The sequence below is a fragment of the Delphinus delphis genome, chromosome 12 (assembly GCF_949987515.2).
Source record: "Delphinus delphis chromosome 12, mDelDel1.2, whole genome shotgun sequence".
In the NCBI taxonomy this organism is placed as follows: Eukaryota; Metazoa; Chordata; class Mammalia; order Artiodactyla; family Delphinidae; genus Delphinus; species Delphinus delphis.
The window spans coordinates 70,262,369-70,839,084 of record NC_082694.2 but is presented as its reverse complement, the minus strand read 5'-3'; the positions used below and the strand labels follow the sequence as shown (position 1 = coordinate 70,839,084).

General features: G+C 43.3%; 3 protein-coding genes and 2 non-coding genes across 16 annotated transcripts; 2 read left to right on the top strand and 3 right to left on the bottom strand.

Annotated features, from left to right (window-relative positions):
- Positions 1 to 16,300: 16,300 nt before the first annotated feature.
- DNMT3A (DNA methyltransferase 3 alpha) lies at positions 16,301 to 114,447 on the bottom strand. 2 transcript variants are annotated; one of them, XM_060026990.1, is made up of 23 exons: positions 114,342 to 114,447; positions 87,103 to 87,350; positions 74,207 to 74,311; positions 59,857 to 60,127; positions 53,890 to 53,933; positions 53,303 to 53,449; positions 28,350 to 28,565; positions 27,967 to 28,125; positions 27,430 to 27,537; positions 27,068 to 27,224; positions 26,590 to 26,739; positions 26,438 to 26,482; positions 25,617 to 25,696; positions 24,948 to 25,060; positions 24,646 to 24,829; positions 24,314 to 24,398; positions 22,277 to 22,422; positions 21,366 to 21,456; positions 21,028 to 21,176; positions 19,917 to 20,002; positions 18,054 to 18,123; positions 17,213 to 17,331; positions 16,301 to 16,442 (listed from the first exon to the last, which is right to left on the bottom strand). In XM_060026990.1, exons 2-23 carry the CDS (start codon positions 87,166 to 87,168, stop codon positions 16,301 to 16,303), a joined length of 2,733 nt encoding a protein of 910 aa, XP_059882973.1. In that variant the 5' UTR covers positions 87,169 to 87,350; positions 114,342 to 114,447. The 2 variants fall into 2 exon arrangements, with proteins under 2 accessions (XP_059882973.1, XP_059882975.1); XM_060026992.1 differs by lacking the exons at positions 53,303 to 53,449; positions 53,890 to 53,933; positions 59,857 to 60,127; ... (1 more) ...; positions 87,103 to 87,350; positions 114,342 to 114,447 and adding an exon at positions 29,372 to 29,443.
- On the top strand, positions 92,965 to 93,038 carry TRNAG-UCC (transfer RNA glycine (anticodon UCC)). Its single transcript has one exon. It is a non-coding gene; the product is annotated as a tRNA-Gly (tRNA).
- A 28,003-nt stretch (positions 114,448 to 142,450) lies between the features above and the next one.
- Positions 142,451 to 386,446, bottom strand: DTNB (dystrobrevin beta). 11 transcript variants are annotated; one of them, XM_060026983.1, is made up of 20 exons: positions 386,259 to 386,446; positions 363,711 to 363,778; positions 349,946 to 350,026; positions 344,991 to 345,204; positions 320,759 to 320,844; positions 309,776 to 309,930; positions 300,976 to 301,081; positions 297,807 to 297,973; positions 265,081 to 265,205; positions 216,697 to 216,774; positions 200,009 to 200,098; positions 195,875 to 195,962; positions 185,278 to 185,363; positions 184,292 to 184,405; positions 179,222 to 179,318; positions 174,319 to 174,339; positions 152,278 to 152,437; positions 151,401 to 151,490; positions 144,404 to 144,438; positions 142,451 to 142,590 (listed from the first exon to the last, which is right to left on the bottom strand). In XM_060026983.1, exons 2-19 carry the CDS (start codon positions 363,775 to 363,777, stop codon positions 144,434 to 144,436), a joined length of 1,830 nt encoding a protein of 609 aa, XP_059882966.1. In that variant the 5' UTR covers position 363,778; positions 386,259 to 386,446; the 3' UTR covers positions 142,451 to 142,590; positions 144,404 to 144,433. The 11 variants fall into 11 exon arrangements, with proteins under 11 accessions (XP_059882966.1, XP_059882964.1, XP_059882965.1 ...); XM_060026981.1 differs by having other exon boundaries at positions 142,520 to 142,658; XM_060026982.2 differs by having other exon boundaries at positions 142,563 to 143,619.
- Positions 176,250 to 176,356, top strand: LOC132435660 (U6 spliceosomal RNA). The gene has a single exon (XR_009521603.1). It is a non-coding gene; the product is annotated as a U6 spliceosomal RNA (small nuclear RNA).
- A 40,262-nt stretch (positions 386,447 to 426,708) lies between the features above and the next one.
- ASXL2 (ASXL transcriptional regulator 2) lies at positions 426,709 to 559,813 on the bottom strand. Its single transcript, XM_060026977.1, has 12 exons — positions 559,416 to 559,813; positions 513,762 to 513,844; positions 479,379 to 479,487; positions 475,633 to 475,783; positions 464,188 to 464,303; positions 460,077 to 460,206; positions 459,133 to 459,276; positions 450,894 to 451,057; positions 446,875 to 446,971; positions 444,456 to 444,561; positions 441,412 to 442,129; positions 426,709 to 437,866 (listed from the first exon to the last, which is right to left on the bottom strand). The coding sequence occupies exons 1-12, from the start codon at positions 559,470 to 559,472 to the stop codon at positions 435,383 to 435,385; spliced, it is 4,359 nt and encodes a 1,452-aa protein (XP_059882960.1). The 5' UTR covers positions 559,473 to 559,813; the 3' UTR covers positions 426,709 to 435,382.
- Between the last annotated feature and the right edge of the window lie 16,903 nt (positions 559,814 to 576,716).

Genomic DNA, 576,716 nt, shown 5'->3' with positions numbered 1-576,716 from the left:
CGGCGGTCTGAGGGCAACCAGCCATGGGTACCTTCTACTGACCTCTCTGGCCTTCCCGTCTGCCTGAGTAGACTGTGTGTTCCGTGATGTAGACCCTCTGCCCTCTCCATCCTGGAAACCATGTGTGATGGCATCTGGTGGCTCTTGTTTTGGGTTGATCGGCCCCTTTCAACTCCATGTCCTTCTGGTACCAGGGGGTCTACCTCCCCCACCCCACTACCCTTCAGCCATATCACTCTGACTTGGCCAATCAAGGTACCCAGCTTCCTTGGACACAGTGACTGTACCCAGTAATGAGATGGTACAGCATTAAGCAGGACCAATCAGAATTCTTCCCTGAGCTAGATGGCTGTCAGCTGAGAGCATGTAAATTTAGGGCTGTCAGTGGCCATCTTTCCCCCATCTGGAATCAGTCTGTTTACAGAGGGAAGCCAGACACAGCCAAACAAAAACAACTGATAGAAGTGGAGAGAGCTCGAGAGAGCTGGGAGAAAGAAAGCCAAAGAGAGAGACAGAGAGAGAGCAGAGGCACCAAGCCTTGACGCCGGGTCTCGAGGTCTGTTCAACGCTGTGAATAATCAACCCGCATCCTTCCTAACTGAAAGGGTCTGTTTCCTTTTTGTTAAGCACATGGTTCTGTAATATGTCACCATGACGAAGGCAGTATGATTCACCCCATGAGGTTCAAGGGGTGGAGAATGAGCTGATCAGAAAGTTTCTCTCGTGGTGACAGCCGGCCACATCTTCCTGTTGGAAATAAAGACAGCCCCTGGAGCTCTGCCCCACTGTTTGATCTGTCCACTCTCTCTGCCCTTTGAACTAGATGGTGTGTTCTACACAGCCAGACCTGGAGATCCAGAACACCTATCAGACCTTCCCAGTGTGGGCTCCAGCCATACAGAAACCTGGATAGCAGTTCTTGGGGCCCTGCCTCTCTCCTAAACCCCATGTCAGTCCATGCATTTCGCCTCCCAACCCTCCACCCTTCACACCTAGTCCAAGCTCTGCCAAGCCCCCTTCTGTCAGTCAGACAGGATTCTGTTTCTTTTTGTGACCTAGCCTACCCCATTGCCATCCCTTGCCCCCTCAGGTGGGCCTCCCTCCCTGCCTGGGCCATCCCCAAGTTCCTGGACGTTCTCACTTCAAAGTCCTCTGGTCAGTGTTGCCTCCTTCCCTAGGCTCATACACAGGCCTGGCACCTCGTCTGCCCGGGGTTCACAGGGCCTGAGAGGCCCTTCCAGAAATGCGGATGAGAGAGGCCTGGCTGAGTCCAGGGAGAGCTGCTCTCGGGCTGCCCACCCCGAGTGACTGCTTCAGGCGGCACCGTGGCCTGGACGGGGGCCCAGCGTGCACAGCCCAGTTCCACAGAGTGGGCAAGACCTCCTGAAGGTGGAGAACGCCAGCTGCCAGCCACCTGCACGGAAAGCCTTTCTTCACGAAGGGCACACACGTCACGGTCCATTTTTATTTAAAAGATAAATATATATACATATATATATATATATACACACACACACATACATTTAGAATTTGAGGGTTGTTTAGAGTTTATGTACATAGGTTTATACATATACACACATTTACATATGTATATACAATAGAATATATACTATATATAAATAAAAATCTAGAAGTAAATATACTAAAATGTCAATAATGGTGGGAGTCTTAAAAATAAAAACTTTATTGAGGTATAATTTACATACAATAAACTGCACTGTATTTAAGAGTACAGCTAAATGAGTTTTGACAAAAATATACACCCATGTAACTACCACATGATATTTTTATTTTCTCCTTTGTGCCTTTCTTTAATTTCTAATGTTTTTAATTCAGTGGACAAGTATGACTTGAGTAATTGGATAAAAACATGTACTGTGAGAGAGGGAGAGAGAGAGATGGAGAGAGCTAGGTCCCAGGTCTCTGGCCTTGCGCTCTAGGGGAAGCCAGCCCTTGGGTGGGGCAGGTTGACTGGGGGTCTCAATAACCATCGCTCCCGAGGGCTCTCCACAGCCACTGTCTGAGGACCTGGTTAAAGCAGAACATTAACCCATTTTTTGGATGAATAAACCACAGCTCGGGTCAGCGACTCTGTCCCCCACTATGTGGAGAGTCAGAGCCAATAAGGGATGGTCTTGGACCCCGAGTCCCACCCTCTTTCCATAGGCCTTACTCAGCTAGGTGTGTGGAGCCTGACTGACTGGACTTTCTCCAGGTGCGTTCAGGGGTCCCTGGCTCCCCAGAGCTGCAGGGAATGAGGCCATCGGCCTGTCTAGAGACAGCAGCCTCAGAGCCCGGCCCTGAAGGACAACGACCCCCTCTCTTTAGTCACCAATTTGATTCAGGTGGGGGATGGTGAAAGCTGGCCCACATCAGGAGACCTGCTCCTCTGGGAACCCACTGACACCTCATCCACACTCAGAACAGGTGAGCACCTGCCAGGAGGACCCACCTCCTGCCCCAGTCCCCAGCACGGTCAGAACTCTGCTCCACGGCAGCTAGGACAGGGAGAGCAGCACCCCCTAACCCCCGCACCCCAACACACACGTCCTCTCCGCTTCCGGGGAGCGATCCCACCACAGCTGATTCCCCTCAGGCTGCACACCCAGGAGTCATCAAGGCCCCCTCCTCTGACTCAGTTAACCTAGAAACCCAAGCGCTGAGGACTAACATGGGGGAAAGTGCACCGCAACCTGAGGCTTCCCTGGGAGGAGGCTGCGGACCAGGGCAACCTGTGCACATCCCAAACTGTCCATTCCGGGACACTACCCCTTCCCCCAACACACACACACACACACACACACACGCACACACACACGATTGGTATAGACAGCATTTACTGTGCTCCTGTATAGGCCAGCCCAGCCCTGTGCTGAGCATTTACACAACAGTTATCACCTGTAATTTTCACAATAACCCCGTGATTGCCCCTATTTTCCTAAGTGGCCGAGGCTCAGAGCATGAAATAACCTTCCTAGGGCCAGGGTTGCAACCCAGATCCTCTAGGGGCCCTAACCACTATGCTCCTGTCACCGGCCACCACCGGAGACCCCGTCCCCATCACCACACGCGGCGGCATCCAAGAGTGCTTCCTCGGACAACTGCGTGGAGACAGCCCCAAGCCCCCCCAGGAAAGGTGAGCCCCTAACGCCTCTGCCCTTTCTCCAGCTGCTGCTCCACCTGTCACACAAGCTCAGAGGGCCGGCCCTCGCGCACCCTCACTCACTGCAGATGGGAGCGCGCGGTCTTTCTGGGGCCAGTTTACTAACATAGGACGTGAGCCCTTTCAGCTGAAATTACACTTCAAACTGTTTAATGCTAGAGGGACTTCCCTGGCGGTCCAGTGGTTAAGATTCCACGCTCCCAATGCAGGGGGCGCAGGTTCCATCCCTGGTCAGGGAACTCAGATTCCACATGCGGGGGACTGGGGGTGGGCCAAAAAAACACAAAAACGTTTATGCTAGAAAATGGCCAGCTATGGGCACAAGGCTGAACATGATCCCACTAGACTGCGTGCCCCTTGCAGACAGGAATTTGTCTCGGTCATAGGGGGACCTGGGGCATCCCAGCAGGTGAAGACGCCCACCTCCGCTACCTCCCCCACCTTCCCGCACCCCCGGGCGCAAGCCCCACCCAGGTAGGGAGGGCCCTCCCTGCTCTCAAGGAAGCCAGAGCTAGGAAAGTAGGGGGGCCGGCAGGCATGGAAGGCGGTGCGCGCATGCGTGCGAGGCAGAGGCCCACCCCCCTCCCGGAAGTACCCAGGCTGTGCGGAGCGGCGTCCGGGGCCTGCTGGAGGAAAAGCTGCCGGGTTTGTCCGGATCGTCAGGCAACACCGGGGACCCCCCCCCCCGCACCCCGACCGAGCCAAGCTGCAGATACGCGAGCGCACCGCACCCCTCCCATCACGCTCTGCTGCTTTTCTGGTAACTATGCTGTGTTTTTTGTTTTACAAAAATATATGTAAAAGTTTGCTGATTAGTGAGGGAACACGATAGAATGCTCACTCCAACACAGTTTGATAAAATTAGCACCCTCCAAATAAAAGACAAGAAAACAATCTAAATGCCCAAACAGAGGATGGATTAAATAAATTATGGTATATCTAGCAGGTAGAATAGTATGCAGCCTTTAAAAATGATATTTTCAAATAATATTTAGTGATGTGGGGAAATGTTCACAATAAAATGTTGACAGGAAAATAATATCTGGCACACAGTAAGCTCTCAAAAAATGTTAGTAATTATTACAAAATGGTATGTTAGTGAATAATACAATTTTAAATTAGTAAACTGTATGTATCTAGTGCAAAAGAAAAATAGTGAAACAAATTCCAACAGCAATTATCTCTGGGATATAAGATGATGAATAATTTTTTTGCTTTTTCCCTTTTTTGGTTATTTAAAAATTTGGTGCAATTAGTATAATTTTAGGCTGCAGGAGAAAAAGGGTCACGTTAGATTAATTAAAAAAAAAAAACCCATGGTCCACTCTCTAGGGCAGGAGTCCCCCAACCCCCTGGGATCTAATGGCTGATGATCTGAGGTGGAGCTGATGTAATAATAATAGAAATAAAGTGCACAATAAATGTAATGCGCTTGAGTCATACTGAAACCATCCCCCCTCCCCGGTCCTTGGAAAAATTGTCTTCCACGAAAACAGTCCCTGGTGCCAAAAATGCTGGGGACCGCTGCAGTAGAGGACAAAACAGAGTCTGTTTCTGCCCTCCTGGATTTCCATTTTAGTGAGGGAGTCACAATAAATGAGTAAATAAAACGATTACCAATTGTGGTAAGAACCACAATGGAAATAAGGGGCTGAAACAGAAAATTAGGGAGGAGGGCATCCAAATCTGAGCCTGGGCAGCCTCTCTTGGGGAGGAGGTACCAGTGGGAGTGTCTGCACACAGCTGGAACTATAAAATAGGAGATCTCTCCCTGAGGTACCCCTATGCCCTGGCTTCCAGCTCCTGCATGCCCCTGACTCCAAAGAGGCAGTCCCCTGGGGCGGTGGGTGGAGAAGGAGCCAGGACTAAGCAGGGAAGGGTGAGGGGCTGCACACCCAGACCCTTGAGGAGGGAGTGGGGAGCTGCCACAGAGACCCTAGGGGACCAGCCCAAGACATGTGAGAGGCAAAGCGGGGGCAGGTAACTCAGGCTGCAACCTGCAGCCTTGAGTGTGCAGACAGTTTTTGAAATTCGGACGTTGCCACTATGCGCCCTGTGACCATGACAGAGTATGTATCCCGTCTGTAAAATGGGATAATAGTACCTGGCACAGAGGGTTGTGGAGATGTTAGTACAGAATGATTTCCGGTACATACTGAGCACTCAACACATGTTAGTGATAACAGCGATTATAATAACTACAGAACGTTTACGTACCAGACCTGGTCTGGGCCGCGGGGATCCTGCTGAAACAGGGAAAAGTCCCTGCTCTTGCGGAACTTTCCTTTTAGCAGGGAAGATAAACAATAAACAGGTAAGCCAAAATAATGAGTCAGAATTTCAGAGGGTGATAGCTACAAAGATAAGGAATAAAATAGGAAGGAGTAGAAACAAGATATCCTGAGACAGAGAGTAGTCAGGGAGTGTTTCTCTGCCCTGAGACCCGAATGAGGGGAAACAGAGGAGGGAGACGAACAAGCTTTCCAGGCAGAGGGTGCAGCTTGCGCAAAGGCCCTGTGACAGGAAAGAGCTTGGCGCGCTCACGGGAAAGCAAGCCAGTGTGACTGGGGTGCTGTCTGAGGCTGGTGGGGCTTTGGAGACCAGGGTGAGAAGGTTTATTCTAGCTGCAATGGCACACAGCTGATGGGAGTTTTTGAGGATTTGATTTTTTCATGAGATTATTCTGTGTATTAAATGGACCGGAAGGGACAGGAAGAGAAGCAAAGAGACCTGTTGTGGTTTGATGGGGCCAGAGACCAGTGAGGAGACAGGTGATGGGGACCTGGGCTAAAGCGGCAGAAGCAGGGTAGTGAAAGATGGCTGCACGGAGGATATATTTAGAGGTGAGGACTGTCAGAGCAAGCCGGCGAACCAGATACGGGAAGTGACAGAAAGGGGGGAATCGAGGATGAGCCCCAGGGTTTTGATGCCAATTAAGCGCCGGTTACTAAGATGTAGAAGCCTAGGAGCCAGTTGGGAGGAGACCAAGAATTCAGGTTTTCAGGTCACAATTCAGATTTTCAGGTCACATTTAAGGTGCCTATTTAACCTCCAAGAGGGGGGGCGCCTATCACAGCTGGATATATGAACCCGGGTCTCTGAGGGAAGTCAGGGTTGGGGCGGGTGTGGGAGTCCTAGACCCTCCCACATGCAGAGAACAGGAGGAGGAAGGGACCCGGGGGCATAAGAAGATGCGGGGTGTGATGTCAGGAGCCCAGGTAGAAGGTTTCAGGGAGGAGGGGAGTCGTCGGTCCAGCTCCTGAGAGGTCGTGGGGATGGGGGTGAAGGCCCTGCCGGGGCGGTTGGAGGGGAACCAGAAGTGAGTAAGCAGAGCCGGCAAGGGCTGGGAGTGCTTTCAAGTTTTGCTGTAAAGTGGAGCAGAGAAACAGGGCATCTGGATGGGGGTCAAGGGACGGTATGCGTGTGTGAGATGATGGGCGGCATTAAGGAGATGCCTGGGGAGAAACGGAGAAGACAGAGGGAGCTGTGGCCCGAGCAGGAGGGCAGAGTGGGACTCAGAGCCGGGTGGAGGGAGGCGGCGCAGCACAGCAGGTCAGCTCCCTCTCGAGACAGGCAAGAGGGGTGGGCTGGGGGAGCGAGGACGGGAGATAACAGAAGTCCTCACACTGGGCCAGGCAGGACCTCAGTGATGGATTAAGGCTCACGTAGCTGTTACATGAGCCAAGTCAGGGCCAGGCAAGGGATGGACGCCTTGTGAGAGATCGGGGTATATTTCTCTATGCTGGTACCTTTCCTTCCTCCGACGGAGTGGAGGCCTTGCGATTCCATCAGAGGCGAAGCTTCTCAAAGGCCCCGGGTTCCCTCCCTCCAGCCAAGTGCACTGACCTTGGCTAAAGCCCTGGGCTCAGGGGGGCTGCGTGGTGGCGCGTCCCACGGGCAGGGCCCCTCCCCACCCAGCGCCCGTGCTGTACCCACGCTGGGGTTGGGGGTAGGGCACCCGAGGCCACATGCTTGACCACAAGACAAAACCCAGGTTTCCAAAGAGAAGACCCAGGCTCAGGATGGGTAGCTGACCTGCCCGAGGCCACACAGGATCCAGATCCGTGGGTTCTGAATGGTGGTCTTTCTTCTGAGACAGTTCAGGGCACTGGGGGCTTCGGGGTCGAGAAGGGGTGAGGGGTTGGCAGTGTCGCTCTCTGAGGTTTGAATCCATCTCTGGAAACTGCTGTGAGCTGTCCACCTCTCAGAGGCCTTCGCCCCCAAGCCCCCAGGCACTTCCAACCCAGCCGCACCCCCTCCTAGGATCCTAGCTGAGGGGAGGAAAAGGTACACTGAGGTGAGTGGGCCATGGCCTTTTAAGAAGGTGTGTTGAAACTTAAGAGAAAGGGAGCTTTGGGCTGATGCCAGGAGACTGTCCAAGGGGAGCCCCCGTGCCCCTTGCACGTGACTTCCCCGCGTCCCCATCTCCAACATACAGTTTCTTCCCCTCACTGCAGCCCCTCCTCCAACACCCACATCCCCCAGGAATTACACCCAGTGCCCATGCCTGCGCCTCTGGCCCTCTACTTATGGCTTTGGCTCCCCCAACCAGCCAGCGCCCCCAGGCAGCCTCTTCTCTCCCTCCTTCCTCTATTCCACCCCAGATCCACTGAGTCAAACATGGTGAGCCCAGGGAAGGTTCTCTTGAACCAGCCAGCCCGGGCCTGGTGGTGTGTGGCATCTCCTCCCCGCCTGGGGCCGACCCACCTGGGCAGTCAACCCTGTCACTCCCCATCTATCTTGACTCCTGCCCAGCCCTGACCCTTCCCTGTCTTTCCCAACCCCTCTACCATCAAGTGACACCTCATTTAAACCCAGGAACTTCACAGGATGGTTTTTATTAATGAAATGGCCCTAGCAGCTCCCTCCCATAAGCTCTAGCCAGACCTCCCACCCTCAGCTCTGACGACGCTGGGGTGCTCAGCCTTGGCTCTCAGAGCCAAAGGACACCAAAGATACCCTCCCATTTCTCCTTAGACTTGGAGCTAGAGTCTCAGGGATTCAGTCCGAATTCCACCCCCCACCATGCTTCCTCCAGGCCGGCACTCCAGGTGAGCTAATTTTCAAAACTTAAGTGACCAAATAGTGTTGCTTCCACCTCTGGCTTCTCGCTACAGATTTTTAGCTTCTCACACACACAAAGTGTCTTGAGTCTCTACTTTCCCACTGAGATTAACACATTTCTGAATTGGTCAAACTAAAGACTACATTTGTTTCTTTCTGAACTGAGAGTCTCAGAGCTGAAGATACACTGTTGGCTGACCTTTGGGAGGAGATCAGGCGAACATGTCAGGAGCCAACCAAAATGTTCATCTACTTTGCCCCAGTAAGTCTCATTTCTGGTAATGTTATCTTAAAGAAAAAAATACAAAATATAGGGGGGAAAAGCCAACACATAAAGATATTTATTGCAGCTCTATTTATAGCTAAAATAAAATGCATATATATATATATAGAAACAAACATCCAACAAGAAAATGCCATGCAGCCATTTTTTAAAAAAGAATTCTACATCAACATTGAAAAATATTGAGAAAAAAGTAGGATAACAGTTAAATATACATTTACAATTTTGTAAAGAAAATAAAAAGTGCCCATGAAAAAAAAGCCTGTTATTTTCCCCTTTTTCTCAAATTTCCCCCTTATAATTTCTTTCAAAGCTGCCAGCAAAGTGGTGCAGTCCTAAACCTCCCCCGAAATCTGCTGTAGGAAAGAAACCTTGAATAATCCTCCCTGAAGACAAGAAATCATTGGCGGGATCTGCTTGGCACTTAGGAAATGGAAATGCAGCATGGAATGCCAGGGGTCTTAGAGAGGAGATGTGATGGGAAAAGCCCAGTTCTTCTGTGTGTTCAGATCAGTCTCTTAGATGGGACAACAGGGAACTAGTAACTGCCAGGCAAAGAGTCACGAGGACAAAGGGGACATCATGTGTGAACGGGCTCTTCCAACCGCAAGGCACCGTCCACTTGCAAGATAGTGCTGAGGAGGGGTGGGTCAGCCAGGATAACCCAGACTTGGGGTCTCAAGGAAGGTCAGCAGGAGCCCCAGTGGCTGTCCAGCGCCTCTTAATTGACCAGGGCTTCACTGTACTCAGGGCAGCCCTCGGACTGCTGGCCAGTAGTGAAAAAGGATCTTCTTATGCTGAGCTGAAATAGACCGACTTCGGCCGACTGGCCCCACTTCCGCCTGCCACGTGGAACTGCCCCGAATCATCCCAGCCCCTTGGGCTCTCCCTGTCATTGTCTGCACCATTCTCTAAATTCTCCCATTTTGGGGGCCAAACACCTGTGTCTCGCAGGGTCCCTTGCACAGTCTAGACTGTCCACCACCCGGCTGCTCTCCTCTGGATGCCCTTGTGTTTTGGAGAAACCCCACACAGAGAGGAACGGTGCCCGTAACCAAAGCCCTCTAGCTTGTCTGACACAGGCACAAGGCCCACTCCTCTCCCGGCTCTAGTCTGAAAATTTCTATAGCTCAGCCTTGGACAGAATCTGCTCTTCCTGCAACCTTGCCTCACTCTAACTTATCTTCGAGCTTCCTGTCAACCAAACCACCCTTTTTTGCACCCAGTTTACAGTCCCTATTGAATGTTCATGCAGGTGATGTTTTTAAAGGGAGGAACTGCACTGTCTAGACCCAGTGCTAGGACCTCCTGGTTTGGGCACTTAACCCCTCTGAAGAAGGTTGCCAACAGTCATGTCAGGGGAAAGGAGACGCAAGACAAAAGGACATTATTACGGTGCTTTTTCCGTTTTTCTTTTTTGCACAAAAACAGTCCATTTATTCAAGTGTTCTCCAGCACAAGTACATTAGAAAGGAGCTTTATTATATGCTTCTGGGCACAAAAAAAAAAAAAAAAAAAAAAAACCAAAAAAAAAAACCAAAAAAAAAAAAAACGTGATGAAGGCGGAACTGACAGACTTTCTACATCTGCTGTACGCACTGACCTCTTTATAATTATTTCATAACAGCTATGTCACGAGCATCACTTACACAGAGATACAACAGAACACCAGGGCATGGGGGTGGGGACCCGTGCAGGGCCCTTTCACACTTGCCCCTCCCCGATGTCCCAGAACCAGACTGTGAAATGTACATTATTATTGTCAATAAATAGAGAAGCGACCCTAAAAAAATACAGTGGTGAAAGGATGCTGGAACCAGGGAGAAAAAAACAACAACAACGAAGAGTCAGAGAGGAACTGAAGAGAAAGGAAAGAGGGTTGGGAAGGGAAGGGTCTGGGGAGTTAAGTCCTGCATTTAGCTGCGTGGAATGTGCAGTAAAAGTGCTCTCCCGCCGGGGTCAAAGCGAAATCGTCTGTAACAGTAAAAGTTATTACCAAATCAGCTACGGAGTTTATTCTTCAGTATGAATACATGATTTCCCACAAATAAGTAAGCACCCGCTACTTCAATGCCTCAGCTAAAACACATGAAATCGCTCATTTAGTTTTCAAGTACAAAGTTAAAATGCCTTTTTAATAATAATATATCAGAGTAAAATAATAGTCTCTTTTAAACTCCACTACAAGAAAACAAAACAAACAGTCATTGTCCAGACAGCAGACTTAATTTAACAATATATATTTTTAATAAAATGTTTTAGCACCTTGTTGAGTCACCTCCTCCCTCTGCGTATTCTAAGGAATTTCGGCATTTTTGTGGTTGGTTGGGTTCTAGGGCTGTGCAACCAGATCAGTCTGTGAAGTGAAATGGGACTCAGGTGATGCTTTCGGATCCCTGCTCATGTCCTCAGGCCCAGGGCTGGAGGCCGTGAGACTGGAGGCTGAGAAAGCCGCCCTCCCATGCCCCTGCGGGGCGTTTTCCAGTTACTGGAGTTACAGGAATCTGCGGGCCTCCGTTCGGGCGATTCGGCCGGCCACGACTAGCTAAGGACCTTCCATCCTTGCCCTCACTGCTTCTGACCTGCTTGTTTCTCCCCCTCCCCAGGCTCCACTGCTGAGGATCAGCTGGATAAACAACCCAAGGCCCACTCAGCCGGGTCTCTGGAACACGCCGGTGCAAGAGGGGCTGCTCTCGCTTCCTGAAGACCCCAGCCTTCCTTTACCAAAACGTAAAGACTCGAGAGCTTCTGCTAGAACAGTGGAGTCCACCCTGGATAGAAATCTATTCTCTTTCCTCTTAGATCCTCCAAACACTCATGGTTAATCCCTGCCTCAGCAAGGAATGGCCGGGAGAGCCATTCCAGCTCCACGCCAGCCCTCCAGAGGTGGAGGAAAGAGGGCAGGACAACTCCAGTGTCATCGCTAATCACAAGCGCTGGGAGGGGCCAGACTAGACCACGCCCGATGACAAATTCAGATTCCTCATCTCCTGCGATCAAAACGGGGCCTGGCTAGAAACCCAGTTCTCACCAGCATCTTGGCTCTGCTGCTACCCTGACCACAGGCAACGACCAGCCCTCATCAGATCACAGTGCGAGGCAGGACCCACGGCCCTAACCCTGCAAGTTTCTTGAAAACGACACCTCTGAAAAATACCAGTGCCACAGCCTCTCTGCCCCAAACAGAACAGCGACAGGAATTCAAAAGCGCCTCCAAGATCCACTTTATGTATAATGATGTCATCAGCGAGATGAAGGCTAAGAACATTCCCCAGGTGGCTCTGCTGAAATAGTTCCTTCCCTTGCTCCTGTTACAGGCCTTCCTGTGCTGGAGACCGTGGGCTATTCCCACCTAATTCCCATCCCATCAATTCAGGCTTCCCCAGAATTGCCAGCTATGCAGGAAGTAAGGGGAGCCGGCCCTCATTAGACCAGTCCGATGTCCACCACCAGCCTTTCTTCCTGCTGGGTCTGCCTGTCCCAGTCTGCACTCTAGCGACTCACCAAAAACCCACAGGCATCTTCGCCAGCCGCCACTCCCAGGCCCGTCTCAAAAGCAAAGCAGTCCTGCGTGCTCTTTGGGGAAGTTTGCTTTCTAGAATGTTCAATAGCAGGAAGGTTCTGGGGTCTAGAAAGAAAAACAGACAGTGGCACACCTGGGTTGCCATCACTGACTGCAAGACCCCACGGGTCCTGTGCTCCTCGGTCGGCTCCCGGGAAAGGCAGGCAGCACCAGCCAGCTTGAGGCCCACGGGGCTCAGCGGCGCCGGCTGGAGACGAGCTTCCTCCTCGGGCAAGCGACCCAGGGCCCTGCGCCCTGCCGAGCCCCAGCTACCTACCCCCGGCAAGAGGCACAGGTCCCTCTGGCACCTGCAGCAAGTAGGGGGCATCATCCTCAGTCCCTAGAAACCCTCGTTTCCAGGAATTTGTAAATTGGCCTGCTCTTCAGAAAGAAAACCCCACCGGGAACATACTCCAGAATTTTCCCTAGGCCTTCGTGGTTTCTCCCGCTGCACTGCCTCTACCCTGAGCCTCACGCACAACGAGTGCCGCGACCCCCCACCTGCATCCCCGCGCGACCTCACCTCAGTCCCCTTTAGAAGGGGACCTGATCACTGCCCCCAGGAGCACCCCCAGAGTTGGACAGCACCCCGGTGTGGCCAAGTTGGCACATCCCCAAGGTCCCCTGCACCCTACCAAGCTCTACTATGGGACCAAGCCCACGGGTGTGGCTGGAAGGAAAGCTGGTGATCGTTAACGCTCGTCCCTGCGAGGGTGCACCTGGCCCCTTCTGGGGCCTAGTCAGGTGGCCAGACTGCGCGCAACAGGTCCTCAGCCACAGCAAGCAAGCTGGCCGGCCCACGCCGAGCCCTCAGGCTCACCACATCCTTGGCTACCGAGCTGCTTCCCCACACCAAGCCCCTGGGTGGGGCTTGGGCCACTGGGAAAAGCAAACTCCTGCACACAAGCAGTGGACAAAAGGCCTCGGAGAGCCGGGAAGTCTGTCTGCAGAGGAAGAGACTCTGCCCTGACACTGGGGCTGGGAAGACCTTAGCGTTGGCCGCCAGGGGAGGGAGCACCTTGGACTGCCTGCGGCAGCCCTCCTCCCCCAGCCCTCCGGAGCAGTGCTGGTGGGCTCTGGGCCGGGAAGATGGAGCCTGGCTGGAGGGGGTGGGGTGAGCACCACAGTTCGGTACAGACTCCAACGAGGGAAGGGCCGAGGGCTTCCCCCACAGCTGCTCCAGCCCCGTGGGAGCCCACCATCACCACCTGGCATCACGGCACACAGCTGGCAGGAAGCAACTGGGTATCATCTTAAAAACCAATCTGACAAGGAAATGAGTAGCCCGGGGTGCGGGACTAAGCACCCCTAAAAGGAGCGGGAGACCGCGGCCACCAGCTGTGGGCTTACTCCTGAGCAATGAGCACGGGATTCAAAGCCTGGTTTCGTTTTGTCACCAAATACTAATTTGCTTTATTCAAAAGGCGAGGTTCACTGTCCCATTTTTTTTCCAATGGAAGCCCCCTGGCCAAGACAGCCCTGGACGTCAGTTTCGTTTTGGTCGGGGGAGAATAGGTAGGGGGAGTTGAGGGCTGACTGGACTGGTGCCTAGGGTTGCAGGTCAGTGTCACAGGTTGCTAACAGAAGAGTCTTTTGACATCACCAGGGGCAAAAGAGATAGAACGCTACCTGCTAGAGGAGAGCACCTGCTGAAAGAAAACCTCCTCCTTTTCCTGCCCTCAGCACCTAGCAACTTCTGGGATTGACAGTCTACCTGCAATTAGGGCAACAGAGGTAAAGAGCTGCAGGGCCGACTCTGCAAAGTCCTGAATCCTGGGGAGAAGAGCGCTGGGAGCTCCCTGGCTGTGTGTGTGTGTGTGTGTGTGTGTGCGCGCGCGTGTGTGCGTGTGCGTGTGTGTGTGTGTACGCGCATTCGTTACGCATCAGTATAGAAACATGTTCCTGTGTGTGCGTGTGGGACTGACTGATTGGTGTGGGGCCTGTCTGCAGTGGGGCCCGAGACTCAGCATTCTGAGCCTCCTTCCCCCGCTCCCCACTACAAAATATTTCTTATACGTGACCCTATCTATGTATTTATATAGCGCCTATCACCGTAGGCCCTATCTTTCTAGGGATGCGAACGTGGGACCATGTGCTTGGCAGCACCCCTGCCAGCCCTGCCAGTCCCAGGAGGTGCCACTCCCCCCTCCCATTATAAAATATATATCTCTATATGCCACATTATCTACACCCCATCTACCCAGGCAGGCATCTGCCCATTGGGCCCTCACCCTGAAGCCACACATGCCGTCCCTGCCTACAGCCAACACCAGGCTGCCTGCCTCGCCGGGAAGCGGAACCAAGTGTCGTGCACTTGGGGCTCCAGGTGCTGCTGACTCGAGGTAAGAGCACAGCTATCATCAGACCAAGTACTAGAAAAGAAATACACACCACTCCAATCACACACGCGAGGAGAGAGATGCCTGGTCCTCCCTCCAGCCCTGACACACGTGACTCGAGAGGAGGGAAGCAGAAGAGAAGAGGGACGCGCCCGGAAGGCCGGCCTCGGGGACCCCCTGGCCGACGCCCAGCTGTCGCAGCGCCCGGTGGCCCACCTGGCCCGAGGGGTGGGGAGCCAGGGCACCAGGGCCACCACTGACTTAGAAGCACCCTGCTCCCCGCACCTTGGTTTGAAACCTAAAGGGAGGGGGGGTTGGGTTTTTGTTTTCTTAAAGAAAATCTGAAAACAAACATAATTATAACCAGAACCATAAGAATAATTATAACAAAAGGTGTCATCAGCCTCCCAGTATAAAACTGCAGCCTTTGGAGATGACCAAAAACATCACATTCCAGGGGCCGGAAGCCGCCTTGTGCACAGAGGGTGGATGGTGGGGGCCTCATAAAAGAACACACAAAAAGCGACTTAGACAGGAAAGCACCAGTACGTTTTGTATGTTTTTTTATTTGCTCCAGGTGGGGTCTGAACTGTCACTTGCCCGCACTCTGGATTTTTTCTGACCCCACCGCAAGGAGCCCTCGAATCGGCTAATGTGAGAAATTGGGAATGAAGACCCCTCATCCTGCCATCTTGCCGAGGGAGTCTCCTTTTCTAAAAAAATCAAAAGGTTATCTCAGGAGCCTGGATGGATCCCACTCTCAGCTTTCCACGGTCCCGACCACTGAATTTCACCCCCTTTTTTGGCAGGGAGAAACGGGAGAATGCTGTTCCCAAATTCTCCTCCTTCACCTTGTTAAACACCAAGGGGAAATTGAAAAACCCCACCACGGTTAACGGTTCACCTCCAAGCTGTCTCCCTTTCTCCATCCTTGGTTAAAACCCTTTGCACATAAGGCAACGTGGAAGCTGATGTTTTTACTCATCTCGCTGTTGTAAAGCACCATTATGAAGTCGGGTTGTACAGTAGTTAACAGTACCTTTTATATATATATCTCATATCTATCATATATATATAAACTGTAAACAAGAGGTAACAGCGGCTTCTAGAAACTGATTTTCTTCAAGGTTTCCTGTGTGGTAGGCACCTGAATACTGTATAAAAGGGTCTTGTGTGGTGTTCTCGTCTCTCTGCTGCTAGTTGGGTTGTGTTTTGCATGACCAGGAATGGTGCTGGCAAGACAGCTCAGTGGCTGGGAGGGAACTCTGCCGCCTGAGTGTCTATTTTCTGTCCTCTGCTTGTGCTCCTATCTGATCAGGCTAGAGACAACAACAAAAAAAAAGATACATAGTAAAAAAAACAAAACAAAAACAAAAAAAAAACAAAAAAAAAACAAAAAAAACCCCAATATATAGATTTCTATAGAATTTCCTTCTTTCCTTCACTCCCATCTTTCCTCTGCAAGGTATGTTACTATTTTTTGTTACTGATTTTTTTTTTTTTTTTGCTGCAATAAACCCTCTTGTTTCAGTCACAGCAAGAAACAAAAACCCAAACAAACAGAAAACCCCTCTGAAAAGAGTAGAAAACAAAAGGTTTGACCGAAAAAAAGGGGGTGGGAGGGTGGGGAGGGAGCTTGGTTTTGTTTTTAAATAGGACTGAAGATTAACATTGAAAAATCAGGAGATGATGTCCAACCCTTTTTACAAGGCAAAGCCTTCCGGTATTTCTGCCTCTGTGGGGTTTTTTTTTTTGTTTTAAATTCCTTTTCCTCTTCTGGGTGCTGATACTTCTCTCCATCCTCATGTTCTTGGTATTTTGTTGTGTTTTGTGTTTTTTGTTTGTTTGTTTAAACCTTGTTTCACTACCTCGGTTTGCCCTCACGTCCCTTACACACAAGCAAAATATTCCTTCAGCGGAGCGAAGAGGTGGCGGATGACGGGCACGCTCCACGACCGGCCCAGCAGTCTCTGCCTCGCCAAGCGGCTCATGTTGGAGACGTCGGTATAGTGGACAGGGAAGCCAAACACCCTGGGGAGAAAAGGCAGACAGGGCAGGAGTCAGCGCCAGCCTGGGCAATTCTGTGTCCTTAATAACCTGTTCGAGACTCAGGCGCCCGGCTACTCTCTGTGGGTCTGAAGGTATGTTAAGATGATCACTGCCTAGAGATTTCCCACGCAGTAGAAACAGAGTTAGCGTTTGTGAGAAACACCTCCAGGACACGCTCCACCTGAAATTCAGACCCACAGTGGGTATCTCAACTCTGTATGTAATAAAAATACATCCCTGGTATCTTCCCCCGCAGAGAACGGAAGACTCTGCAAGGGGGCCAAACCCTTGCCTGATGTCAGGAGTTCCTGCTTGCTCCGGCTGCCTGTGAAAATGGTCTCTTTGTCTGGCTAAATGGCAGTTACCCCAAGAATGAGGAATCTAGCCCAAGTCCAATCTGTGCCAAAGCAGGGTGCTGAGGCTTTAAGGCCCACCTGGTCCCACACTGTCCTGGTCTGCAAAGCACATAACATCAGCAAGTGGGACGCAGGGAAGCTCCTGCAGCCACAGTGCTTCCTTGGAGCTCAGAAGGACCGCTGGGAGCCAAGGCATCGGGGGTTGATTCCTAGACGCCCCCCCTTACTTTAAACCAGCCTTACAACGCACAGGAGTCCTCCCCCAGGAATCTGCCATGTTGGGAAATGCTTGGGAAAACCCACTGCTCACGGGGTATCCGCAGGGGATCCGAGTCTGGTGCAGAGGCGGAGATCCCTCCCACCCGCTCCTGCCCGACACCAGCGTTGAGTGGGTACCTTTCCATTTCAGTGCACCATAAGATGTCCTCTTTCTCATTCATGAAGACGGGGAAATGCTGGTCTTTGCCCTGCTTTATGGAGTTCGACCTAGTAGTAATGGTCCTCACTTTGCTGAACTAGAAGACGAGGAGAGGAAAAGAGAAATGAGTACTCATCTCCTGCCAGGCACCTACCAAGGACTGGTGCGTCCAAAGGTGACAAGGCCTGGTCCATCCAGGGGCCGAGGTCAGGCTCCAGTCGTGAGCCTCCACAGACCCCACTGCCCTGCTTTTCTTCCTACACTGAGGTCACCCGGCCATCCTCAGTCCAGTCCCACTGGCCAAGGGCTTGACAGACAGCAGCTTGAGCCACTGTCCTTCGTCAGTCTCCTAAGAATTGTTTTTTCCCAGGGGTGGTGACTTACAGGCAAGAGGATGCCAAATTACTCAGGGGCGCAAAGGCACCCCTGGGGTGCCAGCAGCCCCAGGAGGTTTCTCCAGCGAGAAAGGGAGCTTCCACATCACAGGAGAAGCTCTGCTCTGAAGGCTCGTGCAATAGGTCCTGGCTCAATCATTCAAAAGCCGTAGCAGACGCAGGGACCTTGGCAAAGACGTCTTAGTGTCTGCCTCCCACAGGAGCAGCGGGCGAGCTCAGCACGGAAGGGCTGCAGGCAGCAAGGATTCCTGACCTCTCCCCCGGCCCTCCAGGCTTTCCCCCCTCGACCCTCCCGCTCTGGCCAACTGCATGCACGACCCCCTCAGTCGCATCCTCTGCAGGCGGGACACACAGCCCTGGTGCTGTTCCAGCCCGTCCTGCCCTTCTCCTTACCCCCAGCAGAGGGCTTGGATGCTGGGCTAACCTTGGCTATCCTGCCGTGCTCCAGACACTCCTGCAGCTCCAGCTTATCATTCACAGTGGATGCCAACGGCCTGGAAGGCAGAAGAGAGAGAGTAACAACAGAGACCAGGACAACGGCAGGGGCGCACCCAGGGCCCTGAGCCAGCAGCCATCTGACTCACACGGGGAAATCAAAGAGGACCCCGTCACCCACGTGCGTCGTAACCCCCCTCAGACTCCCCAACACATGCGACATACACTGCAGCCACTCACAGACACAAGTCCCCCAAGCATGAATCCTTAAAGGTGAATTCAAAAGTGGTCTCAAACTACAAATGAACAGACAACGCCTGCCCAGACGGGGAAAAGCCCAATTATTTTTAAACCTGTTACTTAAAAATAGACTGAGTCTTAAAAGCACCCATCACAAAGCAAGCTTTGGCATGACAGAATGGCCTGTATTTCGACTACGGTGATGGTTACATGGGTCTGTACACTGGATGAAATTCGTCAAACTGTACACCTGAAATGTACGGTTAGTTAACCAGACAAATTCTGCACAGTCCCCAGAAGACTAAAATTTTGTGACACGGAACGTGTCACTTCTCAGAAGGCAGACCAGATCACTAAATATCACCTGCGCTGCTGGCCTTTTCTGACATTTAGGATTACGTAATAAAGGTCTCACAGAGCGGTCCACCATCTCTGCATGGGAACCACCCCAGGACCCATGGTCAGATCGCGCCTCCAGGCTCCTCCCTGTTTAGGCGCATATACACTCTACTTGGTCCCTCGCGGTACCTCTGCTCCTCCTGGAAGCTCAGAGTTCTAGAATTTTAGAGTTGGAAGAAGCATGTGAGAACAATCCCCCCAAGGGCTGTCAGGGTACGCTGAGTTACTGGCTCCATAAAAATACTGGACTACATAAGCCAGTCCATTTTTCCAGTACGCACAGACATCCATCCCGGGAACATTAGGGAGACACCGAGACAGTTTTCAGGTCAGCTGCCCACTGACCCATCTCCTTCCCAGCCAACAAGCCCTCGCAAAAGACGGCAGCTTTGCCAAACAGGTATGAGACGGGGGAAGTTCCTAAAACTTCATGCTATTGCCAGAGAGGCAGATTAGATGACTGAGGCCAGGTTAAATGATGTTCCCAATTTGTAGGTGTACCAAGGAGGCTTAAAATCCACACTCAAAACATGGTGCAAAGTATTTCTTTCCGTAATAGGTATCTAGATTGGGTGGATCTCCCTCTGCTTTTGAACGACTAACTCTCAACCAGAATTCCTTTCTTCACATACGCCTTTTTATAGTACGATTATTACGCTGAAGAAATGAAATTTTCTTCATTCCTGGACATTAAAATCTCTGTGTAACCTAAACGAAGAGCATCCTTCCGAAAAAGGACTTGAAGCCAACGAAGTGTGTGGATAATAAGTGGAGCAGGGCCCTCTGAGCTGCGAGGTGCCTGCTGCTTCGACACTCTCTCTCCTAGAGCCCGATGTGGCCCAGCTGTGTGCACCACTCTCCTTCCCATCCCCAAACACATCCTCCACAGCTTTACCTCAGGGGACTAGGGACCAGCTGACTCTAGACACATCACCAACGTAGGAGAACCAACCATATAACTCAGCAGCACGATGAGTCCTCTTCTGTGTCAAGAGTGTGCTTTTTAAAGGTCCCATTTGGGACCACTAGTCCTTGGTTTCTCAGGCAAGTATTTTCTACACCTGACTCCCCTTCTTCCTCAAGGAAAAGGAAACAAAGAAGAACACGGCAGAGCAGCAAGCTGGTCAGCAGGGGAGGCTGGCCCCCTCCTCGGGGCGTCATCCTGCCTGCAGACACCCACCCGCAGCCACCTGGGCACGGAGCTCTCACCAACCTGTTCATACCGGGAAGGTTCCCCCAGAAGTAGCGGGCCCTGTGTGCAGCCGACACTTCTTTGGCATCAATCATCACAGGGTTGGACTATAAAACAGGACAGAGGTTAAAGATGAGTGAGAGAGAAATGTAAGAGTGCCAGGAAATTTGCTAGTTTAGAGCCTCAAAGGCTCTTACTTCTCTCTCGAGAGGCCACACTGGGAGAGCCTGAAGGCCCCAGGAAAAGCTGGAATTAAACCCAGCTACGTTCCACACGCTCCCACTGGAACAGTCTAGACCCGCACAGTCCACACCGCGATGATGGAAATGTTCTATCTGCACTGTTCCATGTAGTGGCCACTAGCCCACCAGCTGCAGATGGCGGAGTACTTGAGAGGAGGCTGGTGTGACTGAGGAATTTTAATGTCAATTTAAATGCCACACATGGCAGATGCCCACCACACTGGACCACACAGCTCCAGCTCGCCCGGAGGCTTTGAGAAAGAAAGTTCCAACGAGTGTGGATGTGTTCGCTGTAGTACGTCCACATTGTGAGCCAAACACACCAGCTTGAGGCATTTGCCCCCAAGACCCGGGAGCACAGGCTCGGGCTTCCAGACTGCCCGCCCCAAGAAGGACTCTGGCTGCAGAAACCCTCTGTGCACAGCCCAAACCAGGCTCAGCAAGCTGGGACCCACAAAATGGGAAATAGAAACTGAGATAAGCTGTGCTTTCTTCCCAGGTGCCATGAAGCATCCGTCACGGTGCCAGGGAGCGAGGACAAGCCACTCTGGTTGGGAAAATTGCTTCTGGTATCTCAGAGGTTCCCCCAGGGAAACGCCACACAGACCCCCAAGCCCAGGAGTCTGACACTCCACCCTGTTTACAACAGTCAGGCCCTCCAAGTGCTGAGGCCCACACCCACACACCACCTCTTACAGTGAGACCACGGGTTCTGTCCAAGGCGTGCTTCCTCCCTGTCTACTTGGGAAGCCCAGAGCTTCCCAAACGGGCCCCTTGCAAAGCGGAAGTCACCAGTCCCCAGCTCCACAATGCAGATGAGACAGGGGTAAAGCAGCAGTCCAAGGTAGAAGCCATTAGTGAGCTGACCAAACCAAGGGTGCTGGCTATACCTCGAGAAATCGCGAGATGTCCCTCTTGTCACTAACGCCCATGGCCACCACATTCTCAAAGAGCCAGAAGAAGGGGCGATCATCTCCCTCCTTGGGCCGCGCATCATGCAGGAGGCGGTAGAACTCAAAGAAGAGCCGGCCAGTGCCCTCTGAGAGGTCGGAAGAGAAAGCCATCAGCTGGGGCTGTCTGCAGGAGACAGTGGTGTGGCCCGGGCACAGGGAGGGCAGGGGAGGGCAGGGTCGTTGGGAGTAGCCGTCCCAGGGCAGAAATATCCAAGTAGGAAACTGACGTGCGAAAGCACCAGCTCAGAAGGTGGAGGGGTGAGCGCAGCACCTACCGTAGAGTCCCTTGCGGGCGGGGTTGACGATGGAGAGATCATTGCAGGGACTGCCCCCAATCACCAGATCGAACGGGCCCCACTCCTGGATCTGGGAGGATAAAGGTAATGTGATGGGCCTGATGTCCGGGGACAGAGGCAGAAAGGGAGAGAGAAAGGATCTGTGAATTTAGCAAAAAAGTACTTTGGCATGGGAGAGAAGAGACCCGGCTGCTTTGAATGCTCTCTACATACACACGTACATTCATATACACACACGCGCGCGCGCACACAGTGCAGCCACAGGCAAGTCACTGAGGCTCTCTGGGCTGTTTCCTAAATAATAAAGGGAAAGGACTGAACTGGACCATCTCTGAGGCCAGTGGGGAAACCAGTGTGCCCCCAGCAGGAAAAGCAGCCACTCAGGGGGGACAGCGGTCCAGGCTGGGCAGCTGAATGAAAGGTACTCTGTGCTCTGCGCACCTTGGGCAGGTGTCTGGACCATCTGAACCCCTCCATATGCCCTTCAGGATGCCTGAGGGCCTGTAGTTCGAGGTCGACATGGATAACTGGAAAAGCAAGGGGCCACTCAGGCAGGATCCCGCCAGATCCCCCCCTCCCCAAAATGGAGGCTGGCGAACCTTTCGCCAGCCGTACTGGGAGGATGGGAACCTCACTGCAACCCACAGCGCTCCACTCAAGAGGGCCCGGAAACCAGCCAGGCCCAAGAAGCCTGGCCCCCAATTCCCACTGGAATCTGCCCCGATCCTCTAGAGACAAGGAGGGAAATGGAAGAGAAGGAGGGAGAGAGTTCAACGGGGGAGGGGGGGAGAAAGGAAAAGAGCAAATGGACAAAATGAGAGGAGCTGGCGCTGTCCCCGGAGCTAAGTGACGTAGAGAAGGTGGGCGGGGCCATGGCGGCACTGACATACATGCTTCTGCGTGACGCTGCGGACGTCCCCGACGTACATGATCTTCCCCTGGTGCCGCACCATGCCCACCGTGATGGAGTCCTCGCACACCTCGGAAGCGATGTAGCGATCCACCTGAATGCCCAAGTCCTTCAGCACCAGAAGCCCTGTGCCAGCCAGCAAAACGCACCGTCACTGGGTCGCCTCCCTGGCACCCCAGTCTTTGCAGGGGGTCCCTCGGGCCAGCCGGACACATGGGTCAAAGGCAGGCCCAAGCCCTACCCTGCCCTGAAAGCCGCAGGAGACTTCTGGATCAAACTGGAGTATCAGTAACAAGGACATCAGACAGGCTGTTACGTCGAGGCTCTTTCACGCCTAATTTGATCTACTCAGAAAATAGTCAAGACAGGACAGCAGGGGGTTTCGGGAAGCAGGGACAACAACAGGTGACTTTTGGGTGGGCTTTGCTGTTTCTGTATCTTGCATACACTGGTCCTTCCTCAGCCCTTCTATCACCTCCCGCTGCAAAATTCAACCATCCGTCAAGACTCAAGGTAAATGCCACCTGCTCTAGAAAGGTTTCACTGAGGCCCACCCCAGCCTACAGCCCCCGGGATGGCCTCCCCCCTTCTGCAAGGCCCAGCACCTTCTGAGGCGGCACATCCTCCACCTCAGAGCAGCTCGCACGCCTGAGCCAGCCCTTCTCTTGGGTTGCAAATGTCTTCAAGACAGAGTGGGCGGTCTCCGTCAGCGTGTTTCCTCCTGAACTGACTACTCACACTTCCTGACCACGGCCCTTCCACAAAGCCTTGCTGAATTGAGGCAAGGAAACAGAACAGGCCCTGTGTCAGGAGACACAGCACCATTCCCACTGCTCCCCAAAGACCTCCCCACAAGGAGCCTGCACGGCCTCTTGGGGTGTGACGTGGCTTAAGAAGGCTTCAAGGTCCTAGCCCGGGAAACCAAAGCTGTACATTAACTCCTTTAGGTTCACATGACATCAGCACTGAGCTGGGAACAGAAGACAGACATCTGGCCCAGGTGCCTTCCCCACCCTCTGGCCAAGGTCTCCGGGCCCAGCCTGCCCATCTATCTCCCTTTGGTCCCATGAAGACAAGTTCTAAGGAGGACTATTTGTTTCCTAAGGACTGAAGAGCCTCAGCCTTGGGGCAGGGCTGAGGGGTGTATATGAGTCTTCACGTCAAGAACCACATGAAATTAAAAACAGCGGCTACACGGTGACCCGGGATTCCCTAAAAGTTAACGGTTTAAGTATATAAAGACGCATGTTCAAGGATGCTTGTCACAGAACTGCTCATAGCGGCGGGGAAAAAAGTAAACAACCCGATAGGGGGTTCATTAAATAAATTATGGTAGTGTCCCTCCATAGAATCCTAGGTAGCATTTATAAATAATGTAATTCTATATTGGCTGACATGAAAAACCAGTCATGATATCATAAATGAAAAGGCACGTTACGACACATTTTACTATTTACTATGCATTTTACTATCCTTTTGTCTTATTTATCTATCTACATATGATTATATAAACACACACATGCACAGAAAAAAAATTCTGAAATCTAAAAATGTAAAAGGACATATACCAAAATACCAGTCATAGGATTACGGGCGATTTAAATATTCTTTAGACTCTCTCGTTTAGAGTTTGTTTCTTCACTGCGACTTATAATCAAAGCACAACAGGACTGCCTATGATTTTGCTTTGGTCGCCAAGTCTGTCCTTTGAGGTTCTGTGAAAATCTTCCATAGTCTCTGACCAGCGATCGCTCTAACCTCTGCTGGAGCGCCTCCCTCCCACTGCCCCCGTTCCCGCCCCCCGACCCCGACCTCACGTCCCCAGTAAGGCAATGCCCACCAAACATGCTGGTTTACCACTTAGTTTTACTTTTCATTGAACACAGAAGCTTCCTCCTTACGGTAATATTTTAACAGTTGTAACGTTAACTGTCACTCTGTTTTGCCAAAGTTACGCACACACGGTCCCCTGAGCCCAGCTCCCACGTCCCAGGACGAAGACGCCCAAGACTCTCACCTGTAGCGATTCCGTCAAACAGGGACAGCACCCGGATAGGCTTCCTCTTCTCGGCTGGGACAGGTGGGTAAACCTTCGGAGGGTCCTAGGCAGCCAGCACAACAGGCCCGGTGAGTGTCCAGGAGTGTCCTACAGACCCGCACGCGGGGCTGGCCTCCCGGCCAACTGTGAGCGCTTGGGATTTCCAGACCTGCACAGCCCGCTCGTGGCTCAGGCCCCGCTGCCCGGCGCCCAGGCCCCCGACCGACCGAAGCGCTCTCGCTCTGGTGGAGTCTGCCCTCTGGCTTTGGCAGGCGGGGGGTGAGGAGAGCCACCCTCGGCCCAGCACTCACGAATTCCTGGTCGTGGTTATTGGCGAAGAACATCTGGAGCCGAGAGGGCCAGTCTTCTCGCCGCCGCAGCAGCCCGTAGGTGCCCTTGTGCCCGCACATGTAGCAGTTCCAGGGGTCTTCCTTAATGGCTGCCTGCGCAGCTCCCGGCCCCACCAAGAGATCCACACATTCAACGCAAAAGCACCTGGAAGGAAGCCCAGTGGAGCGGAGGGGACTCTCACCCCAAGGCCAGTCCCGGATGGAGTGTGGCCGCAGTGCAGGGCAAAGAGGGAGGGCCACTACGCGCGGGGGCGGGGCCTCACCTGCAGCAATTGTTGTTCCCGCACATGAGCACCTCGCGCCCCCCGCAGCAGATGGTGCAGTAGGACTGATAGCCGTCATCATCATACTGGTACGCGCACTCCAGGAAGCAGTTCTAGGGAGCACGGCGGAGGCTCAGAGACCACCGGGCAGCACCCAGGCCAGCCAGGGTGAAGGCAGGCTATGAACCCAGCCTCTGGGCTTTGGCCTTGAAACCTCGACACAGAGCCCTGGAGACACGACCCCGCTACCCATCCAGCCAGGGTCCAGCCCAGACCACAGATCTGGGAAGGGGACACCATGCCTCCCCACTGCAGTGGACAAACCAAGGAGAGGCGCGTGGGAAGGGCTGGAAAAGAAGGCCTGCACCGCCTTGTGGTCCCCCGCCCCAGGGCACAGGGACCCACCCATCAGTCTGTCCACGCCCACTTCACACTAGCAACTGTGAGCCCACATCTGGGGACGTGAATGGGGCTTTAGAGGGGGCAAGGATCTCTCAGAGGAAAAGCAACAGCAAGTCAAACGCGTGAAACCCAAGGATCCATTTTATCAGGACTCTGCTTCAAGAGCAAACCTCGGAGTCACCCTCACAGCTATCCCAGGCGCCTACAGCCCGGAGGCCAGGAGGTGTGGCCAGCCGGGGGCCTCGCCTCTGCTGGGTGCGCCCCTACCTTGCAGTTTTGGCACATTCCTCCGATGAAAAGAGGGTGTTCCAGGGTGACGTTGAGGCTCCCACAAGAGATGCAAATGTCTGGAAAACAGAGGAAGCAGAGTGAGTGTCACAGAAGGGCCCCCTCCCCGCTTGGGCCGAAGCCCAGCTCCAGAAAAGCTATAACAAGGAGCGTGCTGGAGCAGCAGCCAGAAATGAAGGCAGGAAAGAGTCTGGGAGGGGCCCCATGGAACAGGGAGGCAGCGCGGCCCCGATCTCAGAAGCCCACTCATCTCCCTGAGCAGCAACGCCGCCTTCCAGGAAAGGCATGGTACGAGGGTCAAGAACCCGCTGTGAGAACGGGGCCTGACCCTGTGTCACTCTGGAGATGTCCTCGGGCAGTCAACCCTTAAGGCCTAGGCCCCTGCCCTCATCCTTCCTGGCCCTGAGGGCCCCGAGCTGGACACACCATCACTAGGCCAAGGGAGACAGATATGGGATGCACTAATGACCCCCAGATGAGAGAAGGTGAGGAAAGGTAAAAGGGCAAGTTCAGATCCAAGAGAGGCCACCCTTATCTGGCCCACTGGAGTGTCCCAAACCCTAGTGACCAGTTCCCACCACCGACAGGAAAGATCGTGGCACCGGAAGATAGATGTGTGTCAAGCAGCCTGGAGGTGGTGGGACATAAAGGACACATCCTGTCACCAAGTACTGATGTCCCACGGCATCGTACCTTCCTCGGTACCTATAGTACTCTGTGCCGGCCACCACCTTAGGGCCCAAGTGGAACAGACAATTGACTTCCCAGGGCCAAGGCCCAGCTGCCCCCTCAGGACTCACCCTCGATGTTCCGGCACTTCTGCCGCACCTCGTACACCAGCCGCTCTGCAGAGGGGAGGAGAGCCCGGCGTCAGAGGAGGCCTCGAGGGTCATGCCCATTCCTCTGAACGCCGGCCTCACCCTGCCGCTCTCTCCAGAGCCAGGCCAACTACCTCTTGTGCGTTCATCAATTATCTCCTTGACCTTGGGCTTTTCAGTTGTGCTCTTTCGGGGCTTTTTGGCTGGTGGGGGCGGTGCATAGGCAGCTGCCTCGGGTTCAACCCACATGTCTGTGTAAACTTCTTTGTAGGGGTTCTTCTCCTCTGGATCGGGAAAGCATGTGATGAGGTCATGGTTACTGGCTGACGAGGAATCCCAGCTCTCTTCCCCTGGACCATCTACCTACAACGGGGTGTAGCAGGGTGCGGCCCGGTGCCCAGCTTGTTCCTAGCTCCCAAGTCTCTGGTGCCAGCAAGCCAAGGGGGAGCAGGTTGTTCAAAGTCCCAGAGTGGCACTGGCCCTACCTGGCCCCAGGGAGGGGGAGACGGCGGCCATTCCCACTGCGAAGCTTCATGGAGGAGGCCTTGACGGCCCTACCTAAGCACGGCTTTCCGAGCCTGGGTGCGGAGCTGCTGGTGCACCTGCGTTTACCTTCTGGGGGCTCCAGGCCCTTGGGGCCAGAGGGCTGGAACCCTCCCAGGGCCCATTCGATCATCTGTTTGTTCTGCACCTCCACGGCCTTGGCAGTGTCGCTCTCGTCGCTGTCGTGGCACATCGGGAACAGCTTCCCCGCTCGGCTGCTGGCCACCTGGAGGGCAACACGTGTGGGGAGAGTAGCGAAGGTGGGCTCAGGCAACAGGTGCAGAAAGGAGACGAGTAAGGAGAGGAGGAGGCCCGAGGGCCTCCCAGGCAGACCCTCTGCCCAGGCCTAAGCCCTGTGCTCCAGCTTCCAGACCAAAAGTGGTCCCTGCCGTCTGAGCTCGCCCTGCTGAGTCCCTCGGAGGGGCACTGACCTGCAGTACTTCGTAGATGGCCTTGCGGTACATGGGCTGCTTGTTGTAGGTGGCCTGGTGGAAGGCGCTGCAGAAGGAGCTCAGCGGCATCAGCTTCTCCACACACACCTGAAGGCACAACCCGCCCTCGTTTGCTCCTCCTTCCACACTCACCGAGCACCCACCACCTGCCTGGCGTGGTCAGGGGTGGGGGCATTAGGGCCCGGTCTCTGCCCTCAAGAGGACCGGATGCACCAGTAAATAATTACATGACGTAAAGGAGGAGTCCAAGCCCCGGTGTCGGGGAGGACCTGAATGCAGGTGGAAGGGAATTCTGGGTACAGGGCTCCTGGAAGACATCCGACTCTCGTTTGGAGTGCAACCTAATCATCTCAAGGGCTTCCTCCAATCACACATATACAGAGCGGGGACGAGCGGAGCCCCCTCCTACCACCCCAATTCCGAACCACGCCCCCAGCCAAAACCAGAGGCCCCGGGACAAAGACCCCTTCCTCCCTGCCCGCCCCTGCCAGGCTACCGCCAAACCCCAGGACTCACCACTGAGAACTTGCCATCTCCGAACCACATGACCCAACGGGTGCCTTCTGCTGCTCGGCTCCGGCCCGTCATCCACCAAGACACAATGCGGCCTGGCCACCAGGAGAAGCCCCGCAGTTTCCCCCACACCAGCTCCCCAATGCCAAAGCCCCGGCCGTCCTGGAGCCCCAAGGAGCAGAAGTCATTACATGGTGGTCACGAGGCCCTGCCACCCTGATTCCCCCCAAAGCAACCCCAGCCCTGGGCATCTGAGGGTCAGGACAGCCAGGAGGGAGCGCCATCTGAATGGACAGAGCGAGACTGGAGAGACAAAGAGGCCTGGGGTCGGGTAGAGAGAGCAGGACGGGAGGAGCTGGACGAGGCAGGTGAAGCCAGCCGCTCACCTCGTACTCCGGTTCATCATCAGCTGCTTTGGCGGCGTTCTTGTCCCCAGCGTCAGCCCCCACGGGCTCAGGCGTGGTGGCCACAGTGGGGGATGCGGGGTCGGTGGGCTGCTGCACAGCAGGAGGACTGGCCTCCTCCACCTTCTGAGACTCGGTGGACCCCTGGTTTTCTTCGACAGCATTCATTACTGCAATCACCTTGGCTTTCTTCTCAGCCTGGGGAAACAAGGAACAGAAGTTACCTTGAGCTGACACTCAAGGGGCTCTTCTCAATCTCTCCAGGGTCTGGAGACAGTGACAGAAGGTAAGGGGCTGGAGAGAGGAGTTCTTCCCTCATCAACTCAAGCAGCTTGCCACGGAAAACAGAGAGACGTGAAGTTGAGAGGTGAGCTCAGATCACTTGGCTCAACGCCAGCCTTCTCTGCCTCCTAGGAGATCTTCCTCCCTCGTCTAACCTTCCTCAATTGTCAGCATCATCAGTTGCCCATCTTCTGATACGGAGAGATCAATTCTATGCAGATACCAACGATGCCCCTTAGATTAGGCACAGGCCTTGGCTCCAGCCTCTCCTATCTTACTCCCCGATCTAGAAATGGATCCTCTTGTCCTTTTCTCCATAGTTTTCCTGGGCAATCGACCCCTTCTCTTCCTGGTCTTGGCTTCCAGACCACAATTCTAGTTTTGTTGTGATACGTAACGAAGAAATCACTGTTTTGTGTTCAGAGCGCACGGTTCCTTCCCCCTCTGCTCAACCACCACGAAAAGCCCCAGAAGAGCTTGCCTGCTCCCGTGCTCACACGCCATCCTGGAGTTCTCAGGATCACAGCTAATGTATGTTGTCACCAGATTCTACGCCTTCTTTCTACGTGCACCTTTCAGATCCATAAATACACTTATTCTTTCAACAACTATTTAGGGAGTCCACAGTATAGCCAGGCATCCTCTCTGCCATCCCACTGACAAATTAATCCAAACCCAAGTATTCTCCCAATTTGAACAGCCTCCATCCTTTCACCGTTCACCATCTCATGCTCATCTTTCAGGCTATGACCTGCATGCCCATTCCTTCTCCAAACCTGCTCCAGGATTCCCATCACCCTGCAGAGGAGAATGAAATACCTGATACTTAGCTCTGAGGGCCATTCAACCTAATCTCACCCATCTCACCCCAACGGCTGAATCTAGGACACGTGGCCCTCAAGCTTCAAGGCTCTGCACCCGTTTTCACCACACCAGATTCAAAGGGGAAAAAATCCCACCTTCAACATGAAGCTTTCCCTGAGAGCTTAGAGCTGTGAATACAAACCCACCCTCAAGATTACCTGGAGTATAAGATCTCTAAGCTGGAAGTCACAGCATTTATATTCCTGTCTTAGCCTTGCAACTAATTAACAGCCGACTTGGGAGCAGTCCCTTGAGTTGCTCCACCTAAAAAGGAGTTTGAACTGAAGGATTTCTGTTAACCTTTTCTGACTGGTTGAAGAAGTTGACGTATGTATGTACCAAGAATTCCAAGGCCTCTTCAAAGCCTGTCAATGGACCCCCAGGTCCCAGGTTAAGAAGAGCTCAATGGTCTACTGTCTCTTAGATTCATTTTATTCTGATCTATCTTCAAGTCGTTGCCTCCTGGCCACAGACCAAATCTGCTTCTTGTGGCAATTCCTAAAACACGAGGATGGAAGTCTTAGTTCTTTCTCTGACTCAACAAATTCTAAAATGGGATAAAGCATCCTTTGCCCCCAGCCCACAAACAGCTGGGACAGAGAGCTCCGAGGTGGGGTGAGGGTGGAAGAACGCAGAGGACCTGCTCCTCCCTCCCAAGCCCCACCCTCACCTGGGGGATCCTGCCCCACCCCTTCCTAAAATCTACCTCCTCCCCTCCCACAAGGTGTGCCTAGGTGTGCACTCAAGCCTGTGGGGAGAGAGGCTCTCTCTCAGAATTGTCAGCTGCGGCTGCGCTATCCCAGGGCCAGATCTGCTCAGATAAGTGCCCTGCCTAGCAGTCTCTGCTCCCTTCCCTCCACCATGCCTCCGTGAACTTCAGGCACGGCCGCTGACCTAGACCAGGGTGCTGCCTTGGGTGGAAGGCAGCACCATTCTGCCAAAAGACCCAGTTTCCAGGGGCGACGGGCCCCCTCAGCCAGAACAAGGTGCGCAGGTGGCAGGAGGCGGCAGGGGGAAAGGATCCCAGCAAGCAGCGCTGGGGGGGCCCAGGGCACACGCGTCGGGCTCCCCCCGGCCTCCCCCAGTCTAGAAGGCAGTCGTGCCTGACACCACCCTCCTCACTCCCCCTCAGCCCCTTTGTCTCTCTTCTCAACCCCTCCACAGTGAGTTCCTGAACATTATTCTTCCCCCACAACTTCCCCCAGCTTGTCAGACGGTGCTGCTGACGGCTGTTAAGCGCCCCCAACCCAGTAGGTGCAGGAGAACACGCACCCAGCATGGTTTGGCAGGCAGGGGAGGAAGGGGCCTCCACCGGGACAAGGCCAGCAGGGGTGGGGGAAGGAAGAAGGGGGTGGGTCAGCAGCAGGAGGCAAGAGGAAAGGGGAAGAAGGGGCGAGAGGGTGGCTGGGTGGGGGAGGGGCTCATTAGAATAGACTTGCCTAGGGCAGTGCGGGAGGCCCCTTTTCCACGTTCATGCCAACCCCCCCGGACAATAGGAGAAATAAGGGTTAACTCTGGGCTGGGGCTTTTGGGCTAAAGGCTCCCCCCCCACCTCAGTTCAGAAGGTCCTACCCCAGAGTAGCCAAGAGACTGGGCAGGATCAGGAAGACACCACACCAGCCCCACTACGGCGGCTCGAGGAGGCCACTTGGCCTGGAGTTTGTTCTGCCTGGAGAGCCACTGGTAACTCCACTCTGGTGGAGGCATGGCCTCCCCATCCAGTCCCATCTCCTCAGGCAGCTGTCCCGCCTCCACCTCTCTCTGCGACTCGGGCTGCTTCCCATTCCAAAGGTCAGAGGTCCAGGGACCCACGCGGACCCCGGGCTGTCCCAGGTGCCTCTCCCATCACAGGCCGGCGTCAGGCCACCCCACAGCCCCCTGTCAGGGCCACAGTGCTCCCTCCCACCCTGACACCACTTTTTTCTGGTGGCCTGACGGTGGCTCCCAGGAACAGGCAGGAGAGGAAACTGTCCCTCTCAAGAGGCCACAAGCTTGGCACGGCCTGAGGACGGCGTGGTCCACCAGCCAGGAACGCAGGTCAGCAAGGAAATGCCAGCAACCCATCTGCCAGCCAGCTCAGCAAAACCGCCGCTGCTAGCCCGACTCCACGGGCCGGGGCCTGCCCCCAGCCTTCGCTGACCACTGCCCCAGGCTCACACCAGGCCTGCTCTTGCTGGCCCCTGAGCCGCCAGGTCCCACCTGAGCGCAGGAAGGAGTGGGGCTTGGGGCTCCTGAGGAGGAAGTGGGTGGGACAGCAGTAACTCAGCATCTCCAGAACTCAGGCCAGGCAGGGGAGCCAGCTCCTGCGGGCCGGGGAGGCAGACTTGACTCTTCTCAAGCCCAGAGGGCTGCAGGCCCAGAGATCCTCCCACCGGCCCCGGCCGCCTCCCCGCCCCCAGTTTCCCCAGGGCTCCATCCAGGAACCTACCCATAAGGCCAGGTGCAGCCCCTCTGTGGTCCGGCTCAGGTGTGAGCCCCAGCCCTGAAGCTCTGTAAGTAGCTGCCCGTCTGGGGGGAGGGGAAGGGGGCGATGGGGCTGGGGGGCGGAGGGGGCCAGAGAGAGGGGGAGGGGGAGGTGGGGGGGAGGGATTGAACATTTTCTTTGTCTAGAACTCCAGGTCACGTGGGCCCCGCTGGAGTGCCTGGTTGGCTGCGAGCGGGCCGGGGGAGGGGGCCGGCTCTCAGACGCTGGCAGTGGGCCAGCCCCTCTCCTTCGGTCCGAGGGGCGCGGGCCGGCGCTGGGGCCTGGGGGCGCGGCTGGGCCTCCGCCCGTTCCCAGGGCCCCGCCCAGGCCAGGCTGGAGGCGGTGCCCGCCCCCTCCAACCGGCCAGCCTTCCCCGCCCCCTCTCCTCCAACTCCTCCAGAGCCCGGCGCGGAGCCGGGGGGCGAGGCCGGGAGCCCGCGGGCCGCGCGGGGAGGGAAGGAGGAGAACCGGGAGGGAAGGGGCTGCCCTCCAGCTGCGGAGGTAAGGTACGAGCGCCCAGAGAGCCAGGAGCGCAGGCAAAAGGAGAGAGGAGCTTTCGGGCCGTCTGGGAGAGACAGAAGAAAGTTGTTAAAAGTGAGTCTCAGCAGCACAACCAAAAAAAAAAAAAAAAGAAGGAAAAGCTTACAGATGAGCGAAGAGGCCCAGGAAACTGTAGGAAAACTCAGAGCACACAGAGATGGGCAGAAAGCGCCCGTACAGAACTGGGTGCGCTCCAGAACGGGAACTGGGAGCGTTGCCGGGGGGTGGTCTCCTCTGCCTTAAACGGCGTGGCGTGAAGAGGAGTTCAGGCTTTGAAAATCACTTCCTGGCCAAGTCCCTGGGTCCCCTAGGTCACTCTGGGTCAGCCTTGGATGTCTCATTTTCCTGTTTGCAAGGTGCGGGGTTGGGGGGTGGGGAGGAGGAGTTCAAAAGTACAGCGATTCCTTCATTCCCAGGCACATACATCTGCTGCTCAAGACTGCACTCGTTCGGAGCCTCCAGGTGCAGCTTCAACCATTTCAAGTTCCCTCCTCCTGAGCAGAGGCCCCTCCCCCCAAGAAGAATATATATGTGTATATATATGTATATATATACACACATACATACATATACTCTCTCACTCTCTCTCTCTCTCTCTCTCCCTCCCCCTCTCTTTCCCTCTCCCCCTCTCTCCCTCCCTCCCTCTCCCTCCCGACATCAAAGAAGCAGACACTGTTGGCCCTGCCCTCAAGGAGCTGACAAATTCAACTAGACTTGGAGAGATTGGAAAAGATCGTTGAAAAGCATCTCTAAAGAGAACTACGCCACAAATACCAACCACCCTGATGGGCCAGGATGGCTTGGAAGCCAAACAAAAATAAGTAGTATCAATGATAAATGAGGTTAAGGAGGTCAGTGTAGAGCAGAGGCTGAACCTGGAGGATGAATCAGATTTGGAATGAGGCTGGATAGGGAGGAAATAAGAGATGTTAGGCTGGATGGGGAGGAAAACACTTGCCCACCTTCACCTCCCGCCCCACAATACAACTAAAGCTAAGGGGTGCGGAGAGAGATGTTGATGGATATATCCTATCGCAGTGAAGAATAACCGCGGGTTTTCTTACATGACAGGGTGAATGGGTGTTTTGGAAAGATTAGCCTGGGGACCTCTCTGGTGGTCCAGTGGGTAAGACTCCACGCTGCCAGTGCAGGGGGCCGGGTTCCGTCCTTAGCTGGGGAATTAGATCCCACACGCGTGCCACAACTAAGATGTAGCACAGCCAAAATAAATAAATATTCCTTTTAAAGAAAGAAAGATTAGCCTGTTTTGTTTGCAAGATGAATTAAAAGGAAGAGGGGCTTCCCTGGTGGCACAGTGCTTGAGTCCGCCTGCCGACGCAGGGGACGCGGGTTCGTGCCCCGGTCCGGGAAGATCCCACATGCTGCGGAGCGGCTGGGCCCGTGAGCCATGGCCGCTGAGCCTGCGCGTCCGGAGCCTGTGCTCCACAACGGGAGAGGCCACAACAGTGAGAGGCCCGCGTACCCACCCCCGCCCAAAAAAAAAAAAAGGAAGAGCAGGGGAGCTGAGGGTAAATGCTCCCAGCAGGGCAGGGCTGTTTGGCCAGCCACACTCTCAGAGGATCTGGACTGGGGTTCTGGTTCTATCACTGTGACCTTGGACAAGCCACTTAACTCCAAGAAGTCTTTTTTCACTTGCAAAACAGGAGTGATGACATCTGCCCTCCCAGGCCCCGGAATACCAGCATCACTTAAGGAGATAATGCCCCCAGGTGCCTGGCTTCCAACCACAAGCTGCGGGAACAAACCAGCTGGAACAGGTGCTGGTATAAGGAGGTCAAAAGATGGGCTGTGAAGGAGAGCCTACCTACCATCCCTCCTGGGGCTCAGCACCCTTCTGGGCGCCGTCAGAACAAGCAGGCCCTAAAAAAGGAAGAGGACTCCAAATCAGAGCGAGCCTTCTCCAAATAATACTCAGGGAGTACAGACTTCCTCTCCCCACCCTGACTGAGATCCAGAACCCATACAGCAAAGAGGAGCCGTTCCATAAAACACAGGCCCTATTCTGCTCCAGGCCATCTTTCAACCCAATCAAGGTACCTGCTTGGTATAATTTTTCAGAAGATCCCCAAGCAGAGATGAGAAGCCGTGAGTTTACACCTCCTGCCTGCTCCCACCCTTTAAGGAACATAGTAAGACTTGCTTGGCTTCTCTCACTGATGCCTCCCCGGCATCCTCCCAGGCCACTTTAGACCTCACCCCAGGCCTCCTCTCAAAATGAAGTTTCTGATCCGGCTTGGCCGGCTCTTTTTAAAAACACTATCTCATCTATGACATCTCCTTTTCCATTGTTATGTGGCTAAACACCTTAGACTCTACACTCCATGGTCTTGGGACTTCTTCAGTAAGTAATGCTGCCTGTGCATGCAGTCAGGACTCAAAGTGTCAGGGTGGACCAGGGCCATCAGTTTCACTTTTTCTTGGCCCACTTAATAAAGGAGCCTTTCCCTCCAGCTGCCAAACTTCCTTATTCTCATTCTTTAAAATTAAGCTCAAATTGGGGGGAGGGGCAACATAAGAGTAGGGGATTAAGTGGCACAAACTACTATGTATAACATAAACTACAGGGATATAGTATACAGCACAGGGAATATAGTCAATATTTTATAACAACTATAAATGGAGTATAAGCTTTAAAAATTGTGAATCACTGTGTCGTACACCTGAAACTTATATTGTAAATCAACTACACCTCAATAAAAAAAATTTGTTTTAGTAAAATGAAGCTCAAATCTTACCTCTTCCACACAGCTCCCAACTGAAGCAAAAAAAGCCCAATTCAAAGGTGTCCCCTCGCCACTTAGAGCACCGCCCCTCTCCTGTAGCTACACAGACAGGTAAGGTTACCCTTTTCTATACTGTAAGTCACTCAGACTGAGATTCGTGTCCTCTTTGTACCTGGTGGGCAGAGAGAGACCTCAACGCAGAAAAGACCCCGAGATCTAGGATAAGAGGTGACTTTAGCGAAAGGTCAGGAAAAAACTAGGGCAGCCTTCTAGGATCCTCAGGTCATATATGTCCTCGGCCTTCCAGAGTAACCCTCCCAGGGTGGTGACTGGGATAGGTCTTTTGATGAAGATAAAGATAGTCAACCTAAAATAGCAGGGTCATGTAAAGTGAGCCAGGTTCTTGGAAATGTTCTAGAAGTATGTTGAGAGGAGGAACCCCTGGACGAAAAGAAGATCTGGCGGATGTCAAGAGCCTAAAAGAAGCGCTGGAGAGGAAGCGTCCAGCATGGTCCAAAAGGGAGGGTGACCTGAAAGAGAGGGCACATTTCCTGTCTGGCAGGCCGAGAGCAGTGATCCAGTAGGCCTGATGAAAACACCTCTTAAGGACACCTGACTCTCAGCACTTATCCCGTGTTCATCAAGCAAACTTCTAACTTTAATTACATTTTCCAGTGACTCTGATACCAGTAAGCTGCCAGAAAACATCAGGACCACTAGGTCCTGTAGCACTAGGATCTGGTTGAAAGGACAAGTCCTGTTATAAATCTGTAAATTGAACATCCTGGTGTACGTCACACTCCTGTCTCTGAAGAGCACGATTGTAAGATGTGCCGTGAATCTGACTTTCCAGCTCACAGAGCTGATGTGAGATGCTAAGTCGTGATCCTCCACCCAAGAGCAGCAACTCCCACAGGTGCAGGTGGGAATGCCACGCCTGCCTGACTGGTTTTAACTCAAAGTTCAGCGTTCTGTGGCGTGCTTTGTCATAAAATCCAGTGCTGGTGGGAGGTGGGGAGGTTATGTTGCTTCCCTCAAACAGGACATTACCACCTGAGTCCCTGTACTCAGAATCAGAGAAGCCGGGATCCCTAAGAAGCCATCTGCAAAGCCACATATTGGGAGGACACTGCATATTTTCTGCCACATAAACATTCCCACTGACCCCAAGACCAGCGAGACCTTATCCCGGCAAAGGCTACAAGATCAAGATGGATGTCTCTTCTGATCCTGGCCTGCCCTTCCATCTGCAGCCCAAAAGCCTCAGTACTACACAGTAGACCTGTGACTACCTGCTGATTACAATCTACGCTCCTTGCATGGCATTCAAGGCCCCCACAACCTGCAGCACTTACATCACACAGCCCACACTCTGCCCACCCACTTGCTGTTTCCCAAATATGCCCTTTCCCTGCCTCTGTGCCTTTGCTCGTGCTGTTCCTTGCTCTTCCCCTTCACCTTCCACTGGCCAAAATCCCAGCTATCCTTCTAGGCCCAATTCACCAGTTACCTCCACCAAGAAGGTTTCTCTAGACCTGAACTGGCCAATAAGAGAGCCACTGGCTGCATGTGCCATTTAAATTCATTAAAATTAAATAAAAATTCAGTTCCTCAGGTGCACTAGCCACATCCCAAGTGTCCAAGAGCCCATGTGGGTTTTTGGTGCTACTGTACCAGGGACACAGATTTTAGAACATTTCCCTCATTGCAGAATGTTCTTTGGACAGTGCTGCTCTAGCCCCTCCCCCTGATCTTCCCCCACTGAAAAGTTACCCTGTCCCTCCTTCTCCTCCGTACTCCCAGAGCACTTTGTAATCCTCTCCTAGCACTTGCCAGTCTTTGCCTGTACTAAGCTGATTGTGTACTCATCTTTCTCCTCCACAAAATTAAAAATCCTAGAGGGCAGGGCCGGGATCTTACTCAGGTTCACATGCAAGCAGTGTGGACCAGAGCCTCTTGCACACTGTAGAGGATGAAAGCAGTGTTTGCTGAACTGAATCCAGCATTGTCTCAGGAGCCTCATATGGAGTCCACTGACCAAGTTCCCAGATGCGGACAGGTACTTTCCACAGCAAAGTTCCGATCGGTGCTAAGAGGTCCAGGTCCAGGGCTCCCGAAAGAGGCCAGGAATCTTTGTTTTCCTATTCCCCTGCAATCCATATGGAGGTTGCAAGCAAATGACCAGGACTGGGCTGCTGGCAATGAAGCTAAAAATAGCCACAGAGCCAACAACAAGGAGTTAGCAGGACTTGTTGCTAGGGAGACCGGTCGCAGAGAGCGCAACCAAGCAGGGAGAAAGCGTCAGACCTGCACCCAGAGAGCAGAGGCCACGGTGGGGGGAACTCAAAGTTGACAGGGGTCCAAGGATCCCACCTAGAGATGTTCCGCCTTCTGGTAGCTCCTGACTAATGCACTGAGTGGGGCAAGTGTACCCCCGTCCCTCAGTAACCCATCTCCATGGAAACCACCATTGCTGGGGTGAAGTACCAGCCCCTGGAAGGGAGGCCTCTGCCTGGAGCCGGTTGTTATGGCAACCCGCCCCCCGCGCGCCCCCCCCCCCAGCCCATCATCCTCTCTCTCCTGGCTTCTCCTGTGGGGAAAAGGTGGGGGCCTGGTCTTGGCTTAGCCAGCATGACCAGGAAACACCGGCTTCCTGACAAGACTGACCTACAACGGGCTCTTCGGAAGCTCCTGGGACCCCGGTACGGCCTGTCAATCCTCAGCACAGGGCAGAGCTTCCTTTCCTTCCTGTGAGGGCCTCACGGATCACCTTGCCAGGAGAATCCCATGCTCATTGGGTTTATTTGTATCAGGATCACCCGAGGAGATTTTTAAAAATACAGATTCTTGGGCCCGACCTATGGAGATCAGCTGGCTTGGGGTAGGGCCCAGGAATCTATTACAACCTCCCTAGGTAATTCTGATACCAGCCAGGTGTGGAGACCACCAATGGCCCTGGCTGTGACAAATGAGGAAACAGGCCTACAGGGGACTCAGCCCCCCACCCAAAGGGTCAGAGCCAAAAACTGAGGAGGAGGTAAACACACACCTGAGGGGAGCTGCCCACCTCCTGGGCCTGTCTCTCTTGCTCCCCCTTGAAACGAGAACACGCTGTCTCTGATATTGGACTGGGATTTAAAACTGAGCCTCTCAACAAACCGTCCCCTGTGGCAGAAAGTGGAAGGTAGTGGGGCTAGGCAGTCTGGTTCCCAGAGTGTACAGAATGGTGGCTGCCCAGGCAGATGATCTGGGCTGAAAGAGAAATCCATCCTCCTTCGGAAGGAAAGCGAAAGGGTCACCATGGCAACTGCAGGGTGTCGGCCCGGCTGGGCTTGGTGCCCTCCCCAAACCTGGGCCCAGGAGACGCACGGCTTTAGGCAAACGCCATGGGGCAGGGGCACCCCCCTCCCCCGCCAGTCTAGTCTAGTTTCAGAACTGTAAGGAGGCTGTGCTCTACCCTGGAGCCAACCTCTGAGCCTGCCCGAAACACACCTAAACACTAGGGTCCAGGAGCCCTAGGAGTCCCGAGCACATGCAGTAGCCAGGCCAGGAAGGACATGGAGGAGACGGTGCAGGAGATGGCCTCCACCCGCCTGTTACTCACAGCCTAATTGCGTGCCCAAGACCCACCGCACATGAAACCACAGCCCTCATTCAAGACAGCATGCAATTAGACGGTAAATTATGTGGTGGAGATGCTTCCTCCATGTGCTGAAGGAAATCCGAGGTGGCCCGGATCGGGAGAGGCAGGAAGCCTCAAGGGAGGATGAGAGAGGGTGAACCAGGGCTGGGCCCAGCCTCCCAGGTTTCCCAGACAGCACGGCCAGATCACCGGGGGCATCTGCAACCGCATTAGCTTCCCAGGGAGAAGCACGGGCATAGCTGTATGGACACCTGCTGGGGAGGAGAGCTGCCCGGGGCCTGTTGTACCATCCGCTCAGTCACAGAAATTCTGATCCAGAGCGTAAAATGCAGGGTCTGGGAGCCACCCCTTCGCTGACCCCTCACTTCTCCATCTCCCCGCCTCTGTCCCAGGCAGCCCTCATTCCTCCCTGGCTCCCCCATTCCTTCCCAGGTCATTACCACACTTCCCTAATGGGAGGGCTTGGAAGCCCCAACTCTCCAGACCTGCCATCAGGCTCCTGGAGCCTCAGCTGCTGCCTCTTCCCTCCCCGCGCCGATCCGCATCCTCTTTCCCTACAGCTCCGGGTCTGCTGCAGAGGGGGAGGCTTCTCCACAAACCCAAGTCTCCTGCCCCCAGCACTTCCATCCCCTAACCCGGAGCGAGTCGAGTGCAGGCTCTGGGCGGGGAGCAGGGGTGGCGGTGGCGTTGCTGCAGGTCCCCAGACCTCACCTGCCCCTCGCCAGGAGAAAGAACAGACGGAGCAGCATGTGAGCAGGGGATCCCAGCCGACGCCAGGACAGTCAGTGCGCCCCTAGCTTCTCTGTATCTTAGTTTCTTGATCGGTCTAATGGGACCACAGATATCTGCTGAATATTACAGATAAGATCAAAGGAAGTCAGGAGGGCATATCATTTAAAAGGTGGAAAGAATCTTACGACAGGTTTGCTTGAGCACAAGCTCATACTGTCACTTTGCTTTAAAAACTAGACTCTGGAGAGAAATGTTAATTTTATACCTGGGGTGGGGGGGGTGTATCAACAGGAACCAGGTAAACCTGAACAGCCTGGGCTGCTTTCTCCTCCCCTCCCCCAACCCCATCTCCAGCCTCCAGGGGTCAAAGGGAGGGACCTCAGGGACCACCATTCAGATTCAGGCATGCAGACCCTATCAAGTTTCAGGGTCCAAAGAGAAGACCCAGGAGGAGCCCAGCAGACAAGCACTGCGGTAAACCTTTGCTGAAAACTGCAGGAACGCCTACCATCTCCATCCCAAAGGAAAAGTCCTTTCCGGTCTTCTCCCCCACCTACATTTGGAAACGGTTCTCTAGCTGTGCTGGCCTTAGAGCCCGTACTTCTTCCTTGGCTCCGTGTGTTCAAGGTCTGAGAGTCTCAACCCCACTGTACATTAGAATCACCTGGAGAGTTTTAGGAATGCTCTGGGCCAGGGCCCATCGTTAAATTCCAGATGCACTGGACCCAGAGGGAGGGGCCCAGGCAGCGGTGGTTAAAGCAAACTCCCAGGTGATCCGAATGTGCGGGGAGACCCCCGATGCGGGTGACAGGGTGGTAGGTGATACAATAAATGCATTTTTGGAGGAATCTCTGCTGTCAGATTTGGTTTACTTCGAATCATCCGAAGCTTTGTGGTTCTCAAACTTTCACAAGCCCCAGGACCATGGAGCCCTGACTAGAAAATCAGATTTCTCAGGAACAACACCAGAGTTTCTGCCTCCTAGTTTCAGAATGGGGCCTTGGAATGTGCCTTTTTAACGCACTGCCCAGGTAATACACAAACCTGCCCTTTAAGAAATACTGAATTCTAACAGCATCCTTGGTATATATAAAGCAAGTCCAACTCAATTTCTGGTTCTTTGTTTGCCCCATATAGTTGCCTTTTAAACAGTATCTAGATTCAAATATATAGGAGACTGCACTGTTTTATCCCTATTTTTGTTTAATCCATCTGAGTTAGAAGTGAAAAGTTAAAATATACTGCTCACTAATCATTGACTAGAGTCGTATGGCATCTGTGAAGAGTTGTTATTAAAGAGTGGCAAGTCAGAAAGATGGTAACATTCACACACACACACACACACACACACACACACACACACACCCCACATGCCAGCCAGCTGCTCCCAGAGGCCCCAAGTCCCTGCTGCTCCCTACCCGGGTCCTCTCAAGGCAGCGCTGCTCTCCACGCATTGGGCTCTTCCCTCCCTGCTCACCAGCCTGCACTTGCCTTCCAAGTGGATGACTCTTGAGGGCCTGCTAACCCTCTCCCCACCAACAGCCACCATGCTGGCTTCTCAAAAGCAGCTTGTCTAAAACCTAACTTAAAAGTCCACTCCCGGGCTTCCCTGGTGGGGCAGTGGTTGAGAGGCCGCCTGCCAATGCAGGAGACATGGGTTCGTGCCCCGGTCCGGGAAGATCCCACATGCCGCAGAGCGGCTGGGCCCGTGAGCCATGGCCGCTGAGCCTGCGTGTCCGGAGCCTGTGCTCCGCAACAGGAGAGGCCACAGCAGTGAGAGGCCCGCGTACCACACACACACACACACAAAGTCCACTCCTCCTAAGAGAATATCTTCATGACCCTGGGGTAGGCAGAGAACTCAGAGATCACACACACACACACACACACACACACGCACCCCAATACAAGAAAAATTTGGTTAAATTGGACTTTATTAAAATGAAAAACTTCTGCTCATCAAAATACATCCTTAAGAAAATGGAAAGTCCATACCACCTTCCTGCCCCAAACCTGCTCTTCCTCCCTAGCTGAGATAATGCCCCCTCACCCCCAGCCCCCAAACCCCAGGCAGGTTTCTCTCTTCCTGCCAACCAGAGGCAAGCTGTATCTACCAAGTCTGCCTCCCGCTGCCTGGACCCTCCGCCAACACCAGACGTAATGTCCTCCTAATTGGTCTAAGCTTCCCTGCTCTGGGCCCCCTTACAATGCGGCTACGGTTATCTTCCCAAAATACACATCCAGTTCTCTCACAATCCAGCTCCCTCTACACAGTGAAGCCTGCATTTCTCACTATGACAGGAAGACTGGTGACGATCTGACCATCTCCCTTTGTAGTTTTCTCTCTTCTTCCTCCCCAACTCCCACACCTAGTTACCAGATCTCTTGCTGTTCCCTAAACAACCCAGAAACTTCATGCCTCCTTCTCTTTGCCCTCAGTGGTTCTTTTCCCTGAAACACCTTCTCTATTTATCCCTACTGGAATTCTCAAAGGACACCTCCTCCATGAAACTTTCCAGGAGTTCCTGCAGAAGCTCTCTCGCCCTCCTCTGTGCTCACCAGACTCTTGGTGGCAGGAGCACAGAACTGCATCTGACACAGCAGCTCATGGTGAGCACTCCTGCCTCCTCCTCTAGACCATGTGTGCCTTGGGACTGGGTGCAGCAGTCCCCTGCAGCGCCAGCACGGTGCTCTGTGTGTCTCAGAAATACTAACACAGGTCCGTTCACTCCTTCATCTAGAGCGTAGGCTCCTTGACAGAGTCCAGCTGACCCCCGCCATGCTTGAGCCTCCCTGGACCTCCTTAACGAATGGTCTGATCTTTAAAACAAAGCAGAGAGAAGGGCACCGTTATGTCTTCTCCTGTTTGCCTCGTAGCAAGGGCTATGAGGATGTTTCCAAAAGCTGAACTAAATATGCAAGAAATCTTGAGGTGCTCTAGATCCCAAACTCCGAGAGGATTTCTTGGACCACCGACCTCATGATCCCACTCAATGCCCTGCCCCCACTGTCCCTGTTAGGCAAACTCCTGTCCCAGTGGCAGGCCTGCAGGATGTCTCTTCTTTGGCAAGCTTTCCCGGGCTCCTTGGGCAGGGCAAGTTAGCCGCTCCCATGGCCCCTTTCCTCACATTTCTATTGCAACCTATTGCAGTACTTACCTGCCTACCTCTCCCAGGGTGGGATTCTGACATTCCTTTAAATGTGTTTCTTTAGTGTCTAGAAAATGTGGGAACACAGTAGAGACCCAGATGCATGTGGAGTTTTCTGAAAGCCTGAGCACAAAGTATTTGCTCAGTCAAGGTTTGTAACTCTCTAAAATAACGAACAGGGACTTCCCGGGTGGTTCAGTGGTAAAGAATCTGCCTTACAATGCAGGGGACGCGGGTTCGATCCCTGGCCAGGGAACTAAGCCCGCGTACCACAACTACTGAGCCCGCGCACCTCAACTAGAGAGCCTGTGTGCCACAAACTACAGAGCCCACATGCCCTGGAGCCCAAGCGCCACAACTAGAGAGAAGCCTGCACGCCGCAATGAGAGATCCCGAACGCCTCAGCGAAGATCCCGCGTGCCACAACTAAGACCCGATGCAGCCAAAAATAAAATAAATAAAATAATGAACAGATGATTGTGTGACTAATGAAAACTAGTGGTCAGGGGCAGACCTAGGAACATGGCGACCAAAGTCAGAACAAGGAGGTGAGTTCCTGAGCTAAGGAAATGCCCCAGGAATGTGTGCCTGTCAGACAGGGGTGCATTTGCAACATCAGCTTTTTTAGTGATGGATTCAAGCCCCTCCCTCGCCCAGGCCTAGTTAACGATGAGCTTCATGTCCCACCTTTCTGATCCTGGCAGAAAACACAGAGGAAGGAAAGGGGACCATCATGAAGAGGAAAAGAAAGCTATATTCTAGGGCTTCCCTGGTGGCGCAGTGGTTGAGAGCCTGCCTGCCGATGCAGGGGACACGGGTTCGTGCCCCGGTCCGGGAAGACCCCACATGCCGCGGAGCGGCTGGGCCCGTGAGCCATGGCCGCTGAGCATTTGCGCTCGGAGCCTGTGCTCCGCAACGGGAGAGGCCACAGCAGCGAGAGGCCCGCGTACCGCAAAAAGAAAAGAAAGCTATATTCTAGCACAAAATGTGAACTTTATGGAAGTTTTTTTCTAAGCATCTTTATCAAGACGCTTTATGTATGTGCCTCTTGAAGAGGCATATATGTGAAGTCTGAGAATTCACTCAAATATTTAATTTAGGATGTACGTACAAGGTCATATAAGAGACAAAGGGAGCTACAGGTCATGACTCCAGTCCTCCTGCCCCTAAATTATGCAATTTCAGAATCTCGGGGGTCGGCTAGTCTATTTGTGTCACACTGCAAACGAGGAAACTGAAGCGCAGAGAAGAGAATGACCTTCTCAAATTGATCGGGGTAGAGGCTGAGCCCAGAAACCAGACCTCCTGAATCTCATTCCATTCATTTAAGCCAGTTTCACGACATCAAACATAAGATCATGAAAAAACAGTAATTCAAGGGCGAGGGCTCAGGACCAAATGAGGGGAGCAGGAAGTGCGGGAGGGGTCCCCAGGGTGAAAAGGACCCAAACCTGGCAAGACCCGGCAGCCAAGGTGGGGTGAGGGCGGAGGTGGGGTGAGGCAGCATGGGCAGGAGGGCTGGGCCACTGTGCTCCCTCCCACCCCATTCTGTTGTTTCAGGGGAAGCCAAGACTGAAAACCAGGAAGACCCGGTTCTAGTGGAGTCATCTGGGTACGAAACAGAAGCCGCATGCAATCTGGAGTCTGGTTTAGCCCATGGGCCTCTCCACAAGGACATCCACGTGGCTCTTAACCTCCTCACCTAGGGGAATCTTAGCTTCCTAATCGTAAAATGGGGATAAAAATTAGTTCTTGTAGTAATTGCAGATAATATACCTGTCAAATGAAAAAAAATACAATTTAGTAACAAGTTTGATGTCCTTTATTCAAGGCAGAACAGTGCTTGGACTGGGGGAGTACAGCACCTCAGAGCTGCGTGCGCTCTTGACCAGGGATGCTGGGCGAGAGCGAGGCTCACCTACTGTTAGAAGAGCCACCTCGGAACAGGGCGTGATTGGCTAGGAGAGATGGAATTTCCTTAAAAGGCAGCCGGTCCTGTTTCCTAGGGGAAGGTGAGCTCGCTAAACTGAGTTGGAGGATTGTGATTGGTGGATGTTAGGATTCCTGGGCAAGAGTTTCCTGTAACTGCACTAACCTAGGTTTATTTATTTTATTTTATCCTTTAAACGTTTTTGGCTGCGCCACGAGGCATGCTGGGATCTTAGTTCCCCAACCCCAGATGGAACCCGTGCCCCCTGCAGTGGAAGCACGGAGTCCTAACCGCTGGACCACCAGGGAATTCCCATGCACTGACCTAGGTTTAGATTCCTGAACTGGGCTGGGCCACAGGGGTGGCCTCCATTTTGTGATATACAAATTAACTTTATCATCTCTCAGGACTGTGGCGGAAGTTAATGCTTTCGGCACAGTCCCTGGCGTGAAGTACGTGCTCACAAAGCTACCCCTTTGGCCTAGCTCAGGCTTGGCCGTGGCCGCTGGTGGACCAGACTCAAATTACGACCATCCTCCCCACTACTGTTTTCTCACCACTAAAAAGTGAGGGTTGTTCTAAGAGCTCTTCTCTCTGTGCCCCCCATATGGAATGAACACGCCAGTGTGCAAACAGCCGGTCCATTTAAGAGACAATGGGGCGCCTCTATGATGACAGTTTCACAGCCCGTCCTAAAGGCCAGCCCTGGAGCTCACTACTGATTACGAGCTGTCACAGGAGTCCCTTTAAAATGTGTTCAGCCTTTTGGTAAAGTATACTTGTCATGCCTGCTCCAAATGGCATCATCTCCTTCAAGGGTGATGTTATTTTTGAGGCCATCTTGCAAGCGTTCAGGTTTTCATTAGTTTACATATAGTGAATAAGCAAGGACCGTCTGCCAGTCGGAATCCCCTAAAACTGCTACGCACATACTTTGCTAATAATTTGGTTTGAGTCCTTAATGGTCTACTTTGTGTTGCCATTTCTCACATCTCCTGTACTAAAGCCCAGCAGATCACACTTAATTCATCTCCTTATTCCCAAAGCCCCCAGCACAATGCCCCCCCCCCGCCCCGACGTAGTAGGTGCTTAGCGGTTGCTTATTAAATGGAATATAGCACAGCAGGAGATGACATTCACAGGCTGGACGTTCACAGGCTGTTCTTCCCAGGGCCGACAGGAAGCACAGTCTGTTGAGACTGCAGGGTTATAAAGCCAGAGGAAGCAACATTTGCTCAGCTCACAGAAGCAGCAGCACAAATGGCGATAAACATATGAAAAGGTGTCCAACCTCACTTATTATCTGGGAAATGCCAATTACAATCATAACAAGACACCGTTTTCCCACCCGTTAGATTAGCAAAATATTGATGTTGGCAAAGGTGGAGATCTTCTCATACCTTGTTTACGGGAGCATAAATTGGCACTGCCCTTTCTGGAGGACGATTTGGCAGAGACTGTATCAAATGCAAGATATATATTCCTTTCAACCCAGCATTTCTCTTTCTAGGTATCTATCTTAGAGCAACAGATGCGCAAAGAGGCGTGACCCAGGATGTTCACTGCTGCAGTGCTTATGCAGTGAAATACGGTAAACCACACAAGTGTCCGCCAGTGAGAGAATGGTTAAATAAAATCGTGGTAATCCATATGGCGGAGGAGAACAGTAATTACGTGGCTTGATTGCCCAGATTTATTCTAAGCGAAAAACCAAGCTGTAAAACGAAACTACGGTGTGGTTCTATATATATTAAAAAAAGGAAAAGAAAAAAAAAGCAACTGTGAAGCAAAATTATATATTTACACACACACATAGATAGATAGAGAAAATCATGTCATATATACACCAAACTGATAGCAATAGGTACCTCTCTGATGGGGGAATTAAAATCACTGGGAAGGGATGGGTTTATTTATTTTTTTAACAGGAATGTATTTGTGTAATACTTATGTAAAATCAGTTTTTAAAAATTATTCATTTCTGGGAATTCCCTGGCGGTCCAGTGGTTAGGACTCCGCGCTTTCACTGCCAAGGGTGCGGGTTCAATCCCTGGTCAGGGAACTAAGATCCCACAAGCTGCGCTGCATAGCCCAAAAAAACAAAAAACAAACAAACAAACAAAAAACATTATCCGTGTCCTATTATACGCTAGCCCTGTGCTATAAATGTTATGTAGTATACCTTATTAACCCACACAGCTCTGAGATTTGAATTATTCATTAATTCATTCAGCAAACCTTTACCTAGTACCTCCTGAATGGCGGCCCTGGGGGCAGAGGTGCCAAGAGGGCCTGCTTTGAACAAGCTCAGGTTGGGCAGAAGCAGAAAACAAACTGGTGAGTGCTACTCCCATGAAGATGAGACATGCCCAGGAGAGCAGAGTAGAGCCAAGTCTAGAAACAGCACAGGGACCTCAGCTGTGCTCAGTAAGTGATGCTGAAGGTCCCACATCCAGTAGCCGAGTCGGCATCTGGACTCACCTCCAGGAAAGAGGAGGCCGTGAGGGCAGCCTGTGAGGAGGGGAGGGGGGTCTGAGGGCAGGAGGGAGAGGGGAGGGGAGCAGATACTGTGATATTTGGACCACAGGTTATTCGTTATCAGTATTTAATATGTATTAAGCATCTAATAAGTCTAAGGATGCAGAAGTCCTTCCTTTCGGGTTGGGAGCCAGGAAAGAAACCAGATCCTAGATCAGCAGGACACGGTACCTTGGCTCTAAGTAATTTAGAATCAGTTGGGGTGAAGAGATTAATGAGAGTCATAACATCACCCGGCCGTAACTGTGTCCTAAAGCCCTAAGCAGTGATACACACTGGGAGTCTGCAGGCTCTCTGGCTCAATGACTGTTCCAGCTGCTTGGCCAGGCCTCTGCCTCTCGGTAATGAGGGTTAACAAAGTAACACCTGTAAAAAGCCCTTCCTAAGCCTAAAGCGCTCCCTCAGGGTCATTCTGTTCTGAAAAGAGTCAGAAGGAGGAGCCTGGAACTGCCCCCTTTTGGGTGGAGGGATGCCTCGCCGCTGCCCTCCCAGCTGCCCAGGCCTGGGCCAGCTCTGCCAGGCCAAGGAAGGTTCTCCTCGACTCGAGCACAGCAGAGGCCCAGTGGGAACAGCAGGAGCACAGGGTGGCGAAGACTCAGCCACCGCCTTACCCGTGGGAGCCCACCCACAGTCCCCCAGCCCCACGCTGTTCTCCGGGTACACTTGTCAGGACCCCTGCAAACCAACGGCTTGGGCCTGAGCTCCCTGAGAAGAGGTCTCGTATTCACCCACCTCCCAACTGCTTAGTCAACCAACAGGTATTCATTGAGCCTGTTCTCCCTGCCCCAAATCAGGTTGGGCATGATTGGTGAAGACATAACATGTAAGAAAGAGTTAGTGAAAAATACTCTATGAAGTATAATTGATTGCTAAACCCAACAATATTAACACTAAGGACTGCAGGGGTGCAGAGGAGGGAAGAGGTCAGTGTGGACTGGAGAAATCCTAGAGAGCTTCCTGGAGGAGGTAGCAACTCTGGGACTCAACCCTGAAGAATGGATAGGGGAAAGCACAGCAGGAACAACGGCAGGGAGGAAGGACGTATAAAGGGGAGACTGGTCCCTCACGGGGGACTACCTATTACAGAATGGTAGTGAAGTGGGATGGAGCCATTGTGGAGGTCACAGTGAGGGTTGAAGCCTTGAGAAACAACCAGAGGATTTCTGACCTGACGGGGAGACAGCGGAGAGCCATTGCTGGGTTTGTAGCAGGACCTGGTGATGACTAAAAGGACTGGCATAGAGATGCAGAGAATAGGAGATGGGACAGACACCAGCATCCCAGTTCCAGCAGGAAGCCCCACTTCAGCCTCAGGGAAGGAGGAAATGCCCCATTTTCCTCATCCAATTATTTAAAATTTCATTCATTTGTGATATTCTAAGTCTTCTTAATTTTTTTTTTAAAGGCCTGGGGAGGCAGATAATCTCAGATGGACAGCACAGTAAAGAGCAGACCTCACTCAGTAACTGTGGACTGACAAGGGTGGTCACGGGAAAAGGAAACTAAGCCGAGGGGGATGTTTTGAGGGAAGAAGGCCCTACAGGTGGGGTTATGTGGACCAGGTACAAACTGGGATCGGGTGAAGCACCACAGCAGGGAACACAGGCCCTCAGGCCCCGCCCAGCTTCCCAGCCACACTCCTGCTGCTCTGAGCCCAGCACCTGCACCCTGTGCTCCATCACCCACCACCATGAACCTCCATTCCTGAAAAGGCCACACTGTCTTGTGCCTCCGAACCTTTGCACATGCTGTATGTCTCTTTCTGCAGTGCCTTCCTCCCGCTTCCCTAAATTCAAGTTCATCCTTTAAAAGCCAAAAGCCAACTCTTGCTGATTTGAGGATGACCCCAGGCCGAATTAGTCTAAGAGTCCCTTGGTGATGCTCTCCCTGAGGTGCCCGATCCCTCGCCCTGTCATAGGATAACCAGGAATCCCCTAGGCTTCTGGTCGCTCCAGTATCTTACTGGGCACTCAGACAGGGAGGGTTCTGACTGTCGGCTCAATGATGGTGCCCTGCAGGAACTTCAAAGGGCAGGCGTCACATTCTGAGGTTTGGAAATGCTGGCGGGACCTCCCAGGGGCATAGTCTGGGAAACAGCTTGTATTCGGCAGTAGGGAATGTGTCTTTTTTGGGAGTAGGATCTATGAGAGCACACAAGTGGTAAGGGGAGCAAGACTGGTTGAGGGGACTTCCCTGGTGGGGCAGTAGTTAAGAATCCGCCTGCCAATGCAGGGGACACGGGTTCGATCCCTGGTCCAGGAAGATCCCACATGCCATGAAGCAACTAAGCCCCTGCACCACAACTACTAAGCCTGCGCTCTAGAGTCCAAGAGTCACAACTACTGAAGCCTGCATGCCTAAAGCCCGTGCTCCACAACAAGAGAAGCCACCACAATGAGAAGCCTGCGCACCACAAGGAAGAGTAGCCCCCGCTCAGCACAGCTAGAGAAAGCCCACGCGCAGCAATGAAGACCCAACACAACCAAAAAAAAAAAAAAAGGTCTTTAAAGACTGGCTGAGGGTGGGAGCAGACATCTGGGGGTGCCACTATCAAGGGAGGGAGCAGACATCTGGGAGTGCCACAGTCAAGGGACAGAGGAGGATGCTAAGAAGATGCAGTTGGAGGAGATGGGAAGAATCTTGGGGACGAGGTCAGAAAGGCCTAGTGAGGCAGTTTCAGAAGAAAGGGCCAAGTGCCAGATAACTAAGAGGAAACTGCAAAAGGAGGACGGATTTCTTTCCCCTTGGTAAGCCACTTAGAAAACAGGCCTGACGAAGACAGTTACTGCTCTTTAGCCTGAGGGGCACTTGGGAATCTCGGGAGCTACCTGTGTTTCCCCACGGTTCTCTCTGGCCGCAAGGCATGTGGGATCTTAGTTCCTTGGCCAGGGATCAAACCCAAGCCCCCTGCAGTGGAAGCACAGAGTCTTAATCACTGGACTGCCGGGGAAGTCCTCCCCAATGCTCTTGTTACCTGTAGCTAGCCCTTCCCTAGTGCCCTGGCAGAGCCCAAGAGGGGCGAGTGTGGTCTCTGGGGATGGCCCCCACGTGGCAGTAGCAGCCTGAACTCAATCCCATTCCAGCCCCTTCCCTGTGCCCTGAGTAAGCTTGTGGCCAGCTCGTAACTCTGCAGCCCCAGCCCCTAGTCTGAAATAACGGGCTCCAGGGTTCTAGCGCTTGTACCGGAAGTCGTGGAAATCTTGAGTTGTATCATATGAACAAGGAACAACGTTACTAGCAGAAAATATATCCTGGGCGCAAGTCTCTACATCTCAAGTCACGCATCCCTAAAATATTGTAAATTAAATCAACTTTAAAGTTTTTCTGTTCACGCTCATTGATGATCTTTATCAGTTGGGGGAAGCAGATGCCAAAGGTTTCTTTTTTCTAGAAAAGCTTTTAATGGTTGTTGCACTTTGGTGATAGGTACATGGGGGTTCATTATACTAGTCTCTCTATTTCTGTCTATGTCAGAACAGGTTCATAATAAAAAAAAAAGTCTTTTTAAATTTTAGTGGAAATTTTAAAATTGAGAAAATGTATCTATTATCTTACTTTTCCCTGTGAGTTGAGAAAACACCTGCCTTTTTTATTGCAACTGAGAGCAGGCCTCCATACTGCTTCTTCAAGGGAGCACAGTTTGAGGATCACCAAATTTCTAGAAGCTTTTCAAGCGTAAAAGTCTTTATAGCTAGGGACTTCCCTGGTGGTCCAGTGGTTAACACTCTGCGCTCCCAGTGCAGGGGGCCCGGGTTCCATGCCTGGTCAGGGAACTAGAGCCCACGTGCCGCAACTAAAAGATCCCGCACACGCACCAACGAGGTCCCGGTGCAGCCAAATAAACAAATAAATGTTAAAGAAAAAAAAAGAAGTCTTTATATCTAGCCTCTGGCCCTAGGGCTAAGGGAGAGCAGAAATACAGGCCACTCATAACAAGGGGTTAAAAAGCAAAGCCCCTCCCACAGGCCACAGGGGAATAGCCCCAGGTCCTGAATGAATTTCCATCCCAAAGACCACGCTTAATGCTCAGAGTCAAGCCTCTCTTCTCCCAGACCTTGGACAGGCTGTCCCTTTTCCAGGCTCCTCCAGGAGAGAAATTTCTGCCTTCCTGGATCCCAAAGGAACTGGAAACAATCAAGTAGCCACCCCACCCTGTACTGAACTTTCTCTAGAGCAAGTTCTCACACAATGCAAACGGGATAACACCATCCTTTGCAGGCCTGGGGTAAAGACAAGTGAGAGTGAAGTGAAAGGCCCCACATGGTGGCAGTTCGAGTTTCCCTTCCCTTCCTGGTGCCGGTAGGTCAACGGGCTTCTCTCTACTAACCAGACATACAGGAGAGCAGCCCCACAATGGTGCTTCGTAAACTGGTTTCGCCCCTTGGTCTCCACGGCATCACCTCCCCTCGCTACTGAAGCCCTCCCTGGGCTGGCTTTCTCCCTCCCAACCCGCACAGAAGCCTCTCTAAAAGTCACCAGCTACCTCCAGATCGGCAGGTGCCAACAGCCTGTCTCAACTCAGCCTCCGCAGGGCTGGGCGGCCACTGCCTCTGGAAAACCTTCTCCTTTCTGAGACACGGCTCTTCCTCCCTCTTCTTCCTCCCAGGCCCCTTCTCAGTCCCCCTCTCCACGTGGCTCTAAGTGTCGGGTTTCTGTGCACAGAATCCAGAGACACCGTCTCTGCTTTCTCCTCCTGTTTCCTACATGAGCTCATCAGTGTTCGTGGACTTAAACGCCAGGTTCTGCTCCTGACGCCGTCTCATCTTTGATTTGCAGCCTGGACCTCCCTAGGCTCCAGGCTCCAGGCACCTCAGCATCTCAGGCTAAACCCTTGATTCCCTCCCGTCCCAAACTCATTCCTCCCCTAGTCTTCCCCACCTAAGGAAGTAGCACACCCATCACCCAGGCGTTCAGGCCAAACCCCTGGGAGTCGTGCTTCCATTCCCTCCCCTCCCCCACCCCGGCCATCCATCAGCAAGCCCTGCTGTTTCTATCTCTAAATCTCCGGATCTGTCCCTATCCGTCTCCATTGCTGCTCCTTTAATCCACATCAAATCACTCCCCTGCATAGAAACCTTCAATGGCTTCCCAGGACACAGCGTTAAACCAGCTTTCGGGGCAGCTTCCCCGGTGGCGGCGCAGTGGTTAAGAATCCACCTGCCAATGCAGGGGACATGGGTTCGAGTCCTGGTCCGGGAAGATCCCACATGCCGCGGAGCAACTAAGCCCATGCACCATAACTACTGAGCCTGCGCTCTAGGGCCCGCGAGCCACAACTACTGAGCCTGCGTGCTCCACAACAAGAGAAGTCACCACAATGAGAAGGAGCCCGGGCACCACAGCAAAGAGCAGCCCCCGCTCGCCGCAACTACAGAAAGCCCGTGCAGCAACGCAGCCAAAAATAAATAAATAAATAAATTTATAAAACAAACAAAAAAACAGCTTTCGGCCGGGACCTCAAGGCCCTGTATGACTGGACCCTGCTTACCGCCCAGCTTCATCTGACCCCACTTTCTCCCCTGCTCGGTTCACTCTGGGAGTATCGGTCTTTCACGTAGCCAAACAAGTCAGGGCCTCGCTTGTGCTATTTCCTCTGCCTAGAATGTTCTCCCCCACCCCACAACTCACAGAGCCAGCTCTTCTGTTCCTTTAGGCCTGAACTTAAATGCCACCTCCTCCAAGAAGCCTCTCCTGACCACCCCACCTAAAGCAGGCCTCTGTTAACCTCTATTTCAACCCCTTGTTTACTTGTTTCCTGTCCATCTTCCCCATCAGAATGTCAGCTCCATGAGGGCAGGAATTCTATACGCGCAAAGCCCAGGACACTGCCTGGTTACACGGTAAATGTCCAATAACATTTGTCGAAAGAACAAAGGACCCAGCCACTGCCTAGGGATCCAGCAGTGCCCTGTAAGTGCGAGAGGTTAACCTGAAGGGGAAACTGAGGCTCAGCCAGGGCCTGACAACAGCTGCAGACAGTGGCTGAAGCTAACTTCCGGTTTCCCAGTTCCGTGGGACAGGCTGGGGCCCAGGCCAGAAGGCACCTCACCTCCCTTTTCCAGCGTGCCAGCCACTCGTCCCGCTTGCGCTTGCTGATGTAGTAGGGGTCCCCCGCCTGGAAGGTGAGCCGCGGCATGGGCCGCTGGCGGAGGCTGGACTCCCAGCCCAGGCCACCCCGCAGCCGGCCCCGGGAGCCCTAGGACAGAGATGACAGAGACAGACCGGCATTAAGGTGAGCACGGACAGCCCCGCTGCAGGGTTTTTTCCTCCTGGAGGGGAAACCAAGGAGGCACTCACCTCGAGCAGAACACAGAGCTCTGACTCCTGGCCAGAGATGCCAGCCCTGCGAGTGCGGGCCAAGCCCCTGTCTGGGCTGGAGAAGTGAGGGACGTGGGGCAGGACATAAACTGGGAGGGGAGGTGCTTGGTCTTGAAGGGGGACCAGCTGGCTGCCTCGCTGGGGGCCTTCCAACCTCCACACCCACTTCCTCTGCTCCTCACAGAGGGACATGTAAAGAAGGGGCCAGGGGCCACCTTGGGCCCCTCACACACACTCGCCACAGTCGGTCAGAGCGGTGGCTCTCTTCTCCTAGAATCAGGATCCACAGAGCCCCTGGGGGTTGAGGAAAACACTTGCCTCCATTTTCATGGATTCGATGTTGGTCTCCTTCTGTTCTTTGCCTGTGGAGAGGGAAGAACAAAGGGACTGTCGGCAGAGTTACAGGAGTGGCTCAGAGGCCTCACCTTGTGCCTGGGGTCCCTGCCACGGGGATAGGGCTTCTCCAACCGTTTAGTCATTCCTGTGTCAAACCTGATGGCCTGCTGTGTGCCAGGCGTCATGCTGGCCCCAGGACTCAGAGCACAGCCAGGGCAGAAAAAGGACTGGGGCAGGGCTGGAGGCCCAAATCCGCAGGAACAACAGAAAAGCCAGCACTGTGGCTTCTGGCCCATCGAGTGCCTCAGGCACACAGAAGGGATCCGGAAATAGCCCCCTTGCCTGCTCCCAGTTGCGACACAGCTCCCTTCCCAGAGGAGGGGCCAGACTGCACAGCTCTCCCTGGCCCTGGAAGGGAGCACTGGCTTGTATGTGTGGGGTGCAGCGAAGATGCTCTAGGGGGAGGGGGAGGGCACAGGGAGACAGCAGCAGGACTCTGCTGAAACAACTTCGTCTCTTTGAGACTCAGTTTCCTCATTTGGAAAATAAAGATGCCGGAAATGGTTTCTAAGGTGCTCCTGAAGTTCTCAATATTGCGCTTCTGTCCTGAATATCTGCTTCGGTACCCCATTCTCCGCCCATTCTTAGGTCCCTGAGTTCAGCCTTTATTCTAGAAGCCTTGGATTCCAACTGTCTCCATGTGACCTCTGTAAGCTTTCCAGGCCTTTTCTTCACTGAATCAAGGTACATAACCCTTCTAATGCTTCCGGAAGGCAGCGTTTCCCTGCTCCTCTTCCCTGCAGTTCCTCAATGGGCCCTGATTCCAGTTCCTGGAAGGGAAGGCTCCCCTGGAGGCTGAAGCCCCAGCAGTACCGTCTTTAAGGGTCCGGGGCGGGGGGCACAGAATGTCCCTGCGCTCCTACCCTGGTACCTACCCACTCTCCTACCCCACCCAGCTCAGGGCCGTCACCTTTCAAACGCCCTTCCCGGGCCATCACATCCCGGAGTCTGCAGTCCTGGCTTGGCTGTCGGCTGGGTTAATTATGCCTCTGAGCTTCCTGCTGGAGGATGGGGCTGGGCTGGGGGGTGAGGAGAGTGGGAGGTGAGCCTCCTCTCACCTGGGCCCCAGAACTCCTTTGTCTGAAGCCAAGAGTACTGAGCTCGGGCCCAAAGCAGGAAGGTCACTAAGGCTGGCTCATGGTCGCTTGGGGGGGCGGGGAGGGGGGTGTGAAGGGGAGACAAAGAGCCCAAAACGGAAAAAACAGCCCCTCCTGCATCTCCTGGCTCTGAGGCGGAAACCAGCTACGGCACTGAAGGTCTCTGAATCCTCGGTCCCCGAAGAGGATGTTTCTTTCCCCCTCTCTCACTGGGGAAGACCCGGGGCTCTGCTCTGGGCTTTGGCGACCTGGAGCCTGGGGACGGGGAGGGCAGGGCCAGCACCTGCGGGCGAGTGGGAGGTGTGGACCCCGCGGTGCCAGCTGCCCCCAGGGGTGGGAGGAAGTGGGGTCACGTGTACTCGCCAAGGCTGTGTACACAGCAGGCCTTTACGTCTCACCGGACTTTCTCTGTCTCCTCCTCGAGCTTCCTTTAGGCCCTCTTGTCTCACCACAGCCAGCTCCCCAACTTTTTCTCGGGCATCCTGGAGCCGGGCTTCCCCTCTTGCCCGCTCCGGGCCTCCCTCCTTCCCGGGGGTCGCCCCTCCTCTCAGATCCTCCGCGTTCTGCCCTAGTGAGGCTTTGGGCTGCCAGAAGGGGGCGCCCACCCTTGGATCAGGAGGCAGCCTGGTGCCCCCTGGGACCTTCCTTCGGGGGACCCTCCGTGGCATGTGGTTTACGGGGAATCATCTATTCATTAGAATGAAAGAAAGTCGGGGCTGAAGGAATTGTAGAGATGATGGGGTACTTGTCCAGCCCTTCGAAGGGGAAACTGAGGCCCCAGGAGCAGAGACGTACTGCCAGAGCTGAGATCAGATTTCAGAGCTCCTGACTCCCAAGCCGGCTAGCTTATTTCACACAGCACCACCCTGATGCCCCCCCCTTCCTCATTCCCCAGCCCCCATGCTCCCCGAAACAGAATTTTTCCTCATGCGGTTTCCAACTGGCTTCTTTCTGGAATTTTCTCCCTGACATACTCTGCGCATGCCCACTTGAGTGATATCTCTCTCTCTCTCTCTCTCTCTCTCACACACACACACACACACACACACACACACACACTTTCCAGCCCGTCCCAGCAAAACAACCAACTGGGCGGCCTTAGAATGCAGCACTTGTCCTGAGTCAAGGGGGGTCAGCAGCTCTCTCGACACTCCCTCTGCAGTCCATCTGCTCCTGGCCCAGATCCAGGGTCACAGGCTGGGCCAGGTGGCTGTGTGCCTTCCAGGGTGGCCCTGGCAGGCTTGGACATGACCCTGGGGCATCTCATGTCCTGGGGGCAGGAGAGGCCAGGGTGCTTCTAACACTTACCTGTTGGTCTGAGGCTACACTCTGCCAGGGGCCACCCCCAAATTCCCTTTAAAGTGAACCCAAATCTCAATGACAGGGCTGAGGCCAGGCTGGCCTCAGAGGGCAGCCACTAGCCCAATGCTGCATGTTCTGTCTAAGCAGAAAGGAGCTTTGTACTGACCCTACTCTGGTGCTGGTCCTTTACTGGTCGTATAATCTCGGGTAAGTTACTTAAGCTGTCTGAACCCTCAGTCTCCCCACCTGAAAAATGGGGGATAAAAAAGTCTTCCTCAGATGCTAGCAAGGATTAAATAAGAGAATCACATAAACAGCAAAGTTTAATATGCATTGAAATCATGAGGATCTCTTTCAAATGTAGATTCTGATTCAGCAGGTCTAGGGTGGGGCCTGAGATCCTACATTTCTAACATCCCAGGTCATGCCAGGAGACGCTGCTGTCCATGGACCACTTTGAGTAGTAAGGACATAGAACACTCAACACATAGTTAATATTCAGAAAAAATAAAATAAATAAGATAAAATAAAATAAAAAAGAAAGCCACATTACCATCGTTACTACTATCATCATGACGGCCTCAGTGCTAAGAGTGCAGGAGCAGTTCCAGGCCCACCACCTGCCTGTCCAGGTGGCTCTCGTCCTTTATTACTCATCATCTCCTCTGCTCTTCCTTTCTCCTGGTTGTACTATCAAGATCTGGGGCTCCTGGGAGGGTGCCCAGGCCAAGACTGCCTTAAAGCCCTCCATTTTTCCTGTGTAGGAACTAACGAGAGTGCTTCCAGGACAGACGGATGGGGCCCCTGAAAAGAGACCTGGAATGAGGGGAACCGAAAGGAGACCATGGCCAATTCACTTCCACCCTGGGGCCTCAGTCTCCTTCCTCCTTGGAACCAAGTAGCTGCCTATGTGTTCTGTGTGGCTGACTGCTGGACCAGCGGCCGAGCCTCCAGTAGGCCAATGCCCACCCCTCTAGGTAACAGCTCACCAGTCTCAGCAACCAGGCGATTCACAGTGACCTTTAGGGACCCCAGCTCTGATCCCTGCCAGCATCCCCACTACCTGAATAGCTGGGGCCACACAGGACTGCTCCAGGGCCAAATTTTGAAGATCAAGGACACGTGGGATGTTTTTGCCCAGTGCACTTTGCACCAAGATTCTGAGAAGGATCCGCTCAATATGTGAAAGTCCCAAACCCAGGAGTAACCCTTGAACCATCTCTCCCCTTCCCCCTTGTGTCCCTGGCACGCATCCACAGCTCCCCAGACCCACCCTCCTCCCCTGGGCGCCTGCAGCAGCCTCCTAATCGCTCGTCCTGCTTCCCAGCCCCTCTGTTCCATTCCAGGATCCAGATGGCAAAGGGATCTTTTCAAAATGCAAAGCGGATCACGTCAACCCCTGAGAGGGCAGCCTTGAAGCCGCGCTGGTCCTGTCTGCTGTCGCACACCCCTCTCCCTTCCTCCCCCCATTCCAGACTTGTAGGTTTCTGTCAGGTCCCTGGATACCATGCTCCCTCCCACTTGTTCTCACCCCCTCCCGGCCCTTCGCCTTCCCTGGTGAACCCCAGCTCATCCTTCAGCTTAGGTGTAACAGCCCAGGCTGGCTGGCGTTCCTCTGTTACAGCTCCTCAGAAAACCATGTTTATTTTCCCTTAGAGAACTTATCTCCGTGTATAATCACACACTGGTAAGTGTGCATTTCTCATTAACATCTATCTCTCCAGTGGACTGGGAGGTCCTCCAGGACAAGAACCAGGTTTTTGCTCGCGATGGTTTCCCCAGATCCCGGCACACACCAAATGGGTGTTTAATAAACCCCTGTTCACTGACCGAAGGAGTTGCTCCTGAGAACGAACAGAGCCGGGGAAATCCCAAACCGAAAGCAAACTCTCACGGGTTAAGAGCAGCCTTGGAGTGCTGGTTCCATCCCACCAGGCAGCAAGGGCTGCCCTGGCCCTGGGTGGCGGCTGGGTGCAAGCCATGGTGGGGTCCCAGGAGCTGCCTACTTGGTGGGCAGGGCCGATGGGTTCCCCGGTTCTGCTCTTGCACATCTGGCCGTTGTAAGGGGAGGATGGCGTTCTCTCCCTCTCCTCCAGTTTCACTCCACTCTGGCCCCTTGGCCACTCCCACCACGAGTCAGGACACACCCCCGGAGGTGCAGAGTTCAGGACCATCCCCCACTCCAAGCCCCACTCCAGAACAGCGGGGGATCTGGGAAGGGCACACCGACTCGGAAGCTAGAGACCAAGATGGAACGAATTCTGCATCTGCCACTGACAGGATTGGAGTCCCTGACCAAGTCACTTCATCTCGTTAAGGCTCAATTTTTTTCCACCTTAAGATGAGGATAGTAATCCCTCTTGAAGAAGATTGTTTGGAAGAGTAAATAAAACAACAAATGCAGAGTGAGTACCTCAGAAAGCGCTTTGCACATGGTGGGAGCGTCATAAATATTAGTTGAATAATAGACGAATGAAAGATATTTTAAAATAAATTTGGGAATCTCTTTTCCGGAGATGCTCTCTACCTTGCACGAATATTAGGTTTGAATGCATGCAAAATTAAGTTATGCCAATTAATCGATTGATTCATTCCATCATGTACACTTAGGAAGGAAGGCTTTTTGAAATTAAAATGCACATATGCAAAACAACCTGGCAGGGCCCTGGGAGGATCAAATGTGATAATGTATGAGAAAGTGCTTCGTAAACTGTGAAGCCCTGTACAAATGCTAGTTGTCCTCATTACTAACATGTTTACAGCTCTGTTGGCCCCGAAATCACTGGCTTAACCTTAAAGAGAAAAGTGGGCAACTTTCCAGGACTCCAGGGCTAGGCCACAAAGTCCTCAGAGGAAGAGGCCTGGGCTGGGCAGCGCACACCCAACTCCCCCCTGCTCGTCCCCTCCCCCAATCTGTCACCACCAAACTTCAGTCCAGTCCACTCAACTATGGTGGGCTCAGGACATCTGCACCGGGAAAAGCTAGCTGGGCTTTTAATATCCACAAGGACATCTGCTGCCCTCGAGCGCCCAGGCCAGGGGCTACCAACGTGTGGACCCCAAAGAGCCGCAGGTCTCGCGGAAGAGTAAGCAGGCCAGGCAAAGGCTGAGGGAAAGCGAGGCACACGACCAGCCTATGGGGAGACAGCCATCACCCCAGTCCGGCAACCAATGGCATTCTGTAAACTCACTCTTGCCAGATCTAGCTGTTTTTTTCCATGAGAAGCCAAAACTCCAGATTTTTATGTGAAATTTCTTGATTCTTAAATATTGGCAACTCATTTTTTTTTAATGTTTAAAATACTACATGGGCCAAATCAAAAATGTGTGCAGGCTGTATGCAGCCTGCAGGGCACAGCTTTGGCAAGCAGACCTTCCGCTACCGTGCCCAGCCCAGGCCTCCTGGGACCCACTAAGCCCCGAGGTTCTAACCCTCAGGGGGATCCCAGCCAGCCCAGCAGAGGCTGCCCTGCTTTTGCCCAGGACTTACCCTCTTCTGCAGGGGCTCCCCGGCCATCCTTGGGGGTGCAGCAGCCATTCTCCACGGCTCTGGAGGCTTCGGGCGGGGTCTCAGCTGCACCCTCTCCCTCTGCTGGGGCCCCGCCCTTCTGCCCCCCAGCGGGGCTCCCCTCCTCTGGCTGGGGCTCACTCCGCTTCTCCAAGTCCCCGTTGGGTAACAGCTCTGAGGGGCCTGAGTCTTGGGCCATGGACGGGGACTTGGAGGTCACGGCGGGGTCCTTCGGCGTGTCACTGCTTTCCACCTGGAAAGATAAACGTGAGGCGAGAATTAGACCAGTGGTTTTAGCCCCTTTTGCATCACTGACCCATCTGAGATTCCGGTGAAAATTATACACCCGCTGTCCAGAAAACTGTGTGCACATAAATGTTTATGGAGTCAAATACACTCACAGTTGTTCTCTCAGATTCAAGGGGTTCACAGGCCTGACCCCCTGAAGTCAAGAGGTCTGTGGACTCCAGTTAAGAAAACGGGAGAAGAAACCGAGCAGGTTTAACAGCCTGGTCCCACTGCCAGCTGCGCCCCAGCCAGGCCATCCCCACTCACTGAGGTGACAGAGGGTGCCCAAGTCTTCTCTGTGGCCTCTACCGAAAACAGATGCTCCTCACACTATCCCTACTTCAAACCAGGACCCCTCCTCAGAAGATTCTAGTAACCCCGGGCTGATCTGACTTCTGTGCCAGAGCCCCCCTGGCTGTCCTCTTGGTCTCTCGAGCTGCTGCCTGGCCAGGTGGAGTGTGAGGGTGAAAGAGGGCCTCCTCTGGGCCCCAAAGCCTAGCACAGGTCCCTCCCTCAGCGTTGGCCCACAGTCCTCCCTGGGCGCTCAGACCCCAAGAGAGCCAAGGCCCCAGCCAGCAACCGCAGTCTCTGCAGCAACCCTCCCTGGCACGCGGCGCCACGTCCCCCCCAAGAGGAAGTGTCTTGCTTTGTTCCCAAGAGTCTCAGAACTGAGCTTGCTACAAGAATCACACTGAGAGTTGTCGGAACCGTCCTTCAGAAGTGTCACTGCATGGTGGGCAAAAGCTCCTCACCCCGTTACCCCTCAGAGCCGCTCGGCCTCCCTGGGGAGGCTCTCAGAGAATTTTGTGATTAGCTTGAGGCCACACACTTTGTGAGGACAGAGCATGGCCAGCACTTGGTCCTTGGCCCTCTGGGGGCAGGTAGGCCAGGACATAGCAGAAGGAACGAAGGTGTCCTCTTGGAGCAGGAGAGACAAGAGTCCCCTATACTTGGCGCTCTGCCACATCCACGGGCACCAGGCCGCCCCCAGCAGCCCTGCCCATCGGCTCCCCTGCAGATCAGCCGCCTGGAGAAGGGTGGGAGCGGCACCAGCTCAGCAAACACCTCAGGAAGGCGCCGCTCAAGAGGGCGCCTCAGCTTCCCCACCTGTAAGGTGAGATGACTAGGCTAGACCAATGGAGGGTTTCCTTCTTTTCAAGTTTTTTTTCTGTTTATAAAAGTCAGACACACATATTATAAAAACACAAACCACACAAAAGTGAGTAGTATTAAAAGGTTAAAGCTCCTATTTCACTTCTGTGCCTCCAAAATCACTCCCCACAGGTGAGCCGTTATTAACAGTTTGGGACTTCCCTGGTGGCGCAGTGGTTAAGAATCCGCCTGCCAATGCAGGGGACACGGGTTCGAGCCCTGGTCCGGGAGGATCCCACATGCCGCGGAGCAACTAAGCCCGTGTGCCACAACTACCAAGCCTGCGCTCTGGAGCCTGCGTGCCACAACTACTGAGCCTGCGTGCCGCAACTACTGAGCCTGCGTGCCGCAACTACTGAAGCCCGCGCGCTCTAGAGCCTGTGCTCGGCGACAAGAGAAGCCACTGCACTGAGAAGCCCGCGCACCGCAACGAAGAGTAGCCCCCGCTCGCCGCAACTTGAGAAAGCCTGCGCGCAGCAACGAAGACCCAGTGCAGCCAAAAACTAAATAAATAAATTTAAGAAAAGATTTTTTTAAATTGCTTGTTAACAGTTTGGCAAGTAGCTTTTCTCGACTTTTCTCCTCTGCATCTACAATCATGTGTAAGTTACATGTTTATACACATGCATTTATACACACATCCAGATCCAGGTTTTTTTTCCCCTAAGAAGGGATCATACGACTTATCGTTCTGCAACTTGCTTTTTCACTTAGCAAGCACCGCGGGCATCTCTCCATACCAGTGCGTGTGGATCGGGCTCATTCTGTCTCAGCTGCTCAGCATTCTATCGAACGGATGCTCCTTAATTTATTCAAACCATCTCCTAATGGTGGGCCTTTGGGCTGGTTTGCTTTCTCCTGCAGTGAACCCCTTGCACTTAACCGCTCTGCGCACCTGTGGATTTCTGTAGGCCAGAGTCCCAGAAGTGGACTGGCCGGGGGGAGAGGGCCTGCCCATCCACGTGTGAGTAGATCCTGCCAAATTCCCTCCAGAGAGTTGTATCCCTGAAGCACCCCCCAAAGCCTGAGAGAGCACTGGTTTCCCCAGGCCCTCCCTGCAAGGCCCGGCCGCCTCCAAGGCTGCTTCTGCTCCGAGGATCTACGATCTCAACTCTGAGCCCACTGCTATATGGTGAGGAAACCCCCGAGGTGGCGAATAGGGACGTGGGCCTTGTTAAAAAATAACAAAAATAAAAACCAGCATCCTCCCTGGACGAGTCCCTACATGGAGCAGCTGAGGGCGAGCAGAGGGAACGCGCGGCCTTGCCGGGCTGCTCTCCTGGCCGTGTGGAGGGCTGTGTGGGACAGCTGGGGGCAGGCCTGCTTCCAGGAAGAAAACCTCCCGCAGAAAGCTACAAACGTGTGCGTGCCTCAGCAGCAGGGGTGGGGGGCCGCAGCAAGAGGAAGACGAGGCCTGTGGCCTCTGGCGGAAGGGAGAAGTCCTCCACTAGGGTTGGGCACTTGGGGCCGAAGCCGGCAGAGCCGGGAGGCCAAAGGCAGGATGGCCAGGGGAGCAGCCAGGCCCTGTCTCTCTCTTCAGCTGCCATCCCCAGGTGTCAGGACCCACACACCCTGTTCAGGACTCAGAAGGTCTTTCCCACCTCCCTGCTCAAGCTAGCAGGCTCCCTGGCCTAGAATTCCCCTCCCTGGATAAATCCTCTCATTGCTCGAGGCTCCTGTGTGTGTGAGAGTCGGGTGGCCCAGGCAACCCAGAGAGCCAGGCACGCCTGGGCCCCCACTGCTACCCTCAGGCCCGCTGTGCCAGCGCCACAGAGCCCCAGACGCGGCGCTCCCAGGGAGGTGGGTAGGGGGTTCCGCTGGCCAACGCAGGCTGAGAAGTTTGGGCCAGCGCCAATCTCTTACCATGGCCGTGGTCCTCCTTTCCTCTAGCCACTTGCTTCCCCAGACACCTCAAGTCGAGGCAGGCTCCCAGCCCCACAAACTGCTCAGACAACTCCGCTGTCACTCACTTCCTGCCCGGGGACCACACGGCCTCTTCTCACCCTGGGACTCACTTCCTGTTGACTGCCAGCTCCATAGCATAGAGACCCAGGAGTACCTGCTCCGAGACTCAACCCAGCCCCAGGGTCCCAACCCACCCGGATCGGGCACCCCTCCCAGGCCTGCCCTGGAGGACCCGTCTGCAGCATGAGACACGCCATCCTTCCCGAGGTGGGCGGATGAGGGGTAGGGGAGCACCCTGCACAGCTCCAGCCCCGGGGGTAGCTCAGCGGGCTGAAATCCACCCCAATCTCACGAGTCCTCTCCCTCCTTTCCTCCCGACCAGCCCATCCCCCATTGCCCGCCCTCTCTGGTCGTGGATGACCCTGAGTTGACCAAAGCTCTGGGCTTAGGGGAGCTGCCGACTCTTGCCACGGTCAACCCTTGATCCATCTTACCCATCAAGAACCCCACACACACACGGCCAGTAGTGGCCCCTCACTGGCCCTCTCTCTGGAGTTCAGGGTAACTGGGCAGGTCAAATCCACCCAGAAGAAACCACTGAGAGGAAGGAAGGAGGTCCACAGGCAAATGGACTGACGCAACTCTAAATCTCCAGGGAGGAGCCGGGTGCTCCCTAAAAGGGCATCTCAGGTGAGAAGAGCAGACCTGGAAGCCACTAGGAGTGGCCACCCCAGCCAGGCCTGTGCCCTCCTTTCCCCCCACCCCCCACTAGCTTGTCGCCTCCTAGAGGCAGGGACTCGCTTTATTACGTTAGACTGGGCGCGGAGCAGGGCACCTGGCAGGTGTTCAGTAGTCATGATTGATACCTTAATGCCAAAGACCAGGTTACGAGCGAGAGCATCCAGTTCACACGTCTAGAGGGAGTTTCAACTTTGTTCATGTCAAGCGTAACTGTTAAAAATCCTGTTTCTGTTTGCTTTTATTCTTTACAGTTGCCTTGAAAGGAGACACGGCACACCCTGAGACACTCATTGTTCCCATGGCGGGGAGGGGTAGCAGCAGAAGCCCCTGGTCCCTGTAGAAGGCACCGCCAGCAGCTAGAGGTGACAATTTGCACTCCCCTTCTTCTCACCTGTGGGGTACGGGAAGAGGGCGGGAGTGGAGGCAGAATGGGAATGGCAGCCACGGGCCCCCTCACTTCTCCTCCCTGGGGTGGTGGACACAACGGATCACGCAGAGTCTGTTCCCACCGTGCGCCTAACCCCGCCCAGGGCCCACCTCCCGGGGCCCCTCAGAGTTTGCCGATCTTTGCCTTCCTTCCAGGCAAGACCCCTCCACCCCAGGGAAATGCCTCCTGCTTCTCTGTTGCCCACCCGCTCCTCGGGCCCCTCCTGCGAGCAGCTCATCCCAAGCAGTGAAGGCAGTGGTTCCCCGCAGAGGACATCTGGCAATGTGTCTGAGATGCTTTGGGCCACCTCACTGTGGGTTGGGGGGACAGACAGTGGCTTCTGGTGGGGAGGGGACAGCCCTCACCACAAAAATTACGCAGCCCCAAACGTGGATGGTGCTGTTGTTGAAAAGCCCTGGGCTGAGGACGGGGGCGCGGACCAGGGACTTCTTCTAGGGACCATTTTTTTAAAACAAAAAAAAATTTTGGTAAAATATATGCAACATAAAACCCACCATTTTACCCATTCTCAAGTGTACAATTCAATGAAATTAAGTACATTCACACTGTTGTACAACCATTAACACTGCCCATCTTGAAAACTTTTTCATCATCCCAAACTGAAACTCTTGTACCCATTAAACAAAATTCCCCATCCCCCCACCCCCCAAGTCCCTGGCAACCACTATTCTACTTTCTGTCTTCTAAGGAACATTTTAAAATCTGTCTGTCTGTCTCTCACACACACCACCCCGGGTGGTATTTGTGCCAGGCCCTGGTCTTTGGAACCCTCAGCCTTGCCCCCAACACCCCCAAAGCCCCTGTGGAGCCTGGCCCTTAAGTTCACCCCAGCATTCACTCACATCCCCTAGCCCACCGCATACCACATTTGTTTACAAAGCACTTTCACACCCTATCTCATTAGAGCACTCCTCACATGTTACCTAATTATTTGTTTACTGTGTGTCTCCCTCCTAGACTGTGAGCTTTGCCTTATTTAACTTTTTATTTCTCTTCCTTCCAACCACTCCACTGACAGCTCCCCAGTGCTAAGCAGAGGACTCGGCATAACTATGCTTATACAATCGATCGACTTAATTATCCCAATTATCCTGATGGGTTGGTGTTACTCTCACTTTCCCAAGGAAAAGGTCTCCAAGGTCTGCCTCAGGTCACACGCCTTCTAAGTGGTAAAGCTTCCAAAATGACCCAGGTACAGGAGAGGCATTTGAAAGCTAGCCACCCCCTCTGGGTTGAGTCTCAGGAAAAGCCCAACCTCAAATCCCAAGGGATCCAAGGAGGGAAAAGGAGGCTTTGATGTGCCTGAGCAGGGCCAGGGAAAGGCTGCAGCTGTTTCCCAGGCAGCAGCCACCACAGGGAAAGGCCAGAGGCAAAGCCAGAAGTGAACCTGTCCAGGCCAAAGCCAGTCCCCCAGCTGCCCACCCTGCCCCCTTCCCCTCCCCCTTTGCTAGAAGTCTGGACCAGACCCCAGAACTCCAACCCTCCCTCAGGAAGGGAGGCCTTGTCTCCCAAGGTGGGGCAGAGTGCCGGGGCTCCAAATAGGAAAGGGATTTTGAGGCCTGTTTGACAGGTATGATACCTGCACACGAAAGCTAAGAGGCGAGGGAAATGATACAAGGGAGACAGGTCCCTGGGTCAGCTCTCCAGCACAGCCCCGGGCGCAGGCTTACCTGGGCCCAGGTGTGGAGGGGGGAGACCTGGGACCCTGTGTCTACCACTGGAAGGCCCTGGAGGTCGGAGCCACGTTCTGGCCTGGTTCTGGGCACCTGACTCACCCTCTCCTCCTGTGCCAGGAGCTGCTGCTGAAAGGGGCCTTTGCCCCCAGACCCCAGGGGAGCTCCGGCGGGGGGAGGCCCAGAGGCTGGCAGATGTGGGATGGCCTCACCTCGCCCTCCCCAGCCTTCCTGCCCTCCCTCCTACCCCCTCATCGCCATTGTGCCTTTAAGGCACTTGGAACACTCAGCTCTATGCCAGCCGGGGACCCTGGCGTCTGGCCAGCTATGGCCTCTTGATTAAAGACACACAGAGACGCAATCACATGCACAGACACACAAGGGGTTCACCATGGCCCAGAGAAACCCGCTCACCAGCCGCAGAGACGTGCTCAGATGCCCCAGAGTGATGTCAACAAAAACACGCCAACAATCCCCCTCCACTCGCACCCTCCATTCACTCCAGTCCCTCGCAGACCCTTCAGCTCGCCGCCAACGCCCTGGATTTTCCCAAGTTGACTCTCGTTTCAGGAAACAGCCAAACCGTCCACGTAAGTGGGGCAGCCCTGTCCCCTAAGCGTTGGCACTGGGCCCGGGCTCCCCAGTCTCCTCTGCCCCAGGCCTTCCTGCAGCCCCTTCCCCTGGCAGCCCTCTGCTCTGATCGGCCGGAAGTGGCCTTGAGGCAGGGAGAGCCAGAGAGTTCCCCCACGCCCACTCCCAAGAGAGGCCCACATGCCTCCCTGCTCAGCCTTCCTGGGGTGAATGGAGTTGGACCCCAAGACTTTGGAACCAGGACCTTGACCCTTCCAATTTCCTTTTCTCTAGTGGAGTGGCCAAAAGGGCCACCAGTGGGGTCAAGGGACAGAAGGACCAGAGGCCAAAGAGGGCCAACTCTGGCAAGTCTGACCCCAGCTTGGGTATGACTTCTAGGTGCCACCATTTCTCTCACCACTGAGGCTGGGAGCTTCCTTCCCACCCTCCTCCCCAGAGATCTCTCCAGCGTGTGTGTGTGTGTGTGTGTGTGTGTGTGTGTGTGTGTGTGTGTGTGTGTGTGTGTGTGTGTGTGTGTGTGTGTGTTAAGAAAGAGAGAGAGAGAGAGAGAAGAGGGACTCAGGACTGAGGAGAGAACTTCAGGGTGTGGCGAAGTCTTAGAGGTCACTCAGTCGGGGCCCCTGCTAGCTGTGACAAATGGATGCAAGAACTAGCATGCCTGGTGAGTGGCGGCCCATCCGGGGTTCTACTTCCAGCAGGGACACCTGTCCACCTGGAAGAGGGCCTGACTGTGCTCTTTGAAGTCAACCTCAAAGGATTTCAGGGTGAGCTGGAGCCTCCCTCGAAAAAGCCATTATGTAGAGAAGATCCAGGTCGTATTTAAGTAAACCTCTTTCGCAGTTTTCTTCTGTTCTCAACCTCTACGTCCAGGCCTAGGGTGACAGGCTGGGTGAGAAGGGAACTCAGCATGGAAAATGGTGCTTTCCTGTCTATGCTTCACGAACCTTTCTAAAGTTTCTGATGTGTGTCTCCCCACCCCCGCCCACCCCCGCTGGGGCAATGCTCATCCTGCCCCACCCTACGGCGTGACTTCATAGCTTTAATCACAGCCCCGCTCAGCTTCATCTCTCCAGATTGGAGAGCCGTAAGCTCTCTTGTCTGTCCTCACTTGGCTGCCCTGCCTTCCCCTTCATCGATGTAGCTGCCCTTTCCTGGAGCTTTTCCATCTCTGTATATCTTTCTTGAGGTGGCAGGACTGAAACGCACAAAATTCTCTAGGTGAGGATGATGAAAGAAGGCCGACGTCAATAACTGCCCAGATGTGTGTGCAGAAGGTCCCTGCAGCAGCGGGAGTGGGGCAGGTGCAGCTCGGGCTCCGGAGACGCCCACGGGGTCCTAGGAAGCCCACGGGGCTCGGGACCGGAGGGAATGAACCCCTCTTGCTGGAGAGGGCCTGGAACATGTGGCTCTGGGGAAGGGACCGGGGAGGGCTGAAAATAAACAGGGGTTTTTGGAAAAACAAAATGGAGAGTCTGGGATTTCACTCAGATGCTCCCCCGATAAGACCAGATAAGTAGATCAGCCTCTGGAAAGGGCCCCTGCCAAACCTGCTCCCTTCCAGAAGGCTCCATCTCTGACAATACCACTGCCACTGGCCCTGGGGGCTGGCAGCACCTTCCTCCCTCTCCCTGGTCCGCAGCCCAGCACTGCAGGCCCTGCCAGTTCTCTCCCATCACGGCCGCCCCCCAACAGGCTCTGGGGGCAATTTTTGGCCCCAATGTGCCCCATCCTATCTCCCTGCATTCTCTTGTGCTCAACCCATCATGCTCACGGATGCCAGAGTGAGTTTCCCAAAACATGACGCCCATCACTTCACACCTCCCACCGTCTCAAAAATCCTCCAGATAAACACAGCACATTTTTGAGAGGATAAAATATAAACCCTCGGGCTGCCTGCAAACTACCTCTCCACCCAAGATCAAAGGTGTTCGTAAACGAAACCCTCATCCACTCAGCCAAGCCAGTCCGCGCACGGTCCGGCCTCCCCCAAGCACGCCCGTCCCCGCGCACACTCGTCCCTGCATACGCTGCTCAGGAAGGTCCTAGGTGGGGAAACCTCCCACTTTCCCCGGCCACACGTCACCTCCCTTCGAAGGCCCAAGTCCAGCCCCTCCCGCCAATGTCTTCGGCACTTCAGGTCCAGACCACGGGCCAGGCTCTTGGGGTACTGGATGGCTCTGTGAGCGCTGGTTTGACATGATCAGCTGGGGGAATGAGCAGAGGAGTCTGCATGGCACAGTTACAAGGAAAGTCTCTAACCTCGCGAGATGTCTGACAGCCGTGTTTTCCCCACACCTTCAAAAGCATGACGACACAGGGCAACGGGCAGCAGCGGGCCCACGCAGGCTCACAGGCAGGGATGCCCCGTGAGGGGCCGGGGCCCAGGAATGGGAGATACCCTTTCAGGAAGTTTCGTGCATAAAAACAAGGGGCACCAAGTCACCGAGTCAAGGTTCCAGGGGTTAGTGAAGGAGCCCTTCTAACCCGGACACAAAGAGGGGATTTGATTTCTGTCTTAAGAATCAAACGGTCATATTAGGTGGGAAAATGAGCCGATACTGCAAAGGCCCAATAACTGAGGGAAACGATACTCGGCTGGCTTAAGCTGCAGTGGAACGGTCCCCCGGCTTCACACAGCTTACAGCACAAGTCTTTCGCTTTGAAGTGGAGCCGTTTGGCCCTCAGGAACTCACTCACGCAGGCGTTATGATGGAGGCCCAGCCTCCAGCGAGGAGCGAGGAGTGAGCTACGCGGCAGCGGGTCTGGCTGAGCTCGGTGCCTGCTCCCAGCCCCCTCTCCCCCTCCTCCCCTCCCCCTCCCCCCCTTTCTGGGTTATTCTTAGCAAGAGGTGACCTCAGAGTGCTCCCACTGAGCAAAAATAACCCTGGAGGAAGTTGATGAATATAAATTTTCAATGAATAAGTGCATATACCTAGTAAACAGGGCGGGGAGCCCTGAAGGGCCGGCCCCCACCCCAGGGTCTGGCGGGCAAGGGCAGATACTGTCCCTCCTGGAGCCCCAGCGGTAACCAGCACATAGGACAAAGGCGCTCGCAGGGCAGGCTGGGTCTGTGAGCAGGCAGGAACCAGCTTCGGACACCCTCACTTGTTACTCGGCAACGTCCTCGGAGCCGGTGAACAGGAAGATGCCTCTTCCTCCCAGCCGACGCTCACACCCACACACAGGCCCACACTCTCTGGCCAGCAGAGACCAGCCCTGCAGGCTGCTGTCCCGTCCTCTGGTCGCGGGTACTGGCCAGCCAGCAGGCCCTGCACCCAGGTGCCAGCTCCCTTTCTAGGCTCCGCCCAGCCCTGAGGCCGGCTTCCTGTTTCCTGTTGCTGCTCCGGCTGCGAGCATCCTGGCTCTGAGGCCAGTGCCACAGACCAACACTGCCGCCCGGTTGAAATGGGCCCACTGCTCACTCCTCAGACCACCGCAGCCTTCCCCACTTACCCGCAGACTCCCTGGTATTTGGGTCAATTGCCCTGCTCAGTTCTGTTTTCTCTGCATGCTTTTTGGACCAGGTCTACACGCTTTTTCAAACAGCCCTGCATTCATATGTTATCTTAAAGCGAATGTGGGATACCCAGTCTTCCAGATGGTGTGGCCGTAGTGGCAAGGGGGAATGAGCACCGTGGGCTCTGCAGTCGGGAGGTGTGGAGTCCAAGTCCAGATCGTCCTCTCTGAACCTCAGTCTCTTCATCTGAATGTGGGGATGGTAATGCCAGCGGCCTCCACCTACCCGACACAGGTTTGTCGCTGGCATCAGATGAGGTCACGGTGCAGAAAGCCCTCGCTGGCAACCGACTGCTGCACCACTCTGAGCCTTTCTTCGTGGTCGCTGACCTCAGTGAGTGGGTAGACAGTGCAATGGGGGTGCCTCTAAATGGCAGATCTGGTGGAAGAGACAAGGCCTCTCCACCAGCTTTTCTGTGTGAAAAGCCAGGCTTTGGTTTAGGTTTTTTAAGTTCCCAATCCACCAGGAAATGGTACTTTTGTAAAACACGAAATCATGACTGTGGATGTGGCGACAGTATCAAATTGATATAAAGGTTTCTAAATGCTGATTCTCAAGTTCTGTACAGACAGGTAGCAAAACAGTTCGCAGACTGGTGCTTCGCAGTCAGGTGTGTGGACCAAAGCCCGGGATTGGTGGGCTGATATCTTGTCTTACTTCTTAGTGTTCATTTTAATTTCACGGTCAGTTCAAAAGGGAGAGCCAGCGTGGGTCACGATGGCTGCACTGGGCTTCATTTGCAAGACAGGCCTTGGTGGGCTGTGATACCGGGCAGGTAGAGAGAAGGGAGGGCTGCGATACCGGGCAGGTAGAGAGAAGGGAGGGCTGCAGAACAGCTTACGAGGCAGCGGGACGAGCGTGCTTGGGGTGATCAGGGAGCAGCGAAGAGGCGGGGTTTCCTTGGCAAAAGAGGTGGCCGCTGAGCAGCAGTGCAGAGGCAGGAGGGGTCACATGGTGGAGGCAAATGGAGGGCTCCAGGTCTCGTCCCATGAGAAGAAAGCGCCTAGAGATTCTTGAAAGCGACGTGCCCCGGGCCGTGTTTAGTTAATTACGTGGGGCCTCCCCTCTGGCACACTAGGTTGAAATAAGTCTTATTTATTTGGCAGGTGCTCGGTACGTGTAATGTGCTTGTCACCGAAAAAGAGAGGGCCGGGGGTTCTAGAGAGATGCTGGGGGCAGGTGGGGCCTGATCTGGGTGAGGGCGCAGCCAGGAGGCTGACACAGGAGCAGGGGAAAGTGGAAGGCACTCAGGGACAGGCAGGCCTCGGGGGAAATTCTGGAGACGATTTCACAGCCTCAGGCCGGGGGATGGTGAGGACACCACTGGATGCACCTCGTCCCTCCCCGTCCAGCAGTGCATATGCAACATTTGCACAAATGTTTGCACTCCCAGCACTGCTCCCTCTGTTCCACCTGCCAGGATTTGAGCCAAGCCCACCCTCCCACCCCGTTTCCAGGCTTAGCTCGATGACACACACTCAGCTGCTTTAAAGCTCCCTGGTCAATCTGTTCCCAGGGCCACAGCTGCGCCAGGTCCCCAGAAGCCCTCCCTGCTGTGCTCCTCGGCTGGGGAGGGGCGGAGGCCTGGGCCAGCACCTGCTCCACAAGTGAACCAGGTGGCCCGAGGCCCAGGAGACCGTGGGCTGGCCCTGAGCTGCAGCACGAACTTCCCCCACGTGGGCTCCCTTGGGGTCCACGGGCCTGCTGCCGGGGAAGACCTGCTGGCTGTTCTCTGTTCCCCTCTACATGCAAGGCGTCCCTTTCACGACAGCTGCCTCAGCCCCATGCCTCCCCACGCACTCTCTCCCTTCCCAGGGCCTCACTTAGGACTGGACCACATCCACACTGACCTGCATGGGATGCGCACCGCTGCCCACTGGAGCTGCTGAGAGGCCGACGCCAGGCTCCCACCCGAAAGGCCTTGCAGACCCCTGGCCCACTGGCCCCTCCGGGGGTGGGGATGCCGGTTTATGACGCTGCTGGCCCTGTGCATTTGGAGCCCACTTTGCTGTTTGCACAGCACCCCTGGAGGTGGACAGGGCAGGTATTACCGGTAGCCGTATTTTACCAATGAGGAAGCAAAAGTTCAGAGAGGTTCAGTAACTTGCTAAGGTCACACAGCTGGGAAGCAGTAAATCCAGGGCTGCTGCTTCTGTCTCGGGTAAGGGCAGGACCGACCTTTGCTGACCACTGGCTCTTTGGTGTTTTAACCCATTTAATTCTCACAGGGGTCTAGGAGGAATGCATTTTTATCATCTCTATTTTTCAGAACGGGAACCCAAGCTTCAGGCAGTGACTTGTTCAATGTCACACAGGTGGTCTGTGGTGGAGCTGGGATTTAAACCCAGTTCTGCTGGATTTTAAAGACAGTGCTTTTCCCTCCATGCTGGGCACTGTTCCAGGCCAGGGGTGTATGACCCACTGGGCCGTGCCCCTCTTCCCTCTCATTGTCCACCTCTGGACGCACTTCCACACTTACCCCTGATTTCCCTGCACCCTCTGATCCTGGGGCCCCACCCCAGCTCTCAGTGACGTGCCCTCCCTTTGGTTCCAGGGACTCACAAGTGTGAGTCCAAGGGCTGCCAGGTCCCATTTGCTACAGGTGGTGGCTCCCATCCCCAGCACCCGAGCCAGGGAAAGGCGGGGTTTGCTCTGCAGATCTCGAGCGCACGTGCAGCTCAGATTCGGAATGACAGGTGGGCTCTGACTCAGCCTGCACCGTGCCCCTCCACCTTCTCCCGCCAGGTGCCCTGTGAGGGCGGGGAGGAGAGTGGAGGGACCCCCGGGGAATCTAGGAGTGCGGCCTGGAGTCCGCTGCAAGCTGAAAATTCCTTTGAAGTCCCGTTTTATCTTTCAACTGCATGTGAATTTTTCATTCCAGGCCATAAAATATCCATGTCTGCTTTAATATTAAAGTGTTTAAAATTACTTACCAGTTAAATGACTTAGCTTCTTCCCCCCTCCCCTCCAAATCTCCAAGCAGAAGTGGCAGTGGTGCACTTCAGTGCCCTGCAGATTCCCAGAGCTCCCGACTCCAAGAAGCCCCCTCACCTCCAGCTGGTGCCGCCCGCCCTCCCTCCCTCCGCCGCCCCTTTCACTGCAGCCGCGTTCACCCTGCTCTCTGCCCCAAGGAGGAAAATCCTGCCCCGCTGAGAACATTTCCTTGAAGGGCTGAGTTACAAATGCGGGGCTCCTAGCTTCTCTTTACCTTCTTGCTCCAAGTTCCCCGTTCTCAGCTGGAAGGGACGAAAAGAAAGGAACCAGCTGTGGCTGCAGCTGGCAGATAACTATTGTTCTGCCTCTGAGTTTAAGGCATAAGGAAGGCACGTTCCTGCCGCCCACGGGCCTTGCCCTCCGGAGCACGCCTCATCTTGGGCAACCCCAGAGTCCCCCCCACCCCGATTCAGAGGCAATGGCACCCGGAAGCCCGGGGTCTACACTTCCACTGGACTTACACAGCGCCCAGCCCTCCTCCTCTCTTAACAGCCTGCATCTCTTCCCTACTCGCTTTGATCGGACTTCCAGACCTCAGTTCCCTTCCTCCAAGTTCTCCAGGTGGGGCTGAGGCCCAAGGTGGGTGTCTGGATGGGGAGGGAGGGGCCCATGCAGGCAGGCTAGGGAAAAACAAGTCCCACTCTCTTGCTGCCCTTCCAGAAAGAAGCTGAGAGTCAGGGGCCTGATTCAAGTCCCACAAGACCCACAGCGCAAGTCCCCTGGCCTCTAGGGGCCTCCAGTTCGATGCAGAAAATAGGAAAGTTTGGGGGTGGTTTTGGGGATCCCGTGAATGGGGAATGGAATTGGGCTCTACAGCTGGAGGGGTACACTCCATGCCCCAGTCTTGGCGTGCCCAGATCCCTGCGGGACACATCACTGGCATTTACAGTGTGCATGTGCGCGTGCGTGCGTATGTGCGCGTGCATGTTAGCGTTGTGTGCATGTGCGCGCATGCGCGTGCGTGCTGTTAGCGTGTGTGCGCCTGCGCGCGCACCTGGGCTGGGGGTACGCCACCTCACTCACCGGAGGGTGCTTGCGCTTCCTCCCGGGCCGCCCCACCTTCCGGGCAGTTGTGCTGGGCTCCTGCCGCTCCTCCTTGCCACGAGCCTCCTCCTGCTCCTCTCCCTCCTGTGGGCACAGACACAGCCTGTAAAGCCAGGGCTGGACCCCAGAGCCCTCCCCAGTGTCCCACCCGCAGGGCAGCCACACTTCCAGGGTTGTGCCACGCTGGTCCCCCTGGCAGGGATGGTCTTCACCCGCTTTCTGACTGGCAGAGCTGGGCCACCCCTGAGGGCCGAGTCAACTTTACCCTCAGGGGACTTCAGAGCCGCCCCGCTGCCCCAGCAGAACGCAGCTCTCCCTTGGGTGGACACGTTCTCTGAACCACAGAATCATAACACATGCTCTGACAAAGAATTTGTTTCTGGATATGAGTTTATTTATATGAAAAAAATCTAAAACAAGTACAAAAATGATTAATGCCGTATTTAATGAATCACCTTTATTGAAGAGAATAAAATCACAGGAAGAGAAGCATGACATGTAGCGATGGCTACTGGAAGTACACGCAACCCTTGGAAGGAGGCGTACCACAGACCATGGAGGGCATTACAGCCCCTGTACATACACCTGCCCTGAAGCAGCTGCCACATCGCGTAGGCACTGCATGTGCCTGTTACCCCGCGGGAGCATCTCAGGGACCGTGTCTTGGTTCATCGTGATGCCCGTCCTTCGCTGAATTTTGGACCAGAGTTTGGTTTTGTTACCACCCTTCACCTGGCACATGCCAGGGCCGAGCCCTGCAATGCTTGTCTCGTGGGGCAGACACATAAACCTAGAAAGTCCTCCTGCCTCACTGCTCCAGCCTGGCCACAAACCACCCACAAGTTGCTTCTGACTCAGCCGGCTCCAGCATGACTAATCATGAGCAAAAACTGTGCTGGGGAAGGAGAGAGAAAGGGACCCTGACCCAGCAGAGGCCCCTCAGGCTGCCTGCCATTCGTGCCCTGCATGACGTCAGCAGCCACAGACATCTTCACAGTCCTCCCAGGGGAGGGCGCCAGCCCAGAGCCATGCTGGTGCCACAGAAAAGGGGAGGTACACGGATTCCCAGGGGATTGAATCGAGGTGGCCCTCAATGTCCCACTCAACTTTCATTTTTTGTGATTTCAAAATAGCTTGTGGTTTGCCACATTAATTTTCAGGTGATGGTGGGACATGCAGATGGAAACCTACTGCGACCCGTCACAGACATGAGACCGATGGGAAGAGTGGCACTGGCCCGCTCTGTCCATCCATCCATTCAAGGCACATCTGGGACAGACCTGCCCAGGAAGGAGATTTAGGAGGGAGATTTAGCATTGCAGCTGAGAGTCCGGGAGCCCTCCGAGGACATATGGGTGGAAGATGACAGAGGCCCCAGGCCTTAGCACTGAGGGGAGACTCCAGTCAAGTTGCAGGAGGTGGAGAGAGTGTTCAGAGGAGCAGAAAGGGGACGCCGGTGTATTGTGGGTACAAGAAAAAAGGGAGTTGCCAACCCAAGAGGCAAAGTCGACAGATGCAAAGAAGTCGAGCGCAGAGAGATTTGGTTAGAGGTGGAAATGGTCAGCCTCAGAGGGAAGCTGTGCAGAATGACACGGCAATGAGGACCAAGGGGCCGGAGAGGGGCTGGAGAGACAGTTTAAGGAACCCAGCCGAGAAAGGTCTGGAAAAGAAGACAAGGACAGGGAGCCTAGTGCCGGCTGTGGACAGGAGGTAAGGGTCCAGGGTGGTGAGAGAAAGGCTGCCCCAGGACCAGAGACCCTTGAGAGGCTCTTTTCAGGAAAACATGGCAGAGAAACTGTGAGGGCAGAAAGGCCGAGGTGGGGGACAGCCAAGTGGCAGGGAGGCCTCCATGACAGCTCTGTGGGCCTGGACTGGAGGGGGGCCCAGGGCCACATGCCCCATGGTAAGCCAGGCCTGCTGGTGCTGGGCTGTCTTCTGAGACCCTACACACACCCCCATTTAAGAAACAATCACTTGGATCACACAGAGAGAAAATATTACCAATGCAGCTTAACGTTGGTGAAAGTTCCAACTGAATCTACCCAAGTACAGTGAACTTCAGCTGAGGTGGTGCTTTTGGTCAGGTTACACCACGGCTAAAAGGGCGCCGTCTTGATCGTGCCGACCAGGTAACTCGGCATTTACAACACATCTGGAGGCCACGCAAGGTCGTGGAAAGGCATGGGGCTTAACGCAAAGCAAAATGGGTATGAGCCCGGCTTGGCCATGTGCTAGTTCCAGGACTGTTCTCTCTGAAACTCAGTTTCCTCATCCATAAAATGGGAGTAGGAAGCTGTCCATTCTGCCTGCTTCTCGGGTTTTTAAGAAGACAGATGACTAAGTGGTTCGTACCCTTGCCTGTTTTGTTCACTGCTGAATGCCCAGAGCCTAGAACAGACTCAGCACTTAGTGGGTCTTCCACATGCCCCTCGATGAGAGAGCTTACATATTCCCCGGCAGCAGGAGGCCCACCCAGCCCCTGTACTTGCCTGAAGAGCACTAGGCCACACCTAGCCAAGCCTCTGTCCACTGCTCGTGGCCGGGGCCATGGGCCTGGAATGCACAGGTAGCAGCCGAGAGGGGGTGCCGAGGTGGGTCAGGATCAGTCTGGGTGGCCATGGGGTCTGAAAAGACTCCTACCACCCAGAAATTCTGGGCTCTGAACTATTTCTTTAGCACACTGCATCTCTTACGGAAGAGATTCATCTGATTTTCTAACTTTTGCTCTGAACTTATCAGACACGGGAAAGCCAATCAGAGCCTCAGATCAGCACTAAGGAACCACAATTACCAGGCTGCCTGTGCTGACTAAAAACAAAGACACCTGCTGTTCAGGAGCGCCAAGCCCCAGCTTCCATTAGCATATGGAGAAAGCCTTTGGGGGCCCCTGATAGGCAACCCCTGTGCCATCTGGAGACTTGCTGTCATTCCTCACCTCCACACGCGTGCTCTGCCTGACACACAGGAGATGCTCAGCACATCCTTCCCTGTTGAACTTAATTCAATGCAACACCCCCAAGAGGAAGAGGTGGAAGACCTTGACGCCAGACCATCTGTCCAGGTCCTGGTGTATTGAGAACGGGGAGCCCCCAGGGCCATGTCCTGAGCCTATCCCTCGGGGCCCAAGCGGGGAACGGCACCTGATGCCCAGTCCAACACTCTGCCCTCCGGGACCCCTGGGGTGTGCTTCGGAAAACGAGTCTCCACGAGAGTCCAGGTGGGGAGTCGCACCGAGGTCTGAGCGACTCTGGCCCATACCCTTTCCATCTAGCCCCGAAGCACGGCTTTGTGAAAAGCGTGCCGTTTTCGGTCAACGCGTCATTCTTCCGGGATACAGCGACATCGCGGGGCAAAGGGAGGTGGCGATACCTTCAGCTCTGGGTCTGCCTGCATTCACACCCACAAGTGAGAGGGGTAATACACTGAGAAGGGTGAGCAGATGGCTCGGGGCGTGCCCCTCAAGGAGGCGTATCAAGCGGTTCATTCTCGCATCTGTCGTGGGGCCTGTTTCATTCAATATCTTTGCTGATGGGCTGAGCAAAGGAATGTAAAATATGCTTATCAAATCTGCCAGTAGCACTGAGTCGGGAGGCGTCACTAATACTCTGAAAGGCAAGAGTCTGATCCACAGTGACTTGGAGCAGCTGGAAAACAGTAACAAATTCAGCAGGAACAGCCTTGAGCCCAGGTTGGTTTCCTCATCTGTCAAGTGAAGGGGCTGAATTAGTCAGTCCTTCCAGTGGGAGGAGGCAGGAATGGGCAGAAATTCTAGTGAGGTGGGCTTTGGGGCGGGGAGGGGGCAGGCTGGACTTTTTGCTCTGCTATTTACTCCCTAGTCCCTTCGAGCTATTTAACCTCTCTAGTCTAGCGTTCCTCACCTACAAAATGGGGATAATAATATCTACTTCATAGCAATGGTATAACAATTAATTGAGGTAATATGTGGAAAGCTGACGCATGAGAGTCACTCAAGAATCGCTAACTTCCTCCGCTCCCAGGTCCCGACCAGAACTGTTCACAAACGTGCATCCCTGCCTCCTCCCCGTCCCTCCCCACCCCCATGCAAACCCCAGCTCACTGCCCAGCATATGCAGCCATCACTCAGTGTACAGACAAACCCCCACATCTGGCTGGTACCGCCGCAGTGAGATACTCAGGAACACTGGGGCTCCGCGATCCTTCCAAAATGCAAAGCTGATTACGTCACTCCACAGAGCTTAAGCCCTTGCTGAGGGGGCTCCCAGGGCCCTGCAGGATCAAGCCAAGCTCCTTGGCCCCGGTGAAGAAAGGCCCTAGGATCTGGCCGGCACTTCCCACCCATCGTAAACCGACCACGCCAGGTGCAAATGTGGGCTGCTCCCTCCCTGGGACATTGGCACAGACCCTTGCTTCTGCCTCACTTTTCCAACCTCACTTCCTAGATTCCCTTCCCCTGGGCCCCTCCTTCCCATACCCCACCTAGACTGAGTCTATGGGTCCTTCCTCTCCCACAGCACCCACTATCCAGCACTGCAACTGCCAGCTATCATCATGACCAAGCCAGAAGCCCCTCGAGGAAAGGAACTCTGTCTTATTCACCTTGGCTTCGTCCCCAGTGCCTAGAGCGATGCACCTGGCACAGGGCAGGCACTCAAAATACTTGATGAGTGACTGTCACATAGTAGATGTTCAATAAACAAGTCCATACACACAGAGAGAGGCACGTGTACGAATCCACAAACGTGCACGAATACAGCCAAGCAGGAGGATCCAGAGCCGTTCTCATCTTTATGACTCAAAGTCAGGAAACAGGATGACTAAAACGTATTTTCTAGTCTTAAACATAATCATGTCACTTCAATTTATGTAACGCTTTACAGTTTTCAAAGCCCCTCTGCATTTGGTGGCCTGTTAGATTAGGTGGTTACCATCAGCCTCTCTCAACTTCTGAGGCTATGCTTTGACCTACATTTTAACACAGCTCACTGGGTGGATTATTTTAGGCCACACACAACTTCGCATTCTGAGGAGCTGGGCCACGATGACAATAATCTCACATTGGTACAGTACATGGTAATTAACAAAGCATTTTCACGTACGTGATTTCATTTTACTCTTATGCTTTACAGAAAGTAGAGCTGGTTTTATTTTTTTCCATTACGCAGGCGGGAAATCTGAAGCTCAGAGTGGTTACCTAACTTTCAGAGATCAGAGAGCCAGCAAGGGAGGCCTTTAGAACCAAAATTTAAATCTTTTGATCCCCAGCCCTCGGGTCTTTCCACAGCAACATGCCACCATACCCTACGATGCCGTGTGCCCCTGACACGTGCACATATGCACGACGAGGAGCAGCCAGGCAAGCCAAGGTAAAGGTATGCTCTGGCATTCACACGCATACATCCACACGCAGTTGTCTCAGGGGCCTCATGCCTAGACGGGGACCCCTCCCGCTAAGAGAGACACATCCCACGAGGCCCTCACCCAGAGCCAGCCGGCCAGCCAGACATACGTGCTCCCTTCAGAGCGTACACCGGATGCTACTGACCCAGCATCCGCTGAGCAGATGTCTCAAGTTGGTGTTTGAGTCAAGGGGATGAACTTGCCGGATCTAGCCGGCCACTTGCCCGGGCCCCCTGGGACAAGAAGCACGTACAGCCTTTGCCAGCTGGCTGGCTGGCCTCCCAGGGCCTGTCTGTGGTCGTGGAATTCAGCGAGACGAATTGGCTTCTCTGGCAGGCAGAGCCCCGTTCTGGGTGCCTGGGTACCAGGCCCACGACTCCGCAGAGCACCCCGCACACACGCGCGCACACATGCACACGCACACGCATGGCAGGCCCAGGCCGGGCCGCAGGGTGAGCTGCAGGAGGACGGGCGGGGAGGGCAGGGGCACCGGGAATTGCTGTAGGTGCTCCCACTTCCACACAGCCCTCCCAAGCCCCCCGGCTTTTCTGTTCTCAGTCACCTCCCAAAGCTCATCAGTCCTTTGTTTCAACTACTCAACAATATTCAACAGATATTCACTGACTGCTCAGTGGGCTTCGTATTATAATTATCGAGGAAGGTCTTCCATGACTCCCAAAAGGCCATGCTCCCAGAAGGCAGCGTCCGTGTCCTGATGGCCCCTCCGACACCCGCACAGCTCCCAGGCACCTGCGCACTGTGGGCTTTCCCCAGGCCCTCCGCACCCCGTGCACCATGCTGGGGCCTCACCGCCTTCCGGAACGGAGACTCCCCCCAGCACATACCCAGCCCACTGCAGCCCAGCCGTGCCCACCCCTGTGGTCCTAGGGCCACCATAAGGCCAGGCCCATGGATGTGCTCAAAAACATTTACTGAGCACCAGCTATGTACCAGATATAAAGATAAGCAAACAGGGAACTCAGTTCAGAGGGAGAGACAACACATAAACACACAAGTGCCTGTGCTGTGCTGAGGGCTGGGATGGAGCGCGGCCGCTCTGCTAGCAGCCACCCCAAGCCCCCTTGCCCTCGCTCCTTCAGCAGCCCACCTGGGCTCTGCACAGCCCACCATCTCCTTCCCACCCCACCGGCCACCCTCCCTTGGTGGACGGAAAGAATCCAGAAAATCTACTTCGTAGCCACGTGACTGTTACCAAGTTTCTCAACCTCTCTAAGCCTCAACTCCCTATCTGTAAAGTGGGGATCCTCCAGCTACTGTGAGGATTGGGTGAGTTAATTGCCGGGCAAAGGAAACTCCTTTGGACGCCCTTCCACACCGTGCACATGCTAAGTGGGGTGATTGCAAGTAACAGCCCTAATAGCCCTGTGGCTCTCCGCAGAGGCAGCTGCAGGACATGACCAGGCCCTGTGCCCAGTCCAGGTGCCAGAAAGGAAGGATATCTTCCCATTTCTCAGTCATCCTGGGACACCCACTCTTGCTCAGCTCCCCGCCGGCCCTCTTCCCTTTGCAGAGCTGAGCTCAGCTTCCCCGCCCAGGCCCTGTGGGGCCTGCTTCTTGGCCAGGATGGGCTCCAACCCCAGCCCAGACCTGAGGGACCTTGGGCCCGGCCGTGGCCCCGCATGCGAGCCTCTGAAGGTAGCACAGCCCCTGCCATCAGCAGTTAGGTCATCCTGGGACTTCCCTGGTGGCACAGCAGTTAAGAATCCACCTGCCAATGCAGGGGACACGAGTTCGAGCCCTGGTCCAGGAAGATCCCACATGCTGCGGGGCAACAAAGCCCGTGCGCCACAACTACTGAGCCTGCGCTCTAGAGCCCGCGAGCTACAACTACCGAAGCCCACGTGCTTTAGGGTCTGCGTGCCGCAACTAATGAGCCCGCGTGCTGCAACTACTGAAGCCCAGGTGCCTAGAGCCCGTGCTCTGCAACAAGAGAAGCCACCGCAATGAGAAGCCTGCGCACCACAATGAAGGGTAGCCCCCCCCTCGCTGCAACTAGAGAAAGCCCGCACGTAGCAACGAAGACCCAACGCAGCCAAAAAAAAAAAAAAAAAAAAAGGAGTTAGGTCATCCTGCAACTTGCCTCAGTTTTGCTTCTGTTCAGTGGGTAAAGGGAGAGGGGGCCATAGGCCGTGGGCTCTCAGGGGACTTTAAACCCACACCATTCACACCCTCGTCTGCATTGTCCCCACTCTTCTCCCATGCCGCTCAGTCCTCGGGGCTGCAGTGGATCGTCACCACACATGTGCAGATAGGTTGGTAGACAGAGAGATAGGTAGATGGGGAGGAAGGTACGTAGGTAGGTAAATAGACAGCTGGTTAACTATCCAAAATAAATTACGAGACTAAATCCGTGCCCCTGTGTTGACCGCTCACACACACCACCTCACGGAAATCCCTCATTTCGCTGCTCAGCAGTCACCTAGCTGAGTCCACGTTCACACACAGGCCTATCTCCAGAGTCCAACTGACCCCCACTTAAGACTGTATTGACTGCAGACTTAAACTTGACATGTAATAGCGGTTAACTTAGAGAATTTTAGAGAACCCGAACCCTAAAATGGAGGTCCCAGTCAGCTCTGGGGTGGGCGCTGTTTACATCACTTGCCTGCTCTCCATGCGCAGGCATCTAACCGACTCCACTGAGCTAAAAACGGACGCGCCGTTATGATGATTAGCCGTGTTCCCGAAGGGGTGAGGGCAAAGCTGCCTTTACCGGAACTGTTTAAATGTGTAAGAGGGATGCTCCCTCAATGACCCCTATAGTGACGATTATAAAGCAAAGAGCAGGCCGAGTGACCGTGTGTGGGCATCTGAGTGCTCTAAAGGCAGGGCATGCCCGGGGCGGGCACCGGATCTGTGGGCCAGCAAGAACAGCTGAGCGTGGAGCCGGGGGAACCCCACCCAAGGATGCCCTTGAACTTCAGAACCGGAGTGCAGGAAGTGGTCGGCGCCCGAGGGAAATCAGTACGCCAGGCCTCTGGGTTGGACCTAGGTGAGAAGGAAGGAGCCCTGGCCACAGCACTGGCCATACGTGCATGCATATACACACAGGCACGCACACACACACACACGGGCACACTTGCTGTGCTCCCCCAGCACAAATACGTACCCCCCCAACAGGCGCTTCTCCTACCCAGCAGGAGAGGGTGAGCTCAGGGCGAGCCGTCCAGGAGCGGCCTCCTTCCTCCAGAGGGCAGGCATGGCTTACCCATCCTTGTATCTTCCTATCCCCTTCCCTTTACTAGGTCCTCCAGCAAAGTATATTCAGTTCACCCAACAAACTCGTGGAGCCCTACTATGTGCCAGGTACCTGGAAAGCTACCTAAGTCTGAAAAGGACGAAAGGAGGGAGGGAGGAAGGAGGAAGGGAAACAAGCAACATGTCCACAGCGGTGTCTTCCACACGTAAGAGTGTGTACCTGGTATGTGTGTGTATGTGCATGCGCACGTGCAGCCAGTCACACACACTAGCCTGTGTACGTGAGCTCCTGCTGGAGATGAAGCGCTCCCAACAGCGACCCCAGGGCAAGAGCACTGCTATGCAGAGAAAAGCATTCTCTGACCATCCCGACTTTCAGAAGAAACTTGGATAGGACTATGGAACATCACAGCTCGGAGGCACCATCCATTCCATCCCCCTTCACATAAGAGGCAGCCTGAAAGGCACAGGAGCCTGGGTTCGAATCCCAGCACCACTACTTACTAGCTGTGTGGCCTTAGACAAGTGACCTAACCTCTCTGAGCATCAGTTTAGTCTTTAATAAGATAGAGTGATGAAAATAACAGAGCCTACCTTATGGAGCAGTTGTAAGAATGAAATAAGATAATGCAAGTACAGAGCTTAAAAGAGCACCTGGCAGACAGTCAGCACTCAATGCATCTGTTATGTTTCTAAGGCCCGAGGAAAGAGGGGAACAGCAAGATCAGGGGCCCAGCCCGGGGCTTGGACTCCTGGCCAGGCACTGATTCACATTTGGGGATCTGAGGAGGCCCTTCCAGCCCCGGGCTTGGAATGTTCTTGGTCCCCCGTCCTGCTCCCTCTGCCCCCCTCTCTCCCTTCTACACAGGGCCTGGCACCATATCTCCATGATCCCCTCTGAGCCAGAACCAAGGCTCCTGGACTTCCTGATGCTCACCTCCCTTCCCATCTCTCATAAGGCCAGCTCCCCCTCCCTTTTCTGTGGCCAGAGTCCCAGGGCTCAGCATCCCTCCTCGCCCCCCCCCCCCCGCCACCGAGCCTGCCTCCTCCCAGGCTCCCCAAGCTGCACCGTCCCTGCCCAACACATGGACAGTAGGGCTGGGGAGGCTGCTGGGCAGGTGCCACGAGGACACCACATACACAGCCCTCTGCACTGCCGAGCACAGGCGCGGCCGCCTCCGCCTACCACGCACACTCCGCACCCTGCCTGTTTGATCAGGGCGCTGGGATGGTTCTCCTGTGAAGGGGTCTTATCCACTCTCATTTTCCCCTGCATCCTATCCACAGGATACTTCCTGAGCACCTACTGTGTGCGTCGGGCCCTGAAGATCCACCCAGACGACGGTGGCTGGGGTCCTGCCCTCCTGGGGCAGCTGCGGGGCTAGATATTATCCACACCAGTACTTCTCAAATCCCCTAGAGGGCTGGTAAAAACAAGGATTGCTAGGTCCCCTCCCCAGAGTTTCTGATTCAGCAGGTCTAGGGTGGGGCCCGAGCTTTTGCATGGCTAAGCCTTCCAGGTGCTGCTGGTACCGCTGATTTAGGGATCCCATTTTGAGAACCAAGGGTTCTCTCTGTAATTCAAGACAGACTGAAGCCAGGGCTTTGATCAGAGAGGAGAGATAATTAGGGAAAGGGCACATCAGTCAGAGGAAGCAGCATAAACAAAGGCCTGGCAGCTCCAGGAAGTACTGGAGTGAAAGGTACAGGGAGGCGTGGCCGGTGGGGGGGGAGGGGCAGGCGGGAAGGGCACATGGGGCCAGGTGGTGAAGGGGCCAGTGGGCAGCCACACCCCTGCCCTCTGGCTCACCAAACAGTTCCTTTGTGCCAGGTGCCCCTGGAAACCCTGCCAGACTCCTTGGGCTGTGGCCCAAACCCATCTTCCACTCTGCAGCCACACGGCACCCCTGCCCCAGGCCTGGCTTTCACGGGCTGCCGTGGGCGGCTGTCCGCGTCTCTGCCTGCCCTCCTGGGGGCTGCACGGGAACCAGCCCAGCGGTGCCAGGGAGGTGTACCAGGTGAGCCAGCACGCACACCGGGGAGAGCGCCCCCCACACCCCAGCCCCCATCTGTCAGCTCCCTCTATCAGCACCAGCTCTGGGCCTGGGTGTGTGTTTGTTGCCTCTTGAGCCAGAACAGTTACTATGGGTGGATAATAATAGCCATCGTAATCCCTCATAATTGGACCAGACTTTGCTGTTTGCAGGGCACTCGCTCCATGCCCGTGACCTCATCTGACTTCCACAACCACCCCATAAAACAGGCACAGCTAGAGTTACTATCCCCATTTTACAGCTGAGCAAACGCAAGCCCAGAGGGCCTGAAGCCACATCTCCAATAAGTGACATCTTCAGGCCTGGGGCCCGGGACTCGGGACTCTCTGTCCAGTGCTTTTTCCCTGTCCTGAACTGTCATGATGGAGAGCCTGTCTGCGGCTCTCCATGGGAGGGGCCGGGGGCTCTGCGGCCCAGGGAAGCCCTGTCCAGTAACAGGAGAAATGTGGCTCGGCTGCCCCTCCTCCTCCAACTGGGGGGCGGGGGGCAGCTGACCACCAACTGCAAGTGCATGGACACAGAGCTGTGTCAGCACCAGTCGGGACATCGGACCGGGGGAGGGGTCAGGGTCACCTAATCTAACGGAGGAGCAAAGCCAGGCCCAAGGAGGGAAGGGAATTATCCATGGCCACAGCTGCCACTCAAGAGCACAGGTGGGTGCGGGTGGCCCTGACTCTATGGCGGCAGAGTCTGGGTCTGCTGCCGCCTGCGTCCGCGGGATCGGAAAGAAAGGGACTGACCTGTAAGCCCTAGGAGCCCCACCCAGTGGGCTGCAGCACGCACTTTCCTCCCAGCTTGGGGGTATACACGGTCCCCAGTCCCGTGGCACCCTGCAGGATCCTGGGCTGGAAAGACAGGCGTCTGGGCTTCGTGCACGCATCCGCGCACGTGCGTGCGTGCGTGTGTGTGTGTGTGTCCGTAACCATGCAGGTGGGGCAGTGAAAAAGACTCCGATACAGGAGAGCAGGCTCTCATCTGGACCCCCCACTGATAAGCTGGGCTCAGCTTCCTCATCTCCAAACCAGGGCCATCTGTCCTTGCCCCACTTGTTTCAAGGGCTGTCCTCAAGGACCAAATGGATGGAAACCACCCAGAAGGCAGAAACTGGCTCTAAGAATGAGCAAGCCCAGAAGGAGCTGAGCACACGCGGCGGGAGGGTGGGCAGGGAGCAGGTCTCAGAACTGCCGCTGATGGCGGATCACCCGAGCTGACCCCCTCAGAGCGCTCAGTGGTCCCACACCTGGTGTCAGGTGTCCACCCTGGTTCCAGGAGGACAAACTGTGCCCCAGAAGCTCTCAGATACCACCAAGTATCACCACCCCTCACTGCCGCTCAGGGAGAGGAGAACAGGCAGAGGGAACTGCGGGGACCAGGGCATGGCAGACGGGACGCCCCGGGAAGGCCGTTGGCTGGTGCAGCTTCCCTGGAAGGGTGGCGGCAGGGTCTACCGTTCCACAGAAGGGAAAAAGAGTCCACGTGCTGGGGATTCGAATGGCTTTGCCTACAGGTGGACACGGCTTGGTGAGGTCCCGAGGTTGCCTGTCGAAAGCCGGCAGGGACACCTACCAGTCTGCTGGCATCTCCTCTAACTGATTTAGGCCCATTCTGGACTTGAGCAGAAGGGTGAAGAGGTCACCCCTCATGGGGCTCCAAAAACAAGGAGGTCACTAGCTCCATGGCCAGAAGTGACACTTGCTCAGCGCCAGGGATGGGGCAGGGGAGGGAAATCACCATCTCCACTGTGACTGGTGCCACCCTGAGCACACAGCATACAGCACACAGCGCGCCATGCACCGCGGTGAGCCTCGCTGTCTGTGCCGCCGGGGGAGCCCTCACGAGGCCTGCCATCTACAGAGCCCCCTGAACTTGTCTTTGGCCTCCCCAAAGCTACTAACCCCCCTGGGGAAACAGAGGCAGCTAACCCAGGTAAAGTGACTCACCTGAGGACACACAGCTAGTAAGAGGCCGATCCAGAAAGGAAGCCAGATGTGAGGACCCTGCAAGGCCAGCCCTAACAATCGCACACGCCTGGGGTCTGAAGCTCTGCTCACACACCACGGGGGTTGAAGACTGGGTCCCGGAGCCTGACCACCAGGATTTAACCTCTCCAAGCCTCAGTTTGCTCATCACCAAAACAGGGAGATAGATCTTCCCTACAGGCCCGTGTGAGGACGGAGCGGCGCGGTCCAGCGCCCAGCACCCCCAGCAGAGCCGGCTGCTCACCTTGCGCTCCTCCTCCCCCCGCTCCGGAGCGGGGCCGCTGGCGTCCCCGGGGCCGCTGGCGGGCATCGCGGGCAGCTGGGCGGTGGGAGGCAGGCTGGGGCTGCGCGGGGCTGGGGGGCTGCTGGCCTCTGGGGAAGGAATTATCGTGGTCTTGGTAAGCAAGAGTTAAAACTTAAACATAGATCCCGGCGCCGAGGGTGAAACGCGGCCTCAGGCTGTCTGTGGGGCTGGGCTTCCCGTGGCTCCACCTGTGGGGGGAAGAGAAGAGGGGTCAGCAGGGCAAGCCACCTCCACCCCAGGCCCCAGCTGACAGCCACCGGCTCCCAGGGCCAGACCCTCGGCCCCGGGGCCCCGCTGGCCTGAGTCCTTTTCCCAGGCGCAGGCCGACCCGGCACCCAGCCATGCGGGCACCCAGCCATGCGGGCACCCAGCGATGCGGGCACCGAGGCCGAATCGGCAGGAGGGCCGCACCCGCCTCCAACGCGCGACAGTTGCCGAGGCACAGTGGGCGCCACTTGCGGGACTTCCAGCCGCCTCCCGCCCCCTCCCGTCTCTTCATTCACGGCTGTTCTTTCCTTTGAAAGCTTCCCGCAGCCTCCCCCCCCCCGCCCCCCCGGGAAATCCCAGAGGTCCCCAGCCGGCTACATTTTCCTTCTGATCTGTCCTCCCCGCGCCCCTACCCCCACCCCGCCCCCACCACGTGGAGGAAGTGAGCCGCAGTCACAGGATGTAGTGAGATGAATGTCACCTCACTTTAGGGCCGGCGCCTGGGCCCGGAGAAGGCTGAGGGTGAACCCGGACTGCGGCCAGGCTGAAGGCCTGCGTTTGCAGGGCTGTCCAGGGGACGCCCCGGGGTGGGGCGGGGGGCGAGGCGGCAGCCGCACCGAGCGAGGGAGGATGCCAGGCCGCTCCCCCGGCACCCCGCGAACCAGCCCCACCTGCCTTGGGGAACTGTGGGCTCCAGGGGGCCCTGCGAACGCACATGGCTGAATTTTAGGGGCTTTTCGGCCTCCCTGCTTCAGGTGCGGGCCTCTCGCCAGTGAACTAACAAAGGCTGGGCCACAGGCCTCAGCTGGGGCGGGGGCGGGGGGGGGGGGGTCGCGGCTTCACCCCCTTGGTTCGGAGGAGCCGCAGAGAGATCTCCGGCTCTTCGCCCCCCAGGAGGAGCCTGGGCCCAGCCCCTGCCTCCGAGGGCCAGCCAGCACGGGGAGGGGCCTGGCAGGAGGAGGAAAGTGGGAGGCAGGCTGGATCCGGGCCCACCCACACCCTTCCACTTCCAGTTCCCGGTTCTGCTTCCCCCGCTCCCCACCCCCCCAACTCCAGGGCTGCTTCTCCCATCCCCCTCCAGCCAGAGCTCCCTGGAAAACCAGGAACCGGAGAAGGTGCAGGCTTGGGTCTCCCACGGGTGCAGCCCCTCCCCAGGGATGGGCGCTGGGCTGGGAGGTGGGGGGGTGTGGAGGGGGAAGCTGGCGCTGGGAGGAGCCTCCTTAGGGCCCGGACACGAGGGGCCCCATAAGTTAGAGCCTGGACAGGCTGAAGGTGCTCCCACCCCCCACCCCCCCACCAGGTGAGCCCTAAGGAAGCCGCAGGTGTAGCGCTGGTCCAGGCTGGGCGCAGTGCTGGGCCGAGGAACGTCTGCTATGTGGGTTCAGGAGGGAGAGCAAATCCGTGTGTCCCATGCGGTGCAAAGCCCGGGACGGGTCTTCCTCTTTGGGCAGCTACAAGTATTAGTACCATCTACTATTGAATCTAAGGCTGCAAAAGGCTAAGGCTTACCCGTGTTTCAGTATCAGGGCAGAGGCTTGAATCCAGATCTCTGACTCTAGGGCTCTGAGGGCGCCTCTATGAAGCTCCGTCCCCCAGCTTACACCACCCCACAGAAACAACCCCGAGAGCCCATCAGACAACCGGGCCAACCCAGAACTCCACAAGGCTTCTGACCGTCATCAGCCAGCCCGCGAGTCCCCCTCAAACCCACCCCTTGTCTGTTAGCACAGATCCCCGATCACCCACCACATCAAAATCTTCCAAAGGATGGGCAAGCTGAGAGAGGCAGGGTAGGCTGGGAAGAACACTGAACCCGGGAAGAACTTCTCTGGCCCTTAGCTTCCTCATCCATAAAATGGAAGAGGTCGACTAGATGATCTTCGAGAACGTCTCCTAGCCCTGCCCTGCCAGGCTGTTGAGGCCCCAAAGGCAAAGGGCAGGATCCTACGAGGCTGGGCCATCTCCAGGAGCCCCGAGAGCCCTAGAATGGAGTCCGAGCCAGGCACAGAGTACGTCAGGGGCAGACAGCCCTCTCCCGGGTATGTGTCTCAATGCTGCCCTGAGTCCTAGAAACATCCAGGGGCTTCTGTAAGAAAAAGCTTTCAGAGAACCTCTGGCGGCTAGTGACAAGAGGAAGGAAGCAGGAGGGAAACGCAGAACATCGCAGGGTGTTGACCCCGACGGCAAACACCCCGGAAAGGAAAGGAAAGGCTCTTTCCTCCGCCCCTTCCTCTGCTCACCCCTCCGACACGAGCTGCACGCTGTCTCACAGCAAACACAGCTGACCTGGGTCAGTCTTTTGGTTCCTTTGTGTAACTCAATGGAACAGCCTTGTCAGTAAGTGTCCCTCAAAGCCACCCAGCATCGTCTAAGACCATCCAGCACATGGCTGGGCAGGCCATGCACTGCACAGCTCCAGAGCCCACCGTGGTGGCCAAGTTCTAGGCCTGAACACAGCACTTCCCGCCCGTCCTTAGAAGCTTCCTTCTTCTCCCAAGCAGTCCTGCCGAGGGAAGAGACCCTCTCTTGGGCCCACGGTCCCAACACAGCAGCGTGTGTCTACCGTGACATGACGGCCCTGCTGCTCCTGGCACCAAAGCGTCCTCCTCACGCATGCCAAGGGCTGCACCACAAAACCACCACCAAATAAAAACCCTTGCCAAGAGCCCTACCCCCACAACAGGCAGCTTTTAGTTTCTCCTTCATACTGCTAACATCCACAGTGGCCATGAATAATTTTAGAACAACTTAAAAAAAGTTGTTTTGAGGAATCCTATCATGAAAATGTCTTGGTATCGCGACTGACATGGTCACCATCCTCACCGCTCCACTTACAAAACTGCTGTGGAAAAGGAATGGGATTTTGATTCTACACACCCAAGGGCGCTACCTTCTAAATCCAATGTAGTAGAAAGATTTTTTTAAAGAAGACATAAAGGGACTTCCTTGGTGGTCCAGTGGTTAAGACTCCATGCTCCCACTGCAGGGCGCACGGGTTCGAACCCTGGTTGGGGAACTAAGATCCCGCATGCCACATGGTGCAGCCAAAAAAAAATAAAATAAAGAAGACATAAAGTCACAAGATTGGGTTGAACAGAGAGGAGACACCACCAACAAGATGTGGGGGTCTGGAAAGCAGATTTGTGGCAGGCAAATTTCAGACAGCACATGACAAGTGATTCATAACAGAGTCCTTTAAAGACACGTGGCATGATAGCACCATGTATCTCCGGGACCAGGGGTGAAGAGGTTGCATGTGTGAAAATAAAAAGGATCGAATGAAAGAAGTAAGATCCCTAAATCCACCTCCCCCAGAAGTCTGAGATTTACTCTCCAGAGAGCACAAAACAGAGGGTCTTTGCGCAGAGAGTCGACAAGCACCCTTGACAGCAAGAGTAATAAACAAAAACCAAGGAGATGAAGGTTATTTTCAACGCTGAGGTTGAGTCCCCCAGGCTAGTCCCCCACTGGGCTCCTAGAATAGTGGCAGCCAGACCTTACCTTCTTCTCTGGGGAATCTTACCAGTGCAAGAAGAAAGGCCTAAGGATACAGATATTGACACCAGAACCCAAATGGTTTCCAAATGGCTTGTTTAGGTCAGCTAATGTGGATCTGCAAGTCAGCCAGCTTCCAATCAGCTTTTTAGTCCCCTGTTCTTAACCCTGAAAGGACAACCAAGGACCACTAGACATCCGAGGGAAGACTCCAACTTGCAGTGCTTCCACCATGGAAGGGCACCACCATGCCCTCTACCACTGAACTTTTTTTTTTTTTTTGATTGGAGTTGATTTACAACGTTGTGGCAATCTCTACTGCACAGCACAGTGGCTCAGTTATACATTCTTTTTTATACGCATTCTTTTTTATACTCTTTTCCATTATGGTTTATCCCAGGTTATTGAATATAGTTCCCTGTGCTATCCATTAGGACCTTATTGTTTATCCATTCTAAATGTAATAGTTTGCATCTACCAACCCCAAACTCCCAGTCCATCCCTCTCCCTCCCCCCTCCCTCTTGCCAACCACAAATCTGTTCTCTGTGTCTATGAGTCTGTTTCTGTTTTGTAGATAGGTGCATTTGTGCCTTATTTTAGGTTCCACATATAAGTGATATCATATGATAGTTGTCTTTCTCTTTCTGAGAAAGTATGATAATCTTAGTGGATAGCATGATAATACTGTCACTTAGTATGACAATCTCATGTTGCATCCATGTTGCTGCAAATGGCCTTTTTTGTTCTTTTTTATGACTGAGTAGTATTCCGTTGTCTATATGTACCACATCTTTATCCATTCATCTGTCGATGGACATTTAGGTTGTTTCCATGTTTTGGCTATTGTGAACAGTGCTGCTATCAACATAGGGGTACATGTATCTTTTGGGGGTTTTCTTTGTTTTTTTGTTTAACATCTTTATTGGAGTATAATTGCTTTACAATGGTGTATTAGTTTCTGCTGTATAACAAAGTGAATCAGCTATACATAAATATATATCCCCATATCTCCTCCCTCTTGCGTCTCCCTCCCACCCTCCCTATCCCACCCCTCTAGGTGGTCACAAAGCACCAAGCTGATCTCCCTTTGCTATGCAGCTGCTTCCCACTAGCTATTTTACATTTGGTAGTATATATAAGTCCATGCCACTCTCTCACTTCATCCCAGCTTACCCTTCCCCCTCCCCGTGTCCTCAAGTCCATTCTCTACGTCTGCATCTTTATTCCTGTCCTACCCCTAGGTTCTTCAGAACCTTTTTTTTTTTTTAGATTCCATATATGTGCGCTAGCATCTGGTATCTGTTTTTCTCTTTCTGACTTACTTCACTCTGTATGACCGGCTCTAGGTCCATCCACCTCACTACAAATAACTCAATTTCGTTCCTTTTTATGGCTGAGTAATATTCCATTGTATATATGTGCTGCATCTTCTTTATCCATTCATCTGTCGATGGACACTTAAGCTGCTTCCGCTGAACTGTTTTTTTTTTTTTGCGGTACGTGGGTCTCTCACCGTTGTGGCCTCTCCCGTTGTGGAGCACAGGCTCCGGACGCGCAGGCTCAGCGGCCATGGCTCACGGGCCCAGCCACTCCGTGGCATGTGGGATCTTCCCGGACCGGGGCACGAACCCACGTCCCCTGCATCGGCAGGCAGACTCTCAACCACTGCGCCACCGGGGAAGCCTGAACTGTCTTTTTAATCTGACAAAACTACAGGTGTCATTTGCTGTTTTTACTCTGTGGTCTGAACTCAGGAACTGAATGGATTTGGATAAAGATGAAGACCTGTCCTGGGCAATGGGCTCCAAACGGGGGAGTAAAACAAGCAAGAAGACATGGGCTCCAGAAAACAGGAATTCCAACCAGAAGGAAGGCAAAGGGAATGCCAAGGAGGACAACAAAAAGAAGTCACCGGACGGCAGCTAACTATGCCACACGCCCCGAGAGCAATAGAGCGGATAACTCAAAAAATGGAACTGAAACATAACACTTGATGTGACCGCCCTCATGGAAGCCATACAGACAGCTATTAGGAGGTGTAGCAGAAATGGGCAAAAGGTATAAAGAAAATAAGGCAGATAAAGAAACAAGGTAGGGGCTCCCCTGGTGGTCCAGTGGTTAAGACTCTGCGCTTCCAATGCAGGGGGCCCAGGTTCGATCCCTGGTCAGGGAACTGGATCCCACACGCAGCAGTGAAGCTCCTGCGCGCCACAGCCAAGACCCAGTGCAGCCAAATTAAGTAAATAAATAAATAAGTTTTTAAAACGACAAAAGTCAATTAAGAAAAAGAAACAAGGTAATTATTCATTTCAGGGGGAAAAAAGGAAACTATTGTAGTACAGTATAAAGCTCAGCTGTGAACAGTTGCATGAGTTGATTTAACAAGTATGTGTACATGACATACATAAGTATGCATGTTTGTATGTATGTATGTGGATGTAGACATATTGCCTGGTGTATTAATTTCCTATTGCTTCTGTTACAAATTACCACAAAGTTAATGGCTTAAAACAGCACAAATTTGTTTCTTGCAGCTCTGGAAGTCAGAAGTCCAAAATGGTTCTCGTCACTGGGCTGAAATCGAGGTGTTGGCGGGCTGCATGCTTTTCTGCAGGCCCTGGGGAGGTTCCATTTTCTTAACTTTTTCAGCTTCGAGAGGCTGCGCGCATTCCTTGGCTCCTGGCTCCCTTCCATCCTCAAAGCCAGCAATGGCCAGTCTTTCTCCCATCACATTACTCTGACCCTCCTGCCTCTGCCTTTCACTTTCAAGGATCCTGATGATGACACTGGGCCCACCCAGATGATCCAGGATAAATCTCCCCATCTCAAGATCCTTAACTTAACCACATCTGTGAAGTCTCTTTTGCCACATAAGGTGACACATTCACGGGTTCAGGGGATTAGGATGTGGCTGTCTTTGCAGGGCCATTATCCTGCCTGCTACACGCATACATATATGTATATTATTATAGGCATAAGACATTTTTGAAAGAACACTGGTAAGGTACTATTTATTTATTTATTTATTTATTTTATTTTTGGCTGCGTTGGGTCTTCGTTGCTGTGCGCGGGCTTTTCTCTGGTTGCGGCGAGCGGGGGCTACTCTTCGTTGCGGTGCGGGGGCTTCTCATTGCAGTGGCCTCCCTTGTTGCGGAGCACAGGCTCTAGGCACGTGGGCTTCAGTAGTTGTGGCACAAGGGCTCAGTAGTTGTGGCGCACGAGCTCTAGAGCGCAGGCTTAGTAGTTGTGGCACACGGGCTTAGTTGCTCTGCAGCATGTGGGATCTTCCCGGAGCAGGGCTCGAACCCGTGTCCCCTGCACTGGCAGGTGGATTCTTAACCACTGTGCCACCAGGGAAGACCCCTGGTAAGGTATTATTGATAGTATGTCTACCACGAGAAATATTGAGGGGGTTGGCTGGGTAGAATGCCATGGTTGGCCATATAAGAGAGCTAAATTCTTATTTACCAAATAGGAAATCAATGGAAAATGTCTACAATGGAAGAGTCAAAAATACGAACATTACTCAGACCCATGAGATGCAAAATCGCTAGAAGAAACAGCTAAAAGTGGGTGCCTCTGAGAAGAAGAAGGTGGAAGGAGACAAGGAACAACTGCATTTGGTGAAGAGATGTTAGTCCTGTTTACTTCTTAAATTATATGCATGTAATACTGTGAAGAGATAAAAAGTAATTTTTAAAAAGAGAGAATGGGTCTGGGAATGAGGGCTTACATCCAGCTGCAACCATTGGATGGGTTTGGCCTCCGTCCTCCTCCATAAGAGTGCAGCTAAGTCCTTCCACCTCTGTTACGCTACGAAACCGTCACGTCCCACAGAACACCCATCATCAGCTCCTCACCCCCACACAGAGTTCCATCATCCGCTCTAAAAGTGGTACCTCCCTCCCCGCCCCACCATCACATCCCTCACGAAATGTTTAATTCTCGCAACACATCATTTCCACCAAGTCCAGCCCATGTGCAGCATGGTGCACCTCCCTTATGTTCCCCCCTAACTGCATGTCGACATGCCATTGCTGCCCACATCCCTAACCACAGCCCAGCTCGCTCATCAGTCCATCTCAGACCCAAGACCCACAATTCAACCATCTCCCGAAGCCTCCAGACCGTCCTGCTGCATCACCTCCCACCTCTGCCACCACACCGTCCCCAGCACCATTCCCACCCTCCTCACCGATCCCAACCCCATCAGCACCCCCTGAGCCAATCAATCACCCCAAAGCCTCACCTCCAAGCCTGCTCCAACCAGCACCGACTAGATCGTCACCCCAGTCTCACCTCAACAAGGGCCGGCGAGGAATCATCCCCTTCCAGAAACAAAACCATAATTGCCCACAAACCCAGATCCTTCCTCCATCAAAAACAACCCTAATGTGACCACCATAAGAGCCCCTCCGGCTCCATCTCAAGTCCTCTCTTTGAATTGCTGAAAAATATCTGACCGTCTCTGCACCAGGTCCTTCTTCACCCCTCTAGCTGAAGTCTGCCCTTTTTGCAGTGGACTTTGCTGGTTTCGATCTAGTTACCTTCCCCTCCTTCCCAGTGGGGTTTTGTGGTGTTTGTGCCGACCCCACCCCTCACCCTAGTCACAGAGTGAGCGTGTGACCAGGCGGGGCCAATCAGAGGCCCCCCAGGAGAGTTTTGGTGCAAAGGAAAGATGCTAACGTGATGGGACGTGGGTCAGGAGCTGCTGGCTGCATTGGGGAAAGCTTGCCTGAGGGATGGAGATAGACGCTGGAACACTGAGGCCATTGTCTGGGCCCCCGGACCCAGCTGTACCTGGAGGCAGGGCATCTCTGAACCTCCCGGTAATGTGAGACTTTCCCTACTTTGGTGTGAGTGAGTCTGTGCCTTGCGGCTGACGGTCCTGACTCATATACTAATCTCAACCTCCTGAAGTCTTCCCTGGGAGGCCCGACTGCGTGGGTTCAAATTCTGTCTGTATTAGCGTCAGTTGTGTGACCTGAGGCATAACTGTGCATCAGTTTTCTCAGCTGTAAAATGGGGAAAATAACACTTGCCACTTCACAGGCCTGTTGTGAGAATTAAAGTGAGATGTATTAAAAATGCTAACAGGGAATTCCCTGGTGGTCCAGGGGTTAGGACTCCACACTTCCACTGCAGGGGGCCCAGGTTCGATTCCCTCACTGGTCAGGGAACTGAGATCCTGCAAGCCGCACGGCGGCGCCAAAAAAAAAAATAAAAATAGAATGGATGAAATAACATTAAAATTATTTGCTTTAAGAAACATGCCAACAAGAGTGCCTGACACAAAGAATATACTCAATAAATTTTAACAGTTATTAGTCCCTGACTAACCCAGCCCACAGTTTTCTCTCCTTTGTTGACATCCCTGGAGTGCCCGTGAGTGTACTTCACTCCAATGGAGCTTGTACTGATTACGATTCTTACAACCCGCCAGGCCCTGTGAAAAGAGCTTTACAATTTCAACATCTTGTACATCCTCACACCTCACTCCAACCCTCTGAAGTGGAGACTATTTTTATCCCCATTTTCTAGATGAGAAGAATGAGGTATGGAGAGGTTAGCAAAGCTGCCTAAGGTCCCACAGTTCATGGGTGGAGGAACCAGATACAAACCCAGGTCTTTCCCCCGCTGAAGCCCACAGTTTTCCACTTCATCATGATCTCTTACAATTAGCACGTGACCATTGTAAACATGTTAACTTTCCCAAGGAATTGATCAGAAAACAAAGTTTCCAGTTAGTCTCCCTTTCCTGGTGAGGCCTGTCGGCTGTGAGGGCAGGGGGAAGGGTGGTAACAGGCAGTCCAAGCTTCTAATCATCGTGTTCAGTGCCCTGCCGATGAGGCAGTCATTCATTCATTTATTCATCCTACTATTTACTGAGCGCCTACCGTGTGTCCAGCACTGTGCTAAGGGACATGCATTGTCCCGTCTCATCCTCATAACCAACCTATGAAGTCTATGAAGTTGGTTCTACTATTATTCCCATTTTATAGAAGGATAAGCTGAGGCTTGGAGAGGTTAATTACCTCTCCAGAGTAGTGCAGGTCGAAAGTCCCAGGGCAGGATTCTGAGTCCAGGTCCATCTAACTTAAGAGCCCTTACAAACATGGCGACACCCGGTCACAGATGAGCACGAGTAACACAGACCCCAGATCAGCTCTCCGTGCCCCTGATGTGACACCAGCCTGTAGATAACAGCCTCACGGCTGAATTTCCTATTTGACCTTAGGAGGAGGTGCCAATGAGTCCTGTGGGCGACAGAAGACGTGAGAGTATCTTGTGCCCCACACCACCCAAGCATCTGCCAGGGTGGTGATAAGCTTGGTAAGCTGGGGGCAGCAGAAAGCCGAGAGGAGACATCACAGCCTCCCAGACAGAGATGTTTATCTGCCACATCTTCCCCCACCCTTGGTCACAAGACCGGGGCTGGATGAGGGGGAGGGGGAGGTCCCAGTGCCACTTTCTGATTGCTCATTCTCTCTCAACACGAGGGAGATGCGTGTCATCATACCGTGACTCTGACTTCCAGAAACGTCCTTCCCACCCAAATCACCAGCTGCCCGTAGAATACCAAAAGCCACTGGCGACAGGCCAGCAATCCTGCCATCCTGTTCCCACTTCAAAGCCCATCTGTCTGGCTTTGAAGTCACAACAAGATGACTTGTGGCTCTCACACCACCCTCGAGGCCAGAGCACCACCAGCGTGAGCGTTTTTAATCACACCAAATGCTGCCATTATGGTGGCCACACTGGCAGAGCCGAGCTGAATCAGACTCCTCTGCTCACACTTATGGTTACCATGACACAGCCCCAAAAGCAGGGAGGAGAGGGAAAAAAAAAGGTTTGTACCCAAAATAGACACTGGTAAGGAGCTGAAGTTGTTCTTGGGAGCCAAAATGAGCCAATACAGAGTTCCGTACAGGAGCACGCATTTCCGAACGTGGTGTCAGGAGGAGCCCTGCCGGGGGTCGGGGTCGTGTGTGCGGGGGCAGTCGATGGGCTCCCCACGCCCCCGGAGGCAGGGCACAGGGTCCAGGCTGACAGTCCACACGAGAATCAGCCATGTGGACCCTGGCGGGGCCTGCTGTCTGGACGGCCATGAGCCTGGGTCTGATTCTGTGCTCCCCTCCCCCCAAGCCGAGGTGGCCCACGGTCCACACCTGTGTGATGCTTGGCCCTTCCAGCCTCCTCTAAACAACGGTCCGCACGTGCCAGCTCCAGAGCCTCTTCACTTACTCTCCCCTTGACCCCTGCATCTGGTCCCCACTCCACTCCCGCATCTCTGACAAGGTTTAGGGGCTCTGAATGCTGTCTGCCAAGAGGACACCCCAATGGTTCCCCTGGAAGACGAGTCATTGACCTGGCTTTTGGGGACCCCCTTAATGCCGCTGAACCAACAGACAGGAAGGAGTTACTCCACAAGCTGGAGTGATTGATCCTAGTTACCAAGGAGAAATTGGGCCAGGAAGATAATTTCTGGAATCAGAGGATTCTCTCAGGTACCTCTTAGAACTTCCATGCCCCAAAGTAAGGGTTAATGAAAAACTACAGGAACCGAGAAAAGAAAAGGCAGGACAACCGAGGATTCAGATCCTTCAGGAATCAGGGTTTGGGTCACTCCACCAGGTAAAAGAATCCTGCCCTGCTGAGGTGCCAGCTGAGTGCAGAGGAGATGCAGGATGGGAAATGGGAGAAGGAAGCCGGAGGGCAAACGTGGTCTTGTGAACAAATATAGAAATGAGAACTATAGTAGTTTTGCATGTTTTCTATTTACTTGATATAGATGCGTGTTTATTTGTACATGGTAACACTTTTCTTCTTTTTCCTTCATCTTCCCATTATTTATATTTCATATACAAGTTGTTAGAAGTTAACGTTACAATTTAGTCTTTAGGTAACAGAATATTCAGTGAGACTGTGACTGAATGTGAGGCGTTGCTCATGTAGACAGTGATTGATACAATGAGTGCTGGGACGCCTCATTTGGGAGACAGGGTAAGAACGGGAAGCAGGATAGCTGTGTCTTGGTAGGTAGAAATACAACTATTTGGTTGTGGTAGGGGAGCCCACATGTGTGTAAAAGGGGGCAGATGCAAGCTGTGCAGCCCAAGCAGCAGACTGTGCCAGTTAGTTTATTCACCCTTCATTGCCTGCTCTGTGAAAATGAAGCTAGGCCCCTTAAATATGTCCCCTTTGCCAGCTGGCATGACATCAAACTCCCTCAGCAGAGGGCACTGGAGAGACATTGAAGGAGGAGGAGTTTTCTTTCCTAGAACCAGTGTGCTCTTGAAGGATTTCTGCATCGTATACAACTTCTCCAGCAGTCAGATCCTGCTGCCCCTGGGGCTCCCCTAGTGGCCAGGCCTGTCGAGTCACAGCTTCTCCAGTGCCTGGCCTGCAGCAAGGGTGCTTCCCCAGCACCTGGCTCCAGCAGTGTTCGACAGTCGCGAGCAGCCAGCAGCTTCACCCAATATTCCTTTTGGGTGGTTTAGAAGCATTGTACCTCCAGCAAGATACTTCCTCATGAACAACTTTCCTTGGGACCCAGAAGGATGGACTTCCAGTGAGTCCCGGGGGCAGGTTTCCAGCAAGTCCTGCCAACGTGGCACCACAGTGACTTCCCCGTCACCCAGGGAGCCAGGGGCATCAAGGCCAGGTTCTCAGCCCTGGGGGCCTCTTCCTTGGGCGCTCCATGGCAGCCCTGGGTGTAGCTGCTGTTCTCATATATGCTATTTCTGTGTTCTTTGCAGATCTTTTTACTTCTTAGCCAATCTCTCAATATTCCAATCTCCTGTTATCATTAATAAGTCTTTATATTAAACTTTGCCTGTTCAAATCGCTATGTGGTTCCTGTCTCCCGAGTCGGCCCTGACAGATACAGTCACCCACGGCTTCAAAGGGCCTTTTCCATCCTTGGCGTCCTTGAGCTCAGTTCAGCCTCCTTGCCAGCTAATCATTCCCTGCTTCAAGCACTCACCCAGCGATCCCTCATTGAGTGTCATTGCCAAGCTGGGCACTGGGGTGGACAGGAGACCCCTGCAAGTTCACAAACAAGGGGATTCTCTGGCTCCCTCTGCCCCCTTGGCTCCAAGCTCCTGGCCCTCGGGCCCCTCTGCTCTTTCTCCTGGCTGGCTGGGGTCTTGCTCTCACTGCTGCCCAGTGGGCACCCCTCTCGGGTCCCGCTGTGATCCAGCTGTACCCTAGATTCTCCTCTGCTGAGATGCGTGGGCTTAAATGAGTGCAGACTTCCTACTGCAAGGCCTCCAACTTTATTCTCTGGACATCCCCACCTGGATGCCTTGCGGTTACCTAAAACCCTGCTCTTCTAGAACCAGATGCTTCATGTTTCCTGTGGCTCCTCTCTCTACGTGGAGGTGGCAGCCCCTTCCCCTCAGCTGCCAAAGCCCAAAACCCCGCAGAGAACTCAGGTCCCACCTGCCCCCTCAGTCCCCACGTTGCACCAGGCACCTGATCCTCGGGCCCCTATTCTCCACCCCTGCCCTCCAGGCCCTCGGGACCACAGGTCTAGACCTCGGCAGTTACCCTGTAACGCGTCTCACCGCCTCTGTGTCCCTCTCTCCCACCCCAGCCTCTTGGCAAAGGTTTTCCACACACGGCTTCCTCAATCAAACCTACGATGCCTGATGGAAATGTTCTGAGATTGTGGTGATGGCTGCACAGCTCCGTGAACGCACTACAAACCATCGAATCGCACAGTTTAAATGGGCGAATTGTATGGTATATGAATCATATCTCGATAAAGCTGTTATTTTTAAAAACCCGATGATGCCAGTGATTTTCACACACTGTAAGATCTGAACTCTGGTCTGGTCCTACACTGCTGGCTCTCCGAGTCTGGCCTCAGCCTACTGCTCTGACCTGGCCCCCACCTCGCCTAGCTGACTCCATCATTCCAGGCCCCCAGCTCACATCCCCTGTTCCCACACGCTTGTGTCTACGTTCACAGCATTCTCTCCTCCACGAGGGGGGGCTCCTTCCAGAGGGCCCCCAGCCCCCTTCCCCACCCCTCAGGACCCCCACCCCCTACCGCTCCTCCTCAGCCACCCTCCCAGGGGTCTTTAACCAGTTTGTTGCGTAGTCATTTGGCTTTTCTCGTGTAGACGGATGTGTGTGTTTTCTGAAACAGATGAGGTCAGAGTCATGTCCTGCACCCTGCTCTTCTGCCACCGGCCCTCCCTGGTCTCCCTGTTCCGCCTGACCCCTGAGGCAGAGAGGAGGGGGTGAAGTCACTCCCAGGCAGCCGCAACATCGCCAGCACGGCGCTGCGGTGCCTCGAGGGACCCCCCACAAGCTCATTCTAGGGGTCGCTTGCCAGAGCTCCCCAAGGCAGTGCGCCAACGGGAAGGGCCCTGCTCCACCTGCCCCAGGCCAGGACGTGCGCCTGCTACGGGGTCCGCAGGCTCAGCCAGCCCCCAGATGCCCAGGGTGCCGGGGGTCGTGAGGGACCTAGGTCAGGGTGTCTGTGAACCATGGGAAGCGGGGACAGCCGGCCTCCCACCCACCCAGGCCTTTGGAAGCTGGTCCCCCGCTTGCCTGGGGCCAGCCACTCTCTCCTCATACCATCCGTGCGATGCTCCCCCGCCCGCACCTTTTCACACTCCTCCCAGGCCACAGAGCTGACCCCCTCCCGGGCCCAAACCAGGAGGTCCCCCAAAGAGTCTTCAGGGTCTGGGAGCTGCTGCTGGAGCACAGTCCCTGCCCACCCAAGAGTGCATGAAAGAACCCACTGCTGTCAGAACCACCTGCTGCTCCCTGGGTTGCTTTCTCCTCACTCTCTGCCCCAACCGAAACCAAACCACTTGCAGGGGGGAAAGGGGGCCCGAGAGGAGGAAGAACCCAGGGTTCTGGGTAGCACAACTCAGAATCACTAGCCTCTGGCCCGGGGGCCCTGGTGCAGTTCATCCACCCCTTCAGCCCTAAGGGGGCTCAGCCGGAACCCACCTCAAACCTCTGCCGCTCAGACGCAGGCCACACTTTACCAAACCACACAATGAGAGTCCTTACCTCCTGAGTCTATTTTAAGATATGACAGAATTTGAGTCGAGTGTTTAGCGTGATACCTGGCACATGGTAGGCGCTCAATAAATATGAATTTTTTTTAAAAAGTACCTCATTCACAGATGTAGAGAACACACGTGTGGACACCAAGGGGGGAAAGCGGCAGGGGTGGGGGTGGGGGTGGGATGAACTGGGAGACTGGGATTGACATAGATACACTAATATGTATAAAATGGGTAACTAATAAGAACCTGCTGTATAAAAAAATAAATAAAATTAAATGCAAAAATTCAAAAAGAAAAAAGTATGTCATTAATTAGGGTGAAAGGCCAGTGAAGTGTCCTTAAGAAACCTAGACTCTCACTTCAGACAACGCCCAGGAATGGCTCTCGCTGGCTCCTGAACGGCTGCTGTGGCCTGACCCAGTGTCCTCTCTCCCAGCTAATGCCGCGAGGCCTCCCCTAATCCCCCAGCGCAAGGGCCTTCGCAACCAGAATAAATAACCTCTTTACCAGCACCCTTAACCTGCCACTGTGGCCTCAGGGGTCAGAGGCACACACAGAGACACAGACACAGACCCACACGGGCACACTCACATACACAGACACATGCAGAAAGACATGTTTGTGTGCGCAAACACACACACACACACACACACACACATGCAGGCAGGCTCCAGGAACCTGAAGCAGGAGGATCCCAGGCGAGGCCTCCCCGCATACGCGTCGCACATTTCACCTAAAGTGTGGGCCAAAGAGGCATTTGGAAACCAGCTTGGGAACCTCATAACCATTCATAACATTGTTCTGAGAGAAAATACAAAACATTGCCCTACAAACAAACATTTGCAGTAGAATTCCTCCAAGAGCTAGGAATTGCCTGTGCTAGAGAACTAACGCAGCAAGAAGAAACAAACCACATAAGCGCAGTTCGCCTCTGCAAAACTAATACCAATTACAGAAACGTTACGTGAACTGCTCACCATGTACACCTAATTAGCATGCAGCACAATTCTGCATGCCATTAAGGGTATGCCGGATTAATTATGCTGTACATTCCGTGTGACTACACCACCACACCCTCGGTCCACACACACCAGCTTCCAGAGGGTGCCCCTGTGACAGGGGTGCAACCAGGGAAACACTGGTTTCCGCACTCAAGTTGACAGTGGTCCCCACCCACCCTATCCCCCGCCAGGCACAGCCTGACTCCGGCCCAGGCCTTCTCGCCAACGCCACCTCCACAGGAGCCCCCGCTGAGGAGCTAGCTTCCCACCCAGCCTCCTCCGGAGAGCAGAGATGCCTCCAAGGTCTCCCCGTGGCCATGGCTGCATGTCACAGGGGCCACAAAACAGCCCAATGGCCACCACGTGTGCCCGATCACAGAGGAAGCTGGCCTCCCCATCCAGACCGAGGTCACCCTGAGATCATCTCCCAGACTCCACCAGGGCCCTGCACCCCTTTCCCTGGCACAGAAGCCAGCTACTGGGCAAGGTCCTAGCCGTGGTCCGCCCAGGCCCTGGATGGGTCACAGCTTCTCCCTCCCTCGTCCTCTGCTCTCCACACAGCCATGGGCAGCTCTACACAGACCCGACCCTCCCCTCCATTAAAAAGAGACAAGGAACTGACCTCCTCCCCTAGTTCCCATTTAGCTCAGCAGATGCTCTTCAAATACACTGGGGTGACCCAGGTTTGGGGAACAAGAGAGTCAATGGAACATGATAAGTGGAGCTTCCCAGGAACGTGGAACTCAAAACCCACTGGGGGGGGGTCAGGCCTCTCGGGAGGCAAAGAGCAAGAGGAAACTTGGCATGTGAGACAGCGGAAGAGGGGCGTGCGCGGTGGGGGGCTGTGCCTCTTCAGCGCCAGACAGGGACCAGGCACAGCTGAATTTTAATCCGCAAATACCAGGGAGGCCAACTGTAGAAGGATTCTTTTAAAAGACACATGACACAAAATATCCAAGTTTAGGGCAAGAAGCAGTGTTTGAAACAAACAAACAAACAAATGACACAAGTCTGGAAGGTTGTCTCCACTTTGCAGACGGCAAAATTGAGGCTAAGAGAGGTGAAGCGATCTTCCTGAGGAGGACTCAGTTAGGAGGTGGCAGGGCCAAGGTGAAACCACTGTCTGTTCAGCACCGAGCCTGGTGGCCCTGGCACAATGCCACGCCGCCTCTTGCCTCTGCCCGGGTTCAGTGATGCTGACCTGGTTCACGCCATTTTTCTAGAAATTCTTTGGAAACAGCTCTTCCTGTGACACACAAAAGACTCACATTCCTACTTTAGAGAAACAGTTTTTGTTTCTTTTCTGTTTGTTTACCAAAACTGCTGTGCCCATCTTATCCCCTCCTACACTGGCAGACCTGCCTCTAAACCCAGGGCGGATGGCAACTTTGCAATTCACATACCACTGTCAGAGGGTGATGACACTCAGACCAGGCTGTGCAGCAGGGAGTTGAGGAACAGGGTCTAGGCCTTGCAGCTCATCTTTCGGGGGAGCACCTGAGAAGCAGAAGCCCCTGCTCAAGCCCCCCCCAAACATCAGTATGCCCAATGTACGTGGTACAAATGCCTGGTTACGTTACTTCCGTCCTTAAAAATCTGCAGGGATTGCTACCAGTTACGGAATAAAATGCGCCTGCCTTTCTAATCCATCACCTGGACCCTGCGCCTTCCTGGGTCCCCACATCCAGGCCTGGTGACACAGGCCCTCCCTCTTCTGCAAGCCCGGCCCAGCCCAGGCTCCGCCTGCACAAATCCTAACCACCCTCAAGTCCCAACTCTAGCCCTGCCTCCCACGGGAAGATCTCTCCCAGACTCCCTCCAGCCGAGCCCTCTCAGCGGACGGACGGCACCTCCACCCACGCGGCGGGCTGAGCCAGCTCCCCTCACCCTCTCCATCACCCAGTCACTCCCACCTAAATGCCTCACAGAGCAGCCCTCCTCCACACCTGCACTGCGGCTCCCCTGGATTCCTGCACCAGCCTTCTGCCTGGGCTCCCCGACCCCAGCCTCAGCTGCCCAAGTGCTCCTCCTTGACGCCCCGGGATGATCTTCCTCAGACGCAAATATGGACACGTTACTCCAAGGCCAACGTCGACGAATGGGTAACATCCCGGCCTTCCGTGGTCCAGCTCGGCCCAGCCCTCCAGCCTCACATCCCATGATCCCCCATATCCCATCACTCCCACCACATCATGGGAGAAAATGCCCTGGACCACCTGGCTAACTGCCCCCTACGCTTTGAGACTCAGCTCCAGCCTCACCTCCTTTAGAAACCCTTTCCTGCTCTTCCCTCCCCCCTTGAATGAGATGTCCCTTCTCTGAGCCCCCGTAATGCTCCAGGTACACGCTGCAGAGCTCTCTCCACCCACCTACGATGTAATGGTCACCTTGCCAGACCCTCATCTCCCCTGCGGGGTCCTTGAGAACCAGCTCAGTCTCTCTTATCTTTGTAGCCAGTGCCCGACACATAGTAGGTCTTTAATAAATGAATAGATAAACATTATCTGTGAAGCTGAAGCAAGGGCCCTCTGGAGAGAAAACTCAAGAGCTGCCAGGCCTGCCAGCTTGGGGCCCCAGCATATCACCACGCTATCTCAGAGTCCAGGCTGCACAGAGGGTGTTGACAAAAGAAAATGCAGAGGCAATTGCCCTGCCCCACTGGGCTTTCCAGCTGGGCTTCCAGTACCAGGCAGGCCCTCAGGCCACCACTAGTTGGGCTGGGAACCACAGGCCTGTGAGAGGATGGCAACAAGCACCACATTGTTGCTGGTAATAAAACCATTAGGAACCAGTGCTGTGTGCCAGCTCCCAGGCCCGGCTGTGGTCAAGACCCTCCCATGCCTGTGGGCCAGGGGGCAGAGCCAGCCCTGCCAGCAGGCCCAGCAACCAGAGGAGAGGCCACTGCCTGCTCTGGACCCAAAGAGAGCAGAGGGCAGGAAGGGCGAGGGCCCAGGGCTTGGGGGACCTACTGAGTCCCCACTGGGCTTGGACTCTCAGGAAACTGACAGGAGTACATCAAGATTCAAGGCCCAGAGAGCAGATGGCCGGGGCTGGCCGGAGCACTCAGAGATCAACCAGCCAAATCGTGGCTTTACAAAGGAAGTGGAGGCCCTGCGACCCCTAAGGGGTGATGAGGATGACAGGCAACATTTGTGGGGTCTTGGAAGGCAAGGGGGCCTCCAACGGGGTCACCTCACCAGGTCCCCAGATTCACCCTCATGCAGCCCTGTCCTGACCCGACTCAGAGAAAAAGAACTCACACCTCCTGAGTACCTACTATGTGCTGGGTGCAGCGCTGACAGTTTTCACACCGTATTTCATTTGATTCAAGCAATACCAGCAAGATGTGAATGTGATTCTTATCCCTGATTCACAGATGAAAATCCTGCAGCTCAGAGACTTTTAGGTCCCTCTGTAGCTATGGTAGTAGCAGGGCTGAGATGCAAATCAAGGACTGCCTGCCTCGTGGTCACTTCTTTGCACTGCACGTCTGTCCCCTAGCAGCCTGGGGCAGGGGGCGGTCTGCAGAGGGACCAGCTCTTGTCCTTTTATTTATCTTCCTGCCTCACTGCAGGGGCGGAGTGGGGCGGGGCTGGGCCAGAGAAGTCCACACACCCTTTCTCCTGCTGTCTTTACCAGGGGCAGCCTCAGAGGGCAAAGCAAGCTCCAAGATGGCGCCCATGGGCAGTGGCTGGGGGACGGGACTGTGGAAGGGGGAGGTGGGCACTATTGCCAAGCAACAGGCAGAGGAATTTATATCTGCCCCTCCTCACCTCTCCACCCTGTCACCTGGGTCACTGCCACCTGCTCCTGGGCCTCCAGATCACAGAGGCGGGCACAGCTTGAGCCCACATGCCAGACGAGTTTCCCAGGCATCCCCTCCACCCCTGGAGGGGCCTCCTGAAGCCCCATTTTGTCCTCCCTGCACGTGGCTCCCCAGGCCATGCCAGGGCTGGGTCACCTGAGGTCCACACCGAGACCATTTGGGTCACAACAGCAACGAGATTGAAGCCTTCAGGGAAGATCCTCAATGATTTGTTTCCCATCCTGGGTCAGAACTGAGAGTTTCCAGTCACCGTCCTATAAAGCGAACTTGGTCTGCTGCCCTGGAGTGAACCGGGGTGCTGCCAGCTGCCTGTTTTCCACTCTCACCCAATCCCTACCAGGCCAGGCCTTCGCTTGGAGACCTCAGGGTCTGCAATAAATCTCCCTGCAACCTTTCCAGAAAAGACAAGTACCTGAGTAGCCCCACCCTTTGCTGTCAGTCTCCAAGCCAGTTTCGTATCCATTATAAAAAAGTCCACCCTTCCAGCCCAAGGGTGACTCAAATTTTTATAAGTTCTTATCCAGAAGCTTTAAAAGTGTGGTTTTATTTTTGTTGTGGTCATTAAGAAAGGAATGCATGCGCCTTTATATTTTTGCAAAGGTTACGAAAGTGTATAAAGTAAAGTGGCAAGGCCTCTGCTGACACGTTTGCTGGGTTATCCTTCCAGAACGACTTTTTCTAAGCATCTGCTAGCCTATAAGTGTGCACACTGGCGTGTATTTTAAAGGAATTTTACGAAAATGAGATCACACTCTGCACCATATCACGGACATCTAACATGTCAGAATAGACACGCTTCCCATCTCATTTCAAAGCCACTGGGAGAATCTGATTAGATTCCTCTTTATCCACAAATTTAGGTACCCTTTCAGAATCTACAAAATTAATCACAAAGGACCATTCCTCAAGAAGCCCCTTGCCAACAGGTTCTGCTTGCTGGAGTGCCAGAGGATCCCAGCCGCCTGGCATGGGCCCGAGCGCCCTCGCCTGCCCCTCCTGGTGTCCTCTGGGGAACCTCTGAGGGAAGGCAGGCTCCCAGGTCCCCCAGCCTCCCAGCCCAGGCGTTCCCGGACATTCACCATGATAGGGCCCACATTCGACCCATGGCTCAGTAAGCCACAGATCTGACCCCACCGTCCCATAATGTCCCCTCTGAGCATCTTTTAACCTTTTCAAGGAAGGACCGCTGGCACACCGGGCTCTAGCTGATCTATTAGGTCTGGAACATCTTCCCCACTGACCCCTGGATCCGTCCACACAGCCGCAAAGCAGGAAGAGCACTAGATTAGGAGTCAGGACACCCAAGTTGCAGCCCTCCAGTTACGAGCTGTGAGAGGTGGTCCTCCATCCCCTCTGTACATCCAAACGGGGGCAGCTAACAACTGCTCAGAATTAAAAATGACCTTGACATTTGAAACAGAAACAGAGAGGGAAGATCAATAAGGATGACAGTGAGCAGGGCCATGACCTCAGGAAAGAGAAAATAGGAATCTGATTGCAGATGTAAATAAGGCTGGGAAACCTTGGAGGTCAGAGGGGACCAGAGCAGGATGGGAGTGGGCATTGCTGAGCTACAGTTGAAAAAATTTTTTCATTCCCTGCTGGGATGCAGCTAGGAAAGCCCCAGGTATCCACACCTCCTCCCCCTGTCACTGTCCTCCAGACAGGCCTGCTATGTGATCAGCAAGGGAGATGTGGCCTGGCGGGCCCTGCCCACTTGCTGTCCTTGCCGGGGCCTGTCAGGCACCTGCAGCCACACCTAGGGGCATGGCCGCCAGCCCGGGCACCTCCCCTCCAAGCTGGGGGCTCCGTTCAGCTGCACATGGAGGAGGGAGGGAAGAGGGCAGTGTGGAGTCAGGGTCTGCTGACGTCCCCTTTCGCTGTGCTTGCAGCCCTTACAGGAATGTTCTGGACGCTGGGGTGCCTCGGCCCGGGGAAGGGGATGCACAAACGGGGCACGGAGACCTCTGGGAGGCCAGGCCAGGGACCCTCCTCCGCCCATTCACATCATGATTGCCATCACTGACAGAGACCTTGCCCCGCTGGCGTTCCCCTTAATGGTCACGACCCCCCAGGGTTGGTGTAATTTAAACTCTGTTTCCCTCCAAGTCTGAGCTCTTAAGCTCTAGTCTGCAGAATATAAAGGAATCAAGATCCTATACCAAATGAGCTCAGCCGGCCCCGTCCCCTCCCTCCCTTTCGTCCCTCAGTCTCCCCTGCCGTCCCTCACAGCCACAGGCAGGGAAGTTCTAGGCGATTCTCCACAGGCCACACGGGAGTTACAGAGCACAGGGGCCCACTCCCCTCAAATCGGCGTGGGGCCTCAGGCTGCCTCCGAGGCCCTGTTCACCGCCCTGGAGTCTCCGCCACACTCCAGCCACCCTGTCCCCGACAGCCTGGCTTCCTCTCCTTGGTCTGGAAGCCCCACCTCTGTGTTCTGAGGATCATCACAGGAGCCACCTCCTCCAGGAAGCCTCTCCTGATCCCTCCAGTTGGCTGTGACCTCACTGTCCTTTGAGCGTTTTATTTCTCCCTCTCCCTCGACCTTGGTCTGTGGTCATTAATTAGTTGGGCACACCCTAAACTCCCTCAAAGCTCAGCACAGGGTCTTGCCCAGCAAGACCCTGGTACAGGGCAACAAACAGACTGAACTCAGGACAGAATCCGAATAAAGAGCTGAAACTGTAGCACAAGGGGTTTAAGGTAGATACAAAGACAACCTGTTGACAGTGCGATCTGTCAAACTCTGGAACGGACTCCTAAACGGCACTGAGGAGCCTCCCACCTCCGAAGATTTTTCAGTCAGAATCAGCACTTTCCTCATCTGTCCAAGATTTTGCAAGAAAGGCAGGAAGGTGGACAAGACTTCACAGAGCACTTCCTGCAGTGCCAGGCCACACGAGCCGCCCAAATGATGACGCTACTCACGCTAACGCTGAGCGCCTGCACTCTGCTAAGAGCGGAAGCGGCATTATCTCAGCTAATCCTTACAACAACCTATGTGTAGCGCCTGGTCTTGTTTCCACGTTACAGGTGAGGAAACTTGGAGGCTCAGAGAAATTGCGCTACCCCAGATCCCACAACTGTGAAGCGTCCGAACGCCGCTCCTTCTGATTCCGGGGCCCTCTGTTCGGCTGCCTGGAGACAGGCTCATGTGCAAGCTCATGTCCAGGCTCTCTGTCCCCACGCGGCTGCAGGCCGCGTACACAGAAATATGCACAGACACACGTGCACCACACCCTGGCTTGCCCACACACTTAGCCAAGGGGAGGCAGGCTTGGAGACACACACGCGAATCTCCAACACTGCACGGATCTCGGATTTGGTACGTTTTTCTTGAGGGAAGAGAGTCAAAGAGAGAAATGACTGAAAACGAGCCCTCAAGATTTGAGTGGAAAGGAATCTGGCGCCTTTCGTTTACTATTAAGCCCTGCTCAGGAGCAGCAGAGTGCACAGGCCCACAGAGACGCCCAGCCTCCAAGGGCAGTCGGGCTCCTGACCGGCACTACCATCCATTAGACACCAGAACGGAAGTGGAAACAATTCCCACAGGCCATTCCGTGACCCTAACTGTTGCCTGTCCCCAAGCTACAGGCCAGAGACACACTCAACTATCCATGGGGCATGGGATGGGGGAAGAGGACACGGGCACCAAGTCAGGGACCCCAGGCTCAAGAGAGTGGAAGGTGGCAGGAAGTGCCGAGGGAGGGGAACATGTGACAGGCACACAGTTGGCCCTTCCGGCCTTGGGCTCTGGGTAGCACTCCCAGCCCTGGAAGAAACCGGGCCTGGCTCCACAACCAAACAGCCCCCAACCCAGCTCCAGGTGTTCTCAGAGCTTCAAGTTCTCTTTCAGCCCTAAACTCTAGGGCTTGGATTCTAACGGTAACGTTTCAGGTCAAGGATGGCCATTAGAGAGCTGGCAAGACTGTTCTCGGAGTCCCCTTTCTATCTGGTTCCCACAAAAAGGAGCCTTGATGGAATCCGGGGAAGAATTTAGGTTTTTCAGGAGGGCTTGAGCCTAAGGAACTGGCTTATAAGTAGGCGATGGCTATTCGGGGAAGGCAGAGCAGTAGCAAGCAGTAGAGAGCTGGGCACCAAGCCTGCCACTCGGGGGAGGACAGGGACGCAAACACAGATGTCCAGCAGACACTCGTGGAAACCCCACAGAATGTCTGATGGGGGACCAGAGGCGGCCAGGGCAAGGTCCCGTGGAGACCACAAACTGAGAGGAGAGACCAACACGCAGCGCAGGAGCCCGGGAGAGCTGGAGCAGGAGACAGTCTAAGCTCCCCAGAGGGCAGGCCTGGCCCCGCTTCTTCCCGGCCAGGTCACCCGGGGCAAGTATTTTATAGCTTGTCTGTCTCCCTTGCAGGCTTTTTCAGAGGCCCAATGGCGGTGATGTGTGACTGTGCTAGGGAAAGCACTGGGAGCATCTCTGGCTCTAGTGAGATAGATGACTCTGGGTGGGCTCCTGGATGCGGCCCGGTCACCAGAGAGACCAAGAAAGGATGAGGAGCTTGGAGTTTCAGCTTCAAGAAGGTCCACAGGAACGCAGGAGCTCACCGCAAACTGGACTCAGGGAGGAAACCTCAGAAATTACGCACACACACAAGTGTACACGTAAACCTACAGAAGGACACACACGTGCGAAGGCTTAACCAGAGGCTGCACTTTTACACTCCTGTGGAGTCAGACGTGACAAACCTGTCTCCTGAAGGGCCCTCACCCCTCACCCCACCCTCTCCTTTCAAAGGCCCAGCCCCCAGGAGGCCCTGCTCTCACTCAGGCCTCCTCTCCTTGGAAGCCATTCCTGATTATCTCTGTGAGGCGAGACCACCCCGCCCCCACTCCTGGGTCTGAAATTCCACCACTAGAATCAGAGCCATAGAATTTAAAAGCTGGAATGGACCTTCAAGCTGCAGTCCAACCCTCACCCCACAGAGGAATCCCGTCCGCAGACACCCTGACACATGGCATGGCTGTCCTCTTCTCTGCTTCTCCAGTGCCGGGGTTGGGGGGGGGGGCGGGGGGCAGCCCTTGCACTGTGGACCACACTCCTTGAGTCTAGAAGGAATTCACCTTCTCTAAGGTCGGCTTCCTGTTGCAGGCCCACAAGCCTGGGAAGGAGGACAAGGAGAGCCTTGGTCTACCCGAGCCAGGAAGTGTGCATTTGATGAGTAGCTGAAGACAAGCCCCAAGGAGCTGGACAAGAGGCTGGAGAGGGAGCCAGGGCCCAGACGAGTGGGGCCCGGGAAGGGAGGCGGGCAGGTGCCAGACCCGCCACACAAGTTTGCCTGGGCCACTGACTGCGTGCAGCACATGTGCACACATGCACACACACGCACACAGACTCACGCTTTCACAGAGCTCCCTGTCAAACAGCCCAACCAGGGCCTCAACGGGACCTGGAAGCAGAGGGGGACCACCTTGCCCCAGCAACCTAGCAGGAACTCCTAACAGCCCAAGCCTCCAAACCCAGGCAGCTCAGGAAACCACCAGGAAACGACCCCTGCCAGCAGAGGGGGCAGCCCAAAGAGGGTCCGCCTGACAGCTGGGCTCCCCAAATCCCAGAGGCCAGTCCTAGCTCTCCAGCATCGCCCAAAGAGAAAAGCTTCCCCGGCTGCAGCTGTCACATCTGCCTGGGAGGGAGGAGGCACAGCGGAGCAGCACCTGATCCCAGGATCCCTTCGCAGCCCGCCAGCCCAGGAGGCCGGTTCAGCGCTGGCAGCCCAGGGTGAAACATGAAGACTGAACAGTCCCCCAGGGATGGTGATGGCAGTCTCTGGGCACGGCAGCAAGGGGCAAGCTGGGTCACAGGGCGGCCGGCTCTTCTCCTGCAGCCTCCTGTCCCTTCTGGTTTGGAAGGGGGCGAGCTGTGTGGCTCTGGGGCCCGGGCCCTTCCTCCCTGCCTGACACAGGCCAGAGCTGCCCAGCTGGGTACAGGACGCCATCTTGGGTCAAGGTGCAACCACAGGGGGCTCCTCTCGCGAGCTGGGGAAGAGAGCCCCTGAGAACCAGTGAGCCCCTCACTCCCCACCCAAGGGGCCAACACCTACTCAACTGCCTTTGCACTGGAGAGTGGAGGAAGGACAGAAGGGATGCAGAGAAACGGGGGAACTAATGGGGGTGAGAGGGAAGGGAGTGGGTGCCCCCAAGAAGGGAGCCTCCAGGAAAGCGAAAAGCAGTTTGGCAGCTAGAGGGCCGCGGGCCTCAGCGATGGGGGGCTGGGGGAGGCCAGGGGCGGGCCCTGGACCCTTGCCAGCTCCGTCTGAGCCGAGGGGGAGGGAGGAGGGAGGGGGAGGGGAGCTGGGGTGAGGGCGGGACACGGACCGAGGCCGCCTGCGGCTCGGAAGCTTGGGGTCTCCCGGGGCGCTGGGACGTGGGGCCGAAGACCCCGATCCGCAGCCTCGGCGAGGCCTCGTCCTTCACCGTGCGGATGCGAAGCTTTCAAGGACACGTCTGCACCGGCCCAGCGGGGGTGCGTGTGCGTGAGTGTGTCCGCGTGCGTGTTGAGTGTGTGCAGGGGGGTGGGTGCTGCTGCAGGGGGCGACCCAGGGCGTCCCCACCAGCCACGCTCCGGGCCCAGGCCCTGAGGCTCCCACCCCTGCGTTTTCCGGCCCCCGCGGCCCCGGCCCGGGATCTTCGCCCGCCCCCGCCCCGCCCCCACACTGCGGCGCCGCCACCACCGCCGCCGCCGCCGCCGCCGCCGCCGCCGCCCCGGCTCCCACGGCCCGCGGCGGGGGCAGGGAGGAGCCAGGCACGACGTCCCCCCCGCGCGCCACCCGACTCTCCGCGGAGAGGTGTGCCCCCCAAGTGGCACTCTCCCCACCCCCGCAGCCCCTCCCAGATCCGCTGGCACCCCGCTCCCCCAGCCACAGGTGGCCGGAGGAAGATCGCTGCGCAGCGTTCCCCGGTCCGGCCCCCAGATCACCCCTCGGCCCGCCCCCGGGGGCCTCCCGGGTCCCCCGCCCCGCCGGGCCGAGGAGGGCCGGGAGCCGGGGGGAGGGGCGGGGGGCCGGGTCGTGCCAGGCTGCCATTTTCTGCCGCCACCGCGGAGCCTGCGCGGGGCCGGGCCCCCGCCCCCCTCCCCCGCTCCCTGCGGGCCGCGGCGGGAGCCGATTATTCCGGGTCGGGGTCCGCGCCCTCCGGCGTCCCGGCCGCAGGCCCCAGGTTGGGCCCCGGGGCGGGGGCAGGGCCCGGAAGGCGGGGGCGGCCAGGCCGGGGCCCCTGCGGCAGCGCCTAGCGGGGCACCGCGGCTGAGGCCGGCGGCGGAGGAGGCCCCCCGCGGCATTGTATAGACTTGAACTTGAGCCCGGAGCCGGGCGGGGGCGCGGAGGGGGCTACGCGCCGGGAGCTGGCGGGACGGGAGGGGGCGCCTGTGGAGCCCGCGGGGACATAAACAAACCCTCAAATCCCCCGCGCCGCCCCGGCCAGCCCGGCCCGCCGTCGCCGCCCGCAGCCCTGGCTCCGCGAGCGCCCGGCGCCGAGTTGCGGGGGTCCGGGAGCGTGCCCCGAGCCGGGCACTGCCCGCCGCCGTGGCCCCCGCCCGGCTCCCCTCCTCCCCGCCCGCCTCCGGGCCGGCCTCCCGGGCCGCCAGCAGCGGCGCTCATTACCGTGTGGCCGGTGGGGTCGGGCCGGCCCGGCTGCGCGCCCTAGTGCCGCGGCGCCGCGTCCCGGCTCGTCCTCTGCTCTCGCCGCCGCCGCCGCCGCCGCCGCCGCCCGCGCGCCCTCCCTCCCTCCCTCCCGGCCCGCCTGCCTGCCTCGCTCGCTCCCTCCCTCCGCTCGCTGTCGCGCTCCCTCTCTCCGCCTCCTCCGCCGGGTCCCCCCCTCCCACCCCTTCTCTCCGCCTTCCTCCTTCCCTCCCTCCGGCCGCCCGCGGGCCCAGGCCTCCGCCCGCTGCTCGCCCCCCGCGGCCGCGCTGGCCCCGGCCCTGGCGCTGCGGAGCCGGCCCGGGAGGCAGCGCCGACTTGGGGGCCCCGGGGCGCCGCGACGGGAGCGGCCTGGGCGCGCGGCCGGTCCTAGCGCCCTCGGCCCGACTTCCCGGCCTCTACGCCCCCGCTGGGGGGGGCTCCCCGCACGCTGCGGGTCGGAGGGCCGGACCTCGCTGCGCCCCGAGCCTGCGCTGGGCCCAGGAACCCCGCCTCGGCCGCTCTCCCGGCCACTCCGCCGGGGGCCTGCGGCAGCCCTCCCCCCGCGGGGCGCCCCGCTACCTGGAGCTGCCTCTGCGCTGGGTCCCCGCATCCAGCACTGGCCGCAGGGACAGCAGCCCCTCCTCTCCCGCGGCCGGTGTCAAGTGCCTCCCCCCGGCAGCCCGCGGAGCCCCCGGCGGTCTTCGCCCTGCAGTTCTCCCGACCTCCACCAGAGCCCACTGCACTCTGCCTGCCTCAGCACTGGGGCTGGGGACAGCAGCGCCGGCCCATCCGCGCCGCAAGCCCCACGCCACCCGCCACCCCCGCCAGGTGCCGCCGCCGAGTGGAGGCCGGCCCACTCAACAGGACCAAGGTCGGGGCGCCAGGCTATCGAGGCCGTCTGGGAGGCTCGAGCATTTCTATAGGATGAGCCCCCTTGAAGGGAGTGAGTTCCCCGTACCTTGAGGTGTCCAAGTAGAGTTGAGTGTCCTCAGTTGGTCAGTGGAAGACTGAAAGATTTCATGGCTCGGGGGTGGAACTAAATGACATTGAAGATCCCTTCCAGCTCTAAGATTCTGTGCACACACCTACACTCCGCCCTCATGCTTACTCACCCCTTTGCGGCGAGGGTTGTTCTCATTTCCCATAGAGTTCCCAGGGCTCCAGGTTTCTGACTCGGGGCATCTCTGTCTACTTTCATCAGCACAGCCACTCCTCTGCTCATCACTCTCCCAACTGCCACCGCTAGGGCTTGGTGCTGGGGCCCCTGACTCCCCAGCCTGGCTCCTTTCTTCTGCCTGTACCTCCACCAGTCATCTGCCACTGTGTACCCCCATTCCACCCAGTGCTTCAGCTACATGGCAGTGCCCTGAGCTCCCTGCCCCAGGCCATGGTGTGCTCCCTTCCCCAGGCACCAACCATCCCACTTATGGACACCCAGGCCCTCACTGCTGAAACCAGTCGTACTTTTCCCTCCACCACCACCAACTTCAACCCTCCAGGGGTCACAGGAACAGTTACCTAACTCTTTGGGACACAGAGCTGACCTTTCATCCAAGAGATTTCCTTCCAGAAGTCCTCTAATGCTTCCAGGTCCTTCAGTCTGCCCACTCCCTGTGCCCCAAGGTCAGAGGCCGCTCTCGACACAGTTGTCCCGGCCTTTTTCCCTGTCACCCTCGCTCAAGTGGTCACCCCATGCCGCTGGTGATAGGCCGTGCTATCCGTGGTCTCCACCTGGCCAGTTCCAGAGACTTGGGATGTTCCTTCCATGAGGACAGAGACCACCTCTGTCATCTCTGTAGCCCAGCACTTGGCACATAGTAGGTTCTCAATAAGCTTTGGATGAATGAATATGTACATTGCAGGTTCTGTGCCACTTTGCCTTCAGCATCAAGATGGGCAACCACAGACATGCTAAAGTTTGGCCAACGGGAGGACCATGTTTAGAAAGATCGTTGCGATACCGCTTCGTTCCTTAAGGGCTTGTATAATACTGCCCGCAAGTAGCAGCGATAGTTTACTGAGTGTCTCCTGTGCGCCGGGCACCAGGTTGGCCCTGTTCCTTAGCAGCCCTCTGAGGTAGTTTGTGTTATCTTCACTCTATAGATGAAGAGACTGAGGCTCGGTCAAAGCCACACTGTTGGGAAGTGGCAGAGCCAGGATTCAAAGCATGTTTCATCTGACTCTGAAATCATTATTGTTACCTTAAAACATTACAGTTACTCTTTTTTTTTTGACCATACCATACGGCTTGTGGGGTCTTAGTTTCTTGACCAGGGATTGAACCCGGGCCCTCGGCAGTGAGAGCACAGAGTCCTAACCACTGGACCACCAGGGAATTCCCTACAGTTACTCTTAACAAGCTGAAATTTTCAGGGTCAAGTGGGCAACTGCAAGTTTCTATTCAGGAGGGAATTCCTTGGCGGTCCAGTGGTTAGGACTCGGCGCTTTCACTGCCGTGGCCCGGGTTCGATACCTGGTCCAGGAACTAAGATCCCCCAAGCCATGTGGTGCAGTCAAAAACACAAAAACAACAAAAAAAAGCACGTTTCTATTCAGTAGAACTATTTATGATGAAATCATTGGGAGTCCATGATGTGTGACCTTGGATGTCTGTGTTGCTGGTGTCAAAAGGCCCAAGGTGACCATGTTGGGGGGTTTGCTCGTGTCCAGTAGGAAGCAACTGTGTGGCTACAGGCCTGGTTCCAGAGCCTGGCCTCGGCGTTTTTGGCATGAGGAGGACCCTCGAGGCTGTCCCAGGAAGAGACACGTTAATGCTGGCTAACCCAACTGGGCCCTTCTGACGACAAATCACACTGGGTCCAGCTCAGATTGATCTGCCTTTGGGCTCCTACAGCCCCATCACTTCTGTCTGGCCCACTGCGGCCCAGCCAGTATCCTGGTGGACTCTAGATCATCAAGGGTGAGGGGCAGCATCGGTCATCTGTAGTAACAAACAAGTGACAGGATCCTGCCTAAACCACCTTAAACAAACAAAAGGATTAAGTAGTATAGAGTTTAGACAACTGGGAAGACCAGGGCTGGGGATTCAGGCACAGGTAAATCCAGGGACTCGAGTGTCAGCTCCAGAGCCGGCTCTCTCTCCATCACTCTTGTCTGCTTCCCACTACGGTGGTGCTTCTCCCTACTTTAAACAAACTCCAAGATGGTGGGCAGCTGTCTCATGTTCACACTCTCCCAACTTAGAGCCCCAGTGGAAGAACATAATTTCCTTTCCTTCAGGAACCTCCTTAATGCTTCTAGGACATGAGGTTCCATGTCCTTTAACAACACCCCCCCAACCCCTGTGCCCCAAGATCTGAGACACAGTTGTCCTGTTTTGCGCTTCATTGTCACCCTCACTCACGGTGCCACCCCTAACCAGAAAGTCCCGAGGGTTACTTCAGTTGTTGTGACTAGTCACAAGCCCACTCTGAACCAGGTTCTACAGCCTGTGGGATAGCGTGGATCACATGCCCACCCCCTTAAGTGGGTGCAAGAGGTGGTTTGGGGATTGGCAGATCCAACCAGCACCCCATGGAAAAGGGGCAGTGTTGCTCTCCAAAGCAAGGGGCGCTGGGCAAACACACTGCACTCCACCCCATGGCCACCCAGCATCCACGTATACCCTCTTTTCCCCACACATGCGCTTTCAAAAATGGTCTTGCTACTTGATAGAGGTGGTGGTTGCACAACGCTGTGAACGTACTAAACGCCACTGAATTGTACATTTTCAAATGGTTAATGTTACGTGAATTTCACCTCAATAAAAAGATATATATATATACATTGGAGGGGGGCTGCATTGGGTCTCCGTTGCTGTGCACAGGCTTTCTCTAGTTGCGGTGAGTGGGGGCTACTCTTCGCTGAGGTGTGCCGGCTTCTCATGACAGTGGCTTCTCTTGTTGCGGAGCACGGGCTCTAGGGCGTGCGGGCCTCAGTAGTTGATGCACGTGGGCTCAGTAGTTGTGGCGCATGGGCATTGTTGCTCCGCGGCACGAGGGATCTTCCCAGACCAGGGCTCGAACCCGTGTCCCCTGCATTGACAGGCGGATTCTTAACCACTGCGCCACCAGGGAAGTCCCTAAAAAGATATTTTTAACATGTTCCTTCTAAAATAAAGAACCCTTACCATGTACAACCAAAACACTTACTCTCCTTCCTAAAGGAAGACAGGATCCGAGTAATGTGCGTTCCTATCGATGGTCTACACGTGGCTTCTTATTATCTGCAACAGTGGCTAAGTTATAAATGTAACCATCCCCAAAACACCAAGTCTATGATGGTGGAGGTAAAATAGATTATCCACAATGAAGACTGACTTTGGAAGAGAGGAGAAGGGAAGGAGCACACAGGGGTGGCCTGTCCACCCTGCTGGTGGGGCAGCCAGGACTCACTCACTTCTCCACAGTGGAGCTGGGTCCTGGCCTGGTACCCTGGGAGAACCTTCCTGGCTCCTTATTCTCCACAGCTGTACCTGAGGGCCTGCAGGGAAGAGGTCCTCTTTGGGGAAGGCCAGCTCCTTATTGACATGGCCATGGCTTCCTGGGGACTCCTTCAGAGGCTGGGCAAGCACTAGGTCTGAGGACTGCAGTATCCCTTCCTTAAAACCTCAGCCGGCCGCCAGTCAGCTCATTCCCTAGGAACTCCATGGACTAGTAACTAGCTCCCTAAAGACCCAAAGCTGCTGAGTGGACACCTCTTCATGCCCACCACAGAAGTTGTGAGCATTACGGCAAAGAGTGGAAATAAAAGTGCTCTGTAACCCATAAAATGTCATTATCCTCATTCACAGAGAAAATCATAGAGACATAAATTCATTCTGTATGGTTTTGTCTGTGCCGGGACACAGTCCTTTTATTCAATTCCTTTTACCCTCTTATTGGATTTCCCACAGCAACTGCCATAAACTTCCCTCCCCTATTTCTAGATGCTGATTCAGCCCCTTCCTCCCGGCGACAGCTGAGCCTCTGCCTCTCACTCTAGCCTGAGGCTCACCCTGTATATTGATTGGTCTGGAAATAAATATAGACGTAAAATATATTTGTGTATATTTTTTCCATTAAGAGAATTTTGTAAAGACCAAAAATAAATGGAAATCCAAGGGTGCGATGTGAATACAACGGATGAGTCAAAATTTCCCAGCCAAGCTGTAATAGTTTTTGCCTGGTCATCAAAGAAACAAGCGGTCTTGCGTTATCCTGATGAAGGTTATACGTTTTCTGTTGACTAATTCTGGAAACTTTTCATCGAGTGCTGCTTTCAGTTGGTCTAATTGGGAGCAGTACTTGTTAGAATTAATCGTTTCGTTTTCTGGAAGGAGCTCATAACAGAGGACTCCCTTCCAATCCCACCATATGTACAACATCACCTTCTTTGGATGAAGACCGGCCTTTGGTGTGGTTGGTGGTGGTTCATTTCGCTTGCCCCACTATCTCTTCCATTCCACATTATTGTACAGTATCCACTTTTCATTGCCCGTCACAATTTGTTTTAAGAAAGGAATGCTTTCCTTACGTTTAAGTAGAGAATCGCATGCGGAAATAAGATCAAGAAGGTTTTTCTCGCTTAACTTACGTGGAACCCAAACATCAAAGCGATTCACGTAACCGAGCTGGTGCAAATGATTTTCAATGCTTGATCTCGATATTTTGAGTGTGTCGGCTGTCTCCTGCGTGGTATAATGTTGATTGTTCTCAATTAATGCCTCGATTTGATCGCCATCAACTTCAGCTGGTCTACCCGACCGTGGAGCATCGTGCAGCTGGAAATCTCCAGCACGAAACTTCGCAAACCACTTTTGACACGTTCGATCGATCACAGCACCTTCTCCGTACACTTGCACAAATCTTTTTTTGCGTTTCAGTTGCGTTTTGACCTTTCTTGAAATAATAAAGCATAATATGCCAAAAATGTTGCTTTTCTCCTTCCATCTTCAATATTAAAATGGCTACACAAAAATTCACTAATTTTGATAAGTTTTTTTTAATGCACGCTGATATGACAGCTGTCACAATACAATCTAACAAAATTGTTTCAAATGAAGTTAAAGACAACTAAGTGCTACTAGAGCCATCTTATGGAGAAAACCGAAAGGACTTTTTGGCCAACCCAATATATGCATACATATATTCCTCTTTTTCTCTCCACTGAGAACACGTACAAGCAATTAAACCTCAATAGTGATGAGTATACCTCATGCCCAGATCTTGGTTTCTAAATACCATTGCCTACTAAAAGGAACTGGACCTTCTTGGAGAAATGGCAGATTCTAGAGTTGGGTCAAGCAAGGAACAAGATGAGCCCAGAACATGTCACACTTAAAAATCAAGGAAGTGCTCAAAGAATGATGGGGTACAAAAAAGTGCTCCCACTGGCAAAATATGGGAAAATCTGAGCACCAAAATAATGATACCAACAGATTATAAACCCACTGCGTAAAATGAGAATCCCTGAGTCCACAGTGCTAGAAATAAATAAAGGAATAAATTGCAAGTTCGATGAGGAATGGGATATTTGCATAGTCTTAAAGTACTTCCCAGCAAAATACTTTTTAATTGCAAAGAGAAAAAAGAATAACTTCACAATGGAAAAGCCCTTTAATCAAGTGATCAAAGCTAACCTCATCAGTAATGGAGCAAATTGAAATGATACACCACCTAACAGGATGCAGTGAGAACAACACGGCATCATTTCTGTGATACATATTCCAGCCAAAGATGCATCACCTGAATCTAATCTCAAGGAGACATCAGACAAACCCTGTCCTAGTCCCTTTGAGCTGCCGTTAAAAAGTACCATTGACTGGGCGATTTACAAACAACAAACACTTATCTCACAGTTCTGGGGAAAGTTCAAGATGAAGATGCCAGCAGATTAGATGATTGGTGATGCTTCCTGGTTCATAGACAGCCGGCTTTTCTCTGTGTCCTCACACAGTGGAAGGGACAAGCTAGCTCCCTGGGGTCTCTTTTATAAGGGCACGAATCCCAATCATGAGGGCTCTGCCCTAATGACCTAATCCTCTCCCAAAGGCTTCACCTCCTAATACCATCACCTTGGGGGATAGGTTTCAACATATGAATTTTGAGAGGACACAAACATCACACCATTGCAAACCCCAAATGAGGGATATTCTACAAAATAACGGACTTGTATTTTTCAGGAGCGTCCAGATCATGAAAGCCAGGGAAAGACTGAGGAAGTGTTCCAGATCGAAGGAAAGAAACTGAAGAGAGGGGGCTTCCCTGGTGGCACAGTAGTTAAGAATCCGCCTGTCAACACAGGGAACATGGGTTCGAGCCCTGGTCCCGGAAGATCCCACATGCCGCGGAGCAACTAAGCCCGTGCACCACAACTACTGAGCCTGCGCTCTAGAGTCCGCGAGCCACAACTACTGAAGCCCACGTGCCTAGAGCCTGTGCTCCACAAGAGAAGCCACCGCAATGAGAAGCCCACGCACAGCAACGAAGAGTAGCCCCCGCTCACCGCAACTAGAGAAAGCCCGCGCGCAGCAACAAAGACCCAACGCAGCCAAAAATAAAATAAATAAAATTAATTAATTAAAAAAAAAGAAACTAAAGAGACATCACAAGTAAGTGTGTGATTCTGGATTGGATATTTTTGGTATAAAGGACATTATTAGAACAATTGGAGAAATGTAAATTGGGTCTGAGTATTAGATGGTAGTAATGGATCAGTGCTACTTTCCTGATTTTGATGTTTGTACTCTAGTTATGAGAGTGTCCTTATTTATAAGGATATATTTCTAGTCTAGGATAAAAAGAAATATATCCTATACTAAAGTTTTGGGGGGAGACTGGGCACCATGTTGACACATTCACAAATGGTTTAGAAAAAAAAATAAATTCTTTTACCATATTTGCATCTTTTCTGTAAGTTTGAGATTGTTTTAAAATAAAAAGTTTTAGGGGGCTTCCCTGGTGGCGCAGTGGTGAGAGTCCGCCTGCCGTTGCAGGGGACACGGGTTTGTGTCCCGGTCCGGGAGGATCCCACATGCCGCGGAGCGGCTGGGCCCGTGAGGCCACAGCAGTGAGAGGCCCGCGTACTGCAAAAAAAAAAAAAACCAATAAAATAAAACGTTTTAAAAATTACCCCCAGGGGTTGTAGCATTTTGCCTTCTCACCAGGAATACATATGAAAGAGAATGTTGCCGAGTATGTAGTCAAACTCTTGGACTTTTGCCCACCTGTTGGGTGAGCAGTGATCTCTCCATACACGTTTTGTTTTGCATTTCTCTGACGGTGAGGAGGTTGAACGTCTTTTCATGTGTTCAAGGGCCATTTGCATTTATACACTGAGCACTCTCAGTTTATCTTTTGACCACTTTTCTATCAGGTTGTGGGTCTTTCTTCTTGATTTTGATGACCTCTTCATGAATTGAGGAGGTTATGCCTTTGACTGTGTTACGAGCCAACCGTTATTTTTGTACTGTGTATTCAGTGCCTAGCGTTGCACCGAGGATCCTGGTGGGCTGGTCTCTGCTTGTGAGGAGTTTACACGTGACACAATCCAGACTGACGTTAGCCACTTAATCACGAGCTAAATTGTGAAGCTCAAACAAGAAGGGGTGTGGGCTGAAGCAAAGGTGCCCCTGAGGAAATGGAAGCTGAGCTGGGGCTAGACGATGGTTGGGTTATGGTCAGTGAGGGCATCCTGGGCTTAGAGGGAAGGCACAGTGAGGGCGAGAACTTGATCTGCCTGTGGTGACGTCCCCTCATCTCTCTCCTTCTGCCCCAGCCCAAACCCTCAGACTCAGGTACTCTGCCTTGAGGAACTTCCCTAAGTTCTTCCCGATCTTCACTGCTCCTCCAGACGGAAGAGGAAAGGAGCGCCAGAAGGGGGAGGAAAGTAGGTGTAGTGAGCCGGGTCTTATGGTCTTAGGCGAGCACGGTGGGCAGTGCCACAGTCCACCTAGCTTTCTGTGAAAAGTGCCACTCAAGGTCAAGGTAAAAGATTAGAAGCCTGTGGTTCTGTTACTACTTTTCAAACACAAACATTTTAGGGGGTTAAAAGCAGTGATTTTTTTTTTTTAAGCTACAAGGATATATTATACAACACAGGGACCATAGCCAATATTTTATAGTAACTACGAATGGAGTATAACCTTTAAAAATTGTGAATCACTACATTGCATACCTGTAACTTTTATAATATTGTACATCAACTACATTTCAATTAAAAATGGAGAAAAAAGAATTTTAAAAAGAATTATAGCTGGTCAAATTATTCAAAAAAAGCAGTGATTTTTTTTTCATTCATACCTTCTAGGAATGAACGTACCTTCTAGGTAATGTAACTTCTAGGTTATAAGTTGAGTTCCATGCAAGTCAATAAAGGGGGTGTCTTTTCTTAATTAAACTTTTTCTTTCGAGATCAATTTGGATTCACATGCAATTGTAAGAACTACTACAGAGAAATCCCCTATACCTTATACCAGTTTTCCCCAATGATAGCATCTCTCAAAACCTAAGTGTAATATCACAACCAGGTTATTGACACTGACGTGGCCAAGTTTGAGAGCATTTCCATCAGCCCAGGATTCTGCACGTTGCCCTTTTACAGTCATACCCACTTCTCCCCTACCTCCCCCCACCGCCCCAACTGCTCATCTGGGCAGCTACTCATCTGTTCTCTGTTTCTGTAGTTTTCACATGTCAACAGTGTCATATACATGGAGTCATGCAGTATATAACCTTTGGAGATTGGCTTTTTTCATTCAACATAATTCTCTGGAGGTTCATCCCGGTTGTTGTGTGTGTCAATAGTGCTTTCATTTTTATTGCTGAGCAGTAGTCCATGGCACAGATGTACTACCTGTTGAAGAACATCTGGGGAATTTCTAGTTTTTAGCTACAGGATAGAAAACCGGGGCCAGGGAAGTGAACCAACTTGTACCAGGGTACACAGGCCAAATATGCGAGAGCTGGCATGTGGTGTGAGCCCTGGTCCATTTGCATGAGCCACATAAGGCTACTGGTGGGAAACACCAGGCAGGCTCAGCAGGAAGCATGGAGACTCAAGAGTGAGTGATAATCTGATGTCTTGAAAGTCGTGTGTAAAGAAGGTGAGTCTCAATTGGAGGGAGGCAGCTCAGAAGAGACATTTGTGCTCAGCTCTGGCGGGGGATCCGGGGAGGCTCTGAGCCGCCTTCTGAAGGGAACAAACATCTACTGCTGACTGAAAACAGAGATGACGAGGAGGGACATATTAGCTGATTTGGGTTGTTATAGTAACATCCAGATAAAATATATATTCACAGGCCAGAGGGGAAATGGAACTGAACGCAGATGGGTGGGTAGAATGGGGGAAACGACTGGAAGAATATCTCCATAGACACAGTGCTTACTCATTACTGAAGCCATGAGCAAGGGGCTCTCCAAGGAGTATGGAGACAGAGATGCTGGGGGAAACCCCAATTAGGTGGTGGGAGAGATGGCAAAGAGAGAGGAGCCTCCGAAAGGCAGGGGCAGGGAGTGGAGCGTGGGAACCAGAGGAGTGAATGAAGGCCAAGGCCAAAGAGACTTAGCACTGATGAGGCAACAGGGTTGAGGAGAAAGGAGGAAATACACATTTCCTGCCAAATGAGTATTTTTTATCTATGCTGCATAACAAATTAACCCAAATCTTAGTGGCTTAAATAACAACATCTATTATCACACAGTTTCTGTGTGTCAGGAATCTGTGGGTGGCTTGGTGGGGTCCTCAGGCTCGGGGTGTCTGACTGCAGTCATCCCAAGGTTTGACGGCGTTCGGTCCATTTCCAAGCTTACTCACATGGTCGCTGACTTGATTCAGTTTCTAACGTGTTGTTGGTCTGAGGGCTTCAATTCAATGCTGGCTGTTGGCTAGAGGCTGCCCCCAGTTCTTTGCCTTGTGGGCCTCCCACCGGGCAGCTAACATGATGGCAGCTGGCTTCGCTAGAGCGAACAGGAGAGAGCGAGAGTGTGCGGGTAAGATGGAGGACACAGACTTTTATTTTACTTAAAAATTTTTTATTATTATTATTTTTGGGCTACACCACGTGGCACGTGGGATCTTAGTTCCCCGACCAGGGATTCAACCCGTGCCCCCTGCAGTGGAAGCGTGGAGTCTTTTTTTTTTTTTTCAAAATTGTTCTTTTTTTTTTTTTTGCCTGGGGGTGGGGTGAGAGGAAAGGAGGGGGCTAGCAAATTTAGCACTCCTCTCTCGCCCGCCATTTGTGGCCTGAGAACTCTTTTTTTTTTTTAGACGTTGGAGGTAGGAGTTTATTAATTAATTAATTTATTTTTGCTGTGTTGGGTCTTCGTTTCTGTGCGAGGGCTTTCTCTAGTTGCGGCGAGCAGGGGCCGCTCTTCATCGCGGTGCGCGGGCCTCTCACTATCACAGCCTCTCTAGTTGCGGAGCACAGGCTCCAGACGCGCAGGCTTAGTAGTTGTGGCTCACGGGCCTAGTTGCTCCGCGACATGTGGGATCTTCCCAGACCAGGGCTCGAACCCGTGTCCCCTGCATTGGCAGGCAGATTCTCAACCACTGCGCCACCAGGGAAGCCGCCGACACAGACTTTTATAACCGAGTCTTAGACGCTTTCGCCCTATTCTGTTCATGAACAGCAAGTCACTAGGACCAGCCCACACTCAAGAGGAGAGGATTATATAAGGGTCTGCATACCAGGAAGCCAGTTGAGCTGCAGTGTACTACAGGGAGCAAAGACAACCGGAGCCTCCCCCAAGGTGCCCCTGACAAGACAGTATTAGGAGAGTGTGAGGGGCAGACGACAGAATGGAGCGAGGCAGGTGGTGATGCCCAAATCCCAGCTGCCCCCAGCACTTCAGGGAGACATGGACAGACTCAGGAGCCCCACCCCTCTTGCTGCAGATGGAGCGCCCACCAGCTCCCAGAAGGTCCGAGCTGGGTTGTTTGCATGGGTCTGCTTCCTCATCCCACCCCGCGCCCCGCCCAGAGCAGAGCCACACAAGCAGGCATCTGGCTCACCATCTCCATCCCACCAACTGTCACTCACCATCGAGGCACAGCAGCATCTGCGGGGCATGGGGGGACAGGACCCAACTCCATAGCTCTTTCCACTCCCCAGGACTGACTCCCTTTCCGACTTGAATTCCTTTTCTAGCCCAACACAGGATCAGGGCCAGGGATGTTCCCCCAAGGATCTGGTAGGTGGCTGGGAGAGCAGAACCCCTTGCACTCTAAAAAAGCAGCTAACAGTACTTTTATCAGTTGTCTCACCCCTTCTCTCTATTCCTTGTCACCTAAGGGGACAGAAGAATGAGGAAAATACCCTCAATAGGACATAATCTTTGAGATGGGCTTTCAGATCAAGCTCTCATTAGATCCTAATTACAATCCCAGAGGCACTCAGGCCAGTGACTGTTACGCCAGTTTTAAGGAGGAAGCCACTGAGGCCCAGAGAGGCATCTCAGTGGCCAAGCAGGACCAGACCTGAACGCCCAGCCCCACTCTGTACCCATATGGAGTTTCTCGGGGTGGGGCAGGGCTCCTCCGAGCACATGAGGATGGCCGCAACAGCGGACCCAAGCTCCGCACCCGCTGAGTATGGGCCTTCGGGCCCACAGCTCTGTCCCTGCCGCTCTAACCCTCCCCCTCCTCTTACAGTACCCTCCCCCCAGGTTCCCGGCATCCAAAGAGTATTTAGAAAACCCACCTGCCCCCGACGTCTTGAAATCTCTTTACTGGAGACCAAGCCTTTTATTCTACAATTAATGAATTCCCAGGAGCTGAACATGACTCATAGCCCTCGGGATATTGGGGTACATGAACAGGGCAGGAGAGCAGTGGAGGGGGAAAAAGAGGCTGGGGGTGGGGGAGAACCTGGGCCATGGGAGCCAATTTTTGTGACCAGCACTGGGGTTTGCATGTCTCTGGGGACAAGGGAACTAACAGGTAATCGGAACAATGAGGGGAAATAGAGGCCATTAGGTGTCAGGCTGCACGAGAGAGGGAAAGGATATTTCTCAGGGGCGCCAACAGTGTCTGCCCCAGTTTACCCTCAGCACAGGCTACTTGACTGTGACCTCAGACCTCCTTTCAAATTAGGAACAAGGAGCATGAAATGAATAACGGTGATTTTAGTTCTGTGCCCTGAGCAGGTGAGGGAGAGCAGGGCTGACGGCCACCCAGTCAGGCCCATTCAGGGCGGGGCCAGCTGAAGACACGTTGGCGGCCCGGCCTTGAGATCTAAGTGCAAGGCCGCAGCCTGGGCTCCTGCCGGGACGTCTAGGCCACCAGCTGGAGGGCAGCCCCTGCGTCCCCACCCTGCTGACTGGCGACCAGGGAGAGGGCGCCACCCGCTCTCCGGGTGCACGCAGATTGGGTCCAAAAGAGATACTATTGAAGCATTTGCAAGCACTATTGTTTCACTTTTCTGAGCCGCTTTCCCTCATCACACCCATTCTTCAGGTCAAGCAGGGATAATTTACAACAGGAAGTAGCGGAAAGTTGTGGGAAAAGTCACTTGACTGAACAGGTTAACAGCTGTCGACAGCGCCTCAGCGGCTCCGCCTACAGTGACCCCACAGTAGCCCCCTAAACGGCCTGAGTGGTGCCGGGCGGAGGCCGCAAGTCTGCGGACCACGAAGCCCCGGGCCAGCTCAGCGCGCTCGGGCTGCCAGAGAAGCCTCTCGCTAGGCGCCGCATTTGTCCGCCTAGACCTCCAGGTGGCGCTGGGCTGGGGCGGAGCCTGCTGTCTGTCACCCATGTGGAGGGGGCGGGGCCTTGGAGGTGCTGACTTCTGATTGGTTGGACTTGGTCTTGCTTTCTTTCCGTGTCCAGAGGCAGGTCTTAGGGGCAGCACCCAGAGCACCCAGTCAAAGCGCCTGAGCTACGCGGGAGGAAGTGTGTGCGTGCGTGCGTGTGTGTGTGTGTGTGTGTAATTTGTTTTTACAGTTAACTGAGGGTGTGTGAATGGGTGTCATGTTATTTTTTCTTTACAATTAACTGAGTTTCTATTTCTCATACCTTTATAAGACACCTCATAAATTTACACAGCGGGAAAAATTCTTGGTTGGACCTACTTATCATAAATATATCGTTATAAGGAAGCTAAGGTTTAGGGTCTGCCACTCAGCCAAAACCACTTCTTTTTTCATGTTTCCTTAGTCTTTGACGTTGTATGTGTATTACCAACATAATTGTACTTGTGGGTGTACTATATTCGCACATCTGACAACTGTTTGTTAAGCGTCCACTTTCTGCCAGGCGTTGAGCAGGGTTTTGCAGTCACTGATGAACAAAACAGACCTGGGCCCTGCCCTCAAGTAGCTCACAGACACAAATCAGCAATTACACACACATGTCAAATTTTAGAACTCCCTTGTGGCAATAAATGAGAAGTGGCTGGTGCTCGGGAGAGGAGCGGGAGTTTTGAGGAAGTATAGCACTGAGTGCAGTGGCTGCAGGGCCACTCTGCCAAAGAGCACAGACTGAAGTTAAATTGATCTCATTTCAGAAGACTCCCTTGTGAAGGTGGGGAAGTCAGAGAGGAGTAGAAGGAGTTTGGAGGTGGTTTGGGGGATACCTTGGGGCAGCCAAGATGGGCTCCCTGGCCTCCTGTATAGTCAGGGTGGAGGAAAGTTCTGGAAAGTGTGTAACTTCCAGAATATTCTTTTTTTTTTTTTTTTTTTGCTGCAGATAGAAAGTCATCCTCTGGGACTGGCTATGATGGGGGGACTGTAAACTTTGTCACAGGAGAAGGTGGTCAAAGAAGGACCGGCAAAACAAATACACAAACAAAAAACCACTGGGGTGTGCAACAAAGGCCTGGAGTCCAGGACCCAGGGGTGGAATGCAGAGAGAAGCAGGAGGGAAAACGAGGCAGGAAGGTAAGTCTGAGGCTGGACTAGTTGCTGGGAGAGTCTGGCCCAGGTGGCTGGCAATGGTGGGACATGATCCAGAGAGTCATAAACAGCGAGGACAAGAGAGTCTGTTCTCAACTGGAGACCTACCGGGGGAATTTCCTGCCAAATGTCAGTGTGTGTTTTCTCTTTGTTCACCTAAAAAGTAGGGGCAGGGACCTACACCCTGAAGAGCTCATGCATGACCTCTCCCCATGACTCACTCTCTCAACTTTCACCATGCTTCTCCCCCCTGAGCATTTACCACCCACCCTCACACAACTGTTGTCTGTCTCCTGCACTAAAATGTAAACTTCCTGAGCGTGGGCACCCTGTCTCCTTCTTTACTATATCACCAGGGCCTGGAATATGTGTGGGCCATAGTAGTTGCTCAACAAATATTTGGTAAGTGAATGAATGAAGCAGATTCTTCTTGGTCTGTAGAGAACCCTCCCTTAGTCTCAATGTAGCGGTGCAGAGCCCGGCATCGCCGGTGAAGGCTAAGTTCTTCAGAGAGGGCTCTCTTTCATCCAGGGCGAACCAGCCTTTTTGCCCCGGGAGAAAAGGCTGGGCTAAACCTTGGTGTTTCAGAGTCTTGAAAAAACTGCCTCACCTGCTGAGGGGCAGTTAGCTCCCGGGGAGGGGTGTACTTGATGGTGGGGGTGAGGTCTGTAAGGTGGCCCTCCCCAGCCTGTCTTGGTCCTTACCTGGCACTCCTGAGTCAGCTCCCACCCCCAGAAGTTTTTTTTCTGTGATGTAGGCTGCCACAGGGTTTAGAGGTTTGGCTTGGCGCTCCGGACCCATCCTCTGACCTCTGAAGGTGGCGTTTCACGTGTCTGTGCAGGGGAGATAAATCAGTGCCCCAGGCCTGAGCAGCTCTCGCCAGCCACTCCCTGGGGTGACTCTGAGCCACCTGGCATTGGGTGTGGGGCTTAGGTCCTGGCAGCACCAGGTTCCTACATCTCCATCACCGCAGCCTCTCACCTGTGAGTCCAGGAGGGCCTGGCCTAGGGGGTTCAGGAGCCCCTCCCAGAGGCCGAGGGGCCTGAAAGGGCAGCACCTGCGGTGTCAGAGGAAGGAAGGAGAGGAACAGCTGTTGACCGTTTGCTACATGCCGAGCACCGTTCCAGGTGTCTCACGTGTTTCAATATAATCTTTATAAACAACATGCAAGTTAGAATTATCTTCTCATTTTGTAGATGCAGAGAAAAAGGCGTGACCTGTCTGAGGTCACACTCTAGAAAGGAGCAGCAAAGTACAAATGATTTTAGGTTTTGCTTCAAAAATAGCTTTTAGTATGTGTTTTCTAACAACAAAGATGTGAACGGAGCAGACCAGGCATATTCAACACTTTACAAGCATAGGAAACAGTAAGAGAACTCACTGGAACTCCGTCTCAAAGCAGCCTTGGACATTCTGTATGAGAGCCAGTGAAGGAGGGAGTTTATGTAAGAAGAGACAGTATGTTGTTTCTGTTAATTTTGGGGTGTCATTTTATTTACCTCTGGTTGAACTCTTCTTCCTTCTCCGATTCCTGAGCCCTTTCCTGTGCTCTGTGTTTGGTAGTTCACGAGCATCACTTTGCATTGTTGCCTTTTTTCCCATACACACCCTCAGAGTCAGAGAGAGGCTCCCTGTGGGCTGCTGCTTGGGAATGGTGGGGGGCTGGGGTGGGAGTTCTCTGGCTGGGGCTTCGGAGGATGCAGGGACACCCCTTCGAGCAAGATAGAGCCCGACAGTTCCGTGCCCTCGGCGGCCCCCAGAGCAGCACCCCGGGACACACAGGCCTGGCGATGAGAGGAGGGTGTCTGAGAGCCTTCAGCGGGTCTTTAGCAGGCCTGTTGCCACGGGGGAATCGTGGGATCAGTACAGCCAGATAGTCTAGCTTTTCCAGAGAAGCTGTAAATCTGGATTTTCTACGAAATCTTCTGATATTTCACCATTTGCAACCCACTAAATTGTTTTAAAAATACCTTCTGGGCCAAAGAAAATGTCTTTAAGCCACCCTCTGTTATACCCTCCAATTTGGTCCCCAAACAGCAAGCAGAGCGTCTGCCTCTTCAGTCCAGATGATAAGGCCTCAGCCACTGGCGTTGTGCTCCTCAGAGCGCTCCTTCCCCAGAGGGCCAAGCGGGCAGGTGAGATCGGGGCAGGCGCAAGTGGCAGTGGCAGTGTGGGTCACCCGCTAACCCCCGCCCCAAGAGGTGTCAGCCCCTCAGCTGTGGGGCTGAGGAAGGAGCGTCCCCCTTCCCAGCCTCTGATGCCCATGTCCACGGGGGCCAGAGACCCCTCCTGGCCCAGCGTCTATAGTGGGCAAGGATGAGGGGGGCAGGCGACCGCAGGCCAAGTGGGTGCTTTCTCATCAGCCCGGCCCGATCCTGGGCCCAAGCAGGGGAAGAGGCAGGAACCCTCCAGGCCTGAGTCCAGTCCTGAGCACCCTAAGGCCAGGACACCGGTTTGTGCTGCCATTTCTTTGACTCCCCCACCACGGCGGGGGAAACTGAAAGAGATCCCCCTCCCCTCCCCGGAAGCCCTGTGTGCCCTCTGCATCTCCCTTTGCCCTAGTAATTTTTAGGGTAAATCGGCAAACAGATGTATTTATTTGCTTTGCGTGTGTTGTAGGTTGAGTTGGTTTTGTTTTGACACGTTGGTTCAAAAATAAGATTGACCCTTTGGAAAATCAACTTGCTAAAGCCATTTACTCCGCTTCAGCTTGAGGGGTTTAATTGAAAACAGGCGAAGCACACTGATACCCAACAGGCCTCCAGCCTGAAAGAGACCTCAGAGGAGGCGCGCTGGCTCGGAGCAGGGTATGCGCGACTTCAAAAGCAGGGGCCAGTGAAGGAAAGTTGTATCCCAGGAGGAAGGTTTTGCTTCAAAAATAGTGTTTAGTATGTGTTTTTTAAAAACAAAGACGCTAACGGGGCAGACCAGGCACACTGAAGATCTTACAAGCGTAGGAAACAGTAAAAGAACTCACTGGAACTCCATCGAAAAGCAGCCTTGGACAGGCTGTGTGTGAGCCAGTGAAGGAATGAGTTCGTGTAATAGGAGACAGGTATGTTGCTTCTGTTATTTCATATTTGGGCATCATTTTATTTACCTATGGTGAAACTCTTCCTCCTTCTCTGATTCCCTTAGCACTTTTCTGTACCCTGTGTTTGGTAATTAACAAGCATCACTTTGCCTTTTCTCCATATACACCCTCCTACTTTGGGCTGTAGCCTCTTGAGGGCAGAGACAACACTTTGCACACATGACTAAGTGTGGATGGCAAATTAGGAACTCTATTTTAATGCAACAAGTACCTATTTATCCCTCTAATCTTGCAAGATTCTTAAAAGCAGCAGAGAGGAGGGGATCCCCGCTGTAATCACCGGAGGCCATGGCTCCAGGCAGACCTTCCTCTCCGAAGGTCGATATCGTGTGTGGAGGGGGCCCTCTGTCTCACGGGTGGAAGAGCCTGGTGAGCAGACAGAAGCATCCTTGGCAGTTAATGAGCATATGCTCTGGGACACGGCTTAGGCAGGGAGGGCGGGGTGAGTGCTCAAGGGTTCACCTCCGACCAGGTTGTAAAGCGAGGTGTGGAGTGATTGGTCTGTTCTCATGGAGGAGCGTCCTTAAACACGCTGTCCTAACGTTCAGGATGATCCTAAACAGCGGGGCCAGTTCCCTGGGTGCATATGAACACAAGGGAGCCTGGAAGGACCAGCATATCCCCCAAGAGCTCCTCCATCACCTTCCTGTGTGGCCCCGGACCATTCGGTTTCCTTGGCGTCGTCAAGATGGCTTGTTCACACTCTAAAGCTCTCCAACTTGCCCTAACCTTTGAGTAGCAGTGGCAACGTCACAGTGTCTCTGTGGGGCTAACGATTACGTTCTTGTTGATGTCCCTCCCCATAGAGGGGATGGGGGGCCGGGCGGTTCTGCCACTGGGGCTCTTGCTCCCTTAGTGGGAGGCCTGGTCAGAGCTGAATGTGACAGGTGGATAGGGGGCCTTCCAATCCTGTCCTGCAAAGTCAGGGTGAAAATGGAGGTGCCCCGGACATTACTCGCCGACTGCAGGGTGGGCCTAGTGAAAGGCCACCCGGCTGAACCCAAGGCTGAGACTCCGCCTCTTCCTTCCCTGCGTGCATGAGATGACACGTGGAAGGCGCAGCGCCAGGCGCAGAACTCGCTCAGTCAATGTCTGCTGGCCCTGGAGGCAGAACATGGGGCTTAGGAGGTGCCTCTGGAGACGGCTTGCGTGGATTCCAGTCCCTGCCACTTGCCACCCCTGTGTCCCTGGCAAAATGCTTCTCTTGTTCCAGCTGTCTCATCTGTGGACAGGGGGTGATGGTGCCAGCCGTACCTTTTAGGGAAAGTCGTCAATGTGCCCAGAACGGCATGGGTGCGAGACACACAGGCGCTGGCTCATGCCATTGTCCCTTCCTTCTCTTCCTGCTGGATTTGGTCTCATAGAGCCTGTAGTTAGGGGAAAACTAACGAAACCGTCTGGGGCAGGTAGAGGTTCCGTTTGCATTGACTAGGGAGCACAGGAGAAGGGTATGCCCAGAGGTGGAGGTGGCACTAGGAATTAGAGCCACTCTCTTGGTTAAGAATCTTTGCCTTAAATATCAGCAAATCTGGGCAATGATTTCTCCACTGTGGTTTTCAAAGCAGGCACATCAGGCTCTAGTTAAGGCAACTGACTCAACACTCCCCTTCCCTTGTCTGAGCCATCTCCCTGCTCCTCCTTTCCCAAACTTGGGATATTCTTCCTCTTCCTTGAAACTTTGCTGAAATTCTGCCATTTCAGCAGTCTGACATGGTGGGAAGTGGAGTCGCATCACAGTCAAGCAGATGGATGGGCTCGTCACTTCCCGGCTGTGTGATCTGGGGCAAGTTACTTGACCTCTCAGAGTCTTCGTCCTCTGAATTGATGAACTTACATCACAGCTTGGTTGGGCGATGACACTAAAGATCACATATGCGAACACACCTGGCACACAGCAGGTACTTAATATATGCTCGTTCCCTTCCCTTTAGAGCGAAGCCCTCTTGAAGAAGCCCACCTGGTTCTCATCACCCAGCAGCATCAGTAAGCTAGACGTTCATTCATCTAACACAACGGCTACAGCTGATTATGTGTAATTATCTTGTTTTCTCTGTTCTAGTATTTTCCTTCACTAACTCCCTCCTAGATGTCTTTTTTTTTTTTTTTTTTTTGCGGTACGCAGGCCTCTCACTGTTGTGGCCTCTCCCGTTGCGGAGCATAGGCTCCGGACGCGCAGGCTCAGTGGCCATGGCTCACGGGCCCAGCCGCTCCGCGGCATGTGGGATCTTCCTGGACCGGGGCACGAACCCGTGTCCCCTGCATCGGCTGGCGGACTCTCAACCACTGCGCCACCAGGGAAGCCCCCTCCTAGATGTCTTTAAGTCACTCCGTTGGCTGGTTTCTCAAGGCAGAGTTGCATTTCCTTGGTTCCTCTTCACAGGGCCTGGACAATGCTCTCCAGACAGGGGCCCCTCCAGGTCTCTGCTGGAGTTCCTGTCTCAGGTGTTCCTGGGTGGACCAAGCCAAAAGACCTTTGTGAGGGTAGCTCTGTGTCTACAACACATCTAGATGGTGACCTTGTCCAGGGAGCTGCCTCCCAGGAAAGCATATGCAGGGGAAGAAAGACCCAATCTCCATCATAAAACGGGGGCAGGAAAAGACCAGTTAGGAGCTGGGGGAGGTGGGCCACAGGCAGGTCAGGGTCGGCCTCGGTAAACAGAAATGTTAAACATGGGCCTCTCCCAGCTCCACCCTGGCATTAAACCCCACGGTTTGCAAAGTTTGGCTCCAGAGGCCTCCCAGTGACCCCAGTCTAACTCCCCTCCACTCTCCAGTGATGGCTGAAGGCGGGAAGATAAGCGACTCCTTGAACCAGACAAGCCCCAGGGAAATTCCATCAGCCCCCTCGGAGGCTCCATAAATGGGCTGGGGTCAGGGTGGGATGTGGGGTGGAGGGAGGGGTGGGGAGATAAGGCCTCTGCCTTGGGGTGGGGGTGGGAGGCCAAGGCCTGCGCCCGGGGCAGGGGCGGTGCTAGGGGTAGAGGTCCCAGGGAGGCACAGGCAGCCCTGTCCCCAGCCTGAGTTCATCGGAATGGGGTGGAAAGCCAGTGGGGATAGTTAGGGTAAAATGTGGGGCTAGCGAGCCAGGGAAAAGGAACGAGATGCCCTTCGCCTAGGGCTCCGGGGCAGGCGAATCCACCCTACCCTGCCTCTTCCCAGCCTCTCTTTCACCGGCCTCTCCTCACTTCCTCCATCCTGGTTTTTCCTGTCTCAGCCTGCAGTCCAGTCCCCTGTATCTCACTGTGAAACGTTCCCCCTCACCTTGGGCTCTGCCGCTCTTCCATCCTTTTCTTCCTCTTGCGCTCTCCTCCCTTGGTCCTTCAGCCCTCACATCACCCTGCTGCTCCCGTATTTCCCATCCTCTGTTCCCCTCCTCTGATGGCCGGGCTCTGGTCCCCCAGGATAGGCTGGCCACAAGGGTGACCCCAGAATGGTGGCCAAGGCAATGAGGAAAATAGGACAAATACTGATCCGCAGTCAAGGGAACAGGGGGACCTACAGAGGATCCCAAACCTGGAGTCCTCCCATCCCAAGACGCTGGCCCAGAGGGGCACTCAGGCTGGCTGTCTGGCCCCCACCAAGTCTCCCTCCCAAGCAACATCTGTACCCAGCTGTTGCCCCTTCCCAGAGCTGCTCTTCCAGCAGCCCTGGGGCATGTTCTTTCTTCTAAAAGACCAACCCCATCAGGGGAGCCCCAAAGAGGGCAGAGTTCCTCAGGTAGTTGATGAGGTGAACCAGAGCCACATGGCCTGTCGCCCCCCAGTGGCCATCAGGCTTTGTAGAGGCAGGAGGAGCTGCAAGGCCTGCTTTCTGAGGGAGCCTGGAGGGGCCTGGCCACAAGGCCTGGGATTCTGAGGAGATGTGGGGAGAATTTCTAGAGGCTTTTAAATTCAGGACCCAGACTGAATTCTTCCTCAGTGAGGGGCTGAGTGCCTGGTGGGCAAGGATACCATCTCTGTGGGGAGGGAAGGAGACCAAGTGACTGAGGCCTTGGACCAGGCGTGGTGGTGAAGGCGTGACCTGTAAGCTGGGACCCGAATGAAAAGCCCAGCGTGTGCAGCTGATCCTGAGGCCTGCTGTGTAGACGCTCTCCCGGCCCCAAGTCAGGTGCCGAGTCTAAGGCTTTGCTCTCCTCAGGGAAACCGCAGTACCTGACACCTAAACCTCACAAGCCAGAGGGCCCCCCAGGTGCGAGTGTGTGTGCGCGTGTGTGTACACTCCCGTGCGCATGTGCTGAGGACTCACTGCGCCCCTCACCCAAGTTGGGTGAAGTGTGTCTGAGGACACTTGCTGGGGCTGCAGAGGATTCAGACTATAACTGATTATGAACGATAACTCCTTATTCAATGGTAGTGTGCCTGGGCCCCAGGAGCTATGAGGTTATTAGTCATGACCTTTAAATTCATGGGGACACCCTTTTCCCCGTCTCCACTCCATTCACAGGCCCAAAGATCAACATTTCTAAGTGACCATTTCCCTTCCTCCCTGCGGTGGCCTCAGCTGGACCCACTGTCCTGAGGCTGATGGGCTTCAGAGGGCAGTGCAGTCCCTCCAAGCCCACCCCCCACCCCCTAGTTATGCCCTCAGACAGGGCTTCAACCTTACACGTTAAGGTCCTGCATTCAGTGAGGCCTGGTGGCCGGCACACAGTGCATATCAAGTATCTTCTTGAATAATAGTCCCATGCTAGGCTACATGTCCCTTCCTAACCTCTACCTCTAGCAGTGCTAGGCTCCACTTACCTCAGAAAACCAAGCGTGGCTATCTGGTGTCTGCCTCTTCAAAGGACCCCCTCCCCAGCAAGTCCCAGCTCTCCTCGTGGCCTCCCTTAAGGATTCTACGTGTTCTAAATGAAAGCAGTCACACCCACCCAAACCTTCACAGAGCTGGGAAACTAATAGTGCTTTCTGGAATTGGTAAACCCATTTGATGTCATGCCTGGCCCTACCCCAGCTGTCCCCCCCGTGGGGTGGGAGGCAGGAGGCAGATGGCGTCAGCACACGCCACCTGTTTGCAGACACACCCGGTGGGAGAGTCACCAAGCCCAGCGCTTAGAGCCCTGGTTTTCCAGGCGGGGTTAAGTGTGCAGAGAAGGTGTCAGAATCGTTGGCATCTGTTTGTAACCGGGAGGGGCTGCAACATCTATCAGGTCCTCTTCTCATGACTTTCTCTCTTAGAACAATACCCCAGGCAGTGGGAGCTCCAGGTAGGCCGAAGGTAAGCCGCCCAGCTGGGGCCTGAATATCGTTTAGTGGAGCATATGGTATTTGCATTCTGGGGAAGGCATCTTGGTGTAAAAGTGCCAACTGCAGGGGCTGAGTGCCAGCAACACCCCTTCTCCCCTCTTCTCCCTCCCTCCCGAGCCAGACAGGTCATTGGTCTCCCTGACCGCTAAGATTCTAGACTGTGCAGGACCCACTCAGCCACTATGCCTGTGAGGTTGGTCTTCTGCAAGTTCAAGGCCTCGCCTGTGATGCTGCCCCCACCGTCATTCTAGGGGAAGATCTTTGTTTATTGATTGGTGGGGACCAAAAAGAAACAGTCTAGGATCACCAGTCCCCCGGGGATCCTGGCCGAGAGATGCGACTGCAGAGCCCTCCTGGAACGGGAAGCCGCTCCTCCCTCTGGAGCAGACAGCGGATGCTGGCCTTCTCCCACCTGACCGGCGGCGGCTTCTTGTACTGGCAAGGATGCTTTTCTCCTCCTGAATGTGCAGCACAGTGGGCCTCACAGTGTGCTCTTCAGACCTACAGCACCACCCCCCCCCAGGAGACTGTTCAAACTGCAAATTCTCCAGCTCCGCCCCAGAGCACCTGAATCAGGTACTCTGGGGGTGGGACCCAGCTCTCCATATTTTAAGAAGCCCCCCAGGGGATACTGATTCTCAGTTTGAAAACCACTGGCATTGCCTCTTCCACCTAAGAGGCCCTGGGAGGAGACCTCACTGGGTTTTCTGAACCACACACGGAGAATCTGTCCAGGTGCATGTGGCTTGCTGCGATGGAATATCTGCCCAAGGAAGGTGGGCTACCTACCTCCCCCACTCCACCTGTGGCAGTCACCTGACCCCCTGACCCCTTCCCAGAGGAGGCTAGGGAAGGCTAGGTTTGGAATCTACCGCATGGCTCCTCACATGCCCTTTTCTTCCAGAAGGTGCAGCAGGAATTTAGATGGCTCCAGGCATTGCCATAGCAACTGTACCTTTCCGAAGCTGTCACGGGCTACAGGAGCAGGGCGTAAGCAATGCAGAAGAGGGGGAGGCCGCTGGTAGAGAAAGCACACCCGGCAGAGGAGAGGGCTGTGACAATAAATGGAACCTCAGCATGCCCGGGATTTACGAACCTGAGCTTGGTGGGGCCTCGACTCCCTCAAGACCCAGGATGCATCTGGGACCTCTCCAGGGGTCTTCACAGCTACAAATCGGCACCAGCCCACGGGGCCCACGATGCTGACAGTGTATGTCAGTTCTCTCAAAAGATCCTCTGCTAGGTTAAAGTAGACTGGCTCCTGAATGGTCACACAGCAATTAAGAAGTGAGCGCCCACTACAGGATGACCACCTGTGTCCCATTCCGGGTCAGGGTTGAGGAAAGGGACCCAGCTTCAAGCTTTTGACATGGGTTTGCATTCTAAAGCAGATGCAAAGCAGTCAGGAGGCACCTCAGGGGCCTGAGATGCTGGTAAATATTCTAGCTCGAAAAGAAATCAACTGTAGAGAATTTATTTAAAAAATGGACCACCCGGCACCTGAGTCGTCCCTGTGGCTCTCTCCAGTCCCCTTACCACCCTTAGGTGCTGGTAAAAGTGGGAGGCTGGGAGTTTGGAGCCTCTCCTGTGTTTGAAGACGTTGATTGGCAAAGGCCAGCAGAGAGTCAGCCCCGCGGGGCCAGGCAGGGCCCAGGGGACATTCGCACATGCACCTCAGCTGGCCCGAGCACCTGGCTGCTTTGAAGCCACTGGTGCTTTTAATCTGACCGTTCGTTTGAATCTTTCTGCCCTTTAAGAAGAAAGCAGTTCATGGGAGGAACCAGGAGGCGGGGATTCTGCCCTGTCCTCAGGGGCACAGCCTACAAAGTGAGAAGTCAGGGCTGTGGGGGAAGCCGTCACCCAACAGCGTCATCTGTGAGGCCCCGGCCCAGCCCTTCCCCACCTGATCTCCCCATTGGTTGGCACTAAGTGTCCCCCCAAAACCTTCCGTTTGCTTACTTCCCCCTTGCCCCTGCTGGCCCTCCAGGCAAGTTGGGATCCCCGTTTCCTGAGCGCGGGGGAGCACTTTTACACCAGAGAAACGTGCGGTTTCTCTTTCACCAGAGCCGCTGCGGCCTCCCCGGGGCCTCAGCTCACTGCTGGGCAGTGTGGGCTCGGCAGGCAGTGTGGGAGCCGCTGCGGGCGGCAGGCTCTCCCCCAGGTGCGGGGGCTTCTCCTGAGGCCCAGAGGGAGACCGTTCTTTTTTACACCTTGGGGGAAACCAGCTCCCTGGCTCCCATTCTCCTTCCTACACCCGTACATCTGGCGTGTTCCAAGCTGCGCCTGACCCTCATGCCTCGTCTTAAGACAACGTGGGGCCAGGCACCGTCCCCCATGCAGGAGCCTTGACCGCCTTCAGAAACGGGAGTCACCGAGGGGGGCGGGTGCATGGAGAGAAGGATGGAGAGCGCCCCATCCCGCTTTTTCACCCTGACTGCTCCCTCACGAGGCTTCCGCGTGACTCTCCGAGCACGGCCATGGGGTGAGCCCACGGCCTCTGCACAGATAGCGGGCAGGGGTCTGCAGGGGCGTGTGTGTTGGGGGTGATGCGAGAGCCAGCTGTGGAGCCTCTTACTTCATTCCAGTCACTGCCCTTTATAAATATTTATAGCAGTCCTGCTACTAAAAATAACATCCTGGAGCCCAGGGAGGAGGAAAAAATAAATGAAAATCACTGGGAATTGGGATTGATTATCATGTGTGCGGGAGCAGGATGGAACCCGGAGAGGGGAGAGGCTGGGCCACCGAGGCACCGGTACCTGGACGGTGCTCCCTCTGGTGGTCACGGGTCAGGGCGCCTGGCCTGGCTACTCTCCTGCCCTGGCTGGAGGAGGAGGAGGGGAGGGAGGGGAAGAAGGAGGGGAGGGAGGGGAAGGAGGAGGGGAGGGAGGGGAAGGAGGAGGGGAGGGAGGGGAAGGAGGAGGGGAGGGAGGGGAAGGAGGAGGGGAGGGAGGGGAAGGAGGAGGAAAGGGAGGGGAAGGAGGAGGGGCGGGAGCGGAAGGAGGAGGGGAGGGAGGGGAAGGAGGAGGGGAGGGAAGGGAAGGAGGAGGAAAGGGAGGGGAAGGAGGAGGGGAGGGAGGGGAAGGAGGAGAGGGAGGGGAAGGAGGAGAGGGAGGGGAAGGAGGAGGGGAGGGAGGAGGAGAGGGAGGGGAAGGAGGAGGGGAGGGAGGAGGAGAGGGAGGGGAAGGAGGAGGCGAGGGAGGAGGAGAGGGAGGGGAAGGAGGAGGGGAGGGAGGAGGAGAGGGAGGGGAAGGAGGAGGGGAGGGAGGGGAAGGAGGAGGGGAGGGAGGAGGAGAGGGAGGGGAAGGAGGAGGGGAGGGAGGGGAAGGAGGAGGGGAGGGAGGGGAAGGAGTAGGGGAGGGAGGGGAAGGAGGAGGGGAGGGAGGGGAAGGTGGAGGAGGAGGAGGGGAAGGAGGAGGGGAGGGAGGGGAAGGAGGAGGAGAGGGAGGCGAAGGAGGAGGGGAGGGAGGAGAGGGAGGGGAAGGAGGAGGGGAAGGAGGAGGGGAAGGAGGAGGGGAGGGAGGGGAGGGAGGAGGGGAGGGAGGGGAGGGAGGGGAGGGAGGAGGGGAGGGAGGAGGGGAGGGAGGAGGAGAGGGAGGGGAGGGAGGAGGAGAGGGAGGGGAGGGAGGAGGAGAGGGAGGGGAGGGAGGAGGAGAGGGAGGGGAAGGAGGAGGGGAGGGAGGGGAAGGACGAGGGGAGGGAGGGGAAGGACGAGGGGAGGGAGGGGAAGGACGAGGGGAGGGAGGGGAAGGAGGATGGGAGGGAGTAGGGGAAGGAGGGGAAGGAGGGGAAGGAGGAGAAGGAGGAGGAGGAGGAGGGGAAGGAGGAGGGGAGGGAGGGGAAGGAGGAGGAGAGGGAGGCAAAGGAGGAGGGGAGGGAGGAGAGGGAGGGGAAGGAGGAGGGGAAGGAGGGGAAGGAGTAGGAGATGGAGGGGAAGGAGGAGGAGAGGGAGGGGAAGGAGGAGGAGAGGGAGGGGAAGGAGGAGGGGAGGGAGGAGGGGAGGGAGGGGAAGGAGGAGGGGAGGGAGGAGGGGAAGGAGGAGGGGAGGGAGGAGGGGAAGGAGGAGAAGGGGGGAAGGAGGGGAAGGAGGAGGTGAAGGAGGGGAAGGAGGAGAAGGAGGGGAAGGAGGGGAAGGAGAGGAGGGAGGAGGGGAAGGAGGGGAAGAAGGGGAAGGACAAGAAGGAGGGGAAGGAGGGGAAGGAGGAGGAGATGGAGGGGAAGGAGGGGAAGGAGGGGAGGAAGGAGGGGAAGGATGAGGAGGGGAAGGAGGGAAAGGAGGGGAAGGAGGGGAAGGAGGGGAAGGAAGGGAAGGAGGGGAAGGAAGGGAAGGAGGGGAAGGAGGAGGAGAAGGAGCAGGGGAAGGAGGAGGAGAAGGAGCAGGGGAAGGAGGGGAAGGAGGGGAATCGTTGGGGCTGCAGTGTAGAGCTCTCTCCCTGCTCCCGCTTCCCGCCTGGGCTGCAGTGCAGGCATCAAACAGGGCGGAAGCCTAAGCAGTGAGAAAGGAAGGAGGCTATTTTTAGCACCGTGGCCAGGGTGTGAATGTTGGTAGAACTGAGCAGGGCCTGAAGCTGTCTGCATGATAGAGGGAAGAAAACCTGTTGGTTTTTAAAGGTCAAAGGCCAGGTGGAAAGTTGTGTCCCCATCCTGGGGAACACCCCGAGTGCTGGCGAGACGCCAGCAAGAACTCCACCAGGTCACACACACAGGAGATTCGTGCTGTTTCTTTTCCCTTTTCAACCTCCAGTAAATTCCTGTTGCAGCGATGAGACCATGCCCAGAGGGGAGTGATGAAGATGCCAGTTCATGCAGGACTGGGCGAGGTGGGGGGGTGTGCCCGAGGCAGCACCAGCAGTCCCTCCCACTTCCCACCGTCTGGGCTCCCCTCGCCCCAGCGGGTGGTGACGTCTGGAAGCCTGCAAGCCTGGTCCAGGTGAGCAGCGGAGAGACGGACAGGAATGCACCTCTGGGGGAACACCTCGCCTTCCTCCTGCCGGTGCCAGCTCACTCCACGTCCCCTGCGCCTGTGCAGGACAGACGCACTGTGACTCCCGGGCACTGCCAAGAGTCTCCGAGCAAAGGCTGCTGACGTCTGCTGGGGACAAGACAATGTGCAAGGATAGCGCTGCTGGGACGCTTACCTTTCAACTCGGGATATGCCAAGAGTGACAATACTCACACCCCCTTTTAGGCAAGGGGGCATTCTCTTTTCTGGGGGTATCTCGAGTCTTTGGAGTCCTTGCTTAGGTCACAGGGTCAGGAAATGTTTCCAGGAAAGAAAGAACTGTGTTCACAGTGCAAGGTTTGGAATGTGGCGGTTTCATGGGAAGAAGAATCGTGACTGAGGAGAAGGGCAGAGATGTGCTGAGAAGCGCTGAGTGGAAGGGGAGAAAGCCTAGCCGCGTGGCCGAGGACAGCAGAACTTAAGGGTCCACCTGAGTGTGCAGGCTTTCCATTTGACTCTCCACTAGTGGTGAGTTTCTCAATATTCCTCCTGGGGTCAGAGGACAGCACTAGGAGCAGAGGACCCAGCTCCGATTCCAGTTCCGGCACCGAGCTCCTGGGTGGTGGGCCTTAGTTTCCTCATGTGCACGAAGAGTGGTGGGCCAGGTGGCAGACACGCCTCTCCTCGTCCCCCAGTTCCTGTGTGCCCCGAGGAGAGGGGCTCTGACAGGCTCCCCGAGGGCAAGTCAGCTCCTGACTGCCTCGTGGCTGCTGTCAGGAAGGGTCTCGTCTGCATGCGCGGTGAGTTCAGGGAGAAGCCTGCCCCAGCCTTGGAGGGTCCGTGGTTTCCAGGGCAGCGAGACAATTTCTGCAGCTCACACTGCCCATCTTTAGCTTGCACGATCCCTGAGTCAGTGGAGGCTCAGAGACAGCAGGTCCTGGAGTGCCAGCAGGACAGAACCAACAGGTTGGTGCAGACGGGGGAAGGCGGGGGTGTCAGGAAAAGCCCGGAGGTTGCTCCAGGATAATACTGCTGAGAAGGGCCTGGGAAAGTTCCTTTTCTGGATCGTGGGCTGCAGCCCTGGCTTTTCTGCCTGGAAGATCTGTAACTGAGGAAGATGGCCTAACTTTTAAACACAAGAGGTGGGGGAGCGGAGGGAAGAAAAGACTGAAAAATAAAGAGAAATGTCAAGGCTGCACCCAAGGCATCTATCCTTGAAAGAACCCTTCTCTTGAACTGATTAGTTGTCCAATCATTTTCGTCCCTTCCTTTCAGTGTGCAGGGCATGCCCCGAAACTGCAATACCTTGGAACTGGAACTAGATAAAAGTTAAGGTCCTGAGATGGAAAAGCGTGAAAGACTAATTCCTAAAGGCAATGGGCATTTGCCGGTGAGGAAATCTGTACTTCTATCAATTTTTTTAGGAAGTGAGAAGGTGCAGCTTGGCCAGGCATCATGGGAAACGACTTGGTCGGCTTGGCAGAGTCAGTGTGATCCCACGCGGGCTGTGCTTTGGACCCCCAGAGAGAAATGATAGTGGCTGGGGGAAATCAGGAGCAAGGAGGCAGCGGCAGCCCCGGGAGTGACCTCTGACGCCCGCTCCCAGAGCCGGTTTCAGCCAGCGGCGTCTGGTCTGCCACCTGCATCCCAACACAGGTGACACCAAGGCCTGCCCGAGGCCCAGGCCCACAGCAGTGCAGGACGGGTCCGGGCCTGGAAATGCGGCCCAGCCGGTATGCTGGCGGGGCTGAGCAGAGAAGAGGAGCAGCTGGGCTCATAAAGGAAACCCCGACTTGGATCTCACGTGTCGGGGTGGCTCTGGCTTGGGAAGTGTGACGAGGAAAGGGAGGAGGGAAAGGGGCCGTGGGGCGGGCAGAGAACACCGTACTCACCCGCGCATCCTCTCTGTCCCGGCTCCTCCGCTAACCTGTGCAGCACAGACACAAACGATACACTGAGGTCACAGTCGGGGTCTCTTTGCCACCCGGATGTTCACCTGGGGCCTCCCTGACCCATGGGCTCCTGGGCTTGCCTCTCCCCTTTTGCTCCCCGTAGGTCGACTTTGCCCGACCAGGTATGAAAACAGAGGTGAGTCACCCAACCTACAACCAGCAACTGCAGCTGACCTAATAGAGCCATGGAAACAAGTGCCTCTCAGGAGGAGGAGGACGATAATACTAAAACAGAAAGGAATCTGCCTTAAACCTAAGGAGCAGTTACATCAGGGGGCACCATCCGTGTGGTTCTGAAAGTGAACAAGGTGAAAATGGTCTAAACTATGATAGGAGCAGTAGTTCCTTCCCGCAGACATATCTGCTTGGGATGCTAAATCACACTCCTGTTCACCCTGAAATCTTGAACGATCGCCTGGACCCTCAAAAGCCTGTATCTGTTCTCACCAAGGACCACTGCTGGCAGTCTACCAGACACGCACTAGCGTTAGGTGTGCAAACCGGATTTATAGCTTCCAACACCGTGGGGGCAGGTTCTGGGAGAGGTGATTCTGAAGGACACAGGGACATAAAATGAGGCCGTGGAGCAGCTGAGACGAATTTAGGGCTCTGAGGTAATATGGGGGAAGTTCTGTTAGCCTGCGTTTCATCTATATAGTCTTGGTTGTAAGTACTGACTCCTCAAGGTGAGGGGATGCAAAGTGGGAATCCAGCGGAGCAGGAGCATTCCCCAGGGTGCAGCCAGACAGGGAGCCAGGGCAGGCAGGGAGAGGCCGAGGCAGAGGTGAATGTGGTTGGGAAGTGTGGCTGAGTCGTGAGTTCTTCAAAAGTGCCCATTTGGCTCTCACAGTTTTTGCACTGAGCAGACTATGCCTGACAGGGTGCTGACCCAGTTGTGTTTGTATTATGTCAGCATGATTTCAACCCCAAAGAAGCAAATTGCTCTCTCTTTCTGGTTGATACTTATTGCCCTCTAATGCCTAGGTGACAGTAGTTACGGCTACCTCAGTCTATAGTAAGATCTCACGCCTAGATCACAGTGGAGAATCAGAAGGTCCGTCCATGGTTTTAGAACTATACCCACGTAACAGCCACACGTTAACTACAGGGACATATCCTAGGACCTTATACAATGCTGAGAGTCAAACATCCTTTTTAAACCCTACCCATCTCTCACCCCAACTCTTAATACTCTTCCCCTTGGGGATGACACCTAAAAGCCACAGAAACAGAAATTCAGGCATTCTCACGAAAACATTTCACACAGATGTACAAAGCAAGAGGTGCAAAGGAAGAAGAGATGTTGACAGGGCAACACAGGTGCCAGGACAGAGGGACCCTGAGGGCACCGGGTACCGGACAAGGGAAGCCACACCCAGTCCCTGTGTGAGACAGAGCCTACATCCAGACTTGAACCAGGTCTAAGGCTACAGTCTGTGGTCAGGGCAAGGCCCAGGTGGTCAAGGCACAGTCCTCTGTGTGCTTCGGGGGAGCGGGGCAGACTGAGGAAAGGCCATGGGAAAAGCTATTGGGAAGGGAGTGGGGTATAAGGGAAGAGAGGCCAAAGCAGCAGCTGTTAGGTCTTCAGCCAAGAACATTCCACATGAACGCCGGGATCTGGTGGGACCGTGTGTGCGTGCATGCGTGTGTTTGCAGCATGTGTTTACATAAGCGTAAATCTATCTCTGTGTGTCTCCTCTTCTCTTCACCTCTTGCACTACAACCCTCCTGCCTTATTCCTAGTCCCCCATCGGTATGCGGAAGTCCGTCTTCTCTCCATTTCTTTGCCGCATTTCTAGATGTTTCAAACACCGCTGCCCTCTACTGCTGACCTTTTGACGGCCATGCCAAATACTTCATTCTCAGCAATTCATCATAGCTATCGTCCACTTTCTCCCAGGCCTTGCTCTGACTCACTCGATGATTTCAGCACCTGGAGTACATTTTTCTTCTCTCCGTTTCTTCCTTGGCAATTCCAGTGTCCTTGCTGACAAACTTCAAAGACCTCACTCTCTTATCCGCACCAGCCACTATGGGCAAAAGCTCCGGACACACCCCTCCCAAGATGCTCCCCCTTTCCCATCACAACTCCCTTTCCCGTATCCACTTCTTTCCACCCTTCCTTAAGACTTCTCTCCCTTCACGTGGTCTCGCAGTCAGCTCAGACTAAAGCATGGGCACTGGTGTTAGAGACACCTGGGCTGAGTCCAGGCTCTGCCACTTACGGCCTCACGTTGTTTAACCACCCTGAGCCCTGTCTAGAAGCCTTCCCTCACGGGGCCGTGGAATCAAACAGGAAGAGTGTGTTACGTGCAGAGCATTTAGCAGGGACCCGAGAGAGCTGGGCCGGCTCCACCTCAGGCTCCACAGCCTCCTCCGGGCAGCCACCCACTTCTCTCCCGGACAAAGTGCTCTGCTGCCCACCAGCCTGTTTATTTCCTTACGTTTATGAATCTACTGACATCCCACTACATGCCAGGCACTGTTCTAGGCACTGGGGATACAACCTGAACAAAACAGACCGAAGTCTCCACCTTGTGGAGCTTATATTTTGAAGGAATCCAGCAACTGGACATATTAATACATCACAGAAGTAACAGCTAACTCTCAAATGTCCAAAGAGAATTGTGTTATCTGTTCAGGGTAACATAGAAACATGAAGATTAAGAGCATGAAGTTTGGAGTGAGAAAGACCCAGCTCAAATCCAATCTTTACCACTTAATAGCTAGTTGATCTAACTTTCTCTGCGCCTGTTTCCTCATTGGTAAAGCGGGGATATCATTATATTACATATCTCACCAGGTCGTTGAGGACTGAATGAGATTATACATGGAAATCAGTTAGCACAGCTCTTTTGAACATACATTATTTTTAAGAAGGTTTTATATACAATAAAATGAGGAAGCATTACTGTCCCGTGCTGATACCTTTCTCTGTTGCTTTTAATTCCTCCGAGAAGCCACAAAGCCATCTGGCTCTTCTGTCCACAATCATCTCTGCCTTTTCAGAAACTCTTCTTGTATTTATAATCATACGCTCAAAGTTCGATGACTAACTTTTCCTGCCACTTCCTTTTATCTCCTATTTATTTTGCATACCTTAATTTTGCTCTCCTAACTGTATTACAAACTCCTTGAGGCAAGGGGTCACGTTTGGTGTTTTAATTGCATCTACTTCCTGTATCCCATCCGTCTATCATAGTGTCAGGAGATCAGGAAGCTTTTGTTGATCCACTGACACAACCACCTCTAGGGAAAAACTTGATGGTCAGTTGGGAAAAGTAGGGAGAAGGATCCGTGGGGGTCTGAAAGCTCTGGGGAAAGGTGGCAGCAGGAAGGAAGGCAGAAACAAAGGGGAGGGGGGATTCCGTTCAGGGGCTAGGGCTCTGGCTCCCATTCAGACTAGGGGTCCTGGAGCTGCCTTTAGCTCTGTCTTTCCCATTCTGCACCTTCTCTTCTTCTTCCTCTGCACCTTCCCCTGCTGTGAAAACAAGTCCAAGGAGGCCAGTGACCCTTCGGCACAGTAGAAGCATAGGAGGAGGGAGAAGTGAGTAGCTTAGGAGGCTTGGGAGGAAACCCTAGCTAAAAGCTCATGGCTTCAGGTCTCCAAGGGTGCTGAAATCACCTAGTCTGCACCCTGTGTGGTCCATGCCCCAGCATCATGTCCCCATAAGCCCTGAGCCCAGAGCAGTGCAGTCTGATGTCACCCACCCAGCTTCTGGCTCTATTGCTGGCTTCTCTAAGGTGATGATATCTACTAAGGTATATGGCTAATACCTTGCATTCAGGTTCAAGAAAACAATGATAAAAGTGTACAGCAGGGAATACCTAGATGAACACTGGCTTTCGTTAAAAACAAAACAAAACAAACATACAAAAACCTGGTTTTAGCTGATGACAAACTTAAAATGACTGAACAGTGCAAAGTGGCTGTGTGGAAAAAAGCTAATGCCATCTAAGGTTACTTTCCCTGGGGCCTGCTCAGGGCAGTGGCAGAGCTCACCGTGCTGGGGGTGGAGTGGGGGTCAGGGGGAAGACCCCTTGCAATGTGGAGACGTGCTCAGCCCTGGAAACGCACTTTGAACCAGGGCCTTGCAACACTTGGGCACACGGGATGGTCAAGTGAAACCCACGTCACATGAGGAATGGCTGAAGGAACTGTGAACGGCTGCCTAAAGAGGAGAGGCTGCGGGAGAGCCACGTGACCTGCCATCAAACACTGGAAAGGCTGACATGAGAGGAGGGGCTGGGCTCATCTGGGCAGCTTTAGAGGGTGGAATGAGGATCAGTTTGCTATAGAAAGGCAGATTTTGGCTCCCTGATAAGGAAGAACTTCCCAGTGAGGAGAGCTGGTCATGAATGAACTCGCTGGGAATATTCAAACAGAGGACTTTTATATCAGGCAGCAACTGGATGAAATGACTTCCAAGATCCTTTCCAACTCTAAGAGTCCATCATTTGTGAAAAGATTTCAGAAAAGATGAGGAGGGCAAGCTATGGATATAAACAGCAGGTCCACGCCGTACAGAATACATGGAAGATAATTTGAGCACCTACTCTCATCCTCATGAAAATCTCGACAGTGATGGTAAAAACAGGTTGGGGACTTCCCGGGGACGCAGTGGTTAAGAATCCGCCTGCCAATGCAGGGGACGTGGGTTCGAGCCCTGGTCCAGGAAGATCCTACATGCTGCGGAGCAACTAAGCCTGTGCGCCACAACTACTGAGCCTGTGCTCTAGAGCCCGCGAGCCACACTACTGAGCCTGCATGCTGCAACTACCGAAGCCCGCCCGCCCTAGAGCCCGTGCACCACAACTGCTGAAGTCTGTGCTCCTAGAATCTGTACTCCACAACAAGAGAAGCCACCACCATGAGAAGCCCGCGCACCGCAACAAAGAGTAGCCCCCGCTCGCCACAGCTAGAGAAAGCCCGTGTGCAGTAATGAAGACCCAATGCAGCCAAAAACATAAATTAAAAAAAACACATGTTGGTGTTGGGCTCTTCCACTCACTGAGAAACTGGCAGCCTGGCATGTAAAGGGAGTTTACCTCTGTGTTTGATAGAGATACTGGGCCATGTGTGGGGCTAGTCCACATCTACCATGGACCTAGAGTGGAGCATCAGTGAAAGGGGCCCTCGTGGGATTGCAGACATGATCCCTTGTCCTGTGCGGGGATAAGGGCAGTGTGGTGGTAAGAGCGTCGCTTAATGTTCAGACCTAAGCTCTAGGACCAGCTTTGCCCCTTCAAGCTGTGTAACTTTAGGCAAATCTCTTTTCTGATAATCACTCACCGCATTTCTAAAGTAAGGGGAGTGGACAGTGCGATCTCTAAGGTACCTTTCAAATACATTACATGGTTTTGTTAAAACTATCCTTTCTTACTAGGAGACATTGCTGAGTATCCCCATACCCTTACTTATTATGAAGCTGTTTGGTCTCTATGTGCTTTGTGTTTAATGATGTCTAGTCACCTCCCAAACTAGTGTGATGAGCTCATGAACCACTCATTTTGCACAAAACCTAATACGTGGCCATGAGGCATGAGTGTGGTTAATTTCCATGCCTGAAATCCCCTAAGAAATTCCCTCCAGAAGTGGGATTTCTGGCATCTGTGGGAGCTATGTTAGGGAAGGGACTTTCTAATCACCCATGAGGTCATCTCAAAGGTGGTCATCTCTTCTGTTTATGTGTGTGTGGAGGGGAGCAGTGCTTCTAAAAGGGATTGAGAAATGGTACCAGAACGGAGACAGTGTTACTGTAATGCTGCCTGAACAGGAGAACTGGCATCTGAACTGTACTGAAAAAACCAACACAGGCCACACACTTATTCTCTTCTAAATGAAAACAGCAGATCTGAGAGCGAAGCCGTGGGCCAGACCTTGGCCTGGTCCCATGACAACACTAAAGGCATACGCTTTCTCCTACAAAGGTCTGAAGGAGTACATGAGGCTCGCCTTCCCTAAGCGCACGCACAGATGATTTCAATGTATTGTGTTTCAATAAGTACATGTGTCTGAATAGCCCACAGAAAACCTGCTTTATATTTTTATTCAATAACCTTGTTAAGCTAGTTCAAGGTATCCAAAAGCATTACATTAGGTGGAAAGACACAAAAGAGGGCCATCTGTATGAGTGACCCACAGCACTTAGGAAGGGAATGTGTTTGTTTAATATATAACACGGGAATCTGACCACCATAAAAAAGATTAGCAAAATACCTGACGGCTACAAAACTGATGTAATCATGGGGATTCTTGAAGACATGCTGATAATGGGAATGGCATTCTATTTTTTCTCTCCTTCCCGGGTATTATGTAAGGGGAAATATGCCATGAGGTAAGGGTCTCTGGAAAATCACTGAAATAGCTAAGAGACAGACAGACTGAGAAAGAAGTCATAGATAAGACTGAACATGAGGAACGAAGGAAGCAACAGACTCAGGTCATGAACTTCCAGTGAAATCAGAGCCTCGTCATGGACAAAAGGAGAGAATAGGGTTTCAAAACCAAATCAAATAGGAGAGAGCAGAAAGGCAGCCGGGAGAAAGTCCAACAGCTTTTGCAGCTGATGCGGTTCCAGTCATCCAGGAACGCTCTGGAGCGAGACAGCTGAGCAGGCCTAAGGAAAGAGCAGCTGTGGAGGAAGCACAGATGGAAGACAAATTAAGGGAGGAAGGGGCCTAACTGAGCTGAATTTCTTTAAGGTCGGAATTGTGTTTGCTCCACAGGGCATACTCTTAAGAGGAACCTAAACGTGTGATTATCTCTATGTGATCACGTGTGGGAGAGAGGCTCCCAGGATGAAGGCATCCAGCGCATCCCTGGAAGGCAAGACGACCGCGTGGTGAAATTAGGGAGACGCTTTACCACGCAGTGAGGCGGCGAGGAGGGCGCGGAGGGGGAGGTGGGAGGCTGGGCGGGCGCTGTGGGCGTCACCTGAGTGGAGCTCCTTCACCAGGGATGACATGGTGCTGGTGATGGAGTCAGCGGCCACCAGCAGGTCATTGCGGAGGTCTCTCCTTGTACCTGAGGGCAGTCAGAGCAGATGGCGATGCCAGGTGGGTCGGGGGGAGAGAGCTGAGTGAACGCCTGGGTCGGCGGGGCCCTGGGACTCAGGGCAGAACTCCTAGGGGGAGATGGGCTGAGCAGCTCTGCCCGCTCCCAGGCCGTCAGGAGCACCGGTACCCAGGTCTGTCTGTGGTCCTCCTCCCTCTTCTCTACCTGAAGAGCAGGACCCTGTCAACTCCATACTTCTCAGCCACAATCAAAGGAGGTGGATTCTAGAACAAATGCTCAGGCAGGACTTACTCGCCAGCTCCACCTCCCTGCTCTTGTCTCCGCCCCAGGAAGACTTCCTGAGCTGCCTCGTCTTCTCCCAACCACATAACATCGCTGGCCATTAGCTCCACAGACAAGGAGGCTTCAGCAAGGTCCTGTTTAGAGTTCCACTCCTTCTCTTGTTTGCTCTAAGGACTTTCCAGGCCGAGTGCCCGACTTTGGGGATGCTTCCATCCAATTCCTCCGGAGGAGGCAAAGCCCAGAGGACAAGGCACTTCCCACAACCCAGAAAAAAGAGCACAGAAGCCCAGGAGGCCTGTACTTCGCACATGTACAAAGCCTGCAGACCTTCTGTTGCAGACCAGCCCATCTAATGAGAAGGGGTCAGCGCTTGACTTATTTTTACTGTATGTGAAAATCTGATCATTTAAAGCGAAGTGCACAAAAGAAAAGAAACTGGGAAAACCTCAGTAGGAATCTTGTCCACGTTTCCAAACCCCCTCAGCGCTCCATTATACTCTGCTCCCGGACTCACCCTGGGCGAAGGCCTCCTGCACGTCCCCGCCAACTCCGCTCAGCGGGTCCTGCGGGCAGTGGGTGGGTGTGGAGCCAGCGGAGGTGGAGTGCACGGGCATGGGCATCGAGCGGCTGCCTCCGTGAGTGGGCGACGTCTGCGGCGATCCTGTGGCCTGAGCCTGGGAGAATCAAAGAGATAAAACATGTCATCTCAGGTGCCTTACCTCTTTGAGGAAGGGGAAAGTCCTTTTTTTCAGTCAACCTGAGCCAGCCCAGGGCTTCAGTTCAGTGGTGCAATGCAGTGCACGATCACATTTGAAAGGAAGGAGTCAGGCTGCCTCCAGCACTGGTGAGAGGAAGAAAAGGGAAGGAAAGGGAGAGAACAAAGGGCGAGGAGGGAGAAGAGGCAGCAGGAACACTGAAGAACGAACTAAAAGTGGGAGGGAAAGGGGTAGAGGCGTGCACAGGGAGGGGGGGCCTTCCAGGTGGACAGATGGAGCAGAGTAGCTGGTTGGAGGATCTGGGAGGGGCTGGGGTCACACAGCTGGGAAATAATATACAAACACCTTTGAGTTTTGTTTGCAAACACATTCAGGTGCATTATTTCATTTGATCCTCATAACAACTTGTGAGTAGAAGGGGCACATGTTGTTTTGTATCTATTTTACAGAAGAAAAACAAGGATGAAGAGAGGAAGAGCTCTGTGTCAGGCTGCACGTCGCGTCAGCGGGAGATGCTGGAACAAGCCCTTCTACTTTAAGGGCAATGACACGTGTTCTGCGCCTCTGCAGCTGCCAGGCCACAGGGAGCGTGCCTGAGTTTGTGGGTCAGGAGTCTAGCTGCAGGCTGTTCCCAGGAGCCTGGTCATCTGGCCCGTCATGCTGCACTCGTCGTGCTGCACTCGTCAAGCACACACAGTGAGGTCTTCTGTGGGCCATCCCGTGGGGACTAGGTGAGAATGGACACACACATTTAGCGGAAACCAAACTTTCCTTGTGAGGCTCTGCCTCAGTTTTGGAGAAAGCGTGGAGCAATGGGATCAAATTTAAAAACTCCGGTTAAAGGGAGCTCGCTGAGATTTGGGCTCTGCTGCTCTTCAGAGGAAGGGCAACTGAGGGTGGCATATAGAGCGGGGTTTTCTTTGGAAGCAAAACTGGGAAAATATAACCCAAAGTGTGCAAATGAGTTCAAAGGAAGATAATTATCTTTTGGGATCTGGCTCACAAACCCCGCGTACAAACAGAACCTGCCACCTCGAACAGGCTGACAGGCTGGGTGCACAAAGCCCCAGCTCAACGCTTCACCCAGCGTGAGCACCGGACCAAACGGAAATGATCTGTTCTCCATTGTTCTTGCTTTGATTCGTGTCTGTGTGTTTTAATTTGAGAAACTTAAAAAAATACAGAAAGCTTAAAAGTGGAACATAACAGACCACTCAAATTGATAATTAATATTGTGTCAAATTTATTCCAACCTAAAAACACTGCAGATAAATCTGAAGACAGCTTTCACCACTAATTCTTTCCAGCCCCCTCCTCTCTTCCCTTCAGAGGCAGCCACCGTCAAAGGTTTTGGTGTGAAACTTTCTACCTATGTGTACATATGTAATTATGAATAATATATGATATTTCGTGCCTTTAAATTTTGCATGAACGGGTATCATACTGCACATATCATTTTGCAACTTGCTTTTATCATCTAGCATACTTTAAAAAATGTTATTGAAGTATAGTTGATTTACAATGTTGTGTTTAATTTCTGCTGTACAGCAAAGTTAGCATACTTTTTGAGATCTTTCCATGATAAAAATAAATATGAACTTAGACCCTTACCTCACATTATATACAAAAACTAACTTAAAATGGATCATTCCAAATATAAGAACTAAAATTATAAAACTCTTAGAGGGAAAGATTAGACAGCGACTTTTCAGATATGACACAAAAAGTATATACTACAAAAGAAAAACAGATAAATTCGACTTCATTAAAATTAAGAACTATTTTTAAAGGACACCTTTAAGAAAGTGAGAAAAACTCAGAGGATGGGAAAAATTTTTGCAAATCATATATCTCATAAGGGACTTATATTAGGAATATCTACACACCATGGTAAATCAACTATACTTCAATAAAAAAATTGATTAAAAAAAAGAATATATAAAGATCTCTTGGGACTTCCCTGGTGGTCCAGTGGGTAAGACTTTGTGCTCCCAATGCATGGGGCCCGGGTTCGACCCCTGGTCGGGGAACTAGATCCCACATGCATGCCACAACTAAGAGTCTGCGTGCTGCAACTAAGAAGTCCGCAAGCTGCAAGGAATATCCCGTGTACCGCAACTAAGACGTGGTGCAGCCTAAATAAATAAATATTTTTTAAAAAAGATCTCTTACACTCAATAATAAAAGGACAGGTAACCTAATTTAAACATAGGCAAAGGATCTGAATGGTCATTTCTCTAAAGAAGATATGCAAATATCCAATAAGCATATGAAAAGATGCTCAATATTATTGGTCATTAGGGAAATGCAAATCAAAACCATAATGAGCGGGACTTCCCTGGTGGTGCAGTGGTTAAGAATCCACCTGCCAATGTAGGGGACACAGGTTTGATCCCTGGTCCAGGAAGATCCCACATGCCGTGGAGCAACTAAGCCCATGCGCCACAACTACTGAGCCTGTGCTCTAGAGCCTGCGTGCCACAACTACTGAGACCACGCGCTGCAACTACTGAAGCCCACGCACTCTAGGGCCCGCGTGCCACGACTACTGAAGCCCACACACCTAGAGCCCGTGCTCTGCAACAAGAGAAGCCACCGCAATGACCGTGTACTGCAACGAAGAGTAGCTCCTGCTTGCCGCAGCTAGAGAAAGGCTGCACGCTGCAACGAAGACCCAATGCAGCCAAAAAACAAAACAAACAAACACAAAACCCAAAAAACCACAATGAGCTACAACTTCACACCCACTAAGATGGCTATAATAAAAAAGACAGATAATAACAAGTGTTGACAAGAATGTGGAGAAATCGAAATGCTCATAAACTGCTGGTAGGAATATAAAACTGGTGCAGCTGCTTTAGAAAACAGTTTGGCAGTTCCTCAAAAGTTTAAACACTGACTACCATATGACCCAACAATTCCACTCCTACATGTATATACTAGAGATAAATGAAAATCTATGTATATACAAAAATTTGTACACAAATGTTCATAGCAGCATTATATATAATAGCCAAAAAGTGAAAACAAACCCAAATGTCCAGGGACTTCCCTTGTGGTGCAGTGGTTAAGAATCCGCCTGCCAATGCAGGGGACACAGGTTTGATCCCTGGTCCGGGAAGGTCCCACATGCCACGGAGCAACTAAGCCCGTGAGCCATAACTACTGAGCCTGTGCTCTAGAGCCTGCGAGCCACAACTACCGAGGCCACGTGCCACAACTACTGAAGCCCGGGCACCTAGAGCCTGTGCTCCGCAACAAGAGAAGCCACCTGGGGACTTCCCTGGTGGTGCAGTGGTTAAGAATCTGCCTGCCAATGCAGGGGACACAGGTTCGATCCATGGTCCGGGAAGATCCCACATGCCGTGGAGCAACTAAGCCTGTGTGCCACAACCACTGAGCCTGCGTGCCACAAATACTGACGCCTGTGTGCCGCAACAAGAGAAGCCACTGCAATGAGAAGCCCGTGCACCACAACAAAGAGCAACCCCTGCTTGACGTAACTAGAGAAAGCCCGCACGCAGCAACGAAGACCCAATGCAACCAGAGGGGAAAAAAAAAAAGTGTCGGGGAGGGCATGGAGAAAAGGGTACCTTTGTGCACTACTGGTGAGAAGGTAAACTGGTGTGGCCACTAGGCAAAGTGGCATTTTTCCTCAAAAAATGAAAAACAGGACAACCATATGATCCAATAATCCCACTTCTGTGTATATATCCAAAGAAAATGAAAACAGGGACTTCCCTGGTGGTCCAGCAGTTAAGACTCCATGCTCCCAACGCGGGGGCCCTGGTTTGATCCCTGGTCAGGGAACTAGATCCCACAACTAAAGATCCCACATGCTGCAACTAAAAAATCCTGCATGCGGCAACTAAAAGATCCCACATGCTGCAATGAAGATCCCGCGTGCCACAACTAAGACCTGGCACAGCCAAATAAATTAAGAAAAAGAAAAGAAAATGAAAACAGAATCTTGAAGAGATATTTGAACTCCATACACACTTGTTCACTGCAGCATTATTCACAATAGCTAGGATATGCAAACAACCTAAGTGTCCATCAACAGATAAATGGATAAAGAAGATGTGGTATATATGTACAATGGAATATTATTCAGCCGTGAGAAAGAAGGAAATCCTGCTGTGTTATTTATGGTAAGTGAAATAAACCAGACAAAGAAAGACAAACACTTCATGGTATCATCAATATGTGGAATCTAAAAAAAAGTCACACTCAGAAACTGAGAGTAGAAAAGTAGTTGCCAGGGGCTGAGTGGTGGGGGAATGGGGAGAGGTTGGTAAAAGGGTATAAACTTCCGGCTAAAACATAAGGTCTGAGGATCTAATGTTACATGGTGACTACAGTTGGTTAATATACTATTGTATAGGTGAAATATGCTAAGAGAGAACAACTTAAATATTCTCACACACACACAAAAGATAAACGTGAGGTGATGGACATGTTAATTAACTAGATGGGGAAATCCTCTCACCATGTATAGGTTTATTAAGTCTCTACAATGTATACTTTAAATATCTTACAATCTTATATGTCAATTATACTTCAATAAAGCTGAAATAAATATAGAATAAATTATAAAAAAAGAACCTGTGTCTAGAACATATAAAAAAACTCTTGTAACTGAATAATAAGACAGGCAACCCAATTACAAAACAGGCAAAGACTTGAATAGACGTTTCATGAAATAAGATATACAAATGAGCTAAAAATTACATAAAAAATGCTCAACACGAGTACTCAGGGAAATGAAAACTGAAATCACAAAGAGATACCACTTACTGACTGAAATAGCTACGATCAAAAAGACTGACAAGGATGTGGGAAAAGGGAAAGCCTTGTACACTGCTGATGGGACTGTAAAATGGTACAACCACTTTGGAAGACAGTCTGGCAGCTTCTTAAAATGTTAAATGTAAACTTACCATATGACCCAGCAATTTCACTCCTGATATGTACCCAAGAGAAATAAAAACATATGCTCATCCAAAACCTGTACACAAACGTTTATTAGCAACGTTTAGTTTAATAGGCCCGAAGTGGAAATAACCCCAAAATCTACTGACTGGTGAATGACTTAAAATGTGGTTAATCCATATAATGGAATCCTACGAAATCTCTTTTTGATGTTTTTATCCCGGTTTAACTTTTTTTTTTTTTTTGCGGTACATGGGCCTCTCACTGTTGTGGCCTCTCCCGTTGCGGAGCACAGGCTCCGGACGCGCAGTCTCAGCGGCCATGGCTCACGGGCCCAGCCGCTCCACGGCACGTGGGATTTTCCCAGACCAGGGCACGAACCCGTGTCCCCTGCATCGGCAGGCGGACTCTCAACCACTGCGCCACCAGGGGAGCCCCCAGTTTAACTTTTATAATAATTTTCCGTTGACAATTCAACATGTTCTATCTTTTGAAATATTCTCTTCTATTTTGCCAGTGGTTACAAAACATTTATTATTATTTAGTCTTTCAGCGTATATATCTTTTCTTCCCGACTAGTTTATAAACCGTAGGAGTCCGGTTTTGTCCAGATAACATTATCACATATTAATCACTGTATTTTGGGAAAAAACCTCCACCTTTCACCCTATAATTATCACCCTCTGCTTTTTTGGCCATTTTTATGGGAGAGGGAACAAATCATAAAGCATAAAATTCATTCTAGTTGGGAAAGTGCTTATGAGCAATCAGACCTAGCAGTTCCAGCCCCAATACAAACCAGATAAGGAAGCTGGGAAGAAGGTGAGAGAATCTACGGAGAAGGCAAGAAAGTCTGATGCAGAGGCGTGGCTTTGCAGGAAAGTCCTGAGCCAGCACAGTATGGGATGTAGGAGATCACAGAAGTGGTGGATACTGGCAATGCCCAGGCCTTTCCTGGGCCTTCCCAGGGCTGAGGGGAACAGAATAAAGGTCGTTTCTTGGGTTGCCTGGGCAGCCTCAAGGAAGGACCCCACGCAGCCAATAGCTTCCCATAGGCTGATACTGTGAGAAGTGATGAGCCCAAAGCTGTCTGTCCATCACAGAGGAGTTAGAGCCTCGGTGAGGTCAGGTGTGGACCTTGGATGCTGGGGGAGTCTACGAACTCATCAGATGCCTTAGCCGCCGAATGGAGGGTGCTGCCCACGAGAACCAGGCCTGGCCAACAAGCAAAGGACATGATGGCTTCAGCACAGGTCAACTTGGAGCTATGGACACCCCTCCACTGAGGCCACAGCACCCAGCAAAAGGCCCCAAGGTGCAGCACTCATTTTGGGTGCAGGAAGGGGGATAAGAATCTCTGAAATGACTGGCTTCAGAGTTTTCCTAGAAATGCCCAGACTAAGTGCCCATCTCAGAAAGTGAGCGCTCAAGAGGGAAATTAAGGCCACTTAAATAATTTTTTTTCCTAAGTATGTGGCCTGTGAAATTCAAATTCACTTCACTGTATGACAGTTATCTGGACAGTTATCTGGACAGTTATGCGGTCCAACCCAGTATTAAACATGTGGCAAGTACTCAGTAAATCTCGGTGAGACTGGAGCCAGGCATCACCACCCAAGGACTGAGTGTCACAGTCATTAAGACCGGAGATGAACAAATAGGTTGCTTTTTAAGAACATGAAGCTGAACCTCTGCAAATATTTTAACAGGAAAATAATGACTGGGAATGAGGTAAGAGGGATTGACAGGGGTAGACAGCCACATGTGGCTAAATCTCTAGGATCAGGAAATGAAACCTACTGCCCACCATCAGCTTGAAAATAATCAGGCCCCCTTCCTGGGATCACTGCCCAGGACATGCCTTCTGAGGAAGATAGAAACCAGACTCCTGACATTGCCTTTGTTCAGAGCAGTAGAAAGAGAAAAGCTCAGACCGCTGGGAAGGCATAATTTTCCCCATGGATCTCAAACTTCAGCCCTTGGCTTTAGGATCATGTTGGATTAAAGCAATGCTAGGATGGAGCTGTCAGGAACCCTATGTGCATTCTGGGTCCAGCAGAGCAATGCCGGTTTGACATCCTTGTGGGGCAGTAAATCCCAAAGGCCCCGGGAGAGGCACAAGTCATAGGTAATCGATATGCAGGTACTTCAGCCAGGCTCGAAGCTGAAGGATCCGGAATGAGGTTGATCTGGAATGAGGCATATGTTGGTGCAACAGAGGTCAACTGACTCTGCTCCTGGGCGGTTTCGACAACAACCATCTACTGAAAGGCCTGCACTCTCTCACCTTTAGGCCTCTACTAGCTGTTCACTCTGCCGGGAGCGCTACCCCTCTATGGTGTCTGACCAGCTGGTCTTCCAGCTGTCTGCTTCACTGTCACCTCCCTCAGAACCCTGTACAGCAGTAATCTCACCCCTCAAATTTATCTTCCTTACCATTGTGCTTACCACATGCAAAGGCTTAATAAATATTTGTTAAATGACAATGAGGTGTATCAAGTTTCTGACCCTTTCTCTTCTGTAATGGAAAGCGGGAACGTAGCCAGAGCGGGCAATGATCTCCGGGGAGGACTAAATCTATCGTCATCAATAAAGCTTTATGTGAAATACTTTAACTAGGTAACTAACTGTTGCGGGCAGACCTCTGAGGAGGCCTCCAGTGGCACCCTCCCTCCCTGCAGTCACCTCTGGTGTTATCCCCTCCCCTTGAACGTGGGCTGGGTGTAGTGACTGCTTCTGATGAATCAGGCCAATGGGATGTCACTTCTGAGATCAGCTGATAAAAGACCATGACTTCTGTCTTGTCCACACATACCCTCTCCCACTCTTGCCCCTGCTCATGCTAAAGAAGCCAGCTGCCGTCTTATGAGCTGCCCTGTGGACAGGCCCACCTGGCAAGGAACTGAGGGTGCCTTCCAGCCATCAGCCAGCATTGAACTGTGGCCCTCAATTCAACTACCCACGAGGAATCCTGCCTACAACGACGTGATCTGTTGAGGCTTGAGGTGACTGTAACCTTGTGAGAAACCCTGACCCTCAGCTTGTGAGGACCCAGCTAAACAGCGCCTGGACTCCTGACCCACAGAAGCTGTGAGTTAAGCTTGTTCTCCTAAGCCATTAAGTTCCGGGGTAAGTTGTTATGCAGCCATAGGTAACTCACGTGCTGAGCTTGAGTGTTTTCTTCCTGCATTACTAGATCAGTCCCATCTGAAGAGCATTTGACCAAGAGGGAGCAGGAGGGAGAATTTTGGGATGAGACCAGGCCCAGAGGCCTGCATGAGATGCCGAAGACCTTGGAAAGAGGACCGTGGATGAGAAGCGATGCAAGCATAGAGAATCAAGAAAAATTTTTCCGGATCTGAGAATGTGCCTGAGTCCCTCAGTGCATTAGCCTGTCCTGAGGCTGAAAGTTTCAACCGCTTTACTTTGTAATGAGTAAATGGCAGGGCCTGGAGACAATTCTCTGCTGCAAATCCAATGACTCAGAAGAGGAGGGGCCGCCGCAGGCGCCAAGAGGGGATCTTGCTCTGGCCACAGGCCCGGGTGAACGCTAAGGAGGCGGTGAGGTTCCGTGGGAGGGGCGCACCCTTAAAGTCTGGAGACCTGGGGTTTTCTTTTGACTGTACAGGACATGCATTTGAATTCTTCTGGAGTTCAGTCTTCTCATTTACAAACTGAGCGGCATCGAACTAGATGACCTGTGAAGCATTTTTCAGATATAAAATGCTATGATTCTACGACCTTCACCAAGTTACCTCATCTCAGAAATGCCGAGTGATCAAGGCTTTGCTTTGGTCATAACCACTCTGTCAGTGAAGGATCCCCCTCTGAGGGCTCTCAGCGGCCACCTCAGGGTCACGTAAGGCATGTTCTACTCCTAACTCTCCCTTCTCACGAGCGGAGTCCACGCCGGAGATGCTGCCTGTTCAGGTCTCCTGCACTCGCAGCTGGTGGGGAGGTGCAGGGAGCAGACTGCTGTATGCAGGGGACGGGCTGTCTCAAGGAAGACAGTTTGAAATAAGGTCCTCCTCATTACATAAGCACAGACTGGAGCGTCTGGAGCACACACGGCTGAAGGCAGTGCTGCAGTGCGCACGGCAGCTCTCCTGGCTCGCCGACAAGTCACCTATAACCCGGTTAGAGACTGCTCATCCTCTGCCCACCTGACAGGTCTGTGCCGGATGGACACACTGAAGTCGGCGCAGAAGAAGCACTGCATTGAGCGACTGCACCTTGTCTCAAAGGCACAGATGGGTTGTACGTTCAGAGAGGCAGGCCCTCCCCACCGAGACTGCTGAGCACTCCACTCAGAGCAAACGCATCTAGAATAAGCAGCACAGTCAGAGGCTGGGGGGAGCATCGCTGCTGGAACCCAGAGATTATGGGGAACCTGAGGCTCACACAGAAATCAGCAAAGGTGGAGGGACTAGGGGGGTGGGGATAAGCTGTCCAACGAGGGTCCGAAAGAATCGCGTGCCTCTGGGTTTCAGCTGCCAGAAGAGGGGGGGGCGAGCCTAGAGAAGCTGGGGGAGCTTCACGACACGCTCCTTGGTGTTTTAAAGTTTCCTGAAGCAGGACAGTGGGACCTTGTTGAAATACAACTTATTACAAAGGCCTGAACATAGCAAAGGCCAGTCACGTGTCTAACCAACAACTAAACACAATAAATGCCCTGTAACTCAGGTTCTCTGAGGACAGAGGTCCCTTGTAGTTGGAAACAATTCTGCTGGAAAGACAGAGCTAGAGAAATGTTACAATCTGAGAGGCTCTCTCCTCTGCTGGCCCTTCACTGCTTCTAAATCAGCAAAGACTCTGAGAACCTGAGAAAGCTATGTATCGTGTTCCAAGAAAAGAGTTCAGAGGTTACGCTTGTAATGTCAGAGGGTTCGTGACCCCAGGAAAACAGCCTCTGTTTTAGTCCAACATTCATTACTGTATCTGAGGAGATGGAGGCCTAGAGAAGCCACAAGGTCACAAATAAATTAGTAGCAAGGCTAAGATGGGTACCTGGGTCTTCCAGGGGCCTTAAGCTGCTGGAATAACCCTAAGCACTTTGGGATCCCAAGTTTCTGCGGTCAGAAGGAACAAGGGTCAGGTGAGACTTCTCACTGCCGAGGCCAACCACGATTTTTGATAGCAACATAAATTAATTTCCAGCACGAGTGAGAAACGTGAGAAGGGAGAATACGGTGATTCCGACTCAGTCTTTTGTTTGAGCGCAAGTCTAACATTGGAGCCAAAACAGGTACAGAGAACGCCAGAGAAGGTGACTTGAGGACACTGTGAGTGGAGATGGGGACTCACACGCTGTGGCAGAGAGCGTGGCCGTGCAGGGGCAGAGGTGCTGTCTGCAGTAGGAAAATGACGATATACAGTCCTGGGCTGTGCTCAGCCAGCCCCAGCAGGGCGCCTGGTACACAGGAGGGGCTCCATAAATACTATTTCCTTCCCTTCTTTTTCCTGATGGAACAGGTATGAATTTTTTTTTACCTCCTTGATTATCGTCAGGTAATCAAACCCAGGGAGGCTTATGGCAAAAAGCCTGATTTTGAGAGTTAATGCCCTCGCCAGAGCACTATTAACGGCATCCCCTCCACACACACACCCAACGAAAACTCTGAGCTAAGCGGTTATCATGGTAACAGAAGGAGACACTTGAGTCTCCATTTTTCTCTCTCTGATTCATGGACACCTGCCAGGTAGCAGATGGCCTGTGTGGACAATTACCTTCATTTTCCTGCAATGTATTTAAATTAAACAAACTGGCCTCTTTGCTGCCGATTTTCAGAGGCCCGTTCGGAAAAAACAACAACAAAAAACCCAGAAAAACAATGTTGGGAGAAAGGAACTACAAGTCTGAAATTTAGATGAGGCAACCGTGAACATACAGAGAACTGGGATGTATACAGAATGGACTTTGTACATTTTTTTCGTCAACAAAAGGTAAAAAAAACAAAAAAAAAAACCCCACAGACTATTTTGAGCTGCTGCAGGTGGTGGCTCTGCTAGGAAAATGCAGCTGTCTCATCAAATGTGGAAGTAAAAGGAGAGAGAGGATTATCTGACGCTGTACTGTCTGTCCTGCTGCAAGATTTGAAAATAATTGCCTAACATGACAAGAGTTAAGACTGCTGGGAGTTAGGCCCAGGGGTGGAAGTGAGCACACAAGGAGAACAGGGGTGGAGGAGATGAGAAAGGCAGTCACGTGGCAGTGAGCAAAGCAGCAGCCGCGGTTCCCTCTGGGGCAAATTAGAAACAGGTAAAGAACACGCCTGGAGACCTTCCCCTCTCCCCAAAGTGTCCACCGCTGAGGTAAAGGGCGGTGCAGCTTTTAAGGATGAACTTGGCTTCTAAACACCCAAGAGAAGGGCCAAACAGTTCTATGATGCCTCTCTTCTCTCACCACCGTTAATACATATTTATCTATCATGTGTGTGTCTGCTGGAAGGAGAGGGGCCACCAAAAAGTCTGCCTGGAGGTCCCTCCTCAGAGGGCTGACACCTGTCTGTTCCCACATCACTTCAGGAAACTCAGGGCTTACCCATGACCTGTCACTGCCTGCGGTGGCTCTCAGGTGTCACTCCCTGTGGGGTTACTGTTGGACAGCAATGGCAGGACTGCTGGGTGTTTTGTGATCACACTGTTGGCAACGGGGAGGTGGTTATGGTTCTCATTCTCCATGATTCTGCCCCTATTCAAGCCAAACTGAATTATATAGAAGACAAAGCTTACCCGAGCCTGAAAGAGCTGGGGGGCAAGATGTCTAGGTATCTTTCTCAGTGGAAGGAGCAAAGCGTATTAAGTTCCTAAGACTGTCTCAGAAGAACAACCTCTTAAAATTCACCATAAACCCGAAGATCAAAAGAAAGCTGAAATTTAAACTTTTAGATAGGGAAGCTCATAAATTCCAAGACTAGAATTACCCTCTTTCTGTTTGTTTCTCCTAGTTTGCCCAGCTCTGTTTGAAAATGGTATCCCATTAGTTCTCACTGCAGGATTTTAAAGCTAGTTCTCAGCAAAATGATCAGGGGCCTCACTGAGGGAAAAATCCCTATAAAATGAATACCAAACACTCAGATTGCATGTTAGAAACCGAAAGAGGACAGGATTCCAGGAGAGCATGGTCCTTAATTCAGACATGAATTCAACGATGGGGCAGGCAGTCTGAACCTATCAATGATATTTTAGAGTTCAATGAGTCTGACTTAAATGCTGCTTATGGGTAAGTAAGTAAAACTTGTATGATGAGGTGTGGCACCTGATCCAGCACCACCCCTCTTTGTTGAGTCCCTGTTCTATATAATAAGGTGGTTAGAGTCCAGGCTTTGCAGTCAGATGGACCTAGTTTGGATTCCAGCTCTGCCATTTATTAGCTGTGTGACCTGAGGCAACTTACTTGACCTCTCTGAGGCTCAGATTCTTCACATGTAAAGTGGAGATAAGAATATCTTCATGGGTTGGTGAGGATGTACATAAAGTGCTTCACATGCTGGCTCAATGGGGTACTACCTGCCATGATTCCACTTTGAAAGGTGCAAAGTAGGGGTATGAAGGGGCAAGGTCTCCACTCTCAGCAGGCTCACAGCCTCCTAGGCAGTTTGGCATGTACGCAGCTAGCACACAAAGGAGGATGAAATCCGTACCGTAGCAGAGGTACAAAGGAAAAGGGGCACAGAGGCGAGAGAGTTTAACTGTGACCTTCTGGAACAGGGTAAGGTTTCACAGAAGAGGTGGCATCTGAGAGTGTCTTGAGGGGTATAATTTCAATAGGCAGAAGTGGCTCGGGAAGGGCAACCCAGGTGAGGAAAGGGCATGAACAGAGGCACCATGAGAGAGGAAGCTGTATGTGTGTGTTGCAGGGGAGGGGAGGAGCATGTGGGGACACTAGTATGCAGGGAGCACAGGAGATATATGGTGGGAAAGAGAAGTGTGGGCCACAATCATCCAGAGCCTTAAGTAAATGGTCATCAAGTTTATTTACTAGGCGATAGATGGGCAAACTATAGCCCGTGGCCAAATCCAGCTTGCCACCTGCTTTTTTACAGTCTGTGAGCTAAGAATGGTTTTTACATTTTTAAATGGTTTTATTTTAAATGGTTATATAAGTCCTTACATAATATCTCTGATTTGGTTCACAAAGCCTAAAATGCTTACTACCTAACCCTTTAAGGAAAAGCTTGCTGACCCCTGCTATAGGCAATGGCAGAGGGAGCCTGTGAAGACTTCTGAGGAGGGAGTGGTGTGGTCAGTCTGGTCTGATTTAGGAATCTGGCTCCAGGGCAAAGTGAAGGAGGGACTGAGAAACAGGAGGCAGGAGAGAGGGAGACCAGGTGACAGATGACAGAGGCTGGAATGGAGAATGGTGATAGGAATTGGGAGGAGAGAGACACAAGCAAGTTTTGGAGAAAAAGTTGACTAGACTGTGACAACTGAGTGGGGAGAGTAGGGGACTGGAAGAGAGCATGTATGTAGGGAGTGCTGGCAATGATGTTAACAGAAGCAGGACATATGGACAAAGGGGTGATCTGTGGGGGAAGGTGACTGGAAATCTTTTACCATCCATCCCATATCTAAACCTCAGGATAAGGGACGCTGAGAATGCCCCAAGGGCTCAGACTGGTATCACAGAGAAAGGTTCTCTGATCCTACTTCCCCCGACCAGGGATCCAACCGGTGCCCCCTGCAGTGGAAGTGCAAAGTCCTAACCACTGGACCACTAGGGAATTCCTGAGCAGTGGTTCTTCACTGGGGATAATTTTACCTGCTAGGAACCTGGTGTGGGTGTCAGTATGGGTGTGGTGCTCCCACTGGAATTTAGTAGGTAGAGATCAAGGATGCTGCTCGACATGCTGCAATGCATAGAACACCCCCCGCCCCAACCCACCCAAAAAAAAAAAAACGTAATCTGGCCCCAAATGTCCATAGTGCTGAGGATGAAAACCTGGCTGAGGGGGACAGAGTTACGAGGTCCTAAAGTCGGTGGCCTGTCCAGGGCTTCTTGTCCCAGGTGGTGAGCTCCTGCAGAAGGAAAGACAGGCCACCAGTAGCCTCAGCTCAGGTTAGAAACTTCAAGGGGCCAAGAATAAACTCTGATAATCTTCTGCACATTTGGGAGATGTCCTGGGGACAGCTACAGGCCTGAGAGTCTCCTAGATTCTCTCTTGGTTTCCTGAGGTCTGAGCTGGTTAAATACAGGAGCTGAAATTTGAAATGTGAAAGCAGTGAATAAACAGTGAATGTCATATATATTAATTAGAATACATAATAATAAAAGCACTGAAGGATTTACGGTTAGCCAGCTTTGTAGAGCAGTAGTGAGTTGGCATGGATTCTTATTAAAGGTAACTGTCTAGCTGCAGATAACTGTCTTTCTGCATTGCCTCTAATTTTATTTTTTTTTAATTAATTAATTTATTTTGGCTGCGTTGGGTCTTTTGTTGCTGCACACGGGCTTTCTCTAGTTGTGGTGAGTGGGGGCTACTCTTCATTGCAGTGCGTGGGCTTCTCACCGCGATGGCTCCTCTTGTTGTGGAGCACGGGCTCTAGGCACGCAGGCCTCAGCAGTTGTGGCATATGGGCTCAGTAGTTGTGGCACACAGGCTTAGTTGCTCCCCGGCATGTGGGATCTTCCCAGACCAGCACTTGAACTCGTGTCCCCTGCACTGGCAGGCAGATTTTTTTTTTTTTTTTTGTGGTACGTGGGCCTCTCACTGTTATGGCCTTTCCCGTTGCGGAGCACAGGCTCCGGACGCGCAGGCTCAGCGGCCATGGCTCATGGGCCTAGCCGCTCTATTGCATGTGGGATCTTCCCGGACCGGGGCACGAACCTGTGTCCCTGCATTGGCAGGCGGACTCTCAACCACTGCGCCACCAGGGAAGCCCGGTAGGCGGATTCTTAATCACTGTGCCACCAGGGAAGCCCCATTGCCTCTAATTTTCTAAAACATGCTTCTATATTTCTTTCTTCTCTCCTCTCTCTTTTTTTTAAAGCACCGGGCATCTATACTGCAGCTCCAAATGGGAGTAATTCTACTTGCCAAATTATGATTAGCAGCAAATGGAGAAGAGTGCAAAGGAGTCTATCATATCCTTTATAATATGCTTCTTTGGCTGAAATTAAGCAGATGTTCACTTCAGTTAAGGACTCTAGGCCAGGAAGCTCCCTACCTTGGCACTGCTGTTAATTTGGAACATCAGAACCAGCCTGAGGTCAGCTATAAAACCCTAGAGATTGGCATGGCATCAGGATTCGAGGAAATGCCTACAGGTGCTCTCCAAGTGGAGGGTCACAGATCCAATCTCATGCCAAGTGAGGATGCTGTGTGAGGTCTAAAAGAAAGAGAGTGGGAGGCATGGCCCAGAGTCCTAGAGATGAGCCAAAAGAGAGGGCATCATGCAAGCAGCTGATGTTTTCTTAGGATGCTTTCTTTTGTCTGGAAAAGTGGGAGGTAGATGGTTGGCATGAATAAACCCTGGGGAAGGAGTTGGTTAGAAAACCCAGACAAGGAGTCGAGGGCCAGAGGATTTCAAAGTCACAAAAGGAAACATCAGTCAAATGAGCCCAGTTGGATTTCTGCAGACCCTTCTTGGTTCACAGCCTTTCCCCAATATATCGATTGGTATCAGTGATGAAAGTATCAAAGAACTGTGGATTGGAAATTTATAGATGAGAAAACTGAGGTCTGTAAAGGTTATATACATGGTGAGATAGAAGAGAAATGAGGATTTGTCAACAAGGTGCCGTGAGTCAGAACAATCTATTCACACGTAACCCAATGAGGCAGACTGAAGATATAACTCCCTCCTTCGTTGAGGTGAAACCAGTGGGGGTGGGGGTGAGGAGGTTGGACAAGACAAAATCAATTTTTCAGAGCTGTCTACACTATGCCATACTGAAAATTTCCTTTCCAAGGTTGCTGATAACTTCCTTATTGTCAAATCCTTGTCTTATTGCCTTATTAACTTTCTCCTTGAAACTTTCTGGTTTTTCATGAGAACCCACAGTCCTACCCTCCTACCTCCTCTTTCTTCATTTTGTCCACTATGCGTTTTCCCTACGGCCCATGTTTATGGTTTCAACACTAATTTTATGTTGAAGACTTCCAAATCTCCATTGCTAGCCCTGTTTCCCCTCTAACTTTCCAGCTGCCTATCCCTAAATATCTAAAGACCAGACACAAACCTTGACTGCCTGCCTATTCTATGTAACTCGGTATGTTCAAAATCAGATTAAAGTCCCCTTTCTATAACCCACATCATCTCCCCAGTTTCGTTTTTTCAGTCAATTTCCCAGGTTCCTGGGCTCAAAACCTAGAAGTCATCTTCTTTTCTGCTGATGCTTTGCTGAGACCCAGACTGTAGTATTCTGGGGGGACATACTGTGTCCTAGGAATTCATATTCCCCTAGTGGAAGGTGACTATCTCCAGCTTGGTGTGTGGAGACTTTTTCCCAGAGACCCTGGTGTATATTTTTCATATGTTGTATGCATTCTGGTCAGAACAGGAAAAGACATAAATATAGTACAGGGGGAAATAAACAAGCAGGTAAGGCAATCTCTCAGCTCGTGATTGATGAGTGATGAAAAACACTGGGGGTGCTGCAAAGACCCAAAAGCTATTTCCTCTATATTGTCAGACTATACACTCCCTCTTGGTGTTCAAGGAGTTTTGGGGGAGTGAAATGCAAGTTCCTATTTTTCAATATTGCTATGACATTTCCTCTTTTGGAGAAAACAAACAAACCCCCCCAACAAGTCACCAGGTCTCTACAGGGAGTACACGGGCCAAGACTGATAAATGAGCATGCTTTGTAGACTTCCATGAGGCCATCTATGGGCAGCCGGAGTCCATGTATACAGACTAGGACTGGGCCAGGCGAGGCTAAAGGTTTGGGGGCATAGTCACAGAGTACAGCACATTGATCTTTGTTTACCAAAATCCACTGGTGCAGCTTGAAAACTTGGGAGGGCAGCAGTGGTGCCTAAGCCTCCAGATATCACTGCCCTGGCCTCTGTTTCTGTATACAGGGCATCAGGCCACCCATGAAATAAGGATCATACTATTGGAGGGTGGGATTTGTGCAGGATTTCTCTTTTGATCCTCCAAAAGGCCAAGCTCACCCACTGCTCACTTCAACATATGTAGTAAGACATTGCTGAAGACATAAATAGCAATCCTTTGCTTTTCAGGAAGCAGTAGACTCAGGCTTCTATTTCAGAGTATGGTGGGACCAAGGAATCCAGAAATTTTTAGGGCGGCATGTGAATCGCTTCCCAATGGGATTGTGTCCAAAGGTTAAGTGAACCAAAAGGGAACCTGACCCAGGAACACATCAAGGGGTTTACCAGTAATCTCTTTAATGGACAAAGAGGAGGTTTTTATTTGTTGTTGTGTAGGTTGTTTTTTTTGTTTGTTTGCTTTGTTTTTTAAGTACTTTCTCTCAAACTTACTAAGTTAACATTCATTAGGTTCGTCATGGAGGCCTCATGGGTCAACCTGGCTAACTAAATGTTGAGTGCCCTTCCTCTGAGGCATATTAGGTGAAGCCGCGGTCAGAGATGGGGGTTTCTGACAGCCAGCCCACACCATGCTTTCTTTGGTTGAGTTGTGCTGGGGTGTTTGTCCAGTTCTGGAAATCAGAAAGGGCGTGGGGCAAGATCCGCTTGATATCCCAACTGGCTGAAGTAGAAAGAGAGGTCCCAACTGTGGCCATGTTCTCTTAGTGGAATCCCAAGGTTCCTCCAATTACATAATTTTCAGAGTACCACCTATCTTACCCTCTGGACCACCACCCTACGAACCTGGATCAAGGCCACCCCTGCAGGAGCCCCCTATCCTTATTCATCACTGTCTACAGTTATAGTCTTTAACTCTGATGTTGATCTGTATATAAAAAGTAATGATCTTTTTTTTTTTTTTTTGACCGGCCGTGCGGCATGTGGGATATTAGTTCTCCGACCAGGGATCAAACCCGTGCCCTCTGCAGTGAGAGCCCAGAGTCTTAACCACTGGACCGCCAGGGAAGTTCCAAAAAGTGATGATCTTCTAATAGGAGGAACCGGAGGAATGTTTAAAGAAATACATCCCTCATGAATAAACTGAAACCTTGCCTTGGATAGCTCATTTTAGTTTGTGTCAGCAATCCAACAGTGAAATTTTATGGTATGTTGAGTCTGTGGGAAAAATGGAACCCTAAGGTGTCCCTAGAATAAATTTGTACATTGGAATCCCTCCAGACTAGGACTGGGATATTGTTTGACCTTAAGGGAGCAGCCCACAGCTCAACAGTAAACACCACTGCCAGCAGGGTCCTCACCAGTCTGTTGTGACTTTAGTGTACCCCTCTGTATACATTTCTGGTTGTGGGCATTGGGTTCTTACTGAGAAATGCTCAAAATATTTTCAAATGATACAAATAACTATAGATATCCTGCATTTTGTAGATTATCTGTGCTAAAAAAAAAAGAGGGTGATTTTACTCTACATAACATATCTTTTCTTTAGACAGGAATAATAATAGAGTTAATAATACTACTAATATATTAGCTTGGTCTTCCTATTCTCTTGGTAACACTGCAATTTGTTCTTCTGATTCTTTTCATAAGGGACATTTCTAACCATCGTTCAGTCTCTTAAATAGATCTACCTATTATACGGGAGTACCTTGAGCAAAATTATTGCCTTAGGTACTCGAACCAGTTATGTCCCTTACAATGAATAAACTTATGAATTCACACTGTTTTTAAGTTAAAATCTTATAAATCTGGTTAACAGCAGTTTTCATTCAGCCGCTATTTATTGAGTATCTGCCATGTGGCAGGCACTGGGCTAGCAGCAAGGGGATGCAGTAGTAAAAAAGGCAGACACGGTCTTTTAATTACAGTCTGACGATTATCATGGGCCTGATTAACCCTGACTCAACCGATACAATCTAATTCCTGAGCCTGTTAAACTGTAGGGTATGTCATGGGTCGAACAGTCACTCAGTGAAGTCTTATCTGAAACAGCCAGGCAGTTCTGCCCTTAATTATAAACCTTGGAGCTGAGAAAAGAGAAGGGAAAGGAGGGAGGGGGGGAGAAAGGGAAGACAGAAGAATTATCAGCTGAGGTACTAATGTCACTAAAGCACTGGAAAAGTGGCTGAGGTTGAAGGTAGAACCAGAGCCCCGCAAGTCACAGTTAAAGTCACAGTTATTACCCATTTCCCTCCAATTTCCCCTATGCCAAAATAATCCCTGAAAGGGAATGAGGAAGGCAAACTGCATAAAAAGTTCTCTATAATGGATTTACAGAGCCAGTCTGGGGAAGATGTCTAGTAAATTCTTCATTTAAAAAGTCTTACAATTATTTTATGACTCGTATAGGGTAATACATTTTGATAGGGAAGAAATTAAACTATACCAGCCAGAACCTGGGAGGAAGAAAGGGTTACGACGTAGCTCTGTGGTAAATACCTTTTGGTGCCTCACTCGGTAATGATATAGATTAAAGCAGACGCTTGAGTTCTGAAGCTCTATAGTCTTTCCAGCTGTACATGTTAAAAATGTTGAACTATGCAAAGCCATTCAGTTCACATTTGAGCCTCACTGCTGAGCCTTAGGTGGGTACAGTTTAAACCTGTGATGTAGACAGAGGAAATTTCTACCTATATCCACAGAGCAGAATGTCTTACCTCACCATAGTGGGGAAACATGAGGGAAAAACAATTTGTACAAATTCATGCTCTGGACGGTCCCCTGGGACAGTGAGAACTAGAACATGAGCTCAGGACCCTGGCCACCGAGAACTCCCAACACACACACACACAAGCCACCGAGAACTCCCAACACACACACACAAGCCACCGAGAACTCCCAACACATACACACAAGTGGCTCATTAGTGGCAGGCTTCAGTGATCTGGGTCTAGCTTCTCATTTTGCCAACCTCAAGGGGCAGATAATCTCACACACAATCAAAGGTCACTGGAATGAACATGTTGTTATTTATTTCCCTGTCTGCTCAAGATCAGCTTTAAATTGACCTGAAATAATATGACAGCAGTGATAATCTCTGGTTCTTGGAGTACACAGTAATCCATAAAAGTTTTAAAAAATGAAGTGTCTCTTGGAAGCCCTTACTGCTGCCATTAACATAAATATCCATAATGTTTGCCCTCCTCTGAAAGGTGTTCTCAGGTTGGGTGTGGGTGTGCCCGATTACATGCTTTGCTCTGAGCTGGCCCATTCAGCAAGGGATCATGAGATGCTAGTCTGGGTGGACTGCTGGAGGAAGTTCCCAGGAAGTGGTTTACCTGTAAAGCACATCTCTGGGGCGCAGAGGGATGAATAAAAGGAGGGGAATGCTGGTGCCAGAAACTACAGGTCAGTTGATACCCTGATCTGCAGGAAGGGTGTGGTCACAGCAAGGGGATGAGGCTGTCAGGGAAAGGAGGGGAGAAGGGAACAGGAAGAACAGATATTTTCTTTCCCTCCCTCCAACACAATCTCACTCATCCTCTTGTTTGTGGCAGGCATTACCAGCACTTGCTTCTCTACTTCTTCTAAGCAAACTGGAGGATTATACTTCCCTGCCTCCACTGAAGTTAAGTGTGGTCGTGTGCCTTGCTTTGGCCAATGAAATGGAGTGGAAGTGATGTGTGTCACTTCCTGGCAGAAGCATTTAATGGCTGGGCTTGACTTTCCATCCTGGTTTTCTCCTGCTTTGCCCATGTGAATGTACCTATTGACACAAAAGTGCCATAAGGTCAAAGTAATAAATTATGTGTGAACGAGGAAAAAACAAAACCAAATAAAGCGCAGACAAAAATAAAATTTTGTTACATTAAAGTCATTGAGATGTACAGGTTGTTGGCCTACCCTGACATCATGCTCTGTCTTCTTTCCCTCTTCCTGACAGTCTCCTTTCCTCTTCTCTTGCCTCCTCCCCTCCTTATCCATCTCTTCCTTCCTTTCCTCTCCCTTTTACCCTATGACTCCATTGCTTTCCTACCTGGAAATAATAGTAAATATAATGTTTTATATTCCTATTCTTAATCTGAAACATGGATACATTTGTTTTTTGAAATAAGAAGTGAGTACATTTTTTGAATTACACATTTCACATTTCTTTCTTTAAAGAGAAGCCCTGAGGTAAATTAAAAATCAGCTTCAGTTCGTGTGAAAAATGTATGCTTTGAAAACCTTACTATATGATATAAACATATAGTCTTATCATTGTGGATAAGCCCTCAACTGATTTTCCTGTGTGGGTTAGTGGCTGTCAGGGAAAATAAAAACAAACATAAACTTTCCCTAAACACCTTGCGGCTCAGAAAAACCAGAGCTCCCTCTGGAGTGGGCTTTGAACAGGAAGTCACTTACAGCATGATCAGTCACTTAGTTTTCATTGGTAACTGTGTTAAGAAGGCTACTGGAGCTGGAACGTCCAGAAGACTGTTCAAGACTAAAGGACATCTAAAGTTATCAAAAGAACTACTCATTTTCATGCACAGTCATTCATGACATTGTATTTAACCCTGAGGTCACTCCCACCACCCTGAAAATTGTTTCAAGCAATTAAAGTCAGCCTAATCATGAAGCAGCAGAGAATGTAAGTGCAGGAAAATGTAACTGTAGCCTGGCTAGTCATGCATATTTAAATAAACACAACAGATGTGTACTTTGAAAACAAATTCAACAAGCTCTGGTTTCAAATAAGAACATGCTCTACTAGGTAAACATGACGTGGCCTTTTAGGCCATTTTACAACACCACGGAGAGAACTGCTAAGGGTTTTACACATAACCAGTTCCGCAGAGATGATCTTGGTACAGGGAGGAGAGGAGAAAGTATGTAACAGTTATATGAGGCAAAGGAGAACATGCAAAAGAAGCAAGAGCCAGGTGGGGAATTCTGAAGTTCACTTACTGCCTGCTTTTGCTCTTCCTCCTAGAGGTGGTGAACACGAAAAAAGGCAGAGGGGAAAAAGGAGAGAAATTAATGCCCATCACCACAAAACAACCGGAAAAAAAAGACAGAAAAGGGCAAACCAGGCCAGGCCCATGGGTTCAGAGATCCAAGGGCCTGACCACCGTCAGAGCGTCATCAGTTGGACAGAGCAAATGGCAAGCCTCTGCCCCATCCAGTTCTTTAAATGCTAACTTCTAGAGTTAGAAGGAAAGAACCTTACAAACCCTCTAGTCCAACTTCCCCTTTTATACACGAAAAAGCCCTAGAGAGCCTGACTTGCCCGAGGTTATATCACTATTTAGGGTAAACTGAAAGAAGCAGCTCAACCATGACTCAAAAGCTCCGTGATCACTCTGCTTCACGATTCACCACATCCACATGTGCTAGGTACGTTTCTCTAAGTCAGTGGTTCTCAAAGTGCAGAACATAGAGAGACCAGGAGCAGCAGCATCTGGAAACTTGTCAGAGATGCATGCTTTGCCCCGTCTCCCCCTAGACCAATGGAATCAAAACTCTTGGGGTGGGGGCAGCACTGTTTCAGGAAACTTTCAGTGGATTCTGAATCCTGCTAGTTTGAGAACCACTGCTCTTAAGAGCTTCCTAGAAACTGGAAATTCCATCTGACTACAGATTCTCTTATTTAGTCCCCTGTCTTCCACTTTCGGAGCTTTTGGCTGCTGCGTGGTCCTTTTCAAGGATGCACATACATCCCCTTCCCCCTATAAACTGGAACTGTTTCAAGGCCCTAAGAGGCTTTTCAAAAAGAATTCTTGACCTTGGTGTCTCATTAGTTGAACAAAGGTTTGTTTAATGCTCCCTATGCGTGAAGCACTGGAAACATGAAGGTAAGATATGGTCTCTGTCTTTCAGAGCCTTACAGTGACGGTGCTCAGAGCAGGCCCTTGCTAACTCTCAGCTCTCAGAATGCACCTCTAGACACTGAAGAAGGAAGCACGATGAAGATGAGATAAACACTTCCGAGTTCCTCTCTCCTCAGTCTTGTGCTTCTCAGTTACTCTGTCTTTTAATGGGTCTCTTTGTTTCCTTTTTCTGTGCCTCATCATGGGCAACTGTGGTCAGGACGCCTCTGCTCTTTGCCCCAAATACACAGATCTAAAATCTGTTGCAATGGTTCTATTTAAATTGGATCCATCCGTGCAGACTGCCTTTACTAAACATGTGTGTAGGAAGTCTTGGGAATGGATGAGTGCTTCTCAGTCTGCAGATCTGGGTGCAATGGAGAGAATGATTTCAGTAAAGCCAAGGAATTACGAAAGGGAGAGGGAAAGTAAGAATTTGGAGAAAGTCATTTTATTCCCGCAAGGGAGAGACATGCACTAGAAATTAAATGGGCACCAAGAACTCTCTTGAGAAGACTCCCAACTCAGTGCCGGAAGATGTTCTTCATTACCAAAACCAGCTGCTAGATGCTTGGCCAAACCTAATAGCACAGGCACCCAGGCAAAGAGGGCCCTGAGCGTTCGCTGAGTTAGCCTGAAGGAGTGAGCGTCTTTTAGCTTTTGCGTCTGGTATGCATGGCTCCAGGTAGAAGGGGTTAGAGTTTTACAGTTGGGAAGCGATCTCCCTGCCTAGTCAGGCTTCCCTGTGAGGCAGAACACTTTTCTTCCATTCACTAGGCAAGGCAACCAGCCGTAGAAGAGTTATTAAACAATTAAAAATGTGTTTCTATGGCTGGCACTAAATGTTGAAATGGAAATTGGTAGGGGAGAGATGGGGCAATCCTGACAAGCTGAAATTGCATCTGAGGTCAAAAGACCAGTACGTAATTTCTTAGAACTGTTTCTAAAACACCTCCCTATGTTCACTGTTTTCTCCAGGTTTGGTATTGGACACAATATTACCTTGGTTCAATAGAATAGAAAAATTCAGTGCTCGCTTCGGCAGCACATATACTAAAATTGGAATGATACAGAGAAGATTAGCATGGCCCCTGCGCAAGGATGATACGCAAATTCGTGAAGCGTTCCATATTTTTTTTAAAGCAATTATACTCCAATAAAGATGTTTAAAAAAAAAAAAGAAAAATTCAGAAGGCAATGCTTCATGTTTGTACATTTGGTGACTTTGCTGTATATAGTTTATCCATTGATATAAAATCATTATAATTTGCAGTAGACACATGTCAGGTTAGGATGGAGAGAGTGGACAGGTCAGTGTTTTCAGGACTTACAGGCCCCCCATGTGCACTGGGATTGGGAGAGGGTGGACTTTGGCAAAGTGTTACTTAGGATGGTGTTGTATAATCCAAACTCACAAAAGTTAATCAGATATAGCTTTGAAGGCTTTGTCAACACAGTAAACAGGTCAGATATAAGGTCTTAGAACCTTTCTGTTATCAATTAGTCAGTTGGGGTCAGTAAACATTGACTGGTGACAAGGTATAGGAGCCAACTTGATTTAAAGGGGGTAATAATGCCTTAATTATAAAGTGCAAACCTAGGACTGCTCAAGTCACCTAAAAACATGGGAGACCCGTCACATTGGGGATACCTGGCTAGATGGCCAAAGTAATGCCATAGCCACTGTAGGCATCTATATAAAAAAATTTATATTCAAAACCTCATTTGCATATGAGGTTAAAATTTAAAACTACAGAATTCATCTGGTAAATGCGTTTCAAAAGCAATACTGGAAAAATGGAAAATGAGGCAGAAAAATACTGGGAACGTAATTTAGAAACTAAAACACCATCACACAACTATTTTTAGATTAAATAAGTCTGAGGTAGAGGTTATCCATATATACTCATTAATCAGGGGAAAAAATGTAAAGAAAAGATACATTCTGAAACACGGGTACTTGAGTGTCAGTCTACATTATGTCATTAGGAAAAAAACAACAACAATAAGAAGGTCTCTGATACTCCTTGGTGACAGGGATTGAGTCTTAGTCACCATTATACACCACATACCCTAAACATGGCTCTTAATCAATGGATAAAAAGACAACATTCCTGGTTTATGTTTGCAATTCTTCTTCCCTTTCTGAATGACCTCAGCCTGTGAGGTGGGTAAATAATAAGGCTTTTAAGAACTTGATAGGATATCCTACAAAGCAGAGCAGTGGGGTCCTGGTTATTTTACAGAAATTATAACTGTAAGACAACAGCTGGAAATACAAAGAAACTCAGGGCTTGGGAATACAGTTCGAGACATCAGCTCGTTCTGCTTAGGCCTTGAATGCAAGTGTCAGACGTACATGACAAGGTCTTAGGAAGGCACACGGGACCTGAGCCAGGAACTCTAAGGAACACTGAGGGCAATCAGCTGACGGGAAAGCTTACTGTGATACTTAGGGGAAATGCATTCTGACTTCCCTTCAGTTTGCATAAACCTTTTTGCCTTTTACAAAAAGGGTACCTTCCCATCTATGTTTGGGTAATATTTGAGAACATTCTTCTGAAAGGCAGGTGAATCCCCCATGACCTTCTGTCCTGTGGGTGGACCAACCCCACAACGGCAGGGCTTTCAAAGCCCCACACGGCTCCAGATGTTACACTGGCCAAATGTATTTAAGCACCTCTCTGCTCTCCTGGGTGGCTGATTGCGTTGCTCAGCTGGATACTTGACAACTATTGGAAGGATTTGGGCCAGGTTTTACGCATAAGGTTTTCTTTAAACAAGACCCATTTAGACAAAATATTTCTCAGGAGACATCCTGCTAACAGGGTTAATGAAGAAACATGTCCCAAAATACCCCAAATACCCAGAACCAAAGCTAGAAAAAAACTCAGCTCAAGACTAAAAGAAGTGATTGTCTTGAGCAAGCCAAAAGTCAGTTTAAAACACAAACACTCCGTTTACCCAAGTTGCTAAATACCCACTGGTTTTATTATTAAAGGACTGGTTTAGAATGGAGAAGTTGAAGCAAACTCTTCAAGCTGACATGCTCCTGGGCTACCCCTCCTAGCCTAGGCCCTTGTCACTTCGGGTCTGGAAGATTTCAGTAGCTTCCTATTATCCTTTAGTTTCTCCTCTTCCCAACCTGCTATGTACATTTTCCTAAACTATTGTTTTCAAAACCTTTAATGACTCCACTTCATCACAGGATTAAATCTACCCCCTCAGCCTGCCTTTTGAGGTACTCCACACTGTGATTTCCATTCTGTATTTCATACCATGAAATACAATGGTTTCACAGTATAGACAGACAGGCCTTAGGAATTTATAGCATAAACAAATATGTCCTTGTATTGCTGCTACAGAGCTGGGTAAGTATTTCTATTCAGTGCCAGTCAAATCATCCAGGTGAGGACATTTAAATGCCAAGTGCGCCTTTGTCTGCTCTAGGGTGTAGGGGCTGTAATATATTTTTCACTAAAAATAGATAGTGAGGCCTGAATTATGCAAGTCCCAATATACCAAACCTAGAGCTATTTTATTGCTCCTAATAGAGTAAAATTATTGATTAGAGTTGGTTGATTACTTTGGTTTGCCTCTGTAATACTTATTAAAATAGGACACGATACTTGTTACGCATTTAGGTAGAATATTTGAAAACCTGTCTTAAAAGAAACTTTATGTAGTTGAGAAATATTCATTTCACATAACTAATATCCGATTTATAAACATTCTTATTAATTCATAAAAGCAACTATTCAAGGACATTAGTTCCAGATACTAATTTTTTGTAATCAGGCTTTACACTAATTTAGGTAGCTTTTATACTGAATTAGGTTAACTTTAGAGAGGTCTACCTGAAAACTGAGTCTAGGCAGCAAGAGTTAACCTTTTAGCCTCATCCTGTCTGACATCACAGGGAGGCAGAAGCTGAAGTGCAGGTGAAGATGGACAAGAAGAGCTGGGAGGTGGGAGGAGACCTGAGCGGCTGCTGCTCTTACCTTCAGCAGCTTCATCAGCCCTTCCAGCTGGACCATCAGTTCCCGCCTGCTCTCCTGCAGCGCTGACATCCTCTGCTCCAGCTCATCTTTCCTCTGCCTGTCGGAGAGGAAAAGCTCATGAGAAATGAAGAGATGGAAGGGCAGTTAGATCACAAAAAGACACTGTAATTTAAAAATATTAAAAATTGTAATGTGCTACTGAACAAATATATAAAAAAAAAAAGAAAATGAAGATAAAATGATCCTCAAAGAAGAGTCGAAGGCCAGATGAAATGGGTTTTGGACCTGATTCTGCTACTTACCAGTGTATGAGATGCTGAGCAAATCATTTAAGTTCTGATACTGGATACATAAAATGGTGCTAATATCTGTTTTGCTCACTTTTCTTTACTGCTGTGAGAATAGTATGTAAAAATGCTTTGGAGGGCTTCCCTGGTGGTGCAGTGGTTAAGAATCCAATGCAGGGCACATGGGTTCGAGCCCTGGTCCGGGAAGGTTCCACATGCCGCGGAGCAACTAAGCCCGTGCGCCACAACTAATGAGCCTGCGCTCTAGAGCCTGCAAGCCACAACTACTGAGCCTGCGTGCTGCAACTACTGAAGCCTGCGCACCTAGAGCCTGTGCTCCGCAACAAGAGAAGTCACCGCAATGAGAAGCCCGCGCACCGCAACGAAGAGTAGCCCCTGCTCGTCGGAACTAGAGAAAGCCCACGTGCAGCCACGAAGACGTAATGCAGCCAAAAATAAATAAACAAATTTATTTTAAAAAAATGCTTTGGAAAGTACATATTGCCGTACAGTGAAAAAGTATTGTTAATATTATTAAAGTGATTTAAAAAATTCTTTAGGAAGCCAAATGCCTCACTTATACATAAAACTAGTCCAAATTAAAATTAATAGTGGAAAAAAATGTATGAAAACTGCTCAGGGAAGACAGGGTTCAGGAGTCAGTGCTTCCAGAACCACACATCAGGTTCCAAAAGTATGACAGACATCAGGACGACTCTGTGTCTAAGAGAATTCTGAGGACAGATTTCTGTTTCCCTGAGGACAGATTTCATGTCAACAAGTCTAGCTCAATCTGTCCAAAACCAAACTTGAGACTTTCATCCCTAAATGGTTCTCTTCTCAATTTCCCTTTCTCTCCTACTTTTTCTTCTAACTGTCATGGCTGAAAAACTCAGTCCTCTTTGATACTTTCCTGTTCATTTCCTATATTCAATCAGTCACCCAATTCAGATGATTCTTGGAAATCACATGTCTATCTTTATATTCCCACAGGTTAAATAAAAGATAGTATTAATTTTTTTTTTTGCGGTATGCGGGCCTTTCACTGCTGTGGCCTCTCCCGTTGCGGAGCACAGGCTCCGGACACGCAGGTTCAGCGGCCATGGCTCATGGGCCCAGTTGCTCCACGGCACATGGGATCTTCCCGGACCAAGGCACAAACCCATGTTCCCTGCATCGGCAGGCGGACTCTCAACCACTGTGCCACCAGGGAAGCACGATAGTATTAATTTTAGTGACACCTATTTCCTTTGTTTTTCAACATGGTTGTTAGAAAATTTTTGGTACACATACGGCTTACATTATATTTCTATCAGAGAGTGCTGCTCCAGACCCTACCTACATTCCTATCCTTAGTTCCTTACCTCCCTTTCCCTTCCATGTCTGGACCTCCAGCCATGGTTCACTTTTCCCTAAGCAGACTGCATCATTTTACAAGTGAGTATTCCCCTACTCTCTTCCAAATGTTATTCACTCCTTAGTGTCCCTCCCAAACGTCACTCTTTCCAGGAAGCTATTCCTGATTACTTCAGCAGGTATAGGATCCTGCTTATTTAATCACATAGCAGTTGGTGCTTCTCTGTGGCACTTAATATATTTTACCTTGTATTGCTGTCACTCCTACCATGATGCAGAATCCTTGAGGTCAGGGGATGACCTTACTCGTCTTTGCTTATATTTAATGATTAAGAGAATATCACGCATCCAGTGTGGACTCAATTAACATCTAGTGAACTTAATGAAATCATTATTTGAAGCCCTCCAAGGATTTCCAATGACCTATCACTTAAGGCTCTCAGAATCTGGTCTCAATTATCCAACTAATTTTATCTCCCATCATTGGCACTCTAAAGATTAATTCACTGGATGACTGAAAACAAATTCTTAGCTCCAAGGCTCCTTCTCCTGTCTGAAATGTGTCATACTTATTGGGGAATCTTGCTGAACCCCAACTCTGCTTCTAATCTTAAATGTTTTGTCCTACACGCCATTCAAACCACACCTACCTTTCATGGTCCAGCCCAAATTCCAGCACTATCAAGCGTCAAATTGCTTCTAGCCTCTGTGTGTGTGTGTGTGTGTGTGTGCCTTTCCCTACTCACATTTCTTCTAATATCCATACTATTTATTAACATTGTACAATATTATTTAACTGACTAGCAAATTATTTTAAGTTTTGTTTCCGAAACTAGATTATAAATTTTTAAGATAGAATCATTGTCTTCTCATCTTCATACTCCCTAAATTTCCAGTGCAGGTATAAACTCAAGAAGGAGGAGTTGACTCATTCAACCTTCTAGAAAGCCTTTCTTCCCTGAACCCCCAAGCCTGGATGCAGTACTCTTTCTTTGTGCTGTGTATGATCAAATAATTATAATATGTGGCAAAAATGAATGAACTACAGCTACATGCAACAACATGGAAGGCTCCTAAAGAGTAATATTAAGGGGGGAAAATGTCCCAGAAGACTGCATGGAATACCATTTCTATAAAGCTCAAAAAACAAAAAGCAAAATTAGACACTTTATCACGTGGGCATACACACATACTTGACAATACTCTTTTAAAAAGCAAGGGAACTGGGACTTCCCTGGTGGCACAGCGGTTGAGACTCCATGCTCCCAATGCAGGGGGCCTGGGTTCGATCCCTGGCAGGGGAACTAGATCCCACATGCGTGCTGCAGCTAAGACCCGGTGCAACCAAATAAATAAATAAGTAAATATTTAAAAAAAGAAAAAAAAAGGGAATGATAAACCAAATTCTGGATAGAGGTTAGCTCTGTGGGGAAGGCAGAAGCGAGGAAGTGGAATAAGGGGGCACTTTTACAGATGACATGGCTTTAGCAATATATGAATTCTCAAGTAGGATGTGAGTTCCTGGGTGTTCATTTTATCATTATGCCTCATATCTCACACACTTGTCATATATTATTATAATAACAAATATACCGTTAAAAATAATGAAGGGGGAAAAGACAATCTTGGTGGTCAGGATTCATAACCACTAACCCTATGGATGAAATTCTCTATCTTGCTTTATTATACTAGCTGGGTATTGGCAGTTCCTGGATTCATGTATATTCATCAAAACCAGAAGGATGTCAGAACCTACAAATGAATTTTGCCCTTTATGTGTCTTGTGATAAACAAAACTTCGTATATTAATATAGATGAATACACCAACTTCTTTCATGGCTAGTAATTCTGAGAAATTATATTTTCTATTCCAAAACCCTAAAGAAACTCTCCTACGTTTTCTTCTAGAAGTTTTAACATTTTTGTCTCCATGCTTAATGCATCCGGTGGTGTTTTTGTATATGGTGTGAGGAAGAGAGCCAATATGTTTGTCCTTATGCATGACCAATCAATCCGGCAAACTTATTAAATAGTCACTCTTTTTTCAGTGGTATACAAGCTGCTTTTGAGATTAAATACTTTCTGATTTCTCAGGATTTAGACCCTCCTTGTATTTAGATTAAATTCCTGTCTCTCACTGCCTTGTGTCACAGTGCTGGACTCAGCCCTTTGCCTACTAAATCTACAGGTTTTTCAGATCCCTCTAGCATAAAGAAGCCCTTTCAGCAATCCTAGTTCCAGCAATAGTTAAAATAAAGTATGACAGTTTTTTGCTTTTCTAGATACAAAATAGTCACTTGTGCCTGAGCTGAGGTGAGGAAAGAAAACAGCTGTATCTTACACTGATAGCTTAGTTATGCTCTACCTGAGTCAGCAGCTTTTGCTTTCCCATCCTCCCTAGTGTGACACCAACCATGCTGATATCTCAAATGTGTGACAGTGGACCCAGAGCAACCAAAATCTCAGCCCAGTTGCTAATCAATTTAGAAACTAAAATGAATTTTTAGGAGAATGGGAATCTCTGTGTCTCTAATGATTTTCATCTGCGTGGTTTAAATTCTTGATGAGTTGACCTAAGCCGAAGGAAGAACTAAGGAAGGACATTCGGCTATGCAGAATCCCAGGTGACAGCACGTTAAAAATCAACTGCAGAATGTCAAATGTTACAACCTAAACAGAAAGAACCCACTATTTGGAAATCTAGAGGTCTGGTGAGAATCAAGTCACTCACTCAGTTTCCATAATGTCTTCACTTACAAAGAGTATACACACATCTTTCTAAGACCGATAGGAAATAAGACCCTAATAACTTTGCTCGGATAACGCTCACGTTATACTCTCCTGGAAGATGCCCTCATTCCCTCCAAAACAGCACCGAGTGGGAGCTGAAGTTGCTCTCTACCCCCATCCTGATCCTACGTCCTTAGTCTCTCCATCCTTGAGACAGTTTATACTTATGCTGAGGTAGAAAGTACCACAGCCATGGTGCGAGGGATTCCCGCTTGGTTTCACATCTCAGGGGAGTTCCCGCAACGGAATCCTGCTCTGCCTATGAAGCGCGGGAGAACATACTCAAAGGACAGGGAGAGCATTACTCCTGCCAGGAGTCTCTAAAGTCAGACTAATTTGCAAGATAAGAAGATTGAGTGCAGCACAGTGGTCTTCCTAAAGCAATCACAAAAGTGTAAACACTGCGCCTGGTGTTTACCTAGTTCTGAAATGAAGGCAGGAGATCTCACAGTGATTAATAAAGGGACTCAAACACCTGAAGCAGTAACAGAATGAGTGGAACGCTTTGGCTGTTTGTTCTAACATGACGAGTTAAGCCGATAAACAGATTCTAACCCACTAGTTTGGTTCCCTGGGATATGAACTCCTACTGTAGCAGACTATGACTTGGGGACAGCGGTGCAGCTTCCCCACTTACCTCAGCAGCCGCAGCTCTGCCAGCAGTGTGGGGTTCTGCTGGGCCTTCTCCGGAGTGGGCTGGGAAGCCTGTTCATGCTCTAGACGGAGACGCTGAATCTCCTGCAGGATCTCTCTAGAGAGATGGATGAAAAAGAGATGGCCACGTGCGGCTTCACAGCTCACTCCCTCTCTTTTTTTCCGTTAGAAGTTTTTATTCTAGTCATGCTGCCTCTACCAATCTTGTTCTGATTGTTTCTGAATGACCAAGATGTGAAATGGACACCGTCTTAAAATTGCTGCACTCGGTATTTCCTCGATGAAACAATTCTTTGTGGTAGAAAAAGTCTTACAAACCCTCTTCTCAAGAACTTGAAAAATTTCCACAGAAGAAAAAGGACAACTATCAATAGAAGAGTCTGTTCCTGTCTGGGGGGAACTTGCAACCTTCTAATGCAAGTCTTGTGCTAACTCCCCTCAAGTCTTCCTCTGTCTCCCTTCTTCTCCTGAACCCCACTCCCACCCCGAGATCTGATGGTTGCCACTTCCTCCACTGTGCCTGTTACATTATGACCAATTTCCTTGTCCTGGTTTCTGCTTTTTCAGTGCATGATGGTGTGTTGTCTGGTCGCCAAGCCTGTAAATGGCTTTTTAGTGAGAGACCAGACAGTCGCGTGCTGCATCGTGGGCCAGGACAAGATGACAAGACACAGCAAAGGCTCCTGGGAGTAGAGTGGAGAAAGGAATGGGAGGGGAACACACTGGTGGGTGAGAAAAAGAATCTACCTGAGAGCACCTGAGCGGGGTTTTGGACTACCAGAATGAACAGCATGCAGAGATATACAAATTAGTGTCCAGGGCATGTACTGGACTTGGGCTGGCCTATCTTCACTGAGGTGGGATCTTCCTTTGTGGTCAAAACCCACCTAGACTGCAAGGAAAATGAGAATCAGATACTCACGTGATAATCCTGGGCTTCAGAAACTGGCTCGACCTCTGCATTCTTACCTGTTTTTGTTTTCCAGTTCTGCAATAAGCTGTCTTTGTTGTTTGTTGGCATCAAAGTTAAAGCTCAAGTCGGTGGGAGGACGGGTCTACAGTGAGGAAGAAGAAAGGTTTTTTTTTTTATTCAAATATATCCAGAGGCCCAGATGGACTGTTGATTTTTTTTAAAACAGATTTTTGAGGTATAATTTACATACCATAAAATCCACCCGTTTTAAGTGTACAATTCAATGAGTCTTCGTATATTTAAACAGTTATGCAAACCAATCACCACAGTCCAGTTTTAGAACATCTTTCATCACCACAGAAAGTTCCCTCATGCCAGTTTGTAGTCAACTTCCACTCCCATCCCCAACCACAGGCAACCAGTGATCTGCTTTCTGTCTACAGTTTTGCCTTTTCTAGAAACTTCATATAAATGGAATCATACAACATGCAGGCTTCCACTTAGCATGGTATTTCTGAGGTTCATCCATGTTGCTCCATGCATCAGGAGTTCCTTCCTTTTTATTGCTGAATAGTATTCCATTGTTTCCAGCTTTTGGTTAACACAAATGAAGCCGCTCTGAACTCTCATTTACAAATCTTTGTATTGATACATGTTTTCATCTGTCTTGGGTAAATCCCTAAGAGTGGAATTCCAGAGTTATATGGTTAACTCTGTATTTAACATTTTGAGAAAGTGTCAAACTGTTTTCCAAAGTGGCTGAACCATTTTACAGTCCCACCAACAATGAATGAGGGTTCTAATTTCTCCACATTCTCACCAATACTTGTCATTGTCTTTTTGGTTTTAACCATCCTAGTGGGCGTGAAGTACCTAATTGTGGGTTTTTTTAAAAATTGAGATATAATTTACATGCCTTAAAACCTACCCTTTTAAAGTATATAATTCAGTGGTTTTAAACTATATTTATGAGGTTGTGAGCCCATCATCAGTATCTACTTCCAGGACATTTTCATCACCCCGAAAAGAAACCCACAGTCACTCCCCATTTCCCCTCCACCATCTTGTGACAACTTATCTAATTTCTTTATCTATGGATTTGCCTACTCTGGGCAGTTCATACCAATGGAATCATGCAGTATGTGATCTTTTATGTATGGCTTCTTTGACTTGGCAAATGATTCCAAGGTTCATCCACGTTGTAGCATGTATCAGTACTTCATTTCTTTTTATAGATGAGTCATATTCCACCATATGGATACATCACATTTTGTTCATCCATTCAGCAGCTGGGGGACATTTGGGTTCCCATTTTGGCGGGCTATTTTGCATAATGCTGCTATGTGCATTTGCGGACAAGTTTCTGTGTAGAGACATGCTTTCATTTTTCTTGGGTATATATCTAAGAGTGGAACTGCTGGGTCATATAGTAACTGCCTTTTGGGCAACTGCTAAACTGTTTTCCTACATGGCTGTAGCAGTTTACATTCCCACTAGCAATATATGAGGGGTCCATTTTTTCCACTTTCTGGCCAACAGTTGTTATAGTCCATTTTTTTGATCACAGTAATCCTAGTGAGTATAAAATGGTATCTTGTGATTTTGATTTGTATTCCCCTAATATGTTAAGCATACTTTCATGTGCTTATTGGCCATCTATATATCCTCTTTGGAGGAGTCATTATGGTTTTGATTTGCATATTCACTACTGGGTCTGACCCTTATACCTCCTTTAAGAATATGGAAGCCGGGCTTCCCTGGTGGCGCAGTGGTTGAGAGTCCGCCTGCCGATTCAGGGGACACGGGTTCGTGCCCTGGTCTGGGAAGATCCCACATGCCGTGGAGCGAGCCACGGCCGCTGAGCCTGCGCGTCCGGAGCCTGTGCTCCGCAACAGGAGAGGCCACAACAGTGAGAGGCCCGCGTACCGAAAAAAAAAAAAAAAAAAAAGGAAGCCAATCAACAGAAAATAGGAAAATGGATGACTAGGTGACATTTCCCTTTTATTGATTAACCAGAGTGGAAGCTCTTAATGAAGGCTCTGGTATAGTTACACTTCACTCCAGGTATTCTTGGTTCTTCCCAAAACATGATCTACGATGAAGCAGAAACCTTGTTTCCTGTCTAGAGTTTAAAGATGCAATAAGTAATTCTTTTCATGTGAAATTTCCTAAATAAACAGGGGCAAAATAGCATAGCAAATCTGGGTGGGAGCCTTTTATCCAATTACCAAGTAACTTCCTTCTTTAAAAGGAAAAAACCTGATCTTTCTTCCTCCAGAGAAGAGTAGACCAGCAGTCGACTGAGCAAGTTCTCTATATATTCTATTCAGTCTTGTGAGAGCCTGAGTTGAACCTCAGAAAAATAGCTTGCCTCAGAGTAAAACTGCTATGAATAAAAGGTTTACAATTCCTGAAGACTAGAGTTAAAACTAATGGCTCCTTATGAGAGTGGGACCAGGCAAAATTATGGATGAGGAAATGAGCTCTGAAAGGAATTTGTTTCATATAATGACAAACGACAAAAAACCCTACAGTATTTCACTGGAAATTTCTAAAGAATCCTTTTAGTTTTGAGTGTCTGACTGCAATGCTGAAGCATCTTTCAAAGAGGAAGTTAACATAGGAATCAAGAATTATTATCAATAGTGATTCCTAACCAGGAAAGATTCTTTGGCACCAAGAAGCATTGTTACTCAAATACAAAGAAGTAGGGGCGGAAAAAGATTCAAGCCCTTAGACAGCAGTCCCACCTGGAGCAGCCTGCACCCTAGCTCCTCCACCTGGACGTAACAGCAGGGAGCCCCCAGTGGACAGCTGAATGATGGCTTGTTTCACCCAGACAAATGTCAAACACAGTTGAGTGTACACTAAATAACAGAGAAATGTAGGATTTTATTTATTGACTATCTTAGACACCACAGTACTCTTTAAAAAAAAAAAAAAAAAAAAGCCAGGTATCCCTTCCTAAAATGCCCCCAGGACACTGAAGGGAAAAAGAGGGAACAGTTTATAAAGACATAGATTACTTTAGCCAGAAGATCCCTAAAGATGATTTCTTTCAAAAATTAGATGTTCATTCATTCATTTATCCAACAAATATTTCCTGAGGACTTAATATGTGTTCGATACTACTCCAGAAACTAGGGATGCGTTAGTGAATAAAATACAGCCTCTACCCTCATGTAGCTCACATTATATTGGGAGAGAATAATAAATAAATAAATGTAGGTGATATATATATATATATATATATATATATATATATATATATATATGGCATCAGTAGTGATCAATTTGATGAAGAAATATAGGGTTATGACACAGAATAAACTGAGACAGAAGATTTCTTCAATGAGATAGTTATGAAAGACTCAATGAACTTAGGAAGCAAACCAGGTGAAGGTCTGGGGGTTGGGAGGGTCGGGCTTGCTGGGCAGAAAGAAGGGCAAAGGCCTACAAGTGCTCCAGGTTGGTGTGTTCTGGTCAGTACTGATGGAGTGGTGCGGCTATGAGGCAGGGAGAGGTGATAAACTGGGAGGGCCCAGATCATGAAGGACCTTTTCATCATGCAGTGGAGTTTCCATTCCATTCCAAATGTGGTGTGAAGCCACTGTAGGATTCTGAACAGGGAAACATGGAATCAATTCCAAATAACATATGTACATACTCTGCCCTCAAGGAGGTGGAGCCTGACTCCCTGTTCCTTAAGCGTGGCCTGTCCATAGTGACTTCCTTCTAAAGAGGACAGTGTGGAAAGGGGACAAAAGAGTAACTTTATGTCGGAGACACCTGACAAAAGCTTCCTCAGCCAAGTGATCAAGGTCAACATCAACAGTGATAAGTTACATTGATACTATATATGTATGATGTGATGTGAGGAAAATAGCACTTATCTCTTCCTCCCCAAAACCCATAATCCCAGTCTAATCATGAGAAAAACAGACAAATCCCCATTAAGGGACATTCCTCAAAACTGTCAAGGTCATCAAAAACAAGGAAAGTCAGTAATAAGCTATAATGGAAAATAATCCTATATATCATATAGGATTATCATATATATTAGCATATAGGATATAACTATATATATAGCTGAATCAATTTGCTGTACACCTGAAACTAACACAATATTGCAAATCAACTATGTTTCAATAAATAAAAAACAAACAAAAAAAAACAAGGAAAGTCAGAGAAGCTGTCACAGACCAGAGGAGCCTAAGGAGATATGACAATTAAATGTAATGTGGTATCTCGGATGGAACCCCAGAACAGAGAAAAGACATTAGGTAAAAACTAACAAAATCTGAGTAAAGCATGGACTCTAGTTAATAATAATGTATTGATATTGGCTCACTAATTGCAACAAACATGCTATACTAAGGTAAAATGTTAATAATAGGAGAAATGGAACATGGGTTATATGGAAACTCTCTGTACTAGCTTCATAGTTTTTCTGTAAATCTAAAATTGTTCTATAATGAAGCTTATTAAAAACAAACACTGCTTTGGCTACTAAGTGGAGGATTTACTGTAGTGGGATAAGAATGGAAGTAGGTGGACCACTTAAGAATCCAAGCGTTTGCTACCTAGTCGCATGTAAACCTTGAGTTACTTTATTTTACTATATACCTTTATTTTCTTGTCTGTAAAATGGGAATATTTATGGAAAGAGATGTGAAGAGGATCCCTTCCTCTGTTACACTAGTATTCTCTTAGGTTTAGGTAATCTCACAGAGCTCCATCATCTTTAATGAGATAGAGACACATCTGAAAAATACAGGATAAGGAACAAGACCCCACTGAGCAAAACTGGGCAAATATAAAACCAAGGAGAGCCAACATAGTCAGCAAACTGTAATCTGCTGGTATGCATTTCTGGAGCCTCCAAAAGAGAGACTGGAAGTTTCCCATCTGGATGAACTTGGCAGGATGAGTTCCACAGAGACGTGCCTGATGTCAACCAGACTTTCACCGCATCCCAAGGGCAGCCTTCCCGTCACCTCAACCTCGCTTAGACTAACTGGAGGGCTATGGATTATTAATACCTCTCTCTCTCTCTCAAAAACCCAGTAATGTTTTTTAGGAGAGTGGTTCCCAAGCTAGCTGTAAATCAAAAGACTGAAAGTTTTCTTTTTTTTTTTTTTAAACTAAAATCAATGGACCCTACTAAACCCAGAGATCCTGATTCAGTAGGTCTGAGGCAAGGCCAAGAATCTACATATATTTTAAGTGTTGCACAAAAGATTAGAATATGTAGCCAGGTTTGACAATGACTATTTTATAGGGGTTTTAAATCATTAAATGTGTGCAAAAGACCACATGAAAATACTCTTGATCTTTAATTCTAAGAGGCCGTAAGGACATTTCTGGAATGGTGCATGGGTGGAGCAGCTGACACGATGATGAGGCTGTGGAGTCCGGGACTGGGCTATGTGAAAAAAAAATCTCAAAAACGTGTAAATGTAGGTAGCATGACAATGGACAATGGTTTCCCTTTCCTTTCACCTTTCTTCCAAGTTTTCCATAATGAGTTTTTAATTTTTTCATAAAGAAAAAAAATTTTTTAATAAACAAAACCCACCTGACTACATCTAATGCTAGTGATGTTTGTGATGAAATTTAAGATTTGCTGCTATTACCATGATTTGCCACACACTGTATTTCTGTTGTTGTTGTTGTTGTTTTGCGGTACGCGGGCCTCTCACTGCTGTGGCCTCTCCCGCTGCGGAGCACAGGCTCTGGACGCGCAGGCTCAGCGGCCATGGCTCACGGGCCTAGCCTCTCCGTGGCATGTGGGATCTTCCCGGACCAGGGCACGAACCCATGTCCCCTGCATCGGCAGCTGGACTCTCAACCAGTGCGCCGCCAGGGAAGCCAGTTGTTGTTGTTGTTTTAAAATGGAATTTAGGCACTTCAGGAAAACAAATTAGCTCTCCTGGCTCATCTAAGCAACCTACAATTTTTCTATCTGAGGGTCAGCCTGAAGAGGTTTCAGTGGCCATGTCTGCCACCTGGGGAGATGTGAGGGTCTGACGCTGGAGCATTTCACAGGGTGTAATGCCGGCTGCTAAAATGATTTAATGGTCTTTCTTGTAGAAGGTTTTTGAAAAGAAAAAAAAAAAATCAATACAAAGCCTATCTGGCAGGCTATAAATAAATTCTTTTGAGCACTACACCCACTTTATGCAAAGCACTTGTATCAGTGAGAGATTAGCAGATTAGAAGTCTTCTGTTTAATAGAAATCTAGTTAAGAAGAATCCTTCCTGAGAGACCCAATATTTATAAGATAACTACACTAAGGAAAATAAGATGAAAGGGGCCATATCAGTATTTAGTCTCAAGACCATTCTAACAATTATTTTCACATGAATTAGAGAACTGGCATCAGAAACTATCAGGTGTAAACAGATTTATCTTGTTTGCAGTAAAGGAGTACTAGGATCTACTTTTCAGGGTCAAACGGCTTTGGAGCTTTTATTTACAAATTTTAAAAAGTACTAAGTAAAGTCAACAAGACTACATAATGGTATTACATGTACTTAATTTTAAAAATCCACCACAATGTTATTCCATTTCAAAAAATTTAATTAATGTTATTTATAAATTTTAATTTCTAAAATAACAAACATTTGTGACTGATTGAGGGCATGTATAGGGTTTAACTAATTAAATAAAACTAGTCTTTTTCCCAGACATTTTTTCCCCCTGTTCTGTTCCATTTCATTAACCTTTAGAGTTGGAATGTTAGAGTCAGATGTATGCCTTAGTATTAGATTCTCAAGGAAAAGATTTTGAAGACTAAACAAACCCAAAGGAATAAATGACGTTTTGAGAGAGAAACAAAGCAAAACTCTATTGGCAGCTTTCATAACTCTCTTTCCCTGTGAAGAAGTAAACATAAATTAGTACACATTTCTAAAACTAACACTGTAGAATATTGTCCTGCGAGATCTTGGCCTGCCTGTCCTGTCTAATTTCACTCCAGAACAATACTGGACCTAATGGTTTGTGATTCTTATAACCTCTCTAAGAAATCTTTGCCTGCCCCAAGGTCATAAAGATATTTTTCTGTTTTCTTTTAATAGCTTTATGGTTTTAGCTTTTACATTTAAAGTTTATGATATATATCAAATTGGTTTCTATGTATGGTGTGAGGTAGGGGTAGAGGTTCTTTATTTTCATACAAACAGTTGTCCTTTCTTTTCATACAGATAAATAGTTGCTCCAGCAGCATTTGTTAAAAAGCTTTTCCTTTCCCAATTGAATTGCTTTTGTGCCTTGTTGAAAGTCACTTGACCTTATATGTGTGCATATATTTTATGCACGATTTGCCTATCCTTTTGCCAATACCATACTTTCCTGATTACTGTGCCTTTACAGTAAGTCTTTTTTTAAAAAAATATTTATTTGGCTGCGCCGGGTCTTAGTTGTGGCACGTGGGATCTTTAGTTGTGGCGTGTGGGATCTTTAGTTGTGGCATGTGGGCTCTTCTAGCAGGCTCTTAGTTACAGTATGTGGGATCTAGTTCCCTGACCAGGGATCAAACCCGGGCCCCCTGCATTGGGAGTGTGGAGTCTTAACTACTGGACCACCAGGGAAGTCCCTAGAGTAAGACTTGATGTCAAGTAGGGTTGAATCCTCCAACTTTGCTCTTTTCCAAAACTGTTTTGGTTTTCTAAATATATTTGAAAATCAGTTGGCATTTTGATTGGTACTGAATTTATAGACCAATTAGGGAAAATGTACCATTTTACTAATACTGAATCTTTTGAATATGGCTATATCTCTCCATTTATTAGGTTTTCTTTAATTTCTCTTAGCAATATTTTATAGTTTTCAGTCTTGAACATCTTTCATTAAATTTATCCATAAGTATTTGATGGTTTTTAATGTTACAGTAAATGTTATTTTTCCTAAATTTAATTCTTAATTGTTCACCGCTAGTAGATAGAAATACAATCAATTTTTATATACTGACTTCGTATGCTGCAACACTGCTATAAAGTCATGTATCTGTTCTAGTAGTGTTCTTGTAGGACTTTCCTTAGGACTTCCTATATAGAATCAGGTCATCTGCAAATAATGACAGTTTCACATCTTCCTTTACAATATTTATGTCTCTTTTTTCTTGTCATGCTGCACTGACTGGGACCCCCAGGACAATTTTGAATAGAGGTGGTGGAAGTAGACATCTATGACTTGTTTGCAATACTAGGGGGAAATATTCCAAAATTTAACCTTTAAGTGTCATATAAGCTATAGGGTTTTTGTAGGTGTTCTTTACCAGGTTAAAGGAGTTTCTTCTACTCCTATGGTATTGAGAAGTTTTATCAAAAATGGGCATTGTATTTTGACAAACTTTTTCTGCATCTATTGAAATATTATAATTTTCTTCTTTAAATTGCTAATATGGTGAATTACATAGGCTGATTTTCATGTGTTAAATAAATTTGCATTCCTAGGATAAACCTCACTTGATCATGGAGTATTGTCCTTTTAACATATTGCTGGATTCAATTTGCTAATATTTTGTTAAGGATTTTTGCATCTGTGTTCATGATAGAACTTGGCCATCAACTTTCTTCTCTTGTAATGCCCTTGTATTATTTTGGTATCAGGTTATAGTGGCCTGATAAAATGACTTCTTTCTCTATTTTCTGAAAGTTTGTGCCAGATTGTTATGATTGTTATTTCTTCCTGAAACATATGATGGTATTCAACAATTAAGCCATCTGAGCTTAGAATTATTTATTTATTTATTTATTTATTTATTTATTCATTCATTTATGGCTGCGTTGGGTCTTCGTTGCTGCACACGATCTTTCTCTACTTGCGGAGAGTGGGGGCTACTCTTCATTGCAGTGCACAGGCTTCTCATCGCGGAGGCTTCTCTTGTTGCACAGAACGGGCTCTAGGCATGCAGGCTTCAGTAGTTGTGGCACACGGGCTCAGTATCTGTGGCTTGCAGGCTTTAGAGCGCAGGCTCAGCAGCTGTGGCACACGGGCTTAGTTGCTCCACGGCATGTGGGATCTTCCCGGACCAGGGCGCGAACCCGTGTCCCCTTCATTGGCAGGTAGATTCTTAACCACTGTGCCACCAGGGAAGTCCCTGAGCTTAGAATTTTTGAAGTTAATTATTAATTCAATTTCTTTAACAGATTTAGGACTATTTAGATTTTCTATTTATTCTTATGTCAGTTTTGTTAAATTGTATCTTTCAAGAAATTTGTCTACGTCAGCTAGGTTGTCAAACTTACTGGCAAAAAGTTGTTCATAATATTCTTATCATCCCTATAATGTTTATAGGATCTGTAGTATGTCCCTTATTTCATTCCTGATATTGGTAATTTGCATTTTTCCTTCCTTCTTTTCTCTTTAAACTGAAGTATAGTTGATTTATAATATTGTGTTAGTTTCACGTATACAGTACAGTGATTCAGGGTTTTTGCAGATTATATTCCATTACAGGTTATTACGAGATAATAGGTATAACTCCTTGCGCTATATAGTAAAGCTTTGTTGCTTATCTATTTTATGTATAGTAGTTTGTATCTGTTAACCCCATATCCCTAATATGTCCCTCCCTGCCTCCTTCTCCCCTTTGGTAACCACAAGTTTGTTTTCTATGTCTGTGAGACTGTTTCTGTTTTTGTATATACATTGATTTGTATCACTTTTTAGATTCCACATATAAGTGATATTGTATAGAATTTGTCTTTCTCTGTCTGACTTATTTCACTAAGCATAATATTCACCAGGTCCATGCATGTTGCTGCAAATGGCAATATATATTTATTTATTTATTTATTTACTTATTTATTTATGGCTGCATGGGGTCTTTGTTGTTGCGTGTGGGCTTTCCTTTCTCTAGTTGTGGCGAGCAAGGGCTACTCTTTGTTGTGGTGCGCAGGCTTCTCATTGCGGAGGCTTCTCTTGTTGCGGAGCACAGGCTCTAGGCGCACGGGCTTCAGTAGTTGTGGCACATGGGCTCAGTGGTCGTGATGCGTGGGCTTAGTTGCTCCATGGCATGTGGAATCTTCCTGGACCATGGATCAAACCTGTGTCCCCTGCATTGGCAGGCGGATTCTTAACCACTGCGCTACCAGGGAAGTCCCGCAAATGGCAATATTTCATTCTTTTGTATGGCTGAGTAATATTCCTGTGTGTGTGTGTGTGTGTGTGCGCATGCACGCACACGTGTGCGTGCACATCTCTCACATCTTCTTAATCCTATCATCTGTTGATGGGTACTCGGGTTGCTTCCATGGCTTGCTTATTGTAAATAGTGCTGCTATGAACACTGGGGTGCATGTATCTTTTCGAATTAGTGTTTTCATTTTTTCCAGATATACACCCAGGAGTGGAATTGCTGGATCGCGTGGTAGTTTTATTTTTAGTTTTTCAACTGAGCCCATGTGCCACAACTACTGAAGCCTGCACGTCTAGAGCCTGTGCTCCGCAACAAGAGAAGCCATTGCAATGAGAAGCCCATGCACTGCAATGAAGAGTAGCCCCTGCTCGCCACAACTTGAGAAAGCCTGCACGCAGCAATGAAGACCCAACGCAGCCAATAAATAAATAAATAAATCTATTAAAATAAATAAATAAAGTAATGCAAATTTCTGCTACTCTACTGGAATCCTCTATTTACTCACCATGTTTCCTGCCTCTGCAGCCAGCCGGGCAGCATAGCGAGCTATAAGCCGGTGTTCCTCATCCAGTCGGCTAGGACTGTCCAGGACACTGCCAAGGAGATAAAAATTCAACAGGTATCTATTAAACATCCCCTACTCTTGCTTCTCTCTCAGAAAGAACAGATGGGAGAAACACTTGTGAAAAAGAATGGTAACAAAAGAAATGGAGACCTGAATCATAGATACTAATGGTCTTCTGAGACAAAGAGGATTTAGAGAAATGACGAGGCCACGCATAACATTTCTCTTCAGCAGTATATCCCTGTTGCTCTCACACCTTCAGAGGGGACACTTCTTTTTGAATGCAAGGGCTGAGAAAAGACAGGGCATCTATAAAGCTTGAGGGAGTGATTTCCCATCAACTGTTTTAAGAAAACCTCATGACTTTTAGATATAGGTCTTGAATTCAAAAAGCCCGAAAGAAAACTAAAGCATCTTGAAAAACAGAGGGCTGAGGAAAAGTACCCTTAACACTGGCTGAGCAAAACTGAGGAACCTAAGCTAAGGCAGGCTTACAATATGGTAAAGTTGGGGAAGATGCCGTCAAACGTTCCCCTTCAGTGCCTCTTTCTCTTCTTTTACCATGCTTGTTCTACAACTGGAGCCCCATTTTAGAGTGAATTAATTTAGTTCATTACTCTTAACAAGAGTTCCAGCATTCTAAAAATTTAGAGATCCAGTATGGTGGGACGTCAGAAAGTGCCTCACCTGAATAAAAGAAGGTTCTTGAGCAGGAGGCTAGCTCTGTGCATATGTGCTGCTCACATGGAACTTCTTGCTGATGATGACTGACATCTTTAATTTAGCATGTGATGTCAACTGCTGTTTATTTATATCAGGGCACTCCTAGATTAATCAGGACTGTGGCTATGTAATTCTTCTTTGTTTAAGTCTGACAGATGTTGTAAGGCAACAGTAATAATGATGACTAAGTGATGAGAGATGGCTGTCGTGGCTTGCTTCTACTTTGGCTCTAGGTTCTTGGAGTTCCACAAACCCCTGACTGGAATTTAACAGTATGACAAAATATGAAATGTGAAAAAAATTAAAGACATGAGTTCAATAGTCATCAAATCTTGTTATAATTACTGAGGGGAATCTGGGAAGGATGGAGTTTAATCAATAGAAACCTGTCTGGACTTTTCATGCATGAAATCAACTGTGTTTTTCCTAGATTTTTTTTTTTTAAGCATCCTATATTTCTATCTCTGTGGCTAACTCTTAAGCTTAACTTGGTCTTTCCTCTAGGATGGATTTTTTTTTTTTTTTTTTTTTTTGCAGTACACGGGCCTCTCACTGCTGTGGCCTCTCCCGTTGCGGAGCACAGGCTCCGGACGCGCAGGCTCAGCAGCCATGGCTCACAGGCCCAGCCGCTCCGCGGCATGTGGGATCTTCCCGGACCGGGGCACGAACCCATGTCCCCCGCATTGGCAGGCGGAATCTCAACCACTGCGCCACCAGGGAAGCCCTAGGATGGATTTTTAAAAAATGTGCTGCCACTGTCACTGCTTTCTGGCAATGACACTTCTCAACACTATATAATTTTAGGTGTGCAAACGTCAGTCTCTAGCATATATAACCATTTTCTCAAAAGATGATCTTGTAATAAGAACATGCTACCATCAGTTGACTTTAATACTTTAGGGTCAAGACCCCAAGGTCAGGGCTGAACTATAATATTTGTGCCTTAAAGATGCTTGTCTGAAATAAAAGGACTATCTTTATCTTGTAAATAACAACAAAATGAACATTTAACAACACAAGTGGATAACTACTATGGAGGAAACGGCAGCTTAAGAAGTGGGACTTAAAGTGGCTGACCTCTGTTTTCTGGCAAGGGACACAATAGGTTTCTCTGTGCAGAAGAGCTCCTGCTTCTCCACCACATTCCATGTCCCTAGGAAGGTTAATTTTATCTGTCATTCATACCCGAGTGTGGATGACATGATTGCTTTAACTGGCTATGCTTTCAAGCCAGAAACTAGAACTTTATGTTGATGAGAGGTTTTATGGTCAATGAAAACTATGAGGGAAATTAGAAAGGTTCCTTATTCTTTTGCCTGAGCTGATTTTCATTCTCAGAATTAGTTAGCCAGGAAATTTCTGACTTCTTTGAGGGAGTACGAAGCTCAGCTCTTTAGACTATAAATCAAGAAGAGATGCAGTACTCACCCAATCCTCACGCTCTTCCAAGGCTCCTGGCCACCAATTCTTGCTCAGGGAGCCTAATCCCTAAGCCATAAGACTTGAGGATCTCAGTTAAACTTAGCATAAATCTTCCTGGGCTATCAGCTAGTAGTGTCTGTTTAACATTCTGCTGCTATATTCACCATGGAAATTTTTAATAACTTGGACAATTGCCCTTACTGATAATAAATAAGCTGTCCTGCCAGCGTTAAGAAAACTCTCTTCCTAGAGACCAAGGGGCTGGGATAGAGTGCTCAGAAATCATCTGCTGGATGAGGAGACACTCTGTGATACCATGCACAATTATCAGGCATCCCTCCTACAGAATAAGCCTATTAAACATAGTTGGGAGGTAGGAGAAGCCAACAGTCTAAGGCTTTAGAGATAGGTAAACGCCTAAAAGTAATAACGCCACTTGGTCATACTGGGAAAACTATGTGAAATGCTATGAAGTATAATACTTAAAACAGTCCTTTTCAAGGATATATATTTTATTTTATTATTATTTTTTTAAATTAATTAATTTAATTGATTTATTTTTGGCTGTATTGGGTCTTCGTTGCTGCACGCGGGGTTTCTCTAGTTGCGGCGAGCGGGGGCTACTCTTCGTTGCGGTGTGTGGGCTTCTCACTGCGGTGGCTTCTCTTCTTGAAGAGCACGGGCTCTAGGCGCACGGGCTTCAGTAGTTGTGGCTCGCGGGCTCTAGAGCACAGGCTCAGTAGTTGTGGCACACGGGCTTAGTTGCTCCACGGCATGTGGGATCTTCCCGGACCAGGGCTCAAACCCATGTCCCCTGCACTGGCAGGTGGATTCTTAACCACTGCACCATCAGGGAAGCCCCAAGGATATATATTTTAAAGTTGATTATTAATTTATTTTTCGGTTATCATGGCGAATAAGAGCTTCCCATGAAGCCATGGCATGTTAAGGGCAAAACTAAGATCAAAATTTAAGGTTCCAGCCTCTCTCATGTGTTTAAGTTTATAAAAATTATAGTTTTCTCTCTAAGAATAAGAATCTCAGGTTGTTTGGCACAGAGACTCTGCTGCTATGTAAAGGGGATTATTTAAACTTTACCTGCCATTCTCCTTGCAGAATGGTGGCAGGTGTGGGCATGGACTGGGCAGGTGGCTTTGGGCCTGAATGTAATGGCACTTTGTTTGGTATTAACTCTTTTAAAGGGTTAACTTTGCTATAGTTAGTGGTTATAGTGGTTATCAAATGTTTTTCCACCATAATCCACTGAGGGATCAGTCATATTCCCATATTAACAGTAGTTTCCAGGGAAAGAGGTATGTGAGTCTATTATAATACATATAATTATTATAATACACAGAGGTATACATAGTTTGGTAAAAGTCTCTCAGGTGACAATAACCCAATACCACTGTTGAAAATCACTGGTTTAAATAATCAACAATGATAGGTTTTGGGGAACAGATGAAGATGCAACATGTAAAGATGTAACAAGGTGATGGTGTCAAAGCCCCCAGATAAGACAAAGTGTGTTGACCAATCCTAAACTTTGAATGTCGACAGAAAGATTTCATTATTTAGGCAAGAATGAACAGTAAGAGTTTGCATCAAATACCTCTGTGAATACACATCTTTGGGACCGCACATTTCTCTGAGGTTTATACACTCTTTAAGTGTAACCTAAAGGAAGGGAACTCCACTTTAAAGAATTTCTGACTATATCTTTAGGTAAGTGCCTAGGTTTGGCAAGGCTCCTTCTCTTTTAGAAGCCAGTGCTTTAGCAATTATTTAAACTCCGCCAAACATAGCTGGTAGCTTCTCAAGAAAAACCCCACATGCAGAGCTTTTTCCAGCTGGCAACCCCAGGTTACAGAGCTCTCCCTCCCTTTGATCAGCCCTTGGCCACCCGCCTGCTGCTGCTCTACCACTGACCGTGCACAGTGCTGCAGACGGGCCACAAAGGAGGCTATCAGCGCATGCTCATCGGCCAGGTGACTGGGTATATCCTGGCTATACTGTAACCTAGGAACAACGGAGGCAAAGACAGCAAGCGTGACACAGACACAAGCAAGAAATGAACATGGATTAAAATGGGCAAACGTCAAAGAAAAACAGAAAAGAAAATCAAGATAAGGAAAACAATAAAAAACCACAATGCATAATGGAATGTGGTGCTAGACCACAGGGAATACATCACACAAATCCTTTAAACAAAACCAATCCCTTAGAAGAGAGCTTTGGCGGACTGACACTACAGCCCTTGAGAGGGAGAAACCAGGGAGGAGCCACCAAAGCCCCTTGCCCACCAGTTCTGGGCTCTGCAACGGATGCACTTTTTAGGAAATGCCTTCTGGCAGGAAAACTGAGGGAGAGTGGTTCCATTTAATCACTAAGTGGCCCCTTAATGCTTCCATAGTTTTTGTCGACATGTAAGAGTTTTCAGTGTTACCTCATAATACCAGTTAAGCCTTTTTATTTCTATAAGGACACTGCCTTTAGCATCATTCTATTTTCTCCCATAAAACTGGTACTTAAACCAAACTTGTTAGGATCGTATTTAATTGTAAGACAATGTTGCATATAATCTGAGTGAGGCTCTCTCTTATAGATATATGGAAGGTCCTTAAGCACATGATCTTTTTTTTTTTAACTTTCTACTCTAGAAGTATTAAAATATGTGCAAAAATAGAAAGAGTAATCTAACGACTACCCTTCATGTACCCATCAGCAAAGTTCAACAAAAATGAACGCTGTCAACTTGTTTAATTTATTCTTCCTTCTCCCAACTTTTTGTGCAGGAGGAGGTGGCTAGAGTAATCCCAGACAATTTATTATTTCACCTGGGAATACTTGAGCCTGTACATCTATCAGATACAGAAAGAATTTATACAACCTGAACACCATTATCACACCTAAAAAAAAAAAATCACAAAAATTCTTTAATATCTCAGTCCATCTGAAAATGTCCGCAAATCTTAAAAAAAATACCCTTTGAAAGTCAAGATCCAAACAAGGTCTGCACTTTGCGCTTGGTTGATATGTTTCTTTTATGTCTGTGTTTGATTATATGTTTCTGTTTTTAATCTATAACAGTTCTTCCTTTTCCCTGTTTCTTCCATGTCATCTACTTGTGAATAAAACAGGTTACCTTGTAGCATATCCTACATTTTGGAGGCGTCATTTGTGTCTCTAGTCCCTGTGGGGTCAGATCTAGATGTTGACTAAAGTTTTTGCTTTTGTTTTGTTATTGAGAAGGGGCTAGAATCCATCATATGTAATATGATGTACTTATAAATCAAACAGGAGGCACACAATGGAATGGAATGGAAATACTGATCAGTGGATTCAGATGTTCTCCATTTGTAATGGAGAGATTCACATCTCTCCATTACAAAATCCTCCATCAACTTTTCACCTAATAATTTTAGCATTTTCTAATAGTTCTTGCCTAAATACATTATTTCATGAGGGGTTGCAAAATGTTGACTTTCCGATTTTATCATCTGTTGCTCATTTATTAATTTCTTCTATTGTTTATTGTGAAATACTGCTCATTCAGGAAAGGTAAAACCAAATGGTTGATATTTCTTATTATTTAACAACAACAACAGAAAAACAAGTTAGTGCCTTAGGAGGTTTTTTTTTTTTTTTGTATAATTATGAACTCGTAGATTTTTATGTATCTGATGTGCTTCAATCCATTGCAATCATCTTTTTGGTGTTCAAACTGTCCTAACTGTGGCCAGTGGGAACCCCTGGAAGCAGGCTCTGGTGTTCTTCTGACATATCCATTAAAGCTTATTAGCTTCCTTGTTTGTACAATAAGATGCCCCAATCTCATCTTGTACATGCTGCTCCACACTTGGAATCAACCATTCTTCCCAGGGTCCCAGGTTCCCTTTACTGAGAAAGAGCGCTCAGAGGCCACAGGCAGGGTACTAGAGTGCTTATGGATCTTGGGGTGTCACTGCTTCTAGGTCTTTTCAGTGGATAAAGCTAGGAAATTTTTATATTTTAAAGAGAATAAAACTAAGTTCTCTCACCACTTTCAGATGCCATTCCATTTTCTAGCTTGCATTATTTTTATTGAGAACTCATTGGAAAACTTTATCCTTGTTCCCCTGTATGTAACATGTCTTTTTTTCTCTAGCGGCTTTTAGTATTTTCTCTTTATCATTGTGATTTTTTTTTGCGATTTGATTGTGATGTGTCTTGGTGTGTTTTTCTCTGTTTATCCTGCGTACTTATAGTTTGTTGAGCATCTTGTATCTGTGGGTTTATAGTTTTCATCAAAGATGTAAAAATTTATTTGGAAATTTGGAAAAAATTATTTCCTTGAATAATTCTTCTCTTCCCCCTCTGTTAGACTGTTTGACATTGTCCCAAAGGTCACTGAGGCTCTGTTCGTTTTTCAGCCATTTTTCTCTCTGTGCTTCATTTTGGATAGTTTGTATTGCTATGTCTTTAAGTTCAGTGAACTTTTATTCTGCAATTTCTAATCTACTGTTAAGTCTATCCATTGAATTTTTCATTTCAGGTATAATCCTTTTCAACTCTATAAGTTCTCTTTTTATTTTAAAAGTTTTGATGGAAGTAGACTATATGTGCAGAAAGTTCCAGTAACATTTAAACTTGGTTCTTTTTTATTTCTCACATTTTCTCCACATTATGTTGATATTTTCTTTTATATTTTTGATACTTACCATGGCTGCTTTAAAGTCCATGTCTGCCAGTTGTATCACGTCTGTTATTTCTGGCTCTGTTTATATTGACTAATTCTCTCCTGGTTACGGTCATACTTTCCTGCTTCTTCTTATGTCTTCTAATTTTTCACTGGATGGTGCAAATCCTGAGTATTATGTTGCTGAACGTCTGGATTTTGTTGTCTTCCTTGAAAGAATCCGGCAGTAATTTAATTTCCTTGTGAACAGCTTGATCCTTGTGAGGCCTGTGTTTAAGCTTCATTAGCGCAGAACTCGAGTAACCTTTATTTAGGGCCAATTTCACCCTGCTCCTAAGATGTGGTCTTTCTGGGGTCTTTACTGAATGCCTCAAGTGTTCAATGATATCTCTCTACTCTGGTTGGTTGGAACTCAAACAACTATGTGAGCTCAGGTAGTTGTTGCACTTTCAAAACTCCAGGAGTTGTTCTTTCCCAGGTAGTTGTTCTTTGCTGGTCTTGTGAGATCTCATTCTACGCAAATACAGCTTAGTTTTCAGCCAAAGACTCAAGAGATCTGTCTTCAGATTTATTGAGCTCTTTCTCTGCACAATTCCTCCTCTCTGGTGTTTTGCTCAGCAAATTCCGGCCTCCCTAAACTCCAATCTCTACCTTCTTACTCTCAGCAAGACTGCCTTGCTCTGCTTGTATTCCGCACTATAGTTTGGCAAATGTGTTCTAGCAGAAAACCTGGGCAATCATAGGGCTCTCTCATTTGTTTCCCTTCCCTCAGGAATCAGTCCCATGCTACTTACTAATTCCTGAAAACAGTTGTTTCTTATATTCAGACCACTTTTCTAGTAGTTTATAGCGGGAGAGCTACTCTGTTACCAGTTAGTTCACCATGATCAGGGTGGAAGTTCTCGCTGTAGTAACTTATTTTTATCATACTTTTGTAAAGTATCAATCCACTTCAAACTAGAAATTGAAACAAAACAAAACTGCATCTTTATGGCAGATAGATTGAGAAGTAGGCTCTATCACCCTGCACACCATTACAGAGGCTTTAGCTTTTACTGTGGTATTAGAAGTTACTGGAAGGTTTTGAGCAGAAGTGAGGTATGATATATTTTAATAGGATCGTCTGCTCTAGGAACAATGAAGTGCCAGAGGGCAAGGGAAGAAGCAGGCAATTTGAAGCCTACTGGACATTCCAGATGAAAGACAAGAGTTGCTAGGAAATAGGAGTAGCAGCAGAAGTGATAATAAATAGAAAGATCTTGGATAGGTTTTGACAGTGATTTTGGATAGATCTGATCTAATAATCTGACAGTTTAGATGGGGGAAGAATCAAGGGTTCTGACCAAGCAACTAGGAGAATGGGATTGCCATTCACTGAGATGGGGAAGATTATGGAAGAAGTACATTTGGTGGCAGAAGATACAGAACTCAGTTTAAAACATGCTAATTATGAAATATGTATTAAATATCCAAAGAAGATACTGATTAGGAGGAAGATATGCGAGGGAAAAAGGGAAAAGCTCAGGGAAAAGTCTGGGCCAGAAAAATAAGTTTGGGAGTTACCTGTATGCAGATGTTACTGAAAGCCACGAGTATGGATGAGATCACCTACAGTGAGTGAACACAGACAGAAAAGAGAAGTGGCCGTTCTGGTATGCTAACATTTACAGGTCAAAGAGGTATGGAAAAACCAGCAAAGGAGGCCAAGAAGGAATAGGAGGAAAACCAGAACACAGTATCTGGAGGCAAGTGCAGAAAGTGTTTCACATAGAAGGGAGTGATCATCTACATCAAATGCCACTGATAGGTCAAGCCAGATAAGTCCTGAGAATTCACCACTGGATTTAGCATGTGGAAGTCACTGGTCTCCTTGACAGGAGTGGTTTTGGTAGAGTAATGGGCAGTGAAAATCTGACCAGGGTGTGTTCCAAAGGAAATGGGAGAAGAGAAACTGGAAACATTTACTACGGAGGCAACAGTCCATTAAACTCCATTTTAGTGTTATATGAAGACTGCTATTCAGAACTACTGTTGTTTGCCAGATAATTAGGGATGGAAGCCAAAATGAGAAGCATTAACAATAGCTGCCTATGGTAAATAAGGAATTTACATGTCCATGAATTTTCTGACAATTTTGTTTGGGGCATGGATGTTATATCATTCTACTCACATTCAAAACTGTACCTGTTTTCCCAGATTTACTTTTTGAATTTAAACTCTTTCCTTTTTTGATTATGCATATATGCATAAAATGTGTTGCAATGTGTACATGCAACACATATACAACCCCCAACTTACAAACAGATTTTGCTTTAGAAATCTGTTTTTCTAAAGCAGAGTCAATAGTTTGGAATAGTTTGGAACCCCATAAAATAATAAAAATAATAATTGTTCTATTTCTAAGCTGTTAAACATTAATTCAATCCATAAAAGTAGGTGATTTTCATGTCTGAGTATACAACAGTTTGAATAGCACTTCTGATGGAAATTGGACATTTGAGTCAATGTTTGGAGTACCTACTAGGCATCAGTACTGTGCCAGGAGATGAGGACACCACAGCAAGCAAAACCCAGACATGGCTGCTGCTTTCTTGATGCTAACAGTCAAGCAGAAAAGAGATGATCACAAAAATAAGTAAAATTGCAAATGTAATGAGGGTTACAATGAGAAGGACACTGTTTTCCTATGAGAAGACATAATAGTAGGATTTTACCCAATTAGGGAGATCAGCAAAAGCAAGGATGAGTAGAATGAACCAGACTTAGAGAGAGGAGTGACAATGAAATGAACACGTTTCTCCCTGGGTACCCTAAAGAGCGTTCTTTCCCTCACAAGGCATCCCCCAACTCTAAACCAATGGTAAAAATGAGCACAGTTGCGGCCAGAGGGTCCTGATGGGACTGGTAGGGTCAAAGGCAGCATTTCTTTTTTTTTTTAAAATAAATTTATTTATTATTATTTTATTGTTGGCTGTGTTGGGTCTTCGTTGCTGTGTGCGGGCTTCTCACTGCGGTGGCTTCTCTTGTTGCAGAGCACGGGCTCTAGGTGCGCGGGCTTCAGTAGTTGTGGCTTGCGGGCTCAGGAGTTGTGGCTCACGGGCTCTAGAGCGCAGGCTCAGTAGTCGTGGTGCACGGGCTTAGTTGCTCCATGGTATGTGGGATCTTCCCGGACCAGGGCTCGAACCCGTGCCCCCTGAATTGGCAGGCGGATTCTCAACCACTGCGCCACCAGGGAAGTCCCAAAGGCAGCATTTCTAAAAGTGCGTTTCCCCAGATTTCTTCCTTCAGAACTCTCAAGCTTTTACTGAATCAAATTATCTGGGAACGAGGCCTGGGAATCTGCATTTGAAATGAGCTGCCAGTGCTCCAGGTGCACACTGCAGCGTGAGAACTGCTCTCCAAGATGATGGGGGCTTTGGAGCCTAGGTGATAATCTCCAGTGGTAGCAAGAGAGGGCGCATTTGGCCAAGGTTAAGAGCACACCTGTGGGGACAGGCAGCAAGGGGAAGGGATCTGAGGTGGGGGAGGTCGGAATGAAGGGTAAGCGGCGGTGGGACAAGTTCAGAGGCAGTACAAGCATGCGAGAGGCAGTGTGCAGCCCTGGTAGCAGAATTATTTACTAAGTAGGAGGCAGCAGAGCGTAGCAACTGAGAGCACAGGCTTCGGAGTCAGGCAGTCTTGGGTTTAATCCAAACTCTGATACTTATTAGCTGTGTGCGTTTGAACATTAACCTCTCTATGTCTTAGTCCTCTCATCTGTAAAATAATAATAATATAAAATCTGCCTCATGAAATTTACTTTAGAGAGTGCTGGGAGGATTAAATAAGATAACATAGTCATCATTACCAACAAAGTACCTGTGACCCATCAGGTAATTTTATAGGTCTTCTTTTGTTTGTTCTCAGAACAATCTTCCATAAAAGGTATTGCTGTAATCCTCACAACTTTATATTCCAGCCCTGACCTCTCCCTGGAGCTCTAGAATCATGTATTTGATGCCTGTTCAACATCTCCCCTTGAATGCCTAACAGGCATCTCAAACCCAACATGTTCAAAATAGAACTCTTGATTCTCCTCATCTGCCACTCCCCCAGACTGGCCAGTTTAAATAAAAAGCATCCCCATTTACCCAGTCATCAAGCCAAAAGCTGAGTCGTCGTCTTAATTTCTCTCTTTTCCTCATGCTCCACATCTAATCTCTTAACAAGTCCTGCTGGCCCTACTTTCAAAATAGCTCCCCAGGGACTTCCCTGGTGGCGCAGTGGTTGAGAATCCGCCTGCCAATGCAGGGGACACGGGTTCAAGCCCTGGTCCAGGAAGATCTCACATGCTGCGGAGCAACTAAGCCCGTGCGCCACAACTACTAAGTCTGTGCTCTAGAGCCTGCGTGCCACAAGCACTGAAGCCCGTGTGCCTAGAGCCTGTGCTCCGCAACAAGAGAAGCCACCGCAATGAGAAGCCCACGTACTGCAATGAATAGTAGCCCCTGCTCGCCGCAATTAGAGAAAGCCTGCCCGCAACAACGAAGACCCAACGCAGTCAAAAATAAATAAACAAACAAGTAAATAAACAAAACAGATCCCCAAACGGGCCACTCTCACCACCTCCACTGCTGCCATAATTTCTCATCTGGAATTTCTCACCCAGTGCCGCTTGGTCTACTCCAAGAGCCTCGTAACTGGTCTCTCTTCTTCCACTCTTGTCCTCTACAGCTGAGCCTCCACACTGTGGAGATTTTTTAGCAACAAATCAATTCGGAGGGGTGATGAAGATGTTCTAAAATCGGTTGTGGTAATGGCTGCACAACCCTGTGGATACACTAAAAACCACTAAATAGTACACTTTAAATGGATGAGCTGTATAATATATGACTAATACCCCAATAATCTGCGTAAAAAATAAATCAACGATTCTGAAACTGCCACACACGCTACTAGAACTGACCGAATAAGTAAACAGATGGTGACTGATGGAGTCAGCCTTCTCAGTGTTAAAGAGGGAAGTTACAGCTAACCAAGAGGGGACAGCTGGAGTGAGCCAGGTGCTACTGCATTAGAACCTGATACTCCAGGATAACTCATGTCCTTTATTTCTCAGCCCTCAATGAAACAAGCAGGCAATATTATAAGATGCTACGTGCTTGAAGTAACTGAAGAAGAAAATCCCTTTCCTAGCAGAAGAAGTGCTAATAAGAGGCAAGCAGCAAGATCTGGAGCAAAGGAATAGGTTCCTGGATAAAGGCTGGTGAGTCCTTGCCCTCAGGGAGCTAAGAGTCTAGAAAGGCATGAAACAAACAGGTAATTACAACAGTGGGATATGTACAAGATGTTACAGATCACAGAAGATGAACACTTAATCTAGTTTTAGGATTTAGGGAAGGCTTCCTGGAGGGGTTGAAGCTAAGTTAAGAAGGCAGAATTAGATGACAAGGAGAGGGGAGTAACAGGAAAAAGGATGGGAAGCACCAAGGCGGAAGCAGCATATGCAGAAACCCGCTTGGGGAACTGTGAGTGATTAAGTAATTCTGAGTGTAGATGCCAAGTAGAAAGAGTGGAATAGGTACGGTCAGCTCAGAAATGAAGAATGTGGGCTTTATCCTGCAGAACTGCACTGCCACTAGCCACATGTGGCTGTTTAAATTCAAATTAATTCAAATTAAAACTAAAAATTCACTGTGTTGCCCCAGTCACATTTCAAGTGTTCAATACCCACATATGGCTAATGGCTACCATACCAGTGAGCACAAAACATATCCATGCTCTTGGACAGCACTGCAGAAAGGAAGAGCCACTGGAGATTTTTATCCAGGAGAGATACTCAGACCTATCTGAGTATATACACATACTCAGACCTGCATTTCAGAAAAATCCCTTTGGTTGCAAAGACAAGACTGGATTGGTGGGGAGTACACTGGAGGTTTCCTAATAAGATCCAGGAAAAGGTAAGACCTTTTACTACAGCACTGATTGTTTTAAATGTCTGCTTATTAAAAGAAGTTGAAATATTTTAATAGTTTGATGTTAAAAGGAATAAAAAAAAAAATGTACGTCTAAGCCAGATCGGCACAGGAATCTGAGCATTGCTATAGGAATTTCCATCATGTGCGCAAGTTCATGGAGCATCCCATCATTAGAAAGCAGCGCACTGCAAGTCAGCTGAGAGAGAGAGAGAGAGAGAGAGGGAGGAAGGGAGGGAGGGAGGGGGAGAGGGAGAGGGAGAGGGAGAGGGGGAGGGGGAGGGGGAGGGGGAGGGGGGGAGGGGGAGGGGGGGAGAGAGATAGAGAGAGAGAGAGAGAGAGGCTGTGTTTGTGTGTGTAAGTTCTACTGGTCATTTGTTGGATCTCAGGACTGGTCTGCCCTTTGCTAGCATGAAACCAAGGTAGCTGGAAGGAAGTATCTGGATGACAAGAACTCATGCTGTGGTCTGGTTCCCTGGTGTCCCACAGGCACCTCTAACTCAACATAACTCTGCTATCTTCCTCCCAAAATCTTCCTCCTGTGTTTTAACCAAAGGTACCTAACTCAAGCCAGAAGGAGCACCCCAGCATCCGAAATCTACAGAGCCTGTCTTCACTCCCAGGATCCCTCAGGCATCTCAATCCAAGCATGACAACACTCAACTCACCATCTTCCTCTGCAAGCCTGTCCTTTCTTCCCCTCTGCTTTGCTGACAGTCCATAATAGACGTGATTCTCGCTCACAGTTAGGACCTCAAGCCTCAGTCCAAAGAGAGGAGGAAACTATTCAAATTAAGGTTTTGAAGTATGGAATTGGAAATAAGCTTTTAGTCCGTACTGACCTGAGTTAGAACTGCTGAAGGGTTTACCTTAAATGCTTGAATGGAAATGGAATTTAATCCCAGCCCAGAAGCAGTTGAAAATTGGCAGGCTGCCCAGGCCATCAGACAAACTTTGGAAATCTGCCAACACTGAGACCCTGCAGTTCCATAAGATTATGTGTTAATTTTCAATTACTCTGCTTTTCTGTCTTTCCAAAAAAAAAAAAAAAAAGATTGGAGGAAAAAAATAATTCCTGAGTTGCCTTGGAGAGGTTCTCACGAAGAATTCACACAAGGTAGTTGTTTCATGGCCACGCTGAAAACCTCATTAGTTCTTGCTTTTCAACCAAACTCTATTCTTCTCATTTCACAGAAAGAAAGACAATCAGTGGCCTGAGTCCACATATGAATAGTTTCTGCCTTGACCGATTTCATTTTGCCTCTTTTCTCAGTTTCCCCACACCTCTGCTGTTTTGTCTGAAAGAGCAGCGTGCTGTGGCTCCTGTCACTCCACTGTTTTCTGCAGATAACAAGATAAACCTTTTACCTTGGCACCCAGGCAAAAAGCCATTTTAACAACCCACCTCTTAACTTGGTCATGTTTCTACAGCTCAGAAACAGTACTTATATTGTAGCATCTTCTGGTCTTTAAAAACTGCTTTTCCTTCTTGTGAAGTATGTATTAAAGTAAAAAAGCTCTAATAAAATCTTGCCTTTACTTAAGATTCCTCACAATTGGTGGCTTACTCAGGGTCTGTGGCTCTCATATTTACCTGTTACCACCCAAAGATGGTGTTATGTCCCAACACAATCACCTTCATAAACTGAACAGAATAGAAAGAATTATTTAACCCTTGAGAAAAATAAAAATGAGGTGGTAGAGGAAAAAAGGTCTCCTGAAACAAATCTATGCAAATGGAAGTGTGATGTAATATACTTACACATGCAATTTTTTGTCAGAAACCACCTGAAAAAGAAGTTTATACCTACATGTCTCCTCAGCAACTCTACCTTCTCTGGGGGCAGCAGACCCCCCCGCTATTTTGTGAACTGACCCCCACCCATTCAACCATGTTATTCTAGGCAGGACCACTAAACAGAAAACCCCAGGGTGGGTAACATGATCCAAGACGGATCAAAAGGAACTTTCACTGAAAGTTTTCAAATTGGATCCACATAGGGTAATGAGGTTACAAAATGTGAACACATGGGTCTCTTGGCTTTGTTCCCTGCTGCGTGAAAAGGTAGTTACCTTAGGGAAGAAGGAGCAGATGTGTAGTAGAGAGGAGCAAGGAGCATGGGCAGGGGGTGGGTTGGGGGGAAACACCTACATGAGTTAGAGTTCCCCTTGCTCTGTCATCCAGGAGGCCCAGCCGCATATCCCCTGCTTTGCCCACAGTCTGGTTACAAAAACAAAAAATCTTCTCGTTTTCCCTAAGCCAATTCACACTGAGCTTCTGTTACTTAACAGCCAAGAGTTCTGACCAAAATAGAAACTAATACTAGGAGTGGGGTATAACACTGATTGGAACTAGCTAAGTCAAGTTGAGGTGTCGATGGTAGCAAAACTCTCCATCCCAGGGAGGGAATAACATCAATCTTTGCTATACGGCTACAGAGCAAAGCCACTGGTTAAATTGTAATCTCTGGGATCCTGGGACTTAGACCTTGTGCCCCTTCTGGCTGGAGTCCCAGGCACTTTGAGAGGAATAACAGGATGCAGTAGTGATAAGTCTTTAATATGATATTGCAAGGAAAAGAGATGCGTTGTCTGGAAGCCAGTTGCCTCAGCCCACCAAGGTGAGATAATTAAGACAACTAGGGTTTTTATGGGGGTTGTATTATTCCAGAAACCACAAACATAAATCTCAACTCTGGCAGGTTGGGTAGCGGTAGAGGCCCAGTTATGTATGCAATCTGAGACTGAGACTGTAAGTGCTTCTTAAACAGACTATCAGCTGTTGTTCTGTATCCCTCCCTCAGAGCCTTCTAATTCCCGGGTGGGCTTTCCTCTGGGTTTCTCTGTTGGCTTAGGTTTTAATTCTCTCCAGTCTGGAAAATCAGTTACCACTCATCCATCTGCTTTGCTGCTTCCAAAATGCTGCTATTGTCTCCTTGTCCATTTTTCTCTGTAGTTGGTTTCTACTAAAGAAAATGTCTCGACTGTCACTTTCATGGTGTTTTAGGAGGAAACAGGCAAATGTGGCTTAATATGCCATGTTTTCTGTTACTTCCTTTTCCTCCCTTCTCTAAAATGCAATTATCCTATTTTCAGATTTCTACTTTTGTAGAGCTGTGAGTTGTAGAGATGTGTGAGTTCTTAAAACTTATGATTTGGTCCATGGTAGAACGGGTTAATGAATCACAAAAGATGCACCTAGACCTGATCCCGACAAATGGACATGACCCAGATATCGGGGACCCAGTGCTGTCTGCAGGAGGTGGATAAGACTCCTGGGAAAGGCCAGTATACATCTGCAGTCGTACTGCTGCATTGTCCGAGGAGGAAAGCTCTGGCAGTGGAAACGTGCATGGGAAGGGGTATGTGTGTGCGCATGTACATACTTGTGCACACATCTGTGTGCTTGGTAGCAAAGCAGTGCTCTGCCAACAAATTCTGTTATTTTTCTTTCCCAGGATCTCTCCTGTTCTTGACGGTAGAACCTTCTTTTGGGGAGATGGTCCTCCCTCTATTCTGATGATACAGGTCTAATGAGTGTGGCTTATCACACATACACAAGGATGGGCAGTAATGCCATCCAGGCCAATAGAATTCTTTCTTGGAGTTTTCTAATCCTAGGGAGGAAAAGCACAACTTCTTGAGTGACAAGGCTGTAGATGTGAGTGAAGCCATTGGCATCTTGAGAGGTGGCTGTTCTGTAGGAGAAGGGAATGAAGACAGCACACTGAGAGAAGCCGAGAGATAGAGAAGCCACAGGTGGACATCCTGGTGGCAGTTCAGTTGCTTTGTGATCTATGGACACTTCTGCCCTTCCCTTCTGCTTTTGCCTTTGTCTTGTGGGTTTGTGCCTTTTCTTTTCTTTTTTTTTTTTTTTATTGTGGTAAGAACACACACAATCTACTCTCTTAACAAATTTTTAAGTGTATGTTAGAGTATTTTTAAGTATAAGCACAAGGTTGTACACCAGATCTTTGGAACTTTTTCATTGTGCTTAACTGGGTTTGTACTTTTAAAAGTTAGATTTTAATACCTGAAGTTAAAAGAGTTAAAACTACTATACCAATCAAATGTACCAAGCCAAAAGTTTCATACTGGAGGTTTTTGTTGCTGCCAACCTTATATGAAATACCCACAGAATTGTAAACATTTATATCTGTATAAATAATTAAAGCCAAAGCTTTAGAAGACATTAAAAACATTAGCATCATTTTTCATATTGGTCTGAATATAAGGTACGACTTAAATAGTACAATAGTACAGAGAATAATAACATAATCACACTCTGAACCCTGGGGAAGAAGAGGGACAGAAGCAAGCCTTGGAGGAAGTCGGATAGTGGAGGGGCATTTTAAGTCTCTGTTTTAAAGTGTTGAAAGTTTGTTTGTTTTTATGTGTACTGTTCTGATTCTTTAACAGAAAGCAAATTTCCAGAAACTACTCAGTCTAAGACAAAGATGAAATTTCTTTTCTACTGTAGAAATGTCAATAAAAATATTACAGGGGGCAAATCCCTAGAGTGGAACCTTTCAGGAACATAATTTACAGTTTCTCACATGATTGCCAGCATCTTTGCCATTTATAAGGTTTTCTTCTGTACAAAGTAACCATTACATTTGAGATTATCTTTTATTTGGACTAATCAAGTATTGTTTTTCACCAATGGGGTTATCACTATTTTTAAAAAAAATATTTATTTATTTATTTATTTGATTGCACCAGGTCTTAGTTGCGGCAGGTGGGCTCCTTAGTTGCAGCTTGCTGGCTCCTTAGCTGTGGCACGTGGGCTCCTTAGTTGCAGCAGGTGGGCTTCCTTAGTTGCGGCTCCAGGGTTCCTTAGTTGCAGCTTGCTGGCTCCTTAGCTGCAGCACATGGGCTCCTTAGTTGCGGCAGGTGGGCTCCCTTAGTTGCGGTTCCAGGGCTCCTTAGCTGCGGCTTGCCAGCTCTTAGTTGTGGCAGGTGGGCTCCTTTGTTGCAGCTCACTGGTTCCTTAGTTGTGGCACATGGGCTCCTTAGTTATAGCATGTGAACTCTTAGTTGTGGCATGCATGTGGGATCTAGTTCTCTGACCAGGGATTGAACCTGGGCCCCCTGCATTGGGAGCATGGAGTCTTATCCACTGTGCCACCAGGGAAGTCCTGGGTTATCACTAGTTTTAAATGCACAGCTTATCGAAAAGTTAGAACCTGGAGCTCTTTACTTTTTCCTGCATTTTTATTACTGTGCATGTTCTTGTCTGATTCAGTGATTTATGTCTTATGCTGAGTTCTAAAGAAAACCTCTTATTTCTGGAGAGTAGCTTTGTGCCCCTTGAGAATTCTCTGCCCCAGCAGAGGAAGGATCTATGACTGGGATGACGTGCTGGGTTCCTGGCTTTCATCAGACTCTGGAGACAAAGGTCTGACGACATTCAGAGGAGAAAATAAAAACTGATGAGTCCTCGAGGAAGTAAATAGGATACTACCTGAAATTTATACCATTTAGAAACTGGGGCTATGAAGAGCCAAGTCTATGAATTATGCAATTCACGTCCATATGTTCTATCATAATCTCATCCTGAAAGTAAATGAAATCTCCAAAAATTCTAAGGACAGTATTGTTAGGACAGGGGCATCACGTCACCATGTAGCCTCTCCTCCAGCAACTCCTCTTCTTGCTAAGTTACAGAGCTCCACCTCTGTTCCGGTCTCCTAAGGGCTTTGGCTACGCTTGGTCCGCTGGTCAGCCCGTGGAGAGTCTGTGACAACCACCTCTAGCATTGACTGAGCCTACCTAGAAAGAGATGCTAGCTGAAATGCTGACTTTAAAATTAAATCTTAACCCAGGCTATACTATATTATCTGAAACAACTTTCAGAAATGGTAGATATTTTGTGACTGACCATTACAGCTGGCCACTGGCTACTGAGCTGGGGCTTCATACAGCAACATCAAGCCTAAAGGTTAGCAGTCCTCCCAGAGAGGAGCTGTGATGACTACTGCTCCCAAGTCCCTTCTTTCAGTCTCCTCAAGCAGTAAAACATCATCCAGAAATATGCACTCCCTCCAACAGCCTCTAGGAGCTACATCCAGCTGTGGTCACTGAATGCATGGTGCCCTTGATCACCATGCACTTAGGGCCCTCAGGGACTCGGGTGACTCAGTGACAAAAGGAGTAAATGAAGAGAACTCAGGTGAAGTGAAACCCTAATACATGGCATTGCTAAAACTAACATAAAACCTACAAGCTGACTTCTTTCAATAATCTACCTTGTCTTCCTAGTTTTGAAACAGAAACATTCCTGAGTTGATATTTAGATTCTAGGTCTGGGTCTGAATGCTATGGGTGTTCAACATAAAAAGTTAAGGCCAGCAAGGGTGGTTGTAAAATCTAGGCAGGTGGGAGAGGTTTAATTGCTTTGTACTCTTTCATAAGCCTCTGTTCTTCCTTGAGAGGGCATTAGCCATAAATTATTCTCTCTTCCCCACCTGTTCTCTCATTACCGTTTACTTCCTAAATAATGACAACAGTATGTTACATTCTCACATAAACCCCACAACATAGATACTATTATTCTCCTCATTCTACAGATAAACCAACAAAGATAAGAATCTTGTTCAAGGTCAGGTGATAGCCAGGATTCAAATGCAGTCTGGCTCAGAAGTCTGTGCTCAGTACAGACGGTGCTCATACCACTCAATTCTGCCCAAAAGAAGAGGCACAGCTACTGTCCTGCTAGTAGTGTCCCAACAAGTACTCCCAACAAGGCTGCAGACAAGTACTCTCACCTGGTCAGGGTCTCGAGTCTCCACGTGGATAACACTGTATTATCAAGTCACTCTCATTTGTTAAGTCCCTAAATCCTCTATTCCAGGGTGGAGGATTCTTGTAGTTTACTCCTTCACTTCTAAGGCTATTGCCCAAATCTGCTTGATGATAAGAATCACCTGGAATACTTGTTAAACGTGTAGCTTCCCAGGATCTCAGGATCCACTGGGTCTGATGTGATCTCAGACATGTGTATGTTTAGCAAGTGACCCGGGTGATTCTTCTCATCACTCAAGTTCGGGAAATATTGCCCTAGGAGTTTTACCCAATGGAACAAACATAGTTGATCTTAAGTATTATAATTATATATATTAAGTCAAAGTATTATTAAGTAAATAACATTTCTATAGCTAACTTGATCCAAAGCAATGGGTATGTATGGTTTTCTTCAGGTTTGCAGTACAAAGTGCTTTTCTTCAGGAAGGACTTGGGGAGTGGGTTGGAATGCTTTCATTCTTTTTCGTTTTGTTTTTTTGTTTTTTTTGAGTGATGACTGTTAGAAAGAATTCTTTACTGGCTGTGCCTTGAGGGACTTTCTGTATTGCTCTGGTGACAGAACAGCTTAAATCAGACAGAAAGTAAACCATCTCATACAGATCTTTTAAGTCCTGCCTAAGAGAATTCTGGAGAAGAGTAAACTAAATGAAGAGAAGAAAGGAGGAGACGGTTCTAGCTCCTTGAAGGACCCTAAGGAAACTCCCTGTGTAACTGAGAGGGACTCAGGCTTTTCAGCTTAAATGCTTATGAATTCTATGTGGAATGATTTAGAATGTAAGGAATTAGCTCAATTTACAGAGTCCAATCAGGAAGCAGAAATGATCTTTGACGCTTCAAGAACTCTAACGCAAAACTGTTGAAATTCGTGCTCATCAAAATATTGTTTGATGTTAAAAAAAAGAGCTCAAACATGCCTAATCTGCTTTGACACTATGTTCACTGCTTGTCACAAATGGAGAGCTTCCACCTCAGGCACCACTCCAAAGCAGCCTCCTTCAGTTGCTATATTTATAAGTTAGTAGGGAAAAAAAGGAAGATAAAGAGTCGAAAATAATATAAAAAGACAGTCAAAGGAGGGGAGGAAAGCCAGTCCTTTCTGCCCTGTGGAATGCTCTGCTTCCCAGGCCAGAGGCCAGTACCCAACGGTGAGTGGTAACTGCCGCGCAAGCATCACGTACCTCTTGGTGGGAGTGGGCGCCCCAGAGGACATGTGGCTCACCATGGTGTCATTCACATTCGTCAGAGGGCGAGGAGGACTGAAAAGAAAAGACGTTGACATTATATGAATAATTACCAGTGAGACTAGGGGAAACAAATGAAAAAGTGATGAGGGCAAAGGACCAACTATCATTCCTGATAAGCACAGTGGGACCCATAGGGAGTGGGGGTAGAAATTGATACTTTCAGCCTAAGTAAACTCAACAAGAAGGTCCTCTCGCACAAAGCCAAAGGACCCCAGAGCCATGTGCTACCCGGACAGGAGCAACGAACTGTACCCGCACGGCTACAGGGATATAGCTCCAGTGGCTCTTGTTTTACAGTTTTAGCACACAAGAATCTGCATTGTGCATTTCAGTTGTGTACAGGATCGCTAGGTGTGTGGCATCTGTGGTGTGTCACAAAGGTCACAACAGCAACACGCATGTTTTTCCTGAGATTTGGTGAGAGCTCACTGTCTTCCCTAAGATTTAGTTTGTATACTTTTTACCGAAACAATTAAATTGTTAAATACTAAGTTCTTTTATTAATCCTCTACTAGAATCTTAACAATGAGTTCACACCTGTACTCTGATTAGAAGGTTTTCTTTCATAAACTAATCCAAATGTAAATTTGAAGTAAGCATTTTTGATAACTTGTCTTTAGCGGCTGGTTTTCTGGACTCAAGGTCTCTTTCGTCCTCTTGTGAGAGTCTTGAATGAACAACTCCAAAATTATCAAAAAGAATCTGTGATTCTGCCTTTCAGCCCTTCTTCAGCCCCTCTCCTTCCCCACCAGGTTCAGTTACAAAGGGCTTCTGTTTTGCACTTGGAACCACATGACTATTGCTAAATACTCCTCCTGGGAAATCTCTCACTTCCTCTCCTAAACTGAAAGAAGTACTTTTCAGAGAAATCTGTCCATCAAGAGCAGAAAAGTGAAACAGAAAAGTCCTTCTCTCATATTTAAGTGTTTGGGAACTACCGCCTGGTTCCTCCTTATCTCTAAGAGCTGAGTTAACTATGAAATTGTTTTTTAGAGGTTATACTCAGCAAGTCCTGGTGAACATTAAGGGGCCAGAACCTTTATTGTTTTTGCAGGTTTCATAGTCCATTCAAACACAGGCTCAAGGGAAAATTTTCAGGTAGATCCAATGTACTTAGAGAAAAGTTTAAGAGGGACGGACGGATGGATCGACCTCTACATCTATCTATCTCTACCCTCCTTTTTAAAAAAAACCAACTTCACTTCTGGGTAGGGAAATATTTTTAATGATTTCTCATTTAATGGAGAGGATCAAAGATGGGAAGTAATTTGCAGGGAATCGATTTAGGTCTCTTGATTTTTAAGCCACAGCAGTATGCTGTGCTTAAAGCAGACACATTCCTCCCTTTGTGTGACAAAGTAAGACATTCAGAATTGAAATATGCCTTTCTAGGCTAGAATTAAATTCCATGTTATTTATCTCATTACCTACTTTCCAGGCAGCTATCCAATTTTGCCTCAAAACTTTCAAGCCTAAAGGTAGTGCTGTGCTGAGATATAATCAATTAATCAACTGTTTTAGGTTGATTAATAACAGAAGTGAACACAGAAACTAGCTTCATTTTAGCCCCAAATTTATATTTTTGCCTCTGATTCCTTTAAATCCATTGTCCAAAGGGAACAAGGAGACAATGCCTATGAAAGAAACAAATGCAGCATCATAACTTTTCATACAGAAGGCACCAGAAACATTCTGGTCCTGCAAACACAATGGCCTTTGCTTCTTTAATATACTATTATTAGCAACCCATTTCCAAAACAAGATAAGGACATATTCATGTTGATTTCAGAACTTATGTAGTTACCCAGTATATTTCAATATTGAAGATACTACTGCATTCAATTTCCTTTCTGACTTTCTCCGAGGAAAAATGACAATCGGGAAAAAAAAGTTTTTTAATTCCCTAAGCGTGGATCCATGTGATAAAATCCCATGATTTGTAGCATTTTGTTTGGTCTGATGCCACAGAAGTCTTTAATAATTACCTCTATCTCTTGGTAGACATCATGATCAATTATCATCTTACAGCACACATATCAAAGCCTCTTCTCTAATACTCAAAACCAGACAGTAATGATTACATTGTAAGTTGTAAACTAATCATAACTGCACCCAAATTTCATACCATTTCTGAACTCCTAATGTTTTGTTAGGGAAACAGGTATGAGTTTATAGTCCAAGATGAAAGAGGCATCTGAAAACTTAAAGCGGGTCTTTCCTGCAGAATCTACCACTAGGCCCACAATTCACTGTGAAAGCCAACAGCTTAGATGTGGTCTTAGGAGATGTAATACACCAAAAATGACTTCTGGCTTAAGAAAAAAAAAGAATGCTTCTAGGTGTGAAGCAGACATTAATGGTACCAGTTACAGAAACTTACGAAGCAGTAGAATTGACACAACTCACCACATCAGTTTTGTTGATCTTTAACATTCAAAACCTGCTCAATACCTTGAACATGTTACCAGATGTTCTATATCTTCCATTGGTGAAGATCTCAGCAAGGTATTTTTAGACACTAATGAGTCCCATGATACCCAAGTGACCACCAACCATCACTTGATACAGAGATTTGAGAGGTTCCTTTTGTTAATAAGACAGGCCAATTTTTTGGATGAGGAGATAGAAACAGATGAATGATCTAGACAGAAGGTAATTTGCTAGTTAGAAAAGGTGGGTATAAAAAGAAGACTTAGAATTTGTTCTTTTTTTAAAATATTTTTTTTAGAATTTGCTAATTTTTTTTTCTTTCGTATTTTTGGCAGTGCCGTGAGGCTTGTGGGATCTTAGCTCCCTGACCAGGGATTGAACCTGAGCCATTGACAGTGAAAAGCGCTGGACCGCCAGGGAATTCCCAAGAGAATCTGTTAATTCTTAATCAAAAGGAAAGAGGCAAGCCTCCTGGGTGCCTACTCATACAAGATAAGTAGGACTATCTTTATCTTAATAACCTAACTATACGTATGTGAACAAATCATCACAATCCAAAGTAATGAGAGCAGCAACACAAGTATACACATAGTGTTGTGGAGTCACAGATGAAGAGCTGTTACTCCTGCCTGGAAGAAAAAGGGGTATAGTCAGGTGTAAGTGACATTGAGGAGAGAGTTTTCCAGATATAGAAAAAAGTTAAGGGCAACTTAGAAGAAATGGTATGGAAAAAGGCACAAAAATCCAAAAGTACATGGCATATTTGGGTGTAACTTGTTTGGCTAGACTCAAAGGCCTTGGGAGGGGAGTAGTTGAAAATGCATCCGGAAAGGGAGATGAGGGCCCGGATGTGAATGACACCTGTTCTATCACAAGCAAAGTTTGGACTTTATACTATAGGCAGTGGGGGAAGCATTAGAACTTTTTAAGCCAAAGGACGATGTGACTATAGCAGGCTTTTGAAATGATAACTCCAGAAGCTTGTAAAATATTGGTTTTAATCCAGGTGTGCATTGGAATCATCTGGGAAGTTTTTTATATAATGAGAGATCCAACCTCTACCCTCAATTTAGTGAATCTGAATCTCTAGGGGCAAGAGGATTCTTTTTAATGTACATCCCCATTTAAAAATCATTTATGTGGAGAGGTTTGGAAGGAGGAGGGAATGGAAGCTGGGACTTCAATGAAGAGGTTATGGCAATTGTCCATATCAGTGATTATGAGGGTGGACAGTGGTAGTTAAGATGGGGAACAGACAAAAGGGAAAACACTGTGCAGGTAATATGGATAAGATGTAGTGACAGATTAAGCACACACGGTTAGTGAATAAAGAATAACTGAGATTTTTACCTCGACTACTGGGTAGATAGTGATAACATATCCAAACTAGGGAACACAAGAGTAGGAAACAGGATTTGGTGTCGGACTGGTGGGAGTAGAGAGAATGAGTAGGAAGGTAAGGGTGAACTGATTTCAGTTGTGAAGTCGCTGAATCTGAAGTGGCATTGGTAAGCACAGGTAAATGATATCTTACCTGCTTCCAAGTAGTTGGAATTAAAAGAATGGAACCCAGGTGAGATGTCAAGTTTGAAAATAGTTGAGTGTCATCATTTAAATTGTAGCTGTTCATTTGAATACTCTGATCATTATAAAGATGGATTTTAATTTACTTTTTTTAGGTGGAGCAGGATAAGTTTGGGAAAATATCCAGTAATAGGGTGGCTTAGATAATAGGTATAGAGCTTCTGATTACTAGTTAAGACAAAACTCCTATTAGAAGGGCAGAGTCAAGATGGCAGTGTAGGAAGACACCGAGTTAGAGTCTCCCCACAACTAGGGCGCCTGCCGGCTGCTGGTGGAAAACCCTGACACCCAAGGAGACTGGAGGATCCCCCAAGTGAACCGGTAGGACTTTGGGGAACAGAGTAGGGAGGAGAAGTAGTGGTCAAACAGGATCAGCGCCCCTGAGGCCAGGGAGATCAGAAGAGGCAGGCGGGAAGGGCCCTCCGGGAGGAGCAGAGGGCAATCACCCGGCCCACTGGGCCTGGGGGGGCCTGCTGAGCTCCCAGTCCAGTCCCCTGCCCTCCAAGGCCCCACCCCCACCCCGGCCACATTGGTCCTGGGGACATAGGAGGGAGGCTGGGGAGATCAGAAGAGGCAGGCAGGAGTGGCCCTCCGAGAGGAGTAGGAGAGGAGCAGAGGGTGACTGCTCCGCCCACTCGGGCCCAGGGAGCCTGCTAAGCTCCCAGGCTGGTCCCCTGCTCTCCAAAGCTCCCTCCAGGCCCCGTGAGTCCTGAAGGCATAGGAGGGAGGCTGGGGAGATCAGGAGAGGCAGGAGAGAGGGGTCCTCTGGGAGGAGGGGGAGAGGAGTAGAGGGCGTTTGCCCCACCCACTAGGCCCGGGGAGCCTGCTGAGCTCCCAGGACGGTCCTCTGCTCTCCAAGGTCCTCCCACCCCCCCTGCATTGATCCTGGGGGCATAGGAAGAAGGTCAAGGGGAGAACAGGAGAAGCAGGTGGGAGGGGCCCTCCAGGACAGGAAGAGCTGGAGAGGAGGAGGGTGTTTGCCCCACCCACTCAAGCCCAGGAAGCCTGCTGGGCTCCCAGGTGAGGTCCCCTGCCCTCTGAGACCAGGGTTGGGGGGCACACCTGGGCCCCTTCTGTTCCTTGAGCCTAAGCCCCACCCCCCATAGCCCCTAGGGCCTTCTCCAGCCCTGCAGGTTCTAAGCATAGGCCCCGCCTACCACCCAAACCTCGCCCTTGCTCAGGCCTTGCCCTCCACAGCCAAGGCCTTTTCCCCGTTTTTTGTTTTCTCTTTTCCCTCGTTCTCTTCTTTGCTATTATGGTACCGTTGTGCCTTCAGGTTGTTGATTCATCTATATTTTTATTTTTAAAACTAACATATCTGTTAGTTTCCTAGTCTAATTTTGTTTTTCACTTTGTTATTGTTCTTTCCTTTTTTTGCCACCCCATGTGGCTTGCGGGATCTTGGTTCACGAGCCGGGGGTCAGGCCAAAGCTCCTGCAGTGGGAGCTCCGTGTCGGAACCAGTGGACTAACAGAGAACCTCAGACCGCAGGTAATATTCACCAGACTGAGGTCTCATGGATGTCCTCATTTCAGCACTAAGACCCAACTCTACCCAACAGCCTACAAACTCCACTGCTGGAAGCCTCAGGCCAAACAACCAGTAAGACAGGAACACAATCCCACTCATAAAGAAAAAAAAAAAAAAGAGAGAGATGGCAAAAAAATATGTCACATATGAAGGTGCAGGGTAAAAACCAACAAGACCAAATAAATGAAGAGGAAATAGGCAATCCGCCTGAAAAAGAATTCAGAGTAATGATAGTAAAGATGATCCAGAATCTTGGAAATACAATGGAGGCATGGATTGAGAAAATACAAGAAATGTTTAACAAAGATCTAGAAGAACTAAAGAACAAACAAACAGAGATGAACAACAAAATAACTGAAATGAAAAATACACCAGAAGGAATCAATAACAGAAAAACTGAGGCAGAAGAACGAATAAGTGAGCTGGAAGAAAAAATGGTGGAAATAACTGCCAAGGAGCAGAATAAAGAAAAAAGAATGAAAAGAATTGAAGACAATCTTTTTTTTTTTTTTTTTTGCGGTACGCGGGCCGCTCACCACTGTGGCCTCTCCGATTGCGGAGCACAGGCCCTGGACGCACAGGCCCAGCGGCCATGGCCCATGGGCCCAGCCGCCCCACAGCATGTGGGATCCTCCCGGACCGGGGCACGAACCCGTGTCCCCTGCATCGGCAGGTGGACTCCCAACCACTGCGCCACCAGGGAAGCCCCTGAAGACAATCTTAGAGACCTATGGGACAACACTAAATGCATGAACATTCGAATTACAGGGGTCCCAGAAGACGAAGAGAAAAGGAAAGGGTCTGAGAAAACATTTGAAGAGATTATGGTGGAAAACTTCCCTAACATGGGAAAGGAAATAGTCACCCAAGTCCAGGAAGCACAGAGAGTCCCATACAGGATAAACCCTAGGAAAAACATACCAAGACACATATTAATCAAACTAACAAAAATTAAATTCAAAGAAAAAATATTAAAATCAGCAAGAGAAAAACAAAAAATAACATATAAAGGAGTCCCCATAAGGTTATCAGCTGATTTTTCAGCAGAAACTCTGCAGGCCAGAAGGGAGTGGCAGGATATGCTTAAAGTGATGAAAGAGAAAAGCCTACAACCAAGACTTCTCTACCCAGCAAGGATCTCATTCAGATTCAACGGAGAAATCAAAAGCTTTTCAGATAAGCAAAAGCTAAGAGAATTCAACACCACCAAACCAGCTTTACAAAAAATGCTAAAGAAATTTCTCTAGGTGGGAAACACAAGAGAAGAAAAGACCCACAAAAACAAACCCAAAACAATTAAGAAAATGGTAATAGGAACATACATATCAATAATAACCTTGAATGTAAATGGATTAAATGCCCCAACCAAAGACACAGACTGGCTGAATGGATACAAAAACAAGACCCATATATATGCTGTCTACAAGAGACCCACTTCAGACCTTGTGACATATACAGACTGAAGGTGAAGGGATGGAAAAAGATATTCCATGCAAATGGAAATCAAAAGAAAGCTGGAGTACAATACTCATATCTGATAAAATAGACTTTAAAATAAAGACTATCACAAGAGATAAGGAGGGACACTACATAATGATCGAAGGATCAATCCAAGAAGATATAACAATTATAAATGTTTATGCACCCAACATAGGAGCACCTCAATACATAAGGCAAATGCTAACAACCATGAAAGGAGAAATTGACAGTAACACAATAATAGTAAGGGACTTGCCACTTACACCAATGGACAGATCATCCAAACAGAAAATAAATAAGGAAACACAAGCTTTAAATGACACAATAGACCAGATAGATTTAATTGATATTTATAGAACATTCCACCCAAAAGTGGCAGAATACACTTTCTTCTTAAGTGCACATGGAACATTTTCCAAGACAGATCACATCTTGGGTCACAAACCAAGCCTCGGAAAATTTAAGAAAATTGAAATCGCATCAAGCGTCTTTTCTGACCACAATGCTATGAGATTGGAAATCGATTACAGGAAAAAAAAATGTAAAAAACACAAATACACAGAGGCTAAACAGTGTGCTACTAAATAAACAAGAGATCACTGAAGAAATCAAAGAAAAAATTTTAAAAATACATAGAAACAAATGACAACGGAAACACGACAACCCAAAACCTATGAGATGCAGCAAAAGCAGTTCTAAGAGGAAAGTTCATAGCAAGTAAATCTCACCTCAAGAAACTAGAAAAATCTCAAATAAACAATCTACCCCATACACTTACAACAACTGGAGAAAGAAGAACAAAGAAAACCCAAAGTCAGTAAAAGGAAAGAAATCATAAAAATCAGAGCAGAAATAAATAAAATAGAAATGAAGAAAACAATAGCAAAGATCAGTAAAACTAAAAGCTGGTTCTTTGAGAAAATAAACAAAACAAAACTGATAAACCCTTAGACTCATCAAGAAAAAAAGGGAGAGGATGCAAATCAATAAAATTAGAAATGAAAAAGGAGGAATCACAACTGACACTGCAGAAGTACAAAGGATTATAAGGGACTACTAAAAACAAGTATATGCCAATAAAATGGACAACCATGAAGAAATGGACAAGTTCTTGGAAAGGTACAATTTTCCAAGACTGAACCAGGAAGAATTAGAAAACATAAACAGACCTAACACAGGTAATGAAATTGAAACAGTAATTAAAAATCTTCCAACAAACAAAAGCCCAGGACCAGATGGATTGACAGGCGAATTCTATCAAACATTTAGAGAAGAGCTAACACTGACACTTCTCAAACTCTTCCAAAAAATTGCAGAGGGAGGAACATGCCCATATTCATTCTACAAAGACACCATCACCCTGATACCAAAACCAGAAAAAGATATCACAAAAAAAGAAAATTATAGACCAATATCACTGATGAACATAGATGCAAAAATCCTGAACAAAATACTAGCAAACAGGATCCAACAACAAGTTAAAAGTATCATACACCATGATCAAGTGGGATTTATCTCAGGGATGCAAGGATTCTTCAATATACGCAAATCAATTAATGTGATGCACCATATTAACAAATTAAGGAATAAAAACTATATGATCCTCTCAATAGATGCAGAAAAAGCTTTTGACAAAATTCAACACCCATTTATGATAAAAATTCTACAGAAAATGGGCATAGAAGGAACCCACCTCAACATAATAAAGGCCATATATGACAAACCCACCGTGAGCATCATACTCAATGGTGAAAAACTGAAAGCATTTCCACTAAGATCAGGAACAAGACAAGGATGTCCACTCTCACCACTCTTATGCAACATAGGTTTGGAAGTCCTAGCCACGGCAATCAGAGAACAAAAAAAAATAAAAGGAATACAAATTGGAAAAGAAGTACAACTGTCACTGTTTGCGGATGACATGATAACTATACATAGAAAATCCTAAATATGTAACCAGAAAACTACTAGAACTAATCAATGAATTTGGTAAGGTTGCAGGATACAAAATTAATGCACAGAAATCTCTGGCATTCCTATACACCAATAACGAAAAATCAGAAAGAGAAATTAAGGAAACAATCCCATTTACCATCGCAACAACAACAACAAAAATACCTAGGAATAAACCAGCCTAAGGAGGTGAAAGACTTGTACTCAGAGAAGTATAAAACACTGATGAAAGAAATCAAAGATGACATAAACAGATGGAGAAATATACCATGTTCTTGGATTGGAAGAATCAACATTGTGAAAATGACTATATTACCCAAAGCAATCTACAGATTCTATGCAATCCCTATCAAACTACCGATGGCATCCTTCCCAGAATTAGAACAAAAAATTTCACAATTCGTATGGAAACACAAAAGACCCCGAATAGCCAAAGCAATCTTGAGAAAGAAAAATGGAGGAATCAGGCTCCCTGACTTCAACTTATACCACAAAGCTATAGTAATAAAGATAGTATGGTACTGGCACAAAAACAGAAATACATATCAATGGTACAGGATAGAATGCCCAGAGATAAACCCATGAATATATGGTCACCTAATTTACAACAAGGGAGGCAAGAACATTCAATGGAGAGAGGACAGCCTCTTCAGTAAGTGGTGCTGGGGAAACTGGACAGCTACATGTAAAAGAATGAAATTAGAACACCACCTAACACCATACACAAAAATAAACTCCGAAAGGACTAAAGACCTAAATGTAAGACCAGACACCATAAGACTCTTAGAGGAAAACGTAGGAAGAACACTCTTTGACATACACCACAGTAAGGTCTTTTTTGACTCATCTCCTAGAGTAATGGAAATAAAAATAAACAATTGGGGCTTAATTAAACTTAAAAGCTTTTGCACAGTAAAGGAAACCATAAACAAGACAAAAAGACAACCTCAGAATGGGAGAAAATATTTGCAAATAAAACAACAGACAAAGGATTAATCTCCAAAATATACAAATAGCTCATGGAGCTCAATGTCAAAAAAACAAACAATCCAATTAAAAAATGGGCAGAAGACCTAAATAGACATTCCACCAAGGAAGACATACAGATGGCCAAGAGGCACATGAAAAGATGCTCAACATCACTAATTATTAGAGAAATGCAAATCAAAACCGCAGTGAGGTATCACCTCACACCAGTCAGAATGGCTATTATCAAAAAATCTAGAAACAATAAATGCTGGAAAGGGTGTGGTGAAAAGGGAACCCTCCTGCACTACTGGTGGGAATGTAAATTGATACAACCACTATGGAAAACAGTTTGGAGCCTCCCTAAAAAACTAAAAATAGAACTATCATATGATCCAGCAATCCCACTACTGGGCATATACCCTGAGAAAACCAAAATTCAAAATGAGTCATGTACCACAACGTTCACTGCAGCACTATTTACAATAGCCAGGACATGGAAGCAACCTAAGTGTCCATTGACCAACGAATGGATAAAGAAGATGTGGCACATGTATACAATGGAATACTACTCAGCCATAAAAAGAAATGAAATTGAGTTATTTGTAGTAAGGTGGATGGACCTAGAGTCTGTCATACAGAGTGAAGTAAGTCAGAAAGAGAAAAACAAATAGCATATTCTAATACATATATATGCAATCAAAAAAAAATGGTACTGATGAACCTAGAGGCAGGGCAGGAATAAAGATGTAGACAAAGAGAATAGACTTGAGGGCACGGTGTGGGGAGGGGGAAGCTGGGGTGAAGTGAGAGTAGCATTGACATATATACACTACCAAATGTAAAACAGTTGGCCGGTGGGAAGCAGCTGCATAGCACAGGAAGGTCAGCTCAGTGCTTTGCAATGACCTAGAGGGGTGGGATGGGGAGGATGGGAGGGAGGCTCAAGAGGGAGGGGATATGGGGACATGTGTATGCATATGGCTGATTCACTTTGGTGTACAACAGAAACTAACACAGTATTGTGAAGCAATTATACTCCAATACAGATCTATTAAAAAAAAAAACTCCTATTAGAAAGTAAAAATTTAGCTTCCTGTACAAGTCATTTTCACATTACTTTTCTTATGACCAGACCACTCCAATTCATTCTGGTGGATGCTCTGGGATGTAGACTAACTTGAAATTAGAATTACTACAGAATCTCTCTCAAGGTTATTAAAGATAGGAAGAGATGAAGAATAACTGATCATGCCTTTAAAATCTTTCAGGACAGATTATATATAATTGTGTATTTCTTTCTTTCATTTATCAAATATTTGTTGTGTCTCTACAAAGTGGTAGGTACTGTGCCAACTGCTGGGGATAAAAATTAAAAGGATGAAAACTGAAGTCTTATGAAGAATAAAAATTCAGAAAAAATAATTATAATATAATGCAGTAAGTATTTAATAAAAGAAAAACTGTGACAACGCTATGGGGAAATATTGAGATCACCTCACCCCATAAAGAAAAATATATATTTACAGTGTGTTAAAGAACTAAATGTAAATGTTTAATTGTACAACTCACAAGAAAACATATAAGTCTATGGATAGAGAGGATTTTCTAAGCTCAAAAGCAATGGAAAAATTAGGAAGAAAGAGACAAATTAATTCAAATGATTTAAAAAATCAGAAAAGAAAGAAAAATACAAATTTGGGGAACTATTTCAACAAATGTGACAGAGCAAGAATTAACAGCCTTAACGTACAAGGGATTCATACAAATTTATAAGAAAACTATTAAGATTGCAATTAGAAAAAGGTCAAAGTGAAAATACACGTTTAAAAAGAAGAAATACAAATAATTCAATTTGAAAATACTTTATGAAAAAGCAAAGAAATTTGTTAAAATTATAGACCATTTTCCCTTATAAAAAATAACAATGATATTTTTAAACTTTAAGGTAATTTTAAGGCTGGAGAGGATTTTATGACACAGGCTGTTAACTGTCTATTAGGTAAGAAAGAGTGAAGTACAAAGTTAAGCAAAATTTCTAGAAAGCAATTTGACAATATGTCCATCAAAGATCTTTTAAAAAGTTCAAGTATTTTGACTCACTAATTCCCTTTCTAGGGATATAGTCTAAGGAATTAATCAGAAATGTAAAGACAATTTAAAAATATTTAGGAAAACATTATTTACAATAGAATAATTCTGGAAGAAACCTAAAATATTCAAATATGAGGGAAAGGAAAAGTAAACCACAGTACATCAATAAATATAGCATATTATGCTGTCATTAAAAGATAATGCTTACAAAGAGTTTTCTAATTACATGAGAAATAGCTTTCTAATTACATGAGAAATAGCTCATCATGAAAGAAATAAAAAGAAGGACAAGATAAGTGTCATACTAGCTAACAATTACTGAATGTTTGATATATAGCTATTAGACACAGTGTTTAGGGCTTTAAATATATTATTTATTTTATCTTCACAACAACCCTATAAAATAAGATAAAATTATTTATACATACACACAGCATGGTCTCACCTAAACAGTATAATAAGTGTAAAGCAAAATATCTGAAGGAAATATGTCAAAATTTAAGAAAAGTGGAATTATGGGAATTATTTTTCTTGCTTATTTATACTTTCCTGTACTCCTCCAATTTTGCAAGTTTAATTTTTTCCTGATTTTCAGAGAAAAACATGCTTAATAGTTAAAACAGAAAAAAAACCTTGTTATACCACTGAGTCAAATTTTCTAAAGTGAGTCTGTACTGTTTCTGTTATCACTAAGAAAGCAAACTGAGGGCTTCCCTGGTGGTGCAGTGGTTGCGAGTCCGCCTGCCGATGCAGGGGACACGGGTTCGTGCCCCGGTCCGGGAAGATCCCACATGCTGCGGAGCGGCTAGGCCCGTGAGCCATGGCCGCTGAGCCTGCGCTCCGCAACGAGAGAGGCCACAACAGTGAGAGGCCCGCATACCGCAAAAAGAAAAAAGAAAAAGAAAGCAAACTGAGAAGGAAGGTGTTTTACAAACTTAGAGAGAACTTTGAGACTATTAGTAGAAGATGTTTTGAGTAAGTCCAAAATTCCACAACCCCCCAACATCCCTACCACCACATCCCCAAAAAAGAAAGGAAGTATTTTAGATCTGTCTACATTATCTCCTCTACTAAACTGCAGGAAATTTGTGTGCTTTTTTTATCATTGTATTTTGAGTAGCTAGCGTGGTACGAGACACGGATTAGGTTTTCAGGAAATACTGGATTATGAGTCAGCACCACGTCGTGTGGAGAGTGTGTAAGAAGTAACCTTTCTGTTATATTTAGCTTTGGTGAGACTCTTCTCCGAGAATGGAATTAGCATTATTAGTTGTTATATTTGGTAGGCATGTGTGGAATGTTTGTAGCCATGGCTAGTTTTCATCTGTGACTTACCAACAGAGTGGAGAGTGTCTTTCACAACAATAATAATACTTACTGAGTGCTTAGTACATGCCAGACTCAGTTCTAACATTGTGCATGGATTCACTCATATAAACCTCACAACCACCAAGGGGGCAGATCCTATTATTAACTTTATTTTACAAATGGAGACAGTAAGGCACGGAGAGAAGTAATGCACCTGAGGTCACAGTCAAGACGTGTGGCAGAAGTAGGATTTGGACCAAGGCAGCATGGCTCTTGAGTCTGTGTTCTTAATCATTATGGTATAGTGTCTCTACTACCTTTGTTGCACTTTTAGAAAAACTTACTTAAGACTGTTTGGTCTATAAATTAAAAGCAACAGCATGATGTGAGAATCAGCTCTTGTAAAGTTGTTTCTATAGGAAGATGAGACAATAATAACCCCAGGGTATGATTTTGGGTGATTTATTCTTTCCCCTGTCACCTCAACAGAACTCTGTATTACATATGCCTCTCTGAACTCAAACCATTTGGTTGCATTTTTAACCACCTCTAGACTGTCCCAGGGGAAACAAGGTAAGCTAGTATGAACTGTTTCCTTCAAAAACATACCTCTAATTTATTAAAATGACTTTCAAATCTAGTCTTAATTTCAAAGATCTTTTGGAATCCTCATCTCAGCCTAACAAAATACATACATTTGATGAGGAAATTATTATGTCAGCCAGACTGTTGACTTAAAAAAAGTTTAACGCTGGGCTCAGGACCAATACAGAGTGTGATTACTTGTTTTCGACTTTCTAAGTTGACTTAGATCAACTTAGGGGAAAACAGTTTCTGGATATGACCTTTCTAACCAAGGATGTGAACGTATAATATTGTTGTTTAAGCAAAGTTTCTACTTAAAAATTGTGAGTGAATAAAGGGGTACATGAACAAAGCCAAGCCTGAAGTCTGAGAGGACCAGTGAGATCTCGGGCACCTGTCACTTCTCCGTAGGCCCTTTGGTGTACCTCTTCTGTAGGAAGTCATCCATATAGACAGATACTTATCCCTACCCTATACTTTTAAAAGCATTAGCTCATTGTCTTGCTCTTCCTCCCAGAATATTTTTTTTAGCTGTAGAGGTTATGGTTACAGTCCTGCAATTCTCTTTTACCTTGACGGTTATCTGCCAATCATGCATGTGGGGACTTTTTATCAGACTTTTTGGACTGTTTATTACTGTTAATGTGCAAGGAAAAAAGATTTTATTATGCCATATGCTTTCATTTAATTGATTACTTTTTTGTATTCCCCACAACCATGCTTTATATATGAGGTACTTAACCATTTTAGTTAAGTACATTTAATAACTTATTACAATTTTTGTAGCCAGTTATTTCACCTTCAATCCTAGATACTTGTGTTGTTTCTGAAATTATCTTCCTGACTCAGTTTGTTCATACTTTTCTCATCATTAAGTTTATGCAGCAGATTTCACTGTACTTTAAGACAAATTTAAAACCCACACTGTGACTACTTCATTCTTTTATCTGTCAAAACTCAGGTCTTCCACAACTTTCAAGCAAGTTGTTCATTCACTTCTTCTAAGCCCCTGCTTTCGAAGCTTCTCCTAGGTATCTATCCTGGAATGTCTTTCTTCATAGACTTGCCAAGGTTACACTCTCTCACTTTTTTTTTATGAGAGAAATGGCTCCAGAAATTTCAGTATCTCCATAAAGTCCTTCTGATTGCTACAAATTCCATTTAATAAACAAGGGTCTTACCGATATACAAACAAACAAAAATCCATGGTTTATTCATGCCTGGCACTATTAGGGGCTTTGAGAAAAAACAAAAACAAGTTGAAGACTGTTCCTGCCCACAAGAAGTTTATATTCCAATTAGTCTTCATACTTAGTCTTCACAATAGGCGTTTAAGCTTCAGCTTAACATATTACAATTTTTAGGTCAAATCTAACTGATAATTATCATTCACAATAAAAAATGTGTAAAATCATTTCTAACAAAGACAACTTAATTATTTCAAATAGTTAACCACAGACCAGTACAGGAAAACAATATAAAAAATCCCATGAAGTTAACAGTTACAAGATTTGCTGTGTATGTGCATATATTTCTTTTTAGAACACTGGAGAGCGTTGGGAGGAAAGGGGTAATGCACCTCAAACATTTGCTGAGTATGAGCTCTGCATCAGCCCTCAGCTAGGTCCTTAGATCCATTACCGGAATTCTTGCTACTACTCATGATGGTATTCTTATTTTACAAATAGAGAAATAAAGGTTAAAGGGGATTATTAACATGCTTAAGGTCACAAAACTAGTAAGTGGCAGGACCAGCATTGGAAACCACTTTTATCTGGTTCTAATGACATTGAATAGATCAAATCCACACATACACCATCCTAACCCAGGCATCTCTGTATTGTCCAAATGAATTTTTCAGATTAGAGTCCTCAGGGAAGAATAAATTCTCATCTTTAAGAAACACAGCCCTAGTTCAGGACCACTGGCTTCAAATCTAACTTGAAGTATCTTAAAAAAAAAAAGATGAATTTACTAAGTATCATAACTAAATGATAACTAAATTCATAACTAAACTTCATGAAGGGTGGGGGCTTCCAGGACACTGGAATGTCATTAGGACACTCATTGTTATCTTTGCTGAGACCTCATTTTGAATCAGAGTCTATACAGATGTCACAGCTTTTTATGCTTAACAAGAAACAACTTCTGCCTCACTTCTGGTAACGTCACCCTTGGTGAACAAAATCTCTTCCCTCATTCCAATTTGAGATTCCCAGAAAAGACTCAAGATGACCTACCTTGAGTCATCTACGCCCTCTGGTAGACAGAGGGCCCAATACTTTGATTAGCTGTCCTCTTAGAACAACACAGTTAGGACTGAGAGAGCACCACTTCTCCAAAGAAGTGGGTAATACTCCCAGAAAAAAGACTGAAGAGCAAATCAATGGAAAACATTCACTTACTTAAGGATTAAGTTTTATTGAAGGAAAAGTGTCAAATGACCGAGTCTGGGGTCCAGGCACTCCTGAATCTCTGCTTGGGGTGATAAGCCCAGATGACACTGCTTTAGGATGAAGGTGCTATTTGTTTCTCTCTTCTTAGTTATTACCCTCCAAAATTTGGTAGCCTATAAACCTATTCACAGACCTCCACATTGAAACAATATATGATCTAATATGAAAGTCAGTTTATCTAATTATTCCATTATAATGAAGAGGAAACATGGACTTATAATGATCTATAATAATGGCACACTGTAGCTCTCGTGAAATATTAAGGAGGGCAGATTCTAAGATCTCCTTAATCTCTAGGATTCTTTTTTTTTTTTTGGGGCCTCGCTGTGCAGCTTGTGGGATTTTAGTTCCCCGACCTGGGATCGAACCCGGGGCCCTGGCAGTGAGAGCGCCGAGTCCTAACCACTGGACCACCAAGGAATTCCCTCTATTACTCTCTCTAAAAGCACCCTGCCTGCCTCTAGAAAACAGTTATGACAAGCACAGCTCACTTCTATCCTTCACGACTAGTGCAATGTTTTGCTCTTTATTAATGTCTATGTACCAGACCAACCATCTCCCGTCACTCCAGGAGGTTCTATGGTTATCTGCCAAAGCAAAGAGCTTAAACAAGACAATGAAACTGCCTTTGGGAAAACCATTAAAAAATAACCATATGGTATTGTAAATGTAGCAAAATACAATATTATATATTTATAATGAGGTTTCTCTGACTTTTAGGAAAGTACATTTTACTTTATTGGTCACTGACAATTAATTAACCGAAAGAAAAGATTTAAGATTTCCAACACCAACTTCTAAATACATTGCAACTAATCCATTGATGTAAAAAAGACCTATCAACAAACACACATGCCTCAATTCCTATTTCTAGCAGTTCAGCATAGCCATTTGTGGTATAAGACTTAGAATGAAATATTTCTCAGGGAAGGAAAGGTTTACCACAGACACATTCTTATACAGAATTTTCACCACTAGATAGCATCTAGAGACACCCAGAGGAAGCCAGGTATCTTGCTCTCGCTCTGAAAAAGGATAGAATTGTAAAATGAGGCAATAATTAGCAAATTATTTAGTAGTATTGCTCAGTTTAATATGATTACACTGAAAAAGTAGGCAAAGGGTCCTATGAAAGAGATAATTAAATCGTCAGAAATGTACTATTTTAAAAACCTTTCCACAATGAATCCCTGAATCTTTCCTTTGTTGTTCTCCTTGTTCATTAAACTTAGAGAGGAAGTTGTGAATACTTTACAGACGTCAACTCCTATATTTCTAGAAAGATGAGAAAAGAGGACAAGTTAAATATCAAGTTTCTGCTCACAGAGAGGTCAATGAAATACATGATGCAATGTCATTTCCTGATCTGTTCATACGGTTATTACTGAAACCTGTCTTCAAAAATGGAAACAAACATATTATAGGAGACAAGCTGACTCTTGTATATTTTTTAAATTAACCAATTAACCAAGAAAAGATACAATGGGCTTCCCTTCTTTATAATAACTGGATGGGAAGTTCCAGAGGCTCTAGCATCCTGCCAAAAATAAACACAATCATCATCAGCCCAGCAGCTCAAGCAGCAGAAACATAAAGGCAAGGAAAAGCTATCAAACCTTTACATTCTGTAGCAAACGCTTCTTCTTTCTCTATGGATCTGGCATCTAATGCATTATTACACTGCTGTTGTCTCTCAGGAAACAGAATAATCACATGATGAAGAATCTTCTCTACAAGGCAGTATATCCCACAGAGCATTTTGGGAAAAAGCAGGTACAAGAAAACAATTCATTAGAAGGCAAGCACACGTCTGCACTCCGTCAGCGAGTCCATCAAGCAGTCGAATGCAGCCAATGACAGGAAGGCAGATGCAGCACACAGAGTAGGCACCAATCCTTAGAAGCTTAAACGTGAAACACATCCTCCTGCAACAGAATCCAAGTTCTGCGGCAAATCAGTGACCTAATTAACACAGTCTGCAATTCCATTCTGATGGGGATATTCAGGAGCACCCCCTTACCTCCTTTCTTAGGGCCTCTCCTAATTGCCAACCTCTTGATAAGAAAGCAGCTGGCAGAACTCTGCCAAGCCATCCAGGTAGGTAGCAATTGGGAGCTAGGAAGAATGAGCAAGCCTTGACTTTTCTGTTTTGTTTTGTTGAAGAGGAGTTAATGGAAACACAAGCAGAATGAAAAAAATAGAACCATGGTGTCTACCTACCTACCTTACCTACCTTTGCATCTACCTTAGATGCAAAGAGCTCCTTACTCCATAAAGGCATATCATCAGAGGGCAACTAAAAGAGAAGGGCTATACAGTGTGAGCTGTTGAGTAGGTGGGCTTTCAGGGACACCTCTAGCAGGACAATCACGAGAATGTCCCTGACACTCAGAGTCATCCTGTGGCCTCTTTTCTATTTCATCTGCTCGAGAGCTCTTAAATCTATCTGCTCCTGGTCTCCACCATCTCCACTGGCATCATCACCTTTCAGCATGCATTTGGTTAGTGTAACTTAAATACCGTAAAGGTTTTCTATTAGTCCACTGGTGTCCAGAGAACCTTTAAGCTATTGTTCATCTGATTTCGTTTTGTTTTGTTTTTTTTTGCGCTACATGGGCCTCTCACTGTTGTGGCCTCTTCCGTTGTGGAGCACAGGCTCCGGACGCGCAGGCTCAGCGGCCATGGCTTACGGGCCCAGCCGCTCCGCAGCATGTGGGATCCTCCCGGACCGGGGCACGAACCCGTGTCCCCTGCATCGGCAGGCGGACTCTCAACCACTGCGCCACCAGGGAAGCCCGGTCGTCTGATTTCTTATGGTTAAAATTACTTTCCTAAGCACAGGTCTCATGCTACCATTCTGCCCCTCATCATCAATTCTCTACTCATCTCCCAAGTCAGAACAAACATCTTTCTCTCCACAGTCACTAACCAGACACTACAGCCCAGGTCTCCTAGTCTACCTTAATTTTCACGACTTCTTTACACTTCCTAAGTTTCTGGGCAAATATGCTACTCCATTCAAACGCAGGCCCTGAACTTTTCTGCCACGGTAAAGCAAAAGTAAGACAAAATGGTAAACGATACACAACTATTTACACTAAAAACAGAGTAAGTCAAAATGGAAGCCAGACTAACAACCTAAGTGTTGTCAGGACTGGGAAAGAACCCTTATCATTTGAGATAAAAGAAGAGGCAAGAAAAGGCAACCCAACAAATCAGACCACTAGCTAGTTAACATAAACACTTTGATATCAATAATACAATTCTACAGAATGAAATGAATGCATGTGCTCGAATGCTTAGCAGAAAATAAAAGAGTAGATTCATACGGCATAGCAGAAATATAATAAAAACAAAACAGTGGTGGGATAACATCTTTCAAGGCTACAAACTGTAAGGATATACAAGAGGGATGAAAGCACGGAATATGAAGGGCAATGTGAACAACAACGGGCGAAATTAATTGCAGGGGGAAAAAAAAATGAACTACAGAATACCAGAGATTGAAATGCCTTCAGTTTATAATAAAAATGCATCAAAGGGGAAGAAGGGGCAGTGGAGAGTGGAAAGAACTCAAGTGTGGGAGAATTGGGTTCACCTTCCAATTCTGGTACTAAGCAGATGAAGTGACCCATATGACTCTGGACAATAAAGCCCTTTGTGCCTCAGCTAATTGGTCTGGGGATGGTTCTAGAACAGTGGTTTTCACATGTATTCCCTGGGCATCAAAAGATTCCACAAGGTGCTTCAGAATCCAATGAGGAGAGCAAGGGGATTAGGTGCCAACCTCATTTCAATAAGAGCAGCTCCACTTCCATTCCATGTAAGAGTTCATATAAATAAAATGTTCCACCCCTGTTTTAAAAAGTTTGAAAACCCCTTTCCTTACTACAAAATTTGAAATAGAAGTCTCTGCTGTACTCACTCATAGTATCCCTTTCTTCTCTTGTATAGCCCTCGTCACAGTTTGCAATTACATATAATTAGCATTTACTTTTTGACTGGCCTCACTCAAGAGGCTGTAAGCTTCATGAGAGCAGGGCCCATAGGGTTTATTCCACCACTGTGTTCACACTGCTTACCTGACACTGTGACTGACACATAGTGGGTGCGCAACAAATATTTTTCAATAGTGAAATTTTATGATTCTACTTTCCATTCCACTCTACGTGAAACAATGTTTTAGCTAAACCAAAAAGTACAAATTGGTGAAGGGCTCATGGAAGAGATGTCCTGATAAGGAAGTCAAAGAAGGATATCTGACAGGCCATTTGGGATGGTAAAAATTCTTGAGTGGGAGGAGTAATGATGACTAAATAATGTTCTCAGGAGTTTACCTGGACACAGGAAAACAGGAGTATTTCTCATATGTAATAAATGCATGAGGTCAACTCTGCCTGTTAAATCGGCCTTGGTATTTAATTTCTGGGCCAAAAGAATCTAAAAGTAATTTTAAATGCCCTAATACATTAGGGAGTTTGCCAGGGGAATAAAGAACCACACGCCACTCATTAAATGTGTATCAAAGTCTCTGCTAAAAAGGCCATACAGAGACCTTTGGAGACAGTGCTATGAAAGTGAATTATAAACCAGCTGAAGGGATAGTGTAGGGATTTCTGGTTCAAACTGGCAGATTGAGCACATGCTGAGAGCTCACCCTCCTGTACCAAAGAAAAAGGACTTAAAGATATAAAAATTAATTGATACATGCATAGCTAGAATCCAATTTTTTAAAAAAAGGAAAACTTTCTTTAAGCCTAAAAATAATGAAGACGTATCCCCCAAGGAAGAAAATAAACAAGAAGCCATCGTGGTGAGCAAGGGCTGTGCTGAGCTGCCATCAGCTACACACAGGATTGCAGGCCAACTTTGAGGAGGTTGGAAGAACTTAACCAAATCCCACCTCCCACCCCCCAAAAAAAAAATCCCAGAGAAAACAGAGCATCTAAAAAGGTCTTTAAAATGAGTATATTTAATACCCTCAGGCACCTAAAGGATAGAGTAGCATTCATTAAATGTTCTGAAAAAACAATTAGAGATATTTTAAATGAAAACAATTAGAGATATTTTAAATGAAAACCATAACTATTGAGATTTTTAAATTTTATTTATTTATTTATAATTTATTTATTTTTGGCTGTGTTGGTCTTCTTTGCTGCGCACGGGTTTTCTCTAGTTGCAGTGAGCAGGGGCTACTCTTCGTTGTGGTGCAAGGGCTTCTCATTGCAGTGGCTTCTCTTGTCACGGAGCACGGGCTCTGGGCGCACGGGCTTCAGTAGTTGTGGCTCGTGGGCTGAGTAGTTGTGGCTCACAGGCTCTAGAGCGCAGGCTCAGTAGTTGTGGCACATGGGCTTAGTTGCTCCGTGGCATGTGGGATCTTCCCAGACAAGGGCTTGAACCTGTGTCCCATGTATTGGCAGGCGGATTCTTAACCACTGTGCCACCAGGGAAGTCCCTACTGAGATTTTTAAAAACCTCCACAGATAGGCTGAATATACAAGCCTGAATACTGCTAAAGGCTGATGGTATTTTTTTTTTTAAGTTAAGAAACATTAGAGCTAAATCCAGTTTTAAAGTCTATAACTCAGAGTTCCAGAGAGACCAGAGGCAATGAAGGAGAGGCAATAGTATCTAACACATCAAATGGATGAGAATTTTTCAGAATTGATGAAAGACATGAACCTTTAGAGAGTAAGAATTCTCTGAGTAGTAAAACAAATTAAATAAACTTTTTTAAAAACTTTGTATCCAGACAAATTATAGTAAAACTTCAGATTACCAATGTTATAAAGAAAACCATAAAAGTTACTAGTGAAATATGAGAGGGTCAACAAAAAGGAAGGGGAATCAGATTGTTATCAAGACTGGTTACAAGATAATAGAGGAATGATATCTTCAAAGAATGAAGGAAAAACATCTTTTGGCTAGATTTTAAACCCAGATAAATTATCATTCAACAGTGAGGGTATACCACAACAATTAGGCAAGAAAAAGAAATGAAAGATATCTAAACTATAAAGGAAGAAGTAAAACTGTCTCTATTTGCAGATGAAATGATCTCATATATAGAAAACCCTAAAGAATCTACCCCTCACCCCCCAAAAAGAAACTGTTAGAGCTAATAAACAAACTGCAAGGTCAATGTACAAAATCAGTTGTATTTCTATATACCAGCAATGAACAATCTGAAAATGAAATTAGGAAAACAATTTCATTTATAATAGCATCAAAAAGAATAAAATTCTTAGGAATAAATTTAATCAAAGAAATGCAACACCTGTACACTGAAAACTACAAAACATCATTGAAAGAAATTAAAGAAGATCTTGGGCTTCCCTGGTGGTTCAGTAGTTAAGAATCTGCCTGCCAATGCAGGGGACACGGGTTCGAGCCCTGGTCCAGGAAGATTCCACATGCCGCAGAGCAACTAAGCCTGTGCACCACAACTACTGAGCCTGTGCTCTAGAGCCCGCACGCCACGACTACTGAAACCTGCCCACCTAGAGCCTGTGCTCTGCAACAAGAGAAGCCACTGCTATGAGAAGCCCGCTCACCACAACGAAGCGCAGCCCCCACTTGCCGCAACTAGAGAAAGCCCAAGCACAGCAATGAAGACCCAATGCAGCCAAAAATAAAATCAATAAATTTATTAAAAAAATAATAAATCAACGAAGATCTAAATAAATGGAAAAACACTCCATGTTCATGGACTGGAAGACTTAACATTGTGAAAACAGTAATATTCCCCAAATTGATTTACAGATTCAGTTCAATCCCTATCAAAACCACAGCTGCCTTTTTTGTAGAAATGGACAAGTTGATCCTAAGTTCATATAGAAATACAAGAAAGATAGAACAGCCAAAATAATCTCCCAAAAGAACAAAAGTTGCAGGATACATACTTCCTGATTTCAAACTTACTACAAACCTATTGCAAAGTAGACTAGTTTGCTTTATGTTAGAAGGTTCAGGGATATTCATAAATGTATCCATCACTCTCTGCAGTTACACAGAAATCCCTAATTAATACCTGAAATTATTGTCTTTGAAAAGGTTTCTAAGTCTAAACACTGTGTAAGGATTAAACAACAGTTCATGAAGGCTTTTTAAGTAGTTCTCTAACTGGTGCCCCTGTCAGCGCCGTGAACTCTGCTTCACACCCCACACCTCTGTTTGCATGGTTTGCTGGAATTCCCAGAGTAGAAGTACAGCTGATAATGGTACTCTTACAGCTTCTTCACTCAAGGTCTTCACTATTCCTCTGTCCCCATATAAAGGTTGGGGAAATGACAAATGGACAGAGTCACAGGAAGCTAAAGGATGGTGCTGTAGACAGAATGCTGAAAGTGACTTTGATGATGTGTTAGGAGGGGTCTAGAGTATTTTTCATTTCAAAGATGTTAAGCTTTTGGATCCACCAGTGCTTTTTCACTCATGACTTACTGCAGTGTACCCAGAGCAACAAAACATTTGACTTGATCCATTTAAAGGTTTACGTGTTCAAGTTAGTTTTGGAGATCTTTCCTTGGGAAAGATCAAGTTATATACGGGATTGCTTTCCCTGTTTTTAAAAAAGAAAACTATCAAAAGCTTGCTGCCACTTATACTTCTCCTACTTTCCTATTACTCTCCTTCCTTCCACTGCTACTTATAACTTGAAGATCACAATAAATTAGAAATATAACTCTGTTTCACTTTGATGACTCAATTTCATCCAAACTCTCTCAATATATCTCTGACATCAGTATCTTCGTCATCACTAAAGGTTCTCTGAGTCATCACACAATTCTCCAGAGTACATCATGGTCATTTCTGCCCAAATTGTTTAGAAATAACTCCTCTGTATCTAATGCTCTCAATGGAAAATGTACTACAAGCTTCTCCCATAATATTAAGCCAGTTGGCATTTTCATCTATAATCACTTAATGCATTTTTATTTTTAAAATTAAACTTAATCTTTTCTACACACATAATTAATAAGCTTTATCTAATGGGAATATGGGAGAACACTGCGCTCAATACTAATCTGAGGGCTTCCCTGGTGGCGCAGTGGTCAAGAATCCGCCTGCCAGTGTGGGAGACATGGGTTCGAGCCCTGGTCCAGGAAGATCCCACATGCTGCAGAGCAACTAAGCCCGTGCACCACAACTACTGAAGCCCGCCCACCTAGAGCCCGTGCTTTGCAACAAGAGAAGTCACCGCAATGAGAAGCCTGCACACCGCAATGAAGAGTAGCCCCCACTCGCCACAAGTAGAGAAAGCCTGTGTGCAGCAATGAAGGCCCAACGCAGCCAAAAATAAATAAAATAAATTAAAAGAACAACAAAAACTAATCTGAGAACATTTTTAAGCATACAGAGGATGTTTAGAAAAATTGTTCAGATACTTGACCCTAAAAGAAATCTCAACTCTACCAAAGAATCAACATCATATAGAATACCACCTCCTACCAAAAGTCGATAATATCAGAAACCATCAAAAATTACCCTCCAAAGTCTCATGTGTTTGGAGATTTAAAAAATCACCTTAATTCTGCATATTAGAAAAAAAGAATTTTAAAAAATCAATTAACTGGGCTTCCCTGGTGGCGCAGTGGTTGAGAGTCCGCCTGCCGATGCAGGGGACACGGGTTCGTGCCCCGGTCCGGGAAGATCCCACATACCGCGGAGCGGCTGGGCCCGTGAGCCATGGCCGCTGAGCCTGCGCGTCCGGAGCCTGTGCACTGCACTGGGAGACCCCACAACAGTGAGAGGCCCGCATACCCAAAAAAAAAAAAAAAAAAATCAATTAACTGAATAATCATCTAAAGAAGTAAGAAACTAGTAACAGGGTTTGATCCTTACATGTTGGAAGGAAGGAAGGAAGGAAGGAAGGAAGGGAGGGAGGGAGGGAGGGAAAAAGAGCCATGAATGCCCTCAAGACTTATATAAACTGCCTATTTGACATCTCTATTTGGGTATCAAAAAAACCTCAACATGTCCAAATGGAGCTCTCATTCTAGACAAACTTGTTCACCTGTAGGTATCCCCATCTCTATCTTTCCAATTGTTCAGGTCAAAGTGACATCTCTCTTCCTCTCATACTCCACATCCAATCTGTCAGCAAGATTTTTATCCCTACATATTATGCCAGGTCTAGATTTAAAGGCTGAGCTCAGAGAGATAACATAAATGGCAGTTTAATCAATTTCTCAAACTGAAGATGTTAAATATTCATCTCAAGAAACTCTACGGAGAAGCTCTTAACAAGAATGTTTTTCTTGTAATAAACTGGACACAGGAAATGAGTGAAAAATAGCAGTTGGGCTTATACAGAATTAAACATGAGGTGGTGACAGCTTGGAAGAAATGGCTAAGAAGAATAAAGAAGTCACTTAAATTCCAAAAAGAATTCTACTAAAAAAGCGAGAAACCAACGGGGAAGATTATTCAATATGAATTAACAGAATATTTTCTTAAATTCATGCTTGGAGTCCATGTATCCAATTTCACCCTTAAAATGATCGCATTAAATTATCCAATAGGGAAAAAATAAGTGAGACAAAAGAGAAAGGTCCTTTTACCAAAGGAGAAGATGCCTTACTTTAACCTTATCTTTATCTCTAGAATTATTTCAAGTAGTAAAATAAGAACCTCTCTCCAAAATCTAATAAAAACTAAGATTTTTACAGTCTGAGTAACCTTTCTTTAATTGCCTTCCAAAGCTTCAGTAAGGGCGTATCAAAGTCATATCAAATAAACAAGTAGTAAAGGCCTATAGTGTGACCTTGAAGAGAAGGACAAGAAACTTGTCAAATTTAACCTCATTTAACTAGAATTTACAACTGGGCTCCATACTCCAGAAGTACAACAAATCAGTAGAGTTTAGTTCCACCAACACTGGAGTGTGCCAGTTACTAAGGATATACAATCCCAGACCTTAAGAAGTTGACGGTGCAAAGGAGGTGCTTACAGTCTTCAAGAAATCCAGGTTCAATACATACTCAAGAAATCCTTAAAGAAGGAGAGAGCACTTTATTGGGTGCCCAAATGACTAATAAAACAAGAGCTAAAAGAATCTAGGTAAGGAAAGGAGAGATTCATAAGAGTTAGCTGCCTCTAGGGTTCAAAGAAGGTTTCATGAATGCAGCAGAATCTAAGTTCAGCTCATGGACATATAAAGCATGGAAAGTCTGGAAGAGACAAGAAGGGCATTCAGGAAAAGGGGGTATTTGGGCTAGGACATCATGAGCCAGCTCAGAGGTATGGGAAGAGATAACATTTTTTAAAGGGTAGGAAGGAGGCAGGTCTGGCCGAAGTGAGGCTTTGTCCTGCAATAATTTAGCAGTAGAAGATAAGATTAAAAAAGGAAGGTGGGTCCTGATTACACAGGGCCTTGAATTCCAGCTTGAGGAGTGCCTCCTTAATTCTATAGTCAGTGGAGTTTTGTAGATTTTTAAATAGGGAAGTAATATGACAAAGGCAGTGATTCAAGAAGATTGATTTGTCAACTCTGTACACAGAGTTGAGGTTTAACAAGAATGAAAAAGGCTAACTTAGTAGGTGTTAAACTTAGTAGTCAAAAGTGGGCAAGACCTGTAAAGGTGCTAAGAAATATTCAGATTATCCTGAACTGCAACCAGATCACAGTATATACATTCTATTAAGAAATTTAACTCAATGAAATAAACTTCTGAGGCTCAATATCTGCAAGAAATTATGTTACAAGAATACCCTAGGTTTAACGAGGGGAGAAAAAAAGCTCAAAGAAAAGCAGACTTCTCCAATATTAAGGATTATTTTTCAAGGATTTTTTAGTAATCATAATGAATTGCAGGATCATGGCTTCCAACCCAAGAATGTTGATATTATTAGCTCTAGCTCTTTAAAAACACAATAAAAAGACCTGCTTCATCCTCACATACTGATATAATTTCTGGTATAGCCTGAATACTTCATGAAGATCACTGCTATTAGTAAGTTGTGAGCATATACACATGCATTTATTCATTCCACAAATATTTATTTAAGGTCTACTATTTGCCAGGTCCGTTCTATACCCTGGAGATACAGCAGGAAGCAAAATAAAGTTTTTGTCTTCAAACGGCTTGCGATCTAGTGGAGTATAGATTATAAAGAAATACAAAAACGTATAAAGTAATGTCATATAACAGTGCCACGAAGAAACTAAAACAAGGCAATGGGATACTGACGATGGTGCTATTTTAGGTAAGACAGGTGAGATGAGGCTCTCTGAGAAGCTAACATTTAAGGAGAGATCTGAATGAAGTAAGGGAATGAGCCACATGAATTATATGATAATTAAGTCCACATGCAAAACAAGGGACTTAGACCCTTACCTTAAACCATACACAAAAATTAGTTCAAAATTAACACAAAAATGGATTATAGACTGAAATGTAAGGTTAAAACTATAAAACTTCTAGGTGAAAACACAGGAGAAAATCACTGTGACCCTGGGTTAGGCAAAAGTTTCTTAGATATGACACGAGAAGCACAATGCATAAAAGAAAAAAATTGATAACGTGGCCTTCCTCAAAATTAAGAGTTTTTCTCTTCAAAAGATCATTAAGAAAATGAAAAGATAAGACATAGACTGGAAAAAATTATCTGTAGATCATATATCTGACAGAGAACTTGTGTCCAGAATATATAAAGAACTCTTAAAATTCAGTAAGCAGACGACAATCCAACCAGTTATAAAACGGGCGAGAGAAATTGTCACAGGCCAGAGGGGCCTAAGGAGACATGACGAATAAATGTAATGGTACTCTGGACGGGAACCTGGAAAAGAAAAAGGACATTAGGAAACAAACTAATGAAATCTCAATAAAGCATGGAGCTCAGTTAATAACAATATCAATATTGGTTCATCTGTAAAATGTTAACAACAGGGGAACTGAGTGCAGGGTATACGGGAACTCTCTGTCCTATCTTAGCTACATTTCTCTAAATCTAAAACTTCCCTAAAATGGTGAAAGATATACATAGACAATTATAGAAAGAAGATATATGAATGGTTTATTAGTCACTGGGGAAATGCAAATTAAAACTACAATAAGGTACCACTACTCACTAGCTAGGATGGCTATAAATACAAAAGACTGACAATATACCCGGTGCACTGGTGAGAATGCGGAGAAACTGGAGCTCTCATGTATTGCTGGTGGGATTCTAAAAGGTACAGTCACTTTCAAGAAACAGTTCAGCAGTTTCTTAAAATGTTAAGTATACTGTTACCCTGCATGACCCAGCAGTTCTACTCCTAGGTATCTACCCGAGAGACATGTGAAAACATATGTCCACACAAAGACAAAGATGTTCATAGCAGGATTATTCATAATAGTCAAAAACTGTAAATGAGCCAAGTGTCCATCAACAGGTGACGGATAAACAAAATGTGGTATTCATATAATGGGATATTTTCAGCATTGAGAAGGCATAAACTACTGATACTTGCTACAACATGGATAAGCCTCAAAAATATTATGTTAAGTGAAAGAAGCCAGAAACAAAAAACTACATATGATTCTGTTGATACAAAATTTCTAGAAAAGGCAAAACTATAGAAACAGGATGTATATCAGTGGTTGCCTTGGGACTATAGGTGGGAGCTGGGATACAAGGGAACTTTTTTGGATGATGAAAAAGTTCTAAAACTGGATGGTGGTGATAGGTGCAAAACAACATACATTTAGAAAACTCATTTAACTGTAACAGTGGGTGAGTTTTATGACGTGTAAATTATGCCTCAATAAAACTGTTTTAAAAAAAAAGACAAATCAAAACCACAATGTTCTATTACCTCATACCCATTAGGGTAACTTATAAACAAAACAAAACAGAAAATAACAAGTGTTGGTAAGGATGTGGAGAAACTGGAACCCTTATACTTTGTTCATGGGATTGTAAAATGGTGCAACCACTATGGAAAACAGTATGGAGGTTCCTCAAAAACTAAAAATAGAACTACCATATCATCTAGCAATCCAACCTCTGGGAATATAACCCAAAGAATTAAAAGCAGGATCTCAAAGACATATTTGTACACCCATCTTCATAGCATTATTCAGAAGAGCCAAAAGGTGGAAACAACCCAAATGTCTGTTGGCAAAGGAATGGACAAACAAAATGTGGTATATACATACAATGGAATATTCTTCAGCCTTAAAAAGGAAGGAAATCCTGACACGTGTTAGAACATAGATGAACCATGAGGACATTATGCTATATGAAATAAGACAGTCACATAAAGACAAATAATATATGATTCTACTCATATGAGGTATCTTAGGTACTCAAATTCATAGAAAGAGGAAGTAGAATGGTGGTTACCAGAGGATCCTGGTAAAGAGGAGTTGATGTTTAATGGATATATTGTTTTCGATTTGCAAGTTGAAAAAGCTCTGGAGATCTGTTTCACAACAATGTAAATATACTTAACACTACTGAACTGTGCACTTAAAAATGGTTAAGATGGTAAATTTTATGTTATGTGTATTTTACCACAATTAAAAACAAAGAAAGAAAACCAAGGGATGGTGTTTGGGCAATGCTAGATTTAGAGTTTAAAAGCAGACTGTTTTATGGCAGTACAGTGCTAAACAGAGTGAGAAAAATCCCAAGGGGTGGGTGAAACTGAGTAGATCAAAGTCACAACCACTTATAAATAATTATCCTCGTAGGATTAAACCTTGAGTATGGTTGTATTAAATAATGCTATTTCTCCTTACTGCATCATAGTCCATCACCACATTTGCTGTTCACATGACCATGCCTCTCCATCACACACACACAGAGGAACCGCACATATACACTCATGTGTGGGTTTCTGAGCATATGCAAGTTCTCCCGTCCCACACGCACACACACACACACACACACACACACACACACACACACACACACACACAGAAGTTCAGGCAAAAATCTTATCCTATTCCTAGGACTATCTCACATGATGCATCACCCTTGGTACCAGTGCCCTCTGTGCTCCCTCCTTCTTTTTTGGAGAGATACACTTCCCGGGCCAGCTACCCAAAGCCCAGAAGAGAATGATTATCTGGGACCTTTAGCCTGAAATGGAGCCAAACAGACAACACCCAAACCAGAACTGAGTGAAGCTCAAGGCTCTAAGAGAATCTTGTGTTCCTCAGCTGCTAGGTTTTCAAAATCATCTCAGCAAAATAAGAGCCTTCACATTCTAGGTTATCTAAATAGAATAAAAAGCAGCTTTTCTTTTCTCAAACGGTCAAATTAGATAAACCTGAAATGTTAGATATCTGATGGCCCACTAGTGAGCAGACCGTGTCACCATGCCTAGGTTTTTCAAAATCATTACGGCAAAACGCAAGACAGAATTAATACCAGATGAGCTATGATCTAAGAGCCAAAGTATGACTTGCCTGTTGGAAATAGCTCAAAATTATAACCTTCCAAATAGGTTCAGCCTCAGGAGACCAGAATGAATCTGATACTCCTTTCAAGTGACTAGAACATCAGATTCACCTAGGAATCTAAGAGAAAAGTATCATCTTGCTGGTTTCCTCAAATAAGACTCTTCTCAGCACCCACAGAGCCCCACTCACAATTCACATTCAGTAAATACTTGTGGAAGACAGTGATTTCACTCCAGATCAACTTATCAATATCATAAATTCTATAACAATTTATTTTGGAATATAGTAAAAGCAGTTAATAACTCTCATTGAAAAAAAAACAAATCTGGCTCATAAAAAAGTTGCAAACAATAAGGCGTTTGGTTTGCCACAGGACAATTAGCCAGAAGTACACTTGTCACAAAAGTCATTTCAAATTCCAAATTCCTCCATCATTTGAAAGAAGTGTCAGAAATATGTGCTTAAATAACTAAACAACATAAACAAGAAGTTAGACCTGTTTTCTCATAGGGTTACAAATGGTCTTAGATTATTCCTGGTCTGGCGAATTCCTACTGATCTACTTAAAGTCATCATGAATAAGAACAAAACTGGCAGAATTTTTGCGTTATACTAAGAAGTTCAAAAACACTGAAAGCACCAGATGTTTAAAGCATAGTTGTCTAAAGTTCAAAAAACAAAAAAAATAAACTATGTCTTGGTATAGAAAAAGAACAAAGAGGACAGATATGGCTTGATTAAATCAAGGTAGTGCATATGTATAGTCTAAGTCAGTATTAAACAGAACAGTAGTTAAAATAGGATAATTAAGAGCCATACTGAAGTGTTATTTTAATTATACTTTTATAATTTAACAGTTTTTTAATTGTCTAGGTTAATTCTGTTTTGATACAAGGTGTGGAGGAAACTGGTTAGTTTAGCTGTTCAAACATGCTACACATGTATATAGGCACACGCTGCCAGAGAAACAGGAAGAAGGTAGTCTGGTTTCTAAGTAACAAACTTTAACCAAATGTTTTAACAGAAGAAGTTACCAAATTAACCTTTAAGCTTGGGTGGGAAAAAAAAAAACACACACACAAAAAAACCTGGACCATCAAACCAAAGAATATGATGATCATTCAGAAAAATGAATACCAAGAAGCACACAGTGCCCTAAATTTGCAGTTTTTATCAACTCTTTTTTAAGAGTAGGGATTGGCAAACTTTTCTGTGAAGAGCCAGATAATAAATATTTTAGACTCAATTTTGCCATTGTAGCCCCAAAAGCAGCCATAGACAATACGTAAAGGAATTAGCATGGCTGTGTCCCAATAAACGTTTACTTATGGACACTGAAATGTGAATTTCATATAACTTTCACAAAATATTATTCTCCTGTTTATTTCTCTTCAACCATTCAAAAATATAAAAAAATCATTCTTAGGTCATGGGCCAGACAAAAACAGGTGACAGGCTGGATTTAGCCTGTGGGCTGCAATAACCGCTGTTTAAGAGAACAGATCAGCCGCAGGTGTATCGAGGGGGATACCAGTCATGCTCTTCCTTGCTGGAATTCAGAGGAACAAATATACTGAGCTGACATCAGAAATAAATAAATAAACCATAAACTGAAATGTAATGGTGATGAATTGCTAATTAAAGAAATCTGATATAAGAATTATGAGGTTAGGGCCTCCCTGGTGGTGCAGTGGTTAAGAATCCGCCTGCCAATGCATGGGACACAGGTTCAAGCCCTGGTTCAGGAAGATCCCACATGCCACGGAGCAACAAAGCCCGTGTGCCACAACTACTGAGTCTGCGCTTTAGAGGCCGTGAGCCATAACTACTGAGCCCGCGTGCCTAGAGCCCATGCTCCACAACAAGAGAAGCCACTGCAATGAGAAGCCTGTGCACCGCAATGAAGAGTAGCCCCCGCTCGCCACAACTAGAGAAAGCCCACGCACAGCAACGAAGACCCAACACAGCCCAAAAGAAAATAAATAAAATAAATTTAAGAAAAAAAAAATTATGCGGTCAGATAATTAGATCCTAAGCACCAGCAAACTGCTTGAATTAGGCTAGCAGAAAGTTTATCAGACTCTTTAAGGGTCAGAAGTTTCACAAAAATGTTTTGACCAAAAGAAACAACTAATTTCTCTCAAAGACTTAGAAGGAAACTTGCTACAGTGTTGATGATAAGTAAACTGTTTTTTTTTTCTTTCGAGGTTTATTTGAAAAACGTTGTTTACATAATATTCTCAACTCACCAGAAAAGAAATACAATGGCTCAGTGGAGGAAATATGCCTGACATCTGGTGGAAGCCTTAGGTACTGTAGGTATGTGACCTATATTATTTACTGAAGGAAAAACAAACAAACAGAAGAAGGGGGATGGGGTAGGTGTCTGTTTATATAAATCATGTTTAGTGTCATTCATTAATTCAATACGTATTAAATGCCTACCATGTCCCAGGCACTGTTTTAGGCACTGAGAACTCAGTGAAGAACAAACAACACAGTCCCAGCCTTTGTGGAGTATACATTTTTATGACATGCTTTACTTTATTCTGAGGAAAAGACTTTAAAAGTTTAGAATATAGTATTTATAACATCCTAACCTCTTACAAGCACTTTCAGATACATTATCCTTAAACAATATCCTGAGATAATTAAGATGAGTTTTATTACCACCATTTTACAGAAAAGTAAACTGATGTCTCTTGATTTTCAATCTAGTTTTTCTTCTGTCACATCACACTGCCTCCCTTATATTTTTCAACCAACCAAGTTACAGCTATTCGGTGTTCGCCCTTGATTCTAAACTTAACCACAGGGTTCAAACAATGGTTTGATTACCATATGTTTCTACAATAACAATTTCTTACTGGGTCAGCACGTTAGGAAACCAGGAAAGAAGGCTTGGCATGGAGTGAGGAGTCCCAGACTCTGGTCCCAACTCCAGCACTTTGTAGCTGTGTGATCTTGGGCAGGTCAAGCAACCTCCCCGATCCTGTTCCCTGATATATAACAGGGACAAACGTTGCTGTGAGGGTTAAATGAAATAACATACACGGAAGAGGTGAACAAAGGGCTCGGAACACTGTGGGTGTTCAATAAATATCAAAACTTGAATCTCAAATTTGTGAGCATCTGAGTATCTCTACCCTATGCCAACAATGAAACGTAAGGAATTAACATTAAAATATACTTAATTGCAATTCCTGTCCCAAATTTCCACTGGAGTTTTAATTTTACTTCTAGGCATTTAATGGTAAAACCTAAGGTTTTTAAATTATGTTGGCCGCTCTCGCGCGTCAGCTGAGCGAAGGCGGCGAAAGGGCTGTGTTGTTAGGAGAGTTACTTTAGAAGTCACCCTTGTTACCAAAGCACCAGGTTCGATAGTTCTCTGCTTCTTAACCTTTTGCTTGGTTGATTTTCATGGAACTAGCTGATTTTTTTTTTTTTTTTTGGTCTCTCTGCTAAAAAACTCCGTAACTTCCGTGTTCCGCTGACATTGCTGTTCCTGAAGTGCAGGTGTCAGTGGTCTGCAATCAGTTTTTGTTTTGTTTTGGGGGAGTCTAATCTCTTAGGAGTATTTGCACTCTACTGAAAGCCTTGCCAAACGACTTTGTAAACACAAGATTAGGAAAAGGAAAGGGTATTAGCCTGGACGAGAGTGCGGGAGACCCTTTTACATGCGTGTGTGAACATTTCCCGTGTTGACTTCGGACCCACGGTTTGTGGTCCACAATCTAGCCACTCCAGAGCTTCTGTTGACTCTTGCAAGTGGACACCTGGGTCTCAACTTCCCTGCTGTACGTTTCTTTGGGGGTGCAGCTAAAAAAATGGTGGTCTTGGACATGAGGTAAGAGGGTGACAACTTGGCCTCAGCCATCATCTGTCTTCTGCTGGCATTGGTTGAATCTTATCAAGTTCAGTCTTTGACGTGAAAGACCGAAGGCTCTTCGTGCGCCAGTCAGGTGGCACGGCTGTGCCTCTGAGGTGGGAGAGCCAACTTCAGGACACTGGTCCACAAGAGACCTCCCAGCTCCGCATAATATCAAATGGCAAAAACCTCCCAGAGATCTCCATCTCAGCGCCAAGACCCAGCTCCACTCAACGACCATCAAGCTACAGTGCTGGACACCCCATGCCAAACAACTAGCAAGACAGGAACACAACCCCACCCATTAGCAGAGAGGCTGCCTAAAATCATAATAAGGCCACAGACACCCCAAAACACAGCGCCAGACGTGGACCTGCCCACCAGAAAAACAAGATCCAGCCTCATCCACCAGAAAATAGGCACTAGTCCCTTCCACCAGGAAGCCTACACAACCCACTGAACCAACCTTAGCCACTGGGAACAGACAGCAAACACAATGGGAACTACGAACCTGCAGCCTGCAAAAAGGAGACCCCAAACACAGTAAGTTAAGCAAATGAGAAGACAGAGAAACACACAGTAGATGAAGGAGCAAGGCAAAAACACACCAGACCTAACAAATGAAGAGGAAATAGGCAGTCTACCTGAAAAAGAATTCAGAATAATGATAGTAAAGATGATCCAAAATCTTGGAAATAGAATGGAGAAAATACAAGAAACATTTAACAAGGACCTAGAAGAACTAAAGAGCAAACAAACAGTGGTGAACAACACAATAATTGAAATTAAAACTTCTCTAGAAGGGATCAATAGCAGAATAACTGAGGCAAAAGAACGGATAAGTGACCTGGAAGATAAAATAATGGAAATAACTACTGCAGAGCAGAATAAAGAAAAAGAATGAAAAGAATTGAGAACAGTCTCAGAGATCTCTGGGACAACATTAAACGCACCAACATTCGAATTACAGGGGTCCCAGAAGAAGAAGAGAAAAAGAAAGGGACTGGGAAAATATTTGAAGAGATTATAGTTGAAAACTTCCCTAATATGGGAAAGGAAATAGTTAATCAAGCCCAGGAAGCACAGAGAGTCCCATACAGGATAAATCCAAGGAGAAACACAACAAGACACATATTAATCAAACTAACAAAAATTAAATACAAAGAAAAAATATTAAAAGCAGCAAGGAAAAAACAAGAAATAACATACAAGGGAATCCCCATAAGGTTAACAGCTGATCTTTCAGCAGAAACTCTGCAAGCCAGAAGGGAGTGGCAGGACATATTTGAAGTGATGAAGGAGAAAAGCCTGCAACCAAGATTACTCTACCCAGCAAGGATCTCATTCAGATTTGACAGAGAAACTAAAACCTTTACAGACAAGCAAAAGCTAACAGAATTCATCACCACCAAATCAGCTTTACAACAAATGCTAAAGGAACTTCTCTAGGCAGGAAACACAAGAGAAGGAAAAGACCTACAATAACAAACCTAAAACAATTAAGAAAATGGTAATAGAAACATACCTACCGATAATTACCTTAAATTTAAATGGATTAAATGCTCCAACCAAAAGAAACAGACTGGCTGAATGGATACAAAAACAAGACCCGTATATATGCTGTCTACAAGAGACCCACTTCAGACCTAGGGACACATACAGACTGAAAGTGAGGGGATGGAAAAATATTCCATGCAAATGGAAATCAAAAGAAAGCTGAAGTAGCAATTCTCATATCAGACAAAATCGACTTTAAAACAAAGACTATTACAAGAGACAAAGAAGGACACTACATAATGATCAAGGGATCAATCCAAAGAAGATAAAACAATTGTAAATACTTATGCACCCAACATAGGAGCACCTCAATACATAAGGCAAATACAACAGCCATAAAAGGGGAAATCGACAGAGACAGAATCTTAGTAGGGGACTTTAACACCCCACTTTCACCAATGGACAGATCATCCAAACAGAAAATAAATAAAGAAACACACGCTTTAAATGATACATTAAACAAGATGGACTTAATTGATATTTATAGGACTTTCCATCCAAAAACAGTAGAATACACATTCTTCTCAAGTGCACATGGAACATTCTCCAGGACAGATCATATCTTGGGTCACAAATCAAGCTTTGGTAAATTTAAGAAAACTGAAATCGTATCAAGTATCTTTTCCGACCATAGGCTATGAGACTAGATATCAATTACAGGAAAAAATTGTAAAAAATACAAACACATGCAGTCTAAACAATACACTACTTAATAACCAAGAGATCACTGAAGAAATCAAAGAGGAAATCAAAAAATACCTAGAAACAAATGAAAAGGAAAACACGATGACCCAAAACCTATGGGATGCAGCAAAAGCAGTTCTAAAGGGAAGTTTATAGCCAAACAATCCTACCTTAAGAAACCAGAAACACCTCAACTAAACAACCTAACCTTACACCTAAAGCAATTAGAGAAAGAAAAACAAAAAAACCCCAAAGTTAGCAGAAGGAAAGAAATAATAAAGATAAGATCAGAAATAAATGAAAAATAAATGAAGGAAATGATAGCAAAGATCAATAAAACTAAAAGCTGGTTCTTTGAGAAGATAAACAAAATGGATAAACCATTAGCCAGACTCATCAAGACAAAAAGGGAGAAGACTCAAATCGATAGAATTAGAAAAGAAATAGAAGTAATAACTGACACTGCAGAAATACAAAGGATCACGAGAGATTACTACAAGCAACTATATGCCAATAAAATGGACAACCTGGAAGAAATGGACAAATTCTTAGAAATGCACAACCTTCCAAGACTGAACCAGGAAGAAATAGAAAATATGAACAGACCAATCACAAGCACTGAAATTGCAACTGTGATTAAAAATCTTCCAACAAACAAATGCCCAGGACCAGATGGCTTCACAGGCGAATTCTGTCCAACATTTAGAGAAGCGCTAACACCTATCCTTTTCAAACTCTCCCAAAATATAGCAGAGGGAGGAACACTCCCAAACTCATTCCACCAGGCCACCATCACCCTGATACCAAAACCAGACAAAGATGTCACAAAAAAGAAAACTACAGGCCAATATCACTGAGAGATGCAAAAATCCTCAACAAAATACTAGCAAACAGAATCCAACAGCACATTAAAAGGATCATACACCATGATCAAGTGGGGTTTATCACAGGAATGCAAGGATTCTTCAACATATGCAAATCAATCAATGTGATACACCATATAAACAAACTGAAGGAGAAAAACCATATGATCATCTCAATAGATGCAGAGAAAGCTTTCAACAAAATTCAACACCCATTTATGATAAAAACCCTCCAGAAAGTAGGCATAGAGGGTACTTTCCTCAACATAATAAAGGCCATATATGACAAACCCACAGCCAACATCATCCCCAATGGTGAAAAACTGTAACCATTTGCACTAAGATCAGGAACAAGACAAGGTTGCCCACTCTCACCACTGTTATTCAACATAGTTTTGGCAGTTTTAGCCACAGCAATCAGGGAAGAAAAAGAAATAAAAGGAATCCAAATCGGAAAAGAAGAAGTAAAGTTGTCACTGTTTGCAGATGACATGATACTATACATAGAGAATCCTAAAGATGCTACCAGAAAACTACTAGAGCTAATCAATGAATTTGGTAAAGCAGCAGGATACAAAATTAATACATAGAAATCTCTTGCATTCCTATACACTAATGATGAAAAATCTGAAAGTGAAATTAAGAAAACACTCCCATTTACCACTGCAACAAAAAGAATGAAATGTCTAGGAGTATACCTACCCTTGGAGACAAAAGACCTGTATGCCGAAAATTATAAGACACTGATGAAAGAAATTAAAGATGATACAAATAGATGGAGAGATATACCATGTTCTTGCATTGGAAGAATCAACATTGTGAAAATAACATTACTACCCAAAGCAATCTACAGATTCAATGCAATCCCTATCAAACTACCAGTGGCATTTTTCACAGAACTAGAACAAAAAATTTCACAATTTGTATGGAAACCCAAAAGACCCCAAATAGCCAAAGCAATCTTGAGAACGAAAAATGGAGCTGGAGAAATCAGGCTCCCTGACTTCAGACTATACTACAAAGCTACAGTAATCAAGACAGTATGGTACTGGCACAAAAACAGAAAGATAGATCAATGGAACAGGATAGAAAGCCCAGAGATAAACCCACGCACATATGGTCACCTTATCTTTGATAAAGGATGCAGGAATGTACAGTGGAGAAAGGACAGCCTCTTCAATAAGTGGTGCTGGGAAAACTGAACAGGTACATGTAAAAGTATGAGATTAGATCACTCACTAACACTGTACCCAAAAATAAGATCAAAATGGATTAAAGACCTAAATGTAAGGCCAGAAACTATCAAACTCTTAGAGGAAAACATAGGCAGGACACTCTATGACACAAATCGCAGCGAGATCCTTTTTGACCCACCTCCTAGAGAAATGGAAATAAAAACAAAACTAAACAAATGGGACCTAATGAAACTTAAAAGCTTTTGCACAGCAAAGGAAACCATAAACAAGACCAAAAGACAACCCTCAGAATGGGAGAAAATATTTGCAAATGAAGCAACTGACAAAGGATTAATCTCCAAAATTTATAAGCAGCTCATGCAGCTTAATAACAAAAAAACAAACAACCCAATCCAAAAATGGGCAGAAGATCTAAATAGACATTTCTCCAAAGAAGATATACAGGCTGCCAACAAACACATGAAAGAATGCTCAACATCACTAATCATTAGAGAAATGCAAATCAAAACTACAATGAGATATCATCTCACACCAGTCAGAATGGCCATCATCAAAAAATCTAGAAACAATAAATGCTGGAGAGGGTGTGGAGAAAAGGGAACCCTCTTGCACTGTTGGTGGGAATGTAAATTGATACAGCCACTGTGGAGAACAGTATGGAGGTTCCTTAGAAAACTACAAATAGAACTACCATATGACCCAGCAATCCCACTACTGGGCATATACCCTGAGAAAACCATAATTCAAAAGGAGTCATATACCAAAATGTTCATTGCAGCTCTATTTACAATAGCCTGGAGATGGAAACAACCTAAGTGTCCATCATCGGATGAATGGATAAAGAAGATGTGGCACATATATACAATGGAATATTACTCAGCCATAAAAAGAAACGAAATTGAGCTATTTGTAATGAGGTGGATAGACGTAGAGTCTGTCATACAGAGTGAAGTAAGTCAGAAAGAGAGAGACAAATACCGTATGCTAACACATATATATGGAATTTAAGGGAAAAAAAAAAGATGTCACGAAGAACCTAGGGGTAAGACAGGAATAAAGACACAGACCTACTAGAGAATGGACTTGAGGATATGGGGAGGGGGAAGGGTAAGCTGTGACAAAGCGAGAGAGAGGCATGGACATATATACACTACCAAACGTAAGGTAGATAGCTAGTGGGAAGCAGCCTCATAGCACAGGGAGATCAGCTCGGTGCTTTGTGACCACCTAGAGGTGTGGGATAGGAAGGGTGGGAGGGAGGGAGACGCAAGAGGGAAAAGATATGGCAACATATGTATATATATAACTGACTCATTTTGTTATAAAGCAGAAACTAACACACCACTGTAAAGCAATTATACTCCAATAAAGATGCTAAAAAAAAACAAACACTTCCCTAACGTGGGGAGAGTACCTAGGTCCAAGAAGCACAGAGTCCCAAACATGATGAACCTAAAGAGATCCACACCAAGACATATCAAAAAAAAACTTAAATTCCTAGCTCATATCTGACAACAACAACAAAGGAAAAAATACAGAAATAAGAAATTTATTGACAGAGGTATTTTTATAATCTTGAAGGGAGAATATTAATTTTAAATACGAAATAGAAGCCAGAAACAGAAAGAAAAAAATTAACAAGTTTGACCATTAAACTAAAACTTCAGTAAGAAACTGTATTCTCTACTCTGAGAAAGATCAAGCTTGAAATGGTCACAGATATACACATTGTAGCATGCTCCCTTTTTTTTGAAAATCTGTGAGCAAATAAGCATGCTATGTAAGAAATAACTATAAAGGGTGAGCCTACTTAAAAAGTGTTTAATTAGTGGCCTAGTTCAATCAAGTACATTGGTCATCCAGTCCCTGTTCCCAACTCTCAACCTCCTTGGTAGATGGCATTCATCCAAATCAGGATTACTGATTTTTAGTAAAACAAATAAAAGCAACTTTAAGTGTCTGAAAATAATACCTGCAATGTGTAAGGACACCTGAAGTACAAGAATGTTGTCTATTTTTTGTCCAACCAAAAGAGGGCCCTTCTAAATTAATATAGTGAAACAATGATTAAAACAATCATGATCCTATCTAAATGAAATATTTTGCTGACTTTAGGCATTCAAATGTAGGAGCTACCTTCATCTCTAAGTGCAAAACAGCAATCTTTTTCTTTTTCCTGATCATGATTAAGAAATGTAGTGGCCCACTCCTCACAATTTTCTCATCTATACTTGTAACTTTTTCCTAAGGAAGCCAGCCGAAAACACTGTACTTTATAAAACTGGCTTCTTCACTGTCACTCAAACCTATTTGCATTGTAAGCAAAGTACTGTGTGAATACTGTTTGGACCTTGCATAATACCTGGAAGATCCTTAATAAATATTTGCTGAATGAATGGAAAATTTAAATTTCAGCAAGCATTAAGAATTGCTGTTCACATATTTATATTTCAGTTGTGCTCTATATGCATTTTTGGATGATTAATAGTGAATTCTTAGCTTGTTGTTCATATAGCTAAAACCATTTATGTTCTAATGAGGTGGTTCCATAATCTGATCAGATTCACAAGGAAACTTTTTCAAAAGGTAGATTCCAGGCCACCCCCAGAATAATGATTCAGTTGACCGAGAACGGAAGTAATCTAGTATTCTATACTTTTAAAAGCTTAGTGACCCTGGTATCAGCCAGGTTTGGGAACCACTGGTATGTGAATATATACATTAAAAAAAATCTGTTAAACATAGAACCTCGAAGTTGAATGCAACTTTAAAAGTTGTCTAGTCAATCCAAATAGGATTAATTACTCAAAGTTTCATCAGAATACAAAAGGGAAGCTATCACTGCATTTTCTGAGTGGTCTACTGACTATCTACATGGCTTGGGAATAATTTAGATTAATAAATACCTGAACTATAAAATTTGAGTTCTAGGTTACACCTAGTCTGGAAATATCTAGTAAAGTTGAATACACTTATGGTATACATTACTACAGCTGAACAATATCTGGTTCTCCTCTCCTTCCTAGGTACACGGAAGGTGATCTATTCTTGAAGTTAGTACAGTTGTGAAGGAAATGACACGTGTCACCAAAGCACAGAAGAACTGATGTGAGGTCCCCACATGCTCTCTTCCCCAGCTGCAGTGACCAGTGAGGCCTCGTGTTAAGATGGTAGAGCCAGAAACTTCAACTTCAACTGGTCTACCCGACCGTGGAGCATTGTCCAGTGAGAAATCTCCAGCACGACACTTCGCAAACCACTTTTGACATGTTTGATCAGTCACAGCACCTTCTCCGTACACTTGCACAAATCTTTTTGTGAGTTTCAGTTGTGTTTTTACCTTTCTTGAAATAATAAAGCATAATATGCCAAAAATGTTGTTTTTTTTCTTCCATCTTCAATATTAAAATGGCTACACAAAAATTCACCGACTTTGATAAATCATTTTTTAAAGGCACATTGATATGACAGCTGTCACATACAATCTAACAAAATTGTTTCAAATGAAGTTAAAGACAACTAAGTGCTACTAGAGCCATCTTATGGAGAAAACCAAATGAACCTTTTGGCCCACCCAATATTTATAAAGTAGTAAGCTTACAGAAGACTATGCAGAGCATGACCATTTATATAAAGTTTTAAAATATGTGATTTTAAGATGCATATACATCTAGCAAAAGTATAAAAACATGTACAGAATGATAGATACCAAATAAATGTTAGTGGCTACTCTTTGGGAGAGAGAAACGGTAATGGGATTAGGAAGGACATAGGAAGCCACAACATTATCTACTATGTTTTATTTATTTTTTTAAAAAAAGATCTGAGGGGCTTCCCTGATGGCGCAGTGGTTGAGAGTCCGCCTGCTGATGCAGGGGACACGGGTTCGTGCCCCAGTCCGGGAAGATCCCACATGCCACAGAGTGGCTGGGCCCGTGAGCCATGATCGCTGAGCCTGTGCGTCCGGAGCCTGTGCTCTGCAATGGGAGAGGCCACAACAGTGAGAGGCCCGCGTACCGCAAAAAAAAAAAAAAAAAAAAAAAGATCTGAGGTAAATACAATAAAATGATAAGAGTCAATAAAGAAAAAATGAGGTTTCAATTCTTAGCTCTCAATCCTACACTGAATTCCTTACTAACAGAAACTAGAAATGGGGAGGCCTTTTTAATATACAGAGAAGAAATCTGAGGTCAAGTTCATCCTGAGACAAGGGAAGTGGAAACACAGATGACCATGAATGCTCAGCAATTAAAGATGCCTGGTGCCTCTGAAAGAGAAGTGAGGGGCTGCAATAGAAAGAGGGGGATTAGTTGAAAGTCTGCCTGTGACACAGAACACATCCACCTCCTCCACCGGACTCCCCAGCAGCACACAGTCAGATGACTACTTTTTTTCTGGGCTGGTAAGAAACTAGAGGTTACCTGCTAGTGAAACTGACCAGAAAGTCTTCAAACTCAGGCACACCAGGGAGAGGTGTGGTATGAATTAAAATGGAGAGATTAACTGAAAGTCTACACTGAACTACTGGATTCCCCAACACACTTCTTCTGGTCAAGATGTACATAATCCTTCACCTAACAACTGTATTCTAGTTGTAAAGAAATTCTTACCCAGTTCCATTTGGGGAACATCTGAGGCATTTACTGCAGCATTATATGTGGAGGCAGAGATCTGAAGGCAACCCGGGTGTCCATCCCAGGGAGAATGGATAGGCAAAACATGGTTCACATACCACTTGTGTAAACTTTAAAAAAAGACATAGAAAACAATACCTAGTTTTCAAGAACAGGATTGTTCCTTATTGTAATCAAAGGATATACAATAAGCACATTAGAATGGTTACTCGTGGGGGAAAGGGTGACTAGAGTGGGATGTCACCCTTAAAATCCAGCTTACAATTTATAAGAAACATACTGAAAACCTAAGGACACAGAAAAATTGAAAGAAAAAGGATGGGAAAAGTTATACCGGGTACATACCTAGCAAAAAATCTTAAAAGGTGTGACTAGCAGATAAAATATACTAGAGAACAAATAGAATTATTAGGAATAAAGGAAGTCACAACTTAAGAATAAATTTTTAACTTCCTAGTGAAATATGTATAATTTTGAACAAGTAAGTAAGGCTGTAGAAGATTTGAGTAACATGGTTAACAAATTTGACTTAATTGACATACATTCATTTACTATAAACTCTGTACCCAACAAGCATAGAATAAACGTTTTCAAGTTTACTTGGAACATAATAAAAACTTGATCATATACTAGATAATAAGTATGTCTCAACAAATTTGAAAGAATTGAATAATACAGAACATTTTTCAGACCAAAATGAAATTAAATTAGAAATTAATAACAAAAAGGTAACTAGAAAACCCTCATTTTTTTGGAAATTAAGAAAGTATACTTCTCAAAGAAGAAATAACAGAACTTAGAAAATATTTAGAATTAAACAATAAAAAAATTACATAACAAAACGTGGACATTACTCAGGTAGTGCTTAGAGAAATTTATAGCCTTAAATCCTTAAATTTGGGGGAAAAAACCTGAAATGAGTAAGCTAACCATATCTTTAAATAAGTTAGAAAAAGAGTAGCAAAATAAACCCAAAGAAGATTTAACAAAAGAAATAATAAAGGATGGAAATAAATGAAAATTTTAAAATACAATACATACAATAAAAGAATCGTCAAAACCAAAAGTTGGTCCTCTAAAAGCCTAACACATTGGACAAGCCTATGGCAAGATTTTTCAAGGAAAAAAAAAAAAAAGGAAAAAACTATAAATATGTGAGAGTAGGAATGAAAAAGATGTTAGCACAGATACTATAGATAAATATTATAAACTTTGTACCAATAACTTTGAAAATTAGATGGAATTGACAAATTCCTACATCTATAAAATGTTCCAAAGTGACTCAAAAAGAAATACAAAATGAAAATAGTCTTATACTTTTTTTAAAAGACTTTTTTTTTAAACTATTAATGGAATTAATAGTTAAAAATCTCCCCACAAAGAAGGCTTAAGGCACAGATAGCTTCACTGGTGAGTTTTACCAAAAATACAAGGAGCAAATAATTCCAATCTTAAACAAGCTCTCCCCCAAAAATATAAAAAGAGAGAATTCTCCTCAACCTTTTGAAGACAGCAAACTGGGCAAACTTTGTCCTAAAAACAAAACAAAAAAATCAAGGGAAATTACAGGACAATTTAACTCATAAACATAGAAAAAAGCTAAACAAAATATAAGCAAGTGAAATCTAGCAGTGTATTAAAAGGAGGGTCAAATTATGTTTATTCCAGGAATGTAGGGTTGTTTAAAACACAGTTAATGTAATTCACTCTATTAACAGAATAAAGAAACTCAGGCTATCATCTCAATGCAGAAAGTCTTTGATAAAATTTGACATCATTCATGACAAAAAGAAAGCACTAGCAAACTAGGAATAAAAGGGAACCTCTTTTATCTGATACAGTTTCTACAAAAAACCAACATCAAAAGACATGCTAAAATGAATGCTGAAAGTGTTCTCTTTGGTATTAGTAATAATGCAAGAATGCCTATCAGACCATTGCATTCAATATTGCACTGGAGGCTCTAGCTGGCATAATAAAACCAAAAGAAAAAAACATGAGTATATTTAAAAGCATAAAGAATGGGAGGCAAGACAAAAGGCAATCATTATTTGCAGGTGATATAATGATTTATAGAAAATCCAAAAGAATGTGAGTACAAATTGCTAGAATTATGAACAAGTTACACAAGAAGACTACATAGTGGATTAAAATACAAAAGCAACGTGCGTGTCCAACACCAGCAACAAACTGTTAAGAAACATAATTCATAAAAGATACCATCTTCATGACTGTACACATTTGCCAAAAATCACTGAATTGTACACTTAAAGTGGGAGCATTTTATTGCATGTAAATTATATCTCAAAATAACTGCAGAGAAAAAAGGCACCATTTGCAACAGCAGCAACACATGCGAAGTACAGAAGAATTAATTTAACATGTACAAGACCTTTCTGAGGAAAAATTATAAAGCTTTACTAAATGGCACAAAAGGATATTTAAATAAATGCAAAGACATAACACATTCATGGAATGGAAGACTTAATATTATAAAGATGTCTGTTCTTCCCAATTTGATCTTTAGATTCAATAAATCTCTGATCAAAACTCCAACAAAATTTTATGAGGGACTCAATAAGCTGATTCTCAAATTTATATGAAAGAGCAAAGGGCAAAGAATAGACAAGACACTCCTAAAAAAGATGACTTAATCCCTTACAGTAATTAAGATAGCATGATATTGGCACAGTGATAGAAATTTTGACCAAAGGAACAGAATCAAGAGCCCAGAAACCAGACCGTGCGTATTTGCAAACTTCATTTATGACAATGGTGGCATTGTAGTTAAGTGGGGAAATGATGGATTATCCAAAAAATGGCATTGAGACAAGTTATTATTCAAATGCAGAGAGAGAGAGAAAACTGGATATTCCACATCACACCACACACAAAAATTTGTTCCAGATGAATTAAAGACATATGTAAAAAGGACATCTTCAAAGCTTAAAAAGAGAGAGAAATATCACTACAATGTTGGAGCAGGCAAGGGTTTTGTTTTGTTTTGTTTTAATTCAAATGAAAAACACTAACCAAAAAGGGAAGAGGTTAACAAATTTAACCAAAAAATGGATTACACACAAATAAGTAAAATCTACTATGGAACACAGTGGGAGAAAAGCCTATTTTTTCTCCAGGAAGAAGAAATCAATGGGAAACTGAAGGAAAAACAACCACAAAAACAGTACAGGAAAGTCAGTCCAGTTATAAAGTCAACAGGCACACTTTTGAGCAATCTGTGGTATATAAGAGAGAAGATCCCACTGAACTCTGACGAGAACAACTGCACAGGGATTGTGACACTGGAACTAAACAAAGGGTACACAGAATGACAGCACACTGCTTGACTTTGTAATGAATGGAATTAACTTAAAATGCTGTTATTTGGTTTTCAACTTTTAGATTGAGCCCTTAATAAACCTCAGACGACTTAGTTATGATCATAGGAGAGAACAGAAATATTATCAGCTTTGATAAAAGTAATGGCACAGATGACAGAAGTTAGGAGGCGAAGGGAGAAGCAGACAGAAGGTTAAAACTTCCTTCGTTTACATAGTAGAAGTCAAAAGAAGTTACAAGAAATAGAAGTTTAAAAATTACATTCAAGAGTACAAAGGTAACTGATTTTTAAAATGGTGATATAATTATGAAAAGATGAGGTGGGTTGATATGTAGAGTTATAAATGAGGTTGGTCCCTTACACCACAGAAGGAATTCAATAATGTCCAAAACTGATAGGCCAAGAAATGGTGCTCTGAATATATTATTTAGCGATATGGAGGTATCCATTAGGAGATCTAAAAACCCAAACGAAGCACAATGAACCTGGGGAGGATGTACTGCGTTTTGTTATACGTATTGTTGTATTTTTTCTGTATTACTGAATTTTTAATCTATATGTGTGTATTATTTTAATAAATATAAAAGTTTTGAAAATTATTGAACGAAAGAGAAAGAAAAGATCAAGAACTCTAAGAGCTCATTTAATCAAACTATGTAATTTGAGCTAGGTAAAAGAAAATTGATGTCTACTGCAACAGAAAAACTTCTAAATACCTGAGTAAGACTAATAATCAAAAACCTACCAACTTTATCTAGCAGAGTATACTTAATATCATTATTTAATTCAGAGGGAAGAAATCAGTTTAAAAGCTGAATCTTATCCTTCATTGTTTCTCCTCCTCCTTACTTTTCCTCTTCATTTCTCTAGCTTTTTTGTTCCCCTCCAGCTTTCTTTTCCTTAGCAAGAATATTTAACTGAAAATAAAAATAAAACACTAGTTTTATTTATAGAGTTCAGTCTTGTGGTTCCATAATTTTCTCTCAATACAAAAAGAGCAAATTAGGTTGATTTTCATTTCCATGTGGTCTAAACTAACTTTTAAAATCTCTATGGTCATTAACTGTTGTAAAGAAGAAAAGATCTCTACTGCTGATTTAAGGGAAGAACACAAATAACAAAAGACAATCTTGTTAAACCCAGCACACTAATTACTCTTAACGTATTAAAGGGGACTGCTACATAACTTAGGCTTCAGGGCTCAGGAGCTAGGTTTCCATGCAGATATTTATGGTGATTTAAAGAGCTGAAAGCTTTAAGTATTAAGATCCCCAAAAGTAAAGTAAAAACCAGAAGGGGTGAAATGTTCATGTTAGGTGACATTCGGTTTTGACCCAGAAGAATTCAGCAAGGTTTCCATTTCAGTATAATCCACATCTATCATATACTTACACTATATTTGCAAGGTCAAGTGGTTTCTCTGGTTGTTCAGGAAAAACAGGATGCGGAGGTTCTCTGGTGGGTACACACCCCAAGGATTTACTAATTGCATGGCTCAGCTTCTTTGCAGGGGATTTCTGTGTCAAAGTAGAAAATATGGAAATAAGGAATTGAATTTTCAAAAGAATGAAACAGAATTTTAACTAAGTGACGAGAGCTGTAGAAAATATCTTTGCAAATACAAACTAAGTTGCATTACAGTCACCACTACTGAGCCTTGCAGAAAGGAACCTACGGTTGTTTCAAGGGGTTGTTTCAAGGTCGTTTGTGGCCCTTCGTTTCTGTCCTAACTCCCTCATTTCTACTATGCAGTCACACTATCCAGTTAGTATTAACTTGCCTTTTGAACATCTCTGTGTGCCCTTTGCAGGAACTCCCTCTTTTGATGCTTCTGGGTCATTCTGGTAAGATGTTATAGTTAATTCCCTGATCAGAGTCAGAAATTCTTGCTAGACTAAAATACTAAAAGGTTAAGATAATGCTGAGAGCTCACGGCTCTTGAATGTTAGCAAATTAGCTGACTAACCCACATCCCCCCAAATATTAAGAGAATATTCCCCAAATGAACATGAAACAGAACATTTGGTGTTAAGGGTCTGGCTATGTATACAGATACAAATGAGTGCACTCACATACACAGGCAGCATCAGATCTGTGACTCTAAATTATGATATGCTGAAGGTACAAAAATAAGTCGGCATACTAATACATTTCCTGGGAAGGTGGAACAATACACACTAAATCCAAAGACTAGCAGGCCTAAGGTATAATAGTAAATATGCACAAAAGTAAACAATATGCCACGACTAAGATATGTAGAATATGAAACCCATATTTAAAGGACACTTTTTAAAAAATTAATTAGTTTATTTATTTATTTATATTTTGGCTGCATTGGATCTCCATTGCTGCACGGGCTTTCTCTAGCTGCGGTGAGCGGGGCTACTCTTTGTTGCAGTGTGCAGGCTTCTCACTGCGGTGGCTTCTCTTGTTGCAGAGCACGGGCTCTAGGCATGCGGGCTTCAGCAGTTGTGGCACATGGCTTCAGTAGTTGTGGCTTGCGGGATCTAGAGCGCAGGCTCAGTAGTTGTGGTGCACGGGCTTAGTTGCTCTGCAGCACATGGGATCTTCCTGGACCAGGGCTCGAACCCATGTCCCCTGCATTGGCAGGAGGATGCTTAACCACTGCGCCACCAGAGAAGGCCCCCAATTCCTTTTAAATAATACTGTTATCTGAGATTTTCTTGGCAGGATACTAGTCGCAAAAAAGTTTAAATATTTCATTCTTCTGTCTCTGCAGTGTATTACTGTAGTACTACTTTAATTAGAAAATAGACCTTGTTTGCAGCTGTGTGTCTCATCAGTAGCACATCTCCACTTAACTTTTATATGCTGCCTACATATATTTTAACAGAAAATAAGCCAAAATCTATTTACCTTTAAGACTATATAGGGAAAGTTACTTAATACCTTGTTTCTAACAGACTGAATAATACCATTCTCTTCAGAAGCTTCATATATTGGCTCCAAATCACCTACTACCATCCCCTTCAAAACATTAAACTGTGGGGGAAATCTATATGTAATCTAATCTCCTGAAAATTATATGAAGCTACACAACGCAGAAATTCTGAACTTCCCCACAACTGCTCTCCATCATCCCTTTGCCCAATGACTAGCTGTAACATGACTCTGATTCTTCTTCCTCTGCTCCATCTTCTACACTGCCCCAGACATCATGCAGTCTTCTGCTTAAAATCTTGCAAAGGCTGATAATCATTTATAGACTAAGATCTAAATCCACGCCATCACAGCTCACTTAGGAGCTTTCATCTCCGGCTCCCCACTCTGTCCTCACCTCTCACCCCACATCAGCATAAACATCAGGCTGCTCAGTTAACCCAATGTACCATGTTCTCTTAGATCTCTGTACCTTGGCACGTGCCTTTCTGAGATCTCCCTTTCCCAATCTGTTTCTCTTTAAATTTTCTGCTCATCTCTCAAGGCTGCTTAGTTGCAAGCCTCCCTTCCCCTATGAAGACTTTCCTCACTGCTCCGTAAGTCGGCACCCATCTTTCCAAGCTACCCACTCGCCAAGTACACATTTCCACTGTTGCACTGTTCCAATGCTACGCTGCACTTTTAAATTTACATGCCTATCTCTGTTAGACCAGTGGTCTTGAAGGGTAGGATCTACATTTTACTCAGCTGTGTATTTCCAGAACCTGACCTACACCAGAATATGTTATTTGAATAAATTATTTGCCTAGATGAATTTTCTAGATTGCTTTTTCCTGGCTAAACCACATAAGCTTAATTTTTTTGAGAGTTATGATATGAGTAGGAGACCATCACAGGACACCAGAGAATATCTTAATTCACCTTTACAACTAAACACCACATGTGTAATCCATGTACTCATTTCGTGATTTTTTGCTACATCTGAGAACCACCTGGGCCATTAATTCATGCATTCTATGTGAGATGGATTATAATAGCCATGAAATCACAGGTTTCATGTGTATATTTTACCATAAACATTAAAATAAGACTGTTAAAATAAAAAATGTTTCCCTTTGTATCACCTAATATTCTCTAGCAGCATGCTTGTTGTGCTTTCAAAAATACTGCTCCAAGTCAAGGTTTAAGATTAGATCCCATTTCAAGTCTCAAAAAGAAAGAGAGAAAGGTAACATCAATACATCAAAGCCAACTCCACGTAGAGTACATCAAGAGATGCTTGATATGTATGGGAAGGAGAAAAAGACTGGAAATAAACATATATAGGAATTATCTAAGGGCTAGGATCAAACCAAAAAGAACATTATCCTGAAAATTTAAAGATAATGCATTCAATTAGGCTGTCTAAATTGGTAGATAAATGATTTCCTTAAAAAGACCTCAATGCATGAATTACAATATGGGCCTAAAGTGATTTCATTGTGGAGCTACGTTAGGAAACTAAGATTAACTAAGTGTGTGAGCAAGAGTTCGAAAACCACTGTAAGTGCCGAGACAGGGACATTACCTCTTCTGGCTACTCGGCCCCCAGGACAATGCCCAGGACTTGGCAGTCAGTCACTAAGTATTTACAGAAGTGCAGGGAGTGAGGGAGGAAGAAAAGCAATCCAGGTGTAGGGACTGGTGACTCCACACTTCGTTTAAGCCACTAGGCCAGAGATGTTCTGACAGGTCTTTGTACCTTTCCCCTCACTTGAACCCTCACACTGATATACGGGGACGCCTTAACCTAGAAAATCAGATCTCCTCCAAACCCTCTTAGGCAATGATTTTCAATCTTTGTGCATTTTCAATACCTTCATCCACTTTACCTAATTTCAAAACATTTCCTACCATCTCTTAAAAATATTACAGGTTACATAATTCAAAAAGAGACATGCACCACAATGTTCATTGCAGCACTATTTACAATAGCCAGGACATGGAAGCAACCTAAGTGTCCATCAACAGATGAATGGATAAAGAAGATGTGGCACAGATATACAATGGAATATTACTCAGCCATAAAAAGAAACAAAATTGAGTTATTTGTAGTGAGGTAGATGGACCTAGTCTGTTATACAGAGTGAAGTGAGTCAGAAAGAGAAAAACAAATACCATACGCTAACACATATATATGGAATCTTAAAAAAAAAAAAAAGGTTCTGAAGAACCTAGGGGCAGGACAGAAATAAAGATGCAGACGTAGAAAATGGACTTGAGGACACAGGGAGGGGGAAGGGGAAGCTGGGGCGAAGTAAGAGTAGCATGGACATATATACACTACCAAATGTAAAATAGATAGCTAGTAGGAAGCAGCCGCATAGCACAGGGAAATCAGCTCGGTGCTTTGTGACCACCTAGAGGGGTGGGATTGGGAGGGTGGGAGGCAGACGCAAGAGGGAGGGGATATATGTATACATAGAACTGACTCATTCTGTTATACAGCAGAAACTAACAACATTGTAAAGCAACTCTACTCCAATAAAGATGTTAAAAATAAATAAAGTAAGGTCACCTTGGAAAAAAAATTACAGCTTACATTAAAAAAGAATACTTCAAAAGTATATAAAATGTGGGTGTACAGTCTAAAAAGTGATAAAACAAATACCCATCTACCCACTATTCTGCCTGAGAAATATACCATTATGGTCACTTGGAAGCCTGGCTGTGAGCCCTTATCTAATACAGTCCACTCCCACCATACCCGCACCTCTCCTGGTTATCAGTATCCTGGAGTTTGTACTAATCATTTCCTTGATTTTACTATTTTAGCAATTATGTACTATAAAAAATACATGATTTATTTAATACATGCTTAAAACCTATATAGATTTACATATATATTTTTTCTGCAACTGGCTTCTTTTACTCAAAATTATGTTACAATTCATCCATGTTGATGCATATGTTGATAAAATTCACTCATTTTTTCATGGCTTGATTGTATTTCATTGCTCAGTTACATCGTAATTTATATATTTGGGTTGTTTCCCTTTGTTCCCTCTCAGTCACAATGCTGCTATAAAACTTTCTTGTCCGTGTCTCCTGCTGGCCATGTAAAAGAATTTCCTAAGAGTGGAATTATTGGGTCATAAATTATGACATTCAGTGTTACTAGACACTGCCAATTTGCTTTTACAAAGTGGTTACGCTAATTTCCACTCCCATCAGCTATGTGAGGGACTTCCTGACTCTACATTCTGGCCAACCCTTGTTACAGTCAGACGTTCTAACATTTGCCAATCTGGTGGGTGACAAATGTTATTGGGCTTTTAATTTGCAATTCCCTTATTACTAGAAATATTGAGCATCTTTTCCAATGTTTATGGGCCATTTGTATTTCTTTGTCTGTGAAATGCCTGTTCCTGTCTTTGGCGTAGTGTTTCACTGGGTTTGTCTTTATCTTACTGATTTGTAAGAGTTCTATGTATTTTTGTATTTTAACCGTACAGAAGTTATATCTTACAAACAACTTTCACTTTAAGGTTTTTCACTCTATTGTTTTTAATGAATGGTCATCTTTAAATACACAGTAGTCCCAATTTATTAATCTTTTCTTTCTTATTTTGTGCCTTTTGTATCTTAAGAAATATTCCCCTCCCTGATGTCATAACGATATCCTCCCAGATTGTCTTCATTGTTCCATAGTTTTTATCTTTCATATTTAAGTTTGAATCTACTTAGAACTGATTTCTTTGATAGGTATAAGGAAATAATCCAGTTGTATCCAATATGGATAATCAGTTGCTTCAGGATCACTTAATAAACAATCCATTCTTCTCCTACAAGATAGATATTCTACTTCTATCCCTGTACCAGTATCATGATGATTTAATTGTTACAGTTTCCTCTTATCTTTTCAGGTAGTACCAGTGCCCCAAACTTTCATTCTTCATTAGGAGAGTCTTTGTTATTCTTGACCCTTCACACTTCCAATTAAATTTTACAATCAGTCTGTCCATTTACCACAAAAAAAAAATCCTGTTGGGATTTTGATGGGAACTGATCGAATATATAGACAATTCTCGAGAGAACTGACATCTTCACATGTCAGTTCACACACTGAACATTCCTTTCCGTGAATATGTTCATCCCCTCATGTATTTAGCCTCTTTTTTTTTTTTGGCCACACCACGCAGCTTGCAGGATCTTAGTTCCTCAACCAGGGATCGAACCCGGGTCCTTGGCAATGAAAGTGCGGAGTCCTAACCACTAGATCCCACTAGGGAATTCCCCTAAGCCTTTTTAAATATCTTTCAATAAAGTTACAGATTCTTGTTTATAAAGGATATATGTATCTGTTATTTATTTCTAGTTATAGAAAGATTTTATATTCAGAAACCTTGCTCTCTTATTTTTAAAAATTTTGGTAAAATACACATAACATAAAATTTACCATCTCAACCATTTTTAAGTGTACAGTTAAGTATATTGGCCATTTATATATCATCTCTGGAGAAATGTCTATTCCTTTAAATAATTCCTTTAGACCAATTTTTTAATGGGTTATTTGCTTTTTATTGTTCTTAAGTTATAGGAGTTCTTTATATAATCTGAATATGAGCCCCTTATCAGATATATGATATGCAAATATTTTCTCCCATACCATAGCTTGCCTTTTTACTATGTTGATGTGTCCTTTGATGCACAGGCGTTTTAAATTTTGATGTAGTCCAATTTATCTATTTTTACTTTTATTGCCCATACTCTATTTTAATTCTAATGATTTGGAGATTCTTTCAATCTTTCTACATTAACAGTCATCGGTAAATAATGATAACTTTGTTTCCTTCCAATTAAAATACGTTTTATCTCTTTTCCTTGTTTACTCTGCTGCTTTAGGACCTCCAAGAAAATGTTGAATAGAAGTGGTGATAGCAAGCCTCCTTGTTTTGTTTTCAATCTTAAAATCTTAAGATTTCAATCTCAAAACAAATACTCCTGACATTTCATCAGTAAATATAATGGATACTATGTTTTTATAAATATCCTATATGTATTAGGTTAAGGAAATTCTTCTACCCCTAGACTGCTAAAGTGCAGTGTATGTCTGTGTGGATATGAGGTTTTAATCACTGTTTTACATGTCTTTTGAGATGATTATACAGATTTAATCCATCAACTTATGAATATGGCTAAATTATAATAATCTATCTTTAATTGCTGGAATAAAACCAGTGTGATTATGATCTTTTGTATACACCGCTGAGTTGGGTTTCCTAATACTTTGTTTAGGCTTTTATTTGCCTTCATTAGAATGGCTTGTAATTTTCCTTTCCTGTTGTCCTCGTAAGGTTTTGGTACCAAGGTAGTTCTAGCCTCAAAAATGAAATCAGAATGCTCATTAGTTTTTCTAGAATTTGGGAGATTTTTATAATACTGGAATTTTTTTCTTTGAATGTTTGTTGAAACTTATGTAAAGTCACTAAGGCCTGGTTGTTTCCTTTGTAGAAATATTTTAAGCTACTAGTTCAAATTCTTTAATGATTATACTAATACTTGCAGGTTTTATTCTATCTTAGATCAGTTTTGGAAAGCAAGGTTGTTTTAGGAGTTTGTTCATTTCAACTAATCTTTCAATAACCAATGTACGGTTGTTTTCTTATCTTTTTGTTATTGATTCCTAGCTCAAATGCACTATAATCGACACTAATTCTTTTCTGAGACTTCATTTATGTGGTCAAGTTTTGTATGTTTGAAAAGAATGTGCAACCATTAATTGCTGGATACATTCGAATTTTCTACATTGTGTTTTTTGTCTAATGAGTCTAACAACTGTTGAGAGAAGTGCATTAAAATTACCCATTTTAATAATGTATTTTAAATTTCTTATTGTGCTCTTAATTTTTATTTACACATTTTAAAGCTATGCTATTAGTTGTATATCTATGTATAACTGTTAATGTCATCTTTTTATCGTTTGTAAACTTTACCTCTGGTGAAGATTTTTTTATTGTAATAAAATATATATAACATGAAATATAACATTTTAATCTCTTTCCTAAAGATTTTTGCCCTGAAATCTATATTCTGAGGTTAATATAGTTTCACCAGTTTTCTTTTGGTTAGTTCTTGGCTTGGTATGTCTTTTTTTTTCTTTTTTCTTACTGAAATATAATAGACATACAGTACTGTATAAATTTAAGATGTACAGCATAATGATTTGACTTACATACATTATGAACTGATTACCACAGTTAAGTTTAGTGAACGTTCATCACCTCATATAGATACAAAATAAAAGAAAAAGAAAAAAATATTTTTTCCTTGTGATGAGAACTCATAGATTCAAACAGAAACATAAGCCTATTAAATCCCCAAGAGAAGTCAGGAACCTCCTCTAACTCATTTAATGTGAACATTTTACCACCGTCTTAAACAGTATCTGTACTCTCATCCTGTAACTTCAAATCCTTTAACTCTAACCATGCCCCAACTATATTAATGTCATAGTTAATTAGTACTTTAGCTGCATCTTATTTTAAGACCAATAAAATTATTAGTCATTATTATTTACATATAGTGCTTAAATTTACTCACATTTGCCAATTCTGCTGTGCACCATTCCTTCTTATGTTCCATTTCTTCCTTATTGCTTCAATTCATTTTTTCCCCAAAACATATCCTTTGTTAGTTTCTTTAGCAATGGTCTATTGGTGACAAACCCACTGAGACTTTTTCTGAAAATATATATTCCTTCTTTGCTCTTAGATTAGATAGGTATGGAATTCTAGGTAGACCTTTTCATTCTATCCTTCAAATCCTTCAATTGCCTGTCACATTTTCCATTTCCCTATATCTGTGTTCAATATTCTGTATCCTGGTTAATTTCCTCAGACTTATTTTCCATTCCCTAATTTTTGCTGTAGCTGTCTGTAATCTGCTATTTAACCCCTCTATTGAGCTTAACCTTATTATTTTTTATTTGTAGAAATTCAATTTGTTCCTTTTTCATCTTGACTTGTTCCTTTTTGAAATGTCACTATTCCTAGACTTACTCCTTTAATTTTTAAAGTGTACCATTTTCTGAAGTCCTTGGCATACTAAAGCTACTGTTTGTTGTGTTTGCTGATTCTCCCTCATAGTAGATTGTTTTATAATTGAGTTTGCAATATTTGATGATAAGCTCACCTTTAGCAGAGACTCTTTTTTTGTATGGGAGTCCTATTTGTACTATCTCTGGGCCACTGGAATATTTTTAGCCCCTCTTTCACAAGGAGGCAGCCCTTCTCAAATTCCAGCTTTTACAAAAATACCAGTTCTACTCATCTTGAGTGGACCCAAGTTACATTTCCTACTCCATGGAGGCACTAACCCCAACCACTGGCCTAAATCCAGTATCCCATCTGATAAATCCTGGGGACACCAATTTGGGGTTTAATTTTTGATAGCCAGGAATTTCTCTTTTATTCAAGTTCAATTCTGCATTTCAGTTTTGTTATATTTCATCCTACATGCATGTTTGTCACTGGGGATGGGAGGCTACAATTAGCTTAGTCTACCTTTACCCTGAACAAGATGGGAAGCTATTGGAGTGTATTGAGCAAGCAAGGATCTCATTTTTAACAGGATCATTCTGGCTGCTATACTTAGAATAAACTGAAGGTAACAAGGGCAGAATCAGGAATACCATTTAGAAAGCCTCGGCAGTAATTTGTAAATGTATAAATTTATACACATATATACATACTTAAACATGCAGTGTTATCAAGAGCAGGACAAACAGGCTTATAACTGATACCAACTCTTACAAATTATACTTTTTAGCATTTTAAATTCCCCACCTATGTCCGTTCCAATGTTGTTTGCCTTGTTTTGTCTCATACTAATATTTTATACTACCTTTTTCATCCCTTTATTATCAATTGTGTATCTTCTCTGAAAGAGCATGTGGTTTTTGTCATTTTGATAAATCTGAGAGTTTTTATCATTTTAGTAGGTGAGTTTAATTCACTTTCATTTACTTTAACTACTGTTACGTATGCTTAAATGTATTCCTAGCAACTTATTTTGTGTTTTCTATTTTACCATGATTTTCTCTTTTTCTCTTTTCCTGTCTTCTATTGGATTGGTCAAGGTTATTTCTGCTACATTTTTTCTTCTAATAGTTTTAAGGTTTATATTTTATATCTAATTCTTCAAGTGGTTACCCTTAAGTTTTTAATGCATATTTAAAATTATAGTTTCTTACAAGTTAGAATTAATTACATTTTATTATCCTCCTCCTGAAATCTTTAGTGTGCTTTTAATTCCCTTTATCACTCCCCCAACCACAAATTCCATGTTGCTATTTTTGTTGATTTAAGTTACAACTTACTAAAAATCGTCATATATTCTATAACCAATATTTATTTATATTCAATATTGTTTTTGATTTCTCTGCTTCCTTTTTTTTCTTAAATCCCATTACTACCTTCTTGGTTCATTTTTTTTTCTTACTGCAGTGTATCTTTAAATAGTTCTTTCAGCAAAGGTCTTTCAAAGTCCTTAAATTATGAAAATGTTATTGTAGTGTCCTTGCTGTTGAAAGATAGTTTGGGTGAGAATAGAATTTTAAGTTCAAATTTATTTTCTCTCAGCACCTTGAAGACATTCTGCTGTTGTTTCTCAAAACCAGTGATAAAGTCTAATGTCATCTGGATTCTTATTCTTTTGTAGACCATCAGTCTTTTCTCTCTACTGTCACCTAGGAATTTCTCTTCATCATTATCACTAGGATGTATGCAGGTGCTGACTATGCTGGTTCTTTTTAAAATGTATTCTCCTTCAGTTAGTAGGCCTTCTACCTAAGGGCTCATATTTTTTAAGTTTTGGAAATTTTTCATACATTATTTCTTCAAACATTGTCTCTTGTCAATTTTCTTCACTTGCAACTCCTACTAGATAAATGTTGGAACTTCTACATGAATCTAAATGCTTCAATCTTTGTTTCATACTCTCTTTTTTTTTTTTTTTTTAAAGGATACTCTCTTACCTCTTGATGCTGAGTTTTGGGAGAATCTCTTGCCCTGATCTTTCAGCTCAATAATCTGTTCTTTAGCTATATCCAGTTTGCAATGCAGCCCATCCGGTGAGTTTGTTTGACAACTACGTTTTTCATTTTCATTATTTATAGTTTCATAACTTCCACTTCTTGTATTAATCATGAAAGTCTATCCCTGGTCCTCTAAGAAAATTAGATTGACCTATTTTTAAAGTTTCTTTCTGACTGTTCTACCCCACAGGGTGTAGTTCTGCTGTTTATATTTCACTGTGCTAAGCTTCCTCTGGGTTTTCATGGCCGTGTAAACATCTCCCATGGGACTGCTCACTTGCCATCTTAGCGAATAGTGGCATCCTGGCCAGAGGCTGCATGCTGAACCTGTTCTGACAAAATCAGCAGAGAGCTTCAGGGTCCTGGCAGTAGTGATGGCCTCAAACAGGCAGTGTAAGCAGTTCCTTTCTGCAACTTCTCCTTTAATGTATAACTCCTTCACTTAAAGATGTTTTATTGCTTCAGGTCAGGAATATTCCTTTTCTTTTCAATCTTGAAAGGGAATTTATTAATCAAATTAATTCTTTATCATTTCTATGGGTTTGGTGCAGAAAAGGTAAGAGGGAGTATGTGTTTGGTCAACCATCTTGAAACTGGATCTACTGCTTCTCTAAATATCATTTCCCTGCATTCTCTTCAGCCTCTTTCTGGAGTTCGTATTAGATGGCATTCCTCAATCTAACTTCCATGTCTTAATTTTTTTTTCTATTACTGTATCCTTCTGTGATGTGCTTAGGAACAATTCTCTGCTCCAGTATCCAGCTCACAAATCTGCTCTTAAGCTACAGACACAGTTAATCAGCCCAATTAATGAATTTCTTATTTTGACAATCAAAATTTTAATTTCCAGTATCAATACTTATTTTTGATACTGGAAATTGATAATTTCCAGTATCAATACTTAATTTTTGGTAGATAAAATAACTGCTCATATCTCTCCAAGAGTTCAACTGTACATATTTTTAAATCTAGTTCTGCTTATTCTATGAATTCTATGTCCAAAATAAACTCTGTTATCTCCTTTGCATGATAGTTTTTAGTGATTTTTAATGAAGTGCTCATCTTTGTAGTTAAGGCTCTCTGTTGAGACAGTCTACACTATCTGTGTGCACTGCTTACCTGGAGGGGAGAAGTAGGACTTGTTTTCAGTGAGAATGAAGGAGGGACAGAAGGTGACACCTCATGGAAAAGCTTTGTAGTTAGTCTTATGAACATGGGACCCCTATTCTCCTGGAATTCACCAAGCACCTGGACCCCAGCCCTGCCTCTCCAACCTAAGGTCCTATGTACACTACATCTGCCGGCGACACCTGCATCACCAGGCTATAGTACCAGAGTCACTCTGTCACTTGCCCTGAGCCCCTCTCAGCTGCTCATATCAACTTTCCAAGCAGGAACATTCTAGATGCTACTCCTATCCTGAGAAGCAATAGTTTCCTGCCCTTGTTTTGAAACAAGGTTTTCTTTTGTAAACTGATCCCATACACTTTTCATGGGGGTTCTGCACATCTGGGAGCTGCTGTGGGTTTTCCTTCTTTTTTTCCCCTCTAGTGTACTTGCAAATTATTTTTAAAATCCTAATCTATCATTTCTAAGTATCTGAGGCAAGATGGAAAGGTGATAGCATGTCCTCAGACCATCACCCTGAAATGGAATTCCCAGTTCTTTTTTGTTTATTAAAGTTTATTTAAAATATATTTTGAAAATTCATAATATCCCTTATGATATATTATTTTTTAAAGGATTCAGAATAACTGCTTTAGAAAGTAAAAAATTTACAGTTGCTAAGCTCCAGTTGAACTTAATTTGTAAAGCTATAATTTTGACTGATTAATGTATGAGAGAAATGTAATCCATGTAATTTTTTTTTTTTTTTTTTCGGTACGCGGGCCTCTCACTGCTGTGGCCTCTCCCGTTGCGGAGCACAGGCTCCGGACGCGCAGGCTCAGCGGCCATGGCTCACGGGCCCAGCCGCTCCGCGGCATGTGGGATCTTCCCGGACCGGGGCACGAACCCGTGTCCCCTGCATCGGCAGGTGGACTCTCAACCACTGCTCCACCAGGGAAGCCCGTCCATGTAATTTTTATTACTCTTCCAAGATTTGAGAGTATGAGCTCTCTGACAGTTATGAGAATATGGCTAGGTAGAATAAAAAGTAATCAGTTCACATATGGCTTCTGAAACATGCTTATAAATTACAAGCTCTTGACCCACAAAAAAGGAACCACCGTTATCTCAAATGGTTCAATGATAGCTGAGGCTGGAGTTATGTAAAGAACAGCAGTAACTTAGTTTTTGAGCAGCAAATCGTTTCAGCCTCCTTTTCAGGAAAAAAAGAAACAAAAAAATTCCAACAAATACAGATCTGTTGGAATTCAACATCAACAGACTGACACTGCTAGGTGTGCCCTGACAGCCAATATAGTATTTATGGTTCCACACATACCAACCCTGGGTGTGGGAGGGGTACCCTTGAATTACCGATAATTGCCACATTAAGCATAAATAAGTTACAACTGAAAAAGCTGTGAATGTGTACAGGCAAAAACAAAGTTCAAGGCCAGACTTTGCTCCTAACTGAGCTGTGATATCAACCTGGCCTGGCATCCCATTTTGTGCTGGAACTCTTACCAGAATGTACAACAGGGGAAATGCTGCACTGAGAATTGGACTGCCCTTTAAAACATCAGTTTGATGACATGGACAGAATTTCCTTTCTCAATAGGTTTAACTGGCAGTTCATATTCCCATCTTCTTCAAACATTTGTTAAGAGTTTTGTTGCTCTGTAAGAGAATTAAAAGTAACATATTCCTTACAAATGAAGATGTGAATACATGGTAAAGCTCATACACTGCTGGTGGGAGTGTGAAGTAGTAAAGCCACCTTGGAGAGCAATTTAGTAAAATCTAGTAAAAGATACACACTCCTCTGGACTAAGGAATTCCACTCCTAAAAATTACCCTAGAAAAATTCCGCAGGCTGCACAAGATGACCTGTACTAGAAAATCCACTAAAGCTTTGTTTGGAAAAGTAGAAAATTAGAAACAAGTTGAATGTCAATCAACAAGAGAATAAATAAAATGTGGCATATTTATAGAATTGAATTTTATATGGCATTGAAAATAACCATATCAACATGGAGATCATTTTACAAACAATGTAGGTGAACAAAGGAAGCTGCAAGAGGATATATGTAATATGACACTATTTTGATAAAGTTTAAAAATATGAGAAACAATGCTATATATATATATATATATTTTTTTTTTTTTTTTTTGCGGTACGCGGGCCTCTCACTGTTGTGGCCTCTCCCGTTGCGGAGCACAGGCGCCGGACGCGCAGGCTCAGCGGCCATGGCTCACGGGCCCAGCCTCTCCACAGCATGTGGGATCTTCCCGGACCAGGGCATGAACCCGTGTCCCCTGCATCAGCAGGCGGACTCTCTACCACTGCGCCACCAGGGAAGCCCAATGCTATATATTTTAATGGCCACATACACATGTGTAATAAAAAAACATGAAAATATCAGTATGAATGGAAATATTGAGTACTAAATTCAAAATAGAGGTTACCCCTGAAGAGGGAGGAAAATGGGTATATACTATGGACCTCTTTCCACATCTGAACATATAAATCTATTTCACTTATTTTGACTGCTACACAAAATTCCACAGTTATAATTATATATATATATGTATGTATGTATATATACCATAATAAATTTAGCCATTTTGTTACTGTTGGAGATTTTGGCCATCTCTTCATACCAAAATCCTAATATACTTGATGCAAGGGTCTTTGTGGGAGAATTCCTATATGGGGAATTGCTGAGTTAAAGTTTATATGCATTTAAAATTTTATTTTTCAAATATTGTATCAATTCACACTCCTACCAACAATCTTCTAGAGTCCTCTTCTCTACACACTCTTGCCAAAATTGAATATTATCAATCTCTCACACTTTTTCAAGTCAGGAAGACATTCCCATGATCAAAAGTAGTTTAAAAACTGGAACTAGTGGGAGATGCCAACTTTATAATGTTCTTTAACAAACACAGGGGTATATAGGCTAATAACATACTAAGGAATTATGAGATAATAGAATATACAGACAAATGAACAGATAACTATAATAGCATGATAAGTGCCTTAAAAGAGGTATTCAGCGTGCCATAGCAGAGCATGAAGAGACATATAAATCAGCTTGGGGATCAGGAAAAGAGGCAATGGCTGAGCTGAACCTCAGAGGCTGAAGAGAAGTTGGCATGGGAAATTTGGGAGGATGGGGAGGAGAGGAGACAAAGGGAGATAGAACAACAGATTCAGAGACATAGAAGTAAGAAAATGTGGTAGAACAAGCAACTGGAAATAGTTCAATACTGTCATAGTGCTGCCTGTGAGTTAAAGCCATACATAAAAGTCCAAGTCCAAAGACAAAACTGAAGACGCTTTCAAAATGTTACTCCATAAGATAAAACCCCAGTGTGTTACAAATCATCTCTGATTTAGAAGCTGCTTCTAGAATACATTGAACAGATAGTTCTCTGGCCAAATGCAGCAACAGATTGCATGGCAGGATAGAATGAGGAAGGAGAAGTGTGACCAGTACTTCAGGTCTGGGTAAACAAAGGGTCTAGTCAGCTAAGACAAAAAGGAGCAGAGCACTTGAGTACGATGGAAAAAGATTTACAGGCAGCCAAAGTCCCACAAAAGGGAGGCTGGAGGTTGGAGAGAGCATGAAGGTTGGAAAACCAAGAAGACCCACCAAAGTGCTTCTTTGTATAGCAGCACTCTCTGGGGCCTGGAGCAGAACAGGCACTAGAAATGTTTACTGAACGATTACCAGGGCAGAAAGCTCTTTGCCTGGCTGAAATTTCCCCCTGGATGATGACACCTGGGCACCGGCTATCTCCAAAGGCTGTCACAAACACTGCCACAGGTGAAGGCAGGAACGGAGCCAGAAGTCAATTAACGTCACACATGATACAGATGCCCCACAGCCAGGAACCGAAGACCACCACCACTGTTACTTAGCTCTGAAACAGTGTCTCCCAAAACTGTCCAAAGATTAAAAAATTCCTGGGGTGTTTGTTTCAAAATGAAACAAAACAAAACAGATTCCTCTAACTCAACCCAGACCTACTAAGTTAAAATTCCCAAGGGTAGAGACCTGGTACTCTGTATATTAAACAAGCTGCCCAGCTGATTCTTTTCAAGCCATTTTGGGAAGCACTGATCTAGAAGTTCTTGCCAAAACAAAAAGGTTAAAAAAAAAAAAAAAGGTATAACTACTGGAAAATGATTGTTACTGTTTCCCACAGGCAATACAGTTACCTACTTAGAAGTCTAAGAAAATTGACTGAAAAAATTATTAGAACCATGTGTTGACAGAAAAGCTAGTGAGACTTCAAGATGGAAATGTCCATAGGACCACTGAATATAGGAGTCTTAACCTGGACCAGAAGCCTCGGCTGGAATTAAGAACTGCAGAGGGGGGCTTCCTTGGTGGCACAGTGGTTAAGAATCTACCTGCCAATGCAGGGGACATGGGTACGAGCCCTGGTCCGGGAGGATCCCACATGCCGTGGAGTGACTGGGCCTGTGCCCCACAGCTACTGAGCCTGCGCTATGGAGCCCATGAGCCACAACTGCTGAAGCCCAAGTGCCTGGAGCCCGTGCTCTACAACGGGAGAGGCCACCCAATGAGAAGCCTGCACACCGCGGCAAAGAGTGGCCCCCACTAGCCACAACTGTAGGGAGCCCACGTGCAGCAATGAGGACCCAACGCAGCCAAAAGTAAAAATAAATAAATAAATTTATTTTAAGACCCTGCAGAGGGACTTCCTTGGTAGCCCAGCGGTTAAGACTCCATGCTACCAAGGCAGGGGGCCTGGGTTTGATCCCTGGTTAGGGAACTAGATCCCACATGCCGCAAATAAAGATTCCACGTGCCGCAACTAAAGATTCCATGTGCCACAACTAAAGATTCCGCATGAAGCAACTAAAGATCCTGCATGCTACCATGAAGATCCCGCATGTGGCAACAAAGATCCCATGTGCTGCAATTAAGACCTGGCACAGCCAAATCACTAAATAAACAAATATTTTAAAAATAAACAAAAATAAAGTTAAAAAAAAGAACTGCATAAATCTACTAGTGTTGGGGGGGTTGGTTGGGGAGGGTCATCTAAAACCTGGTACGCTCAGAGGTTGCAGCAAGAGAAGAAAAGACAGCTCACTGAATCAGTGTGTTGTGCACCTGAAACTAACATAATATTGTAAATCAACCATACTTCAATTGAAAAAAAAAGAATAAGAAAAGCAGCTCAGGAAAGAATGCCAGGGAACACAATATCTGGTTTATCATAGGTAATCAAAAATTTCATAATTGGACATTTTGTAGCCACTAAATGGAGATAAAAGGTAATGAATATACAATACACGTGTATTAAGCGTATTTAGAGAAACAGTTCTACCATAAATCTGTATCTGTAGATCTCAGAATGTCCTAGATATACAGACAATAATCACTGATATATCTGTGTTAACGTAGAAACAGACAAGCAATTCACACTGCTGGGCCATACAGATTCCTCTAATCCTCTCTACACATGGAAGCTGGATACACATTCTCCAGTTCAGCTCTGGCAGCCACGTGTAATAATCAAAAAAGATGTAACACTGGAGAAAGGGCTGTGGCTAAGATGACTGCCAGAGGAAACCATTCACTTGAAGAACTGCTTGGTTTCGGTTAAGCCACACATTCTCTGCAATGGAAAATCTCCCTGTCATCTCTTTGCTCTAAAAATAATCAGGCTAGTTGAAAAAAACACCTTATTATTTCATAAACTATACATCAATACTTTGATAAGTATCCATCTTTTTAACCAGCTGGGTCCATTTCAAATGTTCTGCTTTCAAACTCAGCACTTCTGCAGCTGTAAATGGGTTTAAGAATACACAGTGCATCCAATACCACAGCAGAACAGGGGCAATATTCAAACACTGAAAAGAACAATATTTAAAATATCTCACTCAACCTCCTGAAAATGCTGATAAATGCTGTCAGGATACCTCTAGCCTATTCCTTTTATCTCTTGGATGGCCTAAGAAATTCATAATTTCAGAGGGAAGGCCTTGGTCAGCGAAGCAGTCAGTTTAGCTGTGGTCAAGAGAATTTCAGGGCCATCTCCCCAGGTTTCATACCACCTTAACAGGAGTAAAGATGGGAGCCCAGAGCTCTGCTCACGCCTAGCAAGACCCTCTCCCAGTAATACTCACATTGACAGCACCATGATCTGCCTAGGAGACTATCTGGGGCTAATTCCAACACAACCTTTATCATAGGTTATGCCTGTTTCATAAGAAATCCTAGACTCCCCGCTTGGATTCTCATTCTCATAAGGCTCTGCACATAGTCTCACAAGACCCCATCTCTCACTAATCCTCCACTCTCAAATCCTTCAACTTATCTTCATAGTCTACCATCAGCAAAATCCCTTCTCTGGCTGAGAATCCTCTTCTCCGAGTGTTACTTTCACATAGAAACCTGGCTTTCCCTGAAGGCCTGGCTTCCTCTGCAGCCATTCCAGTGGCAGCTGCTTTCTCTCTCATACCCCTCAAACAGCTGGACCTCCAGGTGGGGAGATGTCCTCCCAGAACCTCACTGCCATTCTCAGATTATCTCCCCTTTTCCTTAAAACCCCCGTTTTGAATTTCATGTCATCAGACCAAAACCCTAAATATCCCTCTACAGTGGAGTCCAATATACTGTCATAATTCTTGTTGATTTCAACATCCACAGAGTTGACCTTTCCCATATACTATTGTGGTCAATTGAATGGAGGACCTCCCAAAAGATATGCCCACACCCTAATCTCTGGAATCTGAGAATATTGCCCTATATGTCAAAAGAGTAAATATTGCCTTCTATGGCAAAATATGTGATTGAGTTAAGGATTTGGAGACAAAGAGTTTATCCTGGATTATCTGGGTAGACCCAAAATGCAATTACATGTGTACTTATAAGATAGACACACAGAGAAGAGAGAGAAGAGGAAGAGGCAATGTGACCAAGGAGGCAGAGACTGGAGTGAGGCAGCCACAGGTCAAGGAATGCCAACAGTCACCAAAAGGTGGAAGAGGCAAAGAACGGTGTGATGGTTAATTCTGTGTGCCAACTTAACCTGTGCTACAGCGTGCCCGGATAGTGGGTCAAACATTACTGTGAGTGCTCCTGTGAGGGTGTTTTTGAATGAGATTAACATACAGATTGGTAGACCGAGTAAAGCGGATTTGTCTTCCTAATGTGGGTGGGCCTCATCCAATCAGTTGAAGACCTGAACAGAATAAAGCGGCTGACCCTCCCTCAAGTAAGAGAATTCCTCCTGCCGGACTGACTTTGAACTGGGATACTGGATTTTCTGCTTTTGGAGTTGAATTGAAACATCTGCTCTTCCTGGGTCTCAAGCCTACAGGCCTTCAGACGGGAACTACATTATCAGTTCTGGTTCTCAGGCCTTCAGACTCAAACTGGAACTACATCCTTGGCTCTGCTGGGTTTCCAGCTCTCTGACTCTTCCTGCAGATCTTGAGGCTTGTCAGCTTCCACTGCTGCATGAGCCAATTCCTTATAATAATCACTTCTTGTATAATTGTAAACCCTTTTGACTCTGTTTCTCTGGAGAACCCTGACTAATATAAATGGATTCTTCCCTGGAGCCTCCAGAGGGAGTATGGCCCTGCTCACATCTTGATTTCAAATTATGGTATCCACAGACAGAGAGAACAGACTTGTGGTTGCCAAGGGGGAGGGGGGGGAGGGAGGGATGGGCTGGGAGTTTGGGATTCGCCGATGCAAGCTATCACATACAGAATGGATACACAACAAGGTCCTACTGTATAGCACAGGGAACTATATTCAATATCCTGTGATAAACCACAATGGAAAATAACATGAAAAAGAATGTGTGTGTATATATATGTATAACTGAACCACTTTGCTGTACAGTAGAAATTAACACAACATAGTAAATCAACTAGATGTCAATAAAATAAAATTTAAAATAAAATAGAATTGTGATGTCCATAACTGTGAGAGAATAAATTTGTTTTAAGCCACCAACTTTGCAGTAATTTGTTACAGCAGCTTCAGGGAGCATATACAGTAGTAGCCTTCCCTGAACTCTCCTACAACAACGTTCCCCCACTCTGCGTGGGTCACCAGCTTCAAGTCACGTCCTAGAACACCGTACTGCCAATTACCGCACATTATCTAACATCTCCATGTCAAGCACTGCGCTCTCTTACCAACTTCTATCTCTCTAGATCACTCCTTCCAGTGCCCTCGAACAATACTTCAGCGCCGATGGGACCCGTCTCCACCGAGCCTGCTACCCTCACACAGTCCCTTGTCTCCCTCATGGTCTCATTTCTCTCTTCAACCGACTTATATTCCACAGCCCATTACGACATTCATGTCTTTGCCTACTCTCCAGCCTCTCTCGCCAACCCTCCTCCTTTGTCACACTCCTCTGTCAAAACCCCAACTCCACCCGCTCTGCTCCTCTACCCACACAATGAGGGGGCAGAAGTAAAATATACAACTACGCTGACTGGTCTGACTTTGAATTCATAACCACCAACCTCAAGTTAGTCATTCCAATCTCAGTTCAAATGTCACTTCTTAAAAAAAACTTCCCCTGACCAATTTTTAATAGCTTTATTGAGATGTATAATTCGCATACCATAAAATTCACCCTTTTAAAGTTACAATTCAGTGGTTTTAATCTATTCAAAACAGTTGTGTAACCATAACTAATATCTCATTTCAGAAGATGTTTTCCACCCCCAAAAGAAACCCAATACTCTTTTTGCCCACCCCACTGATCTACTTCGTCCCTATGCACTTGCTTACTGTGGGTATTTCATGTAAGTGGAATCAAACACTATGTGACTTTTTATGTCTGGCTTCTTTCGCTTAGCATGTTTTCAAGGTTCATCCATGTTTTAGCATGTATCAGTACTTCATTTCTTTTTGTTGCCTAATAGTATTCCATAATGTTGACATAACACGTTTTGATTATCTGTTCAACAGTTGACAGACATTTGGCTTTATTTCCACTTTTGAGGTATTTTGGATAATGTTGCTATGAGCATTCATGAACAAGTTTTTCTGTGAATGTATATTTTCAACTCTCAGAGGAGAATTCTCAATTCTCACCTAGGAGTGGAATTGCTGGATCACATGGTAACTCTGTTTAACATTCTGAGCAACTGCTAAACTATTTTTTCAACGTGGCTGCACCATTTTACATTCCCACCAGCAGTGTATTAGGGTACCTATTTCTTCACATTCTCAACAACACTTGTTATTGTCAGTCTTTATTTCAGGCAACCTAGTGGGTGTGAAGGGGCATCTCACTGTGGCTTTGATTAGTCATTTCCCTAATGACTAAGTAATGTTGATCATCTTTTCACATGTTTATTGGCCATTTGTATATCTTCTGAAATGTATATTCAGATCCTTTGCCCGTTTTCTCCTAAAGTTAACTTAAAAAAAAATTGTGCTGGGCTTCCCTGGTGGCGCAGTGGTTGAGAGTCCGCCTGCCGATGCAGGGGATACCGGTTCGTGCCCCGGTCCGGGAAGATCCCGCATGCCACAGAGCAGCTGGGCCCGTGAGCCATGGCCGCTGGGCCTGCGCGTCCGGAGCCTGTGCTCCGCAACGGGAGAGGCCACAACAGTGAGAGGCCCGCGTACCGCAAAAAAAAAAAAAAAAAAAAATGTGGTAAAAAACACATAAAATTTACCATCTTAACCATTTTAAATGTACAACTCAATAGCGTTAATTATATTCATATTCCTGTTATATACAAATAAAGAGTTTAACTTCTTTTTCCAATATGGATGCATTTTATTTCTTTTTGCTGCCTAACTGCCCTGGCTAGGACAGCCAGTACAATGTTTCTATAAGCGGCAAGAGCAGACATGCTTGTCTTGTTCCTGATCTTGCAGGGAAAGCTTTCAGTCTTTCACCATTAAGTGTAACATTAGCTATGGGTTTTTCACAGATGTTGAAGAAATTTATCAGATTGAGGCAGTTACCCTCTATTTCTAGTTTGCTGCTTGATTTTTATCATGAAAGGAGGTTGCATTTTGTCAAATTCCTTTTTCATATTTATTGTGATAATCATGTATTTTTGTCCTTTATTCTAATAATATGGTATTATATTGATTGATTTTTGCATGTTGAACCAACCTTGCATTTCTGGGATAATATACATTTGGTCATAAACTGATGTATAATCTTCTTTATATGTTGTTGAATTTGGTTTGCTAATATTTCATTGAGGATTTTTGAGGCTACATTCCTAAGGGATATTGGTCTGTAATTTCTTTTCTTTTGACATCCTCTTTTTTGTTTTGTTAGGTTTTGTTTTCATATCAGATAGCATAACCCTGGCCTGACAAGAATGAGTTCGGAGGTGTTCATCCTCTCCTATTTTGGCAAATGTGTGAAGGCTTGGTATTAACTCTTTAAATGTTCAGTAGAACTCACCAGTGAAGGCATCTAGGCCCGGCCTTTTGTGGGAAGGTTTTTTAATCACTACCTTAATCTCTTTACTTATCACAGATTTATTCAGATTCGCTGTCTCCTCCTGAGTCAGTTTCAGCAGGTTGCTGACCACCATATCCTAAGTAGCTGTTCAGTCATCTTTTTATCATTTTACTTTTCTACATAGAACTTATCATCATTTGATATCTTCCTTGTTCACTTATTTTGGGGATTTTGTTTTTAAAATGTTTTTATCCATCTGTCCCCTTTAAAACGTAAGCTCCGGACTTCCCTGGTGGCACAGTGGTTGAGAGTCCGCCTGCCGATGCAGGGGACGCAGGTTTGTGCCCCGGTCCGGGAAGATCCCACATGCCGCGGAGCAGCTGGGTCCTTGAGCCAAGGCCACTGAGCCTGCGCGTCCGGAGCCTGTGCTCCGCAACGGGAGAGGCCACAACAGTGAGAGGCCCGCGTAACGCAAAACAAAACAAAACAAAAACAAAAAAAAACGTAAGCTCCATGAAGGAAGTGACTTTGTCCTAGCCTTTTCTAAGTAACCCCACACCTACAACAGTGTCTTCGAGGTAGCAGGCACTGAATTAGAATTTGCTGGATAAACATATAAATGAGTTAATGAAGCTGGCAGCAGAAAGTTAAGGGGGTTCCTGTCTTAAGGCTTTTGTTTTCTCTGTGTAAGAAAAGAGGTCATCTACTGAAAGACAGGGAAGAGTTGGGGTAGGTGGTTTAAAAAGAATGGAGACTTTATTCCTTTATGACTTTAACTGACCACTGCAAAGAACGGAAAAGCAAGGTGATCAGAGAAATGCAACAGGATTGCAATGCTGAGCATCAACATGTAGTTGGTGATCATGAAGCTTAAGGTAATACTAATCTGTCCTATTGTATGGATTTCTCCAGAAGTACTAGAGAAAGCAGATAAATTAGTTCATCCATGAATTTAGTTGACAGAGACATGGATAAAAAAGTCACAGGACAATGGCGTTTATGGTACAGGAATGAAGAGCCATATCTAAAATGGTAAGGAGAGAAGAAAAAAGAAGCAAGGAATGGTGGATAGAGAGAGGAGACAGATCAATGGATAAAAGGCTGGAAAGAGATTAAAAAATGATCTTAGTGAGAGCGGTTGAAAAGTCAACTGGAATGATAATGGGATATCAAACGAGAATAGGATGTCGAAATCAGTGATTTTGGAAGTAGGAGCAGTTGGAGGTGGTGAAAAGGTCTAGGGTGTAACTGAGGGAGCAGACGTCTGATGTTCAGTGGAGAAGAAGAGTGTCAGAGCTGAAGAAGTCAAGAAACCATGTGGCCAAGGTCTTAAAAGGTTTGACTACAGAGATGCAGAAATCACCATGAGGTGACCATCAATCGGGTACCAAACGATCCAGCAGTGAAGGAGTACGTCCAGAAAGGAGGGAGATAATACCACCAGAAAAGAAGAAGGATAACAGGGCTAAAATGACATGATCCTCAAAGCAGCATCTTGCTTGTATTTTTTTTTGTTTTTTTTTTTTTTTGCGGTACACGAGCCTCTCACTGTTGTGGCCTCTCCTGTTGCGGAGCACAGGCTCTGGACGCGCAGGCTCAGCGGCCATGGCTCACGGGCCCAGCCGCTCCGCGGCATGGGGGATCTTCCCGGACTGGGGCACGAACCCACGTCCCCTGCATCGGCGGGCGGACTCTCAACCACTGCGCCACCAGGGAAGCCCCTTTTTTTTTTTTAATCTAAGAGATTCAGGGTGTAAAGATCTAGAACTGGCAGGAAGGAATAAAAGAAGGAAAATAATCAGGGTGACAGCATTCACAGAAATATAAGCTGACCCTCAACTTATAATTGAGGTTAATTCTCATCCTTATATCAGCCTTTCCTCTTTGAATGTAGGTGGAAACTGTGGATATGATAAACGATCACTCCTCTGATTCTGTTATACAGCAAAAGGAAGATTACCTTAGGTGGACCTGGTCTAATCAGGTGAGCTGTTTAAAAGCAGCATGTTTTTCTGGCTGGTTTCAGAAGAGGTTTCAGAGAGATGCACTCTAGCTGGCCTCGAAGAAAGCCAACATCTATGCTGTGAAGTGCCTATGAGGGCCACATGTCAAGGAACTGCAGGTAGCCCCTGGGAGCTGAGAGTCGCCCCTGGCTGGCAGCTATCAGGAAAACGGGGACCTCATCATCACAGCTGCAATGAAATGAATCCTGCCAACAACCAGTGAGATGACAAGAGGACCCTCAAGCCCAGATGATAACTACAGCCTCAGCTGACACCTCGATTTCAATGCAGTGAGACCTACAGCAGAGAATCCAGCCATGCCATTGCCTGGATTTCTGACCTAGATAACATATTTCTGGTGTTTTAGGCTGCTAAGTTTATGGTTATTTACTATGCAGGAAACGAAAACTAAAACAGTGACCATAAATAGTTTACCCAGGATAATTGCAGTTTACGCATGTTGTCCCTGCATAATTAACAGTGTCCCCTTCCACTCTCACATGAGTCTGGATTATATGCTAATTTATACGGTCACTCTAACAATAATTTCACCTCCCAAACCCTAAAGATTCATGTGGATGTAGGAGAATAGACAGCCACCACCTGAAAGGGCTGCGAGAGAAGTGGAACACCTACAGGAAAGCCAAATTTCTATCAAGAAAAAGGGTTAAAAGAAATGCTTAGACAGCCCCACTACTGGGCATATACCCTGAGAAAACCGTAATTCAAAAAGAGTCATGTACCACAATGTTCATTGCAGCTCTATTTACAATAGCCAGGACATGGAAGCAACCTAAGTATCCATCAACAGATGAATGGATAAAGAAGATGTGGCACATATATACAATGGAATATTACTCAGCCATAAAAAGAAACGAAATTGAGTTATTTGTAGCGAGGTGGATGGACCTAGAGTCTGTCATACAGAGTGAAGTCAGAAAGAGAAAAACAAATACCGTATGCTAACACATATATATGGAATCTAAAAAAAAAAAAAAAAAGGCTCTGAAGAATCTACAGGCAGGACAGGAATAAAGATGCAGATGTAGAGAATGGACTTGAGGACATGGGGAGGGGCAAGGGGAAGCTGGGACGAAGTGAGAGAGTGGCATGGACATATATACACTACCAAACGTAAAATACATAGCTAGTGGGAAGCAGCCACATAGCACGGGGAGATCAGCTCGGTGCTTTGTGACCACCTAGAGGGGTGGGATAGGGAGGGTGGGAGGGAGACGCAAAAAGGAGGGGATATGAGGATATATGTATATGTACAGCTGATTCATTTTGTTATACAGCAGAAACTAACACACCACTGTAAAGCAATTATACTCCAATAAAGATGTTAAAAAAAAAACCCAAACAAAACAGGTCAGAGCCACAGTGGGCAAGTCTCAGCAGTTTTTCCGAGGAGTGTGGGGCACTGACCTAAGGGACTAGATTTTGTAGCTTTTGTTTGGATTTTCTTCATGTGTGTATCTTACCTCCTGCTGTAACTTGCTACAAGTAGGTATACTGTCTTATGCCTTTAAAAAAAATAGTCCTCCTGCCTAGTTTTGCACCAGGTACAAAGTAGCTATTTAACTATGACATGTAACTATTTAGAAGTGAACAGGGGCATGGCCAAGAAGTGTACCTTTTCCCTCAATGAATACACATTATCTCTTAGAATTCTAGAGATGTGAGGAGAGGTATGCTGATCACATGAAAATGAAACATTGCTTCTGACAAAGTCAACAGTCTTAATTGTTCCAAGTCTATAACAACATAATTTTCTGACTCCTTAAAGTAAATGATTTAATATCATCAGTGCCCAAACAACTACACTGGACATATGTGAGTTGCTCATTAACATTTACTTTAAAAAAAAGCAATAATATTAATAGAGATTGTTAAACAAATCCAATACTTTGTCATTTATAGATTTTGAAGAACGGGATAAGTAACTTTGTTCAGAGGTGGAGTCTGCCATCTGCTGGGAAGAAAGGTGAAATTTCCATGTCATCAACTAAGTTCTATAACTACCTCTACTGACAACAAACTGTACTGTGGTACAAGTGTATTGTGCACACACATACACACTTCCTGCCATGGAGTAGTAACCACATGGGAATTGGTCAAATTTCTCTTGGCAAAGTGAAGACAAGAATAAGTGGACACCTGAAAGTAAGGCAAGGGGGAAGGCAGGGAATGAGAGCAGTCTTGTTTACCTCCAGCCCTCCTTGCAGATCAGGAAAGGGTTAAGAGTTTCCATTTGGGAAGATGAAAAGGTCCCAAAGATGGATGGTGGTGATGGTCGCACAACAACGTGAATATACTTAATGCCACCGAACTGTACTAACGTGGTAGAAAAACATGATAGTCTCCATGGCTGAACGAAAATCCTTGATCAGAATGGAAGGCTTTATCCGCTGGGTGGCAGACTGTATTTTCCAAACATAACTGCAGGGATCTCTCTCACCACCCTTGCTCCACTGTGATGGACTTGACCACCACCCCAGCATCATGAGATGAAGTCCCTTCTCCTTCCCTCCAGCCTTAGAGACTGTGACCAACAGAATATGGCGGAATGTTGCCGCATAACTTTACAGCCAGGTAAGACAAGGCCTTGCAGCTTCCCCATAGCTCTCTAGGGATGCTGGTCCTCCAGCTGCTTCCTCCGGTGATGCTCTCTCTTAAAATAATGTCTCCATGCTGAGAAAAGCACAAGCCACATTCAGAGGCCCACACAGAGGTGGGTCCTGTCGACCATTCCAGCCTTATGATCTGAACAAGGACTTCTGTTTAAGTGGTTCATTCAGTCACAGAGACTATGATGCTTTCTATTAAATTATACTTTTAAAAATAATACCTTATTCAAACTATGCATAATATTTTGTAGGATTTTTATTGCCATATTTAAATGATTCAGATTTGGAGGAAGATCCTGATACACTGCTGTTGTTGTTTTTGGTTTTTTTTAAATCACTGTTAAATGATGTTTAGCCCAAACCTTCCCCATCTCAGCAGATGGCAATTCCATCCTTCCAACTATTTGGGACAAAACCTTAGAGCTTCCCTGGACTCCTTTCCTCTCACAAGCCACATCCCACCCATGAAGCAGATTTATAAAGCATATCCTAATTCAGCTCTTTTCATCACCTCTACTGCTAACATCCTACCATATCTTGTTTTAATTACTGTAATCATCTCTCTGAAATGGTCTGCTTCTATCTTTTCCTTCCACTGTTTACTCTTTACATGGCATCCAGACGGATCATTTTAAAATATAAATCAACTCAAGCTATCTTCTACCCAAAGCTCTACAAAGATTCCTCCTTTCACTCAGAGTAAAAGCCAAAGCCCTTACAATGGCCAGCAAGGCCCTTGTCACCTCTCTGACCCCCTCCCTACAGCTCTCCTGCTGCTCCTTCTGCTCTGGCTACTCTGGCATTTTTGCTGTTCCCTGAATTCACATGCACACTCTTGCTGTACGGCCACGATCCTGAAAACTTCTGCTCTTCCCCAGATGTCTGCAGGCAGACATCTAAGACTTTGCTCAAATCTCACTTTCTCAACAAGGCCTATAAGACTATCCCCACTCCTACCCTTGATTCCTTTTTCTGATTTCTTGCTCATGTGAGAGTCCAGTGTACACTGGAAGAGGGGCTCTGATCCATGAATTCAGGGCCCCAGTCTCCTTTCATCTAAGGACTCTGCCTCTGTTAACTAACAGAGATCCTTTCATTTGGGCTGGTGTACATAGGGAGTGGGAAAGGCAAAGATAGAAAGAATGGAGAAGACACACCTGCTTTAAACTACCTTGACCCAGAAGTAACACAGATGACTTCCAAACAAATTCCATGGGTAAGAACTAGTCATATGGCCCATCCGGCTACAAGGAGGATGGCTATATAATCTAGTTACATATCCAGAAGAAAAGGAAAACATGGATACTGGTAAGGATTTCTAATCACTAAATATCTTTCTGCTCACTTTCACTACCCAAAGAACACACTCAAGCCTCTCCCACCGCCCAGAAGCAAACCTGAAGTCCCATTCAGTCAGCAAATCTAACTACAAGTGCAGGACCTCTGGCTCTGCCAGTTTCCTTCATCAAGACCACGTGCAGCTCCTTAAGACACAACCTATGAACTGAAAAGGCATGTTATTTGCCCCTGCTCTCCCCAGTCCCAATATACAAGAGTGGGACAGGAGGAGAAGGTTCTTCCTTACCAAATATTCTCCTTGGCCATGTGGGCTCTGGCATACCCTCCTGAGGGGCCGTAAAACCTTCATAACCCACCTCTTTCTAGGGCAAGTTCTGGGTCCTTAAAAATTGATTTTATAGCTGTAATAGTCAGGCTCATGGTTCCATTGCCAACAGAATTCCGTCAAAAACTTAGCAGGCCTTTGATCTATTTGTTTCCAGTCGGCTCCATGTGCCAGTAACCACACACAAAGTTCTTCCCCAGACATGCCTCCATTCCTCTTGCTTTCAACTAACCGAAGCCACCTGGAGGCCACATGAAACAACAGGTCAGCAGTTTCCAACTCTGGCTGCAAAACAGAATCTTGGCTGCAAAACAGAACTTTCAAAAACTGCCTGTGTCCGGGTTTCATGTACCCTGGACCCATTAAATCAGAAGCTATGAAGGTGGGAGCAAGATGATTCTGATGAGAAGCCAGTTAAGAACTATACTTCATCTGATCTTTGCCACAGGACTGTCACATTTTTTTTTTCAACTGAGAACACTTACTAGGTCTTTGATGCTCAAAACCTCTCTCAACTCTTATCTCTTGCTCTCTAGAAATAGTCTGTTTTTCCTTTCACTGCCCCAACTCTCAGAACTTTCTCTATTCCCTTTCATTTTTTGCTGGAAAGCTAGCCAATTCTTTCCTAAGCTCATCTCTTTCATGTAATACCTTACCAATAAGAGTCAACACACACTCTGACCTTTTCCAACGTTTGACCTAGAGTTCGCTTGGCATGAAGGAAGTCTTCCAAATTATCATGGATGACAAATTTACCAAATTGGTCACCACTGCAGAACTTGGGTTTCTGTCTTTCCCAACTCCAATATCAGTGTCCTCATCAGCGTGCTTCCTGACCGCTAAGCCAATGAAACAAATGTTAAGGTTTTGTTTTGGTAAGTAAGGTTGGTAAGTACCAACCACTGTAGCAAAAACTAAAACCTCAGTAGCTTAACACAGAGTTTCTCCCTTGCTTCCATCAGAGTCACACAGGTTGGCAGCATATTCCTCTCCACCCATTGTTCAAGGACGCAGTTTCCTTTCATTTTATGGTTTCACCCTCTCTGGGTCCTGATGAAATTCTCTCCATCAAGCTGCTAGAGAGGATAGAAAAGGCACCCAGTTATTAACTGTCTTGTTCTGGCAAGAGACATATCACTCTGATCACATTCCACTGGTAACAGCTATTCACATGGTCCTTTTGGATACAGTGGGGCTGAGAAATGTAGTCTAGATGTGTGCCCAGCAAGAACAGGAAAACAGTGATGTTGGTGAGCCCTAGTGGTCTCTTTAACACCCTTAAAATTTAAGCTCAAACAAGGCAGGAATCGTCGTCTAGTTTGTTCATAGATGTATCTCACAAGCCTCTTACAGAGTGCCTGGGACATAGCAGGTGCTCAAAATATATCTTTTGAATAAATAATGAATGGACAGAATGAATTACAGGTATGGTACCATATGGCATTCTTTTCTATAATAAAGACAAATGAATGGATTGATGAATAAAAGAATGGCGAATTATACTGCACAGTTACTTAGATAAAACGTTAAACAGAACTTTTGGAAAAATCAAAATAAATTTCCAAGCACCAACACTACACATATCAAATCTACAATGCAAATTCATATACAGACTGGTTAAATGCACACTAAATTCATCTGTGGTGAACACAGAGAAACATTCATTCAAAATTTTAGTACAAACACAGTGGACAAACTTCAAAGAAATTACTATTAAACTGATAACACATTTTTTTGTTAGGTGGAAATTTCTTTACCCACAACAGCCTCAAAATTCATCCATATCTTCCTCAAAGAACAAGGGCACTGCACACAGAGTCCTAGTCTTAAAAGCAAGTCACACACAGACATGTAAAAGACCTTACCAATATGCATCTACCATCATAATGCAAATACTCATCAAAATTCAGAACTAATACATTTATGATACCAGCTTCAAAATTATGCATGCTGATAATACTTGATTTTTCCTTAACTCTTAAGTCACTATAACAAAAATAAATTAATAAACTAGAAAAAAATAACAAAGCTGAAATAAAAATAACAATAAATGGCGATAAGACTTACTTCACAAGAGTGTTGTGAGGATCAAACAGAAATGTAAGAATTCACTTGTGATTTCTGTACTTTCCTTTATGTAGGTTACAGATCAACAGAGTATATGAAAAACTGCTTTGTAAATCATAAAGCAATATTCAAACAGTCACTTATCTTTAAATAAATGTAAAATTCCCATTTCTATATGGGTTTTAAATTAGCTAAATGAGCAAGTTCAAACTAAGGTGAAAAAGAAGTTCCTCATCCTCCTAGCCCCAACATCTAGAAAAACTTTCAGTAGATACATTCCAGAGAATCCAGTCATTATGAAAGGTAATAAGGCAACGAGCCTTCTCAGTGTAAAGAGTTAGACTCTAAACAAAAAACAGTTGAAAAATATTAATAAGTCATTTAACACAGCGGGATACTTGTACTTTAAGAAGAAGAAAAAGTAACAATTTGAAAATCTATAAATTCTCTCTAGTCAATGAAAAAGAGAATAAACTACTGGGTTTTATTTTTTGTTTTCCCTTTGCTTGTTTAAAAAATTTAAAATAATGACTCCTCAACCAAAAGAAATATTGGAATTTACAACATAAGACCCAGGATAGGAGGTTCAGTTTAACAAAATTTTATGTGTTAGCTGTAACTGAAAAGCCATCTAATAAAAAATTATCTCTAACACATTATCAGAGATGTAGGAAGTAAAGTATACACCTGATTAAAGTTTGTTTCTTGTTTTTAACTAATCCCTGATATAAACTTATTTGCTTTTTTCTTGGTTGAGTTTTAAGACGGTTAACTAGGAAAAAAAAGAAAATAGAAAAAAAACCCTGCTTATTGAAGCTTTCTAATACTTAAAGTCTAATAGGATGACCGGGCTTAAGAACCTAGATCCTGAATTATACTTATGACCCTATATATTTTTCTACCTTTTAGCAAACTAACCAACCAACAAACAAAAGCTAGAGGAAAAGGATTTAAAGCAAGGCTATAGCAATTTAGGAAATAAAAATATGACATTTTTTAAACTCTGGAAATAAACTGAGAGAAGGGAAGAAAAAATGATTGATATTAAACTTGTTACATGATTTATAAACACCACAGAAAAATCAGACATTGACCTCTACCCAAATACTGTTATTTAAAAGATTGCTTTTGGGGCTTCCCTGGTGGTGCAGTGGTTGAGAATCTGCCTGCCAATGCAGGGGACACAGGTTCGAGCCCTGGTCCAGGAAGATCCCACATGCCACGGAGCAACTGGGCCCATGAGCCACAATTGCTGAGCCTGCGCGTCTGGAGCCTGTGCTCCGCAACAAGAGAGGCCACAACAGTGAGAGGCCCACGCACTGCAATGAAGAGTGGCCCGCGCTCGCCGCAACTAGAGAAAGCCCTCACACAGAAACGAAGATCCAACACAGCCAAAAGTAAATAAATAAATTTATATTAAAAAAAAAAAAGATTGCTTTTGAAAGTAAAGACATCAGTGTGGCAATTGTAAAATACAGTATCTACCCAACTTTAGAGAGGTAAAAATTTAACTCCTTCATCTCATGCAGCTTTCCCTGCAACATTTAAACCCTATAAGCATGAATAAAGTTTGCTTGAAAAAAAGAACTTTAAATCTTCCTTAAAGCTCAGAGAGTAAGTCTTCTGGGGTGGGGGTGGTACCCCCTTGTACAATTTTAAAAGAAGACACTTTTCGGGCTTCCCTGGTGGCGCAGTGGTTGAGAATCTACCTGCCAATGCAGGGGACACAGGTTCAAGCCCTGGTCTGGGAGGATCCCACATGCTGCAGAGCATCTAGGCCCGTGAGCCACAACTACTGAGCCTGCGCGTCTGGAGCTTGTGCTCCGCAACAAGAGAAGCCGCGACAGTGAGAGGCCCGTGCACCGCGATGAGGAGTGGCCCCCGCTCTCCGCAACTGGAGAAAGCCCACGCACAAAAACAAAGATCCAGTATAGCCAAAAATAAATATTAATTAATAAAAAAAAAAAAGAAGACACTTTTCACTGGGAAAGCGAGCACTGCAACATTCCATTTTACTGAATAAAAGGGACCACATCAAAGGTCATAATATCTCCATCTCCTAGAACTTTAAAAACTCTCCTTTTCAAATCAAGTGATGAAGCACAACATATCTGCAAGCCCCATCATAAATGTAAGGGTTAATATTTTATGACACCACATCCTTATTTGATAGGCATCTATCAGAAAAGTGGCCCTGGTGCTGTTATGGATGAAACAGATAACCGCTGGGGACACAGACTGAGACACAAAGCAGTTACCCAAGAGGAATGCTCCTTCATCTGGTGCTGGTTGCTGTGAGGGCCATTGGCATGGCCACGCCAAAAGCAATTTTGGCAGAGCTGGTAGTTGTGGCACTGCTGGCATCGGTACCGGAAACCCATCATACTCTCACACCGGCAATAGGAGCACTCCACGGGGTGGAAGACTTGAGGGATGAGGGCAGGGAGGAGAGGGAACCAGAGGGAGAAAGAAGTCATTTTCATTTGGAGAATAAAGTCAGTACAGTGGAAAACCAAATTTAACATAAAAGCAAAGGTGAAAACAAAACTAGAAGTGAAGAATCTAAATTGTCTTCAATTTAGTTAACCTAACCAGCCATTCACTGGAATAAAAAGAAAATAACAAAATTTTCCATTTAGAATAGATTACAATCCACCTTAAAAAACAACTAATTTCCTTCTTTAAAATGACATTCGTGTCTCAAATTTTAGGTAAATAAACCAGTAAGGAGGAGAGACACCCTCATTCCAAAATTTCTCTTCCAAACCTATTTTTTTAAAGAGATGTATATTGTTAGTTGTGGACATATGTTTCCTTCACTAACATAAAATCTGTGAGAGCCAGTACACCATGCTTTATGTCTCTGCTACTTGCAAGTGGTATTTCACACAGTCCTTTGGACTGAAGGCCTCCAAATGTTTGCTGAACTAAATACTACAGGGACTTTCCTGGAAGTCCAGTGGTTAAGACTCCGAGCTTTCAACGCAGGGGGCACTGGTTCAATCCCTGGTTGGGGAACTAAGATCCCACATGACACACAGCACAGCCAGTAAATAAATAAATAAATAAATACTACTACATACCTGGGTGCAAATGGTAACTGGTAAAAAAGTAAGGCTACCATATCAAAATACTAGTTTTAGGTAAGAGCTCCAAGTATTGGCATAAAATAAGGTGCTCTAACCAATGAAGGGGCAGTGATTTGGAGAGAGGGAAACTCAGGTGACCTGAGACTCCTTTCTCCACCTCACACAGCATCTTACCTCAGGAAAAACCGCCAGCCGGCAGTCAGGATTTATGGGGGTTACTGGGATTCTCTTATAGCCTGAAAGTCCAGTTTACTCAGTGGAAGTGGGCAATAAATGCACAACCGTATATTACAGATTGTTATTTATACTTTTTTTTTTTTTTTTTTGGTACGCGGGCCTCTCACTGCTTTGCCTTTTCCTGTTGCGGAGCACAGGCTCGGGACGCGCAGGCTCAGCGGCCATGGCTCACGGGCCCAGCCACTCCACAGCATGTGGGATCTTCCCGGACCGGGGCACGAACCCGTGTTCCCTGCATCGGCAGGCGGACTCTCAACCACTGCGCCACCAGGGAAGCCCTGTTATTTATACTTTTAAATGTTGACAGCACGATTGTTCCCTCTGGCAATTCAATTCTGAACACAAGAAATGGAAGTCAAAGGAAAGAGGGATATAATATTCAATATTCATTTGAACAACTCTTTCTAGCACTGTGTATACAAAGGCAGTGTTGTCTCAATCATAAGGATTTTTAGTCCTACTTCCAAAAATGCATATTAACTAGAGAATCAAGTCTCAAAACAAACAAACAACAACAACAAAACCTGAGCACTAGGTGAGAAAAATAATACAACAAGATCACTCAAGAATAACAGAAAACTAAAATCTGGAATGAGAAATCCAAAGGACATACCTCCTCTAAGAAATTTAAATTTTTGTTATCAAAATATTTCTAAGGAATAATGAAAGTGTTAATCACATAAGAATGTAATTTATAAATAATATACTACATACAAAGTCACAACAAAATGTTCATACGGATAACACTAGATCTCGACAACTGAGATCCTCTCTACTTGGGATAGCAGATATGAAATGATTTTATGAAAATGAGCTGGATATGAAACTACAAAAACATTTAGTGCTATAAAGGTATTGTCCCTCAAAAGAACCAACACTGTAATAATTTAACAGCATAAATCTCTATCCAAAAATCCTGTTTAAAAATTTAGCTGTTTGGGCTTCCCTGGTGGCACAGTGGTTGAGAGTCCACCTGCCGATGCAGGGGACATGGGTTCGTGCCCCAGTCCGGGAAGATCCCACATGCCGCAGAGCAGCTGGGCCCGTGAGCCACGGCCACTGGGCATGCGCGCGTTCCGGGCCTGTGCTCCGCAGCGGGAGAGGCCACAGCAGTGGGAGGCCCGCGAACCGCAAAAAAAAAAAAAAAAAAAAAAAATTTAGCTGTTTTAGTCTACTCAAGAGATTCCAGGACTTTAGGAAAATAATCTTGAATCTAAGGACTTGTGAACTAAAGCCATGACTGAGTGAAAGCCTGAGAAGTTTAAAAAAAAAAAAAAAGTATGAGTAGGAGGGAGAGAAAATAAAAAGAGTACGGTAGCGTTCTCTCATTCTTACAAAATGAAAAAAGAGGACTCCGCTTTTTAGCGCCGCTCAGCTATCACTCCTTCTCTTTTGTGGAATGAGGAGAGACAGGCAAGAAGAGCCTTGAAAGAAGGGAGCTTCCAGAGAAAAGCTAGGACCTTTCCTTTAATGAATTCAAACAACCTAAACAAGGAGATAAACTGATAGCAATAGCAGAAAAACCTAAGTAGTTACTAAGAGATAAGTACCATTTCAATTTCAAGTGAAACAAAGATTTAAGTCAAACTACTTGGGAAGGATACTGAGAGTAATTCAGTGGTAAAGGAAAAAACTGAATATGGGTGAAACCCAGTACCAAATTCTATCTTGGCTATTTTCCTTTAAACTATTCCAAAATTTTATAGTGTTAGTGGTTGATATTGAATATATACAATTTTTTGGAGTTATGCTTTTTATAAACTAAAGGAAGTCATGGCTAAGTCAGGTGGGTTTAAGCAGAAAACAACCATCTGGAATCTTGGGGGAAAAGCCTGGCGTTTGAACCACAAAGTTTTCTGACCTGATATTACTACCTCTTGGTATCCTATCTAAGTATAAATAAGTCCTCCCTCCCTTTTTTTTTTTTTTTTTTGAGAAATAAATATTCCTCTTTTGGAAGCTAAAACCACAAATTCAAATGATGGAGTGCCAGCAAATGTCAACTGTAATTTTCAATGATAATAACTAAGGACATTACAAATACTGTCAGTTCATATACTTCCTATAGCACAGGGAACTGGATGATAAAAGTTCTGCTTACCATTCTCAACGTGGGCAAGCCTATGCATGAGAGGTAGCCAGACAAGGCACTGGGGAGGAGGATCGGCCATCATGGTGTCTAAAAACGTATTTAGCATTATCTTTTTCTGTGAAGAGAAAAAAAAACAAGTATACTTCATATTTTTCAAATATCTCTGAACTCTAAGATTAAGTTAACTTAGGATTCTCCCAACCAAGTTGTAATGAATTACATGGGAAATTTTATAGCAAAATAAATAGTATTTTGCATTACTACAGACAATGCTACACACTATCCTATGTACTACTGCTATATTCAAATGCATTTCCACTTACATTATTTTATTTGAATCTTAAAACAACTGTAAAAGACAAATAGGCTAGGATGGAATTACTATGTTGTACACCTGAAACTAATACTGTAAGTTAACTATATTTCAATAAAACATATGAAATGAAAAAAAGATAAATAGGCTAGGTATTACTATCTTCATTTTACAGATGAGATAATAAAGGAATGACGCATTTAAATGGTTTGTAAAGGTCCTACCAAAATCAGGACTACAACTCAGGTGTCCTTCAAATGACTATTTCTGAAGAATTCTGAAGGAAAGTCTCAGATCCAGGACAGAGACTGTAGGCCAGCACTGAATGGAGGGAGGGAAAGGTTCTCACATATATGTAAGAGGGCTAAATGAGGGTGATTAACACTAGGAAGTTACCGTCCAAAGGCCCTTATACATAGCTATGCATTGACGGTGTAGTTTGAGAAATGCCTACTCGAATAGGCTAAATAAAGTTTTCCAAAGTGTTTTCCATCTCAGGCATCCAAGCTACTAATGTTTCTGAGATTTCAGTGGAATCTGAGAGGAATGCGTGAGCAACGTTAAAAATAAAAACAGAAAGTCACCCAGCATTTGAATGGAGGTTCAGACGTGGAAAATGCCTCTTATAATGGATATGCAAATAACTGCAAAAAACCAAAATGAAATTAAAAGTGTATACTTAAAATTGAGAAAGAAGATGCTAGGAAGTCTTTAGCTAGTCAGAGGTGGTTAATATACGTTTGTAATTATATCACTTATCATAAATGTAATGTTTAAATTAATGTTTCTGTATCCTCTTATATTTGTTAAAAATTACACTTTTACAAATCCACTTATAATCCTAATGCTACTTTCCCTAAAAGTTTTGATTTACCTATCATGGAGTTTTGTGTGGTTTCTTAAATCTTCAAGATGAAAAGGAATTATACTTGATATCTCAGAACTCCCTCATAAGTACGCTCAGGATCAGTTTCCAAAAGTTGTCCTAAGTCATACTATAATTTAAGTCCTCCAAAAGCATGAGGAATGAAACCAGAAGAACTGTGTCCCAGTGCTCTGTCTTCCACTAACTACGTGATTGGGGGGAAATCACCTAACATTCTGGTTTCAGTTTTCTTATCTCTCAAGGGCTAGAGCAGTGGTTCTCGAAGTATGGTCAGAGGTCCCCCTGCAAGGTTCCTAAAACATTTCCAAGGAGCCCATGAGGTCAAAACTATTTTCATAATAATATTAAGACATCATTTGCTTTTTTCAATCTGATTCTCTCATGACTGTACAGTGGAATGTTCCAGAGGCAACGTGGCATATCCACAATTATCTGCAAAAGCTTTTAAAATATTCCTCCCTTTCCCAACTACACAGCTGTCTGAGACCAGATTTTCTTTCCATACTTTAACCAAAACAACATATCACAACAGACTGAATGGATAAGCAGATATGAAAACCCAGCTGTCTTCAACTGAGCCAAATATTAAAGAAATTTGCAAAAAATATAAAACAATGGCATTCTTCTCATTAAATTTTTTTGCTTTGGAATATCTACTTTTCATAAAATATATTATTTATGTTAATATGTAATCGGTTTATCACTGTTCTTTTTAAATGATTTAATATTTTATAATTTATCAGTTTTGATTTCTAATATGGAAATACTGATAGATATAACTCATATAAACAAAAGCTCTCTGGGGTGCTCAAATATTTTCAGGGGTGTAAAAAGGTCCTGATACCAGAAAGTTTGAGAACTTATGGGACAGAATTCCCAGCTCTAAAATTCCGTGACTCAGTAAATAACTATGTGAAAGACAGACTCTTTCACTCTTCTTCTACCTTTTGTTTTGTTTTATTTTGGTTTTGCCCCTGAGTTGAACACATTCTTTGCATTTCTCTTTATTTTTTACAACAGAATATTTATAATAAAAACTATAATAAAACTGAAAGTAATGAACATTCTTGCCACAATTCTCATTTTTCTGTATTTCCCTCCAAATGCGTGTTTCTATATAATTATGTACATAGGGTATATAAAAATATATAATCTGTCTTTCCACTTAATATTTTTTCTTTTTTAAATAAATTTATTTATTTATTTCTGGCTGAGTTGGGTCTTTGTTGCTGCGCGGGGGCTCTCTCTAGTTGTGGCAAGTGGGAGCCACTCTTTGTTGCCATGCGCGGGCTTCTCATAGCGGTGGCTTCTCTTGTTGCAGAGCACAGGCTCTAGGCATGTGGACTTCAGTAGTTGAGGCACATGATGAAGCACAGGCTCAGTAGTTGTGGCGCCCAGGCTTAGCTGCTTCGCCGCATGTGGGATCTTCCCAAACCAGGGCTCGAACCCGTGTTCCCTGCATTGGCAGGCAGATTCCCAACCACTGTGCCACCAGGGAATCCCCCACTTAATGTTTTATTAAATACTTTATTGTTTTGCTACAAGGTCTTCTTTTCTAATCATTTTAACAGCTGCCTCATCCACTGAGCAAAAACACCATGATTTATTTATGCTTTCCTCAATAAAACATTGAGCCTGTTTTTATCTTTGTATGCACTCTCATATTTTTCTTAGAAACCAGTGTTTCTGTTTTCTGTCTACTTCCCCATGCTTTGTTATCCTAATCATCAATACTGACAATTATTAGCCTAGATGGCATTTGACTTCCCTCCCTCCACTCTTGGCTACAACTTTCCTGTTTTAAAAGAGGGGAGAAATCATCTCTTAAAAGTGAGAAATCCAGTATCACTAAAATAACGTGAGAAAACAAGTAAAATAATTTAGCATTAGGTCACCATAGCTGCAATTTCCAATCTCATCTTTTCCATTAAAAACTCCTATTTTCTGGGACTTCCCTGGTGGTGTAGTGGTTAAGAAACCGCCTGCCAATGGAGGGGACATGAGTTCAATCCCTGGTCCGGGAAGATCCCACATGCTGCGGAGCAACTAAGCCCGTGTGTTACAACTACTGACCCCACGTGCCGCAACTACTGAAGCTCACACGTTCTAGGGCCCACATGCCGCAACTATTGAGCCTGTGTGCTGCAACTACTGAAGCCTGGGCGCCTAGAGCCCGTGCTCTGCAACAAGAGAAGCCACCGCAATGAGACGCCCGCACACTGAAACAAAGAGTAGCCCCCACTCGCCACAACTAGAGAAAGCCCGTGCACAGCAACAAAGACCCAGTGCAGCCAAAAACAACAACAACAAAAACAACAAAACAAAACTCCTATTTTCTTATGGGCAACAGGGAGATATTTCTTATCCATTGCCCTATCACTTACTTGGTAATCAGTTAAACAATGTATGACATTTAGCTAAAAGACTTAAAAACAGCATTTTTTAAATCTTTCAGATTAAAATGTTTTTATACAAACTTTTTGTGTAAAGTTATAGAAATACTTTGTCTGACAAGAGCAAACACACATTAACTGGTTACAGGACCAGTGCTATGGGTCAGCCTTTCAGTTATTATAAGATACTGAATCATATCACAGATTTATTCTGGACTTTGAAAATTAGAGTACTTTGTAATGACACAACAATATAGTGTTGCTGTGCTTTTTATCGAGATACTTTTATTTATTATAGCTTTTTTTAAAAAAGAATGGAAAAAGTCTTCAAAAATTCTGAAATTCGGTATTTTCCTCATTGCAAAGATTGTCTCATTTGAGAAAATTATGGAATAATATCAGTGAAAACAACAAGGTTGCAATCACATCCATGAGCTTTAAGCTTGCAGTAAGAATTCAAGCCCAGATACTTACTCATGCCATAACAGATTTAAAACCACTACTCAATCAAACTACCTAGTAAGCACTGATGATTTTCCAGACACTGTTAGTAATGGGGATTTAAATTTGAAGGAGACCAAGGTGCATCCCTCAGGGCATAAGTGAGCTAGATGTAACAGGCCAGGGCCTGTAGAAGAGGAAACAATTAATCCTACATTGAAAGATTCAGAGCAACAAAGACAAGGAAATATTTAGCTGTGACTTGAAATATGAGGCCCTTGTTGGAGGAGAGAAAGAAGGTCGGGGTTACTGGCATTTCAGTGAGAGCTAACAGCATAAACAAAGAAGAGAAGTATACCACTTTCACCTACTCAAAACAAGAGAAATTCAAATCAAAACTATGCTGAGATAACACTTCTCATCTCTCAGATTGGCAAAAATTCCTAAATGTAAGAACATGTGCTGTTGGCAAGGCTGTGGAGAAAAAGATGGACTTACACACTGCTGGTGGGAGTGTAAATGGTACAACTCCTGTGGCACTGGGGCAATATCTAAAAAGAATCCATGGCATCCTGGGGGATGGGGTCTGTGGGGGTAGGAGGGATCAGGAATGAAGGTGAAAGAGAGGCAGGGGTTGGATCGATAAGCAACCTTGTCTGGCTAACTACATTATCCAGGAGGCAGCGAGGAGTTAGTAAGGTTTTTTCAAAGCGAACTAGGGACATCAACAAGGCTGTTTTTTAAAATGATGGCTTAAACTCAAATTTGCTTATGATTAAAAGGAATAATGGGGAGGACCTTCAAGATGGCAGAAGAGTAAGACGTGGAGATCACCTTCCTCCCCACATGTACATCAAAAATACATCTACAGGGCTTCCCTGGTGGCACAGTGGTTGAGAGTCCGCCTGCCGATGCAGGGGACGCGGGTTCGTGCCCTGGTCCGCGAAGATCCCACATGCCGCGGAGCGGCTGGGCCCGTGAGCCATGGTCGCTGGGCCTGCGCGTCCGGAGCCTGTGCTCCGCAACGGGAGAGGCCGCAGCAGTGAGAGGCCCGCGTACCGCAAAAAAAAAAAAAAAAAAAAATACATCTACAGGGCTTCCCTGGTGGCACAGTGGTTGAGAGTCCGCCTGCCGATGCAGGGGACACGGGTTTGTGCCCCGGTCCGGGAAGATCCCACATGCTGTGGAGTGGCTGGGCCCGTGAGCCATGGCCACTGAGCCTGCGCGTCTGGAGCGGGTGATCCACAACGGGAGAGGCCACAACAGTGAGAGGCCTGCGTACCACAAAAAAACAAACAAACAAACAAAAACATCTACATGTGGAACAACTCCTACAGAACACCTACTGAACACTGGCAGAAGACCTCAGACTTCCCAAAAGGCAAAAAACTCCCCACGCACCTGGCCGTGTGGCTGATAGGGTCTTGGTGCTCCGGCTGGCTTTCAGGCCTGAGCCTCTGAGGTGAGAAGGCCGAGTTCTGGACATTGGACCACCAGAGACCTCCTGGCCGCACGTGATGTCTATCAGCGAGAGCTCTCCCACATATCTCCATCTCAACACTAAGACCCAGCTCCACACAATGACCAGCAAGCTACAGTGCTGGATACCCTATGCCAAACAACTAGCAAGACAGGAACACAATCACACCCATTAGCAGAGAGGCTGCCTAAAATCATAACAGGTGCACAGACACCCCAAAACACACCACTGGACGCAGTCCTGCCCACCAGAAAGATAAGATCCAGGTTCATCTACCAGAACACAGGCACCAGTCCCCTCTGCCAGGAAGGCTACACAACCCACTGCACCAACCTTACCCACTGGGGGCAGACACCAAAAAAAACAGGAACTACAAACATGCAGCCTGTGAAAAGGAGACCCCGAACACAGTAAACTAAGCAAAATGAGAAGACAGAGAAATACGCAGCAGATGAAGGAGCAAAGTAAAAGTCCACCAGACGAAACAAATGAAGAGGAAATAGGCAGTCTACCTGAAAAAGACTTCAGAATAATGATAGTAAAGATGATCCAAAATCTTGGAAACAGAGAAAATACAAGAAACGTTTATCAAGTACCTAGAAGAACTAAAGAGTGAGCAAACAAACAATGATGAACAACACAATAAATGAAACTAAATATTCTCTAGAAGCAATCAACAGCAGAATAACTGAGGCAGAAGAACGGAAAAGTGACCTGGAAGATAAAATAGTGGAAATAACTACCACAGAACAGGATAAAGAAAAAGGAATGAAAAGAATTGAGGACAGTCTCAGAGACCTCTGGGACAACATTAAATGCACCAACATTCGAATTACATGGGTCCCAGAAGAAGAAGAAGAGAAAAAGAAAGAGACTGAGAAAATATTTGAAGAGATTAGAGTTGAAACCTTCCCTAATATGGGAAAAGAAATAGTCAAGTCCAGGAAGCACAGAGAGTCCCATACAGGATAAATCCAAGGAGAAACATGCCAAGACACATATTAATCAAACTATCAAAAATTAAATACACAGAAAAAAAATTAAAAGCAGCAAGCGAGAGCAACAAATAACACACAAGGGAACCCCCATAAGGTTAACAGCTGATCTTTCACCAGAAACTCTCCAAGCCAGAAGGCAGTGGCAGGATGTATTTAAAGTGATGAAAAGGAAAAACCTACAACCAAGATTACTCTACCCAGCAAGGATCTCAATCAGATTCGATGGAGAAATTAAAACCTTTACAGACAGCAAAAGCTAAGAGAATTCAGCACCACCAGACAAGCTTTACAACAAATGCCAAAGGAACTTCTCTAGCAGGAAACCAAGAGAAGGAAAAGACCTACAAACACAAACCTAAAACAATTAAGAAAATGATAACAGGAACATACATATCGATAATTACGTTAAATGTAAGTGGATTAAATGCTCCAACCAAAAGACACAGACTGGCTGAATGGATACAAAAACAAGACCCATACATATGCTCCTACAAGCCACTTCAGACCTAGGGACACATACAGACTGAAAGTGAGGGATGGAAAAAGATATTCCATGCAAATGGAAATCAAAAGAAAGCTGGAGTAGCAATTCTCATATCAGACAAAATACACTTTAAAATAAAGACTATTACAAGAGACAAAGCAGGACACTACATAATGATCAAGGGATCAATCCAAGAAGAAGACATAAGAATTGTAAATATTTATGCACCCAACATAGGAGCACCTCAATACATAGGCAAATGGAAACAGCCATAAAAGGGGAAATCGACAGTAACACAATCATAGTAGGGGACTTTACCACCTCACTTTCACCAATGAACAGATCATCCAAAATGAAAATAAATAAGGAAACACAAGCTTTAAATGATACATTAAACATGATGGACTTAATTGATACTTATAGGACATTCCATCCAAACAAAATACACTTTCTTCACAAGTGCTCATGGAACATTCTCCAGGATAGATCATATCTTGGGTCACAAATCAAGCCTTGGTAAATTTAAGAAAATTGAAATTGTATCAAGTATCTTTTCCAACCACGATGCTATGAGACTAGATATCAATTACAGGAAAAAAACTGTAAAAAATACAAACACATGAAGGCTAAACAATACACTACTAAATAACCAAGAGATCCCCAAAGAAATCAAAGAGGAAATCAAAAAATACCTAGAAACAAATGACAATGAAAACATGACAACCCAAAACCTATGGGATGCAGCAAAAGCAGTTCTAAGAGGGAAGTTTATAGCAATACAATCCTACCTCAAGAAACGAGAAAAATCTCAAATAAACAACCTAACCTTACATCTAAAGCAATTAGAGAAAGAAGAACAAAAACTCCCGAAGTTAGCCGAAGGAAAGAAATCATAAAGATCAGAGCAGAAATAAATGAAGGAAACGATAGCAAAGATCAATAAAACTAAAAGCTGGTTCTTTGAGAAGATAAACAAAATGGATAAACCATTAGCCAGACTCATCAAGAAAAAAGGGAGAAGACTCAAATCAACAGAATTAGAAATGAAAAAGGAGAAGTAATAACTGACACTGCAGAAATACAAAGGATCATGAGAGATTACTACAAGCAACTATATGCCAATAAAATGGACAAGCTGGAAGAAATGGAAATACTTAGAAAAGCACAACCATCTGAGACTGAACCAGGAAGAAATAGAAAATATAAACAGGCCAATCACAAGCACTGAAATTGAAACTGTGATTAAAAATCTTCCAACAATCCGGCCTCCCTGGTGGCACACTGGTTGAGAGTCCGCCTGCCGATGTAGGGGACACGGGTTCGTGCCCCGGTTCGGGAGGATCCCACATGCCGCGGAGCGGCTGGACCCGTGAGCCATGGCCGCTGAGCCTGTGCATCCAGAGCCTGTGCTCCGCAATGGGAGAGGCCACAGCAGTGAGGGGCCCGCGTGCCGTCAAGGAAAAAAAAAAAAAGGTTATTAAAAAAACTCATTAGGGAGAGTAACATATGTCTAGCAGCAATAAGAAAAATACTTTACCTTAAACATTGTTCTTGAAATTTTTAGTAATTTAAAATATTTCAACTGTTATCATTTTTTCAGAAAAGACTTCCCTCCCCTCTTCCAAGAAAAGAGTTCTCAGGCGAATTTTTAATCCCCCCTCTCTTCTACATCCTCTCCTCTGACTTAAAAGTTATTTTCCCTCCCCTACTCAAGACCTATATTCCTAGAGTGAAGCAATCTGGCGAAATCTGACAAAAGGTGGAGGGGTGGATGAGAGCTCTTCTAATCCTAGATTCTATAAACCCATCCTTACCTGCTGTGGAAAACAGGTGCGGACTGAGTGCTCTGTGTAACCAAAAGATGGCCCTTCGAAGACAGCTGTTGGGAGCTTCAGAACTTCCTTCAGAAACTGGTCAAACTTGCTAAATATCATTAAGCCATTGGAATCTGACATCTGGGAGAAAACATCTATGAGAACAAAACCAAATAAAGTCAAACTATAAGGAAATATCAACTCTTAATAAACAGCTCTATGTCATTTGTATACCAGTCCAAAAGCATCATTAAAAAGTATCATAAAGTTGTTATGATTTTTAGTTAACACGAATTCTCATTCTCATTAACACTGTGTGGTTACTTTGCTGATGAGGCCCCTCTTTCCCACCCACTTAATATTCTACCTAAACATCACATAACCACTCATGTACGTCTACCTACCTACTCTTTTCGAGCATACGTAACTGGATAACGTATAACTTTTTATTTTATCTATTTACACCTCACTTTATTCCAAGAAGAATTTGTAGCAGCATATCTTTATCTCTTACGTTTGTGTACGTATTTATATAAGACATATACATCTTTGAGTGTATGAATATATTTGCATATTGGTGATAGGGTATGAAAGAAATTGTATCGTATTTGCATATTATTATACTAATGATGTAATATATTCCTGTGTAGTATGTTTATTTAGAATATTCCATTTAGTAAGTTCCAGAGTAGAATAAAAAGAACTCATATAATCTCTTCTATCACAAGATACTCTGATACTATAAGATCCTATTTTTATATAAAGTCTGACCCAAGCAGCTAGAAAGACAGTTCCAGTAATACTACTATTTCTTTATCTCCTTGTAGAGAGTTTCCTATCTCCAGTTAGTTATTTCTCTCTTCTCACCCATAATTGGGGAGAAAAAGAAAAATAACCAGGAGCTCAAAACAACTTGACAACTTTAACCTAAGCTTTCTTTTCAAACTATTCAGCTTTCTTACAAACAAATCAGTGAGTTAAATATGCAGAGAAAAATAATTTCCTGAGGCCTTTCCAAACATGGCACTTTTAAAAATCATATTCTGGGCTTCCCTGGTGGCACAGTGGTTGAGAGTCCGCCTGCCGATGCGGGGGACACGGGTTCGTGCCCCGGTCCAGGAAGATCCCACATGCCGCGGAGCGGCTGGGCCCGTGAGCCATGGCCGCTGAGCCTGCACGTCCGGAGCCTGTGCTCCGCAACAGGAGAGGCCACAGCAGTGAGAGGCCCGCATACCACAAAAAAGAAAAAGAAAAAAAAATCATATTCTATATATTCATAATGAACAGGTATATTAGAAATACATATGTATCCCAAAGCACCAGATATAGGAAAAAAACAACCATTAAAATACATTAATCAAAGAAAGATAAAATTTAGATCATCAAGTCCACAGGGTAACTTTTAAGGCATTAGAAAACAGGAAATTATCAAGGAATGAAAATCTCCAGTACATTCCTCTCATGAGAGCTGCTAGCTTGTAGTTGAGGGAAAAGTATTAAATACCCATGAGGTGGGGAAAATCCAACAAGAGGCTAAAAGAAGTATAGTCCTAGTAGAAAGTAAAATCAATTAATTACCAAATACATACTAAGTTCTTACTAAGTAGTCCAAGTGCCAAGTACTCTGCTAGGTGTTTTGAAAAACAACAAAGAAGTTTGATCCATGGTCCTTATCCCCCCCAAGAAACTTTCAACATAGCTGGAAAAAATAAGATACACATGAAGCAAAGAAGAATAAAGCACTAAGCTGACTCTAAATAGAACAGAAAGAAGGGAGGCGTAAGATATTTGTTAAACCTCACCATTTGCCTGGCACCACAACAGGTAACTATGGCTGAGTCTGCTGTAGACACCCAGTATCCTTATCTCCTTCCTTAGTAACAGAACACTAATTTTATTTTGTGCAGCAATGTACCCAACTAAGAGATTAAACTTTGAAGCCTTCTTCTAACAAGTTGCAGTCATATGACTAGGTGTTTGGACAATGAGACTATAAGCAGAAGGGTTGTGAGAGACTTCCTAGAAGGCTAGTTTTAGGCAGCTTTTTAAAGAAAGCTGACTGCACTGGAAATAGATCCTTTCTTCCTTCCTCCTTTTGCTATCTGGAATGCAGCTATGATGGCTGGAGCTTCCAGCAGCCACCTTGGACTATGTGGTAATCTCAACTTTTATGTAGAAATCATACACTAGAATGATAGAAAAGAAAGATATAGAAAGCCTGGGTCCCAGATGAACATGAAACTATCATACCAGCCCTGGACTACATACTCCTGGACTTCTTTTATATACGAGAAAAATAAACTTCAACTTTGTTTAAAATACTGTTACCTTGGTTTTTGTTTTCATGTAGCAATCCCCAATATTAAGTACTACTATAGTTTACTAAACATTACCTCATTTTACTGTCACAAAAAGGTGTGTACGTACACATGTGTATGCACATAATTGTTAAATTTTATAGATAAGGAAAGTAGCTTAGAAAGGTTAACTTTCTTAAGGTCAAAAGTTACTAAGTGGCTAAATCAAGATTTAAACCCACACTTATCCGACTGCAAAGACATTCCATTACATCACACTTCTTCAAAATATAGTGTAGAGTAGACACAAAAACACATAGGGGGCTTCCCTGGTGGCACAGTGGTTGAGAGTCCACCTGCCGATGCAGGGGACACGGGTTCGTGACCCGGTCCAGGAAGATCCTACATGCCGTGGAGCGGCTGGGCCCGTGAGCCATGGCCACTGAACCTGCATGTCCGGAGCCTGTGCTCCGCAACGGGAGAAGCCACAACAGTGAGAGGCCCACGTACCGCAAAACAACAACAACAACAACAAACAAACAAACAAGAAATTTAGAGGCCTGGCCTTGAAAAACAGAATTTGGAATGATGAGGTCAAAACAGCTGGGGGGTGGGGGTCTGGGGACACAACTAGAGAAGAACAGGAAAAATAAAACGAATGAATAAATATAACAAAACAGAAACAGACTCACAGATACAGAGAACAAACTGGTGGTTACCAGTGGGGAGGGGCAAGATGGGGGTAGGGAACGAAGAGGTACAAACTACTATGTATAAAATAAATAAGCTGCAAGGATATACTGTACAACACAGGGAATATAGCCAATATTTTACAGTAACTTTAAATGGAGTATAATCTCTAAGAATATTGAATCACTATGTTGCACACTTGAAACTAATATAATATTGTAAATCAACCATACTTCAATCTAGAAAGAAAAAAGGAGAGTAGGATAAAAGTGTCTGTGGCAGGAATTTATAGAGTGTGTCTGTTAGTGGTGGCAGGCAAGAAACAGTGCATCAAAGAGAACATTCTATGATAATTTATATTGTGAAGTAAAGGTAAATAGAGATTGAATACGAAAAGTATGTTATTGGGCTTCCCTGGTGGTGCAGTGGTTGAGAGTCTGCCTGCTGATGTAGGGGACACGGGTTCGTGCCCCGGTCCGGGAAGATCTCACATGCCCTGGAGCGGCTGGGCCCGTGAGCAACGGCCGCTGAGCCTGTGAGTCCGGAGCCTGTGCTCCGCAACGAGAGAAGCCACAACAGTAAGAGGCCCGCATACCGCAAAAAAAAAAAAAAAAGAAAAGTATGTTATGAATGAAAACTTTGAGAGAGGAAACAATTTGGATTTGGTTTAAAAATGCTGAAGTAGGGAAGAAATATTTAGAAAGTTAGGTTTCAAGAAAATTAGACTGCTAATGATTGGCAGAATGAATAAAAGAGGAAGAATAAGATTGGCGACATCAACTAGAAAACCCTGTAAATAATGCACAAGTAAGAAAGTGAGAGTCAGAATTACAGCAGTGACAGTATTGAGGGGCGGGCTTGGTCAACTCCAAGACATTTCAATGCAGGAAACTGAAGTTGATGGCAAACTGGATTAGAGAATAAAGGAATTTCTAAAATTAGGATTATTTTAAGCTTCTAGCTCAGAAAAATGCTGACAACCCTGACTGAAATAACCAAATTGAAGATAAAGACACTTAGCTTTGAACATAACTGTATTTGAACTAATCAGCAAATTTCCAAGTAGAACCATCCTGCAGGCAGTTAGAAGCAAAGTACTGGGCCGCAGTTCGAGACAGCAGATACAGAGTTTTGCAAACATTACCAATTATGTGAATAACTGATGCCCTTTGAAGGAGGGAAGAGCATCATGACTTAATTTTCAAATAGCTGGCTGCTGTTCTCATAATGAAGAAAATAATCAGCCACTAAATCTGAATGAAAACTAAGGGGAAATATGGGATGTGGCAGACACTGCAAGGTGCCTACTACTCAGTATCTATTTTCCCATTTTCACTCCCGAACTGAACTCTGATTAGAATGGCAATGTGTTCCCCTTAAAAATTACTTCCCAGACTCTTGTGCACGTCGTAATTCTGAAGTGAATTTGTGGAAAAGCTTTTGCTTTCCTGATACAGGCATCTCTTTCTTCTTTCTACTTAAAATGAGAATAAGGCGCAGTAAAGAGCAGTCACTTATAATCCTAGGAGGAAAGCCATATGGCAGAGCAGGAAGACAGGAGGAACCCAAGTCTCTGATGACATCCCTGAGTCATGGTACCAACCTTGAACTTGCCAGCCTCTGAATTTATTGTTGCATGAGAAAAATAAATCCCAATGGTTTTATGCCACTGTTAGTCAAGTTTTCTGTTGCCACTCAATGTATTCATAATGGAGAAACTAGCAAGTTAATGGTAGAAATATTCAAGACCAGAGACTTCAGCTACCAAGTATATATTGATAAATACACATATGTATAGCTTCCAATCACAAAAACATACGTGTATACATGCACACCACCAAATCTACACCTAACTCATTCAGAGCAATAAAGGAGTGATTAGATAGTGAAATGACTAACTTCCCCCTCAAAAAAAGTATTACTTTCAGTTATATACTTAGTTACTAGGTCATAAAATAGATTCAAAGTAGTAAAAAAAAATTTTAATCAATGAAAAAAGAAACTATAACTTAATAGGCCCACATTACACTAGTAAGAGAACAAGCAGAAACATGTTTGTTGGTTGGTTGGTTTTAAAAGAAAAACTGGTAGACCTCAAAACTATTAAGTAATTACTTAGAAGTCATGACTTCTAGAGTTACTTGTTTAAAACAGTTTGTTTATTTTTAGATTAGGCTTCTCATATCTGTAACAAAAACACTGAAAATAATTGCTTATTTTTTATTGTAAATGAAATATAACAATGAATCTAAGTGTGATTTACTATATACATATAAAAATACCTTACCAAAGAAATAAATAAGAGACAATTTAATAAAAACATCCCCAAAATTAAACTAGTCCTTTAATTAAAGCCCTAAACCCTTCTGGCATTAAGAGAATAAACTGCTTCCCAGATCACTGGTTAATTTCCCCAATAATTCTCTTTCTATTTATACATCTCTGAAAGAAAGTATGCTAATTTCCCATTAGTTGTTTCCAGATAAAAATACAGGCTTTCTCCCTTGTGAAAAACCCACAATCAAGCCCTTACATGCACACGTGTACAATCTTTTAAAAATATTCTGTCCTTTGTGTAGTGGCAAAATAATGTTACTTTTCTACCATCTTCACATATGTTTCAAATTTTTTTCTGGTGATAATGACCCTGGCTTTACTCATTGCATCTATCCATCTATCCACTCTCCTCTCATCCCCACATGACCAACCATATACTTTTGCAAGATGATAGGGCTGTTTACAATAAAGACTCAAGTCTATAGAAAAGAAAGCCATTTTCTTCTATATGTTAGTTTTCCTGGCAAATGTCTCTCATCTTCTCCTGTCATCTTTCTACCAACTGAGCAACCTAACCCACAAAAAATGTATACACATCTGCATGTTTATAAATATCTGTATGTAACTAAATCCAAGTGCATATTTTATTCCCAAACTCATGAATATTCCTACATCATTCATTAAGTCAGAGTGAGGCTGGAGGATGGGATTCAGCCATGCCTTGGGCTTCTAGTGTTGATTGAGTCAGAACTACCTTAAACAAGTCTCCAGGCCTTCCTTGGTTTTTGTTTATCTTTTTCTTTTTCATAAAATGCAGATGTACGACTCATTTCTTACTTGCTTCTAGCTCTAAAACATTTTGGTTATATGAGAAATGTGAAATATGGGCAAGTATTCAGATTAAAGAGTCACTTCAGGCTAACGAAGGGAAGAGATGATTAACAGAAACCAGTCAGGATAAATATGCAGTGACAAGTGGTTAGAAGACTCTAAGAGAGGATGCTAAATTTTGAACAGGTGAAACTGCTTAATTATAACTTCAAAGGTTGGCTCCCTACAGTCTGTTAATGAAACATCAAGGAAGCAAACAACTGAAATGTCAGAACTGCCTGTTCTGAGAAAAAACACCTCAGGTCATCTTTTCTCCAGCTGCACAAAGTGTGGTCTATCAAAAACACGCAGAAACAATAATATAAATTATTATTATAAAACCATTTTATAATATTATATAATTATAAAACCATTTATGCTATAACCCAGAGAAAACACCTAACAGTGTTATCATTTTGGTATATTTCTTTCTTTTCCTATGTGCATAATAAATTTTTATTTAAAACTATATTACATTTATGCATTTTGATCTGAAGCATATTTTTAAAGGCAGTATATCCAATCACGTCGGTATCCCAAAGTGTAACTGAGCTCTCACTTTTGGACACTAAAGCTGTTTTAAGTCTTCATATATTATAAAAAGTGTTGCAACAAATATATGTAAAACCTAGGGCACACCTCTGATTAATTCCTCATGATAAACTCTAGAAGCAGGCTGAGTCACTGGGCACAAATATTCTTATAGCCTTTCTGACACACTGCTAGACTGCCCTTCAAAACGGTGGCACCAGTTTTCTAAAGGATTTAAAAATAAATTGCATGAATCATCTGCTCCTATCTTTCAGTGCAAGACAGATGCGGTTTGCATAAGAGATAAGTTTCTTAGAAAATAGCAGAATTAGACAAAGTAAATAAATCACATAGCTAAATTAGCTGACAATTAGTATGGTTTAATAAATAATGGGTTTTACAGGCTGTAAATTTTGTTTCTCTGAGTTATTTTTTGGGTTTCTGACATTACTGAGTTTTCATCATGCTGATAATCAAAGTCTGTACTCTGATTATAAATCATTGGTATTTAGAATCCTGACTTAAGTTGCCTTTGAATCTAGGATACAGTCCCTAATGGCCACAACAGTTAACCATTTATCTATAAATGAATGATACCTGGGGACAGAAACTCTCTTAAGAGAGACCTGAAAAGTCTAATTAAGAAATGTTTCTGGACTTCCTTGGCAGTCCAGTGGTTGGGACTTTGCCTTCCAATGCAGGGGGTGCAGGTTCGATCCCTGGCTGTGGAGCGAAGATTCCACACTGCCTCACGGCCAAAAAAAACAAGACATAAAACGGAGGCAATATTGTAGCAAAATCAATAAAGACTTTTAAAAAAACGGTCCACCTCAAAAAAATCTTAAAAAAGGAAATGTTTCAAACTAAAAACACAAGTATTGGTTAAGTCATTTTAAATGCCATCTTGACACTAAAACAAGCAAACAAAGACAGATCAAGGAAAAAGGGGAAAAAATTAAAGGAAAAAATTCTAAAATAAGAGGTAAAAAGCAAAAAGATAAAAATAAAAGTAGAAATGCTGAGGCATATTCCATAAATTAGAAAAATCTAACTTAATGGGAACATTAACAGAGGTAACAGAAGTAGAGTCAGTGGGAGGAGGCTGCAGAAACTAAGAACAAAGACAAGGGAACAAGTAGGAAGAAAAAAGTGAATAAATGGTCAAATATCATTTTATGTTACAATACAGTGTTATAGCTACCTTCTTCTACACTATTATTCAGCCACCTCAACTAAGTAGGACATAGCTGTGACTAGAAAGCAAGGGAAGAAGGATTCTCACAATAGCCAAAACTACTAAAGTGAGTGCTTCTCTCAATACGAGTAATCACTTCGTCCATACTCTAACAGAATAGAATGTTAAGAAGGCTGGTTATGTTTTCTCTGTCAGTAGCATATGAAAAGTATATCAGAAGCAAAAGGAGACTGCTTGAGACGGGTACACTGATAATACCATCACATTTACCAGAGATAAAGGACACGTACACACACATACACACACATACACCATCACCACCACCACCAATGACAGAAAGTTCAAAAGCTGAAAAAACACAGCAGTCTGAAAACATGAGAAGGGGCAAACAACCCAGAGCCTCGCAATTAGCCCTAAATGCATCAGAGAATGACACCCCTAAGAGGTGAAAAATATTTAAATTGTGATCAGTGAGCTCTGTTTAAAACAGAAGGCACAGACCACACTTAAAGCAGTTTCCACCCTAGATGATTAAAACAAAAAAGTGGAGATAGGCTTCAATGCCTGAAAGTGTTACTTAGGTTAAACATCTCACTCTCTAGTCAAGATAATTACAGTACAATAAAAATAATGAAACGGGGGGACTTCCCTGGTGGCACAGTGGTTAAGAATCCACCTGCCAATGCAGGGGACACTGGTTTGATCCCTGGTCTGGGAAGACCCCACATGTCACGGAACAGCTAAGCCCGTGAGCCACAACTACTGAGCCTGCGCTCTAGAGCCCAAGAGCCACAACTACTGAGCCCACGTGTCACAACTACTGAAGCCCGTGCCTAGAGCCCATGCTCTGCAACAAGAGAAGCCACCGCAGTGAGAAACCCGCAAACTGCAACAAAGAGTAGCCCTCACTCACTGCAACTAGAGAAAGCCCACGCGCAGCAACGAAGACCTGACGCAGCCAAAAAAAAAATTAATTTTGAAAAATAATGAAACAGAGCAACAGATGGTAAAGAAACCTTAATTTTGAACGTGAAGAAGATAAAGAAACCAGATTTTAAATCTATCTGAATCATGTAAACATGCTATTAAGTGACCTAGTGTGGCTTGTATTTCCGTACACAATGTGTAACGATACGGTGTTGAGAGCACACTGACGTGTCACATTTGCCTAGGTATGTGTACTTTTGTGCCACTTGAATATTGGTCACTTGTGCTCCTCTAAGAAATTCAAAAGCCACATAAATAAACAAACAAAAAACCCACCTGCTATCACCTGGATCCCTTCAATACTTCACACAGAACTAGGATTTGCACCTTTTCACTAATAGTTACAACAGAGAGCTGCAGTAATTTTAGTTCTCAATCAACAATTTATATTTGGCAAAATTTTAGCACTTACTATGGGCCAGGTACCAGCTCTATGTAAATGTAGCAAATTTAATCATAGAAACTTAAAGAGTCCAGAATCATCTAGAATGTGCAGTTATATAATCAATTTTCTATTTTCAACCAGTTTCTCCAGTCCTAATAAAAATGGCAATGTGTATTTCTTTATCTGGTATCATCATCGTTAAAAAACAGACAAAATCCCAACTTTCTTTTTCTCTGTGAATGAGATATAATTTTATCTGTATTATATTATCATCCTCAGAAAAACACCATGTCAGAATTAAGAAAATGTTAAGAAATTTCAGCCCAAAAGAGTAATATTTTGAGATACCATGTGAAAAAAACTCAGAAGAGTATTTAAATAAAACTATACTTTTTTTTCTGCCAAAACTTTGTTTTACAATGCAGCTGATTTTGAAATGAGATAACCAGATAACATTGACCAAATATACTAAGACCTTTCTTTAGACATCTAAATCTATATCTAGTGAGCCTTCTAGCTTTCTAACTTTTAATGTCATGGTAACATGTAAGAAAAAGCACAGAAAACAAACATGCACCCATGAAGTAATCTTGCCCAAAAGCCTGTACTTGAATCTGTTGAAGGCTCTGTATCTTTCAATTAAAACAAAAAATGTAGGGCACAGAGGAACACCACGGGGATGCAATCATCAAAATCTAGTCCATGAGAAATGCCACAAGACAGATGACCCAGTTTCTTAAACAAATCAATCCACAGGTTTTCTCAGCACTTCATGAAAACCCACAGCTTCAATCTCACCTCTGTGAAACCTGCTAGAGTTTCTTACTCCATGGATACTTGTATTAGGGCACTTTGAATGTGGGTCTCCCACTACAGGATGAGCATAGTGGAGTACAAAAGAGTAGCTTAGAAAGGGCTCTGAAGCTACAGCCTGAGTTGAAATCCCAGCTTCACCCCCTCAGTTAACTCATCTATAAAACAGAGAAAATACCACCTGCTGCTCAAAGAAATTTTAAGGATTCAGTGAGAAAATATATGTACAGCACCTAGCACAATGCTTGGCATATCTTAGGCAGTGAAGGACTATCTAATGAGTGAATAAATGAAAATGATAAGCAGAAAAATTAAGTAATTGTGAATTTTATCTCCTTCAACTTCATCTAACCACCTTCTAATAGTATCTAGTGAACAGTAAAATGCCAAAATGGTAAACAGTAAGAAAAAAATTAAGGAAAGATAAGTGAATAAATAGGTTATCAATTTCTAAATAACTACACTTGAATCTAAGGTACTAAAAAACAGTTTAATCATAAGAAATACCACCTGATAAAGCATCGAGTGATTAAGAGCTAAACTTGACCAAACCCGGTAAAAGTGATGAAATTTATTTTCTAATTAAAAGTGATCAACAAATCACCTTCAAGCATAATTTTTAACAATATAGAAAACATTTTTAAAGAATTTTTTTAATGTCCACATTACTATTCTGAATCTTTTCAGAGTTTTCTTGTTTTAACCTAAAAAAAAAAAAAAAAAAATTAAAAAATGAATTCAACCAACTTTTCCATCTGAACAGTAGGTGGCATAACTTACATACTCTGAGCCAGTTGCTGTAAAATGAGTGGTATGGTAGTAAAAAAACCAAAAAAGTTCAACAGACCATCATCCAAAATTCTGAAAACATTCATTTAAAAGTGTTTAAAAGTCTTAATTTGAAAATAAAATCTTTCAAATAATATAAAAATACTTACATCTCAATTTGTCCAGCATTTTTCCACCACACATGGTTGCTAACATAGCTTTAACTGAAAATACCGTCAACTTGCCTCGGCCCTCACTGCAAAATAAATTATATTAGAAATAATTGCTATCTGGAACCACAAAAGCAATCAAATGTATCACCAGTATATTGATTCCTGCCCTTCTGTTACAATATTACCACATTTAGAAACCTTGGATTCTTTTTTTCCTTTACAGAATTAAGGCTTCACATATGCTATGTGAACAGTGTTAAAACTAACCTGGTTTATTTGGCAATGAGTTTAGAAACACCCTATAAAGCAACTTCTGTTGGCTTTGTAGGCAAAGGCCAAATGAATGAACCTAAAAAACATCCTACCAACTTAGCCCATTAAATCCACAGCTGAGGTGTTTAAGTATTCAAATCTGAGGCACCACCTGGTTTGAATAATAATTCAAAAGTGTGTTCTTCCATCAGGATATTATAACAACAGTTTATTGTTACGTACTAAGGCAACAGGATGCATGTTGCTATGAAGATTTTATACTACCTTCATCTTTGCTTGTTTTCACTGTAACAACCTTTATGTTACCATGTGTTTATTCTAAGAAGTTCATCTGTCTCATCTGAGACATCTGTGTCAGATCTCCTGCCACCACTGTGAGAAAAGTGAAGGGGAAGGGACAGTATTATGAATTCTTCTTCAGGAACTAGAAAGATGAAATGTAGACCATAAATGAACTACTCAAGGTGACGCTATACACCACCTGCAGAGCCAGGACAATAACAGCAAGGCCCCAACCCCTGTGGCCACTGCTCCAACCATTCAACTATGTCCTGGTTTCAGAGAAGATGAAAACTTCCCTAGCCGGTTTTTAAAGTCACATATGTAAATTAACAATGGGCTTTTGTGTTAATTTTATAAAGCTTGTGCTTACAAAGTTTCACAGTGACTTAGAGTAAAATACCTTTGCAATAATGAGAACTATATCATCTTGGTTTTGAAAAGAAAATGTCATCCTATTTATATTTACTAATGGTCCTAAGAGTGCCTCCTATTTTCCAAACCTTCTTTTTGTATACAGTAAGATCACATCTGAAAAAAGGCAAATGGTCAATAAGCCAGAAAATTCTCAGTGAAAATACTGCCAGGAGACACCAATGTTTGTTACAGCTGATTTTTAACTATTACATCTCATTAAGTTTACTCATAAGATAAAACAGGAATTCCCCCAAAACTAGCTAAAATTAGAATGGGACTTTTAATATACATAGATCATCAGAAATACAGATTCTGTTCCATGTCTTATATAGCACCTGGCAATATATCACCTGGAAATGATAAAAAATAGTCCTATGTCAAATACTCATTGCATTATATGAGCAACGTGAGTGTCTATAAAGAGCAACAACTGTGTTAAAAGTGATGGATTTCCAAGACTTGATACAGACCTTTTACAATGGACATTTCTTTTTGGTCGCCAACCATCCAAATGCTGAGTCTACATTTAAGCACACCCTACCTTATATGACAAGTATATGTCCCACTACCAAAGTATGAAGAAGGAAGAAAAAAAAACTTTCCCATCTTTCTTTGAAACTAAGACAGGGGCACATAATACAAGCTCCGCCAAGAAGATGCACCGCTCTAGACCTCAAATAGAAAACAATTAACTTGTAGAAGTAAGAACTCCAAAGAATCCACCTGGCGAGGATGTCAGCAGTAGGAGCAGTACATCCAGTGTCCTGAGAGCTGGGACAGAGATTCTCATGGCAGCAACCAGAGCCCAGCATCAGTGGCTTTTGGAGCACAAGCAGCAGTATCTATGCCCAGCTTAGCTGCAGAGGGACTTCCTGAGACCAGTTTTGTGGTATGATTTTGAGCTTTGTTCTTGGCAGTGTGGTCATCAAGCCTACTTTCCCAACCTTCTTAGAAAGCCGACTGGTCACCCATATCCTTTTAATGAATTAGCTAGGGATGGTTCCTACTGCTTACAACTAAGAATTCTGATGGATGCAGCTTCTATCCTGAAGTAAAGTGGCCCAGAAAGATGAAGTGACAAAAGTAAGTATTCCTGAAGCTCACAGCGAGAGTAAGCAAGCCTGATGACCAGCAGAGCAAGGATGAGGAGCAAGTGCTCACCAGCAGGAAAGTCAAGCCTTGCTCACAGCTAACGACATTTTTTAAGGTAAACTTGCTCGAAACATTTTTTGCAGACACAGATTTCATGACTTAAGAATACCCAGGAAATTCCACAGGGGAAAGTAAAAACTAATCTTAAAAGAGATCTCCACAGAAATCAGGATACTGATTACCTCTGGGGGAAGAGAGAGGAGTTGTAACACAGAAAGGAGAACACAAGGGGCTTCTGGGGTGCTGACAACATTCTATTTCTTGGCCTCTGGAGTATTTATATGGATATTTGTTTTATAGCAATTCATTAAACTGTACTTTGTTTTAGGTATTCTTCCGTAAGTGTTTTCTATTTCTGAATAAAAACTGTTTTAAAAAATGAATCCCGGGACTTCCCTTGTGGTCCAGTGATAGAGAATCCGCCTTCCAATGCAGGGGACGTGCGTGCGATCCCTGGTCAGGGAACTAAGATCCTACATGCCACGGGGCAACTAAGCCCACGCATCACAACTACTGAGACTGCGCACCTCAACTAGAGAGCCTGCGTGCCGCAAACTACAGAGCTCACGTGCTCTGGACCCTGCGCGCCACAACTAGAGAGAGAAAACCCCCATGCCACGCCTAGAGAGAATCCAGTGCGCCACTACAAAGAGCCCACGCCACAACAAAAGATCCCGCATGCCTCAATGAAGACCTCGCATGCCACAACTAAGACCCAACGCAGCCACAAAAAGAAATTTAAAAAAAAAAAATTTTTTTAATGAATCCTGAGGGACTTCCCTGGTGGCACAGTGGTTAAGAATCCACCTGCCAACGCAGGGGACACGGGTTCCAGCCCTGGTCTGGGAAGATCCCACATGCCGCGGAGCAACTAAGCGCGTGCACCGCAACTACTGAGGCTGCGCTCTAGAGCCGGCATGCCACAACTACTGAAGCCCGTGCACCTAGAGCCCGTGCTCTGCAACAAGTGAAGCCACTGCAACGAGAAGCCCGCGCACCGCAACGAAGAGTAGCCCCCGCTCACAGCAACTAGAGAAAGCCTGTGCACAGCAACAAAGACCCAACACAGCCAAAAATAAATACTAAAATTTATAAACAAAAAAAGAATCCTGGGAAAGTGAGGGTTACCATTACTAGACAAAGGTAATGGTTTAAAGGAGAGAATAATGAAAGGGAAAAATACAAGCTAAAAAACATTTAAGATATATAAACTGCAATGCATAAAATTTTCCATAATGAAAATTTCCATAATAAAATATATAAAAAGAATAAAAACATTAAAAACCCCAAGGCCCTGGCCCCAGCTTTAGATGTCTATTAATAGAAGACTGGCTATTAGGCTATCATAGAAAAGAATGATAAAAAAACATACGAAAGATAGAGAATTATATCCAAGATAGATCACTTAAAAAAAAAAAAAGCAAGGCATGGAACAAAATAATTGCTAGAATGCAATCTAGCAATTATGTTAAAAAGGAGAGAGTAAAAATATATTTTCATATATTTGTATATGCATAAGCTGTCTGAAAGGATACTGACAAAATAACATTAGTTGCATCCAGGGTCAAAAGCAGGCAGCCAAAGGAAAGCAATGAAAGAGTGGGCACTTTTCACTTTACAAATATTAAATGTTTATACTAGAAGAGAAGGTTCTTAAGCCAATAACCTAAGCTTCCATCTGAAGACTCAAGAAAAAGAACAGCAAATTAAACCCAAAACAAGCAAAAGGCAAAAAATCGTATGAGTAAGAACAGAAATCAATGAAATTGAAAACAGGAAATCAATACAGAATATTAATGAAACCAAAAGCTGGTTCTTTGAATAAACCAATAACATCGATAAATCTCTAGCCAGACTGACTAAGAAAAGAGAAGACACAAATTACCAATATCAAAAATGAAAGAAGGGATATCACCACAGGTTTTCTAAACATTACAGAAATAATAAGGAAATATTACAAAAACTTTATGTCCATAAATTCAACAACTTAGATGAACTGGAGACACAAACTACTCCTTCAAAAATAGAAACTATTAAAGCTCACTCAATAAGAAATAGGTAGGGCTTCCCTGGTTGCGCAGTGGTTAAGAATCTGCCTGCAGGGCTTCCCTGGTGGCGCAGTGGTTGAGAGTCCACCTGCCGATGCAGGGGAAACGGGTTTGTGCCCCAGTCCGGGAAGATCCCACATGCCGCGGAGCGGCTAGGCCCGTGAGCCATGGCCACTGAGCCTGCACGTCCGGAGCCTGTGCTCCGCAACGGGAGAGGCCACAGCAGTGAGAGGCCCGCGTACCGAAAAAAAAAAAAAGAATCTGCCTGCCAATGCGGGGGACACGGGTTCAAGCCCTGGTCCAGGAAGATCCCACATGCCACAGAGCAGCTAAGCCCGTGTGCCACAACTACTGAGCCTGTGCTCTAGAGCCCATGAGCCATAACTACTGAGCCCATGTGCCACAACTACTGAAGCCCACGTGCCTAGAGCCCGTGCTCCACAACAAGAGAAGCCATGAAAATGAGGAGCCCGTGCACCGCAACGAAGAGTAGCCCCCACGCGCTGCAACTAGAGAAAAGCCCACGTGCAGCAACGAAGACCCAACGCAGCCAAAAATAAATGAATTTTTAAAAAAAGAAGAAACAGGTAATCTGAATAGGCCCATATCCATTACAGAAGTTGAATCTGTATTTTTAACCCTTCCAAAAGAGAAAGCTCCTCATTCAGAGAGCTGTACTGGCAAATTCTAAACATTTAAAGAAATAATTGCAGTTCTACTCTCTTCCAGGGAATAAAAAAGGAGGGAACACTTCCCAATTCTTTTATGAGGGCCAGCATTATCCTGATAACAAAAACGCATACATACATTACAACAAAAGAAAATAAGAAGTCGGTATCCCTCATGAACCCATACACAAAACCTTCAACAAAATGTGAGCAAATCGAATGCAGCAATATATAAAAATGACTTAAAAAAAAATCACAACCCAGGGGGCTTTATCCCAGTGATGTAACACTAGTTTGACATTTGAAAATCAATCAGTACAAAGAGAAAAGCTACACGATCATCCAAATAGATGCAGATGACAATGATACTCAACATCCATTCCGATAAATACTCTTGGAAAACCAGGAAAAGAATTTCCTCAGTCTGATAATGGGCACCTTCAAAAAAAAAGTAACAGCTAATAACATCATACTTAATGATGAAAGACTAAGTACTTTTCCACTGAGATCAAGAACAAGCCAAGGATGACTGCTTTCACTACTAGAATGCAATACCACACTGGAGAACACAGCTGGTGCAACAACGTAAGAAAAAAATATAAATGCATACAGACTGAAAGTTTAAAAATAAAACTATCTACTCCAGACAATATGACCTTCTGTATAGAAAATCCCAAAGAACCTACAAAAGAAATACATAGAACCTACCAAAACACTACAATAAGGGACTTTTTAGCAAGGCTGCAGAATACAAGGTCAACATAAAAAAATTCAAATTTCTATAAATTAGCAAAAGAAAATTGGAAATACAATACCACCAAAAATATGAAAAACAGATAAATTTTTTTTAAACTTATGTTCAAGATGTGTATGCTGAAAACTACAAAATACTGATGAAAGAAATCAAAGAAAATGTAAATAGATACACCATGTTCATGAAATGAAAGACAATATTGTTAAAATGTCAATTCTCCCTAAACTGATCAGAATCCTGTTATGATTCAATGCAATCCCAAATTCACAATAGGATATTTTTGTAAAAATCAACAAGATGATTCTTTGTATTTCCTTAGAGTTCTAGATCCAAATCTCAAAAAGGTATGAGAATAGAAGATACTATTCAGATGCCTAAACCTCACCCTGTTCTTGGTACTTTTAAAAAGTTCCTCATGTTATTTTAATATGCATCCAAAGCTAAGAACTACCAACACAGATCTTCGAATGCAATTCTAAGACTTTGGCTTGTATTTCACAGGCAACAATAAATCAAAGGACATGACCAAAGATGAAAGACAATTGATCATACTGTGTTTGTATAACTCCTTCTGGCTCCAAATCTCATGTTCTTCCTTCATAGAGACAAAATAATATCTATCCCTTGCTGCAAAAAAAGAAACTAATGTCATCTATGCAGACAGGAGAGTGTGGCAGAGCCCAGCATACTGGCAAGAGATCCAGGTGAAAATCAACTCTGTAACTGAAGAAAGTGCTCATCAGTAAATGCCATAAAACAGGTCTTAATGGGTCTATGACATCTTTACTTCTAAAAATTATTATAATAGCATTTAAACAGCACTTTTTCCAAATCTTCAAAATGCTTTAGAAACACTAATATTCTCAACACTTTGCATCCCTTATTCAAATATTCTTTAACTCAACTCTGTTGCAAATAATAGTCCTGGATTCAGAAAGTCTTACATTTAAATACAGAATAGCAGCTGTATTTCTCAACTGACCTGGCTCAGCACTACACACCTGTGCCCTCCTCTACTCATTAGGATTATTACTGGTCTCAACAGCTGGTCTCAGGTCAAGCAGTCTGTAGATGCATTAACAGAATAGTGCATTAACTCCTCAACTAATTATTATCAGTAACACGTGGCCCCTTAACTCGTCATCTCTCGTTATCTATTTTCCAACCACTTTCCTATTCACAGCAGCCACACAGCAATCTCCACTCACAATCTCCCACCTAGCCAACGGTGGATCTTTTCTCCTCTCTGCCTGCATGCTCTTCTGAGTCTGCAAATGTATCTGCACTTAGCATTGCATGCTTCACTGAGGGTGAGGGGATATGCATCTGAGTGTCAATACGTAACCCAGTAGGATAGAGGGAATATATGTCAGGTTGCGGGTGCTTTAAGTATGGGGGAAAGGAGAGGTATCTGAGATTAAGGGTCATAGTAAATGTGAGGGGGATGAATCTGCAGGCAGGAGAGATTTGGAAATGATGCTTAGTGAACCTTTTTGTTTAAGAACCTGTTTATACATATGTAACTGTGCATCCTGAGAATGGGGGAATGGGCCTGAGCCCACTCTTAATTATGAACTCATCTTTCCCACTTATAATGCTTACCATCATTTACAACTTTAGGTTCACAGTTTCATCTACCAAAAGGTTTATTCACCCTTCGAAAGGAAATATTAATATAAACAATAAATGATATATTTAAAGATACTCATAAATATTTATTAAAGATATTTATATAAAAATCTAAGTATAACAGCATGAAGACACAATCATCCAATAAAATTAGTGAATGGGTAGCCTCACAATTCTTCCTCAAATCATGTTATTTTTATTTTTCTTCAAAAAGAAAAAAAGTTAGCTCCCTCCCTGCAACTATTTGCTTTGTAGGTCAAACTTCAGCATTTACTCCTTTGCTCTGAATGCTTTTCTTCGCATTGAAATCCCTCAGTCTACTTTAAGCCTAACTACAACTTCCTATAACTGCCCCCAAACACAGCAAAGCCAAAGTGGCACTTTTACTTCTGTAATGTTTGGTTGGAGCTCTGCATTCTTCCTCTGCAATTAGAGGCAGTAGGGAGAAGCTGCAGTCACTTAGCAGCCTAATCCCCTATGATTCCGTCCTTTATCTGACTGATTACTTCTTGGAAAAACTCATTCTTGATCCTGCCCACCATACATCTGAATTTAATCCACATACCCTGGTCAAGTTACATTTAAAACTGAATAGTCAGCTGCCCCTGGCCATCGCACATATAACCTCACCAACATCCATGTTTTCAGTACTTCCAAAGTCAAGTCCAAGTTCATACCGGAATCAGTTCTCTTCAAACAAGATCTGGAAAGATCTTTAACCTGGTTTCATCATAAAAAATGTGAGTCACTTAAAATCTGACCTAGCTGGAAAGTTGGGTATAACTTTTTTTTAAAGGTATTTAAGGTATAACACAATTAACAATGAATATTAACCCCTACAGAAAGATGCTAAAATGAAAGGATAAACAGGTAATATGTGTTGAAGGTGACAGCAGAGAGGAAACTTATTATTTTAACCCCACCCACACAGAATCCTTCTGGGGAGCACCCTCCCTCAATAAGGAACATGATGATTCTGTCTCAGACTTCTCTGCATGATTCACCTCCATAGATCCATCATTTTAGAGTCTGACAATAAACCATGCCCATGACTTCTAAAGAGAGTTCTTATCACCCAACACTGAGAAAACACCATGATTAGGTCTGCGCCAAGCTAAGCAAACAGTGAGTCACCCTGAATAAACACTGTTGAGTTTTGACATGCAGGTGCCTTCAGAAGTCTCTGCACTCCTCACTTGTGCCATCTGGATGGGAATTTGCTCATTTCAGTTTAGTAAAGTCTCAAATTTTTTGACATTTAAACTAACCCAGGGACTTCCTTGGTCGTCCAGTGGTTAAGACCCCGTGCTTCCAATGCAGGGGATGGGGGTAGATGCCTGGTCGGGGAACTAAGATCCCACATGTCGCACAGTGTGGCCAAAAAAAAATATATATATATATATATATATATATTTAAACTACTGGATATAAAATAGATGACCAACAAGGACCTACTGTATACCACAGGGAACTATACTCAATACCCTGTAATAACCTATCATGGAAAAGAATCTAAAAAAAGAATGCATATATATGAATATATATGCTGTACACCTGAAACTGGCACAACACTGTAAATCAATTATATTTCAATAAAAAATTTTAAAAAATAAACTAACCCAAACTGGACGGTGTTTATAGCTTTGCACTATCTAATAAGAGCTTGCTATTCAAATGAATATTTTTGAAAACAGGACTGTAGGGAGCACTGTTTACTTAAGAAAACAGCTGTTTCTACACTTTTGGCAAACAACTGTAAATGCTGTCAACCATAAATGAGTACTTCTCACGTGAAAAATAGACTTCTACTTCAGAAACAGTATTACCAGTCCAATTATCGCATGTAGCTAAAAGTAATGAGAGCATTTCTCCTTGGTTTTCGAAAACTCATATTTTTCCAATTAATCTTAATTTACAAAACTTCACAGTGAATAGATTATGCAATAATTAACGGCAAATCAAGAATCCATTTGACAAATGTCAAACAGTTTAACCAAGTAAAATCAACACAGAATATTATTCAAATTTACCACAATCAGAATGCCTGCTAATTTTCATTTCAATCTTACAAATACTTATTAAGAATCCAGCATTATACACTTTGCTGTACAGCAGAAAATAACACAACATTGTAAAGCAACTATACTCCAATAAAAATTAAACAAAACGAATCCAGCATTACATTTATCGAGGAATCAAAGAAATATAAGGTAGAATCTCTGCTCTCAAAGACTTTCAATCTTATTTGTATAATTACAAAGCAGTTGAGAGCATCATACATTCGAAAGTCAAAATAATGATACAGATAAGTACTACAGGTCATCATAGGGATGAAAATGGGGTTGGTGATTATAAGGAAGGCTACAGGGTAGGTAAAAACCAGGGGAGGTGGGGCAGGACACCAACCAAAATACATGGAGAGAAGAAATGAACATGTCATATTGGAAAACCTGAAAAGTGCCTCAAGCAGCTTAATTAGAGTTTGGTGTGAGCAGGGAATTAAGGACTGATAGAAACTGAGGCGTACAAACTTCATTCAAAAACCACAGGGAGGGGCTTCCCTGGTGGCGCAGAGGTTGAGAGTTCGCCTGCCGATACAGGGGACACGGGTTCGTGCCCCGGTCCGGGAAGATCCCACATGCCGTGGAGCGGCTGGGCCCGTGAGCCATGGCCACTGTGTCTGCGCGTCCGGAGCCTGTGCTCCGCAACGGGAGAAGCCACAACAGTGAGAGGCCCGTGTACCGCAAAAAAAAAAAAAAACCACAGGGAATCTTTGAGGGTTTCCGAGGAGGGAAGTTGCATGATGAAAATAGTGTCTTAATCAGATTACTTTGGAGGTGAGTACTGAATGGACTGGAGAAGTCTCTCTGTTACTTCCTCTCTCCTTTTCAGAGAAAAACAAAGACAAAGAAAAAGCAACACTCAAAAAAAGTATTCCTTTTGCCCTTTCTTTAAAAAAAAAATTATAAAAAGGAAATAATAAAATAAGACCAAAATAGCAATCCAAAAAATTTTTTTAAATCTGAAATATTACCTAATGGTCAAACCTTTTGCAGGTCTGCATATCCTGAAATCAAACAGAGTCCTTTTTGAAAATTGGCACAAATGCATGAATTCTCTTGGGAGAGAAGAAAAGCTACAAAATTTAAAGAGTAAGTAAGTGATGGGAAAAGTAATAAGTGAACTGAGAAGTAATTCTGCCACCAAGCACTTAGACTGGGGCTCGGTGAACTGGTTTTGGTGATGTCACATCACACAATCCACACGACAGCGGCATCCTGAAGGGTAGGGGATGTCGTGAGGGCACACGGGCTCCACTCCTCCTCTTCCACCAAAGTGGCTGTTGGTCTCCATTGTGCAATAGGTTTCCCCTTAGGATTTCACATTTTTAAAACATTCAAGACCCCTAGCTCGTTCTCCACCATCCCCTGGAAATTTCCTTAAAAAGCTATGATCAGATCTTTCTAAGAGTTAAATGTGTTACTATCGAGGGCATCAAAACCTTCCCATTCAGCACTAGTTCTCTCCTATTTTTTTTTCTCTCCTATTTTTATTCGGTTTTTTCCTGTCATCTTGAATCCATCAAAGAACAAGCAGGGATATTAGTAAATACTGTATATAAATAAATGAAATGTCTGTGTTTCCCAGGAAATTATAGTTTTGTTTAAAAATCACTAATGAGGAAGACTGTAACCCAATATTATCCTTTTTCAGCAATGTCCATTCCATAATATGCTAGCTGGGCACATTTGGAATTTAAGGAATACATTTCCTTTTATTTAAAGTGAACTAGTTTGGTTTTGCTTTTTTTTTTCTTTTATATTGCTTTATTTTTTGCATCCAGTATTAAAAGGGAACTATGGAAACTTTCAACATATCCAAATTAAACTGCTAAAACAAGATTTTAAAATAGTTCTCAGCCATAGTTCCAAACTACACAGGAACTTTTTTCATATAAAATCACCATAAATTAGACATATAAAAGTCTTTACCCTAAAGGAATCTTTAGAGTGTTCAAATTTGAGAGAGTGTGTTCTACTATTATTTTAGATGGTAAACAATAACCCTGAGCCTTTCATTGGTACATTCAATATTGATATGTTTTGAAGATTTTATCCAAGCCTAGTTTCATTAGATACATGATTTTTTAAATAGGTTTGTTCCATTAAAGGTGGAGTTTCATTATACCTCAGAACCAACATGTTTGGTGAAGGCCACAGACTCTTCTACAAAACAAATCCTGATGAAAAAAATAAGAGGGAAAATAAGGTTCAATAGTCAGATAAAGTGTAAAAGGAATTTCTCAGGAAGTCATTAGAGAACATTTTTCTTTCTTACACAGGGAGTGGAAAATGCAGAATACAATAATTATCCAAAAAGAATGCCCTATCAGGATTAAAATATAAAAGTTTACACCAGCAACTCAAAATGAGATAAGTCTTGTAGAAACTAAACCTTTTGTCAGAAATCACATGGCCTAATCAATAGCTGGTACCAGGCCTGCCCCTACAGCACCATGATTACAAAAAGAGGCCCATATACGTATGTCTAAATATTAAAGTTATCAATCAAGCTAATAGATTAATTAAAATATGTTCTATCTCTGTACAATGACTAATACACCTTCAAAATGGCCTGGAAAGTCAAATTCAAATCTAGGATTCTGAGACACTTCATGCCCCCACATGGGGAGAGTCTGGCCCCCTTTTCCTGCCACCTCCAACACACCCCATACTTCAAAGAACCATATATGCATGTGGACACTCCAGCCCACGTGTCCACGTTTTGCCCACATCCACTGCAAATATCCAACCCAAGACCACTCCTCGGACCCAGGGGGTACAACTACCTTAAAAAAAAATCAACGAACAGGACAACTTATACCAGTTTCAAAAGCATAAGTATTAGAACAAATGGACCAGGAACTTAAAAATAAACATAAATATATCAAAGAGACATATGAAAACAGACATTTTCAGGGAAATGCAAATCAAAACCACAGTGGGATTTCACCTCACGCATCTAAGAATGGCTATTATCAAAAACAATAAATAACATGTGCTGGTGAGGATGTGGAGAAAAGGGAACCCTTGTGCACGGCTGGTGGGAATGTAAACTAGTGCAGGCACTATGGAAAACAGTATAAAAATTCCTCAAAAATTTAGAAATAGAACTACCAAATGATCCAGAAATTCCATTTCTGGGCATTTATATGAAGAAAATGAAAACACTAACTCAAAAAGATACATACACCCTCACGTTCACTGCACCATTACTTACAACAGCCAGGACATGGAAGCAATCTAAGTGTCAATCAGTGTATGACTAGATAAAGAAAACATGGTGTGTATCTATGTGTATGTATATGTATACGTATACACATACACATACATACATACAAGGAAATATTAGTCATAAAAAAGAAGGAAATCTTGCATTTGCAACAACATGGATGGACTTCGAGGGCAGTATGCTAAGTGAAATGTCAGAAGGGAAAAGACAAATACCATATGATCTCGCTTTTATGTGTAAACTAAAAAAAAATTTTTTTAATAAAAAAAAAAAAATCCCCTGTTCAGAGATATAGAGAACAGATTGGCGGTTGCCAGAAGCAGGGGGTGGAGGGTGGGCAAAATGGATTAAGGGGGTCAAAACATATAAAATTCCAGTTATAAAATAAGTAAGTCATGGGGATGTCATGTACACCATGGTAACCATAGCTTAAAATACTGTATTGTATATCTGAAAGTTGCTAAGAGAGATCTTAAAAGTTTTCATCTCAAGAAAAAAAACTTTTTACAACTATGTATGGTGATACACGTTAACTAGACTTATTGTGATGATCATTTTACAATATATACAAATATTGAATCATTATGTTGAACACCTGAAGCTAATATAATGTTATATGTCAATTATATTTCAATTAAAAAATAGAAATAATAAAAGTCAAACTAAAAGAGAGATTAGCAATATGAAATAAGAACCATAAATCATGAAAAAGAATGAATCAGATATTCTAGGTTTGAAAAATACAACAGCTAAAAATTAACAATAACGGATGAGACAAACAGTAGAATGACTCTAAACAAAGAACATATTAATGAGTAGAAATGCAGACTGATAAACTCTTCTAAAAGAAAGCAGAGAGGGCTTCCCTGGTGGCACAGTGGTTAAGAATCTGTCTGCCAATACAAGGGGCACGGGTTCAAGCCCTGGTCTGGGAAGATCTCACGTGCTGTGGAGCAACTAAGCCCGTGCGCCACAACTACTGAAGCCTGCACGCCTAGAGCCCTTGCTCCACAAGAGAAGCCACGACAATGAGAAGCCTGCGTACCACAACGAAGAGCAGCCCCCACTCACCACAACTAGAGAAAGCCCATGCACAGCAATGAACACTCAATGCAGTCAAAAATTAATTAATTTAAAAATAAAAATAAATAAAAGGAAAGCAGCAAGTTACAGAATTGAAGCATATGTGAGAAACAATAGGAGACAGAGGAAGTAGATATGACAACATTCCAAAAAAGAGAAAAAAGAAATAAAAACAGAGGAAATATTTGGTAGTGGCAGACTAGTTAATTCTGATCACCTCTTCCTCTGAGGAAAAGTAGTAAAGATGGGAAAAAAATTGTTTAATCTTCCTGAATGCAAATGAGGACTAACAACTGAGTTACCTAATACAAAGGAGCTGGATGCCCAGGGAGGTGAGTGCAATGACTGAAACTACTTTTTCCATGCAAGGGATTTTCTGATTTCAGAAGGGAACCAGAAAGGCTGAAGTACAGAGTAGTAACTCTTTGATAGTATTAAGGGGCTAGAAGAGAGATGTGGAACGTTGAATCCTGATGAAACTGCCTACTCCTGCTCCCATTACTCTGGGTTGAAAGCCCAAAGGCTGCACCTAAAAGCACTAGTGTGCAGAAGTAAAACAGGGCCTCACATGGGCTGAATTGCAAATAACTCAGGTGCTTCTGGACTGTTATGGTCTCCAGGCACCTAGCAGAAGAAAACATAAATACAAAAAAAAGAAAAAAAAAAAAGAAAAGAAAACATAAATACTCTCTGTAGGAAAACATTATCCTAGGCCTCAAAGTATTTCTGCAAATAATTTTGCAATATAATGACTGGTACATACTAAAAATAAAAAATAATTTTGGAATGTTTCTCACATAATAAAAAATAACAAGGCAGAGAGGAAGTAAGATGACATGAACGAAAAACAGAAATAGCAAACAGTACAAAAAGAACCATAGGGAACCTAGATATTGGATTACAAGCACAGATCTTACAGTAACTCTGCTTATTATATTTAAGGATTATGAGATAAGAATGATGCATCTGGCATCATGGTAATATTGCTGAAAACCAAAAGAAAAAAGAAAAGAAAATAAAGAATATCTTAAGAGTTGCCAGAGGAAATTGACAGATTACCATCAAAGTGGCTAAAATTATATCCACTATTGATTTCTCATCAGAAATTATGGAAGCTAAAAAAATACTAGAACAATATTCTTGAAATGTTGAAAGAAAACAACTGTCAACCAAAAACTCATATATCAAATGAAAATATTCTTAAAGTATGAGAATGAAATTTTCAAACGAAAATTAAGACGACATGCCACAATCTAACTTGCAGAAAGGAAATGCCAAAGGGTGTTCTTCAGGAAGAAAGAAAAGAATTCCTGATGGAAGCTTAAAAATGCAGAAGCAAGTGAAAAACAACAAAACTAGTATATTTAAAATTAAGCAGACACTATTTTATTATAGTCAACATCATTTAGTTTACCTATAAATTAAATAATGCTCACTGTATAAAAAAATTAATAAGGCCTGCTTGATTTTAAATATATATAAAATAAAAATACACAATCTCAATGACATAAAAGAATGAGTAAATGAAATTAAAGCGTCCTAAAACCAAAATGGTATAGAAACACATCAGTCTTTGTATTACCTAGAAAGAGAGTAATGGTACCAATTAATCTTAGACTTTGAAAAATCAAGAATACATACTGTAATCTCTAGGGTAAAAAGAGAGAGATGAAGGGAGAGCCTACAGATTAAAAGAATCTTAGAATATCAACTGCAGGGAGACCTTCAAGATGGCAGAGGAGTAAGAAGTGGAGATCATCTTCCTCCCCACAAATACATCAGAAATACATCTACATGTGGAACAACTCCTACATAACACCTACTGAAGGCTGGCAGAAGACCTCAGACTTCCCAAAAGGGAACAGATGCCCTCAGGCGACCTACAAGCAGAGGCAGGGCCAAATCCAAAGCTGAACCCCGGGAGCTGTTCGAACAAAGAAGAGAAAGGGAAATCTCTCCCAGCAGCCTCAGGAGCAGCGGATTAAATCTCCACAATCAACATGATGTACCCTGCATCTCTGGAATACCTGAACAGACAACAAATCATCCCAAAATTGAAGCTGGTGGACTTTAGGAGCAACTGTAGACTTCGGGTTTGCTTTGCGCATCTAATTTGTTTCCGGTTTTATGTTTATCTTAGTTTATATTTAGAGTTTATTATCATTGGTAGATTTGTTTATTGATTTGGTTGTTCTCTTCCTCTTTTGTATATAGATAGATAGATAGATAGATATAGATATATACCTTTTTTTTTCCTTTTTCTCTTTTTGTGAGTGTGTATGTGTATGCTTCTTTGTGTGAGTTTCTCTGTATAGCTTTGATTCAACCATTTGCCCAAGGGTTCTGTCTGTCCGTTTTTTTTTTTTTTTCTTCTTAGTATAGATTTTAGCACTTGCTATCGTTAGTGGATTTCTTTCTTGGTTTGGTTCTCCCTTCTTTCTTACTTTCTACTTTTTTATTATTTTTTAATTATTTTTATTTTTAATAATTTCTTTATTTTAATAACTTTATTTATTTATTTTTTCTTTCTTTCTTTTTTTCTCCCTTTTCTTCTGAGCCATGTGGCTGACAGGGTCTTGGTGTACTGGCTGGGTGCCAGGCCTGTGCCTCTGAGGTGGGAGAGCTGAGTTCAGGACACTGGTCCACCAGAGACCGCCCGGCTCCACGTAATATCAAACGGCGAAAGCTCTCCCAAAGATCTCCATCTCAACGTTAAGACCCGGCTCCACTCAATGACCAGCAAGCTACAGTGCTGGACACCCTATGCCAAACAACTAGCAAGACAGGAACACAACCCCACCCATTAGCAGAGAGGCTGCCTAAAATCATAATAAGGTCAGACACACCAAAACACACCACTGGACACAGTCCTGCCCACCAGAAAGACAAGATCCAGCCTCATGCAGCAGAACACAGGCACCAGTCCCCTCCACTAGGAGGCCTACACAACCCACTGAACCAACATTAGCCACTGGGGGCAGGCACCAAAAGCAACAGGAACCATGAACCGGCAGCCTGCAAAAAGGAGACCCAACCACAGTAAGTTAAGCAAATGAGAAGGCAGAGGAACACACAGCAGATGAAGGAGCAAGGCAAAAAAACACCAGACCAAACAAATAAAGAGGAAAAAGGCAGTCTACCAGGAAAAGAATTCAGAGTAATGATAGTAAAGATGATCTTGGAAACAGAATGGAGAAAATACAAGAAACAGAAGAACTAAAGAGCAAACAATGATGAACAACACAATAAATGAAATTAAAACTTCTCTAGAAGGAATCAATAGCAGAATAAATGAGGCAGAAGAACGGAAAAGTGACCTGGAAGATAAAATAGTGGAAATAACTTACCTCAACATAATAAAGGCAACATATGACAAACCCACAGCCAATATCGTTCTCAATGGTCAAAAACTGAAACCATTCGCTCTAAGATCAGGAACAAGACAAGGTTGTCCAGTCTTGCCACTATTATTCAACAGAGTTTTGGAAGTTTTAGTCACAGCAATCAGAGAAGAAAAAGAAATAAAAGGAATCCAAATCAGAAAAGAAGTAAAACTGTCACTGTTTGCAAAGGACATGATACTATATGTAGAGAATACTAAAGATGCTACCAGAAAACTACTAGAGCTAATCAGTGAACTTGCTAGAGTAGCAGGATACACAATTAATGCACAGAAATCTCTTGCATTCCTATAAACTAATGATGAAAAATCTGAAAGAAAAATTAAGGAAACACTCCCATTTACATTGCAACATAAAGAATAAAATACCTAGGAGTAAACCTACCAAAGGAGACAAAAGATCTGTATGCAGAAAACTATGACACTGATGAAAGAAATTAAAGATGATACAAACAGATGGAGAGATAAACCATGTTCTTGGATTAGAAGAATTAACACTGTGAAAATGTGTATACTTTCCAAAGCAATCTACAGATTCAGTGCAATCCCTATCAAACTACCAATGGCATTTTTCACAGAACCAGAACAAAAAATTTCACAATTTGTATGGAAATACAAAAGACCCCGAATAGCCAAAGCAATCTTGAGAAAGATAAACAGAGCTGGAGGAATCAGGCTCCCAGACTTCAGACTATACTACAAAGCTACAGTAATCAAGGCAGTATGGTACTGGGACAAAAACAGAAATATAGATCAATGAACAGGATAGAAAGCCCAGAGATAATCCCATGCATATATGGTCACCTTATTTTTGATAAAGGAGGCAAGAATATACAATGGAAAAAAGACAGCCTCTTCAGTAAGTGGTGCTGGGAAAACTGGACAGCTACATGTAAAAGAATGAAATTAGAACACTCCCTAACACCATACACAAAAATAAACTCAAAATGATTAAAGACCTAAATGTAAGGCTAGACACTATCAAACTCTTTGAGGAAAACATAGGCAGAACACTCTATGACATAAATCACAGCAAGATCCTTTTTGACCCACCTCCTAGAGAAATGGAAATAAAAACAAAAATAAACAAATGGGACCTAATGAAACTTCAAAGCTTTTGCACAGCAAAGGAAACCATAAACAAGACCAAAAGACAACCCTCAGAATGGGAGAAAATATTTGCAAACGAAGCAACTAACAAAGGATTAATCTCCAAAATTTACAATCAGCTCATGCAGCTCAATATCAAAAAAACAAACAACCTAATCCAAAAATGGGCAATAAACCTAAACAGACATTTCTCCAAAGAAGATATATAGATTGCCAGCAAACACATGAAAGGATGCTCAACATCACTAATCATTAGAGAATGGAAATCAAAACTACAATGAGGTATCACCTCACACCAGTCAGAATGGCCATCATCAAAAAATCTACAAACAATAAATGCTGGAGAGGGTGTGGAGAATAGGGAACCCTCTTGCACTCCTGGTGGGAATGTAAATTGATACAGCCACTATGGGAAACAGTATGGAGCTTCCTCAAAAAACTAAAAATAGAACTACCATACGACCCAGCAATCCCACTACTGGGCATATAACCTGAGAAAACCATAATTCAAAAACAGTCATGTACCACAACGTTCATTGCTGTTCTATTTACAATAGCCAGGACATGGAAGCAACCTAAGTGTCCGTCAACAGATAAATGGATAAAGAAGATGTGGCACATATATACAATGGAATATTACTCAGCCATAAAAAGAAACGAAATTGAGTTATTTGTAGTGAGGTGGATGGACCTAGTCTGTCATACAGAGTGAAGTAAGTCAGAAAGAGAAAAACAAATACCTTATGCTAACACATATATATGGAATCTAAAAAAAAAAAAAAAAATGTTCTGAAGAACCTAGGGGCAGGACAGGAATAAAGACACAGATGTAGAGAATGGACTTGAGGACATGGGGAGGGGGAAGGGTAAGCTGGGACAAAGTAAGAGAGTGGCATGGACATACATACACTACCAAATGTAAAATAGATAGCTAGTGGGAAGCAGCCGCATAGCACAGGGAGATCAGCTCGGTGCTTTGTGACTGCCTAGATGGTTGGGATGGGGAGAGTGGGAGGGAGACGCAAGAGGGAGGAGATATGGGGATATATGTAAATGTATGGCTGATTCACTGTTATAAAGCAGAAACTAACACACCATTGTAGAGCAATTATACTCTAATAAAGGTGTTAAAAAATAATAATAAATAAATAAATTTTTAAAAAAATCAACTGCAATACATGGACTTTATTTGAGTCTCAAATTAAACAACATAAAAATAAAAATTTATAAGGGAATTAGTGAAATGGATATTTTAACATATTAATGAATATTTATATTAATTTTCAGGTGAGATAAGGGCATTATGGTAATTTTTTTAAGGCATCCCATCTTTTAGAGATATGTATGCACTGGAATATTTACATAGGAAATGATAACGACATGTGAGATTTGCCTCGAAATAAGTCAAGAAAGTGGGGAGAAGGGAGGTGGAGAGCCTGGGAATATAGATGAAATAAGACTGGCCATGTATTGGTAATTACGGAAGCTATGTTACGGGCACACTGTTACTATAATATTCTTTCTATGTTTCTATATGCTTGACATTTTTCTTTAAAAAACATTTTATGAAGAAGACATCTTAAGAAAAGTAAAAAAAAATCAAGCTATAAATTGGGAGAATATATGTGCAACACACATAATCAAGAAAGGATTGTTATCTAAATTATAGGAAGAACTCTTACAAATCGATATAAAAAGAAAATATAACACGCTAGAATAATGGGCAAAAGACACAAAGAGGCGTTTCACAGAAGTAATAAATATGGCCAAGAAACATATGAACATGCTCAGTAATCAAGAAAATGCAAATCAAGGTAACAATGAGATGTCATTTAGCAAAAACTAAGAAGTCCAAGAATTCTAAGGCTTACAGAATGTGAATCAAAAGGAGCTCTTATGTATGGGTACAATTTGGAAAAATAATTTTATACTTTCTAAATATCAGTTCAGAGTAAATCTGAGCTTTCATATACCCCACAGCTCAGCAATTCTATTCCTCAGTTTAGAACCAAGAGAAACACTTGGACACAAATAAGAATATTCGAAGCAGAGTTGTTTCTTAGAGCAAAAATCTGGAAAACACCAGAATGGTATAGAAACACAACAGAATGTTATATAACAGTTAAAATAACTGAACTATAGATAAATGCAACATGAATGAATCTTTAAAATATGTTACTGGCTGAAAAAAATAAATCAGATAATAGTACATTAGTATGACACTCTTTTTATAATTGTAAAAATATTTAAAATTAAACAATACTTTATTTATGTCCATACATGTGAACAAAAATGGTTTTTAAGACGCAAGGAAATGATAATACAAAATCAGAATAGGGTTCACCTTAGTTAAGTGCAGTTCAGTGGGATGGGTTAGGAGATAAATGTAAATTATTGTCAATGTTCAAGTTCCTGGGTCAGATAGTGGGTTGGTGGATGTTTATTATTTCTAAGAATGAATGAGGGAAAAAAGAGTATATGAAAAAAAAATCACTTAGAAGCTATAGCAGTAATCCAGGCGAAAGATGATGCTGGTGGTCTGGGATGGTAGCAGTGGGGATGGAGAGAAGTACATAGACCTGAAGGATATTCAAGAGGTAGAAATGAAAGAACTTGGTAACCGACTGGATGTGGGAGATGACGGAGAAGGAAGAGTTATAATGACTCTCAGGTTTAAGGAACTGGATGGAGAGTAGGACTATTTAACAAGAAAGGGAACCACAAGTTTATAATGCACTTCAAGGAGTTTAGTAGTGAACACTGTGGTCATCACCTTCATATCTAGTCCAACCATCCCCATGATGAGGCAACACAGGGTGAGGGTGAGAATTTAACCATCCTCTGCCCCAAAGGCACAAATCCTTTGTTTCAGCTAAAAAGCCTACCACTTACACATACATGGCCCAAACGCACATATCTGGTGGAGGCTCAGGTACTTTTGTTCAGTGTTGAAAGAAAACTGGCTCTCTCCCTCACCTAGACTTGACAGGAAGCATTTTAGTAGCTGTAGCAGGCATTTTTTGAAGTCAGCATAAGGATGAAGCTAATAGAAGAGAAGGTCAAAGCCAAGACCACTATAAAGACACGCAGGGATTTCCCTGGTGGCCCAGCGGCTAAGACTCCACGCTTCCAATGCAGTGGGCCCAGGTTCGATCCCTGGTCAGGGGACTAGATCCCACATGCCGCAACTAAGAGTTTGCATGCCACAACTTAAGATCTCGCATGCCGCAACTAAAAGATCCCCCATGCCACAACTAAAGACCCGGCGCAGCCAAATAAATAAATATTTTTAAAAGAAGAAGAAATGCAGCCAGGGCCCTAATTCAACCACAATCCTGTCTCTGGCTCCTCTGTTATGTGAGCCTATTGCTCCAGTTACTGTGAAAGCCCATCTGAGTAGGCTTTCTATTGCTTATAGTTGAAGATGTGGAACTAACACCGAGGTTGGAAACAGAAAGGAGGTTTATAAATCCCAAGCTCTAAATCACTAAATCAGCTCAACTGAAGAAGAGGAAGGAAGGTTTCCTACCCTCACACTGGGAATCTGGATGTCCTTGTTATCAAAAACAAAAAAAAGAAGAAAAAAATGTTGGTTAGAGCATCACCTGTTGTACCTTCGGACTAGACCATGTACCTACGGTACTGTAACTGTGGTACTGAGGACCTGAAACAGGAAAAAACTGAGGCTAACAGAATGTTTTGGCTATTCCTCTTAGCTTAAAGTCTACACACAGATGTTTATAATATCATTCTTCATACTTTTCAATGTTTTTTAATTGTCCAATGTGAAATATTTTAAATCTAAGTATTAAAAAAATTAATTCCTAAGAAAATACATGCTTAAGGGAGAAAGTCTTAGATCCTATTTGTTCCTGATGATTGTTTTAGGGTCTCACAATCTATTATAAGAATCAGAAACAACCTGACCAAAAATGTGACTATGAATTTGGAGGTGAGGGAATTTAATAATTAAGTTAATTGCTGTATTCAAATTTTAACTTTGAGAAATTATGAAATACAAAAGCTTGAAAAGATCAGTTAAAATAATAGGAATTCTACATACCAAAGGGACTCTCCAGCCTAAATAACAAAGTGGCCAATCTATAAAGAGACTACTACTTTTGGAAGTATTTAACAACAAAATGCCCTGATTTTCAAAAATAAAATTCTGATAACCAGACCCTTTCTTTTTTCCAGTACATGAAAGCCAATTTCAAATTTCCGGAGAGCTAACTAAATAAGCTCTTATCATATGAAGAGTTCAAGGTCAGTAAAGATGTGACGATTTATTCTGATGCCCACGGTCAACATTTTAAACAGGATATGACTTGAGAATTACCAAACTCACCCCTGCCATACAATATTCTTTACTCTTAGCTCATTCATCTCTTTTTGCTTTCCTAGTTCTCTTCAGAGTGCCCTCCTGCTGATTTACTGTCTCTTTTTTCTTTTCCTTTGTCTCTTTCTGCCTGTGTCCAGCTTTCTCCAACTGTGTCCCAGGACACCTCTGTACCTTCTGCCCTTACCTTTGGTCTTCCCATTCTCCCTTTTGCTATCTCTTCACTCTCTCTTCTCCTCCCTTCTTTAGCCATAGTACTTATTTGATATAATTATGGAGTCAAAGTTTATAATCTCTGCTTTATCATTTTTAGCTCTAAGATGACTTTTATTTCTGACTTTAAAAAGTTTCTTAAATTAATTTGTGTTGTGTGGCCCTGAAGTGACTTACTCAGTGAGTCAGTGTCACGATAAGGTGCTGCTTACTCACCACAGAATAATGGTTTTTACTAAGGTTTTTCGATCAGAAGAGTCATTCCTTGGACAGTATAAACTTAACCTACCAGATTAACTGCTAAAAAAAATGGCATTAGAATTCTGGGACATATGCTACGTGTACACTCATGTTTTAAAAATTCAAATTTCTTTAAATAATTTTTTATTAAATGGATGGAATATCTAATTTGATAACATCTTATAAAAATGTGGGGGCTTCCCTGGTGGCGCAGTGGTTGAGAATCTGCCTGCCAATGCAGGGGACACGGGTTCGAGCCCTGGTCTGGGAAGATCCCACATGCCGTGGAGCAACTGGGCCCGTGAGCCACAACTACTGAGCCTGCGCGTCTGGAGCCTGTGCTCCACAACGAGAGGCCGTGACAGTGAGAGGCCTGTGCACTGTGATGAAGAGTGGCCCATGCACCGCGATGAAGAGTGGCCCCCACTCGCCACAACTAGAGAAAGCCCTCGCACAGAAAGGAAGACCCAACACAGCCAAAAATAAATTAATTAATTAATTATTTTTAAAAACTGAATTTAGTGAGTGCCTATGTTGTGACTTGGCCTTGACATTTGTATGGTTTTACCATTAATTCACAGAACCCTCAATATTATGAAGTATAACTAATAGCATTCTACAAATATATGAACTCATTTTCCTACAGAGAGAAAAATGAAGCAGAGAGAATTAACCCATCCAAATCACATTGCTGATAGTACAGCAGGGATCAGACATCTGAACTCCTGGTTCCCGGAAAATAAATATTAACCTCTGTGCTTCCATCATTTATGATTTTTTATTTTTTATCATACCAACTTAATTCTCCATAAATACAAATATAACAACTCATTTCTGTTTTAATTTGGAGGACATTTAGTTTTCTTCTATTGTTTTAAGGTTTAGAACACAATGTTCTACATTGAAAAGAATTAAAATAGACTCCTAAACATAAATAAAGAGAAAACAAGGTACTATATAGTCCAAAGGCAATTGCTATCACATAGTAAAGAAAAGTTAGTTTAAAAGTCAAATAGAAAGCCTCATAATCAAATGTACCACTTGGCTATATTTCACTGGATAGAGAACAGCTATATTAAGGTACCGACAATTTTACCAAACAATTATGTCTCAAGTGTTGTGAATCTCCCTAATGTTACAGAGGTTAATATGCGACATGCCCCAAGACAGTAAGTCACTCTGGCATTTAACCAGTCTTTAGAAGGGACTTGTACTAATTCATTTCCCTTTTAACTGTGATTCTAAGTTGACAACCCTTGGCAAGGCAGTACAGAAGAAGGATGATTAGAAGAGAAACATTCTTAAAATGGATTAAGCAGGGCAGGTACTAGCCTGTCATATGCAGCAATCATAAAGTTGAGGAGGAGGCTGATGGACTGTTCCACACTGATTTGGTGAGTAGAAGGAAGGCGCTTGTTCAGCTGGTAGTAGATGGATGAGATGACGGTCTCGAGGCGAGACACACTGATCTCAGTGGTATGGTCCAGTGTATTAAGGCCATTGTCTCGGAAGGCTTCAATCATGTTCCAAATATCAACAAGGTGTACTGGAACACAAAGAAAATAAACTTTGTGTTTATTTTGTCAACACAAACTTTGTGTTTATTTTGTAACTTTTTCAACAATTCAAAAGTTTTAATTCAGCAGAAAGATATAAGAACTTTACATTTACTTACATTTAATAGAATAGTGAAGGGTGGCAGAATATGTCATCCCAAGATATGCCACTTTGGCATACAGAGTAGTTTGAGCTAAAGACGCCTGGAAAACAACAGATGCCAAGAAGGACACTCTGACCTCCCCTCTTCTTCCCAAAAGCAGGAAGTAAAAGTCCCATGTGAAAAACGCCCTCCCTATTCCAAGAGGAAAGAAACATCCTCATCACCAGAGACAGTGAATTGAGTCTGAGTGAAATCTGCAGACTTCATTAAAATAGCTCTTATCTTTAGTCTCCTGACATATTTTAGTTATTTTTCCACAACTGCCACTCTTTGTTCAACTTAGGATATAAGCACTTAGGCCCACTCACTCCTTTGGGTTTTCATTTTCCTATGGGGGCTCCCATGTACACGTAAAAATCCATATGCTTTTCTCCTGTTAATCTGTCTTATGTCAATTTAATGCTCAGGCTCCGCTGGAGACCCTGAGAGGGTAGAGGTAAAGTTTTGCCTCCCCTTTGTAGCTTCAAAAATACACAATGAAAATGTAACAGAACCTCAAAGAGACAAATTCACAGGCTTTGTGGGAGATATTAACACACCTCTCTTAGCAAGTGACAGAGCAAACATACAAAAAAAATAAGTACAGTCATAGACAAACTAACAAGGCAGGCATAATGGACACTATATGAAGTCCTGCCCCCAGTGATTAGAAAATATGCTTTATTTTCAATAACACAAAGAACATGTAAAAAAACTGACCTTATCCTGAGTCATAAAACTAATCCCAATAAATTTGAAAGGATTAAAATCATATAAGCCATGCTCTATGATCAAAATGAAATTGTCAGAAATCATTATCAAAAAGAAAACTTTTAAAATAAACTTTATCTTTAGAAATGAATAAACACACTACTTGGAAATTTCCTTAATCTGATTAAGGATATCTACAAAAAACTGCAGCAAACATATTACTTAATAGTAAAATGTTGAAAGCCATTCTTCTGATACTGGGAATAAGATAAGAAATGCCCACTGTCATCATTCCTATCGTATTTCAAATCCTAACCTATATAAATATGCAGTAATTATCAGTACAAGTACTGGAAATAAAAGTAACTGTCATTATTCAGAAATGACAAAATTATACACATTGAAAATCATAAAGATTCTGCATGTATATCACTAAAATTAATATTTGAGTCTAGAATGACTGCTAGGTACAAATCAAGATATGAAAGTCACTGTATTTCTAAATATACACCAGGACTCAGGAATAAATCCAATAAAGGATGTGCAATATCTCTACCAAAAAATATATAAATTAGCAAAACTTAAAGACCTAAATAAATGGAGGGATATATCAGGTTCACAGAAATGAAATCTCAACACTGGAAATACATCAATTCTCCCCAACTTGATCTACAGATTCAGTGTAGTCCCAACAAAATCCCACAGGACTATACATTAAAAGGATGAATTTTATTATATGTAAATTATACTTTAAAAAAAAAAATGAAGGAAAGAAATCCCAGCACAAATCTTTGTTTTTGTTCATTTTTAGTAGAAATTAACAAGCAAATTCTAAAATTTGTGTGAAAATAAATGTAAAAAGGCCAAGAATGTCTCAGACAATCTTAAAAAGTAAAATAGAACAAAAGTACCCAGAACATACTATAAAGCTCTAACAGTGATTATTGGTGTAAGGATAGACAAACAGACCAATGGAACACAAAGAGTCCAAAAGCAGATCCTCTCACATATGGACACAGCTATGAACATTCCTGTACATCTCTCCTAATGAATATGAGAAAAAGATTTTTTTAGTAATGAAGAAAAAGGATGGTCTTTTCAATAAATAGTGTAGGGTCAACTGAACATATATATGGAAAAAATTGAAATCTGACTCCTACTTATAATCTGGAGTAAAAAAAATTTCAGGTGGACTGAAGAATCATATGTGACGAAATAAAACTGCTAGAACAATGCATCTTTTACTTTATATTACTAATGCCACTAGCCTGGCTCAGCCCACACATAGACTATTGTGTTCCAGAATAATTATGGGAAGAAGTATAAAAATGGTAGTTCCCCCTCAGAATGGGAGAAAATATTTGCAAATGAAGCAACTGACAAAGGATTAATCTCCAAAATTTACAAGCAGCTCATGCAGCTCAACAACAAAAAAACAAACAACCCAATCCAAAAATGGGCAGAAGACCTAAATAGACATTTCTCCAAAGAAGATATACAGACTGCCAACAAACACATGAAAGAATGCTCAACATCATTAATCATTAGAGAAATGCAAATCAAAACTACAATGAGATATCATCTCACACCAGTCAGAATGGCCATCATCAATAAATCTAGAAACAATAAATGCTGGAGAGGGTGTGGAGAAAAGGGAACCCTCTTGCACTGCTGGTGGGAATGTGAATTGGTTCAGCCACTATGGAGAACAGTATGGAGGTTCCTTAAAAAACTACAAATAGAACTACCATATGACCCAGCAATCCCACTACTGGGCATATACCCTGAGAAAACCGAAATTCAAAAAGAGTCATGTACCAAAATGTTCATCGCAGCTCTATTTACAATAGCCCGGAGATGGAAACAACCTAAGTGCCCATCATCGGATGAATGGATAAAGAAGATGTGGCACATATATACAATGGAATATTACTCAGCCATAAAAAGAAACGAAATTGAGCTATTTGTAATGAGGTGGATAGACCTAGAGTCTGTCATACACAGTGAAGTAAGTCAGAACGAAAAAGACAAATACAGTATGCTAACACATATATATGGAATTTAAGAAAAAAAAATGTCATGAAGAACCTAGGGGTAAGGCAGGAATAAAGACGCAGACCTCCTAGAGAACGGACTTGAGGTTATGGGGAGGGGGAAGGGTGAGCTGTGACGGGGCGAGAGAGAGTCATGGACATATACACACTAACAAACGTAGTAAGGTAGATAGCTAGAGGGAAGCAGCCGCATGGCACGGGGATATTGGCTCGGTGCTCTGTGACAGCCTGGAGGGGTGGGATAGGGAGGGTGGGAGGGAGGGAGACGCAAGAGGGAAGAGATATGGGAACATATGTATATGTATAACTGATTCACTTTGTTATAAAGCAGAAACTAACACACCATTGTAAAGTAATTATACCCCAATAAAGATGTTAAAAAAAAAAAAAAAAAAAATGGTAGTTCCTGTAGGACAGCGGTTTCCCAACTTTTTGACAACAAGATGCAAATATATTTAAATCAACACACACACATACCTCTAGATATATAAAAAACACGTTTCACAAAATACTTTACCACATAAGCTACGTTCTGACTTTTTTTTCTTTCTCTTTTTTTTTCTCCATTACATGCTTTAAATTCTGGCTACAGCTCACCAAAACAGTTTCAGGAACCATTAACAGGTCACAACCCATAATTTGAAAACAATGCTTTGGGAAACCAGAGAAGAAACATGACTTCAGTCTAGGATGGTACGGTAAACTCTTTGGAGAGAATTTTAAGCTAGGATTTTTGAGTAGGACTTAAAGTAGTGTAGAAGTATTTAAATATAAAGTGACTTGTCCAAGGTCACGTGTTTATAATAAATGACAAACAAAACCTGGAGTAAAACAGGTTTTCCCATTCTAAGGCTAATGTTCTTTCCATTACACAAAACAGTTTTTCATTAATACACACACACACACACACACACACACACACACATCTGAGAAAAGTACAATAATTCTAAGTCAGTTCATCTGCACACAAATTAAGAAAGATTTTATATGCATTTTACAAATATTTTAATTTACGTATTTTATAAGTAGCAATTGTGGAAACAACTGCTTATAGAAAAGGCTGATTTGTGTCATATTAAGTTTAAACAAGAACGTTAATTTTTATTATGCCTTTATCAAAATATTAGTTTTTCTTTCTCTCCAGAAGCTGATAAACTGTATTAATTTTACATAAAACTTTGTATTAAAAACAGTGACAAGGAGAAATGAATTCTCCCATTTAAAGAGTTAATTAATCTTGGGACTTCCCTGGTGGCGCAGTGGTTAAGAATCCGCCTGCCAATGCAGGGAACATGGGTTCAAGCCCTGGTCCGGGAAGATCCCACATGCCGCGGAGCAACTAAGCCCGTGTGCCACAACTACTAAGCCTGCACTCTAGAGTTTGCAAGCTACAACTACTGAGCCCGAATGCCACAACTAGTGAAGCCCGTGTGCCTAGAGTCCATGCTCCACAACAAGAGAGGCCACTGCAATGAGAAGGCCGTGCACCGCAAGGAAGAGGAGTCCGCACTCACCGCAACTAGAGAAAGCCCACGCACAGCAACAAAGACCCAACACAGCCATAAATAAATAAATAAATCATTTTTTTTAAAAATAAAGAATTAATTAATCTCAAAACTAGTTACCTTATTGAGTTTCTTAAATTTTTTGAGGGACACCCAGAATAAATTAACAAGCTCTTTCCATTACAAAGCTTATATTCTGATAAACACTTTAGACAAAATAATTCAATTAACATTACAATATGACTAAAACACATTAAAATCTTCTATATTATCAAGAGCTCTATCCAGCTATCATAGAAATGAGTAGAAATGACTTACGGTTGCATCGTTTTTGCACAAATCGCAATTTGCAAGCTGTTCTGTAAGTTGATAGTCGTATGACATCAAAATTCTGAGCACCTGAAAAGGGGCAAATAAAAAATCTTCAACTAGATTTACCATTTAATTTCCACATGCTGGGGAAGTGACTCTATTCCATTGTGTTGGCACAGTCTATACACAACATGTCAACAAGGCTCTCTTTGGATAAAACACGAAGTGGGGAGGAAGGGTTAAAAATGCTTTCTGCGTGCCCACTCCATGCCAAGCACGATGCCAGTAGTTTTGCCTATATCATCCTGTCTGCTAGCCTAAGAAAACTCTAAGGGGAGGACCACTCATGACTTGAGTGAATGAACTACGTATTCCGCAAAATGAAAAAAAGTGGTATAGTAGGGAAGACCCTAGCCTAGAGTCAGGAAAGCTAAATTCCAGCCCAGTCTGACCACCAATCACAGGCCATGACTGTGGCCATGTTACACCCCTTCTTCTCAGCCTCAGTGTCCTCATCTATAAAATGAGGGAACTGGACCAGATGATCTCTAAGTTCCCCTTCCAGGTCTGTGGCAGCCTGTGTTTTTCAAAAAAGAGACACAACAGTATTTCCAGACCAGTATTTTTATGTGCCTCTAGTATGCTGCCCCTCCCCATCAAGAACTAAAGATTATTTCCCTCCACTTGCACCTGAGGACACTGTGACTGCCTCAATGAATAGAGTGTGGCAGAGGAACACTGCCTGACTTCTGAAGGTGGGCGATAAAATGTGGGACAGCTTGTCTGTGCTCTCACTCTCTCAGGATGCTTGCCCTAGGAACCTGGACACCATTGCTGTGAAGCCCAAACTAGCTGATATGGAGAAACCACACAGAGACACCGATACCCAGAGAAACTGAGTCCATCAGCTGAAAGTCAGTAGCAATTACCAAACATGTAAGTGAGCAAGGCAACAAATGACTCAGCCCTGAGTCTCTGAGTCTTCCAACAGAGGCCTGAGACATCATGCAGCAAAGTCAAGACATAAGCACTGGACGCTGTTCTAATTTTAGACCCAAAAAAGGTATAAACAAAATAAATGACTGTTTGGGGATAAGTAATATATAGCCCTAGTAACTAGAACAAAGCCTAAATTATATGAATCTATAAATCAAACTTTGTTTTCATTTCAAAATTTGCTGTAGGGCTTCCCTGGTGGCGCAGTGGTTGAGAGCCGATGCAGGGGACACGGGTTCGTGCCCCGGTCCGGGAAGGTCCCACATGCCGCGGAGCAGCTGGGCCCGTGAGCCATGGCCGCTGAGCCTGCGCGTCCGGAGCCTGTGCTCTGCAACGGGAGAGGCCACAACAGTGAGAGGCCCGCGTATGGCAAAAAAAAAAAAAAAATTGCTGTCTTGAATTTTAAGGCCACTTCAGGGAACTCTGGCCTCCAGCGTGAGTTTTTTTATTTCACCTATGCTGCCTTGTAAGATCTGGCAGCAACTTTTGATTCAAAAAAGGGAAAGTGAACCAGCACAAATTACCTTATACCAATATTTACAGTCATCTTTCATTTCTGCTTATAGAAAAAAAAAAAGGAAGGATTTTTCCAGGTTTTTGGTAAAAGTAATATTTATTGACCAAAAAGTGAAGCAAAGATTTCTCTTAATCTCACTTCAATCAACCCTTACCTTGATGTCACAATTAAAATTATTTCCTCCATCACCTGGTTCTCACAAAATTTCTACCCTTCTATACATACACGTTATAGTCCTATTTTCTTTTTTTTAATATAACAGGTTTTTTGAAATATAATTCATCCATTAAAGTATTCAACTTAGTTGTGCAACCATCACCACAGTCAGTTTTTCATTATCTCAAAAAAGAAACCTCTTCCCCTTATGAGTCACTTTGCCCATTTTTTAATTGAGTTGTTTGTCTTTCATTATTGAGTTTTAAGTACTTTATATGTTGTAGATACAAGTCCCTTATGAAATATATGATTTGCAAATTTTTTTTCCCATTCTCTGAGTAGTCATTTCACTTTCTTGGTCGTATCTAATGGGGCACAAAAGGTTTTAATTTTGATAAATCCAATATATCTATTTGTTATTTTGTCACTTGTGCTTTTGGTGTCATACCTGAGAAGGCTTTGCCTAATCTAAGTTTATGAAGATTTATACCTATGTGTCCTTCTAAAAGTTTTACACTTTTAGATCTTACATTTAGGGCTATGATATATTTTTAGTTAATTTATTATGCAGTATGAGGCGGAGGTTCAAATTCATTCTTTTGCATATGGATACCCACTTGTCCCAGCGCCATTTGTTCAAAATACTATTCTTTCTTCATTAAATGGTCTTGGTATCCTTGTGAAAAATCAAGTGACCACAGATGTATGGGTTTAATTTTTAACTTTCAATTCTATCCCACTGATTATATGTCTATTCTTATGCCAGTACCACACAATCTGGATCATTGTGGCTTTGTAGTTCTCAAATTCGGAAGTGTGAGTCTTCCAACTTTGTTCTCTTTTGAGACTGTTTTGGCTACTCTGGGTTGAATTTCCATATGAATTTTAGGGTCAGCCCATCCATTTCTTCAAAACAGCCAGTTTTTTTATGAGGACTGCAATGAGTTTGTGGATCAGTTTAGGGAAAAGTGACATCTTAATGATAAATCTTCTGATCCTCTAATACAGGATATCTTTCCATTTATTTAGTCTTCCTTAATTTCTTTCAACAGTGTTTTGTAGTTTTCAGAGTGTAAGTTTTACACTTCTCTTGTTAAATTTATTCAGTCTGATTTTCTTTTACTCATTTAGTTTCTATATTACTATCTCAGCCTAAATATTTTAAATTGGAACCATTAAATATTAATTATTCAAAACCAAATAATTTTAAGAAAGAATGCCAACACATGTCCAAGAACATTTAATAAATAACCCGTCATTAAATCACTGCAGGTAATTTTAATGTCTAAACATTTATTTCTATGAAATATTTTAATGAGAAACACTGATAAAACGAATGTTAACAGCTAGGAAAGGAAAGTTCCACCCCCATCTGATCAAACAGAAACATTACTAATCTGATTGATCAGACTTTTTGCAGGGTATTTATTAGGCAATGCTTGCTAGTGGAAAAGTAACTACAGGAAAAAGGTAGTGCACCTGGTATAACTCACTCTTTTCAGACTCCTTCTCCAGTGCAGAGTCAGATTTGTCACCACAAAAGATGAAATAGAGCAGATATCACACAAGTCCAAAGCTAACTAGTTTAGGAAAATAGGAAACTCCAAATGCTTCAGACCAGTTTGCCAGAAATCTCTACACTGAAGTTTCAGGAACTAGTCAAGAATGAAGTATCACTCTGCTTCCCTTTGCCAGTCTGATCCTTGTGAAAATACATCACTCTAAATGTATTGAGGAAAATGTAGAGAGAGCAGTGGGATGTTACAGGATTCAGAAATTCTAAGAAGTCCTGGCCAGAGCATCATTTTTTAAAAATCTAAGAGCAGTCCAAATCCAAAAATAATTTCTAAAAGTTAAGATATAATTAATAACCTTAGAATTTTATTAAAATACTATTGTACCAATATTCAACCAAACTTCCCATATGTTTCCCTTCTTCTGAAGCAGTCATCTTCCCTGATTTATATAAGGAGAATCCTCATACAGTGCCTAAGAATAGCCTTCATTTTTTTAATACTTCCCCTATGTAAATGTCACAGTAATTTCCTGATCAGAAAATATGGTAGTTTGGCAAATACAAAATAGAAAAGCCCCCAGTGAAGAAACTGAAATGACTGGAATATCACTTTGGGAATTCTGAACTAGAAATGATTACTCTTCATTATCATTCATTTCAAGAATATTTCATTAAAAGAAATACAATAAAATGTCATTTTTATACTAATGTCAGACAAGGTTTCAAGCCCACCCAGAAATTACAGAGGTTTTCCCTGGTGGTGCAGGGGTTAAGAATCCGCCCGCCAATGCAGGGGACACAGGTTCGAGCCCTGGTCTGGGAAGATCCCACATGCGGCGGAGCAACAAAGCCCGCATGCCACAACTACTGAAGCGCGCGCACCTAGAGACCGTGCTCCACAACAAGAGAAGCCACTGCAATCAGAAGCCCATGCACCACAACAAAGAATAGCCCCTGCCTGCAGCAACTACAGAAAGCCTGCGTGCAACGAGGACCCAACGCAACCAGAAATTAATTAATTAATTAAATTTAAAAAAAGAAAAGAAACGATACAGAGAGCCCTAACTAAATATCCAGGCAGAACTCTGGCCCCAGTTAGAAAGCCCAGTGAAATTCGTGAACAGACAGGGAACCAATGGGACACTGGGTACCCAAGAGGTACAGGAGAAAGATAGGGAAAGGGTAAGAAAGGATTAAGCCTTCTTTGCACTTTATGGCTCTCCTTATTCATGAGAATGGGATATGAATGTTCTATAGTATAACCAAATCCCAAGGAAAGCAAAGAGTCAAATGCAAGGGTTTTATTGTACCTGTTTGTATCAGAAGCTTATATCAAAACCCCCAGGGGAGGAAGCTGGAATCTTCATTCTTAACAAATGCCCCTAAAGACTCTTATAATCAAGCTAGTTTGGGGAAACACAGGACTACCCAACTCAACTTAAAGGTCTAGCTCATGCACGTCTCACATTTTACCTCACACTCCACTCCAATCAGTCTGGACTACCTACAGTTACCCAAACATACCGGGTCCCGTCACCTCTGGGCCTTGGTAAGTGATAGTGCCCCAGCCCTTCCTTCACCACATTATTGGGCTGACTCAGCCAAGACATCACTTCCTCCCAGATTCCTTCCTGGACCCCCCTTGCTTCCCCCATCATGGCTCCTACTGCTATCATCCCTTGTTGCCACTTCCAGGAAAACAAAATCCATGAAGGCAGAGACCATTTTACTGTTGTATTATTCATTACTGTATGTCCCAAAGTAGGACACAATAAAACTAGCACCTAAATATTTATTGAATGAATAAATAACTGAAAACTGGGAAGTTCTGGGTTGTCTGATATAAAAAAGGCTTTTTCCCAAAAATTTACAAAGGAATGTCAAAAGGATATACAGCTGCAGACACTAGCAAGGAAAGGCTCATGGCGGGAGATGACAAAAGTAGTGGGGAAGCCAGTTCCTTTTCCTGTGTAAACATGTTGATGCTTTTAACTTTCCTCAGGTAGGGCAGAGCACTCCAAACTGTGTTCCAGGAAGCCACAGGATTTGATGGACGTGCTCAGCAGACGAATGACAGGGATAAGGAAGTAAATGTACTTTGCTGAAAATCGAATCTAACTGGGGAGATGAGGAGGAAGGAAGGAGAAAGGGGAGAAGAGATTATAAATCTAATAAATGTAAGTACAGTAACATGTCTGAATTGTCTAAAAACTTTCACAAGCAGTTCTAATTAGGAAAAAAAATTTTTTCAAAAAAAACATTAGTCTGAATAAGCAACAAATATGAACACGAATGACTTCCTCATTTTTTTCTTGGCAGTACACTTAAAAACCCTAGGGACCAAAGATGAAGCCAGGGGTCCCAGCAGAGAGGAAGGTACAGATAACACCAAGATCACTGAAGGGTGACTCTCTCAGTGGGTGAACTAGGAAAAGAAGTTTTAAAATCCCGCAAAAGGAAATGGCTGTGACACATACCTGGCTCCACCAAGATCTGGATTTAAATTTTTGTAAATAATGGCAAACAAACAAACTGATAACCAAATAGGTTGGATAAAACAAAAATGGATTATACAAGATAAAAATAAAGTCTAATTTGTGGAGTTCAAAAGATAATACAAAAAAGAGCATATATTTCATAAAGGAGGTACTCTAATACATCCTAAAAATATTCTTGTATTACTTTGAACAACGTTATAAATATTGATATGATTTGGGCTTCATTTTTTTTTTTACATCTTTATTGGAGTATAATTGCTTTACAATGGTGTGTTAGTTTCTGCTTTATAAAAAAATGAATCATTTATACATATACATATGTTCCCATATCTCTTCCCTCTTGCGTCTCCCTCCCTCCCACCCTCCCTATCCCACCCCTCTAGGTGGTCACAAAGCACCGAGCTGATCTCCCTGTGCTATGTGGCTGCTTCCCACTAGCTATCTATTTTACGTTTGGTAGTGTATATATGTCCATATCACTCCCTCACTTTGTCACAGCTTACCCTTCCCCCTCCCCATATCCTCAAGTCCATTCTCTAGTAGGTCTGTGTCTTTATTCCTGTCTTACTCCTAGGTTCTTCATGACGTTTTTCTTTTCTTAAATTCCATATATATGTGTTAGCATACGGTATTTGTCTTTCTCTTTCTGACTTACTTCAATCTGTATGACAGACTCTAGGTCCATCCACCTCATTACAAATAGCTCAATTTCATTTGTTTTTATGGCTGAGTAATATTCCATTGTATATATGTGCCACATCTTCTTTATCCATTCATCTGATGATGGACACTTAGGTTGTTTCCATCTCCTAGTTATTGTAAATAGAGCTGCAATGAACATTTTGGTACATGACTCTTTTTTTTTTTTTTTTGCAGTACACGGGCCTCTCACTGTTGTGGCCTCTCCCACTGCGGAGCACAGGCTCCGGACGCACAGGCGCAGCGGTCATGGCTCACAGGCCCAGCCGCTCCGTGGCATGTGTGATCTTCCCGGACCGGGGCACGAACCCGTGTCCCCTGCATCGGCAGGCAGACTCTCAACCACTGCGCCACCAGGGAAGCCCCATGACTCTTTTTGAATTATGGTTTTATCAGGGTATATGCCCAGTAGTGGGATTGCTGGGTTGTATGGTAGTTCTATTTGTAGTTTTTTAAGGAACCTCCATACTGTTCTCCATAGTGGCTGTACCAATTCACATTCCCACAGCAGTGCAAGAGGGTTCCCTTTCCTCCACACCCTCTCCAGCATTTATTGTTTCTAGATTTTTTGATGATGGCCATTCTGACTGGTGTGAGATGATATCTCATTGTAGTTTTGATTTGCATTTCTCTAATGATTAACGATGTTGAGCATTCTTTCATGTGTTTGTTGGCAGTCTGTATATCTTCTTTGGACAAATGTCTATGTAGGTCTTCTGGCCATTTTTGGACTGGGTTGTTTGGTTTTTTGTTATTGAGCTGCATGTAAATTGTAAATTTTGGAGATTAATCCTTTGTCAGTTGCTTCATTTGCAAATATTTTCTCCCATTCTGAGGGTTGTCTTTTGGTCTTGTTTATGGTTTCCTTTGCTGTGCAAAAGCTTTGAAGTTTCATTTGGTCCCATTTGTTTATTTTTGTTTTTATTTCCATTTCTCTAGGATGTGGGTCAAAAAGTATCTTGCTGTGATTTATGTCATAGAGTGTTCTGCCTATGTTTTCCTCTAAGAGTTTGATAGCTTCTGGCCTTACATTTAGGTCTTTAATCCATCTGGGCTTCATTTTAATTGATGTTAAAATTTCTGGAGTAACCACAAAAAGAACAGAAAAAGAACATACAACTCACAAGTAAGTAGAGGGAAAAAGTAGAATGGAGGGAAGCTCAATTCATCTAATAGAAGTCAAGAAAGGAGGGAAAAAAAAACAGAGAAAGGACAAAACTGAAGTACAAAATAAAATGGAAGAAAAATGAAACATATCAGTATTCATAAAAAAGGTTAAACAGGGCTTCCCTGGTGGCGCAGTGGTTGAGAGTCCACCTGCCGATGCAGGGGACACGGGTTCGTGCCCCGGTCCAGGAAGATCCCACATGCCGTGGAGCGGCTGGGCCCGTGAGCCATGGCCGCTGAGCCTGCGTGTCCAAGAGCCTGTGCTCCGCAATGGGAGAGGCCACAACAGTGAGAGGCCCGCGTACCGAAAAAAAAAAAAAGGTTAAACAAAATAAAGTCTTCAGTGAAAAAGCCAAAATTGTCACAATGGTCGTTTTGGTTATTTTTTAAAAAAATCTAACTTATGCTGTTTACAAGAGATACATATATAACATAAGGATACAGGAAAAAAAATTAAAGAATAAATGGATATATACTGAAAAATCTGCAAACAACAAATGCTGGAGAGGGTGTGGAGAACAGGGAACCCTCTTGCACTGTTGGTGGGAATGTAAATTGATACAGCCACTGTGGAGAACAGTATGGCGGTTCCTTAAAAAACTACAACTAGAACTACCATACAACCCAGCAATCCCACTACTGGGCATATAACCTGAGAAAACCATAATTCAAAAAGAGTCATGTACCACAATGTTCATTGCAGCTCTATTTACAATAGCCAGGACATGGAAGCAACCTAAGTGTCCATCGACAGATGAATGGATAAAGAAGATGTGGCACATATATACAATGGAATATTACTCAGCCATAAAAAGAAACGAAATTGAGTTATTTGTAGCGAGGTGGATGGACCTAGAGTCTGTCATACAGAGTGAAGTAAGTCAGAAAAAGAAAAACAAATACCGTATGCTAACACATATATATGAATCTAAAAAAAAAAAAATTGTTCTGAAGAACCTCGGGGCAGTACAGGGATAAAGATGCAGACATAGAGAATGGACTTGAGGACAGGGGTAGGGGGAAGGGTAAGCTGGGACGAAGTGAGAGAGTGGCATGGACATATGTATACTACCAAATGTAAATTCGATAGCTAGTGGGAAGCAGCCGCATAGCACAGGGAGATCAGCTCAGTGCTTTGTGATCACCTAGAGGGATGGGATAGGCAGGGTGGGAGGGAGACGCAAGGAGGAGGAGATATGGCGATATATGTACACGTATAGGTGATTCACTTTGTTATACAGCAGAAACTAACACACCATTGTAAAGCAATTATACTCCAATAAAGATGTTAACAGAATAAAAAATAAATTAAAAATAAAAAAGATATTTAGTGTACTAGGCATGCTAATCAAAAGAAAGCTGGTGGGCTTCCCTGGTGGTGCAATGGTTGAGAGTCCGCCTGCCGATGCAGGGGACACAGGTTCGTGCCCTGGTCTGGGAAGAACCCACATGCCGCAGAGCGGCTGGCCCCGTGAGCCATGGCCGCTGAGCCTGCGCGTCCGGAGCCTGTGCTCTGCAACGGAAGAGGCCACAACAGTGAGAGGCCCGCGTACTGCAAAAAAAAAAAAAAAAAAAGCTGGTATAGATATATTAATATACAACAAAACAAACTTTGAAGCAAAAAAGCATGACTAGAAAAAAAAAGTGTACCTATATAATAATAAAAGATTCAATTTCCCAGGTAGACAGAACATTTTAATATATATGCATCTAAGAACAAAAGCTTCAAAACACTGACCGAACTACAGGGGGGAAATTTTAAATCCATGATCAAAGCAGAGATTTTTAACATCTTCCAGTAATTAAGATCAAGCAGTCAAATCAGAAAAGACAAAAAGATTTTAGTAAAACATAATGAGCTTGATCTAGATAATACAGAAATCATACACATGATTTTCAAGCACTCATGGAATATTTAGAAAAACATACAAATATCAACAAATACAAAGATTCTAGAAAATCCCTCACTCCCTGACCCATAATCCCATTAAGCTAAATATCTTTATTATTAAAACAGACATTCATTTACGAATTTAAAAGGATACTTCTCATTAATCTACAACAGAAATTAGAAAACACAGAGATCTGATAATGAAAATAGTATATATCAGAACACATGTAATACAAAAATAGAAAATCACGGAAAAGTATATTCTTCAGTGCTTACATAAGAAAGAAAAAAGTCTGAAAATAAATGGCCTACATTAGAAAAAGAAAAATACAACTGCCTAAAGTAGAAAGAAGAAAATAATAAACCACGTAATAGCATGAAATAATGACACAGAAAACAAAGATACATAGAGAGGACCAATAAAGCCAAAGTTCCTTGAGAAGACCAATAAAAGTGACAAAATTCTGGAAAAGGAAAAATTCTGGAATCGCTGAGCATGGAGGCCTGGCATCAAGTATTTTGCAGACTCATCTAGAAAGTTTTTACTTTGGCACCAGAGTCGAGAGATTATCACCCTTCCTTTTTCTTAGTAATGTTACATCATGTAAAAATCGTAAACGATCAAATTATTTGTACGTAATTTAGTCTACTCCTCCTTTAATAAATACTTATTGAATTGCTGGGGCTACCATGATAAATACATGTGATTCTTACTTTCATGGTGCTTAGAGTCCAGAAGATAAAATATTAAGCAAAGAAAGAACAAACTGATTTCATCACTGTTCAAAATAGGAAATTAAAAGATACTGTCTAAAAATAGAAAGGCTTAAGAATACTACTGAAAGGCACAACAGTAAAGGTAACACAAGATAAAAAACACAAGCTATCTAAACTATTAAACTCCTATGACCGCTTTCATGCTACAACAGCAGAGTTGAGTAGCTATGACAGAGAACTCATCATATGGCCTGCAAATCCTAAAATATTTACTTTCTGGCTCTTTAAGAAAAAGACTGCTGGCCCCAGAACTATGTATGTTAAGGAGAAATATATTATATGTCACTGTATCATCTCAAGAGAAGCAGAAAACAACTGATAAAATTCTATACTCATTCGTGATTTGAAGAAAATAACAGTAATAACTCTTGGTAAATTAGGACAGAAAAGTAGATCTTTCACCTGGTGAAGGGTACAAAACCTACAACAAATATCATTTTAATAGTGAAATATTACATCCATTCCCATTCAAGTCAAAAACAAGACAAGAATGCCTGCTATCTTCCCAACTCTTAAATACAATATCTGAGGTCCTAACCAGTACAGTAGGTCATGAAAAAGAGGTATAAGGATTGCAAAAATAAGAGTCAAAATGGCCTTTCTTTAAAAATAATGCAGTTCCATAGAATGTACACCACCAAGAATGAACCCTAATGTAAACCATAGACTTTGAGTGATTATGATGTGTCAGTGTAGGTCCATCAGTTGTAATGGACGTGCCACTCTGGTGTGGGTGCTAATAGTGGGGGAGACAATGCATGTGCCAGGGCAGGGGGTATATATGAGATAGCTCTGTTCCTTCCTCTTTCATTTGGCTATGAACCTAAAACTGCTCTAAACAAATAAAGTCTTTTTAAAAAATGATGTACATGTAGTTACCTACCTAAGCAGAAGTCTAAACTAACCATTAAGACTAATGAAAGAGTGGAGAAAGATCATTGGATTCAAAACTGACATACTAAAATCAACCCAATGCCTAGATGACAGGGCCAAGTCATAAGGCTGGCAAATGGTGATTTCTGCATCCTCAGAAAGTAATTATAACGCAGATTTGGAGTGATGCTGGAAATGAGAGTGGGGCTTCCCACAGCAGATACCATTGCCACCAATGCAATACCTCCTGTGAAGAAATAGCGGAGGCTCAAGAAGCCATACCCACCAAACATCTCCCAGACTGTTCATATCCTTGAGTTTGTTACAGAGAATGGTAATTTATATGAAGTTATTGTGTCAGTGATAACATTCACTAAGTAGTAAACCCAATTCTTTGCAGAATACCCAATTTCTACTTCAAATATCTACCCCAGTCATGCTCTCTCACATGCCCATGTGAGTGCACCCCAGGTAATTCTTAGTATGAGGAATTATTATTTATTTGGTTTCCATATTTGTCGGTTTCCCTTTTAAAATGTAAGTGGTATGAGTGAAGTCAGGGACTGTGTTTTGTTCTCCCCTATAATCCTAGCACCTAGAATGGTGCCCGGAATGTAACAGATTCTCAGTAAATGTGTTAAAAATTAAATGAAAAGATGGTCCTTTTGCTGAGTCTGGAAGGGTAGGCAGGAACAACAAGCCAGATGAAGGTGAAGGCAACCCCATTAGCAACAGCACAGGGATATGGAAAACACGATCTATCTTGGGGAAAGCCAGTTCAGAACTGCTGGGAAATGACACACAAGGCATGTGATGGAAACTGGGAACCAAGAAAAAGAGTCCAGAAGGGCCTCATCTGGCACACTGTGGAGCTTGGGCTTTCTCAGGACCGTGATGACGAGCCTGAAGGGTTTTAAGAAGGAAGTAACCTAGAATAAATCTGGGTTCAATCTGGCAGCATCAGAGATCACCGATTTGAGAGTGCCAAGACTGAAGGAAAGGATCAGAAACCAACTGTTTTAGTTTAGAAAAGTAACAAGGATAAAAATATTAATAATAAACACAGCTTAATGCCACTGAACTGCATATTTATAAATGGTTAAAATAAATATGATTTATGTATATTTTACCACAATTAAAAAAAAGAGGAATTAAAAAAAAACACAGCTAGCCACATTAAATAACTACTTATCTGGGAAAGGAATGTGCTAAGTGCTTTAGTCACACTATCTCATTTAATCTTCATGATAGTTCTATGAAGTAGGTACAATTCCCATTTTATGGATGAAGAAACTGTAGCACAGAGAGAGAAGGTAACTTGCCCAAGGTTATACAGCCAGGAAGTGAGGGAGCCTAGATCCAAACCCAGGCAGTCTGACTGCAGAGCCTGGATTCAACACCATCATGGTATGAGGAACAGACAGATTCAAGACTCACTTTTGAGGGAACACTCAGCTGCACTTTGCCATTTCCTTGGAGGTGAAAGGTGAGGTGGAGAGAAGTGACTCCAAGCTGTCTGGCTTAGATGACTAGCAGTTAGCGACTCAGAGCTACAAAAGTCCTTAAAGGTCACCCAGACCGACTGCCTAACCAATGCCCCAAATTTCTTTTCCTCCTTTAACGAACAGTTATCTAGGCTATGCCTGGCAGGACAACGTAGGTCTGAGTTGAGTCAAACTCTGCCTCCCATTACTAAGACTCTAAAGACTTAAAATAGCTTGATAGTTGGAAGGGTCTTCTGAGACTTGATCTGCTGATTTTCACTCTGTGGTAGGTAGAATTCTAGAATTCTGCAACTGCCTCAGCGGCCATCTCAAGCTGACTCCTACTTCCCCCCCACACCCCCCCACACCCCCTCACCCCCCACCCCCCCCCCCCCCGCTTCAGCCAAGCAGAACGAATTTTATGACACTCATGTTGAAGGTCCTTGTAAGGAGCACAGTGCTTTTAAAAGGTTTCACAATCATTGGTACAAACTAATAACCTGATTTCCTGGCTAAGGAATTTGAGGTCCACCAAGTGTGAACGCACTGGTCAAGGTCACACAGACAAGCAATCGCAAAACAAAACAATCCTTCAAATACTGGGAACTGCCTACTCTTCCTGGCCATCTTTTTCTTTGAGTTTCATATAAGAAACATATAAGAATATAGGAATATATGAGAATAAATAAGAATACATCAATATAAGAATTTTTTAACAGAAGATTTCAAAGGGTATATAGTAAAGTAATATACCAAAGTACACATTCCTGCTTTTACTTTTTCCTACAGTTCTAAGTGTTTCCTAACACTTAGTCCTCGCTACCTTAGAATCTTTATCTAGTGTAAGGTAATTTACACAATATAATGTATTAATTATCTATCACCACCTGCAATCTCATGGTAACAATGGAGTTACAGCAAGAAGTCTAAATTGACTGGCATGCCTTAAACTCACAGATATTTTAGGTAACATTTCTGCCTTTTTATTTATGACCTTGAAGAAAGCAATTCAAGTCAATTCAATTAAAATATATGCTCTGGCTTGGTGTCCTCCAACTGCACGATTCTTTAACTCCCATTCTTCCCTTTCTAAAGCTTGTAACATAAAACTTATGATTAATGCTATGACTTGATCGGGGAAAAAAAAAAAACATTCCCACACATACAAACAGGATTCCAGAAGCACTCAGGACTCACGCATTTCTATGAACAGCTGCCTCTTCTCTGCCATGGTCTTCCGCTTGTTCCCACTTTCCTCAATCATCCTAGAGACAAAGAAGGATACAATAAACCAATGTGTAATTTGACAATTCCACCAAGTGCTTATCAGTCTGTTGTGAAGAGGTACAAGAAACCAAGCTGTGTATGCATACATTAAAAGGATATCAGTAAAAATAAAGTAGAAGCCTGATACAGAAAAAAACAAACTGTTGTCCCTTTATTTGATAGCTTCTAAAATATTATAAAGTCAATACTTAAATGAGCTCATACACTTGCTTCCTGTGCTGAAAATATGGGGCCACATCTTATTTCTAACTTTGTTTTCTCTGCAGAGTCCTGGATTAGTTGAGACATCTTCCCCATATTCCTACTGCTTTACATAGATAAACATGTTACTAAAGATGATTTAGGTAATAATTATAATGAAAGTCTATAATAAAGAACATCAGGATAATTAGCTTATACATAAAAAGTATAAATAGAATCTTTTATTTTTATATTAAAAAGTATTAAACAAAAAAGGTATTCATCCACAAACTCAAAGAACTCCTAAATGTAAGTTTTTAATCACATGACTTTGGCTATGCCAGACACTTTGTTTAAGAAAAAACTCTTTCCATGCATTATCTCATTTAATCCTCCCAACAACTCTGGGTGCTGGCATTATTATTATCCCCATTTTACAGATTAGGAAACGGATGCCTAGAAAAGAACACTAACTTGCTCAAGGACACACAACTCAGAAGCGGTAGAGTAGAATCCCAACCCTTTCATTAAACTTCTTTCATAATTTTTGCCTCTAGATGCATATTTTCAAATCTTTATGCTTAAAAAGCTAGAACACAATAGCCCATTGCATGGACCCTACTGATGCAAAATCTGTGACATCTCAGCCAAACTTCGCCTTACTCTATGAAGAAAAAAATATCTAAACAAATAGCATAAGCTAAATATCCCTAAGAAGATTAAACTGCTGTAAATCATGGAGTGATTTATATAACATTGTCGAATACGTCAGAATCACGAATTAAATGGTGACTACACAAATTACATATCTATTAAAGCAAAGTGCCTGCTGAAAGTTTAGTTATAAATATATCCTAAAGAAAATTTATAATGTAAATATATTCCTTACCATTCTGCAATTAATATTTTGATCATTAAAACTATCCCTTTCCGGGCTTCCCTGGTGGCGCAGTGGTTGAGAGTCCACCTGCCGATGCAGGGGACATGGGTTCGTGCCCCGGTCTGGGAAGTTCCCACATGCTGCGTAGCGGCTGGGCCCGTGAGCCATGGCCGCTGAGCCTGCGCGTCCGGAGCCTGTGCTCCGCAACGGGAGAGGCCACAACAGTGAGAGGCCCGTGTACGGCCAAAAAAAACTATCCCTTTCCTAGATCACTGAAATGTTACCAAATAGGCTTCAATGTACATGATGGTTACCTAACAATTTGCCCCCAAGAGAAAACAGTTTTAAACGGAAAGAAAGTAAGCCAAAGAAAAAGCAACCAGAAACAGCAAACATCTAATGAAATGTCGGTCCTAGAGAAAAAAACAAGAGTTGGTACCAGGAGCCTATAATTATAATGAAACGAAGATATTCAAAAGCCTCCTCCCTGTCCCCAAACTTGGTCTCCCACTGGGTAATACAAATTTTAAATGCTAAACACAGATTAAAACAGAGAATCATAATGTCCTTTATAATATATATAATTTATTATATACTTCTACTTTTGCTATTTCTTTAAATCACTTTTTCTCAAAGTAGAATTATGAATTCCTGGAGATCCCTAAGTTTTTCATTACAGTTTTCTAAATTTTGTCTTTATTTCCAGATTAATCTTCAAAAAAATTAACATAAACATATTTTAGATCATCTGGATGACCACGAAACTACAAGTACTGCCGATGCCACTTCAGAGCCCACATCTGCATGTGTGATTACTGTGGCATTGGAAGCAAGAGAGCACGCTAGAGAAACTATAGTACCTGGACCAGATCTGACCTGCCACCTGTTTTTGCAAATGAAGTTTTACTGGAACACAGCCAAACCTATTCATTTATGTATTGTCTAAGGATGCTCTCATGCTACAACGGCAGAGTCGAGTGTTTTCAACAGAGAGCATCTGGCATGCAACGTCTAAAATAATTACCATCTGGTCCTTTAAGTAAAAGCATGCCAAACCAACCTAAAGCAATAGTAATTAATACTGCATTACTACACGTCTGGCTTTCCCATGGTGCCTGATAAGAAATCCTTTATTAGATACTTTCTTCTCTGTCTTACTTCTCCACTCTTCTACCAGTATTTCCTAGGATCTTAAAAAAAAAAAATTTTTTTTAATTTGCATTTGAGCCCTTATAGAGCATTTGCTTCTAGGGTAACCCAAAATAAGACAGATTTGATCCTGTAAAACAGTCCTTCAAGATGAATTCTGTAAGTGGATCACTCGCCAACAGATGACAAGGATCCCAGTGCTGGTAGTAAGTAGCTTGGTGAGAACCCCTGGTGTGCTGCTGCATGGATAGTACTAAGACTCATGAAGTGGTGGAGCTAGTACGGGACACAGGTAGAAGAAGATAATTGGCTTATACAATAGCTTTAGCATTTGAGAGAGACAGGAGGACTGGGAATTTTAAAGACAATTAAATGGTTGAGCTTTTGTTAAGTAGGACGGATGCACAGAAGAAAGAAAATGTCAAGGCTTAAATCAGCCAAGTACCAACTCAGAGCATGCTATGAGAGCCAGAGACCTCCATGGCAGCACTTTTTAAGGAACCCTCAGCTCCCACAACTTGAGAGCAGATTGTGCTAAAAATCAGGCTCAAATTCTGTTTATGAAAGTAGGCAGCTTAACAAAGAAGACTGAATTCATAGTCCAGCCAAGATTCCCCTGAACCCTATAGGCCTGAAGAAGTGGCTCTCTGCTCTTGCTACAAGGGCAGTCTCCTCTGCCTAAAGACTATGCAAAGTTCTCATCTGAGATGCATGCCTAGAAAGATGCTGACCCTCCTCAGGATCTGTTTCTTCCTCCCTCACTGCTTCTATGCTAATAACTAGGGTCAAGTCTTACATCATCAGAAAGGGAAGGTACTGTCCCTGCTTTGGATGGAAAAGGGCTGATTCATCAAAACAGCTGCTGGACCTGACGATATGCACTAACAGGAACTGGAAGAACATACCTGGGAATGGACCTTGAGAGTGCTGAACTTGAGCCAAGTGTAAAGTAAGACAAAGTTTGTTGCCATGGCGGTACTCAACCCATGACGCAGGATTTAATATTCTGAAAAGGACACCTGGCGCCAGTCCTAATATGCCACTAGACTGGCTCATTTAAGCTGGGCATGCGGGTTTTGGTGGCCTAGAGAAAATGAACTGGAGATGCTGGAACTGCAGAGCAAGTATTAAGGAAACAGTTAATAGGGTGTTCCCCTTCCCCGTATCTCCTGGCCTTTACTGAATCCTTCTATACTGACTGACAGCATCTGAATTTTGTTTGTTTGTTTGTCTGTTTAAACAGAGAAACGAGGCTTTCTCTGACCTCTGAAGTCCATTTTGTTCCTTGCATGTCAGGCCTGAAATGCTATAAATTTACCACTCCCTAGAAAGTCTTAACCAATGATTGACTTAGTTGGTATATACTCTACCTACCTTGCCTCCTAAAAGGGTATAAATCTGAGGACATGTTTTACACAGGCTCCTAGAGTTCCCCAGTGGGAATAAGCTTCTGTCACCCACAGTGGTAACTTGCTTGATAACAAAACCCTTATCTGCTAACTTCCCTTCCCCATCTCACCTCCCGGTCCCCTGCTGATGTTTGCAGGGATAACCTCCAAAACAAAATACTTGCACGCAAATCCTTGTCTAAGAGTCAGCTTCTGACAGAACTCAAACTAAAATATTAAGTCTTTTCATTTCAACCAAGCTTATAGTTCAGATTTCATAAAATCCAAATGTATGGGGTACACATAAATTAAGATTACTATAAATGATTTCCCCAGGCCTTAGCATGACTCCATTCCAGTGCTCCATGGATCCTCATACCTCCATCTTTGTAATTATGATTTTAACAGTCCACACTCAACAAAGATCTGACCCTACTACACCTGATTACGTCCTTGTCTTCCTGATATAACTTTAAAGATCAACAGTTACATGAATGTAAACACATGTCTCTTCTTCCTTCCACTTGGACTCCTGGCACTTTGCCTTTTCTGAGCCTCATAATCTAGAAGTAACCAACACCTCCTTATCATTCACTTCACATACTAACTCTGATTTCAAACACTGCCATTTCCTTCCTCATAATCACTCTCACATCCACCCTTTTTTCCCATTTCAACTGCCAAAAATCTTTGTCCACATGAATGTACAAATAAAATTCTCTGACACCGTGATCTCAGGACTCTGCAACCCCTTCTTCCTGTGGTTCATCCTGTGAAATCTACTAGGTACATTTATTCAAACGTGTTTGATCTTCACAGGATCCTGATCACCCTACTTAGGGGCTTCATTCCACCCAATTAAAAATAATCAGAACACAAAGTGAAATAAGCCAGACAGAGAAAAGACAAATACTATGTAATCTCACTCATATGTGGAATCTAATAATACCAAAAAAAGTCAAACTCATCATAGAAGCAGAGTAGATTGGTAGCTGCCAGGGGCTGGGGGGGTGGGAGAAACGGGGAAATACAAAGCATACAAACTTTCAGTTACAAGATGAATAAATCCTGGGGATCAAATGCACAGCATGGTGACTGTAGTTGATAATACTCTACTGTATATCTGAAATTTGCTAAGAGAGTAGATCTTAAACCACCACCGCCACACACAAAAAAGAATGAGCTAATTAACTTAATTGCAGTAATCACTGCACAATGTATATACATTTATCAAATTATGTTGTACACTTTAAACATATACAATTTTATTTGTCATTATAGCTCAAAAAAGGTGGGGGAAAACTTTAACAATATATTTGAACACCTTTCCATGTCACTGAATACTCTTCAAAACCACAATTCTGAATGACAGAATGGAATTTTATCACGATCATTCATCCAAGCCTTGACTGTTGACAATTATTTCCAACTATCTACTTCTGCGAACAATGCAACAGTTAACATCTTTAAAGTAAAATTAAAAAAACGAAGAACCAGAGTACAGCTTTAGTCTACAAAATGAAAGAAGACGAGAGTCCTAGCTATGAGAATGTAAGCAAAGTTTCTTCCATCTGAAAGGAGCTGAAACTGTTAGCTTCCTAGAAAAGATTATTTAATGACCCAAGCCCAAGGCCAAACTGAAAAAATGCACGATTCATGAAAGGAAAAACTGATAAGCTGCATCTTATCAAAATTAACTGCTCTGCAAAAGATACTATGAACAGAATGAAAAGACAAGCCCCAGAGTGAAAGAAATATTTTCAAAACACATATCTGATGAAGAACTTGTATTCAAATTATGAAAAGAACTCTTAAAACTCAACAATAAGAAAACAGCCCAATTTTTAAATGATCAGGGCTTCCCTGGTGGTGCAGTGGTTAAGAATCCGCCTGCCAATGCAGGGGACACAGATTTGAGCCCTGGTGTGGGAAGATCCCACATGCCACGGAGCAACTAAGCCAGTGCTCTAGAGCCCTCAAGCCACAACTACTCAGCCCGAGTGCCACAACTACTGAAGCCCGCGCACCTAGAGCCCGTGCTCCGCAACAAGAGAAGCCACCACAGTGAGAAGCCCGTGCACCGCAACGAAGAGCAGCCCCCGCTAGCCGCAACTAGAGAAAGCCCGTGCGCAGCAACGAAGACCCAACCCAGCCAAAAAATAAATAAATAAATTTAATGATCAAAAGATCTGAACAGATACCTTACCAAAGAAATTATACGGATGGTAAGCATATGAAAAGAGGTTCAACTGCATTTGTCATTAGGAAATTACAAAGTAAAACAACGAGATACCACTATACACCTATTAGAACGGCTAAAATCCAAAAAACTGTCAATAGCAAATGATGACAAGAATGTAGAGCAACAGGAACTCTCATCCATTGCTAGTGGGAATGCACAGACAGCCTGGTTGGAAAACGGTTTTGCAGTCTCTTACAAAACTAATCATAGTCTTACCATACTATTCAGTAATTGCACTAGGTATTTAACCAACTAAGTGGAAAATGTATATTCACACAAAACTTGCACCCAAATGTTTATACCAGCTTTATTCACAACTGCCAAATACTGAAAGCAACCAAGATGCCCTTCAATAGGTGAATAAAGAAACTACTACTTTCATAAATGGAATATTATTCAGCAGTAATAAATAAGCTATCAAGCCATGAAAAAACCTGAAGCTTAAATGCGTATTGCTAAGTGAAAAAAGCCAGTCTGAAAAGGCTACATACTATATGATTCCAATTTTATGACCTTCTAGAAAAAACAAAGCAATACAGATGGTAAAATAATCAGTGGTTGCCAGAGATTTGGGAAGAAGGGAAGAGGAATGAATAGGTGAAGCACAGGGGAAGTTCGAGGGTGATAAAACTTCCGTGTGATACTGTAATGGTGGACACTGACACCACACATTTGTGAAAACCAAAGAAAATTACAACACAGAGTGGACCTTAATGTATGTAAAAAAAATTTTTTTTAATCCTTTAGGGGGGTCTTCCCTGGTGGCGCAGTGGTTGAGAGTCCGCCTGCCGATGCAGGGGACACAGGTTCGTGCCCCGGTCCGGGAAGATTCCACATGCCGCGGAGCGGCTGGGCCCGTGAGCCATGGCCGCTGAGCCTGCGCGTTCGGAGCCTGAGCGTCCGGAGCCTGTGCTCCGCAACGGGAGAGGCCACAACAGTGAGAGGCCTGCGTACCGCAAAAAAAAAAAAAAAAAAAAAAAACACCATAGTAATCCTTTAGGGGGTCAAAGAACCCCAGAATGAAATGGAGAATATAACAAAACAATCTAACTGTATTACAAATGTATGAAACAGCCTCACTGAACGGTGGGGGGAAAGTATAGTAACCTAAGTAACTCTAGAAGTGAACAGAGTCTGTTAAAACTAAAGGCAAAATAAAATATATATAAGTACTGTACTCTGGTTTCCCACAGGCTATGGGTTAAGAATTCTAATACTGCTATGCATGTATGCATAACTGAACAATTAAGTAAACAGATGGCAGATGGTGAAGTGTGAGGTTACAGATAAGCAAGGTGAGAAGCTATAATGATCCAGGTGGTAATGGAATGGATTACAATTGGAGACATCAGTATACCTTCATGGTTTACTCAATATAGATATATGGATAGTTACATATAAAAGCATTTGTAGGTACGTGTATATGAATTAGTATACACATATACATGTCCTTGCTCTGTCAACTGAGAGGGCCTAGAAACAAAAGTATCCCAAAGCACTCAGCACATTTAGTGGCCAAATTTTTGTTTATACCACCATTCTTCAATAAAAGGAACTAGGGCTCCTCCCAGAAATGCCTGAGGCAAGAAATATACACAATGAGCCTGGAGCATCTTGTAGTATAGAAAGTAAAGAAGTCCTGGGAGGAACAAAACCATATGATAGGGGTATATCAAAGGGACACAGAGGCTAACTGAAAGAGCTCCCAATGGCCAAAGTGGGAAAAATTTCAGCAACAAAATAAAGTAGTATTAAATATCCTTAAGTTGATACTGATACATGAGAATGAAGAATCGACAAATATCCTGTACAGAAAAATTCCAAATAACTGACATGGAGACTCTGCCCTGAAGAAGGTGGAACATAACTCCTTCCTCCTTAAGTGTGAGCTGCACACAGTGGCTTCCTTCCAAAGAGGTGAAGGGGGAGGGGGAAATAACTTGACAGTGGAGAAACCTGATAAACACTACCTCAGCTAGGTGATCAAGTACAACACCAACAGTGATAAATTATGCTGACAGTATGGACCCTTGACACGATGTGATGAAAATGGCATTTTACCTCTGTGGTCTTCCCCTCCAAAACCCATAAACCCAGTCTAATCATGAGGAAAACATCAGGCAAATCTCAATTGAGGGAAATTTACAAAATACCTGACCAATACTCCTCAGAAGTGTCAAGTTTCATCAAAAACTTGACCAGAAAAAGCCAAGAAACCGACAAACCCAAGAGAAGTCTCAGGAGAGGACAACTAAATGTAATGTGGTATCCTAGATGGGATTCTGGAACAGAAAAAGGCCATTAGGTAAACGCTAAGGAAATCTGAAGAAAGTATGGATTTTAGTTAATAATGATGTATCATCACTGGTTCATTAACTGCAAGAAATGAACCATACTAATGTAAGATGCTAATAACAGAGGGAACAGGGTGTAGGATACATATAGAAACTATTATTGTTCAATTTTTCAGTAAATCTAAAACTGTTCTAAAAAAGTAAAGTTCAGTTTTTTAAAGACAGTACAATTACATATTTCTTCTCCTTTATTCTCTTAACTGACTTAAAAAACAATTGCTTTTTAATACAATATAGATAAAACAATACAATATAGATAAAACAATAAAATTGTATTGTTGGGCCTCTAACATACAGAATTATTTAATAAGACATAATCTTAAATGTCTCTGTACCTAACCACAGTACTTTAAAATAAGCAAAAATTGATAGAACTGAAAGGAGAAAGAGACAAATCCACTTATACTTGGAGACTTCAACACTCTTCTATGCTCAATACACGTAGAAAGTCGAGATGAATATGGAAGGACTCAACTTCACCATCAGCCAACTAGATCTAATTGACATTTGTGGAACAACCCACCCAATAATGACAAAATACAAATTCTTTACAAGTGCACATAAAACATGCATCACCAAATTCAGAAAAGCAAAGTCCTCTGGAGGTGGAAGTAGAATAATGTGACTGCAGAGGAATACCAACTCTATTAGCTATGATTATTTATTAGGCAGGGCTGTGGGTACACTGTACTATTCTTTATGCTTTATATGCCCTATTTCATAATAAAATTTTAAGTCATTAGAGTATATTCTCTGGTAAACCTTTCCTTTAGTGGTCTGGAGGGTTAAAGAGGCAGGTCTCTATACCTTTTGTTATTAAAATGGACTACACCAAAAACCATAACCTCTGAACTTTTATCGAAATATACAGAAACGCTCACGAACTCCATAACTTGGTATAATATTTATTATTTCAAAACCTCAGCAATGTCTTCTACGAGTATCCCAACAGTATTGCTAACAAAGGATGGATTTTTAGTTTGTCACCAAACTAAAACTGTTATTTTTGTCTATGTATTATTTCAGCCAGTTTTACTAAAACGGGAAGAAGAAAAGTTATGGCTTTTTGTCTTTTACTCCTGAAGTAAGAAATCTCCAAAGAAATTTCCAAAAATATATCATTAAGTTAATAAAATTTTAAGACATTAATCAGGGACCTCTCTGGTAGTCCAGTGGTAAAGAATCCGCCTTCCAATGCAGGGGGCATGGGTTTGATCCCTGGTCGGGGAACTAAGATCCCACATGCCTTGGGGAAACTAAGCCGCGCGCCTCACCTAGAGCCCAAGTGCCTCAAACTACAGAGCCCACATGCTCTGGAGCCCGCGTGCCACAACTAGAGAGAAACCCTTGAGCCACAACTAGAGAGAAATCCGCACGCCACAACGAAGAGCCCGCATGCCGCAACCAAGACCTGATGCAGGCAAAAAAAATAAAAGATAGTAATTAGCACACAACTATAATCATCACTGAAAAAAGCTCAGTAAGTTTGTCTTCATATTTGGAAGGCTTCATTTTAAAATAACTGACCATATTAGCCTCATAATATCATTAAGCAAATACCTTAAGGCACAATATACTCAATGGTATATATAAACCCATACATCAAATAGTATTTTTAACAATGTTAAGGGTTTTTTGGGGGGTTTTTTTAGTGATTCCTTTTCAATCTGCTAAGACCATTATTGTTTTGTACTTTGCATGTGACTGAAAACAAGCTCCTAATATAAATAGAAGTACCAGCTCCGTTTGTTTCCTGCTGTTCATGTGTCCTTGCATTAGCACTTCAGTCTTCAGTTGAATCTGAAACTTCAATCCGAAGATTCTTTGCAGGAATCTTTTTAAGCCCTTTGTCTATTCATTCAGCAAGCTTCATTTCATGCAAATCAGATAATATAATCTGAAAGATCCCTAGACCAGGTAGAGGTTAACTGTAGTATGTCCAAATAGAATGTAAGCAAACAAATAAGGAGGCTCACACTGTCGGCCCCTCCAGGTTGTGGCGTGCCCATGATCCTCCCTTCAAGTTACCTCACTTTCCGTACCTGATGTATATCATCAGACATACAGACGGAGTAAAGTGTCAAACTATGATTTAAATATTAGTAAAGTTAATTGCCCATTTTTTTTTCTTGTTATACCCTGCCTAGAAGATCATTTTGCACGCCTCCCACTTTGGAAACCATTACTCTTAAAAAAAACTAGAATGAAAAGATGAGACTGTGCTAGGCTTGAGGAGCAAATAAGGAATGTGAATGGCAGAATCAGATGAGGAAATTTAGAGCCTAAGTGGTTAGTTAACTTGGCCTAACATTCCAAAGCTAGTAATTCGCGGAGTAGGCAACCAATCTGACATAAAGCCTATTCTCTTTCCACTGTGCCACATCACCCCCTCCAGGGCAAACACGACGACTCCAGGACTCAGGAAAGAATACAGGTCCCCAAGCCCTGGTGCTGCGCAGACCTTAGGTCACAGTTAAACAGGGTCAGGAGGCTAGTGCAGCAAAACGTCTGGACCCTCATTAGCCCTGTCAGGGAAGCAATGTGTTCCAGAGCTAGACTAAGTCTGCAGGCAGAAGTTAAGTAAATCCCACAGTAAAGACTAAAGGAAAGAAAGCAGGCTCTAGAAATGTTTCCAGAAAGTCTCTATACTACACCTAAGTGTTAAGTAACCCTCACTTCCCCTGAATCTTTTTGTTAATGTCTTAACTTCCAGCTCTCAGTTACTTCAAAGCACCTAGGTGTCAAAACTTCTTGTGTAAGTTCATTTTCTGCCAGCAAAACTCCTGTCAGTTTTTCTCCGGATGCTCCTTAAATTTAGAAGTCAGAGATCACTGTGCTTGTCACTAACACGTTCTTAACTGGAACTAATCAAACTCCCCTATAAGAGAACTAACTTCCTTGCTTATTTCAGGAAAATTCTCAACTATCCTTCCCCTAATACTTCTTTTCTTTTCTCTTCTCTTTCAGATTAAAAAAAAAAAAAAAAAAAAAAAGCCAGGGAAAGTAAACATTGGTAAAGCCCTAGAGATTGGGTTTTTTGGTTTGTTTGTTTGATTTTACAAATCTGAAAAAGTTCTCTACGTTCCAATAAAAAATATTCAGTGACTGCACTCCATTACTACAGAGTTCTGAATAGCAAATACAACCTCCCAGGGCTGTGGTAACTGGTGTTTTTGATTTTGACTGGCAGCTTGCGGGATCTTAGTTCCCCAACCAGGGATCAAACACAGGCCCCCTGCAGTGGAACCGCATAGTCCTAACCAGGAATCCCCTGCGGTAACTGTTAAATAAATTATGTAAAGCATTTAGCACAATGCCTGGCACAAAACAAGAGCCTAATAAATGTTAGCTGCTATTATTATTATTATTGATATTATTATGTAACTACCCTCTTGAATGATGCCTAGACTAGAATTCTATTGGCAAGACTCTTTTTCCTTAATTTACAGTTTTTCTGATTTATTTAAAAGTATAAAAATATAGAGCTGGAAGAAGAGAAAATACTTTTTTATCAATCATTTACAACATTTTAAATCTGGAATAGAGGGACTTCCCTGGTGGTGCAGTGGTTAAGAATCTGCCTGCCAATGCAGGGGACACGGGTTCGAGTCCTGGTCCGGGAGGATCCCACATGCCGCAGAGCAACTACGGCCATGCGCCACAACTGCTGAGCCTGTGCTCTAGAGCCCACGAGCCACGAATACTGAGACCGTGTGCCACAACTACTGAAGCCCATGCGCCTAGAGCCCGTGCTCCGCAACAAGAGAAGCCACCGCAATGAGAAGCCCGCACACCGCAACGAAGAGTAGCCCCCACTCGCCGCAACTAGAGAAAGCCCGTGCACAGCAACAAAGACCCAACGCAGCCAAAAAAAAAAAAAAAAGTCTGGAATAGAGAAAGGGTTTTAACAAAATTGAAAGGCAGTAAAAGAGCTAGAAACGCCGTGTGCCCAAGGAATCAGAAAATAGAATATAAGAAAATTGGGGCAGGGGAGTTCCCGGGTGGTCTACTGGTTAGGACTCAGCACTTTCACTGCCATGGCCCAGGTTCAATCGCTGATCAGGGAACTGAGATCCTGCAAGTCACATGCCGCAGCCAAAAGAAAAAAGGAAGGAAGGAAGGAAGGAAGAAAACTGGGGGAAAGTAAGGCACAAAAAGGAGAAACACACCTCTAGTCTGCTAAAGACAAACCTCATAGTTTTTCCTAAAACCTGCCATGGGCTGCTTAGTTCATAAAGACGAAATTTTAGTTCTAAGCAAAGATACTAAACTACTTACCTAATAAGCAAATATTAAAACCATATAAACTGGGCTTCCCTGGTGGCTCTGTGGTTAAGAATCTGCCTGCCAATGCAGGGGACATGGGTTCGAACCCCGGTCCAGGAAGATCCCACATGCCGCAGAGCAAATAAGCCCATGTGCCACAATTACTGAGCCTGTGCTCTAGAGCCCATGAGCCATAACTACTGAACCCATGTGTCACAATTACTGAAGCCCACTTGCCTAGAGCCCATGCTCCGCAACAAGAGAAGCCACCGCAATGAGAAGTCCGCGCACCGCAACGAAGAGTAGCCCCCGCTCGCCGCAACTGGGGAAATCCCACACATGCACAGCAATGAAGATCCAATGCAGCCAAAAATAATAAATAAGTAAAATAAATAAATTTATAAAAACATGAACAATAAAGAAAAGAGTACATTCTTGAAATGACACAAAGCTTTAGTTTTCATAGTCATATTTCAGGAAAACAGTATCCTTGTTAGTTATTTCTATAGTTATAGTTAAAAAAAAAAAAAACCCTAAAGGGTGTTTTAAAAAGATATATAAGAATTACTTTTTCAAATGACTTTGGAATTAGTGAAAAAAATAAGACCAATTAAATGTATTCCAACCTAAATCAAATTATTTGTATTTCTTTTTGATCACATACGCAGCATGCAGCCTTCATACCAAAATCCTGGATGTTAACAAAATTTCATTTCTGAGTTCTCATATCTTTAATTTCAGTTAACATGTTGGTAGTAATGATTAATTATGAGCTACAAAAACCACAGGCAAAGCAATGGAGAATCAGAATGGAAGGGCTTAGAAATACCCAGGTCTCATATTTTGCACATCCAAATAAATAAAATGTCTAGTCTCAGGCTATAGTTGTACTTCACAATAAAGGCATGGAAATAGAAACCCAGAACCCCTAACCCCTGGTCCATTATACCACCTTTCTATATGTGAAGACACTAGGATAATTTTTCTGCCTGTGGTCTGTAGGTAAAATTTCATAAACAATAAATTAAAACCACAAATCCAAAACTTAAGTGCACCAAAAGATCCTATGTTTTTTTTTAAGTTTTAAAAGAGAAGCCACAAACTGGAAGAAGAACTTTGAAGCCATCTATGTGAAATATTAGCATCCAAAATGTATTTTAAAATTATAAATCAATCTGAAAAAGACAACAGAACAGGTAAACGATGAAAACCAGCAAATCACAGAAGAGGAAAACTTAAGAGCCAATAAAAACATGGAGCAATGTTCAAACTCATTAGTAATCAGAAAAACATGTAAGATTAATATAATAAGATTGCATGGTACATCCAGCAGATTTGCAAAAATTATAAAGCCTAAAACACCAACGGGTGACAAGGCAGGGAAGGAACAGAAGCCACACATCGCTGGTGTGACTGTTAATTGGAAAACTACTTCAGAGTGGAATTTAGCAATACACACGGAAGTTGAAGATGTGCATGGCACACATACCAGTAGTTTACTCCTAGTACACACTCTAAAAACATGCATGTGTACACAAAGAGACGTGACAAGAATAGCAGCATTATTTGTAGTAACAAATAAAATCAGAACACATTAATTGCCAATCCACAGGAAAACATAAAACTGTGATATAGTCCAATAACAGAATCCTATTCAGTGAAGAAAATAAATGCACTAGAGCTACATATATCCATATGGATAAGTCTCACAATACTGAGAGAAAAAAAAATAAAGTTATAAAAAGATATAATTAATACTGTTAATATAAAGGGGTTTTTTTAATGCAAAACAATATACATTTTAGGGCTACTTACATATGTAATAGCAGTATGAAAATATGTACAAGAATGAAAAGTATCAAATGCAGAATAGTGGTTCCCTCAGAAGGGGAGGAGAATACAACTGGGAAGCAGTAGGGGTTCAACTTTAAAAGGAGTCTAGTGTCTTAAGTTAAGTGGTGTGTACACAGGTATTCACAATTTTTATTCTCTATACCTTTTTGAGGGCCAATATTTCACAATATTTTAAAAGTTAAAGGAAAATAAACTCAAGGTCCAAGCAACATAGTTTACTCCAGAGCCCACATGCTTAACCATGACACTATTTATTCTTTGTTTGTGCAGTTAAAAAAGGTTTAGTCATTTTAAGAAACTGCTCAAGGACATGTAAAACGTCACACCGGTAAAAAGCAATGAAGTACCTGACTAAAGGAAAATTTTCACACAAATCATATTGGAGACACAAAGTGGTCATATCACCACACGCAGGAATCATGTGGGTAAGCCAAAAAAACAAAACCCTTGTTGAACTTGGTTGAACTTGGTACATAAAAGTTGAACTTGGTACATAAAAGTCTTATTGAACTTGGTACATAAAAGTCTTGTTTAGAGAGAGCATATAGAAAAAATATGGGCTTTGAAGTTGGACCTGGTTCAAATATCACTCCTGTCACTGATTAGCTGTGTGGCCCTAAACAAGTTTTAACTTCTCTGAGCTCAATTTCCTCACCCAAACACTGGAGATACCATACCTAGCTTCCACAGTGGTAAAGATTACAGTGTAGCCATTATCTATGAAAATCTCTTGAATACAGTAGCCTCACACTAAATAACAGTTGTTATTACTTGCAGAAGAAAGTCTCTCTCTGGCAAGAGGAGACAGAGCAAGCAGAGATAAAAATTAAAAGGAGAGAGTAAAGAGTCTAGAAAAAGAAGCCAAGAAGAAGCTTGAATGGTTAGGGACTGAAAAAGTCCTTATAGAGTCCCTAAAGTTACTCTCGCCCCAAAAAATTTTTTTTTACTGTACACTGTTTGATTATAGTGAGGCTTAGTTACAGGAATATTTGGTCCAAACCTAATTATTGCTGAAATGCCATAATGTATAGCATATATATATAATATTATAATATATAGCTTATACATAATATTGTTAATATACAAAAATTCAAGATCAAAATGTGTTGTCTTTAAAAGTTCATTTTTTGGTTGTTAAAAATGTATTAACAAGTAAATCAAATACAATATATCTGTTTCTCTCAGTTATCTGCAACTCAGAAAGGTCTGTCCTACTCTTAACATATTAAAGAGAAATCAATGATAATTTCAACAAATGCCAAAAAGCAATAAAATTCAACACCCAGTAAAAATATAAACCAAGAATAGAAGGAAACCTCCTTAAATTGACAAAAGACACCTACCAGAAACCTTTAGTAAGTATCATATCTAACAGTGAAACACTGGAAGCATTCCCATTCAGGAAAAAGATTAAAATGCCCATTATCATCACTGCTATTCAACTTTTGCACTGGAGGGTCTAGGCATTGCAATAACACAGAAAACAAGATAAGTGGTATCAAGTTTAGAAAGAAGCCTGGTCAATTAAGTCTTCTAGTCAAAGCAGCCCAGTAAGTAAACACTTCAATGCATCCCCTCTGCTCCAAATACACAGTAATAGATATGTTTAAATATATTTTTTAAGTTACTAAAAAGGCCCAAAAACAAGACAACCCTCCACGTGGATCAGAAACAGAACAGATACACAAAACTGTGAGCAGGACTGAAGCTACAGGCTTGCTGGACTCTGAGTCTAGAAGCAGGTGTATACTTCCTTCAGGGCAACAGTGACACAGAGTGAAAGAGGTGGAGAAACAGGAGACATCTGAGCCAGATTCACTGCTTAAAGCCAAGGATGAGGCTAGAGCTGAAAGGAAGTGAAAAAGTACTGCTGTCAGTCTCTGCCTAGAACTATGGTTTATGTGGTGCTCTGAAAAGTGAGAAGATAAAAACACAGCCTCATGACCAGGAAATGAACCAAGACATTCACACACTCTGTGAGCAGATCTAAAATAGCCCCAATTACCTCAAAGAGCAGGACCCTGACCATTATCATATCTGATTTCTTGACTAGAGTCCAATCAGTGGAAGCACCTGAAATATCGCCACACAGAGAAGGGTGAGCACAGAAATAAGAGAAACAAAAGCAAAAGTACTCACCCTCAAATCAGTCTGTAAATCAAAACTTCAAAACATATAAAGAGGGCTTCCCTGGTGGCGCAGTGGTTGAGAGTCCGCCTGCCGATGTAGGGGTCACGGGTTCGTGCCCCGGTCTGGGAAGATCCCACATGCCGCAGAGCGGCTAGGCCCGTGAGCCATGGCCGCTGAGCCTGTGCGTCCGGAGCCTGTGCTCCGCAACGGGAGAGGCCACAACAGTGAGAGCCCCGTGTACCGCAAAAAAAAAAAAAAAAAAAAAAAAAAAAAGTATAAAGAAGTATAATGCTAAGAAAGACAGCCAACAAAAGCAACAATTAGAATATAAATTCATACCAGATGCGGTTTAATTTTACAGAACAGTCTGACAAAGATTTTTTTAAGTACATTTAGGGTGCTAGGATATACAGTTTTAAAATTATTGGGAATGCAAAATCGGACAGGCAGTTTCTTACAAAGCTAAAGATACCTTTACCATACGATCCAGCAATCACGCTCCTAGGTATTTACCCAAGAAAGCTGAAAACTTATGTCCACACAAAGACCTGCACATGCATATTTATAGAAGCTTACTCATAACTGCCAAAAACTAGAAGTAACCAAGATGTCCTTCAATAGATGAATGGATAAACAAGCTGTGGTACTTTCATACGATGAAATATTATTCAGCAATAAAAAGAAATGAGCTATCAAGCCAAGAAAAGACAGAGGAAATGTAAAGGCATAATGCTAAGTGAAAGAGACCAGTCTGAAAGCCTAGAATACTACATGATCCAAGCCATATGACACTCTGGAAAAGGCAAAACTATAGACACAAGGCTTCCCTGGTGGCACAGTGGTTAAGAACCCGCCTGCCAATGCAGGGGACACGGGTTTGAGCCCTGGTCTGGGAAGATCCCACATGCCGCGGAGCAACTAAGCCCATGCACCACAACTACTGAGTCAGCGCTCTAGAGCCCGCGAGCCACAACTAGTGAGCCCACGTGCCACAACTACTGAAGTCCACGCGCCTAGAGCCCATGCTCCACAACAAGAGAAGCCACCACAATGAGAAGCCCGCGCACCACAACCAAGTGTAGCCCCCGCTTGCCGCAACTAGAGAAAAGCCCGTGCGCAGCAACGAAGACCCAATGCAGCCAAAAATAAAATAAATAAATTTATTTTAAAAAACCAAAAACTATAGACACAGTAAAATGATCAGTTGTTATCAGCTCAGCAGGAGGGAGGGGGGAATGAATGGGTGGAATACAGGGGATTTTAGAGCAATGAAATTATTCTGCATGATACTGCAATGACATTACATGAAATGTCATGTGATAACACTTTGCATTTGTCAAAACCCATAGAACTGTACAACACAAAGAGCAGAAGCCTAATATAAACCATGAACTTAAGTTAATAATAATGTATCAATATTTATTCATCAGTTGTAACAAATGTACCACACTAATGCAAGATGTTAATAACGGGAAAGTGCCCCTGAAGAAGAGGGGGTTTATAGGAACTCTCTGTACTATCCACCCATTTTGGTCATATTCAGTTATGTACATAATTATTTTAATATCATGGACAGTTCCACTTCTGGGTATATACACAGAAGAATTGAAAGCAGGGATTTGAACAGATATTTGCACACCCATGTTCATAGCGGCATTATTCACAATAGCCAAAAGACAGAAGCAACCCAAGTGTCCATTGATGGATGAATGAATAAGCAAACATAATGTATGCATACAACAGAATAGTATTCAGCCTTAAAAAATAAGGAAATCCTGGGAATTCCCTGGAGGTCCAGTGGTGAGGACTTGGCGTTTTCAATGCCGAGCGCCTGGGTTCAATCCCTAGTCAGGGAACTAAGATTCCACAAGCCTCCAGGCGGGGTCAAAAAAAAAAAAAAAAAGGAAATCCTGACACATGTTACAATATAGATGAACTCTGAAGACATTATGCTAAATGAAATAAGCCAGACACAAAAGGACAAATACTGTATGATTCCACTTATAGAAGGTGCCGAGAGTAGTCAACTTCACAGAGACAGAAAGCAGAATGGTGGTTGCCAGGGGCTGGAGGGAGAAAAGAATGCGGAATCAGTGTTTAATGGATACAGAGTTTCAGTTGAGAAAGATAAAATGTTCTGGAAATGGATAGTGATGTTTATACAACAATGTAAATGTACTTAATGCCACAGAACTGTACAATTAAAAATGGTTAAAATAGTAAATTTTATGTTGTGTATATTTTGCCACAATAAAAAAAAATGAGGAAAAGTGCTGAAAAACTGGTTTTCCAAATTGAAAAATATATATATCACTTCATTACACCATATAGAAATTCCACACAGAAAGCAAAACTTCTTTTTTAATTTTAGAAGAAAATACAGATATATAGAATTCATACCCTGGGGTAGAGAAAATTTACTTAAACCAGACACAGAAACAAATTTTGTTAATTTAGTGTGAAATTTTCCATAAATATAACATTAAAATGTAAAACTTGTATACAACTAAAGACACTGTTAACAAAAGGAAAAGGCAAGCCTCAGACTGGCAGGATGCTTTGGCAACACATAAATCCAGCAATGAATTAGTATCCAAAGTAACCTAACTGCCCCACAGTTAGTGGAGGATACATAAACAGTGATTTAAGTCTACAACTGAACACTACTCAGCTTTTAAAAATAAATGAACCAGATCCACAAGTGGCAACATGGTTAAACCTCCATCAATTAATTTAAAGCATGCACCCCTTTGACCCAGCAATTCTACTTTGCATTCACTGCAGCAATGGTGAAATGGCAAACAGCTTTAATGGCCATTAATGAGGAGAGGATTAAATAAACTACAGTACAATATATGCTATGTATGGTATTGTGTAGTAGTCAAGAAGAACCAGGTAGATCTTTATGTTCCATCATGGAAAGATCTCAGACATTCTGTTAGGAAGAAGTTGCAGACCAATGTCTACAGTATCATGTCATTAATGTGGGCATCGGAAGAAACCCTACTTCTTCCCGTATTATCTATATATAGATGAAAATGCATAGAGAAAGGTCTGGAAGGATCACAACAAACTGATAACTGCCGTTTTGGTGGAGAAGGGAGTGGGTCAAGGAGCCTTGTATTCTGTCTGTAATGTTTGAGCATTTAATAAGACAGTGTGCATTCATGAGCCATTTGCAGAGCTGCAGTACACAGCCCCAGACTGCACAATACAACTCCAGGAGCTGCCATTCACAGGCACTCCGATGTGAATGGCATCCCCTAAAATTGGGCAGTATACTTCCTGCACTAGATGCCACAGCCCTGATACTTGTATAACTAGAAATAAATAAAATGAGAGGTGATGAGAGTATTTACTGCAAACCAGCATGAGGGAGTTTCTACCGTGATGTAAATTTCTATATCTTGATTGAGATAGTGGTTACAAAGTATAGACAGTCCCCAACTTACAGTGGTTTGACTTTAGATGGTGCGAAAGCAATACACATTCAGTAGAAACTGTACTTCAAATCTGAATTTTGATCCTTTCCCTGGCTAGCAATATGCAGTATGATACTCTCCCGTGATGCTGGGCAGCGGCAATGAGCCACAGCTCCTGGTCAGCCACAAGAGTAAACAACCCAGATACTTACAACCATTCTGTTTTTCACTTTCAGTACGGTATTCAATAAATTACATGAGACATTCAACAGTTTATTATGAAATAGGCATTGTGTTAGATGGTTTTGCCCAACTGTAGGCTAATGTAAGTGTTCTGAGCATGTTTAAGGTAGGCTAGCCTAAGCTATGATGTTCGGTAGATTGGGTGTATTAAATGCATTTTCAACTTACCATACTTTCAACTTACAGTGGGTTTATCAGACAAAACTCCACTAGACCAGCTCTGCACAGGACATCTGTGCAGACACCAGTAAAGCTGATTTCAAAATAAATGTAAATTAAATATATAAATAAATAAAATACAGTATCACTGAGAAAACCTAGAACAAGGCATCCAAAATTACAGGATCTAGGCATCCCAAAATAAGAACTAGTAGACACCTGCTGGTTGCACTCTTAAGTACACAGTCATAAAACTAAAGAGAAATTAACTTAGTTCTTCAAGGCTTACTACACAATGCCAAATTTGAATTAATATTTTATTTTTATATAAGGAAACCTAGGTCCTGAGAGATTTATACTAAAGATATAAAACAAGTGGTAACTTGGCATTCTATTGGTTTTAAATCTGATTTCCTAACTAAGTAGAAATTTTGTCTCTCACACATAGTGGACACTCAAAAGCCTTGCCAACACTACCTTGACTACACAATCCCCTTCAAAAGTAATTCCACTTATGTACGATAAAAATTCTCACAGAACTCATAAAAGGTCAAGTTTTAATTTGGCAGGCAAAGTAACCCAACAGGCACTGCAACCCAGGCAACTGAAACAGCAGCCTGGAGCTCGAGAGTCCAGAAATCCAACCAAGGCAGAAAAAAGGCAGAATCCCAGCCCTTACAGAAGAGCAGAGGTACATCCTCTTATGACAGATCTAAGATCCAAGAACCAAGATAAAAATGAAAAAGTGTTTTCTAGACAAAAGCACTCTCCTTCCTCAAGTGATAGAAACAGGCCAGAATGGGATGATTTGAAGCAAGGGCCCAAGGAGTAAGCTCCTGGCAGCCAACATGCAATAAAGATGTGAAAGTGGCAGCATGACCACAAGATATGACAACTCCATCACCTTAGCCATCACTTTAAATGCCCAGACCTAAGAACCTGGGTTACCTCACACGGCAAAAAAAAAAAAAAAAAAAAAGAGAACCGGAGGAACAAGGGAAGTCCATTCAGCCATCCCTAACACCAGACTTATCAATAGTGCTCTGTGTAAAATAGAGCAAAACCTTGCTTGGTTCATTCATTCAGGCAATAATACGTAGGTATTTAGTGCCTGCTGTGGGTCAGGCACCGTTCTTGTCACTGAGGATTTAGCAGTTAATAGTCATGGAGCTTCATTCTACCCGGGAAGAAAGGTAACTTCTTTTCTCTTTCCAATTTCCGTTTCCCTTCTCTCTCTTTAAATGTTACGCAGAAGTTCCTTCAAAACTCTCCCAAGTACCTCCCACAAGCTTCTTTGACCCTCCTGCTTTAATCTTCAAAGCAAGCAATTTTATGGCTCCAATTTCCCAATACTGGGGAAAAGAGACCTAAAGTGGATGAGACAAAATTCAATGTTGCTTTGTACTTCATACGCAAACCTTTACAACCGAATTGCCAGCACTTAAAGAGCAAATGATGGTTGTGTTTTACACAATTTTGTGGCCCCAGTGCTGACCACGGCTCTCTCCCCAAGGTACCTAACCAATAAACGTTTGCTGAGGCTGCTGGAAGGTCTCCCTAATCCCAAGGCCTGGCACAGGAATTTAACAGCAAGCATTCGTTAGCTGCATCCTTCCTCCTCTCAGGACACTTTCCTTTAACGGGTGACCTCGGTGCACAGGTTCACTGATAGGTGCCTCGGGAAATAGTGTTTTGAGGTGATGTGAAATAAATTCCTTTCCCTCTGCCAGGGCCTGCCTGCCTCACCTGCCCTCTGCCAGGACCTGCCTCCTTCGCCCCCTTAAACACCTACGGCAGAGCCTCCTCCCTGCGAGCCGGGCACGGGCAGCATCAGCCCTACGCCCGCACCCCGGCTCGGCGCCCTACGACCAAAGCGCGCTCGGGACCCCGGAGCCCCCTCCGCGGCCCGGGGCTCAGAGCCCGGCGGCGGCGGCCCGGAGCTCCGCTCCATCCCCCGCGCTCGCCCCTCCAGGTCCGGGCGCGCGGCGCCGTCTCCCCTCACAGCGCGCGCTGTGCAGCGGCCCCGGATCCCCGCGCGCCGTCTCCGCCGCTCCCGGCCCTGCACCCCCGCAGGCTCCCGAGGTAAGGGCGCTGCGCGGGCTCCTTCCCGCTTCTCGCGGGCGCGAGGCTCTGGCACCGCGCTCCTCTCCCGCAGCCTGCGGCGGCTGCCACAAACCCCCGCAGTACTCACTTCCCGGCCGGAGCTGGGGGCGTCAAAAAGGTCTCCGGCGGCCGCAGCCTCCTCCGCCTCCTCCGGCCCGGCCTCCGAGGCTGAGGCGGTGGCGGCGCCCGCTCAGGCCCCGGAGCCGCCCCCGCGGCGAACGTTCTCAGGAACCCGGCTCGCGCCGCTTCCCCGCCCGGCACGCGCAGCGAGCCCGCCCCCGGTGCGAGGGCGCGAGGGCGCGGGGGCGCGAGGGCGCAGGGCGGGGGCCGGGCACGCGCCGCCTGCGCGAGCGCGCGACTGGGGGCGGAGCTTCCGCCGCGCCGAGGAGGGGGCGGGCCAGCGGGCAGAGTTCCCCTCGAGGCCCGCCCCCTGCGGCCGGGTTCCGGGCGGGCGGAGTAAACTTGCCCCCTCCGGGCTTTTCCCGTGAGCGAGCTGTGGGCGGCGGAGTTGCGTTCCAACTCCACAGGTATGTGCCCCGCCGGCTGGATGCTCGGCCCGAAGTGACTACAAGGTAAAGAATGCAAAGAACCACCCCCATGAATCATTCATCCGCACCTCGAGCGCGAGACCCTGCCCTGAGTGATCTTTCCGTGTTAATTCAGCTCAGCAACCGTTAACTGAGCACCGACTCCGTGCCTAGCGCTGTAGCACTGTACCAGGTGCTGTGTGGGTACACCGTCAAGGTCCCTGGTCTCCAGGAGCGCGTAGCTTAGTGGAAAAGCGGCCGTGTAAACAAGCAGGTCTGGTGATCCGTGCAAAGCCAAGCCACGGTGAGATGCTGTGGGAGGGCAGAGGAGGAAGAGATTACTTCCGCTTGGAGAATGCAGAGGGATTCCTGGAAGAGGTGGCATTTGTATTCAGCCTGCAAGGAAGAAAAAGAGAGAAATCCTAGGAGAAAAAAAGGGAGGGCATCAAAAGCTAGGTAAACAGCTTGGGCAAAGGAACAGAGAGTGACCAAGGTTTACCATCTCAGCATCAGCTTGTTTGTTTTAATATCCGTTTTGCTAGAATCCTTTCCAAACTATGTGAAACAGGAGATGATGCCAAATGAGGAACAGCAAAGCTTTTTTTTAACGGCTCAAAGGATCATTTTCTCAACTTTATTTAAGGCTCACGACAGCAGTGTCCTTTAAGGACTTTTGATACGTTAGTGAAGGATGTAAATCTCTAAGCTAAGAGAGCCCAGGCCCCTGTGCTTTGAGTCTGGTTTTTCACTGCTTTTTGGCACCTTATGGCAAGGCAGATCGTACCACCTTCTGCTGCTGTCTGTCTGCCTGCCTGTCTTTAGGACATCCTCTTCCTCCTCCTCTTATCTTCCTATTTTTAAGCCCCTGTGGTGAAGGAAATGCTGGTAACCAACTTTGTTAAGTGAGAGTAAACAGGTTACTCCAAAACACTGGCATCACCTATCACTTATGAATTTTGCGACTATTTTGCATGCTTAGAAGACTTTTTCACTTGTATGCAGGGTCTTAACTATGTTTTGAATATGTTAAGATACTCAGAACACACGTAAAAGACACGTTGTTTATTCACTTACTACTCATTGAGCACCAACTGTGTGGGAGGCATTGAAAGGGTAAAACACTGATCCTGCCCTCTGGAGAAAAGAGGTGTAAATGATGTAAAACAATATGTAAATATGGTTCGTTCTGTTTGCTCTACTGACTGAAACCAAAGTAATTTCAATATGTGGACTAGCCATTCTGGGAATTAACCACTTTAAATATATTCATGTTAGCATCTCTCCATCTCGGTTCTGTTTTTCATCACCTCACACATCCTCAGAAAACTTCTTTCAAACATATTGCAGTCATCACTCTCTCTCCCAAAGTTACCAACTTCTTTTGCCTACTTGTCCTTTTCCTTCACCATCTATTCATGTTCAAGCTTTTCCTGTCCTAAAGGAAAAGGAGGAAACCTCTGTCATTCTAGATCATGCTCCAGTTACTATTCCCTCCCTGTCTTTTAAGACAAAAGTCTTAAAATAGTTTACACTCATCTCTGCCAACTCAGCCCCCTCTCACTCCCCGACCCATAGCTGTGTAGCTTCTGTCCCCCCACATCGCTGCACTGCTCTCAGTCAGTAAGCGCTGGCTTCATCCTAAATGCCCCAGGCCGTTTCTGAGTCCTCTATTACTAGAGCTCTTGGTGGCATTTGACGACACAGAGCTCTCTACTCTTTTTGACACCCCCTTGGCCTTCACAACGGGACTCCTCTCCTAACCCCTCTGACCACTCCTCCGTCTACAAGGTTCTGTTCTCAGCTTTCATCGCACCCCGTACATTCTCCCTGAGCCGTTGCATCCACCCTGTCTTCATCTGCCACATATATCGGCAACTCCCAAGTACATTATCTAGCTCAGACCACTCATCTGAGTTCCATGTACACACAAGCCTACTAGACTTCTCCACCTGGATGTCCTAGAGACCCCTCAAGTTCTACTTGTCTAAAACTGTTGGACCCTTGGTTGCCCAGGACCTGGGAGTCATCCTTCATCGTTTACCCACGCCCACCCCCGCCACACCCAACAATCCCATTGATCCTCCTCAAACATAAGCCTACACTCTGTCCCTCTTAGCTCCTCTTACCTAGGCTAATGCAATACCCTTTTATCTTGTCTCCCTCCTGTAGTCTTGTTCCTTCTGATCCATATTCCACACTGCATGTCAGAATTGTTTTTTTTTAATTTGCCGCTTGTGGTGTCACTGCTGGCACACAAGACCTTCCATCTATCTAGCCCTTGTCCACTCCATCTCTTGTCTCTTCCTACACATCCCCCATCCAAACTCCTGAAATGTTCCTACTTTCCCTTGCCTCCATACCTTTGTGCTTGTTTCTCTCTCTCTTTGGACTGTCATTTGAATACAAGCAAAGAAGGTCCAACATATATGTAGCCAAAGTTCCACATATGATGAAACTATAATCTAAGAAACTTTCTTGAAAGAAGAAAATATAAACCTACAAAATGAAAGGACTCACATGTACTTGGGGAAATGACCACAGAATGATCAATTTTGAGAGATAGTCTCTTAAAGCTATTAGATAGGGTCTTCCCCGGCAGTCCAGTGGTTAAGACTCCGTGCTTCCAATGCAGGGGGCGCAGGTTCAATCCCTGATCAGGGAACTAAGATCCCACATGCCATGTGGTATGGCCAAAATTTTTAAAAATAAAAAAAATAGGACTTCGCTGGTGGCACAGTGGTTAAGAATCCCCCTGCCAATGCAGGGGACACGGGTTCGAGCCCTGGTCTGGGAAGATCCCACATGCCGCGGAGCAACTAAGCCCGTGTGCCACAACTACTGAGCCTATGCTCAAGAGCCTGCGAGCTACAACTACTGAGCCCACGGCCGCAACTACTGAAGCCCGCGCACCTAGAGCCCGTGCTCCACAACAAGAGAAGCCACCGCAATGAGAAGGCCCCGCACTGCAACGAAGAGTAGCCCCCCTCGCCGCAACTAGAGAAAGCCTGCGCACAGCAACGAAGACCCAGAGCAGCCAAAAATAAATAAATAAATTTTTAAAAATAAAATAAAGGGGCTTCCCTGGTGGCGCAGTGGTTGAGAGTCCGCCTGCCGATGCAGGGGACGCGGGTTCGTGCCCCGGTCCGGGAGGATCCCACATGCCGCGGAGCGGCTGGGACCGTGAGCTGTGGCCACTGAGCCTGTGCGTCCGGAGCCTGTGCTCCGCAACGGGAGAGGCCACAGCAGTGAGAGGCCCGCGTACCGCAAAACAAAAATAAAATAAATAAATTAAATTAAATTAAATTAAAACTATTAGCCAAAAAATAACAATGATAATCTTCAAGGCTTCCATATAAAAAGTTCAAGTTATTTAAAAGTGTAAGAAAATTAGGCTACAGTACATTAAAGATGACTGTATTTTCTGTATCACTTCTTTTGATCCAGGCTGGCCTAAGCAAACTGCTTGACCGATAGAATATGTGATGTTATGAGACTTCCAGGCTTGGTCATAAGAAGTCTTGAAGAGTCCACCTGGGTCTTTGGGAACACTTGCCCTTGAAGCCCCGAGCCACTCTGTAAAATATCTAACTCCCTGTGGAGAGGTTCTGAGACTACGTGGAGAGGGAGAGGGGTCTACCTGATCCTAGCTGATATGAGAGAAGTCATCATGAATTCTCTGTATCAGTCCAGCCATCAGCTGAATACCACAGAGTGGTTCCAGTTGAAGCCACGTAGAACAGAAGAATCACCCAGCCAAATCGTACCCAAATTCCTGGCCCCAAATGTTGTGAAATTACAATCAAAATGGTTCTTTGTGCCGTTCCTTTTAGGCTAGTCTGTTATGGAGTCTGGTAACCAAAATATTTGGCATCAGACTTCTTAAGAGCAAAGCAAGGCTATAGTGATGCAGCATTTTCAGCATTTTCTAAAAACTCAAGGAAAGAGAATACACGCTAAGGATTTTATATCCATCCATCCATGCTGTTTTTCAAGCACCAAAAGCTATCGGAAATGGGCTTCCCTGGTGGCGCAGTGGTTGGGAGTCTGCTTGCCGATGCAGAGAACACGGTTTCGTGCCCCGGTCCGGGAAGATCCCACATGCCGCGGAGCAACTAAGCCCGTGAGCCACAGCTACTGAGCCTGCGCTCTAGAGCCTGTGAGCCACAACTACTGAGCCTGCGTGCTGCAACTACTGAAGCCTGTGCGCCTAGAACCCGTGCTCCGCAGTAAGAGAAGCCACCGCAATGAGAAGCCCGCGCACCGCAACGAAGAGTAACCCCCCCACCCCGCTCGCCGCAACGTGCGGCAACGAAGACCCAATGCAGCCATAAATAAATAAATAATTTTTAAAAATAGATAAGCAACAAAGCATATCTATAAAAAAAAAGAAGAAAAAGACACAATGAGATACTACTTCACCTCCACTAAGATGGCTGTAATCAAAATCAGACAATAACAAGTTTTGGTAAGGATGTGGAGAAACTGGAACTTTGATGCATTGCTGATAGGAATGTTAACGGTGCAATTGCCCTGGAAAACAGCTTGGCATTTCCTCAAAATGTTAAACATAAAGTTATCATATGACCCAGCACTTCTACTTCTAGGTATATACCCAAGAGACTTGAATAGATATGCCCTTACAAAAACCTATACACACATGTACATCGGGTCTTACTCCTCCTAACAGCCAAAAAGCGAAAGCAACCCCCAAATCCATCAACTGATATATGGATGAACAAAATATGGTAAATCCATTCATACAGTGGCATATTACTCAGCCAAAAAAAAGAATGGAGTACATGCTATAACATGGATGAACCTTGAAAACATTATGCCCAGTGAAAGAAGCCAGTGACAGAAGACCACATATTACACAATTCTATATATGTGAAATGTCCAGAATAGGCAAGACCGTAGAGACAGACAGTAGATTAGTGGTTGCCAGAGGCTGGAGGGGTTGAGGGATTGGGAGAGGACTGATACTGTGTATAGGGTTACTTTTTTTTTAAGTGTATCGATTGATTGATTGTGGCCGCGATGCACAGCATGTGGTTCCCTGACCAGGGATCGAACCCGCATGCCCTGCATTGGAAGCACGGAGTCTTAACCACTGGATCGCCAGGGCAGTCCCTGGGGTTACTTTCTGAAGTGATGAAAATGTTCTAAAGTTGATTGTGGTGACAGTTACACAACTCCGTGAACATACTAAAACCCACTGAACTGTACACTTTAAATAGATGGATTGAAAGTGAATTCTGTCTCAATAAATCTGGTTCTTTGAAAAAAGAGAGCTATAAAAGAATCTTGAAAGACACAAAAGTATACTTGAACAAGACATTCCATGGTTTTGGTTAAAATATCTCAACATAGTCAAGATGACAGTTCCCCTTATGTTAACTTATAAATTTAATATGCTCCTGCAAAAAATATAAACAAGTTTTTATGTAGCTAGACAAATTGATACCAGAGTTCATATGGAAAACTAAACACTCAAGAATAGCTAGTAACACACTGAAAATTAAGAGTTATGAGAGGTGACTAGTCCCAGCAAATACTAAAACATACTGCAGAGTGAAAACAGTGTGGTTCTGACACATGACGAGGCGGACCAGTGTAACCGAATGAAAGGTACAGAAATCAATCCAACTACGTATAAAAATCCAGTATATGGTAAGTAGTCAAATGGCTGCGGCAAAGAAGGACTTTCTAAAAAATGGTGTTGGGACAACTAGACAGACCTACACAGCCTCACTCTGCTGGTGAGGTTACAGGGAGACGTATTACTAGAGGGAAGGAAAAATAGTACAACCCCTATCAAGAGGTATTTGGCAATATCTACTGAAACATTTGTACATTTACCTTTCAACCTAGCATTCCCACTTCTGGGAATTTACTCTAAAGATGATATCTCCAAAAATAATAGGTACCCTTACATATGTAAGCTTCTTCATTGTACCATTAATTGTATTTGCAGAACATTGGAAACTACCTAAATGCCCAAACACAGAAGACTGGTGGAGTACAATCAATCGGGAAGCACAATTGCACAGAATCAACTGGGAAGCAATGAAGGATATCTTTATGAACTGATATGAAGTAATTGCCAGGGTAAATCATTAAGTTATAAAAGCAAAGTACAAAAGCGAATGTAGTGTATGTTACCTTTTGTGTAATAAAGACAAGAAATAAGAAAATGTAATGGATTTGCTTATTTTAGTAAAAACAATCACAAGAACAGTAAACCAGAAAACAATGATATTGCTTGCCTGTAAGGAACTGGGTAAGGGAAGGGGTTGGAAAGGATAGGGGAGGGAGGAACAATTCTGAGTGTATCTTTTTGTGTAGTTTTGGCATTTGGAAGCATGCTAATGTTACATACATTCAAATAATAAAATTAAATCGACAAGCATAGGGAGGGACTTCCCTGGCGTTCCAGTGGTTAAGACTCCGTGCTTCCAGTGCAGGGGGTGTGGGTTCTATCCCTGATTGGGGAACTAAGATCCCACATACCCTGCAGCAGCATAGGGAAAAATTAAAATCTGTAACTAAATGCAAATAGAAACAAATGAACCCAATTGTATGTCAAGTGGATGACATACCACAAAAGAAGTGGGAGAAAGAAGTAAACCAAAGAATTTCGAACATAGTACTTAGATATAACTTTAGTCTAATGCAAACAATAAACTGGGGAAAAAAGAATCAATACCAGGAAAAGAAAAAAACACAAGGGATAGTAAATATATTTTAATATCAATTATTAATATTAATGTTAATATTAATTGATAATATTGATTACCTTTATTGCTAATATTTACAAATTAAATTAGCAAAATATTTGAAATTTAATATCCAGTGTTAAAGACTTTTTTGAAGAAATGTAAATTTTACCTTTCTGGAAGGTGATTTGGAAATACATATCAAAATCTTTTAAGGGCTTCCCTGGTGGCACAGTGGTTGAGAGTCCGCCTGTCGATGCAGGGGACACGGGTTCGTGCCCCGGTCTGGGAGGATCCCACGTGGTCTGGGAGGATCCCACATGCCGCGGAGCGGCCGGCCCCGTGAGCCATGGCCGCTGAGCCTGTGCGTCCGGAGCCTGTGCTCTGCAACCGGAGAGGCCACAGCAGTGAGGCCCGCGTACCGAAAAAAAAAAATCTTTTAAAATATTGACATCCTTTGACCCAGAAATCCAAATTCTTGCAACTTATGTTATGAAAACATTCAGTGATGTGTAATTACATTTATGCATTAGGATATCTTACCAGAGTTAATTCTAAAAACAAAAATTGGGGGAAAAAAAGATACAGGGCTTTGATTAATTATGAGATGTCCATGAGAAAGAATATGCCACAGCCATTAAAATCACAATGTAAAAGAATGTTTCATGTCTTGGAAAAGTGTAAAATGGTATGTGTAGTATGATTCCAATTTTGCTTAAAATTATGTGTGAGAGACAAACAACCCAGTAGAAAAAAGGACAAAAGTATATAAGCAGACATTTTATAGAAAAGCAAACATATATGGCAAGTTAACATATGAAAAGATCTTCAACTTCATTAGTATTCAGGAAAATGCAAATTAATACTCAGTGTTACACACCTATGAGAAAGACAAAAGTTTTAATGTCTGACAATTTCAAATGTCAGTCAGGAGGTTGATCAGTTGGGAACTCTTATGCACCAATTCTGGGAATGTAAATTGGTGCAACCATTTTGGCAATGCCTTATAAAGGTGAAATTTTGCATACTTTATATCAAACAATTTCACCTCATAGGCACTCTCAACATGTGCATCAAAAGGCATGTACAGGGGCTTCCCTGGTGGCGCAGTGGCTGAGAGTCTGCCTGCCGATGCGGGAGACGCGGGTTCGTGCCCCGGTCCGGGAAGATCCCACATGCCGCGGAGTGGCTGAGCCCGTGAGCCATGGCTGCTGAGCCTGCGCGTCCGGAGCCTGTGCTCAGCAACGGGAGAGGCCACAACAGTGAGAGGCTCGCGTACAGCAAAAAAAGAAAAAAAGCAAGAGACATTATAATATGATACCATTTTTTAACAGAACATTGGAAATCAATTATACTTCAATAACATAAATTTTAAAAAAATATGATACCATTTTTATAAATCTTAAAATCAAGTAAGGCCAAACAATTTGTAAAATTACTTTTATAAAGCAAGGGAGTAATAAACGCAAACTTTGAGAAAATAGTTATCCTGGGGGAGGAAATGGTAGGCTGAGAGAGCACTTAGGTAATTGACATTATTGCCAATTATTTGTGATGTTTTTTTTCTTGGTGTGTGTGTATAATGTAACATATATTTTTGCGTGTCTCAAATACCATATTTTAAAAAGATAAAGGGAAAGAGGTTGTGTCTCTGTGTGTGTTGTACTCCCTAAATAAAAGAATGGAAGACTATAAACCAAAATATTAGCAGAGATGATCTCTGGGTGGTAGGATTAGGAGTGATTTTCATTTTCTTTGTTTATATTTTCAAAATGTCTTAAATGAATATGTACTTTTTTGAAAACAGGAAAACATATTTTTAAAAATCAATGCTAGAACCTGTCCCATTTTCATTCTGTAGTCTGAAAATCCAAGTCTTAATTTCCATGATGATAGATGATTCGGGGAAGAGGCACGCGGTGGAATCTCCAAGGTCGTTTGTAACACCAAGTTTAGCCAGGTAGTGAGCTGACAATAGCAGGAATCAATCTGCAGAAGGATGTACAGAACTGTGTAGGAGGGCGACACCTGCCAGCTGAGTGTCAGCATAGGCAACAGGAAGGTAGTATCAATTCAAAGAAAATAATTTCATGAACCTGAAACTATTCCTTGAAGTCATGAGTTTACTGTCTTGCCCCCATCCCCCACCAAAACCCCCAATATCATGCAGATAAGAATACTAGAAACTGGGGATATATGTATATGTATAGCTGATTCACTTTGTGATACAGCAGAAACTAACACACCATTGTAAAGCAATTATACTCCAATAAAGATGTTAAAAAAAGAAAAGAATACTAGAAACAAAATATCACAATCCCATCCTTACATCAAATTACAGTAAATTGACACCATAATGTGTGTCATTCTGTTCTGGCACTTACAGATTACATAACAGGACTGGAAAGGGTCCAATAGAGAGTAATTAAAATGACAAGCTGAAAGCGTGTCCTTTACATAATGGCAAGCAAAAACCAAACTCTGGCCTTCAGAGGAAGATAAGAGTTTAGGGCTTCCCTGGTGGCACAGTGGTTAAGAATCCGCCTGCCAATGCAGGGAACACGGGTTCGATCTCTGGTCCAGGAAGATCCTACATGCCACGGAGCAACTAAGCCCGTGTGCCACGATGCAGGCTCTAGAGCCCACAAGCCACAACTACTGAGCCCGTGTGTCACAACTACTGAAGCCCATGCGCCTAGAGCCCGTGCTCCACAACAAGAGAAGCCACTGCAATGAGAAGCCTGCGCACCACCACGAAGAGTAGCCCCTGCTCGCCACAACTAGAGAAAACCCGCGTGCAGCAACGAAGACCCAACACAGCCAAAAATAAATAAATAATTAAAAAAAAAAAAGTTCAGACATGATATGCCTAAGGTGTGCATAGCTGGAATACATATGCCGTCACCAGATCTTAGAATACCAGCAGTAAAGGGTAGCTGGTAGTGACCGAAAGAGGCAGATTTGAAAGAAACACATAGGAACTGCTGTTTTGCACGGTGAGGAGCAATGAAGAAATCCTTTCCCCCAGAGGCTGAATCACCGGTTCTCAGTCCTATCCACTGCGGTATGAAGGTGACGCAGAAGACAAATTGGGAGACTCCGGTTGGGGATGGGACGACCAGGAGGAGAGGCAGTGCTGGAACAGGGCTGTGCATCTCCATAGTATCCCGGGGATTCTGCGAGTCTGTGACAAATTGCATGGAAAACCTTTACGAAGGAAACTTTCTAAGATTTACATCACGGATGCAGTACCGTGTTTCCACAAAACTGTCCTTCTGGGTCATGATGAAGATTGGACTGGACTGGATATTCCACTGTGGTATCTTCTGTGTGCTTACGATCACAGGCCTCGTCCATTCTGCCATATTGTGGAAGCTCAGGAGGCCAGAGGCTAAGTGACACCCCGCAAAAGATCCTCAAGAATTACCCCAAGAAGGCAACCCAGAGGACACAGTATCCCAAATCTCCTAGGCTTTGCTAGTTCACCAAAGGCTGATTATTTATGTGGTGTTTTCAGATACCCCAAAGATCAACAAATTCTGGGTTGACTAAACTTTCTAAATTGGCTCAAGTTTAGTCATTTCAGCTCTTCTCAGTCTGGCTACATCCCAATCACCTGGTATGCTTTTGCGACAATGCCTACATCTGGGACCCACCCTAGGTGAACTGAATTTTTTTAAAGTGTCCGCAAGTGATATAACATGTAGCCGAAGTGGAGAACAACTGAGCTTCTCTACATGTTAAAGTTAATTATTTGAGAGGTTCTGGCTGCAGGAAGAGTGCAAAGGGCATTGGCCAACAAGCCAGGGTGGAAGAGAAAAGGCGATTCTGCCAGCTCGCTTGTGCCCTCACGTGCTCGAATGCTGTCCACGCTCTCGCTGCATGGGTGATGGGGTTGGGGGAGGCTGAGCTGCTTTATGTTCCAGAATGTTACCAGGCAGCCTCAGACATTGGAAATACAAGCTTCTCGGGTCCCTGCATTCATGTGAAGGAGGAAAGAGAAGAGAGCTATGTGTTCCCCTCTCTCTTCTAGGCCCCAGTTCTGTGCCCTCCCTAGAACCGGAGAGGAGGACGTGGGCACAGAAAGTTGCTTTCTTGTCACTAATGCTGAGGTGTTCCATCTTCTTGTGCTTCTCAACATTCACTAATGTCCTTGTCCTGGGTTTAACTCTTCTGCTCAGTTATGTTCCTCATCTCAGCATTTCAGAGCTCACGAGCAGCCCAGTGCCTTTCCTTGTTCCACATAACAAATTCTTTTAGGGCCTAGATCACCACTGTTAGGGCTTCTCAGGCCTACTCAGGGGACTCTAGCTTCATTTCATGTCATATTAAATAAAGGTGCTTCCAGTTCATAGCAGCACTATTCACAATAACCAAGACATGGAAGCAACCTAAATGTCCATTGACAGATGAATGGGTAAAGAAGATGTGGTACATATATACAATGGAATACTACTCAGCCATAAAAAAGGATGAAATAATGCCATTTGCAGCAACATGGATGCAACTAGAGATGATCATACCAAGTGAAGTAAGTCAGAGAAAGTCAAATACCGTATGATACCACTTATATGTGGAATCTTAAAAAAAATGATACCAATAAACTTATTTACAAAACAGAAATAGTCCCCAGACATAGAAAACAAACTTGTGGTTACCAAAGGGGAAGAGGGGAGGGATAGATTGGAATTTGGGAAGAATGGATACACACTACTATATGTAAGATGGATAAAAAAGAAAAACACAAAGACCTACTGTATAGTGCAGGGAATTATATTCAATATCTTGTAATAGCCTATAGTGGAAAAGAATCTGAAAAAGAATATATATATGTGTGTGTGTATATATATATATATGTGTGGATATATATATATATACATAAAATACCTAAAACATTGTAACTCAACTATACTTCAATGTTTTAAAAAAAAGGTGCTTCCAATATAGGTTAGAACCACTGTGTGCCAAGAAAATTCCTCTCTTTCCTCACATTGACACGTTTCCATCTTTTGTAAAAATGCAGGAGCAATGAGCCCAAATTGCAAACAGGAAAAATGTCACCCAGTTGGAACCGGAGGAGCCACTGCAGCTTTAGCAAACCATGCGGAACACGGGGTAACCCCATGGCCCTCTCCCTGCGGGCAGCTTCCCACCACTGCTACGCTGAGCCCGGGGCTCCCCCTGCGGGCAGCCACCCCACCTTCTCTATTCCTCCCTTATATCGGCAGCACCAGCTCTTCAACTGCTTCCAATGCAAAACCACTTCACCGTCGGGTGAGGAACTCTCCAGAAACAAACCTCATCCGCAGAAGCAATCTCGGATGACCTACTGGGTACAGCTGGACTTGATTTGCTGAGGCTTTAAAGGCACATCTATCACCTCACTTATTCCCCAACCCTTTTCGTTTCCTGCTCCCACGGTCTGCTTACTCTCTTCCACACCTCACATGCTGACGTCCTACCTCACTCATTTGGCTTCATACCTTGACCATCTCCATCAATATCTGTCCACACGCAGTTTCAAGATCCAACTCAGGCTTCACCTTCTCTGAGAAGGCTGCTTCCTTCGAGTTACCCTCGCTCTTTTCTGGTTGCTTCCATGCTGTATCTCCTTCACATTCAGGCCCTATTGTAGTTTGGGTTGTTTCCTATGTGCCCATTCTGTTCCCTCAACTAGACTTCAAGTTCCTCCAACCCAGGGCTCATGGTCAGAACACAGGATAATTAATTTAAGAGGCCTCAGGTTTGGGTTGGATCTCAGAGGGTATGCACCTGGCTGGGGTGCAGGTATTGCGTGTGATTGTGACAGAAAAGATGCCCAGATGGTAGCTACCAGCTGCTGGATGTCTTGACCCATCAGGCCTGCATATCCCCACACGGAGTGAAGGTTTTCAGGCCAAATCAGCAGAGGAACCACTCAGCCAGGCCACAGAATCATAGGGAAATTATAAGTCATTGTGAAAGTAAGAAGTTTCAGGATGGTTTTGTTAGGCAGCAATAGATAACTGATAACACAGGAAGATGAAAAAGCCTTCTAGGAGGAGCTGGTATTGAAGGTCAGAGAGGATAAGCACATAGAGAGCCAGGGCGAGGTTCTTCCCGGCACTGCAAGAGAAGGTAGGAGAGTCAGCAAAGGCATGGAGGGAGGGCAAGGGTCAGGGCATCACAGGCTGCTTCACGCTTAACATGCCACAGTCTGCAGGAACTACTGCAAGAGGGGTAAAGGAGCCCCTTTTTTAGAAAACAGCACCTTTAAGTGTTTCATTACTCAGCGGAGATCTTGGCTCAGCCGTGCGGACTTAAAGGTCCAGAGCTTTCCCACCCCTACTGCCCAAACACATGCCGTGGGAGAGACTGTCAGGCTGGTGGTGGCCAGAGGACAATCACACGCTGTCACTTCTCAGCCACTCATTAACAGGAAATAAACAAACATCCAGACTGCACCATCTGGGCGGGATAGAAAGTGCAGCGGACTCGAGGCCCCCAGATTCAGGTTTACTACATGCAATGTGCTACTGTTTTCAAACTATGCAACCATGAACACTGCACATAATGTTTCTCTGGGTCTCATGTCTTCCTTTGTAAAATGAGCAGATGTCCTCCAACTCTGAAAGTCTAAGGTTCTAGGATGAGATTTCAATTTATAAATAAATATGTAAGTGCCTCCCACATAATAAGCAGTCACGCCTGTGTTGATCTGAGTGGGCCTTAGCGATCAAATGGGCTACGGTACCCCTGAAACACTGTTATCTATAAATCGCTGCAACCCTTTTGGAAAGCAATATGCGAGTAAGAGTCATGGGCTTCCCTGATGGCGCAGCGGTTGAGAGCCTGCCTGCCGATGCAGGGGACACAGGTTCGTGCCCCGGTCTGGGAAGATCCCACATGCCGTGGAGCGGCTGGGCCCGTGAGCCATGGCCGCTGAGCCTGCGCGTCCGGAGCCTGCGCTCCGCAACGGGAGAGGCCACAACAGTGAGAGGCCCGTGTACTGCAAAAAAAAAAAAAAAAAAAAGAGTCATAAAAATGTTTATCTTTTGACTCTGTAATCCCACTCTTAGGTATTCATCCTGTGGAAATAACTAAACATAAGATAAAACCTATACGTATCACCTCAAATGTAAAAAAAAATCAGAAATAACCTAAATGTCTAGTAAAGAGGATAGACAAATTATTGCCTGGGCAATATTGTGGAGCCATTACAAGAATTATTAGAAAAGCTATAGAATCATAGGAAAGTGTTTATGATTTCATAATTAGTAAAAAAGGCAATATATATATATATACACATAATATTACTACATGTAAAAATAGGCTCTGCATATGGACAAGGCTAGAAGGAACATGCAGACACAGAAATAGCTGCATGAAGGAGCTGAGATTATGGAGTTTGTCTTCTCTCTTACGAGTCAGCCTTGTAATAAGCTTTCAGCCCCATTATCTCCCTCTGCCCTTCACTCTCCTTCCTGAAGGAGGCACAACAGGAAAGCCCACCACACTCGGCCGGGGGGTGGGGGGGCCGGAGCCCTCCAAGCCTGACACGAGCACGAACATCTCCTGGCAGTGTCCAGCAAACCCACCAGGGACCCAGGGCTGAACAGGAGTCCCTAAACTAGGAGAGGGTAATTTAGGCTGCCTATAACTCCACCAAAGACGGCGACTCAGGAAGAGAATGCCAAGGTAATTCTGAGAAACCCTGACGTGCCCCGCCTCTTGTCCAAGATGGTTCTGGCAGGAGACAGAGAAACAGGGAATGTGCATTGCCTGTGACCTCGCCAAGGTGTTTTTGTTGCTGGAAACCGGAGAGAGGTACTGAGAGAAGACACATCACCTCATCCCCCCATCTGAAGTTAAGGGCATCTTCTCCATTCAAATCAAGCAGCGTTTCTTAGCATCTACTTTAGAGAAGACACTGAAGAGGATACAAAGATGACTAAGACAAGGCTGTCGCTGCACAGAGCTTGCATCCCAGCGTGGGAGCAGGAGGAAGGGAGAGACAGAAAGGGTTGTGCTCTAAGGCAGAACATTTAAGTCAGGAAACCGGTGCTACCAAAGTCAGGAAGAGGAAGAGATCATGACCAGCTGGAAGGATCACTTGTGCTGGGACTTGAAGGGTGGGTTTTGTCAGAGATGATGACTTGAGAAGGCGTTTCAGGCCGAGAAGACAGTGGAAGCCAAAAGGCAGAGATGGTGGGGGGGAGCCCTGGGGCACTTGGGTAGCGGTGAGGAGTCCAGGTAACCTGCACCGAGGACACACAGCGGGGACAGTAAGAGATCTGGTAGGAAGGGAGATTGGAGCCAGGAGCGGCTGCACCTTAAATGGTCTGCCTGGCTGTGCTTTAGGATAACGCACAGTGACAGGAGCGTGGAGACAGAATCGGAGTTGGGAAGGCAGGAAGCTAGCAGCCTGGCTGGGGTTTCAGCGGCTCAGCAGAAAGGAAAGGGAGGAAGGAGTCGTGGAGAGCTACGGGGCTTAAAGCCTGGGAGACAGAGTACTTGAGGATGCTGACCACGGGAACAGGAGACCAGGAGAAATGGGCTGGAGCAGGGAAGGAAAGAGAAGGATCTAGCCTGCGATAGGGTGAGGTAAATGCAAGTGGCCACGGCCAATAAGCAGGTGGATGCTAGGGGTGAGCTTGTTAGTGCAGTCAGGGTTAGATTTGAGAGCCATCCATGGAAAAGGCTGCAGCTGGAGAGGCAGAAGTGTCTGGGGAGAGGCCTTGCAGCAGAAACTTAGAGAACAATGTGTAGGCGTCAGAGGAGAAGAAGCAAACAACAGAGAAACTGGACGACCAGAGGGAACAGAGGAGACATGTGGTCCTCAGGGCTTGGATGACAAGTGTTGACTGTGATGGTGCAGGGGTTAAGGCAGGTGGGGTGGGGGGATGGGGTCTCAAAGTGAGAATTTAGGACGGAGCACAGACTCTAAGAAGCAGAGAGCACAGTCACAGGGCGGGGACAGGCTCTGATAACTTTTTCATTAAGTTTGGTGGTAGGGAGACAAGAGTTGGATGACAACCCGAATGGTTAGCAGGGTCAAGGGAAAGTGTGTTTTAGGGTGTTCATCACTGAGTATGTTTGTAGGTGAGAAGACGGTGGATAAAAGAACTGAGCATCAATGCCCTGGAGAGGAGGGCATGGGAGCGCTGGTGAAGTCAGCTCCATCGCAGGAGATCACACCTGATCCTCCAAGGCAATGCTGTTCAAAAAATTTTTTCTTAACAGAAACTTTCCTTCAGGCAAACTTTATTCAGATCCTGAAATATAAAGTCATTGATGTTGGGTCACGGTAGGGAATGGAGAGGGTCAAGAGAAGGCACTCATTGCCCTGGAGCATTAGCTCCAAGCAAAACAAAAAGGGTGAGTGGAGACCAGATGGAGAAGAACAGAATAAGTTAGTAAGGAGAAAGGGAGATGTTTTGCTGTGGGCATGATGGGGATGTTGAAAATGGTGAGCTTAAAGAAAGCAGAAAGAATTTGCAAGAGTCACAGTGAAAAATGAGCTACTCATTGCATTTGATCTGGGAAACATGGGATTTCCAAGCAGTACAGAAGTCCCTGTTGAGTTGGAGAGCGCGAATCAGAAGTGCAGCCAGCTGGCACTCAGCTTTTCCCTGGCAAGGTTGGCAGCCTCACACAGAAGCAGCATATGACGGTGATTATCCAGGCTGGGGTTTGACACAAGTCTGATGGAAGGGTGGGATGGGAGGGGCTCTCAGGAGCTTTCAAGGATGTGCTCGAGAGAGAGGCAGCCTTTGCTGGGGTCTCCTATCTGCCAAGCCGGACAACAGGGCTTTTACTTGTGTCCACAGATGTTTTCCCTTGGCTGTTATCAGTGGGAGAAAAGGCTGCTTTAAAGGATGCGACACGAACTTTGAACTGAGATTTTCAGTGAGATATTATTTTAATTTTTTAAAAATCATAGTAAACTGAACTTAACATAAAATTTACCATTTAAGCCATTTTTAAGTGTATAGTTATACGGTGTTAAGTACATTCACTTTGTTGTGCAACCATCACCACTGTCCATCTCTGAAACGTTTCTATCATCCCCAGCTGAAACTCTGTACCCATTAAACACTAATGCTCCATGTCTCCCTCCCTCCAGCCCCATAACTGCTGTACTACTTTCTGTCTCCGCGAACTTGACTACTCTAGGTATCTCAGATAAGTGGAACCATACAATATTTGTCTGTTCATGTCTGGCTTAGTTCACTTAGCATGATGCCCTCAAGATTCATCCATTCTATAGCACGTGTCAGGATTTCCTTCCTCTTTAAGCTGAATGATATTCCATTGAATGTATACACATTTCTTTTATTCATTCATCAGTGAATGGACACTTACATTGCTTCCACCTTTTGACTATTGTGAATAATGCTGCTATAAATATTGGTGTACAAATATCTGCTCAGTTCCTGTTTTCAATGCTTTTGGGTATATACCACCAAGTGGAGTTGTCCGTAATATGTTTTTAAAATGATGTACATAACTGAATAAAAACAGATCAATGCAGGACTTCCCTGGTAGTCCAGAGGTTTAAGACTCCACCCCCCCAATGCAGGGGTCGTGGGTTCAGTCCTTGGTCAGGGAATTAAGATCCCACAGCCAAAAAATTTAAAAAATAAGAACAATGAAATACATAATTCTCAGAAAAAATAGGTCAATGCAACTTTGACCAAAATGGGTGGTCCCAGACCTGTGAGAGCATGCGACTACGAGACCTGGGCACCAATGCCCCTGCCTGGGCAGGGCTGATGGCATGGCAGCCATTCATGCCCGTTTCTGGAGCCCTAGGCTGGGATGTCAGTCAGTCTAAAAGGATTCAAGAACAGTTGACTATTTCACTTTTGGGGGAAAAAAGGAACCATGCCAAGCTCCCAAAGCACCATTCCTGGTAAGCAAATGCACACAAACAGCTGTGTTTTGGGCACAGCTGATAAGAGCAGAGCTGGTTATTGGTTGTTTTTTTTTTTTTAAAAAAAGCCAAATTTTAGTGAGGCACCCTAGACTTTCCTTTCTGGCACTGTTTGTATGTCAAAGCACAGACTTTGGTGTCAAGACAGCCTTCTATTCAAATCTGTGCTCTGCTAGTCTTAGCTCTGTTGGACAGGTCATATTACCTCCCTGATTCTCAGTTTTCTCATCTATGTATTGCATAGCTAAAAGGATTAGTGAGACGTGTATGTGTAAGTGCTTCACACAGAATCTAGCGCACAGCAGCCCATCAGAAAATGCCGGTTTCCTTCTTTTCCCTTCTCAGTGGCTTCCTTCACTGCCCCCCCCACCCTCTTTTGAACTTGGGGAGCCTAGAACCCCTCTGCTTTTTGGCACCTTCCCAGGTAGTTTTAAGCAGCCCAGAAAAAGACAGGAACACCGCACCTTTGCCTCCTAGTGGTGAAAGAAGCCCATTGCATGGACAAACAATAAACTACACATTCAAACTTTATTCGTTTATGAATCAGAGGTCGGGTCTCATTTATAAACACGTACCTGAGTCATCAGCAATATATCCCTGTAACTAGAGTTTACTGATTACTATTCATGGCTAAATACCACCTAGCAGAATAATTAGAAGGCATCGTTAAATATATCACATTCATTTGCTCTGCAGACTGACGAGAGCACTGACTCTGTATATTTCGTCTCATGTTCATCTGCTTATAAATTTTAAAGAGCTGATGACCGAGAAGAGCAAGAGGCCCCTGTGTAGTGCAGTGTGGACTTCTTTTTTTTTTTTTTTTTGGCTGTGTTGGGTCTTCGTTGCTGCGTGCGGGCTTTCTCTAGTTGTGGTGAGCGGGGGCTACTCTTCGTTGCGGTGCGCGGGCTTCTCACTGCGGTGGCTTCTCTTTTTGCCGAGCTCGGGCTCTATGCGCGCAGTCCTCAGCAGTTGCAGCACTCCGGCTCAGTAGTTGTGGCTCGCGGGCTCTAGAGCGCAGGCTCAGTAGTCATGGCGCAGGAGATTGGTTGCTCCGCGGCATGTGGGATCTTCCCGGACCAGGGAATCGATCTCGTGTCCCCTGCACTGGCAGGTGGGTTCTTAACCACTGTGCTACCAGGGAAGTCCCCCAGTGTGGACTTCTTAAGCCCAGAGATATCATAACATCCTAGTCAGGAGCACAGACAAGGGCACCGTGGAGACCTGGAAAAGTGTAACTTTGGAGGTGATCCATGAAGGATTCGATTGACTGAGAGTGGGATGCCCATGCTGTCTCTCCGAAAGGCTGAAAAAATGGGAGCTGGAAGTAGACTCAGCCGCTGCCCCACGCAGCATTCAGAACAGCTCCTGGCACGTCTGTTCTCAGTTCTGACTGGAGAGCAATTCCTTCAGAGGCAGGATGGGCCTGGCCGAGAGGCAGTGGGACCCAGAGATCAGACATGCTTGGGGGCTGATGTTGAGGGGGCACGTGGAGTGGACCCAGCAGCGGGAGAGAGGAGGAGGCCCCTACAGTATCCGGTGTGTGTGCTGGGGAGGGGAGGGAACTGGAAGCTAGGAGACGTTGCAGATTGGTGGGTGTCACTTCAAGTGGTCAGCTGGTGAGTTTGCAGACAGCCCAGCAGTATAGCGGTGCTTGCAATGCAGAGGTCGTGACCCATATTCCAGCAGGCAGTGTCGTGGAGTCTGTGAGCCAGTCACTGGGCCCAGCCAGGACTGGGGAGGGGCAGAGGAGCTAAGCAGAGCCCCGTGTCCTGAGAATGAGGCAGAGGACACCGGTGGGACCCAGCTGTAGCATCAGGAGTAGGTTCCAGGCAGAAAGCAGTCTTGACTACAAGTCCTGAGCTACGTCCTAGGGCAGTGTGTCTCATATCCTGTTGACCATGGTATCAGGATTATTGGCGGACCTGTCAGGAATGCTGGTTCCTAGGCCCCCGCCCCAGACCTACCATTCTGGGGGTGGGCACTAAGAATCTATACTTCCAGCGTTCCTCCTCAAGGTGATTCTTACCACACTGAGGTTTTCATCTTTTTTTTTTTTTTTTTCGCAGTACGCGGGCCTCTCACTCTTGTGGCCTCTCCCGTTGCGGAGCACAGGCTCCGGATGCACAGGCTCAGCGGCCATGGCTCACGGGCCCAGCCGTCTGCGGCATGTGGGATCCTCCCGAACCGGGGCACGAACCCATGTCCCCTGCATTGGCAGGCGGACTCCCAACCACTGCGCCACCAGGGAAGCCCCACACTGAAGTTTGAGAATCACAGACCTAAGGCTAATTAACTCTCCCTTGACCAGCAGAATGAGGCCAGGTGCTTGGGCAGGACCAAGCAGCTGTAACTATGAAATAAGCCTGTACACTACCCACTGCACAAACCCCGAGCAGAAATGCCCGTGGCGGCCACACTCATCCTGGGGCCAAATAAAAGTTTCACCACATGGTGACCAGTACGCTCTGGCTTTTGGACTCCAGGGCACCATTTGATTGATCCAGTACTAAAGGTGAGACATGTATCAACATGTTTTTCTTTCCCTTTTTTTTAAAGGATGAAACATGAGTCGATATACACAGAACCAGGGTTAGTCTCTGATAAAATAGGTGAGTGGTTTGTTTTGGGCATTGTCTTAGAAGCCCATCCCCAAGATGCCTGTTGCCTTCACATGACGTGAACACCAGAACCCCTCACTGTGGCATCCCTCACTAACCCCCTGTGGAGCTTTGCATTCTCTGGCATCTTCTTCAACTAACTTCCGCAAAAATCTAAAAATGCAACAAGTAAGGAAGCGTTATGTCATCTGTGATACACATCAACTCAATGAATTAGGCAGTCATTAAAATTATTATTATAAAGATTTTGTAGAAATTTAGGGAAATATTTATTAAATGTTATTAAGTAATTGTATTATTAAGTGTAGAAAATATCTACATCGTTATAGCTAAAAATATGAAAAACAATATGCAAAAAATAAAACTTGTGAGAGTTGTGACAATCTGTTTGCAGGTCAGGAATAGAGACGCAGACATAGAGAACGGACGTGTGGACACATGCGGGTGGGGGGGGGATGGGATGAACTGGGAGATTGCGACTGGCATATACACACTACCATGTGTAAAACAGATAGCCAGTGGGAACCTGCTGTATAGCGCAGGGAGCTCAGCTCGGTGCTCTGTGGTGACTTAGATGGGTGGGATGGGGGCGGGGAGAGAGGTCCAAGAGGGAGGGGGTATATGTATACATACAGCTGATTCACTTAGCAGAAACTAATGCAACATTGTAAAGCAACTATACCCCAATAAAATAAAATAAAACTTTAAAAAAATGTGTTACAGTGTAACAGTTAATTAAAAGCTAATTTTCTGCTGTTCCTTTTCTTCTCTGAATTACAAGATGATAAACTGTACTCAGGACTGAAACCTACAATAACATAACTGTATATAGCTGCTGAGTATTCACTAACCTTGAAAGGTCAAAAATATCCCCGGTGAAGTCCACAAGACATGGGCTGGCTGGCAGCACTGAGCCGCCTGTTCAAGGAGCTTGTCAATGGCCTGCTGCAGGTGCAAGTGCAGATGAGCAGCCCCTTAGCAGCTGCTTAAGCAGCAGGCTGGGAGATGCACTACTGACAGCACGAGAGGGATGATGTCTGGGCTAAGTGGTGTGAAGAGCTCAAACTCTGACCTTTTATTTGGACAACTTCTGCTTGAGCTAGATTGGGAGTTGATTCGTGCCTCATCCTGAGCCGTGCTCCAGAGCAGCAGGTTTCAGCCTCTGCCTGTATGTGGACATGGGGAGAAGTAAGCTTGAAAGTGCCAACTTCCTTTCACAGCCTCTGAGGTGAGGGGAGCCTTGATAATAGCCTATAAATACCACAGGATGGAAATGCCAGCAGCTGGCCACTCCAGGGTGCAACTGCATAAACAAGGGGTGTTTATGCAAAGAAACGCAGTCAGAGAAATAGTAGCCTGAATGTCAAGTTTTCCTACAGTGAACTCAGCAAGACGGCAAAACCATCTTCCCCTGGGGAAAGAAGGCAGTAGGAGGAAACGCCAGCTCCTGAGGCATAAGGAGAGATCTGGAGGCCTTTGTTGGAGAGAGGAAGCCAACGCCTGTGGGTATGCAGGGCAATGCCTGTGAACCGGAAGAGTGTTAGTACCACTGTGATGCTGGGCATTTCGGGGAAGAGAGCTGGGAGAAGGTGATGAGAATTATATTTTCAGAGGGAAACAATAGGAGGTTCAGTCTCATTGTGACGCTTCCCTTTTCTGCCTTTGGCTCGTCCGATCCCTAGGAATCCTAAGGCTATAAATGCTCTATCATTGAGTTAATCCCACTCATGGGTCTTAAACAGTGGTTCTGTAAAATGGAGGTGATTAAAGAAAAAGTTGCTGGCTTGCAGATAAAACTTGAAACAGTGATGCACTGAAATGAAAAATAAAAATTTCACATATAGTCTTACAATTGTAAGGTCTACTGAGGCTCCTCTTCTTAAGCACAGCAACTGCAATTTGAGTATCTGAGGAGAGGTACGCAGTGGGGTGGAGTTTTGGTCCCATTAGCACTATTGTAAGCCGTAACCTAGGCATGAACAGCTAAAAGAAAAAAGAGGAATTTAATACACAATGCCTTTATACATTCTATAAACACTATAGCTCTTAAGTCATGGCTACTAGTTGATTATTCAGTAAATTACCCTCACTCTTTAAAGGTGAGAAACACATTTTATACATTTTTATCTTCAAAATTTTAGTTACCTACATAATAAACTCAAGTCAAGCCTCAACATACAATAATTTGTAAAGAATATTTAGTACAAGATACCAAAATTTATGGGATGCAGCTAGTGCAGTGCTACCTGGGGAGGTCAAGCCCCACCATTAGGCAAGAAACTGAAAGAAAAGACATCCAGATTGGAAAGGAAGAAATAAAGAAAATTTAAGTTTTAATTAATATTCTAAATATAAGTGTTATGGGTTGAATTGTGTCCCGCACAAAAGATATGCTGACATCCTAACCCCATGACCTAAGAATGCAACCTTATTTGGAAATAGGGTCGGTGTAGATGTGATTAGCTAGAATGAGGCCACACTGGCATAGGATGGGTCCTTAATCCAATACGGCTATGTCCCTAGAAGAAGAGAAACCAGAGACACACAGGGAGAAGGCCATGTGACAGCAGATATTGAGACTGGAGTGATGCAGCCATGAGCCAAGTATAGCTGGTGACACCAGAAGCTCGAGAAAGACATGGAATAGATTCTCCCCTAGAGCCTTGGGAGAGCATTGCCCTGCCAACACCTTGATTTCAGACTTCCAGCCTCCAGACCATGAGAGAATAAATTTCTGTTGTTTTAAGCCACGCAGTTTGTGGTCATTTGTTCCAGCAGCCCTAGGAAACCAATACAATAAGCAAACAGCCGAAAGACACCCAAGTTGCCTCTCCCTGCTTGGTCACGAGCAGACCTCTGCTCCTTTGCATACGCCCAAGGCCCGTGGGCCCCGGGGCCACCCACACTGAGCAGATCAGAAAAGTAATTGGACTCTTTTACTGACTCTCTGACCTCCCACATTGTGACAGAGTCACAGAGTCCCACATTGTCCCCCATTTCTTCCTCAACAAAGTTGTCCCCTTATCTAGCCTCAGTACTGCTCAGGGGTCTTCTACCTATCAGAGGAGACAGCCTTACCCCTCGATGAGTCTCAGACGGCGCAGTGATCCCATTCCTCTTGCCAATGACTGGTTTAGGGATGGGCAAGTGAGGGGAGTCCTGCTGGAGAGCTTCTGCGAATGGTTTTTTCACCTTTAATGAGCTGTCCTCTTCTTCCACAGCACATCGTGATAACTCACCATGAAATTGGGACGACAGCAGACCTCCCATGATCAGGAGTAAGGCCGAGGTCAAAGCTGAAATGCTGAGGATGGCCAACTGTACAAATAGGAAGGTCACTTAGGTGAGAGGTGAGAGATTGCAGGTGAGAGATGATGGTGTCTTGGCCAGGGTGGTGACTGGAGGTGGGGAGAAGTTGCGAGATTCTGGGTATATTCTGAAGATAGTGCCCAGAGGATTTAGAGGCTGGATGTGGAGCGTGAGAGAAAAAGAGGAGTCGAGGAAAACTCAAAGGTGTTTAACTTGAGCCCCTGAGAGGACGGTGCTGCCGTTGGCTGAGATGGGAAGAGCAGCTTTCACGGGGAACAGGAGGTCAGCTTCAGGGGCTGCGTTTGAGCTGCCACGTCCAAGTGGAGATGTTGAATAAGGCAGTGAGACACGTGTGGGGTACAGGAGAGCGGTCCAGGCTCTTAAAGACATGTGACTGAAATCACGAGCAGAGCCAGAAAAGGGAAGAGGCCTGAGGACGGGGCCAGAGGCAGCACACAGACTGGGAAAGAGCTGCCGTGTGGATAAAATGAGAAACAACCCTTGACACAAATACATAAGAAAAAGCACATATATATAAGGTCAATAATAATAATAGCTTACTATATGCCAGGCTCTGTGCTGTGGTCTGCATATAGATTATGGAATGTAATCTTCATCAAACCGCATTAGCCATTTTAAAATACCAACGAAATGATTCCAAGGCATCATCAAGCAAACCAAAATAAATAAAAATGAAATTGTTTAGATGGGGCTGTGGGAAAACTGATGTCCTGAAACGAGGCCAGTGGCACTTTAGCAGGAGAGGATCTGGAAGCAGTGTAACAGGAGCTCTAAAGTCATTCCACCTTTTGACCTTACTTAAGAAGGAAAAAGTAACTCTTACATATGTTCCTTGTAGGTCTATCTGTAAGCGTAAAAATCTGGAAATGACGCGAGTCATTGCGAAACAGGCTACGAGACATTAACATGAAGGAATGGCCATTGACCCGTTAAAAATGACAAGTATGTGGACTGTGTTGATACAGGTAATGGTGATTTGTCTTGGTTAGGGATTGCTTCCTTTTGAGGAGAGAATTCCAGACAGTTCGCTTAAATGAAGGAAAACTTATTTTGAGAATACAGAGGTATCTCAGGGCTCCCAAGAGCAACAAAATAGATGCAGATCTCTCAAAGGACTGGGACCTGGACCTGGAAAGTCATCAGGGGCGAGACAAGGCACCTGAATGGTGACACCAATTCCCTCCTTCACCAAACTCAGCCAGGCTCCTCTGAGCCCTTTCCCAAGGGGCCTCAAGCTTGGTCTGTAAGGACTTGAACAAACACTAACATGGTATCTAACAGCTCAAGGTCACATCCTTAGGGTGACCCTAGGCCCCACTAGAAGTGCCTGCCTAAGAAAACTCCTGGTTGCCGAAGGAAGTTACAGCTTGTTCCAGCAATACCCGAAGTTAGAGCCCCTTCTCCCAGTCTCTGTGGGAGGGAGGGAAGCTCACTTTGATAAGTCAGTGTTTAACTTTGTTAGTTTGAAAAAAATAAATTTACTTATTTATTTATTTTCCGCTGTGTTGGGTCTTTGTTGCTGCGAGCGGGCTTTCTCTAGTTGCGGCGAGTGGGAGCTACTCTTCGTTGCGGTGCGCGGGCTTCTCATTGCGGTGGCTGCTCTTGCTGCGGAGCACGGGCTCTAGGCGAGCGGGCTTCAGTAGTTGCGGCACGTGGGCTCAGTAGTTGTGGCTCACGGGCTCAGTAGCTGTGGTTCACGGGCTCAGTAGCTGTGGCTCGCAGGGCCTAGAGCGCAGGCTCAGTCATTGTGGCACAGGGGCTTAGTGGCTCCACGGCACATGGGATCTTCCCAGACCAGGGCTCGAACCCGTGTCCCCTGCATTGACAAGCGGATTCTTAACCACTTGCACCACCAGGGAAGTCCCTAACTTTGTTAGTATTTAACTTTGGTAAGTTTTCTGAGAAAAGCTTAAACGATACATACAAGATAGGCATTTATCAAATTCCCGTGTTTTCTGTAAAAATTTTTGTACTCAAAATTTTAAAAGTACATTTCTGAACAGTTATATAGTGGTTTCTACATACGTGTGGAGGGAGAAGTAGTCAACTGTCACTAGGTTGTATATTAATAGGGAATAAGACTTAAAAGGTGGATTTAGAATAGAAGAATTTAAACAAGGCTGGGTGGCCGCTAATTTGAGGCCAGTAGATCTATATTTACAAGGAAATTGGCCCTCACCATGAATTGCCCGCTTCTGGTTTCCACACGTGACTCCCACCCACGCTCTTTCGCCATGAAGCTTAGTGTTAATTTGTTAGTGGAGCCATATCAGGGGCACAGCCACCTGTAACGTAAAGGAGAGGGCTGCATGAGGCAGACTGCAGGCTGCTAAACAATGCATTTTCATCACTTCTCTCCTCTGCCTGGGACATGTATTCCTTCTTCTCGCTGAAATTCCTGAGCATCCTTCAAAGCCCCGATCAGATGGTACTTCCTGTATGGAGCCACCTCTGATCCGCTAGTCAGAATTAATCCCTGCCCTGTGTTGCTGTGGCATATTCAATCCTTCTGTTATGGAATTTTATATGTTGCTTTGTAATTAATGGTGTGCACATTTGTCTTTTCTCACGATCAGGGAATGTGCTTAATTAGCTTTGGCTCTCTGGTATCAATACAGTGCTTGGCAAATTGTAGGTGCTCAGTAAATGCTTGCTGACTGGTTGAATTCCCTGTGTATTCATTCACTCATTTATCCTTTACAGAGCCCTTATTTGGCTGCTAGGGAATAGACATCAGGACTAGTTCAGGTCATTCCAGACCAGTTCTAGCCTGTCCAGGTCGATGCGGCACCTCTCGTCTGGGAGTAGAGAGAGGCAAAGAGGTGAGAATTTAAAACAAGGCAGGAGGCAGAGGATATAAGGTTAGCAGCTGGGGAAAAAGGAGATCAGATTCCCACTCTTACATGACCTTCCTTCTCTAGACAACCGTGTCTTTCTGGCTTTCCAAATAGAGGGATGCCCTGCAATCAGATAGAAGAGATGGAAACGGAATGAGAAGGATTCATACATTTTTCCACTGGGGGGGTGGGTCTAGGTGAAAATACACATTTATTGGTTTCCTATCACTACTGAAAAAAATCACCAAAACTCGATGGCTTAAAATAACACAAAATGATTCTTTTATAGTCCTAGAAGTCAGATGTCCAAAATGAGTTTTACAGGGTTAAAGGTCAAGGCTTGCAGGCCTATTTCCTTCTGGAGGCTCTAGGAGAGAATTCATTGCCTTTCCGGTTTCTAAAGGATATCCTCATTCCTTGGCAGGGGGCCCCACCACACACAGCCTTTTTTCTCCTCTGCTTCCATCATCCCATTGCCTTCAACCTACTTCAATCCCGTTTCCCTCTTATAAAGACTTTTGTGATTACATTGGGTCTATCCGGATAAGTCAAGATCATTTCCCCAGCTCAAAATCCTTAACTTAATCATACCAGCAAAGTCCCTTTTCCCTTTTGTCATATACGGTAACATTCACAGGTTCCAAGGATTAGGATGTAGACATCTCAGGGGGACCATTATTCAGCCTGTTACAACATGCTTAATGTGAACATCTTCACCATAACAAAAAAGCCCCCTTATCCAAAAGGCTCTTACCTCGGATTTCTAGCCTCTTTAATAACTGCAGCAAATCAATGACACAACTGACTCATTGATCTTTCGTATAATTTAACATTGCTGGACTTTAACATTGCTGGGAAAAAAGTGATATGGCCCAAAACCAGCCCATTGAAAACATAATAGCTTAAGAGATAAGAGCCACTGCTAAAAAGATACATGCACTTAAGGTTCACAGTCTATCAAGGACCCAGAGGAATAGAAAGAGTATCATTTATAATGAGCTTCACAATACTATACAGAACAATAAGTGCAATAATTTGGGAAATTATAAAGCATTGTGTCAGTTTCAGGGATATGATTATTCCTAAGTGGAATTAGTGTGTTTACATGTATGTTTCTTTCCCACTGTACTCCCCCATCGGAATGTCAGTGCCAGAAGAGCAAAAACCTCATGTGTCTTATGTCCCTAGGATCTTGAATTAACCTTAGAACATAGCAAATATCAGTATCTGAATACATTTTAAAAAATATATGCTACTAAATTTCCATTCCTTAAGAAATAAATGAGGGGACTTCCCTGGTGGCACAGTCACTAAGAATCCACCTGCCAATGCAGGGGACACAGGTTCGATCCCTGGTCCGGGAAGATCCCACATGACGCAGAGCAACTAAGCCTGTGCGCCACGACTACTGAGCCTGCGCTCTAGAGCCCATGAGCCACAACTACTGAGCCTGCGTGCCACAACTACTGAAGCCCGTGCACCTAGAGCCCGCGCTCTGCAACAAGATAAGCCACCGCAATTAGAAGCCCACGCACAGCAAAGAAGAGTAGCCCCCACTCGCCACAACTAGAGAAAGCCCACACGCAGCAACAAAGACCCAACACAACCAAAAATCATAAACAAAAATAAATGTATAAAAAAAAGAAAAAGAATGAGAGAGTTCTAAAAAATAAAAAAGAATATGTGTAAGGAACACTAGCTCACTCCTGTATCCAGCCAGCTTTCTTCCCCACAAACATTTGTATATGCATGTAATTTAACATGCACGCTCCCCAACACCACGTCTTCCCCCGGGGTTGGGGGGCGTGTCTTGATAAGTTGCCAAGACCCCTGGCTTATCCGATACCAGGCATCCTGCTCAGACCTCTTTAAAAGGCAGTGACCCACTAAGTGGTCCCATCTACCATGGGAGCGATGAGCAAGCAGCTGATCTCGGTTCTGCCTCACCTTGTACAGTTCCACAACAGACGCTGCATTTTTTTGCCTCTGCCTGTTCCTGCCAGGCCAGTCCAGTCCTGCCTGCTCTTCATCCTGGGATGCCTGCTGCACTCCAGTTTGGCATAGCTTTGAGGTTGTTGGCTCCAAACCAGGTCCTGTTCATCTGCCCCTCCCAAGCCCACACAATAGAGAATTTGACCCCTCCAACACACACCATTCAGGGAATTATAACACGTGGAATGCAAGAATGGCCATCACCAGCTCCGCTCTGGAAGAGTATATGTGGAAAGAGTATGGAGTCTGCGCAGCCTTGCGTGGCTCAAATCTTGGGTTATCACATAGTAGCTGTGTTTTTGAACAAGACATGAAATCTCGTAAAGCCTCAGTTTCCTCGTTTGTACCATGGAGATGATACAGTAAAACCTCACCCCGCCATAAGATGATGGGTGGGCAAAAGAAGTCAGTCTTATTAAATGCAAGGGCCTGTTTTGAGAAGTCAATGAAATGACTTGGGTTTGGGTTCTGGCTATGTAAACCAAATCCTTCCTCAGCTGTGGTTTGGTGCCCCCCTGCATTGTTTACTCTGGTTTAAATATTGATGGGGACAAGCATGTGTCCTGTGACTGGCTAAAGTTCCCAGGACAGCCACAATAATTCCAGGAATCTCCTAGTTCTCTGGCACCCATTGTGTCTTTTGGATCCAGGGAAATTTGGCTGGAAGAATACTGAGGACACAGGGACTCACTCTCTGCCTCCCCACCTCCCCAGAGAAGGCCCTCCCTAAAGTAAGAACTTTAGCTCATCCCATGTGGGAACAGAGGCTGGGAGAAGGGCAGGAGTTGGGAGACAACAATTATGTGATATCTGAATTTGCTTTATTGAAGAGTTTTACTTTAAATGCCTATTCCATTAGTGTTGTTGTGAGGATTAGGGTTGATATATGAACATGTCTTGGTGCTTGGCATGTCGTATTTGCTTATTAAATGGTGCATTCCACAAATGTTTATTAAGCACCTATTATGTCCTGGCCACTATACTGGGTCCTAGGACTACGGCAGTAAATAAGATACATGTTGTTCCTGCCCTCATGAAGCTTATAGTTTAGCAGAAATAACAGCTTAGAGCAACTTGGAAGCTATGAAGTTTAAGCTATCATCATATTTTTTTTCTAAACAATCATCTTTCCCTAAACATTTTAAAACACTTGAGATCTTCTTTGTATATTTTGGAACAGAATACTCCTTTCTCTTCTCTAAAGAAGTGATTCTCAACCAGGGTCGATTTTGCTGCCTAGGAGACATTCGGCAATGTCTGGAGACATTTTTTGTTGTCACAGCTGGGGGGTGGGGGGAGGTGTGCTACTCTCGTGGGAGGAGCTAAGGATGCTCTTAAACACCCTACAGTGCACGGGGCGGCCCCCAACACAGTCTCACCCGGCCCCAGATTTCAGAATGCCGAGACTCAGAAACCATGGTCTAGAGGGGACTTGCTTGGTCCACAATCCGTTATTTTTGGCTACAAAGGGAGAGAAAGGCATCGCCCTTACAAGTCTTAGAAAAACTGTCCCTTCTGTTCTGTGCCCTATGCCACTTGCCCGTGTCAGAGCAGGGAAAGGGGAGGAGGCTCTTCCAACTTCTCCATCCAGACACACATTCCTCTCCAGAAGCACATTCCTCTCAGGGGCAGAGAGAATTGAGCTGGGGTCTGCTTCAGAGTATCCAGCACTATACCTGCATTTGGTGAGCTTATATTTGATTCTCTTACAGAAGTAAGTTTTCAAAAGAAAAGCTCCGGGAAGAGACCTCGTCTTTAAAACCCTACCAAGATATGCAAATAAGCCACATTATCTCAAGGCCACTGAACGCAAGTTTTCAGTTCATTTGGTTTTCTCTATTTTAAAAGTGTTTTAAAAGCTTGTCTGGGCATAATTAATCCAATTTGGTCTTTAGGGTGGTCCAGGCTTCCAGAGTGACTGGTTTTTTGATCTGATCTTTCTCTCACATATGTTCAGCAATAAAATTTTGGACAAAGCAGAGGATGAGGAAGAGTGAAGTAAAATAAAATGAAGCCAGAAGGAGATGGAGGGAGGGAGGAGAACCAAAGGAGTGGGGGTGGGGTGCGGGACGGGGGCGGGGGAGGAGAACAAGCACAGAAAGAATGGAAAGGGCTAGTCTTAAATTTCCTGGCTTCAAGAGCCCTGGTTCCCCAACTCTGTTTACTTCTTTGTCTTCTATACTGCTTTCCAGAAGCACTGCATTGGATTCTAGCCTACTTCTCTCTCCTCCAGCTTCTGGGTAGAGGCGGGAGCTCCTGTCTCACAGCTGGGTTCTGAAGCAGAATCCTGTGGTGAAGCAGTATAACCCTCTGAAGAGAAGCTAGAATGTGTTTGTGAAATTCAAGACTATTTTTTCATGCTCATTCACCTTATCAGAGTAGACTGTCAGTAAAGGCATACTGTTGTTGTTGACGATGAAGTCTGAATATCCACTAGTCAGGACCAGCCACAGGCTGGATGTATGACTCATGTCTCCACTCAGATGGGTTGGATGATGATTCAAACTGTGACGTAAAACCTTTGAACTCTGTATTTCACGTCCCGTTGGCTGAGTGAGCTACACGCCTTTTCTCAGAAATGAAATTTGAGTTTAAAATGTGCAAACATCTGATCTGAAATGTGCAATACATTTTTTTTCCAGTGCAGTGTTTTACTTGGAACTTGTTTCAGATGTTAGATGTGCTGGTCCAGATTCTCGGATGTAACAGTTTGTTGGAGCCCACCCGCAGATGTTATGCCTCTATCATAAAGTCATCCACAACAGAAAGTAACTTAACCAGAATCATTTGTAGTACTGGTGGTGAACAGAATTTTGTGTTCTATTAAGCATCATTCTTCATTTTAAAAATGTTGTCACTGGCTGATGCCATGTGTTCTATAGCACTTCCCTAATATAAATAAGACTTTAATAAAAGCTACACTGAGACAATATTTCATTGCTTAGACTTGCCCCTATTGGCCTTCAATAATGAAACTCTTCTTGACCCCAAACCTTAATGATGTAAGCATATATCTTGACCAAAGTACTTTCCTTCTCTTGAATTTCTCTGACTTTGGTTTTCAGTTCAACTCTTAGGGACTCAGTGAGAGTATCTTCCTTATGGCATGATATTTAAGAAACTACTCACATGCCTTGCACACAGCATGTAAGTGTTGGTTAGATGGACGAACAAGGCGAGCTTTGCAAAATGGGTATCAATGGAGCACGAAGCTGACGTCAGGCTGCGTGGTTCACCGAGGGCCTCCTCTCCTTGCTCTTTGTCCCTCATCCGGGCATTTCCAGGACGGAGGTCGCTCTCGCCAGGCCAGCCTGCTTCCAGGTCTCAATAGAGCCATTGTGCCGGAGGCTGAAGCAGTCTCCCATGGCCTCCCTCGGGGCAGTCTGACAATTCTCAGTCGGCTGGCACGTCTGCTCCTCCAGGCCAGAGGTCAGGCCTTTTACATGGACGCCCCAGCTGGTGAGAGGAACGGGAATGATGAGGCCTGAAAATTCTTCACTCTTTGTTCTTCTGATGGATGACAAGATAATTAGTCCAAATGAGATGCAGCCTCTCCCAGGCTGTATTTAGCCAAATTGCAGAGCTTTCTTTCCCCTGGAGGAGCCTGGGACTCCTCCCTGGGAGATGGCAGTACCAGAAGGGGAACAAAATCAAGCAGGCTGGCCACAGCCATGGTAGGGCATGCTCCCCCCGTCACAGAAGCGGGATGGCGGTGCAGCTGGCGTCCAGGATTCAGCAAACCGGGGTTCCCCGCACAACTCTGCCACGCAGACTCTGTATAACCGAGGACCTTTATCCCCTCTGGCTCTCAGATTTTTGTATGTTAAATAAACATGATAATCTCTTCCTCACAGGAGCGTGATGAGGATGAAATGGGATAAATTTTTTAAAGCACTTTATGAATTGTAGATGTGTGACATGGATGGAGGTATTGCCATGAATAATAGAAGCGCCCAGGTGTCCCCCTTTACAGACGACCAGAGCCCACTTAACTTTGACATGTGACGTTCTGTCATACTTATGAGGTACGTTCGCCATAATCTTCTCTCCCATCCTTCTCTCTGGGACCACTCTTTCCCAATCCTCAAGCACATGGTTAATGCTCAATAGATATTTGATTGCAAATATTACTATTTGTGATAAAATATTAAAATAGAGAAAAATTGATTCAGTAAACAGAAAAGTTGCACTATGTATCTAATTGTCTAAAATACATATTTGCAAATAAATTGAGGAGAGGTGATGTTTAAAAGAGCATTTTTTAAATTCCCAACAAGTACACTTAAAAGAGTATGCAACATTGATATGCCTTTATTTATCCCTTCAGCTTTTTAAATTTAATAATTTTAATATAATTTGAAATTATTTAACTCTTCCCTCTTACTGATAAGACTTAAAAAACCTTCCTTCCCCTTCTTGTTTTATTTCTCCATCTCTCAAATGTAAAAGAAAGTTTTAAACTGCAAATGAAGAATTCTATTTAATTCAACATAGATTTACCGAACACCTACCATGCAGAACTGAAAAAGAAGATGGAGATCCATAATTGTTTTTTTTCCCTCCAGTTCACCCCTGTCATAAAATTCCAGTTGCAACATACACATGGATAGACTTCCATTCAATACCCTGTATCTCGGTGTTTTGAAGTTCTTCTTCAATCTAATTAATACACGCAATCCACAGTTATTGGATAATAATGTGCTGTCCCTCCTCAGTAACTCATTGTACACCTTCCCCCCACCCCTGGCACATTTCAGTCAAACAATGAGATTGAAGCTTATTGCCCTAGGAAAGAGAAGCATGGACACTGGCTAAAACAAAGAAGTTATAGCTCAGCTTTGTGCTTCAAATTAGACTTTTTTTTAAAGTTCATTACATCAAACTAAAAAGCTTCTGCACAGCCAAGGAAATCATCAACAAAATGAAAAGGCAACCTACTGAACAGTTGAAAATATTTGTAAATCATATATCTGATAAGGGGTTAATATCTAAAATATATCAAGAATTCATACAACTCAATAGCAAGAAAACAAACAACCTTATTAAAAACTGGGCAGAAGATCTGAATAGATATTTTTCCAAAGAAGACATACAGATGGCCAACAGGTATGTGAAAAGATGCTCAGCATCACTAATCATCAGGGAAATGCAGGGCAAAACCACAATTAGATGTCACTTCACACCTGTTAGAACAGCTATTATTAAAAACAATACATAACAAGTGTCGGTGAGGAATGCACTGTTGGTGGGAATGTAAACTCGTGCAGCCACTATGGAAAACCGTACGGAGGTTCCTCAAAACCATCCAGCGATGCCAATTCTTGATATTTATCCAAAGAAAACAAAAACACTAACTTGAACATATGCACCCCCAAGTTCACTGCAACATTATTTACAATAGCAAAGATATGGAAGCAACCTAACTGTCCATCAATGCATGAGTGGATAAAGAAATTTTATAAAAGACATGGAGGAAACGTAAATGCATGTTACTGAAAGAAGGCAATCTGAAAAGGCTACACACGCTATGATTCTAACTACACAACATTCTGGAAAAGGTAAAACGATGGAGACAAAAAAAAAGATCAGTGTTTGCCAGGGGCTGGGGGGAGGAGGGGAGGGAGGGATAGGTAGAGTACACAGGGTTTTTAGGGCAGTGAAACCACTTTGTACCACACTATAATGGTTGATACATGTCATTATACATTTGTCAAAACTCATAGAAGATACAACACTAATGTAAACTACGGACATTGGGTGATAATGATGTTTCAACTGATTTTAATAAATATACCACTCTGGTGTGGGATGTTGGTAGTTGGTGGGTAGGGAGGTTGCTGGTATATGTTAACTCTCTATACTTTCCCTTCAGTTTTGCTGTAACCCTAAAACTCTTCTAAAAAAAGTTTATTAAAAAATATATGAATCAATAACTGAAAGAACTGCAAGGAGAAAGAAAGAAATCTACCACTGTAGTTGAAAATTTCAATATTCCTCTCTCAATAATTGATAGAGCAAGTAGATAGAAAAATCAGTAAAAATATGAACTTTTTCAACCAAATTGACTTAATTGAAATTTATGGTATACCACCCCAATGGCAGCAGAATACGCATTTTTCTTTTCAAAAATACACAGAAAAGGGCTTCCCTGGTGGCGCAGTTGTTGAGAGTCCGCCTGCCGATGCAGGGGACGCGGGTTCGTGCCCCGGTCCGGGAAGATCCCACATGCCGCGGAGCGGCTGGGCCCGTGAGCCATGGCCGCTGAGCCTGCACGTCCGGAGCCTGTGCTCCGCAGTGGGAGAGGCCACAACAGTGAGAGACCCGCATACCGCAAAAAAACCAAAAAACACAAAAAAACCCACAGAATGTTATAAGCCATAAAACAAGTCTTAATAGATTTAGAAGGATTCAAGTCAGACAAAGTATGTTCTCTGACTACAATGGAATTAAAATAGAAATCTATAAGAAGTTGATACCTGAAAAGTCTTCATATATCTTGAAACTAGATAACACACCTCTAAATTACACATTGGTCAAAGAAGAAATCAAAATCAAAATTAGAAAGTATTTTGAACTGCAGAGAAATAAAACAACAACATATCAGAATTGTTGGAATGCTACTAAAGCAGTACTTGGGAAATTTATAGTACTAAACACATTATAATAAAAGAAAATTCTTGAATTAATGACATCGGCTTCCATATTAAGACATTAGACAATAAAGAACAAATTAAGCCTAAAATAAGCAGAAGAAACGAAACATAATAATAAGTATCAGAGTGGAAATCAATGAAAAAGAAAACAGAGACCCAATAGAGGAAATCAATGAATCCAAAGCTAGTTGAATTTTCTGATGTCAATCAATGTAATTCATCATATTAACAAACTGAAAAAGAAAACCCATATCAAATCAATAAATGAAGAAAAGGCATTTGACAAAATCCAACATCCATTCCTGATTCTGAAAAACAACAACAACAAAAACCCCAACTCTTGGCAGGTAATAAAAGGGAACATCCTTAGCCTGATGAAGGGCATCTAGGAAAAACCTCTAGCTAACATCATACTTAATATGAAATACTAAATGCTTTCTCTGTAAGATAAGGAAAAAGGATTTCCACTCTCACCATTTCTATTCTACATTGTACTACAGGTTCTAGCCAGTGAGGTCAGGTAAGAAAAAGAAAGGTTATCCAGAATAAAACTTTTTGTCTTTGGAGATAACAGTCATCTATAATCTGATGGAATGTACAAAGAAGCTAATAAGTGATAATAAAACTAATAAGTGAGTTTAGCAAGGTAGAATATAAAATCAGCATTAAAAATATAAATTGAATGTTTTCCATCAATTATCATTTCATCATATCTACCAACCGATACTCAAAAATTGTGTTAATTTTTAAATTGAAAAACATTTTACTTGCCACTTACAATATCATTAAAATTCTTTAATGTAGGGTTAAATCTGACAAAAGATACAAAAGACTTATTTACTGAAACCTATAAGACATTGCTGAGAGAAACTAAAGAACATATAAATAAATGGAATAATGGGTTGATGGTGAAATACTGTTAAGATCTCAATTCTCTCTAAATTGATGTATATCATAAACACAATCCTAATCAAAATGCTGTTTGTATAGAAACTGACATCCGATTCTATAATTCATATGGAAATCAAAGGACTAAATGATTGGAAAAACGGGCAAAAGAGTTGAACTGACACTCCATGGAAAAAGGTATATGGATGACAAATAAGCACATAAAAAGATGTTCCACAACATTAGTCATTAGGAAGATAACACTACACACTTGTTAAAACGGCTAAAATTTAAAACACTGACCCAAATGTTGACGAGGATATGGAGAAACTAGATCTCTTACACCATTGATGGGGATTTAAAATAGTACTACAATCACTTCGCAAAATATTAATAGCTTTGCAGCTTCTTAAAAAGCTAAACATAACACCTACCGTATTGTCCTGCCGTTCCACTCCTAGGTATTTGCCCAAGAGAAATGAAAGCATATATCCGTACCAAGAGTTGTACATAAATGTTCACAGTGGCTATATTTGTAATAGCCGAACCCTAGAAACAACTCAGATGTCCACTGACAGGTAAATGGATAAACTGCAGTGCATCCACACAATAGAATACTACTCAGCAATAAACAGAAATGAACCACTCATACAGGTGACAACACAGATGAATGTCAAAATAACTGTACTGAGTGAAAGAAGCCAAGCAGTAAAAAATACATACTGTGAATTCCCTGGCGGGCCAGCGGTTAGGACTCTGTACTCTTACTGCCAAGGGCCTAGGTTCAATCCCTGGTCGGGGAACTAAGATCCCACAAGCCGTGTAGTGCAGCCAAAAAACAAAAACAAAACAAAACAAAAACATACTGTATGATTCCATTTGTATAAAATTCTTGAAAATGCAAACTAATTTGTAGTGACTGAAAGATCAGTGGTTGCCTGGGGACGGTGTCAGCAAGGCTGGAGGGGCTACAAAGAAGCACAAGGAAATTGTAGAGGTGACAACTGTGTTCATAATCTTGATTGTGGTGGTAAAATATGTCAAAACTTATCACATTGTATGCTTTAAATATGTACTGTTTGTTATATATCAGTCATACTTTAATAGAACTGCTAAAAACATTTAAACAGTAAGGAGAACTAGGGAAAAAAAGCAGGGGTTAAATTTTTTACAATGTATTGTTAAAAGGCTTCTTAAGCACATCATGAAAACAAATGTCTTTAAGGAGAATGATCAATTTAATTACAGAAAATTTAAATGTTTCTGTATGGCAAAACAGACTATAAACAAGAATGGGGGACATGAAACTAGGAAAAATATGTGCAACAAACATTGCAAAAATTAATATCCTTATTATATGAAGAACACTTACTGAGGAAAATATGGAACACTCTAAACTACAAGGATATATTGTACAGCACAGGGAATATAGCCAATATTTTATAATTTTAAATGGAGTATAATCTATAAACATTTTGAATTAATATGTTGTCCACCTGAAACTAATATATGGTGAATCAACTATACCTCAATTTTAAAAAAATTTTTTAATGGAACACTCTAATAGGAAACTTGAGGGAAGTCCTGTTGAGACAATTCACAAAGAAACAGAAGTAGCTCACACAGAGAGGTATTTGGCTTCAGTAAAAAATTTTAAAGCACACATTTAAAAAATGAAGTAGCTTTTTGCCTCTCAGATCAACAAAAGATGTCCACTACAAGAATTCTACTCTTCCCTAGAATTGCTTAATATGTCAGAGGAGGATGGTTAATAGTTTTGCTTATTTTTAAAAGTGCTTGCTTCTTGTCATCAATTCCTGGTAACCTTCAGCACTGATGATACATTTTGGGTTCCTGGTTGTACTTGGTTCTGTTCTCAGCTATAACTTCTTAGGTCCAAGGACACTTTTCTGAGTCATTGCACAGGGTGGTCTCCAAGAGCTTTGCTTCCTTCAAAGATACATGGCTTCTTCTAAGGTCATCACTAGTTTCTCTAGTGCTACAGGGCCTTTTTTAACTCCATTGGCAGAACTTACATTCTTTATTTCCTTAAAGCCTTTTTAAAATAGACATTCTTGGGACTTCCCTGGTGGTGCAGTGGTTAAGAACCCGCCTGCCAATGCAGGGGACACGGGTTTGAGTCCTGATCTGGGAAGATCCCACATGCTGCAGAGCATCTAAGTCCATGCGCCACAACTACTGAGCCTGTGCTCTAGAGCCCACAAGCCACAACTACTGAGCCCGCATGCTGCGATTACTGAGCCTGTGCGCCTAGAGCCTGTGCTCCGCAACAAGAGAAGCCACCGCAATGAGAAGGCCACGCACCGCAACGAAGAGTAGCCCCCGCTCCCCGAAACTAGAGAAAGCCCGCGCGCAGCAATGAAAACCCATCACAGCCAAAAATAATAAAAAAATAAATTTATAAAACAAAAAACATTCTCATGTTGTCCAGAAAATGCCTCACAAGTTTTATTTCTCTAACCACTTCGAGTTTCGTTTTGCTTTCTATTGTGGTAAAATACACATTAAAATTTACTGTTTTAACCATTTTTAAGTGTACACTTGGCATTAAGTACATTCACATTGTTATGCAACCATCACTACCATCCATCTCCAGAACTTTTAACACTAACTCCCCATCCCCCTCTACCTTCATTCCCTGGCAACCACCATTCTACTTTCTGTCTCTAGGAATCTGACTATTCTAGGTACCTCATATAAGTGGAATCATACAGTATTTGTCCTTTTATGTCTGGCTTATTTCACTGAGCATAATGTCAAGGTTCATCCATGTTGAATTATGTGTCAGGATTTCGTTCCTTTTTAAGGTTGAATAATATCCTCATATGTATATACCACATTATTTATCCATTCGTGTTGTTTCCCCTTTTAGCTATTGCGAATAATGTTGCTATGAACATTGGTGTACAAATATCTGTTCCTGCTTTCATTTCTTTTGGGTGTATATCCAGAAATTGCTGGATCATAAGGTACTTCCGTTTAATTGTCTTGAGAAGCAAACTGTTTTCCACAGTGGTTGCACCTATTTACATTTCCACCAGCAATGCACAAGCATTCAATTTTTCTACATCCTTGCTGACACTGTTTTATTTTTTGACGATCAATATAGCTATCCTAATGTGTGTGAAGTTGTATCTCATTGTAGCTTTGATTTGCATTTCCTTAGTGAATAGTGATGTTGAGCATCTTTTCATGTGCTTATTGGCCACCTGTATGTATCTTTTGGAGATTTATCCAAGTCCTTTACTGAAGTCCTTTATTCAAGTACTTTTTAAATTGGTTGTTGGGTTGTAGGAATTTCTTATATATTTTGAATACTGATTTTTTAAATTAAATATATGAAATATTTGCAAATACTGATATTTTCTCCCATTCTGTGGGTTGCCTTTTCACTGTTGATAGTGGCCTTTGATGCACAGGTTTTTAATTTTTAATGAAATCCAATTTATCTTTTCTTTTGTTGCCTGTGCTTTTGGCATCATATCCAAGAAATCATTGTCAAATCCAATTATGAAGATTTCCCTGTTTTAAGAGCTTTAGCTCTTAGGTCTTTGATCCATTTGAGTTAGTTTTTATATATGGTGTAGAGGAAGGGTCCAATTTTATTCTCTTGCATGTGGATATCAGATTTTCCCAACATTTACTGAAAAGACTGCCCTTTCCTCATTGACTTCTCTTGGCACCATTGTCAAAAATTATTTGACCACATATTTGAGGGTTCATTTCTGGGCTTTCCATTCTGTTCCATTTACCTCTATGCCTGTCTTTATGACATTACCACACTGTTTTGATTACTGTAGCTTTGTAGTATAGGTGTCCTTTTAATTTTTGAAATACATTCCCTCTTTATGGCTCATGTTGAGTCCTTTAACTCTCTTTGCGTGTTGCCTGAAGAGACTGGCATTCTCTGTAGTACCCAAATTTAGCCAGGACCCAGGGACAACTGTGCAATCAGGTAGGGGAAGGGGAAACAAGCAGGTAAATCATTCAATATGGTGTCTGGTTTCTTTGGAAAAGAAAAGGCACAGTCACTGGAGTAAAACTGTATGCCTTTATTACACATAAAATGAGTCATTAAAATACAGTTTGTCCATGTGCAGAAACATTATTATACATTCAATTCTGAAGGTAGTTTTATACGACCAATAAAAGGAACAGTCTAAAAGTGGGAAGAATAAAGACAAGAGTGAGAAGGAGCTAAAAGGCAGAGCTTTATCTGTCAAAGTGCTAAGGCCTATGTGCACAAAGATTTTAAAGTAAGACCAACATAAGGTCATTTCTTCCATTCTGATTTCTCTTAAGGTATGATGCAATGAGTCACAGAATTAAGACGGGTTTAAAAAAAATAGGTCATAGCACTTATGGCTAAGAGAAAGGTTTTTAATTTCTAGAGTTTCACTTATCATGTACTCTAGATCTTTCATGGGTTCTAGAAATTTCGTTAAGTCTCTAATAACAAACTTGCTCTTCAATCAGTAGTTTATTATCAGAGAACAAATTGTCAGGTCCTGCCCAGCCCAGAATCTGTCTCCTTATGCAACAAGCAGGTGACCAAATTTGAGACTCTGGAAGAGTTTCATTAATTTAAAGCTTGTTCAAAGTGATTACATATAGGTTCAGATGGGGTCACTTCAAATTGCTATGTCTGAAAACCTAAAATGAAAACAACTGCTGACTTGGGGTCCAAGTCCAACTCCAGCATTCCCAAGCTCTAGGTATCTGAAAACATTAGACACTGGTGTTTTGAAAAGAACTGACCCAAGAAATGTAAAATTTTATGTACCACACTTTCCGTAGGAAGGACATAGACTGTGTGTAAAATAATAGTTACCTTCAGACATTTTGACATTAAATGCATTGCTTTCTTATTGGGCTAATCTGAATTTTAAATATTAAGTATTTAAAAAGGGATCCATGATTAAAGTTAATAAAGTGCTGACTCAAGTTGGTTTAATATAGTATTTATGAGCCAATGTTTGTGTCACTAAGACACAGGTGCACACTCCTAAATCCTGAGCAGTGGCAAAAGCTGTCACTAGATAGACAATATAGTTCAACAGAAAACTATTAGCCCACAAAATGCCTCAAATCAAATTCCATGTTCCACTCATGGCAATTCATTACATTATGGGAACCCAAAACTTAAAAAAAAAAATTCGGTAAAAGGGAAAGAATAATTCCAAGTTTACTTAAATCTATCTTAAATCCAGTCTTGGGTTTACCTTTCTTCTCTCCTAGGCACTGGATAGGTTTCATAGTCAAGATGAAAGTCAGGATTTAAAAAATTCCCTTTAGTTTCTTTTGAGCTTGAAGAACCAGGAAAGTTGAGTTTGCAGTTATTCTTCAGGACAACCCACTATCTAGTCACAGCCCATCTCCACAGCTCATCATCTCTCTCTTCCAGGGTTAGTCTGTCCTTTTTGTTATAAGGAAATCTTTGTAGGGATTCCCTTTTTAGGTTAAGACTGAAAGATACACAGAGGTATAGAGATTCCTTAGTTTATACAGTCCCTATGAAAGAAACCCAATCTTCTGTTTAATGTCACTAAGTATAAGGAAAATACAGGATATCTGCCCTCCTAGTTCCTGGACAGAGTTGAGACTGTATTACATGGTGGAATACACCTCATAATTTTTGACTAAAAGGTGAACATGGATATTTTGGAATACAGAATTCAAGTTGCAAATCCAGTAACCCAGGTAAGGAAAGTTCAATAATAAGCACTGACAAAATATATTCATTTATCCTTTTAAAACCTTTCTACCAGAAAGTCTTAAAGAATTAGGATTTAGGCCACTTTATAAGGGGTAGTGTCCGGCTGAAGCCTCTTTTAATGCAAGTTGTGACTTAGAAGTAGAAAGGAAAAAAAAAGTCAATTCTACAATATTAGAAGAAAAAGAACAGTAATTTTATCCATTATGGAGGGAAAAAGGGGATGAAATATCTCTCACAATTTTAAATGAATACACTTCCTTCTCACCAGTCTATAAGATGAAAATCAAGGTTATGTTTTTTTATTCCCTTTAGCTTATTTTGGGTTTGACAGGAAAGCTGCATTATTTACCAAACTGTTATTTGAAAGGGTTAGCTGAACATAAGATGAAGCATCTTTACTGGCATACTGAACAGTATTCATTGAAAGGGATTGCTTTCGGCCTGATTTTCTCAATTTAGGTATTACCAAGAGATTCCTTGAAATTCTGATTAATCTCTAGATCTTCCAGTGACAGTTGTCAAAAAAAGGTAAATTTTATCAACCTGGCTCAATTCCACACTGTAATTTCATGTAGGGGCAATGCCTTTCTTTTCTTTCTTCATGTTTTGCCAAGTGCCTCAAATGCTTCTATTTCGTAGTTCATTTACTCTTAAACTTCCAACACGTCTTGGGAAATAACGTAGCATATATTACTCCTTGAGCTGTGAACTAGACATGTGCTGTATGGTTACTACTTTTAGGAAGACCTTTTACAACTTACATGACTGCTTTTCTTTACCTTTGCTTAACCAGAACCTTAGCACAGTGCTTAGCACATAGATGTTCAAAAGGCATTTGAATTAGTGAATAACATGATTTATGTACAAGAATTAGAAACATGCGAAATTTGATTTGTGAAGACCACTCTTGGTCAACTAGTGTTAAAAGCGATGAACACAGGTTTCTAAGACTCTGTGATGTAAATAAAGGAAAGCTGGGGATCCAAGTTGAAGCTGTGTTGTGATGTACTGCTCTTTCTCAATTAACTGCAGTCCAACTATACCTTAGGGTCCTATGTCATTACCTGAATATGAATGTTACTTCCTATGAGGTAGGAATAAATAACAGTAAGTACATATTAGAAATTGGGGGGGGGTGGTCTTTGTAAACAGTCATCATGAACTGGTTCACACACATTTAAATATTTCACCTTCATTCGTATCTACCATATATGGGAATTACGAGGATGCAGATGTTCCCTGAGACTTAAAATTTTTCCTTTAGAGATAGTGTATTTTCAGCGAAGATTTAGCACTGTTCTCTTAGACGTCTAAACTATTCTCAATGTCTTTGGGAAGCCCTATGTTTGAATTTTCAATTTTTGAAAAATAATAAGGCCGTCTTTTAAAAAACATTCTTGGGACTTCCCTGGTGGTGCAGTGGTTAGGACTCTGTGCTCCCAATGCAGGGGGCACACGTTCTATTCCTGATGGGGAACTAAGATCCTGCATGCCACAGAGCGTGGCCTTATGGGGGGCGGGAAGCATTCTCAAGTATCCTAATTTCCAAAAATTTTTGTTTTTATCAGTTAAAATAACCACAACTGAGCAATTGTGGGGAGAACTAGTGAACTACAATTAAAAGTGTTTCATGGGTCATTAAGATATTCTTCAAACTCTGACCTTATTTCCTTTCAGGTCACCAATAAAGCTATATATTATTCATTTTTAAAGAACGGGCTATACGCCTTTATTCCCAGAGACTATCTAGGTATCCTTTTGCTTCCTCAATCATATCCTAAAACTAAATATTTACAATCACAAAATGACTTCTCTTGGACAGCAGGACTCGATTATCTCTAGGTATGGTTAACCTCTCCTAACGTTTTGGTTAAGTCCTCATTTCCATAAACACTCTTCCTGACATTAGGGAGATCAACATTCAAGTTCTCTTAGCCCTTCTATCTCCAGATCAATTGGGAAGGACATAAAACTGGCTACAAAACTCACTTCTCAAAGAAGGGAAACAGAGAAAAACTTTTCTATTATCTTCACGATATTATTTCTTCACATAAACCCTATGGCCTGGAAGGTGGTGGAAGTGAATGTTTGCTAATGAATTATTAACCACTGTGGAGAAAGGAAAACCTATTCCCGCCACCCCCACCCCGAGATATTTTCTTGCCATTCTTTGTCTTAGAAGCAAACAATGGGCACATTAAAAAACAATGCACTGTGTTTTGTTTTGTTTTTACTTTCCCAGTAACATTAGGTGGTTAGGAGAGAGAACAGTTCAAGGGTGAAAGCACAGAGACAGACATATTAGGAGAATTTAATATTTTTACTAGAGTTCTGAAAGAAATACGCTACCCTGATTTATCACCAAATTCCTCATTTTACTATCTACTATGCAATCTGTTGGTAATCTTCCAATAGTAGTATAAGACAACAACTGAGGGCCCTTACCCACACCACCTTCGCATGTATGTCAGACCTCAAGATGCACCGAAAACTCCAAGGTTTTTATTTCCACTTTAATTATCTTTTACTTAATAATAAAATGAAAAATAAGAATATATGAATACATACAATCTATATACATATATTTATTGCAAATACTTAAAATTCTTATGTAAAATGATTTTTCTATATTTGTGAAAAAATATGACTTTTTAAATGGTGTTGACACCAACTTCTCTGTACATACCCTCAATTCCAATGTTAACAATTCCTTTAAAAAGGCAAAAGACACAAAAGTTTAGCATTTACCAAACCAGTCTGTACAAATCTTTTAGCCAGAAGGAAAAAAAAAATAGCTTGTGGTAAATAAGTCAATTTTCTTTTAAAATAAAAAATAAACTCCAAAACTCTTCCCCTTATTGCATTTTTTTGGAAATAATCTGAGTGTCTTTAGAGTAACTTCCTTTGAAATAATTTGTGCCTTAACAGTGAGGCCCTACATCAAACATACCTTATATGAGAAATTCAAAGTCTCCCACTGTCACTTTTTACATAGATATTAAAATATATATTACTTAAAATATATTACTGGAAAGCTATTTTTAAAATTGATCTTTAATAGTTGTATCAAATGTAAAGCATTAAAAAAAATAAGTAACCAAGAATCTATGAAGGTCTTACTTCCAACTTTAGGAACTGCTTTACCTATTGTCCTCTTTCAATAGGTTATGTAGGTATTGAAACACGGTAGGAAAGATCCCTGCCTATCATCATGTTTCTCGGAGTCTCTTTGGACTATTCTATAAATTGAGCTGCAAACTACCCTTGGCCAAGTTTTTTTACTTAGCACATTGTTGTAATGCAACAGGGAGACTTTTCTCTCCTTGCTGTGAAATCTGTGGGTCACAGAGAAAACAACCCTGGTACTGCTTACTGACAATGAGCTCTAGAAACAAAGAGTGATGTAATGACCAGAGAAGACCCCCTCATTATAACAAATAATTTCACCCAAGAGTTCTTTAAGGACTCTTAGGTGAAGAAAGGCAGTAAGAGCAATTAGGATGGTAAACGGTCCAATTATTAATGTACCAATTTATGCCTTCACCTGGAAGGCAATGACGTCCTCCTTTGGCTATTTAAATCTGTGATAACTCCTAAAATGTCTACACTGTGTGCCTTCCCAGCCCATGTAAGTATGCTTCCTCTGCCCCAAGAAAAATTTCCCAACTGCCAGACCTTATTCTTAAAGATGTTACATGGGGTACCACAGACAGCTTCAGTATCTTCAACACAGGGGTTATGTAGGGCAAACAACTCCAGGTTATTTGGCTTTATTTTCTGTTTAATAGGATGGAGAATTTTAATGAAAATTCTTTAAAATTTAGGGAGTCTTCTCTACTAGACAACTTAGAACATTCCCAAGTAAGACTGAGATGATATATTGTTAATGCCACCTCCCCAAGGTGACCTGAAGTGGAAGGTTATCTGAAGGCTTGAGAAGCATACCCTGGAGGCATAAGCATCAGGCATAATGCCTGACTAGTCACTGGAAATAGTGCAACTTAATACCATAAAAATAAGCTTAGCACTTATTAGAAACATTTCAGACTGAATTGAAAGGTAAAGTAACTGAAAACCTAAGATAAAAACTGCTTTAAAGGTACTGGAATACCATATTCTAATAATTTAAAGGTTTTCTTGTTCCTACTGCTTCATTTTCAAAAGGGCCAGATTGTAATTTTTCTTTTTTCTTCTCAGCTCAGTCAGCACAAGATGAATGACCTTCTACGTGAAACCGTTTTGAAACCGATAGATTGCATTCAATTTTCTACCAATCTAAGAGAATCTAACTATTCTCTCATTTAGTCAAGAGTGAGGCAGTGTACCTATTTGACGATTTATTGAATATTTTATTAGCTGGGTATTATCTGTAAAGAGAATCTGGTGAACAGTAATGCTTAGGACCTATCTGCAAGAGCCTGGGTCAAGATGAATAGGCACGATATGGTTTGCTCTCTAAATGGACTTGAAAATCCCTGATGCCTTTCCTCCTTTCCTGGTTAGTCTGTCCATCCTCAGATTAAGAGAACCATGGAGGAGAGACTTTCTATGATAGGAAAGGTGTGAAGAAGAAAAATCATTTTGAAAAACCAAATTGGTTAACTCGTGCTCACCGTGGGGTCGGTTCTGAAACAGTCAACCACTTCCGGCAGCAGACCACCCCTCAGTCCTGCCACTCAAGTGGGGAGTGACAAAGCTGGGAATGGAGAGTTTTAACTAGCAATAGGTCTTTTTAACACCCCCTGGGATTACCCAGGGCACTGAAAGTTTGGGAACAGAACCATGGTTTCTGACTCCTACTGGTTATTGGCTAGAGAACTTGCTCCTTATCCCTGGATCCTTACAGATTTCTTACCTCTTAGCTATGTGTGTGCTGGAAGAAAAAGGGAAGTTAGAAGGACATCAAATTATCTTGGTTGAAACTAGAACACAGATATTAATCCTATATTTGCTTTGGGCCACAAAAAACTCAGAAACAAAAAATAAAAAATAGAAGTAAATAGTTTCTTATGGGGTTTGAAAGTATTAAAAGAGTGTATGTATAATGCAGGAGGTGAGGTAGGGAGGGGTGGGTAGCAGAATGAGTGCAAAGCTAAGATTACTACTGCCTACTTGCCCCTAATCTGGAATGTGACTTAGTTAACGAGTCTAAACTGTTCTGCAGGGGGCTTCCCTGGTGGCGCAGTGGTTGAGAGCCCGCCTGCTGATGCAGGGGACACGGGTTCGTGCCCCGGTCCGTGAAGATCCCACATGCCGTGGAGCGGCTGGGCCCGTGAGCCGTGGCCGCTGAGCCTGCGCGTCTGGAGCCTGTGCTCCGCAACGGGCGAGGCCACCACAGTGAGAGACCCGTGTACCGCAAAAAACAAACAAACAAACAAAAAACTGTTCTGCATTTTGTATATGTCACATCCTGAATATTAAGTACAACTGTGACTGTACTAGGTTGCACTAATAATGTGTGCCCTTTGCATACGTGAAATTAGGAGATTTGAAATCAATATGCAAATGATACACATTGACAATCCCCAACTTTTTAATACCGAATTCTGGTAAATTGTAGATTTATTTTAATGTTCTTTAACCATGACCTAAATGTATGTACTCAAAAATTCTTTAGTCACTAGAGACAGAATTCAACATAAAGGAAACAAAAAATAAACAAAAACAAAAATTTGCAGCTGATTTCTTTTCCTTTCTAGATGTTTCCTAAGTCATTCACTAAAGCCCCTTTACATTAGAAATTTCTAGTGTGTAGAGAGCAGTAGTCCAAGAAAGGGGACATGTTTTCTAAAACAGGAAAAGTGTCTGACTTTTACGGTGTGTGTGTGCGCACGCACACGTGTATGTTCAGAGTAATATATAAGATTACCCCCATATTCCTCAGATGCCTGGGAGGTCAAAACAGGTTTAACAGAATGGGCAAATGTGGTATTAATGAGTTTTTCTACCTGTAGCAACAGCTAACTGTAGAACATTAGGTAACAGGTTGGGAGAGAAGAGGATGAGAGGGGCTACTTTGTTTCTAGTGTTAAAATTGTTTTCCAAAGTTCTTTATGTTCAGTTCAACAGTTTCTGCACCTTTACTCTGCTTACCCAACAAAACACATAGTTCAAATCACCCTATCACTAACACTTTTCTGTTAATTTTATACTAGTATTTCAAACTTGTTTGTAAGCTCCCACGAATGACTAAATCCTCGGAGATTATTGCTGGAATTACTGCCCTGCACAGATGATGGTAACCCAAGGGGCCCCGCGAGGCAAACTTTTCATGGACCACGCACGCTGCTTCAGGGCAAGGGAGTGGGATTAGGGAACAGCAGGGATCCACAAACTGCAAGCAGAGTGCCTGGCAACAGTACTCGTTTATGGAAGCCAAGAACCAAGTCAGAATTTTCAGAGTCTCAAGTACTGCCTGTGAAATTAATACCTTATCAAAAATTTCAACTTGAGAAGGTTCCATCTAAGGTAAAGGGACTGAGTAAACCCTGAATCCAAATCCTGTGAAGGTTGAATAACCTACGTAAAGCCTGCGGTCAAGACACAATCAACATGAGTGGTCATTTCTTCAGACCATTCCCTCACTCCTTTCTTTTCCTAGCCTCTTAAGAAAGGGCAGAAGGGAAATCGCTTCCTTTCACCATGCATGGCATTAAACTTTTCAAAGTCACATGAAGTGGAACATCAATCTGAAGTCAAAGTAATACATTATTACCTAAACACCTGGAAAAATGTTAAAACAAGATGTGACATATTTACATGATTTTGTAAGTGCAAACTTGTCACAAATTCACAAAGTCTTGACTTGGACTTACTATACAAGGTGCTTTTCCTCTAAAATGTAAGATCTGTACTCTGTATTCCTGATTAAGTAACACTTGTCTCTTAAGACAACTGAAACCTAGTTTATTTCTGTGATTCCAAAAGAACTCAAAAACCACATCTGTCAACCCTTCTCCCTTCCTGCCTTCTTTACAGTGTGTTCTCCCGGTCTCATTACCGAACGACAAGGCAGGAGACACACAGTTTCGAGGGGCCAATGCAATCATCGTGGCAGAAGGCTCCACACCCCTTGCACATGATCATGGCTTTCAATCGGCAGTAACATTTCGAAGGTGTGTCCTCTATGCTGTTCTCTTCAGGAAAGGCCTGAACAGGAATGGTCTGGCCGTGGTTGCTGGGATTCATAGCTTGGCTAGCAGGGATGGTTGTGACAGTCACTGAAAAGGACATGACATCACCGACATTGCTAGATACCTGGCTACAGTCAGGCATCCCCGGTACAGCAGAGTTATGGTCCATGTCCGATGAGGTGGAGACGTTGATCATGCCTCTGTAGCTTGGCCCAATCTGTGTGGGGCTTCCATACAGCTTTGGGGTTTGCAGTGGTGGAAGGAGTAGAGACTGATGGGTAGGGCTGTCTGCAGGTAGAGGAAGAGCAGTAGAATTGAAAAGCTCAGGGCTGCTCCGCACGGTCTTACCTCTCACTGCGTGAGCCATCTGCTTCTGTGCTGCCTGAATAAAATCTCTGGCTAGGGTCTTCTCATCAAATGTTTGGCCTCTAGTGAACAGGTAATTCTCCTTGCTTAAAGGGGTTTGCTCAGGCACTGGCATCTCTGCCTTCACATTCTTTTTAGCTGAACAATCACTGGTGGATAGGGTTTCTCTACTGTGGGGTCCTGAACTTGCTTCACACTTGCCAGAACTCTGGGAAGCCTGAGGCTCCTCCTTCACCATGACAGATTCTTGCTCATCACCAGTACTTTCCTCATCAGTATCATCTTCTTTACCGCTGCTACTATCTCCTGCTGCATTTTTACAATCTGTATATCCCATCTTCAAGGCCTCAGTGGGGCTACTTAGACAAAATCGGTCTTCGGGGTTTACAGAATGGGTCCTCCTAAGGCTCTCTGAACCCCGGCCATAGGTGGAAATGTTAAGTAAGTAGTGACCTGCCATGGCAGGCTTGGATGTCCTTCTGCCAGCAAAACCCAGCATAAACCTCTGGCTTGTGGAGATGTCCTCTAACTGGAAACCTGAGTGAGTGAAGTTGAACTGGGAGGGCTGCACAAACGAGAGAACATTCTGCCTCCGAACCCTTTGGATGAGTGTCTGAAGGATCTGATCTTGGGTTGCTTTACTTAGTCCTTCTTGGTATTGGTGTGTGTCAATGCTAGCGTCTCTTAGATCCTTACCTGAAAAGAGCTGAAGGGGTCTTGGAACCTGGGGGAGCTGCTTACTTTGCAAACTTTTACCCAGTTGCTGTGTAGCTGGATGGGACTGTCTCTCATTAACTTCCTCTCTGGTGCTATTTTCTGTTACGCTGGTACCTGCGAGTGCTCCTATCATCATCCCCTTTTCCTCTTTTGTAGTTAGTGGAACAGTTTTCATTTCAACTTTGGTGAGAGGTTTAGGCAGAATTTGCTCCAGGGGAACATCTTTGCCTTGCAGCAGCTGAGTTACCAAAGGATTATTAGCAGGGATATTAGAGCTTGGCCTTGAAATGGGTCCATTCATACTTGAAGAAGCTCCTGGGGTCTTAAGGCTAGAAGCTGCTGGCAAAGTGCTCGAGGATGGAGCTGATCCAGTAGGTGCTATGGTTACAACGACCTGGGGTACAGGAAGCTTCTCTAAAGAGGCTGTTGCTAATAAAGATGTTAAAGGGGAGGGAGTCATGTCCACTGAAGCACTAGCACTTATCTCTGCTGAGGCTGGAGGGTTTGGTGTATTCTTACTAGAACCTGCTTTGGGCTCAACTGTGCCATCGACTGCAAAATGAACAGGTGAGGCACCTGCGATTAGAGCAGGATCTGCTGGAGTAGGAGGTGCTTTCTCCTGCCTACCATTACTGGGCCCTTGTGGGTGGCTAAGAGAGGCCACCGTGGCTGCCGCCCTGGTGGGGTTCAGTTTTTCATTACTTACTTTCCCTAAAGCTGGTGGGGGTGTGTTAGCGTGGGCTGGTGACGGGACACTTGAGCACGCTCCACTGATGGCAGATGGTGGAGGCACTGAGGAGGTTTGCTGTAGTTGTGCTCCAGAGACACTGTGAGACTGTGCCTGGCCTGGGGTCTTGGTCTCAGATTGGGGCTGAGTCTCTGGACCACAGGGTAAAAGCTCTCTCGTACCTCCCCTGCTTCCAGTTCCTGCCAGTTCCAGTGTGGGGCCCTTTCCAGTTTCACTGACTCTGTTTGAGTCTGGACTCCCTCCTCTAGCAGTTCTCCCTTCAGCCCCCTCTCCTGGACCTTGTCCACCCCCTGGGCCAGGTCCTGGAATGGTCCCTCCAACTGAGGCGGCTGCAGCAGCTGCGGCTGCAGCAGCAGCTGCTGCCCTCTGTGCTTTGACCAGCTGGGCTTTTGCTTTGATGTCTGCGAGAGTTCTGGCTCCTGTTCTGTTAGGACTAGTGATGGAGATTGGAAAACGAGCCCTGGGAGAGACCTGCGATGTAGGAAACGGCATGGGGGAGATTCTGGAGACCGGGATCTGAAAGAATTAGGGGGGAAAAAAACAACAGAGCTTAGTTTTCATTTATAAGAGCAATCAAACTTCATTAACACAAATTCTGAGTAGAGTGAACCCTATGACAAGGACGGGAAGCCTGTGACTAAGAGACCAAACCATGGGGACAGCCACAAAGGTTTGTCTCCAGGATCCTTTCACCTCCTCTATTGGTGCCAAGGACTCCCCTCCCTCGACATCCACTCCCACCACAAAGCCTCAAACCTCTTCTTACAACACAGCTCTCTCTTAATGTCATTACTACTCATAACAGCTGATCATTTAAGATAGAGACCTTTCTATGGTATCTACATTTTAAAATGTGTGTAAAAGCGAGAAGACAGAAACAGAAGAAATAAAGAAGTAGCACACCATTACTGTCTTTTACTTCTTGGCTTTACTACCGAGGTCCAGAGGAAAATTCTTGTTCTCTTCTCTTTTACACACGCACACTTGCACAGCTAAGCATATAGGCTGAATTATCTCAAATTACAGAGGCTTCTAAACTGCACTGGAAGGAAGACAGTGTGTGATCCACTCTGCCCACCCACATGACAGGGTATGTATATAATGTCTGTAACGTTAACCAATGTCATTCTCACCCCCCGCTGGCATTATACTTATTTGTGAAGCTTTTAAAAAATATACATCCTCTCAGTCCTGTCCTTAAAATTACAAATTAGAACTCCTAGAGAAAAAATGCATTTCTAGAAAGCTTCTTACGAGATTCTGATGCATCATTAGGTTTGAAACCACTGATTTTCATATCATAAAATATTATACCTAAAAGGAATCTGACTCCTGTTCAAAACAATACTTTGAAAGCTACTGGAATTAAGTAGAATGAAGCAGTATCTGGGCCTTTCTAATAGTTGGAAGAATTTAAAAGAGCAAATAACTGTTACAGATGTCCTAGGACATGTAATTAAAAACATATTAAGCCGCTGAGCTCTAAGAAAATGCATGTCATCTTTCTGGAACTCCTTAAATTGAGACTAATAAAATCACTAAAGATTTTTCATTATCTGCAATACCCATTTCTAAAAAGGTCAGCAGTCCTGAAGAATTCTCTGCCATTCAGAAGTTAGACCTCTAGGATTCTGTAACACCTGTCACAAAGCCCACATATTTCTCATCATGAGATATACTCAATCTCTCTCTTAAAGCTGAAATCTACTTTACATCCAACTGCACACAGTATTTTAGAAGCTGCCCAGAATAAGAAAGAAGCAACTGTTGCCCCTTGGTAATACCATCTAGCAGAGACAACTAATAGGGGGAAAAACAGATAAAACTAGAAAATTAAAAACAAGAAAGTAAAAAGCACAGTTGTGGAGGGGAATCATATATAGGGAACAAGCAACCTTACATTAGAATAATCTTGAGAATAACAACATATCCAGCACAATAAAGGATACCTATCATAATGACTGAATATCATTAATAACATGTTGATTAAATAAGGACAATCCGTAAGAGTGGTTAAAATAAAAAGTTTTAATGCTTAAAAATGAGAATTTTCAGTTATTTAGGTAACTAGTCCTATTACCCGTTTATATAGAATAAATGAGATGTTATATATTTTTTTAAAGTACAAAAACCACACAAGCTTTCTAGGCACTGATAACAATTCAACAATTTAACTTATTGAGAAGCCCTACCCTGGTATAGCAAAGGAATTAGATTCTTTCTGTTATAATTGTATACTGAATGGAAAATACATAATGTCTGTTTGAGTTGTCCATCTCTCTATATACATATATGTACACATTTTATATTGTAGATATGCATATATAAAATAGATATATGTGCATATATAATCTTATACACATATACATATATAACATTTGTAATAAAATTCAAATTTTGTTTTTCTATTTAAGTTTTGTTTAAAAGATTTTGTTCTGTTATAAATTACATTAAGCTTTGTCTAAGAAAATGGGATTTGAGATAGGGTCTAAGGTAAGAGTGTTACTAAAGCAACTTCTGGTGGAAAGTTTTTGGGGAAATGAGAAAGAAGTAAAAGAAAGGAAAGAAGTTAAATAACATTAACTTGGTCACAATGGATTTAAGTTTTCAGTGTAGAGTCTCTTTGGATTAGCAGAAAGATGAGGAAATAGAAATGATGGTTCTTACCCAGCGTCATTTATATAAAGTAAAACCTAGACTATAACTCAGCTCTCAGGTTTAGAGATAAGTTCTAATTGACACCCATTAAAGAAAGGTTTCTCATATTTTTAAAAGAAGAATACAAGTGATTATCATAAAACTCAGAATCTCTAGCAAAGCATGACAGTGTATGCTAATGGTAGAAAAATATCAAAAAAAAAAAAAAGAAAAAGAAAAAAGGAGAGATTCCTAAGTGCTGCAATCACAAATCTTAAAATTAAAAAGTAATGAAGAACATCATACTATTATGGTGCAAAATGAGAGAGAGAAGTCCCACAGTGCATGAAACAGGTCAAGTACTAGTAACTGAGTGTTTCCAAGGGATATTTCCAGGTAGGACTTTGGTTAGTCTAAGTTGAATAAAAAAGGGAAAAGAGTATTTCTATTTGGCTTATTTTGTTTTACTTATATTCTAATGTGAATGAATGCTACCCAGTGCCTGGGTTCATAGTAGACACAACAGTGTTAATAAATACTATTAATAAAATTAAGAATGAACTGCAAACTGATATTAGGCACAAGCCCAAGTACACACTAAGGTAGTGACACTGCTATAGAAATTTAAAAGATCTGATATGCAGCAATATAGGGCTAAAACACAATTAATCACATATCCTAAGCAGTAGAGCTTAGCAAGGCTATTCCATCTTACTAAGGTCCCTCAAGTGACCAGTGGTGACTCATGGCAGCCACACACATTTCCTTTAAAAGGTTGGAACTAAAAGGTAGTTCCAGGCTCTCAGAACATCAAATCAGTTATGGCAGCAATAATCAACACATTATTGACCGGGGATTTTTGTAGAAACTAATGCCTGTGGCCGTAATATGTCTCCAGTCAATAAAGTGTTAAATATCATGGCTCTTGATACAAAGATGTGATCTCTTAATCACATCAATGACCTCCTCCTGTTTATTATTATACTTATTATTTTGTCACATGAGACAAAATACTTTCCATAACTGTCTTAAAATACAAGAGTAGCCAGCAGGGGTGTGGGTGGGGGTGGACTGCATTAGATATTCAGATATCTGAATAAGTATTCAAACCCCAAAAAGGATCTGTGAGGACGCAGTTCTTTTATTTACTATTTTTTTTTATTGGAATACAATTGCTTTACAATGTTGTCTTAGTTTCTGCTGTAGAACAAAGTGAATCAGCTATATATATACATATAAGGATGCAGTTCTAAATGCCTGTTTCTTAATAATTTTACTCGTGTATGACCACAGTTACATGCATATCAAATATATACAACTGCTTCTGCATTAAGAAATACCACAAATATTTGAAACTTAGTAGGTACAACCAAAAACTTAGTGTTCAGACCATCTTTCTTTTTCAATTCTTCCCGCTCTCTTACCTTGAGAGGTGGTACTTTCCGCACCTGGAACCTGTCCCCTCTACTGAGAAAGGGCTGTGGGGAGACTGGAAATGGCTGCTGGTGCTGGCGATCCTCAGTGACACGTGGTCTCTTCTCCCAGCTTATAGGGGCCTCTTCTTGGGTGACAGAAGGTTTCCTCTTGAGGTTTTCTGGGCTGTGATCAGCCAGAGCTGATGGAGGCTCTTTCATAGTGGTCTCCTGTAGACCTGCTTCTACTATGGGCTTCACTACTGTTGTTTCTACCCCAGGGCTCTTGGGTTTGCTCAGGGATATAACTAAAGCTTCTTGGCTTTCATTTTTATTATAATTTGAAGTTGTAGTGAGATGACTCTCTTTCTCAGACTTCTGTTCAGCAGAGGCAACTGGCTTTTGCTCCAAGAGAGCCTCATCCTTTGGGCACTTGATGGGAGGGACGCTGCTAAGCTCATCTGTATTGGGAGCTGAGGAAAGCAGGGGCTCTGGGGATTTGGACTTTGGCTGCATCTTATCTTGGCTTTCACGCTCTTCTTTTCTGACTGGTGATGGCAGCTGTAGTACTTCTTCTTTAGACACTAACTGGGGAATTACTGAGACTATATTGACAGGAGAGGCCTCTGAAGGAAGCATGGATTTTGGTTGCTCAGCTGGGGTTTTCTTTACTTTGGGATCGTTGGGTGAAGCTGTCAATTTCTTTGAATCTTCAAGGCTCAGGCCAGAACTAAAAGGCGGAAGAAAGAAATATTGTAGTTGAGAAATGGCCTATGTTATTGAATATGAGACAACGGTGTATGGCAATGCCTAGAAGAACCTGTGACACTTAGTAGGTAATTTTCATATATCATCTTCACTATTATTAATATTAGTGAAGGGTCTGGAGCCAGAGTGCCTGGATTCAAATCCTAGCTCTGATACCTACTATCCATGTAATAAGTAAGTGACAAGTCTTCTGTATCTCAGTTTCTTTAATTGTACGTTGTTGCTATTATGAGTAACTAAATTAATGCATGTACACTACTTAGAATAGCACCTAGCACATAATAAAAGCTCAATATAATGTTAATTATTATTACTTCTGCTTACAAAGGGGCTACATTGCCTAGAGGCATGGATCACAGACTACCCACAGAGAAGTTAAGGAAGACAAAGACCCATGTACCCTGGGACTGTGGGTTTGGACAGTGATCAGCTCTACTCTGCAGTACCTGTAGAAAGGCTGGCCCAAGAAATCTAAGGGACCCAGGGGAGACAGTAGGAGAGCTGGCTGTCAATATTCGCTAGAGGTTGAAAACGAGAACTCTGAGTTTTTGGAAAGCCTGTTTAAATTTCACTTGGTATAGCTCTAAAATTCTGAGATCAAGTGCCTCTGAGCTATCCTGGGAGTGAAGACCAAGTGAGACTTCCACAGTGTGGCCTGGCTAAGAGCTAGGCTACCCTGTAGGGGTCACTAGAGACTCCTCCTACAACAAGCAAAAACAAGATAGCCCTCTTTGGTGACTTCAATAATCAGTACCGCACCCCTGAGATGGAATGGCTGAGGACAAATCTGGACAGTAATCAAATATAGTCCTTCCAAAAAGCTGGCAAAAAGTAATAGCTAAAAACAGAAAGACCCAAGAATGGCTGTAATGCTCCATCTTATAAGGAGGGAATGAACAATATTTATGGAATAACTGCTGCCTATAAAAATGGTCTAAATGTATTCACCCTCGTTTCTGTAGAAAAGCTCAAAGCTCATACCAAGAAGGTAGAAAAATTGGTGTACGGCACTCTTCATCTCATTAAGAATCACTTCTGAAATGACCATGAAGGGGATCAATGAACACTACATGGAGATAAGGAAAAGAGCCATTCGTTCTCAAGCTATGGTTATGGAGTATCCTTAAAGGCTGCCATTAGGTAGGAAGGGAGACTAACAGACCATTAAAACTCCGGGTGTTCAATTCTATTTCAAACAATACAGCTCCACTGTCATCTATTTAAGTGTCCCCATTAAGATTTTTTTTTTTTTTTTGGCTGCACCGCATGGCTTGTGGGACCTTAGCTCACTGACCAGGGATTGAACCCGGGGGACAGCAGTGAAAGCGCCGAGTCCTAACCACTAGAACACCGGGGAAATCCCCCCTTAAGATTTTAAGATTTTTTTCTGTTAGGAAGAAAACTGACTCAGACTATATAGCCCCTTGAGAAAAGGGTCTGTATCTTGTTTCAGCTATGAATATCTCCCAGTGCCTTCTACAGAAGAAAGGCTGTTTAATTACACGTTGAATACAATGGTCCATATTACAGGATTCCTTAGTGATTCTGGATAAGTTATCCTATTGTGGGATAACTGACTACAATAAAAAATATATAGAACTTCAGTATTCTTATGTATTATAAAGTTACTGGAAGAAAAACCAATCTACTCAAAGTAAGGACTCTAATTCAAGATAATAAAATCTTTTTTTTTTTTAATAAAAAAAAAGAAACCACACCATCTACAATGGTAATGTGTTAAGAGTCAAGGACTAGGACTTCCCTGGTGGTCCAGTGGTAAAGAATCTGCCTTACAATGGAGGGGACACAGGTTTGATCCCTGGTCAGGGAGCTAAGATTCCACATGCTGCGGGGCAACTAAGCCCGTGCGCTGTAACTAATGAGCTTGAGTGCCTCAACGAGAGAGCCCGTGTGCTCTGGAGCCCATGCACCCTCGAGCCCATGCGCCACAACTAGAGAGAGAAAAACCCACACGCCACAACTAGAGAGAAGCCCGTGCGCCACAGGAAGAGCCTGCACACCACAATGAAGAACCCACGCACCACAACTAAGACCCGACACGGCCAAATATTAAAAAAAAAAAAAAAAAGAGTCAAGGATTATGAGTAATCCAACTCTGTGTACCTACGATTCGTAAGAAAAAAATATTTTTCTTGGTAAAAAAGAACTAGTGGAAAAAAATGAAGGAAATCGCAGAGTAGATTTTCTGGAAAGGTAATAAGATGAAGCACCACATGACGTATGTATAGGAATTAACACTGGTTTATAGAACCTGTCTTGATATTTACCTCTGACCATAGTAGCTTTCAAAAAATTGTTCTTTCCAAGGCTCTACTTTTTTCTCCTTCTCAATCTCTTGTCGAATTCTCACCTGCATCTCAGGTGTAAACTCACCTGTATGTACCAAGGGGGAAAAAAAAGATATTCAATAGAAATATGCTATTTGCTACTTTCAACTATTTGTAAATCATGACAGACTCATGCAGGAGTCAGAATACTATCACATGAAAGTAACAGAAATTCCCCAAAATTCCTCATTGTAAGGGGAACTACCTAGGAGCCGTCAGGTGAAATAAAAACCCTTGCACGGCACTCCATGTAGTTGCCAGTGCGCAGCTGAAGTTAACTGGCCACTTCTCTGGGCCTTCCTTGTAGCAACCCTCACCTCTGCTTCAAATATCATAGTCTCTCTAGATTTCTTACAAACCTTGAGTCTGTCATTTCTTTTCCACTGGAAAAATAGTCATCTGGTCATAGGCTTTCAGTAAATAATGCCACTGGACACTTTATTATTAAAAAGTTCTGTTTCTCCAAGGCAACCTGTGTTTTAGGCCTTTTAGCTCTAACTGCATAATGAACAGTTATGGCCCTGCTTAAAGACATTTGAGGTTCCAGTAAAAAGGTAGGTAGTAGGAATTCCCTGGTGGCCCAGTGGTTAGGACTCTGTGCTTTCACTGCCGTGGGCCCAGGTTCAATCCCTGGTTGGGGAGCTAACATCCTACAAGCTGCACGGTATGGCAAAAAAACAAAAAAAGTAGGGAGTTATTTTGGAGGTGTCAGTTTTCTAATTGTTCCAGAAACTGTACGAGTCTAGTGCCCTAGCAACAAGACACTCAATATGCCAAAGACCCAGCTGCTCTGAATATGCCATTTATTTTCAAAACTACCAACCACACCTCAATTCTTCCCACTCCATCAGCAGAGAACAGTGAATGTGCTTGGTAAGCCATCGTCAAACCTGTGACCCAGACAGGCTGTTTTTTTATTCTCTAATACCCAGGACATTAGAGAATAAGAAGTGGAAATGGCAGATTTGAAGTTTAAGACCTCTTGGGGGTAAGAAGAGGGAAAGGAAAAGTGTTACAGGACAGTGGATATCACAGTCCTAGGCATATGAGTGGGAAAAGAGGGATCTGACTGTCAGAATCCAACCCAGAACTTCTGAATTTCTGCTCTTTGGTTGTGTCTACTGTGCTTGATAGAATGAGGAATAAATAGTATTGAATTCTGTTCACATGTATACAGTGTTCAAAGTTTTTGCTGCTCACGAAATATGATCGCATGACTACAGGTATAGCAATGACTGCTCATATGCAAAAAAAAAAGTAACATAATAATCAAGGTATCACTGTTGATAATATCTACTTTTAAAAGTTGGGGAGTAGGGAACATAAATCCAAATTATTCTAAAAGAAAGTACTGGTAACAGGTATGTTTTAAAGTGCTCATGTGATTCTGACTCTTTCAGAAAAAGGGGGTCTCTGCTCAAGGAAATCTTTAAGAAAGAGAAAGGTTGAAAGTAATCAGTAAGAGATCCCTTCTACACAGAATTTGCCCTGAAAAGAAAAACAGGAAGGGAAAAGTCAACAACTACTGTGAAAAGTAGAGATATTAAAAAAACCCACTGAAGTGCAGGCAAAACAAAATCATTGTTTTTGGGGCCCGGATGTCTGTATTTTAAAAAAATACCACAAGTGATTATAATGAGCAGTCAGGGTTAAGAACTGCTAATAGTGACCGATACTACATGCTACGCAGTCAATCAATCACATTTTTATGCTTTGTAATATACCCTCTATAAATCTGTTAGATCAGAATTAGAAACACGGCAAAGCAGTAACCACAGGTAGCAATTCTTGATCATAACCTGTATTTATTAAAATGCTCTGGCTGCTACTGAACTGTATGCTGCAAATGGGTGAATTTTATAGTACGTGAAACATTTCTCAAAGCAGTTTTTTAAAAAGTTCTTAGTTTTTTAGATTCTTTTTACTGTTAGTTTCATTGAGATTGGGCAGCAAGAAAGAAGTTATCTCACTGCTTACCAAACCATGATTCACAGCACCATAAAATAACTCTAATTCTATATTCTGCTTATTAAAATTTCAATTCTTAGGCATTAAGCTAGAATTAATGAAACAGAATCTTTAGGAATAGGGCCTAAAAGTCTATATATTTTTTAGTTTACCAGGTGACTTTAAACCCTTAAAGAAACATGCTGCTGAACTCCTCCTGGAGCCAAACCTGGTTACATGCTCTAAATAAAAGTCTAGCAATGTGTTTCACATAGAATAGCTAGTTCTACCTTATGAAATGTTCTATCTTTTGCTTTCCAAAACTGGGCAAATACCCACTGAGGCTCAGAGGTGCAAATATGCCCTCCAAGTGCATACACATCCTAGGAGACACGTAAAGTTGAACACTTACCTTCTGAAAGTCTTTCCTTCCAGCCTTGGGCTGCTGAAGTGAAGAACTCATTATTAAGGGCTGAGCCATTTAACTTCATCAGACCATCTGGACCAACCTGGGTCAAAGAATAAGCCACAGAAAGCTTAGAAAGAAAGCCAATTGTATCATGTGGAATTTGACGTTCCTGTCCTTTTAGAAAAGAATGTGTGTAAGTCAAATTTTACAGAAACATGACTGTATCATACCATGCTGCTTATTATGGACACTTCTATTTTATAATGCAATATTATTTTTTTTCTAAAAAACTTCTTTCCTGTTTACCTCTCCTCCCTTCTTCCTCTCCTTTCAATTCCATTCCCCACTGGTTAATTATACTCAAAGAATCATCCGCAAACAAATACATACATAAGAGGTTTTTTCTGAGAGGTTCATTATTTGTTCTACAAAACTGTGACCAAGTTACATACACTACTCTGAAACTTACTTTTCTCACATAATACAAGTGGAAGTCTCTCCAAGTCAACTGGCATAGTTTTAGCTCCTTTATAATAGCTGCAGATTGTTTCCCTGTATCAATGTCCCTCAATACATTTACCAATGTCCTGATCATAAACATATATTTTGTTTCCAGTGCTTTCCCATAATCAACAAAGCTGCAATAAGCATTCCAGTAAAGATGAATATACTAGTGCTTTTTTCTATGGGATAGGTTCTGAAAGCAAAGAAATATTTGTGTGTGTGTGTGTGTGTAACTAAAAGACTATTAGATTATTTTCCAGAAAGGCTAATAAAATAATTCACATTTCTACTAGAAATACACGAGCATACTCCTTATCTTGTGAACAAGAGATATTAACATGCTATTTAATTTTTGCCTATTAATGAGTTTGAAATGATTAAAATTTCCTTCATCCTGACTGCTAGAGTTTTGTGTATCTTTTTGCATGTTTATTGAATATTTAGATTTGCCATCTAGTGAAATGCCAATTCCTATTATTTGCTCATTACTCTATGAGGATGCTCATTTTTAACTGTCTTGTGAGAATCCTTTGCATGTTATACATAGTAAAACTGCCACGTACTTTAAAGATATTTCCTCCAATCTGTCTGTTCACTGACTTGATTTGTGATGTCTTGCCAAAAGGTTTTTTTTTTTTTAAGATTCTTCTCTGCATTAGAGATTTTATTAACTGTCATTCTGCCCAAAGTTAATATCTAGATTTATACCAGAACCTCTATGCAGATTTTTCATTAATAAAATGATCTTGGGCTTCCCAGGTGGCGCAGTGGTTGGGAGTCCGCCTGCCGATGCAGGGGACGCGGGTTTGTGCCCCGGTCCGGGAGGATCCCATGTGCCGCGCAGCGGCTGGGCCCGTGAGCCATGGTTGCTGGGCCTGCGCGTCCGGAGCCTGTGCTCCGCAGCGGGAGAGGCCGCGACAGTGAGAGGCCCGCGTACCGGTAAAAAAAAAACCAAAAAACCCCACAAAAGATCTTAAAATTCACATGGAAAAAAAATTAATACGAAAAACTGAGAGGGGGGAATTGCCTTTCCAATTATTAAGCATACCACACAAAACCACTGCAATCAAAACAATTATTACTAGCATTAGAGTGAATAAAGAAATGAGTGAAAGAGGAGAGAGTGCCTATAAATATAAACTGCCTGTAAATGAATAGAATATGTAACAAAGATGGTATTTCAAACTGAGAGAAAAAGACGGTTATATAAATAGGTACTGCTGGAACAATTGGCCATCTAGTCGGTAGAAAATACGCTGAGCCACAATTTCAGAATAATATAAAAAATATTCTAGATGGATTAAAAGACTAAATTTAAGCTTAAAGTCATAAACAATTTTTTGAAGAAAATTTAGGTAACTATTTGGACATCCTAGGGATTAAGGAACTCAACTCACTTTATTTTCTAAATCTATCTGGGCCAATATTGTTTTCCCCTGGCCCTAGAGCAGAAATTGGAAACTTTTCCTATTAAGAGATAGACTACGAATAGGCCATATACTCTCTGTTGCAACAACTCAACTCTTGACACTGTGGCAGAAAGTAGCTATAGATAATATGCAGAAACTAATGGGAGTGGCTGAATGCCAATAAAACTTTATTTACAAAAACAGGCAGTGGGCTGAAATTGGCCTGTGGGCTACAGTTTGCTGGCTGCTGATTTGTACTCTATAGATCTGGCAGAGGAGTAACAGGCTTCCCTATGAGGACAGGTCATCCAACATCTCCTTGAATATTCCAGTGCTGTGCAAGTTTCTCCAAAACAAGTCAATCCATTCTACAATTTAATAGCTCCAACTGTTTAAAAAAATGTTATTTTAACCACAAATTTGCTTCCTGGAGAAACAAAGAAGTTTACCTCTTCCAAAGATTGGCCTTCAAATATATCTGAAGAGAGATGTTTTAATCCATGCCCCTCCCTTATTCCTTTCTCTGGTCTAAATAATGTTTTTCGACTGTTCATTGTTGAGTACTCCATATACTAAAAGATGGTTTCCAATGTTTCATGCTAGTAATAACCAGAATTGTTGATAAACTCCAAATTTCATCTGACAATGAAGCAGAATTTCATTAATAAATTCACTAATAATTTCACTAATAAACTCCATATTCCATATTCTCAGATTACTATGTCCTCCACCACAGTAACTGAAAAAGACAGGCAAGTAACCTCCTATTAAAAATACCCCACAGGAATGGGAAGTTGGGTAAGTTTTAAGGTCCCTTTTAATTCCGAAATTACATGTGGCAATTCTCCTTCTAAGACAGGATAAGGGCCATTAGTCAAAAGACAGTTCTGAGGAACCCACACTAGAATTCTATAGATATATCCTCTGTTAGGTGTTGTGTTATTAGTCCCAACCTAAAATTTGAGTCTTTAAAAAAGATGAGAGCAATCCTTAGCAAGAAGAGAAGCTCTCTAAAAACTCTGCCAAAACTTCAGTCTCCTAACTTGTTCTAACCAAGAACTGGGCATCCCCAAAGCTATAATTTCTCCAAGGAGTGTTAAGGTGGGGAGAGCAGCAGCTGGGAAGGATCAGTTTTACTTCTTTGTCCCTACTGCTGGTAGTGTACCTGACTTATCTGAACTCCCCAGAAATAGAATCTGACCTTTCACAGGTGCTGATTCATAGCAATATGAAACTGATATCAATATAATCTAGTAGAAGAATGATTTTCAGAATGAGGAAGATTTAGTTTTGACTTTTCTATAGACTAGGGAATATATCTAGTTTTCTTACTGTAAAACCAGGGAAAACAACTCTCTCTCATAATGTTTTTATAATAATTAGAAAAAAGTGGAGTGCCTAACAGATTACTTAGAACATAGGTACTTCGAAATAATCATTAATTAAAAAAAAAAATCTCAGAATTGAACAAACCTCACAAAATCATAATGATCCTTTTGCAGAGGAGGAAACAGAAGATGAAAAGGGAGAGTGACTTGCTAGTCACTCCTTCCTTGATGAAAGCCTAAGTCTTAGACTTTTGCCTTATTCCTGACCAACCTAAACCTCTCTGGTCCCTGCCTAGACTCTTCCAAACCTTTGACATTTCTTCTGGGTACTGTTTTGTTTTTTTAAGGAGTATAACTTATATTGGATTTCAAAACTTATTACTGAAGCAATAAATGTTTGTTTTAGAAAAATTTAACAAAAGAAGGAAAAATTAATTAACATTCTTAATCCCATCAAAAATCCATTCAAAAACCCCAGTGTAATGCCTTAAGACAATTCTTCCTCCTGAACTATATTCTGCGGATGTCTACATCCTAATATGATAGCTAGACAAATTTTATTCCATAATCTTGACATTTCTGATAAGAGGGGTCTTTTCCTTTATGAGCCTTACAGGGCCAACCTATTAAGAAATATTATTTCTTGTTTAACACCTTTGATATCACTTCTTTACAGGTACACACAAAAGCCATTTAAAAAGTCTTAAGGAGTTCTAAAGGTAATGATTGAAGGAAGCCCCAGATGGGTTATAAAACTGCTGATATGCCTGAAAGAACGCACCTGTCGATCCACCTCTGGAAGTAGTAGAAGCAGTCGCTGTTGGCAATCTCCAGGAAGGACTGAAAAGGTGTGTTTGTTGATTAGTGCTCGTAGGTTTGTATTAACCAGAATGGAGTCTGGTGTCTCAACATCAATTTCAGCACATTTAGTCCTCTTCATTTGCCCTATAAAAATATGGAAAAGCATCACTTGGGCCTCCTTCACATTCCTGTTTCTAGCTAAACTATACCTTCCTCTGCAGTGCAAAAAAACCACGGTTGTAAGTACTTTAAAATATCACACTGTGAAGAAGGTAACATTTAAGGTTCTCAGAAATAAACAAAGCCAAGTTTTGTTCGTTCATAAAGGATAAAAGAATATAAGTTATCTTCCCTGCAAAAATGGAATAAAGTCTGTAAAAGTACATCTTTTCCCATACTAAAAATACATTTTATGTTTGAGACTCGATCATTTCTCAATGGCACTAGGGAAGTTTATAATAAATAACACATACACAGAATGACTAAAAAATGGAAAAATTCAAATATATATATAAATCATATCGAGGCTCTTTTTCCCTTCCCGTGACAATTATTTTCATCAATTTTATTTGCATTAGCTAAAAATGTTATGATTGAATAGCTTAGCAGTCAACAGAAAATCTGTTCACAATAGGAAGGTTTCAGTCTTTCAAAAACACTGATGGATTTGAGTACAAAGTTTAAAACTTTTGCACCAAAAAAAAAAAAAGACTAACTTGGAAAAATATCTGCAAGCCATGACAAAAGGTTACTATTCTTTTTTTTTTTTTCCGGCTGCACTACGCGGCATGCGGGATCTTAGTTCCCCATCCAGGGATCGAACGCATGCTCCCTGCAAAGGAAGGGCAGAGTCTTAAGCACTGGACCGCCAGGCAAGTCCCAGAAGGTTACTATTCTTGATATTAAATGTGCATCTATAAATCAACATGAAAAAGATAAACATCACCAAGAGAAAAATGAGCAAAAGGAATGAACATGCAATTCATAGTTGACTAACCATAAACAGCTGCTAAGGTATTAATATTTAAAGAAATGTCAGTTAAACTAATGAACTAATGAACATTTGTCTATCAAATGGCAAATATTGCAGTATAGTGATGGAACTATTCACGGAAAAAGCAAAAACCCCTTTCAAATAATGCTGGTGGGGCTGAAATCAGTATAATCTTATTAGAAGAAAATTTAACAACACACAGCAAAATTTTAAGGTGCATAGGAATCTAAGATCCATAAATTCTACAATTAGGAATACTTGCATAAAGTTACACAGTCCTGGATGTGGGTAACCTCTGGCTCCTGGCACAAACAAAAGTTATCTCCCTTGATAGGAAAGGATTCCCCTTAACTTAGGCCCATAGGATTCCTACAAATTAAAATCCAGCACTGCCTCACAAAGATTACCCTAACAAACCAGGAGGTATGCCAATGTGACAGAAAATAAGCAGTAACCAGAAATAAAAGATTTAGACCTAGAAGTACTACTATCACTGAAACTGTCACATACATAGAATACAGAATAGCTATGTATAAAATAATTAAAGAAGTAAAGAATGTAATTGTAAAGATGAGGCTAAAATAATCAGGAATGAACAAAAAGACTTTGAAAAACTAAATTTTAAAAATTGTTGAAATCAGATACCATGAGTGGATTAAACAGGAGGGAATTATAGCCAAATAATTTATCCAGAATATAGAAAAGACAGATAAAACATTTTGAGAGCTTTAGCAGAAACATGAATGACAGAATGAGAAGGTCTAATACATGTGTGCTTGATTGGAGACCCAGAAAGAAGAAATTAAGAGAATGGGAAAAGGAAACATTTGAATAATTTTCAGCAATACATTTACCAGAACTGATGAAAACCACAAACCTAAAGATCTAGAAGCAAAACATATTCAAAGCAGGATGAAAAGAAATCCATGCTTAGTAAAACTGCTCATCAAAGAACAAGAAATAGCTTGGAAGCATCCATAGGAAGGGAAAGATTTCCTAAAAAGGAACAGAATAACAGCAAGCATCTTAACAATGAAGGAATCTGTAACAAATGGGTTAACTATAAAATGCTGAGAGAAAATAACCAACAATCTATAATGATATGTATACTAAACTCTCCTTCAAGAATGAACATAAAACAAAGATATTTATAGAAATAAACAAAAATTGAGGGCATTTTCTACCAAGAGACATGCTCTAAATAAAGTTCTCAAAAACCTGTACTACAGGAAGGAAAATCACTGCAGATGGATGGGCTGGAATACAATGGAGAAAGATAGACATGCTTGCATAAAACAATAGCATTCTAGTGCCTGATCTGTGAGATTAAAAACAAAGGAGCGAAATGTCAGATAATAATATTATTTAAGTCCAAATAGAAAAAGATCAGTTCTAAATTGTTATAAAGTACTTCCATAGTTCTGGAAGAAAATCAAGATGGCCACTTTTTTGCTAAAAGAATAAATCTTAAAAGTTCTCATCACAAGATAAAAAAAATGTAACTGTGTGAGGTGATGAATGTTTACTTACAGTGGTAATCATTTCGCACTATATACATATATAAATCATCATGTTGCACACCCAAAACTAATTGAACAGAAATAGAATGTATATGAAACCCAGCAGAGAGAGAAAAAAACTATGAAGGAATTAAAATGAACAACATATACTAGCAAACCGAATCCAACAATATACCATGATCATATACCATGATCAAGTGGGATTTATCCTAGGGATGCAAGGATTCTTCAATATATGCAAATCAATCAATGTGATACACCACATTAACAAACTAAAGAATAAAAACCATATTATCATCTCAATAGATGCAGAAAATCTTTTGACAAAATTCAACACCCACTTATGATAAAAACTTTCCAGGAAGTGGGCATAGAGGGAACCTACCTCAACATAATAAAGGCCATATATGACAAACCCACAGCTAACATCATTCTCAATTGTGAAAAACTGAACTTCCTCTAAGATCAGGAACAAGATACAGATGTCCACTCTCGCCACTTTTATGCAACCTAGTTTTGAAAGTTCTAGCCACGGCAATCAGAGAAGAAAAAGAAATAAAAGGCATCTGTATTGGAAAAGAGGAAGTAAAACTATCACTGTTTGCAGATGACACGATACTATACACAGAAAATCCTCAAGGCTACCAGAAACCGACTGGAGCTCACCAATGAATTTGGTAAAGTTGCAGGATACAAAATTAATACACAGAAATCTCTTGCATTCCTATACACTAACAACAAAAGATCAGAAAGAGAAATTAAGGAAACAATTCCATTTACCACTGTATCAAAATGAAAAAAATACACAGAAATAAATCTACCTTAGGAGGCAAAAGACCTGTACTCATAAAACTATAAAATGCTGAGCAAAGAATTCAAAGATGACAGGAACAGATGGAGAGATATACCATGTTTCTGGATTAGAAGAATCAATATTGTCAAAATGACTATACTACCCAATACAATCTACAGATTCAATGCAATACCTATCAAATTACCAATGGCATTTTTCACAGAATTAGAACAAAAATGTTTACAATTTGTATGGAAACACAGAAGACTCAGAACAGCCAAAGCAATCTTGAGAAAGAAAAATGGAGCTAGAGGAGTCAGGCTCCCTGACTTCAGACTACACTACAAAGCTACTGTAATCAAAATTGCATGGTACTGGCACAAAAACAGAAATATAGATTAATGGAACACGATAGAAAGTCCAGAGATAAATTCATGCACCTATGGTCAACTAATCTATGACAAAGGAGGCAAGCAAATACAATGGAGAAAAGACAGTCTCAAGAAATTCTCAAGGAATTAATCTCCAAAATATACAAACAGCTCATGCAGCTCTATGCCAAAAAAACAACTCAATCAAAAAATGGGCACAAGATCTAAATAGACAGTTCCCCAAAGAAGACATACAGATGGCCAAAAAACACATGAAAAGATGCTCAACATCACTAATTATCAGAGAAATACACATCAAAACTACAATGTGGTATCACCTCACACCAGGCAGAATGGCCATCATCAAAAAGTCTACAAACAATAAATACTGGAGACTGTGTGGAGAAAACGGAACCCTTCTACACTGTTGTTGGGAATATAAATTGGTACAACTACCATGGAGAACAGTATGGAGGCTCCTTAAAAAACTTAAAAACCACCATATGACCCAGCAATTGCACTCCTGGGCATATATCTGGAAAAAAAAAAAAAAAAATCACAACCCGAAGGGATATATGCACCTTAATGTTCATTGCAGCACTATTTACAACAGCCAAGACATGGAAGCAACCTAAATGTCCATCAACAGAGAAATGGATAAAGAAAACATCGTACATATATACAATGAAATATTACTCAGCCATAAAAAAGAATGAAATAATGCAATTTGCAGCAACATAGATGGACCTAGAGATTATCATACTAAGTGAAGTCAGAAACACAAAGACAAATATTATATGATATCACTCATATGTGGAATATAATTAAAAAGAAATACAAATGAACTTATTTACAAAACAGAAGCAGACTTATACATATAGAAAACAAACTTAGGGTTACCAAAGGGGAAATGTGGTGGGGAGGGATAAATCAGGAGCTTGGGATGAACACATGCACACTACTATATAAGACAGATAACCAACAAGGACCTACTGTATAGCACCAGGAACTCTACCCAATATTCTGTGATAACCTATATGAGAAAAGAATCTAAAGAAGAATGAATGTAAGTATACGTATAACTGAATCACTTTGCTGTATACCTGAAACTAACACAAAGTTGTAAATCAACTATACTCCAATAAAAAAAAATTTTTAATTATTTATTTATTTATTTTGGCTGCACTGAGCAGCATGTGGGGTCTTAGTTCCCCAACCAGGAATGGAATCTGAGCACCCTGCAGGGGAAGGGCGTATTCTTAACCACTGGACTGCCGGGGAAATCCCTCCAATAAAAATTAAAAAAAAAAAAAGTCGAGGCAAGCCAAAAAAAATTTCTTATTCATTAAAAAAAAAAGGGAAACAAACAAAAAAATCAGGACAACGATCAACAAAAAAATAAGATTGTAGAAACAAGTCCAAATAGATTAACAATCACAATAAATATAAATGGATAAAATTCACCAAAGAAAAAAGATTTACATATTGAATTGAAAATAAAGAAAATTCAGCTAGCTATATGCTGTGTAAAGAGATATACCTAATGTACAAGGACATAGAAATGAACAAAGTAAAAATGTAACAGGCAAAAACTAACCATAGGAAAACTGGTGCACCACTAGTAATATCAAACGAAAGACACTTTAAGTAAAACACTTAATCAGAGATTGACAAGGTAAAAAAAAAAAGGGGGGGTTCAATCCACCAGGAACATTTTCAACTTGAAAATATCTAATATAAGGTAGCTTCAATATATGTGAAATGAAAACTGATAGAACATCAGGGAGAACTGAACAAAGCCACCATTAGGATAGGAGATTTCAACACATCTCTCTCAATTATTAATAAATCAAGCCATACCAAAAGCAGCCCAAAAAACAAGGGGGGGAAAAGGCTGAAATATTTTTCAGATAAACAAGCTTGATCCAATCTACACAGAATTCTGTGTTGAATAACTACAGTACACTTATAAAGTTCATTATCAGTATTCCAAAAATGCAGGTCTCCATAAATTTGAAATAGTAGTAGTAATTATAACAACAATGATCGATGACAGCAGCAGTAAACACATTTATATAGGGCTTCCTAAGTGTCAGGCACTATTTTAAACACTGACATGTATGAACTCATTTATTTTTCATACAACCTTATTTGCATGAAAGAAGATGAATTTTCATTTATTTCTTGGCCATTAGGTCAAAATTAAATATACCATGCCTTCTTTTTTTATAGTTGATTTTTCTTGTTGTGTTATGAAAGTCAGAAATTCTTGGCCCATACTTTAATTTTGTAACTCCATGTTTCAACTGCAATTGAATGAAGACACTAAAATTGTGACTTTAACTGAATTTAAGTAGAATATTGGCTCTATAAGGAAGAAACTTTGTTCTGTTTATCACCACATCTCTTGGGCCCTAAACCTGTGCTTGGCATATTAGTATACCTTCTATAAGTATTTGTTGACTAAATGAATATTTTTATTTTTTTAATTTTTGGCCACGCCACACACCATGTGCAATCTTAGTTCCCCGACCAGGGATTGAACCCGTGCCCCCTGCCTTGGAAGCATGGAGTCTTAACCACTGGAGCACCAGGAAGTCCCAATAAATGAATATTTTTAATCTTTGGCAGTGCGACTGATGCTCAAAGGGCGTATTCAGTTTAAGGCAGATACTGTCTCTAAGAAAAATGTACCAATGTACAATCCCACCTAGATTCAAACCAGATTTTTACAAAGAACTTGTCTGAAAATATTAATTCTATTCTCACGCTTAATACTTTGGAAGGGTCTGTTTTATATAAATGAATGTAAAATAACTTTCCTTTAGAATTTTGTTGGCATTGCTGCACTATCGTTTAGCTTCTATGTTGCTGTTGACATGTCTGCCATCCCAATTCTTGAATCTTTATATGTGAACTACTTTTTTCTCTTTGGAATCTTCTCGTTATCCTAGGTGTTTTGAAATTTCAAAAGAATGGTCTTGGAACAGGTTTCTTTATGTTCCTGTTTCTTGACAGGAATCACGTACTTTCAGTCTGGAATCTGTGGCTTTCAATTCTACAGAATTTTCTTGTATTATTTCTCTTATCATTTACCTTCCTTTCAATTTCTGTTCTTCCTTTCTGATACTCCTACTATTTAAGACATTGGACAGCCTAGATTGGTGTTCCTACTTTCTTACCTTCTCTCTCCTTTGACCTATGTTCTGGGAAATGTCTTCACCTCTAACTTTTAGTATTTCTATTAAAATTTTTTTATTTTTGCTACCATGTTATTTAATATCCTGGTACTCTTTATTTTCTGATTTTTAAAATAGTATTCTGTTCTTTCATGGATGCAGTATCATCTTTTCTTTCTGTGGATATTATAGTTTTTAAGGTTATTTGTTTATTAAGTTTTCTCCTTCCTGAACTGTCTGTTTCTTCTGAGTCTGTATTTCAGATTCTCTCATGATGGAGGTTTTCTTCAAAGGTGATCCTCAGCAATCACAAGTAAAAGAGAGGCACTAAAAAGACTGAAAATTTTGGGTGCCTGGGTGCATCTTGTAGACTGGTGAGCTCCACAGAAGTATGATCAAGATGATTTCTTTTAGTTGTGAATCTATAAATTTGCCTGGAGATTTTTTTTCTGAGACTATTCAATTTCTTTAGGTACCAATCCCACAATCTCTTGCTGAAGCATAGGTGTGGAGGAGGAACAGAGTAATGGAGGTAGAAATATGCCTCACTACTAACATTCTGGAAACCAAGCAAGCAGGAGATTCACTATTTAGTATTTGTATTTTACTTGATTTCCCTGAGTCCGGTACATTGCCTCATTATCTGTCCTCAGTTATGTGTGGTGTCTCTGAATCTCAAGTCTAGATGGTTTAATTTCACCTCAAAATAAATCTCCTGTCTCCTGCTAGGCTGAGGCATCAAACTTCTTCTTATTAACTTTCAAAGGTTTTTCTTTTCAACCCTATGCTTCATCTTTCTCTACTATGAGAAAGATATCTCAATCCTTGATATGGTATCTCCAATTCATAAACCTTTCTGGTGCTCTACAGGCTCAGCTGGCTTGCTGACTACTGGCATCTGCTCCTCAGCTCTGTGAAAGACTCCATCCAGTTTTTTTATCTTTCAAAATCTGTTGATATTTCCTGTCCATCTGTTATCTCCTTATTTTCTTCACCCTAATGGGTTTAATCTTTTGTATTTCCATATTCTCATTTTATAGTGGGATTTTAGAGGAAGCAGGAAAAGGGGTTCAGTTTGCCATGTTTAATTATAAGCCCTTCTACCTTTCTGTACACAGAGATAAAAGGTAAATAATGCTGGATAAAGAAACCTCTTGTCAGAAAGAGAAATAAACTACAAAATGGCTGATAACAGATCTTATTCTGAAATGAAGTTTGATAGACAGGATAGGAAGAACACGAAAACAGTCAAGAGCTCAAAGGTGAACAGGAAGGAGTAATTAAGCCAAACAGTTGATGTATTTCAAACACAGAGTTGAAAATTTAAGGTGCGAGAACTGAGGTCTTTGTAAATAAACTTACTTGTGTGAAGCCTGTCAGACCTCTGGAATGACTTCTTTCCCAGGCCTAGCAAAGGATTTTCCACTTTAACTGAAGAAGAAAAGCTAGAGTTTGAGTTCTGAGGGCTGCTTGACTGTCCGTCAGATTGCTTTCCTTCCCATATCGCTAGGGGAAAAATATATATATAAAAATATATTAAAAATATATATAAAATATGACCCTGAGGGTATAAACAGAAACAAATAATCAATCAAGTGAACAATTAAATCATTCAACGCTAAGCAAAGGAGTTATGTATGAGGCAATGTGACCCTTCAAATGTGTTCTGAGTCTGAGAATAAGGAGTCAAAAAGTAAAATAAAATCCCTTTCCTCCTCCCAGCACATTATTTGCTTCTGGTGGTAAATTTCCTTCCTAACAAAAATGCAGTTCTGCAAGACAGTTTAAATCTGGTCAACTCATATAATCAGCTGGCATCAAACTAAACTGTGTAATAAAATACAAAGCCTGTATCTAGACCAGTTTAAATTAAAAACAAAATAAGCAACAACAACAAAAAATCCAAAGGCCTCTGGATATGTCCAATGGAAACCCAAATGTATCAAGAAGTCTTAGGAAAACCTTTTATTTTTAAAGAAGAGAACCAGTGAAGAGTTCAGTGTGAGCATCTTGGAAACATCAGCTTTATAAAGTTACTAATTAGAGGCTTTCAAATATTATTAGTTTAGACATATTGGAAGTTAGTCATTGATCTTATTCTAACATGCAAATCCCAATGATGTATTTTTTAACAACTGTATGATTACTCTGCATAAATTTCCCCCTTTACCCTAGAAGGATTTATACTGATGATCTGGCAGTAATATAATACAGTAATTTAAAAATAAAGGATATAGTGTATGAATTTGGTATACAAAAATACTGGAAAAAGAAACTTTCACTGAAAAGACATTCAGTCTGCCTACCAGGTTTGGCAGGTACAGAGTCACTGGCTGCTTTGACAGTCTTCAGAGAGAGGTGCTGGTTGGAGGAGATGGACATGCTTGGCCTGCATTGCTGCTGCTGCTGTTTCTTCTGCTGTTGCTGTTTTAGAGCCTATAAAGAGAAAACTGACTGTAAGAAACAAAACAAATCCGTTTTTAGTAATAACAAAACAATAAATGACTTTAAGTGGTGAAGAAGAGTATGCTGATTATCCAATTTCTTTGAAATCCATCAAAGTAAACAAAAATCTAAACTAAATTAATTAAACACAAGGCTTAAATAATCCTTAAGAGTTTGGATATTTTTTTTACCAATGTTCTCCTTTAAATAAATGTGAGAAATTGTCATTAACATTTTTAGAGCTTAAAAATCACCAGTAAGCCATGGACTTCTCATACTTGTAGTATGTAGATGTTTTCAATCATTCTGAAAACAGAATTCTAAGCCCTGGACCAAGAAGAGTCCCATTTGCATCAACTTTATGTAGAAATGTAAATATTTAGCTTAGGTATGTTTCAGAGGTTCTGCATTTGAACAAAAGGTTGCAAATAACTACTTGAATTTGATCTCAGGTAAGAGCAGTAAGATTTGGCCCAAAGACCAAATAAATCTCAGCAATTTATAGCAATGCAGTAAACTGAAGGGAAGGAAGACTGGAAAACATGGGCTCTAAGAACAGTGTGATTCCTTCTGGTTATTTCAGAATATTTTAATTTCCATGATGTTCTCAGTTTAGAGAATATACTAAACTATTTAGAATGAACAGAAAGACAAATAGCTTCCCAGATTTTAATCATAAAGATATATAAAGGCTATATTTAAACTCAAGGGTTTAAAAAGAAAAAAAGACAAACTAAGAAAGTAAAACTACATTTCAGGAAAAAGTTGAACATCTACGACCTCATTAAAATGCCAGTTTAAGCTTTAACTTTCATGACCATCATGTAGAAAGGTGTGGAATAACTGCCTACTTGTCTTTCATTCCCTTTTCACAATATGGTTTTCTCCTTTTCACATTCACATATACCTCTGGCTATGCCATGCAAGCACAGTGGCAACACTTGATCTCCTTGATCTAAGCTGTCAGTGGAGAAAAGAAACTGAGAGAGTCAGGTATCTGGCTTACATTCACCTACAACATTTATAATAGGTGAGGCAGAAGCATAATGTCAGTGCTGTCTGATCACTGATTACATACAGCTTGTCTCTCATTCTTTGCAATCAAAACAGAAAATGTTTGCAAGCTTCCTGTGTGGCATCCATTAGTATTCATTCCTTTCTATTCACAGTACCTAGGTCATTCTAAGTTAATGCAAAATTTAATAGAACCATTTGATCTTATCTATTTCTGCTATGATCATGTAAATTCAGATATATGATGAAAACAAAATAACTTACAGCCTCTCTGTTTAAGAACTGTACTCAGTTTTCCCCTCCCTCAGTACCTTACAAACCCTGTTCTAATTCTGTATAAAAGTTAAAAAGCAAGCAACAAAAAAAACCTTCACTGGGGTAAAGGATAACTTACACTGAAATACGTTTTCTCACCTAATAATATGAAAAACATATACTGGAGGCAAGGCCTTACTTTATATACCAACAGTCTAATTTATATAATTTCTCATACTGGTATTCCTTAAAGAAAATATAGTATTTGACTCCTGAGGTTACAGGAGAATAATACAGAGTAGTATATATGTCGTGAGTAAGGTAACAAGTTTTACTAAAATACTTGCCTTTTCTCTGTGGAAAAGAGGCATCTCATACTTCTTTTTTTTTTAAAATTAACATCTTTATTGGAGTATAACTGCTTTACAATGGTGTGTTAGTTTCTGCTTTATAACAAAGTGCATCTCATACTTCTTAAACTCTTGCAAAGAATGTGTAAAAATACAAGTGCTGCAGGATACCCAGGCAGATTGTAATTAACCTTATCAAATTTTTGGACATCTTTTAATAAAAGCACTTTTGGTTTAAACACTTTAAGACCTACTTAAATTTTTTTTTTTTTTTTTTTTTTTGCGGTACGTGGGCCTCTCACTGTTGTGGCCTCTCCCGTTGCGGAGCACAGGCTCCGGACGCACAGGCTCAGCAGCCATGGCTCACGGGCCCAGCCGCTCCGTGGCATGTGGGATCTTCCCGGACCAGGGCACGAACCCGGGTCTCCTGCATCAGCAGGCAGACTCTCAACCACTGCGCCACCAGGGAAGCCCATAATTAAAAAAATTTTATCTCATCCATCCATCCATCTATCTATCTATCTATCTATCTATCTATCAATCTATCATCTATCTAGGGTCGCACTACACAGCTTATGGGATCTTAGTTCCCTGACCAGGGATTGAACCTGGGTCCCAGCAGTGAAAGCGCTGAGTCCTAACCACTGGACTGCCAGAGAATTCCCTTAAAATTTTAATTAAACAGTTATGACATGAATACATTTTTACCATTTAATTCAAACATAAAGCTAAAGTCTCTTTTGCCCACCACTCAGTCTTGTTCCCCAATCCTCAAAGATAACCACAGTCATCAATTTATTTTTCCTTATTGAGCTTTTTTTACACTTACATTGTATGTATGTGTTTCCGTGTATATACAGATTCATATTTCCATTAAAAATATACTATTGTTCTGGGTATGTATGTGGCTATGTGTATGTTTTTAATGAATGTTGTAACACAACTTGATTTTAATGATTAAACATTATAGTGTGGTGATGTTTCCATGTCTATGCATACAGAAAAACTTAATTACAAGGTAAACTTTTAACCCTGTATAATTTTCTAGCATCTGGATATGCCGCTGTTTATTAAGGAATTCATATATATATATATATATATATATATATCCACTTGCAAGTTTCTGCTATTACAAACTTTAATGCAAACATTTTCCTGTGTGTGTGTGTATGTAAGTATGTATGAATACATGCATTTTTCTAAGATAAGTTCCCAAATATTTAACTACTTAGTCATGGGGGATATGCATTTAAAATTTTAATAAACATAAAATTTCTCTCCAAAGTAGCCATAAGAATTTATATTCCACCAGCAAACTACAAGTAGTCATTTTCCCACATACTTGACAGTGCTTGTGCTTGATGTTATAATTAAGCTGTATTATATATACTAATCTGAGGATAAAATTAGTCTGTGTCCTTAATTATTAGTCAAATTTAAATTTACTGATAATTTGCATTTCAAAAAATAGAAAGCAAGTTCTTTGAAAAGCCCAATAAAATAGTCGGCAAGTAACATTGAGAAAAAAGAAGATACATCACAAATGAACAACACTGATGAACAAAAGAGAAACATAAAAAACAATACTATGTACAACTTTATACCAATATTTGAAAAAAAATCAAGTGAAATGGAGCATTTTCTAAGAAAAGTAATTTCCAAAATTGGCTCAAAAATCAGAAAAATCAAGAGATCAGTAGTAGTAGATGAAATTGAAATGCTAGGAAAACAGTTGTAAAAGTGAGATTTGCAGAACTTTCAGGGAAAAAAATACTTTCTATTTTTTCCAAAAATCAGAAAAATAATAGAGGGCTATACAACTTATTTTAGATGCTAAGAACAATCCTGATTCCAAAACTGTATAAGGATAGTTCAAGAAAATAATAAAATCGAAGCTAAAATCTTAAATAATAAAATTCCATTAACATATTAAAAATTATATAAAAAACATATAGGGTTTATTCCAGAGAGCTAACAATACATTAACATTAGAAAGTCTAGCCCTGGAATTCTGTATATTGGTTGACTTAAAGAGAAAGGCTACCTGATCATCTTCATAAATGCTGAAGAAACTCAACCTGAAAATTTCAATACCTACTCTTATTTAAACACACACACACATACACACACCCCTCTTAGCAAATTGGAAACTAATGAGGAACTTTTAAAATGTGATAAAAAGAGTATCTATCATAAACCTATAACACAGAGGTGCATAACTTATTAAATACAAAGTGGGAAACCACACAAAATTTCTCCCTAACGTCCTTTCAAGAAATTTTCACTGACTGCCAGAATCATGCATTTTTAATGTAGGAGATTATAATTCTGATAAACAGAATAGCATGATTACCTGCTTTAGTGCCTTCTTGCTGTGCTTCTGTGATGGAGAAATGACTTTACCTGCTGGAATGGTGGGTGATGGGCAGCCTGACTGAGGAGAGGATGGTTGTGACAGTCTAGACGATACTAGGGGGGAAAATGACAATGAAAAGTTTTGTTATTAGAGTTGATATCAAGCACCATTCCTTCCCCAATCATATGCTGCTACCTGTATTAAGAACTGTGACCAAACACTTTTGGGAAGGATCTTCTTTTTGGAGTTCTACTGCAAACAGCCTCCCTTTTCAGTTTATTTCCTCAGAAAGCTCTAGTGAAGGATGATAGGATGGGGAAGGGATGGATGTTAGTATTCATTACTTTTCATTCTTTAATTTTTCAATAGAATTGACTGAAGAAGCAGGAAGTAGAATATAAACCATGAGTCATCAACGAAGATAAAACTTAGAAAAGATGCTAGAGCCCGTTGGACAGTATCTATGTTCTTAAGGTAAATCTAATAACAACATGATATTGTGGAAGAGCCCTGGATTGATAGAATGGGTTCCAGTTCTCCCTATCTTTAAAATGGAAGGCAATAAGGCCATTCCACCTCAAACACTACCATAGCTTTAATTTTTATATTCCTTCATCTCTTACATCAATAGTTTTAGGTCTACCCATGTGAAAGGGTACTTTAGGATTTCTCTGATGGAATCAGTGTAGGTTTGCACAGGATGTAACCACTCTTTACTTCATCACCAGCTGTTTTATACCTCATCAGAGCTTAGCCAAACCTTAGTATTACGTGAATGAGGGTTTTCCCTTCAAGGGCCTATACCTCTTAATAATAAATAGCAATTAGATCTTCATGTTCTATAAAGTTCAACAATGTATTATTTATGATATGAGATAACAAAAGAAATTGCTGATTCAGACCCCTTAATAATAAAAATAATAATCACTACTGCTAGTGATGACTCTCAAAGAATCCATGTTTACTAATGCCTTCTTTCAAAGTAGCTGGACTGAAAGGGCCTGGATAGCAAAATGGCATCTCATGGTATGGCTAACGGGTCTAAAGATACCATATGAAGTATGCTGGCAGGTAGCTACCTGACATAAGAATGTAGAAACATGGTTCACTGGAATACATAAGTTTTGGAATATGGCATTTCAATGGACTCTTAGATGTCCTAAGAAAGGAATGCACAGTAGACAACATTTAAAGAGGACAACAGTAGACAATGTTAAGACCTATCTTAAGACCTATCATAGTTAGCTTTAACTTTGTATCCCAATCCTTATAATCAGGCTATATATGGGAAAGAACTGACATACAGTAAGCGTGGCGTTAAAAAAAAAAAAATTCACCGTAATATACAGTACAAAAAATGGAGTTGGATAATTCTTGAGATGGTTAAGCAACAAAAAGAAACCATATCCTAGTGCACTTAGATGTTGACCAATTTTTTAAAATAACAGTTTCACTGAGATATAACTTATATGCCACACAATTCACCTAAAGTGCACAATTCAATGGCTTTTAATATATTTGCAAAGTTGTGTAACCATCATCACAATCAATTTTCATCACCCACTAAAAAAACCCTGTACTGGTTAGCTGTCACTCCTCTTTCCCCTAACCCACTGCCCTAGTCCAAGGTAATCAGCAATCTGTTTTTTGTCCCTATGCACTTGCCTATTCTGGACATTTCATATAAATGATATCATACAATATGTGCTGTTTTGTGAATGGCTTTTTTTACTTAGCATGTTTTAAAGATTCACCTCTGTTAGAGCATGTATCAATACTTTATTCCTTTTTATCATCAAATAATATTCTATTGTATGCACAGCCACATTTTGTTATTCATTAGCTGATTTGACATTTGAGTTGCTCAAAAGGACATTTGAGTTACTTCCACTTTTTGCCATTACGAACACTCGTTAGCAGAATTTTGTGTTGGACAGGTGTTTTCAATTCTCCTGGGTTCATACCTAAAAGTGAAATTGCTGTTTTTTCCAGTAACTCTATGTTTAAACTCTTTGAGGAAGTGCTAAACTGATTTCCAAGATGGCTGAACCATTTTTTACAATTCCACCAGAAATGTATGAGGGTTCTAATTTCTCCATATCCTTGCCAACATCTGATATTGTCTGTCTTTTTTATTTCACCAATGTTTTTAAAGGGACATTATGAAAATAAAGCTAACAACTATTAATATTTAACTATATTTATTTTCTTTTTAATGGTTTGCAGAAATCTGAGATTATTCACGTCCTCACCTGTCCCAATAACTGTCTGAAAATAAACAAAACAAACGACCAAGCCAAAATGACCCTATTAAAGAACATAAGAATTCTACTTTGTAGCCTGGAAAAGAGATAATAAAGCTATCTGTAATTAACAGGGCAAACTGTTTGGAATGTTTCCCTTTAAGGCAAAAGCCCTTTCTAACAAATGAATCCATAAACGTATCTCAAAGCCAACTGAAATAAATCACGAAAATTCCAGGACCCACCAATGAGAAATACCTCCCAGTACTTAATGCCAAGCACTGGTCTCATAACTTTAATGAAACTTAAACTTTACTCTAACTTTTAAATATTAAAGATTCAGAACTACAAACAGCAAATAAGATTTAAACACATGTTGAGAAACTCATCTCTTTTAATTCCTTTTAGTGTCTACATTGTCTCCAAGACACATAACTTTATTAAGAGCAACCATGAATTAAACATCGTCTATGTGCCTAATGCTGCGCTAGCTTCATTTGAACAGAATTTCATTGAACTCTTGTAACTACCCTCTAAGATGGGTACAACTTCTCTTTCTACCCCCACCCAATCTCCTCCAATTCTATCCTCTGAGATAACTAAATAATATAGTTGGGATGGCATCCTTGCTGACATTTTTCTGTGCAAAAAAAAAAAAGAAAAGAAAAAATTTCAAGGATATACATTTATAAATAAATAAATATACACACCTGCATATTGTGATGGTATTATCTAAATTTTCCCTATCTGGAAATTTAATTAGCCTGACAAAGGACACAGCTAGTAAGGAGCACAACCAAGATTTGGACTCTGTATAGTTTCAGAATGAGTGAGTACTTGTAGTGAGCTAAGTGGTGGCCACCAAAAGTCATGTCCATGTCCCAACCCCCAGAACGTGGAAATGTTACATTATTTGGAAAAGGAGTCTTGGCTGATTTAATTAAGGATTTTGAGATAAGGAGATCATCGTGGATTATTCCAGTGGGCCTTAAATCAAATGACAAGTGACCGCAGACACAAGACACAGAGGAGAAGGCCACGTGGACAGAGGCAGAGACTAGAGGATGTGGCCATAGGGAAAGTATGTCAGCAAACACCAGAAGCTAGAAAATACACAGAACAGACTTCTCCCTTAGAGTCTCTGCATAGAGTATAGCCCTGATGACACCTTGACTTCCGACTTCTGGCCTCTAGAACTGTGAGAAAATAAATAAATTTCTGTTGTTTTAAGCCTCCTGGTTTGTGGTAATCTGTTACAGCAGCCTCAGAAAAGTAATACAGCACTTAAAACTGATTTTATTTTTTTAAAGTATCAACTCATAGATGTTTACATATTTGAAATGTTTACATCATTAGCAATTATTAAAAATTTGGCACTCAAACTGTGCACTTTTGGGGTAGTGGGAGTTCCTTCAAGTTGTAAACCATCTTTGGGACATGGCCCCAGCAGTATCCAACCACTTCCTTGCTATCTGGCACAGAAAGAGTCCTAGGCAAATCTTGCATAATTTTTTTGCCCAGACTTGGAACACCCCCTTCTCCAAGGAGACCTGATACCTTTTTATTGAAAATGGTATTAAAACACTGCACTTGATGCTACTCAGTTACCACTGGTTCTAGAACTTTTCAGTGAGTGGAACAAAAAAAAAAAAAAGAATTTTTTTCAAAGGAAAAAATTTTTTAAATTCATGCAAAAGATAAATCGGAATTTATGATTACAGCATTGTCACTTAACTTTTCTGATTTTATATTTCTATCGCTTTTCTTCCCAGATAATCCTGGTTTCTAATAACATTACTGTAACTATTAACTTGTTTTCTATTATAGATTTAATTTCAAAGAAATCATATCAATATAATTACTGAAAAGAAGACTACTGAAGGCAGTTTAAGATTTCTCTGAGTCTGGTCTCCCACACCTAAGACATATCCTACAGTAATTACCTATGTCATTATGTTCAAATTTGACATATACTTGAGTTTGCTTTAAGTTGTTTGATATTTCTAGAAAGTGCATTTTAAATTTTTAATTGGCTTAATTATGTAAAACTATAAAACAAGTTACTTTCATAAGTCTAGCTCCCTCCCCTGTCTATACCACTTTATTACCTCCTTTCCCTTAAAGGAAATAATTTATATTAGTTTTTATCCTTCCATTGTTTTTTATTTGCATTTTTGTTTTGGTGAAAACATAGTGTGTGTGTGTGTGTGTGTGTGTGTGTGTGTGTGTGTATTTTAATACGTTAACTCACTTCTTTAAGCAAAACAAACCATGTACTAGAAATTGTCCATACCCTTGATTTTTAAAATATAATCAATATAATATATCCTGGGGAAGAAAACAGAAGAGAACGTAAGAGATCTTCCTCTTAACACCTGCAAAAGATTCCACTGGCAGATGTACCATAATTTCTTCAGCTGGACTCTTGTTTTGGTAATTTCTAGTCTTTTGCTCTTATTACTACAGTGTCTTAACCAGCGGTTTCTAAGGTGTTGTACCAAGAACAAAACCATAACTATCTAAAAATCTGTTAGAATGCAAATTACTAGATCCCAGTCCAGATCTACTGAACCAGAAACTCTGAAGGTGGGGCCCAGGAATCTGCATCATAATAAGCTCTCCAGGTGATTCTGATGCATGTTCAACTATAGTATATACGGAGAAACAGTTTTCCAAAGTGGTTGTACCGATTTATACTCCTACCAGCAATATATGAGAGTTCCAACATAATTTACCACATTAACAGAATAAAGGAAAAAAATATATCTACTGAAATAGTAGATGAAGGAAAAGCAACTGATAAAATTCAACAACTGTTTGTTATAAAATCTCTTAGACTACAAATAGAAAGGAACTAACTTCATCTAATAAAGAGTGTCTACAATAACCTACTGTAGTCAACATCATTCTTAAAATGGCATAATATTCAAAACTTTACCTTATAAATATAGAGAAAAGGATGATTGACATTACCACTCCTATGTCACCCTTTACTGGAAGCCCTAGCCAGTATAACATGGCAAAAAAATAAAACTGCCACTACTCATAAATCACATGTTTGCATATGTGGACAATCCTAAGAATAAACCTATATATAAACCATTAGATTAGAAAATAATTTAGAAATGTTGCTGGATACAATATCAATGTTGGGAGAGGCAATCCCTCAGTGTTGCTACAAGTACTTGCTGGGTATGCCAAGAATGCAAGTCCCTGGATGCTGTATTTACAGTCAGCAACTCTGAGAGAAGGCAGTAACTCTTCCCAAAGTAGGCTTGCTTCCACTTACTATTTAAAAGCCCTGAAAGGAGACACAGAGCTGGCCAACAGGCACATGGAAAGATGCTTAACATGACTAATCATCAAAGATATGAAAGTCAAAACCATAATGAGATATCACCTCACACTTGTCAGAACAGCTATCATCAAAAAGACAGCAAATAACAAGTGCTGGCGAGGATGTGGAGAAACGAAACCCTCATGTACTGTTAGTGGGAATGTAAATTGGTGCAGCCACTATGGAAAAACAGAACAAAGATTCCTCAAAAAATTAAAAATAGAACTACCACATGATCCAGCAGTTCCACTCCTGGGTATTTATCCAAACAAAACAAAAACATAATCAGGAAAGATATATGCACCCCTATGTTCACTTCAGCATTATTTATAACAGCCAAGATATGGAAGCAATCTAAGTGCCCACCAACAGATGAATGGATAAAGAAGATGTGCTATGTATGTATGCATGTACGTACAAACACACAGCACATGCACACACACACACACAACGTGGCACATTACTCAGCAATAAAAAAGAATGAAATCTTGTCACCATGTGTGGCAACAATGATGGATCCAGAGGGCATATTATACTAAATGAAGCCAGAAGAACAAAGACAAATACTGTATGATTTCACTTATATGTGGAACCTAAAAAACAAAACAAATGAACAACCAAAACTAAACAGAAACAGAATGGGAACTCCTTGGCAGTCCAATGGTAAGGACTTGGCACTTTCACTGCCGTGGCCCAAGTTCAATCCCTGGTCAGGGAACTAAGATCCTGTAAGCTGTGCATTGTGGCCAAAAAAAAAACAAAAAAACCCCAAAAAAACCCAGAAACAGACCCACAGATATGGAGAACAAACAGGTGGTTGCCAGAGGGGAGAGTGGTGGTGAGGGGAAGAAAGAAACAGGTGAGGCAGATTAAGAGGTACAAACTTTGTTACCAAATAAATGAGCCACAGGTATGTAATATATCCTACCCTATGGGGAATATAGTCAATAATGGTATAATATCTTTGGTGACAGAGGACAACTAGACTTATCATGGTTATCATTCTGAAATACAGAAATATGGAATCACTATGTTTTGTACCAGGAACTGACAGTGTTGTAGGTCAACTATACTTCAAAAACAAACTCATAGAAAAAATGATCAGATTTGTGATTACCAGAGGTGGGGAGGTTGCGGGGACTGATGAAGGTACAAACTTCCAGTTAGAAGATAAATAAGTACTAGGGATGTAATGTACAACATGATAAATACAATTAATACCACTGTATGTTATACATGAAAGTTAAGAAAGTACACCCTGAAAGTTCTCATCACAAGGAAAAAAAATTTATTTATTTATTTTTTGGCGGTACGCGGGCCTCTCACTGTTGTGGCCTCTCCCGTTGCAGAGCACAGGCTCCAGACGCGCAGGCTCAGCGGCCATGGCTCACGGGCCCAGCTGCTCCGCGGCATGTGGGATCTTCCCGGACCGGGGCACGAACCTGTGTCCGCTGCATCGGCAGACGAACTCTCAACCACTGCGCCACCAGGGAAGCCCATGACATACAGTTTTAATGCAATCCCGATCAAAATCCTAGCAGGTTAATGGGAGCGGGGCATGTGAAAACTGACTAGCTGATTCTAAAATTTACATGGAAATGAGATGAGCCAAAAGAACCAAAAACTCCTGAAAACCAAAGAGCTTAAAACTCTTTGGTTCTGCAAATAAACTAACTGCTTAAACAACAGTTCTCAAGATTATATCCTGAACTACTAGTCCTCCAATGTGGATGGCGCAACAGAGTCAAAAGCACTCATTTAAGAACTTATTTAGTATCTGATTAGAAACAAAAATGCTTGCTTTCATATAAACATATAGACATAACAAAAGATTAACAAGTTCTGATCAAAAGCACTCATTATTTGATTTAAAAAACCAAAAATGTCACACACAAAAACCAAACAGCGACCTAGTAGAGATCTTTTTAAACTCAAATTTAAGAGTTTTCAGAAAAATATTTGAAACAAATTTTAGAACTGAGGCTTATTAAAGCCAGTTTTACACAGTTTACTGGAAGTAGTTTCAGGCTGTTGGATACTTATGTACCATCCCCTGAGTATAAGATCATAAGGTACCATCTTTCAGATACATTATAGCACTGGGAATTTTCCATTTCAACAAATGATTAACATATTGAACAAGGTCAAAAGGGTAATGGACTATTCATATTAGATGCATTTGAATTAAAAGCTTTAGTAAATAATCTCTGACTTAGCATTTTAGTTTCTCCTGAAGACATTCAATGGGCCCCTCTGAAGTATTAGAGACACTATCAGAAATAATGGAGCAGTAATATCAAAATTGAAATTGAGCTTTATATAGTTGAAGGATTAATAGTTGAAAGAGTGCATGGTCAAAAACAGCAATCCTTCTCTTAAGGGAGAGTTTTATTTTCACAGTAGTCTTTCTTTAGAGGAACTTCATTTCCAGAAGTAACAGACGGTTTTAGTTCTAAATCCCTTCTCCTCACACCAAGTACGGTCTACTCCAAACTGAGCAGGCTGTGGCTCCTGATTACATTCGAACAGTCCCCTAACCAAAGATGAAGAGGTCTTACCTGAACACCTTCCCTTGCTTCTGGGTACCCTAACTATCCAAGTCCTAGTAGTGTAGCTGTCTTTAATACATGACAAAGCTAAAACCTCCAACTCAGACACTAATCACCCCAGGAGAGAAGAGAGCATCTCTCCCAAAGGTCTCTCACCATGTAAGTTAACTTTGCCCAAAGGAGTTTTTCTCTCCAGTATACTTTTTAAAGGTGACATTTCTCTCTCTATATAATCATCACTATTCAGTAACTTAACACATATATAAATGCTGTTAGAGGGCAGACAGGTCTACGGTATTTTAAGTAACCCCAAACACACTATGTATCAAATTCCTGAAGCAGTAAAATTAACATGAGCTCATGTTCCTGGAAAGAATTAGTAACACCTTATAAGTGAAAAAGCATATTTCACTTAATTTTTTTTTTGACATTTTGAAAGCAGACCAAAATTTAACAAAACTTTTTTCAGAAGATAAAAATAATGCTTTTGCAGTTGCTTCATGCTGCACTATTTATATTTTAGGGGAAAGGCAGAGACTTCACTTAGCTACAGTCCTACAAAAAAGCAACAGAAAAGTTGATTTTAATCATTTTTCTGGCGTTATTCCATCTTACCTTGGATTGGAATTCCAAAAAGCTCGTCTCTGAACATTGTTTCCTGTCTGAAAATTAGGAACCAGAACTACAAACTTCTAAGTTCTTCCACCTTACACAGAAATCAATAAACCAGTGTTAACATTGGACTGAATTTCAAAGTTCTATTCTCTGTCCCTATCTGGCTAAAAGGTATACCTATATCAAGAGTTTCTATTGATTTCCAACTAGAAGTATCAGTTTTGCTGTCAGAGCTCTTTATTTTTGTACATAAAAGGAAGTGGGTTTTGATACCATCTCAGTGTTCTTCCTGTCTTACAATGCATTTGAAATAAAGTGATGTCAGATTGAGAGTAAAAGCCCTAAATAAGAAAAAGGAATAGGCGCATTTAGTTTGTTTTACCTTTATTAACTGCAACTGACTTAGAACTGCTGTGCAGCACGCTGCTACTATCACTGCTAACTACAAGTTTTCCATTTTAACTTGCACTGGACTACAAAAACATTCATAAATATATAATATAAACCTAAAATTCTACATTTCTATGCCTATGTCATATGCATGACCCATGAATGAGAGAAGCACATCCTATGAGAGACTAAATCATTCTTCATTATTGCTAGCTCAGCATTTATCCATTTCTGAAGACTATGAGAGCTGCTAGAGTAGTTAGCATGTCCATATGCCATCATGTGCACCTCTCATCTCCACCTTCCAAACACCACATAAAGGCCATTCTATACTCAGTTTAATAGGCTACAATCAGAAAAGATCTTTACTGAACATCTCATCTTAATGTAAACTGAGGCTAAGTAATATTGTGACAATTTCTAGAAGAATGAATCAGAGGCAGTTCAAAAATAGTTTATGTGGACCACAATTTTGAATTTGCTGTTACCTTGCTGTTAATATCTTCTATTATTATGCCAAGGGTGGGGCAAGGTTATACTATTTTAATCTACCCATTAAGCTACAGACAATGGGGTTCTATTGTTATTTTAAATCCTCCCGTATCATAATACATTTAGAGAGAGCCTTTCACAACCACGTAACAACCACTACTTCAAACAGCCACTGCAGTTATAAAGCAGAAACTGACACACCATTGTAAAGCAATTATACTCCAATAAAGATGTTAAAAAAACAAAAACAAACAGCCACTGCAGCATATGAGCTACTGAAAAGCAAAGACTTCCACAACCAAGGTTTTGTTCCCAGTTTACTAGTCAGACCTCCTTTAGTATCGACTTCCCTGTTTCCAGCCACATCCAGAAATTATGAATCTAGCTGTCTCTCTTGCCTGATGACTTGGCTTGGTTCCTAATCCTAGATCAACAATTCCCAAACTTAAAAAGAAAAATTTAAACTGGGGAGAAGCCGAGGAGAGACAGAGCCCTTAATACTTTTGGCTCCATCCTTCCAAAAACAGAGGTCTTTAGTACACTCTGAGAAACGTAAAGTCCTGGACACATTTCCTTTCACTACTGACAGGAATTACTTTAAAAAACACATATCAAGAATATGTCACAGGTCCCAACCTTGCCTTGCCTTTATTCCATTTGTTCCTAACACATGATGTCTGAGCTGCTCTCTAAGTGGTTGTGATCTTAAAGCTAGGATCCTCTGGTTTCAAAATTTGCCCAACTTGCAAGTGTAGTAGCTGTATGAGAGAGCACAGATAATGTCACCAATTACCTAAATCTTCTCCAGGAGTAGCACACACATTAACACAGAAATGATAATAAAGAAGATGATTTTTCTGTTATAGTTCAAAATCAATAGTTCTACAGGTACTTAAAATTAATGAGTCAAGTATTCCAACAAGCATCACTCTAACTTCTAGACCCAAAGGCAACTCACCTATGACTCAAACGTAAGAGGTCATCCAAGCTAGGGAAACTCCTGGATGTCTATTTTGCTCTGGAATATCACTATATCAGTCCTTATAAAGGAACCAGCATGAGCTGGCTTAAAATCTGCCCCACCATGTATGGCTAAATTTATCAATATTGGGATAAAAACGATTTGCCCTCTTCAAAAAGACTCTTGACAAGGAGTTACAAATAATTAGAAGAAGAGGTAATAAAATGTATCCTTAAGTGGAAAATTCATCCCAGGGAAGCTGCAGCAACAAAGATATTATTCCCTAAAGAAAGTTTTTGGGTAAGCTATGAAGCAGAAACCAAGCAGGAGATGAGAGCAAAGACCAGCAGACTAAATTTAGTCTTTGCCAGTAGAAATGAAAAGCATTGCTTTCCTAGTAAGGAGAGAGTTCTTAGAGCAATTAAGTCCTCAAATTTTAAAAGAAAGCATTAGAGAGGCAAATAAAATAAGAGCATCCTAAAAAAGGCTACGGGCAGCCAAGAGCTAAAAATAAACACCGGTAAAACCCAGAGCCATGTTATCCAATGTGATGGCCACTGGCCACATGTAGCTATTTAAATTTTAGTTAAAATAAAATTACAAATTCAGTTCCTCTGTCACACTAGCTATATTTCAAGTGCTCAAAAGACACATGTAGCTAGTGGCTACTTTGTTGAGTTGGACAGCGTAGATGCAGAACACTTCCATCACTGCAGGAAATTCCACGGGACAGTACTGATCTAACTGGTAAGGGAAAGAGACTAACTGACGTGGGGTCTAGAAAAAGAGGAACTATTAACAAGGGCATTTGTCCTACAGCATTCAGTACTTTATGGAGGGATCAGGTGGATTTACCTTTCCTTTTCCACCTGCTCTTTTTTCCCTCCTTGTTGCTGCCACCATCACTGCTGCTGCTGCTGTTCTCAGAACTCTGGGAATCTGACTGACCATCACTGCTTTCTTCTGAACCTTCTGATAGCTCTTTCACCCCATCCGGCACATCTTTCTGAAAATGTAGGCATCCAATTAGGATTAATCATTACCATTTCAGCAAATAGGAATTAAATTTCTGATATGCATTGTTGTGACTTTTAATTGTGCTGATTAATTTTTAGTATCATAAAATTCAGTAGCAGAACCAGCAATAATTTCTGAATTCCTGTCATCTCTCTTCTTTGGGTCAAATTAGTTAATGCTTCCATCCATACTCAAAGATAAAAAATATACATGACAATCTTATGCAGGCACAACACAGAGGCTTAAATTGGACAAAAAACTTGGTATATTTAAATCCAGGTAAATGATGAAATGTTCAGGATAAAATCTATATAATAACAATTTTTAAAAATGTATGTACACCCATCATCCATGTAATATATATATATATATATATATATTTGTGTGTATGTAAGTACCATTACGTATTATAAAAAGTCTGGATAGCAAGTGATAGTGCATTATTTGAATCTAACTGGTTCCAAAAATTGGTAAGTAGCAAGAGTCAAACACAAAAGGAATGGTTTAAAAAAAAAAAAAAATCACACGAATCTTTGGTTTCTGCACTGGACAGTGAGAATGCTAATCAGAAAGGACACCTGTGTCAGCCACAGTATGTGAGAGATATAACAAGGTAGTTGTAAGATCAAGAACTAGGAAATTAAGACTTTGGGGGTTTGAATTCTGGCTTTATCTTCTCCTAATTATGCAGCCTTGGTCAAAGTCTTAAACTCTCATGCCTCAGTTTCCCTGTCTATAAGATGGGGTGACAGTACCTACCTTAAAAGATCATTCTGAAATTAAATGAGTTAATAAATATAAGATGCTTAGAACAAGGCCTGGCATATGATAAGAGCTCAATAAATATTAGCTACTATGTATTTATGTAGTATGTGAAATATATACATATAAATAAACACATTAGTGAATGTTATTTCTGAGTTATAAAACTATGGATGATTCTTTTTTCTTCTCAATATATTTTTTGTTTGCCCACATAATTTGTTTTTATAATCAGATAAAAAGTAATTCTGACACATGACCCTCCTACCTATAACTAGTACTCACAACATTACAGTCAAGATAGTAACCTCTGATCTAATAAGGAACTGTTTTTTTCCACTTACGTTTATACTCTAGTGCCATTTCACATGTTATACACTTTCTTAAAATACATATCCTTTCCTTCAAAATACAGGAAACTTTTATAGAGTTAGTTGCAAACAAGACCTCTTGATCTGTAAGTTCAACACGCACTTTAAATACAAATATAACTGTCTTCTTCTTTTTTTTTTTTTTCCCGGTACACGGGCCTCTCACTGTTGTGGCCTCTCCCGTTGCGGAGCACAGGCTCTGGACACGCAGGCTCAGCGGCCATGGCTCACGGGCCCAGCCGCTCCGCGGCATGTGGGATCCTCCCGGACCGGGGCACGAACCCATGTCCCCTGCATTGGCAGGTGGACTCTCAACCACTGAGCCACCAGGGAAGCCCCCCCTAACTGTCTTCTTAAACTTGTGATCCCTCCAGGATCAACTCATGCCCCAAATCTTAGAATCACTGCACCCCTTCTTTTACCCACTCCAAATAGTTTACGTTTCATTTCTCTAATGTTCCTTGCCTCCATCTCTTTCACCACTCTCACAGTTTAGGCCAATTATCTCTTCCAAACAATCATAACCATCCTTTTGACAAATTTTCTTGCTTTACTCTTAAGTGTATCCTACTTGAATTATCTTCCTAAACATGATTTGATCATGCTATTCTCCAAAAAAACCTCTGCCGTTTCCTCAACACATACCTACCCTCCCTCCTTCTCTTTCTTAACCGCTCAGTCAGGTTTTCAAAAGCCTCCAAAGTTTGTTCTTCACCTAACATTTACCCCATCCTGACTCCTTACCACACTAGCCCACACACAGATTATGGTCTAACCACTCCAATTTACTTTCAAATCCATTCTGAATCCTTTTATCTGTGCCTTTGCTTAAGCTATTCCCTTGTTATGGAAGGCCCTTCCTTCCATTATTTATCGGCCAAAGTTCAACTCAAATTTTACAACTTTAAAACAACAGAAAAACAAACTAAATCTTCCAGATCCCTTTATTCGAGGTTCATCTTTACTTCTCTATGCTCTCACAGTACTTTACAGCACTGTGTGTTTTGTGAGCATGCTATTATTTCAGTAACTATGTGAGCTGCAAGAGATCAGGGACCATAGTTTATCCTTCTTTATAGCCTCTACAGTGTCAGGTATAGAATAGGCATTTAATAAATGTTATTAACAATACAGAAGGTCTAGAACAACTAAAACCTAAAAGAAACACAGAAAGCTCTATGTGGGACTAGATCCCTGTAACCCTGTGAAGTTCAACAAGGTGTTTTAAAAGGAGGTATTATGGGTAAGTTAGATCTTTTTAATGTTAGTGGGCTACACACAACCAGTGAGCACAGAGATGACTACAGCCAAAACTAAAAAGGTAAGAGGGGACAGAGTCCCACATACACATGGACATGGTCATTGCATGCCAAGCATTAATTCTCCTTCTGCTGATAAATTTTCTTTGGGAAACAACCCTTGCCTCAATTCATCAGGCTTGAGAGGGCTTAACCACACTTTCACATCAAGGGTGATCATGAACTTAAGAGTGGCCAATCAGAAGACTCCATATGTTTGGTAACGGCAATCATTCTGGTATAGGCACATGGGCCAAGCCAAACCAATTAAGCCACATCAGAACTAACTAAAGGGCTCCGGCTTCAGTTCCTGAGACTCCTTCTCTCCAGACTTACAGATTGCAGAGTGGGGGCTGGGAGTGAAGTCATGTACCATGAGGAGAGGGCCTGCCTGAGACTGAAGCCAAAAGAAAGCGGAGAGACCCATCCCTGATGACAATCATTTGAGCTCCCGAATTCAGGCTGAGTTTCCCTAGAATTTTCAGTTATGTGAACTAATAACTTCTCTGTTTCACTCAAGCTCATTTGAGTTGGTTTTTCTGTTTGTAACCGAAAGGACACTGATAAGTCAAGGTCCCTTTTTAGTGCAGAAATTAGAACTTAGCAAGCCTGTTATGGTAAAAGAACATGGGAATTCAGTCAGATATGGATTCATATTCTGGTTCTGATACTATCTGGCCAACACTGAGCAAGAAAATCCAATCTTCTGAACTTTGGCTTTCTCTATCATAATAAAGGAATAATAAACACAACTCTGCATTGTAATGGAGAATTAAATCAGAAAGTAATATAAAGCATCAAGGCTGTATACTCCACAGTAATACTCATTATTATTTAAATATGTGACACCCTTTAAAAGTCACTGGAAGTCATTTTCATTTCATCCTTTCAAAAAAATACTATGGCAAAGAATGAAAAAAAAAAAAACTATGGCAAAGAATGAAAAATGAAGTTACTTCTCCAATCTACCTACAGATGGTTACAGAGTAATTAAAAAAAAAAATGTATTGGATACAGGATTGAAAATTTTACCTCTTCCTGAAAATAAGCTCTTCAAGAACAGAATTCTGTCTCTATGATGGAAGTATTATTCATTACACGTAGTTACTTCCTGTTTTCACTTTTAAAATGACTCCCTAACAAAAATATTTACCTTCAAAGTATACACTCCCATTCTACCTGGAACCTTATAGAAGATGCCCTCTTCACCTCGGGAGTTTGTGTGCAGCATTGCATTCAGGCATGCAAGAGGGGAAGTTCCACTGCCAAAAAAAAAAAAAAGAGAGAGAGAGAGAACACAATGATTAGTTTCTGTCTCTGAATATCCTATGTAACACTGAATTAAGATAAAATTAACAAATCAACACTCATTTGACATAAACACATTTTATAAACTATAAAAAGTCTATAAATCTAGAAAGGCTGCCATGGAGAAAATGGATGTAAAATTCCTTCCCAGTTATCTAAAGAAAAAATAATTCTATAATTTTCTTAATCCCAATTTAGCATCTAACATTTCAGTCAAGACAAATTTCTCTCACAGAAGCATCACAAATATATCTCTAAAGATTCTATTTCACTTACAATTTTATTTGTTAATACACCTCAATAAAGCTGAAAAAAAATTTTTTAATCTATTTCATTTAGCATAAGCCTTAAATGCCCAGAAGTAAAACAGGGAAGAAAAAGAAAACACACACAGAAATAAATAATATTAATCTCCCTGCATACTGCTGCACCAGACTGAATCTGAGTTATGGAACGAACACATTTCCATGCTCCCTTTTTTTAAATTGAGATATCATTGACATGTAACATTGTATTAGTGTCAGGTGTAAAATATAATGATTCCATAGTTATCTATATTACGATGGTCTTTAGACCTATCATAAGACCACTTTAAAAGACATAAAGCAGGCTTTGGAATATTCATCTTCTATGTAGAAACCTGGTTAAAAGTTTACTAATTCTAATATACATTTATCATATTTTCTAGAGTTTTAGGTATATAATAAATTATCTGTTGAAAATATACATATATCATTTTCCTTTCTAATTGTAATCAATTTCATTTTCCTATAGTAATATAAATGGAAATGTGTGGCATCCTTAAATTTAAAAAAAAAAACCAACTCACAATATCTGAGGGATAAGGCAACTTATTCGCACATTTCCGTATCTCCCATCTCAGTTCTCTGCTGGTACTACTCAATAACCCAAAGAAGCCTACTGGAAGAGGCTGCTAGATATCTTGGGTATCTAAAGATAAGAGTTCTCTGTGGGAGAGAGCAGGACCACTGTCTTTTGGTACTATGAAGGTGCTGAGGGTCAAAAACTGAAAAGATGGGGACTTCCCTGGTGGCGCAGTGGTTAAGAATCCGCCTGCCAATGCAGGGGACACTGGTTCGAGCCCTGGTCCAGGAAGATCCCACATGCCACGGAGCAACTAAGCCCGTGCGCCACAACTACTGAGCCTGCGCTCTAGAGCCTGCGAGCCACAACTACTGAGCCTGTGTACCACAACTACTGAAGCCCACGCACCTAGAGCCCATGCTCCACACTCGCTGCAGCTAGAAAAAGCCCGCTAATAGCAGCGAAGACCCAACGCAGCCATAAATAAATAAATAAGTAAATAAATAAAATAAAATAAACTGAAAAGATGGAGGACAACAAAGAAAATAAAGGAAAACCTTTTGTTAAAGAAAATGATGAGGAGACTTCCCTGGTGGCACAGTGGTTAAGACTCCGTGCTCCCAATGCAGGGGGCCTGGGTTCGATCTCTGGTCAGGGAACTAGATCCCACATGCATGCCGTAACTAAGAGTTTGCATGCCACAACTAAGGAGCCCATGAGCCGCAACTAAGGAGCTTGCCTGACGCAACTAAGACCCAGGCCAATCAAACAAGTAAATAAATAAAATATTAAAAAAAAAAGAAAAAGAGGGACTTCCCTGGTGGCGCAGTGGTTAAGAATCTGCCTACCAATGCAGGGGACACGGGTTTGAGCCCTGGTCCGGGAAGATCCCACATGCCGCGGAGCAACTAAGCCCGTGTGCCACAACTACTGAGCCTACACTCTAGAGCCCACAAGCCACAACTACTGAAGCCTGCTTGCCCAAAGCCCGTGCTCTGCAACAAGAAAAGCCACCACAATGAGAAGCCTGCGCCCCACAACGAAGAGTATGCCCCTCTCGCCACAATTAGAGAGAGCCCACACACAGCAACAAAGACCCAACGGAGGTAAAAATAAAAATTAATTAATTAATTAAAAAGAAAAAGAAGGGCTTCCCTGGTGGCGCAGTGGTTGGGAGTCCGCCTGCCGATGCAGGGGACATGGGTTCGTGCCACGGTCCGGGAGGATCCCACGTGCCATGGAGCGGCTTGACCCGTGGGCCATGGCCGCTGGGCCTGCGTGTCCGGAGCCTGTGCTCCGCGAAGGGAGAGGCCACGGCAGTGAGAGGTCCGCGTACCTCAAAAAAAAAAAAAAGAAAAAGAAAAAGAAAAACACTGAGTATCTCCAGGCTGATTTTCAGTTATGTTTCTCTAATTTAGATATTTCCATGTTAAAAATACACATAATGCCATTCTAGTCAAAACTCCCAAGTTTGTATCAAATAAACATATAAGAATTGCCAAGAAATTTCTGGGAAATAAATGATGAGAGACTTGCTTAAGAAGATATTAAAATGTACTCTAAGCACATTATTAGAATATTAGTGAATAATGAATTATTGAATTGAATAATTATTGAATAATAATAATTAAATTAGAGTTTTATTGAAGCAATGTGTTTCTGGGACAGGATAAACAGGCAAATGTTCACTCTTACAGACTGCTGGTGGAACGAAATAGAAAATATAGAAACAGATCACAATAAATGTAAAAGGTACTATTTCTGTGCAGCAGGAAGAAGACTGAGTTATGACACGGTCACCTGTGGTGAGAATCTTTCTCTTCCCCTAAGCAGTATGAGAAAATAATACGTAAGACTTTCAGTCATATGACCATGAGGGGAGTATCTGGAATTTGGGTGGAACAACACAAAGGAGAGAGAAAGGAAGGGCTAGGTAAGGATTATAGAGGAAAACTCAACACCCAAAAAGGCAGACCTGAGAAAAGAGGAAAACAGCAACATTCTTTTTTTTAGCAATATTAGTTATGCCACTGTATCCAGGCTTGCCTTAAGCCAGTCCCACCTTTGGAATTTTGTTGAGGTTTTAAGTCACAAACAACCGAGAGAGTCCTAAATAAAATAGTTTATTTAATAATTAATTAAATAATTATTTAATTCTCACAGCTTATATAAAAACATATTCCAAATGGATTCAAGGCCAAAATATAAAAAGTAGAAGGAAAACAGTATAACCTACAGTATAGAGCAACCTTTCTACATAAAAGAGAAAAAAACCCAAACCACAAAAGAAAACCTTAATAACTAAATAAAAATAAAAATTTCTGTACAGGAAAAAAAATCATCAACAAAACTATACCAAGCATACCTAAAAGAGCTTTCTAGGAAAATACAAACAACCAATTAGAAAAAAATGGATAAAGGATATGAAAATGCAATATAAATGGCCAACAGAATACATGAAAAGCTGCCCAAACTTTACAGTGGTTAAAGGAAAACAAATGAAACCGAGACACCACTGGTCAGACTTGTAAAAATCAAATATATTCAGGTCTTTGTTAGCAGTACTGTACTAAGGTCAGTTTCCTGGTTTTGATATTGTACTGTAGTTATATAAGACATTACCACTGGAGGAAGCAGGGTGAGGTAGCCATGGGACTATTTTTATAATTTCCCATGAGTTTATAATTACTTTTTAAAAATGAATTGATAAAATCCATTGCAGGTAAGGTTATGGGGAAATGAGCACTCTTATATAGACTGTTGGTGGGACTGAAAACTGCTACCCCACCCCCCCATTTCTCAATTCTGCCTTAAGAAAGTAACACGCAAATATCCACTAAAATTAAAAATATTAGGGGCCACTGATGCAACATTCCCACTTCAATCTATCCTACAAAAATAAGGCCACAAAGACTTATGGACATCTATGCAAGGATTAACTCCAGCATTGTTAAAAGCGTCAAAACACTAAAAATGACCTCAAAGTCAGTAAGAGGATGGTTCACCATATGTTAGTAAGGTAACCAACAGGATATGAATCAATAACAGCAACATTAACAGCAAAAGGATTGCTAAATTCCAGGAAGCATTCTGGTTAGCCCTCACAACAATCCTTTGAAGTAAGCAAAATTATGACACCATTTTTACAAATGAACAAATGAATGTATTGAGGTGTTAAGTAAGCTGTTCAAGATCACACAGTGATTAGTCAATGGTGAAGCCAAGATTCCAGTAAGAAGAAAGAAAAGAGAAGCAGAACAGGAAAGAGACTGTTTAAAAAGAACATATAATCAAGTGAAAAGAAAACATGCTATAATCTGTAGTTCAATAACCTATCTGGGTAAAGCTTTGCCCCAATTTTTGGTATTCAATTTCAATATTAAGTACCAACTCTGTTTAGTACTGTTTACTAAGTACACAATAAACTAGGGTCTGTGGGGCCAAGGAGGAAAGCTTTCTTAGTTCAAAGTCTAATGGGAAAGACAGACAAGGGAATAAACTGCCACAAGCACCTGTAACCAGTGCTACCAATACAGACCGAAGTCCACAATCCCTGACCCCAAACACTTACGGCCAAATGTTTCAGACATAAAAATCTGTTTGGATTTTAGAAAGGCAACATGATATGCCATATACTATGTAATATCACCAGAGATTAGTGGCAGCAATCCCATAACCAAACACAGTGAAACACATCAATATTCACACTAAGTGGGAGAAACAAAGACTACATATAGTTTTATGTCAGTTTCAAGAGAAGGTGTTGTTGACAAATGAGGTTTGTTACCAAAAGACTAAAAAACTTTTTCAAGCATTTTGGATTTTGGAATTATAGAATCGAGAACACAGGCTTGTGTATATATAAAGTACTTTAGGTCAGAGAGAAAGAAACAATCTCTTCTAGGGCTTAGTACCTAGAACCAAAAACAAAACCAAACAAACAAAAAGCCAAAAAAAACAAACAAAAAAATCCCAACTCAATCAAACCAAAACAAAAAAAAACTCCTTACAGTAAAACCCATAAAAATGAAAGCAAATGGCACACATGTACATCTGGTGAAAAGATGTGGTAACAGAGATACAGACACGATCATATTTTCCTTGCAAATCCAATGTAATTTTCCTTTGAAGGAAATAAAGTTTCGAAAAACCCACAATACACACAGAACACTATACTGTTCAAAACAATAATATAGATTTGATTTCAAGAAAACATAAAAAACCAGAGAATACTTGCAGAGTTTATTTTTATTAATAATGAAGCAATGGCAGAGAAGTAAAATAGGCTACACTGCCCATGATGGCAGGAATATACCTTCAAGGGAAGTAACTCCAGAATGATATAATGAAATAAAAATAACTGAATAACTTGAAGGAATAGGCATCACCTTCATGAGTGATAAAACACTGGTACTAAGGAGATCATACTGACGTAAAGTCAAGTAAATATAATATGGGCTTAAGTCCTGACACCTGTAGCAGCTGAAACAAGAACACCTCAAAATATTACATAACTATCATGAGATAATTTAGCTTTTAATTTTTTTGTCCATGCTCAGGAGACTGGCGTTGGGGCAGGGGTTGGGGCCAGCTCTCAAGGAAAGGAACAAATGCAGTGCTGTAATTTTATGCTGATCTACCCCATGAAGGAAACATACACAAGGCCCAAGAACAAAAGTAACTTCAGTCATGCTGTCAACAGCCTTATTTAATTCTCTCTGCAGTAAAAGTGGTTCCTTAGCAGTAGCCAGCAGGGCTGAAAAGACCTGAGGCCTATAATCACACTGCTCAGAGGAAACAACATAGTAACTCATGAAAAGAGACATCACTGTGTGGCCAAGAGAGCCAGATTTATGTATTCATACCAATGTGAATTTATATCTGAGTGTGGCCATGGGCAAGTCACTGTAAACACCCTTAATTTTCTCATCTGTGAAACTGAGGAAATACCATCTAATCTGTAATTTGTGCAGAATCTCAATTCATATATAAAGTGTATGCCACAGAGAAGTGATTCAGTAACTGTGGTAGTTACCTTAACAACTTGCTCCCCCATTCCAGTTTCATAATGTTCCAGTGTTCCCTACCTATCTCAAGTGACAGTAACTTCTCTCACCCCCATCAATTCTCCACTCTGAAGCCAGAGTGACCTTTTAAAAACAAGCATGGGACACTTCCCTGGTGGTGTAGTGGTTAAGAATCTGCCTGCCAATGCAGGGGACACAGGTTCGATCCCTGGTCTGGGAAGATTCCACATGCCGCGGAGCAATTAAGGCCGTGAGCCACAGCTAGTGAGGCCTGCGCACTCTAGGGCCCACGTGCCATAACTACTGAAGCCCATGCGCCCTAGAGCGCACATGCCACAACTACTGAGCCCACGCACTCTAGGGCCCGCGTACTGCAACTACTGAGCCCGCGCACCTAGAGCCTGTGCTCCACAACAAGAGAAGCCACTGCAATGAGAAGCCCGCGCACGGCAATGAAGAGTAGCCCCCGCTCGCCGCAACTAGAGAAAGCCCGCGCACAGCAACCAACCCACCCAAAAGAAAAAATAATAAGTAAATAAAAACAAGTATGATCGTGCCACCTCTGCCCAGCTTAAAATTCATCCATGATATAACAATGTTCTTAGAATGAAGTCCAGAATTATCAAAGTGACCTGACCCGCCTTCCCCCTCTCCACTCTGGCCTACTCTAGCCTTCTTTCCATTTTGTAACTTACAATTCTCCTGACTTCTTGGCCTTTGTACTAATTAATGCTTCTGCTTGTAATGATAACCCTCACCTTTTCTCCTAGCAAGCTCCAATTAATTCACTCTTCAGATTTCAGCCTCAATGTACCCTGTTTAAGGAAGCCATGCCAATGTTATATAGAATCCAATACTTTTCCTAAATACATATCATTTATAACTACATATATTGTAAGGAAAAAGTTTTAATTTAACATGTGACTCCATTGTGGGCCAGCCAGATTCAACAGCATGTGATTTCACTGAAGCTCTGGGAAGCAGATTCTCTCTTCTCTTCTATACTCAAACCCGAAAGCATATAGGCTCCAGGACCTACAAACAATTCTGCAACTATGATGGATGAGCCTGATGAAAATGGAACAAAAATGAAGGAAGCAGAGCTGAGAAACTGATCAAACTGCCAGAGCACCTGGATCAAGTTCTGCCAGGTTTTCTTCACTTACATCACACAATTAATTTCCTTTGATGTTTAAGCCAGTTTACATTGCATTTCCTGTTATTTACAACTGAAAATACCTTAACTGACAAAGCATCTAGGTCGAAAGCATTCATATTGACAGAGATATGAAAAGGATGCAGAAGAAAAGTGTAGGATATTCAAAGGTGACAACTCTCTCCTACCAATGAGAAAATATGTTTATGAATACACAGTGTATACTGAATAAGAAGAGGCAAAGTGCTACTAAACCTGTACAGACGAACTCAAGCACCCAAGATACTCAGAAATATTTATCTTAACTTTTTTCTAAATCTTAAACTTCAAGGACTAAGAAAGAATCAAGCTGAGACCTAGGCATGAAAAGCAAAAGTGGCAGAATGAATTACTGTTTTTAATTCATCATTCACTCCCTGTATCATGCCACCTTACAGTAAAGAAAATATATTTATTTCCCTGCCCCACTGATGTTGGGCTTGGCCGTAAGACTTGATCAATGAAATGATAACAGAAATGACAGAAACAGCAGCTAACATGTGGTTGCATAGTCTGACTTACTCCTGACTGCCACAAGAGCAGGCCACTGATTCTAGGAGAACAGAGAACCCACAGCCTAGAGCCAAGCCTAGGCAACAATAACTGAGCCCCAGCTCCTCTAAAGACGTGAAGAAGAAAAGGAACTATTCGTTGTTATAAACCACTGAAATTAAGACTTACGCAGCAAAAACTGACTGATAAGCCCTGTATAATGCAAGGAACATCTGCCTTCTTAGCAATACTCAATACCGGACAGTAAAAAATTTATATCCAGCCAAGATGTCATTCAAACAAAGAAGCAACAGAAAGATATTAAGCCCATGAAAACTCAGGGAAAAGACCACCCATAAACTTAAATCTAGCCAACAAAGAAATAAAAAAATTCAGGAATGGAGAAATGTTTAGAGAAAAAAAAGTAAACAGCTGCAATTATAGTGATATAAGAGAAATGCAAATGCTTTCTATTTTTTTCAACTTTCATTTTAAAAATGACAACACACCTTCAGAATTTTTCTATTTTCTTTTCCCTCAACTTCAGAGATTATTTAGGAATTAATATCCTAAATGAAGTATATTTATAATCTTCAATGAAAAAATTAGCAATTTTCTTAGTTTCTTCAATTAAATGCAATAAACAGTGGTTAGTCCTGGCTAGTGAATTTCAGGATACTTTTCTAGTGTACATTTTTTTCATTACTGATTGACCTTTTTTTGGTCATCAGGAATCATTTTTACAAAAATATTAAACAGTCCAAAATATATGAATAAATTACTAAAACAATATAACTTCTGAAACAGAGTAAGGCTCTTTTTCAAAATCACTTCCTTTTCACAGGGCATGCTATTTAAAACAAAACAAAAATTAGAACAGCAGGTAAGGGGGCAGGGAGACTATATATAGACTGAAGTGCAAGACTTCCAAAGAGAAAAGACACAATGAATAGCAAGGTATTTGTTGACCAAGTATTTTGTACAAGAAGAGACACACTCAAAAAGAGAGTCAGTCACAGATGCCCACAAATGCAAAGAATAGGGATACCTATATATAACATTTAAAGATCAAGAGACAAGCCAAAGATGAAGGGGCTGGGAGGACTCAGTGGTTTTAGAATGAGTATGTTTAGATTGTATCACCAAAACTTGTAATTATTTCAATTATAGGGTAATGATTGTTAGGGGGAAAATCAGCTATTCCCTTGAAGAATATCAATATAAATGCAATCATGACATTTTGATAATAACGCGAAAAGTTTGTTACATCGAAGTATATTTTCAAATAGAATTACAAAGGCTTTGCAAACCTATGACAGAACAGCTTACATGTTAAAATTTACCTTTAATCTAAAGTATGTTTGATAAATGATTCATTATACTACAAATCTGTTTAGGCACCCATGCTAAAGACTTCTCTTAATGCTGTTTGTGTAGGGATTAAACTGTTACTTTCTACTTAAGCAATAAAATAAATGAATATAGTAGAAAATAATAACCCACAGAATAAGAGAAGAATCTATGAGTTCATACTAATATAAATAAATGAACAAATCAATGAATGGGGGAGAATTCTTTGCATGTAATTCCAACTAACAAAGAAGAAACGATGGAATTAGAAAATCACCATATGTGGCCACCACACTGCAGGCAAGTATTATCAGTGGAAGTTGTGGTGGACATACTCTAAAATGACCCCAATTATCATCACTTATATATACCCTGTGTAATGTATATGTATACCCTGTGTAATCCCCTCCCCTTGATGTAGGTGAAACCTGTGACTTGCTTCTAACCAATACAGAATACAGCAGAGCAGGCAGAACAGTGACTACGTTACGAGAAAGACTGCAGTATCCTTGCAAAGTGACTCTGACTCTCCCTTGCTGGCTTTAAGGAAGTATACAGGTTGGGGAGGCCCAAGTGGCAAAGAACCCATGGCAGCCTCTAGCCAACAGCCAGCTAGGAACTGAATCACCCCATTTTGATAAACCCCAAGGATCTGAAACCTGCCAACAACCACCTAGCTTAGAAGTGGTTCCTTCTCCAATTAAGCCTTCAGATAAGAACCAACACCTTGGCTGCAGCCTTGCAGAGAACCCAGTAAAACCATGCGCCCAGACTGCCGACACACAGAAACTGAGATAATAAATGTGTGTTGTTTTAAGCTCCTAAATCTATGATAATGTTGTTAAGCAGCAACAGATAACTAACAATGAGATGCTAAAACCAGTGGGCAAAGATACAATGAGAAACAAGATATTTACACAGTCTCGAAGTATCTCCCTCCACACACAAGATGTTAATTACAAAGGGGGAAAAATCATATCTTTATAGTGGAGAACCTTGGCAGACATCACATAAAATAAGGGACTGGCGTAATCAACACCAATAATGGGATAAACTGAAACCACACACTTTTTGATATGATGTAGTGAAAATGACATATCATTTCTGTGACATTCCTGCCAAAAACGTACAACCTGAATCTAATCATGAGTAAACATCAGATATATCCAAACTGAAGGACAGTCTACAAAATAGCTGGTCTGAACTCTTCAAAAATATCAAGCTCATGAAAGACAAAGACTAAAAGAATGTTCCCACATTAAAGGAGACTGTAAAGATACATGAAAACTAAATGTAAATGCAATGTGTGATCCTGGATTGGGACATCAGTGGAAGAATTATCAAACTTAAATAAAGCCTGTTGATGAGAAAGTAATATTATATTAATATCCAGATTTTGATAGTTACACTGTGGTTATGTAAAAGAATATACTTGCCTTTAGAAAGTATACTCAAGTGTTTAAATGTGAATGGGGCAGCATGTCTACAATTCTCAGACATTTCAGTAACACAAACTAGATAGATAGATAGATAAAGTATATAAAATGTTAACATTTGTGGAATCTAGGTAAAGTTATATAAAATTCTTTGTACTGCTTTTGCAACTTTTAAGTCTAAAATTAATAACCCAAATGAATAAATAAAAAGTTAAAAATATGTAATATATATAAGAAGTCTATAAAAACAATATGGACCAATGAAAAAGCATGAAGTGCTAGTAAGTGCTACAACATGGATTAACCTCAAAAGACCACATATTATATGATTCCATTTATATGAGATGTCCAGAAATGGGCAATCTACAGACACAGAAAGTAGATTAGAGGCTGGCAGTGGGAACTAGTATTAACTGTATACACGTATGAAAAATCTTACTGGGGATGGATTACAGTGTTAGTTGCACAACTCAGTAAATTTACTAAAAATCACTGAACTGTACAGTTAAGATGGGTGAAATTTATGGTATGTACTTTACACCTCAATAAAGTTTTTAAAAAAAGATGATGTGGAAAAGAAGCGAACTTGGTTTCTCATTCATTGAACATTTACAGAATAGCTACCGTGTAACTGCACGGGGGTAAGTGCTGGTGATATAAAAAAAAAAAGTGGAAGTTTCCGTAAGCACATATTCTTACATTTTAATGTAAAAATAAATGAACTGGGGGCTTCCTTGGTGGCGCAGTGGTTGGGAGTCCGCCTGCCAATGCAGGGGACACGGGTTCGTGCCCCGGTCCGGGAGGATCCCACATGCCGCGGAGTGGCCACAGCAGTGAGAGGCACGCATACCGCAAAAAAAAAAAAAAAAAAGAACTGGGACTGAGCGCAGCCAAACGATATGACTCTTTATTTCCTAGTGTGTGTGTGTGTGTGCATGTGCACACACACACACACACACACACACACACTATATTATCATTTAATTTATGATTAACATTTCCCTCCCACCAGAAAGATGAGGCAAGTTGGTACAGATTTTAAATGTTCAGTAATGTAAAAATTTTAGCCACAAATGCAAATTTACTATCAATTCAGGAACTGAACAAAATCAGAAACTTAGGTTTAGAACTTACTAAAGACATCTTCTAAAAATTAACTGATAACCACCTTTCTCATAACTAATCACGCCAAATTTCTCCACTGAAAGTCTGGACATTTTCACTATTGTTTTCTTTCATTTTTAGTTTCTTTCTGGAGCTTGAGGATACAAATAAAACTGTAAGTGAAGTCTGCAAAAGGGTTCATAAACATACAAAGCCCATCAACTCTCAGTAAAAATCTTTAGCTTTCTTTATCTTGTCTATAGCTCTCCTAATTCCATAGGTCTTCCTGGCACTCTTAAAGAATTTACTCACTTGTTATACCAATTCTGTATCATCACATTGTAGGCAGAAATTTTAAAAAATTCACACTCACATTCTTCTACAATCTTCTATCACTGCTTAGATTTTAAATTTAACAAGGCAAGATAAACATTTACTACCTTCTATAAAAATTTAAAGAAGTACTTCTGCTCATCCCCTCTACCTTAGGCAAATGTCTTATTATTTCCTACCAATACAATACAATGGTTGTTTCTCCCACATTAGATAAAAATGTACCCTACTCAAATTACAACAAAATCCTACAACTTTATTGTGGTAAAATATAGATAACATAAAATTTACCATCTCAACCACTTCTAAGTGTACAGTTCACCTTCACTTAAGTACATTCACACTGTTACACAACCAAGCACCAGAACTCTTCTCACCTTGCAAAACTGAAACTACACCCATTAAATAACTCCCCATTTCCCCCCTACACCAGCCCCTGGCAACCACCCTCTACTTTCTGTCTCTATAAATATGACTTATACTTGAGGTCTCTCATGTAAGTGAAATCATACAATGCTTGTCCTCTTGTGTCTGCATTATTTCACTTAGCATAATGTCCTGAAGTTCATGCATGTTGTAGAATATGTTAGAATTTCCTTCTTTTTAAAGGCTGAAAAATATTCCATTGAATGTATATGCCACACTTTGTTTATCCATTCATCTGTCAATAAACATTTGGGTTGCTTCCATCTTTTGCCTACTGTGAATAATGCTGCTATGAACACTGGTGTAAAATTATCTATTCAAGTCCTTGCTTTTTATTCTTTTGTGTATATACCCAGAAGTGGAATTACTGGGTCGAATAAAATCCTACAACATTTTTTTTTTTTTTTAATTGTGGTACACGGGCCTCTCACTGTTGTGGCCTCTCCCGTTGCGGAGCACAGGCTCCAGACGTGCAGGCTCAGTGGCCATGGCTCACGGGCCTAGCCGCTCCGCGGCATGCGGGATCTTCCCGGACTGGGGCACGAACCTGTGTCCCCTGCATTGGCAGGCGGACTCTCAACCACTGCGCCACCAGGGAAGCCCCAAATCCTACAACTTTTAATCATTCTTTACCTTACTCTCACTTTACATAACCATCTCTCAGGTGCAAATACCTACAGACAAGAATCAGATAAAATCCACAGGTTGACAAGGAGCTTCATAGGTCATCTAGTCCATTCACCTACAGATGCTTATATATCCCCTCCTAAAACGTCATAAACAGGTTAATCATCCAGTCTTTTGCACAAGCATATAATGTGGTGGAGAATCACTATGTCCTCAAGCATTTCCAAATATTCATAAATTCTTCCTTAAGTTAAGCCAAATACATCTTCCATTTTTTAGCCCTGATTTTATGATGTAAATCAGTGGTTATCATGGTGGAAAAATTTAGGAGGATCTTTTCCTTCCTCTCTGTGATTTTCTCTACTGTCTAAATTTGCTAAAATGACCTTGTAATAAACTATCTTTGTAAGTGGGGGAAACAAATTTAACATTATTTCTTCACTAATCCATATGACAGCCCTTCAAGTACTTTAAGACTCTTCATGAAACCCTGAAGTCTTTTTCAGATTTTTGGTCTCTCGTCTCCTCACTGGCATCTCCTCCCCCGCAACCAAGCTAAAGAAATTTAATATACAAAACTTTTACAATCCATCCTCAAAATTCACCAATGTCTTCCAACATTTATTATCCCCAGTTCAAGCCTTTGATAAAGAGCTTTAAGGGACATCGTCAGCCTAATTTATTTAATCCTAGACATACTACACTTCGCAATAGATAACCCTGCCTTATCTTGACTTTAATCCCAATCTCTTGTTCATTTTTCTGCGCTCCTTCCTACAGAACAGCCTTGTCAAAACTAAGACATAATCAGCTTCCCTATCCCTGACTCAACTATTATACACTCTGTCCTTCGAAGTTCAATCCCCTGAATTCCAGTAGGATTAAATAATGGACTGAGACTTCCAAGGTTAAAAGAAATGCAGAATTATCTAGTTCCCCAAACAGATGCTTGACTAAACCCTATTTCCGGTCAATATTAAATGTAAAAAGACAATAAACTTATAAGAATCTTTCACTCATGTGATATACGTGTATCTACCCACACACACAGTAATCATTATCCACATACTAGCTAAAACAAATCAGCACCACATAACTTTAAAATCAACAGCTGATTTGTGGCATGCTTACCTGACAGAGTACACAAAACAAAACTGAACTCAACAGCACCCTTATGATGGAAAATAGTGAGTTTAGAAATCATTAAATTAATAGTCTTGGTAGGCTTTAAATTCACTGAAAATTTTTGTATTCTTACAAACGCTTTCATTAAAATCTTTTGCTTGCCTTCCCTTGGTCATACTACCTGCAATTCTTCCAATGAGAAGTTCATTTGGGTTAACAACTAACCTACTTTTTAAAAAGAAATAACATAAATGTAGTTTTTAAATTTAAAGAGTAGCATCCGACTTATCTATCCTTTAGTGAATTAGTTTCTTCACACTATTTTCCTCCCCAAACATGCCATGAAACAGAAATAAACCCACTGGAGAAAGGGTAAAAGGGTATGCAGGAAAACTTTCAAACAGGCATTCTGGGAGAAGGAGGCCCAGTTGGGACCACAAAATGAGAACTATGGATTAACAGAGTAGTGAAAGGGCACGAAACAAGTAAGAGTAATCTAGGAATAGCAAGGAGAGGGAGGTCATAGAAACAAAAAAAGATTCTTCAGAAACTGTGCTTATATACTCTCTCTATCCTTTTAATACTTCACTATAAATCTTCATTCTCTTCATCTTCCTCTTATTGTCTTTTTTTTCCCACTACTGTTTTTTAAAAAGCATGGCTTGTCCACTACCAGTAAGAAATGAGCAAAACCACTTCAAAAGGGGAGGGAAAAAAAAAGGAGTCCAGTGTTTCTATGACTTATTTTAAAGTAAATATATGGAACATAAAGTACTTGACTCCTATCTTATTTAGTCCATGGCCATTTCCACTATTCGTTCACTACAGCATGTTGCTTTTCAGTCTGATGAGAAAGAGGTAAGAAAAAGTAGACTTTAAGACAAACACAGTGCTTGTCACTCTAACTACTGCATATAAAGAAATATCAACCGCTTTTATTTCAGCTCATCAGGATGCTAACATTTCTTAACTGGCTGAGCCAAGTTCCTAAACAGCCATACATCTCTGAACTAAAGATATACAGAAGGTTACACGTGAGGACATATTATTTGAGGTAAAAGAAGAATTAGTGAGGAAAACAGGAACTGAAAATAAAATACTTGTCAGTATAAGTTATAGAAATAGTCCTGAAAGAAATGAGCTAGGGAAAGAATAAAATTTAACAAATTTGATTAGGTACATCAAAAAAATAAGAATTTGTTTAATTTTCTATCTCTGTTCTATTTGGTATTCTTGTTCATTTAGCAGTGTAGTTTATACACCTAAATAGCCAAAGCTATCGACTACAATAATTTTCTGCTTTTGAACAAGAGCTGTCGGTCTTGACATAGCCATTTATGTCGAGATTCAGAGTTTTGAAGTAGTCAATTGATCGATGAATTTTACCAATTCTTGGCATTTTCCAACTCACAGGAGTAACTTAGAGTTACAGTAAAGTTCATATAATTAAATGGCTTTGACTGCGAGTATCTTCCCTCAATCCTCAAAAATAAAGACTAAAATAGGAAGGGCAGGGCTTCCCTGGTGGCGCAGTGGTTGAGAGTCCACCTGCCGATGCAGGGGACACGGGTTCGTGCCCCGGTCCGGGAGGATCCCACATGCCACGGAGCGGCTGGGCCCGTGGGCCATGGCTGCTGACCCTGCGCGTCCAGAGCCTGTGCTCCGCAACGGGAGAGGCCACAACAGTGAGAGGCCCACGTACCGCAAAATAAATAAATATAAAAAATAATAATAAAATAAAATAAAATAAAATAAAATAGGAAGGGCAAGGTGGCACCAGCGAGTGGGATCAAACCACAAGAAGCAGCCCAGCCCAGGAAGGCTCTCTGTCCCTACAAGCTGGAGACTTCCTTTTCCCTACACCTAGAGCCATCAGGCAGCCTGTTCTGTGGTAACTCCTCCCACTCCTTCAGAAAGATGCAGCAGAGATCACTAAGAGACTCTGTGTCACCAAATAAAACAAGAAGACCAAAATAGCACAGCAAAGGCTTTGAAAATTAAATTAAATTGAAAATTAAAAAAAACTTCTAGATTGGCTCAATAGTGGAATGGAGATGACAGAGGATAGAGTCAATGACCTTAATGACAGATCAATAAAATTTACCTGATGTGAACAACAGAGAGAAAAATAAAACTGAAAAAAATTTAACAGAACCTCAGGGAGTTGTGGGATAATAACAAAAGATTCAAAGTTTACATCATCAGAGTCTCAGAAGGAAAGGAGAAAGAGTATTCAAAGAACTAAGGGCTGAAAAACTCTTACTTGGTGAAAAATAAACCTACATATGCAGGAAGCTCAGTGAATCTAAATAAGATAAACTCAAAATAGTCCAACATCAAGACATATCGTAATTACGGACATCCCTGGTGGGCCAGTGGTTAAGAATTTGCCTGCTAATGCAGGGGACACAGGTTCGAACCCTGGTCCAGGAGGATCCCACATGCCGCAGAGCAACTAAGCCCGTGCGCCACAACTACTGAGCCCACGTGCTGCAACTACTGAAGGCTGCGTGCCTAGAGCCTGTGCTCCGCAACAAGAGAAGCCACTGCAATGAGAAGCCCGCGCACCACAACAAAGAGTAGCCCCTGCTCACGGCAACTAGAGAAAGCCTGTGCACAGTAACGAAGACTCAACACAGACAAAAATAAAAATAAAATAAATAAATAAATTTATTTTTAAAAAACCCAACGAGTTCTTACAATTGCTTGTGGCTTAAGTTTTTCTGCTGTACTCTTATCTTCTACAGTAAGCAATGTAGTGGACATCTGTTGTTTCTGCCTGGTCAATATATATTCTCTCTTCCTCTGGAAAGAATGTGCAATCTTGCTTTGGAGAACTATGCCTTACCCCACTGGAAATAGTCTTTGTAGGACTGTCCATCAAAGATGCCTCACCATCCCTGGACTTTAGGCCAGCCAAGTTCACTCTTCTTTGAATTTTTAACCTTGAGCAGAGTAGACATAGACTAATTCATCCCAGCTGGAGTGCCTTGATGAGTCCATCCATTAGTTTGAGCTACCTGATCTCTGCAGCTACCTTAGTTCTCTTTATTTCAGAGCTTGCTTCTTTCCTTTGAGCCTGTGAGCTACCCCACATTCTTCAAATAACTTCCATTTTGCTTAAGTTATTTACATTTGGTTCCTATTATTCATACCTAAATAACCTAATCAAGAATAAGCCCCCCTCAAAAAACGAAAACAAAAAATTTTTTCTTACCTACTTTAAAATTTTTTAAATTATAATTCTGTTTGTATGACCTGAATTAAGGTTTCCTCCATAAACTAATACTCAAAAATGAATAGGTTCTTGTAAACAAACTTAATGGAATACAAATTTAATCGGAGTTAAATTGATTTATCAAGCTCTAACTAAAAGCCAAGCATGTCACGTCCAAGTGAAATGAAAACACATGGATATGGTTTCTACTGTCTAGTATCACAGGCAAGTGAGATCATTATAAGAAGTAACTATAATATAACATGAGAACTGCTATAACAGAGGTGTACTTAAAATGTTACAGAAACACAGATAAAAAACCAATTCAGTAAAGATCCAGACTATGAATTTTAACCTGTTCTGGGCCTTGTTTTAAGTACGTGTCAATCCCGTAAAGGATTTACCAATATTCTCTAAATCAGTAAGAGCATAAACATACATTTCAACCTTATAGCCAAACAGCAAGTGTTAGCTCACACATTTCCAATCTCTGAAATATTTTCATTTATTAATCTGTATAATATTAGGTATCCTAATGCTAGAAAGTCAAATAATGATTTTAATAAAACTAAATGTAGATTGGGTTTCTAAAAATATGACCAATGATTATAATAAATTGCGAGAAGAAAAAAAAAAAGCACATACAGCCAATATTTACATAGTAATATCACTCTTATTTATAATAGTTTCTAGACTAATTATTTAGTTTTATAAAGTAAAAATCATGCAACCAAGGGTAAAGTTAAATTAAACTTGTAAAAGAGTGCTTTATAACTGTATAATACTTCTTTAGAATAAAGTAATTCTTACCTTCTGGAGTTGGAATGCACCCCAAGAAAATGAAAGAAGGAAAAAAAAAAGAGCTTTTAATTTTTCTTTACAAAGCAACAATAAAGCCAAAAAATAAACTCTCCCCTCCCCTCCCAGAACATACAATTCTTCAAATTAGTACCCTCCCCAACACTTTGCTACATAAAACATTAATTTCTTCTTTAGAATTTACAAGTTAGTCTCAAATATCAGTGTCTAAAATACATCAATAGTCTAAACCATTTCAGATAACAGTTGCAGCACCTCAATTACGTGGCAGAGTAAAACTATTACAGCAGCTTAAAGTTAATGTGGATCCAGTGAATATTCCCCACTCTTTAATATCCTTCCCATGCATTTCAAATTTCAAGGAGCCATCATAAAGCCATCAGCTATAGACCCTAAGGTTTATTAGCTTCCCCTTTGTTCCATAATGGAACTCATTATGAAGCTTAATAACAATAGATAAGAATACTCTTTTCTGTTAATATCCAAGCATATTGTGTTTGTTTTTTCATAATTAATCCTTTTGACATCCCTACAAGGTTTGCAGGCTTGAAAGTAGACTGCAACTAGCAGGTCAAGAAAATGCAGGCTGAACTCAAAGGTATCAGCCAACCTTAGATAAATATGGTATCAATTTAATTAATAATGTTCTTTATTCTTAAACTAAGCTCTTCCTAGTGAAATCACCTCAAGGCAATTCAGTTTTGCAGACAGTCAAATGATCTGCTCTGTGGCGATGATTTCTGCTGAAAAGTAGTAGAAAACGTTGACTTTACTTCCTTTGCTATATACTTTTATATAAGAAGGGAGGGAAAAAATTAGGTAATTGGATTAGTTTTTGGTGGGAGGTGAGCTAAAACATACTTAAATACCATGTGAGGGAGATTATTTTGTTCCTAAGTAAATGCATTTAATACTAATCAGATGCAGCTGGGACTCCTCCAAAGAGGTAAAATTTTAATCTGGCAAATGTTTATTGAGCATGATTTTAGCTAGATGGTTCCCAGAGATTTTTACAATTCCAACTCTAAAGGAGTTTGCTTGGGATACAAGACTGAGACATAAGAAAAACTCCTTGCTAGATGACGATTTTGAGCTCTGCAAGACAACAATATAAAGATCTATTTAAATGTTCCAATAAGATAGGTTCTTTAAAAATGTACTGGCCCTTTCAGAAGCCAAGTTACTATAATGGCTGGGGTTTTTATTTCAAATTCTTCCAGAAAGCAATTTACAGTTAGACAGCAACTAACCTAATGTTCTATGTTAGCACATGGTATCAATTTTATTTAAAAAACAATAGAGCAAATATACTAGTCAGAAGGGAAGGGAGAACTATAGATGTAGAGGCAGTATATACTGAAGAAAAGAACAAAAGCGAGTAATAAGCCTGAGTTTTAGTTTCACTAAGCTACTTGTCCTACCCTGGCCGAGTCTCAATCTCTATGGGCCTTAATTCTTCAGTAATAAAATGGTATACGACTATAATATCCTAATTATCTTTTCCAGCTATATCATTCTGTGACTGGTTTGGAAAAGAGGTTGAGGAGGGAGAAGAAGATGAGGAATGCAAAAGAGATTACCCATTTGGGGGTGTAATTAATCAGGGGCATAATGTTGTAATAGAACTAGGTAGGCTTCATTTGTGAGGAATGCACATCCAAGTGATGTGCTTGTCCCCAAATCTGCCAATACTACTATATAAGTAGCACTTAGTCTTCCTTTCCAGGTCTTTTCCCATAGAGAACCAATGCTTTTAAATACTTCCTGGCTTGTTTCAGAGGTGACAAATAAGTAATGCTCAACCTTATTTAAAAGCTAGGCAGTTGGCTATACTCATTTATTAGCTGCACAACTTATTCACCCACACGATTTTATGGTGTAAAGGATTCAAATTCATATGGGCCTCACCAAAATTACTAATTATTATGTATCATAAACCCTTGGGACAACTCATAAATGGTCTAATTCAGAATATACTCAATCTGTGGATAATAAATTCACGAACACCCAGAATCTTTTTTCTTTCTCTTTCCTCTTCTACTCATGAATGGCAAGACCAAAAAAAACAAAAACAAAAAGGAGTAAAAGAATTGGGTCTCAGGAAATGAATACCATTTTCTTCTTTCCTAAAAACTCTTTCTCTATTAGCTGATATAAAAAGAGTCAAGATAATACAGCCAACAGAATAAGCAAAGCAGGTAAAAGAACTCTGGGGGGGTGGGGGGCGTGGTGGTAGTTATTAAAAGCAATGGTTACTTCAGAAGGAAGGCTTGAAGTCCTAAACTTAACGCTGTAAAAGCACATTTGTAAACAATAATGGCAGCCACAGCTGACTGGCAGGAAAAACTTGTTGTACAACAGATTAAGGATAGAAGTAGTAACAAGTGATAACGTTTTAAGGATTAGCAGGAATGGTCTCAAAGTGTACATAAGCACTTGATTTATGTACTATGTACTATTGTGTATGTTTTATCAATAGTATGTATGTTTAACGTGTATGTTTAGTTGCTCTGTTTTTAAAAATAAACCAGAATATCCAACTGTACATAAATAGTCTCTCTAGTTCTTATCTGTTAAATACATACTGGAATGCCGAGGTAATAAAATACCTGAAACTCACCCCAAAACAGTCTGGGGTGAGAGGACTATTTATAATTTATGCTGGAGGATACATACTTTTGTTTTAGTTTGGAATTTTCCAAAAGTAAAAATTTACATTAAAAAAACTGTCTTCAGTACCTAACTTACAAACCTAGACTTATAACGTAAGTTAAAGTTTATTACCACAGAAGGAAAAGAATGTATTTTTAGATTCTATAACATACCTGGAACTATTTATTCATCAACATCCGAAACAGGTATTAAATATTAATCTCTGAAAACAGATACCTACTCTACAGCTCCAGATCATTACTACCTTTTAACTGCTGTCCTGACAAGTATAACAAAACCAGTCCCCACACTTGAATACGTCCCCTCACCTCTCATAAGGTTCAAACCTTTTTTTCTGAATCTACAAAATATACTCAACGAATTCTTTACTAATCAACCCTCTTCACTTTCCCAGTTTATTCCTCTGTTCTTCCTCTCTATGGTAAATGGCAGCTGTACAATCAGGCAGCCCAGAAATAATGTTTTATTTCCTCCTTCCTTACACCTCTCATATCCAATCCATCAGCAAGTCCTGAAACATGATCTCAAATCTGTCTATTCTCTTCATCCTAATCCAAACCACTACATCTTGCATAATCTAGTATAACATCCTCTTTATTCGTCTCCTTAATCCCTTCAACTCCTAAATGCTGCAGTGCATTCTTCATATATATATATATAAAATGTCAGGGGCTTCCTGGTGGCGCAGTGGTTGAGGGTCCGCCTGCCGATGCAGGGGACACGGGTTCGTGCCCCGGTCTGGGAAGATCCCACATGCCGCGGAGCGGCTGGGCCCGTGAGCCATGGCCGCTGAGCCTGCGCGTCCGGAGCCTGTGCTCCGCAACGGGAGAGGCCACAACAGTGGGAGGCCCGCATACCGCAAAAAAAAATAAAATAAAATAATGTCAGACTACATATCATCTTGTAATTATCAGATATAAAGTAATTATCAGATGTAAGTGTTTGGGGTAGGTTTATTTCCATTTGAGGACTGACTACACATTTGGACAGAGCAATGCTTAAACATTTAACCATGCCAATGGATTCATACTGGTTTATTGTGTACTATTCACATCCACTTACTTATTTGGTAGGAAAAACAGGCTCCAATTACGGAACTAGTCAACACTGAGGTTCCAAACACCTAGTCATAAAACAGCTGTGTTAAATGGCCTACACCAGACTGTCTGTGATACCACCCCCCTTATTGCAATTTAAAAATGACTGGAAAACAAAGGCTACACCAAAATCTAGAATTCTATTCTAAGCCAAAGAAAAATACCATGATTCTGACTTGAAATTTGTGGTTAATCATGGAAGATTCCATGAATTTAAAGCTCAGTCCGATTTCATGATTTAAAATTGACCGGAATTTCTGGTGCTGGTGAAGACAAAGCAGGCCCACAATAGCCAGCCAGCCTTCCTGCCTGCCCATGTCTGTCTGCCTGTCTGCCTGTATCTGTCTCTCTGTCTCTCTCTCTCTGGCTAGTTACAACAAAAGACTGTGGACAAAAATGTAAAAAGCAACTTCCCACACAAAAACTTATACATGAATGTTCACAGTAACATAATTCATCATAGCCAAAAAGTGAAAATAACCAAATGTCCATCAATGGATGAATGGGTAAACAAAATGTGGCATATGTATACAATGGAATATTATTCCACAATGAAGGAATGAAGTACTGATAAATGCTACCACATGAATGATCCTTCAAATCATTATAACAAACGAAAGAAGCCAGTCACAGAAGACCCAATAGTGTATGATTTCATAACACGAAATATCCAGAATTGGCAAATCCATGGAGACAGAAAGTATGTTAGTGATTGCCTATGGCTGAGGCACGGGGAGAATTGCAGGGGACAAAGAAGGGGAGTGGCTAATCAGTACAGGGTTTCTTTTCAGGGTGATGAAAATGTTTTGGGTGAATATACTTAACAAACAAACAAAAAACCCACTGAGCTGTATGTTTTTAAAATGGTGACTTCCATGGTATGTGACTTACACGTCAATTTTTTAAAAGCAACTACTTAAAACACTGAAAATTAAGAAAGCTGGCACATTGGGAAGTCAAAACCTAACTCATATGAGAATATATAGAATAGAATTTACCCATACCCATAGAGAAGGCTGGCCTTGCCCTTGGCTTCCAAGAGATAACTGCTAGGCCCTATGAAGGCCTTGGGCCAGCCAGATAGTAACACTGTAATTAGGAGTGGGGGCTTTGAGACATACCAATAATGTGATTTAGGGTGGGGGCTTGGGTCACATGGTATCGGTTGACCACTAGAGGGGCTAGACACTGAAAACTGAATAATGCGATGGACCCCCAATAGAAACTCTAGACATCAAGGCTCAAGTAAGCTTCCTTGGGGGCAATACTCTGTGCTTATTGTCACACACTGATGTTGACAATTAACACTGTCCTAAGTCACGGGGAGAGGATGACTGGAAGCTCTGTGTTGGGTACTAGATTTGACTCTACCTTATGTGTCTCTTCCCTTGACGAATCTTAATCTGTAACCTTCCCAAAACCAAGTGTTTGTTTTCAGTGAGTTATACAAGTTCCTCTAGCAAATTATCAAGCCTTGAGAGTAGTCTTAGAAACCCGTGAACTATGCAGTTGGTATAATAAGTGAGGGCAGTCATGTGGACTATACCCTCTAACTTCAGTTGGCTAAACTCTCACAGAGTGAATTTTCTGGGGTTTATTTCTCAACACTTTGCCTAAAAAACAGGTCCTAGTTGAGGAGATGTACTACTGTAGGGGACAGATAAAATTCTAAGAATTGGGGAGTGGGGGGAGGCGTGGAATTCCTGAGAGAAAAGAACCAGACAAGGGAGTCCCCTAATTTCCACATGAGGCCTGGGCTCACCCCTGAGCTGTGTATACTTAGGACATTCCCAATTAACACAGCAAAGGCTTTAAGAACTGAATCACTACTCACATCTCAGACTCACCCTGAGTGGCACATGCATGGAACAGATGCAGAACAGCAGAGCAAAGGCTTTGAAAACTGAACTGATTATCAAACTGAAACTTACAAAAGGTAACAGAATAGTCAGAATAGCTGGGCTACGTACTTTAAAAAAACAAAGAAATCACCATTCTCCAGAAGTTTTTAACAGAAAAACAGAGCATAAAACAACATAATATTCAAAACGTCCAGAATACTACCTTAAATTTCTCAATAAGCAAAGATCCAGGAAAATGTGACAAATTCTCAAGGGAAAAGACAATCAACAGCTGCCAATCCTGAGATTACCCAGATGTTGGACTTATCAGACTAAAACTTTAAAGCATTCATTATTACTATACCCATGAGGTTAGGATAAATGAACTTGAAATTAATGCGAAGACAGGTTTTCAGCAGAGAAATAGAAACTATTAAAAAAACCCCAGGGCTTCCCTAGTGGCACAGTGGTTCAGAGCCCGCCTGCCGATGCGGGGGACGCGGGTTCGTGCCCCGATCCGGGAAGATCCCACATGCCGTGGAGCGGCTGGGCCCGTAAGCCATGGCCACTGAGCCTGTGACTCCGGAGCCTGTGCTTCACAATGGGAGAGGCCACAACAGTGAGAGGCCCGCGTACCACAAACAAACAAAAAAACAAAAACAAACAAACAAACAACCCAGAAATTTTGGAATTAAAAGACATAACATCAGAAATTTGAAAAAATCTCACTGGATGGGCTCAACAGCTGAATGCAGAAGATAGAGAAAAGTGTCAGGTGATGTGACAAGAGAGCAACAGAAGTGATCCAATCTGAAATACAGACAAAAAAGGTTGGGAAAAAATGAGCAGAGACTCAGGGAACTGTGGTAAAATACCCAGAGGTAATCCCGACACTGGAAGAAGAGAAAGAATGTGGTGAAGAAAAAACATCTGAAGAATGGCTGAAAACTTGCCAAATTTGGCAAAAGACATAAAGCTACAGATTCAAGAAGCTCAGTGAATGCTAAACAGATCTAAACACAAAGAAACCCACACCTAGACACATTAAAAATCAAACTGCTGAAAGCTAAGCGAAAAGAAATTATCTTGAAAGCAACCAGAGAAAACCATGTACTGCTTAGAGGAGAGCAATGATTCAAACAGCATGTATTTCTCATCAAAAACCATGGAGGCCAGAAGGCAGTGGAGCAACATTTTTAAAGTACTGAAAGACAAGAACTATCAATACCGAATTCTATATCCAACAAAAAAATTCTTCAAAATGAAGGCCAAAAAAGACATACTCAGATGAAGGAAAACTAAGAGAATTCATCACCAGCACAGAACTGCTCTTAAAGAAATACTAAAAGGAAAGTTCTGCAGGCTAAAGAGAAATGATACTAGAGGGAAATGTGGAACTTAAGGGAAGAAGGAAGAGCAAAAGAAACGGTAAACATCTGGGTAAAAATAGTCTTTCAACTATTTATGGCCTGAAAGCAAAACTAATATTGTATGGTGGGTAATTCCATGTATGAGATGGAACACATATGACAACTATAACATATACAGGATGGATAAAGGGACCTAAATGGTTGTAAGGCATCTACACTTTATTTAAGATGGTAAAATATCAATCCCAAGAATTCTGTGAAAGATTGGATATGTATTATAATCTCTAGAACACCCACTTTAAACACACGCACACACAAAGAGAGTGACAGAAAGTCAATAAATAAAATACAGTGCAAAATACTCAGTTCAAAAGAAGGCAGTAGGGTTTCCTTGGTGGCGCAGTGGTTAAGAATCTGCCTGCCAATGCAGGGGACACGGGTTCGAGTCCTGGTCCAGGAAGATCCCACATGCCACGGAGCAACTAAGCCTGTGCGCCACAACTACTGAGCCGGCTCTCTAGAGCCCGGGAGCCACAACTACTGAAGCTAGTGTGCCTAGAGTCCGTGCTCCACAACAAGAGAAGCCACCGCAATGAGAAGCCCGTGCACCGCAATGAAGAGTAGCCCCTGCTAACCACAACTAGAGAAAGCCCACGCACAGCAACAAAGACCCAATGCAGCCAAAAATAAATATTTATTTTAAAAAATAAAAATAAAAATACAGATAAATTAAAATGGAAAAAATAAATATCACACAAACACTAATCAAAAGTATTCTATTAGGAAATTCCCTGGTGGCCCAGTGGTTAGGACCCCGTGCTTTCACTGCCAAGGGCCTGGGTTCAATCCCTGGTCGGGGAACTAAGATCCTTAATCCTACAAGCCTAGTGCCTCACCACCAAAATGGAAAAAAATGGTATTCTATTAGTATCCAAATAAACTTCAAAACAAAGACTATTATCAGGGATAAAGAGGGTAATTACAGAATGAAAACAGGGTCAATTGACTAAGAAAACAATGCCCTTAATGTATATGTACCTAACAACAAATATGTAAAATACCTGAAGCAAAAACAGAAGTAACAGAAAAGAGAAATAAACAAATGCACAATTATACCTGGAGACTTCAACACCCTTCTTTCAATTATCAATAAAACAAGTAGACAAAATCAGTAAGGATATAGACCATCTGAACACCCTATTAACCAAAATGACCTTACATTTACAGAACACTCTACCCCAGAAGAAAACATATACACATGCTTTTCAAGCATGTATGGAATATTTAATGCACCAAGATAGACCATAACCTGAATCATAAAATGATTAAAAAAAAAAAAAGACAAAAACAATAGAAAAAAAGCAGTGAAACAAAATTCTGGTCTCTTTTTGAAAAAAAAACAATAAAATTAACAAATCTCTAGCAAGACTGACAAAGACAGGAGAGAAAATAAAAATTACCAATATCAGGAACAAAACAGGGGACTTTGCTGGCGGTTCCATCCCTGGTTGGGAACTAAGATCCCACATGCCATGTGGCACAGCCCCACCCTCACCCCCCAAAAAACCAAAAGAACAAAACAGAGATGTCACTATATATTCTGCAACCATAAAAAAGACAGTGAGGGAACAGTGCAAACAATTTTACACAAATTAATTTGACAACTTAGAAGAAATGGACAGATGCTTCAGAAACAACAAACTACCAAAACTCAACTAATAAGAAACAAATAATTTGCATAGTCCTATAACCATTAAAGAAATCAAATTTGTTACTTAAAATCTCCTGAAAAAGAAACCTCCAAGTCCAGATGGTCTTCAATTGAGAATTCCACCAAACATTTAAAGAACTAACACCAATTTTACAAAATATCTTCCAGAATACAGAAGAGGGAATGCTTTCCCCTTATGAACAAGCAGGCAAAGAAGTGTGTGCTCACCATTCTATCTCAACATAGTACTGGGAGTTCATAACAGCAAAATAAGAGAAGTGAATGGGATAGTGTAGAAGCACAGAGGCAACTCCAATGATATTTGGTGATAAGGACATTTCACAAGTGTTTTTACTATTATGTTTCATAATTTATGTATTTGTTACATATATTCTAAGTTTAGAATAATACAATTTTAGCTTAACCCAGAACAAAACAATAATAGGAGAGGATTTCAAGAAAAAGCAAATTCCAATTTGGAGACATTGGCTTTTGGGGCCTCATTCTATCCAAAATTATACGTTGGAATCAGATAATCTCTAAAGTCACCTCAGTTCTTACGTTTTTTTACTTTCTCCCATGTACAAATTTATCACTCAATTTTTTAAACCTTAAGTATAAAGAACGTGAATTTTCCATTTAAAAGCATAACTATATTTCTCGTCTATTTTCTCTGTAATTCTATGAATAAAATAATTAAAATAGTGAAGTCCCATTTGTCTCTGGTATTGAGAGCCTATTCTTCTGATGGAAACTGATCATAAATCTTAATAAAAAATTAATCTAGTAAGAGAAGTGAGGATAATATTAAAATATAAGGTGATAATTCTCCTTTAAAAAAGAAAAATATTTTAAAAAAAAAAAGAAAAATATTGAGAGGGGGAAGATATGTTAAAATGCAGAGGAGGGCTTCCCCGGTGGCGCAGTGGTTGAGAGTCCGCCTGCCAAGGCAGGCGACACGGGTTCGTGTCCCGGTCCGGGAAGATCCCACATGCTGCGGACCAGCTGGGCCCGTGAGCCATGGCCGCTGAGCCTGCGCGTCCGGAGCCTATGCTCCGCAAAGGGAGAGGCCACAACAGTGAGAGGCCCGCAGACCGCAAAAAAAGTAAAATAAAATAAAAAATAAAAAAAATAAAATGCAGAGGAAAAGGCCATCAGCTTTGTGGAGGTAATAACTGAGTTGATTAAAAGATTGTCAAGATTTTTTCATAAAGAGAGGAAGATAAATGCTGGCTTAATGTCCTGAGTAAAGATAAGAAATCTCAGATCCTATACACGCAACAGCACTGCATCAGTTTAGCTGGGGAGCAGATGGAAAGAAATCAAGTAAACAAAAGTGGTACACGGGACCAGTCAATGACCTCAGTTATTCTATGGAAAAACTACTGAAGGCTTCTGTGCCAGTTACCGATTTATTGACTTTTAGCTCCAAATCCAACCTTCTTTGCCCTTCTCTGTGACAATGGAGTTGGATTCTATAAACATTTCTCCTTTGCCAGCTGGCTCACTGTTAGTTTTGTCAGTATAGTGCTGGGAGAACACTGCAGAAAGAAAAAAGGGGGTCTTTTCTTTCCAGTTTTAGTGTGCTTTTGCCTGCTTGCTCTCATGGCTTGCAGCACCCAGCAATGTGAGGGACACTCAATGGTGCTCACCCTTCAGCAATGTTCAGCAGAATGCCTGTGGGTGCCTTCCCAGAAAATTCTGCTGCTGCCTCAGCTGGCTCCCCAGTTGAGAAGCCAGCAGGAGGCTTTCCAGCAAGTTCTTCTACTACCCAGAAGGCAGTTTTCTATGTGCCACCCCCGGCTATGGCACCAGTGAACTTTGTCATCCACTGGACCAGAGCCCCACCTTCTCCAGGGAGAGCTGAATCACAACCCCTACGGACATGGAGGGGCCTCCTTGAAAGTTATTCCTTCCTGGGGCATGCTGCCTCAGCCCTACAGGTAGCAGCTGCTTCCCATATCTGTTATTACTGTATTCTTCTGTGTTATCTTTACCTTTCAATAGTTAACTCTTGGTTACCAGTTATTAACTTCCAGTTAATAAATTAACCAGTTAATAACTTCCCTGTTCAAACCATGTAGCTTCTGTCTGCTGATTGGACCCTGAGAACTACAGAATATAGCTCAAAGATGCAGAGATCTTTTACAAACTTAATTTTAAAAGATTAAAAAAAGAATGCCCCAAAGTCCAGAAACAGCTCCATGAAGCTGTGTAAGTATATTCAGGAGGCTGGAGTTTGAATTACCTCTGGGGTTTGTATTCATGACCGATGGGATAGTTTGTAATCACAGGAAGAAGTATGGACTCAAATCAGGAGAAAACAGGAATAAAGGGAGGCACTGAGATAGTTTTCCTGTAAACTGTAAATATCTTAAGACATCATCATCAGACAAAAAGGAAACATCTTAAGTTTTTGAAAGGCTATTTTAAACACTGATGGCTAATGACAGCCATTTACTGTACCAGTTACATTGATTCAAGATAAAATAAAACCCTGAATAATTTCCCTTAGAAAGAAACTGAAGTACACAAACTGTATGAAGTGGATACATCTGTCTCTCTGAACCCTTGATTTCATTTGTAGTATCTTGAGAGGGAAACAAAAATAACTATTCCTTCAATATTTAGATTCACATAAATGTATAGCATGATCTAGACTCAATAACACATCAGCTATAATGTGAATGGGGGTTTTTCAACCAAGTAAACTCGAAAAAACTCTCTATTCAGTCAACAATACTGACTTTTTAAAAAGGAAACTGTCTACGTAAAAACAAATGATTAAAAGCTTACAGAATTTTTTCAAAAGGTTCTAACAGTACTTCACATTTGGAACTAGCAATTCTGTGTCGAAGAGCTCAACCCTAGGAAACTACTGCTAAGTTATCATTACTATGTAAGTTAAGAGAAAGAACAATTAGGCTATATTTCAGACATGGAAAATTGAACAAGGAAGTGAGATGTCACAACAAATTGTTTAAAAACCATTTTTAATTTTCTGAAATAACTATTTACTGGCAAACAGTACAGAAACTAAAGTCTTTTTCTTTAGGAATGACCAAATACTGTAGTTAGAGCATCTATCTATCTAAATTACCAATAACTGCTACAACCTACAAGTCCCAAATTCTTCTTTCTTTTAAAATCTTTCTATCTTTTCTTCTTCCTAGGGGCTACTTCAACCCTTTTCACATCTCCTTATCTGTTCTAAACAGAACTAAGCTCCTTTTAGAACACTTCAAAATGTTCCTTTCACCTGAAACAACAAAATCCATATCTTCCCTATGACTCCCATGGGAAACTCTATCTTTAAAAGGAGTTCGTTTAGGTATCCGAAAAAAAAAAAAAAGGAATACACGAAGTCATAAGCTATTATGAGGGGGAAAATTCAAGGACCCTTTTTTCTAAAATGCTGATATGCTTTACAGTTATAAAACAGTATTTAATTTAAATGTTATAATATTCTAAGAATACTGTACGTTTCTAATTCATTCATTCAAAATTCCATATTTTGGGTAAATGATTTTCAATCTTATCATCTAACTTCTTAAAGGGACTAGTACCTCAATCCTTCTCAGCCAGGAGCCAATCACTTCATTTTTAATACTTCTTTTTGTTGACTGGTTGTGGCAAAATATACATAATAAAATGGCTAAAATGGTAACTTGTATAAGTGTACGATTTAGTGGCACTAAGTATTTATTTACACTGTTGTGCAACCATTACCACTATCCATTTCAAGAACTTTTTCATCATCCCAGAGAGAAATTCTACCAATTAAACAATAACTCCCTATTCTCCCCTACTCTCAGCCCCTGGTAACCTCTATTCCATTTTCTGTCTCTAGGAGCTTGCCTATTCTAGGTATCTCATGTAAGTGGAATTGTACAATATTTGTCCTTTTGTGTCTGGCTTATTTCACTCAGCATTTTTTTAAATACATATATACATTCTCTTTCATATTTTTTTAAAATTTTTAATCGATTTACAATGTTGTGTTACTTACTACTGTACATCAAAATGAATCAGTTATACATATACTCAGCATGTTTTTAAGGTTCATCTATGTAGCATGTATCAGAATTTCATTCCTTCTTAAGGCTGAATACTATTACATTGACTGTATATACCACATTTTATTTATCCATTCATCTTCTGATGGACATTTGAGCTGCTTCCATTTTAATACATTTTAGAATAAAACAATATAGTATGGAATAATCAAAATCAAGCGAGAATCTTCAAAATGGGGGAGCAGAGGGAAAACAGCAAAGGGAAAAATAGCTAAAAAGTCTTGTATTGAGGATTAAGGAATGAAAATAAAACTGTAAAAAGGAGCACATCTTACCATCGTCGCTTCTGAGGGCCCCCAGGCCCTTGGCCTGCCTCCCCAGAGGCTCACTAAACCAGAGGCCAAAGTGCCCCCCCCTTCACCTACCACCCAAGTCCTCATGCCCTCTCAGGGCTGGGGGAGGAAGGGCTAAAGGAAGGCGGGGTTCCATGTACATATTTATCTCCCCCTTCCACATAGCCCCACAGACCTTTTGTACATTTTTACAGGGGTGCCCCTCCCAATAATCCCCCTTCCTGGTTAATTAAATGCTAAGACTGGTTCAAAAAAAAGAGCACATCTTCAATAAGCATAGTTACTTCGTTCCATAATGTACCTGAAAACTCTAAAGATTTTAAGACTACCATTTAAGACACATCATGCAGCAAGAGGATAAGCTAGAACTACATTTGAATGTCATCTTCCAATCACTGATACTTCATATATTCATTAACAAGTAGGTTTGCAAGGCCTGTTATGTGCCAAGCCGGGGGCGGGGGGGAGATAAATGTCACTGCCCTCATGGAGCTACTAGCTTAATGTAAGCTATAGAGAAGCTACATGATTTTTTTGAAAGACCAAAGCGATATGTAATTTCAAATCTTAAGTGCTATAAAGAAAGAACACAGAACACTATATACCAAACTAAAAACGGAAAATGTGATCTAGATTGGGAAGTCAGCCAAAGTTCTCTGGAAGAGACATGTTCAAGCTGACACCTGAAAAAAAACAACAGTTAACTAAGTAAAGGGGTCAGCATGTACAAAGGCTGAGGTGGGAATTAGCTTCCCTACACAACTGGGAAGTGACAAAACAAAAGTGACCCCAAAAAAGCTATCGGAATGTCGATTGCACTTCAGTTAGAGAGAAGATAATAAGCAAATAAACTGAGAAGGAGCTTGCAGAGCAAGGAAGGAAAGTAGGAATGTTTGGTCACTTCAGGTAATGATACAGAGTTTCAAAAAGGAAGCAGTAGTCATCTGTGTTAAGTAATGCTGAGAGTTAACAAGAGAGGCAAAACTAAAAGTCCAGTGGAGGTGACAAAATGGAAGTCACTGGTGACTTTAAAAGTACTGCTTTGTGGTCACGTAACTGTATCACCACAATATAGTTTAACCAAGAATAGCTTCTTGTGAGTTGTTACTAAGTGAAGTCAGAAGCTATTTTTGATGACTCCACCATCTTGCTACATTTTTTTTTTAAGTTCTTCTTTTTTTCCCCTTCTGTTCTTTATTTATTTAGTATTCTTTCTTATTTACTGTTCTTGCCTACTCTCTAGAAATAATAATGACAAGTTTAAAGTCAGAGCCTTACTGTGTTAGAGATAAATTGATCCTGCAATTGTCATTTAGACCTAGGGCACTGATGGAGTCGGATCTCTTTTATTTTTTTTTTGCGGTACGCAGGCCTCTCACTGCTGTGGCCTCCCCCGTTGCGGAGCCCAGGCTCTGGACGCGCAGGCTCAGCGGCCATGGCTCACGGGCCCAGCCGCTCCGCGGCATGTGGGATCTTCCTGGACCAGGGCATGAACCCGTGTCCCCTGCATCGGCAGGTGGACTCTCAACCACTGCGCCACCAGGGAAGCCCGAGTCTGATCTCTTTACATAAGATTTCCTGGTCTATTTCCCCAGTGTGTATTTTTAGGAATAGAAAATTTTATGAAATTTTTACGAATAGTCTAATTTTATGAAAAGAAATGAAATCTCTTGCTCATTCCTGTTCTATAAAACCCAATAGTGTTATAAAAAAAATTAGAATACGTTAGTAGAATTTGTTCCTCAGAGTAATAACCAAATGCCATAGTGCTCCCTCCTTTCTCATCATTGTGACAATCAAAAATAGCCCCCCAAAATCCTAACCACTTTCGCTATGGGTATTACACTATACCAGGGGTCCCCAACCTTTTTGACACCAGGGACTAGTTTCATGGAAGACAATTTTTCCATTAACTGGGGCAGGGGGTGGGGTGGGTGGAGGATGATTTGGGGATGATTCAAGTACATTACACTTATTGTGCACTTTTTTTCCATTATTACATTGTAATATATAATGAAATAATTGTACAACTCACCTTAATGCAGAATCAGTGGGAGCCCTGAGCTTGTTTTCACTTGTCACTCACTGATAGGATTTTGATATGAGTCTGCAAGCAATTGATTTATTACGGTCTCTGTGCAGTCAAACCTCACTAATGATAATCTGTATTTGCAGCCGCTCCCCAGCACTTGCATCACAGCCTCAGCTCCACCTCAGATCATCAGGCATTAGATTCGCATAAGGAGCACGCAACCTAGATCCCTCGCATGAGCAGTTCACAGTAGGGTTCCTATAAAAATCTAATGCTGCAGCTGATCTGACAGGAGGCAGAGCTCAGGCGGTAATGCAAGTGATGGGGAGCGGCTGTAAATACAGATGAAGCTTCACTCGCTCGCCCGCCACTCACCTCCTGCTGTGCGGCCCAGTTCCTAATAGGCCATGGACCACTAGTGGTCTGTGGCCCGTGGGGTTGGGGACCCCTGCACTATACCAGCCCCAGGTGAGAACAACTAGTAGCACTGTAACCTTTTTCTCTTAATGAAAATATCTCTAATGTAGACACCCGGATTTCTGCCTTAACATATAAAATATAATGAACATAATTTTAATATTTCTTGATGGCAGAGGGTCTTGACTATGAACAGTGACTATTATGTGCTATTGTAATATAATAAAGCTCTTAGAAATTAAAGTGTGTTCTATCTTTGGTCCTATATTAATTGACCCCAGGCTGTTTTATTTGAACATAGTAAGACTATTACTTGAAACACATACTGCTTTATGTATCTTTTCCATTTAATTCTTTTTGGCCAAGGTTATTTTTTCCTAGACTGTTTACATCTACCATTCTCCCTGAACTAGAGGACTTCTAAATTTGCTAATGACTAAGCTTATTAAATCAAAAGCCTGAACTGATAGATGAAGGCTTGAAGATGGCTCCAGGCCTTCCTAAGAATTAAAGTGCATGGGTGTGGAGATAGCAACCTTCTAAGAATTTTTTTCTAACTTACTTTTGGTTTTGTAACTGTGCTATGACTGAAAACTCCAAAGATCTGAGCTGAATAAATCATAAATTAACAAAGCAGTTATTACTAAATAATCAATCTTCAGGACTAAAGTAGACTGCTATATACTATAAAATATTCTAATCAAGTATTATAATTATTACTAATAATACTTAAATAACTCACCTGATTTCTTTTAGTCCTTCTCTCTGGATAACTTGAAGAATTTCTTTATGACTCATGGGTGTATTGGGATATTTTTCTAAGACCTGAGAAACAAGTATATAATAGTAAATTATTTTAATTTCTTATTATAATTACATATATAAATTATATTTATTATAGCTATGTATTAATTTCCTCCAGCATATACAAATCCAGAGACTTTTCATCCCTTAAATTTTTGGATAATAAGTGGAAAATTAATGAAACGTAAATAGGATATTCTCTCCTTCAGTCACAAACCCTAAGTCAAATCCTGAAGCAGAAATGGATCAAAAAAGATAAGATTAATAATTCAATTATTATTAATGCATAATGTGAAATTATGTTTACTTTCTGCCTCCACTCCCTCATCACATGACTACCTGTGGACTTACTGGAAGCACCTTAAAGATTATCCATCTTTACATCTCCAAACAAAGTCTAGTACATCTTGGTTGCTCAGTAATTTCTTAACCAAAACAAAAGAACAATACAGTTATAATGAAATTAAAATGGTATCCGTGTTCTGGTTCTGGTGAAGATGATGTAATAAGCATAAATTATCCTGTCTCTCCCGAATACAACTAAAAACCTGGACAGAATGCATGGAGCAGCTATCTGAGGACTCTGAAAATGGTAGCAGTTGGTTTCAGGGAGGAAACCAAAATTAGAAGTACTACTAACCCAGCAGTGAGTTTCCTGGTTTTGTTTCCCCTAGGTAGACTCAAGGGCAGTCCAAACTCAGAACTGCACAGTAAGTGCAGACAGAAATGGCTCCAAGAGAAGTCTTCTCTTTTTTTTGTCCAAAAAGCAGTAAAGGGGGCCCCTAAAAGGGAGGACAATCCTCTGAGGGTTTTTTTCCCTTTCTCTCAGACCCTGCCCCCAAGCAATCCAAAGGCAGCAGCTGTGGCAGTGATGATACCAGCAGTGGCTGGACAGGGACCTAAAACTTCAAGAAAGCAGATCCCTTCCGATCCCATGAGTGTGGAGGGAATTCCCATGGTTTATATTCTTTCTCCACCATCCTGTTGCTTGGCATCAAAGGCAGATGCAGTTGTGGAAGTGTGCAGCAAAACACCAAAATGAAAACCTTAGTTATCTAGCCATAGGACAAGGAAGAAGGGTCTCTAAGAGCCAGAAAGTGTCAGGGAACTTGCAAAGAGAAAGGAGCTCAAGAAAGTGACACCATGAAGTTCTATAAACACTCCTGGGGTCACCCAAGAACTATACCTATGTGGATCTGACCCTAAACATACTATCAGGTTCCCAAATTTGCCACTCGGTGGTGTACATGCGGGACAGATAGAAACAAAGGCTTTGAAAACTAGTCATTGGAATTTTAGTGCACAGAAGGGTAGGCAGAAACTTATGACCTGAACCTAACAAGACCAAATGCCCGCTTAAAAAAATCCTCCCATCCCTAAAAATAAAGTAATAACAACAACAACATTCTCCATATCATTTAAATGAGACAGAGTATCATAACGTTAACATCAAAATGTCTAATATATGATCCAAAATTACTTGACATATGAAGAACCAGGAAAATCTCAATAACTCACAAGAGAAAAGACAACCTACACACAACAAATCCAAGATGCTACAGACTCTGGAATTTTCAGACAAAGACTTTAAGGCAGCTACTATAACCATGCTTCAAGAAGCCAGAAAGATGATTCTTGGGGGGAAAAAAAATAGTTAAGAGTCTCAGCAGAGAAGTAAGATTCATTACATTATTGTGTGTGTGCCTATGTGGTGTATAAAGCAAATAAAAATTTAAGACTAAAAAACACAATATCCAAAGTAAACCCAAAATTCTCTGTAGGGGCTCGACTGTAGAAGAGAGATAACAGAGGAGAGAATCAGTAAACCTGAAGATAGAGCAATAGAAACTATCCAATCTGATGAACAGAGAGAAAAATGATAGAAAAAATAAATGAACAAAGCCAACGGGACAATATCAAAAGGTTTAACATTCATGTCATCAGAGTCCCCAAAGGAGAAGATAAAGAGTAGCACACAGAAAACATACTTAAAGAAATAGCAGCAGAAAACTTCCCAAATTTGGTGAAAGATATACACTTACAATTTCAAGAGAATCAATGAATCTCAAACAACATAAATTCAAAGAAACCTGTACCCAGATATATCATAATCAAATTACTGAAAACTAAAGAAAATTTTAAAATCTTGAAGGCAGCCAAGGAAAAACAACCTTCCACTTAGGAGAAAAACAATTCCACTGACTGTGGATTTCTCATCAGAAACTATGGAAGGCAGAAACAGTGAAGAACATTTTTAAGTGCTGAAAGGGAAGGACTTAATTCCAAAATTCCTATCTAGCAAAAATATCCTCCAAAAATGAAGGGGAAATCAAGACATTCTTAGATTAAAGGGAAATGAAGAGTATTTGCCATTAACAGACTTCTATTTTATTTTATTTATTTTTAAATTTATTTATTTATTTTTGGCTGCGTTGGGTCTTCGTTGCTGCACGCCGGCTTTCTCTAGTTGCAGCGAGCGGGGACTACTCTCTGTTGCAGTGCGAGGGCTTCTCATTGTGGTGGCTTCTCTTGTTGTGAGGCACGGGCTCCAGGCGCGCAGGCTTCAGTAGCTGTGGCTCAGTAGTTGTGGCGCACGGGCTTAGTTGCCTCCATGGCACGTGGGCTCTTCCCAGACCAAGGCTCGAACCCGTGTCTCCTGCACTGGCAGGCAGATTCTTAACCACTGTGCCACCAGGGGAGTCCTAACAGGCTTACTTTAAATTGACTTCTTTTAAGTCAATTCTGGTTTCTTTACTTTTTTTTTTTTTAATCCAAATTTTAGGTAGAAACTCTCTTATACCTAAATCACTTTCTATTCTTAGAACCCTTGGCAATTAACAAATGCAAGTGAAAGCTAAAATTGAACCAATTCTGAATAATCTATACTATACTATCAAAAGAATATCCATTAGTACAGCAAGTCAAAAACAACAGATACAGGACTTGTGTAATAGAAACCACTTGAAGTCAGATATCCTAGATCAGCCAGTAAGGTATCAAAATGTGATGTCAACAACTACCATTTATAAAGAAGACACAAACAAGTGCAGATCATTCTCTCAGTTAAACGTCTCAGCAACCTTAAAAGACAAGCCTTATTACCCCCATTTAAAAAGTGGGATAACTAATGCTCAATAAGCAAATTTCCAAACATAATGCAGCAAGACAAGTGGCAGTCGGCATTCAAACTCAGGGATATCCTGCACCCTACAGCTCACTGTGTCCTGGTCTGCATCTCTTTTTTCATTTGTTTAATCATAAAATCCAACAAATATATTTCTGTTTGTCATCCTCCCTGAGCTCTATACTACATCAGATAAATGTTATTAACCTTTCCCTCCTTAGACACTGCTCTCTCCAGACCTTTTTTTCCCAAAATGTTTCTTCTTGGTCTTTTTCTGTGGCCATCCCTTAAATACTTTACAAGCATCATTTTGCAGCTTTTGCTTTTCACTCCAACCCTCCCTGAATAAAATCATCCATTCCCAAGACTTCATCAATCACCCCTATTTTGATAAATGAAAAGAAGCAGCACAGTCCGTTTATAACTGCTTTTAAACATCAACCTCGGATGTTCCATCTCAAACTTAACATGTCCAAAATTTAACTTACTACCTTTATCCAAATTAAGGCCCATACAGAAAACTGGACCTGTATTTACTGTCTATATACTATTATAAAATTGTATAAAATTACTGAAAAAGAAAAAAAATACACCATGGACATGAGCAGATAGCTCATAAAAGAGTTAAAACAACTGGATAAAAGACATATGAAAAAATATTTGCATACTGAAATACTTACAGATGAAATTATATGATGTTGGGGATTTGCTTCAAAATTACACAAGAAGAAATTTAGATAGGAGTTTAAGTATTGCAAGACTGGCTATAAGCTGATAATTATAGAAGCTACAAGATGGGTACAAAGATATTATATTATTGTTGGCTTTTGTGTACATATTCAATATCCCATAATAAAATTTTATGGGAAAAACGATATTGAATGTCTGACTTCACTAACAATTAAATACAAAAAAAATCACTTTTCAATGGTTTTTTCCCCTACTATTTTGGATAGCAAAAACATGGCAATAGTAAATGAACACCATGAAATGGAAATGTACACACAATCTATTGATAATATAAGAAAATATTCATTATATTACTCAATAAAGAAAAAAGTTTAAAGGCTTCTTATCTAATAATAAGATATTAACAAAACTGGTATACCTACACAATTGAATATTATATAGCTATATATGAAAAGACACTGTGTGGGGGCTGGGGACAGGGGGTCTTCTTTCAGTCTTCCTCAAATCTTGGTGTGGAATACAGGTTCTGGACAACAGAATGTGAGGGGGAGTGATAGGGAGTGATAACTTCAAAAACCCAGATTTTCAAAAGGCAGGGACACATCCCTCTTTGGCCCTTCCTCCACCCTGTTGATTTTAAAGTGGAGGAGGTAACAAAGCCATTCTGAACCATACAGATAAGGATGCACCCTAAGAACGGTGGACTAACTACACCTCCAGACTGTTGCATGAAAGAGAAATAAACTTCCAAATCATTTAAGGAACTGTTATAGGCAGCCAAAGTTATGCCTAATATGACTCACCAATCTATTCACATGACACTTAAGTAATCGTCCTAAAACTTAAATTACATATTCCTCTGGGTTTTTTTTGTTTTTTTGCGGTACACGGGCCTCTCACTGCTGTGGCCTCTCCCGTTGCGGAGCACAGGCTCCGGACATGCAGGCCCAGCGGCCATGGCTCACGGGCCCAGCCGCTCTGCGGCATGTGGGATCTTCCCGGACTGGGGCATGAACCCGTGTCCCCTGCATCGGCAGGCAGACTCTCAACCACTGCACCACCAGGGAAGCCTCTATTCCTCTGATTTTTAAGCTCCCTGTCACTTTTTTAAAAAAATTAACTAAAATTAAAATAAAATCTGAATTCCCAATACAGTTTAAAAGATTCTACATGAAACTCTACATCTCACTTTTCTCATATTACCTTCTTGCCCTTTCTCAAACATAACCAATTCATTCCTTATTCAGGGTCTCTATACCTGCTCCCTCCTCTTGCAATGTTTTTCCCCAGAGATTCATGGACTCTCTCCCTCACTTCACTTCTTCAGAGATATTCCTGACCACTCTAAAATACACTCAGACACTCACAAGCACCACCACTGCTAAACACACACACACATTTTATTACTTTAGCCAGATTTTCCCCCCAGCTTTACTGAGATATAATCGACAAATAACACTATGTAAGTTTAAGGTGTACAACATGATGATTTGATATACATATATATTGTTCAATGATTACCACATTAAGGGTTGATTAACACATTCATTGCCTCACACAGGTACCCTTTTCTGTGTGTGATGACAACATTTCAGACCTACTCTGTAAGCAAATTTCAAGTATATAATGCAGTATTGTTAACTATAGTCATCATGCTGTGCATCAGATCCCCAGAACATATTCATCTTATAACTGCTCATTTGTATCCTTCGACCAACATCTCCCAATTTCTCCTACCACTCAACTCCTGGTAACCATCAATCTACACTGTTTCTAAGAGTTTAACTTCTTTGGATTCCATATATAAATGAGATCATGCAGTATTTGTCTCTGTCTGACTTATTTCACTTAGCAGAACGCCTTCAAGGTTCATCTAAGTTGTCGCATATGGTACATTTTCCTCTTTTTATGGCTGAATAATATTATTACATACATATATATATAAATTTTCTTTATCCAGTCATCTGTTGTTGGACACTTACGTTTTTTCCATGTCTTGGCTACTGTGAAAAATCCTGCAATGAACCAAGGGTGCAGATATCTCTCCAAGACAGTAATTTCATTTCCTTCGGATATATCCCCAGAAGTAGGACTGCTGGATCATATGGTAGTTCTATTTTTAATTTTTTGAGGAACCTACAAACTGTTTTCCATAATGCTGTACCAATTTACGTAACATAAAAAGAGTTCTTACGTAGAGATATACACATAAAAGATGGCCAAAAAAGAACACAAAAGACTGATATCCCTTTCAAAGAAAAACTCGAGCTCACCCCAAACATTAAAGACATATCTTCCTATAGTGCTGCCCAGGTAATACATACAAAAATTTTACATCTTTCTCTTAATTCCTACATACAACTGCCTTACAGTTACAAACATCATGTAGCCATTCTATTTCATATGCCCCTCACAACAATCCAAGAAACAGCAGAGCAGGTTTAGTTATAATTTTACCAGAAAGGAAAGGAAGACTCAAGAGAATAGCATAGCCTAAACTTAAGATGTCAGAACTCTTAATTCCCCACACTAAAGAGGTTACTAACAAAGCTTTATATAAAGCAAAGATTTCAATGAGGAAAAAAATTTTCTTTTATCAACTAAAATATGCATTGGAATGATGAAAACTATGCTTCTGCTGAATGATAGGTAGGTTCTTACTTGCTGAGGCAGAAAAACTAAGAGGACTGCAGAAACGTTGCTTGATATTTTGGTTAAGATGGGGATTGTGACCATCAAGTATAAAGATCAGATACAGACCTTTTTCTCACAGGTCTTTTCTGAAACGTGACAAAACTAGCTTAATGCAAATGGCAGCCCCCACATATATCTATAATTAAGTCAATATCTTAAGAGATGGGTTCCTGGCTGTGTCTTTGATAGTGAACAAGAACATAAAACTGAAAAATAAGATCCTGGTGGGGCCTAGGAAGATTCTTTGTATTTCTCAAACTGTGGTTCTCAAACTCTAGACAAGGGTGTTCCACCAACTTACAGTGATATTTCATAGTATTCCACACAGAAATTCATTTCATGTGCTGAGTTAAACCTATACACAGTCATATATACCATATATAAAGCAACAAGGGCTTCCCCCCAATGGTAATACATATTCATTCTAGAAAATTTAGACCATACTCCCCCCCCACCTCAAATTTTATGCAAAGGGGGATTCTGCCATGAGAGAATAGGATTTAACATTTTGGCTGTCCCTTCCACAGGTTTTTTTCTATAACATTTTGCAGTTGACATCCTTCTGCATATACTAGTTTGTACCTCTTTTTAAAAGCCCTTTTTGCAAATCTTGCAACAGTTATTATTGATATATTTCATAGCAGCATGATACTCCACTGATTGATATATATACATATATACACACATATATATACACCCACACACATACATATACACACTAAATCACTTAATCCATTTCCTACTGTTGCACATTTAGACTGCTTAAAGAGGCACTCTTTCCCGATGGTTACCAACACATGTTTAGAGTGAGACAGATCTTAATTTTATACCTGACTCTAAAATTTAAAGCTCTGTGACCTTAGAAAGTTAATCTCTGGGTCTTAGTTTCATCAGTAAAATCAAAACAAGAAAAACATCTATAACTCATGGAGTGGCCATGGGAGACAAATAGAATATTTTATTTTGAGCTGCTTAGCTCAGAATTTGAGGATATATAAAATTCTCAATAAATGTGTGCTATTGTCTCCTTTTTTTTTTCTTTAACTGTAACAAATGCCACCAAGTGCTTCTGACTATTTTCAAAGTCTTCTAACAACTGGAACTGCTGTATAAAATTATTTTAATATATAATATTGCCAAATTGCTTTCCACCATGTGTACGGGAGTTTCACTACTGTTAACCATTAACGAACATTCATATTACTTTTTAAATCCTTGGTAATTATTTGAAAAAATATATAAAAAATTTTTAATTTTAGCTACTAATGAAGTTGAACTTGTCCTACGTTTTTAGACTTTCATATTTCCTCTTTTTGAAATAAGCTATCTGATCTAAATAAAAATCAGATTAAAAAATAAAATTATAGGGCTTCCCTGGTGGCGCAGTGGTTGAGAGTCCGCCTGCCGATGCAGGGGACACGGGTTTGTGCCCCCGTCTGGGAAGATCCCACATGATGCAGAGCGGCTGGGCCCATGACCCATGGCCGCTGAGCCTGCGCGTCCGGAGCCTGTGCTCCTCAACGGGAGAGGCCACAACAGTGAGAGGCCCGCGCACCCCTCCCCCTAAAAAATAAATAAAATAAAATTATAAAATTTAATAGCTACATCACACGCAAAAAAAATCAGAGGTCTGTTTGAACATCAGAAATACATTCCTTTTATTTCCATTACAGAAAGTAGTATAGTCAATGATTTGTCAGATAAAATTACAACTCTACCTAAACAAAATTTATTTCTGCCAACAAATTAAAAGAGTGAAAATGCACAACCTATTGGACAAAAGCAAAAATGCATCAAAAGCATTGGTGTAGGGACTTCCCTGGTGGCGCAGTGGTTAAGAATTTGCCTGCCATTGCAGGGGACACGGGTTCAAGCCCTGGTCTGGGAAGATCCCACATGCCGTGGAGCAACTAAGCCTGTGCGCCACAACTACTGGGCCTGCGAGCCACAACTACTGAAGCCACATGCCACAACTACTGAAGCCCGCACACCTAGAGCCTGTGATCCGCAACAAGAGAAGCCACCGCACCGCAACGAAGAGTAGCCCCCGCTCACCACAACTAGAGAAAGCCTGCGCACAGCAACGAAGACCCAACGCAGCCAAAAATTAATTAATTAATTTTTAAAAGACTTAAAAAGCATTGGTGTGGGTATAAGTGAGGCTTTATATTTAGTTGCTATTCCAGGCCGATTCACTTCTAACACAGAACTCCCCCTCAAACAGCCCATTTGGTTACTGGAAGAAAACATACTGCCACTGAAGTCTAAGAACTCTGTTGCTACAACTTCTGCTTAAGAAAAGTGGGAAGATATAGAGATTTTTGTAAACCATACTGAAAAATGCTGGAGTTGATACAAGAAAAACACTTTGTGCAACAGGTGTTATGCTTGCCTTAATCAAAAAATAGAAGGGATTTCTAGGGAAACTGATATAATCATCTACCTGGCAATTAAATTTTACTCTGTTACTATCATTAGGAAATCCTGAATACTAAAATGTATGACACAAATTTACATAATACTACAAATGTGGGATTTGCTTTATTTTCTTCCGCATTTCAAGTTTTTATAACAAATACTCCAAACCAGCATACAATGGATTGACTAAGACTCAGTTTTGGTGGTCTCTGTAAAGGATGTTATTAACATAATTAAGAGGTTTCAGTTGGGGGGAAAAAGTTTAATCGATGCAAAATATGAAAGTGCTTCAAAGTGTATAGAGCTCAAATAGCCTGCACCTAATAGCTCTAAGACATAATATTGATGACTAAAAGCTCTCAATCTTAACCCTTCATCTGTATAATGAGGGTAGTAACACCCTCATAGATAGGAACATTAAGTAAAACATTCTGCAGTATTCTTAACTTAGCACAAGTGACATAAATGGTAGCTTTTGTTATTACTAATAAATTATATGACAAAAATCTTTTCCAGTTCACATTTGATATCCCGATCTAAAATTTCACCAGTATTCTTAAGGGGGATGAAAAATACAAAAGATAGCATGTTTTTCTCCGGCTGCCCCTTTGATTTTTCCACTATTTTTTTTCACAAGTAGTTAACAATGCCCTATACTGCCAATAATACTAAACATTAGACAAAAACTAAAATTTACAAAAATATGAAACAGCTTTAAGTTAAATGCCAAGACTTCAGTCCCTATAAAGTCATTTATATGTTCTTTAAATCCTATTTACATTACAGATATCCAAATATAAAGACTAGATATTAAGCTATTCTGCAAGAAAAACAAGCACAAAATATCACAGAATAAGGCACTTACATTCATATGCAAAAATATTTTGATTAATTCATCATAATGAGGCAGAATATCAGAGTTCAAATCCCAACTCTACCAGAAAAGTGGTGATGAGCAAACTGGGGAATGTGGCTGCCCTACTGTTCATCTGAACTGGTGGCTTTCTGTCCAAGAAGCTACAAAATGGAAATTAATAAAAATTTCTCTGGCATATCAAATCTTAATAGAAAGGTAACTATTAATCCACTATCAGAATGAACTCTATTTAGAATTTAAAACATTTATATTATCCATGGTAATGGTAATAATAAAAATATTTTGATTTATTATCTAGAGCAAGGAATTACTTTATTTTAATATGGGTGAATTTTACTATTTATATAAAAATACTTAAGTATGCTGACATAGGACATTAAGCTATTGGAAATAGAGACCTAAAATTTCTGTGTGCCTTTTTAATGAAAATTAATTTCATTGATTTTCTAGGTATACTGTTTTTTCAAGAAATAAAATAGAAGAAACCAGTTAGTTAAAACTGCTTAAGGGATGTTTACTTTCCTTAAAAAAAAAAGTTTATGACTAGTACCTTTACATACTAGGCATCTGAAATTAATTTTAATTTAGAAAATTATTTACGCTAAATTTTCTCAATATTTAAAACTATAAATCATTTAGTTTGGGAGAGAAAGAGAAATGTTTTTCAACTAAAGACTTAAGTATTCTACTTTTTAACTTTTTAGTATGAACATTTTAAAACATATACAAAAGTAGAGAGGAACTTCCCTGGCGATTCAGTGGTTAAGACTCTGCACTTCCACTGCAGGCGGTGTGGGTTCGATCCCTGGTCGGGGAACTAAGATCCCACAGGCCTTGACGTGTGGCCAAAAAATTTTTAAAAAAAATTGTTTTGAAAAAAAAAATTATTGGGAACACTGCAATCAACAATTGTCGACACATGGCTTACTTTGTTTCATCTATACCTCCAGCCACTCTACCTCTACAAAGTGGATTATCCTGAAGCAAATCTCAAACATTTCATTCATAAATACTTTAGTACAGATCTCTAAAAAAGGATAAGGACTCATTTTTTTAAAGATAAAAATACCATTTTATACCTCAGAATGTAACTATAGTTCCTTCATTATCAAATTATTTACACAATGTCTTCAATTTTCATGGGGGGAAAAACACTTTTAACAGTTAGTTTGTTCAAATCGGTATCCAAAGAAGACCCATACATACCACATTTGGTTAACACACGTCTTAAAGTCTCTGTTAATCTATGGATTTCTCCTTGTTTTCTTCCAATTTATTTACTGAAGAAACCAAGAAAACTGTACTATAGTTTCCCACATTCTGTATTTTGCTAATTGTATGGTACTCTGTCCCTCATATTTCCTGAAAATTAGAATTACCTAGAGGGCTGCTCAGATTCAGATTTTGTTTTACCAAAAGAACTTCATAGACAGTGTTGTTTACTTCCCCTCCCCCTCCCCCCACCCCACACACATGAGAACACACAAAATATCTGTGGTCTCTTTTTTGAGATGTCAAGATGAATCAGGGGAACAGATGTCCTCCTGATCCACCCATTACAAAGTTTCCCATCAGCATTCCAACCTAATTGCTTTAGTAACCACTGATTAGTAGCCACTATTCAGACTCATTATTTAGGTGTTGAAAAATGGTGATAGCCTATCTTTCCTTCTTCATTTATAAGCTAGAATCCTTCTAAAAATAAATGCTTTCCTCCATCTACTAGCTGGTTATCTGAAGTACATACAACTCATATAGAAAAAAGCAGGATAAGTGCTTGATTCTGTCCTATTTATTAATTATCAGAATAATTAGTTAGTTTTTCTAGTATACTCCAAAAGTGAATGGGGCTTTTTTGTTTGTTTATCTGACACACCATTAGGAATATTATGAATACCATTTTATGGAATACCATTATGAATTTTAATATATTTTTGTGCTTTAATTACTGTATTTCCTCACTTGTAAACTGGTTATTCATAACCACTGTCTGCTTGTATATATACCACTTGTATGAGTTCTAGTTTTCATATTAAATTATTAAATATATTAAAACTTTTACTGTCACATTTACTGCAAATACTTTTTCCCTTTTATTCTTCATCTTTTCATTACTGTTTTTTCCATGGAGGCTTTTATTAGTTTCATGTCTTATAACTCACTGGTCTTTTCTTTTGATTTCTTTTAGCACGTCTATGTTTAAGTGCAGTTTCCCTCCCTTCAATAGCTTAATATTCCTCCATCTTTCCATTTACAATTAACTCTTTTAATTATAAGAAATTGTACATAAACAGTGAGAAAAAATGTTCAGAGGCACACTAGAGAAACCCAAGAGAGAGAGATGGAGAGGAAAACAAAACGGCCACATATATTTCTGAGCAAAAATACCATACTCCATTACCATTACAACACTATTACTGTATAGCTATTACTATTACATTATTTTACCAGGAGTTAATTTAAGTGGAAAGACTATAGTAGTTTCACAAAACATTTAGTTTACTTTAACCACAGGAGGGCAGTGTTTATCAAACAAAACATTATTCCATTGGAATTGTTCATTAATCTACAAAACAATTTTTAGGAACTATTTTATGGCAAACTGAATAACTGTTCAGAAGAATTAAAATCAACACTACACAGAATTAAAGTATGATAAAATAAATCTGTTTTTCTAAAGTGTACCTAATACATCTATTTCTTTACTTGTAGATTCTTACATCCAGCTAAGAAAAGGATACAAAACTTATACTTTCTGAGTATTCAAGAATAATGTAAACAGCTCCTAAATTTGGGTTCAATTCTCGCCTAAATAACAGCAGTATTTCAATTACTGCTGCACTTGCGAGTTCATCACATTCATATACACAGATATGTAGAAGCTAACTTTTGTGTAGTCTGGAAAATTTTATTTTACATTTAAAATATACATATAAAAACACGGTACTCTTGGGACTTCCCTGGTGGTCCAGTGGTAAAGAATCCGCCTTACAATGCAGGGGATGCAGGTTCGATCCCTGGTCAGGGAACAAAGATCCCATGTGCCACGGGGCAACTAAGCCTGCGGGCCACAACTACTGAGCTCCCGCTTCCCAACTAGAGCCCGCGTGTCACAAACTACAGAGCCCACGCGCCCTGAAGCCTGAGTGCCACAACTAGAGAGAGAAAACCCACACGCCACAACTAGAGAGAAGCCCGCGCACCACAACAAAGAGCCAGCGTGCAGCAACCAAGACCCGACACAGCCAAAAATAAATTAAATAAATAAATAATAAATAAATCTTAAAAAATAGACATGGTAATCTTTACAGATTTACTGCAGTGTCATATGACTTATTTACTGTCCAAAAGCTTTAATTTAATGTCACAGTAGTGAATGAGGTCCCCCAGGAAACATGCAGAATGAGAAGTGATGAGACTATGCTACCGAACAAATGGTGGGGGGCGGGGGGTCAGCACTCAATGGGAGGGCCATAGGTGGCAACAAGGAGTTAAAACAACTCTTCCCAGAACACAGAAGGGAAACATGGAATCAAAGAATAATTGTTTTGTCAAATGGACCTGAACAAGTTTCACTGAACCAGGATAAAAGGAAACAGAGGTATCCCTAGCTATACCGACTCTCCCCATGCCAATACCAGAGGCAAATAGATTCAGAGTTTGACAAATCTCTCTTTATCCAAACTTGTGCTACTTATAATTCGACACTAGAAAACAAATGAATTCAGAGGATGCAGTATCCCTCACCTACCAAACTCACTAAACAAACACTTACTAGAAGTTCAGGAGCTGAACAGATAATAATAAGGAAGCATGGAACTGAGACGTAAGGAATACGGATAGAGCCAAATATCTGAAAATTAAAGAGGGAAAAGGACCTTACCTGGCTGCTGAGCAGTATCTGTTGATCACTAACTACCTCTGTCCTGAGATGCACTCCTCTGTTTAGCTTCTGTGACACCAGACTCTCCTTGTTTCCCTCCTACCTCTCCACCAGCAATTCTTCATTCTCCACAATCTCTGAATGTTGATCCTTCTCAAGATTCTCTTCTTGTCTCAATTTCTACTCTCCTTGGGCATTTTCATCCTCCCATGGTTTCCAAAAATAATTGTGCTCCTACAGCAGAATTCCATACACCCCAGTAGTGCTTATCACACTGTATTTATTATAATTGCATTTTAAATCATCTGTCTTGCCCACTGGTACATAAGCTGCACGAGGACTGGGACCACCTGTCCTGTTCACCTAGCACCCCTTAGTGCCTATCATAGGATAGGTCTAAAACATGTGATGGTTGCCTGGTGGAATTAAGAACACAGGGAGCAACACTGCCTTTAGACAAGAGTAAAAATGCCTCTTTTTTTTTTAACAAAAAAGATGGCTGAAAGGTGAGTGCAAAAGCAAATATGTTTGTAGATTCAGGGGCAGAAACTTGAATGTAAGAATAGACTGAGACTATTTAAATACATATCTATACAGAAAGGTAGCTACGGATATCCAGAGATTACAGAGGCTGGCTTTGTAAGCTCAGGGGTATAGCTTTACCTAAAGGTCCTTCAATTCTGAACAGCTCTATCAAGTCATTCTGATCTGCTAGATTAGATTCTTTTCACCTGATTATCCAAGTGTTATGCACACTCCCTGGTTCAAGCAAAAAAAAAATTCTCAGCACCTAATTCTCCCAAAACTCTGAAGAATTAATAATAGTAACAGTTAATACTAATCTAGAATTTAAGTGCCAGGTACTGTTCTAAGTACTTTACATATATTAGCTCATTTAATCGCTACAATAAATCTATGAGGTAGATAACCATTATGGCATTTTCTTCAGATGTGAAGACTGAGGCACAGAGAAAATAAGTAACTTGCCCAAGGTCACATCAGCTAATAAGTGATGGAAGACAAGCTTCTTTGCTTCTAAGCATCAAGCTATACTGCCTCTCAATCAGTTATACATCCATACTACTCCTAAAATTAACTCTTACTGTAACAAACATTTACTAAGTGCTTCATAAGTGCCAAAAACTGGAGATACAAAGATGAATAAGAAACAGGCCCTGCAGTTCACAACTAGGGTAGAGGGCAAGTAGGGGAAGGGAAAATGGACAACTATAATATGAGAGAAGAAATACTGAAAAGATACATAAAGAAACAAAGGTAAAGAAGATTTAACTCTCCCTATTATGCAATATTTCAAATACAGAGGAAACTTACAAAATAATAAAACACTTATGTATCAACTAACAAGCTTTGTCAAATCCACAAACGGAAATGAGTAGAAATTAGGTGGTGGTTACACGGGTGTATACATTTGTCAGAAAGAAGTCAGCTGTATGCTTAAAAGGCATGTATTGTATTACACGGAAATTATACCTCAATAAAGGTGGCATATACCTCAATAAGCTGATATTTAAAGAAATTAAAACAAAATGTATGAATAGTGAAAAATTTACCACACTCCCTGAAATTCAAGAGAAGCGCAAATTAAGGGAAAAAAAAAATTGAAAATGGATTAGGATGGAAGTTATGATTTGTATTAAACGCAACTTACTCGTATCTGAGAATCAGACTGTTTTAATACCTTAAATGATCAAAACAACAGAGGCAGTGAAGAGAGTTGGGGGCTGGTAGGTAGGGAAAGTGAGGAGAAGAAAGAATATAAGTTCTCTGCTTGCTAAATAAATAAATCCTTAGGGTAAAAGACAGCGCATCCATTGTATCCAACAAACAAAAATAAAAATGGGATGCCAAGAAATGGTGGAAAATATACAGCAAGTCCTTGCTTTTAGAGAAGTTAGTATTCTAGTAGTAGAAACAAACGATAAATATGTAAGCAGGGCTTCCCTGGTGGCACAGTGGTTGTGTGTCTGCCTGCCGATGCAGAGGACACGGGTTCGTGCCCTGGTCCGGGAAGATCCCACATGCCGCGGAGGGGCTGGGCCAGTGAGCCATGGCCGCTGAGCCTGCGCGTCTGGAGCCTGTGCTCCGCAACGGGAGAGGCCGCAACAGTGAGAGGCTGGCATACCGCAAAAAAGTATATATATATATATGTAAGCAAAAATTTTTTTTCTGATAGTGATAAGTACAATAAACAAAATAAAACAGGGTGACAAGTTTGACAGTGAATGGGAAGAGAGAGGGTTCAACTGAGTGGTCAGGCTCAATGACCATGCAACATTTAAGCTGAGAACTGACTGACAAGTTGCCAGGCATGGGAATATTTAATATCTATTTGATTAGTTTAGCTCAAAGAAGTTTTAGTTTATATAGCCACATGGAAAATAAAATTCAAACCTAATAATAAGTATTTCATCAGGGTGGTTTCACTTACAAAACAAATGAAAAACCAGGTAACATGTTAAAAAAAAAAAGGCATAAAGTAAAATGTTTCATTCCCCTCATCTTCCATCCCTTCCCATTCTCCCCTAGCTCCTCCCCCATGTCCCATCTCCCTCCCATTCTCGCCCATCCCCTCCTCAGACACTTATTAGTTTCCTGTATATCCTTCTAGCATTAAAGCAATCATAAACAAACACAAATATATTTTTTCTCACTTTTGCAAACAAAAGGCAGCAAGGCATATACAATATTCCAATACGTGACCTTTTTCATTTAATACATCTTAGAGGTCTTTATGTTTATATAAAAAGCTTTTTTTTACAGTTGCATAATATTCCATTATATGAAAATACCACAATTTATTCAACCAGTCTTCTAACGATGGACTGGGGGGCTGCTTCCCTTCTTCTGTATAGTATACAGCAGAAACAATTAGTACCCTGTATCACAACTCCTCAGCCCACGGATGAACTCAGCCTCAGTTGCTGTAGGCAATTCCCACTTAAACTCACAGTGTCCAACTCATGCTGATAGTAGCCTATCTCAAGGTTCCATAAGTCTCTCCACTTTCCTGCCTCAGGAACTTCTCCTATACCAAGGGAGCCCAAAAAGCAACAGGGCAGTCCAGAAGAGCAAGGGAGTTAGCAACCTTACTGGAGTTAGCAATTTTAAACCAACTGCTGGGGAAAGTGGAGTTGCTATTGAATAAATGTTCCAGATCCTATCTTAAACCACTTGTACATGTACAATAAGCCCACAAAGGAAGAAGTCATGGTGACAAGGACAAAGGCTATGCATGAGCCCATCAGCATAGCCTTCTTCTCTCAAAACTGACACAGCTTAGCTACTGTTGCTGCTGAGTGTCCACAACTTGTCATCAGCAAAGGCAAACTCTGAGCCCCCTATTTGTTGCAATCCCTCAAAGAGATGAGCTAAGCATTTGGATGGCAAGTTGACTACACTGGACCTCCTCCACCCTGAAGTGGCAGCAATTTGTCCTTACTGGCACTGGACAACCATTCTGATAAGTTTGCCTTCCCTGCCTTCAGTGCCTCAGCCAGCACCACTAGCCAAATGTACCTAGTTTACGAACATGGGGCAAACACTGCCTCAGACCAAGTGACTCTTTTCTTTACAATGAACAAAATTTAACAATGGGCAGTGAGCACTGATCTCACCATACACTATATCACCAAGAAGCAGTAAGCCTGAGAGGACACTGGAATGGCCTCCAAAATACAGTAAATGCATCCTAAAAGTACAGTACAGAGGTGTGAATAGAAATAGGATTGGTTCCTATAACCCTAGTGAGTAAATAAAAGAATTCGTTTCCCATTCCTGCAACTTTAGGCTCTGCTAGAATTAGAGATCTTTATTCCCATGGGGAAACATTTTTAATCAGAGGGCTTTTAATCTGAATCTGAAGTTAACAACTGTTGGTCACTTTGGGCTCCTCATGCTGATGGACCAGGAGGCAAAAAAAAGGAGTTACTATAATGTTGGGATAACTAACCGTACTCGTTAGGTGGTTCTCAGCACTTCCAAGCCTGGTAATAACAGGCAACAGCAGCATAAGGCAAAGGCATGAATAAGGGAAAGGCAAACAGGGGCTCAGTCCCTTCAGGAACGATCGTCTGGGTCACCCTACCAGGCAAGCAACCTAGATTAGCTGAAGTCTGGCCAAGGGTGAAGGAAATCTAGAATACATGGAATTGGAGGGAAATGATGAACCTATGGCCTTGGAACCAGGCACTGTAGCAGAGACTATAGCTTATTCCATTAAACGTCCTGTATTAAGTCATTTTTAGAGACTGCTGCCAGCCTCTATCTTGAGAAGTTGGTAACAAGAGTCGGTTTAATATGGAGCACTAGCTGTGTAAGAAATAAACCATAACAGAATCTTCCAGTGTCCTGCAACACTCACACTGCCAACGTCCCACCTCTCCACAGGCTGCTCTCTGTACCTGACATAACTCTCTGCTCCTTTCTATATCTGAAAGTTTATCTGTCATCTAACAAAACAGCAAAAATTTTCAAAACTGGTGATATTCAATCCTTCGAGGGTTGAGTAAGACAGGCACTTACACACTACACAGCTGGGAAAGTAAACTAACACAACTTTCTGGAAAGGAATTTAGTGAACATGTAACTTGAAGGGTCTTTCAAAGAGTGACATCCTCTTACCCAGCAACTTTTCTTCTAGCAATCTACAAAAGCAAAATAACAGAAATACACAAGAGAGCGAGGCACAAAGGTGAGCACTGTAGTACTATTTCTAACAGCTGTAAAAGTAAACAACCTAAATTCCCAATGTTAAGATAATAAAGTAAACCAACTTAACTCCCCTCATAAAGAGATCTGTAGTTCAAGAGCAAAGCAGAAACCACAAGCCTTTTTATCTTTATGGCCCTCCAGTTAGACAACACCTGAAACATAAGAGGAACCCAATAAACTATTTCTAAATTGAAAACAATGATATATTATGTTGTCATTAAAGATATCTGTAAGCAGAGTTTTCAGTGATGAGGAAATGCTTATGATATACAAAAACCACAAGCAAAACTGATTACACAATTAAGATTTCAGTTAAGAAAAAAACACAAGGATTAGAAATAAATGTCAAAATGCTGATGGTATTACCTTAGATCAGAGTTATTAACTTACAGTCTAGGCCCATAGGATACACAGCTGGCTTCAGGATTCCATGAACTCCTTTGGAGTTATGTACAGTATTTAGTGCCTGTATCTCTGGAGAGAAGATTCACAGCTTTCATTAAATTCCAAAAGGGAACTCTGACCCTGAAATGACTAAGAATATGCCTCTATGTGATAGAATTAATTTTAAGATAATTTTTTCCTGCTTCTTTACACTTTTGTTTTTAAACTTTCCACAAGGCACATTACTAGCCAGATAATCAAGGGGAAAGAAAAGGGTAAATTAGTTTAAAGTGTCCATAGTTCACAAAAATAAACAATCCCTAACAAAAAAATTAAAAGACCTGCACTTTGAGACATTTCCTTAAAACATTTCTATCAGCTCAAAACATGTAATTTTCCTTTGCTTACATACATTTCTAATGTGCCCAACTCTTGTCCACATTGGAGGATCAAGATTTCATACAGGGTTCAGCCAACAAAGGAGAAGGAATAGGAGGAGGAAACCAAGGCTGGTAGTAGCACTCTATAAATATAACGTGTTACTACTACAGAAGAATTTCAATCGAAGGATTCTATGTCTAAGCTAAAAAGTAGGTTCCAAATTCTAGGGTTATTAGGCCATCCCTGAAAAATTTTTCCAATAAAATGAAGTGGGCTACACCATTCACTAAAAAATGGAATTGGGATAGCAATCATAGATCCTAATTAAAGTTAGGGTGCATCTCTTATCCCAACTTTCCATCTACTACAATTCTCATTTATGATTACAAGACAGAAATAGGAGTATATGAATAATAAAAGCAGTAAGCGTGATTTCAAAGATATACTGAACTTTAAACTCTTCAAAAAAGTCTTTTTCTCCCAATCACTAATGGAATTGTTAGGAAAACTGCCTATGTATTAGGACACCTCAATAATTACAAAACCCACAAAGTGTTCAAACATGTTCTGATTCTTATGCAATAAAACCATAAATTACAAAAGCTAAAATAAGGGAATTCCCTGGCAGTCCAGCGCTTTCACTGCCAGGGCCCAGGTTCAATCCCTGGTGGGAGAACTAAAATCCCACAAGCCTCACGGTGCAGCCCCAAAAACAAAACAAAACAAAAAAACCCACTAAAGTCATTAAAATTGTTTTAATCCCTATGCCAAAAAAATCTTGGACCAAGAAGGAAAGCACAACTCTAATACCTAGACCAAAGAAGTAAATGAAAGGTATAATTATGAAAAAGGAAGCAATTTATTATATGTAAATGTATTTCACTTATTCTCTTAAACTACTTGATTTTTTTTACCATATTTGATTTCAACAAATATCTGAACATATTCTATACTTCCATCACCTAAAAGTCATCTACAACATCCAAATTTATACTCTCCTCTCCTCAACATACTATTTTCACTGGATTAAGTTTAATCCAATTCCACTGTCTTTCAAAAATGACTCTCATGTACACCTTTGGTAATGTACCTATCCTCAGTTAATATGCCCTTTTCTCCCCAGACCCATAAAATACTTAACCTTTCTCATGGGTGCAGACCCCTTTGAAAGTCTGATGAGAGCTATGAAGACTCTTCTCAGAAAAAAATATATAATTTTTATGGTTAGTTTTTGCTAGTCCACAGACCCCAAGAAGACTAAGGTAGATTTGTGTTTTTAGCAACTTACCTACCATTCAACATTCTTCTGGTAAAAGGCCCTGGTTTTCTTTTGCATATTCACCCCCTCCTCCATTCTCAATCTGTATGGTGGGAGCCAAGACTAACAATAAAGCGTGAAACCAACCTCTTGACCACAGTTAACAGGTTTAGAAATGGGGACAACACTCAAATTAAGACTAAAGGAGCATAATAACAGGTAAAAGACATTTTTTTTTTGCCCCAGCAACTACTGGACTTAAACTTGAATAGTGTGAGACTGAAGCTAACAGCTTTCTAACACCCCCAAGACAAACAGAGAGAGAGAGAGGGAAAGAGAGAGAGAGAAACAAAATCTTGACAATGCGATTATTTAAAGACTGAATGCAAGCATACCTGAAGCTCTTCCTCCATATTTTTCAGAAATAAACCAATGAATTCCCTTTTCTTCCTTCTACTACTTTGGGATAGGTTTTCTACCACTTTCAAAACAGTCCTGAGACAGAACTCATTGCTAGATCAAGACTAGGAACTCCTGAAGTAAATGACAAATCTATATTCTGAATCCATACACATGGGTTCATAACAGTAAAGCAAATTATGGTGAACACTGGCAATGATTAGCCTACTACTCACAAAAAGCTTTTAACCATACTATAGCCAACAACAACAACAACAAAAATTTCACATGATATTTTTCATTTAAGCTTTGTAAAACTACAGAACTATGTGACAAAATATTCCCAGAAACTAGCCAAAGCATTGCCTTGAAGCTACCAAGACAAGGCAATTGTCTTAGGACTGTAGAGTTTCCCAAATGTCGAACAGAATCTGGACTTCTACATCCTTGCTCAAAAGAACCAAGCTCAGGGACTTCCCTGGTGGCACAGTGGTTGAGAGTCCGCCTGCCGATGCAGGGGACACGGGTTCGTGCCCTGGTCCGGGAGAATCCCACATGCCGCAGAGCGGCTAGGCCCGTGAGCCATGGCCGCTGAGCCTGCGTGTCCGGAGCCTGTGCTCCGCAACGGGAGAGGCCACAACAGTGAAAGGCCCGCGTACCGCCAAAAAAAAAAAAAAAAAAAAAAGAACCAAGCTCAGATAAAAATCTCTCCTCATCCATGAAGTCTGCTAGCATTTCAATGACACTCTTCCTTCTCAATTACCTTAGGTACTTAAAAAGGGTAATTTCAGCAATTTATTTTATATACGTATATGTATGTGTGTGTATACATATATAAATCATTCCTGTTATTTTAGTCTCTTACTCTTGTCTACACATAGTGAAATGCACTTATTCAGAGACAAAACAGTCAAGGTTTTATTTAAAAGAGAACTAGAGGGCTTCCCTGGTGGCGCAGTGGTTAAGAATCCACCTGCCAATGAAGGGGCACGGGTTCGAGCCCTGGTCCAGAAAGATCCCACATGCCACGGAACAACTAAGCCCATGCGCCACAACTACTGAGCCTGCGTTCTAAAGCCCATGAGCCACAACTACTGAGCCCATGTGCCACAACTACTGAAACCCGCGTGTCTAGAGCCCGTGCTCTGCAACGAGAAGCCACCGCAATGAGAAGCCCTCACGCTACAATGAAGAGTAGTCCCCGCTCACCGCACCTAGAGAAAGCCTGCATGCAGCAACGAAGACCCAACACAGCCAAAAATAAAATAAATAAAAAATGCATGCACCCCAATGTTCACAGCAGCACTATTTACAATAGCCAGGACATGGAAGCAACCTAAATGTACATCAACAGAGGAGTGGATAAAGAAGATGTGGTACATGTATACAATGGAATATTACTCAGCCATAAAAAGGAATGAAATTGGGTCATTTGTAGAGATGTGGATGGATTTAGAGAGTGTCACACAAAGTGAAGTCAGAAAGAGAAAAGCAAGCATCGTATAATAACGCATATATGTGGAATCTAGAAAAATGGTATAGATGATCTTATATGCAAAGCGGAAATGGAGACACAGACATAGAGAACAAATGCGTGGCTACCAAGGGGAAAAGGGTGGGAGGAATTGGGAGACTGGGACTGACACACAGACATTACTGATACTATGTATAAAATAGACAACTGATGGGAACATACTGTGTAACACAGAGAACTCTAACTAATGCACTGAAGTAACCTAAATGGGAGGGAAGTCAAAAAGGGAGGGGATATATGTATGTATACGGCTGATTCATTTTGCTGTGTAGTGCAGACTAACACAACATTGTAAAGCAACCATACTCTAATAAAAATTAATAAAAGAAAAAAAATGGGCAAAGGATTGAGTAAGACATTTCTCTAAGGAAGATACACTAATGGCCAAGAATCATATAAAAATAATCACTAATCATTAGGGAAATGCAAATCAAAACCACAATAAGATGTCGTCACACCCACTAAGATGGCTGCTATTAAAAAAAAAAAACGCACAAAACAGGAAATAACAACTACTGGCAGGGATGTAGAGAAACTGCAACCCTGTACATTGCTGATGGGAATGTAAAATGGTGCAGCTGCTATGGAAAATAGTTTGGTGGTTCCTCTCAAAAAATTAAAAATAGAATTATTATATGATCTAGCAATATCACTTTGGGTTATATATCTGAAACAATCAAAAGCAGGATCTCAAAGAGATCTGTGTACACTCATGTTCACAGCAGTATTATTAAATAGCCAAAAGGCAGAAACAAACCAACTGTCCATTGACAGATGACTCAATTTTAAAATGCAGTATATACCTATGATGAAATTATTCAGCCTTAAAATGGAAATTCTGACACATGATACAACATGGATGAACCCTGAGGACATTACGCTAAATGAAATAAGTCAGTCATAAAAAGACAAACATTGCATGATTTCACCTATATGAGGTAAGATATTCAAAGAAATTGGAAGTAGAATAGTGGCTGTCAGGAACTGTGGGAAGGGGGGGTTGGGAAGTTGTTTAATGGTAGAGTTTCAGTTTTGCAAGATGAAAAATTCTAGAGTTTATGCAAAACTATGTGCATATACTTAACACTGTACACTTTAAAATGATCAAAATGGTAAATTTTATGTTATGTGTATTATACCACAATTTTTTTTAAAGAGCAATGTGGATAGATAATAAATGTTAGTGGTAGAATCCCCAGGTGGTGGGTATATGGAGGGTATTCTCTGTAAAATTCATTCAAATTTGTTGTTTTAATTTTTTCATAATGAAATACTATGAGGAAAAAGAACAATGTAGCACTCTATGTGCAGATATGCAAAGACATTCAGACATTATTAAGTGAAAAAAGCAAGTTGCAGAATTATAGATACCATTTGACTCCTCAATTTGCGGGGGAGGAGGTGTTATACATATGTGAAGAAACTTTCTAGCCATTTATCTTAGAAACCATTATCAGTGTTTTCCACTGGAAAGCGAGTTGGAGAGGTAAAAGTCTTTATACCCTTAAGTACTGGGGATTTTTGCCACACGCACCCATTACTTGTATACATATACATTTATACAGCCCAATAAACGTCAACCCTTCTGTAATTTGTTTTAATGTACGGTATGAAGCAGGGATATAAGTTTTTTTCTCAAGATGATTAGATTTCAACATTACCTGTTTACTGAATTCTTAGATATACCTGACTGCCTTGGGGCTTTCACATCTATTCTATTCACCAGTCTTTTCTAGTTCCACATCATTGCCATCTTGCTTTAATCACTGTATCTTTGCTATACATGTTAATCTCTAGTAATATAATTTATGCCTCACTACACTTCTTTAAAAAAAATATATTCTAGGGCTTCCCTGGTGGCGCAGTGGTTGAGAGTCCACCTGCCAGTGCAGGGGACACGGGTTCGTGCCCCGGTCCGGGAAGATCCCACATGCCGCGGAGCGGCTGGGCCCCTGAGCCATGGCCACTAAGTCTGCACGTCCGGAGCCTGTGCTCTGCAGTGGGAGAGGCCACAACAGTGAGAGGCCCGCATACTGCAAAAAAAAAAATATATATATATATATATATTCTAACCCAAATGAACTTTTGATTTGTCAGAGTGGAATTGCTTTACCTTTTAAATTTACTTGACAAGAACTAAAATCTTCATCATAATGATTCTTCCAATCCAGGTGCAAACTGGCTCTCTTCAATTTTTCCATCCTTTCCCAGAATTTTTATTTTCTTCACCTAGATCCTGTATATTTCTTATTCAACATATTACTAAATATATTTTTCATAATATTTTTGTTAATTATTGGTATATAGGAACTCTATTTATATGTTTACTTAACAATCACCTTTCTGAACTCTTATGTAAATCTCTTAACAGATTTTTAGTTGATTCTTTTGGGATTTCTAAATAAGCAATCATAATATCTGCAAACAGCAATACTTTTTTTCTTCCTCACACCTCATTTATTTTTCATGCCTAACTACACTGGCTACAACTTCTAAAACAATGCTAAATAAAAGTAGTGATAGCAAGTTTTCTTGTCGTAGGTCTAATTTTTCCACTGTTTGTCTCTAGTGTTTCACCACCATTATCATGCTGGCGGTTAGGCTAAAACAGTCTTTATGTTATAAAAGCATCTTTCTGCCCAAACTCAAAAAAAAAAAAAAGTGGTCAGGTAATGGAAGTTTTGTTGTGTCATTTTTTTTTTTTTAAAGGGCAATATGCTGAGTTTATTTCCACTATTCCCAAGACTACTATTTTAGGAGGAAAATAAATTTAAGTAAACCAAACACAGAGTCAATTATATCTAAGTCACCCATATAGAGAAAGAAATTCTACTTAAGCTTACCTGCCTGGGTATGTATGTGTTTTAACACTTCCTTTTAACTGAAAGGTTTTAAACAGATATTGAATTTAAATAACTGCTTTTTTGACATGTGAGATAATCATATAGCTCATACCTGTTAGGTAACACTAGGTGCTATAACCAAATCCCAAAATTTCATTAGCTTAACACAATACAAGTTATTATTCAGTTATAAACAGTTATTCATCTGTGAACTAAATTATTAACAGTTCAGTGCAGATGGTTTCTATTCAGTAGGCACACCCTGCTCTTAAATACCTTGACCCAGAAGTGACACACATTATTTATGCTGACATTTCACTTTTAAAATAGTCACTTGGCGGGGCTTCCCTGGTGGCGCAGTGGTTGGGAGTCCGCCTGCCGATGCAGGGGACACGGGTTCCTGCCCTGGTCTGGGAGGATCCCACATGCCGCGGAGCGGCTGGGCCTGTGAGCCATGGCCACTGAGCCTGCGCGTCCGGAGCCTGTGCTCCGCAGCGGGAGAGGCTACAACAGCGAGAGGCCAGCGTACTGCCAAAAAAAAAAAAAGTCACTTGGCACCACCTACATACAAGGGAGTCTAGAAAATAAAATCCTTGCCTAGGGAGCTGGGCAAGTACCCATCTTTACATATAGTTTCTCATTTTTGACATCTCTACATATAGTTTTCTCATTTTTGACCTAATAATTTGATGATAATTTTCTAAAAACAAAGGAGCTTTGCGTTCCTGGAATAATTAATTCTCATTAATCGTGGTGTGTTGTTTTATTATATTGCTGTATTTACAATTTACATACACAAGTGCTTAGTAAAATTAGCCTGTTTTCCTTTTTTTTTTGTCCTATTTGTTATCATGTTTTGATTTGAGTTAGCTAGCATTACTTCTGCTATATATGTGGTAGGTGTTCAATACTTTAACAGTAAAACCGCTATCCCGTCAGAAGGGAAGTCAGACACAATTTCAACAATACTTGATCCAACAGACATATAGATCCTAGTTGCCGTAATACAGACAGAAGTAATTTACTGTAGAAATACAGCATAAAGAACACTGAACAAACCAGGAAGCTAATATATTCTGAATAATGGCTGTGTTAAAACTTAATATAAAAATGTCATAATTTTCCGAAAGCCTCTGAAGGACTTTACAAATTTTTTTGTTGAAACCTTGGCTATTCCTTGCAACAGAGAAGGATGATACCCCATGGAAACTACCTTCCACAGGCCAGTGCCAATCCAGAATCATTCCAGAAGTCCTTGAGTCATCTAGGCAGGACATTCAGTATGAGAGGAGCTGGAAAGTAAATTGTAACAAGAAGATAGGAAAATCTACCAAGAATTCTAGGCAACAGTCTAGCCCTAGCAATAAACACGTTGCCTCCCTGATTTCATCGCCTACATCTCTCTTCCTCAATCACATTACTTTAGCTACGCTGGCCTCCTCACAGTTCCTAGACCAAGACAGGCACACTCCTGCCTCAGTCTTTACACTGACTGCTCCCTCTGTGTAGAATGCTCTTTCCCTGAGTATCTGCAAAGTTTGCTCCTTCACCTCCTTCAAATGTTTGGTCAAAAGTCAGCTTCTCAGTGAGGCCTTGCCTGAATACCCAATTAAAATTGCAAACTACTCCAAACTCCCCCAGCATTCCCCAGCCATCTTGCTTAATTTTTTTCCCATAGCACTTACCTCTAACAAAACATATAATTTATTTATTTACCATGTTGTCTGTCTTCCACCCCCATCCACAAATTAAGTTCCATACAGACAGGGATCTTTTCTTTTCTCCTGTTTTGTTCACTGCTACACCCACATGCCTGGCATACAGTAAGTCCTCAATAAACATTTAACTAAATTAAATGTTCCATGTATTGAATCTCCAATGATATGACATTGAGATTTGGTGTTTGCAAACTGATCCTATCCTAAGCCAACCTAAGACACTCACCAAAGAATCACTCCTTCCATCAGCTTACAAAGCTAAGAACCTGATTTTTTTTTAATTGACAATATTTATAACAATACTATGTCCCTTGGTCTCTATATGGAGAAAGTCAGAAAAGGTTTCAGAAGAAAATGTTATCTCCACCCCACCCCAGTGTACATTAGTTTGGAGCCTTCCTTCACTTTACAGCAGCCATGTCTTCTTCATCTCCATTTTGTCTACCTTTCAAAGGAAATTTTAAAACAAACAAAAAAACCCTCATGTTACAAAGGGAGGTTGGTAAAGGGAGGGTGCGGTGACAAAGTAAACAGAGGGAGAAATCCAAATTTTATAGGGAAAACTTCAGGCTAATATGTATACGTTTAAGTACTTATATTTTAAACTTTTCTAGCCGTGTAAGGCAATATTATTCTATTACAGATGAACTTCCCAGCTATCTCTCTATAACTTCTACACAAAAAATGTTAGCTTTAAAATGTATCCACTATGGGGCAAAACTAATCTCATGTACTGCTGGTGCATTATAAATTAGTACAACCCTTAAATAAAGCAGTATACCACATAGCAAATTACAAGTAACTGTATTTCTAATCTTTCCACAGGAAATACTCCAAAATATAGGATGGGTTCCAATTCCAGGTAAGATGGGGTAAGCATATTCCACCCTATCACTCCCAAAGAATGTAGCTATAAAACCTGAATGGAGCAGCTAAGGATTCTGCAAAGTAAATGGTTTCATCTCAAGATCACTAGAGCATTCACCAAGAATGAGAACATTCTGGGTCATAAAACACACTTCAATAAATTTAAAAGAATAGAAATCGTGCCATGACTGCTCCCAGGCCACAGTGGAATTAAACTAGAAATCAGTAACAGAAAGATACTGGAAAAATCCCAAACTATATGGACATTAAACAACACACTTCTAAATAACATATGAGTTAAAGAAGAAGTCTCAAGAGAAGTTTTAAAATATCATAACTAAATGAAAATACAACTTACCAAAATTTGTGAGATACAGGAAAGGCAGGGCATAGAAAGAGATTTACAGCATTGAATTCATATTAGAAAAGAAAAAGATCTAAATTCAATAATCTAAGCTTCCATCTTAGGAAACTAGAAAAAGAGGAGCAAATTAAATCCAAAGTAAGCAGAGGAAAGAAATAATAAAAATTAGAGCAGAAACGTGAAGCTGAAAACAGGAAACCACAGAGAAAAATCAACAAAACTAAAAGCTGGTTCTCTGAAAAGTTATATATAGTCAGTAAGCCTAAAGCTTTAAAATAAAAAAAAAAGAAAGAAAAATTACTAGTATCAGAAGTGAAAGAGAGGACATCACTGCAGACCCCATGTGCAGTAAAAGAATAATAAAGGAATATTATGCCCACAAATTTGACAACCTAGATAAAATGGACCAATTCCCTGAAAGACATAATCTGTCAAAACTTGACAAGAAGAAACAGACAATCTAAAAAAATCAATGATTAATTAATACTCCTCCAAAATAGGCTAAGGTAGATTCACTGGTGAATTCTACCAAACATTATAAGGCAGAAATTATACCAATTCTCTACAACTTTTTTTCCAGAAGAACCCGAGGGAATACTTTCTAACTCATTCTGAGGCCAACAATACCCTAATATCAAAACCAGACAAAGACATTATAAAAAAAGAAAACTGCAGACCAATGATCTCTTGTTAACACTGATGCAAAAATCCTCAACAAAATACATATTAGTAAATCAAATCTAACAAAGTATGTATGTATGTTTTATTCATTCATTCATTCATTTATAGCTGCGTTGGGTCTCCACTGCTGCATGCGGGCTTTCTCTAGTTGCGGAGAACAGGGGCTACTCTTTGTTGCGGTGCGAGGGCTTCTCATTGCAGTGGCTTCTCTTGTTGTGGAGCACGGGCTCTAGGTGCACAGGCTCTAGGGCTCATGGGCTCAGTAGTCATGGCTCACGGGCTCTAGAGCACAGACTCAGTAGTTGTGGCTCGCAGGCTTAGTTGCTCCACAGCATGTGGGATCTTCCTGGCCCAGGGCTCGAACCCGTGTCCCCTGCATTGGCAGGAGGATTCTTAACCACTGGGCCACCATGGAAGTCCCAACAAAGTATTAATAAATAGTAGCAGGCAGATTGAGGAACACCTGAATGCAAAGTACCTCCAAACTGGCAATGATGTTAGCAATTTTTCCCCTCCAGTATCTCAATCCGAACTCAACACAGCCCAAAACCTGGAAATGGGCATCAGTGTGGAAAGAGAGTGTTCCATCAGGACAGGTGTCTCAAAATGCTCAGAGAAAGAACAGAAACTTCCTCATTTTCTTTCTTTCTTCTATTTTTAATTTTCCCTGTTCTCTTGTACCTCAAACCCCAAGTAATCCTGTGGCAACAACAGCAACGGAGAAAGCAGATGCCCATAACTCTGAAGGAGGGAAATCTTCCCCTCCAATCAAAGGAACTATGCTCTTTTTCCCTCTCACGTCTCCTGCTGCTTGGCCTGATGGAGGCACAGTTGTAGGAAGTACACAGAGGAGTGGGATAAAAGAAAGCTCCAAATTTCTGGCCAAATAAATGAAAAAGGGGAGGCCCCAGGGAATCTGAAAGTACTGGGAAGACTGCAGAAAAAAGAACTCAGGAAAGTGATCCCTTAAAGTTGCTTATGAACTCCTTGGCTAACACCTGAGCTGTGGATACATGGATTGAACACCAAAAAGTACAGAAAGTCTTTGAGAACTGACTCTGGGAGAGATGAGGGATCAGCAAACCTTTTCTATAAAGGACCATATAGTAAATTTAAGGTTTTGTGGGCCCAACAGTCTCTGTTACAACTGCTTAACTATGACTATTATAGTATGAAAGCACCCACAAAAAATACATAAACAAATGGGCATGGCTGCGTTCCAGTAAAATTTTATTTTTGAAAACAGGCAGTGGGCTGGATTTAGCCCACAGGCCATGGTTTCACAACCCATGGGCAAGACCACCACCCAAATCCCAGACAGTCCACTGATGGTACACACAGGGACAAATCCAAACATCACTAAAAAGGCTTTGAAAAGTTAACTGACATTGAAACAACAACCCACAGAACAGACAACCCACAGGTCAGAACCTGAGGCCTGAACCCAATTCAGTCAACTACTTGCTAAAACAAAACTATTAACATTCTCCACAGAACTTAAACAAGACCCAGAGTGTCAATTATACAATATTCAAAATGGCCGGAATACAATCTAAATTTGGTATATAAGGAAAATCTCAGCTTGCTTAGGAAAAGAAAATAAAGACACAATCAAAGTAACACTGATATTGGAAAAGTTTCACAAAGACTTTAAAGCAGCTTTTATATATGATTCAAATGAACTTACTTACAAAACAGACTCACAGACACAGAAAACAAACTTATGGTTACCAAAAGGGAAAGGTGGTGAGGGAGGGATAAATTAGGTATTTGGGAGTAGCAGATACAAACTACTATATGTAAAGTAGATTAAAAAAAAAAAAAGTCTTACTATACAGCACAGGGAACTATATTCAATATCCTGTAATAAACCATAATGGAAAAGAATATGAAAACGAATATATATAAATATAGGGCTTTCCTAGTGGCGCAGTGGTTAAGAATTCACCTGCCAATGCAGGGGACATGGGTTCGAGCCCTGGTCCAGGAAGATACCACATACCACTGAGCAACTAAGCCTATGGGCCACAACTACTGAGCCTGCACTCTAGAGCCCGTGAGCCACAATTACTGAAGCCCGTGCACCTAGAGCCCGTGCTCCACAACAAGAGAAGCCACCGCAATGAGAAGCCCGTGCACCGCAACAAAGAGTAGCCCCGGGTCGCCGCAACTAGGGAAAGCCCGCACGCAGCAACGAAGACCCAACGCAGCCAAAAATAATAAATAAATAAAATAAAGTATATAAATATAGATGCGGATAACTGAATCACTTTGCCGTACACCAGAAACTGACACAACACTGTAAATCAACTATACTTCAATTAAAAAAAAAAAAAAAAGCACAAGCCACAACAAAGGAGCCCACCTGCTACAACTAAGACCCGGTGCAACCTAATAAATAAATAAAGCAGCTATTATAAAAATGCTCCAAGGGTTAACATGCTTGAAATGAAGGGAAAGATACAAAGTTTCAGCAAAGTAGAAGATATAAAGAAAAACCAAACGGAATTTTTTTTTTTTTTTTTTTTTGCGGTACGCGGGCCTCTCACTGTTGTGGCCTCTCCCGCCGCGGAGCACAGGCTGCGGACACACAGGCTCAGCGGCCATGGCTCACGCGCCCAGCCACTCCGCGGCATGTGGGATCCTCCCGGACCGGGGCACGAACCCACGTCCCCCGCATCGGCAGGCGGACTCTCAACCACTGCGCCACCAGGGAAGCCCCAAACGGAAATTTTTCAACTGAAAAATAACCAAACCAAAACAAAACGTCACTGGATGAACCAATAACAAAAGAGTAAACATGAAAATAGAGAAACAGAAATTATCTAATGATTAAATTAAAAAAATAAACCCTTACTCAAAATTTAAAAATTTGTGTGCCAAAGGACATACCAAGAAAGTGAAAGAACAACCCACAGAATGGAAAAAATATTTGCAAATAATGTGTCTGATAAGGGACTTGTATGCAGTATATAAAGAATTCTTAGAAATCAGCAAAAAGACAAATAATCCAATTTTTAAATGGGCAAAGGATATGAATAGATATTTCTCCAAAAAAAGATATACAAATGGCCAGTAAGTATATGAAAAGATGCTCAATGTCATTATTCATTAGGAAAATACAGTTTGCATCCCCTAGAACGGATATAATTATTTTAGGGAAAAAAGGAAAACAACAAGTGTTGGCAAGGAGAAATTAGAACCCTCAAACATTGCTGGTAGTGCTGTAAACTTGTTCAGCTGATACGGTAAACAGTTTGGTAATTCCTCAAAAAGTTAAACATAGAGTTAACATATGGCCTAGCAATGCCCCTCCTATAGACCAAAAAGAATTAAACATATGTTGACACAAAAAGTTGTACATGAAATGTTCATGGCAGCATTATTCATAATAGCCAAAAAGTATAAACAATCCAAATAATCATCAACTGATGAAGAGAATAAAAGGTGGTATATCCATATGATGGAATATTATTCAGCCATAAAAAAGATACATGCTACAATATGGATGAATTTTGAAAATATTATGCTAAGTGAAAGAAGCCATACACAAAAGACCACATGCTGTATGACTCCATTTACATGAACTGTCCAGAATAGGCAAACCCACAGACACAGAAAGTAGATTAGTGGTTACCAGAGGCTGGTAGGAGGGGAGAATGAAAAGTGACCACTAATAATAATAAAGATAGTAAATATCAATAAGAGTGAAAATAGAAAAAGAGAAAAAAATTAATGAAACCAAAAGCTCGTTCTTTCAACTGATTAAAAAAAAAAAAACTGGTAAATCTCTAGCAGAAAAAAATGGGAAAAGACAAACTACCAGTTATCAAGAATAAAGAGGGGATATATTACTACAGACTCTATGAACAATAAGGGAATACTACAAACTACAGACAAACTCAACAACTTAAACGAAATGGACCAATTCCTGGAAAACCACAAACTACTCAAACTTACCCAAGAAGACACAGATAACCTGAATAGCTCTACAATTATACAAGAAATTGAATTTATAGTTAAAAGGCTTCCACAAAAGAAATCTCCAGACCCCAGAATGTTTCACTGGTGAACTCTATCAAACATTTAAAGAAGAAATAACACTAGTTCTACATACAGTTCATTCTCATTATTCACAATAGTTATGTTCTATAAAGTCACCATGAAAACTAAATTAGCAAATACTGAAGAACCGCTCCTAGATGAAATACAGAGTTAGGTTCCTGCAAGCCTCTGGTCATATTTTTGGCAACTGATCAATACATAACCTTGTCTTTATGTGTGTTTCTGTTTAAAGATATTTAATACATATTACTGACTCACTGACTTTAAACTCATGGCCAAAAGCACTGCAACTCATGCCTAAACAAAGTTTATCTAACAGAGGTATTTTCTCCATGAGGCACATCACAGCTTTCTTGCACTTAAGAATACTAGACACAAAGCGAGAGAGTGGCATGGACATATATACACTACCAAACGTAAAACAGATAGCTAGTGGGAAGCAGCTGCATAGCACAGGGAGATCAGCTTGGTGCTTTGTGACCACCTAGAGGGGTGGGATAGGGAGGGTGGGAGGGAGGGAGATGCAAGAGGGAGGAGACATGGGGATATATGTATATGTATAACTGATTCACTTTGTTATAAAGCAGAAACTAACACACCATTGTAAAGCAATTATACTCCAATAAAGATGTAAAAAAAAAAAGAATACTAGACAGCACTTCAGTACTATACTTGGGAGCCATTTTAAATAGTGAGAGCACCAACAAAAAGCACAAAAATGCAAACACCATTGCACTGAATAGACCACAAAAAGGACACATTTTCACTATGAGAGCTGAAATGAAAAGGCAGAAGATCACCTTGTTTAACTTCAGCAGAGACCTCAGTGTCAGGTGACAACTGCTTTGCCACTCAGCGAATGTCCATGAATGGACAAAAGTGCCGAGCACTGTCTGGGGTGAGGACTATATTTTCGCAAGCAGGTGAATTCACAAATACACTTGCCCCTCGAACAACACAGGTTTAACCGCACAGGTGCACTTATATGTGCAATGTTTTCAACAGTAAATACTACAGTACTACACGATTCAAGGGGGTTGAACCTATGGATGAGGAACCATGGATATGGAAGAACCGCTCATATGGAGGGCCGTCTACAAATTACTCAAGGATTTTTGACTGTGCAGAGGGTTGGCGCCCCTAACACCTGAGCTGTTCAAGGGTCAACTGTACTGAATCCACGAATAGTGATGATCAACAATAATCTCTTTCAGGAAGTAGAATAGGAAGGAAGACTTCCTTTTTTATGAGATCAGCACTATCCTGATACCAAAGCCAGACAGAGACAATAGAGGAAAACTACAAATTAATATCCCTCATGAACATAACCATAAATGTCCTCAACACATCCAATCTGGCAATGTATAAAAAGTGCAATACACCACAACCAAGTGAGGTTTCTTTCCCCAGGAATGCAAGGCAATTCAAAATTTGAAAATCCATGTAATCCACCATATTAAAAGTCTAAAAAGTAAAGCAAATGATCAATTGATTCAGAAAAAGCATTTGACAAAATTCAACATCCACTCATGACAAAAACTCTCAGCAAACTAGAAATAAAAGGGAACTTTCTCAACCTGGTAATAAGTGTTCACAAAAAATATACAGCTAATAGGAAACATTTTCATTAAACCTTTGTCATTTGCTACCACCTCTTCTCTGCCAGGAAACAGACCTGGGAAATACACATGAAGTAAATCCAATACTAAATGAAAGATTGGAAAAGATGCCCTTCTTGCTGCCCACCCATCTGTTCTCAAGGTGTGACTTTCCTATCACAAACTTGTAATAGGTTTTCTCCTGGCAAAACTATTCTTACCTTTTATCAAATAAATATATCAATATTTAATGGTGTTGTCACAAATATTTAATGATGTTTTCACAAAAAGCATCATGGAACCCAGAGCCACTGTGGTGCACAACTCCAGGAGGCAATATTCACATAAATACAATATGTAAATATGAATGGTTCCCCTGGAGTTGTGCAACAGATTCCTGACTGATTCTACCACCTCAACAAACCTGAAGACCAGCGGCACACAGGATAGTAGAATGGAAAGAACAGTGGTATGAGAATTCAGAGAAAAGAAAAATCAACATGAGCTAGAATAACTGGGGAAAGAATTTACTTTCTTTTTTCCTCTCAAGAATCATACAATACTGTTGTGTTGAAGAGCATTCCAGAACCTCCTGTATTTATGAAAACTTTAGGAGACTGGCAGAACTTAATACATAGGCTTCTGTTGGAGACCTGTAAGTGGGATAGATGTACAGAGAATAGGTATAAAATGAGAAAAAAAAAGTGTACTCCCACCCATCCTTCTAACTCAAGAGAGCCCCACTCTAACCCTTATAACCTCACCATAGCTAGATTCTTCAGCTCTCTACAATACACCCCACAAATGGCCCAAAACACAGATGTTATTGCCTGCATAAAAACTCTCTACAACTAGAATAAAAATATTTGTCCGCCCAATTTGTACAACTCACAACATTTTAGTCCCAGCTTACCTTTTCTGGCCTTTTCTTTTACTACACTTCACAATACTCAAAGGTAAATAGCATGCATACAACATATGCTGCATTTTTTCAGCCTTTCTTCTGCCTGGAATACCCTTATCCATATTTACCCCTGAATACTCAGGCCAAACCCTCCCTGAGACCAACCTTACCATGTTCCCTCCTCCACCAAATTTCAGTAATACTTTTAGTTTGCTATTATACAGCCTCAACAACACAAATTTATTTTTTGATTATATTTTATTATAAAAGGTGAAAACAATACAAAGTTATCTCACAGTTCTCTGCGTCAGGATTCTGGGCATGGGTTAACAGGGTCTTCTACTTAAGGTCTCACTGAGCTGAAACTGAAGTGACAGCTGGGACTGTGAACTTATCTGAGGCTTGGGCTTGTATTCTTTTCCAAGCTTACCAGGAAGCTTACTTGTTGGCAGGTTTTAGTCCCTTTCTGTTTTCTTGCTGACTTTTGGCCAGGAGCCATTCAGCAACCAGAGGCTGCCTGCCATTCCTTGCCACAGCAGTTCACAAAGTATAAGTCAAGAGAGTGAGATCTGGGGCAGAATCTCCTAAAGCATGAGATGGATCTTTCAGTGGGTTCCCAAACTTGTCCATAGCTAGTTTAGGTCTCTGTGTGATTCCACACTGACCTTGGGAAACAAGTGGCAAATGGGGTCCCCGAGGTTAGAGGCTTTTCATTAGAACTGTTTCAAACCTCTGCACCCATTTGCTAAGAAATAACATCTTTACAATATTTAGTTTTCCCATTCAGAAACATAAAATGATCTACATTTACTAATTTTTCAGTAATGTTAACAAACAGTGCTTACAACATACTAGGCATTGTACAAAGAACTTTTCACACATTCTAGCCTAATCACCTAACACTTCAAATGGTAAATTCTATTGTTATCTCTATTTTACAGTTTGGGGAAATTGAGAACGCTTAGTGTAATCCCTACAACTCCAAATGTGGCTCTTAGACCAAACCACCAGCATCACCTGTGAACTTTTTACAAATGCAGAATCTCTGGCTACACTGCAGACCTACTGAATAATAATCTACATTATAATAAGCTCCCCAGGTGATTCTTTTACACATTAATGTTTGAGCACTGGTTTAAATAACTTGTTCAAGCTGACATAATAAACTCAATAAAGATCAGATCCAGATTGTTAAGGTTATTCCCAAGTTGCTATTAAAAATAGTCCTGGGACTTCCCTGGTGGTCCAGTGGTTAAGACTCCGTGCTCCCAATGCAGGGGGCACAGGTTCGAACCCTGGTCGGGGAACTAAGGTCCCTCAGGCTGCACCGGTCAGCCAAAAAAACAGTCCTATGTTCCTCATTGTGTCTTTCATAGGTGATTAATGATACGCATGAGAAGTGTTCTTCTATTATCTTTATCTTGTAATCCATCTCTTTTTGACATCTTCTTTCTCCCTCTCTCTCTCTCCCCCACACACAAACAATGTAAAAGAGAAAACCTTTCCTAAAATATCAACCCATTTCATGGGTACCATCCATTTAAACTTACAAAATTTGTCAGAACCACTCAAATCATATAGGAAACTAATCACTATAAATCAATAGCAACACATTTAAATTTTTATGTTACTATTTAGAATAAGTCACTAACACCATTAAGCACTTTATTTGAAACTGAATATGGCTAAACCAGCTACTGAATAATTCAGACATCAGTGGGTTAAAGATTCAAGATGATTTGGGCCATCCCAAGCTGTGAACTCCAATGAAAGTCCATTCTAAATGTAGTATCAACTGCTAAATGTCAGCAGCCAAAGAATTTTCAAATGAAAAGTCTTTCACAACGTAATTTTTTACTAAAACATAGATCAAATTACTGAGAAGACGCTATAATTAATAAGGTTTACAATGTCCCTTGATGCCCAGGACTAAGTACATCTGTATTTACCATTAACCTATTTTAGTTTTTGTCAAGCAAGGTCAGAAGTAAGAATTATCACAGAAACTTCCCTATGTCCAAATGTAATTCAAAAGGGTCTTGGGAGGCAAATACCTTGGTGTGTCTTGAAGTAACTTTCTTTCTTTCTTTTTTTCACAAAAAAGATATTCAACCAGTTTTCCTGGCAAACAATACTTAATATAGTTGACTAATTCTACTCAAATTGTGCTCTCTTGAATGTGAGAATAGTGTCTTCTCTTTTATATCCAATAAAAAAAGGTGAACAAAGATTTAGCACTCACGTACAAGAAAGCAAGTTAAGCTCTGCAGGTAGAAACATTTAGAAGTCTCTGCCTTCAAGGAGCACAGACTTACTAACATATATAAACTGAATTTCCTCCTACTTGTTCACAGTAAATTATGTATTTTATTTGGGGAAGATATATCTTCACGGCTAATCATTTTCTTTAAAAGCACTCAACTTATAATCTTTGAGAAAGCTTTTCTTAATAGGACTCAAAACCTAGAAAAGCATGAAAGGTAAAGATTGGTAAATTTATTTACATTAACAGAAAAAATGTCGGGTTTCCCTGGTGGCGCAGTGGTTAAGAAACTGCCTGCCAATGCAGGGGACACGGGTTCAAGCCCTGGTCCAGGAAGAACCCACATGCCGCACAGCAACTAAGCCCGTGTGCCACAACTACTGAGCCTGTGCTCTAGAGCTCGCAAGCCACAACTACTGAGCCTGCATGCCACAACTACTGAAGCCCACACGCCTAGAGCCCGTGCTCCGCAACAAGAGAAGCCACCGCAATGAGAAGCCTGTGCACCATAACGAAGAGTAGCCCCCAATCGCCGCAACTAGAGAAAGCCCGCGCGCAGCAACAAAGACCCAACACAGCCATAAATAAATAAATATTTTAAAAAACATAAAAAATGTCTGCAGAATTAAAAAAAACTGCATAAATCAAGTCAAAAGCCAAAAATGGGAAACAGATCTGTGACACATATGACAAAGGGCCAGTTTCCTTAACCTACAAATCACTCTTAGAAATTAGTATAAAAACGACCAGGAAGCAAAAAAAAAAAGTGCAAAAGATCTGAATAGACAAGTTTACTGAAAAATATACAAACAGTCAATAAGCGTAGGAAGTTACTCTATAATAGTAGCCACTAAACAAATGTGGCTATTTAAGCTTAAATGAATTAAAATTAAATAAAATTCAAAATTCAGTTCCTTCGTCAAACTAGCCACATTTCAAGTGCTCAATGGCCACATGTGACTAGTGGCTTAGTACACTGGACAGCACAGATATAGAACATTTCCATTAAGTTCTAATGAACAAAATAACAAAAGAAATGCTTTGTTAATATATCAAAATGGCAGAGTAAAGACTGATAGATTTCTTGGATAACAGAGAAAAGTGGGAAGAAACAAGAACCTTCAAAATTTTGGAGGGGAATATAAACTGCCACTAACTCAAGTTCACAAACTCTTTATCTTAACTATTCCATTCACACAAATGTACATACACATACGCCCAGATATATATACTGAAGTATCTGTTACAAAAGGGGAAAAAAAACTATAAATGACTATTTTAAATGATGGTACATCTAAAAACAATGGAATATTAAGAAATCATTAAGAAGAATGAAACAGATACATAAGTAATGGCATTAAAAGGCATTCTTGACATTCATAAAGAATGCAAATTGAAGAACTGTACATAAAATATAGATAGGTATACATGTTTATACATATTTCTACATACAAGTTTAAAAGTACAGAAAGCTGTATTCAGACTATCAACTATAACTATAGTTAATTTATTTGGTAACTAAATTATTTTCAATATTTGTGTATGCAGACTTTCACTTAATCCCTATTTTCAGTATAGTGACTCATTCAAGACTAAATCTCTACATACTGCTGTTCTACTTTTTTTTAAATAACGAGCCTATATAACTGTAACAGTAACTCAATTTAAACACTATTGTTTTTAAGTCATATCTAAAGAGTTCTAAAACTAAGTATATTCAATAACCTTTTAAAAAACACTAAAACATGATAAATCAAACTGTACTAAAAATACTAAATTGCACAATACTACAATACTATAAACTATGAGGATGGCCTCTATGAGATATGGGAAGAAAGAAAACAGAACTGGAGGGGCATTCAGAGGCTCTTGTAAAAAGGACAAAGATAGCAGGTTTTAACAAACCTTACTGATCAGTTCCCTGTAGTTATATCTTCCACACACAGTGGCCTCCTCCCAGACAGCTTTTGTAGTGAAAATATAATGCCCTTTCACCGACAGCAAAATCGTACAGCCTTTTAAAAGTAGATTTTGTGGATGAGGAAACAGCAAGGACTTCTGCAAATCTGACATCATTTTCTCAGCTCCTGTCATAATTCTAGGAGATGCAGCAGCAGCACCTCTCACAGAAATATGTGTTCAAAAAAGATTTTTTTTTCCCTTCCTTTTCCTTAATTTCTGGGCTTTCAAGACAGGATCATGAGAACAGGACAGAAGGAAAGATGAACCGAAAATAATACAAAATTCAAGAGCAAAACACAGGGGAACTTTACTTCAACATTAAGGCAAGAATGAAAATCGCTCAAGCAAAGAATGTTACATCAAATCACTGAGCACAAACAGACTTGCAGATAGCAATTTCATAAATGTATCTCTTATAATTTTATGTCAGTTATATCTCAATAAAGCTGAAATTAAAAATAATGTAGGGGGCTTCCCTGGTGGCACAGTGGTTGGGAGTCCGCCTGCCGATGCAGGGGACACGGGTTCGTGCCCCGGTCCGGGAGGATCCCACATGCCGCGGAGTGGCTGGGCGCGTGAGCCATGGCCGCTGAGCCTGCGTGTCCGCAGCCTGTGCTCCGCGGCGGGAGAGGCCACAACAGTGAGAGGCCCGCGTACCGCAAAAAAAAAAAAAAAATTAATAATAATAATAATGTAGGGGCTCCCCTGGTGGCGCAGTGGTTAAGAGTCTGCCTGCCAATGCAGGGGACATGGGTTCAATCCCTGGTCCAGGAAGATCCCACATGCTGCTGAGCAACTAAGCCTGTGCGCCACAAATACTGAGCTTGTGCTCTTGAACCTGCGAGCCACAACTACTGAGCCCACGTGCCACAACTACTGAAGCCCACGCGCCTAGAGGCCATGCTCCACAACAAAAGAAGTCACCCCAATGAGAAGTCCTCACACCACAACGAAGAGTAGGCTCCGCTCGCCGGAACTAGAGAAAGCCCGTGGGCAGCAACGAAGACCCAATGCAGCCAAAAATAAATAAATAAACAACCAACATTACAAAAGAATAGATTTCTTTAATATGTTTTTCCAAGATGCAAACTCTCTCCTGGAGATTCTAATACAACTATAAATATAATACAAATACAGACATACAAGGACTCTGGCCTAGTCAATATAGATCCAAGAAGATATTACCAGGCCCAGCCATACTCCTAGCAGAAGAAAATTACTCATGGTAAAGATTAAGAGTACTGAAAATTTCTAAGTTAATACGTCTGTTTTTTCTAAAGTGCATTTTCAGATGTTTTTCTTTCTAATCATTACATAAATTTTATCATTTTACTTTTAAGTAATTCTTTTCTGTTTTCAATACTTCCTCCATAAAATAATTAGCATATGAGAGTTACTCCTTTAATAGAAACTTTCTATTTTCCAACTTATTCCCTAAAGTTAAATGACTTTAGGTAAATAACATAAATAAAAACCTATGTGCTTTCAAAATAGTATTAACCACTAAGTGAAGTCTACATAGAAATACAAACATAAAAACAAACCACTTTTTCTTCAGTCTACAAATCGCATGCTAAAGATCTGCTGTGCTCCTCATCTCTAACACCCATACTTCACTTATACTTTGACCACTTCACTCCCCAAAGATTCGCAAAGGTACCTCTAGTGCAATCTCTAAGGTCTGCCTCTCTGCCTTTTGCATCTGCAATCGCAACAAACTTGTCCTAAAAGGACATTTTTCCCTTTTAATGCTGCCCTAGTTGTGGTGGGTGACAAGAGAAAAATCAAAAAGAAAATGGTATCATCATTATACCATTATATATACTATTATATACTATGTATATATACTATATATACATAGTATATATACTATGATTATACTATTTCGAAAGCTCTGCTTTGCAAAAACAGCTAAATTCCTCAAGGATGTCACCAAATGTTTACATGATACAATGTTTTGTTTTGTTTTTTTAAAAAGAATGAGCAGAACTTTGAACATAGTTCTAAAGTTAATGTAATGGTTCTCAATATCTCTGGCTTACTACAAATTTTTCTATTTAAATTGCACCAAACACTATGCTACAGATCTCTCATCCAAATCACTTCATCACCACCATCACTGCCACCTTTAAAATTTAAAACATGTAATGGGAGTTCCCTGGTGGCCTAGTGGCTAGGATGCCAGGATTTCACTGCCATGGCCCGGGTTCAGTTCCTGGTTGGGAAACTGAGATCCTGCACGCCATGGGGCATGGCCAAAAATAATAATAATAATAAAATGTAAAACGTGTAAGACTGTTAATTAAATACTTGAATAATGCTTTTTATAACTAGTGTATTTATATGAAACAAATATAAGATCAGTAGGGACACAATCCAGTGTAGTGAATGTGAATGAGCATTCAAGTTCAGTTGAATCTCAACCCCATTATTTCTCTGTCTGGTGTCCTTAGTTATTGGAAGTCTACACTCTACAAGTCTACACTCTACATTTAATCAGCCTTTTGGCATAATTTTATAATAATTATGAATCTTATTTTGCTTTTTCAGATTGTTCATAGCAATCATATCAATTTGTATAGCTCTCTCACATACACACAACACCCCAAATCATGTATGTATATACATATATATTATTGAATGAATAATTTTATTTATCTGTTGCTATATCATTGGTCAGGAATACAACCCCATTTTAATAATGCTCCCTAAAACAGGATAGCTCTATAATGCAGGTACCAAGAACACAATGAAATAAGAAGCAGATACTGCCTATACTCAGTAAATAACTTTAATATATCCTTTCTGAAACTGTTACTAGAACATTTGACTTTAATGCCTATGAAATAAGTTTAAGACTTACTTCTCCTGGTCCTCTTGATCTTATAAATATACACAGTTTCCTAATTTAGGTCAAAGTTAAACTTTCCATTTGTCAAACCACTAATTTTCTGATCTCATTATTATGCATCTGAAAATATTAAAAGATTTACTTTTGCCTATCCCTTCCACATTTACTTCTACCTATTCCTCCTACAAACAGCAACCTTTTCAACACTGAGGTTTACTTTAATCCTTCATTTTATAGATGGTAAAACAAACAAAAAAGGGTAGAGTGTTCCAGAATGGCCATCATCAAAAAATCTACAAACAATAAATGCTGGAGAGGGTGTGGAGAAAAGGGAACCCTTTTGCACCGTTGGTAGGAATTAAATTGATACAGCCACTACGGAGAATAAGTCTGGAGGTTCCTTAAAAAACTAAAAATAGAACTACCATATGACCCAGCAATCCCACTACTGGGCATATACCCTGAGAAAAAATTCAAAAAGAGACATGTACCCCAATGTTCATTGCAGCTCTATTTACAACAGCCAGGACATGGAAGCAACCTAAGTGTCCATCGACAGATGAATGGATAAAGATGTGGCACATATATACAATGGCATATTACTCAGCCACAAAAAGAAGCAAAATTGAGTTATTTGTAGTGAGGTGGATGGACCTCGAGTCTGTCATACAGAGTGAAGTAAGTCAGAAAGAGAAAAACAAATACCGTATGCTAACACATATATATGGAAACTAAAAAAAAAAAGTGGTTCTGATGAACCTAGGGGCAGGACAGCAATAAAGACTCAGACATAGAGAATGGACTTGGGGATATGGGGAGGGGGAAGGGTAAGCTGGGACGAAGTGAGAGAGTAGCATTGACAGATATACACTACCAAATGTAAAATAGATAGCTAGTGGGAAGCAGCCGCATAGCACAGGGAGATCAGCTCTGTGCTTTGTGACCTCCTAGAGGGGTGGGATAGACAGAGTGGGAGGGAGGTGCAAGAGGGAGGGGATATGCAGATGTATGTATACATATAGCTAATTCACTTTGTTATACAGCAGAAATTAACACAACATTGTAAAGCGATTATACTCCAATAAAGATGTTAAGAAAAAAAGAAAGAAAAAAAAGAATAGAGTGTTTTCTAGATTTTGGCTACTAGAAAAAAGAAGAAAAGTTTTAGTGTCACCATTCTCTTTCTAAAATTCATTTTGATTTAGACTGAAGTCTTACACATTTGCCAGAATCAAATAAAAATACCAAGCCACTAACATACTAATCCCTTCAGAACTCAGAGCTCTATTGATTAAACTAGTCTTTACATCTTTTAAGTACTTCCACATAACTAGTTAAGGCTTGAAATATTTATTATAAATGAGCAAATATACTAATTTATTATAGGAAAATCTAAACAGTAGATGCAAATTTTTCCTGCCACAATCTCTCAATGATTATTTTATCCAAAGAGATAATTCAAAAAGCACTCAGGACATTCTAGAGACTTAAAATTAATTAACATAATTAGAGTTGGGATCTGCTTACCTGTAAATAAAATTTACCATCCTTCCTTAAATAAAAGAGGTCCTGAGGTAGTATTGATCAAGTAGAACAAAGTAAGAGAGTCTTCTGTGAAGGACCAATTTCCCCACCACCCAAAAAAACTATTTCTAGAGTTTTTTCTTTAGAGAGAAACGACCAGCAGTCACAATTATGAAGATATATGGTTAAGTGAAGACACCCAACAAATAAAATGTGCTTTTATTTATTCACTTTCTTTCACAGTTCCAACTAAAGCACATACAAGTTGAAGACTCATCAACCCCCTAACACAAAACATTTACAAAACAAATGCACAAGGTTTACAAAACAAATGTGTAAGATTGAATAAACAATAGGACCCAGATTGGGGGAAATAAACAAAAATGACTGGACGGTAATATACCAAATGTTAACAGAGCTCTGAGAAGTGAAATACATGATTTATTTCCTTCTTTATATTAAAATTCTATAATCTCCCACAAGTTTTCCCACAGTGAACATTTATTACTTTTCAGAAAACTCCCCTTTAAAAAATAAAACACAACACATAATAAAGGTTCATTTAGAAGGGCTCTCCATGTTGAATAAGTATTACTGACATGATTCACCATTAAAGATAATGCCTCCAGTCCTTCTCACTTCCCAACACTAAAATGCTGTGTTATATCCTATTACTTTTCTGCTGCAACCTTACTTTTCCAAACCTTTCATTTCCACATAGTGGACGCTTTTAACTTTTTCATAAAACATAACTTCTCATTCATCCTCAATACTCTATTTTTTAAAACCTACCTCTAAATTTCGTTACAATAAATTTAGAAGGAAAAAAAAAAAGATGGTTTTATCCACTAATTACAACTTCGTGAAGCCACCATCACTTTAGCTACGGAAAAGTCAAGGCCGGGTAAACTACAGGTCCCACCATGCATTGCTGCCTTGTTCAGAGTAGGTCTCTACGGAAACAGAAAAAAAAAATTCTACAAGTCCCACCTGTTACTTCGTTTCTAAACACCTCCTGCACTTTCAGCTCCAACAACAAACGTAAAACAAGAGCCTCGTGACCTCCGGCCTGAGCCGGGAGCCCAGACAGGCAAGGGGCCCGGGGTCAGGCGGCGTGTCTGCTATAGCGGGTCAATTCTACCCAGCTCCAGCGCTCCCCTCTTCTTTCCGGGGCTGGGTACACGCACAAGCCTTCTCCTATCTGCATCCAATGGGGGCTCTTCAGCCACACAAGGGAGAAGAACCGGTTACTGTGCAAGCCCAAGAGACTTCCCCATGCCGGGGCGGGGGCTACCACAGAGTGGGGGCGAGAGCGTCGTGACCCCGAGAAGCAGCTTCAAAACACCAAGAGGACTCGTCGCAGACGCAGGGAGAAGCCACAGCCCCGCGGTGACCCTCTTCCGCCGGGCGCCTCCATTCCCACAGGGACCACAAACCCGACACTAACCTCCGCCCTCACAGCGCGGTTTTGTGCCCCCTCAGCCGGGTCGCAGGGCCACTGACCTCCCTTCCCCTGCAACCGGCGGGCGGCGAGGGAACGAAATCCTCCCAGCCTTCCCGTCCGCTCCCTCCTCCTTACCGTCTTGGCGGCCTCCGCCCAGGTCCTGCCCTTCTTCCTACGGCCCTTTTCCCTCATGTCGGGTCTTGAACTGACTGGGAGGCTCCCGTGTCCGGGCTGCGGCCGCCCTCCCTGCCTGCTCTGCCCTGCGCTGTTTTTCCCGCGGTGCCGGGAAAGATGGGAGAAAGGGGAAGTCAGGCCGGAGGAGCACCCAAGCAGAGGAAGCGGCGGGGGTGGTGCGCGGGGGGCGGTCTATGGGGCGGCCGGTCCTCCTGCTGCCGTTACCACTGCTACCGCCGCTGCCATATTGGGTCCTTACTGTACAGGCAGCCGCTACGGTCATGTGACCGCTCCCGCGCGGCCGTCACTACTGTACGCAGCCGGCCGCGCGAACGAGCGCGCGCGCGCCCCAGCCTCCCGCGCGGGGATGCAGGGAGAACGAGCCGGCCAGCCGCCGCGCCTGGCCACTCCCCCGCCCTCCGCGCTCCGCCTCGCTTAGAGAGCATGCGCATCGGGGAGGTCCGACGCTACGCTGCGTCGGGCGTCTTGCGCTCTTGCCTACAGCGAAAACCTGCCTGCGGAAGCGGAACTTGATACGGCCCGGAAGGTTTATTGAGTGGATTTTGACCGCGTGCGGGGCACCGCGGTGGCTGTAGAGACGGGGACCCTCGCAACTATCACTTCCAATAAGCCTCGAACTTTCATTTTTTATTTGTCCACGTTCATTTTTAGAAAGGTTATCTTTTTGAAGATTTACAACAATTTTCGTCCACTTTTTTTACCCCATTTGATAGATGAAGCAATTTGAGATTGAGTGACGCCAAACTCACGAGTCTAGAATATGGTGAAGCCAAAAATCAAACTACGAGCTCAGAGTCCTTTCCGTCTCTCCAGAATGCCTCTCAGTCTTAGGTGACCTTTATTTTACGGCCACCAGTAACTACATTCACGCTTTTACATGTGAATGTCTCCTCAAGGACACAAATGATGTCTTTTTTATCTTGGTGAGCTCGCTTCCTGGCACAGTGCCTGTACATATCAGTCGCCCAGTAAATATTTGCTGAATGACTCAGCTGTATCTGTGGTCAGAAACAATTATTTGTAGTGTCCATAACAGCCTCCTGAAAGATCCAGAATGTGGCATCTTCCGTCGCATTTCCATGTCTTTATACTTAAAAAAGTAAGGAATGTGTAGTAACGCCTACTAATCTCCCAAATCCACCTGCTTCCAGAAGCTGCTTCCGATCTACTAACTTACTATTTTCTAAAATAGGACTGAGAGTTGAGCTGTTTATTGGGAGAAAAGACCGTTGAGAACAATACTTAACTTGGAGTCCATGGATAGGTTTCAGAAGTTTATGAACCCCCTAAAATTATGGGCAATATTTTGTGTGTTAGTTGTGCATTTTCTGAGAAGAGGATTCATAACTTTTCCTCAAGTTTTAAAAGGGGTCTGTTACACGCACACAAAGTCTTAATAGGGAGTTTGAGAGGCATCTAGATACTTCCTTATTTTTCTCCTTCAGTCATTAATCAGACAGCCCCATATCAGCAATTCATAATAGATATATTTTCACAATATATTTTACTACTCATGGCACTATCCATAACATGCAAGGTATGCACCATCTCACTCTAAAGCGTAGGTCAATAGTCAGTTCAAGAAGCACCTCTCCTTTCCCAGCTGTTGACTGGGACTTGCCATCTAGCCCTGTTGCCTGGGCAGTTTACCTCAGCTTGTTTTCAAATCCTGCTAGGACAGATATTCCCACTGTCCTTACTTTGCTTTTCTGGAGCTCCATTCCCAGATTTTAATTTCAAGGGTAGGGACTGTGGTATTGCAGTTCCTACTTTTTAATCTTCCACAGATCTAAATGGTTATTATTATCATTATTATTATTATTAAATTATATATAATTCCCCAGAGAGTATTTTTGTCCCAATGTGTATTGATTCAATTTGTTATGCCTATTTGCATCTCTCATATTCCCACTCTAGTTCTGGATTTCCTTAAATGTCCTGTCTCTACTCCCACCCTACTCAAACCCACTCTTCAAAGGATGCCAGATTGTTCTTCTTAAAACCCAACCCTCCCCCATTACTACACCCTCCAAAATTCCTAATAAAGTCAAATTTCTTAGCCCTACTTCTGCTTTTGTCTTTTCATTTGACTTATAATATTGACTCATACATCATATAAAAATTAGTGGCCACCAGTTGCAGTCCCACCCTGTCTCCCTTCAGTCCCTGATTTACCTATAAATTTGCTAATCCCAACCTTCTCCTTACTATAGGCTAATCCTTCCTTCAGTACACTGCATACTATACTGTATACAGGAGCCCAGGCTTCTCACTATCTTTGGAATGTTAGTTCATAAAATACGCCTTTTTAAAAAAAATTTTCTAGCTCTGACTCCCCTCCACCATCTTCTACAAACCTACTCAAGATCCTTCAAGATTAAATAAAGAAATTTCTTTACCCTACCACCTTACCCTACCAAATTATTTTTCTTTCTCTTCTTCACCCATAAATATCTTGAAAGCGTGGCCTACACTCACAGTCTCCACCTCCACAGCTTCCACCCACTCTTCTGCCCTTCTAAGTGAGCCATGGCCGCTGAGCCTGCGCGTCCGGAGCCTGTGCTCCGCAACGGGAGAGGCCACAACAGTGAGAGGCCCGCATACCGCAAAAAAATTCACAAGTGTTACCAGGTGCTGGGAGTAGGGGAGAATGTGGACTTACTGTTTAATGGGTACAGAGTTTCAGTATGGGATGATGAAAAAATTTCTGGAGATGGTTAGTGGTGATAGTTGCACAACAATATGAATGTACTTAATGCCACTGAATTGTACCCTTAAAAATGACTAAAATGTAGGGAGGGTGGGAGGGAGGGAGGGAGATGCAAGAGGGAGGAGATATGGGGACATATGTATATGTATAACTGATTCACTTTGTTATAAAGCAGAAACGAACACACCATTGTAAAGCAATTATACTCCAATAAAGATGTTTAAAAAAATGACTAAAATGGAAAATTTGGGGTCATTTTACTATAATTAAAAACTTATTTTAAAAAATGGGAATTCCTTGGCAGTCCAGTGGTTAGGATTCCATGCTTTCACTGCTGAGGGCCCAGGTTCAATCCCTGATCAGGGAACTAAGATCCTGAAAGCCGCACAGCGTGGCCCCCCCCCCAAAAAAATTAACAGTTGTTCTATATACCAGTAATAACTGATAGAAAGTTTGAAAACCTCCATTCCCAATAGCTACAAAAGAGTGTATGTGTATATGCATACAGTTGACCCTTGAACAATGCAGGGGTTAGGGTCACCAACCTCCCCAAGAAGTGCTATCTCTGCCTCAAAAACAAAGGAATGGATAAGTATGACTCACCCAAAGGCAGGAAGCTGAAACGGTTTGGAGAGAATCAGGACTCAAACACTAGTTCTTTTGATTCCACTTATTATGATCTCTAATCGAACACAAACTTTTCCCCACACTTAGTTAAAGATCTATAAAATAAAAACACAGGTATTATATTTATTGAAAAAAATCCACATATAAGTGGACCCACATGTACATATTTTATACACATACCAAAAATTAGGACTAATGTGAAGAAAAAATGTCTTGACTGTTCATAACCTATATAAAGTGAACAACTCATTTCTGAGAGAACTAAAATAAGACTCTTAGTAAATAAATATATAAACCATGATCTTAGATAAGAAGACTATTCTAAATGCTCTTTAATTCAAAATAATATCTTAGGGAGATTTATTTGGCTATATTTTGACCAAATAATGTTGAAGTTCATCTCAAACAATAAGTTAAAATTAACCAATACAATTTTTTTAAAAGAAGAGTAATGTGGGAAGATTTGTCTCACAGATTTTAAAACATATTTTGAGGACTAATGATCTTGTTTAAAACAAAAAGAAAAAATAATCAAAACTAGAGAAATTGGTTCCAAAACTGACAGAGATTAGTGAACAAAATACCATAGATAACTTAGAAACAAGCCTTAGTATAAACAGAACTTAGTATATAATAAAAGTGACATCATCAGTGAGGAAATGAAGTTTTATGCAGTAAATGATGTTGGCATAATTTATGTATAACCATTTAGAAAAAAATAGAGCATATTCCTCTTCCATTTTTTTTTTAAGGGAGGGTAAACCAGAGTCTGGGTGTCTGTGGCCCCTATCTTTGCCTCCTTACATATGTTTAAATATATATTATGAGAAAAAAAAAAAGTAAAAAGGGAGTTCTCTGGTGGCCTAGTGGGTAGGATTCCAGGCTTTCACTGCCATGGTCCAGGTTCAACCCCTGGTCGGGGTACTAAGATCCCGCAAGCCGTGCAATGCGCCAAAAAAAAAAAAAAAAAAAGCAAATATATGTTATGTATATATAAATATAAATACATATCCTTGTTGTTGATCAGACTAGGGTCCAAATGGGCAATATCTTCTGAGAGCACCTTTGCTGGAATGTGGCATCCATCAAGATGACCAGGGACCACATGTCAGGCCCCTTAGGGATAGAGATGATATTTTCAACATCTTTTATGAAGCCGGCATTGGCAAAAATGTCCCTAGAACAGTTTTGTAAAGAATCAACTCTTTTTCATGACGTTCTTATTGGAAATCTTATCATTGTTAAGAAAGATGGCACTAGCTTTATCCATCTGTAGGAACTCATCATTGGCCAGGAAGTCAGAGCCTTTGACTTTCCACTGTCTGGCGGGATGAAATAAGGGAAACATCATTCTGGTTTCACCTCCTTGCTCACAGAATGGTCCATTAATGCAAGAAGTCAAGACTGGCAACTCTCAAGCCCAGTTCCTCAGGTTTTCATAGTTCTAGCTGTTGATCCCTGCTATCCTATCCTCTCTATCCACACAACCTGGATTCTTGACTGTCTTCTCAAGGTAGATAATAATGCTATCTATTATACATTGGACAGAATCCTGGACATTGAACCCCCAGTTCACATAATCTTTAACTACCTCATCAGGGAACATCCCTGCTGGAGAGCCAAGTCTGTCTAATGCAAGGCTCACTTTCTATCCAGTTTTCCCAACACCATTTGTTTAAGAGACTATCCTTTCCCCAGTGTATATTCTTAGCTCCTTTGTCAGAAATTAATTGACCATATATATATGGGCTTATTTCTGGCCTCTGTATTCTGTTCCATTTATCTATGTGTCTGTTATTATGCTGAAGCCATGCTATTTTGTTTGCTATCTCTTTGAAATGTAGTCTGAAAGCCTTCAGCTTTGTTCTTTTCAAAATTGTGTTGGCCATTCAGGGTCTTTTGTGGTTCCATTCAAATTTTAAGATTGTTTTTTCTATTTCTGTGAAAAATGCCATTGAAATTTTGATAGGGATTGCATAGATTTTGTAGATCCCTTTGGGAAGCATGGACATTTTAACAATATTAATCCTCCCAATCTATAAACACAGAGTATCTTTCCATTTATTTGTGTCTTCTTCAATTTCTTTCATCAATGTCTTATAGTTTTCAGTGTATAGATCTTTCACCTCCTTGGTTAAATTTATTCCTAAGTTTTTATTCTCTTTGATGTTATTGGAAATGAGATAGTTTTCTTAATTTCTCTTTCTGACAGTTCATTGTTGGTGTTTAAAAATGCAACAGATTTTTGTATATTGATTTTGTCCCCTGCATCTTTACTGAATTTGTCTATTAGTTCTAATAGTTTTTTGGTGGAGTCTTTAGGTTTTTCTACATGTAAAATCATGTCATGTGCAAATAGTGACAGTTTTACTTCTGCCTTTCCAATTTGGATGTCTTTTATTTCTTTTTCTTCCTAATTGCTCTGTCAGGACTCCCAGTATTATGTTGAATGAAAACGGCAAGAGTGGCACCCTTATCTTGTTCCTATTCTTAGAAGAAAAGCTTTCAGCTTTCCACCATTGAGTATGATGTTAGCTGTGGGCTTGTCAAATATGGCCTTTATTATATTGAGGTACATCCCCTCTATACCCAGTTTGTTGACACTTTTTATCTTGAAAGGACGCTGAATTTTGTCCAATGATTTTTCTGCATCTATTGAAATGATCATATGATCTTTATCCTTCATTTTGTTCATGTGTTGTATCACATTGATTTGTGGGTATTGAACCACCCTTGCATCCTTAGACTAAATCCCACTTGATTATGGTATATGATCCTTTTAATGTACTGTGGAATTGGTTTACTAATATGTTGTTGAGGATTTTTGCATCTGTATTCATCAGAGATACTGGTCTGTAATTTTCTTTCCTTGTAGTGTCCTTGTGTGGTTTAGGTATCAGAGTAATACTGGCCTCATAAAATGACTTTGGAAGTGTTTCCTCCTCTTCTATTTGTTGGAAGAGTTTGAGAAGGATTGGTATTCATTCTTCTTTACATGTTTGGTAGAATTCACCAGTGAAGGCTTCTGGTCCTGGACTTTTCTTTGTTGGTAGATCTTTGATTACTGATTCAATCTCCTTACTAGTAATCAGTCTGTTCAGATTTCTATTTCTTCATGATTCAGTCTTGGTAGGTTATATGCTTATAGGAATTTACTCATTTCTTCTAGGATGTCCAAAGTGTTGGCATGTAATTATTCATAGGTGTCTCTTATGATTCTTTTTATTTCTGAGGTATCAATTGTAATGTCTCCTCTTTCATTTGTAATTTTATTTATTTGAGTCCTCTTTCTTTTTTCTTGGTTAGTCTAGCTAAAGGTTTGCGTATCTTATCTTTTAAAAAACTGTTCTTAGTTTCATTGATCTTTTCTAGTGTCTCTATTTCATTCATTTCTGCTCTGATCTTTATTTTCTCCCTTCTAATTTTGAGCTTAGTTTGTTCTTCCTTTTCTATTTCCTTGATGTGTAAAGTTAGGTTGTCTATTTGAGAGCTTTCTTTTTTCTTATTGTAGGAGTTTACTATAAACTCCCCTCTTGAAACTGCTTTTGCTGCATCCCAGAAGATTTTGTACATTGTATTTCCATTTTCATTTGTCTCAAGGTATTTTTTTAAATTTCTCTTTCTATTTATTTGACCTACTGGTTGTTCAGGAGCATGCTGTTTAGTCTCAGCATAGTTGTGAATTTTCCAGTTTTCTTCCTATAACTGATTTCTAGTTTCATACCATTGTGGTTGGAAAAGATACTTGGTAGGATTTCAATCTTCTTGAATGTATTAAGACTTGTTTTATGGTTGAACATATAAATCTATCCTGGAGAATGTTCCATGTGCACTTGAGAAGAATGTGTATTCTGCTGCTGTTAGATGGAATGTTCTGTAAATGTCTGTTAAGTCCATCTGGTTTAACATGCCATTTAAGTCCAATGTTTCTTTATTGATTTTCTGTCTGGATGATCTATCCATTGTTGAAAATGAGATTTTGAAGTCCTCTACTATTAGTGTAGTGTGGTATATTTCTCCCTTCAGATCTGTTAATATTTGCTTTATATATTTAGGTGCTCCTATGTTGATACACAAATATTTACAAATGTTATACTCTTGATAAATCAATCCCTTTATCATTATATAATGACCTTCTTTGTCTCTTGCTACAGTCTTTGGCTTAAAGTCTATTTTGTGTGATATAAGTATAGCCACCTCTGCTTTCTTTTGGTTTTCATTTGCATTATGGGATATCTTTTTCCATCCCTCCACTTTCAGTCTGTGTGCCTCTAAAGTTGAAGTGAGTCTCTTGTAAGCAGCATATAACTGGGTCTTGTTTTTTTTGTGTGTGTGGTATGTGGGCCTCTCACTGTTGTGGCCTCTCCCGTTGCGGAGCACAGGCTCCGGATGTGCAGGCTCAACAGCCATGTCTCACGGGCCCAGCAGCTCCGTGGCATGTGGGATCTTCCCGGACCAGGGCTCAAACCCGTGTCCCCTGCATTGGCAGGTGGATTCTTAACCACTTCGCCACAAGGGAAGCCCTACCATTAACTTTTAAAAATACCCCAGTTTGGTAGAATTATCCAATTCTGTCTAATGATAATCCAAAGACAATTTTCTTTTTAAGAAACTTTTTCTTATAGCCTCACAGATAGTAGAACCAACATTAATTCTGGGGGGAAATAGTTGTTTTAAAAAGACAATATTAAATAAATAGTGTAGCATGAAGGCACCAGAGCACAGGTCTTCTGAAGCCCTTGTTAGCTCTACCCTAGCCACAGACATCAGCCTTAATCAGTTTGCCATCTCATGCTTGCCTTGGACTTCCCTAGTGGTGTAGTGGTTAAGAATCCACCTGCCAATGCAGGGGACACGGGTTCGAGCCCTGGTCCGGGAAGATCCCACATGCCACGGAGCAGCTAAGCCCGTGCAACACAACTACTGAGTCTGCGCTCTAGAGCCCGCAAGCCACAACTACTGAGCCCGCGTGCCACAACTACTGAAGCCCATGCGCCTAGAGCCCGTGCTCCGCAACAAGAGAAGCCACCACAATTAGAAGCCTGCGCACCGCAATGAAGAGTAGCCCCCGCTCGCCACAACTAGAGAAAGCCCGCACGCAGCAATGAAGACCCAACGCAGCAAAAAATAAATAAATAAATAAAATAATTTTTTAAAAAAGAAAAAACATGCTCGCCTTGACTTAGGTCATGACCAGGAGGCAGGCTGTAGGTGGATCCTGTTCAAAGTCCTTGCCTCTGACTCTACATTGGTCAACAGCTGTGGCTGCACACAGAAAGAGGTGCCAGACTCAGACTGACTGGGCTGGAGTTCCCTCACCTGACTGCCAGAAGCTGGGCGAGCCACTGAAACTTTTTAAGCCTCACTTCTCTCTACGAGGGTTATTATGAGGTCTGAATGAGGTAACAGATGTAGAGTGCTTAGAATAGCACCTAGTACATTGTAAGCCATCAATAAATGTTAGTTATTGTGTCTTGTGTATTTTACCTGACCAGAAAAGAGGACAAAAGTAGACTTTCTCAACTCTTCTTCCTTCCTGCAAAACTTTTATGTACCCAGCTGTTTCCATTTCTCTACTATGCAACAAGATTTAGCATACTTGGTGATTAGGACAGTAAGAGGAAAGGGAAGGAAAGGAATTGACTATTCAGTGTCTGCTGTATACCTGGCAATTTATATGAGGATATGAAGATGAAGGAATGTCTCAAGAAATATTTCTCTTAGGGACAAATACGACCTTGAAATATCAATCCAGTTCAACTAAACAGATTAATTTAGTATCTTTCAACCATGAGCCAAACACTGAGGACCAGACATGAGTGCAAGATGGCAAAACAGGGAGGAAAAGGACTGTGTCTATCATGTTCATTATTATATTTTCAGTGTCTAGAATAGCACTTGTTATAGGAGATGCTCAATATAATTTTATTAAATTAAAAAGCAGATAAATGAATAAATAAGCAAGACACAGCCCCTACTCCCAAGAAGCTCATATTAAAGTAAAAAAGACCTATAAACAAATTAGATACCATACATTGTCATACATACAATCATAAACATATATGCAAAACCCTAAAGTGACATAGATGAAAAGGTAATAAACTCTATGGGGCTTAGGTCTGGGGAGGGTGTCCAGCAAGGACCCAAGGAGGAGCCCTTTAGAATGACAACCTGTGAAGAGAGTGGATGGGGCAGGGAGAGTAAATGAGATTAGAAGCAGGGAAACCAGTTAGGAGGGCTTTGTAACTGGTCTTCCAGGGGACATTACGTCCTCAGGTTCTAGATCAGGTTTCTTAACCTGGGGTCCAAGGGAGGGGTCCATTAGTTCAGACAAAATTACATCTTTATTTTCACTAAATTTAAACTGATTTGTCACCTATGACTTTGTCATGAACAGAAACCTCAGATATTTTCATATTATACTACAGAAATATTTTTATATTTATCATAACTTCACAATTTCAGTATTACTAGACCTGCCACTATATCTTGTTATGTGAGGCATTACCAGTGAAGCACCTATACCACCATATCACAAATTCATTTTTCTAATAAGCTGATCACTGGATTTCGATGTAAATTTTTTTTTTTTTTTTTTGTAATCGTATGTATTTTATTTACACGTTAAAAGAGATTCTGAGGGCTTCCCTGGTGGCGCAGTGGTTGAGAGTCCGCCTGCCAATGCAGGGGACACGGGTTCGTGCCCTGGTCCGGGAAGATCCCACATGCCGCGGAGTTGCTGGGCCCGTGAGCCATGGCCGCTGAGCCTGCGTGTCCGGAGCCTGTGCTCCGCAACAGGAGAGGCCCCAACAGTGAGAGGCCCGCGTACCGCAAAAAAAAAAAATAAAGAGATTCTGAGAAGGGGTCCATAGGCTTCAACAAACTGCCAAAGGAATCCACAGTAAACAAACAAGCAAACACAAAAACAGGTGGTGGTTAAGAACCTCTACTCCAGAGTCAGATTAAGTGTATGAAACCCTAATTTCATCCCATAAGTGTGTGACTTCAGGCAAATTAAAAAAACAAAAATCTTTCTTGGCCTCAGTTTTCTCATGTGGAAAATGGGTGTAATATTGATAGTATCTGTTTCGTAAGTTTGTTGTAAAGATAAAATACACATAAAGAGCTCAGAATAATGCCAGGTGTATAAACATTCAATAACTGATACTATAATAACCTGTCTAGATCTCAGTTTCTGAAGAAAATCCAGTGAATAATCCCTTAAATCTAGCATTCCTAGAGACTCTAGCCTATATATGAAGATTTCCCTGAATGGTGATTAAGGCAACAGCCAAAAGATTCCTCATTTCCTCCTCTTCCCCTCTTGTTTATAAGTCAATTTAAGGACCAATGAAGAGTCAATACAAGGTTTTCATTTCCTGCAAAAAAAAAAAAAAAAAAAAGGCAACTTCCTGAAAATTAAGACTGATGTATAAACACAGATTTAGTTGATAGACCCCCATGGAAAATATCCTATTCCAGTTTCTCTAAAGCATAAATCTAGATGCTATTGAGAGGCATGAAGTAGCTCACTTCGTGGGCATGAAGGGAAGACCAGACCCTGTATTGAACTGCAGGTGGTCAGAGATTCAGAGATGCAGAAAGCAGGAAGGAAGGCGGAGGAATTGGAGGCCAGCCAGGAGCAAGCTGGGAATAACCAGGCTGTGCTGCTCCTTAGTTACCACGGGCTTTGTCCAGCCAGATGTCCTCAGCATCTCCTTGGTTTTCTGCCTGAGGAATTTGACTATTCATTCTGACGTTGTCTTAAATGCTGTCCACATTCGTAAGTACTCCTCAGAGGTCAAATACATTTTTTAAAAAATAAATTTATTTACTTTTTATTTATTTTTGGCTGTGTTGGGTCTTTGTTGCTGCACGCGGGCTTTCTCTAGTTGTGGCGAGCGGGGTCTACTCTTAGGTGCAGTGCGCGGGCTTCTCACTGCGGTGGCTTCTCTTATTGTGGAGCACGGGCTCTAGGCGTGCGGACTTCAGTAGTTGTGGCACGCGGGCTCAGTAGTTGTGGTTCGCGGGCTCTAGAGCGCAGCCTCGTATTTGTGGCGCACGGTCTTAGCTGCTCCGCGGCATGTGGGATCTTCCTGGACTGGGGTTCGAACCCATGTCCCCTGCATTGGCAGGCAGACTCTTAACCACTCCGCCACCAGGGAAGTCCTCAAATACATTTTAAAATGTTCATCCTAGCGAGAGAGATTTTTTACATAGATGGGGATACAGCCTGGACCTAAAAAGATTTAGGTTCAAGTCCCAACTTTGTCATTTACTACCTGAGTGAACTTAAGCAATTTGTTTAGATTGTCTAATCTTCAGTTTCCCCATCTACCAAAAATTGGGATAGTTTACTCAATGAAAATTCATTTTGAGCCTATTATGGGACAGGCTCAGATCTGAATGTTGGGAATACAGAAGTAAACCAGGTAGGTAAGGCTATCAAGGAGCTTTATTCAAGTGGAGATAGGGGAGAAATAAAGAGACAAGACAACATCAGATGTTGATAAATGTCTGGAAGACAATAAAACAAGTTGATGTGCAAGACAGCGGGAGCATTTTTAGATTACAAGGAAAGCCTCTCTGAGAATTTGACATTTGAGCTGAAACAAAAGACAAGAAAGACAAGAAGGAACTAGCCCTGTGAAGATGAGGGTGTGGAGCATTCCAGTGTAAGGCAAGGGGGATTTCAAAGGCCCTAAGGCAGAGGAAAGGGTTTGGTGTATCAGTGGAATACAGAGAAGATCTAGAATGGAGTGAGATGGAGAGGAATCTGGGAAGAAGTGGGAGAGGTAGGCAAGACTGAGGAGGCGGAAGAGGATGTGGGAGATTTGAGGAGAGCAGAGAATGTGTGAAGTAGTTGTTTTGGAGAATGGGTGAGAGAACATGCTGGGGAAGTGGAGTAGGGTTGCTTGGCAGCATTGAAGACTCCTTTTGGGATGTGTGGTCATGAATTTAAACTAGAACTAACTGGCATAGTGGATGTTGTTCTGAGGATTAGATCAGATGAATGGCAGCTTTGGGTAGATGCTCAAAAATGTTGACTAGCTGTCATAAGAGGCAGAAAAAAAGAAGATGAGGAAAATGAAACAAGCTCATTGATTTTTGCAACCATTTGCAATTCATAGGAGCAGTAAATAATACACTGTGTATTCTGATCTTTGGTTTAAGGCTAAGGTTTTTTTTTTAATAAATTTATTTATTTTTATTTATCTTTGGCTGCGTTGGTTCTTTGTTGCTGAGTGCAGGCTTTCTCTAGTTGTGGCGAGCAGGGGCTACTCTTCGTTGTAAGACTCAGGTTTTCTTCTAAAATGAGTTTTTTTGCATTTGAATATTTTAACCCTGGGTGTTTTTGCATACCTAATACAAAGCACTGTAATGTTTGCTCTTGTGGCCTTAGTAAACTGGAAGTAAATCTCTCTGGTCAGTCCTTTGTAGAACCACTTCCTTATACTCCAAATACAGGAACACAGCTTCTCTTAATATATACACAAACTTTACTTCCATCTTTTTGGGTGCTCAGACAAAAAAAAAAAAAAAAAAAAAGATTTCTTTTGGTAACCTTCCAAAGATGTTTTGAAATGTTAATTCACCCACATTTGGTACCTGGGAACAACTCTGCAGCCTAGGATATCACCTCTATTGCAACTTTGAATATAATCTCCCTTGCAACGCAGAAATGGTGGAAATCACACCTGAAATTTCCTGTAATTTCATGTCACCCAATGAGATCCTTTTTGACAAACCCTTTTTTAAAACTCATTAAGGTTTAGAAGTTCTAATACAGGAAAAGCACTGATACTGATATGGGATATGGCAGAAATGCCAAATTAACTAGATTTGAACAGGACAGGATCTGGAGTCAGTGGAGGACCTCAGAGGCAGCAGCTGGGAGACAGGTAGGTGTTGAGTGGTGAGAATGACAGCTGGGTTGGTAGGAGGCTAGTGAGGAGTCCGGCAAGGGATAATAAGTGAGCTTGCCTACTGGAAGGCAGAGAGCAACAGAGAGGAATTGGAGAGCAAATAAAAGGTGGGATTCTAGGCATGCAGTCTGACAGCAGGCTGTGAGAACTCGAGCTCTTAGACAGAGTCAGAGAAGTTGAAAAGAACAAGGTATGCCCCCAATCTCAGACTTTGATAGCCCCAGCCCTACGTTCTGCAAATTCTTCCTCTAGCTGATGGTGTCTCCCAGAAGCATCCTCTACTCCAATGTTCTTGGTTCCTCAAAGAAACCTCCTGCCTCCCACCCCCCATCCCCATTCCACGTAATGTTTACAAGTTGGAGAAAAAGATTCTGAGGTTGTAACAAACACGGCTGGTCTCCCGTCATATCCACCCAACACTCAGTGTTCCTATAATTGCTGACAGTTTCTTCCTGCAAACATCTGGGACTCTGCCTGAGAGCTTTCCCTGATCACTGGAGCATGCTTGACTCAGGAGCAAGGCAGACCAGAAAAGCCAGGGTCTTAATGCCTCAGAGCAACCGCCGAACAATGATTGACCGGAGTTGGTATAGAAATACGTATTTCAGTTACCTATTGCTGTGTAATAAGCCACTCCAAAACCAGTCGTTTAAGACGACAGTGATTTGTTATTTCTCATGACTCTGTGGGTGGGCTGGGTAGTTCCTCTTCTAGTTCTGCCTGGGCTCGCTCACGTGGCTGCATTCAGCTGCAGAGTTAGCTGGGCTGAAAGGTCCGAGCTGGTATCACTTACGTGTCTTGCAGTTGGCATTGGCTGTTGGCTTGGGACACTTTAGTATTCCTTCACATGGCTTTTTTTCCTTTCCTGGGCTAGACCGCCTTCCTCATCCAGTGGCGATCTCTGCATATCAAGAGGGCAAAGGCCAAAGTTGCAAGGCGTCTCAAAGCCTAGGCTCTGAAGCTGGCCCAATATCACCTTTGCCATTTTTATTGGTCAAAGCAAGTCACAAGATCATCCCAGATTCAAGGGACAATGGCTAATAGACCATGGTATTCCTGGGAATAAGATAGATGGGGAGACAATAAGGATATTGCCTAACTGACATTAAAAAAAAAAAAAAAAAGACCAAGATTGAATGTGGTGGACACACAGACACACACTAGGGTGAGCCACCTCCCCCCATTAGTCATATCTTGTATAATCTCCTGCCCTTGAAAACCTATGGTCTGCTTCTAGCCAATAGAGTATGGCAAAGGTGATAGGATTGTCACTTCTTTAATTAGGTTACATTATGAAAGACTTAGCCAACTGGACAAAGAGATCCTCCTGCTGGCCTTGAAGAAGCGAGCTGCTAAAAGGTGAACTGCCTATAAGAGAGAGGGCCTGTGCCAGAAGCAGCCCTCTTTGTCTTACTACTGCAAAGAACTGAGTTCAACCAACAACCATGTCGACTTGGAAGAGTACTCTAAGCTCCAGGAAGGAGCTCTATCCAGAAAAGAGTTCCAGAAAGGAACGTAGCCCATCTGACACCTTGATTACAACCTTGTGAGACCTTGAGTGGAGGTTCCAGCTAAGCCATGCCTAGACTTCTGACCCTGGGAAACTGTAGGATAATAGCATGGGGTTTGTTTTAAGCTTCTGAGTTTGTGGTAGTTTGTTAGGCAAGAATATGAAACTGGTACAAGTGAGTAGAAACCTGAGGTCAGCCACTACGATGGAAATCACAATCCCTTACACAGTTTCCAGACCTGAGCCTGTTCTCACACCTAGAGCCCATCAATTGAAGGAGATGCCAAGTCCCTTTGAGGAAGAACCCTAAAATGCTGCAACAATACACTAGCGATTCCCTTAATCTTTCCACAAAAGGACTTATGGTCATTTACTAGAATAACTGAACAATGGGGGAAAGGGAATATCGAGATCTTTCAAAAGCTCTGAGTTCACACTGATACCAGGAGACTCAAAACACCAGCATGGCCCCCTATTTGAGGATCTACTGGATTGGAGCACTTGGTTCTCAGGCAAAGGCTTGGTAACCAAAGACTCAGACTCTTCAAGGACGGACTTCAGATAGTCCTCAAGGATGGAAGGCAAGTAACTGAGACCAGCAAAATGTTGACTGAGGATGAGGGGGGATCGAGAGTGAGTGGGAGAAGAGGGAGGTGATAAATAAAATAACAGTACAGCCGCAGGACAAGTGCGGTATAGGAACTGAGGCTGGTTCTATGAACTAGCCTCAGTTTTTCTTTTCATGAAAAATTTTTCTTATTGAGCTATAATTGACATATAACATTGTGTAGGTTTGAGGTGTACAGTGTGTTGGTATGATATATTTGTATATTGCACTATGATTACTACAGTAGTGTTGGCTCACATCTTCATCGGGTCACATAATTATCACTTCTTTTTGTATTGAGAACAATTAAGATTTAGTCTTAGTAATTTTGAAGTTTAGAATACAGTATCATTGACTATAATCATTGTTGTACATTAAATTTCCAGAACTTATTTATCCACTAGTTGCAATGGCATACCTCTCTTTTCCCCAGTTTTATTGAGATATAACTGACACACAGCACTGCATAAGTTTAAGGTGTACAACATAATGATCTGACCTACATACATCATGAAACGATTACCACAATAGGTTTAATGAACGCCCATCATCTCTGGAATATCTGTTTTTAACAGATATTGCCGGATTTCATTCTACCAAAAATAAACAGAGTTCTACCGTCAAAGTATGAAAATACTCATTCCACATCCCCAAATCACTCTTTGTGGCTGCCACTTTTTAAAAAATTTTATCACTTTGATAGGTGCCGCATATCTGTCAATGAATTACTTTTCATTTATACTATCCACACTTTATTTATTGTTTTACATCTTTCGTGGATTATAATTGCTTTACAATGTTGTGTTAGTTTCTACTGTACAACAGAGTGAATCAGCTATATGTATACCTATATCCCCTCCTTCTTGAGCCTCCCTCCCACCCTTCCTCTCAATTAAATTTATTTTAGATATCGCTGCTGGCTACCACTTTAAAGTGTCCGTGACAAAACGGACTTAATGTGGGATATGAGTAGGTCAGGGTGGAACGAGGTGTGACGGTTGTGCTGCGCCCATTCCCTTGACCTCCCTCACTCTGACAGCTGTTTCCTGCGGCACCTGCAACCCTGTGCCTCCAGGCTTTCTCTGGCCATAGGCGCGTGTTTAACCCACAGTGGGGGCAGGGTGCAATTGCCAGGCTGTTAATGTACTCAGCTCTCAAGCAATAACTGAAAGGAGTTGGTGTATAAATACCCCAGTTTCTTTGCTTCTCTGGGGGACAGCTCTGTAACAAATGCTGCACAATCTCCTGGAGGATCCCATAGAGGACCCCCAGTGGAGGACCCCTGCAGGAGCCCCCAGGGAGGACCCAGTGGAGGACCCCCATGGAGGACTCCCGGGGAGGACCCGGTGGAGAACCCTGTGGGCTGAGCTCGGGTTGCTGGTTAACTCCTCTGCCTGGCTTCCTCTCTCCTGTATTTCCTTCCTCACTCCGTGGCTGGTGCTTCCTGAGATCAATTCCCGATAAACTATTTGCATTTACTTTCTGGTTTCAGAGCCTGCTTTTGAGAATCCCAACCTAAGACTGCAATGAAATAAGTCTGGGAAACATGGCCCATTTCAGAATCTTGGGGTGGGGAGGCCTAGAGTTGAAAAATGCCCAGTGAGAATGCCTGCCCCACAACGAAGTGTAACAACATAGATGAATCTCACAATCGTAATGCTGAGTGACAGAAACCATGCATAGACTGAGTACGTACTGTAGAGTTCCATCTATATAGAGTGCAACAGCAGACCACAGGGATGGATGCCATCAGAAGGCAGAATAGTGTTTACCCTTGGAGGGCCAAAGTCTGGCAGGCAGGATGAGGGGGGCTTCTGGACAGCTAGAATCATTGTTCCTTTATCTAGATGATTACATGAGT

What these genes read in the sequence shown, in the direction of transcription:
- ASXL2 (XM_060026977.1), bottom strand. Translation starts at nt 559,472, where the DNA reads ATGAGGGAAAAGGGCCGTAGGAAGAAGGGCAGGACCTGGGCGGAGGCC. An exon ending in GGGCGGAGGCCGCCAAGACG is followed by an intron (nt 513,845 to 559,415) that starts GTAAGGAGGAGG and finishes CTTGTTTCTCAG; the next exon opens with GTCTTAGAAAAATATCCCAA. An exon ending in TTCCAGAGGTGGATCGACAG is followed by an intron (nt 446,972 to 450,893) that starts GTGCGTTCTTTC and finishes TCTTTGACCCAG; the next exon opens with GTTGGTCCAGATGGTCTGAT.
- DNMT3A (XM_060026990.1), bottom strand. Translation starts at nt 87,168, where the DNA reads ATGCCCGCCAGCGGCCCCGGGGACGCCAGCGGCCCCGCTCCGGAGCGG. An exon ending in GGGGGGAGGAGGAGCGCAAG is followed by an intron (nt 74,312 to 87,102) that starts GTGAGCAGCCGG and finishes CTGTGCCCACAG; the next exon opens with GAGGGAGAGGAGCAGGAGGA. An exon ending in TGGTGCACTGAAATGGAAAG is followed by an intron (nt 16,443 to 17,212) that starts GTACCCACTCAA and finishes TTTTCTCCCCAG; the next exon opens with GGTGTTTGGCTTCCCTGTCC.
- DTNB (XM_060026978.1), bottom strand. Translation starts at nt 363,777, where the DNA reads ATGATTGAGGAAAGTGGGAACAAGCGGAAGACCATGGCAGAGAAGAGG. An exon ending in GCAGGAGGCCTTCGCCCAGG is followed by an intron (nt 151,491 to 152,277) that starts GTGAGTCCGGGA and finishes GACTGCCCTCAG; the next exon opens with GTACAAGGAGAGACCTCCGC. An exon ending in GGTGAAGGAGCTCCACTCAG is followed by an intron (nt 151,099 to 151,400) that starts GTGACGCCCACA and finishes CTTCCTCCACAG; the next exon opens with CTGCTCTTTCCTTAGGCCTG.